General features: G+C 46.7%; 1 protein-coding gene across 6 annotated transcripts; it reads right to left on the reverse strand.

Annotated features, from left to right (window-relative positions):
• Positions 1-63,274: 63,274 nt before the first annotated feature.
• Positions 63,275-387,394, reverse strand: ror2 (receptor tyrosine kinase-like orphan receptor 2). 6 transcript variants are annotated; one of them, XM_072516836.1, is made up of 10 exons: positions 386,934-387,394; positions 367,549-367,705; positions 155,141-155,218; positions 131,202-131,489; positions 115,938-115,974; positions 92,799-92,926; positions 87,890-88,204; positions 84,553-84,807; positions 67,774-67,976; positions 63,275-66,135 (listed from the first exon to the last, which is right to left on the reverse strand). In XM_072516836.1, exons 2-10 carry the CDS (start codon positions 367,565-367,567, stop codon positions 64,687-64,689), a joined length of 2,772 nt encoding a protein of 923 aa, XP_072372937.1. In that variant the 5' UTR covers positions 367,568-367,705; positions 386,934-387,394; the 3' UTR covers positions 63,275-64,686. The 6 variants fall into 6 exon arrangements, with proteins under 6 accessions (XP_072372937.1, XP_072372934.1, XP_072372936.1 ...); XM_072516833.1 differs by lacking the exon at positions 367,549-367,705; XM_072516835.1 differs by lacking the exons at positions 367,549-367,705; positions 386,934-387,394 and adding an exon at positions 298,959-298,998.
• Positions 387,395-562,431: the final 175,037 nt, after the last annotated feature.

Genomic DNA, 562,431 nt, shown 5'->3' on the forward strand with positions numbered 1-562,431 from the left:
AGATGGAGTTGACTGCGTTTCAAGTTTGAAAAAAATGTTAAATACCTTTTTGTGATGGCAGAACCCTTTAAATACTTTCATATTATAGCAATAAACAGATCACATGGGCAACCAACACCCTTGACTCTTTAACTGTGACCTACCCTTTACAGTTATCTGTAATTTGATGGCCAATAAACTGACTGAGAAGTGGAATGACACACAGATGACTTTATGTCCAAAGTGTTGCAGCTGGAGAGATATCTGTGTCCGTAATGGTAAATGTTTTCATTTAACTAACCCATGATATGCTTCTCATTTTGCATGTTGCATTTGAATAAATCCGTTCTACCTTCCTGCTGACATTTGTTCCCTTGCTTAGAACAAAACATGCTCTATAGGTGAAGGAAACATTCCAGTTACACAGTTTTAGTGACCTAATACTGCCATAATAACCCTCACCAATCTGAATCTCAAATCCAGTTCCTCCCCACCCCAATTTCAAACTACAATAAAGGAGTCTGTCCATAGATGGAAACAAATCAAATTAACCTATGAATATTATCCCTGACATTTGGTACGCAAATGTCCGATGAATGCATAGAACATTAACTATGTATCAAAGTGTTTGCAATGTATTAGTTGAAACACTATTTGTTATTTCAATGATTCAGTACCAATACCACATTGCATAGTATGTTACTATTTAATTATATTTAAGAACATGAATTTGATAATTTTACACAATGCCCAAACTTTCAGTCTTTCTGCAAGTTCACAAATGTGAAGCATGAGACTTCAAAAGGTCGCTCTAGCTCTTTGCTGCCAGATCCTCTGAGCATTTTAAAAGCAAAAGCCTTGTGCAAAACATGTGTGAATTAAATTTTGTATCTTTAATTTCACATTATTTATGAACTAAAGGAAATGAAATTAACAAAGGCCAGAATTGAAATAATTTAAAATCTTTACTCTTCCAATCTAGGCTGAATAATCTGTTCTTTTCTAACAAAAAATAACTACAATCGAGTTTGATTGACTGATGCAATCACTTAAATAGCAAGATTCTTTACTTGGCAGAAGGCCTCATCGGGTGCCACAGTGCCACCTAGCCACCATGTGTTTTAATTACACCTTTCTTCTGTTGGATTCTCAAAAATGGATCACATCTATACCTGATGTAGCCAGTGAACATTTTGAATGTGTGTACTTGTAGAAAAAAATGCATTGATATATCCACTTTGCTTGACATCACTGTGCTTCTTGCGGATAGAGATGTTATTCGCTGCAATTCTCTCAAATGGGCATTTTTGTTTAAATGGGGTAATTGAAATAAATGAACCAGAAGATCAGCTGGTTTCTTAGAAAGGGCTTTGAAAACACTTGCATGTATATCATTGGGCCCCTTAGCCTTTGAAAATAAAGCTTCTGAATGAAAAAAAGCAACCGTTTCAGTTAGGGGAAAACTTTACAAAATTAGCCAACATGTACACTTTATTCCCATGGTGCAATCCTAATAATTCCATTTCATTTGTTGATAAATCCCTCTCGTTCCAATTTGAAACGGATTAAATTTTATTTTTCTATTGTGATAACCATTATAAAAATTCTGAGGAATCACTCATTGATCTCCCCGTGGGACGAGCTGAGTATGGGTTCCCATGGTAATGGCTGAGGCCCATTAAGTTGGGGCTTGTTATCGAGCTGTTTAAATACTGTCCCAGACCCGGCCTGGGTGTTCCTGTTAGTCCCAGGCTGGGACACTATTGTTGTATGCCATAGGTGAGACTTTACTTTTGGGTTTAAAACATTTGGTTGAACCTTTTGTCATGATATACAGATTACACACATAATGATATACAGACAAACAGCTAATGGACACAGAGAACAGGACATGACCAATAAGCAGGCAGGACACTCAAGGGTGGGATCTGACTATAAAAGACATGAGGCACTCACAATCCACCTCTTTCCACTGATGAACATCTAGAGAGTCAGTCAAAGGTGTTGTTACAATCTCACACCTCCACCACGTGGCTAAGAGCTAGTCTGGTTCAGTCAGACAGAGTAACCACACTTAAGTTAGCAGAGAGTCAAACTAACAGAGAACTGTGCTAACTGTGCATTAGTTCAATAAACCTGATTGAACTAACTTCAATGTCTGGAGTATCTTTTTGATCTATGCTGCATCCAGTTGCAGCCAGTGTTATACCAGTGTACCTAACACGGCACCTTTAACTTCCTGTCTCCTGGATTACTACACTGATGTTGAGGATCAAGAACTTGATTTTGGACAACGCTGCTTAAAAGAAAATCGGCTCCAGTATGAAGTGTATGAAGCAAAGCAAGAAAATGCCGTTATTTGGGTGAGGCCATTCTCTGCTCTTTCTAGATGGAAAGGAAGTAGCATAATCAGTCTGTCGTCTCCAGAAATTCTGGGTAAACTGTCAAGTATTCTCTGTGACCTCTGCAATATCTGAATATCTCTATTGAATCAGGGAGAACAATCTACATGAAATACTCCAGATGTGGTGGTAAAATTCAACGTTGTTGGGAGTGCAGAGCAGGTGGCACCATGGCAGTGGATCATTTACCTTTATACACCCACCAGGTTTTCCTTTCCATTAAAGTGTGACCTCACCATCATTGGATTTTACTTCCTGGTGTTCCCAGGATTAAAAACTGTCTTAAATCATAGAATCACAGAATCCCTACAGTGCTAAAGGAGGCCATTCGGCCCATTGAATATGAACTGACCCTCCAAAACAGCACCCTACCTAAGACCGCTCACTCGTCCTATCCCCATAACTCCACCTAAGCTGTTGACATTCATGGGTAATTTAACATGGCCAATCCACCTAACCTGCACATTTTTGGACTGTGGGAGGAAACTGGAGCACTCGGAGAAAACCCACGTAGGCATGGGGAGGAAGTGAAAACTCCACACAGACAGTCACCCAAGGCCAATTGAACCCAGGTCCCTGGCGCTGTGAGGCAACAGTGCTAACCCTGTGCCACCATGCTGCCCATGACCTCTCTGGATTTATATGTAATACTCCTTGCAATCCATTCAAACACTTTGTTCTTTTAACTGTAGTATTGTGCTAATTGTTTTCGTGACTCCTAAATCTCTCCCCTCCTCTGACTTGTCAAGTTCATTCTCATTTAATACATGATCCATATCAAAGTTTTAAAGAGGTATGTCAACTAATATGTCAACTGTTTGGATGATATGGAATATGATCTACTTGATCCAAGGCAATAAATATGAAGTACATTATATTAAAATCCTATTTGCATATCAATATTGCATTAAACATCTTAAAACGCTTCAAGCAAAGAATTACTTTTAAAGGGTCAACAAATTTGAAAACATCCCATGAACATAAGTGAAAGAAAGTTCCACATTTATACCATACATCCCGTCTCACAGAAGCCTATATAGGGTCTCATATGCAATGAATTATTTTGAATTGCAGTGACTGTTATGTGGGTAAATATGTCAAGCATTTTGGAGGCCACCAACAACAATAGGCAGTTATATGCAGTTTGATAGCATTGGTTGAGGGAGAAATGTTGTGACATCTTTCGAACTTCTTCAGATAGTGTCTGAGAATTTTTAATTATCTTGTGAAGTTTTAGGTATGGCAGCAGTTTTACGCCTGAAACAAAAGAGGCCCCTCTGATAATGCAATACCCACAATACTGCACTCAGAGCATTCATTTATTTGTTTATTTTAAATATGCTGGGACCAGTCATGGTGATCAGAGGAGTGAACTTTATTGCAGCGGGATTCATTGCCACTGGGGTCCCCTCCATGGGCCATTGTGTACTGTTAAATGAAGGCATTAAATTGACCGGCTATACACCTCCAGTCAGCCAGGTAACTTCCCTTACTGCCTTTCACAATATGATGTGATGGCAGGAAGATGTCTTGCTGGCCAGTTAACAAATGAGCAACGGGCAGCATGGTGGCGCATTGGTTAGCACTGCTACCTACGGCGCTGAGGACCCGGATTTGGTCCGGGCCCCCCACTGTCTGTGTGGAGTTTGCACATTCTCCCCGTGATGTGTGGGTCTCATCCCCACAACCCAAAGATGTGCAGAGTAGGTGGATTGGCCATGCTAAAATGCTCCTTAATTGGGTACTCTAAATTTAAAAAAAACTAAAATGAGTAATACCACAGATAATGGTGGTATTCTCAGCTGGAGTAATTTTACTCTGACTTCAGTAAAGTACAGTAAGAAGTCTTACAACACCAGGTTAAAGTCCAACAGGTTTGTTTCAAATCACTAGCTTTCGGAGCACTGCTCCTTCCTCAGGTTTTCATCTGAGGAAGGAGCAGTGCTCCGAAAGTTAGTGATTTGAAACAAACCTGTTGGACTTTAACCTGGTGTTGTAAAACTTCTTACTGTGCTCACTCCAGTCCAACGCCGGCATCTCCACATCTTCAGTAAAGTAGGTGAAGCATATGTATTCGTGCTTCTCCATTCCATCTTCCACCTGGGACCTCGGCGCCGTGAGGCCACAGTGCTAACCCACTGCGCCACCATGCTGCCCTCCCAGATAGATAAAACTTAACACCGTGAAGCTTATCTTGTGCTTTTTAGCTTTGATGCCATACTCTTGAAAGGTGTGCTTGAACTTTGTTCAGCCTTACATCTTTCTCTGTTTTACTGTTAATTTAAATATCATCAAGCAGCACACTCTCTTCATCCCACTTAGTACTGGATCCATGATGTGCTGAAGCAAATGCAGGAGCTCCCCAAATGGTGACCTTTCACACCAGCTTGTGTATGAATAGTAAGCAATCCTTACTCTTGTCAGCTAGTTTTAGCTACCTCGGCCACTGAAGGTGGGCAAGAAGTAATGTTGTTGCGCCATTTAGTGGCCACAGAGGAGTCCAAAACAAGAGGCGTAAAGAAATTTATGTTAGTATAAAGTTCTGGGCCAGATTTTATGCTAGAGTCCATTTACATAGAACAGTACAGCACAGTACAGGCCCTTCAGCCCACGATGTTGTGCCGACCATTTATCCTAATCTAAGATCAACGTAACCTACACCCCTTCAATTTACTGCTATCCATGTGCCTGTCCAAGAGTCACTTAAATGTCCCTAATGACTCTGACTCCACCACCTCTGCTGGCAGTGCATTCCACGCATCCACCACTCTCTGTGTAAAGAACCTGCCTCTGACATCTCCCCTATACCTTCCTCCAATCACCTTAAAATTATGTCCCCTCGTGACAGCCATTTCCACCCTGGGGAAAAGTCTCTGGCTATACCCTCTATCTATGCCTCTCATCACCTTGTACACCTCTATCAAGTCACCTCTCTGCCTTCTCCAGTGAGAAAAGCCCTAGCTCCCTCAACCTTTCTTCATAAGCCATGCCCTCCAGTCCAGGCAGCATCCTGGTAAATCTCCTCTGTACCCTCTCCAAAGCATCCACATCCTTCCTATAATGAGGCGACCAGAGCTGGACGCAATATTCCAAGTGTGGTCTAACCAGGGTTTTATAAAGCTGCAGCAAAATCTCGCTGCTCTTAAACTCAATCCCCCGTTAATGAAAGCCAACACACCATACGCCTTCTTAACAACCCTATCAACCTGGGTGGCAACGTTGAAGGATCTATGCACATGGACCCCAAGACCCTCTGTTCCTCCACACTTCCAAGAATCCTGCCTTTAACCCTGTATTCAGCATGCAAATTCGGGGCGGGATTCTCCGGGAATTGGCGGGGCAGGCAGAAACGGCGCAGTGAAGTGGCGGGAACCACTCTGGTGTTGGGCCGCCCCAAAACTGCGGAATCCTCCACACCTTCAGGGGCTAGGACGGCGGCGGAGTGGTTTGCGCCCCGCCGGCCGGCGTGGAAGGCCTTTGGCGCCGTGCCAGCCGGGGCCGAAGGGACTCCGCCGGCCGGCGAGGAAGCGTCAGCGTCTGCTGATGTCATCCCCGCGCCTGCGCACGGGGGTTCACCTTCGCGCCGGCCATTGCGGAGGCCTACACGGCCAGCGCGTAGGAATAGAGTGCCCCCACGTCATGGGCCCCGAACGCGGGCCAGGCCACCATGGGGTCACCCCCCAGGGCCAGATCGCCCCATGCCCCCAACAGGACCCCGGAGGCCGCCCACGGAGCTGGGTCCCGCTGATAGGGACCTACCTTGATTTACGCTGGCGGGACCCGGCAAAAACAGGCGGGAACTCGGCCCATCGCAGGCCGGAGAATTTGGGCGGCCCCGGGACCTATTGAGTCACGCCGGCCCCCGCCATTCTCCGAGGCGGGCGGCGTGATTCATGCCGCAGTGACTTTTGGGGGGTGGGTGTATTCGGAGGCTGGCGGGAGCAGGATTCACGCCGACCCCCGGCGATTCTCCGGCCCGGCGGGGGGGGTCGGAGAATCCCGCCCTCGACCTTCCAAAATGAATCACTTCACATTTATCAAGGTTGAACTCCATCTGCCACTTCTCAGCCCAGCTCTGCATCCTGTCAATGTCCTGTTGTAACCTGCAACAACCCTCAACACTATCTACAACTCCCCCAAACTTTGTGTCATCGGCAAACCTACTATCCCACCCTTCCACTTCCTCATCCAAGTCATTTATAAACCCCAGAACAGGGGCGAGATTCTCCGACCCCCCGCCGGGTCGGAGAATCGCTGGGGTGAAACCTGCCCCCGCCGGTTGCCGAATTCTCTGCCACCGGATATTCGGCGGGGGCGGGAATCGCGCCGCGCCGGTTGGCGGGCCCCCCCCCCCGGCGATTCTCCGGTCCGGATGGGCCAAAGTCCCGCTGCTAGAATGCCTGGCGTGGATTAAACCACTTCTCTTACCGGCGGGACAAGGCGGCGCGGGCGGGCTCCGGGGTCCTGGTGGGAGCGCGGGGCGATCTGGCCCCGGGGGGGCCCCCACGATGGCCTGGCCCGCGATCGGGGCCCACCGATCCACGGGCGGGTCTGTGCCGTGAGGGCACTCTTTTCCTTTCGCCTTCGCCACGGTCTCCACCGTGGCGGAGGCGGAAGAGACCCCCTCCACTGCGCATGCGCGGGGATGCCGTGAACGGCCGCTGACGCTCCTGCGCATGCGCCGCCCGGCAATGTCATTTCCGCGCCAGCTGGCGGGGCACCAAAGGCATTTCCCACCAGCTGGCGGGGCGGAAATCAGTCCGGCGCGGGCCTAGCCCCTCAAGGTTAGGATTCAGCCCCTCAAGGTGAGGAAGATTCCGCACCTTTGGGGCGGCGCGATGTCGGACTGATTTGCGTCGTTTCTGGCGAAGGTCGGCGGACATCGCGCCGATTGTGGAGAATTTCGCCCCAGAGACTTGCGGGACACCACTGGTCACCGACCTCCAGGCGGAATACTTTCCATCCACTACCACTCGCTATCTTCATTCGGCAAGCAAATTCTGTATCCAGACAGCCACATTTCCCTGTATCCCATGCCCCCTAACTTTCTGAATGAGCCTACCATGGGGAACCTTATAAAATGCCTTACTGAAATCCATATACACCACATCCACTGCCCAACCTTCATCAATGTGTCTTGTCACATCCTCAAAGAATTCAATGAGGCTTGTGAGGCATGACCTGCCCCTCACAAAGCCATGCTGACTATCTTTAAACAAACTATGTTTTTCTAAATAATCATAAATCCTATCTCTCAGAATCCTTTCCAATATTTTGCTCACCACAGACGTAAGACTGATGGGTCTGTAGTTCCCAAGGATTTCCCTATTCCATTTCTTGAACAGGGGAACAACATTCGCCTCCCTCCAATCATCCGGTACTACTCCACTGGAGAGTGAGAACGCAAAGGTCATCGCCAACGGCGCAGCAATCTCCTCCCTCGCTTCCTGTAGTAACCTGGGGTATATCCCGTCAGGCCCAGGGGACTTATCTATTCTGGTGCTTTTCAAAATTTCCAGCACATCCTTAATATCAACCTATTCGAGTCTATTAACCTGGTTCACACTGGTTCTCATGAACAACAAGATCCCTCTCTCGAGTGAATACTCAAGCAAAATATTCATTTAGGGCCTCTCCCATCTCCTCAGACTCTAGGCACAAGTTCCCTCCACTATCCCTGATCGGCCCTACTCTCACTCTGATCATCCTCTTATTTCTCATACAAGTGTAGAACGCCTTGGGGTTTTCCGTAATCCTTCCCACCAGGGCTTTTCCATGCCCCCTTCTAGCTCGCCTCAGTCCATTTTTGAGTTCCTTCCTGGCTACCTTGTAACCCTCTAGAGCCGAGTCAGATCCTTGCTTACTCAACCTTACGCAAGCTTCCTTCTTCCTCTTGACTAGAAGCTCCACTTCTCTTGTCAACCAAGGCTCCTTCACCTTACCATTCCTTCCTCGTCTCAGTGGGACAAAACTATCCAGCACTCGCAGCAAGTGTTCCTTAAACAACCTCCACATGACTGTTGTGCATTTCCCCAAGAACAATTGTTCCCATTTTATGCTCCTCAGCGCCTATCTAATGGCAGTATAATTTCCCTTCCCCCAATTAAATACCTTCCCATACTGTCTGTTCCTATCCCTCTCCATGACTATGGTAAAGGTCAAGGAGTTGTGGAAACTGTCACTGAAATGCACTTCCACCGAGACATCTGATACCTGGCCTTGCCGAGCACCAAGTCCAATATGGCCTCGCCGAGCACCAAGTCCAATATGTCCTCCCCACTAGTCCGCCTATCTACATATTGAGTCAGGAATCCTTCCTGTACACAACTGACAAAATCTGCTCCATCCAAACCATTTGCACTAAGGAGGTTCCAGTTAATATTCGGAAAGTTGAAGTCACTCATGACACAGCTCTGTTACTTCTGCACTTTTCAAAGACCTGCCACCCAATCTGTTCCTCTATCTCTCTGCTGCTATTGGGGGGTCTATAGAAAACTCCAAATAAAGTGACTGCTCCTTTCTTGTTTCTGACTTCCACCCATACTGACTCAGTGGACAAATCCTCCTCAACTACCTCCTTTTCTGCAGCTGTGGTGCACTCCCTAATTAACAGTGCCACTCGCCCTCCTCTTTTACCTCCCTCCCTATTCTTCTGAAAACATCTAAACCCCGGAACATCTAACAACCATTCCTGCCCCTGTGAAATCCATGCCTCCATAATGGCCACAACATCGTAGTTCCAAGTACTGATCCATGCTCTAAGTTCATCTCCCTTATTCCTGACACTCCTTGCATTGAAACAGACACACTTTAACCCAACCCATTCCACTGAGAGCAACTTTGCCCTTTCAACTGTAAATCCTTCCTCACAGACTTGCTGCATACTATTTCTGCCTGTTCAACAGCTACCCTATCCTCTGATCCATAGCTCCGCGGATGAGCCCCCGCCCTCAGTGGGGAAGCTCGTATTCTACGAAGCTCACGGGGAGGCTAATTGATCCAACCCATATGTCTCATGCGGGTTATAACACACCGTTAGTATATGACAATACATCTTAGATAATGTAGGAATTTCAATAAAACTTGATACATATGGCCCAAAGAGGAATTGATTAGTTTTTGGTGAAGATTAGGACCCTGAAATTGTTTTTAAAAGGATCGGTTAACACTGGGCGATAGAGCTATTGGACTTTTTTTTAAGAATGGTGTGGTTCTTCTATTCTTTTTCCGATTGGCAGACAGTGACTAGTGGGATACCAGAGGGATCTGTGCTAGGACCCCAACTGTCCACATTATATATTAATAATTTGGACCAGGGAACTAAATATATTATCTGCAAATTTGCATATGATACAAAGTTGGGTGGAAGGGTGAGCTGTGAGGAGGATGCAGAGATGCTTCAGCAGGATTTGGACAGGCTGAGTGAATCGCTATTTGCATGGCAGATGCAGTAAAATGTGGATAAATGTGAGGTTATTTGCTTTGGTAGTAAAAATAGGAAGGCAGATTATTATTTGAATGGGTGCAAATTGAGAGAGGTGGATATTCAGCGAGACCTTGGTGTCCTCATGCATCAGTCACTGAAAGTAAGCGTGCAGGTACAGCAGGCAGTAAAGAAGGCAAATGGTATGTTGGCCTTCATAGCGAGAGGATTTGAGTATAGGAATAGGGATGTTTTACTGCAATTGTATTGGGCATTGGTGAGGCTACATCTGAAGTATTGTGTGCAGTTTTGGTGTCTGAGAAAGATTGTTCTTGCTATGGAGGAAGTGCAGCGAAGGTGCACTAGGCTGATTACTGGGATGGCAGGACTGTCATATGAGGAGAGATTAAATCGATTAGGATTATATTGATTGGAATTCAGAAGAATGAGAAGGGGTCTCATAGAAACTTATGAAACTCTAGCAGGATTAGGCAGGGTAGATTCAGAAGGAATGTTCCCGATAGTGGGGGAGTTCAGAACTAGGAATCATAGCTTGAGGATAATGGGTAAACTTTTTAACACTGAGTTGAGGATAAATTTCTTCACCTAGAGAGTGGTGAATCTGGGAATTCACTACCACAAAAAGTAGTTGAGGCTAAAATATTGTGTAATTTCAAGAAGAAATTAAATATAGCCCTTGGGGTTAAGGGGAATAAGGGAGATGGGGGCAGGCGAGATCAGGGTATTGAACTTGATGATCAGCCATGATCATAATTAATGGCGGAGCAGGCTCAAAGGGCCGAATGGCCTCCTCCTGCTTCTATTTTCTATGTATGTTTCTATTCGAAATGTTGTTGATTATTTTAGAGTATTATGGATTGCCTGAGCTGTAGTGGAGTTTGCAGAACAGGTTTTTGGATGTGGATTTGCCAGAAGTTTCCTCAGCGAGATGGAAGAACTCTCAGTTTTGTAGTTACAGAGCATCTACCCACACAGGAAAAAGCCACAGGAAAAAGCTACATAATTGGAATAATGTTAAGTTAACACACTGGGGCGGCGGTATGCTCTCCACTGTCACAAGTATGCATTTGAAATCTGACTGGATATTTTTTCATTTGATAAGGAAAAGAAGTCTTCACTCATAGGCTGTGGGCAAGTATCAGTCTCAATCATCTTATTTACCATTCCGCAAAGCCAAATGGACCATCCTTCATTTACTGCTTCCAATTGCAAATAGTCTGGCCTTGCAAAATGTTGGCTGTAAATGCACCCTGTAGAAACTTCCTTAAAATTAACTTCAGGTGTTCCAAAATTGTGTCACAATATCCTTTTGGTTCTTAATTTCTCAAAGGAATTAGAAAAATAATTCCATCTTCACCTCATCACCATCTTTCCTTTGTGTACTGCACTGAGAAAAGACTCTCACATGCTCAACTGTAAACAGTGTGCTGAAGGCTTTACTTACACCTCCCTCACAAAGACAGCATCAAGGATGCAGCTCTTACAATGTGCTACATCCCAAAACTGGAGGCAATATTCCAACTGGTCTAACCAAAAATATTCATAAGTCGAGCATTATTTCTTTGGATCATCAGCATCGGGGTCTTGGTTTTTCACCCAATTTGATTTTTTAAAAATAGGAAACCTAAAGTTGCAAATTTACACCACTTTCACATTACAAAATGATTTTGAGTGTATTTGATTGAAAAGGTAGCAATATAATTCCAGTGGCAGGCCCCAATCTGCAACCCAAATGTATAAAATTAAACAATACTAGATCTCTTCCAAAAGAAAGTTGCAGATGAATATTGTAAGAAATAGTAACAAAACTCCGATGTCAGCATAAACATGCAAATTGATGGGCTAATAGCTAGATGCTTTTATTTCCAGATCCTCCTAAAATATTCCAAGGAGAGACAAAAACAATACAGCAATCCATTCAAAACTAAAGCTACTCCAAATGGACTGCCTTAACGACTACATGTCTCCCAGGGTTTCTGTCTCATCACATGAGACTCCATTCCCCTGTCTACACTTCAGTCTCTACTTACTGGCACAATGTCAGCACTTTAGTAGCTGACTAGCTTCACTGGGCTAACGCTGTCTCTAGATTTCACCAAGGTCCAATTCTCCTAACTACACAAATTAAAAATTGCTCCCAGGGCTTCCTCTGAGCCCTATTCCGTCCCTGTGCAGAGCCCATGACCTTCTGGCAACTTCTCAGCTCACCAGAACTTCCTCTGATCCCTAACTGCACAGAGCTATCAAACAGTTCCTGGAATTTCTCCCAAACCCCAACTATACAAAGCCAGCTAACAGGAACATGTTTTCTGACTGGAGTCCTCTTAACAGTACCATCTTTTCGGTATGGTCTTTCCCCTGCTGCCAAACATGCACTCCCCAGCAAACACATGGATAAATTGAATCCTCAGAACTTTCTTAAGCTCTACCCATTGTTGCTCTCTTACGTTGGCTCTGAATATGACTGTCAATATGGTCACCTACCTTAATCCTAATTATGTTTTCTCCCGAATCTCCAGGTATCTTTCGATACCGCCACAAATTCAAACCCGAATATTGATCAAAAGAGCCAATACACCAGTTAGTTAGTTCAAAGTCAATACTATTTATTTACACACAGTAATATCCACTCATGCACGAAATGCTACAGACTAAACTATCAATACTGCTAAAGCCAATACTTAGCTTCGGGCGCCCACTCAGTCAGAGGAACAATGGCCGTTGTTCGGTTCTGAGGCTGCTGGGGTCGAACTGGTAGAGTGGAAACAGCTAAGGTCGGCCGTCTGGTAGTGAGCGTTGACCTTGGACTTACTTACTTCTGGTGCAGTTGGTGGACGGGTCTCTCCGCTGTGAGAGCCATGTCCAAGAGAGCGATTCTCTCTTGGGGCCTTCTTCTTATACATGAAGGGGGCTTTGCGCGCTTTTGGGCGGGCCTTGAACTTGTCCCCAATTAATTGGACCGCTTCTTGATCATCCTCATTGATCCTGACCAATAAAGGGGTGGGTGCCCTGATGGCTGGGCGTGTCCTAGGTGGCCGTTGGCCTGCTTTGTTTTCTGCTTTTGGTTTGGGGAACTGGCGCTGCGAGGTCTGGAGCCAGATCGGTTACTTTAGTAACTCCCTTTGTTCCCAGAGATGGGCCATCCATATGCTAATGGGCCTACAGTTTCAGTCTTGTCTGGGACCTGCGGCTCCAATATGCAGACAGGCTCTGTGCCTGCTTGCGTTCTTAACATTGTCCATTTTTCCCTACAATCTTTGCAAATGTCCATTTTGTATCCTGGAAGTGGCCATCCCAGATGGCTACACTCTCTCCTTGTGATCCTCAACGTGAAGCGTGAAGGATCAAATAACCGCGTTGTCTTCGTTCTTCTCCCAAGTTGGGCAGCCATAAGCACTTCATAGGCTCTACACTGCTCTGTCCTATGAATTGCAACTTTTACCTAAATTATTATTTACATACATCATTATAAAATTCTACGGGGCATGATGACATTCAGGTATGCATTACAAAATTTTTAAAAACTGGAACATCTAACTATCCTTAACTAAACTATCCTTACTCAAACAATCAAAAGAATTTACAACATTTTAAACTGTACCAATAGCAGCAACACAGGTCTCTCTGGCTTGGCAGTCAAGCACAGAGTTTTACAATTTCTTTTTATTGGAATGAACAAAACACACACAAAACCGGATGCACTTTAATTCACCGAAAGGGGTTGGGGGGTTTGTTGAAGTCCGAAAATAGGGCATCTGAGGGTGTATATCGGAGTGCGAGTGCGGGCGGTCTTCCTCTGCCATTTCCTCAGTCTTAGAGTCTGAACGACACTGCAGAGTATCGCAAGTACTAATAGCGATTCCAGAACATAGGATAGGGAAAACCAGGTGATGAACCGGTCACACCAGGTCGGTGTACTGGTCACTGTCTCGGGGTTTAGTGTATGGCAGGGGCGGGAAACATTCATGGCCTACATGGTAGGGATCAGGGGGGGTAGCGTCCGCACGCAACTGGAGGGATCCCGCTAAGATCCAACTGTAGAGCACGATGGTTGTCTTCATCTTTCCTTCTTTCTGACTTCTTCTTTTCTTCTTCCGAGGTCCCTGAGGTTCCGAAGTTCTACGGACACAAGCTTAATATCTGTTATTATCTCGCTTAAGATCTCGTATGTCTGTCTGTCTGTACTCTTATTGCCAATTACCCATTATAATTGGTCACCATCTGTGACTCCCACATTTTTTTTTAAACCAAATATTTTGGACAAGACATCAAAGAAAAACTGACACAGTGCGAGCCGTCTCACAGCCTGTTCGATCTGCCATCCTAGAGTTTGAGGCTGTAAATAGCATCTGGAAGCAACCTAAGGGTTGCCATAAAGAAACAAATAGTTTTGAACTTAAAGAGCCAAAATGGGGTGCGCATGGGCCGCAGCGGGTGAGAATTGGTGGAATCCCTGGGTAGGACGGTGACCAGTGCCATGTGTGCTCTACCCGAGCTGACCAGAGGGGGGTCCTCAGGCAGGGCGGGGACCAGTGCCGTTTCTCCACTGCCTGAGCGACCGGCAAGAATTTGTGGTCGTCGTGGTGGCTGCCTCTTCTGATTACCTTTGAATCAGAAGAGTAGCTATGATTGGTTGTCTGCCGACAAACTAGTTCCTCTGAATGGTTGTCTGTCGACAAACTTGTTCCATTAACTGCCAGTGGGCGTTAACAGAGTGTGGCACGGTGCCATGAAAAACTTTAGATGAACAAACAGCATTTAACATTCACAATAACAAACAAACATACATTACAAACATGGTGCAGGTTCCATCAGAAATGACACCGTAACTCTCCATCGGTTCCTTTTTACCATCATCTGGACACCTCATTGCTCAGTAGCGAACAAGAGTCGCAAAGGGATTAATTTGGTGGGAGTCAGACTATGCCATCCTCTTATCCCGGCTGCCATACTCTTGACTGGAGTAGGTTTGGCTAAAGCTGCTTGGGGCGAATTGGGGTCCATCTCATCATTCCGGATGAGCCTGAATGAATTGTCTCGGTGCCAGAGTCTTGTGTCGAGGTTGGAGCTGCTAGGTTTTAATCCATAATTGTTGCGCGGTGGGTCTGGGTCAGGGGCTTTAATGTATGTTATCTCGAAGGGGTCACTGGAATCATGTTCAGAATTGCTGGGAGTGGGGCCTAGTGCAGGGGTGTAATCGTAGCGTGGTGTGCTGGGGTTGTCGCTATCGCTATCGCTGCTGGTTGAAGGAAGGGAGAGGTGCAGACGTGCCTCTGGGGGTGGAGTCAAAGTTGATTCTGAGGACGGGCTGGACTGATTGAGGGAGGGTAGGAATACGTCATTCGTGGGCGGGGCATGCTCATCTGCTGCTGCGAGCAAGATGTGGTGTGCATGGTTGGTCTGCGAGCCATAAGCCTTAAGCTTGTTTATGTGAAACCACGCAGACTTGCCATTGGGATATGTGATTTTATACACAGAGGGGCTGACTTTATCAGAGATGGAGTACGGTCCGAAAATTTGGGGGAAAGGAATGAACTGGGGTTATATAGGGATAGCATCACTTGCTGCCCTACTGCAAACTCAGTGGCGTGTATCGTTTTATCAAGGCAAGCCTTGCTTTGTTTCGTCCGTGTGCCAAGCCTAACAGCTGCTGCGAGCTGGGCTGCCTTTACATTATCAATAATCTGCTGTACTGCTTTTTCATGCGTGAGGGCGGTGACTGCGGGGCCGGCCCAATCCAGTCCTAATAAATACTCTGTCCCTTTCATGGGGCGTCCGGTCATGAGGGTGTGTGGGGGGCGGGGGGTGGTATCCTGTGGATGTGGATACTGTGTTTCGAATGAACATTAATGCAAATGGGAGAACGGTCCCAGGTGCTGTTGTGGTGTTGTACCATTTTTCTGAGGGTGGCTTTTAGAGTTCTGTTCATCCTTTCTACAATGCCGCTTGATTGGGGGTGGTATGCAATATGGAACTTTTGCTTTATGCCAAAAATTGTGAGGACGTTTTTCATCACTCGTCCTGTAAAATGGGAGCCTTGATTGGACTCTATACTGCATGGGAGGCCCCATCTTGTAAAGATGTGCTGGGTCAGGATTTTAGCTGTCGTTTTGGCAGTGTTTGTTCTGGATGGAAAAGCTTCCATCCATTTTGTGAAGGTGTCGATGACCACCAACACATACTTAAAACCATTTCTGCAGAGGGGGTAGGGGTCCTATATAATCTATTTGCAAATTCGTCCAGGGGCCATTAACGGGGCGGGTGTGCCATCCTTAATCCTAATTATGTTTGCTCTCGAGTCGCCAGGTACCTTTCGATACCGCCACAAGGTTCAAACCCAAATATTGATCAAAAGAGCCAATACACCAGTTAGTTAGTTCAAAGTCAATACTATTTATTTACACACACAGTAATATCTACTCATGCACAAAATGCTACAGACTAAACTATCACTACTGCTAAAGCCTATACTTAGCTTTGTGCGCCCACTCAGTCAGAGGAACAATGGCCATTGTTCGGTTCTGAGGCTGCTGGGGTCGAACTGGTAGAGGGGAAACAGCTAAGGTCGGCCATCTGGTAGGGAGCGTTGACCTTGGACTTACTTACTTCTGGTGCAGCTGGTGGACGGGTCTCTCCGCTGTGAGAGCCATGTCCAAGAGAGCGATTCTCTCTTGGGGCCTTCTTATACCTGAAGGGGGCTTTGCACGCTTTTGGGTGGGCCTTGAACTTGTCCCCAATTAATTGGACCGCATCTTGATCATCCGCATTGATCCTGACCAATAAAGGGGTGGGTGCCCTGATGGCTGGGCGTGTCCTAGGTGGCCGTTGGTCTGCTTTGTTTTCTCCTTTCGGTTTGGGGAACTGGCGCCGCGAGGTCTGGAGCCAGATCGGTTACTTAAGTATCTCCCTTTATTCCCGGAGATGGGCCACCCATATGCTAATGTGCCTACAGTTTCAGTCTTGTCAGGGACCTGCGGCTCCAATATGCAGACAGGCTCTGTGCCTGCTTGCTTTCTTAACATTGTCCATTTTTCCCTGCAATCTTTGCAAATGTCCATTTTGTATCCTGGAAGTGGCCATCCCAGATAGCAACACCATTTCCATGATGACGTAGCCATGGCTCACGAAATGCTGTTAAATTAATTGCAGCTTTAATTCCCAAAACAAAATAATTCTCTGGGGTGCATTTCTGTGCAAGCAGTGTACACACTTCATCTCCAATTCTACAGCGAAATAAGCCCACCAGCTGTTTTATGATTGTATCTTTCTAAATGTTAACCCCTTAATTCAACATGGCCCCAAGCTTTTAAGTATAATAGTTTTCAAGCTGCATTTATTGCATTTAACCCATATTCTGCAGTTAATTATATCTTACCAGAACTTGACATATGGAATAAAACTCTACAACTGAGAAGATGGTCTATTGTCAGAGATCAACACCACAACAAGTCCACATCAGGCAAATAAATAAGATAAAACATCAATTAGTGTTCTTACATCTGTTGACAACATCATTTGAAACACTTGGAAAGATAATCCAAAGTGAGTAAAAAATAATTTGACATCTTCACCTTGGCCAAACCCAGATCACACCATCATGTTCTTTTGGCTATTGACAAGTACTTATTTCTACATCATTGGTAGGTAACTTGATTGGACAGGCTTGGCACTTAAATAACAACTGCTATGTTGATATCTTAGGAAGACCGGTGTATCCTCGATAATCCTTTCATTCTTACACGCAGTTACATTGGTAAAGTAATTGTTGGAACATAGCAGAACACCACAGAAGTCCGTGAAACCAGTGCCCATATTTGATCGACCATATTATCATAGTTTTGATGGAACTCCCATCAGGCCGTTTATTTACCATGTAGTATGCAAAGCAGGATAGCTCAGGGTTGCATGTAATAAAATTATATGTGTCATTGACCATAATGGGAAATTAGTTTGATTGCGCAATAAACAATTCTGTGATAAACAATCTTCAGCTGTATGTGAAATTGATATTGTGATGAATGTAGATATTGTTATGTATTATGTTTCATATTTGTGGCAGTAATGTTATTTTAAAAAGAACCTTGGTTTAAAATACATACAGGCAGTGTGTCCACAAAAGCTGTAAATAGAGTTGTAGAAGGTGACGTAATAATTTATTCCAACCACTTACATTGTTACAGATAAAGGGCTAAGGGAATAGTGCTGTGATTGCTGGAGAATCCCTGGTGTATAGATAGTTTATGGGGAATTGTATTTAGATCATGAAATTTAGTGGGATGCAGATGATGTAATTAATGGGGGAGCCGGGTCTGTCTGTAGTTTTGCAATCATTTGGATTTTAAATGGGCAGCACGGTGGTGCAGTGGTTAGCACTGGTGCCTCACGACGCCAAAGTTCCAGGATTGATCCTGGCCCTGGGTCCTTGTCCATGTGGAGTTTGCACATTCCCTCCATGTTTGCATGGGTTTCTCCCCCACAACCCAAAGATGTGCAGGGTAGGTGGATTGGCCACGCTAAATTGCCCCTTGATTGGAAAAAATGAATTGGGTACTTTAAATTTATTTTTTAATGTTTTGGATTTTAGGTTGAACAGCAGTTTTGTCAAACACTGTTGGGTTCAGAAATTATGGTTTAATTTTAGGTTGTACTGGATCAGCTCTTGAAAAGAACTCACACCAAAGGTCTACACAGATAAGCAAGTAACCTGTTTTGTTAACTTTATTTATAAGTGACATTTGAACCGTATTGGGTTGCTTAATGGAATTAGTGACAGGTGTGCATAGTTAGTTCAAGTTTTTCCTTTTATTTATTTAAATTGTTTAACTGATAATTCACTGTTTAACTGATAATTTATAGTGGCATAGTGCTCAGAACTGCTGCCTCACAAGGACCCAGGTTCAATCCTAGTCTTGGGTGGAGTTTGTGTGGAGTTTGCACTTTCTCCCTGTTTCTGCATGGGTTTCCTTCCACAGTACAAAGAAGTGAAAGTTAGGGGGATTGGCCATGCTGAATTGCCCCTTAGTGTCCAAAGATGTGCAGGTTAGGTGGGATTATGGGGTTACGGGAATAGTGTGGGGGAATGGGCTTAGGTAGGATGCTCTTTCAGAAGGTCATGCAGACTCGATGGACTGAATGGCCTCCTTCTGCACTGTAGGAGTTCTATGGTTTTATGACAATGGTAATGAACTGTATTTGATGTTCATGTGGTTAATTCTGTGTTTAAATTAAATTGTTTGGGGTTCTCATCCAGTATCCTAACAAAAGTTAGGGTCTGACCTGGTATCCGAACAAAATAGGTAGGGCAAAACATCTTCATTACTTTCAAATTTGATGGTTTAAGTTTGATGCCTTACTGAAGTAAACAACAGAAAGCGTGAGGGTGGGATTCTCTGTCGGCCGACACCAGAATCGGGAAACGCTATTGGGCAGAGGATCGGTTTTGACGCCAAAATTGTGGCAGGCTTAACAAATCCTCCTCTAGTGGACTACTCAGGAGCGGTTTGCTGGTAATCTTTGTGCTAGATATCATAATGCAGATAATTCAGGTAACACTGTAAGCAAATGTGTGCACAATATCCCTGAGGCAAATTGTGAGTTAACATAAACATAACAAAGCTGTGGAAAACCACTGAACATACATTACATGTATTACGGTACACTGCCTGTGTGCTCCAGTCATTACAGTAAATCCCGGCCTGCTGGCTCCACCCAGCAGGCTCTGTATCAAAGTGTACGCTCGCCTACACTGCCCCCATTCTTGGGTCCAGCTGCCGGAGGCTTTACATCTAACACAATAAAGCCACAATAGTTCACCATTCGTCTCGTGGTCATTGATGGTACATCAATTAATTGTGCTAGAATTTTGAAGATGAACGTCTTACTCAAGCCGGATCGCCTGGAGCTGAACCCACACGCAGCCGACCTGCCTCTTCGATTCCGGGAGCACGGAGAGTTTCATACACCCAGCTACGTTAAGGTGCTGCTCCCTCCCGGTTCGCCCCGTGACCCAGAAAATCTCTCTGGACTCCGGATCCCATTCCGTACAGATCCGGGGGTACTGCACCGCGACCCTCTCAGTACAGGGCGTAGAGTACAGTAACTTCAGACTTTACATCCTCTCCCATCTCTGCGCTGCCTTGATACTGGGTCTCAATTTCCAGTGCCACCTCCAGAGCTGTACTTTAAAGTTTGGTGGACCCCTGCCCCCCCTCACCATCTGGGCCTCACGACCCTTAAGATCGATCCACCCTCGCTCTTCGCGAATCTCACCCCGGACTGTAAGCCCGTCGCGACGAGAAGCAGACGGTACAGTGCCCAGGACAGGACCTTTATCAGGTCGGAGGTCCTACGACTTCTGCGGGAGGGGGTCATTGAGGCCAGTAACAGCCCCTGGAGAGCTCAAATGGTGGTCGTGAAAACTAGGGAGAAGCACCGGATGGTCATTGACTACAGTCAGACACTCAACCGGTACACGCAGCTTGATGCGTACCCCCTTCCCCTCATATCTGACATGGTAAATCAGATAGCGCAGTATCGAGTCTTCTCCACCATTGACTTGAAATCCGCGTACCACCAGCTCCCCATACACTGCATTCGAAGCAGATGGCCGCCTCTACCATTTCCTTAGGGTTCCCTTCGGCGTCACCAATGGGGTCGCGTCTTCCAGCGAGAGATGGACCGAATGGTTGACCAGTACGGGCTGCGGGCCACATTCCCGTATCTGGATAAGATCACCATCTGCGGCCATGACCAGCAGGATCACGACGCGAATCTCCAGAAATTCCTCCACACCGCTAAACTTCTTAGCCTTACTTATAATAAGGATGTGGAGATGCCGGCGTTGGACTGGGGTGAGCACAGTACGAAGTCTTACAACACCAGGTTAAAGTCCAACAGGTTTGTTTCGATGTCACTAGCTTTCGGAGCGCTGCTCCTTCCTCAGGTGATTCACCTGAGGAAGGAGCAGCGCTCCGAAAGCTAGTGACATCGAAACAAACCTGTTGGACTTTAACCTGGTGTTGTAAGACTTCGTACTATAATAAGGAGAAATGCGTTTTCCGCACAACCCGCCTAGCCATTCTTGGCTACGTTGTGGAAAATAGAGTCCTAGGGCCCGACTCCGACCGCATACGCCCCCTCCTGAAACTCCCTCTCCCTCACTGTCCCAAGGCTCTGAAGCGATGCCTGGGATTCTTCTCATATTACGCAGTGGGTCCCTAATTATGCGGCCAAGGCTGCCCATTCATCAAGTCCACCACCTTCTCCCTGACGGCTGAGGCCCACCGTGCCTTCAACCACCTCAAGGCGGACATTGCCAAAGCCACGATGCACGCAGTCGACGAGTCCCTCCCATTCCAGGAGAGCGATGCATCGGATGTGGCTCTGGCCGCCACCCTCAACTTGGTGGCAGACCCGTGGCTTTCTTCTCCCTTACCCTCCACACTTCTGAAATTCGGCACTCCTGTCGAAAAGGAAGCCCAAGCCATTGTGGAAGCTGTGCGACACTGGAGGCATTACCTGGCCGGCATTCACTCTCCTCACTGACCAACGGTCAGTAGCCTTCATGTTTAGTAAAACACAGCGGGGCAAGATTAAGAACGACAAGAACTTTAGGTGCAGGATCGAACTCTCCACCTATAACTACGAGATCTTGTACCGACCGGGGAAGCTCAATGAGCCCCCAGATGCCCTATCCCGCGGTACATGTGCCAGCGCACAAGTAGACCGACTTCGGGCTCTCCACAACGACCTCTGTCACCCGGGGGTCACCCGGTTCTTCCACTTTATCAAGGCCCGCAACCTGCCCTACTCCATCGAGGAGGTCAGGACCGTGACCAGGGACTGCCAGGTCTGCGTGGAGTGCAAACCGCACTTCTACCGGCCGGACAGAGCACACCTGGTGAAGGCCTCCCACCCCTTTGAGCGCCTCAGCATCGATTTCAAAGGGCCCATCCCCTGACCGCAACGTGTACGTCAACATCATTGATGAGTACTCCAGTTTTCCCTTTGCCATCCCATGCCCTGACATGACCTCTGCCACTGTCATCAAGGCCCTACAGAGTATCTTCACCTTGTTCAGTTTCCCCACCTACATCCACAGTGATCGGGACTCCTCGTTCATGAATGATGAGCTGCGTCAGTTCCTGCTCAGCAAAGGCATCGCCTTGAGCAGGACGACCAGCTACAAACCCCAGGAGAACGGACAGGTGGAGAGGGAGAATGCGACGGTCTGGAAGGCCGTCCTGCTGGCCCTTCGGTCTCGGAGTCTCCCAGTATCTCACTGGCATGAGGTCCTCCCCAATGTGCTCCACTCCATCCGGTCGCTCATGTGCACTGCTACTAATGAGACCCCTCACAAATGTGTGTTTGCCTTCCCCAGGAAGTCCACCTCCGGGGTCTCGCTCCTGACCTGGCTGACAGTTCCTAGACCCATCTTCCTCCGGAAGCATGCAAGGAGCCATAAATTAGACCCCCTCGTCAAAAAAGTAGTCCTCCTCCATACAAACCCCCAGTACGCCTATGTGGCACACCATGACGGGCGGCAGGACACCGTCTCCCTCCGGGACCTAGCACTCGCTGGTGCCCCACCACCCCCGATCTGGTACCGCCTCCACCCCCCCCCCCCGCCCTCCCCCTCCCTCTGGTGGAGTCTGCATGACTCTTTGTCAAACTAAGGGAATGTAAATGGCGGTGATAATAACTAAGGAGGGTGCTGATAGTGGCACATTAAGGGATCAGAATGCGTTAAGGGCAGAACAAAGTGTGTCAAAGGACAATCTGGAACAGAACAGATGACCCAAGTGGGGTGGGGTGGGGAGACAGTGGTAAGGGAAGAAATGAAAATAAATGAAATAAAAAATGGGGTGAAGGTGGAGGAGAGTTCACACTCTGAAGTGTGAGCATGAGAGCAGGATGATGTGCTAAAAGTCAAGCGACAAGAAGGTCTGGATCCTGGTCATGGACGGACTGAAGGTGTTCTGCAAAGCGGTCACCCAGACTGCATTTACTCTCTTCAATGTAGAGTAGACCGCATTGGGAGCAGCAAAATGCAATCGACCAGATTGTAGGAGGTGCACGTGAACCGCTGCCCCTTCTGAAACTAGTCTTTAGGCCCTAGAATGGTGAGCTGGGGGGAGGGCGGGGGGTAATGGGGCAGGTGTGGCACATTCTGCGATTGCATGGGAAGGGGGCAAGGTGTTGAGGGTGATGGAGAAGTGGATTTGATAGATTTGATTAACTCCCCCGCCACGCCAAGGTTTATTGCATTAGAAACTAGCTATTGACCAATGTAATTTCTGGTGTGATTCCAAACTTGCCTAATTTCTTTAACATGAAGTAAAATATTCAGTTAAACCCTTGGCTTCAGTTATGTTAAGTTTTATTCAAACTGCAATCGTCCAAATATAATGCGACTTTTAAACTGCTTTTTGGGGTCAGTCTTTTTACTGGTGTACAGCTGATGTGGTATTACTCACTCGTTTTCTGTGTTTCTGTCAATTTATACAAGCCAAAATACCAAGAGTTTAAAACATTGAATAATAAGAGCCAAACTTTAGAGATTCTTAAATTTAGCCTTGGGATACAGCTAGACTTTAACCATCAAAGACTGCACACCATATCAACACAGTAAGTACACACACACCATCCCACCAGAAAAAACCTCTCAGGGTTACCGAAAATTAAAGAAGAAAATCCCGGCTCCCGGGGACTTCAGTTCCACGAATGGGCTATTCTGTTTGGTCATTCATCAAGTGTCCTGGATTCGGGAAATAACAATTATGACATAATGAAACACCTTAAGACGCTTCACAGGTTCAAATATAGCAATAATTAAAAATTAGATACGGTTTTTTAAAATCACCAGAATTAAAACTGGTGTGTAAATTTGAATGGATTTTTTAAAACGGTGAGTTCATTGTGATTATCATCGACTGATCGAATGCCAAACAACTGCTAACTGATGGAAAACTGCAGTTTGTGGGCGGTCGGCCTAGCCTTGTTTACAATGCTGCCCCGATTACACGGGAATGGAGAAATCGCGACAACCATTTGTTTTATTGAATACTCAAACGTCCCTATCATAATTACAGCAATGTTTCCAACAAAGTTATAATTGAATTGAAGAATCCGTCCATTCTCTGCAAAGAAATACTAAAGTAACGGGAGAATGGAATACAGAAACATCCACAAAATAAGTTTTTTTTTAAATGCAGTGCCCCCCCCCCCCCCATTACATCTTCAGTACAACTGTGCACATTTACTGTGGCAGCACATGGGCATTGCGCCACACAAAATATTAAAGTAACGCCACTTTCCTTATCGCGGTGATAAACAATTCCACATCAACTGTGTTCAGTTTAATTCCAATAATTCTTCAAGATGACAACAATAAAGCAACGGAGACATGGAGAGGTGATGCTACCTGTGTTGCTGGAGAGATGGTTCACCCTCAGCAAAGATTTTCCTCCACAACGAATCGTATAAAACTGACAGGAAAGCAGGTTCATTCAATAAACCTTCGAGTTTCGATCACTTAGGTTCCAGGCTATCAAACACACATTCTTAAGAAACTTCAAGAGCAATTTAGAAAACCACAGCACTGAACTTTAATGAATAAAGTGTCGGCTTTATTTACCACTGGTCATTTCCTATCATATTTGTTAAAAAATCACACCAGGTTTTCCTCTCGTTCAAATGATTTATTTTCCATTTTAGAAGTAAGGACATCACGATTCTCCACCAATTCCCCAGCTCTGGTTGGTCTTTCCTTATTCGAATACATGGGGGGGGGGGGGGGTAGGTTGTGCGCTCAGGCGCACCTCGCTCAGTGGTGGGTAGAACAGGACGTTTCCAAAACCGCAGAGTTTCCGAATTTAATTGCTGCTTTGCAGAGTTCGATCGATCAAACGGGACAAGATTGCAATTGTCCTTACAGTGCTTGGGCAAGGAGGGAAAGGGTAGCTGGTTAGGTATACTCAAAATAGTCCCCAGTAAGCCTGGTTAACTGGACTGAAGCTGTAAAAAAAGGATGCCCCAGATTTCACCATTCTCCAAAAATCCACTCCTGGGGTTTTTTAATAAACGTTTTGTGGCTGCAAATTGTCGAGTTCCCTAATGTGCGAGGATTTACCACACAGCTGTTTTGTTCAGTGGTTAAAATATATCCGCAAGAACTTACAGAGATGAAAGCTGCACAGGTACAGATCGCTTTATGCAAAATTCGTTGCACATTTGCCCGAGAAGGTGGCACAGCCTCCTGTATTTGGAAACACCGTTAACTAAAACACATTTGTTCACCTCTATGCTGGTCGCAACATAGAGCGCTCTGCCCTGCACAACCTACATGTCAATCTTTTCCCAACACTTTAATGGAACAATAGTCAAAATCAATTTCTACACCAAACAATCCTTGGCTAAAATTTGTGCAAACATTAATTTTAAAAGAGAAAAAAAATCAACCATTAACAGATTGTCAAGCTGCTGAACGGAAATGCCAACTTGATCAGTAGGACACAAGGGAATAAAAACAAATTCAGCAAAAATCAAAATACACATTTTATTTTATTTAAAAAAAGCAAGTCAGGGATGTCACATTGAGGTGTGAAGGCCGGTGGGTTGCAGTCTCCGGGCGGCAGAGTCTGAAGCAGCTTAGTTTCGGTGGAGGGCAGCTTCCTGCGGGCGTAACTGGAGATTGGCCCCGGGCAGCAGCTTCTTGCCTGCCCCGGGGCTCCGGTCCAGCTGGCCCCTCGGCTCAGGGCGGAACCGGGCTGGGCTCCGAGCCCCGCGGGCTGGCGGAGGAGATTTTCAGGCGCAGTTTGTGGGGTAAGCTCCTGATCCAGGCCGGCTCCGCGGGGCCGCTGGGTACAGGGGCCGGGGCGGGCAGCCTGCCTGTCCGGCTGTGGAGAGCGCTCCCCCAGGCGGCTGGAGGAGGCGGCGGCGGCGGCGGGCTGTCCGGTCGGCGCAGCGCCAGCAGGTGGGCCCGGAGCCGGCAGTTCTCCTCCAGCAGCTCCAGCAGCCGCCGCTCCAGCACCAACTCCCTGAAGCGCCGCTTCTGGCGCGACCTCCGCGCCGCCTCGTTGTTGCGGCGCCGCCGCTCCCAGTAAACCGAGTCCTTCAGCTCCTCCGGGGTGAACTCGCGGCTCCGCCGGGGAGCGGGAGGAACCTCCGGCACCGACAGGCACGCAGAGCCGCTCATGGCCATGGCCAGCGGCCCCGAGCCCCGGCCGCACTTGTACTGGCCGCGGGCGCTCGGAGCTCCGCCTCTGCTCCGGATCCAGCCGCCACCGGAGACATCTCATTGGCTTCAGGAGCGAACCCAGCCCCCGTCCCCCTTTGGTGGTTAGACCGCCGCTCTTCACCGTTCAAATACCGAGAGCTCTTCTCACCAGCGCCGGATGCGAGCAGCGGCTTGGAAAAAGCGCGCTGACACCTGCTGCTGCGGTGAAGGCAGCGGGCACTGAGCAAGCAGCCAGGACTGGGCAGTGGCACCAAGCAGCCAGGACTGGGCAGGTAGCACCTGGTAGCGGGCACTTCAACCAGCACCATGCAGCCAGCACCTGGTAACCAGCACCAGGCAGCCAGCACCGGCCAGGTGACACCATGCGGCCAGCATCGGGTAGCCAGCAACAGGCAGCCGACACTGAGCAGGCAGCACCATGTAGCCAACACCGGGCAGGTGGCACCAGGCACCCGGCACCGGGCAGGTGACACCGGACACTGAACACCGGGCGGGCTTCTCCCACAGCTCACTGTGACAAACTCTAGGACTGTGAGAGATAAAGGGGCTCCAGCTCTTGGTGAAACCACCTTTCAATGATTAATGAAGCTTGAAATTGGGGGGCACTATCGGAACTTGCTGCACTTTTTGTAATTGTACCGATGTTACAAATATCACACATTTTATTAAGTTGCCTGCCACTGGAGTGCCTCCCCAGAAGTTATATGTTCTCCTCTGGCAGGAGAGGAACAGTTTATTAGTGTTAGAAACAGGTGCCAAAACTCAGCAGTAGACAAGGTTGTACAGAAAGCATATGGAATGCTCTCCTTCATAGAATATAAAAGTAAGGATATAATGTTGGAATTGTATAAAACACTGGTGAGGCAACAACTGGAATATTGTGTGCAGTTCTGGTCACCACATTACAGGAAGGATGTATTTGCTATGGAGAGTGCAGAGGAGGTTTACAAGAATGTTATCAGGGCTAGAAAAGTGTCGCAATGAGGAGAGATTGGATAGGTTGGAGTTATTTTCCTTGGAACAAAGAAGGCTGAGGGGTGACTTAATTGAGGGGTACAAAATTATGAGGGGAAGAGATAGAGTGGACAGAATAACATTCTTTCCCTTTGTGGAGAATTCAAGAACCAAGGGACATAAATTCAACATAAGTGGCAGAAGCTGTAGAGGGGATATGAGGAAGAACCTTTTTACGCGGAGGGTAGTCGGAGTCTGGAATTTGCTGCCTGAGTTGGTGGTGGAGGCAGAGACCCTAAACTCTTTAAAAAGTTACCTGGATCTGCACCTTAATTGCTCTAAGATATAGGGCTATGGACCAGGTGCAGGAAGTTCTGATTAGAAAGGGCACCTGGGTGTCCTTGGGCTGGCATGGACAAGATGGGCCAAATGGCCTTCTGTGCTGAGCATTTCTATGATTTTAAATAGTTTGTCTGGATAGGAGGGAAGCACAAGATTTGTGGAGAGTGACTGAGCTTTAGGTATGAGAGGGCAGTCAGAGTGAGGTTGAATGTTGACTGTTCAGATGGGAGAGGCAAGAACGGGTGTAGCTGCACGGTGTGTTGGTTTGAGGAGAATGCTTTGGGTGAGTAGGGGTTTGGCAACTGAAAGTGTATTCCCGTTCAATAATCCTTGTCCAGTTGAGCCCCAGGATATAATTGGTAAAATTCTACCGGGCAACATAGGGAAAACCATCTTCAGCTTTGGGTGGCACGGTAGCACAGTGGTTAGCACTGTTGTATCACAGCGCCAGGGATCCAGGTTCGATTCCTGGCCCCGGGTCACTGTCTGTACGGAGCCTGCACATTCTCCCCGTCTCTGCGTGGGTTTCCTCCGGGTGCTCCGGTTTCCTCCCATACGTCCCGAAAAACGTGTTTGTTAGGTGAATTGGACATTCAGAATTCTTCCACTGTGTATTCAAACAGGCGGCGGAGTGTGGCAACTGGGGGATTTTCACAGTAACTTCATTGCAGTGTTAATGTAAGCCTACTTGTGACACTAATAAAGATTATTATTATTACTGTTTAATCAATGCCTTCCCCTGTGACAGAAGGTGTTTGCAGTGCCCAGTTCAATTCGCAATTCCTCAGATAACAAAGCAGACCATTCCTGCAAGCAGTAAGACCTGGACAACATTCATATTTGGCTGATTATTGGCAAGTACCATCTGCGCCATAGAAGTGCCAGACAATGACCATCTCCAACAAAATCACTTCCCTTGACAATAAATGGCTTTGCCAACTTCACCATCAACATCTTAGGGGTCATCATTTATCAGAAACTTAACTGGAACAGCCACATAAATGCTGTGGCTACAGGAGCAGGTGAGAGGCTGGAAATTCTCTGGCCATTGACTCACCATGTATGAGACAAAGCAAGAGTGTGATGGAGTACTCCACTTCCCTGGATGAGTGCCTGTTTTATATCACTCAAGAAGTTTGACACCATTCAGGATAAATCAGCCTGCTCAGTTGGCATCCCATCCACCACCTTAAAAATTAACACCCTCCACCAATGGCACAATGTGTACCATTGGCAAGATTACACTAGCAATTTGCCAAGGCTTCTTTGACAAAGTTTCCAAACACTTGACCTCTACCTGGCAGCAGGTTCGTTGGAGAGTTACCACCTTCAAGATGCACACCACCCTGACTTGGAAATTTAGCAATAGCCAGTCCTTCATTGCAGAGTCAAAATCCTCAAACTCCCTATCTTACAGCACATGGGGCTTCAAGAATGCAGCTCAGCACCATCTTCTCAAGGGCAATTATGAATAAAAAATAAATGCTGGAGTTGCTAACGACATCCACATCTTATGAATCAATTAAAAATCCGCCTCTAAAAGTTCCCCCAATGCAAGGTCAAATGGCCTGTAGTTGCCAAAATGATCCCTCTCAGCTTTTTAATAGCGTTACAGCATTTGCTATTTTCCGGATCTCTTGCACCACTTCGATATCTATGGAGTGTTGGAATATTTTGGCCAGATCCCATCTTACACTTTCTGCATTTGCTTCCCTCAGCAACCTAGGATGCATCCAGACCAGGTGATTTTCTACTTTGAGTACTACCATAGTTTTAAGTATTTCATATTTTTCTATTTCATCTTGCCCAATTTCTGCACCACCCCTTCCTTTATTGGTATGACAACTGCCCGGCCCAAGAAACTGCTGAGTGTGGTGAACTCAGCCCAGCCCATCACACAAGCTTGCCACCCCCACATTGATTCTGCATACACCTCCCGCTGCCTCAGGAAGGCAGACAGCATTATGAGAGATCCCTCCCACCCAGGCATTGCCTTCTTCCAGACCCTTCCATCAGTCAGAAGGTACAGAAGTCTGAACTCCCGCACATCCAAACATAAAAACAGCTTCTTCCACACAGCTACAAGACTCCTCAACGACTCCCCCCTCGGACTGATCTGTTCCCTGTAAGAACACTATTCATGACACCCCATGCTGTTCTTGCTCATGTATTTGCTTTGTTTGGCCCCTTGTTCCGCACTGTAACCAATCACTGTTTGTTGATGTACCATTTGTCAATGTTCTCTGTTAATTATTCTCTTTGTCTACTATGTGTGTACTGTGTATGTCCCCTCGGCCGCAGAAAAATACTTTTCACTGTACTTCAGTACATGGGACAATAAATCAAGTCAATCAATCAATCAAATGTGACATTGGGAGCATCCTCTTAAGACAGATGAAAAGTAGTCATTTAGAACCTCAGCAATGCCCTCTACCTCCATTAGAACCTTTGGTCCCAAATTGGTGCCACATTTCCATTCACTATACTTTTACTATTTTTAAGTTTATAAAATATTTTGAATTCCATTTTTTGTTACCCAGTAATAATCTATTTGAATACACTCTCTTGCTCCTCATTTCTTCTTTCAGTTCTCCTGTCCACATTTTATATTCAGCTTGGATTCTCTACTGAATTATAAACTTACCATTTATCATAAACCATCTTTCACTGTTCCATTTTAATCTCTGTATGTTTAGCTTTGGATGCTCTTCCTTTCCTGCTTGTGTGAATGTGTCAAGTCTCTACTCACACTATCGCCTCTTTGTAGGCCTTCCATTGCTCATTTATTGTTTCACATTCCAATCCACTTGGGGCAGATTCTTTCACAATTCACTGAAATTAGCCCTCCTGCAGCTGAATATTTTCACATTCATAGAATCATAGAATTTGCAGTGCAGAAGAGTCTGCACTGGCCCTTGGAAAGAGCACCCTACCCTAGCCCATGCCTCCACCCCATCTCCGTAAACCTGTAAACCCACTTAACCTTTTTTGGACATTAAGGGCAATTTATCATGGCCAATCCACCTAATCTGCACATCTTTGGACTCTGGGAGGAAACCGGAGCAGACATGGGGAGAATATGCAGACTCCGCACAGACAGTGACCCAAGCTGTGAATCGAACCTGGGACCCTGGAGCTGTGAAGGAACTGTGCTAACCACTGTGCTACCGTGCTGCCCTTTGTTGCTTGTTCTTTTCCATTACTACTCTGAACCTAATGATATTGTGAACACTGTTTCGCAATGCTCTCCCACAGAAACATACTCCACTTTTCCCATTTCCTTCTCAGAACTAAATGTTTCCTTCCTTATTGGCTTGGGAAGATTTTGATCAAGGAAATTCTCTGGTGCATTTTTAAAGGAATTATTCCGCCCTTTGCTCTTTAGTTTGTTACTATTCCAGTTTATATTAGAGAATTTAAGTCCTCCATTATCACTGAAGTTCTTACATCATTCAGCAATTTCCCTAAAATGTTGTCTCTCTATCTTCTTCCCACTTTTCATAGGCTTTTGGTATAGATATAGTGGTGTAATAACTTTTCTATTATCCTTAATTCTAAATAAATAGATTTTAGCTTTGAACTCACAAGTATATTTTTCCTTTTTTTTAAGTATTGTAATTCAAATTTTTTTTACATTTTAACATTAGAAAAACATTACAACATAAAAATAAACCCAACACAGAACCTCCCTGCGACTCCACCACCCTCCCCCCCCCCCCCCCCCCCCCCCCCAATAGTTGATGGTAACTAGCTCGCCAAAATGCAGAATAACCAAACCCCATCTCTTGAGGAACTCCCCCATTTGCCCCTCTTTGGGCAAATTTCACCTTCTCTAAATGCAGGAACTCCATTAGATCCCCCAGTCGCACCGAGGCAATGAAGCTAACCTCCACCCGAACAAAACCCGCCTGTGAGCGATTCATAGAATCATAGTTTCATAGAATTTACAGTGCAGAAGGAGGCCATTCGACCCATCGAGTCTGCACCAGCTCTTGGAAAGAGCACCCTACTTATCCCTGTAACCCAGTAACCCCACCTAACCATTTTGGGCACCATGGGCAATTTATCATGGCCAATCCACCTAATCTGTACATTTTTGAACTGTGGGAGGAAACCAGAGCACCCGGAGGAAACCCACGCAGACACGGGGAGAACGTGCAGACTCCACATAGACAGTGACCCAAGACGGGATCGAACCTTGGACACGAGCTGTGAAGCAACTGCTAACCACTGTGCTACTGTGCCAGAAAGTGAATGCTAAAACATCTGCCCCCGCTCCCACCTGCAACTCTGGCAGGTCTGACACCCCGAATATGGCCCCCAGGAGACTAGGCTCCAAGTGCACATGCAAAATCACCAACATGGTGCTGAAAAACAACCTGCTAAATTTCTCCAACTTCAGGCAGGACCAGAACATATGTACATGATTAGCTGGGCCCTTCCCACGCCGTTCACAAATATCCTCTACCTCCTCAAACAGCCGGCTCCTCCTCGACTTTGTCAGTTGCGCCCTGTGAACCACCTTGAGTTGTATCGACTCCAGCCTCGCACACGAGATAGAGGCTTTCACCCTCTGCAGCATCTCGCAACACAATCCCTCCTCTAGCGCCATCCCCACACCTTATCCACGTCCAAAATCCTCCAACAAATTGCCGAGATTACCCCCCCCCATTACCGACAACACTTCCTCCAGCAATGAGGAGGAAAGTGCTACCAGAAGGGTCAGAAAGATTTTTCTTGCAATGTCCCACACCTGCATGTACCTAAAAACTTCCACACACGGAAACCCAAACTTCACCCCCAACTCCCAAACATGCGAACCGACCTTCCAAGACCAAGTCCTTCATCTCCATCACCCCTCTTTCCCCCCATTACCAAAACCTCGCATCCATCCTCCCAGGCTCCAACCCATGGTTTCCTCGTATCGGCATTAACCACCACTCCACCCCTAACCTAAAGTGCTGCCAAAATTGACTCCATATTTTCAGCATGGTCACCACCACAGAACTCCCTGAAAACATACTGGGGATAAACAAGAGCGGCACCATTGCCAGCGCCTTCAAACCCTGACCCCCTACAAGAACCTGCCTTCATCTCATCCACAAAGCTTCCGTCTCCCTACTCCAACCCCCCACCTTCTCTGCATTTGCCAACCAGTATGAGTATAAGTTCGGAGGGCCCAACCCGCGCCCCCCCCACCCCCCCCCCCCCCTCCCCGCCGACTGCACCTTTTCTGGATACCGTCTTCCTAATCCAAACCACTTTACCTGCCCAGACTAACAACAAAACCAACCTGTCCACCCTCTTAAAGAACAAATTCAGCAAAAAGGCCAGCAGGCACAGGAATAAAAATTAAAAATACAGCTAAATATTCATCTTCACCGCCTGCCCCCGACCGGCCAATGACAGGGGAAGACTATCCCACCTCAGTAGACCTGCTTTAACCTTACCTACCAGACTTGTAAAGTTCAAGTTACGAAGCCGGGCCATATCGCGGGCCACCTGCACTCTCAAATACCTGAAGTGGGTCGTTGCCACCCAAAATGGCAAACCCCCCCACTCTGACTCCCACCCTGGAGAGGACACCACAAAACACTCACTTTTACCCAAGTTCAGCTTGTAGCCTGAAAAAGCCCCAACTCTCCAAAACAGTCCCATTATATCCCCCACAGAAGACCTCGGATCCAAAATATATAACAAGGGCTGGTTTAGCACAGGGCTAAATTGCTGGCTTTGAAAGCAGGCCAGCAGCACGGTTCATTCCCATACCAGCCTCCCCGAACATGCGCCGGAATGTGGCGACTAGGGGCTTTTCACAGTAACTTCATTTGAAGCCTACTTGTGACAATAAGCAATTTTCATTTCATTTCATAATTAGCATTCAGGCACACCCTATGCTCCCCCCCACCCCTCCCCACCGACTGTCCCCCTCCATTTTTCAGAGCACCTCAATGCTAGGGCCAAGGATTCTATTGCCAGTGCAAACGTAAGATAGGGGGGACATGGGGAATCCCTGCCTCGTTCCTCTGTGCAACTAAAATGTCCTGAATTCATTTTATTTGTGCGTACCACGCCATTGGATCTTCATACAACCATTTCACCCATGCCACAAACTTCGGTCCAATCCCAAACCTCTCCAACACCGCAAACGGATAGATCCACTCCACCCGATTAAATGCCTTCTCCGCATCCAGCGCCACCACCACCAAGTCCCTCCCTTCTGCCGGAGAAAGCACCACATTCAACAGCGGCCACACATATGATGACAACTGCCTGCCCTTACAAACCTGATCCTCTGATCCTCTCCAATCACTCTCGGCAGGTACTCCTCCAACCTGAGGCTAGCACATTCGCCAATATCTTGGCATCCACATTCAAAAGAGATATGGGCCTGTACGACCCTCACTCCGGCTAAGAGGGAGTATGTCACGCATTTGGTGGCTCTCGCTCCGGTCAGACTTTTAGACCTTTTCCCCTGACTTTTTCAAACTTTTGAGCGCTGGAGGGGAAAACAACAGCATTGTAGATCTGGATCCATACAGAGTTGTATGAACTTAAGGAGTAGAAGGGAGCGTAAACAGGCGAAGAAGGGGCTGAACAAAGGTGGTGTGGAAGTTCAAGTGGGAGGAAAGATGGCCGACGGATGGTCCAAACAGCACTGGATAGCATGCTGAAGGCCATGAAGGAGAGCTTTGCAGCACTGAAGCGGGATAATTTGGAACCGCTTCAGAAAGCGGTGGAGCGACCGGACCAAAGGCTGGACGCCCAGGATAAGAAGATCCAGGCATTGGAGAAGACAGCGGAGGAGCAGGCGGATTTCCAAACGGTAGCGGATGTGGAAATTAGAAAGTTGAAGGATCAACAATCAAAGCTGATGAACAGGCTGGTGGACCTGGGAAATAGGTCTCGCCAGCAGAATCTGAGAATCATTGGGCTCCCGGAGGGGGTCGAGGGAGTGGATGCCATGGCATATGTGGCAGATATGCCCCCCCCCTCCCCCGGGCGATAGTGGTCAGGTTCCATAGGTTCGTGGACAAGGAGCGGGTCCTACAGTGGGCCAAGAACACAAAGAGCTGCTTATGGAACAACTGTGTCCTGCGCATCTATCAGGATCTGAGCCAGGAGGTGGCCAGAAGAAGGGCAGCCTACAGACAAATTAAAGAGATCCTGTTTAAAAAGAAGGTCAAGTGCGGGCTACTTTTTCCGGCGTGGCTTTGGGTCACATACCAGGAACAGCAACATTATTTTGACGACCCGGAGGAAGCGATGGACTTCGCTAAGGGGCATGGACTGGTGCCGAACTGAGGACCCATGGGCTCAAGTTAGAGTGTTTCAAGGCGTGATTGCATTTTTTTGTGGATTGCCCTACGTGTTAGCGATGTCGTTCGGCATGTTCTTTTACTTAAAATTTGGGGTGTTCTTGTGTTTGTTTTTGCCTGTTTGAAAGCTTTAAAGTTAAAGCCAAAGTCATAGTTAAAGGTTAAGTTATTGGGTGCTGGGGGGGGGGGCGGTACGTGTTCTTTTTGCAATTTTTCTGGTAATGTTGGGAGGGGGGAGGGGGTGGTAGCGCCCACCTCAATGCACAGTTTGAATTGCACTATTGTGGGGATGAGCTTTGTTCTTTGTTTGTTTTCTCTCTGTTTCGGTCCCAGAGCGATTGCTCGAACAGGGCTGTTCTGGGGAAGTGATGTTGATGGGCAAGGGGGAGGGGAGCGGAGGGACAATAGGTGGGAGACATGGTGGCGCCAGAGTTGAGAGTCACCAGGCTAGCTGCTTTGAGCTAGTCAACGGGAGCGAGGTGGGGGTGTGTGTATACAGTCAGTATATGGCAGGGGTTAGGTTACAGGGGGTTATAGCCAGGGGGGGGGGGGGGAGATGATCTGCTGACAAGGGAGGGAACTGAACCAGGTAACAGGGAAGAGGTCGGGGGTGGGAGCTGCCAAGAGGCGCACCGGGGGGGGGGGGGGGCACGGTACATGGGCAGGGGGTGGATCCAAGAAGGGGAATGGCTGATCGGCGCGGGGGGGGGGGGGGGCAGGATGCCCTCCAACCAGGCTGATCACCTGGAATGTTTGAGGGTTAAACGGGCCAGTCAAGAGGGCACGTGTGTTCGTGCACTTACGGGCTCTGAAGGCAGATGTAATGTTGCTGCAGGAGACACATTTGAGAGTGGCGGACCAGATTAGATTACGGAAGGGCTGGGTTAGCCAGGTCTTCCATTCGGGGCTTGACGCTAAGACCAGAGGGGTCGCGATCATGATTAACAAACGGGTTCAATTTGAGGCGGACAGCACAGTTGCGGATGAGGGTGGTAGATTTCTCCTGGTCCGGGGGAAGTTTGAGGGGGTGAGGGTGGTCCTAGTGAATGTTTACGCTCCAAACTGGGTTTATGTAGATTTCATCAAAAGGCTGCTGGGGAAAATCCCAACTTGGATTCGCACAAGATGATTATGGGTAGGGACTTTAATACAGTCCTTGATCCCGACCTGGATCGGTTGAGCTCCAGAACGGGCAGGGGTCCGGCAATGGCAAGGGAACTGAAGGGGTTCATGGAACAAATGGGGGGGGTAGGCCCCTGGAGAATCAGTCGGCCGACGGGGAAGGAGTTCTCGTTCTATTCACATGTTCACAAGGTTTATTCTCGTATTGACTTCTTTATCATGAGGAGGGACGTTTTGGAGGGGGTGAGGGATACAGAATACTCGGCGATCACTATTTCGGACCATGCTCCACATTGGGTCGACCTGCAGGTCTGCAAAGAAAGTTACTAGCGCCCACAATGGAGGTTAGAGGTGGGACTGTTGGTAGATGAGGGTGTGTGTGAGAGAGTGGGGAAATGCATGCAGAACTACCTGCAGGCCAACGATACGGGGGAAGTCTCAGCAGCGGTGCTCTGGGAGGTGCTGAAGGCGGTGGTGAGATGGGAACTGATCTCAATCCGAGCCCATAGGGACAGAACGGACAGGGCGGAGATGGATAGACTGGTTCAGGAGATGATACGGATGGACAGGGAATATGCGGAGTCCCCGAGGGCAGAGCTACTTAGGGAACGACGGAGACTGCAGGCGGAGCTGGGGGCGCTATCCACTGGGAAGGCCGTAGAGCAGCTCAGAAAGGCAAGGGGCGCGGTGTATGAGTATGGGGAGAAAGCCAGCAGAATGCTTGCACAGCAACTTAGGAAGAGGGAGGCGGCCAGGGAAATAGGGACGGTAGTGGACGGGGCAGGGAACCGGGTTGGAGACTCGGCAGGATTGAGGGTATTCTGGGACTTTTACAGCAAGCTGTATACCTCGGAACCCCCCACGGGGCCGGAGGGGATGAGGCGCTTCTTAGATGGGCTGACGTTCCCAAAGGTGGGCAGGGGGATGGTAGAGGGGCTGGGGGCCCCGATTAGGGCTGAAGAAGTAATGGGGGGCCTGAAGGCCATGCAGTCGGGTAAAGCCCCGGGGCCGGATGGGTATCCAGTGGAGTTCTACAAAAAGTTCTCGGGGATAGTGGGGCCGGTGCTGGTTATGGTGTTTAACGAGGCGAGGGACAATGGGGCGTTATCCCCGACGATGTCGCAAGCTACCATCTCGCTGATATTAAAACGGGATAAAGATCCGGGATGCCTGTGGGTCCTATAGGCCAATCTCCTTGATTAATTTTGACGCTAAACAGACAAATGTGATATAAAATAGTTACTTTAAAGATATTAGTTACTGTAATATAGATTATAGGCCGGTCTAATTCATGTTAGTTCACAGACAAAGGATTTCAGAGAGCATGGCAAAGGAGGAGGATGGGGTGTTTAGAGTATGAGGAGAAAAGGATGCTGGGTAATAATAGGCCAGGGGAAGGGATGAAAAGTGAGTCAATTAGGATGTATGGCCAGGTCAGGAGGGGTATAGGATGACCTATGGGAATCGTGTATGTGAAACCTGATGCCATTTGAATGTATTGGTAGAGATTTCTTTGTTCTACAGAATCACTCGATAAAATAACTGATGTTATGCCTACAAATCCTTCTCGAGTTTTATTGAGGCCAGACTGACGGGTAAAGAAAGTTATGTTTTCTCATTTGGTGCCGGAAACCCGGGATTTCTCAAGACAGTTCTGACCAACCGCGAAATCAGAATTAGACTGATTTTGGACAAGGAGAGTGGAAAAGGGCCCACAATGTATAGCTGGAAAATGACCGCGCATTGATTTTTCCCCTCTTCTTATGGTCTGATTAGTATGGTCACTCGCGGTTGGTACGGAAAGAACGTCTGGACAAAATCAAAGGTCAGTCTGGGGATTAGAAATTTAACTGATGGGATTTCATAATTGATGATTCGGTTTTGTGTTAGGTTTTGGGATTAATGGGACATCTAAAAAAGATGGTTTAATTCCATGTGTGAGTTATGATTCGGTTTTGGGTTAGGTTTTGGGATTAATAGGACATCTAAAAAAGATGGTTTAATTCCATGTGTGAGTGTTTTTAAGAATTAATGGGACCTCAGGGAGAGGGTTTAGTTCAGTGAATGTTTTTAAATCTATAGTTGATTAAGCTAAAATTGTATCCTTGGACTGTAGTGGCGAGAAACGATACATTTTAAAACAAACTGGATGCTGCATGTTAGTTAAAGCAAAAGTCTCTCAAAGGGTTAACAGCAGCTTGAGATAACAGGCAGCTTGTGGTGTAATTGGATACCTTTCTTTCAAGTCCGTGAAACTCCAGCAAAGTTACGTTTTGAATTAATTAAAGGAAAGCAGTGGGTTTCTCCACCTCTTTGATAAAAGTTTATTATTTTCGCAAGCAATTGATTGAAATTGCCAGAATCTTAAGTTTTAATTACTTGAAATAATGTTTATCTCATTTTATTTGTGAATTAATAGAAACTTAAAGAAACACACGGACACCATTTTAAAAAGTGTAAATCTGGAGATGACAGTTGACTTTGCTCCGGTATAAATCAACGCAGCTAACTGCTCCCTCATTGATAGCAGCCAACATTTTTGTGAATGTAAGAAAAACTTGTTAAAAGAAAAATTGTTATGATAAAGAATTAATTAAGTTGTAAAAGTTATACAAGTTTGTGTTAAGCAAATCGTAAATTTAGTTCTGAGTTGAGATCAGAGCTAAGCTTGCAGGTTGCAGTAATTCAATTTGCATTTTCAAACATTTTAAGTTTTAAAAGAACACTGTTAAAACCTTTTCAATCGTTTTGCCAAGCAGCAAAAAAGTTGCCATTGGTTATAAATAGGCAAATAAAAAACATTAAAAAAATAATAATTTAAAAAAAGAGAGCCAAAGTATGAAAGCTAAAGAGTTAATTAGATTATGGAGACAATACTGTCAACATGAGAGGGATAAGATCATGTTATTAAGTTGGCAAGAAAATACCCTTAAAATGGGGATTCCAATTCGTGAAGAGGGTAAAAAAGAAAACGCTAGACATCTTGAGAAAGGAGTGTGCATTCAAAAAAACGCACAAGTAAAGAGAGGGTGGGGGGAAAAAAACAATGGGCTACGTAGTTCAATGGCTGGCCTTGCATTGACCGAGGCAGAGGATGAAGATTTTGAAAATTTGACACGGTCGGCTAGGGTTCCGACTGCACCAGTAGCATTGTCTGCACTAATTCTGGAACCACCAGAGTATCATAATTTATATCCAGTCACTGCTCCCCAGATTCAAATCATGCCAGCCTCTCCAGCCCCTTCGGTTGGAGAGTCCTATTTTACCATCTTCTGCGAGAGAAGGGGAGCTCTGTTCCACAAGCCCAGTTAGCTCTAGGACCCGATCTCGGACAGCGAGAGAAGGGCCTGATCCTATCCAGAAACAATCATGCATACCACCTAAATCCCTTCAGACCGATATGATAGGACAGAAAAGTACGAGAACAAAGGAAGAGGATAGGGATGGTTCTGAGGAGCTGGAGCTCCCTCTAGTGACAGGGAAGGAAGTTGAAGTCTTGGAAGAGCCAGAGGAATCAGCTAGAGCGCCCCCTAGTGAGACTCTGAGACAGTTGCCGATTAGGAAAATACCATACCAAACCCTGACGCTGTGACGGCGGCAGCCCAGCCCACGATAGATGTTTATTTCCCATGGAGACCCAGTGAGATGATGGCTAGTATGGCTGCAATCCCAGACAGGAAGAAATCTCCTGTTGCTTTCGTGGATCATCTGAGAACTACCATCTCAGTTTATCAAGCTGATTATAGGGACCTCTGGGCCCTAGTCCAGCAGGTTTTAACCCCAGCAGAGCACCGCAGTTACCTCAACCACTTGAATTATGCTAGCCACGCCGCAATTCAGCAAGCCCATGCGTTGGACGATGATAGACGGACACAAATCCTGAATGCATTGAATGCCACATTTTAAAAGCTTATAAACATCTCTGCTATCTTAGACCTCAAACCTAAAAAGGCTGAAGAACCAGAGGAATTTCTGGAACGTTTTAATGGAATCTACCGTGGGCAGTCAGGCGACTTGCCATATCAAAATGGTCAGAATTCCCCTCAATATTGTGCTATGTTAATGCATTGCCTACCACCTTCCGTGGCTACTGCCGTGAAATGTAATAACATGAATTGGACAGAGAACGACCCTTCTCAAATGGCCAGGGCAGTCAGATTTTATTGGAATGAGGGTGTAGGCCAGGAAGGAGGCTCAGTTACAAAGGTTAAGACTGAGTATGTAATGAAAAAGGATGATCTGAGACCCCAACCAGCGGCAGAAACGGTGGCTTACCAACTGGAACCCCAATATTGTGACTTTGGGTGGGTGGATCAACATGGGGGAGGATATCAAACCCACCCAAATGGACCCTCAGCCCCTCTTTATTGCACACCGTAAGCCCTCATATTACACGTCAGGTCCATGACCAGTACCATGTCAAGGATCTGGGGCCTATGGTAAGGAGGGCAGTGGATCATTCGGATCCAACAGAGTACGCACTTCAAGTCATGCCGGACGGCACTGCCATAAAATATTTTGAGGTCCCTGAAACGATTAACACTCGACTTCAGCATCACCGGGGACATGATGTTTTGGAATATGTCAATCCACAGGTCTGGGCTGAATACCCATCACAAGTGGGAAAGACAAATGTTACACCTATTAAGGTAACGATTAAGGATCATGTAAAGCTGCCTTCCATTCTGCAATACCCCCTGAAACCCCAAGCTGCCCCGTCTATAGACAAATTAATCTGAGAGCTGTTGCAACAGGGTATTTTGGTCCCTTGCCATTTAGAATGTAACACCCCCATACTTGCTGTGCCTAAACCAGCCAAGCCAGACCAGTACCGATTAGTACAGGATTTACGTTCAATCAATGCCATCGCACAGCCGTTACATGCTCTCACCCTCCAACAGGATATTCCGGTGTATAGCTCCCACTAGGTCATCGCACTACTGAGGCAACTGCAGACTCAGCATCTTACCGCAGCTCGTCAGAATAGGTATGAGATATACCTTTTGAACAATCCACGTCTGACATTTAAACACTGTACCACTATCAATCCAGCCTGTTTTCTTAGTGGTCCCCCTGTCCATGAAGACACACCTGGCCACGACTGTTTAGCCTTGATTCAGGAAACTACCACAATAAGGGACGATTTGAGTGATATTCCGTTAGAACAACCTGACATGATTATGTGTTGTCAAATTTCCCACCGGGGTTTAGTTAATGACCTACTACAGGCCCTCCTTATGCCCGCCCAGATTTCCGTCATTAAATGCGCTGCCCATACAAACGGTAAGACCCCAGTTGACATTGGTAATGAACAAGCAGATTGTGCAGCGCGGACAGCCGCGCAAATTCAGCAAGTGATGGTGCCTAAAATGTTAGGTCAGACTAAACGTTCTGCAATAAATAGGTCTGCCTCTGACAAGCCAATGCCAACCATCCAAGACGTCACAAGGTTACAGGAGGACGCTCCTGAGAGTGATAAACAAATGTGGAAACGATTAGGTTGTACATATGATTCTGTTTCTTCTTTATGGACCATGCCAGCACATCAGACTTGTATGTCTGATGTACTGGCTTTATGGGTCGTTGAATGTGTATACTTTGCAACTCATTGTGGGGCTCGGGGGACTAGTGATTTGTTGCTGGACACTTGGTGGCACCCTAAAATGCAGGGGTTGGCCCAGAGTATCAGTAATCAGTGTTTAATCTGTCAGCAATATAACACTGGCAAAGGTATCCCTTGTGGTATGGGGCAAACCCCGTTGCCCAGTGGTCCTTTTGAGACGCTCCAAATGGATTACATTGAGTTAGAAAGGTGTCAATGTTATACATATGTTTTGGTCATTGTGGATGTGTTCAGCAGATGGGTTGAGTCGTATCCGACTATCGATAATAAAGCTGCTACTGTGGTTAAAGTTCTGATGCGGGAAATCATTCCCCGGTACGGTATACCAGCTCAGTTGAGTTCTGATAACGGGCCTCATTTTCTTGGACAGATTAACCTGCCTCCCTTCCCCAGTGCTATTTTACAGGTGTGGAGCATGATGGGGTGGCTACGCACCGCCTGTGTGGTCTTCGGCCTCACCTCGCTTGGAGTGACATCGGCGACGGACATGGAAAAGGGAAATATTATCTACATTTGTAATCCCAACCAAACTACAAGGACATTTTGTTTATGCAGAGATGATGTTCTTCAATGCCCCCATATACGAGGGCATGTTATCGATTCATGGAAGGTCATCAAATTAACGGACAATGCAGGACTCATGAAGCAATTGCACCAGTCCCGGCGATGGGAAGGGAACATTACATGGACATTGCCTTGTTTTTGGAGTACATGTAAATTTGATTTTGGATGTGTTAAGATTGGTGCCACAAAGGTAAAGTCAGACCATGCGGAGAGGGTAGGAACCCCGCAGCGGTGTCTAGGTTATTTTCTGTTTCACCGCTTTGGGGCACTCCCCAAACGGTGGTTCATTGTCAGTGTCCCGAGCCACCGCCCGAGCAAGTCACTCTTCCTTACGATCCGGGTTCAGCACCACCGGCTATTTGCCTTCCCCTGCCTCGGGATAATTCCCACTCACAGTATGATAGGCTGCAACGGTGGAGGGCGTATATACCTAGCCATTTCACTCCCAATAGGGACACCCGGTCGTACGAGAATTGTTTCAGCAGTGATGGGTACGGCTGTTTGCTGGTAGAGGTGGAAACGAATATAACATGTCTGTTCTCCACCTGTACAGACAGGAGGTGTCATATCACCCAGGCGTCTGGCAAATGCGTTTGTTACAACACCACCTGCGTTCCATTGAATGCCGGCCTCCAGTTCCTTTGTGGCTGGGTGAATGTCTCTCATATCACTGTTGGGACTAGGGCTTTCCGCATTGCTAGGAGGCCCGAATGGGCGTTCCAAAGCTGGATAAACTGGGCTACTGGGGGATCCCTACGCAACTGATACACTGATTGTGATGCAAGCCTGTACACGGAGCAAGGATACTATTCTTTTATGGCACAGCGACCAATGTTTTGTTACCCCATTTCCCCGCCAAATTGCTATTGGGACTCTAGTCCCTACCACAGTCTCCTGCCCCTCTGCGTGGATACTACATAATCAGTTAGCACGCCGGGCAGTTTCAGCTGAATTCTGCGAGAACTGGAAAAAACCTCAGGTTCTCGCACCCAACCGGGGCCACTCAGCCGGATGGGGAATTCTGAGCGTCTTGACACTGGGAGGTGTGGGGGGTTCCTTGGCAGTCAGCGATAGGAATTATTTTATTTGTGGCCTTACCATCCTGGGAAACAAAACCTTGGGAGCCCTCGGGGCAATAACCAAGGAATTGTCTCAGCTGCGGTTGTTTGCAATGCAGAACCGGTATGCTCTTGACTATCTTCTGGCCCGTGAGGGTGGGGTATGCGTCATAGTGCAGGGCAAGTGTATTATGGGAGTTCAAGACTTAACCGCTAACATCACTAAGTTTATGGATCGCATACGGGATCACCTGGACAGAATGCAGGACCCTGGCTCTTGGGGTAACTGGGGATTTGGCAGTTGGAAGGACTGGTTGATAAATATGGCCATGTATTTAGCAGTGGCACTCGGCTGCATCTTTGTGGGCCTGGCCATCCTTAAATGCATGATGGGTAGAATGCGGGGTGCACTGGAACAGATGGACGCCCCTAGAATCTTGGCTGTTAGGATCCACGAGGGTGCAGCAGATGAGGGGGAGCTACAACAGGAATTGGAAATGCAGCGACAAATCTTTTTAGGTGAGGGGCCGTAGCTACGGATTGAATAGATACGTTATCATGAAATGATAAAAGGAGGGAATGACAAATGTGATATAAAATAGTTACTTTAAATATATTAGTTACTGTAATGTAGATGTAGGCCGGTCTAATTCATGTTAGTTCACAGACAAAGGATTTCAGAGAGCATGGCAAAGGAGGGGGGATGGGGTGTTTAGAGTATGAGGAGAAAAGGATGCTGGGTAATAAGAGGCCAGGGGAAGGGATGAAAAGTGAGCCAATTAGGATGTATGGCCAGGTCAGGAGGGGTATAGGATGACCTATGGGAATCGTGTATGTGAAACTTGATGCCATTTGAATGTGTTGGTATTTCTTTGATTTCTTTGTTCTACAGAATCTAGGAGACTGCTTGTGTTCTCAGTGTACGTGAAACGAGTCAGACTTGCAAGTCGAATAAAAATAACTAATGCTATGCCTACAAATCCATCTTGAGTTTTATTGAGGCCAGACTGACGGGTAAAGAAAGTTATGTTTTCTCAAAACTACTGGCCAAGAATGGCATCCAGAATCGAAGGCTGTGTACCGGACGTGATTGTGGAGGACAAAACGGGGTTTGTAAAGGGCAGGCAGCTGGTAGCCAACCTAAGAAGGCTACTCAATGTGATTATGATGCCCCCGGAGGGCAGAGAGGTGGAGGTAGTGCTGGCAATGGATGCCGAAAAGGCTTTTGACCGGGTGGAGTGGGACTATTTATGGGAGGTGCTGGGACGGTTTGGGTTTGGGGAAGGCTTTGTGGACTGGGTTAGACTGCTATATCAGGCCCTGGAGGCTAGTGTAAGGATGAACAGGACGATATCTGAGTATTTTCGACTATACCATGGGACAAGACAGGGATGCCCCCTCTCTCCATTGCTGTTTGCATTGGCCATAGAACCGCTGGCAATTGCTCTGAGAGCGGCAAGGGGATGGAAGGGAATGGTCGGGAGGTGGGGGGGGGGGGGGTAGAACACAAGGTCTCTCCCTACATGGATGACCTGCTTTTGTACGTATTGGATCCAGTGGCAAGGATGGACGTGATTATGGAAATCCTATGGGAATTTGGCCGGTTTTCGGGGTACAAGTTGAACATGGCAAAGAGCGAGATGTTTGTGGTGCAGGCGAGGGGTCAGGAGAATAGGCTGAGGGAGCTACCGTTTAGGCTGGTTGGGGAAAGCTTTAGGTATTTAGGGATACAAGAGGTGCAGGACTGGGGCAGGATGCATAAGTTGAACTTGTCTAGGCTGGTGGAGCAAATGAGGAGCGAGTTTCGGAGATGGGATGTGCTCCTGCTGTCACTAGCGGGGAGAGTACAGACGGTGAAGATGACGATCCTCCCGAGATTCCTGTTTATTTTTCAGAGTCTCCCTATTTTCATTCTGCGGTCCTTCTTTAAAAGGATTAATAAAATCATCCTGGGATTTATTTGGGCTGGGAAGTCCCCGCGGGTAAAGAGGGGGATGCTGGAGCGGAACCGTAGCGAGGGGGAACTGGTGTTGCCGAACCTCAGCAACTACTACTGGGCGGCTAACATAGCCATGATAAGGAAATGGATGGTGGGTACGGGGTCGGTTTGGGAGTGGGTGGAGGCTGCTTCGTGCAGGGGCAACCAGCTTGGCAGCCCTGGTCATGGCTCCTCTGCCGCTCCCGCCGGACAGGTACTCCACCAGCCCTATTGTGGTGGCAGCTCTGTGGATTTGGGGCCAATGGAGGAAGGGCAAGTGGGAGCGTCGGTCTGGTCCCCAATATGCGACAACCACCGATTTGTCCCGGGGGGATGGACGGCGGGTTTCGAGCGTGGCGGAGGGTGGGAAGAGTGGGTGACTTGTTCCTGGAAGGGAGCTTCGCGAGCATGAGGGCGCTGGAGGAGAAGTTAGGGCTGGAAAGGGGAAATGACTTTCAGTACTTGCAGGTGCGGGATTTCGTATGTAGACAGGTCCCGTCTTTTCCACGCCTTCCACTAAGGGGGATCCAGGACAGGTGTTGCTCTCTTTGGTTGGCTCTTAATTTGGCTCTGTTTAATCACGTTTGCTCAAGAGTCGGCAGGTATCTTTCGACACCGCCACAAGGTTCAGAACCGAATACTGATCAATGACTCGATACACCAGTTAGTAAGTTCAAAAGCAATGCTCATTTATTTACACACAGTCAAATCTACTCATGCATAACTCTACAAACAAAACTACCACTATTACTAAAGCCTATACTTAGCTTCGGGTGCCCACTCAGTCAGAGGAACAATGGCCGTTGCTCGGTTCTGAGGCTGCTGGGTTGAGCTGTTTACAGGGTAACAACTAGGAGTGTCCATCTCGTAGCGTGCGTTGACTTGGGACTTACTTGGTCTGGTGCAGCTGCTAGGCAGGTCTCTCTCTTTGGTGAGAGCCAAAGCCAAAGGAGGGCGTTCTCCCTTGGGGGATACTTTTTATACTGAAAAGGGCTTTGCGCGCTTTTGGGCGGGCCTTGAACTTGGCCTCAACTAATTAGGTCTTTCCCAATCATCTGTATTGATTTTCCTCCAATAGAGGGGTGGTTCCCTGATCGCTGGGCGTGTTCTGGTGACTGTTAGTCTGCTTTGTCTTAGCCTCTTCTGGCGCCGGGGAGTCTGCCTTAACATTGTGTATCTAAATGTTTCCCTTTTGTCCCCGGAGATGACTCATTAGTATGTAGATTGTTTGGTAGTTTCTGTCCTGTCTGAGAGTTTAAGGTTCTAATCAACAGACAGAGCTTGCACCTGCTTGTTTCTTAGCATTGTCCAATTTTTCCTGCATTCTTTGCATGTGTCCATTTTGTAACCGGGACGTGGCCATCCCAGATGGCTACACACCCTACTTGTGATCCTCAAAGCGAAGCTTGAAGGATTACATTACTATGTCGTCATCATCTTCTGACCACCGGGGCACCCATACTTAGGCTCTACACTGTCCTATCCTATGCAACACAATTTTACCTAAACCATTTTAAATACATTCATTATCATAAAACACTACGGGATTAATGACATTAATACATGCATTACAGAAAAATAAAAAAACTGGAACTTCAAACTATTCTCAATAAGCTATCCTCATTCAAACAATCCAAAAATACAAGCAATCCAAAACAATCTATGCATCTTAAACTGTACAAAATAGCAGCACTCAAATTTCTCTGGCCTGGCAGTCAGACACAGAGATTTACATCTCTTTATTCCACAGAATGCATTAAACAAAATGGATGCTCTTTAATCCGTCCCAATGGGTTCGGGGGTCTGGTGAAATCCGAAATTGGGGGACCAAAAACTGTATACCGGGGTGCGAGAGCGATATGCTCTCTTTCGCCATTTCCTGACTCTAAACGTTTGCACGACACTGCAAAGTATCGCCAGCACTAAGAGTGCTTCGACTACATATGAGAGTGAGTACCCGGTGATAAACTTATCACACCAGGTCGGGGTATTGCTAGCTATCGCTGGGCTAGTTATCTCAGGGCTCCATGTATTACAGGGGTGAGAATCGTTTTGGTTTGTGTGGTAGGGGTCAGGGGGGTAGTGTCCGCGTGCAACTGAAGGGATCCCGCTAAGATCCATGTGAACACAAAGGCTGTCTTCACCTTTGTCGGACTTCTTTGTCTTCCTCTGGGGTTCCTGGGTTTCCAGAGTTCTGTGAACACAAGCATAATTTCTGTTATTATCTTGCTTAAGATCTCGTATGTCTGTCTGTCTGTCCTTTATTGTCAATTTCCCTTTATAATTGGTCACCATCTGTGACTCCCTCATTTTTTTTTTAACCGAATATATGGACAAGACAGCTAAGAAAAATAATGCCATACTGCGAGCCGTCTCGCAGCCTGTGTGATTTACCATCCCAGTGTTTGAGGATGCATAGGGAAGCAACCTAAGGGGTGCCAAACCAAAGAAAAGAATTTCGAATGTAATGAGCCAAAAATGGGGTGCGTATGGGCCGTGGCGGGTAAGAAATGGGTGGAATCCCCGGGTAGGACGGTGATCAATGCCGTTTGTGCACTACCCGAGCGTAGCTGACCAGAGGGGGGGTCCTCAGGCAGGGTGGGGACCAATGCCGTTTCTCCACTGCCTGAGCAACCGGCAAGAACGGGTAAGAATGTGGTCGTCGTGGGGGGCTGCCTCTCGAATTAGGAGAGCAACTATGAGTCGTGTTCTGTCGACAAAGTAGTTCCTCTGAACCATTGTCTGGGGACAAACTTGTACCTTTAACAAGTTTCTGGTGACAAACCAATTCCTCTGAACTATTGTCTGGGACAAACGTGTTCCATTAACAGCTGGGGGCGTGAAAGGAGTGGTGACGTGGGGCCGTGAAAAACTTTCCGAGTTTATACACAGCACTTAACGATAAAACTAACGAACAAGCATTCAACAAGCATGGTGCAGGTTCCATCAAAAAGGACACCGTATCTCTCCATCGGTTCCTTTTTTCCCCATCATCTGGACACCTCACTGCTCAATCGTGAACAGGGTCGCAAAGGGATTTGTTTGGTGGGAGTCAGACTCCAAGTCATTGTGGTTGCAGGTGGTTCAGGACTGGCATTTAAACATCCAGGGATTCACAACCTATCGAAAAGACAGAGAGGTGGGCAGAGGGGGCGGGGTTGCCTTGTTAATTAGGAATGAAATTAAATCAATAGCACTAAATGATATAGGGTCAGATGATGTGGAGTCTGTGTGGGTAGAGTTGAGGAACCACATAGGCAAAAAAAACATAATGGGAGTTATGTACAGGCCTCCTAACAGTGGTCAGGACCAGGGGCACAAAATGCACCACAAAATAGAAAGTGCATGTCAGAAAGGCAAGGTCACAGTGATCATGGGGGACTTCAATATGCAGGTGGACTGGGTAAATAATGCTGCCAGTGGACCCAAGGAAAGGGAATTAATTGAATGTTTACAGGAGGGCTTTTTGGAACAGCTTGTGATGGAGCCCACGAGGGAACGGGTCATTCTGGACTTAGTGTTATGTAATGAGCCAGACTTGATTAAAGATCTTAAAGCAAGGAAACACTTAGGAGGCAGTGATCATAATATGGTAGAATTCAATCTCCAATTAGAAAGAAAGAAGGTAGAATCAGATGTATAGGTGTTACAGTTAAATAAAGGTAACTACAGGGGCATGAGGGAGGAACTGACGAAAATCGACTGGGAGCAGAGCCTAGTGGGAAAGACAGTAGAACAGCAATGGCAGGAGTTTCTGGGAGTAATTGAGGACACAGTACAGAGGTTCATCCCAAAGAAAAGAAAGGTTATCAGAGGGGGGATTAGGCAGCCATGGCTGACAAAGGAAGTTAGGGAATGCATCAAAGCAAAAGAGAAAGCCTATAATATGGCAAAGTGTAGTGGGAAGTCAGAAGATTGGGAAGGCTACAAAAACAAACAGAGGATAACAAAGAGAGAAATAAGGAAAGAGAGGATCCAATATGAAGGTAGGCTAGCCAGTAACATTAGGAATGATAGTAAAAGTTTCTTTAAATACATTAAAAACATACGGGAGGCAAAAGTAGACATTGGGCCGCTCCAAAATGACACTGGTAATCTAGTGATGGGAGACAAGGAAATAGCTGAGGAACTAAATAAGTACTTTGCGTCAGTCTTCACAGTAGAAGACATGAGTAATATCCCAACAATTCAGGAGAGTCAGGGGGCAGAGTTGAATATGGTAGCCATCACAAAGGAGAAAGTGCTAGAGAAACTAAGAGGTCTAAAAATTGATAAATCTCCGGGCCCAGATGGGCTACATCCTAGAGTTCTAAAGGAGATAGCTTATGATCTTTCAAAAGTCACTGGAGTCAGGGAAAGTGCATGAGGATTGGAAAATCGCTGTTGTAACCCCCCTGTTCAAGAAGGGAACAAGGAAAAAGATGGAAAATTATAGGCCAATTAGCCTAACCTCGGTTGTTGGCAAGATTCTAGAAACCATTGTTAAGGATGAGATTTCTAAATTCTTGGAAGTGCAGGGTCGGATTAGGACACGTCAGCATGGATTTAGTAAGGGGAGGTCATGCCTGACCAACCTGTTAGAGTTCTTTGAAGAGATAACAAATAGGTTAGACCAAGGAAAGCCAATGGATGTTATCTATCTTGACTTCCAAAAGGCCTTTGATAAGGTGCCTCACGGGAGACTGCTGAGTAAAATAAGGGCCCATGGTATTTGAGGCAAGGTACTAACATGGATTGACGATTGGCTGTCAGGCAGAAGGCAGAGAGTTGGGATAAAAGGTTCTTTTTCGGAATGGCAACCAGTGATGAGTGGTGTCCCTCAGGGTTCAGTGTTGGGGCCACAGCTGTTCTCTTTATATATTAACGATCTAGATGACGGGACTGGGGCATTCTGGCTAAGTTTGCCGATGATACAAAGTTAGGTGGAGGGGCAGGTAGTACGGAGGAGGTGGGGAGGCTGCAGAAAGATTTAGACAGTTTAGGAGAGTGGTCCAAGAAATGACTGATGAAATTCAACGTGGGCAAGTGCTAGGTCTTGTACTTTGGAAAAAAGAATAGAGGCATGGACTATTTTCTAAACGGTGACAAAATTCATAATGCTGAAGTGCAAAGGGACTTGGGAGTCCGAGTCCAGGATTCTCTAAAGGTAAACTTGCAGGTTGAGTCCGTAATTAAGAAAGCAAATGCAATGTTGTCATTTATCTCAAGAGGCTTGGAATATAAAAGCAGGGATGTACTTCTGAAGCTCTATAAAGCATTAGTTAGGCCCCATTTAGAATACTGTGAGCAAATTTGGGCCCCACACCTCAGGAAGGACATACTGGCACTGGAGCGGGTCCAGCGGAGATTCACACGGGTGATCCCAGGAGGGTAGACCTAACATACGATGAACCTCTGAGGATCCTGGGATTATGTTCATTGGAGTTTAGGAGGTTGAGGAGAGATCTAATAGAAACTTACAAGATAATGAATGGCTGAGATAGGATGGACGTAGGGAAGTTGTTTACATTAATAGAGGAGACTAGGACCCGGGGGCACAGCCTTAGAATAAAAGGGAGTCACTTTAGAACAGAGATGAGGAGAAATTTCTTCAGCCAGAGAGTGGTGGGTCTGTGGAATTCATTGCCACAGAGGGCGGTGGAGACCTGGACGTTGAGTGTCTTTAAGACAGAAGTTGATAAATTCTTGATTACCGAGGAATTAAGGGCTATGGAGAGAGAGCGGGTAAATGGAGTTGAAATCAGCCATGATTGAATGGTGGAGTGGACTTGATGGGCCGAATGGCCTTACTTCCGCTCCTAAATCTTATGGTCTTATGGTCTTATGGTCTTATCATCTTCTCCCGGCTGCCAAACTCTTGTCTGCAGTAACCGTGCTAAAGCTGCTTGGGGCGAATTGGGGCCATCTCAGCATTCCTGATGAGCCTGAACGAACTGTCTAGGTGCCAGAATCGTGTGTCGAGGGTGGAGCTACTATGCTTCAATCCGTAATTGTCGGGCGGTGGGTCTGGGTCAGGGGCTTTGATATAGGTGATCTCGAATGGGTCAGTAGAATCATGCTCGGATTCGCTGGGAGTGGGGCCTGGTGCAGGGGTATAGTCGTACCGTGGTGTGCTGTGGCTATCGTCATTGTGATCGCTATCACTGTCGCTGTCGCTTGAGGGAAGGGAGAGGCGGAGTCGTGCCTCTGGGGGCGGAGTTGAAGTCCTGTCGGAGGACGGGCTGGAGTGGTTGGGGGAGGGTAGGAATACGTCATCTGTGGGCGGGGCGTGCTTGTCTGCTGCTGCGAGCAGGATGTGGTGTGTGTGGTTATTCTGTGAGCCGTAAGCCTTGAGCTGGTTTATATGAAACCACGCAGTCTTACCATTGGGATAGGTTATTTTGTATACTGAGGCGCTGACTTTGTCCGAAATGGAGTACGGTCCGGAAAACCTGGGGGAAAGGAATGAACTGGGGTTGTAAAGGGAAAGCATAACTTGTTGCCCTACTGTAAACTCAGAGACATGTACTGTCTTGTCGAAACAAACCTTGCTCTGTTTCTTCCTGGTCCCAAGTCTCACTGCTGCTGCGAGTTGGGCTGCCTTTATGTTCTGCATCAGTTGTTTAACCGCGTTTTCATGTGTGAGAGCTGTGACTGCGGGGCTGGCCAAATCCAGTCCTAATAAATACTCAGTGCCTTTCATGGGGCGTCCGGTCATGAGGGTGTGGGAGGTGTATCCTGTGGATGTGGATACCGTGTTTCTTAAAAACATTGAAGCAAATGGGAGTACTGAATCCCAGGTGCTGTTATTTTGCTGTACCATTTTCCTGAGGGTAGCTTTCAATGTCCTATTCATCCGTTCTACAATACCACTTGACTGGGGGTGGTATGCGATATGGAACTTTTGTCTCATGCCGAAAATCGTGAGGACGTTTTTCATTACGCTTCCGGTGAAATGGGAGACTTGATCGGACTCTATAATGCGTGGGAGGCCCCATCTTGTAAAGATGTGGTGTGTTAATATTTTAGCCGTCGTCTTGGCCGTATTAGTTTGTGATGGAAATGCTTCCACCGATTTTGTGAAGGTGTCTAGACCACCAACACATACTTGTAACCACTTCTGCATGGGGGTAGGGGTCCTATATAATCCATCTGGAGATTTGTCCAGGGTCCATTAACAGGACGGGTATGACTAAGTTGAGCCTTTTTAGCATATCTGTCCGGATTGTTCTGGGCACAGATTAAGCAATTCTCTACGTAGTATGTGACATTGATTTTTAAATCAGGCCACCAACAAAGCGGTCTGAGGTGGGCTCGGGTATGTTCAATTCCTTGGTGTCCATGATTGTCATGGAACTAACAAATGATCTGGTTCCTGTCCTGGCTGGGAACTATATAAATGCCATCCTTTAAAATCACACCGTCATGTGTGGTTATTGAGTTTTTAAGCTTGTCGTAGGGGTCTGGGAAGGTTCCCTTTAAAACTTCCCTGAGTTTCTCGTCCTCTCTCTGGGCCTTCGCTAAATCCTGAATGTTGGTCTGTGAGACCTGAACTGCGTGCACTGGGGTGCTTTCAGGGGGGGTTCCAAAAATAACCATGCCTGGAGCCTACCTTCACGAGGGCGTCTGCTTTAACGTTTCCAGAGGGGGAAGAACGGTGATGACTGCGAACCTTAATTATTCCGTATTTACTATCCTTCGCTGTCTCTAAGATATGGCGGAGTAATGGGGCTGAGGGTAGGGGTTTACCGTCGGCGGAAACAAATCCTCTTGTTTCCCAGAGTAGTAGGAACTCTGTCAAACTATTACAGACATACAAGCTGTCCGAATAAATGTCTGCTGGGGTCGGGAACAAGTCTGGGTGGTCTACAATATATGCAATTGCTGCCAGCTCTGCTGCCTGCGAGCCTCAGTGTCCTGGCAACTTTAAGGAAATTTCATCTAGGGCGCGTCCCTGCGCGTCCTCTACATATATACCGCAACCGGTAATTCTCTCTCCATTTAACACTGTGGAGGAGCCATCCAAATATATCTTCAGGGGTTCGCACCTTTCTGTGGGCTGGGGTCTCTGGGGTGTACTACCTGTTTTCCTGGGGAGTGTTTTGGGAATAAATGGGCCTGTGTTCTGTTTTGTGGTGATGATCTCACATTCATGAGGGTTGCCTGCATACTGCAAATTATCGGCAAGGAAGGTGTTGGTTTTTGTTCTCTTTACCGTGATGTCCCGTCCCTGTAAAAGAAGGATCCAATGGGCTGCGCAGATTTGGCTGACTGTGCCATCTTTAAGTCGGCCGTCTAACAATAGCTGTGTCGGGGTGTGTTCTGTGAGGATGGTGATGGGGTTGAGCCCTGTAATGTAGGCGAAGTATTGCACTGCCCAAAAAACTGTGAGCAGGTGCCTTTCACAGGCAGAAAATCCTTGCTCTACGGGGTCTAACATGCATGAGGCGTATGCTACGGGGTGTAACTGGTCATGTCGTTCCTGGAGGAGCACGGCCGAAAGGGTTCGGTCGGTGCTTGCAACCTCAATTCCGTATGGGGATAGTGGATCTGGGACCTGTAGTGCGGGGGCTGTGCTGAGTGCTCTTTTAAAAAAAAAATATTTTAGTGAAGATTTTTGGTCAACCATCACAGTACATTGTGTATCCTTTACACAATAATATAACAGTATAAATAACAATGACCTGTTTTATAAACAAAGAATAAATAATATATAACAAAAACGAAAACTAAAACTAAATGGCAACTGCCTTGTCTCAGATAAACACTCTCCAAAAATATGATTTAACAGTCCAATATACAATTATTTATAGCAACGACCTATACATATTATACAGATATATTAACAACCCTGAGAGTCCTTCTGGTTCCTCCCCTCCCCCCCCCCCCCCCCCCCCCCCCCGGGCTGCTGCTGCTGCCTTCTTCTTTTCCATTCCCTCTATCTTTCTGTGAGGTATTCGACGAACGGTTGCCACCGCCTGGTGAACCCTTGAGCCGATCCCCTTAGGACAAACTTAATCCGTTCCAGCTTTATAAACCCTGCCATGTCATTTATCCAGGTCTCCACCCCCGGGGGCTTGGCTTCCTTCCACATCAACAGTATCCTGCGCCGGGCTACTAAGGACGCAAAGGCCAAAACATCGGCCTCTCTTGCCTCCTGCACTCCCGGCTCTTGTGCAACCCCAAATATAGCCAACCCCCAGCTTGGTTCGACCTGGACCCCCACTACTTTCGAAAGCACCTTTGTCACCCCCACCCAGAACCTCTGTAGTGCCAGAAATGACCAAAACATGTGGGTGTGATTCGCTGGGCTTCTCGAGCATCTCGCACACCTATCCTCTACCCCAAAAAGTTTACTGAGCCGTGCTCCAGTCATATGCGTCCTGTGTAACACCTTAAATTGAATCAGGCTTAGCCTGGCACACGAGGACGATGAGTTTACCCTACTTAGGGCATCCGCCCACAGCCCCTCCTCAATCTCCTCCCCCAGCTCTTCTTCCCATTTCCCTTTCAGCTCATCTACCATAATCTCCCCCTCGTCCCTCATTTCCCTATATATATCTGACACCTTACCGTCCCCCACCCATGTCTTTGAGATCACTCTGTCCTGCACCTCATGCGTCGGGAGCTGCGGGAATTCCCTCACCTGTTGCCTCGCAAAAGCCCTCAGTTGCAAATACCGGAATGCATTCCCTTGGGGCAACCCATATTTCTCGGTCAGCGCTCCCAGACTTGCGAACTTCCCATCCACAAACAGATCTTTCAGTTGCGTTACTCCTGCTCTTTGCCATATTCCAAATCCCCCATCCATTCTCCCCGGGGCAAACCTATGGTTATTTCTTATCGGGGACCCCACCAAAGCTCCCATCTTTCCCCTATGCCGTCTCCACTGTCCCCAAATTTTCAAAGTCGCCACCACCACCGGGCTTGTGGTGTATTTCTTCGGTGAGAACGGCAATGGGGCCGTCACCATAGCTTGTAGGCTAGTCCCCCTACAGGACGCCCTCTCCAATCTCTTCCACGCCGCTCCCTCCTCTTCTCCCATCCACTTACTCACCATTGAGATATTGGCGGCCCAGTAGTACTCACTTAGGCTCGGTAGTGCCAGCCCCCCCCCCCCCCCTATCCCTGCTACGCTGTAAGAATCCCTTCCTCACTCTCGGGGTCTTCCCGGCCCACACAAAACTCATGATACTCTTTTCGATCCTTTTGAAAAAAGCCTTCGTGATCACCACCGGGAGGCACTGAAACACAAAGAGGAATCTCGGGAGGACTACCATTTTAACCGCCTGCACTGAGTGCTCTTTTTAAAGCGTCTACAGCATCTGTATGCTGTGGAAGCCATTCCCAAGGTGCCTGCTTCTTGAGAAGTTCGGAAAGGGGCACTGCTTTCGTGGCGAAACCGTCAATATGGTTTCAGCAGTAGCCAACCAGTCCTAAAAATGACCGGAGGGCTGAGACATTGTGGGGAAGGGGCAATTTGACGATCGAGTCAATTCTCTTGTGCTCGATCTCGCGTTTACCATGAGTGATCACTGTTCCTAAGTAAATCACTTTTTCTTTCAAAATCTGGGCCTTCTTGGGGTTGACTTTACAACCAATTTCTTTTAGGGGTGCTAGGAGCTCGGCGAGAAGCGAAATGTGCTCTCCCTTTGTGTCTGTCTGTAGTAACAAGTCGTCTACATACTGGACCAGACAATCGGGGCGGGAAAGTTTTGCTAAACCATTTGCCAGCTGTCGGTGGAAAATGGAGGGGGAGTTGTGGAAGCCTTGTGGAAGGCACGTCTACGTGTATTGTTGCCCTTGGAATGTAAAGGCGAATTTGTACTGGCACGTTTTAACCAATGGAATGGACCAAAAGCCATTACTAATGTCCAAAACCGAATTTGTTCTTGACTGGAGTCCCTGTTTGAGCATGGTCTCGGGACTCGTGGCTATGGTGGGGGCTGCTGCTGGGGTTACTTTGTTCAGTTCCCGGTAATCAATGATCAGTCGCCATTATCCATCCGGTTTCCTGACGGGACAAATTGGTGCGTTGTTTATGGAGGCTACTGATCTGAGTACGCCTTGATCCAACAAACTCTCTTTTACTTTGGAGTTTTGTCCCTCTGCTTCCTGGGGAAATACGTACTGCTTCTGGGGTTTAGGGTCGGGACCTGTAATGTTCACAAAGCCAGCCAAACTGCCACAGTCGTGCTTGTGCTGTGCAAATGCTGCTTTATGTTCCTGCAGGACTGCCCTAACCTGTTTGTCTGCACTAATGACTCGAGGGTCGAACCAGAAGTCTCCTACTGAGTTAATCCTATTTACGTATTCTCCTACTGTGAGCGTGGCCGGGGCTCGTGCTGCCTTTGCCATTTTCCAAACACACTTGTTAACTGGGTCGAAAGAAAGGTTATGGGAGCTCATGAAATCGATCCCAAGGATATATTCTGCTGTCTGGGGCAGATCAACTAAAACTACGGAGTGCTTGGTCGTGATGTTCCCTATTTGTATTGCTGTAGGGGCTGTGATGTATCCCTGTTGTAAATGGCCTGTAAAACCGTTGAGTGTGATGGTGAATGTTGTGGGCCACGTGTCTCACTGACGCATCGTGGAGGAATTGAGTGTGGTGCGGGACCCTCCTGTGTCCCAAAGAAATTCTATGGGTTGTCCCCGGACTTTGCCTGCTACTACCAGTCTACCGGACTTGTCCCAAAGGGTGTCGCAGACCCAAGTTGGGGAGCCCGAACACCGTCAGTCGGTGCCGTTCATGTCTGTACTCTCTGAACAGGCGCTAATGCTATGGATCGACTTTGCCCTATTCTTGTTTAGGGTGCCTGTCTGTTGGTTTCTCTGCTGCTTCTGGGGCACGTTGCATTCTCGTGCAAAGTGTACTAGCTGTCCACAATTATAACATTCTTGAGATTTTGGCTGGAGTTGGCTGTTCCTCCCTCATTTACCCATGCGGGGTTCTGGTGTGCTTTAACTGGGTTCATTTCTGCCTGCTCTTCATCGGGTGTTATAAATGCGGTTTTGCCTGCAATTGATTGCTCCCAAGCGCGGGACAATCTCTTCAAAACCCATTTTTCATTGTGGGCCTCATCTGAGGGGTCATAATTTGCGCAAGCTTTTCGTCCTGCTTCTGTGGCGTGGGAAACTAGAATTTGGGTCCATTTGGCCACATTGTCTGGGGACAAATGAGCACGGGCTAACTCTCCAAAAATTGCAGTGAAGTGAATCCACAAGCATCCAGCAAACACTGTGGGGTGCTCGGTCTTCTTTTGCCTACACTTATAGATCATAGAATTTACAGTGCAGAAGGAGGCCATTTGGCCCATCGAGTCTGCACCGGCTCTTGGAAAGAGCACCCTCCCCAAGGTCAACACCTCCACCCTATCCCCATAACCCAGTAACCCCACCCAACACTAGGGGCAATTTTGGACACTAAGGGCAATTTATCATGGCCAATCCACCTAACATGCACATCTTTGGACTGTGGGAGGAAACCGGAGCACCCGGAGGAAACCCACGCACACACGGGGAGGATGTGCAGACTCCGCACAGACAGTGACCCAAGCCGGAATCGAACCTGGGACCCTGGAGCTGTGAAGCAATTGTGCTATCCACAATGCTACCGTGCTGCCTTTATTTCTGCCTTCTACGGGGTCTCCTCTGTTAAAGCCGATCGCATCAAGGATCGCTGTGTACATCTCTTGGAGTGTGCCTCCTCCTTCATTCTGTGGGTCGGGAAGGGCTGCTACGACTGAAGGGTCGAGGCTTAAAACTGTGAGCTTCACTTGCTCCTTTTCGTCCAGGCCGTACATGGTTGCCTGTTGTTTGACTTTCGCGAAATATTGGTGGGGGTCTGAAGTGGGAAGGAATTGTGTAATTTTTCCACACGCGACCCGTAATTGGGTCACGGTTAACGGGGTTGTGTACAGGAAATCTGCTTCTCCTTCTCCTGCGGCCCTGCGGTGTGTGGTTACAGGATTCATTGGGGGGGGGGGGGTGTTCTGCCTGTCCGGTTGGGGGTTGGGGCGCTTTCCTTTTCTGGGGTTTTTCCTGCGTACATGTCCCATGTACGTATCTATGGGCAGTCTCGTTCAATTCCTGCCAATCGGGGCCGTTTTCTTGATCTAATTGGGGTCCGAATGTACTTTGAAATCCATTTTGCACGGACAGCAGAGATTGCAATTTGCTTCCGGCATTTTGCGTGGTCTACGGAGCTCTGCCTTTGTTCCGTCATGGAAGTATGGAGTGCTCGTAGGGCTGCTTTTAAATCATTGCACTGTATCTGCAATTTCTCAACTTGCTGTTCTGTTTCTTGTCTTACCAGGACCGCACGTTGAGTGTCCTGGTAGGCCTTATCATATTGCGTCTGAAAACTGTTCAAATGCGCGAGACAAGACTGATGTGCCCTCTTGGCATGATCCACCTCTCTGTCCCTTGCTGCTAACTGCTCTTTCAGATCTCGATTCTCTTTCGCTGCCTCACTCACGTCTACCTCACTGGTTCTGTCTCTCTCCTCTATCTCTCTACGGAGCATCCTAACGACATCCTCGGTGCCTCGCAATTGTGCCAAACAGGACACGATTGCCATCGGCTTGCGAGCTTTTCCCAAGCTCTTCTTGTGTATCTCTGACAGGTTCTTCCACCAAGTATGTCCTATACCCCCGGGTCTTGTTTCCTCATTATTGCAGAATTCACTCCAAAGGGGCCATCCTTTCCCTTTGAGATATTTTCTGATCTCATCTTTCCAAACGGGACACTGTCCTACTCTATTGGTCGCTGCGACCTCGAATTCCTGGGGGTTCATAAGGCATTCCATTGCCTTCATTGCCATTTTCTCTATCTAGGATCTCTACTGAACTTGGAACAGTGGGTGATAAAGTGGTGATGTAAACACGGGTACGGCTTGCACTAATTTCCGGCCTACAAAACTCCCGACAGTTTTACGCAACAAAATCTCTCAAGTTTACCTTATATCCCTGTTAGTACTCATGCATTGACACACTTCCGAATCTCAGAGGCTTGATCAGTACTGTTTTGATCAGTTCCCCATTGGATTCTCAATTCAAATCTTGGGTTCTCTCTGAGTGGTTAGGCCACTTCTAAGTCGAGTCCCGTCAATGTCGCCAGTAAATGTTGCTCTCTTTGGTTGGCTCTGTTTAATCACGTTTGCTCAAGAGTCGGCAGGTATCTTTCGACACCGCCACAAGGTTCAGAACCGAATACTGATCAATGACTCGATACACCAGTTAATAAGTTCAAAAGCAATGCTCATTTATTTACACACAGTCAAATCTACTCATGCATAAACTCTACAAACTAAACTACCACTATTACTAAAGCCTATACTTAGTTTCGGGTGCCCACTCAGTCAGAAGAACAATGGCCGTTGCTCGGTTCTGAGGCTGCTGGGTTGAGCTGTTTACAGGGTAGCAACTAGGAGCGTCTATCTCGTAGCAACCGCAACATGTGCCAGGCTCGGCCTGATTCAGTTCAAGGTAGTTCACCGGGCCCACATGACAGTGGCCCGGATGAGTAAATTCTTTGGGCTGGAGGACAAGTGTGCCAGATGTGCAGGAGGACCAGCGAACCATGTCCACATGTTCTGGGTGTGCCCAAAACCCAGGGGGTACTGGCAGGGATTTGCGGACGTCATGTCCCAGGTACTGAAAACAAGGGTGGTGATGAGTCCAGAGGTGGCGATTTTTGGGGTGTCGGAGGACCCAGGAGTCCAGGAGGGGATTGAGGCCGACGTTGTGGCCTTTGCTTCCCTGGTAGCCCGGTTACGAATACTGTTGGCCTGGAGGGACTCAAAGCCCCCAAAGACCGAAGTATGGCTGTCCGACATGGCAAGTTTTCTCGGCTTGGAAAAAAACAAATTCGCCTTACGAGGATCACTATCGGGGTTCGCCCGGATGTGGCAACCATTCATCGACTTCTTTGCGGGGAACTAATAGTCAGCGGGAGAGGTGGGGGGGGGGGGGGGGGGGGGGGCAGGGGTAGAATAGTGTGTAGGGGGGAAGAATAGGTGGGTCTATTTGCGAGAGAGGAACTGTTATTTGTACTATGTTTTTGTAATTGATATTTGCACACTAATGTATATTGTTACTGTTTACAATGCCAAAAATACCTCAATAAAATTGTTTGTTTAAAAAAAAAAATACCCCAGCAAGCATCACGCAGATCAACTAACACAGGATAAACAGATAGGGGGCTGGATTTTACGCTGGCAGCCCGGGGTTTTCCCGATGCCGTGGGGCTGCCCCACAATGGGAAACCCCATTGACCAGCCGGCGTAACGGAGCATCTCGCTGGCGTGCTGGAACAGAAATGTGGTACGGCGGGTCGGAGAATCCAGCCCCAGTTTTCTGCAGATGATAGACATTGCAAAATAAAGGATAAAGAACACGTGGCCTGTTGATCTACAGCTCCCTCGTTTGAGTTCCCAGTACATGTCTGGAGATTCTTATCAACAGAGCTTCGGCATGGAGGAAAATCTAGAGCTGGATCAATTGTTCTGGTTTCAGCTTTGCAGACAAGTTATACTCAGATGAGGATTCTCTAGCTGCAGGTCCAATCTGGAGGTTTTAAGAAGATGAATTGGTTTTTCATCGCTTGTGGTAGCAAATTTCTCTTGTTCTACTCCAGCCATGGTGCATTATTAAGGCCTGTCGCAAAACAGTTCCTCAGGTGGGAGAGCTCAAGGCCAACCTGAATCTCTGCTGTACCTACTGGTGTGTCATAGGCGGGATTTTGTTCCTTCACTGTTCTAGATGTTTCTCTCCCCCCCAACCCCCCTCTCATCAGAAACCTAGGTTTTGTCATGTGACCAGAATATCTCTTTCCATTGTCCTCACATATAGTTTCTGATGATGAGGCCATTGTCAGACAGAAATCTGATTGTCACATTCACATATCATTGTGATAAATTTTTTGGGATTTCAACTTTGGAGTTGAAGAGTCTGCAAATAGTATTGTGAACCCAGTTATTTTTAAATGTGTTGGAGAAGTACAGCCGTTAACCACAGGAATGGTAATTTGCATTTGAATAACTTTTCAGAGTTATGTCCAGAAACGTCACTTGCATTTTATTGACTTTGTCAAGACTTGTCCAGACATGAATATTGGATCATGGGCGCTGCAGTTCCATGTGTATTGGCAGGAGTGAAAAGGTCACCTGACTTCTCAACTCCATGTTGTTTTAAAGGAGAGTCCATTTCAGATTTATACTTCAAAAGTTCATGTTGTTAAACGTGACAAATGCTTCATCCTTTTGCTTCTCTCCCTGTTTGAAATCTCCCCCACACAACTGGTTAACCACGTCAAAGGAACATTGGCTCCAGCCCTGTTGAGGTGTAATTTATCCATCTTGTATGACTTCCTGTTGCCTGTGGGAAATTATATAACATGGCTATGAAGTGGCAATATTTGAACACATTTTTGGGCCACTATTCCCAGCCACAATATGACCATATTTTTGTTCATTTGTATTCAGCAAATATACTGCAAAGCCCAAGAGGGTGGTGGCATAGCACATTCTCATTGGATGAGTGCCAGGATCCGAGAGAATAAGAGGAAACAATGTATACCCATGCTTATGCTTTCAGCACAAGTCAGCCTATGCTTTGCCGAGTGCTGGATCTGTTCAACCCACGGTCAGTGGTGATATGCTGTACTTTATTATAGTACGAAGTCTTACAACACCAGGTTAAAGTCCAACAGGTTTGTTTCGATGTCACTAGCTTTCGGAGCGCTGCTCCTTCCTCAGGTGAATACTTTATTATGGTTAGGCAAGCTTGGTAGCAGAGAAAGAGCTCATTTATGCCTATATCAGAATGTTGATATCCCTATTATAACACTGAGCTCTAAGATGGCATCAGCCTCAATACTGCTACCATCCTGTTGTGTTGTAATCCAGTTGCAGCAGATTGCTGGGGTTTATAATGTTTTGTTTCTGATCTTTCATGGTTCATGCTACTTTAAAAAAAAAAAACTTAGAATACCCAATTATTTTTTCCAAATAAGGGGCAATTTAGCATGGCCAATCCACCTAACCTGCACATCTTTGGGTTGTGGGGGTGAAACCCACACAGACAGTGACCCAGGGCTGGGATTGATTCAGAGTATTCAGTGCTCTGAAGTTTGCCTGACAGTAGCCAACGTGATTTGATTGTTAGTTAGAGATCAAAAAAAGGATTAGAGTATTTTATTGGTGCAAGGTTGTTCCACTTGGAGACAATGACAGGAGTCTCGGGGTTTGCAATGAGCAGAGTCTCCCAAAATCCAAAAAGGTGCTAAGTTATCAGCTTGTAAACAGTTTTTCTGTAAATGAACCATTTACTTCTAGTCATGTTTTAAAATGATATAAAGGCACACTCATTAACATGTTGTGGGTTCATTTATTTAGACTAGGCACATAAGAATATTGGAATACATCAGCAGCAGAGCTGTATATGCTGTGGTTTGTTCACAGGCCAAAGTGAAACTGAGACTGGATCACATGACACTTCCCATCTAGTGACGGCATCATGCTGCTATTTCTTAAAGGCATACTACAGCACTTCCAATATGAAAGTTGGATATTGGGGGGGGTGGTGCAAGAATAACTCATTAACATTTCTACCTGAATGTAAGGCTCATGAGTTGTACGTTGCCATGGGCAAGTGAGCAGAGGACATAATTTTTGCCATCAGGTTATAGGGTTTTCTACAAATCAATGAATATCACAGACAGTTCTGCCATCCAAACTGTGCTAGGAGTGTCCATTGTTTTCAATAACTGTGCCATTCGATGTAAAAGGTTGAGTTATAATATCAGTAGCAGTGTTTTATGTGTACCTTTTGTTTTAAACACTAAACATGTTACTGTTTTTTGTGAGTCCTGCAGTTCAGTAACTACAAAACGAGGAAAACCTGTAGTTTAAAATCACTGGGGCAATTGGTGATGATGTTCACATAGTAAAGGTGGAATGAGCTCTCCCAGTTTAGTTACTGTAGTCTGGGATGTTTGTTGAACTTTGCTATCGGTTCTTAAGACTAGCACACAGCAGACTAGAACGTAAAAGAATAAAGTTGAATTTTAGACTGTTCTAAAATGAGAAAAAAAACTGTCAAATTGGATTATTTAAGGATGACAGAATTGCATGAAAATAAATCACTGAAACCAATTACTTAAATGTATGTCATAAGCTGTTCATCTGAAGGTATAGATGTCAGTACCCTGCACCTTATCTAATTGTAGCTTATTACCAAAAACACAATCTTTAACAAGAAACTGCATATGTCTGGTTTTTAATCACTTTATTTGAAATGCTACGTGGTTTGGTTTACAAAATATATAAACAGTGCGCTCATTACAGTAATGCAAATCTTCTGGTGTGTTTAGCAATTACCTCCATATAAACTAAACAGGAAATGTAAAGGTCATTCAATAAAGGGGAAATTAAACTAAGTGGAATAAGTATTTACTTAGTAAGTTTACAATTAAATTATAAAATCAAACTTTTGTTTCATTGCAGGTATATGTCCAAAACATCATGAAACATAAATTACAATTAAAGCCTGGAGGTTTTTAAAAATGCAAAATTCATTTTCTGTACAGCATATTTCTTTTTAAAAAGGTAACAAATAAAAATAATGGACCCAATATGCAATATAGTTTGCAAAGATAGAATGACAGTTTAAGATATAGCAGGGTTTCTGTTAAAAAGTGAACGTTCATGTGTTAGGTATTTACAAAGGATATTTCACTTAATGTTAAGAGTGGACACTTCTAATCGATTAATTGACATTTTACATGTAAAATATAGAACAAGGCAGTTAAACAGTCATTTGCTGGTTAATATGAAACATTAATAGTGTAGTTTGGTTTATAATATCTGCTCCTTCTCAGTGTTGCTATTGGATGCCACACAGTAGCTACCTGCACACCAGTTCTCTTTCATAAAATAGGAGGATATTTTGGAATCCTCATTCATTCTCCTTTTATTCCCCGATGTACATTTCTTCAGGTTATTTACAGCCCAGACTGTGCCACTTCAGTCATGAGTTGATCGACTGCTGGAAGCCAGACGACCGGTGGTCAGGGTTGACAATACTGTTGGAGTCATCAGAATGTCCTTTCCTTGAATGCTTCTAAAATGTTTATAAAACTATGGAGTAACATCATTCAAGTGTACAAATATGTACAATGAAAGTACCTCCATTGAAAATTGGAGGATATTTGTTGCTAGTTTTCCCCATGCATCAGCTTTTACTTGAGAAAGTTTATTTAATACAGTTCAACGTGTCAGCATATAGGTTATTGCGTTATATAAATATGAGGTATTGCTCGACAATGTAACGTTGCACAGCAACAGTAGAAAATCGAAACTGCTTATTCCGTCGAGTCACGAACCTCCAGAACACTTTTCAGTTCAAATCTGCCTTTGCGGCCTGCATGCATTGCACTGAACAGTGAGTATAAATTGCAAGAATCTTGGCTTTCTTACTGTGCCAGCTGCGAATGACAAAGTTGAGGGCAGTCTAATATAAAAAGACAGGGTACAGTTAGATTGAACCTGTGTAATTAATGGACCGAGGTGTTCTTTTTAAAGAAAAATAATAGGTTTAATACTTTGCTGTTTCACATTCTTTTTTGTTATTACTAATGTGTTAGTAATGATTGTGGCCTCATCTTTTTCTGGAAGAAATAGTTCATGCTTCTGTATCCACTTCCACATCAGCTGTTTGCACTAAGTCAGCATCACCGAGTAATTCAGTTTCTGGTACCAACATTTTGTCATCTTGGACATTCTCAGATGCAGGTGCTTCATCTACAACAGTAGGTTCATTAGGGTCATCTTCTGTGCCATTTGACTGGTCTGGGATCAAAGCAATGCGATCGGTACCGGACGCATTTGAAGGCGCTGTTGTTACATAGCCTGTGCTTGTGGAGCCACTTCCACTGTTGTGGGAACCCGTCTTTGGAACCATCTGTGGAGGTAACTGCGGAGGCATCTGCATCTGGATTTGCATTGGGTAATAATTTGGCAAATAGGCACCATAAGCTGGCATTGGTTGGTAGCCATTTACTGGAATATACAATTGGGGTGGTGGAACCATTGGCCGTATCTGTCCTTTAACAGGTATGAATTGAGGGGGTGGAAAGTGTGTTTTTTGCTTTGGTCCAACATATCTCGCATTACTCACATTACTGACTGGACTGGTGCTGAGGGAGCTAGTCTGTGTGGCATTGCTGCCCCCAGAAGGAGGAGCTGAGCTGTTATAGTTGGACATATTTTCCCACGTTCGGAGTCTTGTGTGGATATCTTTAAACCGTGGTCTTCTTGAAGGAAATTCATTCCAACACTCCAACATCAGACTGTATACCCAGGCTGGGCAGTCATCTGGACAGGGCAATACATGACGGTTTCTTATCATTTCTATGACGTCTTGATTGGAATACCCACAATATGGTTGCAGGCCATAGCCAAATATTTCCCATGCCACTACCCCAAAAGACCATATATCGGAATCAACAGAAAATTTGCCATAGATGATAGCTTCAGGTGGCATCCAGCGGATTGGTAGAAGTGAATTTCCCATCAACTTGTAGTAATCTGCAGAGTAAACCTCTCTGAAAATTCCCAAATCTGATATTTTTACATGGAGTTTATCACAGACCAAGACATTCCTAGTAGCCAGATCCTTGTGTACGACATGGTGGCCTGATAGATATTCCATACCTGCTGCTATCTGAGTTACAATGTGCAGGAAGTCAGCTGGCTCCAGTGCAGACTTCACTGTCCTGTCATCATCGCTACTTCCAACATCTGAATGTGGTGATCGCATCACGAGGAATTCGTGGAGGTCGCTCTGGGAAGGGTAACTAAAGATCATGCTCATGGGCTGTTCTTTGGTCACTATGCCAAGCAGGCAAACAATATTTGGATGCTGAAGCCGGGATCGCATTAAAGCTTCATGTTTGAATTCTTCTCTGAGTGACACTTCAGTTTTATCCTTCATAGTTTTAATAGCTATAACTTGTGCCTGTTCGCCAGGGCCTGTGCTGTACAGATGTCCCTTGTATACTTTCCCAAATCGATCCTCTCCAAGTTCCTCCATAAATCGCACCGCAGATAGACAGATATCTTTCAATTTCCCCTAGAAGGATAATCCAAAAGAAATCAGTTATCAAAAATATCAAGGAGGTAGAATTTCCCCATTGCACAATGTGCTTGAAAATTGGGCTGGTTAGATTACAATTAAAGTCTCCCATTAAATTAATTTACATAATCACAAATTGAAGTCTTCAATAAGCCAGTGGAATTGGGCAGTGCAATAAAACAATCTTTTATTTTTGTTCTTTCGATTTTGGGTTACTCCTTGCTGTATTTATGAGTGCTAACCTGGACAGTTTTGTTAATGCAGCTAAAATAGATTTATCAGCAAAAAATAAGCATTTTTAACAAGCGTGTAGTCCACCATATATAATTGGAATTTCTGCAGTGTAGAAGGAGGCCATTCGGCCCATCAAGTCTGCACCAACCCTCTGAATCCAGCACAAGATGACAAGGAAAAGAAAAGATTGCTCTGGAGGAAACAGCATTTGGACTTTAACTGCTGTATAAAATTGAAACTTTTAATATTTCATTGTTCATTCATGGAATGCGGGCATCATTGCAAGGACAGCATAAATAATTACCCTCAAGAAGGTGGTGGTGAATCACCTTCTTGAACTGCTGCAGTTTGTGTGGTGCACATATATCCACAGTGCTGTTACAGAGAGGCTTACAGCTCCTGCTTCAATAACAGAGGAGTGTGAATGATACTGAACAATATAATATTCAGCAAACATTCCCACTTTTGATTTTATGATGGAAAGTCAATAATGAAGCAGCTGGAGATGGCTGTGCTAAGGATACTGCCCTGAGGGACAACCACAGCAATTTTCTGAGGCTGAGATGAATGGTCCCCCAACACTCACAACCATCTTCCTTTGTGCTAGGTATGTCTCCAACCAGTGGAGATGTCCCCCGATTCCCATTCGCTTTACAAGAGATATACAACTTTTACTAAGCTAACGATACAAGTCGACTATTTTCTGCCACAAGTCTCTGTGAGGACCACTGTGAATTTCTTCCTCTAGTTTCAAACCAAGCAAATATTCCAGCTACTTTGTCAAATTCAAACTGAGATTGAGCCCTCACTAGTTTTCCATCTGGTAAACGATAAAGTTTTTTTTTTCCCTGTTAAAGGGTAAGCCTGATTAACAGCCTTTGGCTCCTCCAGGAATTTATTTTTTAAATTTAGAATTATTTTTTTCCAAGGGGCAATTTACTGTGGCCAATCCACCTTACCTGCACATCTTTGGGTTGTGGGGGTGAAACCCACACAGACATGGGGAGAATGTGCAAACTCCACATGAACAGTGACCCAGGGCCAGGATGCAAACCCGGGTCCTCAGCGCCGCAGTCCCAGTGCTAACCACTGCGCCGCATGCCACCCTAGCTCTCCCAGGAATGACCAGTTACTGTTAGCCTGGCAAATCTGAAACTGTGTTTTATATCGTGCAATGGAATCTTGAATGTTCATTAGTGGCAGTACCTCAGTTTAACAGCCCTCCACAAAGACAGCATCTCCAATATTGGAGGACCCTTTCATCACTGCACTGGAGTGTTGGTCTATAGTATGCTCTGAAACACATAGCTGTGAGTTTACAGATGACAATGTTGTCACATTGTGTTGACATGTCAAGTTGACATGTGAACTGAAAACCATGTAGCAATAGCATAAAATTACCTGTTTGTGAGGGCTGATGAGTGGCATCTCCATGTCCTGACTGGGAGATGCCATCAGCTGGCGCCGCTGTGGAGAAGGTGTAGATGCTTTGTGTTTGTTTCGACACATACAGATTAGGAAAAATAGCAAAGCAATGACCAGTGGAATGGCAATGCTGGGGACAAGTATGTAGAGGATCTCCATTTTGCTATTTTCACGTGGATCTGTAGAAATACATAGGTAAATATACTGTTGATATTGCTCAAATTTGCTGAGTGTCTTAGTAAAGAACCCCTTTTATATAGAGAATGGAAGAACCATAAACATCATTTCGATTCTTTAGAAGCTATTGTTCTTTTAATAATGTATTGAAAGGAAGTTGGGGAAGTGACTTGTAACTTTAAGAACTCTTGAGAGAGCCAGGATATCACACAGTGAAACTGTAGAGAAACAATTACTGTGATGTTTACTCAACTTTATGATATCTACCTCAGTGTTTGCTTTCACCCAATTCTTCCATTCAGATTATCAGAATTTACTAAAACATTTTTTTCTTGCAAAAAGATGGAAACAAATAAAAGGAAGTTAACTTCATAACTTTAATTTTCAGGAAATGTCACTGATGGTAGTGTAACAGTGGGCAAGTCACATGCTACAGTAGCTGTCAGCGGCAATTTAGTGGATATGTGAAGTCAGAAAACAAAATAGTTTTTTGACAAAAAGGCAAGTTGATGAGTACGAGAAGAGAAAGAAATTATATTCCTAAAATCATTGAATGGTTACAGCACCAAAGGAGGCCATTTAGCTCATCTGGTCTGCGTTGGGTCTCTGAAGGAACAATTCACCTAGTTGCTCACTATCCTCACTGAACTCCATCTTCCTCCAATAGCCCTTAAATTCTACCTCTTCAGATAATAATCACATTCCCTCAAGTGGCTCAATTGAAGCTACCTCCCCCACAGCCTAGAGCAATGTTTTCCATATTCTAACCACTTGCTGCATAAAAATGCTTTTGCAATTGTTTGTTTTCCAAATTACCTTAAAGCTGTTCCCTCAGGTTCTTGATCCTTCCACCAATGGGGACAGATTCCCTCCATCTACTCTGTCGAGACCCCATGAATTTGAATACCTCTATCAACTCTCCTCTCAATCTTCTCTTCTCTAAAAAGAAAAAGCCCAACTTCTCCAATCTATGCAATGAAGTTCCTTCTCCCCGAAACCATTCTCATGGATCTTTTCTGCACTTCCCCTAATGTCTTCACATCCTAAAGTGTGGTGCCCAGAACTAGATGCAATGCTCCAGTTGAGGCTGAACCATTGTTTTATTCAAGTTTCACATAACTCCTTGCTTTTGTACTGAATACCCCTATGAGTAAATCATACCGCATACCAGACTTTAAACAAAAATTAATCTAGAGTACCTAATTATTTTTTTCCAATTAAGGGGGCAATTTAGCCTATCCTACACATCTTTGGGTTGTGGGGGTGAGACCCACGCAGACACGGAGAGAATGTGCAAACTCCACGTGGACCCGGGGCCAGGATCGAACCCGGGTCCTCGGCACCATGAGGCACAGACTTTTTTAACTGCTCTCACAACCCCTGTCCTGCCACCTTCAATGATTTATGCACATATATATCTCCTCTCATTTAGAATTTGTTAAATTTGAAAGTATTATTATTCAGCAAAATTTCAACAATTTTCCAATACGTAAACTACCCCAACAAAACCCCCCCAGGCCCCCCTCCCCCACAACAGTCAACGGTAACCAACTCCCGAAAGTGCATGATGAACAAACCCCACCAATTGTAGAACCCCACTCGTTCCTCTCAGTGTGAACTTCACCTTCTGCAGAGTTAAGAACTCCAGCGGGTTCCCCCCACCATGCCGAGGGACCGGGTGGAGAAGCTGACCTTCACCCCAACAACACCCGCCTACGAGCAATCAGCGAGGCGAAGGCTGAAACATCTGCTCCGCTCCTGCCTGCAGCTCTGGCCAGTTTGTAACCCCAAAAATGGCTTCTGGGGGACTGGGCGCCACATCCACTTGTAACACCCCCGAAATGGTGCTGAACACCGTCCTCCAAAACCTTTCCAACTTCGGGCAGAATAAAAACATATGAACATGGTATGCGAGCCCCACCCACATACTCCACCCCCTTGAACAGCCAGCTCATCCTTGATTTTGTAGGGTGCGCTCTGTATGCCACCTTCAGCTGTATCAGCCCCAACCTCGCAAACAATGTCGAGGCATTCACCTTCCACAGCATCTCACACCACAATCCCTCCTCCAACGCCACCTCCAGCTCTTCCTCCAACTTTGCCGTAACCCCTTCCATGGACACCCCATCCTCCTCCAAAACCCTCCTGTAAATCGCTGAGACAACCCCCCTCTCCACCCTCCCACTGACAGCACCACCTCCAACAATGAAATGGTAGGCGCAATCGGGAAGGTCGGAACGACATTCCTCGCAAAGTCCCATCCCTGCATATACCTAAAACTTTCAACCTGCACAAACCCAAACCTCTCACCCAACTCCTCCAGACTCGCAAATCACCGTCCCAGGAACAGATCCTTTATTTTCTTAACCCCCTCTCTTCCCATTCCCGAAACTTCGCATCCATCCTCCCCGGCTAGAACCCATGATTCCCCTAACCATTACTCCCAGGTTCGATTCCCAACTTGGGTCACTGTCTGTGCGGAGTCTGCACATCCTCCCCGTGTGTGCGTGGGTTTCCTCCGGGTGCTCCGGTTTCCTCCCACAGTCCAAAGATGTGCAGGTTAGGTGGATTGGCCATGATAAATTGCCCTTAGTGTCCAGAATTGCCCTTAGTGTTGGGTGGGGTTACTGGGTTATGGGGATAGGGTGGGGGGGGGGTGAGCCTGGGCAGGGTGCTCTTTCCAATCGAGCCGGTGCAGACTCGATGGGCTGAATGGCCTCCTTCTGCACTGTAAATTCTATGATTCTATTAATCCCCTGACCCAACCCCCAGCCTAACGTGCTGCCTAAACTGACTCCAAATCTTCAATGTGTCCACCATCACCAGACTCAACGTATACTTCCCTGGGGCCATTGGGAGCGGTGTTGTTGTCAATGCCTGCAATCCTGACCCACTGCAAGAGCCAGATTCCATCTTCACCCACAGAGCCCCCCCCCCTCCCTGCTCCAGCCCTGCACCTTCTCTGCATTTGCCGCCCAATAACAGACAGAAAATTTGGCAGGCCTAACCCCTACGCCTGCTGTCCCCTCTGCAGTATCACCTTCCTAATCCTGGCCACTATCCCTCCTTCCCCCAAAACAAACAAGGAGGTCAAGCTGTCCACCCCCCCTTGAAAATGCCAAAGGCAAAAAGACTGGCAGACATTGAAACAAAAATAGGAATCGTGGTAAAACATTCAGCTTTGCTGCCTATACCGGACCCGCCAACAACAGAGGGAGATTGTCCCACCTCAGCAAATCCACCTTCACCCTCCCCACCAAGCTAGTGAAATTAAACTTCCGAAGCCCTGCCCAATCCCGGGCCACCTGCACCCCAAAATACCTAAAATGAAATGCTGCCAGGCGGAATGGCAGTTCCCCCCCACCCCCACTTCTGGAGGGGAGACCACAAAGTACTAACTATTCCCTAAATTCAGTGTGTACCCTGAAAACGTCCCAAATCTCTGAAGCAACCACATTATAATCCCCACCGACGTGCGCAGCTCCGAAATATACAGCACCAAATCATCTGCATATCGGGACACCCTAATTTCCACCCCCCCATTATCCCCTTCCACAACCACCAGATCCTCACTGCAATGGCCAAGGACTCTGTAGCCAATGCACACAGAGGGAGGACAAGGGGCATCTCTACCTTGTACCCCGATGTAATGCAAAATACTCTTGAGTTCATACTGTTTTGGGCGCACGCTCGCCATTGGATCCTTATATAGCAGCTGCACACACGCCACAAACTTCGGCCCAATCCTGAATTTCTCCTGTACTGCCATCAAATAACTCCACTCTTAACTGATCATACGCCTTCTCCACATCCAATGCCACCACCACCTCCACCCCCTCCCCCCTGCCGGAGAGCACCACATTCAGCAAGCTCCCCACATTTGAGAATGTCTTCCCTTCACGAACCTCTTCTTGTCCTCCACGATCACCTTTGGGAGGCACCCATCCAACCTTAATGCCAACAGCGTTACCAGTATCTTGGCATCAGCATTCGGCAGAGATATGGGGCCTATATGACCCACACACCACCGGATTCTTGTCCTTCTTTAACAACAGCGAGATGAAGCCTGCCACATTGTTTGCGACAAGACACCCCTAACCATCGTGCCCTCAAACATTCCCACCATCAACGGTGCCAGCCTGCCCTTAAATATTTTATAAAATTCGACCGGGAACCCATCTTGCCCCGCCGTCTTCCCTGCCTGCATCCTCCTAATGCCACCTTCATCTCCTGCTCCCCCACCGGCTCCTCCAGTCCTGCCCTCTCCGCCTCTCCCAACCTCGGACACTCCATGCCACCTAGAAACTCCCTCACCGCCCGCTCCTCCTCCAGTGGCTCTGACTTACACAGGTCCCTATAAAATTCCTTGAATACTTTATTAATGTGATCTGGAGCCACCACCAACTTCCCCGCCTTATCCCATACCCAAATTATCTTCCTCGGAGCTGACTGGTCAACATACGCCCTGCCTTTTCCCTATACCTCATAGACAGCGACCCTCGTCCTTCTCAGCTGACGCATTGCTTTCCCCGTGGACAATAGGTTGAACCTCGCCTCCAACTCTTTCCTCTTTGCCAGGAGACTGGGATCCGGGTCCCCGGGTACCTCCCACCTACCGTTAAAATCTCTTCTATCAGTCTTGGCGTTCCTCCCTCTCCTCCTTAGCCCTCCTTATCCACCTTAGCCTTAAACAAGATCACTTCCCCCTCACCACAGCCCTTCAGAGCCTCCCAGACTACTGAACCCCAGGCCTCTCCCATGCAATTAAACCGCACAAACTCCTCAATCACCTTCCCAATCTTATCACAGAAGCTCCAGTCCGCGAATAACCCTGGCCTCTGGGCTGCCCCCTTCTCCAAAACCACATCCATCCAATGCAGAGCATGATCTGAAATCACAATTGCGGAGTACGCTGACCTCTTAACCCCAGGCAGCAGCGCCTTTCCCACCACAAAAAAGTCAATCCTCGAGTAAATCTTGTGCACCGTGGAGAAAAATGAATACTCCCGATCCCTCGAGTGTAAGAACCTCCACGGGTCTGCTCATCCCATCTCCCCCATGAGCCCAGTCAACGCCTTCGCCCCCCTCCCTGACTGGATCAGCGAGTTCGGCTGGGACCTGTTCACCTTCGGTTCCAACACTATGTTCCAATCCCCCCCTACTATCAGCTCATGAGTATCCAAATCCGGGATGGCACCCAGCGCCCTCTTCACAAACCTTGCATTGTCCCAGTTGGGGCCATATAAACTTGCCAGCGCCACTACCTTTCCCTCTAATGCACCCATCACTACCATGTACCTGCCCCCCTGGTTGGCCATCTTCTCCATCTGAAACCTCACCTTCTTGCTCACCAATATCGCTACCCCCGAGCCATACTAATGATCCCTAAACGAAACACCTGGCTCACCCAAACCTTCCTAAGCCTCACCTGCCTTCACCCTCAAATGGGTCTCCTGCAGCATCACCGCATCAGCCTTTAATCTCTTCAAGTGCGCAAAAAATCGCGATCTCTTCACCAGTCCCCCTAACCCCCTCACGTTCCACGTCACAATTCTGACCGGGGGTCGCTGACCCACCCCCTCGCCGCATCTCCTATCCGCCATCATCATAACCCCGGGTCAAGCCCTTTGTTACCGTCGACTCCTCCCTTCCCACCCATCCACATCCTCTTGCAAACACCTCTCCCAGTATTGATCCCCTCCCCTAACTTTCACACTTCCCAAGCCCATTGAAACCTGGCTCCAATAACTGCAGCCCCCCCACCACCACACTCCATCCATTGCCGACCTTCGCTTGCTCGTGCGGTGATCCCTGCCAGCAGCTCCCTCCCGTTCCCCTCCTCAGTAACCCGCCCCCACATAGCCCAACAATCCCCCCACCTCCCTCATATTGACAGAAAATACAAAACCACGTCCGCAGAAAAGACATAAACCCAAAAGACCCCAAAACCTACGTGAACAAATGTAAACAAAGGTAAACACCTCCCCATTCAAAGGGCAGAAAAAACAAGACCCTCACCAAATACAAAAACCCTCCATAAGAAAAAACACAATCTCTATTCCCACAAACCAAGTCCAAGTCTCAACTCTCATCTCAGCCCGAGTCCTTCAGCTTTCCCGAACGCCTTTGTCACCTCCACTGTCACAAAATTAAAATCCCTCGAGTTGTGCGTCACTCTCAACTTTGCAGGGTCGATCACTCCGAACCTCATTCCATTGCTGTGTAATGCCGCCTTCTTGCCAGCTCTGCCATCAGGTATCTGTATAATCATATACCAACGCCTTCCCACTTTACCTCTTGTCTCTGCTTCGCCCAGCTCAAGACCTTCTACTTCATGTGGAATTTAAGAAAGCAGATTATAACCGCCCCAGGCGGCTCATTTGATTTAGGCTTCAGCCTGAGGGACTGATGTGCCCTGTCCAACTCATAGCGGGAGGATTCTTCCCCCTCCCCCATCAACTCCGCCAGCATCTTAATGAAGTACTCGGTCGGCCTCGGGCCCTTCACTCCCTCTGGCAGGCCACGATTCACAGATTTTGCCTCCTTGACCTGTTCTCCATCTTATCTCTGAGCCAGTTGTTGGCATCTGCCACCCTCCGCAGCTGCTCATCCATAGAGCTGAACTGGTCGCGATGTTGCGACAATGCCTCCTCCACCCCATTCAATTTCTCTCCTTGCTCCCGTACCTTGACCGACATCTTCATCACTGCTGCCCTCACCGGGGCAGTTGCCTCCTCCACTCACTCTTTCATCGCAGCCATCACCTCCCTCCGCAGCACCTCCCATGTTCTTGGCGAACAGCCTCTCAAATTCCCCTTACATCACCTCGGTCAGAGTTCCCACTGTGAGGGGAGCGGCCGCACCCAGCGACCCCCAGCCCTCGCCATCTTTCTTTCTGCAAGACTCACCACTCACTCGATGGCGGACTTTCGCTCGCCCCCTTCTTTCCAGTGACCTTCTTCTGGGCCTTCGACATCTCCCACCTTCCTTATCCCTTCCTGCACCAGCTCATTTAATGCCCTGAAACCGAGCATTAAAGTACAAAAACCAGAGAGTCTAGCAGGAGCCACCTAATGTGCGACCTCCACCTATATGCTGCCACCGTAAGTGCTCCTCTCCTTTACTTTATATTGTCTGTGTTCTTTCTCCCAAAATTAATTACTTCATACCTCTTTGCATTGAATTTCATATGCCACTTCTCTGTTTATTCCAACAACCTGTCTATGTCAATTCTCCTCACAATACTTCCAAGTTTTATATTGTCCACACATTGTCAAACTGTGCCCTGCACACCAATATCTAGGTCATTAATATATATCAAGAGGAGAAAGAATCATAACTCTGACCTCCGGGGACCACTATTCTGAACCTTCCTCCTGTCCGGAAACTAACCATTACTCGCCGTTTCCTGTCACGCAAACAATTTTGTATCCACTGCTTGTTCCCCCCCCCCCCCCCCCCCCGCCAGGTGCTGTCCCCCCCACTGGGAGGCCGCCGCAGCCTCCATCTGCTGCATTCTCCCGGTGCTAGCTCTCACGCTAGTGTGGTGACCCTCCTCCCGGGAGTTACTGTCCCGCTGTCCTCCCACCCAATCTCTGTGGTTTCTGTCTGTTCTTTCCCCATCTTGCCCGACACTTGTTCCTCCGCCTTCTTTCTGCACTGTAAATTCTATGATTCCCTCTGCTGTTGCCCTCGTTTGCATGTATAGGGCCACCCTCTTCCACCTGCAGCAGTCACTCGGGTGGTGGCTCATAGTTCGTCAGTCATGTTGTGTTGGGGGGGGGGGGGGGGGTGGAGGAGGGGAGAGGTTCTTCCTCCCCCCCCCCACTCTTGTTGGTTTTCTACCACGCTGCCGTTCGTTGCTTGGGCATTTCCCCGCCTCTCCGGTTGTCGCTGCCCCAGACCGCAGTCTGCGACAAACCTATCTGCTTCAGCCGGGGCCGTACAAAAATGTTCTTTGCCCTGGTATGTGACCCAGGGCTTGGCTGGGGGCAACATTCCGAAGCGTATGCCGCTCGGGTCCTTCCGAAATGCAGTTCCTGGACTGCCTGTCCCAGTGCAGGATGGTTTCCCGGTCCTGGTATTGATGTACTTTGGCTATGATCGTCCTTGGTTGTTCCCCAGCCTTGGGTTTCGGTCGCAGCGACTGGTGAGCCCTGTCGATTTCTGGTGGTTTAGGGAAGGTCACCCTTCCCATCAGGTTGCCCAGCATTTGGGCCACGTGGTTCGTGGGGTCTTTGCCTTAGCTAAACAGTTGGCTTCGAAAGCAGGCCAAGGCAGGCCAGCAGCACGGTTCAATTCCCGTACCAACCTCCCCGAACAGGCGCCGGAATGTGGCGACTAGGGGCTTTTCACAGTAACTTTATTTGAAGCCTACTTGTGACAATAAGCGATTTTCATTTCATTTTTCATTTCATTTCATTGCCATTTCATTTCATTTTCTGGTAGGCCCACGATCCGCAGGTTCTGCCTCCTTGACTGATTTTTGTGGTCCTCGACCTTCCCACTCAGGTTACACTGCGTCGCAACCAGTCTCTCCACCTCATTTTCCAGTGCCACGATCTGGTCACTTGGGTCGGTTGCGGCTCTTTCAAGGTTTTTGATGGTGGCTTCCTGGGCTTCCAGTTTCTTTTCGGTCCTGCTGAGAGCAATCTGTATCTGCATCAGAGTTTCAGCAAACGCATCTTTCATCGCAGCCTGCATGTCCGTTTTGATTTCTTGACGGTGCTCTTTCATTGCCTCCGAGAAGGATGCCGCCGTCCAGCTCCCTCCCGGTTGAGGGAGGGTTTTGTACTGTGTCTTGTCTTCCAATTCTTTAGTCTCTCACCCAAATAGTCCTTTTTTTTTCTTCCCCAGTACTCTGGTAAGTGTCTTCTTATGCGAAGTTCTGAACTTTTCAAAATATTTCAATTGTTGCACTTAATTATTTTTGATTGTAGTGGTGAGCCTCCACGTGCATGCTACCCCCCCTGAGCTCAGGCCCCACCCCCATTTGGTGACATACATGTAACATACCATTACAACGGTCTTCTTCAACTTCTGTATCATGCTCCAATCTTTAAAGAGCTTTCTGACCTGGTGTTATGGTTAGTTCTTCAAAATATCCTGCTCAGCCTGTTCTCTCATTCTCAAAGCACTTTGGCTTGTTTTATCAAAATGGAAGGCACTATACAAATGAATGAAGTCCTTGCTTTAAGGTCATCCCGCACAACATCATTTCATGCTAACATTACTCTCTAATTAGAACCCAGCATTCGCATTGCATTGCTCCCATTTTACATTAACATCGCTGTACACCTGGTCATTCCCACGCAAGGCCCATGTTGAGCCTGCGAGAGCTAGGTCCTGGGCAAGGTTTGGGACAGGCAACCTTGGGAAGGGATTATGAGCCTCAGACAGACTTTTTTGCACCATGGTGTGTTTTCCAGGAACCAATTAACAATGTGAAGGGATGACTTTCTTTGCAAGTTGTTGGAATGCCTTACTTCCTTTCTTTAACTCTGTTGTGGTGCCCTCCAGTGGTGAACTCAATATTGCAGCAGGCTGTGTTTGCTGCCAACATGGTCCATATGCAGTTGTACTATTCACTCCGTGACATCATTGGGAGAGACTGAGTAGAAGATAGTCTCGGAGACCTGTTTATATTCAGATTTCTTATCTGTTTGATTGCAATTCTCTGCTCATTTAATTAATCATGCCACATCAATTTATAATGGTCTTTACAATTTAAAATAGCCACTGACATAACCCAAATTTGGAAAGATAAAATCCATCAATGGTTTTCTACGCATGTAAGGACTAGTGCGTATGCACAGATAGAATTCCAAAATGCAGAAGGAGCAATTCGTGCCATCAAATCTGCACCGACCCTCTGAAAGAGCACTCTCCCCTGCCCTATCGCCGTAGCCCCATAACCCCACTTAACCTGCACATCTGTCGACACCAAGGGCAACTTAGCATGGCCAATCCATCTAACCTGCACATCTTTGGACTGTGGGAGGAAACTGCAGTACCTGGAGAAAGTGCAAACTCCACACAGTTGCCCAAGGCCAGAATTGAACCCGGGCCGGGTCCCTGGCACTCGGAGGCAGCAGTGCTAACCACTGTGCCACTGACCAGCCCCTATCGGCTGCTACGTTTGCAGCTATCTTGCATTGGCAGGAGACACAGTGATTGTAGCACTAATTAGGATTATATAAGCCACTCTCTTTTTCAATGATCCAATTTCAGTCTTTTTTTCTCACATTAATATCATGGAATGATACAGAAAGGGGCCATTTGGTCCACTGTGCATGCTTTTTGGTAGGGGCATTCAATTAGTCTTATTTTCCTGCAGTGCAGCATGGTGGCGCAGTGGTTAGCCCTGTTGTCTCACAGCACCGAGGTCCCAGGTTCGATCCCGGCTCTGGGTCACTGGCCGTGTGGAGTTTGCACATTCTCCGTGTTTGTGTGGGTTTCGCCCTCACAACCCAAAAATGTGCAGGCTAGGTGGATTGGCCGCGCTAAATTGCCCCTTAATTGGAAAAAATGAATTGGGAACTTTAGTTTTATTTTTTTTAAAGTCTTATTTTCCTGCTCTTTCCCAATAACCCTGTAATGTTCTTCCTTTCTCAAGTATTTGTCCAATTCCTGAATGAAAGTCAATGCTGAATCTACTTTCACCACCCTTTCAGGCAATGTATTCTATAACAATCAATAGTGTTCAAATTATTTTTTCCTTTGTGGTCTCTGGTTCTTTTGACTTAAATCCTTAAATCTGTGTCATCTGATATCCACCCTTTACCACCAGAAAGTGTTTCCCTTTATTTATTCCCGATTTGGAACACTTATCAAATCTCCCCTTAACACTCTCTGCTCTAAGGGGAACAAAGCTAGTTTCTCAGGGCTCTTCATGTGACTAGAGTCTCTCATCCTTGCCACCATTCCAATAAATCTCCTCTGCGCCTTCCAAGTTCTGGATATCCTTCCCAAAGTCTGTAGCCCAGAACTCAACATAATGGGAAGCCTATGGGTGGGGTTGCGCAGCCGGCGGGAACAGTGAATCCCAATGGCCAGAGAATTTTATTTATTTATTTTTAGAATTTATTTACAAAATGTGGACGTTGTTGGTTGGGCCAGCATTTATTGCCCACCTCTAGTTGCCCTTAAGGTGGTAGTGAGTTGCCTTCTTGAACCGCTGCAGTCCTTGAGATGTAGGTACACCAAGTCTTCTGTTGGGGGGGGGGGGGGTAGTTCCAGGATGTTGCCCCAGTGACAGTGAAGGAGCGCGATATATTTCCAAGTCAGGGTGGTGAGCGACTTGGAGGGGAACCTCCTGGTGGCAGAGTTCCCAGGTACCTGCTGCTCTTGTCCTTCTTAATGGTAGCGGTGGTGGGTTTGGAAGGTGTCGTCGAAGGACCTTGGTGAGTTACGGCAGTGCATCTTGTAGATGCAAGTATTCTTTGCACTATTGCTTCATTCCTCCGTGAACCTTGCTTTTCTTTAATGTTTCACCTTTATGCTCATCCCTTTGCCAAATGTGTTTATGTCCTATCCAAAACACTAGTTATCCTCCCTGTGAGGGTACTGATCCTAACTTTGTTGATAACAAATCCATCCATCTTGAACAGCTCCTTTCTGCCCAGAATTGGTTCCAATGTTTCAGGAATCTGTAACCCTCCTTCTTGCATAATTTCTCCAGCCATGTGTGAGTCGTATTCCACTAATCCTATACTCACTAGCTCATGACATTGGAGTAATCTAAATATTAGTACCTTTAAGGTTCCACTTCAACTTCATCCTGAGCTCCTTAAACTCTGCTTGCAGAACCTCAACCTTTTTCCTGGTTCCCACGTGGAACAAGACTTTGGTGCTCTATTTAAACTCTTTGAGTTTTTTGCGATGCTCTCAAGATTTTCAAAATAATCTGATTTGGTTTCAAACTCACATGTGAAGTTGGGATGTTTATACTGTGAGCATCAACAGACTGGTTGTGTGCAAGCAAAACTCTTGATTTATTTTACAGGCCACTTCTTTTTGCCTTACTAAATTCTGCGAGCATGTTGGTTTTGAAGTGGGCTGTTCCCAGCACAATCTTCTCATTGGTGACTAATTCCTGGGTCCATCACTGAGGGACCAAAGTTGCTCACCAAAGCTTTCTAAATTTACTGGTCTATCAAATTCAAAATGGAATACAAAACATCGAGTGGATGAGTATTTTAGTTGAAGCAAATCTGGGAGAGTTAAGGCAGCGCACATTGGAGATACCAATAGCTACTCTTGCTCTTGGAGAGACAAGGTGCATAATTTAATGCCCTCCCCAAGGTAAGTTTGGAGCTTGGTGGAAGAGGGGTGAGGGAGCGTAATTTAATCAGATTAGAGGGTGTGGGTGGGATGTCACTGCCTTCCTGCCTTTGATACCAATTGAGACTCTTATGTGGGCAATTAGTTAGCAATTTTGGAAATCTAAGTGTACAACATCTTCTGATGCCCTTTTAGCCACCCTACTAGTAAGATCCTCATGAAACGCGAATAAATTTGTCAAATACATTGATTTCCCTTTCAAAAACCATGCTAACTTTAATCACACTATGACTCTCTAAGTGCATTGTCAAGAATTCTTTAACACTAGATTCCACACTTTCCCAATGATTGGTGTCAGGCTAACTGGCCTATAGTTCCGAGTTTCCCCCCTCCTTTCTTTCTTGAATAGTGGTGTCACATTTGCTTACTTCTAATTATCTGGGACCATTCCAGAATCTAAGGAATTTTGGAAAATCATAGCCAGAGCATCCACCATCTCTGTAGGCCATCAGGTCCTGGGGTAATTGTCAAATCAGAGTTGCTATTTTTGTCTAGTACTTTTTCTCTGCTGATATCAAGTTCCTTAATTTTCTCACTTTTTAGCACCTAAGTTACCCTCTATTTCTGGTGTGCAACATTTGTATTCTACTGTAAAGCCAGACAAAATATATTTGTTCAATGTCTCTGCTATTTCCTCACTCCCCATAATAGTTCCTCCTGTCTCTGCTTCTAAGAGACCATAATTTACTTTAGCTACTCTCTTCCTCTTTTACATTCTTAGAGGATGACTACAGCATATCTTCTGTTCATGATTTACTATGATTGGTGCATAATTAGATACTGTGGTAACATAATCAGGGTCTAGTTTTAAGGCCGATTAGAACATAGAACATACAGTGCAGAAGGAGGCCATTCAGTCCATCGAGTCCGCACCGACCACTTAAGCCCTCACTTCCACTTTATCCCTGTAACCCAATAACCCCTCCTAACCTTTTTGGTCACTGAGGGCAATTTATCATGGTCAATCCACCTAACCTGCACGTCTTTGGACTCTGGGAGGAAACCGGAGCATCCGCAGACACGGGGAGAACGTGCAGATTCCGCACAGACAGTGACCCAGCGGGGAATCGAACCTGGGACCCTGGTGCTGTGACGCCACAGCGCTATCCACTTGTGCTACCGTGCTGCCCCTATAAATTAAATTGGATTAAATTAGATATCCTAAATTAAAGAATTGGGCACTTTAAATTAAAATCAGTCCGCCCCAGCGAGAAGCCTGCAGAGTATCCAACTTGAAATCAAATATACAGAACTCAGACAGGCTCCTGGGGCATGTCTGGAGCAGCCCCTGATAACCATCAAGTAATTATCACTCCTACTTAAGATGCATTGCCCTATTGTCCACAGTTCCTAAATAACCCATCAAGCGATCATTGCTCCTCCTAGGGCGGGCTCAGTTGCCCTGTCAACGGGTCATCAATTAGACCATTGGGTGCTGAGACCCTGCCTCCCGAGACTCCATTGGCAGAAGGCCAAGGGAGTGGGAAAAGGAGGGGGGTGGCGACAGAGGGATAAAAATAGGCATTCCAGACATCTAGGAAGCGAAAACTCGAAGTGAAGACTCGAGACGGGAGGCACCGAGAGCAGACTGGACCAGGAAGGAAGCAAGCAAGGAAAAACAGCCAGCGATAATCACCTTCGCAATGAGGAACCAGAGGGACTCAGGGATCAGATCTACAGCACACCAAACCACCTTTGCGGGTAGTATAGTCGAATCCTGGGTGTTTCTTGTATATAGTGGGTAATTTATGGTTTAACTATATTTAATAAAATGTGTTGCATTATATCTGTGTCCGTACTGTGTTCTCCTCATAAATAAAGACACCCGGGGAAACTTTGATTAAGATGCTGGTTGAAGTATCTGAATTGGACAGATACAACAGGACAGATTCAATACTAAAGAAACTGTTAGATGTAGGTTTCAATTTATTAAATCAAAATTCTCACTCTTCTAGTCTTTGTCCCTCACTTCTTGCCAACCTTCAATCAAAATGGTGAGCAAGCAACCTGCTAGCGCTGCTCTCAGCTCATTGTCAGGATATGGATACAAAACAGCTCAGGGTGATTTCCTCTTACATTTCATTACCTCGGAGAGGGTAAAAACAAGAAAACTCCACTTCACCAAGTACAGTGCTGAACCCCGCAGAGCGATATAAGCACTGAGAAATGGAAAGTATTTCCAATTTCAAGGACCCAGATTTTGCATTAAGCAATCCTAGGTCAAGAATATCAAGAAGATATAGATGCAAAATAAGACTCCCTCCACTCAGCCCAGGCCTCAGATTAGCATTGCATCAGCTTCTTCCATTCCCCTTCACTAATCTTTCTTGTGACATCCCTGAATGAGATTATCAATGATATCCAAATTAGGAGTAGTTCTGCAATGTGTCCTACGTTTACTTTAATCTCATCATCCAGGTTGGCGGTCAAACCAAATATTATTATTGAGAAGGGTAGTCCGCTAAACCAGTCCGACACGATGGGCGCGATTCTCCGACCCCCCACCAGGTTGGAGAATCGCCAGGGGCAGGCGTGAATCCCGCTCCCGCCGTGTCCCGAATTCTCCGCCACCGGAGATTCGGCGGGGGCGGGAATCGCGCCCCGCCGGAAATCCCCCGGCTATTCTCCGGTCCGCGATGGGCCAAAGTCCCGCCGCTGTCAACCCACGCCTCCGGCGTGGATTGAACCACCTTTTGAACGGCGGAACAAGGCGGCGCGGGCCGGCTCCGGGGTCCTGGGGGGGGTGGGGCACGGGGCGATCTGGCCCCGGGGGGGAGCCCCCACGGTGGCCTGGCCCGTGATCGGGACCCACCGATCCGCGGGCGGGCCTGTGCCGTGTGGGCACTCTTATCCTTCCGCCTTCGCCATGGTCTCCACTATGGCGGAGGCGGAAGAGACCCCCTCCACTGCGCATGCGCGGGGATGCCGTGAGCGGCCGCTGACTCTCCCGCGCATGCGCCACACGGCAAATCATTTCCGCGCCAGCTGGCGGGGCACCAAAGGCCTTTCCCGCCAGCTGGCGGGGCGGAAATCAGTCCGGCGCGGGCCTAGCCCCTCAAGGTGAGGGCTCGGCCCCTCAAGAGGTGGAGAATTTCGCACCTTTGGGGCGGCGCAATGCCGGACTGATTCGTGCCGTTTTTGGCGCCGGTCGGCGGACATCGCGCCGATTGCGGAGAATCCCGCCCCTTGTCCCTGATGAATGGATAATTTGTCTTTCATTTATATTGGACGGGATTCTCCGTTTCTGAGACTAAGTGTTGGTGCCAACGGAGAATCCGTGGACTTTTACGACAGAACAACTGGTACTGCACCTGGACCAATTCCGTTACCGTTGAGAGGTTAGCACCAGTGCCGCGTGGAACGCACTCGATTCCACTGAAAAATGGTGCAGGATTCGCTGGGTCCGTGATCGGCACTCGGGAGGCTGACAAGTTGTAGCCGCACATACACATTACACTCCCTACACACATTTATCCCAGCCAAAAACATGACACTGTATGAGCACACCCATACAACTGATGCGTCATCTCGTGGGACACTTATAGGACCCGTGGAACCAGGTTCAAAGCGGGCAATTAGCTGTATGTTCAGCTGCATGGCTGCTTTGCCAGATGCGGCAATGGTGTTCCATGTCGGTCCACCCTGACCCCACAGTCCACCTCTTGGCCATCCTCCACTACTCCCCTCAGCCCTTGCAGAAGCTCCCCACCGGCCAGCTGCACAATGTCAGCAACCTATGGCGATGTTGGGCACTTTCCGTACTTCCGTACCCCCCCCACCCCCGCCACCCACCTCTCTCTCTCAGCAACCGCCACACCGGCTTCACAAATTTTAAAAGCACAAGCGAACCACGCCATCGGGAACTCGGCCCATCTGAGGCGGAGAATCACGAGCCCTGGAGAGTACCGGGTTGGTCCCGCTAATGAGATGCAAACGGTGTCTACTGTACGTGCCGAGTGAAATGTATTGACGCCATTTTCGAGGTGGCGTCAAATCGTCGCCTGCCACGATTTTGGCGTTGGAAGTTATTCTCTGCCAAATTGCATTTCCTGATTTTGCCACTGGCTAACGGAGAATCCCGCCCCCTGTTTATGTTCAAAATACATGCAATTAATTGCAGGTGAGTTCACTATTACAATGCAAAATGTTTAATATACAGTATCACAGCATCAAAACACCAACATATAGATGTATGGCACAGGTAATGTTATCATGAAACAAGCTACTAAAGCTTACGGCAGGCAGGAATATCACAGAGTTCAAGACGAGCTTCGCTGTGTGTGTAGCACCAAGGTCCTTCCATTTGTCCACCTGGATTGCGACAATAAGCGTGACCACCTCCAAGTTCTGGATACTCCAAACTGCTGAACTGATGAGCGTGGGGATATTGAGAATTCCACAGCTGACACTTATATCCTGATTTTGTCATACTAACAGTTCCTCTGTAATCTGCTCCACTGCCATTGTAGCATTTATGATCTGTATAGCCAACTTAAACAAAGATACACTTAGCATATAGGGCACACTATACCGAATAAAGTACATTTCATTCAAAACTCAGATACTCAATCCTGTTTATTCCTGCAATTAATGTTGTTTCTTCTGTTATACATTCTTCAATCACACCTAACCTTTACTCTTACTTTGCTTCAGTACCAATTTAATTCTCTCTCATGGTTAATCCAGAAATAAACCCTACACGATTGTTGTGGCTAAAAAGTCTGAATGTTAAGTTTGAAATATTTCTGGTTTCATAGAGTGTTTTATTGTAACAAGATATCCAATAATGTATTTTAAACTATAATTAACCCAAATATGGATATTTGACTGATGAGTTTTGCTACATATGCAAAATATGTAGATGAAAGTTTGCCTCAGCTCTTATTGCTCTGGCTTAAATCTATTTGTCCATTTCCTGCTATTTATCAAAATCAGATAATCACGATTTAATAGAAAAGTTAAGTTTCAAAAGCAATTTATCTTTAAAAACATGAATGTCACAAGAACATTGCAATTTATAAATACATTGGCAAATTAGCCTTAGATGTGTCCTTTTTAATCTGATGGCAAGTTATAAAATCAAAAATATGGAACCAGAAGGATTCTCCCTATAATATAAAATGAAACAAGTGTAAAATGCCACATATATGCAGTCTAATTTGGGTGGTGCTGGTTTCACCCACAGGGCATTGGCAGTGCTGTGTAATGATTTTTTTTAAACCGCTTGCCAGCAGTCTGGTTGCTGTTCAATGATTTGGTTTTGAAGAGTGTACTAATGAATATTTTCACTGATCAGTTAAATGAAACCATACTGCGCAGCCAACCAGGAGATGGATGGGGAGCTTGTCAATTATAACAGACTTCTGTAAGGAGATGCACCTCCCCACAGTTGAGATGTGATGCTCAAAAATACTTTAAATTATTGTAGCCACACCATCATCTATAATGTTATCCTGCTCCATGTAACATTTACTAGAAAGTCTAATTTCCAAGTCCCACTCTCACCCGGCTATGAATTGGGTCAGGAGAGGCTGACTTCTGCAAGGACATTTAGCACTCATCATCATCAAATATATATATTTTTTTCATATTGAAAAGTGGAACCAATGAAAAAATTCATATTAGAGAGGAATATTTGGATCACATTTCAAATATATTCCTGAAATGATGTTCATGACAGTAAAATTAAACCAAGATAGTCATTGATTTTTTTCAAATATTATTTCAGTTCTCATTATTTTATCTCTTTTTTTATTTATAAATTGCAGCTCCCCAAACCTTTTGAGTGCATTAATCTTTGCCTTGTGTTCTTAATTTTCAATAACACACCCAGGTAAATGAACAGCAAACTGCGAATTCCTGTTAAACATTGCACCATCTTATGCCAGTTAATTAACCAATATTATTACAAAATTCCGTATAAATATAAATTCCCCAAACTGAGTGCTTTTATTATATTTTGAATTGAGAATAAAACATATATTCTTCAGTCTTTCAGGCTACTGAGTTTAATTTAAAACATAAAACCCATTTTTAAAATGCCTCCAATAGCATGTAAAAATAATTATATTTCATGATCATTTATAAATCACTTAGATGAAGGAACAGAGATTCATATATCCAAGTATGCTGGCAACACCAAGTTAGATGGCAGAGTAAATACTTTAAATGGGAGCAGAAAGTTGCCTGGCAATTTTGATAGACAAGACGAGAAGGCAAAACTGTGGCATGTAGAAATGTGAGATCATCCATTTTGAACCCAAGAATGTTAGATCAAAATATTTTTAATATGGCGAGAAGCTGTGGAGAGAGATAGAGATTTAGGATTCCAAGTACAGAAAGCAGCAATTGCTAGTGGCCAGATTCAAATAATAATTTCAAAGGCCAACAGGAGGTTGACAATTAAAGGGGTGCAAGTTATGTTACAGTCACTTAAAGCTCTGGTTCTATGGTATTTAGAGTACTTAGTTTTCAATTCAGGGTGCCACACCTTGAGGACAGGTTGTAGACAATACTGTTTTAACTTCAGTATAGAAAATTTAGGGGTGATATGATTGAGGTGTTTAAGATGATGGAGAGAAAGAATTTCTTCTGGTGTGGAGGTTCAGAACATGGGCACATCATTTAGCATGGTCGTTCATGGGTGATGCCAGGGAACATTTCTTCACATAATGGTGATGGAAATCTGGAACATTCGCACAAAAAGCTGTTGAGGCTGGACGAACTGAAAACTTATAAAAAGAAATCGATAGATTTTTGTCAGGCAAGTGTGTTAAAGGTTATGGTACAAAGCCTGTTAGATGCCATTAAAATAAAGATCAGCCAGTATCTAATTGAATGGAGGAACAGATTCGGGACTGAATGGTCTGTAGCTGTTGTGTTCCTCTCTCCAGCAGCTTGCAGTCAAATTCATGTATCATATTTCCAAAAATATATAACCATAGTTGTTTCACAAAGAACCCGAATGTTCAAAAACTGAATGACCTTAACAACCACATTCATTAAAAAAAAAAATCAATCTTTCAGACCTTGTGTGTGAATCACAATTGTCCTCTGAACTATCAAATCCAGTTAATTCTATGGATTGTTTAATACCAATTAAAAATTGTGCCCTTAAAGGACAGAGAAAGAAGTGCTTTCTTGCTTCTTGGGTCAATGCACTGTTATTAAAGGGTACAATGTTTTCCTACTCGGAATGTTGATATGGTCTACATATAGTCAACCTTAAAGTAATTGACCAGCTTTGCGCTTCAGCAGAAAACAAAAAGCATTAGTGGAAGTGGGTGGGGGAACGGAGATGGAGGTTGATGGTAGAGCTGTCAGGGAATTTTGTTCCCCTGGATGGCCACAAAGTTTTGTTTACTGACATTTGGAAGCTCTGCTTATTATATCCCACAGTCTGTGGGTGGCCTAAACCTGTGATTTTCACTTCAGGTCCATCAGTGCGAGTGTTTAAATGGGTCTAAACACTTTAATTACCTGAAGGGCAATATTTCCATCAGAGAACAACAGGAGAATGGGATCAATGATTGATGGGATTAGTTAAGACAAACTAAATCTTTTTCATACTTACATCTGTTAATCCTATCCACAGGAATTCCAATTCTCATGCAGCTTGCTGCCTCTGGGCTTTCCGGCAGTGGCAGATCCTCACAGTTTGGCAACTGAAGCTGCATAAGAATGAGCGGGTTCGACCTTGCAATGATGTATTCTGTTCTACACAGATCATTTTCCAAAACTTCACACTCATCCCGGCATAATTCCCGTGGTTTGGGATTACGGGAATTATCATCGCAAAGAGGGAACACGAAGTGACAGAAAGATGGAATGGCAAACTGCGAACACTGATCCGAGAGATGGGTGGAAGTACCAATCATAGTAAACGCAGCTGAAATGAGAAACACAATATTTGATTTATAAACTGGTGCTATATGAAACCTATAATTATCAAACACATTATTACAATAAGCCACTTGTCCCAGTTTTGTATGATACATGTTTCATTTGATTAAAAATCAACTTAAATTTAGCTAGAACAAATAATTCATGTACAGCGTGTTAATCTTCAGGTTGGAGATAACAATTTTAATGAAACATTGAAGCATTATTGAAGAAAATGTGTGGAATTTGTTTCTTTAAATGTGGAGTATTTCAAGTAAAGTATAATGCACACATTTATACAGGATTTTATTTTTAGACGATTCAACAAAATTACTGTTTAGCAATGGGCTCCACCCAATGGCATCCACAGTTCAAACAAAAATAATTGCTTTCAAATCAAACACAAACTGGTTGAATATCACCATTTATTCACTAAATTGTGCTATTTTGTAAATGTTAGAACATTTGATAACTTTAACACTGGTGATCTGAAATTGTAATGAGTCAGCTTTATATAAACCAAATTTGGTTTCGATCCTGGTATATAGTATAAAAATATCTGGTTACACATATAATTCTTATGCTTTTATGTTTTAAAACGTAGAGCAGCAGTTCCTTGTGAAAGTTGAATACTCTTTCATTTAAGTACCAGGAGTACTGCAGTGCCAGCCAGAATGTCCATTTTGGTTCCCATCTTCAAATCAAGATGAAACTTCCAAGGGAACTTTATTTTAACTAATTGCCTATCAAGCCACACGTACAGATAGTGTCAGCAGAGGCACCTTCATTTGTCAAACTGCAAAGGTGCACTGAAGTTTCATTTATCCTTGTTGGAGAATGAGGCAATGCATGGTGGGTGCATACTATGTCCCATACCAATTCTAAGGAAAGGTATTGTAGAAAAATACAACACCGATGCCCAAGAAAGTCACGCTCAACAACTTCTTTTTTCTCTGAAATGGTGCAAATAATATTAGGCGAACTGGATATTCTGAATTCTCCCTCTGTGTACCCGAACAGGCGCCGGAATGTGGCAACTAGGGGCTTTTCACAGTAACTTTATTGCAGTGTTAATGTAAGCCTACTTGTGACAATAAAGATGATTAAATTCCATACATTTTGCTGTAATTCTAGGGTTATTATTTGATTGCCACAAGCAACTCAAATATATGCAGGGCAGGAATTGTTTCACTCTACCACATGGTGTCTCTATAATACAGGAAGTAAAAGTGCAATTCTGTAGTCAGATTTGGCACAGTGACCATTTGTGCTTGGTTGCAAGCTTGAAAATCCTACATTTTTGTATGTTTCAAATACAGGAAATTGCATGGTTCAAGTAAACAACACCTTTGCAAATTTACTTAAGCAAAATTAATCTGAAAATTCTGGAAATACTCAGCAGGTCAGGAAGCATCTGGAGAGTGAAACAAGAGTGATAAGGCAAAACTCGCCATTTAGGAAACCAGGTGAATTTTGTATTCCCATTGTGAGTGCTATTCGTGGAGCAATTCAGGACATGCTAATAAGCCAGTACTCTGCTGGCGTGAATTCCAAGCAATCCCCGGCCTATCAGGTGTTCTAATCGATGGGGTCGGAGTTACCGCCAAAAAGCCTGGCAGCTGGGGTTGTTTTTACTCCACTTACACCACACTCACTGCAGCCACCAAGATGGTTCAGAGAAGATTGGAGATCTGGAGGTGTGGCTGTCACTAGTGAGTCCTCTGCCCTGAGAGCCCAGGAGGGTTCCAAAGGCTGCAGGTTTGGGTGGGGTGAACTCTGCTGATCCCTGCGTCCTCTGCAATGGGGCAGCGCCTCCGAGGACGCCAACACCTGGTGGGCTCCTGATTGAGCTTGCCCCATTATGATACAGCTGGGGTATGAAATTGTCTAGAGGGGTGGCCTGGGTGGGCTCCCAGATGACCAGAGGCCTTCTGAGCATTTAACGGGCACAGGCAGCACTCAGCAGTGTGAGCAGCCAGGAGCCTGTAAGTAGCACCAAAGGGATGCATTTAAAAAACAGACTGCAGCAATGGCGGTCTGAGCCAGACCACCCTGATCCGGAGGGGACACCCCAAGTCCACGGATGTGGCACCAGGTCACTACCCGCTATCAACCCTGGCCTCGGCAGCCATCCCCCAGTAAGCCCAACAGTTTTCAACCGTGTTTCTTTTTAAAACAATTTAGAGTACCCAATTAGTTTTTTTCCAATTAAGGGGCAATTTAGCATGGCCAATCCACCTAACCTGCACATCTTTGGGTTGTGGGAGTGAAACTCACGCAGATACGGCGAGAATGTGCAAACTCCACACAGACAGTGACCCAGGGCCGGGATTCGAACCCGGATCCTCAGCGTTGTAGGCAGCAGTGCTAACCACTGTACCACTTGCTGCCCCTTTCAGTGTTTCTTTAACCTCCCACTCACCCTCAGCAGCCATGGCACCCAGTCCACATTTGTCAATACTGTTAGTAATTCACGCTGATGAGACCTCTGCCTGAGAGGAGACGAGCAGAGCATCGTGGAAGGGCAGAGAATCCGGTGTCCAATCCATTAATCACATTTAAATACATGCAAATGCTGGTTTTGCATGCCACAGTGCGGGACGCAAATCTCGTCATCGGCACCAGTGAGGGGGAGCATGGTGCCCGAATCGCCGCCAGATGCAGGCCTCAATTTTGACTGGCCGCCTGATCACGGTTCGTGTTTGTGGCGTTGTAAGGCAGAGAATTTCGCCCAATGTTTCAGATTGATTGATGGCCAGATTTCCAGCATCTACAGTAATTCATTTTTGAAAAGTTGATCTGATTTGTAGAAGGAAGCTGCTCGAAGAGCCAAATGATTCTGTAAAGAATTGGCTTGAAATGCTACCTTGCTGCACATAATAATAATAATAATCACTTATTGTCACAAGTAGGCTTCAATTAAGTTATTGTGAAAAGCCCCTAGTCGCTACATTCCGGCGCCTGTTCAGGGAGGCCGGTACGGGAATTGAACCCGCGCTGCTGGCCTTGTTCTGCATTACAAGCCAGCTGTTTAGCCCACTGTGCTAAACCAGCCCAGTATGTAAAAAATATATTAATTTTGCATTAATTTAACGGTTGTCAATCACCTCAAAATGTGACAAATAAAGTTCTGAATCTTTGTAAGTACTGCATTAGCAATGAGAGCAGTGTCAGCTGTAGTAATCATAGAATCCCTACAGTGCAGGAGGAGGCCATTCGGCCCATCGAGTCTGCACCAACCCTCTGAAAAGGTACCTCACCTAAGCCCACTTCCCCACCCTATTCCTATAACCCTTTAACCTAACCTATGTATCTCTGGACACTAAGGGTCAATTTAGCCTGGCCAGTCCACCTAACCTGCACATCTTTGGATTGTGGGAGGAAACCGGAGGACCCGGAGGAAACCCAGTGTTATTAATAACATGCTCAAGCAAGATCTATAGACTGGTGAGAAGGGAACAAGGTGCTGGCAGGGAAGGGTAACATAGAAATAGAGAATGATAGAATGAAACAAAGAAGGAAACTAAAGCAAACAATTACATATTATTTATTAATTTTACAAAACGAGTTGAATATCAGAGACAAATGAAAAGCTGTACTTCTGCAAACACTGTGCACCTTTGCAGGGGTCACAATATCTGGCTCGGATAGGAACCCTCTAATGTCATTAACTTTAAAGCTAAAATTGGAACTTTTAGGACGACTCCATTTCCAGCTATTTATTGTCCACAAATACCCATCACAGGTTTCTGAATTTTAATACTTAAAAGTGAAGCAACAGCCATACACAAAATGGCATTTCTTTGTCATTATGCTGCAACAATCATTTCATTTGCAATAAAAAAACAAGGTGGAATTTGACTTTGGCGGCAGGGCAAAACACACAGATTGGAGCCTGTTTACCACCGACTTCAATGGAAAAGAAAAACAAGCTGCCAATTTGTTTACGTCCAATTTACACCTTCCTCATAATTTCCTCATGCAGCCTACCAAAAACCAATCTATTACATCTAAAAGGCATCGATAGTTTGGTCACTGAAAACGGAGGCTATGCACAGTCATTGCTGAGGAATAAAAAGATAGAGCTCTTGATCAAAATCCTGGCAGTCAGAAAGTCAAATCCAGACAGAGATAATATCACAAGGAGATAACATGTATGACAAGAGATATACAAACAGGTAAGGACAAAACTTGGACAATTCTGCTTGCGGTTTGGTATGAGCTTTTAAAATGTGCAGACAAAGGATCAAAATTTAAAATAAATTTTAATTTGCAAATTGGCACTAATGAAGTTCAACTTTGTTTAAACTAGATAATTCAAGACAACCCCATTAAGCAGAACTTTAAAAATTACAGCATTTACCCAAAGTATCAACTGCTCAGTACTTGGATCACAGAAATGTTGACCCTTTGTTGGAACATGTAGAAAATCAGTTTGTATCGCACATATAATGGCATAAATATACTTCTAAAATTTAAAAACAAACAATATGTCTAGACATATTTAAATGAGACTTGATGAAGAGGTTGAGGTAACCTCATAAAACAAAAGATCCTCTTCAGTGGGCAGAAGTACAAATAACAATTGCTCTGCTGCCTACCCGTAATTCGATTTTCAATTTCTCCCTGCATCTGCAGGGAATCCACATAAATGCTCTGGTTTCCAATGAATCGAGCGCATGCAATCCCTCTGTATGGCTGGCAGAATCCATCTTCATTGTCTTCATCACTGCAGAAGCATAAATACATTTTGTTACAGTTCATATCTACCTTTCTAGGAATAAGAAGATGATAAAGTATTTTCTTTCTTTTGCTAATCCTTTTAGTTCTGTTGTGTGTTGCATAGCCTGAGCTTTTACGGTTGCAATGGACTTTCCACTTGAATTACAGCAAGTTGATAACAGTAAAAGTATTGCTCTGACTACAGTAATTATTTAATTTGTAGTTTCCTCCAAGGTGATGGTACTGGGCACTCGCAGTTTCAAAAAAGGATTGTTGGGAATTATTTGTTCACACAGATTGCATAGCACTGTTGCCCTCAGGAAAATACAGGAATGGTAGCCTGGTGATAATGTTACTGAACTAGTAATCCAGAAGCCTGGGCTAATGCTCTAGAGAAAAGAGTGCAAATCGCATCCCAACAGCTAGGGAATGTATGGCAGCAACTCACGAAGGCTTCTTTGATAGCACCTTATAAACCCATGACCTCCGCCGATCGGAAGTGCAACTGCAGCAAGCACCTGGGGACACTACCATCTGTAAGCTCCCCTCAAAGTCTCACTCCATTCTGAGTTGGAATATATATAATTGTTCCTTCCTGTTGCTGGACCAAAATCCTGGAACTCCCAGCTTAACAGCACTGTGGGTGAACGTAGGAGTTAGGAGCAAGAGTAAGCAATTCAGTCCCTCAACACTCCTCCGCCATTCCATAAGATCATGGCCGATCTGATATTGGCCTCATCTCCACATTATGTCTACCCCCAATAACTTTCGATTCCCTTATCAGTCAAGAATCTATCTACTTGTGCCTTAGAAATATTTAATGGTCCTGTCTCTACCGCTCTCCGGGAAGAGAGTTCCAAAGATTCCACGCTCTGATAGAAAACATTTTTTATCATCTTCAACTTAAATGGGTGACCCCTTATTTTAAACTGTGTCTTCTGGTTCTAGTCGCTCACACAACCGGAAAAATCCTTTCAACATCCACCCGGTCAGGTCCCCTCAGGATCTTGTATGTTTCAATAAGATCATCTCTCATTCTTCCAAATGCCAATGGATACAGGCCCAACCATTTCTCATACGATAACACCCTCCCATCGGTCAAGCAAACCTTGTCTCAAGGTCCGAACACACTTACATCCTTTCTTAAATACAGAGACCAAGACTGTACTCGGTACTCCAGATGTGGTCTCACCAACACCCTGTACAACTGTAGCAAAACTTTCCTGCTTGTATATTCCATTCCCTTGCAATAAGTTACATCATTACATTGCCTTCCTAATCCCTTACTGTACCGGCATATTAGTGCTTTGTGATTCACCTACCAGGACACCCAGATCCCTCAAGACTTCAGGGGAGGCTAGTACGGGAATTGAACCCGCGCTGCTGGCATTGTTCTGCATTACAAGCCAGCTGTTTAGCCTATTGTGCTAAACCAGCCCCTAATCGTGCTCTTCTATTCTTCCTGCAATAGTGGATAAGATTTTCTTTCCAATTGAGGGGCAATTTAGTGTTGCCAATCCACCTACCATACACATTTTTGGGTTGTGGGGATGAGGCCCACGCAGACAGGGGAAGAATGTGCAAACTACACACGGACATTGACCTGGAACCGAGATCAAATCCGGGTCCTTGGCGCCGTGAAGGATCAGTGCTAACCATTGCACCACCCCATAGTTGACAAATTAACATTTTTCCACAATATAATGCATCTGCCAAGTTTTGCCCAGTCATAACACCTCTCTCATTGCAGACTTCCTATATCCTCTTCACAACTTACTTTCCTATCTATTGTAATGTCATCAGAAAATCTAGCAACTAGACATTCAGTCCCTTCGTCTAAGTCATTGATATAAATTGCAAATATTTGAGGCCCCAGTATTGAACCCTGTGGCACTTTGCTCATCACATCTTGCAAACCTGAAAGTGACCCATTAATACCTACTCTAGCTAACCAATTGTGTACCCATACTAATGTGTTACCCCCTATACCATGAGCTCTTATTTTGCATAGCAACCTTTGATGTGGAACCTTGTCAAATGCCTTTTGGAAATCTAAGTACAGCACATTCACAGGTTCCCCTTTATCCATGTTGCTTGTTACTTTGGCAAAAAATTACAATATATTAATCAAACAAGATTTCTCTTTCACAAAATCATGTTGACTCTGCCTCATTGCACTGATATTTTTCAAGTGCCCCATCATAACCTCCGTAATAATATATTCCGACAATTTCACCATGAAAGGGAGGTTAAACAAATTGGCTTGTAACTTCCTGTTTTCTGTCTCTCTCTTTTCTTGAATAGAAGAGTCACATTTACTATTTTCCAATCTGAGACCTTTTCCAGAATTGAGGCAACTTTGGAAAATTATCACCAATACATCTATTATCTCAGCAGCCACATCTTTTAAGATTCTAGGATAAAGTCCATCAGGACTTGGGGACTTGCCAGCTCTTAGTTCTAATGTTTTTCTTTTCCTGGTGAATGCAGTTGTTCTAAGCTCCTCCCTCCCTTTTACCTCCTGATTCACAATTATTTCTGGGATGTTATTTGTATCCTCTACACTGATGACAGGTGCAAAATAGGAAAATTGTTAATTTTGTCCCTGATTGTTGTTTCCAAAAGTGTGCGCACCACCAAAGTTCAACTGACTGGCCTGCATTTGCTGGGCTTATTCTTGCTCCCTTTTTTGCACAAGGGTTCAATTCTTCAGTCCTCCGGCACCATCCCCGCATCCAAGGAGGATTGGTCTATGGCTAGTGCCTTTATAGTTGTCATCTTTACTTACCTCAGATGCAACTCATCCAGTCATGTTGACTGATCAGTTTTAAGTACAGCAGGCATTCTGATATCTCCTCTTTACCATTTGTTTTAGCCCATTCAGTGTCTCAACTGCCTCCTCTTTCACTATGACTTGAGCAGCATTTTCTTTTTTGGTAAAGACAGATGCAAACTATGCATTTAATACCTCAGCTATGCCCTCTGCCCCCATGGATAAATTACATTTTGGTCCTGACTAGGCCTTACCTCTTCTTTCACTGCCTTTTTCAATTTTATGCCTCCAGAAAACGATTTTTAATGTTAGCTGCCAGTCTCTTTACATACTTTCTCTTTGCTCCTCTCGTTACTTTTTGCACTCCCGTCTTCTCATTAAGTTTTTCACTCACTCCCCCAATGAACTTAATGAACTATATGAATCACCCAATTAACTGGCTGAACATACACATTCAAGAGACAGAGACAAATGGTATTGGCATCTTATCATATGCTTTCTGAATATCTACAATTTTTTTTTAAGAAAACATTTTATTGAAGCATTAATAATTTTAACATTTAAACATTCTAAACAGCAGAGCGGACCGACACACGCCACAACAGCATACCCAACTTTCCCCCCACCCTACCTCCTGACTGCGCGCACTTTAGATTCCCGATCCTTATTCTACAATGCCATGCCTCCTGTTTTTGCCCCCCCCTTCTGCTGACTGTCAGTTTTCCTTAAAGAAATCGATGAACGGCTGCCACCTCCGAGTGAACCCCTGAATTGAACCCCTTAAAACAAACTTAATTTTTTCCAGCCTGAGAAACCCTGCCATATCACTGACCCACACCCCTGACTTTGGAGGCTACAAGTCCCTCCATTCCAGCAAAATCTGTCTCCGGGCCACTAGGGAGGCAAAGGCCAAAACGTCGGCCTCTCTCCCCGGATCCTCCGACACCTCAAATATTGCCATCTGTGGACTCGGAGTAACCCTCCCTTCCAGGACCTCTGACATGACGTCCGCAAATCCCTGGCAGAATGCCCTCAGTTTCGGACACGCCCAAAACATATGTACGTGATTTGCCGGGTTTCCCCCACACCTCCCACACCTGTCCTCCACCTCCTCAAAAAACCTACTCATCCGGGCCATAGTCATATGAGCCCTATGGATCACCTTGAACTGGGTCAGGCTAAACCTGGCACACGATGAGGATGAATTGACTCTCCCCAAGGCCTTTTCCTATAGTCCGACTTCCAACTCCCCTCCCAACTCTTTCTCCCACTTCCTCTTCACCACCCTTTCCCACTCCATCAATTCTTTATATATTTCCGAGACCCTCCCCAACCCGTTTTTGACATCACCTTATCCTGGAGTCCCCTTAGAGGGAGGCGACGGATGCTTGGAACCTGCCTCCGGACTAAGTCCCGTACCTGCAGGTACCGAAATCCATTCCCACCCGGTAACTCAAACTCCTCCTCTAATCGCTCCAGGCTCGGAAAACCCTCTTCAATGAAGAGATCACCAAATTTCTCAATCCCTGCCAGCTGCCATCTCCTTAAGCCCCCATCCAGCCCTCCTGGAACAAAACAGTGGTTGTCACAGATCGGTGACCACACCGGCGCCCCCTCCAGTCTCATGTGCTGCCTCCATTGCCCCCACACCCTCAGGGCTGCCACTACCATTGGGCTTGTGGAGTACCGAGCCGGCAAGAATGTCAGAAGTGCCGTTAACAAAGCCTCCAAGCTCATACCCTTACAGGATACCGCCGCCACTCGCTCCCACACCGACTCCTCCCCCACTACCCACTTCCTAACCATCGATATATTCGCTGCTCAGTAATAATTAATAAAATTTGGAAGGGCCAAAGCCCCCATCCCGCGCCCCCGTTCCAAAAGGACCTTCCTCACCTTTGGGGCCTTACCAGCCCATACAAAACCCGAGAGCACCGCGTTCATCTTCCTAAAAAATGCCTTAGGGATAAAAATTGGAAGACATCGAAACACAAAGAGCAATCTCGGAAGGATTGTCACCTTCACAGTCTGTACCCACCCCGTCAATGAAGGTGGGAGCATGTCCCACCCGCGGAAATCCCCTTTCATTTGCTCAACCGCCCTGTACAGATTTAACTTATGGAGCTGACCCCAATCCCTTGCCCCCTGAATCCCCAGGTACTTAAAACCATTTCCCACTACTTTAAACGGTAACTCCCTCAGTCTCCACTCCTGCCCCGTGTCTGAATCACGAACACCTCACTCTTACCCATGTTGAATTTGTAGCCCAAGAACTGACCAAATTCCTCCAATATCTCCATGATCCCAGCCATCCCCCCAACAGGTTTATTATGTAAAGGAGCAAGTCGTCCGCGTTGAGTGAAACCCTGTGCTCCACCCCCCCCCCTCTCACTATCCGCCGCCAGATGTTCGATGACCTAAGCGCCATTGTCAAGGGCTCTATGGCCAGGGCAAACAGTAGTGGGGAGAGTGAACACCCCTGTCTTGTCCCCCAACACAAACTAAAATATTCTAATCAGACCTGGTTGGTCCTTACATTCACCACCCGTGCCTGATATAACAGCCAGACCCAGTCAACGAATCCCTGCCCGAACCCAAACCTTCCCAGGATATCCCACAGGTACTTCCACTCTACCCGATCAAAGGCCTTTTCTGCATCCATGGCTACCACCACCTCGACCTCGCGCCCCTCCGCTGGCATCATTATCACATTTAAGAGCCACCTAATGTTGGACGGCAGGTGAAAAGCTACAACTTCAACAGCCTTCCTTATATTTTCTTCAGTGATATTCTGCTATTTCTTAAATAATTCAAATAATTAGTCAAGCATAAGGTGTCCTTCAGAAATCCTCATCAACTACTCCTGATAGCTTATGCATTTAGAAGAGTATGCTAATTTAATTTTAAATCATGGACGATAGAAATATATCCACAATTAAGGCAACATTAATTAACAGATAAATTCCTGCCTCCTTCGCTAAATATTTACCACTCCAGACCTTTTGCATAATTCCAGCTCCCAAAGAGTTTTGCAAACTGATGTACCTGCCAAGTCTTCATTAACCTCCTTAAACACAGATTTATAAGGGTATTTTGAGGGATTCGACATTTCAAGAAATTAAATGACCATAAGCTTTTTGTTAGCACAGCTATTCCGCATCCCATTCTGTGCTTGACCACAGAACTATTGTGCTAATGATTGGAGGAATTTTTCCACAGTTCCAGTTTGAGGTATAACCTGGAACGTTTGGGTCATTCTCAGTGTAGAAGAGCCAGGAAGGATACCAAACAGAATATGTGAATAGAAGGAACAGTGAATGGGCCATTCCTTCTACCCAAAGGACAATAATGGATAATATAGTTCTGAACTGTTCTTTGTGAACTGCTGCTTGAACATTATAATATGACACAAAAATATCATAACTGTTACCAATATGGAGTCTTCAAACTACTTCAACTCTATTACAATATGCAATATTTAGCTTTTGGAAATTTGGATAACCTTGCAGTTCGAAATAATAAAAGAGTCATAATCCCAAGATACTCATTGGTATTGCAGCAAACAGCAAGATTACCAGAAATATTCTCCTGTTCAGAGGCTTTCTGGCATTACCCGTTTGCTTGTGATTTTCAGTTTATATAGTTCAACCACATCTTTTCAAGTTCTGAAAGGGTAAAGTTGATGTAACAGCTTTCTTTTTTCAACTGGAACTCCTAACTTGTTCACACTCAATTGTGAAAACACAACACATAAAAAGGTGCAACAATTTAGGAAAGGAAGAATTATCTTGGGGATGGACACAGCATCCCAGCAAGATAAACATGGGGTATGGGAGACAGAGATACATGAATGCTTCAGTGCAAGGTTAAATTGATTAATTATGGTGCTATCATCAGGGTGTGCTTAATTTTCTAACTGTTCACTAAAACGCGTTTCGACAGCCCAATCATAAATCAATAATTTCAAAAAGTCAAATGTAAAATTTAAATTTTTGATATCTTTGTACTGTAGATGAGTGAGGTGTTTAATGTTTTAAAGTCAGGGGCGGCACGGTAGTGCACTGGTTAGCATTGCTGCCTCACGGTGCCGAGGATCCAGGTTTGATCCCGGCCCCCTGCCCTTGTGGAGTTTGCATATTCTCCCCGTGTCTGCGCAGGTCTCACCCCACAACCCAAAAGATGTGGCGTATTGGCCACGCTAAATTGCCCCTTAATTGGAAAAAAACAATGGGTAATCCAAGTTTATAAAAACAAAACAAAAGAAAAAAAAATAAAGTTTTGACAATGAAAAGAATTAAATTTTTCCCAGTTTTGTAGTGTGGTGGCAATAAGAACTGGAAAATTTATTAAAGTTAATTACAAGCTATGCATCCACTGCAACTCGAAAGTAACACATTTTTGGTTGAAGTTATATTACTAATGCCACGTGCTATTTATATTAGCTGTAAACACAAGCCAACATATGGTTATTCATTAGAAGGTTCTTTAGATAAGTTTAAGAATTGGGAATGATTAATACAAAACCATCCATGAGAGATTTGCACTATTAGTTGTACAAGCATACATTGGGTTATTGAAATTACTCCAAATCAATTGATCAATAATAACTGTAATATAACCAAAGCTACCACTAGATCAACATTTACAAGAACCAATACTTTCTCAATTGTATTAAAAACTTGTAATGTTAAAATGCAACACATAAGCCAGAGTTCTCTTTTAGGAATTTACATGACTTTTTAAAATGTCACATTATTTAAATGACAGAATATGCTGGCTTTGATATATGTGGCTGGAATCTTGTGCACAAGATTGCCATCTCCCAGATGTACATCTGAGCCAGCAATTCATAATTATCCCTCACTGGGAAATGAGAAAAAGCAAAAGATTATTATTATGGAGGCAAACGTTATCCCCCTTAATGTCATAATCCCTGCTTTTCCTCAAAAAGATTTTCACTGCCTTGTAAGTGCTCAAATAGTCCTGCCTTGACAGCGGTTTTCCACAATTAGACTGACAAAAGGGAAAAAAGAATGATATGAGGAAGAGGAAAAATTAAAAGTTAGGAAAATGGAAAAGATACATTAAGCCTCTTGGCGACCCGTTGTGACCCATGTGACAGATAGAGTTTCCTCTGGTAACACTGGGCAGAATGTTATGGCTTTACCTGTCGGTGGGATTTTACGGTCCTGTCAACATCAATGGAGTTTTGAACAGCTAGTTGCATCTTCCAGGCACAATGGAGTCACAAAACGCTGTTCATTGTTTATGTATTTTTGACACAAAATATCTTCAACGTTTAATGACAGATCAAGGCTGGCATTTTGCGATCCCATGGGAAACTCCTGCCTAGTCAATAGACATTTGGCTGATTGGTCAAATTTTCCAACCCGCCAATGGAAAGACCGGAAAATCTCAACCTAAATATCTCCAGGAATATAAATGATATTATAGTGAATTAAACTAAAACAATCAAATCTAAAATTCCAATTCATGCACCATCACCCCTCAATCCCAACCTATGTTCCTTCATCCACCCCATAACCCATCATTCTATCATTGCAATGTGTGACACTCTGCCCACCTCTCTTGGTCCCTTATACCCTCCATGCTAACTAATGACCCTTTACCACCCTTCCCCGTCTGTTTATTTTAAAAAAAAATTAGAGTACCCAATTATAATTTTTTTCTAATTAAGGGGCAATTTATCATGTCATAGAATTTATCATAGAATTATCATTCGGCCCATCGAGTCTGCACCGGCTCTTGGAAAGAGCACCCTACCCAAGGTCAACACCTCCACCCAATCCCCATAACCCAGTAACCCCACCCAACACTAAGGGTGTTTAGCATGGCCAATCCACCTAACCTGCACATCTTTGGGTTGCAGGCATGGGGAGAATATGCAAACTCCACAGAAACAGTGACCCATGGCCGGGATTCGAACCCGGGTCCTCAGCGCCGTAGTCCCAGTGCTAACCACTGCACCATGTATCGCCCTCCCCCGGCCGCTGATAACCCTTATATCAACTTAGTGCCAACATTTGGCCCCTACTTACCACCATTTACACGAACACCTACCATGCCAATTCATCTAGTACCCACTATGGATAGGCCCCAGGAGCCTTGTTGAGAACAAACAAAATAAAGTTTCTCAGTATCAATTGCAAACATTATTTGAAAAAAACTCAAGTCATAAAATCCCATTCACAATATTTACATTTCTTCAAATTCATAATTCTTTCCAAGAACAAACATTTAATTCAAATGCTTAAACCCTTGTAAAAACAAGCTGTGGAATTCATAGTTCCATTTCAGAGTCCACAACCACTTGGAGCATCAATCAAACTTGTGAAATGGAAGGCACTCAACAGTGATAATGGAAGGCTGTGAAATCGGTTATGCAGCACAAATCCAGTAATGATAACTGACAAGTGAAATAGTAAGCAATACCTTTTTTGAAAGATTTAAAAGGGAAGGAGTTCTAATACCTCGGCAACTTGACAGTGGCGTTTGGTACTTGACAGCTTTGATAATTCCTCTTGACAGTTGCTTTTTACAGTTCCAATGCTTCAAGTACTTATTAAGCACATTCATGTCCACTTTTACCAATTCTTAGGGTACCTTACCTATCCCAAGGCACTCCCAAATATGTCCCAGGCCATATCCAAAAGGCAACCCCACATTTCCGAAAGACTCCACAAAGTTTAGATCTCCCCCTACCAGGTCTAATCTGCATGTTATATTTCCCACCTCCTGCTAAAGATTTTCAGACATGATTAGAGACAGATGCTGTTTTATTTGGCCAAAGGCTTCCACGAAACACATATGACAAATCCTCGCCTGGGCCAATTGCTTTTAAAACATTTATTCAGGGGATGTGGGCTTGTCTGGCTAGGCCAACGTTCATTGCCTATCCTAGTTGCCTTTGAGAAGCTAGCATCATTCTGGGACTGCTGCAGTTCATTTGGATAGATACAGCCTCAGAGCTGATAGGATGGGAGCTCCAGGATTTTGACTCAGCGATAATGAAGGAATGCCAAAGTCAGAATGGTTGCAGACACATGGGAACACCACCACCTGGTAGAAAGGAACTTCCAGGTGCTGGTGTTCCCATGTGTCTGCTGCCCTTGTCCTTCTAGATGGCTGTGCTGAGGGGGGTTTGGAATGCGCTGCCTAAGGAACCTTGGTGAGTTCCTGCAGTGTATTCTGTAGATGGCTGCCAATGTTTGTCAGTGGTGGAGGAAGTGAATGTTTGTGGAAGAGACGTCAACCAAGTATGCTGCTGTGTCCTGGATGGTATCGAACTCCTCGAGTGTTGTTGGCGCTGCACTCATCTCGGCAAGTGAAACGTATATCATCACATCCTGGCTTGTGTCTTGTAGATTGTGGACATGCTTTGGGGAGTCAGGAGGAGAGTTACTCACCGCAAGATTCATAAGAACATAAGAACTAGGAACAGAAGGAGGCATCTTGCCCCTCGAGCCTGCTCTGCCATTTAATAAGATCACGGCTGAACTTGTGGTGGACTCAGCTCCACTTACCCACCTGCTCGCCACAGCCTTTAATTCCTTCACTGTTCAAAAATCTATCTCTCTTGCCGTAAAAACATCCAATGAGGTAGCCTCAACTGCTTCACAGGGCAGGGAATTCCACATATTCACAACCCTTTGGGTGAAGAAGTTCCTCCTCAACTCAGTCCTAAATCTGCTCCCCCATATTTTGAGGCTATGCCCCCGGGTTCTAGTGTCACCGCCTAAGGAAACAACCTCCCTGCTTTTATCTTATCTATTCCCTTCATAATTTTATATGTTTCTATCAGATTGCCCCTCATTCTTCTAAATTCCAATGGGTACAGTCCCAGTCTACTTAGTCTCTCCTCATAAGCTAACCCTCTCAATTCCAGAATCAACCTAGTGAATCTCCTCTGCACACTCTCCAGTACCAGTCCATCCTTTCTCAAGTAAAGAAACCAAAACTGGACACAGTGGTCGAAGTGTGGCCTCATCAGCACCCTACACAGCTGCAATATAACCTCCCCATTTTAAAACTCCATCCCTCCAGCAATGAAGGACAAAATTCTGTTTGCCTTCTTAATTACCTGCTGCACCTGCAAACTAACTTTTTGCGATTATGCACAAGGACACCCAGGTCCCTCTGCACAGTGGCATGCTGCAATTGCTTACCATTTAAATAGTAATCCACAATAGTCAACAAACAGCCAGCACGGAGTTAAACTGGCACTGATAAGTTTGGGTCTCTCTCATTTATGAGTCACATCCGGCCTCGGATCACCTACGAGTGAAAATAGGATCTGTTAGAAATACGGGTGGGATTTCTGGGTTCACGTTCCCAGCACCATTTTGGATACGCCACAAGAGTGTCCAGAACTCTGCAAAAAATGTATGCTCCACTGTCAGAAATAAGTTCAAGATTTCCTTCTCATGTCTCATAATGTGTGAGACACATTACGTGTTTACGTAATTGTGATTACGTAATTGATAATTACGTAAAATGGTGTCCCCATTTGTGAAGGGGGAGCATACCAGTGCAACATCACTGAGTCCTCACACAGATTGGAAGCCACAGTCCCAGCACTATTACATCATTGAAGCCCATCCTCCATCAGCGCAGATGCATTCACATCAGTGTTCCTCATGCATAATTAAGGTTTGCACTGGGTGACTAACATGTCATGACTGAGCTGGAGAAGGTGAGAGATGCAGAGACAACTGTGTGCAGACCCTTCAGAGGATGGAGGACAAACACAGTCACGTTCAACTGTGCACAGATTCAGAGCTTTGGGAGTCACAGCAAGGCATCTCGGCTTTGACCAGCAATGCAAAATATGTCCCCACATGATAGGGGGAAGAACTGTGCAGTCATGGGCTGAGAAAACAGAAGTTCATTCAACTTTTAGACCATCACAGCTTGTGTCCACAAACTCCGCCATCGAGAGATTAGTCAACATCGATGCAGGAAAAGTGCACCAACAAACACAGAATGCATGCAACATTGCATAGCATTGACTGGTCAGTGGCACTGATGGTGCAAAGATGCATGCTGTCGATGCCAGTTGCCCCTAAGCTGATGGCCTACTTTAGCAATCCAAAGTGCATTTCAATGGCTGAGGCAGTTACTGATGATGAAGGTGTCTGTCCTCATGGCACCGTATTATCTTCATCATCGCCTTAGCCCTTCTAAGGGACCATCTCTGCAGCAAGGCTCTAAGATAGAAGCTGCCCCTCTAGTTATGCTGATGCAGCAGTCTCTGGAGGGGCTACTATGGATACTTCCATGTAAAAACCTCCACCAGGGGCATCTCAGCCAGGAGCAAATACACACAAGCACGCTGCCTCCATCCCATCTGAGGCTACAAGCTTAGCAACCCAATTCAAGAGCAAAAAAGCAGCTCTGCAGACTGACAGTCCAACAAAAAACCCAAGGCCTAAAGTACAGATGATGGGTGGAGAAAGCGCAAGAGATCCAGCAGTTAGCCGACAACCATGACGCATGAGGTTTCTTTAGGGCAGTCAAGACCAACCATGACCCAAGCAGCCAAGACCCCATCTCGCTGCTGGCCAAGACTGGAGAGGTGCTCATCAAGGACAGAGAGAGACAGCCAGCGCCTGCTGGAAGGAGCACTTAACAGGCTCGGTCTTCAATACGAGTGTCCTCGATTCTGTCCCACAGCATGCTACTCGCCACAATCTCGGCATAACCCCATCCGGGCAAGAGGCAGAAAAAGCCATCCGACAGTTAAAGATCAATAAGGCTTCTGGAGTAAATTGAATATCTGCCGAAGCACTAAAACATGCCAGAGAAGCACTATTGGCGCAAATACGTGACGTCAATTTCCCTTATCTGGAAGGAGAAGAAGAATGCCAGGAGATCTCAGTGATGCATAGTCATGGCCAACTTCAAGAAAGGTGACAAGTCCGACTGCAGTCACTACAGAGGAATTTCCCTGCAGTCGGTTATTGGGATAATCATCAGAAGAGTCCCCCAAATCGCCTTCTCCCTGTGGCTGAAGAGTTTCCCACAAAGACCTAAGGGGCACAAAGGACACGATCTTCACCACGTGGCAACTACAAGAGAATGCAGGTTGCAGCACCAACCCTTGTACATGGCCTTCTTTGACCTCACAAAGGCCTTTCATACTGCCAACCATGAGGGATTATAGAGCGTCATCCTCCATTTTGGCTGTCCCAAAATGTTTGTCACCATCCTGTGCGTACTCCAGAATGACATGCAAGCCGTGATCCTGACCAACAGATCCTCAACAGATTCAATTCAAACTAGGCGGTGTCATTGTTCCAATGCTCTTCCATATTCTATTCTGCAATTCTCCATCTCACCATTGGCAAGCTCCCCTCTGGAGTGGAGCTAAACTACAGAACAAAGGGGAATCTGTTCAAGCTTCACCACCTGCAAACCAGATCCAAGGTTGTCCCATCAATTCAACTACAACGTGCTCACATCTGTGCACACTAGGAGGCTGAGCTCCAAGCCGTTGTCAATACCTTCACCAAGGTGTGCGAGAACATGGGCTTTATGAATATATCTGCGAGACAAAGGTCCTCTACAAACCTAACCCAGCCACACAGCACGCCCTGGCTTTCAAAATCCATGACGAGGCCTTGGACAACAAGGATGACTTTCCATACCTTGGGAACCTACTGTTAACAAGGGCAGACATCGACGACAAGATTCAACACTGCCTTCAGTGTGCCAGCGCAGCCTTCAGTAGCCTGAGGAAGAGAGTGTTTGATGACCAGGACCTCAGGCCCAGCACCAAGCTCATGGTCTACAGAGCAATGATGATACCCGTCCTCCTATATGGCTGAGAGATGGAAATTATGTACAGAAGGCAGCTCAAATCCCTGCCGACGGACCACAATGCTGCCTCTGCAATATCCTGCAACTTCATTAGCCGGATACGTGCACCGTCAGTGTTCTCACTCAAGTCAACATTCCCAGCATTTAAACATTGACCACACTCGAGCAGCTCTGCTGGGCAGGTCACATCATCTGCACACCTGACACAAGACTCCCAATTAATAAAGCGCTGCACCCGGAGCTTCTTTTTAAAAAAAATATATTTTATTGAAAATATTTTTCCCCAAACAACAATTTTTCCTCTTACAAAACAAACGCAACAGTAACAATACAGAAATTTTTAACAATACACAAGTAACAAAACCCCTTTATCTATTGACCTAAACTAAACTAACCCCCCCCCCCCTCCCCCCTCCCCCCTCCCCCCTCCCCCTGGGTTGCTGCTGCTGGTCATCTGTCTTCCCTCTAACGTTCCCCTAGGTGGTCGAGAAATGGCTGCCACTGCCTGGTGAACCATTGAGCCGATCCTCTCAGGGCAAACTTTATCTGCTCCAGTTTAATGAACCCCGCCATATCATTTACCCAGGCCTCCAGTCCGGGGGGTTTCGCCTCCTTCCACATGAGTAGGATCCTGCGCCGGGCTACTAGGGACGCAAAGGCCACAACGTCGGCCTCTTTCGCCTCCTGCACTCCTGGCTCTTCCGCAACTCCAAATAGAGCTAACCCCCAGCCTGGTTTGACCCGGGCCTTCACCACCTGCAAAATCACTCCCGTCACTCCCTTCCAATACCCTTCCAGTGCCGGGCATGCCCAAAACATATGTGCGTGGTTTGCCGGGCTCCCGCCACACCTCCCACATTTGTCCTCCACTCCAAAGAACCTGCTCAATCTTGCTCCCGTTATGTGTGCTCTATGTAGCACCTTAAATTGAATCAGGCTAAGCCTGGCGCATGAGGAAGAGGAATTTACCCTGCTTAGGGCATCAGCCCACATACCCTCCTCTATCTCCTCCCCTAATTCTTCTTCCCACTTTCCTTTTAGTTCGCCCACCGACTCCTCCCCCTCTTCCCTCATCTCTCGATAAATCTCTGACACCTTGCCCTCTCCGACCCACACCCCTGAAAGCATCCTGTCCTGTATCCCCTGTGTCGGGAGCAACGGAAATTCCCTCACCTGTTGTCTAGTAAACGCCCTCACCTGCATATATCTCAAGAAATTTCCCCGGGGCAACTTATACTTTTCCTCCAATGCTCCCAAGCTCGCAAAAGTCCCATCTATAAATAAATCTCCCACCCTCCTAATTCCCAACTGGTACCAGCTCTGAAATCCTCCATCCATTCTTCCTGGGGCGAACCTATGGTTGTTCCTGATAGGGGACCCCACCAGGGCTCCCCGCACCCCTCTCTGTCGCCTCCACTGTCCCCAGATATTCAGTGTTGGCGCCACCACCGGGTTCGTGGTAAACTTTTTAGGTGAGAACGGTAGCGGCGCCGTTACCAGCGCCTCTAAACTCGTCCCTTTACAGGACTTTCTCTCCAGTCTTTTCCACGCCGCTCCCTCACCCTCCATCATCCGTCTACGTATCATTGCCACATTGGCGGCCCAATAGTAATCGCCCAAGTTCGGTAGTGCCAATCCTCCTCTGTCCCTACTACGCTGAAGGAACCCCCTCCTTACTCTCGGGACTTTCACTGCCCACACGAAGCTCGTGATGCTCCTGTCTATTTTATTAAAAACGGTCTTGGTGATTAATATAGGGAGATATTGAAATACAAATAAGAACCTCGGGAGGACCATCATCTTAATTGCTTGCACCCTGCCCGCCAGCGATAGAGGCTGCATGTCCCACCTCTTGAAGTCCTCCTCCATTTGTTCTACCAGCCGTGTCAGATTAAATCTGTGCAAGGTTCCCCAGCTCCTAGTGATCTGAATCCCCAGGTATCGGATGTTTCTTTCCACTTTCCTTAGCGGCAAGCCTTCTATCTCTCTACCCTGGTCCCCTGGATGTATCACAAATAATTCACTCTTCCCCATGTTTAGCCTACACCCCGAGAATTCCCCGAACCCCCTCAAAATTCGCATAACCTCTATCATCCCCCCCGCTGGGTCCGACACGTATAACAATAGGTCATCCGCGTATAACGAGACTCAGTGTTTTTCTCCCCCTCTAATCACCCCTCTCCATTTCCTGGAGTCTCTCAACGCCATGGCCAGAGGTTCAATTGCCAACGCGAACAACAATGGAGACAGCGGGCATCCCTGTCTTGTTCCCCTATATAGTCGGAAATACTCCGATCTATGTCGACCTGTAACTACGCTTGCCGTTGGAGCCCCATAAAGAAGTCTAACCCAGCTAATAAACCCGTTCCCAAACCCAAACCTCCTTAACACTTCCCATAAATACTCCCACTCCACCCTATCAAATGCCTTCTCTGCGTCCATTGCCGCCACTATCTCTGCCGCCACTATCTCTGCCTCCCCCTCCACTGGGGGCATCATTATCACCCCTAATAGTTGTCGCACGTTAACATTCAGTTGTCTCCCTTTTACGAACCCTGTCTGGTCTTCGTGCACCACCCCCGGGACACAGTCCTCTATACCAGTACATTTGCCAGCAATTTGGCGTCCACGTTCAATAGTGAAATAGGTCTATAGGACCCGCACTGCAACGGATCTTTGTCCCTCTTCAAAATTAGCGATATCGTCGCCTCCGACATCGTCGGGGGTAGAGTCCCCCCTTCCCTGGCCTCATTGAACATCCTCGCCATCAACGGGGCCAACAAGTCCACATATTTTCTGTAATATTCCACCGGGAACCTGTCTGGCCCTGGGGCCTTCCCTGCTTGCATGCTTCCCAGTCCCTTAATGACCTCGTCCACCTCAATCGGTGCCCCCAGGCCTACCACCTCCTGCTCCTCCACTTTCGGGAACCTCAATTGGTCCAGGAACTGCCGCATCCCCTCCTCTCCCTCTGGGGGTTGAGACCTATACAGTTCCTCATAAAAGGTCTTGAACACCTCATTTATCTTTCCTGCCCTTCGCACCTTGTCTCCCCTTTGTCCCTAATTCCTCCTATCTCCCTCGCTGCTGCCCTCTTTCGCAACTGATGAGCCAACAGGCGACTAGCCTTTTCCCCATATTCATACCTCCTCCCCTGTGCCTTCCTCTACAGTACCTCCGCCTTTCTGGTGGTCAGAAGGTCAAACTCCGTCTGGAGTCGTCTCCTCTCCCTGTACAATTCCTCCTCCGGGGTCTCTGCAAATTCCCTGTCCACCCTTAAAATCTCCCCCAGTAATCTTTCCCTTTCCTTGGCCTCTGTTTTCCTATTGTGGGCCCCAATAGAGATCAGCTCTCCTCTGACCACCGCTTTTAGTGCTTCCCAAACCACTCCCACAGGGACCTCGCCGTCGTCATTGACCTCCAGGTATCTCCCAATACACCCCCGCACTCTTGCACACACTCCCTCATCCGCCATCAGTCCCACATCTAATCGCAAGAGTGTTCTCTGCTCCCTTTCCTCTCCTAATTCCAGGTCCACCCAATGTGGGGCATGATCCGAAACCGCTATGGCTGAGTACTCAGCTTCTTCCACCCTAGAGATCAACGACCTTCCCAAAACAAAAAAATCTATACGGAAGTACACTTTATGGACATGGGAGAAGAAGGAAAACTCCCTAGCCCTAGGTCTAAGAAATCACCATGGATCCACTCCCCCCATTTGGTCCATAAACCCCTTATGTACCTTGGCCGCTGCCGGCCTTCTTCCGGTCCTTGAGCTGGATCTATCTAGCCCCGGGTCCAGCACCGTATTAAAGTCCCCTCCTAAAATCAAGTTTCCTACCTCCAGGTCCGGTATACGCCCCAGCATCTGTCTCATAAATCCCGCATCGTCCCAGTTTGGGGCATACACATTAACCAACACGACCTCCATTCCCTCCAGCCTGCCACTCACCATTACATATCTACCTCCGCTATCTGCTACGATGTTCTTTGCTTCAAATGCTACCAGTTTCCCCACCAAAATGGCCACCCCTCTATTCTTTGCGTCCAGTCCTGAGTGGAACCACCTGTCCCACCCATCCTTTCCTTAACCTAACTTGGTCCGCCACCTTTAGGTGCGTCTCTTGGAGCATAACCACGTCCTTTCAAATGCGCGAGCACTCGGGCCCTTTTTATCGGTCCGTTCAGGCCTCTCACGTTCCACGTGATCAGCCTCACTAGGGGGTTACCTGCCCCCCTCCCGTGTCGACTAGCCATTACCTTCTCTAGGCCAGTCCCATATCCCGCCTCCGCGCTCCCGCTCGCTCCCCCAGCGTCGCACACCATCCCCGCCCACCCACTCTTTCGCCATTTCCTTTTGGATTTCCGCAGCAGCAACCCAGTTGTCCCCCCCCTCCCCCTCCCCCCCCCCGCTAGATCTCTTTCTAGCATGATTGCTCCCCCCATATTACTTCCGTAAGTCAGCTGACTTCAACTGACCCCGGCTACTCCTGCTCACTCCTCGACACCCCCCCCCCCCGTGTGGGGAACTCCCATCCGCCTTGCGCCTGTCTTCCCGCCTTATTCTTTCTGGCGCGGGAACATCCCTTTACCTGACCCGCCTCTTATGGCGCAGCTCCCTTTCCCCTCCCCCTCCCCTTCCCCATTCTCCAACTATGTCCCGTCTTTCCCCCCTCACCGGCGCCCACATTTCCCCAATGTCTCCCCCCTTCCCAATTTACTTCTCAATTAACTTCAACCATAACATTAACAATAACATTTCCTGCAGCATCAGTCCCTCAGTTCCGATCCAATTTCTCTTCTTTGATGAAGGTCCATGCTTCCTCCGCCGTCTCGATATAATGGTGTCTCTCCTGATACGTGACCCATAGTCTTGCCGGCTGCAGCATCCCGAACTTCACCTTCCTTTTATGCAACACCTCTTTGGCTCGGTTGAAGCTCGCCCTCCTTCTCGCCACCTCCGCACTCCAATCCTGGTATGCCCGTACCACTGCATTCTCCCATCTGCTACTCCGCACCTTTTTAGCCCATCTCAGGACCTCTTCTCTATCCTTAAGGCGGTAAAATTGCACGATTATCACCCTGGGTGGTTCTCCCGCTTTTGGTCTTCTCGCCGGAATCCAATTTGCCCACTCCACCTCCAAGGGGCCCGTAGGGGCCTCAGCACCCATCAGTGAGCTCAGCATCGTACTTGCGTAAGCTCCACAGTCCACTCCTTCCACACCCTCAGGGAGACCCAGTATCCGAAGGTTCTTCCTTCGCGCTCCGTTTTCTAGGGCCTCGATCCTTTCAGTACACTTTTTATGAAGTGCCTCGTGCGTCTGTGTCTTAACCGCCAGGCTCAGGATCTCGTCCTCAATATCTGTCATCTTCTGCTCCACCACGTGGAGCTCTGCCTCCTGGGTCTTTAGTGTCTCCTTGAGCCCCTCAATTGCCTGTAGCATCGGTGTCAGCACCTCCCTCTTCAGCAGCTCCACATCTCACAATTTCATCCTGCTCAGGCCCCCATGTCGCCTGCGCTTTCTCCGCCGCCATCTTGTACTTCTCTCTTTCTGACCCTTTGGTCGACGATTCCTCGCGCTGCAGCCGCCGCCGCCGCCGGTTTTTTCCTCCTTCGTTTGGGGGGGACTCCCTTCTCACACACCCCACACCGGGTTGCGTCGTCGAAAAATTCCCCGTTGGGGCTCTTAAAAGAGCCCGAAGGTCCGTCGGAGCTGGAGCCGCCGAAACGTGCGGCTAGCTAGGCATCACCGCAACCGGAAGTCCCTTCAGTGGCCTTGATGAGATCTTTTCACAGTTGTTCCCTCTGCTGCTAGAATTCACCTTTGATACAGGCCCTCAGGTCAGCTTGCAGCTTTAAGCTTGCCCTTCCCCCGCCTGCATGCTGGAAGAGGCCCTGTTTATCCTGCAGTTGCAGCCAAATCTTTTACTGTTTCTGCCGTGTCTGGCATCCAAGAGACATACCCTTCCTGGGGGACACTGTCGGGGGAATGTTGCAGCCTTCTTCCCACACCGGGAAATGGCAAACAAATGCCGTGGGGGCCCTGTAACGAGCCCAAAAGTCCGTTCCAAGCAGGAGCTACCGAATATGCGACCTAGCTCTGCATAGCCGCACCCGGAAGTCCTGCACCCGGAGCTTCAACACAAGAAGTGAGCTTCAGGGGAGCAGTGGAAATGCCTCAAGGATACCTTCAAAGCCTCTTTGAAAAAGGGCAACATATCCATTGGGAATCCCTGACCCAAGACCAAAGCATTCAGGAAGGAGCGATACACCTCACGTTTCATCAAAGAGAACAAGCTGAAGTCAAGCGTCAACAGCGAACACAGCAGGTGGCATGCTGGGCGCCCCACCCACCTGCTCCTCCAACCACCATCTGCCCCACCTGTGACTGTCGGTAATGCATTGGACCCCTCGGTCACCTGAGAACTCATTTTTAGTGTGGAAGCCAGAATCCTAGACTCCGAGGGACTGCCTAAGAAAAGGAGGAAACAACTGCGTAAGTGGCTTAGAGCAAAGGCCATCATGTTGTTCATGCACTGAGTGGTTCACTTAAGTGATTTTCATTTGCTGATTCTTTAAAGAATTATTTAACTATATTGGAGATGTTGAGCCAGGATCCCAGGTGTGAGAGATTCCATTTTTAAAATGGCAAAATTGAAAAGGAGGGAGGAAGCAAAGCTCTTTGAATGGGGGCACTGACACCACTGGAGAGATGAGTGCCATACACTGTCACTAAGAATGGAACTATTCAAGATTGAGTGCTTAATGGGTGTGTTCTCTGTCAGTGCAATGTTAGTGTCAAGAGTCCTCATTCTTGCTGGATAAGTAGTGCTCAGGTGAAACACCTGGATCAGATATGTCCTGGTGTTCACTCCATATTGGTGTAACCTTTTGACTCCCGAGACAGTCCATGCCACCTCTCTGCTCAGCATGGGCACAGTTTTGGTCTGCATCTTCCTCCTCCTCCGACGAATTATTTCACTTGAGCACTTCACCCTCTTCGAAGTCCAATCCTCTCTGGAGGACCAATTATGGTGAGAACCTTGCAGAAATGTACTGGTGCAGGCACCAGAAACCTAATGGCCTGCTCCATGGTGGTCCTTTCGAGCAGATACCTTTGATCATAGTACCTTTCTGTTTCATCACCGGGTCACATGAAGGGGTGAGTATCCGTCATTTCACAGGATATCCCTTGTCCTCTAGAAGCCATCCATTCAGGGTGACATGAAGAGCAGCACCATTCTGGACTGGAGTGACATCGAAACAAACCTGTTGGACTTTAACCTGGTGTTGTAAGACTTCGTACTGTGCTCACCCCAGTCCAACGCCGGCATCTCCACATTCTGGACTGTCACAGGATGAAAGTGTCATGGCAGCTACCAGAACAGCTATTAAACAAATGCATAAGCATTTGTTGTGGTTCCACAACAATTGAATTTTTGCAGAGTGGAAGCCTTTCAATGGCTGCATACGTGGCAAGTTCATAGCAACACAGGTGGGATTGACGATGCCCTGAATCTACTGGAATCTCATGATGGAGGTGAATCCCACTGCTCTCTGTGTCTGAGGCCCCCCGCTGAATGTAATACTCAACTTACACAAATAGGGCATCATGACAGGCAAGTGTGCTGCTGCTTGTGAAACACCACCAAAGTCAACTACTGATCCTTGGAATTTGCCAGAAGCAAAGAAGTTCTTGACCACAATGGCTACGGCAAGGAATGTGAGCATTTCCATGAGGTTTGAAATCTTTGTCAACAAGGGTACAAAACTCTGATACCAGCTACCAAGCCAGGAGCAGTCTTTTGCTGCACTGGATCTCTGGCATTTCCAGGTAGCTGCTTCTTCAGAGGTGCACTTGATGCTAAGGGTATGGCCTTTGTTGCCTGCCTGCTCCTCATTCCTCTTCTCTGTCCGCCCCCTGCCCAGGACTCTGCACTTGCCCCTGAGCAAGTTGATCCTCATCACTACTCACCCCATCTCAGAGTATCTTGGCCTCAAATCCAGCCTTGCTTAATCGCAGTTGCACTCACAATGTTTCTGTTCTGTCTTCTCATAACCCCACGATCTCTGGACAGTCACATCGTCCTCAACCTACTTTTGACGTACCTCCAGTTATGGCAGGCCCCACTTCATCCTGCCCTCACTTCCCCGGAATAAACACATGGTGAGGAAGGCCTCCTTAATGCGGATTCAGGAACATTTCCGACTCATGTTTGCTGTTTACTTCATGAAAATCCAGCCCACAGGCCCTAAATAGCATTTGTCTCTTATTTTTTGCCTTCCTATCCTTCCTGAAATTTTAGACCAGGAATTTCCAGTCCAGTTATTCCAATGTTGTTGAGCAAGGGTTCCAAAACCACTGCTACATTATAAACATGGAAAATTTAGGAAATGTATGCAGCCAAACTCAATGATTCCTCAAAGTTAATGGACAATGAATCATGTTCCAGGAGTCACAAGTCCACACCACAAAACTGGTATCATTCCACCTCTATCCAGTAAGTTTAAAGAGCTAAAAACTGAAAAAATGTATTAGTATAATAAAGTTAATTGTGGAAAGTACTATGAATACTTTTTATGTAATCCTTCCTTGGGAGCTGAATTACAAGTGAACAAAATGAAGCCTGTGTTACAGTGTCAGCCCACTGCTGTTGCCGTGCTCCTAGATCTGAAACCTGCCAAAACCAACAAATACCATTTGGCAGCTTGAGGGCACCAGGTGCACTGGACAACGCTTACTTCGACCAAGACTTTCAAAGTAAAGGAAACAAAATTCAAGGATTGAAGATTGGCTTCAGAACGGTTTTGTTAAGAAGCAGTGACTTCACTACCCATTTTCAAAGGTGTCAGCCCCAGTGGGATATTTTAAAACAAAATAAAACCAATGCAGCAATCTTATAATTGGATTGGATACAAATTAATGACAGCAAAATAAAAAACAGGCCCTATTGTTACTTCCTCAAAATCATTTGCAAGCTTTACCCTCAAATTACCCTTAAAGTTCCAGAATATTAAAGGCGAGTAATTTTGGTTATAAGACAAGATATGTGAACCTATATTATGCTGTTTTGTTGATTGGGGTGAACAGAAGACAAACAGCACATATAGGAACTCCAGCCTACTGACCCCGAAATTCCTTGCCATGATGAATTCACAAACTGAATTTTACCACCTTGGTAATGTGCCACTAGAGAGGAGAGGCGAAGTGACTCCCCACTTTAAAAATATCATTCCATGTGCACACATCCCCACTTTATACATCGCATAACATTTTGAAATATTCTAAATAGAAAAGCGAAGGTAAATATAAACTACGCCCTTTTATTCTGAAAATAATAAATTCTACAAAATATACTGACATGATCTGAAATATGCAAAGTTTGACTCATCAGCCTTACTTACTGTGAACTGTGATGTGGATTGAGAGTTGGAGACTGCCCTAGAAGAAGAAAAATAGGATGAAATAAATGCCGGAGTTACAATATTTGACAAATTGGACAAAAAAACATACATGCTACATTTAAAATTTTATATCAAGAGCATTTATCTTTCAGATAATTCCGTGAAGATACCTTCCCACCACAGCATGATGGCCTAGATTTTGCAGTCAGAAGCAAACATTGCACTTACCCACAGAATTTTTGTGCATTTTTGGACTGCGCCTCTCAGTAATTAGAGTAGTACTTGCATTCCTTGTGACCCGCTTGTTGCTTATTTCTTCCTTGCCATCAACCCTCCAGTTCACCGCTAACTTTCCCGTTCATCGGGAAGGAGCGTTGGTTAATTTTTAATAATAATAATCTTTATTGTCACAAGTAGGCTTACGTTAACATTACAATGAAGTTACTGTGGAAAGACCCTAGTCACCACATTCCGGCGCCTGTTCGGGTACACGGAGGGAGAATTCAGAATGTCCAAATTACCAAGCAGCACGTTTTTCGGGACTTGTGGGAGGAAACCGGAGCACCGGAGGAAACCCACGGCGACACGGGGAGACGTGCAGACTCTGCACAGACAGTGACCCAAGCCGAAAATCGAACCCGGGACCCTGCCGCTGTGAAGCAACAGTGCTAACCATCGTGCTGCCTTCAGCAGGATCGGGAAGAAGCGGCAAGCAGGTGGGAAAGGAAAGCGAGGGAAAGGCAATTATGAGAGGGGGAAGTGGGAGGGAAGCAGGAGAGACAGTTACTGGGAAGGTTGGGGAGCTCAGAGGTGGTGAGCAAAAGGGTGGTGAACAAGTGATAAATAGAAAGAGTTCATAAGTTATTAACACATTATTAACTGTACACTGGTGTACCGTGTGCAGTTACAAATGTGTTTTATCTTTTTTTCCAACAAGATGCATTTTTGAACAAATAAAATGCAGTAAGTATTTTCAAAATTCTACTTTCGGCCTGATTAAAATTTTCCAATATCCTAAATTGACCCCAATACCTCTGAATCAGAGAGCCAAAGTACAGTGGTTACCACTGCGGCAGGGTCTCAGGTTCGATTCCCGATTTGGGTCACTGTCTGTGCGGAGTCTGCACGTTCTCCCCGTGTCTGCATGGGTTTCCTCTGAGTGCTCCGGTATCCTCCCACAAGTCCTGAAAGACATGCTTGTTAGGTGAATTGGACATTCTGAATTCTCCCTCTGTGTACCCGAACAGGCACCGGAATGTGGCGACTAGGGGATTTTCACAGTAACTTCATTGCAGTGTTAAGGTAAGCCTACTTGCGACACTAATAAAGATTATTTTTTTAAAAACACAATGCTCTTCACAAGGGATTTGGAAACTGTGTGAACAGGGAAATCAATGGTATGTCTTCTCAACCAATAAAATTGAAAAATCCACACCAAGAGATGTAGTTTAAACCAGAACATATAAATTGTACTAATTAACTCGATGCTAATTGACCTACAGAGAGCACGAGAGGGAAAGAAAGATTGGATTGCGAAAAAAGGATGAGACAAAGTTAAAAAGAATTATTCTTTCTTTAAAATCTCCAACAATAAGTAAGAAAAACAATTAAGATCTGAAGGAATGAGACTTAACATTTTAAAAATTATTAGTGTCAGAGAGGTATGTAAGTGGCAATAATTAAGTCTCGCTGCTATTAAAAATTTATTGACACTTGCGCGGACAAGGCCCATCTATTACTAATGTGTTTAGTGGGTACTTAGTGATTGGGTTGGATTGGTTTATTGTCACATGTACCGAGGTACAGTGAAAAGTATTGGTCTGTGTACAGTCCAGACAGATCATTGCATACATGAAAAATCATAGGGCATAAATAAATATGCAATGTGAATACATAGATACTGGCATCGGGTGAAGTATAAAGGAGTGCAGTACTACTCATTAGAGAAGATGTGTGAAGAGATCAGATCAGTTCATAAGAGGGTCATTCAGGAGTCTCGTAACAGCGGGAAAAAGCTGTTTTTGAATCGGTTAGCGCGTGTTCTCAGACGTTTGTATCTCCATGCCATCGCTGATGATGTCCTGGCACAACAAGGTGTCCAGAAGACCTTGGTGTCCTATAATGAGGTTATGTGAGTTTGCGATAAGTATTTCAGCCCGGAAAAGAATCTGGGCTTTTAAAGAGCAAGATTCAACCACAGGAGCCAAAGGTTGGGTGAATTCATTGATTTCTTTATTAGCTGATTGACTTGAACTTGTGGTTATGGGCCCTTAAATGCGTGAATTAATTCACGACTGTGTCGTAGTTGGTGTACTCAATGATCACCATCAGATTTTTGGGAAACCAGAGAGGATTTGCTCAGAGAGAAGGCTGAATAGATTGCCAGGCTAGCAGAGCTGTAACAGTAGAATTGGGATTTACTTTAGGGAGGCGTTGGGGCTTGGGATGGGTTGATCCAGTATGTAGAGCTAAGGTTGGGAGCCTTGCTCCCTGAAAAGCAAGTGAAAAGCCCACCAAAAATGCCGACAAGACAGGGAGAACCCTGTTGCAAAACCCATTGCAAAATGTTCCAGATGTGGCGCCAGTGCCTCTGAAGTCTCTGTTGTCTCTTTTGAGGAGATTCAGCGCTTTGATGAAAAGATTAAGAAAGAATTGAATTTGTCTACTGAACTCAATTACATCATCAACAACTGCTGGCAGCTGGGGCGAGATGCCTCCCGGTCAGGCTGATCACGTGGAACGTTAGAGGGCTGAATGGGCCGGTTAAGAGGGCTCGCGTGTTCGCGCATTTGAGGGGATTGAAGGCGGGCGTGGCAATGCTGCAGGAGACACACCTGAGGGTAACAGATCAGACCAGATTGAGGAAGGGATGGGTCGGGCAGGTATTTCACACAGGGTTCGACTCTAAGACTAGGGGGGTCGCGATCCTGATTAATAAACGGGTGTCATTTGAGGCAGGGAAAGTAGTTGTGGATATGGGGGGCAGGCATATCACGATCAGCGGGAAGCTGGAGGGGACACCGGTGGTGCTCGTGAATGTCTACGCACCAAACTGGGATGACGTGGAGTTTATAAGACGGGAAGGAACTAAAGGGGTTCATGGAGCAAACGGGTGGGGTAGACACATGGAGGTTTGGTCGGCCAAGAGCAAAGGAGTTTTCTTTCTTTTCGCATGAGTATACTCCCGGATTGATTTCTTTATCCTGAACAGGGCTCTACTGGCGGGGTGGTTGATACCGAGTATTCGGCGATTGCTGAGTCTGACCATGCCCCACATTGGGTGGATTTACAGGTGTGCAAGGAAGGGGGCCAGCGACCGCAATGGAGATTGGACGTAGGACTGTTAGCGGACGAGGGGGGGTACGGGCGTGTGAGGGAGTCCATCCAGAACAATCTGGAAATAAACGATACGGGGGAAGGCTCGGCAGCAATGGTTTGGGAAGCGCTGAAGGCAGTGCTTAGAGGGGAGCTAATATCGATACAGGCCCACAGCAGGAAGGTGGAGAGAGCAGAGATAGATAGGTTGGTTGGGGAAATACTCCAGATAGACAGGAGATACGCGGAGGCCCCGGAGGCAGGGTTATTGAAGGAGCGGCGGAGGCTACAGATGGAGTTTGGTCTGTTGTCTACAGGGAATGTGGTGGAGCAGCTGAGGAAGATGAGGGGGGCGGTATATGAGTATGGAGAGAAGGCCAGCAGAATGCTTGCACACCAGCTAACGAAAAGGGAGGAGGCCAGAGATATAGGTAGAGTGAAGGACAGAGCTGGGAACACGGTCTTGGACCCAGCAGGGGTGAACGGGGTGTTTAAGGAGTTTTACAGCTGGCTATATGAGTCAGAAACCCCATCGGGGGTGGAAGGGATGAGGCAATTTCTGGGAGGGCTGGAGTTTCCGAGGGTGGAGGAAGGGTTGGTGGAGGGTTTTGGGAGCCCCGAATGGGATTGAAGAAATAGCAAAGGGGCTGGAGGCCATGCAGTCGGGTAAGGCCCCGGACCGGACGGCTACACAGTGGAATTTTACAAACAATTCTCTGAGATGCTGGGCCCACTGCTGGTGAGGACATGCAATGAGGCAAGGGAGCGGGGGGTTCTTCCCCCGACAATGTCACAGGCCTCAATCTCACTGATCCTGAAGCAGGAGAAGGACCCTGAGCTACGTGGGTCATGTAGGCCAACCTCCCTATTGAGCATTGATGCCAAACTGTTGGTTAAATCTTGGCCTCAAGGAGAAGATTGGGTCCGAGAGGTGATAGGGGAGGACCAGACGGGGTTTGTTAAGGGCAGACAGGTAACGGCAGTTAAAAGGCTCTTAAATGTGATTATGATGCCCCCAGAGGGGAGAGAGGTGGAAGTAGTAGTCGCAATGGATGCAGAAAAGGCCTTCGACTGGGTGGAATGGAACTATTTGTGGGAGGTGTTGGAGAGGTTCGGTTTTGGGCGGGGCTTTATTGATTGGTCCGGTTGTTGCACCAGGTACCGGTGGCGAGTGTCCGAACGAATCGGTTGACATCAGACTATTTTAAATTGCACCGGGGTACTAAGCAGGGATGCTCCCTCTCCCCACTGCAATTCGCTTTGGCCATAGAGCCACTGGCGATGGCGCTGAGAGCTTCAAGGGACTGGAACGGGGTGATCCGAGGGGGGTAGAACACAGGGTCTCGCTATACACTGACGACCTGCGCCTGTCTATCTCCGAGCCATTAGGGGGGATGGGAGAGATAATGAGAATTTTAGGGGAATTTGGCCGGTTTTCGGGGTACAAATTGAATATGGGGAAAAGCGCGATATTTGCGATCCAGGCAAAGAGCAGGAGAGAAGATTGGGAGAGCTGCCGTTCAGAGTGGTGGGAAGGAGCAAGTAGAGGCAGCATCATGCAAGGACACAAGTTTGGGGGCATTGGTTACGGCCCATCTGCTGTTCTCGCCGGCCCGGTACTCCACAAGCCCTGTGCTAGTGGCAGCCCTGAGAGTCTGGGGGCAATGGAGGAAGCTTATGAGAGTGGAGGGAGCATCAGTCTGGTCTCCAATCGGCAAAAACCATCGGTTTGTACCGGGAAGGCTGGATGAGGGTTTTGAAGATGGCAGAGAGCAGAGACTGAGAGGATGGGGGATCTATTTATATATAGGAGCTTCCCCTGTTTGAAGGATTTAGAGGAGAAATCTGAACTGGCAGCAATAAATGGATTCAGATATTTGCAGGTACGGGATTTTTTGCAAAGGCAGGTTTCGACCATCCTCTCCTACCACCACGGGCGATACAGAATAGGGTTGTTTCCAGAACGGGGTGGGAGAGGGGAAAGTTTCGGATATTTATAAAGAACTCATGGAGTCGGAGGAAACGCAGACAGAGGAGCTAAAGGGCAAAAGGGAAGATGAGCTGGGGGGATAGAGGCAGGTCTTGAATGGATGCGTTGAGCAGAGCCAACATGTCCTCATCATGCGCCAGGCTCAGCCTGATTCAGTTTAAGGTCGTTCACCGGGCACATAATGGTGGCCCGGACGAACAAGTTTTTTGGGATAAAGGACAGGTGTGTGAGATGTGCGGGAGGGCCAGCAAACCATGTCCATATGTTTTGGGCATGTCTGAAGCTTAGGGGATTTTGGCAGGGGTTTGCAGATGTCATGTCCACGGTGTTAAAAACAAGGGTGGTGCCGAGTCCAGAGATGGCGATTTTCGGAGTGTCGGAAGATCCGGGAGTCCAGGGGGTGAGAGAGTCTGACGTCTTGGCCTTTGCCTCCTTGGTAGCCCGGAGATGGATATTGTTAGCATGGAGGGACTCGAAGCCCACAAATTCAGAGATCTGGCTTAGTGACATGGCTTGCTTTCTCAGACTTGAGAAAATAAAGTTTGCCCTAAGAGGGTCAATGCTGGGGTTCGTCTGGAGGTGGCAGCCGTGTGTCGACTTCTTTGGAGAAAACTGTCAGTAGAGGTGGGGGGGGGGGGGGGGGGTTAGATTATTGCTTAGAAGGGGTGGAACTTGTGAGGGAGGGAGGTGGTCTTTGCACTATGTTTATATTTGTACTGTTATTATTATAAAATTATAAATGCCTTAATAAAATGTTTTTCAAAAAAAAAAACAATTGCTGGCAGCTATCAAGAAAGGGAGAATGAGATGCGCTACTCTGAATTGCATCAAGCCAACAGAGGAAGTCGAGAGTTTATTACTTTGTACAAATGTAAACTACAGCTCATTCTTGGATCTCAGCAGCAACTCATGGATACACTGGAATCTTTCCGTAAAGAAGCAAAGGCCCAGGCTAAAGAGCTTCTACAGCTGAAGAGCACCACACAAGAACTTGATATAGATCCAAGTCCAGATGTTGCATCATCATCATCAGTGCCTTTGCTGATGATGGTGCCATCCGACTTTCTCATGCAGGCACCACGATCCCACGGCCTTCCATGGTGCAGCCTCACACTGAAGCAAGCGTGAAAATGATTCCACTGTCTGCAAAAAGTGCAGTTCCTACCTTAGTAGGGAAATTGGCTTTTCTTTTTTTCCTGCAATGTCTTCAGGATGTTTTTAGACTTTCTTTTTATCCGTCAGATTCATCCTTGTCTCAGGTATTGGTTATATATTTCATTGTCAAGGCAGTAGTATATAGTACAGCTCATAGTTCTTCATAGGAGGTGAAAGCACCATCTTTCCTCAGTGGGCAATGCAGAAGATTACAGAGAATGTCAGTTAGTTCTCTTCCTTTTCAACGAGTTGTGATCATCCCAGTCCCGAAGGTTTCCTTGATTGATTTCCGGCTTTTACATTCAGGTCATCTTAAGAGTCACAACCAAAGAATCAGCTGTCTTGAAAAGCTGCTATCGCACTCTACAACAATGATTTTGCCCTCCAAGGATAACAGGACACATACATCCGACACTTCTTCCTGCCACTGTTGGGGATTGATGTCTTTGGTGACAGGTGACTTGGAGGTTGTGGGGGGGCAGGGCAGTGGGAAAGGAGTTGGATAGAAGTTGTAAACAGTACAAGAGATCTACAGATGGAATGGAATGTAAATAGTTTAAGAAAAGAATATAACAATTTTGAGATTATACTTGAGGGGGAAATGTAGAGCAAAGAGTTAATGTTTATCTTAATGAGATAATGATGGCAATGATGATGGACCAATTCAGAGAAAATAAGCTGCGAGGAATGATTAAAGAGGCTTATGCTTCACGGCTAGACAGAAAAGATTAAAGGGAGTGCTTCATTGAAGTACATAAAATATTAATTGTCGTTGATAATGTGTAGCAGCCTCCCCATTCTTATCCTGAAGGCCTTCTTTAGGCGGGTCAACATGAGCATAATGGGGTTTGTGTGGGCGTGAGGGACTCCGAGGGTGAGAAGGGCATTCCTGGAGCAGGGTAGGGATGGGGGGGGGGGGGGGGGGGGGGGGGGGGGGGAGAGAGGGCTGGTGCTGCCCAACCTCTGTGGGTACTACTGGGCCACCAATGCGGCGATGGTGTGCAAGTGGGTGATGGAGGGGGAGGGGGGTGGCATGGAAGAGGCTGGAGACGGCGTCTTGTGAGGGTATGAGTCTGGAGGCGCTGGCAACGGCGCCCTTGCCGCTCCCTCCAATGAGGTATACCACGAGCCCGGTGGTGGCGGCTACCCTCAAAATTTGGGGGCAATGGAAGCGGCACGGGGGGGGGGGGGGGGGGGGAGGGCTGGTGCTGCCCAACCTCTGTGGGTACTACTGGGCCACCAATGCGGCGATGGTGTGCAAGTGGGTGATGGAGGGGGAGGGGGTGGCATGGAAGAGGCTGGAGACGGCGTCTTGTGAGGGTATGAGTCTGGAGGCGCTGGCAACGGCGCCCTTGCCGCTCCCTCCAATGAGGTATACCACGAGCCCGGTGGTGGCGGCTACCTCAAAATTTGGGGGCAATGGAAGCGGCACGGGGGGGGGGGCCTCGGAGTGGACCCCGATATGGGGGAACCACCCGGTTTGTCCCAGGGAGAATAGATGGAGGGTTTTCGGGGTGGCACAGGGCAGGGATAAGAAGGTTGGGGGACCTGTTTGTGGATGGAAAGTTCGCGAGCCTGGGTGAGCTGGAGGAGAACTACGGGCCCCCCCCCCGGGAAACGCCTTTAGGTATCTACAGGTAAGGGCGTTTGCCAGGCAGCAAGTGGTGGAATTCCCGCTGCTGCCGCCACGCAAGGTACAGGACAGGGTGCTCTCGGGGGGGTGGTTTGGAGAGGGGAAGATCTCTACAACATACCAAGTGATGCAGGAGGAGGAGGAGGCCTCGGTGGAGGAGCTGAAAGGTAAGTGGGAGGAAGAGTTGGGGGAGGAGATCGAGGAGGGGACGTGGGCATATGCCCTAGGGAGGGTGAACTCTTCCTCTTCGTGCGCGAGGCTCAGACTTAGATCATAGATCATATAGATCATAGATCATAGATCATAGAATTTACAGTGCAGAAGGAGGCCATTCGGCCCATCGAGTCTGCACCGGCTCTTGGAAAGAGCACACTACCCAAGGTTAACACCTCCACCCTATCCCCATAACCCAGTAACCCCACCCAACACTAAGGGCAATTTTGGACACTAAGGGCAATTTATCATGGCCAATCCACCTAACCTGCACATCTTTGGACTGTGGGAGGAAACCGGAGCACCCGGAGGAAACCCACGCACACACGGGGAGGATGTGCAGACTCCGCACAGACAGTGACCCAAGCCGGAATCGAACCTGGGACCCTGGAGCTGTGAAGCAATTGTGCTATTCACAATGCTACGTTTAAGGTGCTGCACAGGGCACACATGACCGGGACAAGGATGAGGCGGTTTTTTGGGGGTGCGGACAGGTGTGTTAGGTACTCAGGGAGCCCAGCAAATCACACCCATATGTTCTGGGCATGCCCAGCGCTGGAGAAATTTTGGAAGGGCGTAGCGAGGACAGTGTCGAGGGTGGTAGGATCCAGGGTCAAACCGGGCTGGGGGCTCGCAATATTTGGGGTTGCAGAGGAGCCGGGAGTGCAGGAGGCGAAAGAGGCCGGTATTTTGGCCTTTGCGTCCCTGCTAGCCCGACGAAGGATTCTTCTTTAGTGGAAGGATGCGAGGCCCCCAAGCGTGGAATCCCGGATCAACGATATGGTGGGGTTTATTAAATTGGAGAGGATGAAATTTACCTTAAGGGGATCGGTGCAAGGGTTTTTCAGGTGGTGGCAACCGTTCTTAGACTTCCTGGCAGAACGGTAGACAACCCGGGAGAGAGGGGGGGGGGGGGGGTTCTATTTGATTTTTGTTTGTCTATACTGGGGGATCTGAGGGTCTGTATTTTGACGGGTGTTAATTTATTATTTATGCATAGGGGATGTTTTGTATTGTCATTAATTCTATTGGGTTCCTTTTACATATTGTTGTTGATATTTTGTGAAAACTTTAATCAAAATTATTTAAAAAAAAAAGATAATGTGTAGCAGGGCTGTGTGCGTCAGAAACATGTGCCTATTATGAGGTCTTTGTAAATAGTTCTGAATGAATACTATTTCAAATTACTCCACTGAATAAGCAAAACCTCACCAAGACATTGTAACACACCAAAACAACTATCAAAGTAAAACAAGACAAAGGGAGCGATTCTCCAGCCGCATTGCGCCCAACAAATCCCACTATGTTGGGAGAATAGTGGGAGAGCCCAGACACGGGATTGGAGCTGGGCACTGAACAGTGCGCAATGCTCCCGATCCGCTGCAGCTGCCATAATCTGGTTCACAGCCAAATAATAATTTAAATATGGCGGGCTTGCTGAAGCCGGATCCTCTCGGCTCCTTCTATTCTCACCTCCGCTGGCGCAGCATGAAACTGGCGGGAAGTCTCTAGCACCGGAGACCAGACGTGATGAACAAGCTAGGGGGGCCTCGAGAACATTGTAACCCTGAGGTGGTCAGGGACATGGCAACCTTAGCAATGGGGTGGTGGGGGATCTGAAGCAAGACCCATCGGGAGAGCCCCAGTGCCAGAGAGGATGGTGTTGGCGGGACAGGTGGGCACTGAAGCCCTGATGCCGTGCAATGTTGGGCCGTGGGGGGTTCCTTACTGCCACTTTGAGATCGGAATTTGCTGGCGTGGTTAGGCCTATCCCTCAGTGCCGGTGCCTAACTTGCAGAAGAATTCTAAGCGTGGATTGCAAACTGGATTGTGCTGTCCCACCTGGCGGGAATCTCACTGCATTTCCCGACGGAGGCCACATTTAGAAATTGTTTGGGAGAATTCCGCTGAAAATTAATTCCACCCCCTTAGTACATTAACTACATTCCCTACATTCTATAGTCCAAAGATGTGCAGGTTGGGTGGATTGGCCATGCTAAATTGCCCCTTAGTGTCCAGGGATGTGCAGGTTGCGTTATGGGGCTAGGGCAGGGTAGAGGACAGAGAACATGGGTACAGTGCTCTTTCGAAGGGTGGGTGCAGACTTGATGGGTCGAATGGCCTCCTGCTGCACTGTAGCAATTATATACATTGATATTTCACTGCCTGAATGGATTCTATTCTAACTCTCCCATCAGAACATTTAATTGTACTTTGAACAACCCTAATTCTTTAGCTTATACTAACCTTTTTGGTAGACTGTTCCATTCATCAGTCTTTAAGAAATGTGATCTCAACTCTTGTTTTCTTTAGATGTATTTTTAATTAATTTCTATTTTATATCCTATAATTCTTCTTTCTAGGCACGAATCACAGCAACAATTTGGCTACACATTATCAACGGCAATTAATATTTTATGTACTTCAATGAAGCACTCCCTTTAATCTTTTCTTTCTAGCCCGTGAAGCATAAGCCTCTTTAATCTTTCCTCGTAACTTATTTTCTCTGACTTGATCCATCAGTGGGTGAGGACAGCTTTCGTAAAGCAGTTGTGATGAGGAAGTGGATTGCTTAAGAATTCTCTCTCTTTTGTTAGCTTGACCCTTAACATCAATATGTTAAGAGTGAGAGTATGGTAGATACTGAAATATAAATATAATTTTAAAAATAAGCGACATGATGGAGAGTAGAGACTGGGAGGTTAGGTAGTAACAGGAAGCAGTGATGGCTGGGGGCAGGGGGTGGGGCACCCACAGGCGGCAACACCAATTCATCATTAATTAACTTTATGCTTGCCGATGGTCTGATCGTAAAACCTCCATCTCCCAGCTTCTGCGCCTGTGGAAGTTGGGGGCCGAGATGGGGTGCGGTGACGGATTCTGTCCCTGTACCATCCACTGCCACTAGTTAATGTGTCAGAAGCGTCTGAACAATTTCAGAGAGGCTTTCCCCTTTAAAAAGGAATGGAAAATGTATTAACATCTCTAAAAAACAAAACGAAAGGCAGCATTTAAGAGTGTCTGATTGTATTAAATGCCCGAGTGTTGGGGAGTTAAAGGCTTTTTTTGAGTATAACATTCAGAAGGGACTTGACAGGTTAGGCACAGACATGTTAACACTGGCTGGAGAATCTGGAACATCATGGGGCACAGCCTCAGGATAAGGATTTAGGATTGATTAGGATTGAGATGAGGATAATTTCTCAATTCAGTCGGTTGTAAATTGTTGGAATTCTCTACCCCCAAATGGTTATGCATGCTCCATAATGGAATATACTCAAGGTTGGGAAGGATAGATTTTCGATTTCTTAGGGAAACAAAAGATATGCAGAGCTGGCAGGAAAGCGGAGTTGAAGTAGATGATTAGCCATAATGGTACTGAATGACGAATCAGGATCGAGGGTCACATGATCTACTCCTGGTCCTATTTCTTATGCTTTAAGCAAAAAAAAAGCAATGGAATAATCAATTTGGGAAGTGGTTAGTACATTTATAAAGAAGCCAGCCTCAGGTGGGCTGTGGAATGATCTGTTCTAGTGGGCAATATTACAGAGGCTCAAATAGGTGGCCTTTGCAGTGAATGTGGTGTTGGAAACACAACTCAAAAGTGGCAAGCATGGTGGCAAGAATGCAAACCATCTAGTACAGCCCAAGATAGTGGTTAGGAAGAAGGTGGAATCAATGACAAGGAAGTTGAGACTTTGGCAAGATGACAGATGATGGTTAGATCTTAAAATATTGAACAAATATGGGACCTAGGAGTCAAGACGCATCCAAAGCTGAATGTCAAACAAGCAGTCTGATAGTACAGAGGCAATAGAGGAAGTCAAAGAGTGGAAAAGTAGAGGTTGGCAACATTGTTGTGCACATCTGCAGGCGATGTCACTGATAGTTAACAAGTAGATATGGATGAAAAGAGCATCAAAGTCAGATTTCTACAGGATTCCAAAGGTGCTCTGACAATTGAGGGGGAACCATGGGGGGAGACGATCTACTTCTGTCCATATAGCCAAGAGTGGATCCAAGTGGGGGAGTGACATAAAGCTGGACAATGGAGAAAGACAATAGTGGAGGATAGTGAGGGGATTTTTTTATTCGTTCATGGGACGTGGATATTGCAGCCAAGGTCAGCATTTAGTATCGATCCCCAACTGCCTATTGCAGTCTATATCATGCAAGTACATCCACAGCGCTGTTAGGGAGGAAGTTCCAAGATTTTGGCCCAATGACAGTGAAGAAATGGCAATATATTTCCAAGTCTGGATGGTGTGTGACGTGGAAGGGAATTTGCAGATGATGGTGTTTCCTTGTGCCTGCAGTCCTTGTTCTCCTGAGTAGTAAAGGTCAGGAGTTGAAAGATACTGTCGCAGGAGCTTGGGCGGTATGCAGTACTGCCATCATGTATAAGTGGTGGAGGGAGTGAATATTAGATGATAGAAAGGGTATCGACCAAAGTGCTTTGTCTTGGATGGTGTTGTGCTTCTTGGATTTAATTGGCGGTACCATCCAGACAAGTGGAGGGTATTCCATTACACACTTGACTTGTGCCCAGTAGATAGCGGACAGGCTTTGGGGAGTCAAGTGGTGGTTTACACATCACAGAATTCCCTGCATCTGACCTACTCTTGTAGCCACAGTATTTATATGGCTGGTCCAGTTCATATTTTGGTCAATGGCAAGCCACCCCAGGGTGTTGACGGTGGGGGATTCAGTGATGGCAATGTCGTTGATTGTCAAGTTCAGATCATTTTATTCTTTCTTGTTGGAGATGATCATTTTTTGGCACTTGTGTGGCATGAATATTGTTATGGATGTCTGGACAACTCTCAACAGTGGTGAAGATACTGGACCAGAGTTGCACCATTGTTAAGTTTTAATGCGATGCGGAAAGGTCAATTCGTTCTAGGTGTGGTAACATAAGAAATAGGGCTTGGTTATTTTATTTAAAAAACGTTATTAAAACAAAAGAAAAACAATATTTTTTAAAACCCTAACAATAACAGATTACATGTAGTTTCTTAACCGTAACACACAAGTTCCCATTAAACTGCACTTCAAAGGAACATGCAGCTCTCATTCCACTTACACAGACAGGCAAGGGTGATACTTGGATTTACAAAGCAATTTTTCCTTTGTTAGATAAGCTCCTTCAGAACCCTTTTTGAAAGCCTGAGTCCATCGCTTTCCATCGCCTCAACTGTGGCTTTTCATAATCCTTCTCCTCCACCTATTCAAACAGGATTCTCTCTCTCTCGGAGCTCTGCCCAGTTCCTCAAACAAACGTTCTTTCCTGGGGTTCCCAGACTTGAACCTATTATCGTTATCTTAGCTGTCTGATTTCCCACTCCCATTTGTACAAAAGCAGAGCCATATTTTGTGGGTGTGGGCGTATCCCTCTGACTCCATGCTAGCAGTTTTTCCCTCAGTCTGTCAACCCCTAAATTGCCTAAATCTTCAATCCCATTTTTGGACCCAATTTCCTAGTATTGGGACAATATTGCATGCCACTTATCATTCTAACCCTGAATGTTGTCCAGATCTTGCTGCATGTGGACATGGACTGCTTCATTATCTGCAACATCATCAACCTTCATTGAGGCGAGGAAAGGAAATTGGCTAATCCAAAGACAATTTAACCCAGTCCTTGGATTGTATTAAACACATTATGAAAATACCAAGAGCCAAGGAGAGACTAGGCCAGTACCATTTGCTTTTAGTTATGTCCCTCCTCACATCAGCTTTTGGGAAAACTGCTTTTGCAAATTAACTCGGGCCCCAATATTATTTGCAAATTCATTGAATAATTGACTCAGACCAAGAATCCCCAAAAGAAGAAACTGGGCCTGTTTGGGAATAGGTATTGATATTCTAAGGCCTGTATAATATAGTAAGAAGTCTTACAACACCAGGTTAAAGTCCAACAGGTTTGTTTCGAATCATTAGCTTTCGGAGCGCAGCTCCTTCCTCGGGTGAATGAAGAGGTGGATTCCAGAAACACATATATAGACAAAGTAAATGATGCAAGACGATCAATGTATAATATAATGTAATCTTGTAAATAGGTTCAAGACAGTATCCCGATTTGACAACAGCAGGTTTGGTTCGCAGAGCAGCAAAGGACTCAAAGATGACTACATTCAGCCCTTCCTAACTGCAACATATTAATAACATTTTTAGGTAGATGTATAACATTTAGCTTGCTCACAAGCAATTAAACTGGGCTTTACGGTGTGCAAGATGTTTGACAAAAAGGGATGTTGTATGTTCTCATTCCATCTAATAAAAGTGTATCCAAAGCTAATAATAATGCACAAAACCGCACAAAGCTTCTGACAGCAGAAGTTCCCGTTATTTTAATTATCTTAAGAGTCATAATGAAGGGCTAACAGCAGTTATTTTTCCACGGTTTTATTCTGTCGAGCATTAAACCATTACTTCACATTCTAGGCCAAGAGCTGTGGCCAAAATGTTCCTGTAACCTTGGCCATCCCAGCTAGAGAGCGAAGCACTAATGGGTAGCATTTGCTTATGTCCAGTGAATTTTTGCAAACTGAACTCAAAGTTGTAGAAACCGGTGAAGGATAGAGCTCAATTGGCATCAGGGAATCATTTTTAATTCTTGGTTTTGGGTAAGTGTCTAGTTCATTCATTAGTGTCATGAGTGGGAATATGGAAGAAATTTGAATCAGCGATGGACTGATAAATCAGCTGATCATGTTCGTAATAGTAGAGCAACAGAACTAAGTATTACTGTAGAGGACCAAGGTGCAAGGGAGGAATGTGAAGAAATGGTAGCCGCTATCAACACAGTGTAATCTGTGAAATTCCTATTCTTATATACATATAGAATTGTCAGGCAAGAGGAATGCATAACCATGTCAATTATTCAGGATTCTGTTTGTGTACGTATATTTTACATCCATAATTTTTTGTAGGTTTTAGTTTAAAAAGTACATACCAAGTTTCACATACAGCACTCCAGTAGCTGTGATGGTTTTATTGCCATTAGATGCGACACATTGGTAGTAGCCTGTGTCTGTTGTATCCAGGTCTTGAATTCGAAGTCGAGAACCGTATTCGGTTTTCCTTATTGTGATCCGTCTTGCTTCTTGAAAAACGGGTGCATCATTTTTTAGCCATCTTATATTTGGGAGTGGGTTGCCTGCAACTTTGCAGTACAGAGTGGCTGTCTGTCCTTGTACTATAGTGATATTGTTCACAGGTGCCAGAAAGGTCAGAAAATAACCTGAAGATGAAAGTTCAGAAATGGTCAGAAATTAACATGTAGGTGATGTTTCAAACTCTTAAATTCCTGCTGCACACATAGATTCAAAATGTCACTGTATCACAGAATCCTGACAGTGCAGAAGTAGGCCATTCGGCCCTTCGAGTATGCACCGACCCACTGAAAGAGCACTCTACTGAGGCCCAATACCCCATCCTATCCTCGTAACGCTGTGTATTGATCATGGCCAATCCACATAATTTGCACTCTTTGGAGGAAACCGGAGCACCCGGAGGAAACCCACGCAGAAATTGGGAGAACGTGCAAACTCCACATAGGCAGTCACCCAAGGCCGGAATCGAACCCGGGTCACTGGCACTATGAGGCAGCAGTGCTAACTACGGTGCCACTGTGCCGCCTGAGAACTGATCAAGATCCCAATCTAGTAATGATCAACAAGAACGATAGAGACATATGAAAATGACAACCCCTTCAAATAAACACAAAAAATGCTGAATAAACCGAACAGGATTGGCAGCATCTGGAGAGAGAGAAACAGAGTTAACGTTTCATGTCCGTTTGACTCTTCTTCAGAGCTGAGGAGAGCAATATGATTTTTGTTTTACTGTTGAAAAAGGCATCAAGTGAAACAAAAGGGCAGGTCAGAGGGCAGAAGGGATTAAGTACCAAAGATATATATTGCTGCAAAAAAAGACATGTTGAAGCTTTTCGTCTTGCACTCCTCAGGATACTTCACAGGGATATCAGTATAAGAGGAAAACAAAATATATATACTCGAGAAGGGAATGCTGATTGGTCAGCAAGCGAACTCTGATTAGTAGAGACGTTGCCAGAGAGAATGCACCAGTTAATGGTGGCTGATAACTGCCACGCATTGCTCGAAATTGAAAGCAATCAGCTTGACCCGAATTGGGTCTTGGCATTGGCCTGAATAACGAATCAGCGAAGAGCTATCACCTACTTTGTTTAGCTGGAACAGGCGCTTTGTGTGTACATGTTCTTTGTCTGCGAAGAACAGGGCCCTGTAAATTAATATATGTAGCTTCCAGTACATCTAAATGCGCCACACTGTGAGCCTGACTGACAATCTTAAATCGGTTGTCAGCATATTTCTTAGCACACTGAGGATTATTTAGCACACATTGTCCAATCATGGAATCACATCTCATATTGGACACTGTTTTCAGTAGTACAAGCTCAGCTGGTTGGGTATAGTCTGTACCTTGCCCATTGCGAACAGAGTAAGGGACACGCTGTTTGATATGCTCCATCAGTCTTTGGGGTGCATGGACAACCTACCTAGTATCACACAGGCACTGAACTTCATGCACCACATTATTCACCTATGCAAAAAGCAGAATGTATTTTTGGCTTGATCAGCATCCTAATAGTGAAAAATACCACTTCCGTTGCTACCTCATAGTAGCAGCGTGGAACAGCTAGCTTTACCTTAGATATCTTGCACTTTGCAGGTAATCTGAAGTAGACTAGGCACTTTTCAGGGCCAAATGTGTTCATTGGTTTGTGTAATGTACAGTGCAAAATGAGTATTGATTTAACTTACGTACTTGGCAACTTGAGCTTTGAGTTGCGTTTTAATGAAACCATATATGCCCAAATAGATGGTGATGTCATGAGATTCCCCTCTAGGCCAAGTTCTCGCAACTATCTTTGTTTTGTTCCATGAGAAATGTGTCTTCGATGGAAAGACACCTAACCTCCTACCCCTTACATATTTCTTATACATGGATGACACATTTGCTATATTTCAATCCACAGCTGCATGTAATAATTTCCCTCTTTTCGTGGGCTCCATCCTGCACTCAAATTCACATCTGAAATGGAGCAGTAAAATGACTTCCCATTCCTTGACGTATTAGTTGAGAAATCTAGGGGGTTCTCTACCACAGTTTACCACAAGCCTACCTTCATTGGTTAATGCACGTGTTGGGATTCTTATTGTTCCACACAGTATAGGATTGGTATCGGCAACCTTTTAATTTGTGCCCAATCCATTTGCTCACCATGCCAGTTTGATGCTGAGGCACGGTGCATTAAAGGCACCCTGTGAGATAATGGCTACTCTCATATAAAGATTATATTATATATATTATATATTGTATTATATTATATATATATATATATATATATATATATATACATATATATATATCATCAGATCATCAGCTGTATATTGTGCAAGCTCATAAACAGAACCAAGGACATCACTTTCGGCATTGAAAAGTGCCCAACCTACCTCAGATTACCCTGGAAGAGCAGGGTCTCTCAAAAGTACCTAGCAGATCAATCCATTCATAAAAATCAAGTCTTTTCTAAATTGTTTATTAATATCTTCTCACATTGTGACTAGCCTACTGTTTTCTCAGTATTCTATGCTTAGAATTTTCAACTTTTCAGGATGAGTCCTTTAAAAATGGTAGCCAGAATCTAGATGCGGCAGCCCCGCCCCATTTCCGACAGATCCTGGGTGCGATTCTCTGCCCCCGTGGTTGGGAGAACCGCCTGGCGGCCATTTTTCCCTGCGGCGCCGGTCCGACGCCCTCCCGCGATTCACCCAAGCGGCGACAACGGCACCATCGAGTTCTGTGCGGTGGAGAATCGCCATGGACACCCAAAATGCGATTCTCTGCTACACCCGCTATTCTCCGGCCCGGATGGACCGAGCTACCTGCCCAAAATGATGGCTTCCCGCCGGCGCCATCCACACCTGGTCGCTGCCGGCGGGTACAGCGCGGGAACGCTGGGGGGGGCGGCCTGTGGGGGGGGCAAGGAGGGTTCTTTCACCGGGTTAGGACTCAAAAGGGGTCTGGCCCGCGATCGATGCCCACCGATCGGCGGGCCGGCCTCTCTGAAGGAGGACCTCCTTTCCTCCGCGCCCCGCAAGATCCATCCGACATCTTCTTGCAGGGCGGCCTCGGGGAGGACGGCAACCACGCATGCGCGGGCGACGCCAGTTATGCGGCGGGTGATGCGGCACCACTTTTATGCGGCGCCAATGCCCGGCGCGCGCTGACGACGCTTTTGCGACACGCCCCCCCGAGTTTCCCGCGGCCCCGATCCTAGCCCATTTCGGGCCCTGAATCGGTCGAGATCGGGGCCGTTTCGCGCCGTCATGAACCTCGACGGCGTGGACACTTAGTCGCGGGAGTGGAGAATCGCGCTCCTTATTTTTGCCAGCAGAGGTGTGGTGCACAAGTCACATGGGGGGAACCCAAACTCAGCAGAGCCATTTGAAATTACTGATGAGTTCAAATGGACCTTATTTTCACTGTTCCAAGGTTTTTAAATCAAAGTGTGGGAGTCACAAATTTATAAAGTAGATGTAAACACTTGTGAAGGACAGAGAAGTTCTGTTTAAATGTCATGCTCTGAAGTTTAAAAAAATCCTCAGCCCTTTAAACATGCCAATTAAGAGTTTAAAAAATAAACGCTGTCTGCTGGGTTGCTTTGATTGACAGCCCATCTGGCGCAGGTTAATGAGTTATTTGTTGACGTTTGCCAAGGGCTTCTATTCCAGTTGTCATTATGAAAGTTTGGCTTAGTTTCAAAAGATCCAAAACCACTTATTTCATTAAAGAGGCTACGTTAACATTTAATTTGACTGTTTTTAAGAGGTTATTAAAGGATTAGCGGTGTTTGATGTGGCTACTGAATAGGACTGCTTTGATAATAGATTGGTCACTTGAGAGGTTTTAAAATCTTTGAATGGGTTTCATGAATGGGAATTTTCTCTGTAGTATCAAGATTAGTGGCCCCAAATCCATCCCACTACCAATACCACTTCCCCCCACCTCAGAATGAAAACCTGAATATATTGGGGCCCCTTAAACCAAGATGGGTCTGTCAGGTTGGGAAATTTGCCAACTTGAGCTACCTGCCTTGTTGAAAAAATGCAGTCCTTTTGGCGTTATTTTGTTTTGGTGTCCAAAGGAGACGAGAAAGAGGAAATATAGGAGACATTTTTAAGCAATTTGATGCAGGGGGATTGTCAAAAGAGTGAAATTATATGTGGTTATGGAGAATTGTTGGAAAAAGATGAGAATTCATATGTTAAAATGGAAGATAAAAAGCAAAACCCATATCATGATGTTGAAAAGCATGTGTGTTAATGCAAGGCATGTTACAAAGAAGATTGATGTGTTGTACATATAAGCTGCACTGTGGGGTTATGTTAGTGGATATAATCGACTTAGTTTAAAAATGGGCAGGAATGGGAACTGCAGATTCCTGAATACAATATATTCAAAAGGGACAGAAAAGAAAAAGATGAAACGGGGAGACCAGGGTTGGGGAGGGGGGCAATAATAGATTGTGGCTGGTAATACAGACTAAACACATTCCAATAAGGATAAAAGCTGAAGCATCAGAGTAAGAGCTCTCTAGGCTACAAATGAAAGTAGAGGTTAAAATAAAACAGAGGCTTATGACAAATGTCAGGAACAGAATTAAATTGAAAACCAGGCAGAATGGAGGAAACTTCAAAAAGGATACAAGGACAAAGAGAGGATATGAGAAAAGATTAATAGGTAACATAAAAGTAAACTCTCAAACTTTTATAAAGGCTAAATGGATAGCTAAAGAATGGTATAGTCAGTTAACGAGAAACAAGGGAGTCATTTTATTGAGGCAAAGAGCATGACAGTGGAACTGAATAAATACTTTGCATGTTTTTGCTCAAGAGGAGGATTACTGCCAATGCAGCAGTAAAGGGATATGTAGTAGGGATATTGGAAGGGATAAAAATAGACTAAGAAGGGTATACTTAAAAGATTGGCGTTCTCAAAAGTAGAGAAGTCACCCAGTCCTGATGGAATTCATTCTAAGTTAACTCAGGGAGGTAACTGTGGAAATTGCACAGCCCTGGCCACAATCTTCCAATCCTCAGTATATATGATAATGGCACCGGAGGGTTTCAAATACTGCACCCTGTTCAAAAATAGAGAGTGGGAATAAACCTGGTAAAAACAGGCCAGTCACCCAAATGTTAGTGGTGAGAAAGCTATTACAGACCATTATCAAAACCCAAATTAATTCTCACTTGGATAAGCTTGGGTTAAAAAAGGGATAGGCAGCATGGATTTGTTGCTTAATAGATCCAAATTACTGTTAAAAAGACTCGCTGGCACTGGAAATTTATGTTTATAAGTGTGGAATCTCATTCCATTAGATTTTAATTACTGGTGGGGATTAAAAATTGTATTTTCTTTATCTCATCTCTCCTTATCTCTTAATCCCATGTTCATTCCCCCTCTTTATATCACTTTCTGTACTTGCTTTAGCATTGAATCAACTATATTAATTGACACTTCCTGGTTCATATCTGCATTATTCATTTATGTTTTTTCAATCTTATTGATTAAGTGCATGTACAGTCTGCCCTGTTCACACAGGTCCCAAATTTTCCAAAACTCTTCAGCAGTGCTAAAATGGCTTTCTAACGAAAGCAAGTTCCAAAGATAAATCCCATAGAAAATCTGTGGGTACGTTTAAACATAATGAACAGTTAGTGTTGCTCATTCATCACTAATAGTAAAATCCAGCCAATTTTATCTATCATATTTTTGTTTCAACAATGTCGAGGGAATATTTGATCTACTAGGTAACTACTAAAGAAATAGGGGAGCAAGAGTTGAAATGGTTTTATATTTTAACTTGACAAAGGTAAATACTTTTGCTGCTACATGCATTATATTCCTGATGTTTCTTTTGTCTCACAAATTCAGATGCAGGTTTTGATTAGCTCTCTGAGCTTATCAGCCAAATCAGAATTTGATAAGTGCACATAGCAATACAGATTTAATCCCTCCCCACTGCAGATCCCAACTTCAACAAATTCCTAGATGATAAAGTCTCTATTTGGATAAGAAATCAAGCTCGTTGAGAGTTTAGGATGCATTCAAAAGCTTTATCAGAAAGCGAATATCATTTATGCATAAAAAAGTTAAGGATCTAGCAATACAATTCAGCAGCTGGAGTACAGATTTGTGATTCCAGGCTGTGAGGAAGAGCCAAAAAAAACTTTGCTTCGCTTAAACAGGCTCAGGTTCTCCAGGAGAAGGGATACATGAGGTAAAGTCCTAGCAAATTCTGTGATGAAGCAAAAATTCGAATCTTGAGCATGAAACTAGATTTAGCACATTTCTCCCTTCAATCTAGGCAGTTACAATTAGCAATTTGCTTTCAGGTTATCTACATAAGGATGTAACGTAAATAACTAATAGTTTTGAGATTTATCAAGGGCAGTATATTGGTATTACAGATTCAAATTCACAGCAGGATAAGAGAAGTGCGAGGAGCTGAAATTATTCTCCCTGTCTTTCAGAGAGCCACTAAAGGTGGGTGCTACTCCGTACAATGTATATGCACGCACCAATTCCTCAACCAGATTTGTTCGTGCCATCAGCCAATCTTCCTCATAAAAACAGATTGCAAGGTCCTAGCCAAAATACTGATAATATTGGACAGAACACATGGTAAGTTGGTAATGCAGATACGTTTTTAGTTCAAAGAGGAGCTTACAGCTGTAATGCCAGAAACTTTGGTGATGTAATTTGCAACCACTAAGCTTGCTAAATTGCAATATCGCCTCAAACAATTTGAACATGCAGGAGTGATTTGTTCCACACACTCCTGGTATAATGAATATTCACTGGTATTTGAGCTTGAATCAAAACTCCACTGCTCAGCTAATCAAGCTTACTTAATTACAATGCCCTTCGACCCGTTACTGGAATATTTTTTTCAGAGAGTTGGCACAGATGTGACTTGCCAAATTCATTTCTGTGCTGTAAAGTGTTATGATTTACCCTGGCATTTTAATTACAATCTGAAGTGGTTTAGAGAATCAAAAATCAGGAAATATCATGCATTTATGGTAATTTACCATCTGTAGAAAGCTAACTTTGGCTGTGCAGTGTTCATATTCATACAACTGATTGATTCCCTCTAGGTTTTATACAGAATCTGGACAGATGCCACTGAATCATCATTCCTCAGGGGTTATCTGCTCAATTACCCTTAGTCTGTAAAATAAGTAGATCCTTACCAGAAATTTATAATGAAACAAACTGACAGACGATCACAGTATGTTGACAGCGATGTTATGAATGTGATGCTTTGAAAGAGGATTATGTTTTGGACTGTCTCTTTAATTCAAGGTAAAATGACAGAATGAAAAGAACACATGTAACTTGCTGCTAGTTCTGCACAGCAATAGGCCAATGTACCCTGATGACCATGGGGGCAGGGGGTCCAGGTCAGATATTATTGAAGTTCACGTTCCAGGTATAAAACTTGAAGTCAAAGGGCACAGCATCTGGCTTTGCAATGGGTATACATAGATTCTGAGGAAGCTTGCTTTGCACAGACTTACCAGGCAGTTTGTTTTTAAATAAACCTGGACAGAGAGAGAGAAGCTGACAAAAAGTTGCCGCCATTGTGAGCAGCAGGCAAAGGCTGCTCTCTGCTAGCTACCAGGCAGAATGCTTGTGAAATATTTTTCCCTGGCTAAAGAAGAACTTGAAGATACATAAGGACCCTGAAAGATTTGTCAGAGAAGAATTATCAAAGTGAGCCATACAGCTGGTGATCGATTTGGGAATTCTCAGAAGACTTGAGGGAAGGGACCTTCAACAGTTGCTAGACGTTATAACTCAGTGAAACGGGTAGAGATGAACCATTGGATGATGGGAGTGACTTTGGACAGTTTACTGAAAAAACTGCAATTCTACAGTGCGTGTTTTGCACAGTATAAATGCAGTTTGGAGTTATCAGTCGTGTTAAGACATGAGTAAAGGCTATCTTTTCAGTTTAGAGTATTAGTTGCCTAATAAATAATGATTAGTCAATGCTGATGTCAATTTGTTTGTTACAGTAAAAGTAGTAAAATTTGAAATCTTGTTATGGGTTCCTTTATGTTGGTCACTGGGAATTTAAAAAGTTATTAATCTCTAAAGGGATTGTGACAGTGCTCTAGACCAAGTTTATGAATAGCCTTTTTTAGTCACTGCATAGTCAGCGATGTAGAAATCCCATTTCATCTATCATTTATACTTTCCCTTGGTCATTAGGTCCCAAGGAAATACAGCACAAATTTGTCACAGTTACTGGGGTAAAATGGCGCAAGAGGGGGAGTCGAGGTGTTCAGGAGGGAGAGTTCAGGGATGGGATTCTCCCATTTGGCGGCAGAGTGTCCACGTGACAGCGTAAACGGGCCGCTGGGAGTACAGATTCTGGCCCCTACAGAGGGCCAGCACGGTGCTGGAGCGGATCACGCCGCTCCAGCCTCCCATCCCGGCGCGAACTGTGCACCGCGGGATCCGTGCATGCGCAGTGGCGCCGGCACCAACCCGCGCATGCGCGGTGGCCTCCCTCAATGCACCGGCCCCGTTGCAACATGGCACAGGAGTTCAAGGGCCGGCGTGGAAGAAAATAGGCCCGGGGAGCGAGAGGCCGGCCCACCTATCAGTGGGCCCCGATCGCGGGTCAGGCCCCATCGGAGGACCCCCCCCTGGGGTTGGAGTCCCCCCCCAACCACTCACAGGCCGCCCCCCGACCCTGCGCGCAGAGTTCCCGCTGGCTGAGACCAGGTGTGGATGGCGCAGGTGGGACTCTGCCTTTTTAGAGCAGCCACTCGGCCCAGAGAATCAGCGGCCCGCGACTGGCGCTGCGCCAAATGCGCCAGCGCGGAGAATCGAGTGCCGGCGTCGGGGCAGTGTGGCCCGGTTGAGGGGATTCGCCGTCCCGGTCCCGGGCTGGAAGAATCCCGCCCCAGATGTATTTTGCTATGTTATGCCTGATAAGTAACTATTTGCAGTCTCAAAATAGAATAACGCTCCTTGTTCCTTTCTGTGGTAAAAAGGACACCGGCATGAATTCCAAACCCAATATATAATTAAACACTTTAAATTAAGAATTTGACATTTTAAATCGCAGCCACAGTCAGCCCAGATGGGAATTTGAACAACCAAGTTTGAATAAACTGAGCAGATACAGACAGTCGGGACAAGTCTGGGCCTGTCATGTAAACAGGACATCAGGAGATAATCCATTCTAATGGATTGACTATTGTGGATTGCTCAGATGAAACTGGACTTTCTGGCATGCAGATTGCCAGCAGTTACCAGATACGGAGTAAGGTTACGTGCAGACAATATACTTGTCGATGGACTCCTGGGGGTGGGTTCCTGGTGTCCTGCAGAGTTGCTGGTTGCTGACGGTCATAGAACTTTCTGGAAAGGCACGAAGAAGGGTATAAGAATTGACCACCAGGACTCTCCCCAGCAAAGACTCGGCGCAGAGGCAACAGAGAGGGTTTGATGGCGGACTAGGACGAAAGGAAGCAATGTGTGAGACCCACCTTTGCGGACAGAGGCCCTGAGACAGTGAAGACTCAGAGAATTGGATCCGTAGCTCGAATGAGTTAATCGGCACAGGTAGTATTAAGAATCTTGGGATTATTGTAGTTGGGGTAATTTATAATTTATACTGTTTTTACTGTGTTTGATAATAAATTTAGTTAAATCATAAACTTGTATTCGACCTTTGTTCATCTCGCAATTAAAGATACCTGGGTAAAACGATTGAATAATATAAGTGTGTTATATTATATGAATAAAGGCTATTCATAAACTTGATCTAGAGCACTGTCACAATATAAGTGAAACATTAGTTTCACCAATTTCTCCAAACAGCAAGACATCCCAAGATTCTCTCTTTAAAATGACCGAAGAGGCTAATGACAAAGAACACTGAATTTGTAAACAAGGCTCAGTTTGAATAATGGCAGAAGCTATTTATATAAATGCTGAACATTGAGCAGCTCATCCTGGCGCTACAAATGCACGTAGAAAAATGTATTGTTCATTTTGTGAGTCGCTTCCAGCAGCCCCTTTAATAACTACAGGTTATCTGCGTTCGGCCTACTGCCAATGGGTGGAATGAGCCCTGCCCATTATTGCCAAAGTTGCAAAAGGGGATTATAAAACTAAAATAAGATTGGACAGATGTGTAGGTTTTTTTGTATGTGCAAATGAAAATACAGCACAACAGCTAATAATGCAGATGATTGTTGTTCACTGCAAAATTAATATATTTCCACTGGATAAGCACATGCTTAATTGTGTGTCTAATTTTCTATTTCACATTTTTGACTCCTCCTAACTAATAACTCACCTTTCCCAAAACCTTTGTCACTAGCCTCCTGAGTTCCACACGACAATAGCTCCAACTCAATCAATCCTTTGCTGCCTACAAGTTATTGGGCATACAATACAACTCGCCCCTCAGCAGAATCTTTTTGATCTCTACTGGTTTCTCATCCCTGAGCGCATCAATTTCATAAACTCTTGTTCCAATTTTCACAGTTATTTAAACACTTCTCTCAAATTATTATTTTGGCGAACAGAGTTCAAATGACCAACACAAATAAGAACACAGCCAAAGCTGTGCTTACAAGAATAGTCCTGTCTGTCATCCAGTGATCATGATGACCTCCTCACTGGAAAATCAGTTCATAGTTGTGTCGCGGAATTGAAATGCCTGTCAGTTAATCAGTGAATGCTTGAATAAGAAGCTGAAAAGCCAGACAGCAAGCACTAGGTCACGGTTTTTAAATGGTAAAAGGTCAACAGGAGGAATTTTGTGGTGAGACAACTTTCTTTTGGAAATAAGGCTTTGATTCAGCAAAGATTTCGAAAATCAATTTGGATAACAGCCCAACAAAAATGTTGCAGTCTATTTGAGAGAAGCATTTCAGAAATGTATTAATTATGGGTGAAAAATTCAACTTGTTTCCAGAATATAAAACTGGCAGCATTGACTAGACAGTCCTCTAATTTTGCTCACTATCTTCAATCTAACTTGGACATACTGCAATAGTACAAAAAGGTATGGCTGCAGATACACTAATGACCTGCTTCAAAAGATTGCCTTCTTGCAGTGAGAGTAATCACATCAGAATCCGAACATACAGCACCTCTTATGATCAGCAACCAGAAAAACAGAACCATTATGATGACTATTGTACAGATTTTCACATCACTTCCCAGAAATTGCTCTGAATTTGATTGCTTCAAAAACTGACTCAATGTCGCATTGATTGATCTAAACGCCGGCATCTCCACATCATAAAAACATGCAGAGAGACAATGACCCTCTAAATCTATGACTATATTACATTACTACCGCATTTAGACTTATGGACCAGCAGGCATATGGTTCTCAAGGTCAACAGATAATGCACAGGCATTAGTTTTGTACGTTAGTGTTTCAGGTTCCTTTAAAACTTGAAGCATTGATAAACCACATTCAGATGCACACAGATGCATGACTTCTACCTCTGCATACATGATACTGCTGCAAAGTTTGGAGGAGTGCTAAAGGGTCGAGTGTACAATGTCGGTATAAACTGGGGCACGCTGATCGCCCACATAAATTGGAATCCGTGTAAATTACACTAGCATTAAAAAAATGTCATTGCATTTATTGGTCCCATTTGCACCAATCAATAAAAAACCTCTACAAGTAGTGGTAGTGAGACCTGCAAATATGGTGGAGAATTGTGACATATGGAACTAATTTCTCACACAGCAGGACTACTGTTCAGCAAAAATATTTTCAGCAATCAAACATTTCTTACCCTCAGTTCTATAAACCACGCAATGATTCATTATGTAATTCAAACTAATACTCCCCCACTGATTCAGCTGTCTGTTCCTCTAGCATTACTACATGAAGCATTTAATAACCTTTAATCAAAAGGCTAACACATTTATCTGTCTACTAAGTAAATTATCATAATTATGTAACAGAGTAGGAAAAATGGGTTATTTTAGAAGTAACAAAAGGTTTCGTGCAACCTCTTTGGTTTATTAATGAAGCTGAAACTGCGACACGCTGGTAAAACAATGAAAGGTTTGTGGTTATGCCTGCAGACAAAACTTTACTGCTTTACCAGTTAGTCAAAGGGGGCGTGGATCTAATTGTGAATGATTCCTGGAATACTTTTAACCAAAAAAGGACAAGAATTTTAGCATTCAACGATACATGTGTACCCAGAACACACAGCCATGCAGATGTAATGAGAAGTGGAGCTCCTGCATACTTCACAGCATTGGACATTCCCCAAGGTTACAATATCAACAATTCATGTAAATCAGGAGACACATTAAGGAGGAATGTTTTTGATTAAGGGAAGAAGGAAGGTGTCAAATATTCTATATAAAGTGAACATCTAATGCTTCCTCCCCATGACATTCAAGGGCAAATCCTACAGTGTCGCCATATATGCAGCCCACCACTATGAGCTCTCACAACCCGTTCCAAATCCTGAGTATGGTTATTTTAGTAGGAGTGGGTGCCCATCCGATACTAATGCAGCAGGGACATCCACCCAATAGAGACACTGTAATCTTGGAATGGCTGTGGGTTCTTCCAACAGGAGGAATCAGAGGTTTGTTTCAGGCCAAAGAAAAATGTTAGCCACAAATTTAACTTGCTCTCAGGAAGCAGAGAGACCAATCTATAAATTATCAATTGCGCTGGGATCCTTCAGTTTAATTCTTCTTTTAGGGGTTCCAAAACAGACAGGCCTCACTTGGTCTATTAAGAATTACTAGTGATATTCACGGGTAAGCCTAGGAAAAGCAGCCAGAGTACTTGCAAAATAGCTTTACACGTGTGAACCACAAGTGTAGCAGGCAGAAGAAGCTCCACATTCTGACCCTAACCCAGCCAGAGTCATCACAGAATTACGCAAAAATGTTTGTACAATTTCTGGACTGAAGGCTTCTTATTTATGACTTACATGTGAAAACCATTATGGAGCCTTGAATATGCAAAATGGCTTAATTTACAGGCTATATAGAACATAAAAGCTGGAAACAAATTTGATGACTCTGGGTAAACATTTTAAAGTACTAAGCAACGCCAACTCTGAACATTCCACACCAACTCAAAACATTCCATGGTCAGTCCCTGTTGAGAGTTCTGATTTAAAGTAGGGCAACAAATGCAGGTTCAGTTGTGACTGGAACTGCCATCTTTTTCCAACTAAATAATCACTTGGACTCAAAAACAAAGAGTTGCGGCTGGTTTGGTTTTTGAAGAAAGCTGGTGTATGAGGTGTTGTATGATCATAAAGCAGCACTTTCTATAAGATCAGCAAGGGAAAACAAAAATAAGATGAAAATAATTGAACACTTTGAATAATATGTGAACGGTTGACACCCCATGTATAAGAGCAAAGATCTTAGCTAACTAGGAGGTGATGAGGAACAGAATTGTTATACGGATTTCATCCAGGCAGTGCCGCTTACCATTTCAAATTCCTCCCAAGGCACAATTAATTAATTTTGCCTCGACCCCATAACATCCTGATCACCTCTGAAGTATTTCTCCAGTTATCCTGCATCCCCGCAGAGAAGATGTGCTATGCATAAGATGATTATGGCTGAATGTGATTTTAGTAACAATGCTGATTTCTAACTAAATATGTTACACAAACGCATACAGAAAGACAGTGCCTAGAGTCTTTACAATGGCAGATGGTAGATTGTAAAAGATGATTTTAAAATCCAAAGATCCAACTGAATAATAGCTTGTAAGACCCACCATCTCCCCCCCTGGTTAAACTTTATCTCACTCTGGACAATGTCTCCTTCAACTCCACTCACTTCCTGCAGATAAGAGATGTTGCTATGGGTACCCACTTGGTTCCAGTTATGCCTGCCTTTTTATGGAACAATCATTATTCCAGTCTTACCCAGTGCCCCTCCCACATCTCTTTTCCCAGTACATTATTAACTGCATTGCTGGCGCCTCCCGCTCTCGCCATGAACTGGAAAATTTCATGGACTTTCAATTTCCACCCTTCCTTTTTTAATGAGGACACGGGGAATCCACACCGAGCAAAATAAGAAACAAAGTTTAATTTACTCAAACAATATGTACACAATTCGACAGATCCCTACCTATCCCGGTCAGGGCCCTACTGGCTGGCCTTTTATACATTGGTTAATTGAGGCACTCCGCCCCTGGCCGGGGGGGGGGGGGGGGGGGGGGGGGGGGGGGAGGAGAAGAGGAGGAGCTCGTACTCCACAAAGAGGTTCCATGCGGGATGTTACACTCTCATCTTCATTTGGTCCATCTCAGAATCTTTCCTTCCCTAAGACATAGGAGCAGAATTAGGCCACTCAGCCCATCGAGTCTGCTCAGCCATTAAATCATGGCTGATATTTTTCTCATCCCCGTTCTCCTGCCTTCTCCCACAATCCCTAATCCCCTTATTAATCAAGAACCTATCTATCTCTGTCTTAAAGACACTCAGCGATTTGGCCTTCACAGCCTTCTGCGGCAAAGAGTTCCACAGATTCACCATCCTCTGGCTGAAGAAATTCCTCCTCACCTCTGTTTTAAAGGATCATCCCTTTAGTCTGAGATTGTGTCATCCGGTTCTAGTTTTTCCTACAAGTCCAAAACATCCTCTCCATGTCCACTCTATCCAGGCCTTGCAGTATACTGCACGTTTCAATAAGATTCCCCCCTCATCCTTCTTAACTCCAACAAGTACAGACCCAGAGTCCTCATACGGCAAGCTCTTTGTATCTACTAATGTTCAGCTGGACTCCATACAGTTATCTTGAATACACATCCTCACACCCTGCTTCCTGTAAGGACAGCATAAAATTCCTCAGTTTCTCTATCTCCATCACATCTGTTCTGATGGTGCAAACATGCACAACCACACTTCCATTGTGTCTTCCTTTTACCTCAACTGAGGATTCCTACCCAGCACAGTTAACAAGGCCTTCCAACATGTGCGATCCATTTCATGCACTTCTGCTCGCACCTCTCCGCTACCCTTCCAGAACCACGATCGGGTTTTTCTTGTTCTCACCTTCCACCCCATCAGCCGTTGTATTCTAATAGATCATCCTGCAAACATCAAACACACTTTCCACTGGCCTCCCCCTTTGCTGACAGCCTAGTCCACTCCTCAGTCACCCTGACATTGCCTCTGTTCTGTTCAGCACTTTTCCATGCAAACTTGGGAGGTGCAACACTTGTCCTTTCATCTCCTCCATTCTCACTGCCCATCGCTGCAATAATCTCCTTTCAAGTGAAACAGCTATTTACTGATACTTCTTTCAATTTAGTATACGGAATTTACTGCGCACGAGTGGTCTCCTCCAAATGCAGGCTGTTGACTGCTTTGTGGAACACCTTTTAAGCTGCAAGCACGGCTCAGACCTTCTGGTTGCTTGTCATTTTAATTCTGTACCTTGCTCCCACGCTGACCTGTCTGTCCATAGCCTGCCACAGTGTTCCAGTGAAGCTCAATACTATACAAGTTTGAGGAACAGTACCGTATCTTTCGACACGACAGCTTTCTGGACTGAACGTGGAGTTCAACAACTCCACCTTCATCTTTTTGTTTTTGTTTTGCTGGATTGGTCTTGTCTCTTTCTTTATCTCTTTATGCTACATTCGGATGTAGGCCTTAGTTATCATAGAATTTACAGTGCAGAAGGAGGCCATTCAGCCCATCGAGTCTGCACCGGCCTTTGGAAAGAGTACCCCACCTAAGCCACACCTCCACCCTATCCCCGTAACCCAGTAACCCCACCTAACCGTTTTAGCTTTGGACACCATGGGGCAATTTAGCCGGCCAATCCACCTAACCTGCAAATCTTTGGACTGCGAGAGAAAATTCACGCAGACACTAGGAGAACGTGCAGATTCCACATGGACAGTAACCCAAGCCAGGAATCAAACCTGGGACCCTGGAGCTGTGAAGCAACTGTGCTACTGTGCTACCCTGCTGCCCACGCAACCTTTGTTTCTTTATTGCATTTTCTACCACTCTCTGGCTGCTGTATCATGAAATATTTTATTGTTATTCTTCTCTGGCCTCCACCCGAATGCAGGCCTCCTCCTTTGTTCTTCTTACTCCCCTCCTTCCACTTCTACTGGCTTAAAAACACTTAGTTTCATATTTCTTCAATTTTGTTGAAAGGTCAATGACCTGAAACATTAACTCTGTTTTTCTCCACAGATGCTGCCTGACCTGCTCAGTTTTACCAGCATTTTTTGTTTTTTTTATTATATCGAGCAGTAGCCGGTGATCTTAGTCATTGCTATGCAATTACTGGAAATCCACCCTCCAGAAAAGTACATTGAAAAGGTCCAAAAGAAATCTGGGGCGAAATTCTCCGGAAATGGCGCGATGTCCGCCGACTGGTACCCAAAACGGCGCAAATCAGACGGGCATCGCGCCGCCCCAAAGGTGTGGAATGCTCCGCATCTTTGGGGGCCGAGCCCCAACATTGAGGGGCTAGGTCGGCGCCGGAGGAATTTCTGCCCCGCCAGCTGGCAGAAAAGGCCTTTGGTGCCCCGCCAGCTGGCGCGGAAATGACATATCCGGGCGGCCGCTGACAGTTTCCCACGCATGCGCAGTGGAGGGAGTCTCTTCCGCCTCCGCCATGGTGGAGACCGCGGCAGAGGCAGAAGGGAAAGAGTGCCCCCACGGCACAGGCCCGCCCGCGGATCGGTGGGCCCCGATCGCGGGCCAGGCCACCGCGGGGGCACCCCCCAGGGCCAGATCGCACCCCCCCCCACCCCCCCAAGGACCCCGGAGCCCGCCCACGCCGCTTTGTCCCGCCGGTAAGGTAGGTGGTTCAATTTACGCCGGCGGGACAGGCATTTTATCGGTGGGACTTCGGCCCATATCCGGGCCGGAGAATCGAGCGGGAGGGCCCGCCAACCGGCGCGATTCCCGCCCCCGCCGAATCTCAGGTGCCGGAGACTTCGGCAACCGGCAGGGGCGGGATTCACCGCCACTGGCTATTTTCCGACCCGACGGAGGGTCGAAGAATCTCGCCCCAGATTTGAAAAGCCGAGACCTATTTAACCAGATTTCTCACTGCAGGCAATTCAAGAGACCCAATGCAATGCTTGAGGGAGCAGACACAAAGAAAATAGAATGATACTGAAAAATGAGCAGCAGCAGAAAATAAGGTATTATACATATTGCCTGATGGTTTGCAACAATTCAGGATATAGAGGCTTGGAAACAAAGTAACCGTTGAAATTATGTAAAGACCAAATATTAATATATTTTTAATTTAATAGAGTTACCAAGTTTCAAACTTTAAAATTTTATTGTTCTATTGACCCACAGCTAAAACCTCATCTCAATTCAGTGGTTGTTTGGCATAACTCATTCTTGTTTGGGTGGACATGGTCTATCCTTAATAAATCCTTCATCCACATTAAATGGACTGGGCGGCACGGTAGCACAGTTGCCTCACATCACCAGGGACCCGGGTTCGATTCCCGGCTTGGGTAACTGTCTGTGCGGAGTCTGCACGTTCTCCCCCTGTCTGCGTGGGGTTCCTCCCACAAGTCCCGAAAGAAGTCTTTGTTAGGTGAATTGGACATTCTGAATTCTCCTTCAGTGTACCCGACAGGCACGAGTAGTGTGGCGACTAGGGGATTTTCGCAGTAACATCATTGCAGTGTTAATGTAAGCCTACTTGCAATACTAATAAAGATTATTAGAATACACCAACCATAATATTGCAAAATTAATCAATATGCTAGATGTACAAAAAGAAATTAAGATTTAAATTATGAATCTATGGTAAAATCTTGACACCAGACAACTCTATAAATACTTGGAGAAAAAGTACACGTTATGGAGAAAGAGCAAAGGAGGAGGATTAATTAAATAGTTTTACCAAAGAGCTGGCACAGGCAAGATGGGCCATGGAATCATAGCATATTATAGCATAAAAGCAGTCCATTTGACCAACCATGTCAGAGATTTCTTTTTCAAAAGAACAATCCAATCCACCCCACTCCACCGCTCTTTCCGTAATTATTTACCTCATACAAATGTTTATCAATTCCCTTTTGAAGGCTACAATTCAACCTATAGCCAAAAGTTTATAAGTGCATTACAACCACTTGTTGCACAAAAATGTTTCTTCTCATGTCACCTCTGATTTTTTTTGCCAATCATCTTAGAACAGGGCCCATTATGGTCAACCCATCAGTCATTAGAAGCTCTTTCTCTTTATTTATTCTCTTTAACCTTCGTGATCTTTACCATCTCAATCAAATCCCCTCTTAGTCTTCTCTGAACTGAAGAAGCTTGGGTTGGTTGTTTCCCTTATTCTATCCACATAACTGTAATTCCTCACCACTATTCGAGTAAATCTCTTATGTGTCCTCTTCAAATTCCTCATGCCCTTCCTAAACGATGGTGCCCAGAATTGGGCAGAATATTTTGTGATTATTCTATATCCAGACCCTCCGGTTTTGCTCTTCCCTACAAAGTGAATCACTATTCACTCTCTCAAAACTTTTCAGGCATTTAAAGTTATCTACAAGGTCAAAAGTATTCTAGTTGTGGCTTAATGAAGCATCAATAAGAGTTCAGCCTATTTGGGCAAATGCAATATAAATGTAGGTAAATGCGAGATTATCCCCTTTGGTGGCAAAACAGGAAGGCAGATCAGGAAAAGGGGAAGTGCAACGAGACCTCGGTGCCATGGTGGAACTGAAGGTTGGCATGCAGGTACAGCAGGCGGTGAGGAAAGCTAATGGCATGCTGGCCTTCATGGCAAGAGGATTGGAGTATAGGAGTAGGGATGTTTTGTTGCAGTTATACAGGGCCTTGGTGAGGCTACATCTCGAGTATCGTGTGCAGTTTTGGTCTCCTAGTTTGAGGAAGGACATTTTTGCTATTGAGGGTGTTCAGCGAAGGTTCACCAAACTAATTCATGGGATGGCAGGACTGACATATGAAGAAAGACTGGATGGACTGGGCTTATACTCACTGGAGTTTAGAAGAATGAGAGGGGATCTCATAGAAACATATGAAATCCTGATGGGACTGGACAGGCGAGATGCGGGAAGAATATTTCCGATGTTGGGGACGTCCAGAACCAGGGGTCACAGCCTAAGAATAAGGGGTAAGCCATTCATCACTGAGATGAGGAAGAATTTCTCTCAGAGTTGTGAACTTGTGGAATTCTCCACCACAGGAAATTGTTGGGTCAGTTTGTTAGATATTTTCAAGAGGGAGCTGGATGTGGCCCTTGCGGCTAAAGGGATCAAGGGGTAAGAAGAGAAAGCGGGAATGGGATACTGAATTTGCATGATCAGCCATGACCATATTGAATGGTGGTGCAGACTCAAAGGTCTGAATGGCCTACTCCTACACCTATTTTCTATACTTCTAACTACTCTACTTAGCAATTTTATACATTGGAAATCAATCCTTATGCTTGGATTTGCTTATTTGTACTCCCAGAATCATCTATCTAATTTGGAATCATATATTCTAAGTCATATATAAGAACATAAGAACGAGGAACAGGAGTAGGCCATCTGGCCGCTCGAGCCTGCTCCGCCATTCAATGAGATCATGATTGATCTTTTGTGGACTCAGCTCCATTTTCCCGCCCGAACACCATAACCCTTAATCCCTTTATTCTTCAAAAAACTATCTTTATCTTAAAAACGTTTAATGAAGGAGCCTCAACTGCTCCATTGGGCAAGGAATTCCATAGATTCACAACCCTTTGGGTGAAGAAGTTCCTCCTAAACTCAGTTCTAAATCTACTGCCCCTTATTTTGAGGCTATGCCCCCTAGTTCTGCTTTCACCCACCAGTGGAAACAACCTCCTGCATCTATTCTATCTATTCCCTTCATAATTTTATATGTTTCTATAAGATCCCCCTGCACCCTTCTAAATTCCAATGAGTACAGTCCCATTCTACTCAATCTGTCCTCGTAATCCAATCCCTTCAGCTTTGGGATTAACCTAGTGAATCTCCTTCGCCACCCACCAGCACCAGTACGTCTTTTCTCAGGTCAGGAGACCAAAACTGAACAATACTCCAGGTGTGGCCTCACTAACAGCTTAAACAATTGCAGCATAACCTCCCTAGTCTTAAACACCATCCCTCTAGCAATGAAGGACAAAACTCCATTTGCCTTCTTAATCACCTGTCGCACCTGTAAACCAACTTTTTGTGGCTCATGCACTAGCACACCCAGGTCTCTCTGCACAGCAGCATGTTTTAATATTTCATCATTTAAATAATAATCCCTTTTGCGGTTATTCCTACCAAAATGGATAACCTCACATTTGTCAACATTGTATTCCATCTGCCAGACCCTAGCCCATTCACCTAACCTATCCAAATCCCTCTGCAGGCTTCCGGTATCCTCTGCACTTTTTGCTTTGCCACGCATCTTAGTGTTGTCTGCAAACTTGGACACATTGCACTTGGTCCCCAACTCCAAATCATCTGTGTAAATTATGAACATTGTGGGCCCAACACTCATCCCTGAGGGACACCACTAGCTACTGATTGCCAACCAGAGAAACACCCATTAATCCCCATGCTTTGCTTTCTATTAATTAACCAATCCTCTATCCATGCTACTACTTTACCCTTAATACCATGCATCTTTATCTTATGCAGCAATCTTTTGTGTGGCACCTTGTCAAAGGCTTTCTGGAAATCCAGATATACGACATCCATTGGCTCCCCGTTATCTACCGCACTGGCAATGTCCTCAAAATATTTCACTAAATTAGTTAGGCCTTTTATGAACGCATGCTGCGTCTGCCCAATGGGACAATTTCCATCCAGATGCCTCGCTATTTATTCCTTGATGATAGATTCCAGCATCTTCCCTACTACCGAAGTTAAGCTAATTGGCCTATAATTACCCGCTTTCTGCTTACCTCCTTTTTTAAACAGTGGTGTCACGTTTGCTAATTTGCAATCCGCTGGGACCACCCCAGAATCTAGTGAATTTTGGTAAATTATCACTAGTGCATTTGCAATTTCCCTAGCCATCTCTTTTAGCACTCTGGGATGCATTCCATCAGGGCCAGGAGACTGGTCTACCTTTAGCCCCATTAGTTTGCCCATCACTACCTCCTTAGTGATAACAATCATCTCAAGGTCGTCACCTGTCATAGCCTCATTTCCATCAGTCACTGGCATGTTATTTGTGTCTTCCACTGTGAAGACTGACCCAAAAAACCTGTTCAGTTCCTCAGCCATTTCCTCATCTCCCATTATTAAATCTCCCTTCTCATCCTCTAAAGGACCAATATTTACCTTAGCCACTCTTTTTTCTTTATATATTTGTGGAAACTTTTACTATCGGTTTTTATATTCTGAGCAAGTTTACTCTCATAATCCATTTTACACTTCTATATAGCTTTTTTAGTAGCTTTCTGTTGCCCCCTAAAGATTTCCCACTAATCTTTGCCACTTTGTATGCTTTTTCCTTCAATTTGATACTCTCCCTTATTTCCTTAGATATGACCACCTTATTTCCCTTGCTAAAATGTTGAAATGTATTTGTCAATTATCTGCCCATTCTGCATGTTCATTAACATCTTTAATTTGATCCAGTTTTCGTCGGCATTGACTATCTCTTCCAGCTTGGTGTAATCTCCAAATTTTAAAATTATGTTTTCAATTCTCAAGTTGAAACCATAAATATAAATTGTGAATCAGTAGTATCAACTTTGATCCTTATGGGACCACAGCTCCCTGTTGCCATTCTGAATAGCTACCCTTGGCTACCCTCAGATTTCTGCCCTACAGCCAGCTACCTATCCATTCTGCTATTTTTCCACAAGTCCACTTGCTCTGGCCTTATTAACTAGATAATGTTTGGTACCCTATCGAAGGTTTTTTGGAAATCTAGAAAAATTACTTGAGATGGGGTAGAAAGGACGAAGGGGAGGTTAGAGTGGGCAGATGAGAAGGATGGGCGGGGGGAAAAGAAAGAAGGGATGAAAGGAGGAGGAGGAGGGGGTAGGGAGGAGGAGTTGAGGGGGAAGTCAGGAGAACGATAAAGTGGGGGAATAAGAGGAGTGGGAGGGAAGGTGGAAAGGAGGAAGAAGTGGGGGAAAGTAGGAGGAGAAGAACTGGGGATGAAAGAGAGGATATGAGGATAAGAAGAAGAGACTGGGAAGAAGAGAAAAGGAGATGATGATGGGGGAGAAAGATGAGGGATTGTCAACTCATATTGTTTATTCCAACATTTAGCAGTGTCAGCATGGTTCAGTTGGTAACACACTTGCGTCTGATCACAAGGTGTTTAAGTTTCACTCTGGAGCTTGAGCGCAAAATAAATCAAGACTGACACGGGATTGCTGCACTGTCAGGAGATGCTGTGTTTTAGATGAGACATTAAACCGAGGTCCCATATGCTTAATCAGGTGGATGTAAAATTCCCAAGGCACTTTGAAAAAGAACAGGAATTATTCTCACTGTCATGGCCAATATTTATCCCCCCATCAACATCACAAAATACAGATTGGTATTTTCTGGTTATCACATTGCTCCTTGTAGACATTTGCTGACTGTAAGTTAGCTGGCATGTTCCTTATATTAGAACAATGACTACATTTCAAAAAGTACTTCATTGGCTGCAAAGTGCTTTGAGTCATCTGGTAGCCATGAAAAGAGCTATATAAACGCAAGTTATTTTCTTTTCCATTATCAGTACATTTCAGAATGAAGAGCAGAAAATATCAGTTAACTGGGGGTAAAGGATGGGCAATAATTGGACTAGGGCAAACATATTTCAGTGTACATTTTAAAATCATACGTTATGTCCTTATTTTAACATTTCCAATGTAAATTGTTATGTCCTTAGTTATAATTGGGGTTTGGGATCAGAACCCTCAGCTCTATTGTAAATACCTGAACTTGTTTGTTGAACAAACCAGTCATTTGGAGGGCCAGAACAGTTAGTAGGACAGGAGAGAAAGGATAGGCGGAGCCGAACAGTGTGCTTCGCAGGTTGAAAGACGTGTGACAACCATCCAGCTAGGGGCTAATGGAAAGAGCAAATAGTTGACAGTTTGCCCAAAAGGCAGATTGGAAGAGCACTCAAGAACAGGGGGTCAATCGAGGAAAGAGGACAGCTTGTGGTGATCTAGGGGCTGACCGGCAGTGATTCACAGTATGAAGAACCAGGCTGAAGTGGCGGCCAGAGACAGAGTGCGGGGGTAACACAACTGTCCGGAATCGGAGCCTTGCCAAAACACTAAGACTTCAGGCGTTGCACAAAATCCGGCAGGAAATAAATAAGGTGCATACTTTTAAAGCTACAAAATGTTCAGTGACCAAATTGTGTAATTGCTTCGGACTGCATGGCAAGTTTGCAAATGAACTTTGCATATAAAATACAGTCATGTGAAATCATAAAAAGGTTGATACAAAAGATGTGACGAGAAGAAGTGAAATAAATGGTGCAACAGGACTGCATTTCAAAACCAAATTAACTACTGTAAAGGGACTTCAGGATGTCCTGAGGATATGAAACATGCTATCTAACTGTAAGTGATGTTTCTCTTTGACCTTTTGAACAAAAGACTATGTGGCTTATGCAATGTGAATTGCTTATATTTACATGAAATATTATTGTACAACCAGCCAGTAGTTTGTGCAAAAGCTACTGAATTTCAGTCTCCTCCTCTCAATTTGGGAATGCACTGCATGGAGATCCTGAACTTCTGTCACCCCACTGCAAAGGAAACAAGCCAAATTCTAATTTTGCAACGAGAAAAAACAGCACTAACCTTTAGCTGTGGGCAAAGGACTATGTTGGTCTCTTCCAGGTCCGATGGAGCCAGGTGGATCAGACCGATGAGCTTCATCTAGAAGTAAAATTATTGATCATAAAAATCTACCATAATTCTATCTAGAAAGATCATGTGTAATGGTTCCTCCGATGGTTCCGCACACGCAGTGATTATTTCCAACGGGGCATTACATTTAATTCTGATCACGACCTAGTCACCCGTGTGCAAAGAAATCATATATGGATGCTGGGTGGAAATATGATTAGGCTTGGATGTGATGCCAAACAGATCCTATCCCACCCCCAAACCTGTTGCTGATATTCATGGTCAAGGCTCATACATGAATAACAGCAATTTGGCTGAGGCATGGCAAAATCATATAATGCACCATGGGGGGAGGGAGGAGTGAATTAATATTTAAATATATTTAGAAATTGATATATTGATGCATTTCATTTTTGTGGACTCATCACAGGAGGAACGACTTCAATGCACAATCTCAAACTTAGAGACTAGTCATAATATATGCTTGTGAATTTGTGATCACACAATAATTTACCAGAATGCAAGTTTTACATTTAATTTCAAGTTTGGCAATAATTATGGCAGTCCACACATTGATATCTGCAGTGGAAAATATTCCAACAGCTCAACTTCTTCAAATTTAATTATAGCAAATATAAGTATGAATAATACTGTAACAGTATTTGTTTCCTTGTAAAAAATCCCTTCTCGCTAAATGTTTTACATCCCCTCTGCTTCTCAACCACAGCTGCAGTTTATCAGTAATACTGAAATGTTTATGAACATCACCACAAACGTCAGGATTTATACTGCATGAAATTTATTACGCAAGGCACATGATTAGCACCCATTCCTTACTTCAAATTACTGTGTATTTTGTACATATATTTGTAAATTTAAGAAAAGTTATAAATACATTTTAAACTCTTCACTTTCAGTCATATGCCTGTCCCTCTAGTCATGGAACGATCTGTGACTGAGGACATCAACCACTGTAATCATTCATTAAGTCTCCATTCCACTCAATTTTCCTTTATTACTGCAAAGACAATTGTCGGGCGACAAGTGGCAGACAACATTTGGCACCTTGCCAACATGGTCATTCTTCATACAATTTCGAGAGTGGGTGTTGATAGGTTATTTGGTGACAGACAATGAATGTTGCAGCACATCTGCAACTCTGTGTCTGTTGCCTTGCTTTGATTCCACCAGTATCATTGCGTTGTCCAACATTCAACTCCAGATGAGCAAAAACGCCCATCAATTCAACTTCAGCAAGATTTAATTCTATTCTTCTCTGACTAGAAATGTTCTTCCAAATCTACCTCTTCAGATGGATTAGAATTATTTTGTTCACAAATACTGGGCGCGATTCTCCCAGCCCTGCGCCAGGCCGTAGAATCGCCGCAACCGTGTCACGCCGCCCTGACACCGGCGCACGATTATCCGAGGTGCGGCGAATCGGCGCCATTTACGCCGGCGCGTTTGGTGCAGCGCCGGTCGCGGGCTGCTGTACTTGGCCGGGCTGTCAATTCTCCGGCCTGGGTGGGCCGAGCGGCCGTGCAGAAAAAGCAGAATTGCGCCGGCGCCGTCCACACCTGGTCGCTGCCGGTGGGAACTCTGCGCGAAGGGTCGGAGGGTGGCCTGTGGGGGGAGAAGGGGGGCTCTGCCCCTGGAGGGGGTGGGCCTCCGATGGGGTCTGGCCCGCGATTGGGGCCCACCGATCAGCAGGCCGGCCTCTCCCGCCCCCCCCCCCCCCCCCCCGGCCTACTTTGTTGCGCGTCCGGCTCCAGAACCTCCACGCCATGTTGCGTCGGAGCCGGCGCGTTCCGTAAAGCTACCGCGCATGCGCGGGTTGGCGCGTCGCCATTGCGCATGCGCGGTTTGGCGCCGCCCCCTGTGCGCGCCAGGAAGTGAGGCTGGAGTGGCGTGAACCGCTCCAGCGCTGTGCTGGCCCCCTGTGTGGGCCAGAATCGCTAGTGCCCCCGCTCATTTCGCGCCATCGTGAAACGCGATGGCATTCACAATGGCGCGGACACTGTCCCGCGATCAGAGAATAGCGCCCACTGTATTTTTCAATCCTGAGCTAAGCTTAATGAAACAAAATTCAATCCATGACGAGTCTGCCTTCTTGCACTTCTGGAACTTCACCCATGTATACCTTTCTTTATCTTACTCCAGATGCCCCTCTCAGCTCTATCCCACACAGAACACCAAATAAAATTGCTAAGTTTATGAACAAACAAATTACAGATTCTTAAATGGAGACGGAATTGGTAAATGTTTGCAATTTGCATATTATGTTCTGAAATTGAGACAAAATGTCTCTGTCCAATTGTGATGATTTTTATATAATGATCCTGGACAGTTACTAGGAAACTGGACAGAACCCCCAATATTTTGTTTAATTCGGAAAACTGTGAGGAAAGGATATCTCGCTCCAGGAGTGACTTCATGCACAAATAGGAATGTGGAATATTAGAACAAGCTTTATTACTAACACAGTATTACTAACTTTATCATAAAAGACAAATAGCTTTCAATTACCAGTTAAATAATGCTCAATAATACAAGGACACAATCCTAATTGCTATCTTTATCTTCTCTCATGTCACAATCCATTTTTAAATAGTTAGCAGACTCATGCACACTTGCTGTTAAGAGATGTCTTGGATAAACCACTTGGAGAATGAGAGATACCTCAGGAACCAGCTGCAGATTCTTGCCCGAGTCAAACTACTGGTTAATCTGCCAGCCTTTCCAGAAACCGTCTGCTCACAGAGAGATCTTTAACTGGACTGTATTTAGTGCATGCGGGGGCCAGTTTAGCTCAATTGGCTGGACAGCTGGTGTGTAATGCAGAGTGAGGCCAACAGTCTCAATTCCCGTGCCGGCTAAGGTTATTCATGAAGGTCAGTCTTCTCAAGCATGCCCCTCACCTGATACTCAGGTTAGATCACCACCAGTCAGCCCTGCCCCTCTCCTGATACTCAGGTTAGATCACCACCAGTCAGCTCTCCACTTCAAAGGGGAAAACAGCCTATGGTCACCTGGGATTATAATGACTTTACTTTTATTGAGAGCACAGCTTCTTGTGTCACTACATTTTTTTAAACTGCAACCTCAACACTTGGCTGCTTCATCAGTTGCCTCCTCCCATTAACAAAATCATCTAACTAAAACTAAACACAATGGGCCGGATTCTCCGTTTCTGTGTCAACGTGTTGACGCCAAGGGAGAATCCGTGGACTTCCACGTCAGAAAACTCGGCACCAAACCTTCTGTTACCAGTGAGGGGCTAGCACCGGCGCTGTGTGGAACACATCGAAACCCATGAAAAACGGTGCGGGAATTGGTGGGTGTGGTAGTATGTATTAGGGGTCATGTGGGACTGTGAAGCCGTGATGCTATTGGCTGACAGATCCCGGGTCCTGGTTGGCTGTTGACTCCTGGCTCCGCCCTGAAGGCGGAGTATAAGAACCCGAGCTTCTCCCCGCCGCTCCATTCTGTTGCTGAACTGCTGGGGCCAAGTCTCGCTTAATAAAGCCTCATCGACTTCATCTCTACTCGTCTCTCTCGTAAGTCATTGTGCGCTACAGTGGGTCCGTGATGGATACTCGCAGGGCTGACAAGCTGAAGCCACGCTTAAACAATACAACCCCCACACACTGATCGGTGCCAAAATGATGGGACAGGTCGGGCTGATGCATCGGCTGGGGCCAGAGGGGGGTCACCTATACGACCCAGGGCACCAGGTTTAAAGCGGACTGTCAGTGGCATGCGCAGCCGCTGGCCGCCTTGCCGGCTGCGGTAATGGTGTTGCGTACCTGTCCACCCCGACCCCACAGCTCAGCTCCTGGCCATCCCCACTACTCCCTGCAGCCCTGGCAGAAACCCCCCGGCCAGCGGCACGGCTGTCGATGAAGTATGGTGGTGCTGGACACGGTCCGTATGCCCTCTCTCTCTCTCTCGGCAGCCACCACACCAGGTGCACGATTTGTGAGAGCCCACGTGGACCTCAACATCGGGAATGCGGCCCATCGGAGGTGAAGAATCATGGCTGGGCCCACTAATAATGACAACAGTGTTGCAAATATGCACAGCGTGCGTCGCATTGATGCCGTTTTCGGGGAGGCGGAGCATCGCGATTCAGCTTCAAACCAGCACCTGCCGCAATTTCGCCGGTGGCAGCTATTCTCCGCCCGATCACATGCCCTGATTCCGCCATCGGCTAAGGGAGAATCCCACTCAATGTCGTTACTCCCCAAGGAATCCCCTTACTTTATATAAAACTCCATTAGCCCAACCTTTTATTACAATGCTTTAATTATCCCTTATAGCCACAAAGCCTGGCTTCCTTGCAGACCAGGATTTTTAAGAACAGTACTGCAGCGGTCATACACACACTGACCCAGGCTTTTAACACTTACTGCACCAAATACAGATTATACAATATATCGGAAATTCCTCCATTCATCACATTTATATTAAACATTTATTTTTTTAAATGAAAAATAAAAGCTCTTTATGTACCATTGTCAGCACCCTTCCTAGCCTTAATCACTTCATTTACATTCCTTTTGTCTTTCTGTCCTCGACATCTTTGTCAATCTCCGCCTATCACTGGTCCCCTATCCAACCCACCGCTCCACAAATGCTGTCAGTCCTGCTGAGATTGTTCAGTATTTTGTTTTTGTTTCAGATTCCAGCATCCACAGTAATTTGCTTTTATTAAAATAAAATTACACTTAAAACGCAAGAATGGTTTCATAGATTTAACAGTACACCCATCAAATCCCTACAGTACAGAAATAGACCATTTGGCACATCAAGTCTGCACTGACACTCTGAAAGAGCACCCTACCTAGGCCACTCCCCATCCTATCCCTGTAACCCCACCTAACCTACACGTCCTTGAACACTAAGGGGCAATTTAGCATGGCCAATCCACCTAACCCGCACATCTTTGGAGGGAGGAAACTGAAGCACCCAGACGCCCACGCAGACACTGGGAGAACGTGCAAACTCCACATAGAGTCACCCAAGGTCGAATTGAACCCAGGTCCATAGTGCTGCGAGGCAGCAGTGCTAACCACTGTCCCATCATGCCATACTTTTAAACAGTTCCAAAAGATCCCAACTTAAAACTCCACTCAGAGCTAACCTTCCCTTTTCTGTTTGGCAACAATCCTTATTGATTCTTAAATCTGTAGAATTCCAGTAATTTCATCATGCAGTGCTCCTTTGTTCTTTTGGTGTCCTCTGAGACAGACAGCAAATGGTTCTCCAGGTCCAGCCTTGTCCACAGTCTTCTGGGAGATCTAACCAGCTACCATGCTGTCTTTTGGAAGATCTAAGCAACTACCCCCCCTCACACAGGCTTCAATGTTTGCTTAAATGCACTCCTTCCCTTTGATCTTTCTCTATCCTCGAATGTTTCATCCAGTCTCTCAGAAGTACCCTTTTCCCAGAATTGATCAAGCTCCTTTCTTTACTTTAGCTCCTATATTTTAAAAAGTAAACTTAATCGATCTTTGCCTCACTTACTACATTTTTTTACAACTTGTATCTGTCCCCTTTGAACTAACACAAACCACTTCAAAACTACTTATTTTGTTGCCTTATGTAAATTCTTATTGAAGTTCTTTGTGGTTCATTAACATGTCAAAACCACTTCTTAATGCTGTTTTAGACCATGGCAGTCACTCTGTCTCTTAATCCAATTACAACAGTCACACCCCACCAGCTTGTTCTCCGGTCCCAGAGAAACAGGGCAATGATATTATCAAAAGAAAAATATTAAATTCCCTTGATTTCCTATCATGCTGTCCTCATTAACTTTCAAAATGCTGATTCTCACATCCAAATTACCTTCTGCAATCCTCTCTCGCACTGCATCCGAATGTGCACTTTCTGCTTTTCGATTCAATAGCATCAGTTTATATTTGTATCGCGTCTTTAACATAATGAAACGTCCGACAATGCGCTTCACAGGATTATTATGAAACAAAACATGTCACAGAAGGAGATATGAGGTCAGATGACTAAAAACTTGTTAAATAAGTAGTTTCTAAGGAATGTCATTAACAATGAAAGTGAGGTGGAAGGGGTGGGGTGAAGGAATATTTCAGAGCTTAAGGGCCGAGACAACTGAGGGCACGATCGCTAATGGTGGAGCAATTAAAAGCAGGAAATACTCAAGCGTCCAGAATTAGGCCAGGACAAATATCTCAAAAATGGTCAGGCTGGAGAAGAGGGGGAAAAGGGGCGGGGGAAAAAGGGCACGGAGGGATTTGAAAACAAGGATGAGAATTTAAATATCAAGTCTCCAGGCCTCTGTGCATACCTCTCCCTCAAATGTCCACTCAAGTCAGTCACAAGGTCACGAGGTTCCGACTGCTGCAGCAAATTCTCTTTCTAGGTCTGTTTGTCATTTACATTGCATGTTATAACACATAATTAGGCCATTTGGCTCACCAAATTTGAGCAATAACATGAGTGACTTAGGGGAGTATATTGGATCAGGCAGGGAAAGCTTTGTGAAACTCTTTGGATTCACAGGCGCCTTTTCTCACCTGATGTAACAGCACTCTGTGCAATTTCACAGTGCTGGTGAGGGATCACACAGGCAACACCGGGATTCCGACACCAGGCGCTTTCTGTGAAGGGCACCCCCCCCCCACCCCCACCCAAACAACGAACATCAGAGCCCCCACGGACATGGTTCCCCCCAAGGAAGTAGAGGCCTCCCTGGTGGACGTGAACATGGACCCTCCCCCTCCCCAAGCAGAGATGAGCACACACCCGTCCCTGCAGATAAGAGTACAGCACAGTAGCACAGTGGGTAGCACTGTTGCTTCACAGCTCCAGGGTCGATTCCCAACTTGGGTCACTGTCTGTGCAGCGTCTGCACGTTCTCCCTATGTCTGCGTGAGTTTCCTCCAGGTGCTCCGGTTTCCACCCACAAGTCCTGAAAGACGTGCTGTTAGGTAAGTTGGGCATTCTGAATTCTGCCTCTGTTCCCGAACAAGCGGCGGAGTGTGACGACTGGGGACTTTTCACAGTAACTGCATTGCAGTGTAAACTAAGCTTACTTGTGACAATAAAGATTATTTAAAAATTAAAGGTGGACAGCACCCCCCCAATAACATCAGGATTCTCCCCACCCCCACCCATCAGGAAATTCTGACGGATAAGGGGATCATCCTCCCCCCATGCAGAAGGGAAACCCCTCCTCAATGGAGGATGGTAACCCCCAGCATTGCTCCATGCCATTGCTCCCTGGGGTTGCTACCATGGTGTAATGCCCACGGGTGTCATAGACGTTTAGCACAGAATAGGGCCCTCGGCCCAACATGTCTGCGTTGGTAAAAAAAACGACTTAACTATTCTAATTCCATTTTCCAGAACTTGGCATAGCCTTGTATACCTTGGCATTGCAAGTGCACATCTAAATGCTTCCCAAATGTTATGAGGGTATCTGCCTCCACCACCCTTCAGGCAGTGAGTTCCCAAACTCCCACAACCCTCTGGGTGCAAAAGCTTGTCCTCATATCCCCTCTAAACCTCCTGCTGCTTACCATACATCTATGCCCCCTGGTCATTGATCACTCAACCAAGGGGAAACGTTTCTTCCAGCTTTCTCTATCCATGCCCCTCAATTTTAAACATCTCAATCCTTAAGGGGAAGGGTGAACAGCCAGAGGTTGCTTTTTATTCATATGTAAAAAGTAAGAGGGTAGCCAGGGAAAGGATTGGACCACTTGAGGACAGTGGGGGGAATCTATGTGTTGAGCCAGAGGAAATGGATGAGGTACTAAATGAGTACTTTGCATTCATGTTCACCAAAGAAAAGGACTTTGTGAAAGATGATTCTTGGGTAGGATGTGTGGACAGTCTGGGTCATGTTGACATTGAAAAGGAAGAGGTATTGGGTGTTTTAAAAGGCTTAAGGTAGATAAGTCTCCTGGGCCGGATGGGATTTACCCCAGAATACTGAGGGAAGCAAGGGAGGGAATTGTTGGGGTCTTAACTGACATCTTTTTATCCTCATTGGCTACAAGTGAGATCCCAGAGGACTGGAGAATAGCTAATGTGATACCGCTGTTTAAGAAAGGTAGTAGGGATAAATCCAGGAAACTATAGACCGGTGAGCCTCATGTCGGTAGTAGGTAAATTATTGGAGAGAATTTTCAGGAACAGGATTTCTACCCATTTGGAAACAAATGGACTCATAAGCGATGGACAGCATGATCTTGTGAAGGAGAGGTTGTGCCTCACTAACTTGATCGAGTTTTTTGAGGAGGTGGCAATGATTGATGAGGGGAGGGCGGTGGATGTTGTTTACATAGACTTCAGTAAAGTCGTTGACAGGGTGTCTCATGGCTGACAAAAGGTGAAGTCACACGGGATCAGAGGCGAGGTGGTAAGATTTTTTTAAATATATATTTATTAAAGTTTTTTACCAACACAATTTTTTCCCCTTACAAACAATAACCCCCCCCCCAAAGGTAACAAAATAACACGAAATCGCACTGAGCAAGATATATACATGGCAAAATGGTATATTTACATAGCTTTATACACTGGCTTTCTCCCGCACGTGCCAGTTTCCCCCACCCTTCATGTTATCTCCTGCTCATCCATCCCCCCAAGCAATCCCCCATCCCCCCCCCCTAGGTTGCTGCTGCTGCTGACCGATCTTCCTCTAACGCTCTGCGAGATAGTCTAGGAACAGTTGCCACCGCCTGTAGAACCCATGCGCAGACCCTCTCAAGGCAAACTTAATCCTCTCCAGCTTTATGAACCTAGCCATGTCGTTTATCCAGGCCTCCAGGCTAGGGGGCTTCACCTCCTTCCACATTAGCAAGATCCTTCGCCGGGCTACTAGGGACGCAAAGGCCAGAATGCCGGCCTCTTTCGCCTTCTGCACTCCTGGCTCGTCCACTACTCCAAATATTGCTAGCCCCCAGCTTGGCTTGACCCGGACTTTCACCACCTGAGATATTGCTCCCGCCACTCCTCTCCAGAACCCCTCCAATGCCGGGCATGACCAAAACATATGGACATGGTTCGCTGGACTCCCTGAACACCTTCCACCTCTGTCCTCTACCCCAAAGAACCTACTCAACCTCACCCCCGTCAAGTGCGCTCTGTGAACCACCTTAAATTGTATCAGGCTGAGCCTGGCACATGAGGAGGAGGAATTAACCCTACCTAGGGCATCAGCCCACAGACCTTCCTCGATCTCCTCCCCCAGCTCCTCCTCCCATTTACCCTTCAACTCTTCTGCTAGCGCTTCCCCCTCTTCTTTCATCTCTTGGTGTATTGCCGAAACCCTGCCCTCCCCGACCCATACACCCGAGATCACCCTGTCTTGATATTCTTGTGCCGGGAGCAACGGGAATTCCCTGACCTGTCGCCTCACAAAAGCCCTCACCTGCATATATCTAAATGCATTTCCCGGTGTTAATTCAAACTTCTCCTCCAGTGCCCTTAGGCTCGCAAATGTCCCGTCAATGAACAGGTCCCCCATTCTTCTAATCCCCGCCCGATGCCAGCCCTGGAACCCCCCGTCCATCTTCCCCGGGACAAACCGATGGTTACCCCTGATCGGGGTGCGAGGTGGTAAGATGGATACAGAACTAGCTCGGTCACAGAAGGCAGCAGCAGAAGGGTGTTTTACTAAATGGAAGGTTGCGACTAGTGGTGTTCCACAGGGATCTGTGCTGGGGCCTCTGTTGTTTAGAGTATACATAAACGATTTGGAGGAAAATGTAGCTGGTCTGATTAGTAAGTTCGCGGATGACACCAAGGTTGGTGGAGTGGCAGATAGTGTTGAGGATTGTCAGAGGATACAGCAGGACATAGATAGGTTGGAGACTTGGACAGAGAAATACCAAATGGTGTTTAATCCAGACAAATGTGAGGTAATACATTTTGGTAGGTCTAACATAGAGGGGAAATATGCCGTAAATGGCAAAACGCTTCGTAATATAGAAAGTTAGAAGGATCTGGGCGTGCAGGTCCTCAGATCTTTGAAAGTGGCAACACAAGTGAACAAGGTAGTCAAGAAAACATACGGAATGCTTGCCTTCATTGCACGGGGTATCGAGTAAGTCATGCTACAGCTGTATAGAACCTTGGTACGGACGCACTTGGAAATTGTGCACAAATCTGGTCACCACACTACCAGAAGGATGTGGGGCTTTGGAGAGGGTGCAGAGGAGGTTTGCCAGGATGTCGCCTGGTCTGGAGAGAGTGTTAACTATGCGGAGAGGCTGAATAAACTCGGATTGTTTTCATTAGAATGACAGAGGTTGAGGTATGACCTGATAGAGGTCTATAAGATTATGAGGGGCATGGATAGGGCGGATGGGCAGGCACTCTTTCCCAAGGTGAAGGGGTCAGTCACCAGGGGGCACAGATTTAAGGTCCGTGGGGCAAAGTTTTAGAGGAGACGTGTAAGGCAGGTTTTTTTACAAAGTGGGTGGGGAATACCTGGTACGCGTTGCCTGGGAGGTTGTGGAAGCAGATACATTAACGGCGTTCACAAGGCATCTCGACAAATACATGAGTAGGATGGGTATAGAGGGATACGGCACAAGGAAGTGCTGAGTGTTTTGGCCAAGGGTGGTATCCTGACCGGTACAAGGAAAACAACCCCAGACTATCCAATCTCTCTTTGTGACTAAAACTCTCCAGCCAAGTAACATCATAGTAAGTTTTCTTTGCACCCTTTCTAGTGCTATCACATCCCTCCTATAATATGGATTCCAGCACTGCACACAATACTCCAGCTGTGGCCTAACCAACTTTTTGTACAAAAACAGAAAATACTGGACAATCTCAGCAGGTCTGACAGCATCCGTGGATAGAAAAGGGAGCTGACGTTTCGAGTCTGGATGTCTCTTTGTCAAAGCTGACCAGTGTACATGCACATCAAGGTCCTTCTAACACTCGGTGCTTCCCAGGGTCCTGCGTTCATCATGAATTACCTTGCCTTATTTGCCGTGCTGAAGAGAGAAACTTTGTGGGCAGCCAGCACACATACTGGCATCAAGCCCAGTAACTAAAAGTTAATGTATTTAAATGTATGGAAATCAGGTTCAGACCCTGATCCCATCACATCACCGGTGGACCAATGGTTTTGGGGGGGGGGGGGATCTCAAACTGAGATCTTACCGGCACAAATCAGACCACGTGTGTGAGATTTAGCGGGAATTATGGGATTTGCACCTACTGCTAACGGGCCACTCGATTGTGCCCTTAGTCTCAGCCCATTATTCTTCTTGTTCCGCATACCTTTTAATATTTCTTCTTTCAAACAATTATTTCATTTCCTTCCAAAAGAATTTTACAACAATGATCAGTAACAATGATTTCCACACTCCTCAACCATCACGGTCTATAGATAGTCCCCACTTCTTTTTGCAACCATTTTAATTATGTGCCCCTTCATGCTATAATCATGTCAGACACAGGAACAGAAGTAGGCCATTAGACCACTGGAACCTGTTGGACATAACTAAAGCATGGCTAATCTACAACACAGTTGATCCATTTTCCATGATATCTTTACCTTGCAAAATTGATCTCAGTCATGAAAATGTCAAATGACTCTTTTATGGAGGTGAGTTCCAAATTCTCATTGGGAAACATCCATTCTGATTTCACTGCAGTGGAAGCAGTCGATTATAATCTAACCTTCCATAATCTTGAAGACTTATACCAGGTTTCAAAAAGAAAATTCCAATCGAGGGCAATTTAGCGTGGCCAATCCACCTATCCTGTGGGGGTGAGGCCCATGCAGACAAGGGTAGAATGTGCAAACTCCACATGGACAATGACCCGGACTCGGGATCGAAACCAAGTCTCGATGCCATGAGGCAACAGTGCTAACCATTGTGCTACCCTGCCGCCCCTTATACCAGGCTAACCCTTAACCTTTTTAGCCACTGCTTTAAAAACTTTTTTTTTTTTTTATAAACGCAATAGGCTGCTAGAACCGAACTAAGGTACAAATTCATTCTCACCTCTTTCCACCTTTAAAAGGCTCATCAAATAATTTTTTGGCTGCATCTTCAATCACCTGTCCCAATTACTCACCACCTGCTATTCCACCTGGAACATGTATTGGGATGTCTTAGGACATGAAAGGCACTCTAATAATAATAGGTAAGACGTAGCTGCTGTCTACACACACACACACTTCCAGCAGCCTTTGTTGGATAATGATCAGACAAGTGATTCTAGCCGATTTTCCTCACCCTATTTAAGCCTTTTGTAGGCAAATTGCAGCGCCTTAACCAACGTCTTTATTTGACAAGCTAATTTGCCACAAATTAGGGATAGAACATCAAACCGTACCACATGGTGCAAGTTACTCACCATCTTAGCCATTTTAATTCAGTCACTGGAGCATTTCTACAACTCTACCACTTATTTGGCACCATTTATACATAAAGGAAGTTCTTCGCAATTTCATTGGCAGACATATGGAAAATGGATAATGATCCAAGAAATAATAATAATATAAATAATAGCTTGTGAGTAAGCTTCAGTAGGAATGGAGATAATCACCCACCAACCAGTCAATATGAATACATGGTCATTATCTGGAACTCCTTAAACGTATTTTATTGCCTGCATAGTCCAACTGTGAATATAAGAAAATTGTCATATTTTATAGTTTATATTCTTGCGTAATGTTTTTAAAGTCTTACGTTATAATGCATGCAGAAGTATGTCTGCTAGAACTGTGATTAAAAGCGAGGTAAATCAGTGATGTTTGCAGGGAACGTACTTTGCTGAACGATACTAAAAGCCATTTTACCTGTTTGTAGATAGAGAGCTAATATAATGTTGTAACTGTTTCAGCCTGGCTAAACAAATCAAGGCACATCTTATAACAAGAGACAAAAGAATGCTGTGTGCTTTGAGCATAGCTGGGAGGGGATCATTTCTGCCTGGACAAAGGATTTTCTTCCAGGGTTCTAAGCTGAGCAGAAGATTTTCAGCTTGGTCCTAGAAAAAGTTTCTCTTTCCACGGACTCCACCAAGTTAAGCACGTAAAACCCAGGTGTTAACTTTATAAACAAGTGGTATTTGAAATAGGTGGATTACTTTTTAAAAAAAATTTAGAGTGCCCAATTCATTTTCCAATTAAGGGGCAATTTGGCGTGGTCAATCCACCTACCCTGCACATCTTTTGGGTTGTGGGGGCGAAACCCACGCAAACACGGGGAGAATGTGCAAACTCCACACAGACAGTGACTCAGAGCCAGGATCGAACCTGGGACCTCGGCGCCGTGAGGCAGCAGGGCTAACCCACTGCACCACCGTGCTGCCCTTAAAGAATGGATTGCTTAATTGGAATGTAGAGGCAGATTCCAGGAAGCAGGTTAAGGTGTTGTACCTGTCAAATGTAACGCTATTTCTTTTGTTGCTAATGTGCTTAGTTTTGTGTTCAAATTAAAGTTTGTTTTAATATATAAGCTGTCTACTGGTCAGTGTTATCACTTCTGTGGTGCAGTAACATGTCCTCACACTTTTGCCAAATATAAGTAGTTGGGTGCTGCTAGTCCGGAATCTTAAATACAAAACTGGGATCTGGTCTGGGCCCATAACACCAACCCAAGATCCTTCCCCAGCAAAAGACATAGCACATTCAAACTATACTGTCTATTGCTAAATTCTGGATCCCATGAAATTGACTGTATTTCAACAACACTGGTATTTTTCCAGGTTTGCATTTCATTTTTTCTCGTTGTTACCAATATTTTCAGCCTCTTCTGTTTTTCAACCCTGAGTGAAACAAAAATATTTTTGGCCTTCATAAAAAAAAAATCAGCTGAGTCTTACCTGAATGGCGAGCAGAAACAAATGCCAAACTGTTTTTGATTTAAGAATAAAATAATACTGACCACAAAATGAAACTGTATTTGCCAAAGTGACTGCAAAATTACTCCAGTAAAAATATACCGTTTAACAAAAATAAAGACATTTATATTCATGGGGAATGCATGATGGAGATCCTTGACTCCTCAGGAAATAACGTGATCCACAAATTCAGTCAAGCTGACTAGCCAGACATCAGTTTATAAACATACTGGTTTAAAAATACAAATCTAGCATATCGGATTATTTTTCATGATAACCCCTGCTTCAGATCTGTACATTTTCTATGAGAAATATTAACTCCAATATACCTTTGATGTTAAACAGGGCCACACCAACATAAATCCATGCTAGTGCTGCATTTATATGACCATTTTTATGTACAGATAGATTTTGATGATCACCAATAGTGGATGAATATCCCAAAAGACAATAAGCATGTAATACAACTTAGAGAGTCTGTGAAATCCCCTTTATGTGGCCTTCTCAAACCAGCTTGAGTTTCTAAAGAATGCAGTATAAAGGCAGCCCAGAAGGAAGTTTAAATTTGGGTGTATTAATACTGTTGTGCTTATTCTCGGTCTTGTATCAGACCATCCCAGGCTGTTATACATTTTCCCTCATGAACGTTTGTACCCAGGGACTTCTGGTGGTGACATACATGTGGAAGTTGCACCTTGGCAAGCTCCTGCTCGAGGCTCTGGTTTTTGGAGTTTAATGCCAAGATTCAGGGGCGGTTTTTGAACAAGATGGTGCAGGAAGGCATGAGGAAGGTGGGGAATGTCTAAGACCCAGAAAAAAGCCGCTGGGAAGGAGGCGGCAAGTGACAGTTCGCCGTCAAGTGAATGGGTCAGCCCAGCAGCAGTAAAGATGGCGTAGGCTGGATCACTGGGTGGGGCCGCGCCCCTCACAGTGAAAACTCTGACTGAGGTGACGTCCAAAGAATTCGAGAAGCAGTTCACTAAGCATATAGAGGTGCTGCGATAGGAGATTATGGCTGCGATGAAGGTGTGGGTGGAGGAAGCGATTGCCACGGTGAAGGCAGCGGTGTTGAAGACATCGGTCGAGGTATGGGAGCAAGGAAGAAGTTGAAGGGGGTCGAGCAAGCTCTGTCGCAGCACAGTGACCAGTTCACCTCCATGGGTGAGGAGCTGTGGAGGGTGGTGGAGGCTAACAAAGGACTCAAAGCCAAGGTGGAGGACCTGGAGAACAGGTCAAGGTGGCAGCATTTATAAATTGTGGGACTGCCTGAGGGGGGGAGGGCCCGAGGTTGACTGAGTACTGCACGAAGATGCTGGCAGAGTTGTTGGGGTAGGGGGAAGATCCCTTCCAATATGAGCTGGACAGGGCTCATTGGTCGCTCAGGCCTAAGCCGGAAGCAAAAGAGCCGCCAAGGGCAGTTCTAATTTGCTTTCAAAAGTTTCACGTCAAGGAGAAAGTCCCGAGTTGGACGAAGCAAAAGGCGTGAGGTGAAGTGGGAAGGAGTTGGTATTTGAATATACCAGGACTTGACAGTGGAGCAGGCAAGAAGGCGAGCGGAGCGGCCTTCGGATGGGTGAAGGCAGCACTCTACAGTAACAGCGTGAGGTTTGGCGTGGTCTACCCAGCGAAGTTGAGGGTGACCTACAACTCGAGAGATTTCTACTTCGAAATTGTGGAGGCAGTGGAGGTGTTCGTGAAGGCCGAGGACTGGGACTGAAATGAGGGATGGGATTTGAGGGGATGGGGCTGGGCTTAGTCTTAGTCTATATTTCTAATTTCAGGTTATTATTTGTTTTGTAACTGTGGGGGCAACAGCTGGGTTTTGGGTTGGCTGAATGGGAAAGGGTAGTTCAATCTTTGTTATAGCTTACAGTTGGTTACAATTATCTTGGGATTTGGGTTCATGGCAGTTTTCTGTGGTACGGTGTTTCCACTGGCTTTGTTTGTTTGTCTTTGTAGGGACCGGGTCAAGGGTGAGGGGATTGGGAGAAAGAGAGTCTGGGCAGCGGCCTCCACAGTAGTAAGCAAAAGTTGGCTAGTGAGCGGGAGTGTAGGGGGGGGGGGCGGGGAGCGGCTGCGGTCATTGGAACCTGGCCGAACAGGTTTCAATGGGCCTGGGTGGTGTGAATGATTTGGGGGGGGGGGGGGGGGGGGGGGGGGGTGGGGGGGGCTAGATACTTGAGGAGGTGTTTTCAAGAGGAGGTGGATGGGGGTATTCGACAGTAACAGGGGTCAGACCCAAAGGGCTGGGCCCGGGGCTACAATGATGGCAAATAGAAGGGGCAGAGAGTGGTGAGACCTCGGTCAGAGGGTGTTGAGAACCCCGGTCAGAATAGTGACGTGGAACGTGAGGGGGTAGGGGGTCCGGTGAAGTGGTTAAGGGTTTTTACACATTTAAAGAGTTTAAAGGCCAACGTGGCGATGTTGCAGTAGACGCATCTGAGGGTGAAGGATCAGATGAGGCAGGTTTTCCACTCGGGTTCGATAGCAGCGCTTGGGGGGTTGGCGGTATTGGTGGACAAGGGGGTGAAGTTTCAGATGAAGAAGGTGGTGGTGGGCTGGGGGGCAGGTATGTGATAGTGACGACGGCGTTAGAAGGGAGGTTGGCAGCACTGGCGAGTGTATATGGCCCCAACTGGGATGATGCAGGGTTTGTAAAGAGGATGCTGGGTGTCATTCTGGATTTGGATACACACAAATTAATTGTCAGGGGGGATTGGAATATGGTGCAGGAGCTGAAAGTGGACAGGTCTCAGCTGCGCTTGCTGGCCCAGTTTAAGGATAGGTTGGCGCCGCTGATGGTGGGAATGTTTGAGGATGCAATAGGCAGGGGTAAATTGCCAAAACGATGGGGCAAGCTTCTAGTTCGCTGCTGCTAAAGAAGGATAAGGATCCAAGGGCAACATGTGGTGCAGTGGTTAATAATAATAATAATAATAATAATAATAATAATAATAATAATAATCGCTTATTGTCACAAGTAGGCTTCAATGAAGTACTGTGAAAGCCCATAGTCGCCACATTTCGGTGCCTGTTCGGGGAGGCCAGTATGGGAAATGAATCCGTGCTGTTGGCATTGTTCTGTCTTACAAGCCAGCTGTTTATCCCACTGTGTTAGCACTGGGAATGTGGCGCTGAGGACCTGGGTTTGATCCCAGCCCTGGGTCACTGTCCGTGTGGAGTTTGCACATTCTCCCCATGTCTGCGTGGGTTTCACCCCCCACAACCCAAAGATGTGCATGTTAGGTGGATTGGCCACGCTAAATTGCCCCTTAATTGGAAAAAAAAATTTGGGTACTCTAAATTTATATTAATAAAAAAGGATAAGGGTCCAGTGGAGTAATGTTGCGGGGGGCCTCCCGCTAATCATGTTCATATGTTTTGGTCCTGTCCAAAACTAGAGGATTACTTGAAGGAGGGTTTTAGGGTAATTTCTAAAGTGGTGCACGTGAAACTGGACCCGGGCCCCCGGGAGGCCATATTCAGGGTGTCGGACCAGCCAGGGTTGGAAACGGGTGCGGAGGCAGATGTTGTAGGCTTCGCCTTGTTGATCGCCCGAAGGCGGATCCAGATGGGTTGGAGAGCAACCTCTCCACCCTGTGCCCTGGTGTGGCGGGGGGACCTAGTGGAATACTTGACTCTTGAGAAGGTTAAGTTTGAACTGAGGGGAAAGATGGAGGGGTTCTACAATTCATGGGCATTATTCATTATGCACTTTCAAGAACTGGATAACATCGAACATTAGTTGGGTGGGAGGGTTGGGGGAGGGGGGCTGTGTGTGTTAATGGCGACTATGGGTGATCCATAATTCCTTTTTGTCATTTGTTTGTGTGAACATGCAGGCTAATGTTTGGGGTTTGGTGGGAGGATGGGATCGGTGTTATTGATATGGGGATTGACATATTTGTTACTGATTATTGTTTATTGTTGGTGGGTGTAAATTTGGGAGAAAATGTGAAAAAGGAGAATAAAAAATATATATTTTTTAAATGATCCAGTGGGTCATACAGGCCCATATCCCTACTGAATGTAGATGCTAAGATATTGGCAACGGTTCTGGCGTAAAGGTTGGAGGGATGTCTTTTGAAGGTGATTGGGGAGGCCAGATGGGGTTTGTGAAGGGAAGGTAGCTGTTCTCGAACGCGAGGAGGCTGCCATTCCTTTTGGCAGCAACCCACTTTAGGCACATGGCGTTCAGTCGTACATAAAGCGCACCTTACAAAATCAAAGATGAGCCGGCTGTTCAAGGGGGTGGAGGATGTCTGTGAGTGATGTGGGAGGGGCCCTGCAAACCATGTTCATATGTTTTGGTCCTGTCCAAAGCTGGAAAGGTTTTGGTGGACGGTACTTCGCACAATCTCGAGGGTCTTACATGTGGATGCGGAGCCTGGTCCCCTAGAAGCCAGATTCGGGGGTGTCGGATCGGTCCAAGTTGCAGGCGGGAGCGAATGTTTTAGCCTTCGCCTCGTAGATGGGTCCTTTTGGGATGGTGGTCAGTCTCTCCACCCGTGCCTCGGTATGGCTGGAGTTTTTCACCCTGGAGAAGTTGAAGTTGAGCTGAGGGGGCGAAGAAGGGGTTCTTCAATTCTTGGGGTTTGTTTATTATGCACTTTTGAGAGTAGGTTACCGTTGACCATTGAAGGGTTGGGAAATCGGGGGGGTTGTTTCTTTTTTAAATATTGTTGGGGTTTTCGTTTCTCTTTTGTATGGTGAAAATTATGTAAATATGGCGAATAAAAATATATATTTAAGAATGGACGTTTATACCCCTCTTTCAGCTTTTTCCTCTCTTGACAATATATATTGGGCTACAACTCCAAATCTTTCTTCCAAGGTCTCTTGTCCATGTGAGCCTGGAACCGTGGCAAGGGCTGGATATTTTCATAAATAAGCTCCATGTGCATTTTCCAGCACAACATCAATGAATAGGAAAAAAAATGGGAATGCAGGCTGATTTCCATCCTATACACCACCCATCCCAATCCACTCAGTCTGGGCATCCAGATCAAAACATTTTCACTCCTCCAATCACCAACTGAAATCATATTAATCAATACAAAACAGAAATTAAACATGGCTAATGAGAGCCAAGGAATGGTAGGGAGCAGAAGGGGAAGCGGAAATTGTGCAAAGCATTTAAACTATAAAGGCTTCCCAATTTAATATATCAAAGTGAGTTGACGAATTAGACTTCGAAATAATAAAATGCTAGTCAGCTAACTTGAGATTCATTTTTAAGGCCGAATTTTCACTCTTGAGAAGAGTGTGCTGAGTAGGGAAAACTCCCTACTCCCCAAACCTGACTTGGAAGAAACCCCGCTGAAAGGTTGGATTTTTGCTCTGAGTGGGGAGGAAGCCAATAGCCACCTCCAAAAGCAGTACAGAGACAGCTGCAATGACTGCCAAGTGCCGAGGCTGGCTGTTTAAAAGGCCCACCTCAGTGACCTGGGACATGTCCCAGTTATAATAAAAACAATAAGGTTTTCTTGGGCTCCCCAACTACGTACTACCCATGCCCTATCCATTCCAGCTCATGCCACTGCATGTCCTCTACCCACCCCAGAGCTCCTCATACCTTCAATGCCAACTTAGTGCCAACCTATTTCCCCCACCCTTACACCCTTCATACCAACTCTTTCTCTACCTCTTAGGCAGACTCTGGTGCCATACGGCAAATAAATATACAAGTTTTAAGTATCTATTACAGACTTCCATGTTAAGAAACAACTCATCGATAATAGCCCAGTCATGGCATTTAAATTCCTTCAAGTACTTAATCATTTATAAAAGCATTTGTATTCATCGCCTCACATCAAAGACATCTAATTGCTTCATCTAATGTCTTTATAACCACTTGGATCATTCAATCAAATAGTAAATTTACGGGTCCCCGTGCCCCCACTGTGCTAATTTGGAAGCAGTGAAGCAGTACTCATCCAAAAATGGCAAACCTCAGGTTTATGTCAACAAACAGCTCTTGAAATTGAACTCACCTATTTCTTTCAACTGAGCCACAAACAGGATTTAAAAAAAAAAATTTTAATGGATTGACAGCTCCACAGAATTTACCTACTTTTTACACACATTCACGTCGACTGTGAATAATCCCAAAGGGGCATTTTAACTTCCCCAAAAAGGCTACCTAACCCCCACCAAAGGTAGATTTTGACCTTTTCCTCAAATTTATAACGCCCACAAGTCATATTTAAGAAACCTTGGATCGAAAAATTGTTTCTGATTTAAGACAGCTGCACTCTTAAATGAGACTCTGCCTCCATTAACAATAGATGTGTCCCATTCACCCCATTGCCCAGAGGAAATGGTGGGTGCTAGGTTTTGTGAGCAAAATGTCTGGAATCAGGGCTGTGGTATCATTTTTCCCATGCATCTGCTACCATTTTTTCTTGGAGGTCAGAGATTTTGGAAGGTGCTGCCAGGGAGGCTTGTAAAGTTGCTGCACTGATCTTGTACCTGGTGCACACTGCTGCCACTGTGCTTCAGTGGTGGAGGAAGTGATTGTTTTAAGGTGGTGGATGGGGAGCCCATCAAGCAGGTGGTTTTGTCCAGGATGTTTCGAGCTCCTCGAGTGCTGTTGGAGCTATACTCGTCCAGGCAAGTGGAGAATATTCCTTCACACTTCTGATGCATGCCTTGTAACTGGTGGACAAGTTTTGGGATCAGGAGATGAGTGACTCATCAGAGAATGATAATCTCTGACCTGCTCTTGTAGCCATTCTATTTACAAGGCTGTGCCGTTCAGTTTCTAGTCAATGGTGAATTCAATAATGATAATGTTGTTGAAAGTCAGGAGGTGGTTAGGTTCTGCCTTTTTGGAAATAGTCATTAAGTCACTCTCACCTCACTTCTGGAATATAGCGCTTTTTCCAAAGTTTGGATCAAGGCACTCTTAAGGTTTGGAGCCGAGGGAGACTGGCAAATCCCCAACGGAGCATTGGCGCGCAGTACTGGTAAGTGCCACTTGATAGCATTGCCAATTACATTTTTCATCACTTTTCTGATGATTAAGAGTATACTGATGGGGTGATAATTGGTCAGATGGTTTGTTCTGCTTTTGTGGACAAGCCATTCCTGGGCAATTTTCCAATTGATGGATAAATGCTAGTGTTATAGCTGTACCAGAACAGCATGGCTAGGGACGTGGAGCACATGTCTTCAGTGTGGTTGGCATGTCAGCAAAACTGTTCATGTTCACTGCCATTCACCTGTAAAACTGACAACGTCTGGCATCTGCACATGTGCAGTTAAATGTGAAATCCAGATGTTGTTGTCAGTGGTCCTATCTTGAATACACTGTTGAAGTGAATGCAGAAAGCTCTCCTTAAAAATCGCTGAATTGACAAGAAATGGTCCAGAATATACCTCCCTCTACCATCAAGCTGGGGATTAATCTTGGTTCAAAGAAGAGTGTCAGTCTGGGGGAGCCAAAACACTGGACTACTTACATACTAAACGGCAGATGCAGCATGGGATAAGACCTTCAGGGATTCCCCCCACAACTAATCGGATCAGATAAAAGCTGTGCAACTGTATAACATTCAGTCATGAATAATGGTGGGCAATTAAATAATGAAGAAAAATCTACAAATATTCCCATCCTCAATGATGGCGGCATCCAGTACATCAGTGCAAAAAGACAAGGCTAAAGCATTTATACCACCTTCAGCCAGAAATGCTGAGCGGATAATCCACCTAGGCCAATCTATCTAGACTTCCTTCTTGAGTCACCAGCATCACAGATACCAATCTTCAGCAAATTTGATTCATTCCACATAGTATGAAGAAAAGGCTGAAGGCATTGGTGGTGGGCCCTGACAACATTCCATCAGTCATACTGAAGACTTCAGTTGCTGCATCTCTAGATAATACATCTACCAACAATATGAAAAATTGCACAGGTATGTCATGTCTACAAAAGCAGGAAAAATCCAATCCAACCAATTGCCACCCTATCAATCTACTCTCGATCATCAGCAAAATGACAGAAGGTGTTGTCCAGAGTGCCTTCAAGCGACATTTACACAACAATAAACTGCTCACTGATGCCCATTTTGGGCTCCACCAGGACCACACAGCTCCTAACCTCATTAAAGCCTTAGTCCAACCATGGACACCTAAGATACTGAAGCAGTGTGCATCCATATGTAGCACGACCGTGACAACATTCAGGCTTGGGCTAAGTGGAAAGTAACATTTGGACCACACAAGTACCAGGCAATGACCATCTCCAACAAGAGAGGAACTAACCATCTCCCCATGACATTCAAAGGCATTACCATCGCTGAATTCCTGGAAGTTACCACTGACCAAAAGCTGAACTTGTCCAGCCACATGAATACTAAGACTACAAGAGCAGGTTAAAAGCTGGGAATTCAGCATCAAGTAACTCACCTCCTGACTCCCAAAGCCTGTCCACCATCTACAAGGCACAAATGTGGAATGTAATGGAATATTCTCCACTTGCCTGGAGCACATTTCCAACAGCACTCAAGGAACTCGAATTAGGACAAAGCAGCCGACTTGATTGGCAACCCATTCACCACCATAAAAATTCACTCCCTCCATCACCGATGCACAGTGGCAGCTGTGTGTACTATCCACAAGGTGCACTGCAGCAACTCACCAAGGCTCCTTCAACATTTTTCAAGTCGCAACTACCACATTGTAGGACAAGGGCAGCAGATGCATGGGAACACCGCCAACTGCAAGTTCCCCTCCATTTTGCACACCATCCTGACTTTGAACTATATCGCCGCTCCTTCATTGTCGCAGGGACAAAATCCTGAAATTTTCTTCCTAACAGCACCGTGGGTGTACCTAAACCACGTTGGTTGCAGCAGTTCAAAACGGCAGCTCATTCCCACCTTCTCAATGGAAATTAAGGATGGCCGGATTCTGATCTAGCCAGCAATACCCACATCCTGCGAAAGAATAAAAAAAATCCCCCTTTATGTTGCAATCCTACTGTTAAAAACCTGTGAAAAGATTACAACTCATTAATCAGTATGTTATTAAAATTCCATTAAGACCTATGTGATAACAGTTGTTGAATAACCTCTTTAGCCCTAGAAAACAGATTTTCGGATTGTGTAGTGTCAAATGTTTCCATTGTAATAAAAATGCATAGTTTAATATGATATAAATTAAAGTTTATGATATTTCGACTTCTAATGAGTATGTCCACATTTATTTGGCTTTCTTAAAATTTATCGAATACGAATCATAATCAGTACATTCTACTTCCTGGTTTGCGGTCTATAATGGGGTGCTCTTTCAGAGGGTCAGTGCAGGATCAATGGTCCGAATGGCCGCCTTTGGCACTGTAGGAATTCTATGGTTCTATTCTATTCTATCCTATTCTAGTCTAGGGGGCGCAATTCTCCGAAATGAAGACAAAGTCCCGACGCCGGAGTGAAAACCGGAGTGTTTCACTCCGGTGTCGGAGCCCGCTCCCGGCCCCCTATTCTCCCATCCCCGGGGGGCTAGGAGCGGCGGCGGGTATTTTACGCGCGCTGGGCCTTGGTGCCACGTAAAAAGCGGCGCCACGTCAATGACGTAAATGACGCCACTGACTACCGTAAATGACGTCACCCGCGCATGCGCGGTTGCCGTCCTCCCCGAGGTCGTCCCGCAAGAAGATGGCGGATGAATCTTGCGGGGCGGCGGAGGAAAGGAGGTCCTCCATTAGAGAGGCTAGCCCGCCGATGGGTGGGCACCGATCGCGGGCCAGACCCCATTGGAGGCCCCCCCCCCCGGTGCAGGAACCCCCTCCCCCCACAGCGTTCCCGCACAGTTCCTGCCGGCAGCGGCCAGGTGTGGACTGCGCCGGTGGGAACCTGTCGTGTTGGGGTGGCCGCTCGGCCCATCCGGGCCAGAGAATCGCCGCTCGTCTTTTGCAAACGGCAAGTGGCGATGCTCCAAGCGGCCAGGCGTGATTCTCGCGGCACTGGTTTGGGGGTGGTGGGAGAATAGTGTGAGGGTGTTGGGGCGGCGTGGCGAGACTCGTGCAGTGCCCCGGCATTTCTCCCACCCGGCGTGGGGGAGGAGAATTCCGCCCAGGGTCCTTGACACTTTCAGGGTGCGCAAGTTTCCACAAGATCTTTAAAATGCATCAATACTAGATATGGTCGGCAGCACGGTGGCGCAAGTGGTTAGCACAGTTGCCTCATGGCCGCGAGGTCCCAGGTTCGATCCCGGCTCTGTGTCACTGTCCGTGTGGAGTTTGCACATTCTCCCCGTGTTTGCGTGGGTTTCGCCCCCCACAACCTAAAAAGATGTGCAGGATAGCTGGATTGGCCACACTAAATTGCACCTTAATTGGAAAAAAATGAATTGGATACTCCAAATTTATTTAAAAAAAAGAAAAAAAATACTAGATGGGGTCTTCAAATCCAGGAAGCCTGGCAAGGCGCTTGAGTAACACAATCTGCATGATGTTTAGCACAAGACATGGATAGATTTGCTTTACACTGTGTTACAGAATAGAAACTTTAATATTAAAGAAAAAAATGATTTGATTCCCTGTGACATTACTCACATACAATTATTGTTATAGGAATTCAGAAAGCCAAGGCAGCATGGTGGAACAGTGGTTAGCTCTGCTGCCTCATGAAGTCGAGGACCCGGTTTCGATCCCAGGTCACTGTCCGTGTGGAGTTTGCACATTCTCCCAGTGTCTGTGTGGGTCTCACCCCCACAACCCAAAGATGTGCAGGGTAGGTGAATTGGCCACTCTAAATTGCCCCCTAATTGGAAAAAATAATTGGGTACTCTAAATTTATTTTTTAAAATTGAGAAAGCTTCTCAAGCCTCGAAACATTGACTTGATTTGGACATAATTGAGTTTGACATTTGTTCCTCAAAATTAATAAAACATCTCTTGATTTTTAAATATTTACACACTTACTTCACCTTGGTGATTTCATTATTCAGTTACAAACTTTGAATGATCAGGGTTATGTTCACAACTTAAATGTTTACTTTTGTTGTAGAGTTAGAATAGCTGCCAATATTTTTGGGAATATCATAGTTGGGTACAATTGTTTTTCTCAATAATGATGAGGTGAGGATAAATCAAAGTAAAGTGTGATGGCAATCTACATCCTAATCTAGTACTAATTAACCAAGGACCCTAACCTTTTAGCAAAAAAGGCTAATCTATACTTTTATAAATTCACCTTAATTGAATTTTACATGCTGATAGCAGATTGATACAGCAGTCACTTGCCAGACTATTTTAAGAGTCAATCACATTTGTTGTTTTTACCCAAGAAAAGACGTACTTTGTTGCAGGGAGTGTTACAAAGGTTCACCAGACTACTTGCTGGGAGAGCAGGATCGTTGTTTGAGGAGCGATTAGGTCAACTGGGCCTGCATTCACTGGAGTTTAGAAGGATAAGGGAGGATCTCATTGAAACATATAAAATTGAAATGGCTGGACATACTGGATGCAGCAATGATGAAATGAAAATCACTTGTCACAAGTAGGCTTCAAATGAAGTTACTGTGAAAAGCCCCTAGTCGCCACATTCCGGCGCCTGTTTGGAGAGGCTGGTACGGGAATTGAACCGTGCTGCTGGCCTGCCTTGGTCTGCTTTCAAAGCCAGCGATTTAGCCCTGTGCTAAACCAGCCCCTAGGCCACTGGCTAGGGTGGGTGGTCCAGAACATGAGGACACGGTCTCAGGGTATGGCGTAAATCAATTAGGACTGAGATGAGGAGAAATTTCTTCACTCGGATGGTAGTGAACCTTCGGAATTCTCCACCACAGAAGGCTGTGGAAGCTAAGTCACTATTAAGAAATAGATATACTTGGAGGCAATAAAGGCATCAAGGGCAAGGGAGAGAGTGGGAGTAAGGCATCAAGGGCATGGGAGAGAGTGGGAGTAAGGCACCAAGATAAAGGTTCAACAATGATCACACATTGAATGGCAGAGCAGGCTCGAAGGGCCAAATGGCCTACTCCTGCTCCTATTTTCTATGTGTACGACAGGAATCACGGGCGTCATTCTCCGACCCCCCCCGCCGGGTCGGAGAATGGCCGTTGGCCGCCGTGAATCCCGCCCCCGCCGAAGTCTCTGGTACCGGAGATTGGGCGGGGGCGGGAATCGGGCCGCGCCAGTTGGCGGGACCCCCCGCTCAATTCTCCGGCCCGGATGGGCCGAAGTCCCACCCAGAAATTGCCTGTCCCGCCGGCGTAAACTAAACCTGGTATTTACCGGCAGGACCAGGCGGCGTGGGCGGTCTCCGGGGTCCTGGGGGGGTGGGGGGGGGCGCGGGGCGATCTGACCCCAGGGGGTGCCCCCACGGTGGCTTGGCCCGCGATCGGGGCCCACCGATCCGCGGGCGGGCCTGTGCCGTGGGGGCACTCTTTCCCTTCCGCCTCCGCAACAGTCTCCACCATGGCGGAGGCGGAAGAGACTCTCCCCACTGCGCATGCGCGGGAAACTGTAGGCGGCCGCTGACGCTCCCGCGCATGCGCCACATTTCCGCGCCAACTGGCGGGGCACCAAACGCCATTTCCGCCAGCTGGCGGGGCAACAAACGCCATTTCCGCCAGCTGGCGGGGCGGAAATCCCTCCACCGCCGGCCTAGCCCCTCGATGTTGGGGCTCGGCCCCCAAAGTTGCGGAGCATTCCGTACCTTTGGGCCGGCGCGATGCCCGTCTGATTGCGCCGTTTTGGGTGCCAGTCGGCGGACATCGCGCCGTTGGGGGAGAATTTCGCCCCAGGTCTCAGTCAGACCAAATAAGGAGGCAGGTTTCCGTCTCCAAAAAGACATTAGTGAACCAATTGTATCATCACAACAGTTTAACAGTTTCATAGTCAGTTTTATGGACAACAGCTTTTTCCTTCCAGGTTTAGATTTTTAAATAACTCAAATTTTCAAACTGTCATGTGTGATTTCAAGGTCCACATTCTCATCTTCCAATGGAGGTGTGAATTGAGTCACGAGATGCTGAACTTTTCTTTTCCATTATAAAAAAAACTATATCCTTGGTCTTTCTGACCCCACAATAATACTTCTGTGTGGTCTATTCGTGTGTCGGGAAGGCCTTGGGTGCAAAATGCACACACGCCTCTTTCAAGGTCAGGGTCACCATTGTGAGCACCATAGGAAAATTGAATTCCTCCAACACAAAATTTTAATCTACCAGTGTGGGTTTTGGAATCTCTAAAAAAAACATACCACCTTGAAGAGCTTGCAATCATTGGGGAAGCCTGTTGAGGAGCTAGGTCAGTGTTAAATGCCGCTATTAGATATTGTAATGTGATGTAGATGTCTTTTCTTCCATTGGTGAAAGCTATAATGTATTGAAAAATGTAAAAAAAACATGCCACATCAGCCTTTACTGTCATGACTTGTGCTGTGATTTAAATCGACTGACAGCGGTGGCTGTTAAAAAAAAAGTCCTGCTTTTGAAAGTTGAAACGCTTTTGCATCTGCTCTGCTCCATTGATTGACCTGCACTCTGCTTTGAAATGGAAATGAGCCACTATTCTGTTCTTCCAATTTCAGGCAATGTAGCTGGAAGCTTTTGTTATGACACCTGCAGCCATTATGAATGTTTGGCTAGGTTTTAAAGGCTAATAATGGAACCAGCTCAGCAAGTGGTCTATTGATCCCAGAACTGCTGAAACCTTTAAGAGGCTGTAATAACAGAATGTGCCTTTGATGTGGTTTGTTTGTTTGCAAACCATTAGGCACTTAAGGATTAAAATTTTCTTGCCCTGGAGTAGTTCTTTACTTTACAGTATCAATGATGCATTTGAATTCAGTTTTATTAGATTGTTTGCAATTAAACTTTTTCCACCCCCGGGAAACGCTTTCAGGTACATGCAAGTGAGGGCGTTTGTGAGGCGGCAGGTGAGGGAATTTCCGCTACTCCCGGCACAGGGGATTCAAGATAGGGTGATTTCAGGCGTATGGGTCGGGGAGGGCAAGGTGTCAGCGATATACCAGGAAATGAAAGAAGAGGGGGAGGCTTTGGTAGAGGAGCTGAAGGGTAAATGGGAGGAGGAGTTGGGGGAGGAGATTGAGGAGAGGCTATGGGCTGATGCCCTAAGTAGGGTTAATTCCTCTTCCTCGTGTGCCAGCCTTAGCCTGATACAATTTAAGGTGGTTCATGGAGTGCATATAACGGGGGCGAGGCTGAGCAGGTTCTTTGGGGTGGAGGACAGATGTGGGAGGTGCTCAGGAAGTCCGGCGAACCATGTCCATATGTTTTGGCCATGTCCGGCACTGGAGGGGTTCTGGAGGGGAGTGGCGGGAACAGTATCTAAGGTGGTGAAAGTCCGGGTCAAGCCAAGCTGGGGGCTAGCACTATTTGGAGTAGTGGACGAGCCGGGAGTGCAGGAGGCGAAAGAGGCCGGCATTCTGGCCTTTGTGTCCCTAGTAGCCCGGCGAAGGATCTTGCTAATGTGGAAGGAGGCGAAGCCCCCCAGCGTGGAGGCCTGGATAAATGATATGGCAGGGTTTATCAAGTTGGAAAGGATAAAGTTTGCCTTGAGAGGGTCTGCGCAGGGGTTCTACAGGCGGTGGCAACCATTCCTAGACCATCTCGCGGAGCGTTAGATGAAGATCGGACAACAGCAGCAGCAACCCAGGGGGGGAGGGGGGGGAGGGGGGACATCATTCATGGGGGAGGGGAGGGAGGGAGGGGTTTCTCTGGGGGGCATTTGAGCAAGAAAACACATGAATGATACGGAAACTGACATGTACAGGAAGAATCCAATGTACAAAGTTTTGTATCTTATTGGCTTGCCATGTTCATGTCTTGCCACGCAAGTTCTTTTTCTTTTCTTTGTTACGGGGGGGGGGGGGGGGGGGGGGGGGGAGTTGTTTGTAAGGTGGAAAATATTGTTATTGAAAAATTCTTAATAAAAACATATTTTTTTAAAAAAACGTTTTCCAAATAAGTTTAAAATAATTGTTATTTTATGTCATTGAGGATGAGTGACTATATGGATACATGGGGGTATGCAAGTAACAAGAGAAGTCTGACAAGGGAAGTCTGAGAGGGCATGGGTGATCTGAGGGGGTATGGGGTGTGAGGTTAATTGGGCCTTTGAATGATGTTGGGAACTGGGCTGCTGTATTGCAGAACCAAAGTGCGCCTTCTAACCAGCCTGCCTCCATAACCATACTCCTCCTGCATCCATACTACCATTGCAGCTTGGAAAATGCACCACGAACCTGATCCATGTGAAAAGACAAGATCCTGGGCAAAATCCTACATGAGTTGGATCTGCATTTCAGAAGGTGACAAAGTGCACAGGTTAGTCTTTCCCAAACCTACAGGAAAGATCAGCCCCAACTCTCAATTTCTGGATCATTAGTCCTATAACAAGACTATGCTATTATGAACCTTCATGTGACTTGAGTGCAACTCTCACTCCAAATTTTCACCAAATCAATATCAATATGATAATTTAAAAATTGGTTCTATATTGGTTCTACATTTATATAGCCTCTTCACATTCTGACAACATCCTATATTATTTCACAGCCTATGTAGTACTTTTAAAGTACTAATGCAGAGAAACATGGCAACCCATTTGCACATAACAAAACTACACAAACAGCAATTAAAACCTACCAGAGAAGTGGTGCTAATAGTAGACTGATAAGTGTTTGCAAAGACATCAGGTCTCCCCTGTTCACCTTCAAATAATGACATGGGATCATTTATGACCACTTAAAGTGGCAGACAGTTGCCTCAGTTCAATGTCTGATCTGAAAAATGGCATCTGAATGTATTGCTCCCAAAGTATTATATTAGAATATGTGCTGGTGTCTCTGAAGTTGGACATAATCCAACAACCTTCTGAATCAGAGGCAAGAGTGTTATCTCTGAACCGAAACTGACACTTTATTTGATACTAATGTCACGTCCAGTGAAGACAAGAAGAAATAGGGGCCTCTCTGAAGGAAGACCTCCTTTCTTCCGCAGCCCCGCAAGATCTGTCTGACATCTTCTTGCGGGGCGGACTCGGAGAGGACGGCAACCCGCGCATGCGTGGGTGACGGCAGTTATGCGGCGCCGGCCGCGTCATGTACGCGGCGCCACCTTTACACGGCGCCAAGGCCTGGCGCGTGTAAATGACGCGGCGCCGCTCCTCGCCCATTATCGGGCCCTGAATCGGTCAGGATAGGGGCCGTATCGCGCCGTCGTGATCCTCGACAGCATTCACGATGGCGCGAACACTCTGCCTCCATTTTGGAGAATCTCGCCCTAGGTTTTAAAGCTATGTTTTAAAAAGTGAACACAACAGCTATTAAAATGGCTGCAGCATACCATGTGACTTGGCATTTGAACTGTCGACACTAGGGTCTGTGGCCAATACCCGATTAAATGTGAAGTTGAGTGCAGGAACATCACAGCCACTAGTGAAATTCACACATCACATTGTTTAAGGATGGACCAAAACCAAAAGGGCAGTCAATGAGGTTGCAGACCACTCGTCTCCATGTTTCCCCAGGGACAAAAGAGACATCAAAACTCAATGGGTGTTAGATGAACGCGAGATCAATCCCATCAACCTTCCATTGTATTTTGATGGCCTCTCATCCATCAACTCTCACGGTATGAAGAGCCATAAAACAGGGTCTTTAGCGATTTAACACACCACCTTATTTAGCGGACAGTTTGGACAGGTCACATGGGTAAGACAGCCATGCTTGTTCTCTGCTTTTTAAAATAATAACAGAAGCTATTCTGAGGGAGCGACACCATCTGAAAGCCTTTGAACTAACCTCAAGGCAACAATGCAGGCAAAGTAATAATAACTATATCTTGAATGTGGGAAAAGGACTCTCCAGTTTCCAGTTCACCTGAGAAAGAAACCTCCTAGAAATTTAACTATAAGAAGCCTCAGTTTACGGAGAAATCTCGGTTTTAAAAACCTCAACTCCTAGACAGTTGATGCTTAGGCTGGGGTGAAGCAGCCTGCCACGAAAGAGAGACTGGGAAAATTATAACTGGTAACTATATTGCTTTTTTCTTCGTCTGTATCTAATTTGTGTGTGTGATAGTGTGTGAGATTTGAGAGAGACATCATGGGCAGGACTCTCGAATCCCCCGCCGGGCTGGAGAATCGGCTGGGTGGCGGCATGAATCCCGCCTCTTCTCCGGCGCCGGTTTTTCGGTGGGGGCGGGAATCGCGTTGCGCCGGTCGAGGGCCGTTGACAGTGGTACCCCAGTGATTCTTTGCTCCGCGATGGGCCGAGTGGCCACCCGTTTTCGGCCAGTCCCACCGGGCGTAAATCAAACAAGGTCCTTACCGGCGGGATCTGGCTCTGCGGGCGGCCTGCGGAGTCCTCGGGGGGGTGGGGCAGGGGGATCTGGCTCCAGGGGGGTGGGGGGGTGGGGCCCCACGGTGTCCTGGCCCGTGATCAGGGCCCACTGATCTGCGGGCGGGCCTGTGCCGTGGGGCACTCTTTTCCTCCGCACTGGCCGCTGTAACGTACCGCCATGGCCGGCGTGCAGAAGAACCCCCCTGCACATGCGCTGGGATCACGCCAGAGCACGCTGGCGCTCCCGCGCATGCGCCAACTCGCGCCGGCTGTCAGAGGCCCTTCGGCGCCGGTTGTCACGGCACCAACCCCACCGGCCTAGCCCCTGAAGGTGCGGAGGATTCACGAGGGTTCACGCCATTCCTCGGCGCCGGTACTGCCCGCCCCGCCGGATAGCGGAGAATCCCGGCCCATATTTTTTAAACCTGCGGAGCGAGTGTGGGATGATAAGTGACTTTCCTTATTTTAAAACTCACAAAAAGGCTTGCTGCTAGAATTATTTAAATTGGGACAACCACTTAAGGGTAATAAAATGTGTGAACCTCACATACAAACCACTCATGGACAATTGTAAAACCCACAAATTCTGTCCATGACCCTAATTAAAACATACAGCTATATAAAACCTTTACAAAAAGCTGTTTCCAAGTAGCTCATTTTGTTCAAACTACATGCCCTGGTTTAACCTTAAAATTTATCATTGATTCTTGCACTGGAATTGGTAAATTTTATTGAATTGAGAAAATTATTCCTTGGACATGTATAAATAAAATTTATATTCACAGCATCTAATCTGAGGAGGGAGAGGAATGAATCTCTTTCACATAAATCAGCACCACACCGACTACATCAATTCTCTGAGGGCTGCTGTGGGATGATACCTATGCAGGTTTCCTCATGGGTATCAATTTGGAAAGCCACATGGGTCATCCAGATAGCGGCCGATGGTGCAGCTGTCCATGGGGAATCGATGCAGTTTAATGCATTTTAAATTGATGCAGGTTGCCCCCGGGGGAATCAGCGCAGCGAGCAGTGCCTCTGACATTAGACAGTAAAAGAATATCAGATTGAGGGGCCAGTTATCTCAGTTGGCTAAAGTGTGGTGCAGAATAACACTAACAGCATGGATTCAACCCCCATACTGAGGGAGGTAGTTCTTGGTGTCTATCTCCTTCCCGTAGACCGATATCATGGCATGAGCCATGATTAGTAACCCTCAGTGGAGACCAGCTAAGGGTGAAAGAGAGAAACACCCTGTATCAGTCATTCCCTGCAGCTGCCACGTTATACATACATCTTTGATCCGCCTTCCTCTGGGATCATGCAAAAGCAGCTCAGAGAGTGGAGGCAGTCGCATGCACCTCCCTCCACCATAATTAAATTTCTTAAGCAAGAAGTGTGACCTTTGAAATGACTTACAACTTGGACGTACTCAGTTTGTTGGTTCCAGCATCAGAAAAAATTGAACAAAGGATGATTTAAAACAAATTTAGAAGAGTGAAACAAATAGAGCGAGCAAATCAGAATCAGTGTTACCTGGCATTACCAACACACTTTGACATATAATCCTGTTAACTAGATTTATTACTTTATAAATAGTGAGTCTTTGCCGAGACCCTTGTAATTTATAAGCAATCTTAACAATTGTTATACAATTCCCATGATAGAATGCTTATCCATTCTAATTAAAGGAACTGTTGTGCAAAATTCCACGTGGAAATCGGGATAAATTGATGTTTGTATTTCAAGTAGAAGATCTCAAGTAGTGTGCATATAATATTTGAAAGATACAAGATAACATTTAAAGAACAAAAAGCTCAGAAACGAGAAAAAGCCATTCAGTCCATTACAACTAATTTCTCCATTATTTTACTTTTCCACCCTGGCATCCATCTCTATTTTGAATGACTCTAGCAACTTGCCTTATTATGTTCTTTTTCTAATATATGTTCAACATTTGCTTTCAATGATTTAAAAACATGTAATTTCATCATTCTAGCCTGACTTACCTTGAAATAATATTATGTTCATATCTGTCTATATCATTTCATATTTTATACTTAAATACTATATAAATAGTTGAAGCTGTTTGGTTGTGTCAAGAGCAACAAAAAGATAGTTCCTTTGATATTTCTCCACAATTAGTAGAGGATGCATGATTGGCAAACAGACTGTTACGGGTTTATCCAATTTACAGGCTTAACAAAATTACGAGAGCTAATAAATCGAACCTGCTTGCTGGACAATATATGGTGGATGCCGGCTACATTTTCCGTTTACACAATGAAGATAAACAAAGCATAGTTAAAAGGTCTTAAAACGTCAGGTCTTAATACTAAAGCATTGTATAAATAAAGCTGTGCCAGATTTACGAATGGATTAATACGATGCAAAGTACTATGAACTTATATGATTACTCACTGGTAGCTGTCATGTTATTTGTTCCAAAAGCACTCAATTCTCTCTGGCATGTGGTTGCTTTCAGGAGTTCTAAATCAGTAGTGCAATCTTGCAAGCCCATATATAGGAGAAAGAAATTGCCCTCTGAAAATATTTTCATGTCATCAATAATATCTGGAATCAGGCTTTTATAGTGATATGCCGTATTGTCAGTTCATATATTCACGTTGAAAATGATACATTATTCAAGATTTCTCACATATTGTATGCCCATTTTTAATATAAAACTCCCAAGATAAGTTTTTTTAAATAAATTTACAGTACCCAATTCATTTGTCCCAATTAAGTGGCAATTTAGCATGGCCAATCAATCCTCCTACCCTGCACATCTTTGGATTGTGGGGGGCGAAGCCCACGCAAACACGGGGAGAACATGCAAACTCCACACGGACAGTGACCCAGAGCCGGGATCGAACCTGGGACCTCGGCATTGTGAAGCTGTAGTGCTAACCACTGCACCACCTTGCTGCCCCCCAAGATAAGGTTAATAATGTAGCAATACCATTTAACTTTTTAAAATTTAGAGTACCCAATTATTTTTTCCAATTAAGGGGCAATTTAGCGTGGCCAATCCACCTACCCAGCACACAGACACGGGGAAAATGTCAAACTCCACACGGACAGTGACCCGGTGCTGGGATTCACGCCACACCGGCTGGCAATTCTCTGGGCCCCGATGGGCCGACCGTTTTTGGCCAGTCCCGCCGGCGTGAATCACTCAACTCGCGTACCGGCAGGTAAGTCGGCGGGGGTGGTCCTTGGGGGGGTGGGGGGGATCCGACCCCTTGGGGGGGGAGGGGGGCCCATGGTGGCCTGGCCTGGGATCTCCCTCATGCCGTGAGGGAGAGGTGCTAACCACTGCACCACCGCACAGCTCCAATACGATTTACTTATATACTGTACTGCACTTTGATTTGATCAAAATCAACACTATTCTCCATCTTTGAACATCCTGACTGGGATACTCCCTTCTGGGGACTAAGTCCCCATGCCGGCGGGAGAACCGGCGCCAACCACTACGGCGTCAGCAGCCCCCGAAAGTGCGGAATTCCCCGCACTTTCGGAGGCTAGGTGGACGCTGGCGCTGAAGGAAGGCGCGAGTTCACGCATGCGGCGAAGGGCCAGCGTGATCTCGCACATGCGCGGAACCGCCAGCGTGGTTCCGTGCATGCGCTGACTAGCCGGCGTATTTTGGCGCATGCGCGGGGGGGTTCTCTTCTCTGCGCCGGCTATGGCGGAGCCCAACAGGGGCTGGCGTGGAGGAATAAGTGCTCCCACAGAACCGGCCCGCCCGCAGGCCAGGCCACCATGGGCCCCACCCCGCCCCTCCCAAGGGGTCGGATCCTCCCCACCTCCCCCCCCCCCCCCCCCCCAAGGACCGCCCCCGCCGAGTTACCTGTCAGGTCCCGCCGGTACGCGAGTTGAGTGATTCACGCCGGCGGGACTGGCCAAAAACGGCCGGCCGCTCGGCCCATCGGGGCCCAGAGAATTGCCAGCCGGCGTGGCGTGAATCCCACCCCCGCCCGAAAAACGGCGCCGGAGAATACGGCAGCCGGCATCGGGGTGGGATTCGTGTCGCCCCCCCAGGGATTCTCCGACCCGATTGGGGGTCGGAGAATCCAGCCCCTTGTGTTTACATACCTGGGGTGAAATTCTCCGTTATCGGCACAAAATCCGCCGATCGGCGCAAAAAACGGCGCAAATCCGACTTGCGTCACTTCGGAAAAATGGGTCGAAAGTCTCCGGCCCGAAATGGGCTAGCAGCGACGTAACGGGATCCGCGCTTGCGCAGTGGTTCACGCCGTGCAGCGTCATACGCAGGGCACGGCGTGACGGCTCATAAGGCCGCGCTGCTCCCCCCCCACCCGACCGGAACACCCGACCGCCGCTCAGCCCCGAGGTTCGAGTCACGGGATGTGGAGGCGCTCCTGGACGCAGTGGAGCAGAGGAGGGACGCCCTGTATCCCGGGCACGGCCGCAGAGTTGCCCCACGCCGCAGCCGGCGTCTGTGGAGGGAAGTGGCAGAGGCCGTCACCGCTGTGGCCCTGACACCACGGACAGGCACCCAGTGCCACAAGAAGGTGAACGACCACGTCAGAGCAGGCAGGGTGAGCCTCCCCATATCCCCCCTCCCACATATCCCCCCCTCCCCCATATCCCCCCCTCCCCCATATCCCCCCCTCCCCCATATCCCCAAGTGAATCCAGCCCTAACCTTAACCTCTGCAATGCACGCGCAACCGATGGCGTGCATTCATATACCTGCCTAACAGTGTTGCCTTTTACCCCTGCCACCCCCCCCCCCCCCACAGGTGAAGCACGCTCACAACAATATGGAGCATGTGAGGACTGGAGGAGGCCCCGCTGATGAGAGGCCACTGACCGAACACGAGGAAAGGGCCCTGGAACTGGCTGGCGGACCTGACGACCGGGAGGTTGCTGATGCAGAGGTCGGGGGCGTACTAGCAAGTGAGCTACCGACAGCCCGTCCCCATATCCCCCCTCCCCCATATCACCTGATCACTGCCTGCGTGTCTAACCATGCTTCATTGTGTATCACAGGACCAAACGTCCAGGCACCCATCCCCGCAGATGCAGACCGCCCGCAGGATGCCCCTCGGAGGCCACGGGAGACAGAGAGACCCGGACCCTCTAGCATGCGACGCCCGCAGGATGCCCCTCGGAGGCCACGGGAGACAGAGAGACCCGGACCCTCTAGCATGCGACGCCCGCAGGATGCCCCTCGGAGGCCACGGGAGACAGAGAGACGCGGACCCTCTAGCATGCGACGCCCGCAGGATGCCCCTCGCACACCACGGGAGACGGAGAGACCTGGAGCAACAGGGAGACGACACCCCCGTCACGTGCGGGAGCGACCACCCAGCGACGAGGGGGGCAGCCACAGGCCCTCGTCACATCTGAGCCGGGACATCACTACCCGGGACACCACTACCCGGGACACCACTACCCGGGACACCACTACCCGGGACACCACTACCCGGGACAGCACTACCCGGGACAGCACTACCCGGGACAGCACTACCCGGGACAGCACTGTCCAGGACACCCCTACCCGGGACAGCACTACCCAGGAAGACGAAATACCGGACGGTGACTCAGAGTGGATGGGTGGAGACGAACCCCGACCCCAAAGTGCCATGGACTCAGAGTGGGACGAAGAGCACGACACAACGCCACTGCTGTCACCAACACCCTCCACCATCGCAGAAACACTCACCTCGGTTGGACACTTTAGTGATGAGGCGTCTGGTACACTCACTGGTGCGCACAACACAGCCGTCCCGGTACAGCAGGTGGAGGTAGGAGCAGCAGAGGGGCCGGGCGGTCAGAGGGCAGCCCAGCCCAAGCGAACATCTGCCGCCCAGATGGATCCCGGGTTCCTGGAGTTACCACATCCACACATAGATCCGATGCAACCACCAACCCGGAGACGAGCGAAGAGGGTGACGGCCGGCTTGCGGCGGCTGCAGTCGCAGGTGGAGGAGTCCACCCGCGTCCAGGAGCTGGAAGTGGTGCCGGTCATACGTGCCACCCAGGCCGACACCGCACGGGTGGCGTCCTCCGCGGTGGAGGCAATGGGTGCGACGGTGTCAGACATGGGGAACGGTTTGCGAGGCCTGGGGCTTTCCGTGCAGGCGGCGTCTGTGGCCCAGGACATGGCTGCCCTCTCACAGGAGGCCATGAGCCAGTGCCAGCGCCAGATGGCAGAGGCGCTCAACATCATAGCCCAGTCTCTGCAGGCCATGGCCCAGTCTCTGCAGGCCATCGCTGAGGGCATCGGCGCCAGTGGCCATGTGCGAGCCGGCGTCGCACAGTCACAGACAGGGTTTGCCAACCCCCTGGGCTCCATGGCTGCAAACCTGCAGACCCCTGTCGCTACCAGCACGGGCCTCCAGGACTGGCAGCGTCAGATGTCGGGGGGGCGTCGGATGGCCAGTCCATTCGCATCCCCCACCAATGTAGAGGCCTGGGCGCCATCGGGCACCCCGAGGGAGGAGGTGGTGGTGTGGTCCGTCCCGGCTCCCCCTGTAGGGGGATGTCCGGGAACACCGCGACACCTCGGACTCCCCCCCTTCCGTCCCAGGTGCATCGGGTGGGGCAACGGGCAGGACAGGCTGGCAGCTCGCCATCCCAGTCGCTCGGGCCGCAGCCTGGCCCATCGAGGCCAGGACGCCCCAGGAAACGGCCGCCAAAGTGATCCAGTGTCAGAGGGCAGGAATCACAGGAGTCCACCTCCAGTTCTGCTGTACCCTCTGGAGAACCACGTAGACGTAGTCAAAGGGCCTGTAAGGCCAAACAATTAGACACTGAGTAAGTTGGCACGGGTGCAGGGCACAGATGAGTTTTTAGGGGCTAGGGCACGTGCATGAACTCCTTTGGTTATTAAAGTCAATGTTACACCTACAGAAGCTGCCTTTGTGCTCTTTCCAAAGCGTGCGGGGGTGTCATGTACGTTGAGCGCAAGTGTATGTGTGAGGGGTGGTCTTACCTCAGCCCCAGGTGAGTCTGCCCCGTTCCCCCTGGGCCGCCATCAACATCCCACCGGGCAGAGGACGGGGACCGTGCGCTGCAGTGTCACAGCCGCATGCAGGGATGGTCCGGGTGGATGGTGGTACTGTGGCCATGGGTCAGACATAGTCCAACGATGTGGAGCCAGGAGCTCACCTCAGGGCGGGTTGTCAACATCCTCCATGGCCTGCAATAGACACGCATCCATCCGCAACTGTGTGAGCCCGACCGTTGTGCCGCAGGGTGGATCGGCAATGGGGGGGGGGGGTGCATGCGGGTGGGGTGGGTGGGGTTGGGGAGGGGGGGTGAGGGTGCTGGGTGGGTGGATGGATGGGGGTGTGGGGTGGTTGGCTGTTGCCATGGTGTGCGGTCTGTGGCCATACTACCCGATTCCCACGCCCATCTAGTCAGTGAAGCGGGCGGCTATCAGTCTGTCCCGTGCCCGTTGGGCCAGCCGGTAAGGGTGGATAGCCACCCGCCTGTGTCTACCCCATCTGCCCTGACCATTACCCCCATCTCCCTCATCTGGGGAGGACTGCGCCTCTTCCTGCTGCTCCTCCACTCCGCCCTCCTCTGCCTGCGGCACATCGCCCCTCTGCTGGGCTATGTTGTGCAGGACGCAGCACACCAAAATGATGCGGCCGAACCTATCTGACCGATACTGGAGGGCACCCCCAGAGAGGTCCAGGCACCTGAAACGCATCTTCAGCACGCCAAAGCACCTCTCTATCACTCCCCTTGTCGCTACATGGGCATCATTGTAGCGGTTCTCCGCCTCGTTGCGTGGCCTCCGTATAGGCGTCATCAGCCACGATCGCAATGGGTAGCCCCTGTCGCCCCAGCAACCAGCCCCCTCAGCCGGGGATGGCGTCCCTCGTACATGCTGGGGATGGATGACCGCGACAACACGTATGAGTCGTGTACACTGCATGGGTAACGGGCTCAGACTTGCAGGATCATCATGCGGTGGTCGCAGACCACCTGTATGTTCATCGAATAGGTCCCCTTCCTATTTGTGAACACGGCCCTGTTATCTGCAGGTGGCCGCACGGCGACGTGCATCCCATCAATCGTGCCCTGGACCATGGGGAACCCGGCCACAGCAGAGAAGCCCACGGCCCGGGCATCTTGGCTGGCCCGGTCCACAGGGAAGCGGATGTAGCGGTGCGCCATGGCATATAGGGCATCTGTCACTGCCCGGATGCACCGATGCACCGATGTCTGCGATATGCCGGACAGGTCCCCACTCGGTGCCTGGAATGACCCCGTTGCATAAAAGTTCAGGGCCACCGTAACCTTGACGGACACGGGGAGAGGGTGTCCCCCGCCAGTGCCACGCGGTGACAGGTGTGCCAGCAGGTGGCAGATGTGTGCCACGGTTTCCCGCCTCATCCGGAGTCTTCTCCTGCATTCCCGGTCCGTGAGGTCCTGGTATGACTGCCGGGGCCGGTACACACGGGGCGCCCTCGGGTGCCTCCGTTGCCGTGGGGCCGCGACGTCCACCTCCCCCTCCTCTTCCTGTCGGTCAGGTGTCCCTCCAGCCTGGGCGGCTGCCGCCTGCCCCTCTGCGGCAGCCTGCGCCGCCTCTCTGGCACGCTCCTCCTTCTCCTCCTCATCCAGGGCAACATGGACATTAGCGGCTGTCGCCACGGCGGCCAACATCGCTGGATGATCGGAAAACATGAAGGCCTGGTTTGGGTGGGGGGGGGGGGGGGGGGGAACGACATGTCATCATTGCCCACATCCCCTCCTTCCCCCCAGCCAGGTGGCATGGACCGCATGGGTCCAACTGTTGGAGGCTGGCACCTGGCCAGGTGGACCAACTCACTTGCCCTTGCACCCCCCCTCCCCGGCACGGACCCCCCCCCATCCCCCCTCCCCGGCACGGACCCCCCCATTCCCCTCCCCGGCACGGACCCCAACCTTCTCACCCGGCACGGACCCCCCCATTCCCCTCCCCGGCACGGACCCCCCCCCCCCCCCCCAATCCCCCTCCCCAGCACGGAACCCCCCCATTCCCCTCCCCGGCACGGACCCCAACCTCCTCCCCGGCACGGACCCCCCATTCCCCTCCCCGGCACGGACCCCCCCCCATCCCCCTCCCTGGCACGGACCCCCCCAACCTCCTCCCCAGCACGGATCCCCCCCAACCTCCTCCCCCGGCACGGACCCCCCCTCCGGCACTCCCCCCGGAGCCCAGCACACTCTAACCACCCCCCCCCCCCCCCCCCCTGCCGCACACACACAACCCGAGACACACCTCTCCTCACACATTCAGACTGCGGCCACGCCATCGCCTGCCCAGCGGCCAACCCCCCCAGGCCGTCACTCACCTCCACGCTGGTCGGCGTGAACCTGGAGCACAGGTTCACGCCGATGAAAAGGAGGTTTGATTTACGTCGACGTGAACGGTCCATCACGTCGACGGGACTTCGGCCCATCCGGAAGGGAGAATATCGGCAGGCCGAAAATCGGCTGCCTTGCGCAGATCCGTGCCATTCTCCGAAGTCAGCGGCGCCATTAACGGCCCGCCGACTTTTCTCCTCCTTCGGAGACTTCGGCAACCGGCGGGGGCGGGATTCATGGCGGCCAACGGCCATTCTCCGACCCGCTGGGGGGGTCGGAGAATGACGCCCCTGATCTGGTCACTTGCTAACTCACAACTTGCAGTTGAGTTTGTTTCACTGTCACAGCTGAACAGCTCCAATATTTTAGTTGGGCATGTACATCTGGTATTAGGGAGTTAGAAGGTACAACTGTGTTATCCAATACCCAGATTACATACATCATAATAGAAAGGCAACAATGGCAAATAGACTATAGCTTTACTAATGGGGATCTGATAAGACCAAAAGTAATTGCATCCAACATTTTTAATCTCTATAATTATATACTAGATAAATGCGCCTTTTCTCTTTTGCGGTATTTTCGAATCTCTGGAGAGTAAGGTTCACAAATAACAGACAGTGAGAGTCATAATAAAGCTATCTGGTATTTGAGGTCTCCCTCCCCTTCATTTATAGCCCGCAGCAGACAATGTTCCATAAGCCTCCGAGCTTCCAGTTACACCCTCACCAGCTGTTGATCAACAATTGCATCGGGGTGAAGGTGTTTCATTAGTCTCGGATAAAAGTAAAGTATGGGAATAGTGCGAGGACTAGAGGCTCGGGATTAGCTTACAAAGAGAAAATCAGAGGACATTTTAAAATAATCCAGATAATGAAACTTTTGTTCATCGTATCTTTTTCCAATTCCTATGTTTGGCTGTTGACAACAGCAGAACAGAGAAGCTGTCTCCACGTGGAATGATAAGTATAAACCTGTGTTGCACAAGTGTGATGCATAAGTGGAATTTCCTGTGTCATGCTTGCACAATTCACTATTTCAAAAACAGCGCTCAATAAAAGTGCAATATTGACAATTTAGCTGCAAAATATCATGACTGTACTGTAGGAATGTTTCTGTATGGTAACAAAATACAGGAAACCATAGGTAGAATTACATGTAGAATAGTAGACAATGATTTCCAGAATTCTGAATAAATAACGTGCATTTTCTTCTTTTTCCAGCAAACTTGTTACTTACATAAACCAAGAGTAAAATAAAAGTCCAGACCCAAAGAATCCAAGACAAATTAAAATTTTACAGAACATATTAATAATACTGCTCATAAAAGCAGGCAAAGAATATTGAAACATTTTCACTAAATATTAGGTGAACTATCTTTATAGCTCTTTCTCGCCCTCCTTATAAAAGAAGCCACTTAGTGTCATAAAATGCACACAAGTAAGTGGCTTTATCGAGACAAGGTTATTTTAACGATTTCTTCTGGCTCTATTGTATGACTCTCCAGGTGTGTCTAATCAATACACGCCTTGCATAGATTTTGTTAAGAGTTCTTCCTTTTGACCCAATTTCTTTTGTTTTTAAAAAAATATTTTTGCTCAGTGTACTCATAATTGAAATGTGCCTTTGAGTAGTGGACAAAAGCTGAGACAGCCTGCTAGTCAGGACAGTGTATTTCAGGATGTGTTTTTTCCAGAGGAGAAAACAGACTCGTCGACGTTGAGGGAATCTTCAGGACCAGCTTTGGAGGAGGTCGGTTCAATTGATTAGCTGGCAAACTATGGATTGGTCAGGGACAGTGTTCGGGCTGACAACAGTCAGTGATTGGTTCCTGGGGGATGCTTCTGAGAGAGTTGGTCAAAAGTGATTAGACCTTGAACGAAGAAGGAATTCTTTCTCTCTGCTTAAGTAAAGGACTGCTTTATTCTTCTAAAACCAATGAGCACCTGACATATATTTACTATATAGTTGAAATCTTGAATCTACAAAAAAAGTAGACAGCCTTGCCAGAGAAAACCCTCTCATGCGTCAAAGGAAGAAGTATCAAAGCAAAACCTTGAACTCTTGAAAGACTTTAATTGAAAATCATCATAGTGTATCGGAGATCTTTTATCCTTTTTACTTTACCGTCATTTTTCTTCCCTCTCCACCACCCTTTTCCTCCATGTTATCTGGGTGTATGAGATTGTATGTATTACTGGGGTGAGTTGGAAAAGGGGTGGGGGGGGGGGTAAGAGGCATTTAGGTAGTGTCAGTTTAATTATATTACTGCTAAATGATAAAAAGTTGTGTGTTAAATTTATAAACCTGGTGACTGCAGTTTATTGGCATCAGCTAAAGTCCTGTAGCCACCTAAAATGGCTGATTCCCGATTAATTTGGCCAAAACCCGATATAAAATGGCTAACCCAAATGGCTGATGGGAAAAGCAGCCAACAGGGCACAAACGGACAGCTGCAGACAGAATCGCGTATTCGGCTCTGGGGAAGTCGGCCCAGATCGATACCTGTGACCATTAGCAGCACATCAACCCAGACATCTGCAGTTTAATCGGCTATTCCCGGGAACAATTGCAACATATTAGCAATTGAATGCCGGGCCAGACCTCTCGGCGCCAGCAGTGGCCGAAACAAAGACAGGTGAACGACCATCCCCAGATCGAGGAATCGCCCCATTATTGGAGCATATCGAACCCAGTGATTGGGAACAAGTCCAATCACTTGGGACTCAGGGTCAAGGTCCGACCCGAGAGGCGGGAAGCCCTGGGCCCTATAAAAATAGGGGCCAAGTTCAGATCGACACTTCTCTCCCTTCTTCTCCTGCTCGCAACCTTCACAAGAACCATCGACCAGAAACTCCAGTTTGACTCCAGCGATCGCTACCTGATAGAGACTCCTAGCCATCGACCTGTATCAGCCTTTTGAATCCCGCAGGCCAGGTCCAATTCGATAAGCCATTCGTTTCCCTGACCTCGTGGGCCATCCCCAAAAGTTAAGTATTGGCCATTAGTGGTAGGTAGTGATATAGAAAGTAGGATTATTGTGTAAGTATTTATTGCTGTACATAATAAATGACCGTTGATTTCAATCTTACTAAGTGGTGTGCTGTCTTATTAATCATAACTCAAGCTTGAACCACGTGGCGGTATCAGAAAGATACCTGGCGACTCGTGAGCAAAGGTGACATAATCAGAGCTAATAAAACTAAGGCTAATAAGAGCAACAGTCCTCAGATATTTTAAAATAACATCTAATTTCACTTGTGTTGCGACTCCGGGTCAAGTACGGATGGAATTGACTGCGCACTAGCCCAGGGATTTGTGACAATTTGCAGAAAGAACTTTAGGAATTGGGATGGTACTTCCTGGTATTTTGGTTTCAGGTAATCTCCCTTGTAAGACTGTGGAGAGAGTGGAAGTATCCTGCATGCCATCATGGGAATATAATTCATGTTTCAGAAAGTATTCATGGAGGTTATAGGAGATGCTGGAGCAAAATGTGCATCATATGTGTTTTCCACTGATTGCTTACTCTTATTTTCCCCTGGCATTTACAGCGAGTCCTTTGGGCTCCAACATCCAACATCAACAAACCTGCAGAGGTGGTACTGCTTTTTTCAGGCAAACCAGCCTCTACCCAACAGAATCCAAATTCCTCTTCTACCTCTCCTGGGCCATGCTCCCACCACCAAACATCAAATCATTGTCTTCGACTGTAACTGATGTTATAGAACATAGAGAACAGTACAGGCCCTTCGGCCCACGAAGTGGTGCCGAACTAGTTTGAAACTAAGATCAAGTCAACCTAGTCCCAATCATTCTAGTGCACTCCATATGCCTATCCAATAACCGCTTGAAAGTTCCCAAAGTGACCGACTCCACTACCATTGCTTTCCTGTGAAAATCTAACCTCCATGGCCTGCAACCTGCTGTAATCCCCCAATGCTGAAGAACCCACTTTTACCTCTTTCCCAAAATATACAAAGAGGACTATTAGATCCAGAGTTTAAACCTGCGTCTGGCCCCACCAAACTGATTTATTCCAATCTTGACATTTTCCCCCTTGTCCAGCTTCTTCCCACTTGATTATTCCGATTCCAGCCATCACTTTTAACAGCTTCCTCCCCCTCACCGTCTCCTTTTCACATGGACACTTAATTTCTCTGCACCTCCATCCCGCACCAAGACAGTCTGAGAGTTCTCCATTTCTTATGAATGGAACCCTCTTTCAACTTCACCTTCGGCGCCAAGCTAAACTTCCCACATTGAACACCACCTCTTCCAAATCCATTCACTTCCTCAAATAAAAGGTTTTGTAATGGAAACTCGCACGGGTCCTCAATACGCCAGTGGTATGCTTGAAACATTTTTTAAATCCTACCCACGCACCCACCCTACTGATAAATCGATGGCTTTATCATTGCCGCTTTCTGCTTTTGCCCTAAACTGGAAAATTTCAACAACCTTGTTTGAAATTTCCACCCTTTTCTCACTTCAAGTGGTCCAACTCCGACTCTTCCTTTCCTGGACTTCTCTGTCACCATTTCTGGAGATAGTAATGAAGATTCCCACAGCTACCTCAACTGCACTTCCTCACACGCTGCTTTCTGTAATGGCTCCATTCCATTCTCTGTCTCTGTCTGCATTGTGCAGATTCTGATGATCCAGTTTTACCATACCAGCACTTTAGTCAGAGGTCTGTTTTAGGAAAGATCTTAAATGAGAGAGATGTGAAAAAAGGGGGAATTCAAGAGACAGCTGAAGTCACAGCCATCAACGGTAAGGTAAAGAAACAGAGGGGAGATCTGAATTATAAACCTCTGTTTTATTGAGTGTTCTGAAACCGCAGAATAAGTTATCAAAAGATTCTCGCGACAATAGCAGGTCTCAAGATGGCTGACTAATTGCATAACTACACCTGACAATTTACAAAGCTATCAGAATGGAGACAGGCTGTCTGGAGATAGCTCGATCAGGACAATAAGCTTGAATAAGTGTGAATTGCCATCTCTTCAACTACTCCAAAGACATTCAGATGGATGAGGGCCAAGCTGTTAAACTCAAATCATTCTGGGTAACTGACCCTGGCTGAAGAGGTTCATTTTAGAATTCAAATGTAACCATTTCCCATGGTGATTCGAACCTGAAATCCCAGAGTATTGCTCTAGGTTTGAGGTTTACCAGCTCAGTGAACACTCAGTATACCAACAGGCCACAGGACAAACTCCTCACTAACCACATTAATCTAATCACGTAAAAAAAATAGACCTAACTCCACCAGCCCCGTAGTGATGGCGGCCCTGAGAATCTGGAGTCAGTGGAGGAGGTACGCTGGAGCAATGGGGGCATCGGTCTGTGACAATCACCGGTTTGCCCCGGGGAGCTTGGATGGGGGGTTCCGAGTATGGCGAAGGGAGGGAATTGAGAAGATGGGGGACTTGTTTTTAGATGGAGGCTTCCCTTGCTTGAGGGTGCTGGAAGAGAGGTTTGGGTTGGCAAGGGGGAATGATTTTAGATATTTACAGGTGCAGGACTTTCTGTGTAGGCAGGTATCATCCTTCCCACTCCTGCCACTAAGGGGGATCCAGGATAGAATAGTGTCTAGGGGATGGGTGGGAGAGGGGAGCATCTCGGACATCTACAAAGACCTCATGGGGGCAGAGGAGACGCAGACAGAGGAGCTGAAGCGTAAGTGGGAGGAGACGCTTGTGGTGAGATGGAGGATGGCTTATGGGTGGACGCGTTGAGCAGAGTCAACGTGACCGCAACATGTGCCAGGCTCAGCTTGGTCCAATTCATGGTGGTCCACCGGGCCCACATGACAGCGGCCCGGATAAGTAGATTCTTTGGGGTGGAGGTCAGGCGTGTAAAATGTGTGGGAGGACCAGCGAACCATGTCCACATGTTCTGGGCGTGTCCAAAACCTAGGGAATATTGGCAGGGGTTTGCGGATGCCATGTCCAGAGTATTGAAAACAAGGGTGGCAATGAGTCCAGAGGTGGCGATTTTCAGGGTGTCGGAAGACCCGGGAATCCAGGAGGAGAAAGAGGCAGATGTTTTGACCTTTGCTTCCCTGGTAGCCCGGAGACGGATATTATTAGCTTGGAGGGACTCAAAGCCCCCAAAGTCGGAGACCTGGTTAACTGACATGGCTAGCTTTCTCGGCCTAGAGAAGATTAAGTTCGCCTTGGGAGGGTCACTGTTAGGGTTCACCCGGAGGTGGCAACCATTCATCGATTTCTTCGCGGAGAACTAATCGTCAGCAGGGGAGGGTGGGGGGGTTAGGGTAGCGTAGAATTGGGGGTCAATTAGGTGGGTCTTGGCGGGATGGGAGTCGGTGATTGCACTATGTCTACTGTTCTTTGTACATTGGTTTTTATACTGTTGCTGTTTGTAATGCTAAAAATATCTCATTAATATTGTTAATTTTAAAAAAAGACCTAAAATGAGCTTGTTATGGCCATGTTTGGTAACTGGCTATTTTGCAAAGCAAGGTCATGTGATAGCAAGCTAGCCCTTTGTATACAAAAGCACTGATTTCCAGAATCAGTGGGCAGAGAGACCATGTGTCGGTAACAGCACAAAGACAACTTGTGGTCCCCTTTCTCTCTCCTCACCCATTCCATAAGTGTACCCTGCCAGTATTCTGATCAGGCAAACACCACAGACAGGATCTTTAACAAAAACAAAGCTACTGGTTTCAGAAGAAGCAGGGATCGCCCATCAACATGTAAATTATCTCGATAAAGAATCCAAAAATATCACCAAATTTATCCTGAAACTATCCAAGTCATCAATCTACTGGAACTGTATATTATTTAGTCTCTTTTGGGACTTTTAAACCATTTACATACCCTCCCCTTTGCAACTTGCATATGTGATTGTGAACATCTTGAAAGCATGAGTGAGAGTGAGCTGGAGCACTTTTTTGTATTATCTTTACATATTGGCTGTTAAGTACAATAGATACCAATTCTTTTTTTTTAAAACTTAGAGGAGAACTGCATGTACCTTTTACAATCACAGAACCAAGAGGCTTAAAACACTCACTGAATTGGTTAAAAAATTCTCTTCTAAAACGCCTGTTGCAGTCATGAAGGAGGTGTTACAAATGAGACATTATAGAAGTCAGTTATGTTTAAAACTCTCCTTGAAGTTAAGGTAAAACAAAATGTCTATTCCAGGACATGTACTACTACTAATAATAATTATTATCCTTATTACTGTTACACGTAGGCTTACATTGGCAAGTCATGTTGCAGCTGTATAGAACCTTAGTTAGACCACACTTGAAGTGTTGTGTTCAATTCTGGTTGCCACATTACCAGAAGGATGTGGAGGCTTTGGAGAGGGTGCAGAAGAGATTTACCAGGATGTTGCCTGGTATGGAGGGCATAAGCTATGAGAAGAGATTGAATAAGCTCGGTTTGTTCTCACTGGAACGACGGAGGTCGAGGGGCGACCTGATAGAGGTCTACAAAATTATGAGGGGCATAGACAGAGTGGATGGTCAGAGACTTTTTCCCAAGGTGGAGGGGTCAATTACTAGGGGGCATAGGTTTAAGGTGCAAGGGGCAAGGTTTAGAAATGTACGATGCAAGTTTTCTTTTTACAGAGGGTAGTCGGTGCCTGGAACTCGCTACCGGAGGAGGTGGGGGAAGCAGGGACGATGGTGACGTTTAAGGGGCACCTTGACAAATACATGAATAGGATGGGAATAGAGGGATATGGACCCCGGAAGTGTAGAAGATTTTAGTTTAGACGGGCAGCATGCTCGGCGCAGGCTTGGAGGGCCGAAGAGCCTGTTCCTGTGCTGTACTTTTCTTTGTTCTTTGTATTAACACTGCAATGAAGTTACTGTGAAAATCCCCTAGCTGCCACATTCTGGCGCCTGTTCAGGAACACAAAGGGAGAATTCAGAATGTCCAATTCACCGAACAGCGCGTCTTTCGGGAGGAAACCGGATCACTCGGAGGAAACCCACGCATGCACAACTCCCATCTACACTCTTTGGCACCTCCTAGAAAAATTCAATCAAATTTGTAAGACATGATAAAGCCATGCTGACTATCCTTGATTAATCATTGCCTCCCCAAGTGGAGATTAATTCCATCCCTCAGAATATTTTCCAATAGTTTCCCTACCACTGATTTTAGACTCCCTGGCCTGTTTTCCTGATTTTTTTCCCTACCACCCTTCTTCAATAATGGTTCCACATTAGTTGTCCTCCGGCTCCTCTCTTGTGCCCAGAGAAGATCTGGGGCGAAATTCTCCGTTATCGGCGCGGTGTCCGCCGACCGGCGCCAAAAACGGCGCAAATCAGTCCGGAATCACGCCGCCCCAAAGGTGCAGAATCCTCCGCATCTTGGGGGGCTGAGCCCTAACCTTGAGGGGCTAGGCCCGCGCCGGACTGATTTCCACCCCGCCAGCTGGCGGGAAAGGCCTTTGGTGCCCCGCCAGCTGGTGCGGAAATGACATTGCTGGGCGGCACATGCGCGGGAGCGTTAGCGGCCGCTCACGGCATCCCCACCATGCGCAGTGGAGTGGGTCTATTCTGCCTCCGCCATAGTGGAGACCATGGCTAAGGCGGAAAGAAAAGAGTGCCCCCACGGCACAGGCCCGCCCGCGGATCGGTGGGCCCCGATCGCGGGCCAGGCCACCGTGGGGGCAGCCCCCGGGGCCAGATAGCTCCGCGCCCAGGACCCCGGAGCCCGCCCGCGCCGCCTTGTCCCGCCGGTAAGAGAGGTGGTTTAATCCACGCCGGCGGGACAGGCATTCCAGCAGTGGGACTTCGGCCCATCCGGGCCGGAGAATCGCTGGGGGTGGGCCCGCCAACCGGCGCGGCGCGATTCCCACCCCCGCCGAATCTCCGGTGCCAGAGAATTCGGCAACCGGTGGGGGCGGGATTCACACCAGCCCCCGGCGATTCTCTGACCCGGCGGGGGGGTCGGAGAATCTCGCCCCTGAAAACTGTCAGAGCCGAGCCTCCCTTGGTCCCCACAACAGCATGGGGTATATCCCGTTTGGCCTGGGTATTTATCCACTTATAAGCCTGCTAAAATTAATACCTCCTCTCTCTCTCAATATTAATTTGTTCAAGTACACCTTGATTTCTATACCAACATCGTCCTTCTCCATTATGAACACAGATGCGAAGTACCCAATTAAAACCTCCCCTCGACTTCCGGTAGCAGCCATGACCTGCTAGGTCACGCGAACGGCAGCTCCCGCTGAGATCGGTGTTTCAGGCCGCTAAAAGAAGCGGTGGCAGCAGTTAACAGGAGGGAACGGTGTGGGAACTGGCGTGGGAACAAACGTGGGAGAGCACCCTCCCCACGCTGGTGGATGGAGAGGATCAGGAGCGGAGCCGGCAGCCGCGCGACCCTGGGGAAGAAGGTCCGGGAGGACAAAATGGCGGCCGGAGAGGATCGGGAGGTGTGGGCCCAGTGGGCCAGAGAACAGCAGGAGCTCCTGAAAAACTGCTTCATGGAGCTGAAAACGGAGATGCTGGCCTCCATGGAGAGAATTGTGGTGACCTAGAAGGCGCAGGAGAAGGAGATCAAGGAGCTGAGGAGGAAGGTGGCGGAGAACGAGGGCGAGGTCCTGTGCCTGGCGGTGAAAGTGGAGGCGCATGAGGCGCTCCATAAGAGATGGCAGGAGAGTCTGGATGACCTTGAGTGCAGGTCTCGGAGCCACAATCTGCGGATCCTGGGCCTTCCTGAAGGAGCGGAGGGGGCGGACGCGAGTATGTACGTGGCCACAATGTTGGGGACGCTGATGGGCGCGGGGGCCTTCCCGCGGCCCTTGGAGCTGGATGGGGTTTCGCCAGAAAGCCGAGGGTACACAAGCCACCGAGGGCGATGGTAATACGGTTTCAGCGATTGGCAGACCGGGAGCGAGTCCTGCGGTGGGCGAAGAAAGGGCGGAGCAGTAAGTGGTAGAATGGCGAGATCCGAATTTACCAGGACCTGGGAGCTGAGCTGGCGAGGAGGCGTGCAGGTTTTAACCGGGCGAAGGCGGTCCTCCACGGTAAAGGGGTGACGTTTGGGCTCCTGCACCCAGCGAGACTGTGGGTAACTTAACCAGGACAGGCACCACTATTTTGATACCCCAGACGAGGCGTGGTCGTTCATCAGGCAGGAGGAGCTGGACCTGAACTAAGGGACTGCTGTATGGGGGTGAAATGTGCGGGTGGGGAGGGATCGAGGGGAGGACGGCAGGTAAAGCCTGTCTGCCCTAGTTTGGTTGGGGGTTTTGTTGTTTGTTTTGTTTGTTTTCCAGGTGTTTTATTTTCCAGGTGTGCAGTGCTAGGGGGTGGGAAATGCCCGGGACGGGCTGTCCGGTGCACAGGGAGGTCCCAGATGGTGCTTGCCCCTATACCCTGCGAGGGAGAGGGGTAGGGCAGCCCGAAGGAGGCAACAAGTTAAGGGTTGGTATATAGAGGCGGGAGCGGCCGGGGTCAGCATGGGTGAGCTGACTCACGGAAGCACAATGGGGGGGGGAACCAGAGCTAAGCGGATGCTTGGCGGAGGGGGGTGCTGCTTTGCTGACTGAAGGGGAGCCAAGTGAGGTGTATGGATGGAGAGTCGGGCGAGGGGGCCGCCGGGGGGGGGGGGGGGGGGGGGGGGGGGGAGAGCTGGAGGAGGGAGGCGGGGGCAGGCGGCGGGCCGAAAAAGGGAGATGGCTAGTCGGCGGGATGGGGGGGGTGGTTACCCCCCCCGACCAGGCTGATCACGTGGAACGTGAGTAGCCTGAATGGGCCGGTCAAGCAGTCCCGCGTGTTCTCACGTTTAAAGGCGTTGAAGGCGGACGTGGCCATGTTGCAAGAGACGCACTTAAAGCTCGTGGACCAGACGAGGCTAAGGAAAGGATGGGTGGGACAGGTGTTTCACACAGGGTTAGACTGAAAGACCAGAGGAGTGGCCATTTTGGTCAGTAAATGAGTGGCATTTGAGGTGGGGAGCATTGTGGCGGATAAGGGGGGCAGGTATATAATGGTGAGTGGCAAGCTGCAGGGGGCCCGGGTGGTGTTAGTGAATATATATGCCCCGAACTGGGACAATGCGGACTTCATGAGGCGCATGTTGGGTAGGATCCCGGACTTGGAGATAAGCCACCTGATTATGGGAGGGGACTTTAATACGGTCTTGGATCCGAGCTTGGATCGTTCCAAGTCCAGAACGTGAAAGAGGCCGGCAGTGGCCAAGGCCTTGTGGGAGTTCATGGGCCAGATGGGGGGAGTGGACCCCTGGAGGTTTACGTGGCCAAGGAAGAAGGAATTTTCCTTTTTCTCCCATGTCCATAGAGTCTATTCACGAATAGACTTCTTTGTGTTGAGTAGGGCGTTAATCCCGAGGGTGGAGGGGGTGGAATACTCGGCCGTTGCGGTCTCAGCCCATGCCCCGCACTGGGTGGACCTGCGACTGGGGGAGGAACGGGGTCAGCGCCCTCTCTGGCGACTGGTTGTGGAGCTGCTGGCGGACGAAGAGGCGTGCGGGCGGATAAGGAGGAGTATTGAGAATTATGTGGGAGCGAATTACACAGGAGAGGTGACGGTGGCAGTGGTTTGGGAGACTCTGAAGGCGGTCATTAGGGGAGAGTTAATCTCCATTAAGTCCCAAAGAGAGAAGGAGAGGGCGGAGAGGGAGAGACTGGTGGGAGAGATACACAGGTTAGATAGGAGGTACGCAGAGGCCCCAGAGGGGGGGCTGTTGAACGAGCGCCGGAAATTACAGGCGGAGTTTGACCTGCTGTCCACGGGGAAGGCTGAGGCGCAGCTGAGGAAAGCGAAGGGGGCAGTTTATGAGTATGGAGGGAAGGAGAGTAGGATGCTGGCGCACCAGCTGTGCAGGGGGGAGGCGGCCAGAGAGATTGGGGGAGTGCAGGATAGGGAAGGCAACATGGTGCTGAGCCCAGAGAGGGTCAATGAAGTCTTCAGGGAGTTCTACGGAAGGTTATACAAGTCGGAACCCCCCGGGGAGGGGGAAGGGGTGAGGCGGTTCATGGACCGGTTGAGGTTCCCAAGGGTGGAGGCAGAGCAGGTGGAGGGACTGGGGGCCCTGATTGGGTTGGAGGAGGTAGTCAGGGAGCTGGCAGGCATGCAGACGGACAAGGCACCGGGCCCGGACGGCTTCCCCGTAGAATTCTATAAGACGTTCTCGGAGCTGTTGAGCCCGCTCCTGATGAGAACCTTCAATGAGGCAAAGGAGAAAGAGATCCCCCCTCCGACAATGTCGCAGGCATTGATCTCGCTTATCCTGAAGAAGGAGAAGGATCCGCTTCAATGTGGGTCGTACAGGCCGATATCGCTCCTGAACGTGGATGCCAAGCTGTTGGCAAAAATGCTGGCCACCAGAATAGAGGACTGTGTCCTGGGAGTGATTGGAGAGGACCAGACGGGGTTTGTTAAGGGCAGGCAGCTGAACGCGAATGTGAGGAGGCTCCTGAATATTTTCATGATGCCCTCGGAGGGGGGTGGGGGGGGGGGTGGGTGGAGGTGGTGGCTGCGATGGACGCGGAGAAGGCCTTTGACAGGGTGGAATGGGAGTATCTGTGGGAGGCGCTAGGCAGGTTGGGATTTGGGGAGGGATTTATAGGGTGGGTCAAGCTGCTGTATCAGGCCCCTGTAGCGAGTGTGTCCACAAACCGGCTAAGGTCGGAATATTTCAGGCTGCATCGGGGGACGAGACAGGGGTGTCCCCTGTCCCCGTTGCTGTTTGCCCTGGCAATCGAGCCGTTGCCCATTGCGCTCAGGATTTTGGGGGATTGGAGGGGACTGGTGCGTGGAGGGGAGGAGCACCGGGTCTCCCTCTATGGATGACCTGCTGTTGTATATTTCGGACCCGTTAGAGGGGATGGGGGAGGTCATGTCGATCCTGGGGGACTTCGGGAGGTTCTCGGGGTAAGTTGAAAGTGGGGAAGAGTGAGCTGTTCGTGGTCCACGGTAGGGGCCAGGAGGAGAGACTGAGGGAGCTCCCACTGAGGATAGTGAAGAGGAGCTTTCGGTACTTGGGGATACAAGTGGCCAGGAACTGGGATGCCCTGCACAGGCTCAACTTAACCCGGCTAGTGGAGCAGATGGAGGGAGAGTTTAAAAGGTGGGATATGCTCCCGCTTTCCTTGGCAGGGTGGGTGCAGACTGTGAAGATGACAGTTCTCCCCAGGTTCCTCTTCGTGTTTCAGTGCCTCCCCATTTTCATCCCCAAGTCCTTTTTCAAGCGGGTGAATAGGATTGTTACGGGATTTGTGTGGGCGAATAACACCACTAGTCCAGTGGTGACAGCGGCACTGAGGATCTGGGGGCAGTGGAGGAGACACAGGAGAGAGGAGGGGGCCTCGGTGTGGACCACGATACGTAATAACCACAGATTTGCTTTGGGTAGGTTGGATGGGGGATACGAAGGCTGGTATTAGGAGGTATTAGGAGGATAGGGGACCTGTTTATAGACGGGACTTTCCCTAGCATGCAGGCGCTGGAGGAGAGGTTCGGCCTACCCCCGGGGAATGCGTTCAGGTACCTCCAGGTCCGGGACTTTCTTAGAAAACAGGTGGGGACATTTCCGCTGCTGCCCCCGCGTAGGATCCAGGACAGGGTGGTGTCTGGCATCTGGGTAGGGGAGGGGAAAGTGTTGGACATATATCAGGAGCTGCAGGAGGTGGAGGAAGCCTCAGTGGAGGAGTTGAAGGGCAAGTGGGAGGAGGAGCTGGGTGAGGAGCTGGATGAGGGCCTGTGGGCTGACGCCCTGGGCAGGGTGAACTCATGTGCCAGGCTCAGTTTAATTCAGTTTAAGGTGGTGCATCGGGCGCATATAACGGCGGCAAGAATGAGTACGTTTTTTGGGGTGGAGGACAGGTGCCGAGATGTGCAGGGAGTCCGGCGAACCATGCCCATATGTTTTTGCATGCCCGGCGCTTAAAGAATTCTGGCAGGGTTTTGCGAGGGTGATGTCTAGGATTTTGGACACTCGGGTGAAGGCGAGTCTAACAGTAGCGATATTTGGGGTGTCGGAGGATCCGGGAGTGCAGGAAGCGAAAGAGGCCGAGGTGCTGGCCTTTGCCTCCCTAGTAGCCCGGAGACAGATCTTGCTAATGTGGAGGGACTCAAACCCCCCGGGTGTGGAGACCTGGGTTAGCGATATGGCGGGGTTCCTCAGCCTGGAGCGAATAAAGTTCGCCTTGAGAGGGTCCTTGATGGGGTTCTCCCGGCAGTGGCAACCTTTCCTTGACTTTCTAGGGGAGCAGTAAGTGACAGCAGCAGCAGCATCCTGGGGTGGTTCAGGTGGGATATACTGTTGATATAATGTGAGTTGGGCATGGAGACAAAACCCACCTTGTTCTGTTTAAAAAAAAAAGGAAAAACTTTTCTGTTGTGTAAGTAGTTTCACTGTAAGCTTTGGGATATGTTGATTGTTACTTTTTATTATCTGTATTTCTATTTTTGTTATGTAAAAACGCTCTTTGGAAAACTTTAATAAAACATTTATTTTAAAAAAAACTCCCCTCCATCTTCCGGTTCCATACACAGATTGCTACATTGGTCCCTAATGGATCCTACTCTTTCCCTGGTCATTCGCTTGCCCTTAATATACTTATAAAAGGCCTTTGGATTTTTCTTTATTTTACCTGCCAGTGTTTTTTAATGCCCCCTTGTCACCCTCCTAATTTATTTTTTAAGTAACCCCCTCCAGAAGTTTATACCTGTTTAGTGTATCTGAACTGGCTTAAATGCAAATTGGCTTAAATTACGAATACATAAAACAACGGACACACACAATTTTTTCCAACTTAATTTCACACAAACAATATGCGCCCTAACACTATGAAAATGTCAATTTTATGTAAAATTCTTCATTGGTCGGTATTACTACAAGTAGTTAAAAGTATAGACAATTTTTGTTCCAAACAGCCAGGTGAATTAAAAGTAGGAATAGTGGACTTTGGATATAAAATGCTATTTTAAAGCAGAGGCATTTATACTTTGCTGGCAAAATACTTAAAAGCATAAAAACATCTGCTTTGGATTTTATTCTTCACATCCTTCTCTCAGTCTCAAATTACATCAGACAATTTATCTCCTGCCTCCTCTCCTAAAGGCAGTGACTCATGCAGAGTTATTATTCCACAGGCAATGGCAACCGTTATAATCCCAAACCCTAGTGATAATTCATAGAACAGAATCATAGAATGCTAATAGTGAGGGAGGCTGCCATTTGGCACCAACCCTCCAAAAGAGCACTCTACCTAGCTCTACTCCCCCAATCACTCCACCCTATCCCCATAACCTAACTCGTACATCCCTGGAGACTAAGGGGCAATTTATCATGGCCAATCCACCTAACCTGCACACTTAGGACTGTGGGAGGAAACCGGAGAGCTCTTGACGAAACCCACGCAGACACGGGGAGAACATGCAAACTCCAGTCAGACAAGGTCAGAATTGAACCCGGGTCCCTGCCGCTGTGGGGCAACAGTGCTAACCACTATGCCACCTGATATAATTCTTTATATAATAGCAAAAGTATGTACTTACATATTTTGTATACCATTAAAAGTTCCAAGACACTTTACAACTTGGTGCAAGGAAAACGTATGCCAGAAAACAAGAGAAATATTGTAGCAACTGGAAGCTTAATTGAAGATTAAATGACAGTTTTGACCACCGATAACACTAAGGTATTCCAATATTTCAGTGGGGTGAAGTGGGGGGAGGAAGCTGTGAGTCACAGCTGTCCCCAATCCTAATATTCATACACAACTTTGAATTACTATCAGATGCAGGATTCTGATCTGCTTTATTCCCCAACCCTGAGGCAAATTATAGTACGACCGCCACAGTCTTCACTGAATTTAGCACAAACCAGACATTCAATCTGGAATCATCTGCTTGGCTATGGCTCAGCGCATTAATAACTCATGGGACAAATTTGGCTGCACTGTCATTCACTGCCTCTGATTTGTGGGTATCTTAGCACAAACAAAGGACTGATGAGTGTTTTCCCCATATTGTACTTTTGCAAATGCTTCAATAAAATAAAAATCAACAGACATTTCATGCCTCAAAAAGATCAGAAGACTACCCCATAAGGGGAGGAGGGCATTGAGGGGGGTGGGGCGATATTTTAAACTCAGCCCTTCATCATGCCAATATACACAACAAGCAATAATTAATTAACAGCCGTAAAAGAAAAGCTGACAAAGCATCCAAAAGCTCGCAACTCAAGAACAGCCTTGAATGTGAAAATAAGTATTCAAGTCCAATTCAAGTAGTACATTTGTGCAACATTTCTTCACTTGTATGGACTGGAGAAAGAAGTACTTGCGTATCAGAAAATATTAAAAAATTACTAACATTTCTATTAAAAAGAGGCTAAACAAAGTAGCATTTAGATATCCAACAGGCCATCACTTACTTCAATAGTTACTGTCCAACATCCAATCCTTACCAGTCTCTCATGAACCTGTTGACAGAGACATTGTAACCCATTCAATTACTGACCTATCCCTTCTCAACAAAACTTAGTTACAATAGAATTCTTCTCCCTCATTCTTGTCAACTTACCAGGTGATTCTTCATTACTTCAAAAGTTATGCATTGGCTGGAAAACACTTTGGAAAACCATCAGTTTCAGACAGGTGCTATCATGCAGTATTTTTTTCATAAACTTTTCCATTACTACCCCAGCTCAAGCTGGTGCTTATTCCTTTAAATGTCCTCTGCAGTAATGCTGGAAATTTCTTTCCTCCTTGACCCCAAGATTCTGCTTCCAGCCTTCTCCCCGCTTCACCCATCAAGAATCTTCTCCAGCTAATTTCCTCTTCCCTTCAACTACATTCAATCCGTCCCACTCCCAATTAATTCACTGTTGCATCGACTAAACCGCCAAAATGTTGCCCTCCCCCTCCCAAAATCATTGACTTTCAGGAGGAAGCAAGAATATAGCCCTACTGCCGCTACCCAGATCTTAATAATACAGAAAACATACATTTAGAAATTTGAAAAATGAATTATCGTTTTTTTTTAATCCATTCAAAATGTATTTATATTTATGTGATTAAGTCCTGAAACAAAACAATTTGGTTTTACTGTTTCATATCTGTCTACAGGTTGCCATCAATAATATACTAGTTCACTTAAAATGCTTTCTACCATGATCGTTAAATGTTCACTTAAAACAAGTTATCTCTAGATTAATCAGAAATATATAAACCAATTCTCGTTAAAGTTTTAATTTTTAATCTTCAGAGTGTCAAATTTCAACCTAAAATTAACCACATACGGTAATTAGAAAGTTCCAAAAGTCCAAAACCTTATTCTGTGTTAACCCTTATAGCCTATGGATCAATCCTCGTTCAACAGTTCAAAGCTCTAAAATTAACACACTTGTCAAGACAACATCCGATTCACATTATATATTTTCCTCAAAATTAACTCATCCGAACAAATCTCAGAATTTCACACACAAAAGTTGTGCCACAAACTTGGGCCACAAACTTGGTTTATAAAACAACCAATCGGACCAGTTCACAGGCAATTACATTCACAATTAATACCTTTCCCTAGAACTTTTAATTTCAATATTGCAAGTCTGTGGCAATCAGTTTGAACTCAAATTCAGCAAAAAATTTTAATGAGTATAAATATACTCTTTCCAGTTTCTTCTGATACAAAATTGAAAGCAAAGCAAATAACTCAAGATTGCAACTCTGGTACAAATATTGTTCAAACATGACAACAAAACAAACAATTCTAACAATGGGTACAAAGTGATGGTGATTAATAAAAGATACAGGATCCTAGGCTTTACAAATAGGAGTACAAAAATAAGAAAATTATGATAAACCTGTACAAAACATTGGTTCAGCTTCAATTGGAGTGTTGCATCCAGTTCTGGGCACCATACTTTAGGAAAGACATGAAGGCATTCAAGAGAGTGTAAAACAGATTCACGAGAATGGTTCCAGGGATGAGAACCTTCAGTCATGTAGATAGGTTGGAGAGAAAGTGGGGCTGTTCTCATTGAGAGGTTTGAAAGGGGACTTTAATAATATACAGTCAAAATCATGAGGGGCATGGACAGAGTAGATAGGGCGAAACTACTGTTAGTGGAACAACCGAGAACTAGAGAACACTGATTTAAAGTGATTGCCGAAAGAAGTCATGGTGACATAAGAAAAAAAAAGTTTTCATGCAGTGGTTAGGATATGCCTGAGGCTGTGGTGGAGACAAATTCAATCAGGGCTTTCAAAGGATGACCAAGAAAAACTTGTAGGATTATGGAGAAAAGTCTGGGGAGTGGCACTAGGGTGAATTTCTTTTGTAGAAAGACAAAATAGACCCAAACAGCCCAATGGCCTCCTTCAATGCTGTAATAATGCAAAGATTCCAAAAGCAAAACAGTGTAATGCTGGAAATCCGAAAATGAAACAGGAAATGCTGAGCCATTTGACAGCATTTGTGAAAGAAAAGTTTCAGCTTGCTGCCTTTTTATTAGAACTGGAGAAAATTGGATTTAAGCGGGATGGGAAAAAGAACAAAAAGGGACACTTTGTGAAATGACAACAGGCAGATGGAATTAAATGGCAACGGGTTGATCGTGCAAGGCCAAAGGGAGCCATAATGGGGCAATAAGGGCAGCACGGTGGCGCAGTGGGTTAGCCCTGCTGCCTCACGGCGCCGAGGTCCCAGGTTCGATCCCAGCTCTGGGTCACTGTCCGTGCGGAGTTTGCACATTCTCCCTGTGTTTGCGTGGGTTTTGCCACCACAACCCAAAGATGTGCAGGCCAGGTGGATTGGCCACGCTAAATTGCCCCTTAATTGGAAAAATTGAATTGGGTACTCCAAATTTTTTCTTTAAATAATGGGGCAGTAAAAAACAAAAGATGTGTCTAGAGGAGGTGAGAATGGCAGAATCATGAACAGCTGTCATCAAAATACAGAAGAGAGAAAAACGAGAGAAAATCTAAAACTAGCAAAGGAAATGAAAACAAATGAGTGCAAAGGTTACAATCTGAAATTGTTGAACTCAACTTTGAGCCTGGACAGCTGGACAGCACCTAATCAAATGAGGAGGTGCTGTTCCTCAAGTTTATATTGAGCTTAATTGGACACTGCAAGAGGCAGATGACAGCGTGATCAGCAAGGGAGAAAGATGGAGAATTAAATGACAGGTGACTGGACGCTCCCTGTAGAAGGAATAGAAATGTAGATAATTATCAAATTTGCATTTGGTTTCTCCAGCTTAGAGTAGACTCCATCATAAGCAATAAATACAGTGTCCTAAATGGAAAGAAGTACACGGATATCGGTGATGCACCTGGAAGATTGTTTGGAGCCTTGGATGGTGAGAAGGGAGGAGGTAAAAGAGCAGGTGGTGCATCTCCTTCACATGCAGGAAAGGGAGGGCGTATTAAGAGTGATTGAGGATTGAACCAGGGTATCGGAGGGAGAGATCCCTTTCAGAATATTACAAGGGGAAGGGAAGTGCTGTCTGGTGATGGCATCATGTTGGAGGTGGTAGAAATGGCAGAGGATGATCCGTTATATACATCTAATGGATAGTACACCTTGCTGCCACTGTGTGTCAGTGATGGAGTGAGTGAATATTTAATGAGGTGGATAGGATGCCAATCAAGTGGACTAGTTTGTCCTGAATGGTATTGAGCTTAGTGAGTATTGTTGGAGCTGCACTCAAGTGGCGAGTGTTCCATCAGCCTCCTGACTTGTGGCTTGTTGGTTGTGGATAGGCATTGGGAGTCAGGAGATGCATTACTCATTGCAGAATTGCCAATCTCTGATCTGTTCTTGTAGCTACAGTATTTATATGACTGGTCCAGTTAAGTTTCTGGTCAATAGAACATTGATGGCGAGAAGTTCGGCAATTATGATCCAAGTGGAGAGGGTTAGATTCTCTCTTGTTGGAGATGGGCAATTTCTGCATTGTCGGGAAGTTGCCAATGTTATATATGTACTGGAACAGCTTGACTAAGGACGATGGCTAATTCTGGATCAAAGGTCTTCAGTAATAGTACTGGATGTTGTCAGGGCCTTTGCTTTTGTTGTATCCAGTGCATTCAGCCGTTTCTCAATATCACAGGGAGTGAATTGAATTGGCTGCAGATTGGCATCCATGATGCTGGGAATCTCGGCTGGAGATCAAGATGAATACTCCCCTCGGCACTTCACGCCGAAGATGGTTGCAAATGGTCAGCCTTGTCATTTGCCCTGATATCCTGGGCTCCTCTTCACTGAGGATGGAGATGTTTGTGGGATGTCCTCCTCTGGTTAGTTGGTCTGCCACCATTTATGATTGGATATGGTAGGATTGCAGACCTTTGATGTGATCTGTTGGCTCAGGGATCTCTTAGATTCATCTGTAACATGCTGCTTTTGCTGTTTGGCATGAACTTGGCCCTGTATTGTAACTTCAACAGGTTGGCATCTCAATTTTTAGCATGTCTGGTGTTGCTCTGGGCATGCACTCCTACGCTCTTCTTTGATTAATGGGCATCGCTCGCTGGGGCAGCATTTATCATCCTAATTGCCTTGAGTAGATGGTGAGCTGTCTTTTCGAACCACTGCAGTTTTTTTTTTTTTTGATGTAGGTACACCCACAGTGCTGTTAGAGAGTTTTTCCAGGATCTTGACCGAGTAACAGGGAAGGAATGGCGATATTTTTCACTAATAAATCCAATAGGGAATTCATGGAAAACTTCTTTACACACATGGGCAACGAAGAATAGGCAATAAATTCTGACCCAGCCAGTGACATCCACAGCCCGTGAAGGAATAAAAAGAAATATGCAATTCAGTACTGTAACGAGTAGTTCTGTGCTGTACACTCTATGCTTTAATGTACGCACATACATAGAAATCCTTGGAGTGGAGAGCAAGACAGCAATTGTTGTGTTATTGCTGGGTGGAATGTTTAAATTAGACCAAAATGGGGAGTATGTACAAACATGCTCCACCACTTACCACCTCTATTTTAGAGTTTCCATTGAATGAGGGAGACTATTCATCTTAAGTTGTCAATCGAGAACAATGTCAATACTCCTCCCATTGCAGCACCTCTTAAATAATTCTGTCTTCATCACTCTGCCCTTAAGTTCATTTCTCACTCTGCATGAAGCATTTAATTTTAATTTAAAAAGACTACTTGATCAGGTCAGGTCCCAGCACTCACTAATTGTTAAGCTTAAGTGGGCGAGCAGCACAGAGGGTGGAGCCTCACCCAAGGTCACAAGGTTCAGGATGAAATCCTGTATTATTATAGCTTTATTAATAGTGTACCCACAGATACACACACACATGTAGCATGGCCTCATTTCTTCAGCTCGCTTTGGATGCTTGAAAAAGCAGAGCTCAGGAATTCAGAGTTGTCAGGGCCTTGAAAAATTTACTATTTTTCAGAGAAGATTTTAAAGCCGCAACTGACCATTTCCTTCTACACCAGTTCTCTATTAAATAATTTAATTTAAGTAATTTAGTAAGTATTAACATTTCAGAGTTTCAACATTAAGGCAATAGATGCGTTCTTTGAAATTTTAATAACAAGGGTAGATTACAAACTCTTTAATCCTTTATTCTTCCCTGGGATGTGGGCAGGGCCAGCGTTTGTTTCCCATCCCCAACTGCACTTGGACTGGACTGCGGGTTGTTTTGCCCTCAAGGAGGTTGGTTACACACATGCATAGGTGAAGAAAATGTTCTCTCAGTGCATATCCCATCATTAGTCCAACAGTTGCTGATACATCAATCATTTGACTTCTGATAACATGGATCAAATGTGAGTTGTTGGTCTGTTACTCAGCAGCCATGTGACAGGTCTGTTACTCAGCAGCCATGTGACAGTTATCGACCCAAATTCCAGACAGTCTACTGGGAATAGGAATAGGAGAGGGGAATGTGGTGCTGGAGCGGGCTTGGATTCTTCAAAGAACACTATACACATCCATTTGCTGTTGTTGACACCATGCAAGGAATAGAATGCATCTAATGTTTTATTGTAAAGACATGGGGAAAATAGAATAGCATTCAACGTATCCACTACTCTTATAGGTAGATCAAAAAAACATGAGCTTTAATTTCCACTTTAATTTCTTACTTGAAGCTTTAAACCAGTGTTCCCTAGTTGTAAACTTAAAACAGTTGCATTCAAAGAGCTTGATTACATCAAACACAAATTGGGAATACCATGGCTGAGATGCAAGTAGAATATGAATAAGTTGTAGCACATATATATTTGCATTCTCATGCTTGCTAAAAATATAAGCTAAAGCATCAATAAAGGAATCAAATGAAATCTTGTTAGGAAAAAAAACTAGTGGCATAAAGGGACTAGCTCTTGAAGTGCACCTTAATCTTAATATATTCATTCAGTATGAGACAATGAGTCAGTCCACTTCCCACAGAGCTGTCACCACCTGGAAAATCTCTCCTTCATTAAATGTCAGCACCTGCAGCTCATAAGTGTGATATATGGTTAGCAGACACTAATTAAATCAATAACTCTCTTGATGCTTGAAATAAATCAGCTTCATGGCATGAAAGTACAAGGCTTTTCTACTTATTATGTGTTTTAAAGTAATAATCCATGTCAACTGTTTGAAGAATTTTGAGTTTTGCAAACATCTGTTGTTTTTTCCCCCCCAAAAGGTGGGAATATTATCCAGCACTCACATTACTTAATAACATGTAAAAGCACAAGTACAAGAATTAAACATCTACCCTTGCTATATGTTGCAAATAGCAAGGCAGTGTGAAATGAACAGAGCATTCTGAAAGAACTGTTCATATTCCCCCAATGAGTAGCATTTGTAAACTGGGGTACAAATCAATATGGGCGGGCTTCACTCTACAACAGCATTGGTAGGGGCTTGAGACATACCTACATTATTCTCAACAAAGGACTGAATATCAGTCAAATCGAGATACAAGAGGGTATAGTAAAACGTAACACATTACAATAAGAAAAAATAATTCATCAATTGACACTACTTCCTTTTTGCCGTGCCAATATTTTTAAAGTTGCGCAAAACAAAATTAAATCTAAATGGTTACATTCAAAAGGACAGCCTTGCTTGAATGTTAAATCGGACGATTCCCCACCGTTACGATCCCAGTTGATGTTGTAAATGGGCGGGAAGATTCCAGAATGGAACCCTGGGTCAAAAGACTAACTTTAACTTATTTATAAAACGTGGAGGAACAGAGTCACAGGACCGCCAATTAGTGTTAACAAGGTAAAAAAACATTTATTACATGAAAAAATTGGATGATACAATATTCCTTTACTCCCTCAAACTGTAACAATTATAGACAGGTTTTAAGATTAATACGGATTACAAAATATATCCTAATCTACAATGGTCTCATTAACACAAAGTCCCTTTTAAGCAAACGGCAGCACAGTGGTTAGCACGGTGGCTTCACAGCACCAGGGTCCCAGGTTCAATTCCCCGCTGGGTCACTGTCTGTGCGGAGTCTGCACGTTCTCCCAGTGTCTGCGTGGGTTTCCTCCGGGTGCTCCAGCTTCCTCCCACAGTCCAAAGATGTGCAGGTTAGGTGGATTATGCTAAAGGGCAATATGCTAAATTACCCTTCGTGTCCAAAAAAGGTTTGATGGGGTTACGGGGAAAGGTGAAGGCGTGGGGATAGGGCGGAGGTATGGGCACAGGTAGGGTGCTCTTTCCAAGGGCCAGTGCAGACTGAATAGGCCGAATGGACTCCTTCTGCACTGTAACTTCTATGATTCTAAGATGACTGTGGCCAAATACACTCTCCACTCTGAATCCCAAGTGAATGTTTGTGGAGTCTCCTCAGAATCCCCCCCAGATGATTGCCACGGAAGAGTTTCCAAACTTCACTTCCAAAAAAAGAGATACTTCGAAACCTTCTTTCATATTAATGCTTTTCCTTAGCGGTTTGCATTCTGGAATCCAGACCAGATTTTTCAAACAAAGCTCCTGTGCCACTTTTAACAGCGAATCCAATCCAGGAATTTGCACCAACCAATTTAGGTTTACTTTGGGCCTGATCAAACGGTCTCGTCATGCCTGGCTCGGGACACAGCGACGCCGTTAAATCTCGTGAGAGGGATTTGTGACAATCGGGACGCCTCATGAGATGTAACAGATTTGGTGACATCTGGATCTCGCCCTCATTAGAATCTCCCAAAACCCGGGATGGTACGCCTGCGCCTGGGATACCTCGCATGGTGCTGTTTGGCACTGGACTACACAAACGTGGACCATGCGTAATGGCACCTGGGTCCGTCTCCTAGGTCATCGGAGGCTCCTAGGTAGTTAGGCTCTGGGTAGACCCTGGCACTCCCACTGCCACTTGGGCACCTTGGCAGTGCCACCCTGGCATTGTTAGTGTGCCCAGATGATACTGCCAGGGATCGGGCCCAGGGATGCCCTGTCCTTATGGGATGGGGTGAGGAGGGCTCGAGGACCCCCTAACAAGTAAATCTTAGCGTTGTGGGTGTCTGGAGGTGACGGTGGTGGGTCTGGAGATCAAGGCGGCATTTAAAAACATTGCACCAATTTCTTCCTGCACCGACGAGCTGGTCAGTGCAGGAAATGAAGTGTGGCCTTGTCAGGCGTTCCTCGCTGAGGCCAACAAAAATCAGTTTGATAGCAGGATTGTTCTCGGCATTGCAGGCGCCGAAAAACACTCTGCCATTGCGCCCATAACAGGACTCTGTTTTCCCTGTTAAATCACTTTGTCTCAACTGCTGTGCAAACTGCTCACAGCTGCTTTAACTCAATTCCCAGACAGTATTAATATGGCATCAGATGTTTGATTTAACATCAACCTTTGACGGCTGTTGTCCCACTTTAAATTTGGTTACTGCAATTGTCTCTTTAAACTCAGAACACTTTGTTTACTCTTCCTTGAATTCTTTTCAACAATACCTTGGGCTCTGTTCACTTAACTCCAGTCAGATTCTGTCCCAATTCCCTGGTTAGCTGGACTATAACTTGAACTTTAGGAAAACTGCCTCTTTGCCGCTCCCGTCCTATCCAGTCTTTCTTCTGGCAAAGTTGAAAGATATTCACTTCCCGAGATCCTGTCTTCAACTGCTCTCAAATTAGCTAAACTAAAATTTGAACACTTACCAACCTTACAAGGCCTCCGTTGCTAAGCCTTTTACTTATTATTAGTGCCATAGCATGCTCCAAGCACAATAGAAACACCAATGAAACTTAATCAACCTCCACACATACAAACATCTTGGTCCAGGATAAATCTAACTATAGGTGTTACCCTTCCAGGCTCAGAAGCATTAAATTAAATACATTTAAAAACTATTCATTATTTTCAATGTTTACCAATACAAATATAAATCCTGTTTTCCTAATACCACCAATGTGTGGTACAAGACTACAAAGAGTCAGAGAAAAGCACATCAAGGCAATTATTGTAGTCGGTATTTAGAATTGGCTTGTCTTTCTGTTTTCCTGGGTTGCAAAAAGGGTTGCGCAGCCTGTGGTCCGAGGGGAACCTGGTGCCTTTCTGCCATAAGTCTCTCTTTTTCTTTCCTTATTCAATCCTGTATATCCCTTGACCAGCAGGGCTCCCTGGACTCTGATTTCACCCTTTACCATTATGGGAACATGCCGGCCCTGTACGCTCCTCCCTATTTCCATTTCAAATGACTCTCACTGCTCCGATGTGGATTTTCCTACAAGTAGCTGCTCCCAGTCACAGAGTTCATCTTGTCCAGAACCCAAGCACCTGGCCCAACTCCATCCTTCCACCAGTGATTTGGACCAATCTCTTAAACTCGAGACTGAATCCTCCACAATCTCTTACTGCCTCAAAACACCTGCCTGACATTATAGACTTCAGGGCTGTAAAGCAGGCTTCCCAAACAAAAGGCTTTGAGAACCTGTTAATCAGAATTATACGTGGGCAGCAGCCCTACTTAAAGGAACCCTGCATTTAAATGTCGCAGGATAGCTGGGAAACCTGTTCTGCTGGGTTTTTTGACCTCTCATCAGCCAACCACTGCCCCATTCACCCTGCACAGAACTTGCCTCCAGGTCAAAATACAGAGTCTGCTGAAAACAATTTAACCCTCCACCCATTTATCAATGAAATTAGTGTGACTGTGTTCAACTGTCACAAAAGAATTCACATGCCTACATACCTTTGACCACATGTTCATTAAGCAGTGGCCTGCACGTAACTTCCTTGAGGCCCTGAGGGAAAAGGAGATGGTAGATCCTGTCGGCTGGTTTACTGAGCAGACTGACAGAGTCATTTGGCAGAACGCCTCATCGTCAGAACTTTTAAATAAGCACCAAGATCTAGCTTGGCTAGTGGCGGGAAGGGAACACCCCCGTCAGATCCTTTATGCATACCCAAAGTCTCTGCGCCACCACACGCTGCTTGTGGAATGTGCCTTTGCAAAGATGGTCTGGAGTGAAACTAAAGAGAAAATGCTGGAAAATCTCAGCAGGTCTGGCAGCATCTGTAGGGAGAGAAAAGAGCTAACGTTTTGAGTCCAATGACTCTTTGTCAAAGCTAACAGACAGAGAAAGTGGGAAATATTATACTGTGGAGTGAGATTAAAGACGAGTCATAGCCCACAGAAACCCAGGGAAACTGGTGTCTGGAGAGAGATGCCGTGATATTTGTCAAGGTTCATCCCAAGCAGCTCTGTGACGCAGGACTCTGTGCTCCACAGACTGTTCTCAGGGACCCACTGCAGAACAAAGACGCTCTTTGGCCTACCCAGAATTTGCTGGTCTTCCAAGTAAAGAATTGTCCTCGACTGAGTGTTGCAGACTGGCCCATTCCAAGGTCCAGGACCACGTGCCGAGGGGCACACTCAAGCTTGGGGCAACCACCACCAAGGCACAATGGGGAATGGCCACTGTGTAAGGCCTTCCAGCCAGGCAGATCGAGGGACTGGTAACCATGTAAAACCCCTCGGACTGGGTGCTTAAACCTAACCGTATGTAACGGTTTTGAAGTACCTCAGAGCGCAACAAGACTGATGTATATAGTTTGAACAGAATTGTATGCTGTAAAGAAAATACTGAAATGTTGTGATATTCTCATTACCGAATTGAAGCACCTGAGAATGCATCTTGATTTCTGGAGAAAATGTGAATATCATTGCACTTTCCTGTGATGGCAATTTGAAATTTTGCAATATTTCTTTCAGATATTTTATGAATAAAGTCTATTTTTGCAAAAACATTTTCACATGCCTACATTAATGTAGGAGAAAAATATTCAAACATATTAATCTCCTAGACTTCACTACATTCTAGAATCTTTCACAGGGTTTACAAAAAACTTGATCATGGACAAGGTTTGCATTGAGAACTTTGTCGCTATTGCTGTTTCATTACAATGACATTAAGTTGCACATGATTTAATTAAATTATAAATTTGCATTCATTCAAGAATATAAAAGGATACCAGAAATATAAAGAAAAGTTAAAGTCAGGTAAGTGCAGTTTTGCCAGTAAAATGTTCACATACTTTTGGCTGCAGGGTGGGGTTATGGGGATAGGGGGGGGGGGGGGGGGGGGGGGGAATCTTGTGGAGGGTTGGTGCAGATTTGATGGGCTGAATGGCATCCTTTTGCATTGCAGAGATTCTATGGAACTCATTCAACATCATTTTTCTTTCAGTGAGCAACTTCATTTTCTTTTTGATTTCTCAATAACAGAAAGTCATGTTACTCGAAATCCATGCTGCATGTGACAAGCCAAATTGTAGCTTCCACGAAAACGGTGGCACAGACACTGCTGCCTCATGGCACCGAGGACCCGGGTTCGATCCCAGCTCTGGGTCACTGTCCGTGGAGAGTTTGCACATTCTGCGTGCATTTCATCCCCACAAACACAAAGATGTGAAGTGTAGATGGATTGGCCATGCTAAAATTGTCCCTTAATTGAAAAAAAGAAAATTGGGTACTCGGAGGCTGAATAGCATTTGAGATTCTTCCTGCAGGTAATCACTTTGCTCTGAAACCACATCAGATCCAGAACTCATATTTACAAGGTAGAACTTCAATTGTAGCATTGTTCCAAAACTAAAATCACGTGGCATCGGTATTACATTATATAAAAGCAGCTGTAAACTAACCTGCACTCCTCATTCAATTGTATGAGAAGCCTTCTCTTTAATTCAATATCTGGTATTGTGTAGATGAGAAGAAGGACTGAAAGATGGATTGACAAACTGACTGTAGGTGAGGCCATTCAAATGACATGAGGCGGGGGAGAGGAAAGCAGAGATAGGGGACAGCATAATCAGGGGAATTAATACTGTTCTCTGTAGCCACGGTCAGGTATTCAGAAGGTTGTGTTGTCAGCCTGGTGCCAGGATTAAATGTATCTCTTCACTGCTGGAGAGAAACTGAAGTGCGATGGGGAAGGATCGATTTGTTGTTGTCCACATAGAACGAGGATGTCCTTCTGAGAGAGTTTGAGACTTCCAAATTAAAATGCAGAACCTCAAAAGTAATGATCTCTGGTTTATTACCTGAACTATCTGCCAATTGGCAGAGGGATAAACAAATTTGAACATCAAATGCAAGGTTGAAGGAGTGGTGTGGGAATAGGAATTCTGCTTCATGAGTTCATTGGCAGCAATACAAGGAGGGCACTGTTCTGTTGAGATAGGCTTCACTTAAAATGGGCTGAGCCCTGGTGAATCAAATACCTACAGCAATGGACCAAATACCAAAAGCAATTGACAAGATTTTAAACTGATAAAACATGTGTGGGAGAATTCAATAGAGAGCAAATTCAAAAACAGCAAGGGAAATGTCAAGAGTACAGAGCAGAGCAGCATCTTAGTAATAAAATGCAGGGTAGTTCAGCAAGGGCAATATTTGTTAATTGCCATAGTGGATTCCAAGAGAGACAAATCTAAGATTTTTTGAGGAGGTACAGACATGTTTGTGTAGTTTATGCAGGGATTTGCAAGTATGCAATTTGGGGAAGGATAGCAAACTAGATTTTTGGGTTTCGGAATTGGATAGTGGGGTCCTACAGGATTCAGTCTAAGACTACTTCTGTTCACTGTGTTTATCAATGATTTGAATATAGACCTAGAGGCAATCGTGTCAAAATCTGTGGACTTTATGCCAAAATAGGAGCTAAATAACAAAAGTATGCTCACAGAATACTAAAGACATCACTGGAGGTTATTAAAAGAAATCAATTCAGTTCCACGAACAATGGGGCTGAAGATGCACTGCAAAGATATAAGACATTATTTTCATGGGATTTGAAGGTTCAAGTGTGATCTACTGCATTCCCCTCAAAATATTCAGGGTGACTGCCAGACCATGATCAGACAACTTCCCCACCCCCACTGCCATACTTAACTAGCTGGTGGCCCGATATTGCTTAGCCCAGGGTCAGCTGCTATTGCTGAACCTTAATCCAATGAACTGTGTAAAGATACCAATATCAGCACCCTGAAACTTGCTGGTGTGACGCAAACTGTGCCAGAGCCTTGTAAATGTGGCTGCCTTTAGCAGCTGTGATGGGTGGCTGACTGGCACACTTTTTCAATCGGCTGCCAAAATACAATATCGACTCTACTGAATGAGCAACCTCAATTGTCTGATAGCTAGAGTTGTGTCTGCAACAAATAGATGAAAACTCATTCGTCTTTTGAACGTATAATTAAAACCTAATGAAGCAAGGCAATGGTATTGGTATGACTTATTGACCAAATCAACATTTATTAGATTAAAACCCATATGCAAATAACTCTCAAGACGACAAACCCATATGATTTTTCAAAACATGAAACACTTATAAAAATAAATCGCTGTTGTGCAAACTTTATATGAAGCATTTGTTATCCCGACCACAAAAACATATCCTATCCTCTAAATATATTCATCTGATAGTGGAAATTCAGAAACTTTAGTCCATTTAATAATGTCCATTGCAAACACAGTTAGAATTCACCTAAAAGAAAAAGGCCCATTTAAAATTGATCTGATGAATGTACAATGTGCACGTACGATTTGTTACACAAACAGGAACATTTTGAGAATTTTAATTCTAACTTCTTCTAAAATAAATAAACCCATTTTTGATTTGTTATTTTGCATTCACTTTCTGTTGTTTCCAAATTTTTACGGGCAACATTTCAGATATATGGCTAAATTCTCAGAGGGCAGAGATTTATTTCAGCGCCAATTCTGGCAGCTCCTCAAACAGACCACTCTTATTTATAAATCATTACTTCCCTTTTCTTTCTGGCATGTTTTATGCTGGACTGAAACCTCATGCAATGGTTTCCAAATGTACTTGTAAAGAATTTAGAAGTTATCATTGATATTCATTTTATACAAACTTTAGTTACATTAGGGAGGGGAATGGAGGGGAACCCATGCTCATTACAGAATATAAAACTGCAGTATTTTCTATTTTTTTTTTAAAATCAGAAGCATCATCCGATGTTTGATTGACAAATATTAATTTCTACGGCAAGGCAACCAAAGCCAATTTATGTATATTTTTTAGCTTTAAAAATATAAAACACAAAGTCACAGACTTATTGTTTGTGTTATAAATATTTTACTTAAATTTCACAATTCTACTTCAGCATTGTGAATTTAAATAAGCGTGAAATAGATTTTAAATTGGCACATTGTAAGCATGGATTTTGCAACCCTTTGGAACCTGACTTCTTCTCAATGGACCCTATTATTAACAGTCAAGCAAAGTTGCCTGAATTGCGGTATTAGAATTTCATGTTTTGAAAATTATGAACCATAATCAACACCTCTGATGAGTGGTCAAAGATTTCATTCCCAGAATGAATAGAATAATTAAATGTTTAAAAAGCCATAACTTTCCTTTCCCCCACTGCCAATATATCCTGTACTGCAGAAGAGTCATGAGCCCATGCAAAGGTTCCATTAATCCCAGCTGAAACTATGTTGACAGGGAATTTTAGAACTGTTCAAATCAGTCCAGCTTCAGTTATGTTAACTTGGTCTTTGCGATACAAGCTTGGGAAGGTGAAATTTAACCAGATGGATGTCTCAATAACTTTAGATATGTACCGTAATCTGCCATTTGCACAATGCCTAAGGCTTTTTTGTCCAATTGAAAAGAACAGAAAAACCGTTCCAAGAAGGCTTCATGTCTGATTCACAACGACATCATTATAGAGTTTAATGTGTTCTCCCCTGATGTAGTAGGGTCCATCCTGCCAACAAAAACTTTTAAATAAAGTGGATGCTAGCAATCCTCATCATATATTTTTAGACTCCCAGAAAGCTTCTGGCAGAGTTCTACATGAAAGGTTGCAGAAGAACATAAATAGGCTAGCAGCATGAGCAGATATGTGCCAGATGTAATTCTGCACAGAGAAATGTAAAGCTAGATAATTTGGAAGATTAGGAGCAGAAGGTACGTCTGAAATGGTAATACTTTAAATAGACTGGAGGAGCAGAGGGAGATACACTAACCATCAAAAAGTTAATAGTGCAAGCAGATATCACAGCAAAAGCAAATGTAATTCTTGGTATGTAATAATAGATCTATCTGTCCTGCTCCCTTCAGGGATCTTTGGACCCGCACCCAAAAGGCCCCTTTTGTCCTCTATACTTTCTAGCATCCTACCGTTCATTGAATATTTCCTTGTCTTGTTAGTCCTCCCAAAATGCATCACCTCACACTTTTCAGAGTTGAATTCCATTTGCCACTATTCTACCCATCTGCCAAGCCCATCTATATTGTCCTGTAATGTAAGGCTTTCCTCCTCGCTATTTACCACATCAATAATTTTCACGTCATTTGCGAACTTACTGATTCACATCCAGGTCATTATGTACATTACAAACAGCAAGGGACCCAGCACCAATCCCTGCGGTACACCACTCGAAACAGGCTTCCAGTCACAAAAATAACCTTTGATCATCACCTCTGCCTCCTGCTATCAAGCCAATTTTGGATCCAATTTGCCAAATTGTCCTGGATCCCATGTCTCATATCTTCTTGAAATCTGTCCTGGTCCACCCACATCGACGCTAGCACGAAGAAAGCACAACAGCGCCTATACTTCCGCAGGAAACTAAGGAAATTCAGCATGTCCACATTAACTCTTACCAACTTTTACAGATGCACCATAGAAAGCATCCTATCTGGCTGCATTACAGCCTGGTATGGCAACTGCTTGGCCCAAGACCGCAAGAAACTTCAGAGCGCCATGAACACAGCCCAGACCATCACAAGAACCTGCTTCTTATCCATTGACACCATCTACACCTCCTGCTGCCTGGGGGAAGCGGGCAGCATAATCAATCAAAGACCCCTCCCACCCGGCTTACTCACCCTTCCAACTTCTTCCATCAGGCAAGAGATACAAAATTCTGAGATCGCGCATGAACAAAACAGCTTCTTTCCCACTGTTACCAGACTCCTAAACGACCCACTTATGGACTGACCTGATTAACACTGCACCACTGTTTGCTTCACCCAATGCCGGTGTTATGTAGTTACATTGTGTACCTTGTGTTGCCCCATTATGTATTTTCTTTTCTTTTCATGTACTTAATGGTCTGTTGAGCTGCTCGCAGAAACATAATTTTTACTGTACCTCGGTACACATGATGATAAACAAAATCCAATCCAATCAGTCTCCCATGTGGGTCTTCGTCAAAACTTGTCAATTTTAGGAACAAGTTTCACTTCTGTATTTAAGGTTTTACAAATGAGATTGTTCACAGAGCATTGATGATTTTAGGCAGATTAATGATAATGGAGGGAAGTCCTGTTGTCAGGACCATATGTGATTCCCAAACCTGCATGGGTAGGCAGTGGAAATGCAGCAGCAATCTTTTCAGAGACAGCTTTTTAATTGGCTGCTGCTGGGCCTGTCATAATATTAAGGATCGTGGTGTGCCTGCTGATGCTTCCGGACCAGGGAGCTGGTAATTCTGATGCCTCAGCACTGCCACTGGGAGAGATAGGTACTGATGAGGCAAGCCAGAGAACATGATAGCGTTTCAACGTAGAAGTGCCCTTGAGAAAGCAATTTTAACGAACAAAACATTAGGTGGCCAAGACCACGTCAATCGAAGGAGAAACCTTTCCTGGTGATACAGTGTTTGGCCTATCCTGGCCGCCAGCTCCTCTTTGGGGCATGGACCACTGGGTCAAATGTCACCCCTACCGCCACTACTGCTTCCAAACCCTGGGAAGACACTGGAATGTGGTGGCCTAGTGGTATTGTCACTGGGCTAGTAATCCAGAGACCCAAGTAATGCTTTAGGGACCCAGGTTCAAATCCCACCATGGTGGGATGATGAAATTTGAATTCAATAAAAATATGGAATTAAAAGTCGAATGGTGACCACGAAACCATTGTAGATTGTTGTAAAAATCCACCTGTCCTTCAGGGAAGGAAATTTGCTGTCCTATCCATGCGTCTCCAGACCCACAGGAATGTGGTTGACTCTTAAATGCCCTCTAAAAAGGCCAAGCACTCCATTCAGTTCAAGGGCATTTAGGAATAGGCAATGAATCCAGACCCCCCAAATGATTAAAAATGATTGTTCCCTTAAAGCTGGCAGCCTCCTCACATGACAGGGGCAGGTTATGGGCTGTTCCACTACAAACTGAATACCAGCAGCCCAGAAAAAAACCCGTAATTGTGCTTTTAATTATTCAGATTGGCTACCTGCCTCAGTGGTAGGACAGGCATTCCAGCTTTCAGCCACTGGGAAACTTCTTCAGCAGTTTGACTAGCATCCAAATATGGCTACACAGCATTTTACCACCCCTCCCAGTCCTTCACCCCAGGGCACATATAATCCTGGTCACACGTTTAGTTCCATTTATGTCCTAAATTGTTTGCTGAGGAATTTTAAGTTGCAGTAACAGTCACCAATGTGGCTAACCGTCTGCTCTCCCAACTTCTCGCTCACAACTTGATCAAGTGTTCAACACAGACATGAAATAACTCCTTGGGACTGCTTACGAAATGAAAGTTACGATTTTGCTACATGACAGCATAGGTGAGGGACTTCAGCCACAGAGCTGACAGGTTTTATCAGCAATACATCATATTTTGTCATTGTACAATAACTAATGAAACCAGTTGCTTTGGTAGTTATCAAAGTAATAATGTATATATATATATTGCTAATTGTTATGAGCCAGGGTTTAGAGAACCCCAAAGTGTATCATGGAGTTCACCTGACCCACAACTTTTACTAGATTGGGGTATGGGGAGCACACGGCCCACTCTATAGGTGTGGTACAGCAGAAATGGAAAAGTATTTTTTAAAGCAAAACAATGTTTATTCTATGAACTCAAGTTAACCTTTTAAAACATACAGTGAACATCTTAGCAACCATTAATTCAAATACAACCCCCAAAGAATACAACACTAAGTAATCCTTAATAACTTTCCAAATAACATCCAGAAGACAAAAGAAACACATTTTCACAGAAGCACATTAGGTTTACATTCACTACTGAGAAAATTTATAATTCTAAATTCACCAAATGATCAAGAGATAGTCTTTTATGGCAGAGAGATCAACAGTACACCTGCTCTGTCTGGCTTCAGCTCCAACACTGAAAACAAAACTAAAACACATACTGCAGCAAACAGCCTAAAACGAAAGTAAAAAGCTGACAGACAGCCCAGCTCCAACCACACTCTGACATCACTGATAAGCACCCATTTCTTAAAGGTTCTCTCACATGACATAATACATTTTTTTTTTTTAAATCACACTTCCAATCAAACTTTTTTTTCATGACTTTTAGTTATGCTACTGCATTGATAAGAGAGTACCAAGAACAATTAAATCAACTCAGCTGAAGGGCAAGTACAAATAAAAATAAGTCCAGGATGAAAATCTTGTTTTGCCTAAATAAATGAATTATAAAATTGTTACCAATGGTTTAAGCTTCAGTAGATCCTGTCTTGAAACCAGGAGAGAGGCATTAGATTTCTGAAACAGCCCAACAAGGCAATTTTTTATGAACAATTGTAGCAAGCACCTTTATTGTGTTTCAATTTTAAATGACATCTAAACAATGAGGAAAATCCTTTTGTCACAGATTTAGATCCTCTTCAGACCGAGAGCCTCATTTTCAAATAATTTCTGATTTATTTTCTGTTTAAGAGAGGACGGGCAAGAGAAGGGACAGCAGACATTTGAAAATACAATCCAAAAAAAGGAACCTTCAAACAAATCACAACCTACTGAAATCAATGTTTGCAGAGATCTTTTAAAAAACTTATAAATCAGTACTGCGGGATCCATAAAATACAACCCACGTGCCCTTGCCTCTTTTCCTCACTGCTGACCGACAGCAGGAATTAAACTGCCTGCATAGTGTCTTTAGCATAATAGATTGTCTCAAGGCACTGCACAGGTTCATTACAAAACAAAATATAACATTGAGATACAAAATGAGATATTAGATCAAATGACCAAAAGCTTAGTCAAACTAGTAGGTTTTAAGGAATGTCTTAAAGATGGAACAAGATCCAGAGAGGCAAAGAAGTATGGGAAGGGAATTCCAGAGCTTCAGTGCCATCATAGTTGAAGGCAGCACGGTAGCACACGTGCTAGCACTGTGGCATCACAGCACCAGGGTCCCAGGTTCGATTCCCCGCTGGGTCATTGTCTGTGCGGAGTCTGCACGTTCTCCCCGTGTCCGTGTGGGTTTCCTCCGGGTGCTTCGGTTTCCTCCCACAGTCCAAAGACGTGCAGGTTAGGTGGATTGGCCATGCTAAATTGCCCTTAGTGTCCAAAAAGGTTAGGAGGGGTTATTGGGTTCTGGGGGTAGGGTGGAAGTGTGAGCTTAAGTGGGTCGGTGCAGACTCGATGGACCGAATGGCCTCCCTCTGCACTGTATGTTCTATGATAATGGAGTGATTAAAATTGGGCATGCACAAATGTCAGGTTGAATGTTAATGTCTCAGTGGGTTGAGAAACTGGAGATCACAGAGATAGGGAGGGGCATGGATATGGATGGTTTGAGAACAAGGATGAGAATGTTATAATCCAGGAAGTTTGCAAGAGTGGGAAGAGAAGCCATTGCAAGCGACAGATAAAAATGGAATCTGGTGAGATGAGTACCACCGAGCTGGATGGCAGTAGAGGCGCAATGGAAGAAGACAATGCGATTGGCTATGTCAAAGGATGCAGACCAGTCGATAGGGTTAAGGAGGGATACTTTACCTTTACCAGAGTCACATAGGATATTGTCTGTCGACTTCCGGTTGCGGCTATGCGGAGCTAAGCCGCACGATTCGGCAGCTCCCGCTACCACGGACTTTCGGGCTCGCTAAAGGAGCCCTAACGGAACTTTTTCCGTGGGGAAGGGAAGAGAGAGGTCCCCCTCCTACTTCTATGAAACGGACCAGAAGTGCAACGGCCAAAGGAGCAGCACTGGAGCAATGGGAGAAGGGAAAGAAAACAAAATGGCGGCGGCCAGGGACAAAGGGGAGCTGCAGGAGTTCATCAAGCGCTGCTTCGAGGAGATGCGCAAGGAGATGTTGGCGCCTATGCTTTCGGCAATTGAAGGACTCGGGATCACCCAGAAGGCCCACGAAGTTAAGATCCAGGAGGTACAGAAAAGAGTCAGTCAGAACGAGGACGAGCTCGTGGGCCTGGCGGTGAGAGTGGAGCAGAACGAGGCGTTACACAAGAGGTGGGCGGGAAGACACGAAGACCTGGAGAACAGGTCGAGGAGAAAGAATCTGCGGATCCTGGGTCTCAAGTGGAGGGGGCCGATGCCGGGGCATACGCGAGCACGATGCTCGAGGCAATGATGGGCACGAAGGCCCCTTCGAGGCCGCTGGAGTTTGACGGGGCACATCGGGTGCTGGCGAGGAAGCCCCAGGCAAATGAGCCGCCAAGGGCGATGGTGGTGAGGTTTCACCGGGTCACGGTCAGAGACTGGGTCCTGAGATGGGCCAAGGAGGAGCGGAGCAGTAAGTGGGACAATGCAGAGATCCGAATATACCCGGACTGGAGCACGGAGGTTGCAAAGCGGAGAGCGGGTTTCAACCGGGCCAAAGCGGCTTTGTACCGGAAAGAAGTGAAATTCGGAATGCTGCAGCCAGCGCGACTGTGGGTCACATACAAGGGCCAACACTATTACTTCGAAACGCCTGAAGAGGCGTGGACCTTTGTACAAGCCGAAAAGTTGGACTCTAACTGAGGGTTTGTGAGGGATGTTTGAGGTTTGATGTGTGATGGTTGTTGTATATAGGTGGTCAATCACACGCAGGAAATGTTACATGGGCTGGGGGAGAGAGCCAAGGCCGCAACAGGAGCTGCGCCAGAGGGGGCGGAGCGGGCTTTGGAAAGCGCAGGTTTTTTTTCCCCGCGCGCGGGAAGAAAGGCGGGAAGGGGAACGAAGGAATGCATATTGATTGGGAGACTCCCACGCGGGGAGGTCAATGGGACGGCGGGGGAAGCCGGGGTCAGCAGGCGTCAGCTGACTTATGGGAGTGACATGGGGGGAGCAAAAACGCTAGACAGGGGTCTAGCGGGGGGGAGGGAGTGGGGGGCGGGGAAAGGGTTGCTGCTGCACTGGCCGAAAGGAAATGGGACACAGAAGAGGTGGTCGGGACGGGGGTCCCCCGTCTGGGGGACTGGAGGGTGAGGGAGGCGTGGACACGGGACTGGCCCAAAAAAGGAGATGGCTAGTCGGCGGGGGGGGGGGGGGGGGGGGGGGGGGGGAGCCCCTCCGATCCGGCTGATAACGTGGAATGTGAGGGGCCTGAATGGGCCGGTGAAGAGGGCTCGAGTGTTTGCGCACTTAAAGGGACTGAAGGCGGACGTGGTCATGCTCCAAGTGACACACCTGAAGGTGGCGGACCAGGTCAGGTTAAGAAAGGGATGGGTAGGACAGGTATTCCACTCGGGACTGGACGCGAAGAATGGAGGGGTGGCAATATTGGTGGGAAAGCAGCTGTCATTTGAGGCCAAGACTATTGTAGTGGACAATGGAGGGCGATATGTAATGGTGAGCAGTAGGCTGCAGTGGGTGGTGTTGGTAAACGTATACGCCCCGAACTGGGATGATGCAGGATTCATGAAGCGCATGTTGGGGCGCATTCCGGACCTGGAGATAGGAGGCCTGATAATGGGAGGGGACTTCAATACAGTGTTGGATCCAGCACTGGACCGCTCCAAATCAAGGACTGGAAAGAGGCCGGCGGCGGCCAAGGTACTTAGGGGGTTTATGGATCAGATGGGGGGAGTGGACCCATGGCGGTTTGCAAGGCCGCAGGCCAGGGAATTTTCTTTCTTCTCCCATGTACACAAAGCCTACTCCCGGATAGATTTCTTTGTTCTGGGTAGGGCGCTCATCCCGAGGGTGGAGGGGACGGAGTATTTCGGCCATAGCCATTTCGGACCATGCCCCGCACTGGGTGGAACTGGAGCTGGGAGAGGAGAGGGACCGTTTTGGCGGCTGGATGTGGCGACTGCTGGCGGACGAGGTGGTGTGTGGGAAGGTGAGGGGGTGTATCAAAAGGTACTTGGAGGCCAACGACAACGGGGAGGTGCGGGTGGGGTGGTATGGGAGGCGTTGAAGGCGGTGATCAGGGGAGAGCTAATCTCCATTAGGGCTCATAGGGAGATACAGAGGGTATGGAAAGGGAGAGGTTAGTGGGGGAGATTTTGAGAGTGGACAGGAGATACGCAGAGGCCCCGGAGGAAAGATTACTTGGGGAAAGACGACGGCTCCAGACGGAGTTTGACCTGTTGACCACGGGGAAGGCGGAGGCACAGAGGAGGAAAGCACAGGGGGCGACCTACGAGTATGGGGAAAAGGCTAGTCGGATGTTGGCACACCAGCTCCGTAAGAGGATGGCAGCGAGGGAAATAGGGGGAGTCAAAGATGGAAGGGGAGCCACGGTTTGGAGTGCGACGAAAATAAATGAGTTATTTAAGGCCTTTTATGAAGAGCTGTACAGATCCCAGCCCCCAGTGGAGGAAGAGGGGATGAGACGTTTCCTAGATCAGCTGATATTCCCGAGGGTGGAGGAGCAGGAGGTGGCTGGTTTGGGGGCACCAATTGGGTTGGAGGAGCTGAGCAAGGGTTTGGGGAGTACGCATGCGGGGAAGGCCCCGGGACCGGACGGATTCCCGGTGGCGTTCTACAGGAAGTACGTAGACCTGTTGGCCCCGCTACTGGTGAGGAGCAAGAGAGGAGGTGACCCTGCCCCCGACAATTTCTTTGATCCTAAAGCGGGACAAGGACCCACTGCAATGTGGATCGTACAGGCCGATCTCGCTCCTCAATGTGGATGCAAAGTTGCTGGCAAAAGTGCTGGCCACAAGGATCGAGGACTGTGTCCCGGGGGTGATCCATGAAGACCAGACGGGATTCGTAAAGGGCAGGCAATTAAACACTAACGTGCGGCGGCTCCTAAACGTGATGATGATGCCATCGGAGGAGGGAAAGGCGGAGATAGTGGCAGCTATGGACGCGGAGAAGGCCTTTGACCGAGTAGAGTGGGAGTACCTCTGGGAGGTGCTGCGTAGGTTTGGGTTCGGGGGAGGGTTTATCAGTTGGGTTAAGCTCCTTTACAGAGCCCCGATGGCGAGTGTAGTGACGAGCCGGCGGAGGTCGGAGTACTTTCGACTGTACCGAGGGACGAGGCAGGGGTGCCCCCTGTCCCCCCTGTTGTTCGCATTGGCGATCGAACCATTGGCCATGTCATTGAGGGAGTCTAATAAATGGAGGGGGGTGGTCCGAGGGGGAGACGAGCATCGGGTGTCGCTATATGCGGTTGACCTGTTGCTGTACGTGGCGGATCCAATGGAGGGGATGGTGGACGTCATGCAGACTCTAAGGGAGTTTGGGGTTTTTTCGGGCTATAAGCTCAATGTACGGAAGAGTGAACTCTTTGTATTACAGGCGGGGGACCCAGAAAGAGGGATAGGGGACCTACCACTGAGGAGGGCGGAGGGGAGCTTTCGGTATCTGGGGATCCAGATAGCCAGGAGTTGGGGGACCCTACATAAACTGAATCTGACGAGGTTGGTGGAGCAAATGGAGGAGGATTTCAAAAGATGGGACATGTTACCGCTCTCGCTGGCGGGTAGAGTGCAGTCGGTCAAAATGGTGGTCCTTCCGAGGTTTCTGTTTGTGTTTCAGTGCCTTCCCATCGTGATCACTAAGGCCTTTTTTAAGAGAGTAGGTAGGAGTATTATGGGGTTTGTGTGGGCGAATAAGACCCTGAGAGTAAGGAGAGGGCTCCTGGAATGCAGAAGGGACCGAGGAGGGTTGGCGCTGCCAAACCTGGGGAGCTACTACTGGGCAGCAAATGTGGCGATGATTCGCAAGTGGGTTATGGAGGGAGAGGGGGCGGCATGGAAGAGGGTGGAGATGGCGTCCTGTAAAGGAACGAGCCTGGGGGCATTGGTGACGGCACCGCTGCCGCTCTCGCCGACAAAGTATAACACGAGCCCGGTGGTGGCGGCAACGCTAAGGATCTGGGGCCAGTGGAGAAGGTACCGGGGTGCAATGGGAGCATCGGTGTGGTCCCCGATCAGGGGTAACCACAGGTTTGTCCAGGGGAAGATGGACGGGGGGGGGGGGGGGTTCCAGAGCTGGCATCGGGCGGGGATTGGAAGAATGGGGGACCTGTTCATCGACGGGACGTTTGCGAGCCTAGGGGCACTGGAGGAGAAGTTCGAGTTACCCCCGGGAAATGCCTTTAGATATATGCAGGTGAGGGCTTTTGTGAGGCGACAGGTGAGGGAATTCCCGTTGCTCCCGGCACAAGAAGTTCAAGATAGGGTGATCTCGGGGGTATGGGTCGGGGAGGGCAAGGTGTCGGAAATACACCAAGAGATGAAAGAAGAGGGGGAAGTGCTATTAGAAGAGTTGAAGGGTAAATTGGAGGAGGAGCTGGGGGAGGAGATCGAGGAAGGGCTGTGGGCTGATGCCCTGGGTAGGGTTAATTCCTCCTCCTCGTGTGCCAGGCTCAGCCTGATACAATTTAAGGTGGTTCACAGAGCGCACTTGACGGGGGCGAGGTTGAGTAGGTTCTTTGAGGTAGAGGACAGATGTGGAAGGTGCTCAGGGAGCCCGGCGAACCATATCCATATGTTTTGGTATTGCCCGGCATTGGAGGGGTTCTGGAGAGGAGTGGCGGGAGCAATATCTCAGGTGGTGAAAGTCCGGGTCAAGCCAATATTTGGAGTAGTGGACGAACCGGGAGTGCAGGAGGCGAAAGAGGCCGGCATTCTGGCCTTTGCGTCCCTAGTAGCCCGGCGAAGGATCTTGCTAATGTGGAAGGAGGCGAAGCCCCCCAGCCTGGAGGCCTGGATAAATGATATGGCTGGGTTCATAAAGTTGGAGAGGATTATGTTCGCCTTGAGAGGGTCTGCGCAGGGGTTCTACAGGCGGTGGCAACCGTTCCTAGACTATCTCGCGGAGCGTTAGAGGAAGGTCGGTCAGCAGCAGCAACCTTTTTTTGGGGGGGGGGGGGGGGGGGGGACTGCCTGGGAGGGTGGATGAGCAAGAGATAACATGAAGGGTTGGGGAAACTGGCACGTATGGGAGAGGGCCAGTGTACAAAGCTGTGTAATTATATCATTTTGCCATGTATGTATCTTGCTCTGCCCGATTTCTCGTTTTTTTGTTACGAGGGGGGACGCGGTTACTGTTTGTAAGGGAGAAAATTTGTGTTAAAAAACTTTAATAAATATCTTTTTTTTTTTAAAAAGGATATTGTCTGTGGCTTTGAGAACTGATTCTGCCAATTCCAAAGATCCACCACCCCAGTCTGTTGAAATACCAGAGATTCTACCTCCAAAACATTGGCCAAGTCAAAGAGCCTCTCTTGCATGTCATCAAACTGCAGCACTCTTGCTGCATTGTTGCAGAACTCCAGAGGTACCCTCCAATGCTGGCTTGTACCTCCATGAAGAGACACACACAATTAAGTTTTATTGATGCATCATTGTTACATGAGCAAATTCACAGAGCAGGATCTATGATTCAACGGAAAAAATAATGTGCGATTCTTTGACATGGAATTCTATAATTGGACTGTTCTACCTGATATGCATAATGAAGGATAATTTTGCTGAACAGTAAAAATATTAAACAGATGCGAAATTCGAGGGTAATTCCCTATCAAAAGGAATAGTTGATTAAAATTAAAGGTAAATGTTTTCCCTTATTATAGAATAGCAGTAATTTAACGGTTGTTCTGCATCTCGGTTCCAAACACATGTGATGAGGACAGAATTTAAAAAAGGGTGGAATCTCCATTCGCCCAGGCATATGTTCTCGGTGGCACACCGTTCGCTGGTGGGGTGATTCTCTACTCCTGCCTCTTCTGAATGGGATTTTCGATGGGGCAGCATGATGGTGCAGTGGTTAGCACTGCTGCCTCACAGCGCCATGGACCGGGGTTCGATCCCGGCCCGGGTCACTGTCCATGTGGAGTGGGCACATTCTCCCAGTGTCTGTGGGGGTTTCACGCCACAACATAAAGATGTGCAAGGTAGGTGGATTGGCCACACTAAACTGCCCTTTAAATGGAAAGAATTGCTTTTTAAAAACAGGATTTCCAATTGAAGTCACCCCATGTTGGCGGTGTGCGTTGCCGGCGGAAACAGAGAATCCCAATGGATGCAGTATTCCGGCCAAAATGGCAAGGTTCTGCACTGTATAATGTTGAAATGATAAGGTTATTTAAACTTACTTAACAGTTATAAAATGTGTCCCTAGGAGTAGATATACATATTTTTCACAGTAAACAATTAAGGTGACAAACACACAATAACTGACGACTGCTGAAGACCTGCCTTACATCTACGTTTCAAATTATTTGGTTATAAACTGATCTAAAATCATGTTTCTGCTTGGGTTACACAAGTTTCCAAGTCAGATTATCTAAATACTTTTGCTATGCATTTTGATACCGGACTACATGACATTAGATAGGTTCTTGATTAATAAGAGTATCAGGGGTTATGGGGAGAAGGTAGGAGAATGGGGGTGAGGAAATATCAGCCATGATTGAATGGCGGAGCAGACTCGATGGGCCAAGTGGCCTCATTCTGCTCCTATGTCTTATGGACTTATGACTGATAAAAACCTTTGATAATTCAAAGTTTTCGTTCAGAACGATCAATTCACTTTTACAAAAACATTTTAATTGTAAACCTTCATCTACAGAATTATCTATATCTACACAGAGGATAACAGCTTTCCAACAGGCTAATATTACATTTTCTCGATTTCCACATGCATCTCTCAAAATGTCACGTACAGCAACTCACTGAGTGTCATGGTACCTGAGTGCACATTTCTACAACACACTTGCTCTTCATAGTCTTTATTTGATATTTATAAAGCAGCTCCAAATCAGCACTAAAAATAAATACTAAATATACTGGTCAAACAAGAGCAAAGAGGGAAGAAAAGCTGCGAGTAAGGATCCACTCCAGGCATATGACAGGAATGAACAATGAGCAAAAGTTAGTTGCTGAACCAATCAAATTGCTCCACACGTTCCTCAAAGTTGGTTGAGGCACCATTTTGAAACTTCTATCAGCTCAATACTTCACATGTAAAGGAATATTTACAACAAAGGACACCCAAAAATATTTCAAATAAAATGTTCATTATTCATATTATTTTGTAAATTCCTGGAAAATGGCTTATTCTTGCCTGAAGCACAGTTCAGGGCTTAGATTAGACCATAAAATGTAGGAGCAGAAATAGGTCATTCGACCCATCAAGTCTGCTCCGCCATTCAATGAGATCATGGCTGATCTGATATAGTCTTCAACACAACTTTCTCGCCTTATCCCCATAACCCTCGATTCCCTTTACTGATTAAAATTTCACCTCTCTCAACCTTGAACAACTTAATGACTCAGCCTCTACAGCTCTCTCTGGTAAAGAATTCCACAGATTCACTACCCTCAGAGAAGACATTCCTCCTAATCTCTGTTTTAAATGGGTGACCCCTTACTTTGAGATTATGCCTGCTGGTCATAGACTCTCCCACAAGAGGAAACATCTTCTTAGCATCTACCCTGTCAAACCCCTTAGAATCTTTTAAGTCTCAATAAGGATGGCTCTCATTCTTCTTTTTTAAAATAAATTTAGAGTACCCAATTATTTTGTTTTTCCAATTAAGGGGCAATTTAGCGTGGCCAATCCACCTACCCTGCACATCTTTGGGTTGTGGGGGTGAAACCCACGCAGACACAGGGAGAATGTGCAAACTGCATACGGACAGTGACCCAGGGCCGGGTTTTGAACCCAAGTCCTCAGCACCGTAGTCCCAGTGCTAACCACTGCGCCACGTTTCCCCGGGCTCATTCTTCTAAACTCCAATGAGTACAGGTCCGATCTACTCAACCTCTCCTCATAAGAAATTCCCTCCATGCCCAGGATCAACCTCGTGAACGTTCTCTGGATTACCTCCAATGCCGGTGTCTTTTTCCTTAGATAAGGGGACCAAAACTAGTCACAGTATTCCAGCTGTGGTCTAACTAGTGCCTTGTATAGTTTTAACAAGATTTCCCTATTTTTAGACACCGTCCCCTTTGAAATAAAGGCCAACATTCCATTCGTCTTCCCAATTATTTGCTGAACCTGCATGCTAGCTTTTTTGTGATTTAAGCACGAGGACCTCAAATCCCTCTGTGCAGCTTTCTGCAGTCTTTCTCCATTTAAATAATATTCAGCTTCTTTATTCTTCCGACCAAAGTGCATAACTTCACATTTTATTCCATCTGCCAAGTTTTTGCCCACTCACCTAACCTATCTATGTCTCTCTGAAGACTGTGTGTGTCATCCTCACCACTTGCCTTCCCATCTATTTCTGTGTCATCTGCATACTTGGCAATAGTGCATTCACATCCCTCGTCCAAGTCATTAATATATATTGTAAATAATTGTGGCCCCAGCATATATCTCTATGACACTCCAACAGTTACAGGTTGCCATCCTGAAATTGCCTCTCTTATACCAACTCGGTCTACTATCAGTTAGCCAATCCACTGTCCAGACTAATATACCACCCCCAACACCATGGCCCTTCACCATGGCTCTTATCGTACCATTGATGTGGTATCTTATCGAACGTTTTTTGGAAATCAGAGTATATTACATCTACTGGTTCCTCTTCATCTATCCTGCTTGTTGCCACCTCAAAGAAATCTAGTAAATTTTTCAGGCATGATTTCCCTTTCATGAAGCCGTGCTGACTCTGCTTGAATATATTATGCATTTCCAAATGCTCTGCTATGACATCCATTATAATTGACTCCAACATTTTCCCCAATGACAGGAATTTTGCTAACTGGGCTATAATTATTTGCTTCTGGCTCCTCCTCTTTTTGAATGCGGATGCTACATTGGTAGTTTTCCAATCCTCTGGGACTTTCCCCAGAACTTAAGGATTCTTGGAAGATTACTACCAGTGCAGCCACTATCTCTGTAGCTACTTCCTTTAATATCCTGGGATGCAACCCACCAAGTCCAGGGGACGTATCGACCTTTAGCCGCATTATTTTACCTAGTGCTTTTTCCCTAATGATCGTTAGTGTATCTATTTCCCCTTCCCCCCCACTTCTCCCTCTTGATGATTTCGTATTTTTAGAACATTATTAGTGTTTTTCATTTATAAAACATTTTGTATTAAGGCATTTATATATACATTAAACACAAACCAACACAAGAGTAAGAACAAACAGAAACCTCATTACAAATAAATAACGACCCAAATGCCCCAACCCCCCTGCTGTTCCCCTCCACCCAACCTGCCTTCCCCATTCCAACCCCTTTATCCTCTAGCCTCCCCCTGCTGACACCTCAATTTTCCCTGAAGAAGCCGATGAACAACTGTCATGAACGACTATCATCTCCGGGCAAACCCATCAACCGACCCTCTGAAGGCAAACGTAAGGCAAACTTAATTTTCTCCAGAATCAGGAACTCCGCCAGGTCGCTCACCCACACCTCCGGTGAGCAGGATGTTGGCTCACCAATTTACTTTGGAAGCAGGAGGCGGCGAGAGAGATCGGGTGGGTGAAGGACCCAGTGGGGGTGAATGGGTTATTCGAGGAGTTTTATAAGAGGCTCTACGAGTCAGAGCCCCCAACCTGGGGGGGCGGACGGAGGGAATGCGGCGATTCCTGAGATGGGTTGGAGTTTTCCACGGTGGAGGGGGATCTGGTGGAGAGGCTGGTGGGCCCCCATTGGGCTGGTGGAGGGTCTGGGTGAGTCCCACCACTCCAGCAAAATCCATCTCCAGGCTACCATGGAGGCAAAGGCCAAAACGTCGGCTTCCCTCAACCCGTGAACTCCCGGGTCTTCCGAAACACCAAATATCGCCAATTCTGGACTCGGGGCCACCTTCACTTTCAGCACCTCGGACATTACGTCCGTGAACCACTGCCAGAACCCCTTTAGCGTCAGACATGCCCAAAACATGTGAACATTATTACATTCAGTAATCTGCTGGCATTCACAGATAGATGCCTCCCCTTTACAAACCCCCGGATCTCCGGGTCTTTATCCTTCTTTAATATTAAGGGTACGGAAGCCTGTGATAATGTAGGGGGGTGGGGGGGGGTTCCCCCTTATCCCTCGCCTCATTCTATGCCCTTACCAGCAGGGTCACCAGATCCCCAGAAAATCTCATAAAACTCTACAGGGAACCTGTCCGGGCCCGGGGCTTGCCCTGCCTGCATTGCCCCCAGACCCTCCACCAGTCCAATGGGCCACCCTTCCCGAATGCGGACTCAACCGGTCCAAACCTGGTTCAATGACAGTCTTAAAGTCTCCCTCCATAATCAACCGGTGAGAGTCCAGGTCTGGGATCTTCCCCAGCATCCGCCTCATGAAGTCCACATCATCCCAGTTTGGGGCATAGACATTCACCAAGACCACTGGCATCCACCCCAGCTTCCCACTCACCATCACAAACCTTCCTCCCGAATCTGCCACTATATTCACCACCTCAAATGCCACCCGCTTGTTTATCAGCACTGCCTTGCCCGTGACTTCATATTGAATCTTGAATGAAACACTTGCCCTACCCACCCTTTCCTTAGCCTAGTCTGGTCCCCAACTTCAAGTGCATTTCTTGCAAAAAAGCCATGCCCACCTTCAAGCTCCTCAGATGCATGAACACGCATGACCGTTTGACTGGCCCATTCAGCCCTCTCATGATCCATGTGACCAACCTGGTCGGGGGGCATTCTGCCCACCTGCCCTGCCAATCAACCATACCCCTTCTTGGGCAAGCCCCCGTCCCATGCCATGGGTCCTTCCCGGCCTGCTGTCTGATGTCCACCACTAACACCCTTATTGCCACTCCACAACAGCCACACCTTTGTCAGCAGCCCCACCCGTTCCCCTACACAAGACAACACACTCCCATCCCCCTCGGTTGTGCTCACCTCCCACTGCGCACCAGTTAACTAGCCCGCCCAACTAGCCTGACAGCCCCCGCCCATGGCACCAAACCTCCTACCCCTACTGATTTCCCCTTCCCCCACTCACACACCTCCATAGCACAAACCGCAATGAAATAAAAAAAGGTGCACTCACCCTCCACTTTCCCCAAACATCCCGCCACAGAACCAAACAAAACATCTAAAAGAGAGGTTCTCCCTAACCAACATACCAAAAGTAATAAAACAAAAAAGCAGAGAGAACCAACACCTTCACATTTCCTCTACAGTTCAATGTCTTCCCTCTCCTGCTAGTCCATTATCTTTTAGAGGCTCCATTGCCGACTCTGATGCCCCAAAATAATGTTCTTGACCGTTGTCACCCGAAGGCGGGGCTGGTACAGCATCCCAAATTTCACCCCCTTCTTAAAGAGGGCAGCTTTCACTCAATTGCTCCTCTTCGCCAGTTCCGCACCGAGGTCCTGGTGCACCTAGAGCTCATTACCTTCCTAGGTGCACCTCCTTGTCTGCCTGGCCCACTGCTCCTCCACAAGTCTCCTCCTTGTCGAGGAATCGGTGGGGTCAATCACCATTGTCCTCGGCGGCTCATTCGCCTGCGGCTTCCTCATCAGTGGCCTACGCGTCCGGTCGACCTCCAGGGGCTGGTCGAAGGCCCCCTCAACCATCAGCTTCTCCAGCATCTTGGCTACATATGAGCCTGCGTCCGCTCCCTCGATATCCTCAGGCATCCCTACAGTTCTTAAATTTTGTCTCAGGGAGCGGTTCTCCAGATCCTCCACTTTCTCCTTTAGCTGCTTCTGCGTCTCCAGCATTATCCCGATCTCTGCCGCCAACAAGGGAAGCTGCCCATCATGCTCCTCCACCACCTCCTTCACTATCCGGATCGCCTGGCCCTGGGTCCCCACCTCTGCTGCACCCTCCCGATTCCCACTTTCATCGGTTTTACCACCTTGGCCAGGTCCTCCTGGGCTTCCCTCCTCTGCTGGCTGACTTCTCATTTAAGAGGTCCACCAGCTGCTCCATCGACCATTGGGCTGGTAGGGCCGACCCTTTTCCTCTGCTATCTGCACCTGTGGTGCACAAAGAATTTCTTGCTCCAACAGCTCCTTCCTTTTCGACCCACTTCTGCTCCGTGGATCCATACACCAACACCACCAGTGGAGTTAACTTTCCTCCACCAACTCTACACCTTTTCCAACCAAAACATCCATCCAGCAAACGGAGAAAAGGACAAAAAAAAAAACGCCCCTAGTGGGAGCTGCCAAATGTGCGACCACTTATTCCATGGCCGTCACCAGAAGTCCCGTGTCTTTCATTTTAAAGACTGATGCAAAGTATTTGTTTAACTCCCCTGTTATTTCCTGGTTCTCTATTATTGTTTCGCTCGTCTCATTCTCTAAGGGGACTATGTTTCACTTTGGCCGCTCTTCCTGTTTATATATTTAAAGAAGCTCTTGCTGTCCATTTTTATATTACTTACTAGTTTACCCTCATAATTTATCTTCTCCCTCTTTATTACTTTTTGGTTATCTTTTGTTGGTTTTTAAAATTGACCCAAAACCTCTGGTTTACCATGAATCTTTGCCACATTATATGGTTTTTTTCTTTCAGTTTACTACTATCCTTCACTTCCTTGGTTAACCATGGTTGATTTGTAGTTGTTGGGTCAATACTTCAAAATCCTACGGCATGTGTACTACAACAACAAAGTTTGGGCAATAAATATTACTTGATGTGCACATTCCAAGGATTAAAAGATGAACATTTTGGTTTCCAAACATCAGTACTTCCAAAGTAATTAAACTTCAAAGTCACAACTATAATTTTGAATATTTAACACTCGAGGATTGTGGGAAGATTTGTTTTTACAGCATTCCAACAATGAAATAATTGGGAGAAAAATGAACAACCACTTGGACAAATATGGATTAATAATGGAGAGGCAGCACAGATTCCTTTGAGGGCAAATAGTGTTTGAGTAACTCGATTGAATCTTTTGATGTGGAAACAGACGGTGGGTGAGAGCATTGTAGTTAATATTTCTGTATAAGTTTCAAAAGAAATTTGATGAAGTACTACATAGTAGGCTTGGTTGATAAATTGAGGGCCATGGGATAAAAGGGCAGCAGGAGCATGTATGCAAAATTATAGGATAGAAAAGAGTGGTGTTGAATGGCAGTTTTTCCGACTCGCTGGAGGAATATTGTTGAGCTCCACAAGGTCCAGCACTGTTGTTTTTGATCTCTCAGTAACTTAATGCTTTGGACTTGGGTGTAGGAGGCATGAAATTTATAGAGAGGAAAAAACTTGGAAATATAATAAACAGCGAGAAAGATAGCAATAAACATCAAACATCAAGAGGATATAATCAAGCTGATGGAATAAGCAGATGAAATTAGATCCGAAAAAGTGTTAGATGGTATATTTTGGTAGAAATTATGAGAGACAGTACAAGCCAAATTTTAACGGATGTAAAAAAAGACACTTGGAAATGTTTGCTGCTGGCAGGAGCGATTAGCAAAGCAATTTGTAAAGCATATGGTATGCTTGGTCTTATAAACTGAGGCAAAACCAGGTAAAAGGAACATTATAAGGATACCCGTAAATGTTTTAATATTTTTTAATGTATTGCCAATTAGGCCAAAACCACATAGCTTAACCTATATAAAATGCTGGTTCAGCCCCAGCTGGAGTATTGCGTTCAATTCAAGGCATCACACTAGAAGGATTTGAAGGCTTTCGCGAGGGCACGGAAGACATTTACTAAAATGGTTCCAGGAATGAGGAATTACAGTTATGTGGATAGGCTGGAGAAGCTGAGCTTGTTCAGAACCGGCTAAGAGAAGATTTGATGTAAGTATTTAAAACCATGAAGGATTTGAGGCAAGAAAGAAAAACTGTTTCCAATGGCTGAAAGGTCATATAACCAAAAGACACAGATTTGAGTAATTGGGTTCGATCCCAGCCCCGGGTCACTGTCTGTGCGGAGTTTGCACTTTCTCCCCATGCCTGCGTGGGTCTCACCCCCACAAAACCAAAAGATGTGCAAGATAGGTGGATTGGCCATGCTAAATTGCCTCTTAATTGGCCACTCTAAATTTTAAAAAGATTTAAGTAATTGGCAAAAGAGCCAGATGGGATGTAGAATTTTCTTTACACAAGTGATGCTGATTTGAAATGTTCTGCCTGGTATGAAAACCAGTACAATAGGAGCTTTCAAAAAGGGAATCAAACAAGCATTTGAAGGAGAAAAGAAAAAGGTGAATTTATGTGGAAAGAGCAGGGAGTGGAATTTACTGGATGGTTCTTTGGAGTTAGCAGGAACGCGATGGGCCAAGTGTCCTTCATCTGTATTGTATTCTGCTCTGAACAGGAACATTAGATAGCTGGTAAACATTATTACAATGCATTAAAGATTTATGATAACTGCATTAAAATTCTTTGGATCATCAAAAATATTCAGATACAGTAGTCACAAACAATTACTTTATAAACCATCACAGCTAAAATACTCCCTTGGGGCAAAAACTATTAAAATCTCTTTTGGACTTTACAAGATCAATACTAGCGGCCATTAACATTTACCTCACGCCATTGTCTGAAGTGGCACAGTCGAGGTGCATTATGTTACTTCAGCAATGTATTTGCACATTATTAAAACAAAATATCAGATTGCTCTGAATAAAATACAAGGCTGTAATTTACTCCCAGGACTCATCTGATACTTGAAGTACTTAGACCCCTGTTTGCGTGATTTATGATGTCATCAAAAGTTTTATTACAACCCAGTAACACCGACCATAGCTCTGTCACTCTAGCAATCATCGAAATGATTGACTGCAAAGTTTAATGGCTGTCCTTCATATTGCATATGTGAATTTGATGCCGAATGATCAATTACAACCTTCCAGATTGACATGCCAATTTTGCTTTACCCATGGATATTACATACCACTAGCCCAATTAGTAAACTGACAAATAAAATCCATGCTTATATTTTTCTGCAATGTCAGGAATAGTCTGATGAAAAGTGTCTGAACCAGATATGTGCACAATAGCCGTAAATTACATGACACAAAACCAATTTTATCGAACTTCTACATTTTGTCAAAAATTAACAGCTGTACTCAAGCATTTTTACCACCTCTGGAAATAAGGTATATAAATTTAATAAGGTTAACCAAAAACATGAGAGGAAGGTGGGAGTGGTTGTTTGTTCAATAGCACTTGTTGAAGGGCATGTGGCACACCTTTGAAGACAGGATGCTAAGTATACAGGATAAATGACACATCAGCAGGCATAAATCAATGTGGTCTCAAAAGCACCAACTTGGAGATTAAACGAGGAGGAAAACACCTCTTCCCAGACCAAGAAAGTTAAAAGGGTTCAATGGGAGGAAAACGAGGACAAACAAAAAACATGGGAAAAGGATTCGCCAGAGTGAGATTCCACAGAAAAGCATGGATGCAGATTCAAAAATTAGCAATTATTTCAGTGCTTTGACTGGCAGCTGCTAGATTCAGGAAGTCCGAAAAGTGCAAAAGAGAGAATGAGCATAAAATAGATCAGATATTGAATAGTTCTTCCTTCGAATATTGCCTAAGCAACTTAGTAACTTAAGGATCAAGGGCAGGAGCGCACAGATTTAAACTGATTTGCAAAAGAAGCAAATGTGATGTATGCGCAAGTGATTCGGGTCTGGAATGCACTGCCTGGAAGTGTGGTAGAGGCAGGTTCAATTGAGACATGAAAGAGGGCATTAAATGTGAGGGGTACGGGGAAAAGGCAAGGGAATGGCACTAAGTAGTGATGCTCGTTTGGAGAGCAATGGTAGGCACGATGGGCCAAATGTCCTCTTCCATCGCAACAATTCTGGAATTCAGAGATTTTGTAAATAATCCAAATATTTGATGAACACACTCAAAGTGGAACAAATACTACAGATAGGCATCTAATCAGGGATCACCAAAAAAGCACGCATTCCAGGGAATGTGAGTATGTGGTTCTACATTCCAATTGGTATTAGCTATTCAATTCTCACCATCACAGATAAAAAATAATCACCATGACCATTTCCCCTCATCCCCAAAAAAGTACTTTGTTTTGTGAAATACATTGGGCGGAATTCTCCCCCCCCCCCCCCCCCCCCCCAACGCCGGGTGGGAGAATCTCCGGGGCACCGCGCGAGACCCACCATGCCGCCCCGGCACCCGCACACGATTCTCCCACCTCCCCCCCCAAACCGGTGCAGCGAGAATCACGGCTGGCCGCTGGGAGAATCGCCGCTCGCCGTTTGTAACGGGCGAGCGGCGATTCTCCAGCCCGGATGGGCCGAGCGGCCTGCCCAACCCGACAGGTTCCCACCGGCGCCAACCACACCTGGTCGCTGCCGGCGGTAACAGCGTGGTAATGCCGGGGGGGGGGGGGGGGAGAATCCTGCCACCGGAGGGAGCTTCAAAAGGGGTCTGGCCCGCAATCGGTGCCCACCGATCGGCGGGCCGGCATCTCTGAAGGAGGACCTCCTTTCTTCCGCCGCCCCGCAAGATCCATCAACATTTTCTTGCGGGGCGGCCGCGGGGAGGACGGCAACCGCGCATGCGCGGGTTGGCGCCGGTCAACGCGCGCATGCGCGGGTAATGTCTTTTATGCGGCGCCGGCCGCGTCATTTACGCGGCACAGCTGTTACATGGCATAAATGATGCGACGCCGCTCCTAGCCCCCCGGGGGCAGGAGAATAGGGGGCTGGTAGCGACCTCCGACGCCGGAGTGAAACACTCTGGTTTTCACTCTGGCGTCGGGACTTAGTCTCCCGATGGGAGAATTGCAGCTAGAATGTTCATATGCTGATTTATCTATTGGAGGTAGATATGAAACATGTAGGACCGCGTCACATTTCTGCCCCGACTGACCAGCGGGATTCTCTGTAACGCCAGCCGGTCAATGGGGTTTCCCATTGTGGGGTAGCCCCACGCTGTCGGGAAACCCCCGGGCGCCGGCATAACGGAGAATCACGCCGGCGGAGAATCCCGGCCATAGTTTCTATAGCAGGGGCAATATATAGGTTACTAGTGCCTTGTCATTTTAATAAATACACAACACTACAATCTGCTTAATCTCCAGCTATGTCAGTTCTAACAACCACATAATAAATCAGTAATGGAAAGCAAAATCTTTATATACAAATTATATCCAGGACTTTTTTCCCCCAAAATGGCTAACAGCTGGAGTACCTTTGGCTGATTTATTACATCAGATGTGTTTTATAAATGTAAGTTACTGTTGTTATTACTGAAATTGATGCTATGTTCTTCTGTGATCTATTTTGTGGTTGGTCCCAAACTTTCACATTAGAAGACTTTAGAATTAAAATGACTTTGAAACTTGTGCCATGGTCTGAAACGGATGGCAGTATTGTTCAGAGGGTATCTTATTGAATTCAAAATCTAATTCTCATTCATACTCTCCAGCAAAGATTGCAATACCCCCGCCTTCCCCAAAGCACTGTCACCAGCACATTGCTCTTTCACATGTGTTATCTCAGCTGTCAAGTACAACGATAGAACCTCGAGCTTTCAGTAATGGTATATTTCAAATTTAAGGCGTAGCCGCTCTTACTCGCCTCCCTTCCAGCTACAAAGCACAAACCTATCTTCAAAAAGGAACAGTTTTTTAAAAATTTCATGGGATGTGGGTATCGCTGGCAGGGTCAGGATTTGCTGCCAATCCTCAATTGCCCTTCAACTGAGTGGCTCCCTAGGACCTACCAGAGGGCAGTTAAGAGTCAATCACATTGTTGTGGGTCTGGAATCACATGTAGACCAGTCAACAGCAGATTTCCTTCCCTAAAGGGCACTTGTGAACCAGATGGGATTTTACAATCTATGACAGATTCATGGCACATTTTATCATCACATTTCTGTGCATCTCCGATTTCATTTTGTTGCCAAGTTGTTGCCGGTGCAAATGTTTCCACATCTTCAACAAGGGCTACATCACCTTTACTGAGTCTTGCCACTGGGGATACAGGGCAAAGCATCTGCTGCAGTCTTTGGTTTTCCAAGTACATACTTGATCTTTGCATCAGACAGTGGCCACAATTCTATAAGGCCGCTAGCCTCAGGCGGGATGGCCCATTGAGTGCCAAAATGGATTCTTGCCGAGTGTCAAATACTGGCCAGAACGGGCAAGAACCTGATTACAGCTGATCTACATGTATTTAAATATAATTACCAGGTTTGAGACCGAATGCTCTACCCTCCGTGTGCTCACCAGTTGGAGGTTCCACGGATGCCAATCTCTCTTGGTTCTTAAGTGGGAACTAGGCGCCATGGACTCAGAGTGGGAGCAAGGGGGTGAAGTACCCCTCCTACATTTACCTCCTGGGTTCCGAAGGTGGTCCTTCAAGAGAGGCGGGGCGCTGGTTGGGCTGGAGGGGCACAGGTCATGCGGCAGATCTTCCTCTGTGGCTTTGAAAATCATCAAATTGTTTCTCAACATGTCAACTGGTAAGTCTTCCCTCTGATGTGTTGAAATTCTTTAATGCCTCTCCCAGCATGTCAAATTAATGATCTGTCAGATGAAAGTGTATGTCTTCCAGGTGCAGAACTCAGACAGAGCACCTGGTCTTTCGAGAAAGCTTTTCAAAGCAAAGCGAAAGCTTCTTTAAAACTGTGGTTAGAAACAAAAGCCACTCAGAAGAGGAAGCACTGCAGAGTTAATGGAACATGAAGAGCGATATAAAACAAACAAAGCAAATCGCACCTTTTAAGGAGCTTGCACCTATAAATCAAGAGGCTTCTAAAAGTTAATAGACTGTGAAATTGAATGTAATCAATGCCGTTCAAAGCTTTTGGGCTTCTCAGCATGCCCAGAGGCTTGAAAAAGTTAAAGGGGAATGAAATTGATTTTAAAAGTTTCCAACGCGTCAAAGGGAAATATACCATCAACTGACAGATCATTGATATTGACATGCTGGGAGAGACAACATAAGAACATAAGAACTAGGAGCAGAGGTAGGCCATCTGGCCCCTCGAGCCTGCTCCACCATTCAATGAGATCATGGCTGATCTTTTGTGGACTCAGCTCCACTTTCCGGCCCGAACACCATAACCCTTAATCCCTTTATTCTTCAAAAAACTATCTATCTTTATCTTAAAAACATTTAATGAAGGAGCCTCTGCTGCTTCACTGGGCAAGGAATTCCATAGATTCACAACCCTTTGGGTGAAGAAGTTCCTCCTAAACTCAGTCCTGAATCTACTTCCCCTTATTTTGAGGCTATGCCCCCTAGTTCTGCTTTCACCCGCCAGTGGAAACAACCTGCCCGCATCTATCCTCTCTATTCCCTTCATAATCTTATATGTTTCTATAAGATCCCCCCTCATCCTTCTAAATTCCAACGAGTACAGTCCCAATCTACTCAACCTCTCCTCGTAATCCAACCCCTTCAGCTCTGGGATTAACCTAGTGAATCTCCTCTGCACACCCTCCAGTGCCAGTACGTCCTTTCTCAACTAAGGAGACCAAAACTGAACACAATACTCCAGGTGTGGCCTCACTAACACCTTATACAATTGCAGCACAACCTCCCTAGTCTTAACTCCATCCCTCTAGCAACGAAGGACAAAATTCCATTTGCCTTCTTAATCGCCTGTTGCACCTGTAAACCAACTTTTTGCGACTCATGCACTAGCACACCCAGGTCTCACTGCACAGCAGCATGTTTTAATATTTTATCATTTAAATAATAATCCCTTTTGCTGTTATTCCTACCAAAATGGATAACCTCACATTTGTCAACATTGTATTCCATCTGCCAGACCCTAGCCCATTCACTTAGCCTATCCAAATCTCTCTGCAGACTTCCAGTATCCTCTGCACTTTTTGCTTTACCACTAATCTTAGTGTCGTCTTCAAACTTGACACATTGCCCTTGGTCCCCAACTCCAAATCATCTATGTAAATTGTGAACAGTTGGGCCCAACACTGATCCGAGGGACACCACTAGCTACTGATTGCCAACCAGAGAAACACCCATTAATCCCCACTCTTTGCTTTCTATTAATTAACCAATCCTCTATCCATGCTACTACTTTCCCCTTAATGCCATGCATCTTTATCTTATGCAGCAACCTTTTGTGTGGCACCTTGTCAAAGGCTTTCTGGAAATCCAGATATACCACATCCATTGGCTCCCCGTTATCTACCACACTGGTAATGTCCTCAAAAAATTCCACTAAATTAGTTAGGCACGACCTGCCCTTTATGAACCCATGCTGTGTCTGCCCAATGGGACAATTTCCATCCAGATGCCTCGCTATTTCTTCCTTGATGATAGATTCCAGCATCTTCCCTACTACCGAAGTTAAGCTCACTGGCCTATAATTACCCGCTTTCTGCCTACCTCCTTTTTTAAACAGTGGTGTCACGTTTGCTAATTTCCAATCCGCCGGGACCACCCTAGAGTCTAATGAATTTTGGTAAATTATCACTAGTGCATTTGCAATTTCCCTAGCCAACTCTTTTAGCACTCTGGGATGCATTCCATCAGGTCCAGGAGACTTGTCTACCTTTAGCCCCATTAGCTTGCCCATCACTACCTCCTTGGTGATAACAATCCTCTCAAGGTCCTCACCTGTCATAGCCTCACTTCCATCAGTCACTGGCATGTTATTTGTGTCTTCCACTGTGAAGACCGACCCAACAAACCTGTTCAGTTCCTCAGCCATTTCCTCATCTCCCATTATTAAATCTCCCTTCTCATCCTCTAAAGGACCAATATTAACCTTAGCCACTCTTTTTTGTTTTATGTATTTGTAGAAACTTTTACTATCTGTTTTTATATTCTGAGCAAGTTTACTCTCATAATCTATCTTACTCTTCTTTATAGCTTTTTTAGTAGCTTTCTGTTGCCCCCTAAAGATTTCCCAGTCCTCTAGTCTCCCACGGATCTTTGCTACTTTGTATGTTTTTTCCTTCAATTTGATACTCTCCCTTATTTCCTTAGATATCCACGGTCGATTTTCCCTCTTTTTACCGTCCTTCCTTTTTGTTGGTATAAACCTTTGCTGAGCACTGTGAAAAATCACTTGGAAGGTTCTCCACTGTTTCTCAACTGCTTCACCATAAAGTTTTTGCTCCCAGTCTACCTTAGCTAGTTCTTCTCTCATCCCATTGTAATCTCCTTTGTTTAAGCACAAAACACTAGTGCTTGATTTTACCTTCGCACCCTCCATCTGTATTTTACAACAACAGATTCCAACACATCAGGAACACTTAACTACAACTTGACATTCTGAATGACAGTTTAATGATTTCCAAAGCTACAGAGGGGAGGTCTGCCACACGACCCTCTATCCTGAAAAGGACCCAACCTAAGCCCTTCCAGCCCAGCCCTCAGCAGCCACCCCCACTCCCCTGAAGGTCAGTATAGAGGATACTCACCCCCTGTGCCCCACTCCCCCAGAATCCACTTTGCAGATTGGCACTGCCGAAAGGCAGGGCCTGAAGGAGGACATTTGGCGAACCCATAACGCGATCTCACTCACTTGGGGAAGCAGGGGTTGCCAGCGTTTCGAGGGGGGGGGCTTGCCAGCGATTGGAGAGGAGCTACTGTGCTATTCTGAAATAGAGGCGCACTTTAAAAATGGCGCCTGATCCTAGAGTAGCGGGACCAGTCAGTGGGATTAGGCCCCGCCCCTCAAGGCCTGCACAAATCCCACCCCTCAGCAAAACAGTTTCAAAGTGCCATTGAATTTCACTTCGGCAGCACTGCCAGCACCAGCTGTAATTCGAACGGGCTGTTGAAGCAAAACCTCTCATACAATGTGATGAAAATTGTGGGCAACGTAGGCTCTTTATCGTGGGGTAGCTGCCTAAAACCATCATTTGCTTCTAGTTGCGAATATTGGACTCCTTTTTTGCTCAGCTCTCATCCACAGAAGACACAGGATAAACTTCAATTTCTTTGTACAACTATGCAAATTCTGATAAATCCATTGGTTTTTGGCACCGGGATCATGCCAGAGAACCAGCTTGTCATTTCTGTCACAGGAAGTAACCACTCGTTTTCGCATTGAGTCAATTTTTGCTTTGGCAAGAATGGGAGAATAACTTTTAGGGATGGCATACTGAGACTACATTTCAGGACGGAGTTAAATTTAGCTCAGTTAACAATGGTACTCTTGCACAGATTGAAGTAGGCAACAAGTGCTTTTATTATTTCATCGTACATAGTGATCCCTTGACAGACTAGGGTATCGATTGCACAGTCATCCATCATGTATAATAGCATTTTAAACTGCTCGGCTTTGCATCAAAACCGGATTTGGTGCGATGTCTGGAAAATATATGGCCCCAATGCCGCCACTCTTCTGCTTGTTGAGACCGGTGACCTGCTCAAAGCTTTCTGGAAATGGCAGATTGGCTGCCACCATATAATTACTCTTGGTCTCATTGTGCTAACACAGAATATTCATAAGTGTCAACTATATTAAAACTAATGACTGTGGTTTCATCTTGCCATGAGGCTCAACAAGGCCATTTTGTTTTAAAATTTAGAGCACCCAATTATCTTTTTCCAATTAAGGGGCAATGTGGCTTGGCCAATCCACCTACCATGCACATCTTTGGGTTGTGGGGGTGAAACCCACGCAGACACGGGGAGAATGTGCAAACTCCACATGGACAGTGACCCGGGGCCGGGATCGAACCGGGCCCTCAGTGCCTTGAGGCAGCAGTGCTAACGACTGCGCCACCATGCCACCCCGGCTGCATCGCTTCCTGTGTTGTGATATAGGGGGCGAGATTCTCCACTCCCGCGCCGGTTGGGAGAATCGCCTGGGCCGCCAAAATTTCCCGGGACGTCGGTCCGACGCCCTCCCGCGATTCTCCCAAGCAGCGGAACGGCCCGGTCGAGTTCCGCGGGTCGCAGGCCGGAGAATCGCCGGAGACACCCAAAATGGCGATTCTCCAGCACCCCCGCTATTCTCAGGCCCGGATGGGCCGAGCGGCCAGGCCAAAACGGCGGGTTCCCCCCGGCGCCATCCACACCTGGTCGCTGCCGTCGTGAACGGTGCGTGAACGCTGGGGGGGGGGGGGGGGGGGCCTGCGGGGGGGGGCGAGGGGGGATCCTGCAACGGGGGGGGGGTACCTCAAATGTGGGGTGACCCGCAATCGGTGCCCACCGATCATCGGGCCGTCCTCTCTGAAGGAGGACCTCCTTCCTTCCGCGGCCCCGCAAGATCCATCCCCCATCTTCTTGCGGGGCAGACTCAGAGAGGACGGCAACCACGCATGCGCGGCTTGGCGCCGACCAACCCGCGCATGCGTGGATGACGCCCGTTATGCGGCGCCGGCTGCGTCATCTATGCGTCGCCACCTTTACGCGGGCGATAAGTCTGGCGGGTGTGGATGACGTGGCCCCGATCCTGGCCCATTGTCAGAGCCTGAATCGGTCAGGATCGGGGCCGTTTCGCGCCGTCGTGAACCTCGACGGCGTTCACGACGGCGCGGCCACTTCAGCACGGGAGTGGAGAATCCCGCCCACTGTGTCTAATTAGCATACAACACAGTTCGAATTAACCACTTATAAAGTAAAAGTAAAGTTGCCATAGCCCCGAGCACCATAAGCTGCTTTCACCTTTGACGGGGAGAGGTGACTGGTGGTGATTTAACCAGAGTATCACCACACCTCAGGAGTGGGGCAAGAGAAGGTGGGTTTTCGTGAATAAGGTCAGCCGGTACAGGGATTGAACCCGCACCGATGGCCTCGCTCTGTATCACCAACCAGCTGTCCAGCCAAATGAGCTAAATTGGCCCCTTCTTACCCCTTTTATACGGTTCTTAGCAATGTTTACTCTGGGTTTGAGTCATTCACAATTTCCTACTTCAAATTAAGTTTCTTATCATCATAACCTGCATAGGAAAACAGCTGCACTTAAAGAGCCCATATCGAGTGCATTTTCACATCAGCAAGTTCATCAAAATACCATTTAAGATACATGAATAAAGTGAGGAATTTTTGAAAAAACATCCACTTAAAAGTACTTTATATTTTACTTTCCAAGGAGCAAGAATAACTTAATACAAATGTAAAATAAAACAGATATATTGGAAATGCACAAAAGACCTTTCATCAGAATTGACTACAGGGAGTCATTAATCTAGATTGTTCCTTCAGATGCTTATCAACATTGTGTTTTTTGCGAATATAGGGCAATCTGATTGGAGTATGAGCAGAGTTCAGGTTTTTAAGAATCACAATTTGGCTGACTGCGCATGCAGGCTTAGCATGTGTGTGAAGCAGTTTCAATTCACACTTTACCTCTCTTGAACCTTCTTTAAAACATTATGACCAGGAATAATTTTCCAGGCCTGCCCAAGCCTGAGTCACACATCCATTATAGCTATTATGCAATATCCCTCAATTATTTTTGAAGACTTTGTGCACTCATACTCAGGTGAAGTGCACACCGCTCAACCCCAACCTTTTCTTGGGAATGTTAGGAAAATAAAGGTAGCTGTAAGGGCCAGCTGTACATTACCACTTTCTCTCATTATAAATAAGGTATAGTTTTAAGTGGATTTAAGTTAATGTTTTGTGCCTGGAATGGCAAACTTGTAGTTAGGTTTATGCTGGTGGGGCTTGGTTAAGTTGGAACCATTCTGCTTAGAGGGGTATGTGGCATGAAGAATAAATAGTAGTAGCAGGGACGTTGCTTAGCAACAGGAGGCCACCTTCCCTTGTTCTTAGTTTTAATGGGAAGTCAGAGCAGTTGGAGATAGGTAGAGAGTAAGAAGTCAGTTCTCACATCTCTGCGAGAAGCAGTGGGCTTCGAAGGCGAGAGAGGGAACATCTCTGCTAGAAGAAAAAACATACAATGGAGTAATGAGCAACTAGTTACAGTAACTAGAGAAATTAAGAGAAGCTTCCAAGAAGACAGAGGTTAACGATACTAAACCAGAGACCTATTCAGCAAAGACAGACAGAGTTGAGAGGAAGATTGAAACATCAGAAAGACATCTGAAGTAATTTTCAGGTTTGTAAAATTTTACTACAGTCTATGGAACGTGAATTAAAATAACTATGGAAATCAGTGGCTGGATCTCAGAGTTTATGTAGAAGCCTGTAAGATAAAGAAATCCTAAAAGAAATGGTGTAAAATCCTGGACTAGATTCGCTGTTAAAAGTGGAGCAGCTGCTTTGTTATAAAGTGTCATCTGGATTTCAGAATGAAAACCACCAAGGGAAAGTCTTATTGAGAGAAAGTGTGTGTTTGTTAGTGGAGTTTCGAAACTCTCAATTATCTGGGGATATTCTGAGGAGAAAGCCACAGACACTTACTTGGAGCGGGGCGCTAACTTGACCACAGTCATCCTGTGTGCTTAAAAGGGAATTTTGGGTTAATGAGACCATTGTAGTTTAAAATTTAATTTGTAATCCCTGTTAATCTTTAAATCGGTGTGCATTTATGTTAAAGGGGAAGCAAAGGAGTATTGCATAATAATCCAACTATTCATGCTTAATAAATGTGTTGTTCCTGTGATTAAAATTACTTACCAGTCCTGTGACTCTGTTTCTCCTCTGCTTTATAAAAAAGTAGTAAAATTATAGTTTGAGACAGGAGAATCGCCGGTGGGCAGCGCAAATCGGGCCACGCTGCCGGCACGCGATTCTCCGTAGAGCGGAGAATCGGTGCCATTGGCGCCGGTGTGGTTGGCGCGACACCGGGCGTGGGCTGGTCTACGCAGCTGGCCCGCTGATTCTCCGGCCCGGATGGGCCGACCGGCCGTAAGGAAAGAGTCGAGTTCCACTGGCGGCGTTCTAACCTGCTCTGGGCCGGCGGGACTTCGGCGTGCAAGGGTCGGGTGGCGGCCTTGGGGGGAGGGGGTTCGACCCCGGGGGTCCCTCCAATGTGGCCTGGCCTCTGTGGCTGGGGTCCTCCTCCTTTCCTATGCGCCGGCCCCTGTAGTCCTGTGCCATGTTGCATCGGGGCCGGTGCGTTGAAGGAGGCCACTGCACATGCACGTGTTGGTGCCACTGCGCATGTCCTCATTGCGCAGGCGTAACTGCGCATGCGCGGATCCCGCGGCGCACAGTTCGCGCCAGGATCTGCAGCTGGAGCGGCGTGAACCGCTCCAGCGCCATGCTGGCCCCCTGTATGTGCCAGAATTAGTCGTGGGAGCGGCCCATTCACGCCGTCGTAAAACGCGATGCCGTTTACGACGGTGTGAACACTCTGCACCCGCTCAAGGTTGCATTCTGGGATCCTCCCATCCAGTTATAATATAAACTGGGATTGTAACAGAATGCTGACCATAACTCTTTCATTGGTTTCTCATTTTAATTTATGATATCCCAAGCTGCTTAGAGAACATTTTTACATCTCTTCACTTGATAGCCTTGTTCTTCCCTTTCTTCTCTGTGGTAATATATTCTCATTATTTCAAGTGAGCCTTCCATTTCTGTTGTAGCATCTTTATTACTCTTGCTCTCCCTCTGTTCTCAGTTTAGACTTTCCCTAACTATCTGCTATATCTGCTTAAATTGTTCCCCACTGGTCTATTTATCCTTCATGCAAAGAAACTGATACCATCTACACCCAGGCGAAGGTCAGAATTCATACCGATTAGGACTCCAAACTCTGGATGGTTTCCTTCTGTGCTTGTGCTGCTTCTTATTGATGTATGGGTCTCACACAGCCAGCAGCAGCACAAACTAATCCTGCTGGATTTGTTAAGGTCAAAATTGGGATGATGCCATTCCAAGCAGCGGTTCTTAGCAATGTTTACTCTGTGTTTGATAAAAGCCATGTGGTAGAAGCCAGCAGCATGGGCAGATCACAAAGCGAATATAAAAGCAGCTTCTGTGAGCACGACTAAAGCTACATCAACTCACTGAAGTTGCATCACATTGTATGCGATTTGTGTTAGTGCAGTGGTTGTTCCCAGCATGCAATGCTGAACATAATTTAAAAGCAGTCTAAAATGAATAATAGAATGCAAGGGTTCACTCTACAAGGGTTACAGAGACAAGCAATTTGAGAAATATAGCAAGGTAGCAAATGGGACTGATCAAAATGCGATGGATTATTTGGGATTAATCAGTTTTCTATTGGTCAAAGCTATATTCAAATCACTTCATTATTTCATCATGCTTGCAATGCTGTTTTTAAAAAAAGAATAATTGGTGAACTTTTATTGCTCCCACGTAAAAAGATTAAAGTATAACCTTATGATACTGGATGAACTCATCACATAGCTCTCAGCTCATCAAAAATGCTTTTGTCAATATTAGTCCATATATGGGGAGTATGGAGTGAGGCACTGCGAAGAGTAAACCGACCTCTTGTGCAAGGATGAGCCTGATACAGTTTAAGGTGGTGCACAGGGTGCATATGACTCAGGCGAGAGCGAGTGGGTTCTTTCAGGGGGTAGCAGATGAGTGTGAGAGGTGTGGGCGGGGCCAGCGAATCACATGCACATGTTTTGGAGTTGCGAAAAATTGGGAAGATTCTGGGTCGGAGTGTTCGTGGTCTTAGCCAGGATAGTGGAGGAGGGAGTGGACCCGGACCCTTTGGTGACGATATTTGGGTTTTCAGAGAAGCCGGAGGTCATGGAGAGGAGGAAGGTTGAAGTCGTGGCCTTCGCCTCTGATTGCACAGCAACGTATTTTGCTGGAGTGGCGGTCGGCATCGCCACCGGGTGACCTGTTCGACTTCCTGCGGTCGGAGAAGATAAAGTATGAGTTCAGGGGCTCAGCAGCGGGGTTTGAGAAAAACTGTGGGGGGAGGGGGGGGGGGGGTGTGACTGTGTTTGAGGAGCTGTTCGTCGCAGGGGGTGGGGGAGGGGAGGGAGCAGGGGGGAGGGTGAGAAAGGGGAAAATTCTGTACAGACTGTATAGTTGATTGTTGGGAAGTACGTTTCCCGGGGTGTTTATTTACTTTAACCTGCTTTGATACAGGTTTGTACTAAAATACATTTTTAAAATATATTAGCCCATATGCAGAATGTGGTTACATTCAGTTCTGAAACTAACCTGATTTTGTGTCTAATGCTTTGCTTCCTTGCCAACAGTGTGTGACTCTAAGCAGGGAGACAATTTACTTGTAATGACCAACTTCCACAAGTACTCATTTTAGTTTTGATACCGGAGCACAACACTCAACATGGTCCAATTCTAAAGGCAGTGCAGGAATAGAAAGACTGGAAGGTTCACATAAGCAAACCTTTCAGGGTGGCAGGACAAGTTGAAAAGGCTATTTTAAAAAAACACATGGAATTCTTGGCTTTAAAATTGAAGCTCAGAACATAAACCAAGGAAATGATGGTAAAGCTTCATAAATCATCAGTTAGATCCGAGCGAGAGTACGGTGTCTAACTCAGTGTACCACACTTGAGAAAGAATGTTAATGTTTTGATGAGAGTGCAGAGGTAATTTAAGAGAATGGTATCTGGAATGGGTGGATTTTGTTTTCTGTGGAGAGACAAGAAAAGCTGGGTCATTTCTCCTTGGAGAAAAAAACACTCACCAGAAAACTCGAGGCATGTTCAAAATTCTGAGAGGATTTGTTAAGAGTAGATAGGAAGAAAAGGTTTCCACTAGCTGGAGGGTTACTAACCAGTGAATTGAGGCATGTCATAATTAGCAAAAACTAGGGAAAGATGAAAGGTTTTTTTTCAACTCATCTGTAATGCTTGGCCTGAAAAGAAGTAGATTCAGTAACAACTTTCAAAAAGGAAAATTATAGCACATATGTCCATACATACTAACAAAAAGGAAAAGTTTGAAAGCCTACTGAGAAAGAGCATGAGGGGCAGCACGGTGCGCAGTGGTTAGCACTGCTGCCTGACGGCACTGAGGTCCCAGGTTCGGTCCCGGCTCTGGCTCACTGTCCATGTGGAGTTTGCACATTCTCCCCGTGTCTACCTGGGTCTCACCCCCACAACCCAAAGATGTGCAGGATAGGTGGATTGACCAAGCTACATTGCCCCTTAATTGGAAAAAATGAATTGGGTACTCTAAATTTTTTTTTAAAAGAGAAAGAGCATGGGAGAGGGGCTAATTGGGTTGCTCTCTCAGTGAGGTAACACAGACATAATAGGCAAAGTGGCTTATGTGCTGTCATGCCCAGAAAAGATACCATTTTCCTAACTTTCAAGATACAGACTCTGTTCAATATGGACTTTTTGAAATTGACTTTAACAAGTGGACAATGTGTTGCAAAGATGACCACTAAGGGTGAGGTAACCTTTTGTGATTTTGACTTAACTCCGGTCTCTGGAAAGTTCTTAAAATGTGCATGACTCCAGGTGAAATGCCCTTCCTTGAATAGACATGCTGGATATGAAACCACTTGTAAATTTAAAGCTCCTTTTGTCTGCGCTTTTACCAAAAGTCAAAATTAATAGAGCCCCCCAGACTCAGTGTTTGTGAGCTCAAAACCTAACAAGAGGTGTGAGAAACCAGTTTATCATAAGCAGGTGTGAACAGCTATGCTTCAACTCCTATTATGTAGCAATGACATCCAACTTTGAATCATTTGTGTGGACAATAGAAATATTGATCATGTGAGCACATGATCAAAATGGCTTCAGATCAATCTAATTTCTCCACGAACCTGCCAAAACTTGGTCTGCCTGGAAACCAGCAGCTAGGACAAGAAGAAGAGAACTCTGTCTTGAACAATCCGGTGAAAGAATAAATAATTAAAGAGGAATTTTGCAACAGGTATGATAACAAACAAATCCTTCACAATCAACAGCATTGGCCAAACTAGCAACAAAGTATTTTAGTTCTTCCAGCAGTTCTTGTAGTATTTCTACTTGTAGCCACCAATTACCACAATGGCTTAACATATATACAGCACCTTTCATATTATAAATGGGCTGCAGCACAGATCACAGGCACTGAAATTAGAATAATATCTGGCCAAGGTCTCACCTGACTCCAGGGGGCAGCAAAGTGGAAGTGCAGCCTTCCTAACGTCAGCATGAGATCCTGATTCTGGATTAACACGACAGTTTGAGCACTGACATACAGCAACCTTGCAGATCATAAAAACCTGCAGGAGGCAAGATCGCTGCACCACCTTTGAGCTCACGCTTTTGATCCTGAAACCTTTTCTTTCATAATTCAAGTGTAGAAGGAATAATACTGCCTCTGTTAATTATTTTTGGACAATATCAATAATTTAGAGTAAATTTAATGTATTGTTGAATAATTTGAAACAGAGTTAAATGCAATCTGCCTTGATCATGATCACCGAACCCTCTTGTGCAGCATCAAAACTAGTCAGATTTGATGCACAATTCAAAACCAACAGCAGTTAACATCTTTTTTGTTTTTAGTTAACTTCTTTGGGCCACACAAGCGCTTCAATGGAGGTGAACAAATTGGCTGCATCTATTTCCATCCTGCTGGAATCGGGAGGCTTCTGATTCTCACCTTCAGGATGTGTGAGGACAACACTCACCTGGCACACTGTCTGGAATGTGCAATTTGATCCAGTCCACTGTCGAATCATTTAAATTCTCTGCAATGCATAATTCAATCCATTCATTGCCAGGTAAACTGCAGGTTTCAGAGAAGGCACTATGCCAACACTGCCTCATTGAGAGAAGGCACAGTGCCAACATCATCCCATCCAAAAAAGGCACAGTTCCAACATTACAGAGTTCAGAGAACGCAGAGCAGCAACATTATCAAGTTCAGAGAACAGATAGAACAGAGGAGTTAATTCAGACCTTAAACAGTTCAAGATTGATGAAGAACAAGTATTGGATTGGCTGTCTGTACTCAAGGCATGCATCCGGAGTGAATTGAGAGTGTAAATTGTGGAGACACACACCATTATTTTCCAGTCATCCTTAGACTCTCGAGTGGGTGCCAGAGAACTGGAGAATTGCAAATATTCAAAAAAGGGTGTAAAGATATGCTCTGCATCTACAGGCCAGTCAGCTTAAACTTGATGTTGGCTAGGTTTCTAGAAACAATGATTCGGGACAAAATTAATAATCACTTGGTCAAATGTGGTTTATTTAAGGAAAGCTGTCTTGGATTTGTTAATGGCAAATTCTGTTTAACTAACCTCGGGTTTTTCTGATCAGGTAACAGGGAAGGTTGATGATGAAGGTTGGTGTTATACATTGGCTCTCAGATGGTTTTTGATAAAAGTGGCACATCGCAGACTTGTGAACAAACTTATAGCTCATGGAATAAATGGGATATGAAATTGGCTGAGTGTCGGGAAACAAAGAATTGCGATTAATGGGTGTTTTTCAGACTAGAGGAAGGCTTATAGTGAAGTTCTTCAGGGATCAGTGCTGGGACCCTTACTCTTCATCATATGCATGAATGACAGAGACCTTCATGTCCAAGGCACAATTTAAAAATGGGGACAATATAGAACTTAGAAGCATTTGTGAATGGTGTGGGGGATAGTATTGAACTTCAATAAGACATAGACAAGTTAATGGATTGGACAAGTGACAAATTAAATTTAATGTATAGAAATTTGAAGTGATTTGTCTTAGTGGGAAGAATGCAGAGCGACAATATAAATTAAGGGGTACGATTCTAAAGGGAGCATAGGGATCTGCGTGAATTTATATATTGAAAGTGGCAGGACAGATTGAGAGAGTGGTTAATCCTAGGTTTTACTAATAGGGGCATACAGAATAAAAGCAAACAAGTTAAACCTGCACCGAACACTGGCTCGGCATCAACTGGAGTGTTGTCTCCATTTCTGGTGTTAACAGTTCAGGAAAGATGTGAAGGCGTTACAGAATGCACATAAAACATTCACAAGAATGGTCCCAGGGATAACGTTATGTAGCTAGATTGGAGGAGTTGGGGCTGTCTTCCTTGGACACAAGAGGTTTGAGAGGAGATTTGATAGAGGCATTCAAAAATATTGAGGATCTTGGACAGAATAGACAGGGGAAACATTTTCCCAATAGTGGAACGATTGAGAACGAGAGAGCAAAATTTAAGTTCATTATCTAAAGAAGCAATAGAGTCAGGAGGAACAGCTTTTTCACACAGCAATTGGTTTGAATCAGGAATCCACAGCCTGAGCGTGTGGTGAGGGAGATTCAATTGAGGCATTCACGAGGGAAAAGGCTGGACCAGTGAGATGCATATTAATAAGAATAAATGGCACCCCAGTGCTCACCCCAGTCCAACGCCGGCATCTCCACAACAGGGGAAAGGGACTGCAGTGTGACATCGAAACAAACCTGTTGGACTTTAACCTGGTGTTGTAAGACTTCGTACTAAGAATAAATGAGAGTGACATTGCTGCAAGTGACATCACTAATAGGACTGTAGTAGTTTAGCATGCAGCGTGAGTGACTTCATCGGGTGGCACATGCACAACAAAATGCCACGCTTCATCTTAATTAATAATAAACCGATAGAGATATAGCATGCAACATTTTTTTTTTTTAAATGTGTTTTACTAATTTCCCACTGTTCAATGAGAAAACTACAAGTCCTTCTGTGGAGCATCAGAAAATCCTTGAAAGGTAAAATTGTATTTTCTAAATTGAAAACAAATCTGTTTTACAGAAGTGTAAAAGTATCTGTCCAAACTTCAGATAATGCCTGTAGTGTAAGGGAGACAAACTGTCCAGCAGTGTGTTTGCAGCTTTGAAAGTGAAACAGCTCATGATAAAATAATTGAGCTAAACAGCCAACAACGGAACAATGTCTTGTGTCAGAAGAAATGCATAATATATTTTGGAGCTTTTCGTTTTGGTTAAGTAGGAAATGCTTAAAGAATTTCAGAGTGATTCAAGGTTCATTCTTTGAACCTTAGCAGATTCTTATTATCAGGAGCAGCTGTATGGAATGGTAGTTGTCATTCCAGGTCACTAAAAGTTAAGACCCCCTCAGGCTTGTTTCTATACCGTCTGGTACACATTAGTGTTTTACTTCCTTGTTAGAACACCATGCCCTTATTAGGCCATTTAAACTTAAGATTTATGCTTCAAATAAAACTTGTTTAAAAAAGGAAAGTAGAAGCTGGAATTTTAGCAACACTGTTGAATTCGGTGATTCACGAGTTTTATGTTTTGAAATAAACTATAGAAATTGTCTTCATCGCTGGTTTCAATTAAAAACAAATCTTTGAGTTTTTCATTAAATTCAAATAAGCCTACATTTAATTTCTTTTTTTTTTTAAAAAAGACTCATAACAGGAAATACAAAATGTACCTGCTGAAACCACCAACCTAATGAAACTCGTTTTACAAGTTCATGAGGTTGATTCAAAATTAATAAAAAGGCTTGCATTTACATAATGCCTTTCACTACTACTGGATATCTCAAAGTGTTTTGCAGTCAATGAAGCACTTTTGAAGTTTAGTTACTGTTGTTATGTGTAGGAAACTCAGCAGCCAATTTGCGCACAAAAGCTTCCATAAACATCAATGTGATAATGATCAGATAATCTGTTTTTGTGTTGTTCGTTGCGGGATAACTATTGGTCAGGGCGCTGGGATAACACTCTCACTCTTATTAAAAATAGTGCTAAGCAATCACTAGCATGTGCCTGGGGGAGCAGCTGCGGCCTCAGTTGGACATTTCACTTGAAGACTACACGGCACTCCAGCAGAGTACGGGAATGTCTGCCTAGATTTTTGTGCTCAAGTTCTGGAGTGGATCTTGAACCCACAATCTTTTTTAAAAAAAATTTATTGTACCCAATTCTTTTTTTCCAATTAAGGGGCAATTTAGCGTGGCCAATCCACCTACCCTGCACATCTTTGGGTTGCGAGGGCGAAACCCACACAAACACGGGGAGAACATGCAAACTCCACACGGACAGTGACCCAGGGTCGGGATCGAACCTGGGACCTCAGCGCCGTGAGGCCGCAATGCTAACCCACTGCGCCACCGTGCTGCCAACCCATAATCTTCTTAATCAGAGGTGAGAGTGCTACCAAATAAACTACAGGTGGCACTACTGCAGAAAGAATTAATCAGGAGTAAACTTATTATCCTGACCATTAAAAATAACATTTGGAAAGTGCTGAATTTTTTCTGAACTTTTGTTATCAAGCAGATGGAAATAAATATCCATCAGTGCATGGAAGCAGCATGAAAGGGAAATATAAGTGACAAACAATCCCATTCTGATTCCCAAGGGTTCTGCATTAACATTGCTACATGACCAATGTGTTAGGAACCTACAGAATCTATAATGAGAATGCATAAATCTTGTTTGAATTTGGGGGAAAACATTTTATTTGAGTTATTTCTGTAATCAACAGGAGAGTCTTTTAGTTTTACAGTATACTGTTTATCTGACAAATTCCAGATTTTATGGGTTGGATTCCCTTAAAGAGAAATTAAGTGTTAAGATATTGATTTCTGATGAAAGGTTATCTACCCAAAATGTTAACTCTTTCTCCTTTCACAGATGTTGCCTGGCTTGCTGAGTATTTAAAGCATTTGGTTTTTCATAGATTCAGAACTTCCAATTCCCACGAAGTTGTACCCCGGCAGTGCCTCAGATGATGCAATGGTGGACTACCAGAAATCCTCAAGCAAGGACTGCATGGGAATTGCGCAGGAAGTTTAAACTTCTGATAGGCAAATATCCTACATCTGGAACCATCCGATACTCCAATTGCTTCAGATAGTTCTGATTCTCTTAACGGAATAGTTACTCAGGAAATGTTAAAAGGATTAAAACCACTTTGAATTCCTTGATGTTTACTAATGACTCCTCCCCATTCCTCCCGATCACCAAATCGCCCCCCCTCAACCAAATCCCCACCCGCGAACCCCAAATTGCCAACTGACTCACCCGGGTCCCCCCCCCCACCACACCAGCCACCCTCTCATGGCTATCCTCCCTGACCCCCGATCACCTTCTCAACCTGCCGATAATCCCCCAATAACCCCCTGACTAACTCCGACCCCTTCAATAAATCTCCCAAACAAACAAACCCCCCCCCCCCTCCAAAGCCGGCTACTCAACCCACCAATCTATCCACAACCCCTATACAACACTCTTGATACCCCAAATACAACCCCACTCCAGACTATAACCCAACACACAACCACCATCCAACTACCACCCCACCCCCGACTATCCACCCGAACACAACTCCACCCCGGCAATCCTCCTAACCGCCACCAGACTATCCCTCCAACCAACTAACTGTCCCCTCCCCGGGCTACCTTCATATTGCCCTCACCCGAACTACCCTCACAACTACATTTCCACCCCAGACTATCACCTCCCTCCATCCCCCAAACCACACTGACACGTCATCTAGCTACCTTCACCGTGGCTTCTCAAAATGGCTAGGATCAGTAAACGGGTTTACTGTAGATAATACTATAGCAAGGGGGTGTGGCTTCACTTCCCCTTTCCCGTCACGCTTGCTCTGTACGGAAAGGACTCCGGAAGCTGTTGCATTCCACATTTCATGCCAGGCCGGGTCCGCAGATCGGGAAAGAAATGTGCTGTTCCAGTCTTCAACAAGTAAAAAGGAGCAGAATAGCAATCAGGCGGTGATTGCAACTCCTCGCAGGTTTTGAGCTAGTCATCTATGTCGCAAGAAACATTACCTTTCTCTTTTAACTACCGCCACATCTCTAACTTCACTTTCCTTTGTTTTCTTTGGGTTGCTGCCTTCTACCTCTGTCCCCCACCTCTGCTGCAACACCATTCAGATCTCCAATCCATTTGCTCCCTCGCTGACAGCAGGCTTAATGGGCTTAAACACATTTAACCAAAAGACACTAATTATATCCTTAGTAATTGTACTACATTACTCTTTTTAGTACGTCTTGACCTCTCTATGGTATTCAGCAAGGTTGACCATGCCAAGCTCCTCCAAACTCTCCACTCCAGTGCTTACTTGGACATGGCAGCCCTTTTCCATTACTATCTATCCAAATGGATTTGGTGCATGTCCTGTCATGCCTACCTTTTGTGGCAATGCATTATAATTGTACTCATATTTCTACTGTGATGAATGTAGGAATTTCAGATACTGCCCCAAACACCTATAATATAATGTAAGGGTTAAAAAGCCTGCATTACTCGGCACTGAGGTCCTGGGTTCGATCCCGGCCCCGGGTCACTGCCTGTGGGGAGTTTGCACATTCTCCCAGTGTTTGCATGGGTCTCACTCCAACAACCCAAAGATGTGCAGAGTAGGTGGATTGGCCACTCTAAATTGCCCCCGAATTGGAAAAAGGAGAATTGGGTACTTACAATTTATTTTTTTAAAGCCTGTGTTAGTGTGTGTGTGTGACTGCTGCAGTAACGGTTTTAAAGAATCCTGGTTTGAAAGGTTTTGGGAGTAAGGGGTGCAATTACAGCATTGTTAAGAAAAAAAGTGTGCTAATGCAGTTTTATTTGGATTATGGGGGTTCCTTGTGGAGTTAATTAGATTGGCTTGGTAAGATTATGTAATTACTGGAGGAGCAGAAAAGAAGCTTAGCTGAGTTTTAGATAGAGCTGTGAGCAGAATTCAAGCATTTGCAGTTCAATTAAAGACATGTCTGTAGGCAGGTGAACCATTTCTTTCTAAGCAGTTCAGAATTGCCTGATTAGAAGGTGACCTGAAACAAGCTAAGAAGCAGTTTCTGAAGAGACACAACCAAAGTTTCTGCATGGTTCTGGCAAGATTCAGGTCTTCTCTTTAAAACAGTCTCAGAAAACATCGCTGTACAGCAGTATTCCTGAATGCTAACTGTATTGAACAGTGGATTGAGAGCCAAGATTACTTTTTTTTCTGAGTGAGAATAAGATAGCAGTTAAGGTTACTGTGCCACTGCATTGATTAGCATTGTTGAATGGGTTGTTGTAATTTATTTTCTTGAGATGTTAAAGATATTTTAATACCGTGCGAGTAATAATGTTAGTTTTAATCTACCATATCACTATTTTTTGTGAAATCACTCTTGGAGCAAGGTATCCTTTCCTCACGGTTTTGCTAAATTAAAATAAAACATTGGGGTTCTGTACAGTACCCGAGCCACTGTTGGGGTCTAGTCCAGCATCGTAATACTAGTCAAGGTAACAACCTTCACGTCACTCTCCCGCTTCTAGTCTCTGTGCAATTCTCTACATAATTCTGTTTGAATCCAGGCATCATAATTTAACTGTTGACCCTATACTCTGGAATTCTCTCCCTATACATGCTTCTCATTTTCTTTAAGACCCATTTGAAGAATAATTTCCGTGTCTGAAGCTTTAAGTGACTCTTCCTAATCTCTTCTATTTCCATGCATTCCTTATTTTTACACCTTTGAAGCATCATTTATTCTATGTTAAGAAAGCATGACTGACAGTGGCTGGATGGCGATTTCAATGGGGTTCCATATGGCTCAGCATTACGTCCCTTTCTTTTTCAGTATATATGATTTAGACTTTAAATATAGTCATTTGGTATATAGAACTTGAGTAATGCTGAAAAAAAGAGATACGCTGTTGAAGCATTTTAGCAAATCTCAAAGGTGAATAATTTATACTGCATGTGAAGCCAGTGCTGACAGGTTGGCAAGTGGACCCGATTGGTAGAGGTGTTGTCATGGAGAAAGCACCAGGGACCAGTTAACTGCTACGTTTTTGTTTAAATTCAAATCAGGTAAATCCACTGTTGGTCAAGGCATTGCCATGGGGGAATGAATGTGGGGTGCACCCATGCTTTTGTTTAGTTGTTCACGCATTGTGTCATTTTCAATTGCACAATAGCTCAGGGGATATCTATTCCCTGCTTCATTCCTCATGGCAATTCCATGATAAATCAGAATTCACTTGCCAACTAATCCTCACCCTCTTCTCATGCAGCATAAACTGTTGTTCCCCTTAGAGATTTGGTAATCTTGCAAATCTGTCCTAATGAGTGCAACACAGAGAGCTATGGCAGCATGACTTTTTTTTTCAGCAGTACATTTACACTGTTGCTGTTTGAATGCAGGGAAATGTTTAAGAAGTTTCAGATGATACAAAATTGACCACATGATTACTGTGGAGGAATAAAGCTGCAGACTGTATAAAGAGGTCAATGAACTGGCCAGATTGGCAGAGAAGTGGTAAATGGAACTCAATCTAGAGAGCTTTGCGGTAACATATTTGGAAAAAGAACAAGGCAAAGGAATATACAATAAATATTGATGCTGAGAAGTGCAGTTAATTAGTCACGGTATAAATTAATCGGTTTTCAGTCTTGTCCAATTTGTAGCCAGGTGTCTGTAACGGCTTCTAAATTATATCAGTTGAGGTTAAGTAGATACACAGGTGGAGGTTAATGATTGGATGGTTACTTGAGCACACATAAAAAGACACTCAATACACAGAAAGAGTGGAGCCAGGAGGTACATATCTGTAACGTTTCACAAAGTGAATAAATCTATTCCAAGTAAAGATTGGATATGTTTTTATTTTCAGCAACTCGCTATTGGGAGAACAACAAATTGTACCCCTTTAAATGAATTCATGCTTCTAACCCACCTGTTTTATTTCTTATGTGACATCTATTGTGTACGTAGGAAGCTTATTTGAGTAACTATCCTCATAGTATATCCCAGTGGCTTGTCCCCTTACATTTTTACACTCCAAATATAAGAATGCTGAGGAATAGTGCCTGGTTACAACTGGACTTGGAGCCAAATTACCCAAGAGTGAAGTAAACGAAAGGTGGAGTGAATAGGTGACAAGGACAGCGGAGAGAAGAACCCCCAAAAAAGAGAAACAATGGCATGAGTCTGGAGCAGCAGTCAAGATTCACATGCATAATGACAAGGAGAAATTTCAGGTTATGTAGGCTTGGCAGAGATTAGAGTAGACAAGTCCTGGTCATTAACAGAGAAGAGACAATATGACAGAGTCCAAAGGTTTTTAAAAAAAATTTAGAGTACCAAATAATTCTTTTCCAATTAAGAAGGAATTTAGCTTGGCCAATCCAAGTACCCTGCACATCTTTGGGTTGTGGGGGTGAGACCCACACAGACACAGGGAGAATGCGCAAACTCCATACAGACAGTGATCCAGGACCGGGATTGAACCCTTGTCCTCAGTGCCGTGAGCCAGCAATGCTAACCACTGTGCCACCGTGCCGCCCTGACGGAGTCCAAAGATAATGCAGTAGGATGCAGCTCTCTTGTATACAGGGTGTAGTCAGTTTGGAACCTTCACAAACTAACAAGACCCAGGTTCGATCCCAGCCCCAGGTCATTGTCCGCGTGGAGTTTGCACATTCTCCCAGTGTCTGTGTGGGTCTCACCCCCACAACCCAGAATTATGTGCAGGGTTGTGTGGGTGGATTAGCCATGCCAAATTGTCCCTTAATTGGAAAAAAAAGAACTGGGTACCGTAAATGTATTTAAAATAAAATCACAGCAACAAGATAAGGAAGGGGTGGGTGTTAATTGTTAAACTATGTAAACAAAAATGAAACTAGTTATAGTTATGATGCATTTGGCGCAAAGTGACAGACTTAGATAGCACACTACCTTCTCCACTACCTTACTCATACTTTAGAGGACTGAATACAAGTCAACTTCATTCCCAAATTATACTGCACAGCTCATCTTCGGCCAAAGCTAAAACTGTCTTTCCATCAACTCATTTGAAAACTATGCAGTATAACTATCCTGAATGTGAGTTATAGATAAATACGGGAAAAATGAACAATTAACAAACCCTTGCACTTATAACTAAGTTTTGCCAGTGTTGTTTACTTTTAACTAGATCATGCTTTGATTGATACAGTGGACCAAGTTTGAAAAGCATAATAAAAGAATGGCCAGAAATTTTAAATGGTAAGCTATTTCGAGCCAATGCTGCAACCAGGTCAGACAATAAAACTGATTTTGATATAAATAAACAGCCAATCAAATCTATGCTCTGAATGGCTTTATCACATACTTGAAACCTGCCACACAATGCAAGTTTACTAACATGTGGTCCCAGGGCTCCATTTATTATTATTTTTTTTACAAGGGGCTAATCCACCTAACCTGCACATCTTTGGGTTATGGGGGTGAAACCCACGCAGTCACGGGGTCAATGTGCAAACTCCTCACAGACAATGACCCGGGGCCAGGATTATACCCAGGTCTTCAGCGCCGCAGGCAGCAGTGCTAACCACTGTGCCATCATGCCGCCCCAAGAGCTCCATTTAATGCGAATAGAGAGGATTTTTTTTTTTTTAAAGTTCATGCACAACATCTTTAAAGATAAACATTTTGTTTTTAGCAGCAAATCTAATTAATCACTTTATTATAATACAGTTGCTGAGATGAAAATATCCCTTAAAAAAAAAATCAAGATTTGCAGATGAGCATTTCTGCCACTAATATGCTCTTAACTATAGATCAAAATCATTTTGGTTCTTTAAATTAATCCAGTATGTGTTCAGTCAACTCCCAAGGATAACACTGATGTGATACTTTAGCACTTTCATAAGCAACACTTTCCAGAGTTTCAGATCAAATACAATTCAAAAAGTTGGCTATTTCTTATGGTGGATCACCCTCAACCTCTGCACATGTGTTAGAAGTTCATGGGTTCCAGTGGGAAAGGCAGATTTAACAGAACATCATGCAGATCCAACTTTCTATTGCTGTTACAGAATCACATTTAACTTCCTTGGTCAACTGCAATAGACAGTAGTATTTAAAAAGAAAATCAAGAAAGCCATGATTTCACTAGAAATTCATCTACTGTCTGTTAGCCAAGGAGAAGTGATGTTAGCCACTTTTTATTTTAATTCACTTTTCATCCTGGGTATTTTCAACAGCAGCAGGAAAGGCAGTATTTTGCTCATGTTACTACCACGTGGCCCAGACTAACATTCTGGAGACAGGAGTTCAAATCCCACCACGGCAGCCTGAGGACTTGATTAATGAATCTGGGATTAAAAGTTAGTCTCCATGATTATAATCACAAAACAACCAGATTGTCGTAAAATCCATCTGGTTTACTCATTACCTTTACCCAGCCTGGTCTACAATATGGTTGACTCTAAACTGCCCTCTGAAATGGTCTGGCAAGTTAGATTAATGAAAATGCTGCTGAAAAGTCAAATAAGAATAAAACCAGCCAACCACCCGACATCAGCCTAAGCACCAGAAAATGAAAAAAGCACACCCATCCCAGCAAACTCCTCTGTACTACTGCTGGGAGGTGTGCCAAAATTTGGAAAGCTATCCCAGACTAGTCAAGTAACAGCCCAGATAATCATTGCTTACAGACAAAGTCCCAAACTCCTTCATGACCATTCTGGTGTGGTGGGGGGGTGGGGGGGGGGGGGGGGGGGGGGCAGGTGGGCAGGATATATCCAGCAGAGGTGGCAGCACTGTGTTATTCAGTTACGAGGAGGTGGCCCTTGGATTCCCCAACATTGACTCCAAAACCCAAAACGTAATGATGTTTGTAAAAGAACTGCAGTATTCAGTACCATCTGTAACTCCTCCGACACTGAAGCAGACAAGACCTGAACTAATAAATGGCACGTCACATTGTGCTCCAAGCCACACCTCACCCTGACATGAAACAATATAAATGTTTCTTTGCTGTTTCTGGGACAAAATCCTGGAACTTCCACCAAAACAACACTGTGGATATATGTACACCACATGGACTACAGCAGTGTTTTTCAAACTTTTTTTCTGGGGACCCATTTTTACCAACCGGCCAATCTTCGGGACCCAACCCGGCCGACCTTCGCGACCCACGCCGGCCGACCTTTGCGGCCCATGCTGGCCGATCTGCATGACCTACCATTTTCTCTTACCTTGTTGCTGACAAAAATGGAGGAAATGGTTTTGGGTCCCTTTGGCCCCAATGGTCCCTTTGGCCCCCCCGAACTTGGAAAAAAAAGAGGCTGCGACCATATTAAAAAAATTCGGCCACACTGCGCCTGTGTGCCCGATCATCGGTGCGCATGTGCATAGTTTGCGCATGCACACCAATGATCGGGCATGCATGCGCACTGCGGGCAAATGTTTAAAATCTGTTCCTGGCCAATTTGAAGGCCGCTCGCAGCCGGCATTATTAAAAGCCGGTTGCTGTGGCTGTTGTGTGCGGATTTGCGCGATCATGACCGCCATGATGGACGGCTCCACAACCCTCCCGACACCTGCCCGCGACCCACCCTGGACTACAGGGTTCAAGAAGGCATCTGAATACCACCACTTCAAGAGTAATTAGGGATGGCCAACAAATACTGAATGGCCTTACCAGCAACATTCACAACAACGGAACAATTTTTGAAAGCAGACTCAGACCCAGTCTTTGCAGGTCCACAGGTGTGCCACCATGATTTAGTCTTGTAAATGCTGGGAGCTCAATGGGCTCCATCCTTGAAATTGAAGAAACGTAAACATAAAAGCAACTTTATGTTGGTGTCAGAGTGATTCATAGAAGAACAGAAATGCACACGCACAGACACTGTAGTATTTTGATTTCAGGAACTTTAAATTAAGCACAGCAAATTGCATTTCTGTTATTTCATGGATGTCACGGTACAAGTAATGCAAGCTTAAAATAATTTTTTAAAATGCATGATGTCAATATCAGTCACATGATTTATCCTTAGCTATTTTACAATGATTGAAAGACCCAAACTATTTGCCTCAGGAGTTTAAACGGATATCTGTTGAGCAATTTCGCTTATAAAAGGCCGATTTATTTTCAAATTCAAATAAAATGTAAATATCCTGTGTATTTTCCACACTATCATCATATTCGATGGTAAACCAGAAAAACATCTATGTATGTAGAAGGAGTTCTGATCCAATTGAATCCTATTTCCAAAGCTTGGAAATTCACAACTGTCACATGCAGAAATGCCAATTTAGGTTCTGCTCCAGAACCCAGCATATGGGATCCTATTTCCAGTTCTCTTCAGCTTTGACAGTCATCCAGACTCGAAATGTCAGCTCTCCTCGCTCTCCACAGATGCTATCGGAGCTGCTGAGACTGTCCAGCATCTATTTATTCTGTTTATTGTACAGATTCCAGCATCTCCAGTAATTTACTTTTATCTGGTGATCCATGATGCTTATGAGAATGCCGGTTATGTTACTGGGCTAGTAATCAAGAGGCCTGGACTAATCATCCGACGACACAACTTCAAATCAAACACTGGCAGCTGGGGTGTTTCAATGGAATTAATGAAATAAATCTTGATTAATAGGCTAGTGTCAGTAATGATGACCGTGAAACTACTGGATTATCATAAAAGTTCATTTGGTTCACTACGTCCTCAAGGGAAGAAAATCCACTGCCCTTACCCGGTCTGGCGTGTATGTGACTCCCAATGTGGCCGACTCTTAACCACCCTCTGAAATGGTCCAGTGGGCCATTCAGTTTGATTCAGAAGGCAGTTCATTGCCACCTTCAGGGGCAATTAATGTTGACCTTACCAATTGTGGCCACATCCCATGAATAAGTAACAGAATAACATTTTAGTTTCATGGTTGGTCTGCAAGTAATTCCAGATTGTTTCCTCCATCAAGCCAACAGCCTCAGCCACACTGCTCGCAGAAATGCTTGCACATATTAAATTGCATGGGATTGAAACCCTACCTCCCAGAAAACAAAGGTGGTCAGGGGGACAGGAAGACTGGGCTCTGATAGCTATGATGTGATAATTCTGGAGGTGTTGAGCAGAACAGCAGTGCAGAGTTTGACGTTTACCAAATTGCAGGAGGATTTGATAAATTTTAATTGGTGATGTGTTATGTACTCTGGGATAGCACAGGCTGCAACTGGATGCAGCTTTAACTAAAAGATGCTCCAAGCCTTGCAGTTAGTTCAATTTAATTTATAGAACTAACCAGTAGCACAGTTAGCACAGTTCTCTATGAGTTCGACTCTCTGCTAACCTAAGTGTGGTTACTCTGTCTGACTTAACCAGACTAGCTCTTAGCCACGTGCTAGAGGTGTGATACTGTACATACACCCTGACTCATTCTGTAGATGTTCATCAGTGGAAAGAGGCGAAGTGTGTGCCTCGTGCCTTTTATAGTGACATACCACCCCGGAGTGTCCTGCCTGCTCATTGGTCATGTCCTGTTCTCTGTGTTCATTAGCTGCCTGTCTGTATATCATTATCTGCATGTCTGCATATCATGACATCTCCCCTCTTTTTTATGTTTTGTTGGCACATGGCAACATACTTGCATGTGGTGGCATATATTAACATATTTACAAGCGGTGGCATATGTGAACGTATTTACATGTGAAGACAGCGGTCTAATGTGAGAAAGCAGAACATAGCAAACAAAACAAATGTTCATAAGTCCAGTCTCTGGGGCTTGCGTCTGATCCTTGTCGACCGCCGGAGAGGTGGTGGTGAGGACGACGGCGTCTTGACAGGCGGGATGGAAGCCTGACTGGTGGCCTCGTAGTTCGAGGTATCAGGAGGTGGCAAAACAACGGATGGAAACGGAGAAGAAAGCGGTTGCGGGCAGGCAATTTTGCGCAGTGCCCGTCTGTTTTGTCGCACAACAGAACCATCAGCCATACGTACAACATACAAGCGGGGCGCAGTCTGTCGAACGACAGCTGGAGCAGACCAGCCATCATCCGGTATCTTGATCCTGACAGTGTCTGCTGGGGAAAACATGGGCAAATCGGTGGCATGAGCATCATAGCCCTGCTTTTGCGAGTTTTGGAGCTGCTGCACCTTCTGCAGCACCGGGAGGTGATCCAGGTTGGGCAAGTGAATGGCTGGAAGTGTCGTCCGCAGGTCCCTGTTCATCAGGAGTTGAGCCGGCGACATGCCAGTGGACAGTGGGGTCGCCCTGTACGCAAGCAGCGCGAGATAGATGTCAGAAGCAGAATCCGCGGCCTTGCAGATGAACTGCTGCACTATGTGCACCCCTTTTTCAACCTTCCCATTGGACCATGGATAGTGTGGGCTGGAAGTGACATGTTTGAAATGGTATGACTGGGCAAACAGAGACCACTCGTGGCTGTTGAAGCACAGGCCATTGTCACTCATGACAGTGAGTGGGATACCATGCCTGGAGAACGTCTCCTTACAGGCCTTGATAACGGTCCGAGATGTGAAGTCTGAGAGCTTCACGACTTCAGGGTAATTGGAGAAATAGTTAATAATCAACACGTAGTCACGACCATTCGCACGAAAGAGGTTGATGCCAACCTTGGACCACGGGGAGGTCTCGATTTCATGCTGCTGGAGCGTCTCCTTGCTCTGCGCTGGCTGGAAGCATTGACAAGTCGCACAGTTGAGGACCATGTTCGAGATGTCCTGGCTAATACCGGGCCAGTAGACAGCCTGCCTGGCTCTGCGTCTGTACTTCTCGGCGCCCAAGTGTGCCTCATGGATTTGCGGAGCACCAAGCTCTGGAGACTGAGTGGAATGACAATCCGGTCCAGCTTGAGGAGGACACCATCAATCACCGTCAGGTCGTCCTTTACATTGTAAAATTGAGGGCACTGCCCTTTCTGCCAGCCATTGGCGAGTTGGTGCATGGCACGCTGCAAGAGGGGGCCTTTGGCTGTCTGCTCGCGGATACAAACCACCTTCTCATCAGACGCCGGGAGGGTGCGAGCACACAGCTGCACCTGTGATTCAATCTGCCGGATGATTTCCAGCGGTTCACTGGGCAATGTGATGGAGCGGGACAATGCATCAGCGACAATGAGCTCCTTGCCAGACGTGTACACTAAGTCAAAGTCGTACCTTCTGAGTTTGAGGAGGATGCGCTACAACCGAGGCATCATGTCGTTCAGGTCCTTGTGGATAATGTGGACCAGAGGCCTATGATCCGTCTCAACAGTGAATGTCGGCAGGCCGTAGACATAGTCGTGAAACTTGAGAATGCCAGTGAGAAGACCCAGGTATTCCTTCTCTATTTCCGCATGCCTTGTTTCAGTGGGCGTCATGGCCCTCGATGCGTAGGCTATCGGTGCCCAGGATGAAGTGTCATCGCCTCTGAAATCTTTCTGGAGCAATCACATCCTTCATGTGTGCTCTACTATGTGATTGGACTAGTGTTTTATACAATTTTAGCATAACCTCTGTTCTCTTACATGCTACTCCATAGCTAATAGTGTGCCTGTCTGCATTCTTAGCCACCTTATCCTCAAAAGATATCTTCACATCCTCTCTGACCACAGGCAAGGCTCCAGGGAACTGGAGAATAGCCAATGTTGTTCCCTTGTTTAAAAAAGGAAGCAGTGATAATCCAGCAAATTACAGGCTGGTGAGCCTGACATCAGTGGTGGGGAAACTTTTGGAAAAGATACTGAGAGACAGGATGTATGCACATTTGGAGGAAAATGGACTAGTTAGTGACAGGCAGCATGGTTTTGTATGGGGAAGGTCATGCCTCACCAAAGTGATTGAGTTTTTTGAAGAGGTGACAAAGAAAATTGATGAGGGGAGGGCTGTGGATGTAGTTTATATGGGCTTTAGTGAAGTGTTTGATAAGGTCCCACATGACAGATTGGTACAAAAGCTAAAATCACATGGGATTCAGGGTGGGCTGGCTACATGGATACAGAATTGGCTTGGTTATAGAAGACAGAGGGTAGTGGTGGTAGGGTGTTTTTCAGAATGGAGATCTATAGCTAGTGGTGTTCCGCAGGGATCAGTGCTGGCACCTCTGTTGTTTGTAGTATATATGAATGATCTGGAGGAAAATGTGGGTGGTCTGATTAATAAGTTTGCAGATGACACGAAGATTGGCGGAGTTGCTGATAATGCAGAGGATTGTCAGAGGATAGATAGATTGAAGACTTGGGCACAGAAATGGCAGATGGAGTTTAATCCGGACAAATGAGATCAAATCTAGGTATGAATTATACAGTAAATGTCAGAACCCTTAGGAACATTAACATAGAGGATTCTGGTCTTGCAGGTCCACAATTCCCTAAAGGTGGCAACACAGGTGGCCAAGGTGATGAAGAAGGCAAATGGCATGTTTGCCTTCATCAGCCAGGGCATCGAGTACAGGAGATGGGAAATCATGTTGCAGCTATATAAAACCTTGGTTGGGCTGCATTTGGAGTATTGCGTACAGTTCTGGTCACCACATTATCAGAAAGCTGTGGAAGCTTTGGAAAGAGTGCAAAGAAGGTTCACCAGGATGTTGCCTGGACTTGCGGGTGTTGGCTAGAAGGAGAGGTTGAATGAACTAGGATTGTTTTCACTGGAAAGACAGATACTGAGGGGGAGACCTGATAGAGGTCTACAAAATTATGAAGGCATAGACAGGGTGGACAGTCAGAGGCATTTTCCAAGGGTGGAAGTGTCAATGACAAGGGGGCACAGGTTCAAGATGAGAGGGGGAAAGTTTAAGGGAGATGTGCGGGGTAAGGTTTTCACGCAGAGAGTGGTGGGTGCCTGGAACGTGCTGCCAGAGGATGTGGTGGAAGCAGGCACATTAGCAAAATTCAAGAGGCATCTGGATGGGTACATGAATAGGGAGGAAATAGAGGGATACGGACCGAATAAGGGCAGAAGGTTTCTTTTAAAGTTAGGCCATCATGATCGACACAGGCTTGGAGGGCCGAAGGGCCTGTTCCTGTGCTGTACTTTTCTTTGTTCTTTATCTACCTATACCCTACTATCTTCATGGATCTGTGGACATGCTCTCTAATATGTCTTTGTTTCTCCACACTTCTCAACATCCTACAATTTGTGTATTCCCTTCCTTGCTTTTCCTCCCCAAATGCATTTCCAATCACAACTCCCTGGATTTAATCCCATTCTTCACTTTTCTGTTCATCTGACCAATCCGTAGATTTCCTCCTGCAGTCTACAGCTTTCTTTCTCACTATCCACTTTTGCCTCATCTGCAAATGTTTAAGCATGTCCCCTACACTGAAGTCTGGGAGCAACATTCCCATCACAAAATACACCCGTTAGAAACATACATACAAATAAAATAGAAGCAGGATGTGGCCATTCGGCCCTTCTAACCTGCTCTACCATGCATTATGATTGTGGCTGACCATCAAAATTCAATATCCTGATCCTGCCTTCTCCCATTTCCCTTGATCCCTTTAACCCCAAGAGCTATATCTAATTCCTTCTTGAAATCACACAACATTTTGGCCTCAATTACTTTGTGCGAGAGAATGCCACTGATTCACCACTTTCTGGGTGAAGACATTTCTCGTCACCTTAGTCCCAAAAGGTTTACCCCTTATTCTTAAACTATTACGCCTAGTTTTGGACTCCCCCACCATCGGGAACATTCTTTCTCAACCTACCCTGTCTAATCCTGTTAGAATTTTAAAAGTTTCTATAAGATCCCTCTCAGTCTTCTAAACTCCAATGAATATTATCCTAACTGATTTAGCCTCTCCTCATATGACAGTCCTGCCATCCGAGGAATTCCTGCACACCTTCTATAGCAAGAATATCCTTACTCAGGGACTTCCGGTAGCGACTATGAGGGAGTACGTCGCACATTTGGTGGCTCCCGCTCTGGCTAGACATTCGGACCTTTCCCCCCGACTTTTTTTGCGTTTTTAAGTGCTGGACTTGAAGAAAGTGAACAAGTGTCTGGTGTGTATATATTGGTTTATGGAACAGAGAACCCGAAGGGTTCGAAAGGGAAGAAACAAAAAGACAGGCTCGAGCTGGGTGTTGGCTGCAGCAGCGGACAAGATGGCCGGTGTCCAGACCCCTGGGGCTTCTGCCCAACCATCAACGGAGGAGCTGATGCAGGTCATCCGGGAAGGCTTCGCCAGACAGAAACGGGAATGTCTGGACCCGATTAAGGAAAAGGTGGAGAGGATGGAGCTGAGGCTAGATGCCCAGGACTGGACGATCCAGAAACTGGAGACGGTGCTAACTGAACAGGAGGAACGCCAGACGGCGGTGGAGATGGAGGTGGGGATGCTGAGGGCCCGGCAAAAAAGGCTGCTGGAACAGGTGGAGGATTTGGAGAACAGGTCCCGTAGGCAGAACCTAAGGATTGTTGGCCTCCCGGAGGGGGCAGAGGGGGCTGATGCCGGGGAGTTTATGGCGAACATGTTCCAGAAGCTGCTGGGAGATGGGGCTTTCCCCCGACCTTTGGAGGTGGATCGGGCGTACAGAGCACTGGTGAGGAAGCCCCGACAGGGAGACCCCCCCCTCGAGCGATGGTGGTCAGGTTCCACAGGTACCTGGATAAGGAGCGTGTTCTCCAGTGGGCCAAGTGCACGCGGAGCTGTAAGTGGGACAACAGCATTTTGCGGGTGTACCAAGATTTAAGCGTGGAGGTGGCCAAGAGGAGGGCAGGCTTTAATCAAGTCAAGTCGATCCTGTTCAAGAAGCAGGTTAAGTTCGGACTGTTGTATCCGGCGCGACTTTGGGCTACGCATGAGGACCAACATCATTACTTTGAGTCGCCCGAGGATGCTAGGGAGTTCGCCAGGAGGAAAGGACTGGTGCCAACTTGAGAACATTCTGCTCTAAGTTTGAGAAACTGTTTTTCCTGTTCGTGTTAAATGCTGTTTGCACTGATTTATTCGTTCGTTCGTTTTCGTTCTTGGCTTTTTCTCTTCAATAACTTCAGGGCAGCACGGTAGCCTTGTGGATAGCACAATTGCTTCACAGCTCCAGGGTCCCAGGTTCGATTCCAGATTGGGTCACTGTCTGTGCGGAGTCTGCACGTCCTCCCAGTGTGTGCGTGGGTTTCCTCCGGGTTCTCCGGTTTCCTCCCACAGTCCAAAGATGTGCAGGTTAGGTGGATTGGCCATGCTAAATTGCCCTTAGTGTCCAAAATTGCCCTTAGTGTTGGGTGGGGTTACTGGGTTATGGGGATAGGGTGGAGGTGTTGACCTTGGGTGGGGTGCTCTTTCCAAGAGCCGGTGCAGACTCGATGGGCCGAATGGCCTCCTTCTGCACTGTAAATTCTATGATAATCTATGATGATGAAACTGTGTTTTGTTTAAGAAGGGGAAAGTAGGTTTTTTTTAATTATTCGATTTCGGTGGGTTTTCTGTGTTGTGAGGGGGATGGTGGTGGGGATTTTTGACTTTATTATTTTGAGTAGTACTACTTTGATCTGTATTATGGCGAGAGTTTGGCTTTGCTTTTCTTTACACTGACTTTGGTTGGCGTCTGTTTCTAAAAGTGGGCGGTTGTCAGGGCTGGGTTGATAAGGGCGATGGTTTTGGCAGGGAGAGGGCAGGTAGGCACAATAGGTGGGAGACATGCTGGCACCAGAGCCGTGGGCCACCAGGCTAGCTGGGTGAGCTAGTCTGCAGGAGCACAGTGCGGGGGGGGGGGGGGGGGGGGGGTGTATACAATCAGATTAGGGATAGGGTTAGATTACAGAGTGTTGTTGCTAGGAGGGGAGGGGGGGGTTGTTCGGCTGACGAGGGAGGGATTTGATTTTAGAAGCGGAGAAGAGGTCGGGGATGGGCCTGGCCAGGAAGTGGGGCCACAGGGGCGCGGAGCAGGGGCTGGGGGCAGGCCCAGGAAAGGGGATGGCTGACCGGGGGGGGGTGCCCCCCAACTAGGCTGGTCACATGGAACTTTAGAGGGCTAAATGGGCCGGTGAAGATGGCAAAGGTGTTCGCGCATCTGAGGGCTCCAAAGGCGGACATGATAATATTGCAGGAGACGCACCTGAAGGTAGCGGACTAGATTAGGTTGAGGAAGAGCTGGGTTAGTCAGGTATTCCACTCAGGGCTAGATACTAAGACCAGGGGGGTCGCGATTCCGATGAACAAGCGGGTGCAATTCGAGGTGGGGAGTATTGTTTCGGACGGGGGAGGTCGCTACATTATTGTTAGTGGTAAGCTGGAAGGGAGGAAGGTGGTCCTGGTCAACATATATGCGCCAAACTGGGATGATGCGGATTTCACAAAGAGGGTGCTGGGGAAGATACCCGACCTGGATACCCACAAGCTGGTTATGGGAGGGGACTTCAATACAGTTATTGATCCAGGCCTGGACCAGTCGTGCTCAAAAACAGGCAGAGTGTCAGCAATGGGAAAAGAGCTGAGGGAGTTCATGGAGCAGATGGGGGGGTGGGTCGACCCGTGGAGGTTTGGTAGGCCGATAGGGAACGAGTTCTCCTTTTTCTCGCATGTCCATAGGGTCGACACCCGGATCAATTTTTTTATACTGAGTAGGGATCAACTGACGGGTGGTGGATGCGCAGTATTTGGCAATCACCATTTCTGACCATGCCCCGCATTGGGCCGAGCTACAGGTGAGTGAAGAGAGCTTCTAGTGCCCGCAGTGGAGGCTGGATGTGGGACTGCTGGCGGACAAAGGGGTGTGCGAGAGGGTGAGGAAGAGTATACAAAATTACCTGCAGGTCAATGATACGAGGGAAGTCTCAGCAACGGTGGTGTGGGAGGCACTCAAGACAGTGGAGAGAGGTGAGATTTCAATCCAGACTCTCAGAGACAAGATGGACAGGGCAGAAACATACCGGCTGTTAGCGGAGATCCTGCAGATTGACAGGAGGTATGCGAGGGCCCCCCCGAGTGCGGAGCTCTTGAGGGAATGGAGGAGGCTGCAGGCAGAGTTTGGGGTGGTGTCCACGGGTAAGGCAGTGGAGCAGCTCAGAAAGGAGAGGAGTGCGGTATATGAACATGGGGAGAGAGCCAGCAGGATACTGGCTCAGCAGCTCAGAAAGAGGGAGGCGGCTAGGGCAATAGGTAAAGTGGTGGATGGAGGCGGTTACTTGGTAGGGGATGCGGCAGGTGTGAACAGGGCTTTCAAAGTCTTTTATAGCAGACTCTATAGCTCAGAGCCCCCACGAAGCCGGAGGGGATGAGACGCTTCTTAGCCGGTCTGATATTCCCAAAAGTGGGTAGGGAGCTAGTAGAAGGGGTGGGTGCCCCGATCAGAGCTGAGGAGATATTTGAGAGCTTAAAGGCCATGCAGTCAGGTAAAGCCCCGGGGCCGGATGGGTACCTGGTAGAATTTTATTAAAAGTTCTCCATGATATTGGGGCCGCTGCAGGTCAAGGTTTTTAATGAGGTAAGGGACAGAGGGGTGTTGCCCCAGACGATGTCGCAGGCTACCATCTCCTTGATTTTAAAACGGGACAAGAACCCGGAGCCGTGTGGGTCTAATAGGCCGATCTCCCTTCTTAACGTGGATGCTGAACTGCTGGCAAAACGTTTGGCCACTAGGATTGAGGATTGTGTGCCGAGCGTTATTAGGGAGGATCAAACAAGGTTCGTTAAAGGTAGGCAACTAGTGGCGAATACAAGAAGATTGCTCAATGTGATCATGATACCCCCAGAGGGAAAGAAGGTGGAGGTAGTGGTGGCAATGGATGCGGAGAAGGTGTTTGACTGGGTAGAGTGGGAGTACTTATGGGAGGTGCTGGGACGGTTTGGATTTGGGGTGGGTTTCATCGACTGAGTCAGGCTGCTATATCAGGCCCCGGAGGCGAGTGCGAGGACAAACAGGACGACTTCCGACTATTTTAGACTGCACCGCGGGACGAGACAGGGGTGCCCCCTCTCCCCACTGCTGTTTGCACTAGCTATAGAGCCGCTGGCAATTGCTCTGAGGGCTTCAGAGGGTTGGAAGGGGCTGGTTCTGGGGGGGAGGGGGTGGAGCATTGAGTTTCATTTTACGCAGATGACCTGCTCTTGTACGTTTTGGACCCGATGGGGTGGACGGAATCATGGCGACCCTGGGGGAATTCGGCCGGTTTTCGGGGTACAAATTGAATATGACAAAAAGTGAAATGTTTGTAGTTCAGGAGAGGAGCCAAGGGGACCGGCTGAGGGAGCTGCCATTCCGGTTAGTTGGGGACAGTTTCAGGTACCTGGGAATACAAGTGGCGCAGGATTGGGGTTGACTGCACAAGCTGAACCTGTCCTAGCTGGTAGATCAATTGCGAGGGGAGTTCCGGAGGTGGGATGCGCTCCCGCTGTCATTAGCTGGGAGAGTACAGACAGTTAAAATGACGGTCCTCCCGAGATTCTTATTAGTGTTCCAGTGTCTCCCCATTTTCATTCCACGTTCCTTTTTTAAGAGGGTAAGCAAGATCATTTTGGGCTTTGTACGGACAGGCAAGTCCCCGCGAGTGAAGAGGGTGATGCTTGAGTGGAACTGGGGGGGGAAGGGGGGCTTGCACTGCCGAATTTCAGCAACTATTATTGGGCGGCTGACATAGCCATGATAAGGAAGTGGGTGGTGTGTGTGTGTGTGGGGGGAGGGGGGGGGGCGCCTGGGAGCGGGTTGAGGGTACCAGTAGGTACCAGTCTGGGGGCGTTGGTGACGGCGCCTCTGCCGTTCCCGCCGGCGCGCTTCTCCACCAGTCCTGTAGTGGTGGCGGCCCTTCAGATCTGGGGACAGTGGAGGAGGCATGTGGGAGCAATGGGAGCATCAGTCTAGTCCTCGAAATGTGACAAACATCGGTTTGCCCCGGGGAGGTTGGACGGGGGGTTTGGGGTTTGGCGGAGGGTGGGGATTGACCGGATGGGAGATTTGTTTTTGGAAGGGAGCTTCCCTAGCTTGAGGGCGCTGGAGGCCAAGTTTGGGTTGACGAAGGGGAATGAATTCTGGTATATTCAGGTGCGGGACTTTTTGCGCAGGCAGGTGCCATCTTTTCCACTCTTGCCATTAAGGGGGATCCAAGATAGGGTAGTGTCTAGAGGATGGGTGGGGGAGGAAAGTGTCTCGGTTATTTACAAGGAGCTCATGGGGGCGGAGGAGACGCAGACCGAGTAGCTGAGGCATAAATGGGAGGAGGAGTTGCGAGGGGAGATTGAGGAAGGCCTGTAGGCGGATGTGCTGAGCAGGGTCAATGGGACTGCAACATGTGCCAGGCTTGGCCTGATTCAATTTAAGGTTGTCCACTGTGCCCACATGACAGTGTCCCAGGTGAGCTGATTCTTCGGCGAAGGGGACAGGTGTGTAAAGTGTCTGAGAGGACCGGCAGACCATGTCCATATGTTTTGGGCTTGTTCAAAACTTAGTTGATACTGGCAGGGGTTCGAGAACGTCATGTCTAGAGTACTGAACACGAGGGTGGCAATGAGTCCAGAGGTGGCGATTTTTGGGGTTTCAGAGGCCCCGGAAGTCCAGGGGGAGAAAGAGGCCGACGTCTTGGCCTTTGCTTCCCTGGTAGCCCGGAGACGGATACTTCTAGCTTGCATGGACTCAAAGCCCCCGAAGTCGGAAGCCTAGCAGTCAGACATGGCGAGTTTCCTGGGCTTAGAGAAAATCAAGTTTGCCTTGAGAGGGTCGTTGTTGGGGTTCGCCCGGAGGTGGCAACCATTCATTGACTTCTTTGCGGAGAGTTAATTGTCAGCAGGGGGGGGTTAGGGGAATGTAGTATAGGGGGTCAATTAGGCAGATCTGGGTGGGGCGGGCTACAGCAATTGCACTATGTTCTTTGTTTACTGTATAATCCTTTTGCTTTCTCGTTCTGTAATTCTACTGTTTACAATGCCAAAAAATACCTCATTAAAATTGTTTATTAAAAAAACAAAGTTTGGAAGGGTGTCTCCCGAAGGTGATTACCAGGCAGGCTCCGCGATGGAAAGACACTTGTTCTCGAATGGGAGGAGGTTATTGAATGTAGTCCCCAGTGGAGGGATGGGAGACAAGGTGGTGATGGCGCTGGAGGCGGAGAAGGCGTTTGATCAGGTAATGTGGAGTTACTTGATGCCGGTATTGGAGAAATTCAGGATTGGGCCCAAGTTTGTGGCATGGTTGCGTTGCTGTATAAGGAGCCAATGGCAAGTATGCACAAATTCCGGGTATTGCACACTACACCGGGGTATGAGACAAGGATGTCCAATGTTCCCCCCTTCTGTTTGCATTGGCTACAGAGCCCTTTGCCATTGCGCTGAGGAGCTTGGTGTTGTGGAACCCCACTAGTCACCGTCTACCATTCGGAAAAAGACCTTTTTACTCTAACTCTTTGCTTCCTCTCCATTTCAAGGCACTACCCGCAATTCCATGTGCTTTAACTTTACATAGTAATCGGCTATGTGAGACCCTGTCGAAGGCCTTCTGCAAGCCTAAATAAACCACATCCACTGGCTCTTTCTAGCTAACTCTACTAGTTACATCCTCAAAGAATCCAAGTAGATTTGTCAAGCATGAATTCTCTTTCGTAAATCCATGCTGACTTTGTCCTATTATTCCGTTGTTTTCCAATGCTCTTCTATAGAATCCTTGATAATCGACTCTAGCAACTTCCCCACTACTGACATTAGGCTGGTCACTGGTTTATCATTACCCTTTGCTTCATGCCACTGAGTCAATTCTGGTTTCAACATAAAACTTCCTTTGGATCCCATGAGGTTTTACTTTTCCAAACAATCTTCCATAGCATACCTTGTCAAGAATGTTGCTAAAATGAACTACATCAATGCTTCCCCTATTATGACTCCCGTGAAAATAAAATCCATTTAGTCAGACAGAACCTTCTTTTGTCAAACCCATGCGGACTATTATTGATTAATCAATGCCTTTTGAACCGATAATTAATACTATCCCTCAGATTTGATTTGCAATAATTTGTCCAACACGAAGGTTACGTTGACTGCTCTGTAATTAATGTCCCTTCTGCCATTTTTAAACAGTCCTCCAGAACCAGCAATGTAGCATGAAGTGATTGGAAAATGATGGTCTGTTATTTTCTCCTTTCCTCCTCTTAGCAGCCTGGAATACATTTCTGTCTGGAAATTTGTTGACTTTCAAAGTTGCTAAACTCCTTAATATTTCCTCTCTTAGTATGTTCATACTATCCAATATCCAACATAGCTCCTCAACAATCAGCAATCCCCTTCTCTTTTCTGAAGATAGAAACAAAGGCAAAGACTTTCTTCTTGTGTTCCAATAATCTGTTTGAGTTGTCATTCAAATGCACTGCATATTGAAAAAGACTTTCCATTCAAAAAAGAACAAAAAAAAATTATATTAATTCAAGTGACCAATCTTTTCTTTCATTCATTCATGGGATGTGGACCGTGCAGGCGAGCCCAGCAATAATTTTGCATGCCTAATTGCCCATGAGAGGGTGGTGAACGGCCTTCTTGAATAGCTGCAGTCCATGTGGTGTCGGCACATCCACAATGCTGTTAGGGAGAGAGCAGTAAAGGAACAGCAATATATTTCCAAGTCAAGTAGGTGAATGGCTGAGGGCGGCATGGCGGCGCAGTGGTTAGCACTGCTACCTCACAGCGCCAAGGACCCGGGTTCGATTCCAGCTCTGGGTCAATGTCCGTGTGGAGTTTGCACATTCTTCTAGTGTCTGCGTGGGTCTCATCCCCACAACCCAAAGATGTGCAGAGTAGGTGGATTGGCCACGCTAAACTGCCTCTTAATTGAAAAAAGATAATTGGGTACTCCAAATTTATTGGAAAAAAATAAAACAAATAAAAAAAGTAACCAGTATCTACTCTTGTCTGATCTGCGACCAAATTCTGTGCTCCAAAACTAAGATCACAACCTTAGTACACCCCTGAAGTACATCTCATGCTAAGATTCATTTGATGGTAGCATATCATATACATTAATTCTGAATCAGATCAATTTTGTTTCATTTGCTAGAAGGGAAACAAAAAAGTTACACATATCGTTCCACATTTTAGAAATGAAAAAGTAAACTTCAAAAGAATCCCATCTGGAACTGAACAGCTCATTAGGAGGCCGCTGCACAGTGAGTAAACACATTATAGTATATGGAGACTATTCACGGATCATCAAACCGGGAAAATGCAGTCAAGGACAATCGGAAATCATGCATTTAAGAGAACAGTAAAGCAAATTAAGGGTCAAAGAATAAAATTTTGTCACAGTAATTGCAAATGTCCAATGTCCTGTGACTTTTGTTGCTACGACAACCCACAATAAACAGAAGATGGCCTTGTGACCTCAAAGTTACTTGAAGGCATCAATGCTTAATCAAGCAGAATAGAAAGTTCACAAAACATCAAGGTGAAGTGCTTTTATTTTTAAATTTTAGAGTACCCAATTCATTTTTCCAATTAAGGGCCAATTTAGTGTGGCCAATTCACCGACCCTGCATATCTTTGGGTGTGGGGGCAAACCCCACGCAAACACGGGGAGAATGTGCAAACTCCACACGGACAGTGACCCAGAAAACCTGGGACCTCAGCGCCGTGAGGCTGCAGTGCTACCACTGCGCCACCGTGCTGCCCCAAGGTGAAGTGCTTGCATATAACAAACACCAGAGTTAAATTTGGATATAATTGTGGATACAAATTTGATTACTTAAATCAATTAACTCTATTGGACCAAATAAACATGTGTCATTAATATATTTAGATATATTTATTAATATATTTGGCTAGTTTGTAGCCATTCCAAAAGCAAAGTTTATAAATACAGAAAATTTCCTGAGAACATACCTAAAAATAACTACATTTCTAGAATTTGTAATATCAGAGATTACTAACTGTTTTGATAGCTACATAATACATATAAACCTGTGAATTCTTACACTGCATATTACAGGAAACCTTCCATGATTGTGTTAAATTTTTTGAGTACTGATATTTTACAGAAATCTGAATAATCATACAATTTATTACACAGATTATGCCACGTGTGGATTTTTAAGCCATGAAAGAGGGGTTGGGAGGGGTTAGGAGGGGGGAGGTTGTTAGGTAGGGGCATAGATGTGCGAATAAACAGTGTAATTTATCTTCCTCTAGATAGCATAACATTTCTTGGTGGGTAATGTTTTCACAGGTGCTTATTGTCCAAGTAGTCATTATTCATATAAGAGCATAAGAAAGTGCACAATACGGTTCCTTGTCTGCTCTGCTATTCAACATGATCTTCAGCCTCAATTCCTCTTTCCAACCTGCTCCCTCAAAAATCTCTCCATTTCAGCCTGAAATATATTTACCGATGTGGCATTGACTACCCTCTGGGATAGAGAATATGTAACATTCACAACCCTTGAGTGAAGAAAACTTTCTTCATTTCCATCCTATCCCCATTTCCTAGATTCCACAGCCAAGGAAAACAACCCTTCAGCATCTACCCTGTCAAGTCCCTCAAGATATTTCTCGTTTCCATTAGACCAATTGCTCTTCTAAAGTCCAGAGCATATCGTTCCAATTTCCTCAGCCTATCATTAGACAACACTCTCACCCCAGGAACAAATCTAATGAACCTTTACTGTACCACCTCAGAGGCAAATATATCCTTCCTTAAATATGGAGACCAAAACTGCACACAGAGTCAATGTTGGTTTGCGAAAGGGAAATTGTGTTTGACTAATTTAATCAAGTTCTTTGAATAGCAACATGAATGAAGAGGAACCTGTTGATGCGCTGTACTTAGATTTCCAGGAGGCATTTGCTGAGGTGTCACATGAAAGAAAAAGGAAATGGTGTAGGGAGTACCATACGAGTATGGACATAAAATTGGCTAACTAACAGGAAACAAAGTGTCAGTGTAAATGAGCCATATATGGTTTGGCAAGGTGTGATGAGTAGAGTGCCACAGAGATCATTGCTTTGGTCTCAATGGCACAGTGACAACGGCATGGGCCAACGGCACAGTGGCTAGGACTGCTGCCTCACAGCACCAGGGACCCGGGTTCAATGCTGGCCTTGGGTGACTGCCTGAGGGGAGTTTTTACACTTTCACCCCGTGTCTGCATGGGCTTCCTCTGGGTGGTCCGGTTTCCTTCCACAGTCCAAAGATGTGAAGATTTGGTGGTTATGGGCCAAGGTAGGGTGCACTTTCAGCGGGTCGGTGCAGACTCAATGGGCTGGATGGCTGCATTCAGCACTGTAGGAATTCTGAAAATACCTATTTAACAATCCATATCAATGACTTGGATGCAGGGACCAAATGATGGTTGGCAAATTTGCTGATGACACTAAAGAGAAGCGGGAAACTAAGTTAAACAATCGGGAGTCTGCAAAGGTACATAGATAGGACAGGTGAGTGGACAAAAAATGGGCAGATAGGCTATCATGAGACCTGCAAACAGTTTTGGTCCTCTTACTTAAAAGACATAAGGTCATAACACCCGAGCTTCCCAGCGTCGGATTTAGGGGGGACCGCAAAAATGCACTGGGGAATCCTTCTCAGAACTTTATAGACAAATGTTGCCCAGAATGTTAACCTCCTCTCAGCTACTCTGGGAACCATCCGTTAAATGAGATTTAAGTCAACTTCGAATGAGGTTCTGCAAGGGAAGAATTTGGATAACTATGCTAAACACCCAAACCGATCTCCCTACAGGACACCTCTGACCCGGCCCCACCCACCCAACCCCTGATCTCAGAGCCCCCAAATTAACCCCCCCCCCCCGCACCACTCCCCACCATGGTTTCTTACTTCTGACCAGACTACCCAGCATCCCCCACCCCGCTCTCCCATGTCCCCGCTCTCATGGCTCCACTGTAAATCTGCAACCAAAACTACAAATATTATTTTGTTGTTTGAAATCCCCAATAGAAAACAAAAGTATAACTCATCTCACTAAATCCAATGATTTCAAGGTGACCTTACTGTGATCTTGCTATAGATCAGTAATGCAGAACGTAATTTTCTGGTCAAGGTGCATGAGCTAGAACAGCTCAGGAGAAATGATGGATTAATGAATACATAAAACAATAAAATTTTTACAAAGTATTCCAAAAACACATCTTTATATGACATATTATGGGGTTGACGGTTGATCTGTATTATGCAAACTTTAATAATATGCTGAAACCATGTTTTTTTTTCTGTTGGAGTAGAGGCCCACGTTAATTTTCAAGTGTAAAAATTAGCTCACATTGGAAAATAGTTGGAGAAGCACAGATCTGGTGTTTCTTTTATTTAGGCTTCTGCATAGATGTTAAAAAGCAGTTGTGATCAGACACAGATTTGTCTCACCTTGTGCCCAATTACACCAGGTCCAGCTTCACCAAATATTGCCCTGATCGTAGCAGTCTGCTCCATGTACAGAGCTCCTATCATTCTCAATCTTTTCTTTCCAAGCACGTGGAGTGAAAGAAGCATAAAAAAACAGCAAGAACTGTATACCTGCTTTGTGGAGAAGCTGTCAGCCAGATGTACTGGTGATAGTTGTTGAATCTGCTTCTCACTATGCAATGGCATAGGGCTCAAGTAACAACCCAGAGATTATTACCTCAGAGTTTGTGTGTTTTAATTCAGAGTGAATTCCTGAAAGTCTCTCAGCAGAACATCATTCCTGGTTACACCCATGTTGTTGGTCTCTATCTGTACCATGACCACTGGAACCTCCTCCTCCAAGTCTGTCTCAAAGTGTTAGGATACCAGACCAGACCCCCAAACAATTTTCAATTTGTCAAATTGTGAGGAAAATATACTTCACCCCAGAGTGATGACTCAGACCAATAGATACCTTTTATGTTAAAACATACTTCTAAAAAATAAATTTTGAGTAAAATAAAACCCATGCAGACATGATGAGAAAGTGCAAATTCCACTCGGACAGTGATCCGGGACCAGGATTGAACCCGGGTCCTCAGTGCCGTAGGCAGCAGTGCTAACCACTGTGCTACTGTGCCGCCCTTGTTAAAACAAACCTAAACACAGAGTTAACCACATTAACATCAAGAACGGCTTTACAATTATCAGTTAAACAGTTCTTAAATAAAGGGAAAAACTTGGAACCTACCATCGACACCTGCCACTAATTCCAATTAAGTAATCCAACACAGTTCAAATGGCACTTATAAAGTTAACAAAACAGGTTACTTGCTCATCTGTGTAGACCTTTGGAGAGACGCTTTTGGGAGCAACCTGAAAATACTCCCGTCCTGTCAGACTCTTCTGCTCAACCTAATGGCATTTGGCAAAACTGCAAACTACGGGCAGATCTGGCTCCTCCCATTAATTACATCATCTGTATTCCACTGAGATGTCCCATCACCTGTTTAGCTAGTATTAAATACAATACCTCAAATTATCTATAACCTGCATTCAAAACAATGTCCCATTAGCTATCTCTCTGTAAACAAGGCTGGTTTTGCACAGTGGGCTAAACAGCTGGCATGTAATGCAGAATAAGGCCAGCAGAGCAGGTTCAATTCCCGTACCGGCCTCCCCGAACAGATGCCGGAATGTGGCGACTAGGGGCTTTTCACAGTAACTTCATTGAAGCCTTCTTGTGTCAATAAGTGATTATTATTATTAAATGGTTGGACTGAATGATTAACTCAACTTTTACGGCACCTTAATTACTGCTTTGGTAGACACATTGCTGGTATGCTTTTTAAACCAGGGTTTTAATAACATTAATGGTACAAATATGAAATGTAATGCATAACAATTTCTACATTCATCACACAAGTGGAGAGTAAATATCCTTAACTCTGGGACCAGCCAAGCAATATGAACGCAAGTACTCTCTGTCTGAGCCTTGGAGTATTGGTAGGCAATTGATGATCAAGTTATCCTTTACTCTCCACGGAGCTGGAACGTTGTGGCAATTGCAACATCCCTCTCAGCTGAAATTAGCAAATTCAACATGGAAGATAAAACTTTGGACCTTCAGCATCTGAATGGATTAGACGGTCAAAATGAAAATGCATTGAAGAATTGATCAAGGAGTGTCAACATTGATTTTGTCTATGTAAGTCGCAGGTGCCACCAATGCATTATTTTTCAAACTGTACAAATTGATTGTGTGTGGACCGGGCCAAGAAGAATCTCCATTTGAGAAGCAATTCTGAAATGATGCATGTTTCAGCAGTGCTATACTTACAAGATTATTTCTAAAAGGAAGAATTTTTCATCACATGATATTTCCCCTTTTAAAAGTTTAGGTATCTCTTAAACAGCAGAAAATATTGTTTGGATGTACTCACTTTCCTTTTCTATTGATTTTTTTATATCTGCCAGAGACACTCAAAAAGGCATCAGGGAGGATGTAAGAGAGTGACCTCAGATGATCCTCAGCAGCACAGCTGAGATTTTAAATTTCATAAGCAGAGAATCATGCACACAAATCAGTACTCCATTTTGATGCAGGCCCTCAAACACAACTCCCAAAACTTGGGTCTCAGTCATATTTTGGAGAAAGCATAGAAACATGATTTTACCTCAAAGCCATTAGAAACCAGTATAGTTGGTGTCAGTCACAGAATCTCTAGGGGACACGTTCACTAAATGAACAGCGATAGGCACCCAGAGTCCAGACATGTAATAAGGAAAGCAGAAAATGACTGATGATATTATCCTGGTTCTCCACAAGTTTCGCTCAATCAGCATTTCACCAAGACATTTAACACTGAGAGACATGCAATTGAAGTATTTGTGACTCATACCCATTAAATCTGGCAGAAATAAATTTAGGGATTGTCTATTCAAGTGCGAGTGCATTGTTAATTTTGTAATATGTGTTAATTATTGCCAAACTGGGAGGCATGGTGGCACAGTGGTTAGGACTGCTGCCTCGCGGCGCTGAGGACCCGGGTTTGATCCCAGCCCCAGGTCACTGTCCATGTGGAATTTGCACATTCTATCAGTGCCTGCGTGGGCCTCACCCCCACAACCCAAATATGTGCAGGGTAAGTGGATTGGCCACGCAAAATTGCCCCTTAATGAGAAATAAATAATTGGATACTCTATTTTCTTTTTAAATTTAAATTTTTTTAAATTATTGCCAAACCACCTCTCAAGAACGGAAAATTAGCTTTCACATAAGTGTAATCTAATTTCTTCAGATATTAAATTGTTGGCTTTTAAAAAGTTGAAACATTTAAATAAAACTTTGCTTTTACTCTTTCTCTCTTAATCTTATCTTTCTTGTTATCTCTTGATTTTGCTTTCTGTGCATGATTTGGCATTGAATTCTAACTTACTCAGAGTAAGAGCCAGGAAGCGTGTCCAGAAGGATTCTTAAATCTGACTGGTTAATGAGAGACACAATTGCTTGTCCTGTTCTCAAAGGTCCAAGATCGCTCTGGAGCACACTGCATTGCTTTGGATTTTTAATTTTCACAAATTTCAGTGAAAAGACCCATGGAAAGCCGATGGGAAAGTCAAAGTGTAATTAACAGCGAGGACTATTTATTTGCCTCAAAATCCAGGCCACTGTGAACACCGCCCATTAAATTGGCAACTAGGCCTCCAAACATTTTCATAGAGCACAAAATGGCCTCTTGAGCTAAAGAGAACTACTTTTTTCAGTTAAACTCAGAAGAGTAGCTCTGCTTTGTGTCAGATGATTAACTGTCTGTTCATGAGTGGCTGGTATCAGAGTATTTTGAAGGCTATGAAAAGGCCCAAGATAATGTCAACAGGTCTGTCACTCAGTGGGTTAATATTGTATCCGGAGAGTTACCACACTTCAGCAAACAGATGATGGATCGTGTGGGTGAATTAATTTCTTTGCCCCCAAACATTTATCCCATGTAACTGAACTGAAGTCTACTGTCCAAATATAATATGATTATGTGGAAAATCCTAGAAATGGATACAAAATTCCAAACTTCTTTATTCTTCAATGTTTGTTAACTCTACATGATATTAAAAAGAATAGTGTTCAAATGTGAACAAATGAGAGACAAATGTGAAGAAAGGATAAGAGAAAGAAAACAGATGAGGAACTTGTGCATTAGTCTGCTGTAACATGACGAGTCCTGTGCCAAAACACAGCCAGATATCAAACAGATGGAATAGCTGAAACACCAACAGAAACTTAACAACCAAATCAGTCACATTAATCACAATGGTCGTCAGCGAAGACCTAACAACCAAGTTGAAAATTAATTTAATGTAACTATTAGTTCGTCATGGAGACATATTTTTGGAAGGTACCAAGGTACCAAAATTTTCATTCCCATTTCCCAGTGAATACCACCAGTAAGATTGTGTGTCAAGTAGAACTCTGAAAATAGGTGCTGTCTGTATGCATGGCCTCGAAACCAGCTGCCCAAACATGCACAATAAAATCAAATGCTCTTGTTTTTTTTCTTAAGCAAAAACATTCTAAGCATTCATTTACTTCTGTTCACAATGAATTCAATGTACTCTCGCCATTTATTTTAATAGGTAACGCCTATCAAACAATGCCTATTAGTCATACTTTCTCCATTGGTGACCACGTAGTGCACAGAATGTGTTCACTGCAGACTCTCTCCTGATGCCACTTTCCACTTTTCTCCCAAAGTCCACAGTACCTGCTTTAATGGTAATTTAATACTTTCTGAGGTAAAAAATGTCACACTTCTGGGTTCTACTTGAAATTAATCTTTTCCAAACAGTTTGAATCACACATGTTCAGAGGAAAAATAAGTAAATAAATTCCATGGCATTCTCTTGGACTCTGTCTCAATAATTTGCAAAAATATCATTCTGAATGTGCTCTATGGCTCTTTAATTCTACTCCTGTTTGCCCTTCAGTTAATTCAGTGAAGGGCAGAGAAAATGAATGAAAGTTGGATTATCTCTGTTATGAAGGACACAGTGCTAGCAGCATCATCCTCACACCAACTGCACAGGAGTAAATGTGTGTTGTTAAACAAAACATGTTTTATTTCTAGATGGTAACTTACATTTCATTCCACAAACTTTTACTACATTGTAAAGTTGATTAATTACAGGAACCCTCCACAGAATTTAGGGCAAGCAGTATGGCACACTTGGCTTTGTAAATAAAGGAACTGAATTCAAAATTGAAGAATTTGTGTTGAACCTTTACAAGTCAGTGCACTACATTTAGGAAGAATTTCAATGTCTTGGACAGGATACAATGGAGGTTTAGTAGAAAGATACCAGGGATGAGGAATTTCAGGTATCCGGAGAGATTGTTGCCCATAGAACAGAATAGGTTAAGGGGAAACATAACTAAAGTATTCTAAATTCTGATGAGTTTTGATAAAATTAACAGGGAGCAACTGTTTTTTCTGGCAAGTCGGTCAGTAAGCAGAAGTGACAGATGTAAAATAATTTGCCATGGAACTAGAGGAGAATTGGGGAGACACTTTTTCCACATAAGGACTGTTAAGGTCTGGAATCAACACCACAGGAAACTTTCAAAAGGGACAGTATTTGGAGGACTAAGCTACAGGGCTATGAGGACAAAGTTGGGATGTGAACAACTCTTTCAAAGACAAAAGGGGCGAAAGGCACCCTTCTCCGCTGTAACATTTTATGGCCAGGATTTTACCATTTGTACAGCAGTCCCAATGCCAAGAGGAAATTTTTCTACACCTGAATTGTAGAGGTCTCCCTGCTCATAATTTTTAATTTTGAATGCATACAACTCGTGAATTGTAAAAATTCCATTTTCATGGTCAGGAAAATAAATAAACCAGTCAAGACTTCTCATCAGGGTTTGCCTCCAGGAAGGAGCTCATGCACTGTTAGCAATTAAATGCCACCCATTAGTGCAGGATCAAACCCTTTCCTTCTTGGCCTTCGTTAGAATTGGCGAAGAATGTAAAGGATTCCCCACACCCAGACTGCACGCAGAACAAACAAACAAACAAATGCAGCTGTGCTGCTCCCTGTGATCTGCAAAAAGTAGAAGTATATTAACAGACTTAAGCTTACTCCATGGCCTTCACAGTTTGAAATTGAGAATTTGGAAATATAAAAATAAAATATCTTCCCCCTATCTTGTTGCAGATATAGACTGGAGTAAGCAATGACATAAGTGATTGACTTACAAGTGATCGATTGTATCGCAAAACAAAATCAACCTAATTTCCTTTTTACTGGTTGTCTCAAGTTTGGGGTAGATACAGAAATTGGCGATGGGATGAAAAATCTACTCTTGCCAAAAGATCAGCATATGACATTATTTATAGGTGGATGTTTAATGAGAATCATGGATTGGTTGCTGCAAAGAATACAGCCTTTCAGTCCCTCATGTCCATGCCAGAACTCTGCAAAACCAACTCAGCTAGTCCCATTCCCCCATCTTTTCCCTGTTACCCTGCTATTTAAAAAAAAATCTTCAGGCAATTATTACATGGACTTATGTAAACAGCAATCGAGTCTGCCTCCATCACACACTCAGGTAGTGCATCCCAAATCCTAACGATTCACTGTACAATAAACCAGGATATACGGGGCACACTTTCATAATTTGTGGATGACACAAAACTTGGAAGTACTGTGAACTGTAAAGAGGACAGAGATGGAATTCAAGAGGAGATAGGCAGGTTGGTGGAATGGGCAGATGTGTGGCAGATTAAATTTAATGAAGAGCAGTGTGAAGTGATAATTTTGCGGAGGAAGAACATGGGAGAGATAAAACAAAGGATACAATTCTAAAGGGGGTGCTGGGAGAGGGAGGCCTGGGGGTGCATTTGACTATTGAAGGATACAGGTCAAGAAAAGCAGGAATGTTGATATCAATCCTTGGGGAACACCATTCTATATTTTCTTCCTGTCTGACAAGTAAATGTTCACCACTGCTCTCAGTTTCCTGTCATTCAGCTAACTTCATATCCATGCTGCTACTGTCCCTAATATTCCATGTGCTTTAACTTTGCCGACAAGGCTCTTATATGGAACGTCTTTTGGAAGTTCACGTACACTAGAACACAATCAAGATAATCAAGCACAAGTTGCCTTTAATAAATCTGGTTTCCTCAATTAATCCACATTTGTCCAAGTGTTAATGCTGTCCCAAATTAAGTGTTCCCACCACCAAGTTTAAACTGGCTGGCCTACAATTGTGTTTATCATTGCACCCTTTTTGAACAGGGTGTAACATTTGAAATTCATTAGTCTCCTGATACCACCCTTGTATTCAAGCTGGGACATAAGCTTTTGAATGCAGCAGCCTTAGTAATATTTCCTTCTAATCAATTTTTAGCCCAAACAGGGATTTGACTACCTCTTCTTTCACTGTGACTTTGACAGCACCTTCTTCCCCTTTAAAGACAGATGCAAAAAGTACTCAGACATACCTCTGCCTCCATGTAGGAATCTCATTATTGGTCCCTATTCAGCCCCACTCTCCCCCTACTGCAACATGTTGATCAGAACCGAATAGATAACCCCTGAAAAATTAAGCACGTTATGGTCAGAACGGTGAGACTTCAAAACAAATCTCGAAATTAAAATATTGTAATATATAGGCTATGCTTTCCAGTTAAGTAACATGGAAGATGTTTGCACTCAGCTCCATCTGGGCCAGCTAGGTATTTTGTCAGCATTTTTATTCCAACAAAATAAGGCAAATTTCAATGTTCAAGGGAAGACAAGTGCGCATTGTAAATTAACTTTAAATTGAACATCTAACTCAAAAGGTAGATATGCGAACATGACAAGTAAAGGGCAATGGCTCAATACTCCAGAGCATGACTTTGGAACGTACCTTGTACATACAGCTTTTAATTATGAATCATAACTATTCAGATCACATATTTCTGTTGTATAATTGCAGGGTCTTTTCTCAGCACTGCAAACAAATCAGTTTTTGATCCTTTTTGAATTTGCTGTTGAGGGCAGCACAGTGGCGCAGTGGTTAACACTGCTGCTTCACGGCACCAAGGACCCGGGTTCAATCCCGGCCCCAGGTCACAGTCATGGGGGTTTGCACGTTCCCGCCGTGTCTGCGTAGATCACAGCCCAAAAAGATGTACAGAGGATTGGGCACGCTAAATTACCCTTTAATTGGAAAAATAGAATTGGGTACTCTAAATTTATTTTTAAAAACAGAAATTGCTGTAAATCTGCCACATTAAAAAATGTCATTGATGAGCTCCTGTAGTTATTTACCAGTTGAGCCACACAGATTATGCAGAAATTCCCTGCAAAGGTCTTAACATAGTACAAGGAGGAAACACTCACCAAATCTCATTGAGATTGTGATCATAGTTTGGATCTGGGATGAATTGTTGCCCCCAAATTATGTCTATATTGTATGCTTTTTTGGTATTACTGACAATATACACACACTCAAATACTGAATTTTAATATTGGAATTCTCATAGAAAATGCTTACATTGCAGATTCCAATGCAGTGTGGGACTACATCATCTTTGATAGATCCAAACTCCTGCTGTAAAGAAGAAAGGCATCAGGAGCAATTGTGTGCACGCCACTGGTCACAATGTACACTGAGTGCACATGCGCAATTTGATGCCTTTCCAGATAGTTACAGCGAATATATAAAGTTCAGTGGGTAAGTGAAGAAAAAAGTAAAGAGAGAGCACGAGAAGAAACTAGTATTAATATTAAAGGCAATCCAAAAATTGGCATATAAAAGGTAAAAATTATGATAAAAGGAATGGAGCCAATTAGGAATCAAAAAGGGAATGTTATGCATTGAGACAGAGGGCATGACTCAAACTATATGCCTATTTTCTATCTTTCTTTACAGTAGAAAAGGATGCTGCCAAAGTCATAATGAAAGAGGAGGTAGTGGAGACATAAGTTTAAAAAAGGCTCTCTGTTCTTGAAGTTTATTAAGTCACCAGGACCCATTAGGTGCATTGGAGGATGCTGAAGGAAGTACGGGTGGAATCTGAAGAGGCACTGGCCATAACCTTCTGGTATTCCTTTGATACAGGGATGGTAGCAGAGAAATTGGAGATTTATAGATGTTACACCGTTGTTTCAAACAATCTGCAAGGATAGGCCCAGCAACTATGGGCAGTCAGCTTATTCTCAGAGGGAAAGGAGAGAGCTTTAGTGAGAGGTACATTGACGTTCAAAAGACATTTGATAAGTATCACATAACAGACTTGTCAGCAAAACTAAAACACATGGAATAGAAGGGATTGTGGCTAATAAGTATGTTTCTGTCACTTGATTAGAGTTAGCTTAATCAGGCACAGGCAGAAACAATTCAGAAGGCAAAAAGTAAAGCGGGACTTTGAGAAAAAAAATACACACAAATTCAAACTCTGAATACACTGGAACATTGAGATAGAAACAAAGGAGAATTTAGAACACAACAGCTAAATCAGGACTGCACAGATTAATTACATACATCAAGTGATGAACATAGTCTATCAGGCATTTCTTGACTGATGTGACTAATGTTCCCTAGCTTTCTGCTGCAAGATGAACGTGAATCAATACAAAGGAATTGATATTAACAACCTAAATATGCACCCCATCCAATCATTCCATCGTGTTACTGCTACATTTTCTGTTCCTACATTTATAGCAATGTCTCCTATTAATCTGTAAGAAATAATACGACTATGAGCTTCATTGCTTAAGCTGTCTAGCAAACGATAATGCAAAATGATCCATAGTTATCAGCCACAAGCTAAAAGGTCATGGATTAAACCGCCACTCTGGATATATGCACACAAAAGTTAGGCTGATGTTTCAGTACATCACTGAAGGAGAATTGCAGTCAGAAGTGCTGACTTTTGTTCATTAGTTCAGCTGGGTATTAAAGATGTTTGAAGAGAGGTTCTTTGGAGTGGAGGACAAGTGTGGGAGGTGCGACGGAAGCCCGGCAAACCACGCACATATGTTTTGGTCGTGCCCGGCACTGGAGGGTATTGGAAGGCAGTGACGGGAGTGATTTCCAAGGTGGTGAAGGCCCGGGTCAAACCAGGCTGGGGGCTAGCTCTATTTGGAGTTGCGGATGAGCCGGGAGTGCAGGAGGCGAAAGAGGCCGACGTTGTGGCCTTTGCATCCCTAGTAGCCCGGCGTAGGATTCTACTCATGTGGAAGGAGGCGAAACCCCCCGGACTGGAGGCCTGGGTAAACGATATGGCGGGGTTCATAAAACTGGAGCGGATAAAGTTTGCCCTGAGAGGATCGGCTCAAGGGTTCACCAGGCGGTGGCAGCCATTCCTCGACTACCTAGGGGAACGTTAGAGGGAAGACAGATGACCAGCAGCAGCAACCCAGGGGGAGGGGGGGTAGAAGTTTTAGTTTATGTTAAACGATTAGATTACCATGTTGATTAGCCATTTGTTTATTGTTAAACTTTCTTTACTGTTATGTTTGATCTGTAAAGGGAAAAAATTTTGATCGAAAAAATTTTCAATAAAACATATTTTTAAAAAAAGATGTTTGAAGAGCAGAGAATTCTCTTAAGTGTCCTGGTCAAAACCTCTCACTCACATTCAACAGCATTAAACCAATTATCTGGTCATTTTTCACATTGCTATTTGTAGGATCTAATGGTGTGTGAGTTGACCACCATTTTTGGCCTTGAAAGTATTTATTGGCTTTGGAACACTTTGGGACTACTAGACAACAAAAAAGGTTTTATATACAAGTGAAAGTATATACACCATATCTTAATCCAAACCCAATATTTAAATTGCCCTATAACTTGAAATTTTTCCAGTAGATTGCATCAAGCCTGTAACCATACTGACAGTCCTGCCCTTTTAATTGAACACCTGAGTATGTTTTGTATGAACTGGTATATACAGACTGTTTCTCTTTAATGCTGTTAATTAAATGTTCTTAAATACTGGATTCCACTTGTTATGTTACTGATATTCCTTAATATGTTAGAAAATGTAATTTTTGCAGTGCAATAGATGACTTGAATTCTGAGCTATTCAATATGGAACAGGGAAAAAGTAAATCACAATGACCTGCAAGTCTCAAAGTCAAATCCACAGAATCAGGTTTGCCTAGAAAGTAGTAATGATGATTAACTACCTCTTGCAAAATATGAGCTCCCCTGATAAAGCGGGCGGAGGACCCTTAACAGTAATTGGCTTTGTATAAATGGAGTCAGCCAGTAAGGCACTGACTAGAGAAGACCCAGTAGAGAACTACTGGGGCTGTAAATAAAAGTATGTTTTTACTTTGACCGATTTGGTGTGGACTCTTTGTTGCCCTGACAAAACTCTCCTTCCTTTCTTTTCCACCTCCTCTCCAAATTACAAAGTCTCCCAGGAGCACTGCAATACCATATTTGAGGACGCTCATGTACAAGGCTTCAAAGCAAATATCACTAGGGCACCACAACTGAATCTAAAGCTATCCATTTGACTATGTTTTGACCGACTGGGTGTCTACTCTTCGTGGCCCCATACAATCTGGCGAGGAGGAAAAGACTGGTTCACTATCGACGCTGCTGAGCCACCTCCCCATACCTCTTGGATACAGGTTGGAAATTTGCTTTATTCGGCCTCTTTTCCAGACGTTTTGATAGGTTTGACGCCGGGCTGGAATATTAGAATCCGTATACACAAAGAATGCATTACTTTTTCCAGGCCAACAATATCACAAGAGAACAACCGCCAGTTCGGAGTGATACGGAGCCTTATATACCCAGCGACCCCACACACAAACTTGCAATGAACTTGGCTTTAGTGGGGCAACATTTCAACCCAACCCCATTCGAGAAAGTACTGAATCCCCAGTTATTGCAGTCAAGCTTAATTTGTCCAACCATGGAGACTACCGTGCCAGTTCCAGTTTAATACAGCTGAACGGACCCCAGGTGAGTCTGTCAACGAGTTTTAGTCGAGTTTACGTAAAGACTCAGAAATCTGTAAATATGGTGCTGCCCGATCTGAAATGCTACGTGAACGTTTGCAGCATTAGCAATGTGGCCCCTCTGAAGAAACTACTAGCCGAACCTGCCTTGACCTTGCAAAAGGCCATCCAAATTATGCTGTCCCGTGAAAGTGCAGAGCGTGGGGTACACGAGATGGAAGTGAACACCCTAGGGCTTGAACCCTCTCGTCAAGGGTCCCCTCCTTGAACTGCCACCTTTCCCTCGACCAAATGCCGTAATATGCCCGATCCGGTGGCCGTAGATAGAACCTTCCTGTTGGGAGATTTCATCCCCGGAGTCCGCAGACGGGGAGAAGTTAATGTGGGGCTTTTGGTCACCGACCCCAGCGTAAATACAGGCCATGAGTGAACCAGTGGTCCAGGTGCCATGGTAGGCAAACGCAGCCCAGGGTCCGTACTTTCCATTTAGTTGAGCCAGACGAGGAACATGACCCAGGCGCCCCCATTAAAGCTGCAGTGCGGGTGAATGGACACCTGCTCGATATGGAATTGGACACTGGCACGGTGGTCTCCGTAGGTGGAGAAAAGACGTTTGATCGCATTAAACTGGGGATTCGGACTTTGGATTTGACGGACAACCAGGCCAGGAGATCGTTAGCAATCGCAGGAACTAACATCAGCCCGATGGTTTATGGGTACCAATTGGTGCACCTTCTGCTCGCTGTGGTAAAGGGCTATGGGCCCAGCCTGTTGGGCAGTGAGTGGTTGCGCCATCTACAACTGCACCGGCAGCACATCCTCCAGATGGGTCCTGATGGTTTGGGCGAGGTATTAGGGAAATACCCCTGAAGCGTTCCAACCTGGATTGGGGGTGATAAAAGGGGCCATAGCCCGCATACAGGTCGACCTAGAAGCCGTGCCATGGTACTTCCAGGCACGCCCATTTCCCTGTGCCTTTCTGGAAAAGGTGGAGACAGAGCTCAGTCAGTTGGAGTCCTTGGGTATCAGGCCCGTCCTATTCGCTGATTGGGCAGCACTGGTGGTACCAGTAATGAAGCCAGACAAAGCGGTTCATATGCGGGGACATGGGTAAAGATGGGTTCTCTGTTGGACCGCTACCCCATGCCCCACATTGAGGATCTCTACACTAAGCTTGCATGCGGGCATTTATTCACGAAGCTCAATATGTGCCACGCCTATTTGCAGCCCATGTTGGATCCTGCCTCCTGCAAAAATGTCACCATCAATACACACAGGGGCCTGTACAAGTATACGCCGTCGCCTTTTGGAGTATCCTCCACCTGTGCTATTTTCCAGCGTGTAATGGAGAACATCCTGCGAGGTTTGCCACGGGTGGCTGTTTATTCAGATAACGTGCTGGTCACGGGGTTCTCTAAGCAAAAATACTTGGACAACCTGGAGGCTGTGTGAAAGTGGTTCGAGATTGGTGCCCAGTTACAAGCAAAGTGAGTATTTTGTGCGAGGGAGGTGGTCTACCTCGGCTATCTGGTGGACCACGGAGCTTTGCGCCCCGTCGTGGAGAAGGTGCACATCATCCAGCAGGCCCCATCCCGAATGAAGTCTCAGAACTTTGATCTTTCCTTGGACTCATTAACTATTACGGAAAGTTCAGGGCGGTACATGGCACAGTGGTTAGCACTGGGACTGCAGCGCTGAGGACCCAGGTTTGAATCGCGGCCCTGGAACTCTGTCTGTGTGGAGTTTGCATATTCTCCCTGTATCTGCGTGGGTTTCACCCTCACAGCCCAAAGATGTGCTGGTTAGGTGAATTGGCCACGCTAAATTGTCCCTTAATTGGAAAAGAAATAATTGGGTACTCTAAAATTTATTTCAAAAACTATTGCGGCAAGTTTCTCTCAAAGGTTGTGACTACATTGGCTCCCTCACACCTTACGAGTTTTCTAGACATAGGTATGAAAGTATGCCGCCAGCAGGAGCAGCAAGGGCATTGCCCCACTCGGTGTCGACCTTCCAGACACTTTGTATCAGTTGACTCTGTGTTTGTTTGAAACTTCGCCGGCGGTGCCCAGTGGATCCCCGGCATTATCCTTTGCCAGACAGGACCGGTTTTTTTTCAGGTGCAAAAAGTGTCATACTATGTGAAAGCACCTTGACCATATTCAGTCAGGGAGACCACTTCTTCAGAAAATTTCTCATTCTCGGAAACCTCTTCTACAATCACATCTGCTGCCTGATCAGGCCACAGCGGAACGCCCAAGGTGGTCAAGACGCCAAGATGGCGGAGGTCATCGACTCAGAGATGGAGACGCAGGAGGTCTGCGATGGGAAACCCTCGGATCCAGAACCTCAGGAATTTCAGCTGCCACGGTGTTAGGGTCGGAAGTCGCATTCACTTTAGAGATACACTCCGCCTGATCCAGCACTTGGGTATGCGACGCCCAGCCAGACGGCAAAAGGGTCTGATGCCTGATTTGTTATGTTCTAGGTGTAACATAAGCGGCTTCGTTGTGGTGCACTTATCAAATGAAGGTTCAGATGTGGAGATAACTTCAACATGTTTATTAAACTATTCACACTTCTATTACTCGGGTTCGACACTACTGCTAATCCTACTTTAGCTGCCCAGACTGACTAACCAGTTGCTGCAATCCAGGTGGTGGGTGTAATATTGAATCAACCCTGTGTCTCCACTCACTGACTGTCTCCACTGGAAAGAGGCAGATCATGTGTGTGGTGTCCTTTATATATGGGTTGGTGTAATGCCCCCCTGTGGTCGTGTCACCTCTGTGTGTATCATGAATGTCCATTGGTCGTGTCCTATCTACCTGATCTATTGGTTGAGTGTGTGTGTGATGTCTTTGGTGCTCCCTCTAGTGTCTAGCTAGCCTCCATGTATTTACATTGATGCACATTACCACAACGCCGTCTTTTGCCACGGTCTTCGGAGGTTTCTTCGGACTTGGGTGTGGGTGTGCCAGGGTCAGGTATTATCCGCACTGGTCTTACGGGGTAGGGATGATTAACGACCACCCCCCTCTGCAAATTGCAAAGACTCAACAAGTCCAAGGAGCAACACGGTGGCACAATGGTTTGCACTGCTGCCTCTCAACTCCAGGGACCCAGGTTCAATTCCCGCCTCAGGTGACTTGTCTGTGTGGAGTTTGCACTTTCTGCCCATACTGCGTGGATTTCCTCCGGGTGCTCTGGTTTCTCCCACAGTCCAAAGAAGTGCAGGTTAGGTAGATTGCCATGCTAAATTGCCTCTTAAGTGTCCAAACGTTTAGGTGGGGTTACTGGGTTACGGAGATAGGGTGGAGGCATGGGCTTAAGTTGGTGTTCTTTCTAAGGGCTGGTGAAGACTCGATGGCACGAATGGCCTCCTTCAGCACTGCAGGGATTCTATGAGGAGCACTGATATCCCATATTTGAGGACCTTCATGTACAAGGCTTCACAGTGAATATCATTAGTGCACCACAACTGAATCTAAAGCTATCCTTACCTCACCAAAAGCATACTTTCTAATATGGGTCACTGGAAAGCAATTGGGTACAGGTACTTGGGCTGATTTCTTTCTCTCTAATCCAGTTGAATGCACTTTTAAAGAAAATTTTCAATAGTTACTGCTTGTTTAAATTGGCATCAATCAAATCACTAACATTGGACAATACTTTCCGAGCCCTGGCTTCTCGAACCATGTAGTGCTCAGCTGCGAATAACCCTTATATGATGCTAAAGTTTGGCATTTGGATTCAGAATTACACAGAAGCTGGATGAAACCAATCAACAAAGAACACCTGAACCACTTTGATATGGGCAAATTCAAGTATGCAGCATTTGTAATAAGAAAAAAGTTTTAGTTTATTATGAAGCTTACTAAATATTTTTACTACATACTGGTAAAACAAACATAAGGAAATGTATCTGGGACAACTCAGTGGCACAGTGGTTAGCACAGCAGCCTCACATCGCTGAGGACCCGGGTTCGATCTGGCCCTGGGTCACTGAGTGTAGAGTTTGCACATTCTCCCATATCTGTGTGGGTCTTACCTCCACAACACAAAAAGATGTGCAGGATAGGTGGATTGGCCACGCAAATTGCCCCTTAATTGGAAAAAATTAATTGGGCACTCGACTTTATTTATTTTTAATGTATCTGGAACACAAAGTCACTCTGGTATTTCTGGCTATTTCATTAGCTTACGTGGCTGACTGAACAAATGGGAAAATATAGCATGAAACGGATTGTTAGTATCACCACAATATGATAATAAGCTACTGCAGCTTCATACTCAAGTGAAAATGAGCCTTGTTGCCAAAATGTCAAATAAAAAACTGAAATTGGATATGAAAACAGTTTGCAATTTAACATAAGTGCAACCAAATTCAGTGCTCTGAATCCAGCAGTACCAGTAGCCCGTTCTTGAAAGTTTGTGATCTGGACTTCATCTTGATGATTGAGGAGTGCAACTTTCAAAACAACGCTATTTAAATGCTTGGATAGTGGTGGGTATGATATATGCACTCCCACAAATCTCATGTAACTGCATTCAGGTGTGAGATGCTGGTAGCAATAATATTCAAATCTGAAATTAGCACCAAGATTACCTTCAGGAATGAACGGGCCTTCTGGTATTGCCAAATCTGCAAACTCCCATTAATTTTCTGATCTTAGACATTTTTTTGTAAAAAGGTGACTGAAACTTCTACTTAGTCCTACGCTTATTAATAAAGCTCGATAGATGTTGAAGCATCAAAAAGCATTGATAAGGCCAACTCAACATAAATCTAGTATTCACATAAAGATCACATTCACAAATATCAAAGCAAAAGGATTTCAGACATAATAATTTGAGCGATACATCTATTCATCTATTCAAAAGGTGTATTTAAATAATAATCTTTATTGACACAAGTAGACTTACATTAACATTATAATGAAGTTACTGTGAAAAGCCCTTCGTCGCCACATTCCGGCACCTGTTTCGGGTACACACAGGGAGAATTCAGAATGTTCAAATTCCCTAATAGCATGTCTGTCGGGACTGATGGGAGGAAACCGGAGGAGAACGTGCAGACTCCGCACAGACAGTGACCCAAGCCAGGAATTGAACCTGGGACCTTGGCGCTGTGAAAGCCTTAGTGCTAACCACTTTAAAGCAATCAACTTGATTAACACGCTGGGTAGACATGAAAATGGCTGCTTAACTCTTCACTTATTTATGCACTTATCTCAGTGGAATTCAATGAAATAAAGCTTTCATTGACGGAAAGTTCCAAAACGTGTCAAAGCCAATAAACACATTTGTTGCCAAATATGGTGGTCAATTTGCATACAAGAAGTCCTGCAAATAGCAATGTAAAAACGCCCAGATAATCTCGTTAAGTAGAATGGATTTAGGGATGAATGTTGCCGGGGGAGATTTCTCTGCCTTGAAATAATGCAGCTCAATCTTATGCATCCACCTTAACTAGCAGACAAAAGACAACAACCTCTGATAGTGCAGCACTTCTTCAGTACTGCACGAAAATGTCTCGCAAGTATCAGAAAGTCAATGGGCAATATTTAATGGAGGGGGGCAGCAGTCTTGCCCACCGGCTGGTGAGTCAGCAAGAACAGAGTATTGCCTAGTTTTCGGGAAGACCTACCATATTAAGGGCAGCACAGCGGTTAGCACTGTTGCTTCACAGCTCCAGGGTCCCAGGTTCTATTCCCGGCTTGGGTCACTGTCTGTGTGGAGTCTGAACGTTCTCCCAGTGTCTGCGTGGGTATCCTCCGGGTACTCCGGTTTCCTCCCACAGTCCAAAGGTGTGCAGGTTAGGTGGATTGACCATGCTAAATTGCCCTTAGTATCCAAAAAGGTTAGAACATAGAACATAGAAAATACAGCACAGAACAGGCCCTTCAGCCCACGATGTTGTGCCGAACCTTTGTCCTAGATTAATCATAGATTATCATTGAATTTACAGTGCAGAAGGAGGCCATTCGGCCCTTTGAGTCTGCACCGGCTCTTGGAAAGAGCACCCTACCCAAGGTGGGGTTACTGGGTTAAGGGGATAGGGTGGAGGTGTGGGCTTAAGTAGGGTGTTCTTTCGAAGGGCCGGTGCAGACTCGATGGGCCGAATGGCCCCTTTCTGCACTGTAAATTCTATGATAACTCTATGAACTCAGGCACCCAACTGGACAGTCACAGGCCTTCCCTGGGACCCCAAGGACAGAGCTACCACATCTCTCTCCCCTCAACCCCCCCCCCCCCCCCCCCAACCCCCAACAAAGATCAGCCAGCCAAAGTCAGTCAGATCTATTGAGCAGCAGTGCCACCAAGGGGATGATGGGAATACAGGTCACAGGTGAATGATGGCAGGAGGGGGAGTCATGGGAGAAGAGGATTTGGTAGAAAGGGCACGCCCCCTCAATGAGGCAATCAGTGCCTTTGAACGATGGACACCAATCCCACAGCCCCCTCTACCCCCCACTTCAAGAGCCCACAAACAACCCCACATGGCATTACTTGTTGCACTCCCCACATGCCGATCCATTGGATTAATACCAGCGGTGGTGAGATAAAGCTCATAGGTGGGCACCCGATCACCTTCCGGCCAGGGACATAATTGGGGTGGAGACAGGAATGTGGCAGTGTATGACCTGCCACCTCCAGTCTAATTAAATATCCCCTGCCACCAAACTCATAGGAAGAGGGCATTAAATTCTGCCAACGTGTTCACACTTGCATTTCATAACATTGTTGTAATAAACCAGAGAAATGGGAGATAAATTTAAATCAGTAGAGAATTATAAATTCACACTTTAATGATAAATTGTTTTGTACACTTAGTAACAAAATACTTGGAACTTCAACATTGCTGCATCTTAATGCTTTCAGATGTTCCTTAATTAAAAGACAAAATATAGGTTGGAGGGAAAAAACTCTCAGTGAAACAGACTTATCCTTATAATTTGATCACCATCAGAAAATCTGCACAGTCTTGCTGAGAAGTAAACAGGATGTAAACCCGCTTTTCCCATCTTTAATTAGTTCATTTAGTCTAATCTTTTTATGTGAGAAAATTCAGGGAATTCAAAAGTGAACACAGATCTACAACAGTTTTAACATTTGTCTTCCTTTAGCAGATAGAGGCGCATGATCTCAAGTACTGAACTTCATTTTCTTAAATTAATTTATGGGACGTGGGCTTCACTGGCTACCAACATTGCTCAAGGTCTGGAGTCACATGTTGGTCAGACCAGGTATGGATTGCAGATTTCCTTCCCAAATGCATATTAGTGAACCAGATGGGTCTTTATGATAATCAACAATTGGTTTCATGAGACCTTTAATTCCAGGTTTCTGTTGAATTCAGATTTCACTATTTGCTATGGTGGGATTCAGATTCAGGTCCACAAAGCATTACCCTGGTTCTTTGGATTCCGAGTCCAGTGATAATGCCACTGTGCCATTGCCTGTTCTCAAGCATTTAAACCAGAACATTTGAATGCAGTCCTACATGGTGCACCAAAAGCCGTTATAAGGCTAGTATTAGAAGCAGTTTTAAGTACATGTCAGGGAACAGCGCCTCCGAAATATCAATTTCAGATAGCTGTATACTTATGTCAATAAACAGAAAATGTAAATTGGAATCAGATGTGAGCTAGTGAAGAATGCCTTTGTGAGATGAACGGAAACAGAACTCAGAAAGCATACAATACTAACTAATCAAAACCATACGAAAGCTGGATTAGAAAGTTTCATATTAGTTGAAATGCTTTTTCTCAAGTGTAATGTTAAACTTCAGATTATTAAGTATAAGCTATGCTCAAGTAATTCTAACACGCTCCTTTTCAAAACCTGTGCCTATTCATTATGCTTCAACTATAATTCTCTGCTTGTTTTTTTCAACACAAATTCTATGTCTTTCTGTCTCAAGAGTTCTTGCCAATTGTTTCATCTAATCTAGGCTGCTATTTTTTTCAACATTTAACCTTCAACATTTCACTTCTAAATTCTTAACTATATACCGCTACAAGCTTTTCAAGCTTGAAACCAACTTGGAAATTTGCACTTTTGTGCAGAGTCCACCAATGTTGCATGGTTTATTAGAATCCATAGAATCCCTACAGTGCAAGAGGAGGTAATTTGTCCCACTGAGTCTGCACTGACCGCCCGAAAGAGGACTCTACCTAGGCCCATTCTCCTGCCCTATCCCCGTAACCCTAAGCACTGATCACCTATCCTGCACATCTTTTTGGACTGTGAGAGGAAACAGGATCACGCGGAGGAAGCCCACGCAGACACGGGTACAGAGTGCAAACTCCACACAGACAAGTCACCAAAGACTGGAATCGAACCCGGGTCCCTGGTGCTGTGAGGCAGCAGGGATAACCACTGTGCCACCGTGCTGCCCACAATTGTTTTTAATGAATTTGCTGTCCTTGAGAACTATGTACTATAGTGTTGAGTTAATTCAAGACCAAAAGCAGCAGACAGCACTGCAACAGGGATGATCTACCAATTCACTTTAACTGGCAAATCCAGGATTATGTGGCGTGCAAACTTTTACTGGGATTGATTACAGCACACAACTTCTAAAAGTCAATTTTTGGGGGTTTGGAATGCCAAAATTCAAGTCGGAGTCCCAAAGAAAATCTAATTTGAAACAAAATTAGTCGCACGCGTGAAGAGTAGACAAGTTAATATTTCACGAGAACTTAAATAAGGACTACACTTGAAACATGAACTAATCTGTTCTCTTCATAGATGCTGACTGACCTGCTGAGTGTTTCTAGCACATTTTGCTTTTCTTTCAGATAGCCAGGATCTGCAGTTTTTTAAGTTCTATTTTAAACTCTGCGCAATAATGAAGATTTTTTAAAAAGGTTAGCAAAATGTTTAGCAAAAACAGAAGCATGTGAAATTGGAGACAACTTATTGATCTGTGGGGAATTAAACAGTGGTTCGGTGACAGAATGTATAATCTACATGCACTCTAATTGGTAGGATGTGACAAGTGATGCCCCACAGGATATACCAGACTCTCAGCCACGTATCGACCACAGGCAGAAAGAAAGGAGTAGGCTATTTTGTCCCTCAAGTCTGTTCCGCCATTCCAAGAGATCATGGCTGATTTGTGATCCAACTCCTTTGCCATATTTCCCTCAAGAACTATGGTGAACAAAAATCTATCTCAGACTTAAAACTAATAATTGGCCTAGCAGAAATCATAAGCCATTGAAAAGAGTTCCAAAGTTCTTCCACCTTTTCCAACCCAGAAGTGATTCCTAGCTTCACACCTGAAACACCTGGTTCTAATTCAAGAACAGAAGAATGTAAGAAATAGGAGCAGGTTATTTTGCCCATCGAGTCTTATCGCCATTCAATAAGAATATGGCTGATCTGTATAGAGATACAAGAATATACATTGGACCACTGGAAAGTGAGGCTGGAGAAGTTGTAATAGGAAACAAAGAAATGGCAGAGGAACTAAATAGTTACTTTGCATCAGTCTTTCTTGAAAGACACCAGTGGGATACCAGAACTTCAGGAGAATCAGGCAGCAAAGGCAAGTGTAGTGGCTTAGAAGGTTCTGGGGAAACTGAAAAGATCTAAATGCGGATAAATCACCTGGACCCGATGGACTACACCCTAGGGTTATAAAAGAGATAGCCAAGGAGATTGTGAAGGCATTGGTGGTGATCTTTCAAGAATCATTGGAGGCAAGGAGGGTCCCAGAGGACTGGAAAATGTCTACTGTAACACTTCTGTTTAAGAAGGGAGGGAGGCAGATGTTGGGAAGTTATAGGCCAGATAGCCTGACTTTGGTCATTAGTAAGATTTTACAGTCCATCATTAAAGATGAGATCGCGGAGTACTTGGAAGTGCATGATAAAATAGGACTGAGTCAACAAGACTTCATCAAAAGGAGATCATGTCTGACAAACCCATTAGAATTCTTTGAGGTGGTGGGGAGGTAACAAGGAAGTTAGATAAAGGAGAACCAGTGGATGTGATAGATTTAGATTTCCAAAAGCCTTTGACATGGTGCCGCAGAGGAGACTGTTAAATAAGTTAAGAGCCCATGGTGTTAGGGGTTGGATACTGGCATGGATAGCGGATTGGCTGACTGGCAGGAGGCAGTGAGTGGGGATAAAGGCATCTTTTTCAGGGTGGCAGCCAGTGACTAGTGGTGTGTCTCAGGGGTCAGTGTTGGGACCACAACTTTTCACAATATACATTAACGATCTGGAAGAAGGAACTGGAAGAAGGTACTGTTGTCAAGTTTGCAGATGATACAAAGATCTGTAGAGGGGCAGATATTATTGAGGAAGCAGGCGGGCTGCAGAAGGACTTGGACAGGTTAGGAGAGTGGGCAAAGAAGTGGCAGATGGAATACAATGTAGGAAAGGGGGTGTTAACACAAAATTTGGGGCAGGCATTGATTTCCCAGTTGCTTAAAAGAGATAAGGATCCGACGGAGTGTGGGTCGTATAGGCCCATTTCACTTGAATGTGGACGCAAAGATATTGGCTGAGGTACTGGCAGGTAGGCTGGAGGAAGGTGATAGGTGAAGATCAGACAAGGTTTTGTGACAGGCAGGCAGCTCTTTTTGAACATGAGGAGGGTAATGAACATGGTTATGGCACCAACTGAGGGGAAGAAAACAGAGGTGGGTGTGGCATTGGACTCCGAGAAAGCAGTTGACCGGGTAGAATGGGGGTACTGGTTGCCAGTTCTGGAGCGGTTTGGGATTGGACCAAGATTTGTGGACTGGGTAAAGCTACTATACAAGGAGCCGAGGGCGAGCGTCCACATAAATAACATCAGCTCAGAATACTTTCCTCTCCACCGTGACACTAGGCAGGGATGTCCTAGACCTCCCGCTGTTTGCACTCTCGTTTGAGCCATTGGGCATCGCGTTAAGAGGTTCGGGAGTATGGAAAGGGATAGTGCGGGGGGGGAAAGAGAGAGATAGTGTGTCCTTATATGCCGATGACTTGTTATATGTGTTGGAACCAAGTGTGTCAATAGGAGGAATACTGGAGCTGCTTCGGATGTTTGGGTCTTTCTCAGGGTACAAATTAAATCGAGACAAGAGTGAGTATTTTGTGCTGTCATTCCGTAGGGCAGGGACTCACTTTAGATACCTGGGGGTGCAGGTTGCTCGGGGGTGCAGGTTGCTCGGGATTGGAGAGGGCTCCGGAGATATAACATTTCTAGTTTGGTGGGGAGCGTGAAAGCTGATCTGGCAAGGTGTGATGGTCTCCCTCTGTCACTGGCCAGTCAGGTACAGGCGGTTAAAATGAACATGTTGCCACGATTTCTGTTTATTTTCCAATGCCTGCCAATTTTCCTGCCAAAGGCATTTTTCTTAGAGAGATTGAAGGATGATTACCTCATTCAAATGGGGAGGGAAGGTGGCCAGAATTCGAATGGTGCTACTACAGAGAGGAAGGCAGGCAGGGGGTTTGGGTCTTCTGAAACTGATTATTATTGCTGGGCGGCGAATGTGGAGAAGGTACAGAGCTAGGTCAGAGGGACTGACTCCCAGTGGGTCAGAATGGAGGAGAGTTTGTGTAGGGGGTCGGGATTGAAGGCGCTAGCAACAGCACCGCCCTGGTGAAATACCGATTAAGGGGAACCATAGATTTGAGCCAGGGAAGTGGGATGGAAATTTTCAGAAATGGAAGGAGAAAGGAATTAAGACTATAAGATTTGTTTCTTGGGGGTTGGTTTGCAGGATTGAAGGAGCTGGGAGTGAAGTATGGGCTGTAGCAGGGGGAAATATTTAGAAACATGCAGGTTTTAGACTTTGCCAGAAAGGAGATACAGAGCTTCCCGGTAGAGCTGGCTTTCACATTGCTGGAGGAGTTGCTGGCGACAGGGGGTCTGGTCTGGAGAAAGGGGTAGTGTCGGCGGTTTACGAGGCTATTTTGGAAGAGGAGAAGGCACCGCTGGATGGGATCAAGGCAAAGTGGGAGGAAGAGTTGGGAGAGGGTATGAAGGTGGGGTTCTGGTGTGAGGTGCGCCGGAGGGTGAATGCCTCCACCTCGTGCGCGAGGTTGGGGCTGATACGACTGAAGGTGGTATATAGAGCACACCTCACAAGGGCGAGGATGAGCCTGCTCTTTGAGGGGGTAGAAGATGTGTGAGAACGCTGTGGGGGGGGGGGGGGGGGGGGGGCGCAAACCACATTCATATGTTTTGGTCCTGTCCAAAGCTGGAGGATAACTGGAAGGCGGTGAAAGCAGACCACGGCAGGCCAGCAGCATGGTTCAATTCCCGTAACAGCCTCCCCGAACAGGCACCGGAATGTGGCAACTAGGGGCTTTTCACAGTAACTTCATTTGAAGCCTACTTGTGACAATAAGTGATTTTCATTTCAGTTTTCATTTCATTTTTAGGGTAATCTCTAAAGTGGTGCACATGAAACTGGACCCGGGCCCTCGGGAGACCATATTCGGGATGTCGGACCAGCAGGGGTTGGAAACGGGTGCGGAGGTGGATGTTGTAGCCTTCGCCTCGTTGATCGCCCGAAGGCGGATCCTGTTGGGATGGAGAGCAGTCTCTTCACCCTGTGCCCTGGCGTGGCGGGGGAACCTGCTGGAATTCTTGACTCTTGAGAAGGTCAAATTTGAACTAAGGGGAAGGATGGAGGGGTTCTACAATTCATGGGCATTATTCATTCTGCACTTTCGAGAATTGGATTACATCAAACATTAGGGTGGGGGCTGCTGGAAGGGTTGGGGGGAGGGGGAACTGTATGTGTTAATGGTGACTATGGGTGATTCTCGGTTCCATTTTGTTGTTTGTTTATGTTAATATGCGGGCTGCTGTTTGGGAGTTTGTTTGGAGGATGGGATTGTTGTTATCAATATGGAGATTGACATTGCATTCGTTGTTGATTATTGTTTATTGTTGGTGGGTGTAAATTTGGGAGAAAATGTGAAAAAGGAGAATTAAAATATTTGAAAAAAGAAAAAAACAGCCAGATAGGCCACTGCGACTCAAGCTAGCCTTTCCTATGTCACCACCCCTACATTATCACTGGGGGAAGACCAGTGGAACTGTTGATGGACCTGGTGTTCCCCAATTGAAAAGGGAGGGTGGAGGCGAGGCAAGGTATGCAAAAGAAATACCCATGACTCAAGCAAAGGTACCAGATTTTTGAAGCAGATGATCTAGTTTTTGTTCAAAACCTCAGGGTTGGACCAACATGTTTGCCTGTGAGAATCATAGCAAGATCTGGGCCTGTACGTTATTTGGTGGACCTACAGGGAGAGAGGTGCAAAAGCACATGGATGACATAAGAAAGAGAGAGGCTGTAGCCCTGACAGCAAGATAAGTGGGTCCAATAGTTACCATCAATGTTTCTTCATCAGAGCCTGAAATGAGGGAACCGGTTGTTTCAGAAAAGGTCCCCTCTTGATGCTTCAGAGAGAACTGGAGAGGGTGTCTGCATCAACACACCCGAGATTTTTAAAAAAACATCTATTGCTAATGACACCACTACCTCGTTGGTGAAGAACCGATCAGAGAACTGAGACATTCCACCAAACTTCGAAAGTCAGTTGACAGCCTGACCTTATGAAAGATTGTACCCTATCACCCCTTTCTGTGGTTTTGCCCTCATTGTAAATGTTTCCCTATTATTATCCTGTTATGTACATAATATTAAGGGACTTGAACGGGGGCGGGGGATGTGGTAGCGTGGCCACTTTTAGGGGGCAATCACCTGTGGGTCATGTTACCCACTCAGGACCTATTGCTTGGAAGCACACAAACATCAGCCAATGGCAAGAAAGCCTGCAGGTTCAGGGAGCAAGGTGACCCTCAGAGAGAGCCCAGGAGTATACAGTTTTACCTCGTTATTGTTTGAATAAACAACTGTGATTTAAGCAGCCTCCTCATTGATACGCACATTATCCCATCAGACCTGCTCAACCTTTCTTCATAAGACAAGCTCTTCATCCCAGGAATTAGCTAGCGAACCTTCTCTGAACTGCCTCCAATGCAATATCACTTTTTAAATAAGGAGACCAAAACTGTATACAGTGCTCTAGGTGCAGACTCACCAAGGCCTTGTACAGTTGTAGCAAAGCTTCCCTACTTTTATAATCCACCCACTTGCAATAAAAGCCAACATTTGCCTTCCAACACACTTGCTGCACCTTTATACGAACGTTTATGGTTCATGTGCAAGAACATCCAGGTCTCTCTCTCTGCAATGCAAATTCGGCAGCCTCTCTTCACTTAAATTATATTCTACTTTTAAATTCTTCTTGCCAAAGTGAACAGCTCACATTTTCCCACATTATACTCCATCTGCCAAATATTGGTCTTCTCACTTAATCTTTCTAAATCCCATCCAGACTTGTGCTCTCCTCACAACTTGCTTTCCTACCCACCTTTGCATAGTCAGCAAATTTGACAATACACTTGCTCCCTTCATCCAAGTCATTAATACAGATTGTGGCAGCCTTACCAGATCATGTGCCAACCTGGAAATGACCCAATTATCCTCTTCACTGTTTCTTGTTAGTTAGCGAATCCTCTATTACCCCAAAGACATGGGGAGGATTCTCCGTTTCTGAGAATAAGTGTTGACACTGACGCAGATTTTGTGGACTTTTACAACAGAAAAACTGGCGCCAAACCTGGGGCGAAATTCTCCCCCAACGGCGCGATGTCCACCGACTGGCGCCAAAAACGGCGCCAATCAGGCGGGCATCGCGCCAGCCCAAAGGTGCGGAATGCTCCGCATCTTTGGGGGCCGAGCCCCAACATTGAGGGGCTAGGCCGACGCCGGAGGGATTTCCGCCCCGCCAGCTGGCGGAAATGGCGTTTGTTGCCCCGCCAGCTGGCGCGGAAATGCGGCGCATGCGCGGGAGCGTCAGCGGCCGCCGACAGTTTCCCGCGCATGCGCAGTGGGGAGAGTCTCTTCCGCCTCCGCCATGGTGGAGGCCGTGGCGGAGGCGGAAGGGAAAGAGTGCCCCCACGGCACAGGCCCGTCCGCGGATCGGTGGGCCCCGATCGGGGGCCAGGCCACCGTGGGGGCACCCCCCGGGGTCAGATCGCCCCGCGCCCCCCCCCCCCCCCACGACCCCGGAGCCCGTCCACGCCGCCTGGTCCCGCCGGTAAATACCAGCTTTGATTTACGCCGCCGGGACAGGCAATTTCTGGGCGGGACTTCGGCCCATCCGGGCCGGAGAATTGAGCGGGGGGGGTCCCGCCAACCGGCACGGCCCAATTCCCGCCCCCGCCCAATCTCCGGTACCGGAGACTTCGGCGGGGGCGGGATTCACGGCGGCCAACGGCCATTCTCCGACCCGGCGGGGGGTCGGAGAATGACGCCCTTGGATTGATTCAGCAACTGTGGAGGGGCTAGCACAGGCGGCAGGCGGAACACAAATCAATTCCAATGGAAAATGGTGCGGGATTCGTCATGACTGTGATTGACACTCAGGAAACAAGCTGCAGGCGCACATACACATTACAATCACCACACACACTCATCCCAGCCAACAAGATGGCCCTGGTTGTGCTGGAGCACGCCCATACAGCTGATGGGTCGGCTGGGGCCAGAGCGCACCTAGGGGGGTGGCGTGAGGGGGGGGCACCTACACGATCAGTGACCCCAAGTTCACAGTGGGCTGTTAGCCGCGTGTGCAGCTGCATGGATGCCTTGCAGGCTGCGGCAATGGTGTTCCGTGGCCGTCCACCCCAACCCCACAGCCCACGTCCTGGCCAGCCCCCCGCTATTCACCCCGGCAGTAGCCCCTGGCCAGCGACGTAACTGTCAGCAAACTATGGTGATCTTGGACACTTTCCATACACTCACTCTCTCCCTCAGCAGCCACAACGGCAGTTTCCCGATTGTTAAAAGTACAAGTGAACTGCGTCGAGAACCCGGCCCATCCAACGCAAAGCATCGCGGAGGCCTCGGAGAATACCGGGTCAGGCCCGCTAATGACTTGCAAACGATGTTTACTGTACGTGCGTTCCTGACAGTATTGACGCTGCTGTCAAGGTAACCGAATTGCGATTTGGCGTCAAATCGGCGCCCGCTGCGATTTTAGCGTCGGAACCTATTCTCCGTCCAATCGCGTTTCCCGATTTTGGTGTCAGCCAGCAGAGTATCCCACCCATGAGCTCTTAACATGTATAGTAACCTTTATGTGGCACCTATTGAATGCCTTTTGGAAATCCAAATACATCTACTGGTTCCCCTTTATCCGCCCTGCTTGTTACATCTTAAAAGAACTCCACCAATTTGTCAAACAAGATTTTGCTTCCATAAAATCATGCTGATTTTGAGTGATTATATTATGATTTCTAAATGCCCTGCAACAACTTTCTTAATAATGGGTTCCTGCTGTTAGACTAGTTGGACTATAGTTTCCTCCTTTGTCTCCCTCCTTTCTTGAATAGGGGTGACAAATTTGCAGTTTTCCATTCCGCTGGGACATTTTCAGAACCTAAGGAGTTTTAGAAGTTTGCAACCAATGCCCCATTATCTCTGTAGCTACCTCTTTAAAGACCACAGGATGCAGGCCATCAGATTGCAGGCCATCGTGTTGCACGTTATCAGGTCCAAGGAACTTGCCAACCTTTAGCCCCATAGTTATCCTGGGATTCTTTCTCTCTCGCAATAAGTGATTTTTTTAAAACTTCTTCTTTCCCCCTTAATTTTCTTGCAAAGCGTCTTCGAACGTGAAGACAAACACAAAATACTTTTCAAAACCTCTACCATTTCCTAGTTTCTCCATTTTTAATTCCCCAGTCTCACTCCTAAGGGACTTTCAGCTCCTTGCCTTTTTATGTACTTGTAGAAGCTCTTACTGTCTGTTTTTATATTTCTTGCTGGTCTGTGCATAATTTGAATTTCTCTCCGATTGTATGATGGTTTCTAAACTTTTCCCAATCTTCTGGTTCACTGCGAATCCTTACAACACCGTATGCCTTTTATGCCAATCGGATACCATGAGTTAGCAACAGTTGGTGTATCCTTCGCAGAGGCTTTCTTCTTCGATGAAATATGTTGAAAGTTATGAAATATCTCCTTATTGCTTCTGTACTGTCTTACCTTTTGACACTTACCCCACAGTGGCCATACCTTAGAAATTGCCTTTATTTAAGTTTAAGACGTGAGTTTCAGACCCACCGTCTCACCATCTAACTGAATGCGAACTTCCATCATCCTATGATCTATCTTGCTTAGAGGTTATCCTTTACTTGGAGGTTATTAATTAATCCTGTCGTGTTCTACATTACCAACCAGGTCGAAAATAGCCTGTTCCCTGGTAGGAACCAAATTCCACACCGACAATCCCCCGAAGCAGGAATTGAACCCGGGTCCCTGGAGCTGTGAGGCAGCAGTGCTAACCACTGTGCCTCCATGCCGCCCGTAGACTCAGTTGATCCATGTTATGAATGCTGTATGCGTTCAGATAAAGAGCCATAGTTCTTTTTACCATTTTTCTGTACACTGATCCTGGTGCATTCCTATGTTCGTACGCACAGTCTCTTCCTGTCACAAACTGGTCATCATTCCCCGTATTGTTGACCTATCTTCTTGCCTTGTCCGTTCTCATGAGGAGAAGATTAGAAAGTGATTAAGAAATCCTATCCCACCCCCACCATCACCATTTCAATCTATTTGGTCATTCTATCTTCAGATCACAGACTTTAGAAATTTATTGACAACAAATGTGAAAGCCCTGTTGGAGGTACTGAGAGCCATATATCTAAGATTGCTGATGACACTAACTTAGGTGGCGTAGATGGGAGTAGAATGTAGCGTAGATGGGAGTAGAATGTAGCAAAGTGAAATTGATTAAGTGAGCAGGCAAAATTATGGATGTTGAAGCTCATCGTGGGGAAGTGTAAAGTCATCCACTTTGGAAAAAGATAGATCAGAATGTTTTTGAATAGCGAGAACCTGTGAATATAGGAGCCCATTTACACAATTCAGTCAAAACTATTGGACAGGCAAAAAAATAATGGGACATTAATCTTTTTCTCAAGGGGGCTGGAATTCAAATGGATCAAAGTTCCACTAAAGTTGTGTAAAGCTTCAATTAGAGCCCATCTAGAGTACTGCATTCAGTTCTGGATACCACAGTTCAGGAAAAATGCATTGGCCTTGGAGGCAGTCCAATACAGATTTATCAGGGCCAGAAGGGTTCAATTGAGAAAGATGTAAATGCTGCTACAGTCCCAGAGGACCAGAGGCTGTTCTACCCTTGAGAGCTGACTGGTGGCGATTTAACCTGAGCGCCACCACATCTTAGACGAGCGGCAAAGTTGAGACGGTAGAGCCTTCATGGATAAACCTCAGCTCATTCGGATACATTGAGTACAGGTTGCATGGATTAGACTTCTGTTCTCTTAGAATATTATGCGGTTATCCAAATGAGGTTCTCATGCTGATTAAATTATCTGATAGGGTACTGAAAAGATATACTACTTCCTCAGTTTTGTTTGTGCGCGTTCACGTGTGTGCATGCATGTTAGTGTCCAAAGCAAGGGGACATGACGTTAAAATTTGAGTTGGGGGATCACCGGATGTGAGCGCAGCAGCAGCTGCATTTTTGCAAGCTCTGGCTCTGCTCATATTTCAATCCTTTATTTGGTCTGATGCACATTCCATAACTATCTTTTATTGGGATGTGTGTCTTGTACTATGCCCTGGATGAGGTTATCAGTGGTGGCTGGAATGGGGTCCAACCTGCAGTGGTAATATTGCTGAGCGGGCCCACGCCTTGGCGGTGCTATTTGCATCGGGCTGATGGCTGCCATTATGAATTATGTTACAGATGGTGAACCCGGCTCCATGATGCAGATCTTTGGGTCTCACTTTGATGAACTGTGGAATATCCTTGGGAGAATGGTGAAAGAGCAATAGAGAATCCTCGTATTTGACAGCGCAACTTCCCTGGTGGGTCCGTGGAAATTCTGCTGCATGGTGTGTCGTCTATCCTCAATGATTCGGGAGCAGGGGCCAGCCATGGAATGTGTTGGTGAGCCGAGTCTCATGAGATGTGGGAGGCGAGTTCTCGATTGAGTTTGAAAATTGGCTGCCACCGCTTTAGCAATCTTGATTTGGAGGCTGGGCACACCAGGTTTGATGGAGCAGATCGTACCCGGTCTTAGAGGCCTGGAGTCAGTTACCCCCCCCCCATCCCCGTCCCAAACAACGGTTTGGCAGAAGTGATGGCACTTTGTTTGATGGAATTTGAGAGATCCTGTTGTTCAACGATCCTGTTATAGCTTCCGACTTTTCCGAGCGACACAACTGGTGTTATTATCCTGCAATCAATCAATAATCCTGGACTTTGCTCCCTTGTGATTATGCTGTTGACTTCCTGTTGTTGTCTTTTCTCCGAGCAAGGGTGGGCGAGGCATAAGCACGAGGGCAAGGGTCGTCTGGTATCTGTTTTAGCAAAAATCATATTGAGGCAGTCATGTGATATGTGGTTCGTGATTAGTCTTGCTCTTTTTATTTTAAACTGTGCTTTCCTTGCAGTTATGTGATGGGAGTGCATTGTGGACACCCCTTCTCGTTTATAATGAAGATGAATGGAGCCACAACGGATTAAGGGTGGATGGTTGGTGTGGGTGTGGGTGGTAGGGCTAGTTAAGTCCTCACTAGGACTGAGGATAGCACTCAGATAAACCCAATTGTTCTTTTTTTAAATTTAGAGTACACAATTAATTTTTTTCCAAGGGGCAATTTAGCGTGGCACAATCCACCTAACCTGCACATCTTTGCGTTGAGGGGGCAAAACCCGCGCAGACACGGGGAGAATGTGCAAACTCCACACAGGCAGTGACCCGGGGCCGGGATCGAACCCGGGTCCTCAGCGCTGTAGGCAACAGTGCTAACCACTTTGCCTCCGTGCCGCCGAGATAAACCCAATTGTATTGGGTTTTTATTTAGCTTTTTTTCTTACTTTGAATTTTGAGAATCCATGCTGATCTCCTTCGAAGGCCCACGCAGATCGTGTATCCTGGAGAGGACTGGGTTCCTTTTGATTCTTATTTTGGATCAGGTTGGCACATAGGAAGATGTGCAGCATTTTAACATGTTTTCAAGGCCTTATGTTTTTTCCCTTGTTCTCCGGTGGTGTGCTAGAGGCATCAAGTGGAGTCTAATGATTGCATTGAGCCAGTTGTATTGCCGATTTCCTGTTCCCCTCTGTATCCATGCATGCTGAGACTTTATTTTCTTGCTGAGCTGCACCATTCCTGCGTTTTTGTGGAGTTGTTTGTTAAAATGTAAAACTTCAATAAATATATTATTTATTTAAATTAGAGCTCGGCAAATTAGCACTTCACAGAAAAGGTAGTGGAAATGAGGAGCATATTGTTCAAAGGGCTTTCAAGACTAGGTCAATTAAAAAATTAAAAACAGAGATAATTTTTTGTTAGGCAATGGTGTTCAGGGATATGGAGCGAAGGCAGGTAAATGGAGCTGCCTGATCCAACCCAATGGCAGAACAGCTCGAGGGACTGATTGGTCTACTGTTGTCCCTTTGATTGGCCAAGTGCCCAAGGGTTCCCAGCACAAGGGGGATGTGGAGCAGGAAATTAATGCCCCGCCGACACCTATCCAAAATTCCATCCTTAAGTTTGCTGCAGCTACAAATGACTCGTAGCTGCTCATCAATACCTAGGCCAGGATCTACGGCCCCACCATGGCATAACTCCCCCCAGCGGATGCAGTGAGCCATTTATATCTCCATTAAATTTGACAGAACCATAATATACCACCGGGTTGAAATTGGAGGGTTCATAAAACCCCATCCCTGGTGTAATGGTGCCATTCCTCCAGCTTTCCCAACAACTCCCCAATTTTGCATCTCCCCCATTCTCTATTCACAGTCCTGCTTTCTCCGCAAGGCACAAATCCTGTTTCCATTTCCCAATCAGAGATTTCAGGAGCGCTGCACACCCGCACGCCCCAAAATTTCAAGGCTCCTGATTCCCACTATTTGTGGAATTGTGAGTTCCTTGCCCAGTATCTACCATCGCTGAGAGCAAAAGCATTTCATCATTGAGGTAGAATGGTTTATCTCCATTCCTCAAAGGTGTTATCTTCCCACCCAGGGCCACATCACACTAATTTGCATATTGTGTTATAATTGAATGCTATCTATATTTTGCAATGTGCAAGCATCCAATGTTTCAAGGTGCAGCTTCTATTTATTGCAGTGCAAGTTACTCAGGGCTGCCAATAAGTGTCAATTTTGTTTTTGAAGATGTCTATTTGCAGAATTTTCACTTCATTTCCCTTTTCTTTCTGAAATTACCAACTTTTCAATTCCTTGCAGACTGTTGTTCAGTTGCTTTCCTTACATTTTTATACTGCCCTTCTTAAGACATTTTCAAACTCCAGATTTCTTTATTCTGGAAAGGGGTTGCCAGAATTTCTTCGATTTTGAATGTATATGCAACCTTAAATTCAAAATGGAATCTTTCATCAAACAGAACAAATCTGTATACACAGGAAAATCAGTTGTTAAGATTTTTCTCAAGCCTGTTCGCAAGGAAACAAACGATAGCAATTTGTAATATTATATCAGGATAAGCCTGGTACAAAGCTCTAGCTTAGCTGATTGTGAAATTGCCAAAGTGTAATGATGGAGTTGAGAGAGATATTCACTGAATCAAAATTTACAAATGTCAGCCGTGGTTCAAGTGGCAAGATTCTCACAAGTTAGAAAGTTGCAGATTCAGTAACTAGAACACAAATCTAGGCTAGCACTCTTGTCCAGTACTGTGGAAGTGCTGTGCTCTCATGGGCATCTCAGATGAGGTGTTAGACAGAGTTCCTCTGCCCTCTTAAGTGGATGTAAATGATTCCATGGCACTATTTTGAAGAATAGCAGGGAAGTTTTCCCGAGTGTCCTGGGCAATATTTATCTTCAAAACAAATGGCTGATTATTGCATTGCTCTGAAGAGCCTTAGTACGTGCAATTTGACTGCCACATCTCCATTACAACAATGACTGCATGTCAAAAGTACTTCATTGACTGTGAAGCACATTGTGAAGCCCTGAGGTTATAAAAGGTTAGTTCTTTCTTTACTTATAGCATGGGCTTCCTACCTTCAAAAGGGACAATGGAATTTTCCTTCTTGCTCTTTTCTGAACAAAGTGCAAGACTCCAAGGGTACAAAGAAAGGCTCACAGAATGTAACTGATCTGGGCTGTAAAAAAAGCCTGAAAATTGATGTAAACCAGGTCTTTAAAAGTACTGACAAGAGACACACAACATCAGTTTACCAACTTAGACTGTCAACAAGTAGCAGCAAACTGGAAAGTAACAAAACTAGAGGATTAGAAATTCCATCCCTGGATTTAAGGGACACAGGAACAGAAACCATACATTCAGCCTGTCAATTACTTCAAAAGACAACTGGAAAGATATCTCATTAGCATAGTGGCTGAAGGTTATAGAGATATGACTAGCATTACGATCCCAGACCAGACCCCAACATTTTCAAGCATAACCATATGAAAGGATAATTTGCTCCAGGAGTGATTCCACGCACAAATAGCGAGATGGTATAGTAAAACAAACTTTATTATCAACGCAGTATTAAACTACCTTTAACAACACATAAATATAATAGCTTACAATTACCAATTAAATGATGCTCCACAATAAAATGAAACACTTTAATTCTACCTTCTTTATCTCTAATCAAGCAATAGCTCATCACAGATCGAAACCCACTTTTTAATAAAGTTAGCAAACTAAGGATTACTTGCCAGCCTCTGGGTAAAGAATTACTTTCAAAGACTGCTTGGAGTGAGAGCAAGATCCTTTCAGGAAATAGCCTGCAGATTCTTGTCTGTATCAGGCTACTGCTCAACCCAACAGCCTTTTTAAGAAGCTACTGTTAACTCTCAGCTAAAACTGACTAAATTCAGAACTCACCTGCAAGTATTTGGCCCCTCCCACCTAATTACTCAAGTTTAAAAACAATGGGGCAGCACGGTGGCGCAGTGGTTAGCATTGCTGCCTCATGGCACCGAGGTCCCAGGTTCGATCCTGGCCCCGGGTCACTGTCCATGTGGAGTTTGCAATTCTCCCCGTATCTGCGTGGGTCTCATCCCCACAACCTAAAGATGTGCAGAGTAGGTGGACTGGCCACACTAAATTGCCCCTTAATTGGAAAAAAAGAATTGGATACTCTAAATTTAGTTTTTTTTAAGTTTAAAACAATGTACCTAAAAACCCATTAGCCTCCCCTTGCATGGTTTGAAATAATGATCACACTTCTACAGCATCCTAATTGCACCTTCTGGAACTACAGTGTATGTCTTTCTTTTAAAACAGGATTGTAAATATATATATTATTGCAGCACATATACACACACCGTAACCCAGGCATTTAAAACCATTATGACACCAGATACATATAATATAATATAAAGATACCAATTTCTTACATTCATCACACCAGAGAAGATCAAAAACTCCATAGAACATAATGATTACCATATGATTGGTCTATAAAAGTATAATTTGGAGAAAACAAACAGACAATGAGGTGTTTTGTAGTTTTACTTGAGTACATTTCGGCAAAACTTTTGCGTAGGTGATTAAATACAGGAGATAAAATTCATAATGTAGTAAACATATACTTGTCCTACCACAGGATTAAATTTGATTGCCTTTGGTCATTTCATAATTCATATTCTTTTCAAAGCAATACTTGATTGATTGCATCACTGTTAACTAATGTTCTCCATTAACTGGTGAATCATTTTTACCTCTGTTGCATTACAGTATAGAAAGGTATTGCCCCATAGTAAAATAATTTAACTATGCACCCAATTACACCAGTTAAAATTTAATACAATTAATCTCTCGACATAGCTCTCATAGTACTTGCGACATGAACAGCCTATATTATCCAGTGCATTTGGCTCGCATTATCCAGAAATGCTTTCCAACAGTCTTGATTGAATGAGTGAGATTAAATTGTTGTTTTTATGAAGTCATTCCATGGACACAAACTGCTTCAGTTACTATTCCTCCCACCCAAAAAGGGACTTCATACAACTGGGCCAAAATAAAAGCTTGTGACTATATTATTCACTTTTTTCCCCCTCACTGATTAATCCCTTGAAAAAAAAATGGCAGCTCGGTCCATCCCTTTTTCTCATTTCACCATAATTTGAGATATCAATCTTTTCACTGGAGGATTGGTCACTTTCCCTGCCAAACTGTGCATTCAAATAAACAGCCCCCCCAAACCCCCATCCCCAATTATCATGAAAGTCAGTAATTCAATCAAACAAAAAACTGTCCACAAGTGGAAATAATAAATAATTTAAAAGCATTTTTCTTAGCATCAAAGTTTTACAGTTAAGTTAAGAATCATAGAATTTACAGTGCAGAAGGAGGCCATTTGGCCCATCTGCACCGGCCCTCAGAAAGAGCACCCCACTTAAGCCCACGCCTCCACCCTATCCCGTAACCCAGTAATCCCACCTAACCTTTTTGAATACTAAGGGCAATTTATCATGGCCAATCCACCTAACCTGCACATCTGGACTGTGGGAGGAAACCGGAGCACCCGGGGGAAACCCACGCAGACACGGGGAGAATGTGCAGACTCCGGCACAGACAGTGACCCAGCGGGGAATCGAACCTGGGACCCTGGTGCTGTGAAGCAACTGTGCTAACCATTGTGCTGCCGTACAATCACATCTGCAAACTTAAACTAGAAAAGGCACTGTCTGCACTAACAAAACAATTTGTTGAAAGAACTGTATTTATAATTGGCTATAACATTGCTTTTTGCTTAAATAGAACTGTGCATAAACAAAACCATATGGTTCTGTTCTGAGAGTTATGTACACCTCATTACATAACTGGTTATATGACAATAAATAATCTTTCTCAAATGAGAACATGGGACAAGGGTGCGGTGGGGCAGAGAAATATATTTAGATCATTTCACTCTTAATAGGGCATCTATTCTTGCTTCTTCTCCCCAGCTAGGAATATGCGATGGTTTGCACTATAGATTTTCTACCAGTCACCATTACATTTAAACAAGAGAACAAGAGGCATCTTGAGCATGAAAAAATGGAAGGAAAATATTGAGATTACGTTAACTTCCCCCACCCCATCTCAGTTGAAGATCTGCATAGCAACAATACAATAAGCTATTGAACACATAGGTTAGGTCTGGTTACATTTATAATAATCTTTATTGTCACAAGTAGGCTTACATTAACACTGCAACAAAGTTACTGTGAGTTATCAATTACATGTCTAATAAGGAAAATATACGCCACAAATGTGCTGAAATGAATTGCATTTCTGTTCATTTTTCCCGAACAGCGTAAATATCACAATTAATTTACCATTCGTTGATTCTTACCCATTTGTATAATCTGGCCCAGGTTTTCACCACAACGGAAAGCTCTCAAGCATGGCAAAAGTGGCGGCAGTGACTGAAAATCCTAAATCTTGCCCCGAACACAGCAATTTCATGAGAGCAAGGATTAGGCAGGGCATGTTTCAAGTATGTGTGCTTTAGAGGGGTCATTTAGATCATCAGTTGCCTCCACTCAATTGGGATATTGGCAGCCTTGCAGTGTGAAACCCAAAGTGTGCAGATTAGACATGGTAAGAGCAGATCTGAACTTTGTGGATTCATTTTGGATTGACAGGGTAACCCTTTGGAGTGGCAAGGTACCCCTTTGAATCTGGTCCCAGACAGTTTTGCAAGTCAGGTGCCCTTTGGGAGATGTACGGTGCCCTTTTGAATTGTTGAAAGTCGGCATAAATGTGCAAAGAATGTGCATAAACTCATTATTGCCAAACTCACTGAACAGTCAACATGCTTGTCAAAATCAACTGCCAAAAGCATCAAGAGAACCTGTCAAATGAAGCTGCCATTAGTGTCAAGAGGATCTATCAAAAAACCTGCCAAGAGGATCTGTCAAGCTGTCAAGGCATTTAAAAGTTCTGTCTTTTAAGTCTTTGCAAAAACGTCTGGAGTGTGAAACAAAAAAGATTGTTTGCTATTGACATAAGCAATTACTGGTTTCCATTTCTGGATTAGTGCTGCAGGACTGATTTCACAACTTCGGTTGCTCCCCTCCCATTTCACAATTTGATTGACAGCACTCTTTAAAGTGGGACTATGAATTCCAATGCCTGTCGCTGAGGGTTTGTACACTTGAATGAAACGGTCGTTTTTATAAGGCTTTATTTAGTTCAACAAATATGACTGTAGTAAATGGGTTTTTATGAATGGAGTGTATTTTGCCCCAATATAGTAAAGTCTGCAATCGATACTTACAACTTCATTTTATCTGAACTCTGCAAGGTCCAGGGGCCTGCACATGGTGGATATGGAGTGTGTTGGCATGGTAGGTGTAGGAGCAAAGGGTGGTTGGTGGGGGCATGAGTTGACACTAAATTGGCATGGGGCTACAAAGGGCCATGGGGTGTGTGATGGTGCAACGGTTGGCATGGAATGCCAGGATTATGGGGGGGTGGGGCATGAGCTGGCATGAACAGGGAACGGGAAGTGGGACAGGGAATGGGAAGTGTGTGGCGGGGTGAGGGCTGGAAGGATGTTTCATGTTTTATCCTTTATGGTTAAATTTTGGGCACAGTGCCAGATTGCCAACGCAGGCCTCAGACCGACTCTGCACCTGGCAGTCGCTTCAGTTTTCCCAGGCCATCCACCATAACCCCACCACCCCCTGCCACTCCCCACCCCACCCCTCAATATCCCAACTGAAAATCTGATGTCCGTATCGCCATTTATCCAGCTCCCCTTTGAAGGTGAATGCTGAAATTGTACTCACTTCCTTCCGAGATTGCGCAAGCCAAAATCCACACTGCAACCTCATGTCGCGTCTGGTTCTTTTGCCAATCAATCAAGTCTGGGCCTTTTTGTTATTGACACTTCAGACATCGGAAAGAGTTTCTCTTTATTTGCTCTATTTAAACCTTCATGATTTTTATCACCTCGATCAAATCTTCTTTCAGCCTTTTCTGCTCTAAGGAGAATAATGCCAGTTCTCTAATCTGCCCAAGTAACTATAATCCCTCATCCTTGGAATCATTCGAGTGAATCTCAGCTATGTCTTCAAACCAGCCCACCTCAGCACTCACAGCGCTGCCTAGGATCTGCTTCTGGAGTCAACAGGCCCAACTCAATCCTTTACCCATCTAATCCCACCTCCAGAGCACAAATTAATTGTATCAATGTGCTTTTCACTGAAGCGGATTGAGAGAGTCAGGAAATGTCCCAATTAATGCTACCCTCCTTGGTAGTCAAAAATCAACCCTATATATCCAAGTATTGGCAATAAAGGTATTGATGAACTGAGGATCATTCGGGAGGCAGGGTCGGTTATATGTAGAAGCTACAGGGATGTAGTTACTCCTAAGAATGAAGGTAGCTGGGTGACGTTTAAAGGGAGGGGGAAGAAGCAGTCAGTGCAGGGATCCCCTGCGGTTGTTCCCCTCAATAACAGGTATACCTTTTTGGATCCGGGGGGGGGGGGGGGGGGGGGGGGGGGGAGGGAGAGGGAGAAGAGACCTACCAGAGGTAAGCCATGGTGACCAGGTCTCTGGCACTGAGTCTGTCCCTGTGGCTCAGAAGGGAAGAGGGAGAGCAAGAGAGCATTAGTTATTGGAGATTCTATAGTTAGAGGTACAGATAGGCGGTTCAGTGGCAATGACAGAGGCTCACGGTTGGTGTATTGCCTCCCGGGTGCCAAGGTCCGTGACGTCTCTGATCGGGTTTTCAGGATCCTTAAGGGGGAGGGGGAGCAGCCACAAGTCATGGTACACATCGGTACCAACGACATAGGTAGGAAAAGGGACGGGGATGTAAAACAGGAATTCAGGGAGCTAGGGTGGAAGCTGAGAGCCAGGACAGACCGTGTTGTCATCTCTGGTTTGCTGCCAGTGCCACGTGCTAGTGAGGTGAGGATCAGAGAGAGAGTGCAGTTAAACACGTGGCTACAGGGATGGTGTAGGAGAGAGGGTTTCAGTTCCTTGGATAATTGGAGCACATTCTGGGGATGGTGGGACCTGTACAAACAGGACAGGTTACACCTGAACCAAAGGGGCACCAATATCCTGGGAGGGAAATTTGCTACAGCTCTTCTGGGGGGTTTAAATTAATTTGGCAGGGGGATGGGAAACTGATTTGTAGTCCAGGAGATAGCGTTGCTGGAGTTCAGGAAGTTGAGGGTAGTGCAGTACTGAGGAAGGTACCAAGGTCACAAGAGTGGACCTGCAGGCATAAAGGTGGTTTAAAATGTGTCTACTTCAATGCGAGGAGCATCAGGAATAAGGTTGGTGAGCTTGAAGTATGGATTGGTACCTGGGACTACGATGTTGTGGTCATTACGGAGACGTGGATAGAACAGGGGCAGGAATGGTTGTTGGAGGTTCCGGGGTTTAGATGTTTCAGTAAGATTAGGGAAGGTGGTAAAAGAGGTGGAAGAGTAGCACTGTTAATCAAGGATAGCATAAGGGCTGCAGAAAGGCAGTTTAAGGAGGATCTGTCTACTCAGGTAGTGTGGGCTGAAGTTAGAAATAGGAAAGGAGCAGTCACTTTATTAGGAGTTTTCTATATGCCCCCAAACAGTAACAGAGATGTGGAGGAAAAGATTGCAATGCAGATTTTGGATAGGTGCGGTAGTCACAGGATAGTTGTCATGGGTGACTTTAACATTCCAAATATTGATTGGAACCACGATAATTCGGATAGTTTGGATGGGGCTGTTTTTACCCAGTGTGCGCAGGAGGGTTTCCTCACACAATGTGGATAGACCAACAAGAGGCGGGGCCACATTAGATTTGATACTGGGTAATGAACCGGGCCAAGTGTTAGATTTGGTTGTGGGAGAGCACTTTGGAGATAGTGACCACAATTCGGTGATTTTCACTATAGCAATGGAGAGGGATAGGAACATACGGCAGGGCAAGGTTTATAACTGGGGGAAGGGTAATTATGATGCGATTAGGCAAGAATTAGGGAGCATAAGATGGAAACAGGAACTGTCTGGGATAGGCATAATTGAGATGTGGAGCTTGTTCAAGGAGCAAATACTGTGTGCCCTTGATATGTATGTCCCAGTCAGGCAGAGAGGAAATGGTCGACTGAGGGAACCATGGTTTACAAAAGAGGTTGAATGTCTTGTCAAGAGGAAGAAGGGGGCTTATGTAAGGATGAGAAAACAAGGTTCAGTTAGGGCACTTGATACAGATAGCTAGGAAGGAGCTCAAGAAAGGGCTTAGGAGAGCTAGGAGGGTGCATGGGAAGTCCTTGGCGGGTAGGATCAAGGAAAACCCCAAGGCTTTTTACACTTATGTGAGGAATAAAAGAATGACCAAGGTGAAGTTTTGGTCGGTCAAGGACAGTAGTGGGAACGTGTGCATGGAGTCTGAAAATATAGGAGAGGCCCTAAATGAATACTTTTCTTCAGTGTTCACAAAGGAGAGGGGCCATGTTGCTGAGGAGAATAGTGTGATACTGGCTGGTAGGCTGGAGGAGGTACATATTCGGAAGGAAGATGTGTTAGAAATTTTGAGAAGCCCGAGGATAGTTAAGTCCTCTGGGCCTGATGGGATATATCCTAGGATTCTTTGGGAGGTGAAGGATGAGATTGCAGAGCCTTTGGCTTTGACCTATTTGTCCTCACTGTCTACTGAAATAGTGCCAGAAGACTGGAGAGAGGCGAATGTTGTCCCGTTGTTCAAGAAAGGGAATAGGTATAACCCCGGGAATTATAGGCCGGTTAGTCTCACTTCGGTCACAGGTAAATTATTGGAAAGGGTCCTGAGGGATAGGATTCATGATCATTTGGAAAGATACAGCTTAATCCAGGATAGTCAGCCTGATTTGTGAGGGGTAAGTCTTGCCTCACAAGTTTGATTGTATTCATTGAGGAGGTAACTAAGTACACAGATGAAGGTAGAGCAGTTGATGTCGTATACATGGATTTTAGTAAGGCGTTTGATAAGGTGCCCCATGGTCGGCTCATGCAGAAAGTAAGGAGGCATGGCATAGAGGGAAATTTGGCTGATTGGATCACATAGAAGACAGAGGGTGGTGGTAGATGGTAAATATTCATCCTGGAGCCCAGTCACCAGCGGTGTACCACAGGGATCAGTGCTGGGTCCTCTGCTATTTGTGATTTTTATCAATGACTTGGATGATGGAGTTGAAGGTTGGGTTAGTAAATCCAAGATTGGTGATGTAGTGGATAATGTGGAGGGCTGTTGTAGGCTGCAAAGAGACATTGATAGGGTGCCGAGCTGGGCTGAAAAGTGGCAGATGGAGTTTAACCCTGATAAGTGTGAGGTGATTCATTTTGGTAGGACAAATTTGAATGCGGATTGCAGGGTTAACGGCAGGGTTCTAAAGAATGTGGAGGAGCAGAGAGATCTCAGAGTTCATGTCCATAGATCTCTGAAAGTTGCCACCCAAGTGGACAGAGCTGTGAAGAAAGCCTATTGTGTGTTGGCATTTATCAACAGGGGGATTGAGTTCAAGAGCCATGAGGTTATGCTGCAACTGTACAAGACCTTGGTTAGACCACATTTGGAGTATTGTGTGCAGTTCTGGTCACCTCATTCTAGGAAGAATGTGGAAGCATTGGAAAAGGTGCGAAGGAGATTTACCAGGATGCTGCCTAGATTGGAGGGTAGGTCTTATGCGGAAAGGTTGAGGGAGCTAGGGCTTTTCTCATTGGAGCGAAGGAGGATGAGAGGTGACTTAATTGAGGTGTATAAGATGATGAGAGGGATAGATAGAGTGGTTGTTCACGACATTTTCCCTCGGGTGGATGTAGCTGTTACAAGGGGTCATAACTATAAGATTCATGGTGGAAGATATAGGAGGGATGTCAGAGGTAGGTTCTTTACTCAGAGTGATTGGGGCGTGGAACGCACTCCCAGCTACGGTAGTGGAGTCGGACACTTTAGGAACTTTCAAGCGGTTATTGGATAGGCATATGGAGTGCACTAGAACGATTGGGAGTAGGTTGATTTGATCTTAGTTTCAGACTAGTTTGGCGCAACATCATGGGCCGAAGGGCCTGTACTGTGCTGTACAGGTCTATGTTCTATGTTCTAAAGAGGAACCCAAAGCACAGAAAATTACTTTTGTTTAATCAAAACTCAATTTAATTCTTGCTGAAGGACCACGGATTTTAAAACTATTCAAAATATTGATGTAAGAAAACAGCTTAAATTTATATTTGTTTTCACCCATGCTTGACTCTTGCTTTTGACTAATCTTACTTCTTGATAAATAAAGTTTTGTAGTTTTTGGCCTGAACTAGATCTACCACGCATGTTATTCTTCCTATGGTCATTCTCCATATTGCATAAGCTAGTGATAAAAGGGAATATTGTTTGATGTCCCAATGCTCCTGCTTAGCACACAAGAGGCTGGATTCTCCACAGCCCCACGCCAAAATCGCGGCCGGCGCAGGGGCAGAGAATCCAATTTTATGCCTTAATCGGGCCCGGCGATTTTCCGGGACCGAACATTGGTGTGACCGCGGAGTACGCCGCGCCGCCAGGGGGGGCGGAGTGGGGGGGGGGCATTGCAGAGGCCCGCCCAGTAATCCTCCCGACGGCGTGGAACTGACCACCTATTGCCAGTCGGGATGCTGACATGGCGGCTGCGGACTCAGTCCGCGGCCGCCCTGGTTTGGGGGGGGGGGATTGGAGACCGGGAGGGGGGGGGTGGCTTATAAACTGCTGAGGATTAAATCTGAGCAGTTTCAGGCTCGAGCGGGTGGCCAATCGAGGGTGGGGGGGGGGGGGGTTCTCTTTTTTCTGTTTGGTTCTACGGTCTGAGTCCGCCATGCAGCAAAGCACGGCCGCTGGAGGCCGCCGCCATGCGCATGCACGGCCTCTGACCCGGAAGTGCGGGGGCCCGTATCCGCAGCTATATATGTGATGATCACACCAGGTCCCTGCTAGTCACCTGCAGGGCATTGAATTAGTTCAACTTTTTAATAGGAATTTCGGGAGTAAAACTCCACCGTTTTTACACCGGTGAGGACATAGTCTCATTTTGGGAGAATCCAGCCCGTTTGTGGTATTCATATTTAACAAAGTGAGATATGAACAAAGCAAAACGAGTGCGACTCACACACATTTTTCTCCTTCGTGGATATGCTTGAAACTTCAAAACTTTTTGATGCAACAGGTTTTAGGATGACATTATTCGGCACGACTGAACAGACTAGTAGTTGCAGGGACAAATTTTCATCCAGGAAGTGTGGAGTTACATTGTGTCACATTTCTGGCTACAAACCACACTTGTACCATCATGAAGCATCTCTGGTCTCGGTTGTTAACGTAGGTAGAAGTGTGTATGTTCCCAAAAGGTTTAAATTTATAAATGAGCAACGAATCCCAAAAGCATTTTTTAAAGCTGACTCAACATTGAACACAAGTATTACTCTATGCTTTGCCAAGTTCAAACAATAACAGCCAGACACCATGAAGGGTTTGCTCCATGGATACAGAAGAATCAATTCAGAGTGTGCCACAGAAAGAAAAGGATTTGCATTTACATGATACTTTTCATGACCACGTCTCAAAGCACCTTACATTCAATCAAGACCGGTTAGCTTGACATCTGTGGTGGAGAGGTTGCCGGAATAAATCATTAAGCAGGAGATGACTGAACATTTGGAAAGTCAAAGCTCAATCCCCCATTGTCAGCATGGTTTTATGAAGGATAGGCCATGCTTGACAAACTTGCTGGAGTTCTTCGAGGACGAATCCAGCAAGTCGGATAATGGGGAACCTGTGGATGTGGTATATCTAGACTTCCAGAAGGCGTCTGACAAGCTGCTGCATAAAAGATTGATCCAGAAGGTGAGATTGCAGGGCGTTGGAGGTAGAATACTAGACTGAATTGGCTGACTGACAGAAAGCAGCAGGTTGGGTTAAATGGGTCCTTCTCTGGCTGGCAAACTATAACTAGTGGGGTGCCGCAGAGTTCAGTCTCAGACCTCGACTGTTTACAATCTATATAAATGATCTGCAAGCAGGGGCAGAGTAACATAACAAAATTTGCGGATGATACTAAAAGCAGGCAGTGTATAGGAGTTACATATTTTACAGACTGATATAGATAGGCTTGGAGATTGAGCCAAAATTTGGCAGATGGAGTTTAACGTGGATAAGTGAGAGGTTATCCATTTTGGCCGAAAAAATAGTCAGGCAAATTATCTAAATGGAAAGCAGATTCAAAATGCGTCTGGGTCAAAGGATCTGGGCATCTTCGTTCATGAATCACAGAAATTCTGTATGCAGGTACAAAATGTAACAAGAAAGGCAAAGGAATGTTAGTGTTTATTGCAAAAAGACTGAAGTATAAAAGTAAAGAATTATTGGGTGTTGATGAGACCACATCTGGAGTATTATGTCCAGATTTGGTCTCCTTATTTGAGGAAGGATGAGGTGGCATTGGAAGCAGTTCAGAGGAGGTTCACCAGATTAATTCCGGAGATGAAGAGGTTGGCTTATGAGGAGAGATTAAACAGTTGGGTTTATACTCGCTAGTATACTTAGAAGGATGAGGGGATCTGGTCGAGGTATATAAAATACTAAAAGGGATTGATAAAGTAAATGTTGACCAAGTGTTCGCCCTTGTGGCGAAATCTAAAATGATAGATCACAGTTGTAAGTTGAGAGGTGGTAGATTTAGAACGGAGATGAGGAGGAACTACTTCTCGCAGAGGGCGGTGAATTTGTGGAACTCGCTACCCTGTAGTGGAGGAGTCGGAGTCATTCAATGGTTTCAAGAGGGTGTTAGATATGTTCCTGATAAAAATAAAACAGGTTAAAAGAGATATGGGGAACAGGTATGGAGGTGGCTTTGAGACCAGGAAGAGATCAGCCATGATCTGGTTGAATGGCGGAGCAGGATCGAAGGGCTGAATTGCCTACTTCTGCTCCTAATTCCCATGTTCCTATGTAAGTATTTTTGAGATGTAGTTACTGTTGTAATATAGGAAATACGGCAGCCAATGTATACACAGAAACCCTCCCACAAACGGCAAGGTGGTAATAACCAGACAATCTATTTTTATGATATCAAGGGATGAATAAATATTGGCCAGGAGGCCAGCAATAACTCCCTTGCACTTCATTGCAGCATTTCCATAGGATCTTTTACATCCACCTGCAAGGGGAGACATGGCCTCAGTTTAGCAACTCGGTCTGAAAGATGGCACCTCCAACAGTACAGCACTCTCAGTATTGCATTGGAGTGTCAGCCTTGACTTTTGTGCTCAAATCCTGGAGCAAGACATGAACCCACAACTTTGAGACTCAGACGAAACCTTTGGGGTATTTTGGCTTAGAAAAAGATGACAAAATCCAGTCTAAGAAAGACAGATGTAAATCTTCTTTAACTATAGTTGAGGCAATGGCCCAAATCTTTTGATCAGGGTCAGAAACCTCTTTTCCAACCCTGATCAGGCAATAAGCTACCCACTTATTATGAACTGATTTTTCTGGCCAATCTTCTGATGGAGAATCCTGCAGAACTCACTAGCTGTTGTATTCTATGAGTTTAATTATGCCTACAGCGTTTTAGTGAATAGGGTAAATGTGCAAGTGGACCAGACAGGTGAGGCCAGGTGTAGGCTAGTCCGGTTAGGGCAGTGGTATTGGGAAGAGGCGGGTGGTGGCTGGGGGTGGTCAGTTGGGTCAAGTGGGAGAGGAGGGGTCATGGGAGTAGTCAAGGGGTGGGGGGAGGACAGTTGTATAGTTACCCAGGAGTTAGACCACGATTTTTCTCTCCAACAGTTCCTGGGTTATTATTCAGGAAAGTTGGAAACCGACTCTAACTCAGCGTCAAAGATATTTTCGCTGGGGCCAGGGAATTGTCCAGAAAAATTCAAACTTCCCAGATGTAGCAACTGTGATGGGAATTTCGAGGTCCCACAGCACATTTTGGGAGGTACGTCCAGTGTCTGAAGATCTGGAGACCAGAGGAACAGGCGGCACAGTAGCACAGTGGTTAGCACTGTGGCTTCACAGCGCCAGGGTCCCACGTTCGATTCCCGGCTTGGGTCACTGTGTGGAGTCTGCACGTTCGCCCCGTGTCTCCGTGGGTTTCCTCCGGGTGCTCCGGTTTCCTCCCACAAGTCCTGAAAGTCGTGCTGTTATGTAATTTGGACATTCTAAATTCCCTCTCTGTGTACCTGAACAGGCGCCGGAATATGACGGCCAGGGGCTTCTCACAGTAACTTCATTGCAGTGTTACTGTAAGCCTATTTGTGACAATAAAGATTATTAAATTAATTAAATTAAAATTAAATTAAAATCTGTGCTAATATCCAAGTTAAAAGTTAGAAAGGAACAATTAATCCTTAGAAGAGGAAGAATTAAAGATGTTTTTCTGACAAGCGGTTAACAATAACTGATAATGACACAATTACAGTGGCTGTGAAGCATATAGAAAACGGAGGAAGAAATCTGTTGTCCATGTTAATTAAAAGCATTTATGCTCACCTCACCCCACAAGCATTCCACATTTCACATACCTTCTATCAATTCCTATAGCTTGGAATTAACAGTTTAAAGCCCATTGCCATTTTGCAACAATGTACCTCAGCACCAATTCAGAAGAACTGTTATCAGTATAATATTTATTCCTTTTCCCACATCAACAATCCTGTGAATGCTCAGCAAGTGTATTAATTCTGTGTTCATTTGAGGGCACTTTGATATAGAACTGCAAATTTCATAAATCAGGCAGACTAAACTTCCTGCCCACAAGATACAACGTAATTGCACGGGATATCCCTTGACGGGTGCAGAGAGCATGCCAGGAGTAACACCAGGTGTACTGAAAATGAGGTGGCAACCTGGCGAAGCTACAATGCAGGAGTGCATACCAAACAGCAGGAGCGGCATGCGATAGATATAGCTAAGCGATCCCACAACCCATATCAAATCAAAGCTCTGTGGAGTGCCAAGCTCTGATATTTACTATATAATAAGAATTAGGAAGCGAAGCTTGACTTCTTCGACTCCAAACGTAGTGTTCAGTAATCACATCTCCAACACAAAACAGTGCCACTGTATTCCCTTTATATATTGGTACAATCTATTAAACAATCAGTGCAATCTATTAAATAATTAAAACCCCAGTTCTAACTGGCATACTAGGAAGCATCAACTCTTTCCTAATGTGGGGGACAATTAACCAACCAACTGGGGGACAACACTCCACAAATCTTCCCATCCTCAATGGTGGATATGACCTCCATCTGGCTTGCTTCCGAGGTCCCTACCAATACAGATGCAAGTCTTCAGCAATATGTTTCACTTCACGTGTTCGCAAGAAATAGCCGATGACCTGTGCTCCAGAACTTGCCACACCCTTGGACAAGCTATTTCAGTACAGCATGAAAGCAAATTACTGCAGATGCTGGAATCTGAAACGAAAGAGAAAATGCTGGAAAATCTCAGCAGGTCTGGCAGCATCTGTAGGGAGAGAAAAGAGCTAACGTTTCGAGTCCAATGACTCTTATTGGACTCGAAAAGTTAGCTCTTTTCTCTCCCTACAGCTGCTGCCAGACCTGCTGAGATTTTCCAGCATTTCCTCTGTTATTTCAGTACAGCCAAGGGGAAGGGTACAATTCTTAAACTGTCCGTCAATAAGAACATATGAAGGCTGCCTCTCAATTGTTTTCATAATACTTGGTTTCCAATATCACTTGGGACAGTTCTAGATTAATGCCCATCCAGTATAACAATTATAATACCTTCACTACTAACATGGTCAAGATTAATAACAGAACTATATTCATACCTGGGAGCTACCTGGTATGCATAGTAGTTTTATAAGGTATAAAATATTTATTAATGATGCCATCAGTGCAGTGCAGTAACATTTCAAATTTTATGGGAATCGTAGGTTACAGAAGTTAACATTGTAAAATTAATTACCGCAGCAGAAATAGATGTACTGTGCTACTTGAAGTAAATTTAGATTAATTTTAGAAAAATATCAACAAGACCACCATGCTTTAACTAAACTTTCTTAAATGATAGCTGTGCCAGTGGTATTCATTATCTTCAGATTTTATTGGCACACTTTACTGTAGTTAAACATCAGGGCTTGAGCAGTTTCATTAATTAAAACCTTTGTAAATATTTACTACTGCTCACTTGGACCATTTTAACTCATCCCATTCAATCATTTGTGCATCTTACTGTTATACAAAGTCTTGCATATTTGTCATTTTGTCAATGACAAAATTGAAAATGGTTACCAATTAACTCTTCAGGATTGAATTTCATGGGCAGATATAACAACACATTTCCTATTTGGCTATTTTTTACTACACTTCAAGATCATACGAACACCCCAAGTTCAATTTTCCTGGAGAGATTTTATTATGCCTGCTCAGTGAAAATTAGGCATTTTGTTGCAAAATCTGGAATTCATCTAAACATTTTCATATGCGACACAGACCATGTGTTCAGTGAATACACCCATGTGTAGAATTGAGAACTCACTCCTAAGCAACTTAAATAGCACCCAAAATAATACTAATTAGTGCACATTATTTACCAAATATTACAGCTACTGCAGATGTGCCCACTGAACCAAATACTAATTTTGGTGAAGTAACCATTTAAAAACAGGTGCAGCAGTTGTACAAGTGTGCTGATTAAAACAAATTTTACTGCAACTATTACCACACTTAGAAAGTGTAGGTTAGGCACCAACAAGTGGGATTTGGTAGCCATGAAGTAATCTGGTCCATAATTCAATTCCATTTTGCACATCTATTACATTTCTAAAGCTAATAATTAAAAGAAGATTGTTATGGTCTTCCTGCAGTCGGCAAGGGAAATCTTAGCTGTGCTGCAGGGGGACCATCACTCCAGCATCTAGAAGCAAGAGGCAAGATTTAAAAACAACTGAAGATTTGAATGAAGACCTCACCCAAGATCAAGGCCATCAAGCAGGTGACTGGACAGAAATAAAGGGAAAGGTAGCCTCGACGAGTCCTCCTTCAAATTACAATGCTCGAGGCCTTTAACACCACCAGCCCTGGCCTACCTCCACCTGACATCAGGTGGTCTCGTATAACTAGTCTGTGGTTCAATTATGAGTGGGCAGCATGGGAGCGGCAGCCAAGAAGAGTCCTGATAAGAAGGGGAGGAGGAGTTCAGGTCAGGGTAGTGGCACTACACCTAGTTATCCAATTCTGTCCCGTTTTCCATCATTATTCTCTCCAACTTTGGGAAGAATCGTTAAAGAAAATCTCTTCCCATAATGCAAGATAAATCAGCTTTCTAGTGGCTGCTGGTCGACTAGAATGCATTCACTACTTGATAATGACAATAATAATCCAAATGAAATAACTATTTCAATTAATAGTTGATACTTTTATAGTACTCAAGATCTCATCTACAGTAAAATTCACATTTTTCTGTCACAACATCCTTTAATTGCATACTGGTTTGTTGCACAAGAAAAAAATCTCAGCAACCTAATTTCTCAAGGAGCATGAAATTTAAAGTGCTAGCGAAAAAGGATGTTGATGGACCAAATGTAAAATCGGCCATTTCTTCCCCACACATTCACGGAAATAAGTTATATTAAATAACAGCAAGCCAACAAAACATTGATAGCCCCATTACAGTGTAGAACGGCAACAACTAATATTTGGGGCTCTTAGTTCTATTGCTTACATTGTGCGGTCAATTTCCTCTTGCCCCACAAGTCCCTGGATGACTGAGAAAGTTATATTTAAGCCAATAACAAAGAAAACTGCATTACCGGGCTGCAGTAGGCAGAATTCTCAGTTGGTTAGAAAACAACTTGAGATGATTGCTCATTCCTCTAACAGCTGTAACAACTGGTTCATTATTATATCAATGGGCTAAATTCAGGTGCATCTTAACCAACGTGCAACATTGCATGAAAATTCACTAAGTCCACGTTAGAGTAAAATGATAAACTGATCCGTGAGCAGAAATGAAAACATACAAACACTGCAGATTGATTCAACATATAAATGCACAATGTAAAAAAAAGTTCAACGGGGATATAGATCGGGATGGATCTTAGTAGGAAGAGGTACCTGGGTAGTACGTTCATTTTGCTCGACTGTACTCTCTCCGCCAGGGAGAGTGAGAGTGCGTTCCATCTCTGCAGGTCCTTTTTTTACTTCCTCTGTCAGACTGGTCAGGTTCTTTGGGGACCCCCATCCAGTCGTGAGCGAGTTGGATCCCCAGGTAGCGGAATTTATGTTGGGCTTGTTTAAACGGCAGTCCCACCACTGCTGCCCCTCCCCCTAGCGGGTTCACCATTCTCACGTTTGCTCATGTCGAGTTTGTAGCCCGAGAAGGCACCAAACTCGTTTCAGGAGCATGATGATTCCTTCCAGGCTGCTTTGTGGGTCCGAGATGTAGAGGAGCAGATCATCCGAGTAGAGTAAGACTCTATGCGCTCTTCGCCTCTTTGCACCCCCCTCCAGTTTTTTGCTGTTCTGAGTGCAATCACTAATGGTTCAATCACTAGGGCGAACAGCAGCGGCAAACATCCCTGCCTGGTGTCCCTGTGCAACTCGTGTTGTTTGTCCATACGCTCGCCATGGGAACGTTGTACAGGAGCTTGACCCATGAGGTGAATCCTGTTCTGTAACCGAGCCGCTCCAATATCTCTATGAGGTTCTTCCACTCGATTGTCGAAGGCTTTTTCTGCATCCAGGTAGACGATTACCTCTGGTGCTCTCTCCCCAGATGGGGTCATAGTCACGCTCAGCAGGCACCTGATGTTTGATGTTAGCTGTCTACCTTTGACAAAGCCTGTTTGATCCTCTGCAACCACCTCTGCTACGCAGTCTTCCAGCCTATTGGCTAGGACCTTGGCCAATATTTTGGCATCTGTGTTTAGTAGCGAGATGGGTCTGTATGAACGGCATTCAGTCTTGTCTTTGTCTTTCTTAGGTATTAGCGAGATTGAGGCTTGTGCTAGGGTAGGTGGCAATGTGCCCCTCGCCAGCGAGTCTGTGAACAGCACCCGCAGGTGCTGTCGCAAATGTTTCGTAGAAGTCCGCCAGGAACCCGTCTGGTCCCTGTGCCTTCATCGCCTGCATGGAGCTTATACGCTCTATGATCTCTCCCAGTTCTAGCGGAACTCCCAGGCCTCGTTTTCTGTCCTCCCCTCACGACTGGCATGTCTAGTCCATCGAGGAACTGTTTCATCCCCGAGTCCCCTGTGGGAGCTCTGAGGTGTACAGTCCCCGGTAAAAGTCCTTGAAGGTTTTGTTAACCTTGTCTGGGTCTGTTTCTAGCGTGCCTATTGTTGTCCCTAATTTGCGCAATCTCTCTGCTGGCTGCCTGCTTTCTCAGTTGGTGCGCCAACAGGCGGCTGGCTTTGTGAAATGAAATGAAAATCGGTTATTCTCACAAGTAGGCTTCAAATGAAGTTACTGTGAAAAGCCCCTAGTCGCCACATTCCAGCGCCTATTCGGGGAGGCTGGTACGGGAATTGAACCGTGCTGCTGGCCTGCCTTGGGCTGCTTTAAAAGCCAGCGTTTAAGCCCAGTGTGCTAAACCAGCCCCTATTGTCTCAGTGTTCGGATACAGTCCCCCGTGCCTGGTGGAGTTGGTGCACTGCTTTCCTCCTGAAAAGCAGGTCAAAGTCCATTTGTAACTTTTTCCTCTCCACCAGGAGCTTTACGGCCGGGTTCTGTGAGTATTTACGGTCTACCTCCAGTATGGAGTCGCCCAGCTGCTGTCTAGCTGCTCTCTTCTCTCTATCCCTTCGCGCTTTAAAGGTGATAATTTCCCCTCTAATCACAGCCTTTAGCGGCTCCTAGAACATGGAAGGTGAGACCTCCCAATTTTGCTTGTTTGTCGTACACTCAGCTAAGGCCTGTGATACCCTCTCGCTGAAGGCCTCTGCCCATTTCCAACCTCACATCCATATAATGTGGAGCGTGGTCGGAGATTGCGATTGCGGAGTACTCCGCCTTGATCAGCCCTGGGAGCACCGTTTTTCAGACCACAAAGAAGTCAATCTTCAAGTATACTGGGGAGAAGAAGATGAACTCCTTCGCCCCTGTGTGAGTGAACCTCTATGGGTCCACCGACACCATCTGCCCCATAAAGCGATCGAGTTCCTTCGCCATGTTCGAAGTCTTCCCCGTTTTGGGGTTCGACCTGCCTTAATTAATTCACTGGACAAATTAATCATGGCGTTTGTATGGGGGGGAAAGAATGCTAGGATCACAAAGAAGGTCCAACAGAAAACAAAATCCAGGGGAGGGCTTGCCCTCTCAAACCTACAACGCTACCACTGGGCAGCGACAGCGGAAAGTGTGATGGGATGGACAAAGGAGCCAGAATCCGATTGGGTGCGCGCGGAAGAGGCCTCCTGCAAGGAGACCTCTCTCTGGGCCCTCACCACGGCAGCACTCCCATCCCCACCCAAGAAATACTCCAGCAGCCCAGTGGTGGTAGCTACCCTCCAGACCTGGAAGCAACTACTGCAGGAATTCAGACTGACCAAAATGTCCGACAAAGCCCCCACGTGCAATACCACAGTTCGCACCAGCACCCACCGACTCCACCTTCAAAAGGTGGAGACAGGATGGGGGGACATTGACAGTCAGGGACCTATACTTTGATGGTAGGGTCACAACATTGGATGAACTGACAGAGATTCCAGCTTGCTAAAGGCAACAAACTCAGATACCTGCAGCTTAAAAACTTCCGACGGAAGGAGACAAGGACATACCCTCGACCACCACGGCAGGCATTATTAGAAGAGCTCCTGGACGCAGACATCCTAGGCAGAGGGAACTGTAGTGACGTGTACGAACGACTGCTGGAGAGGGCCGACACCGAACTGGAAGCAACAAGGAGGAAATGGGAGGAAGTTTTGGGGTTCGAAATAGGGTGGGGATTTTGGAGTGAAGCACTGCACAGGGTCAACTCCACCTCCACATGCACAAGGCTCAACCTAAAGCAGCTAAAAGTGGTACATAGAGCCCACTTGACCAGAACCCGAATGAGCAGGTTCTTTCCGGAGGTGGAGGACAGATGTGAATGGTGCCAAAGAGGCCCTGCCAAACTCGCCCACATGGTCAGGTCTTGCCCCAGACTTGCTTGGTACTGCACAGCCTTCTTCGAGGCAATGTTCAAAGTCGTGGTGATGAGGGTGGAGCCATGCCCTAAAGTGACGGTTTTTGGATATCAGAGCAGCCAGATCTCTTCATTGGGAGGAGGGTGGACGCCATTGCCTTCAGGATCGCCCGCCGTAGAATCCTGCTCGGCTGGTGGTCAGCAGCACCACCTGTGTAAATAAGGCAAGGTAGAATAACCCAGCAAGAAAGAATGGGGGGGATGGCAGTGAAGAAGGGGGGAGGGGGAAGGGGGGAGGGGAAAGGGGGGAAGGAGGGAGAACGAAAAAGGGGAGCTAGAAGGGTGAAGAGATAACAGAACAAAATGGGGGGGGGGGGGGGGGGGAGAGCACCGGGGAAGACAACAGTGGCGGCAACCACAGCACAGCGAAGAAAAACAAGAAGGAGAAACGAGCAATGGCCGATGTCGAGGCAACTGCACAAAAGAATGTAAAAAGCATTAGGGAGCATCACCCTAGTTAGATGATCTGTAAGATGGAGAGAATAGAAGAAAGGGGAGGAAAGACTCCTGCCCTGTTATATTTCCTGGTTCCTTTGTGATGTATATACTTGTATTTATAACTTGCACAAAACCTAATAAAAAACTTTTTTTTTTAATAAAGTTCAACAAACCAGTAACTTTGTGAACACTGAACAACCTAGCATGTTTAAGTCAATTGTAAAACAAAAGCAAAATACTGCAGATGCTGGAAATATGACATAAAATCTGAAAATGCTCAGCAGTCAGACAGAACCTGTGGAAAAACAGAGTAAATATTTCAGAATGATTAATACTTGCAATGGAAGAGTCATGAAGAGACAGCGAAATTAAAAATATTCTGTGTGTTAATCCTTCCAGAGAGCCTCAGTGTAGATGATTCCTAAACCCACACATGGGAAACACATAGTATTAATTTTCCACCTCTTCACAAGATAATAATGCCTGATGTTGGGACCAGTTGATGGATACCATGTGGCCATTTGGACATATGGAGTATCACATCAGAGCCTGACCTTGTCCTTATCCAGAATCCAAACATGCCTACTTTCTAGCTGGGTTACTTGTTCCAAGTTAAGTACATCAGCTAGAATGGTATTACTAGTGATCCAACCAATCTCGAGCTGGGAGGTGGGTGGTCGGAAACAGATTAAGGCAGAACATCTGATGTTCCTCACCTTCTAGAAAATTCCCCCTCTTACCTTTTCATAAGACTGCTGATCAAACATTTACAGGGAAATTCTCATTGAGCCCCTGTTAGGCATTCCACATGAGGATAGAGCAACTGAGTGGAATTTTTAGAGTTGGAGATAATGATCCCGCCAGCATGTTTAATAGTGGGCATGGTGGGAGAATATAGCAGGAGGGCCAGAAATTGGTTTCACACCAGCATGAATTTATAACAGAGCTTCTGCTGGTGGCCCCCATGGCAGATTGTAAAACCTACCAGAGAATGGCGTGAACGTCATTTGCATCCATTATGGGATGCAGATGAAGGCTCAACCACCCACATCAGATTCTCCATGATGCCAGCAGGAAACAGGCTTGCATCAAACACCTTCATACAACCTAGCATCCAGATTTTGGGACACATCTGAGCAATGCCTGGAGCAGCTGCCGGAGATCAGGATGGAGGCTGCCCGCAATCCTAGAACAACGCAGCAGAGGGTCGGGGGAGCATTTGATGGTAGACCTTCCAGATCAGGCATCCTGGAGGTGTCCATTTTGCTGCCTCAGAATGTTCCTGGAAATCTATCTTCATTTTCAGGATGTCCACCTCTTTCTTCAATAGTGGGTCAGTGATGTTGGACGCCTTTTCAACATAGTACCCAGACACAAAGGTGGATTACGCGCCATCCAGGACTGCGCTGCCACTGAATACGGCGTGAAACACCCCGGTGCATAATTAATGTGGTCAGGGCAAGAAGATTTGGAGCGTTTACCCACCAGCTGCCACTGCGATGAACACCCCACATTACCAACCCCGCCACAGCATTTAGTCTCAAATTGGGAGAGTTCTGCTCAAAGACCCATTCTGATAAAGGTTTAACAGCAGAAATATTAACATATTGCCTTGCACATTTCTAGCATTTTCTCTTCTTGAAAAAAGCTACAGCTCAGCCATCCTCTTTTGTATTCAAGGGCAAGTTAAACTAAATTAAACGTTCTATTTTGAAAAAAATAAATGACATACAATGTCAATTTCAGGGCAGCAGAGTGGCAGCGCCAGGAAGCCGGGTTCAATTCCAACTTTGGGTGACAGTCTGTATGGAGTTTGTACATTCGCCCCATGTCTGCATGTGTTTCCTCCAGGCGCTCTGGTTTCCACAGTCCAAAGATGTGCAGGTTTGATGGATTGGCCATGATAATTGCCCCTTAAGTGTCCAAGGATGTTCAGGTTAGGTTATGGGGTTACGGAGATAGGGCGGGGTGGACAGGGGTAGAGTGCTCAATCGAAGGGTCAGTGCAGACCCAATGGGCCAAATGGCCTCCTTTTGCAGTGTAGGGATTTTATAAATGCTATCCATACCTAGTACAAACAATAAATAGCAATGGTAATAGTATTAATGAAAAACAAAAGTAATTATACACAAGCAATTGGACAAAATAATGCAATAAATCTTTAAAGGTGGAACAGAAAATACAAAAATTCTGGGATCCAGACCCTAAACCTGTCTGTCTGTCTCCCTTCCTTTAAGACGCACCTTAAAACCCATTTCATTGACCAAGATTTTTAAACACTATTCCCAATATCTCCTCCTTTGGTTTGCCATTGTTTCTTGTCTGATTAAGCTTCTATTAAGTGCCTTGGGATGTTTTTCTACAATTATGTACGGTTACTGTTGCAAATCATTCATCGACAGTTAGGAGGTTTTAATAGAGCATGGTTCCAGGAATTGGTGAACTAGATTTGCCAGATGGATTCCTTATTCTACATATTTTGTTAAATAAAAATACAATCATAAGCTGGCCTATAATAGCATGAAAGGCATACAAAAATAAATCACATTTGGCAGGTAATTCAACTCAAAATTGCAGTAACTATTTTTAAAAACTGATCTAAAAGGTTAACATTTATTTTTGTTGAAGTCTTATTTCTAGTCCCACAAGCCCAACCTCTATTATTGCGTTGAAGCAATGAGTTAGACTAGATATATGTACAACCTTAGTATTTGGGCATTTAATGGTCTTCTACCCAGACCTGTTTAAGCAATCAACACATTGTTTCTGTTTCTGTCCAGTAAACAAGATAGACGGCAGAACTTTTAACATTAGTCATTTTAAAGCCATTTCTGATGTAGCGTTCTCAACGTCTAAAAGTCAGCCCATTCACATGGCATTTTGATCTCCCGAGTGTCAGATGCATGCTGAGGTTGAGGATACTGCCAGCCCAGGCAGGCCCAAGGGAGTAATGGAGGCATGCAGATGGCAATTCCGGCAAGTTAGAAGATCTGCTTCCATTTACCGCGATAAAGGCCCATTACAATTTATGGTTGTTAGAACCTCCAGTCCTCAACACCACCCACCTCCATATATTTTGTGTACCTTCAAATCGCCTATATGTACTCTATCCCCACTCACCCAGCATCCACTAGGTACAGAACCACAGAACCACATAATAACATGAGCATGTCTTTGAAATGACAATGAATTAAAAAAAAACAATCAGGCAATTGACATTCCCTTCGAAGAATATTTGCCCTTTTACCTTCTCACAAAACAGTAAATCAAACATAGCCAGTGTGGAGATGTGCATCATGTAAATGCATGTAGGCTAGCTAGACACTAGAGGGAGCACCAAAGACATCACACACACACACTCAACCAATAGATCAGGTAGATAGGACACGACCAATGGACATTCACGATACACACAGAGGTGACACGACCACAGGGGGGCATTACACCAACCCATATATAAAGGACACCACACACATGATCTGCCTCTTTCCAGTGGAGACAGTCAGTGAGTGGAGACACAGGGTTGATTCAATATTACACCCACCACCTGGATTGCAGCAACTGGTTAGTCAGTCTGGGCAGCTAAAGTAGGATTAGCAGTAGTGTCGAACCCGAGTAATGGAAGTGTGAATAGTTTAATAAACATGTTGAAGTTATCTCCACGTCTGAACCTTCCTTTGTCAAGTGCACCACAAGGAAGCCACTTATGTTACACCTACAACATAACAAATCAGCCAGTGAAATTCTCATTGAAGGAGCCTATCACCTTGTCTCAGTAAACATACAGGCACTTAAAAACCACTTCAAAAGATTAAGATATTACATGGTAATAGCACTATCAAACAAAAATTAGCCCTCACCTTTGCAACTGTGTGAAACAAAATCTGATCATGCGGAGCCTACTGGTCAGCCTTGGAGCTCAGTCAAGCATTCATAATGAAGCTATCTGGCAAAACAGACACCTGAACACCTGTTAAGCCTATTTCTGTTGATGCAATGGCAAAACTGCCTCAATATTGCTTAGCTCAGGTCCAAGAACGACCAATAGCCAAACCCGGCAGGGTTTGTTTACATGGTTGCAAAGGGGGCTGTTAGCATTGTTTGATGGACAGATTTATTGACAGTCTTAAGGGAAGGCAAGAGGGGGAATTTTCTATAAAGGGGATGCCGAATGCTTGATATATTTTCATTCATGGGCATTTCAAAGGTTTGCGGGACACTACCGACTAATTTGTTCTGTACCTGGTCTATACTTGGAAGAGCAATGTAGAAGGAGGTCATTCAACAACCCTCCGAAAGAGCACCCTTTCTAGCCCCACGCCCCCGTCCTATCCCCATGACCCCACCGAACCTTTGGACACTAAACAGTCATTTAGATCCACCTAGCGTGCACATTTTTGGATTTTGAAGCAGGTATTTAAATAGCGAATCCACCATCGCTTTAACTGAGCATCAGGTCGCAACTGCCACATTTCCCAACCTGATGAAAATGACAGCAGCAATTAGAGGGGAAATTTTAAAACACGGCCCTAAAAGCTCCCTATTGTGTCAACCTGTGTGAGTTTGTCAACCTGATGTGAGTTTGCCAGTCATCGGCTGACGGAAATTCAACCCAGAGTCTCAAAATAATTCAGATTTAGTCACATTCAGCAAGTCATTAAGAAAGATGTGCTTAATAGAGCTAGTTATTTCAGACATACACCCTACAAATTATATTTTGCATTCTGGTATAGTTTGTAATTTGTGTATTACCACACACACATACACACAAGAGACATAGGGCGGAATTCTCTAAAATGGGGCTATGTCCCCACTCCCGCGAGAAAACGGGCACGATTCATTCTGGACTTTCCTGGAGAAAGCCCAAAGTGATTCTCCATTTTGCAGGAGCTAGCAGGACCCCGGAGTGCACCTCGCAGCTTTGGCTGCCGATACGGGTCCCTGCACTTCCAGCTGCAGGTCCATGCATGTGCGCGGCGGCCCCGCGCAACATGGCGGACCCACACCGCCCCCCCCCCCCATGACGGATCCTCTCGCCCCCTCGGCCCCCCCACCCCCACCAGGGCGGCTGCGGACTGAATCTGCAGCCGCCACTCCGAGCTCCAGCCGGGTGGAACCACAAGTGAACCACGCCGGCGGGAACGCGGCTAGTCATCGGTGGAGAATCACTGCGAGGGCCTCTTTCAATGGTCCCCGACCTGCGCCACACCGACCGCGTGCGCGATTGCCAGCGATTCTCCGGAGAATTGTGGGAGCGCCGTCGGACCCGATCTCAAGCGATTGCGGCGCGGAGGGTCGGAGAATCCCGGCCACAGTTTTCCATTTAACGCATGTATTGGTCATATATTGTTTTATCTTCTCAGAGGGTTGCTGGCCCTGTGATGGCATGAACACAATTTGTTTTATATCTTCCCTGCTAAAACCAAGAATACAAAGTACTTCACAGAAGGCAGCCATTAATTCGTCAAGTCAGTGATAGTGTTATGGGTCAGGGTTTAGAGAATCCCAAAATGTATCATGGAGTTCACGTGACCCACAACTTTTAATAGATTGTGGTATGGGGAGCACACAGATCACTCTACAGGTGTGGTACAACAGAAATGGACGAGTATTTTTTAAAGCAAAACAATGTTTATTCTATGAACTCAAGTTAACCTTTCTAAAACAAACAGTGAACATCTTAGCAACCAGTAAATCAAATACACCCCCAAAGAATACAACACTAAGTAATCTGTATGCTGTTCTTTTAACATCCAAAAGACTGAACAAATTTCCAAACAAGAGCACATCGGGGTTTACATTCAAGACTGAAAACATTTATACTGCTTCTGAATTCACCAAATGATCCATAGATAGTTTTTGAATGGCAGATATCAACAGCAGTGCAGCTCACAGACACACCCAAGCTTTTCTCAAACTGAAACTAAAAAGTAGAAGTACCCACACTCTGACATCACTCCAGTAACATGAGCAGCTCCATTTCTTAAAGGTACATTTCTTAAACACTCATTTCTTAAAGGGTACTCTCACATGACGATAGACAGGACTCTGCAAGGGCAAATCCCTACAGCCCTGCATTTTCCCCTTTAAGAGCTTATCCAATTCTCTTCTCAAAGTCCCAATTTGATAGGTCTAAACCACACTCTCAGGCAGTGCATTCTAGGTTGTGACCACTTGCTGAGTAAAGTTGTTTGTCCTCATTTTGCCTTTCTGCCAATCCCCTCAAGTCTGTGTCCTCTCATGGGGGGATTCAATAGCTTTCTGTATTGCAACTGCTACCTATGAAAAACCAGATTAAACATCTGAATTAAGACACAAAGAATCTGGGGGAAAAATCATTTAAAAAATATTTTTGAAGTAATTTGCCCTCTATATCATGGATGATCTAATTTTAATTGTGCTGATGTAGGAGTTTAAGGCTGGGGTCCTCCTCACAGGTTTGGACAATAACATATATCACAGGATCACAGCATTGTACCATCTGATCCTTTGGCAAAATCAGCTTTGGAAGAGACCTGGGATCAAATTGCCCACTTAATCCCAGCTACAGTGAGACAGGCAAGACGTTTTACTGAGTCAGGTTCCAGGGAGATGAGAATTGAAACAAAGACTGCAATTTTTAACATTTTAGGTATTTTAGGTTCATTTTTCTTGTTGACCGCCTCCCAATCAATTGTCTCGGACAGTCTTCCACCATGCAGCCAGAATAATCTTGACAAGATCCTGTTTTTCCATCATTTCAAAGAAGAAATGAGCAACTACAGTCAAATGCAGCCATTCTTATGTAATTATAATTTCATGACTTTGCTATAAAAATAAACAGCAAATACCAAACACTCAAAACAAGTACCAGGGTTACTTTGGAAACACTCCACTTCCCATTAACTTTAGTAAGGAACACAGAGCTCTTGTTGGCAGCAGCTCAATGGTGCAATGGTGTCAGACACATTGGTGTTAGATTCCAGACAGCTACAAAATCCCTACCAGAATTTTTAGCCCACGGTTGATATTATAAAAATGCAGCATCAGGGGCTGCCGCTTTGCTGAAGCTGTGCACATTTGCTGCAGTTGATTTCAATGGATCATGGAAAGGGACAACACTCTATTTTTGTAAACGTGTGGGTGGTGTTATGGACGCCTGGTCAGCTCTCAACAGTGGCTAAGAGATTGGTCCAGGACCATAACATTTTTAAGTTTGCAAGATGGTGCAGAAAGATTGATTTGTTCCAGTAGTGATACTATAAGAAATAGGGCTTGGTTATTTTATAAACACACTTTATTGAAAGAAAAAAAAGAAAACAATATTTAAACTTTTAAACTTTAACCCTACCAATAGCAGATTACATGTAGTTTCTTAACCTTAACATATTAGTTTCCATTAAACAGACTTTACAGAACATGCAGCTCTCTGCCACTTACACCGACAAAGGCAATACTTGCATATGCAAAACAGTTTTTCTTCTGTAGGGACATTTGTTCAGATACAATCTCTCTCCCCCCCCCCCCACCCCCCCCCCCCCCCCCCCCCCCCCCCCCCCCCCCCCCCCCCCCCCCCCCTCAAACAAAAGGTTCCCTGCTACGGTTTCCAGGCTTTAACCCATCAATGTTATATTGGCTGTTTGATTGCCTACTCCCATTTATACAAAAGAACAGAGCCATGCTATTGATATCCAACTAACCACTGACAGGCAAAGAGGCTACCAGTCTCTGTAATGGGCTAATAGCTGGTCAGACTGGAGTGTCCCGAATAACAATGGATCTGGGGCGCCCTGTGTATTCCCACTAATGTGTTTAAAGCTGACTGGGACAATATAACTCGGCCATGTGTGGGTGTATCCCTCAGATTCAAGTTTTTTTCTCCCTCTGTCTGTTTAACCTGTAAATTGCCTGGTACACTGGGTCTCATGGATGCAATTTCCCAATATCTCCCTCGCATAACAGCGGGTTGAAATGAACAAAATAAATGTAAAACTTTTACAGGCTATCAAACTTATTGATGGTTTGAAGGTAGCAGGGCCAATTTCCTTGCCCACATAGCACAAGAACATGAAAGGATGGAATGAACAAAGTCTTGTACATAGGGACGGAGATGACCACCTCATTAAAGCATAGGAAAGCTCTTAAGGGGATGGTGTTAAAGGTTTTTTCTATCTGTTGGATGGTAACAATCTTTCAAATGAAGCATAACAAATCAGGAATGATATTTACTGGGTGAATGACACCAGAACAAGGCACCCCATCCTCACTGATCCATTGGTGAAGGATGTCCCCATAATTAAAAAACATTAATTAGTTAAGATATGCATAACTTTAGTATTGTGACTGTTAACTGCTGATAAATACAGTCCAGAATTCTGTGCACTTCAAAGCTAATTTCACCAGCAAAACAATGTAGATTTAGCTACATACCTATACAACCTCTGCAGTACATAATTTGTATTCCAAACACATTGACACATCAGTAATAAAAAACAAAAACCTGCTCACAATCAAAAAAGTTAAACAGGGAATATGAGAGGAGGGTTCACACTGAAGCATCAACTCATCTGTTTTCCACCCAAAAATGCAGGCTGAACTTATCCAGGATACCCCGATTTTATTTAATTTGTACATGTTACCTGGCCAACTTGGGAGTACATTTACACTGCTCCAACAGGTCTTGAACCACGAGCTGCTGTTCAAATTCCAGCCAAGTAGGTTTTGGTTTATAGATTTGGCTGCTACCTGGCTGGAACTGCCCAGCTTAAGTCAGGAGCTCTGTTAAGACCTCAACAAAGTCATGCAGTGTGGTTTCACAAAAGCCAGAACAAGTAAAAGCGAACCTAGGAAGAAAGAATCCCAGCTCTCAATGCTTATGTACAGACCTGATCGATAGGATCAGGAATACATCCACTAAACTATACCTCCACATGCGTGAAGCTCAACCTAACGCAGCTAAAAGTGGTACATAGAGCCCACTTGACCAGAACCTGAATGAGCAGGTTCTTTCCAGAGGTGAAGGATAGATGCAAACGGTGCCAAGGAGGCCTGGCCCACGTGTTCTGATCTTGTCCCAGACTTGCTGGGTACTGGGCAGGCTTCTCCGAACATAGAATATAGAACATTACAGTGCAGTACAGGCCCTTCGGCCCTCGATGTTGCGCCGACCTGTGAAACCACTCTAAAGCCCATCTACACTATTCCCTTATCGTCCATATGTCTATCCAATGACCATTTGAATGCCCTTAGTGTTGGCGAGTCCACTACTGTTGCAGGCAGGGCATTCCACACCCTTACTACTCTCTGAGTAAAGAACCTACCTCTGACATCTGTCCCATATCTATCTCCCCTCAATTTAAAGTTACGTCCCCTCGTGCGAGACATCACCATCCGAGGAAAAAGGCTCTCACTGTCCACCCGATCTAATCCTCTGATCATCTTGTATGCCTCAATTAAGTCACCTCTTAACCTTCTTCTCTCTAACGAAAAATGCCTCAAGTCCCTCAGCCTTCCCTCATAAGATCTTCCTTCCATACCAGGCAACATTCTGGTAAATCTCCTCTGAATCCTTTCCAATGCTTCCACATCCTTCCTATAATGCGGCGACCAGAATTGCACGCAATACTCCAAATGCGGCCGCACCAGAGCTGCAACATGACCGCATGGCTCCGAAACACGATCCCTCTACCAAGAAAAGCTAACACACTGTGCGCCTTCTTAACAACCCTCTCAACCTGCGTGGCAACTTTCAGGGATCTACGTACATGGACACCGAGATCTCTCTGCTCATCCACACTGCCAAGAATCTTACCATTAGCCCAGTACTCTGTCTTCCTGTTATTCCTTCCAAAATGAATCACCTCTCACTTTTCTGCATTAAACTCCATTTGCCACCTCTCAGCCCAGCGTTTGAAGCTTATCTATGTCCCTCTGTAACTTGTAACATCCTTCCGCACTGTCCACAACTCCACCGACTTTAGTGTCATCTGCAAATTTACTCACCCATCCTTCTACGTCCTCCTCCAGGTCATTTATAAAATGTGGCCCCAAAACAGATCCTTGTGGTACACCACTAGTAACTGGACTCCAGTCTGAACATTTCCCATCAACCACCACCCTTTGTCTTCTTCCAGCTAGCCAATTTCTGATCCAAACTGCTAAATCACCCTGAATCCCATGCCTCCGTATTTTCTGCAGTAGCCTACCGTGGGGAACCTGAGCAAACGCTTTACTGAAATCCATATACACCACATCAACTGCTTTACCCTCATCCACCTGTTTGGTCACCTTCTCAAAGAACTCAATAAGGTTTGTGAGGCACGACCAACCCTTCACAAAACCGTGTTGACTATCTCTAATCAAATTATTCCTTTCCAGATGATTATACATCCTATCTTTTATAAACCTTTCCAAGACTCTGCCCACAACAGAAGTAAGGCTCACTGGTCTATAGTTACCGGGGTTGTCTCTACTCTCCTTCTTGAACAAGGGGACAACATTTGCTATCCTCCAGTCTTCTGGCACTATTCCGGTTGACAAAGATGACTTAAAGATCAAAGCCAAAGGCTCAGCAATCTCCTCCCTAGCTTCCCAGAGAATCAGAGGATAAATTCCATCCGGCCCAGGGGACTTCTCTATCTACACACTTTTCAGAATTGCTAACACCTCCTCCTTATGAACCTCAAGCCCTTCTAGTCTAGTAGCCTGAATCTCAGTATTCTCCTCGACAACATTGTCTTTTTCCTGTGTGAATACTGACGAAAAATATTCATTTAGCACCTCTCCTATCTACTCGGACTCCACGCACAACTTCCCACTACTGTCCTTGACTGGCCCTACTCTTACCCGAGTCATTCTTTTATTCCTGACATATCTATCAAAAGCTTTCGGGTTATCCTTGATCCTACCTGCCAAAGACTTCTCATGTCCCCTCCTGGCTCTTCTTAGCTCTCTCTTTAGTTCCTTCTGAGCTAACTTGTAACTCTCGAGCGCCCTAACTGAACCTTCATGTCTCATCTTTACATAAGCCTCCTTCTTCCTCTTGACAAGTGTTTTGACTGCTTTAGTAAACCACGGTTCCCTCGCTCGACCACTTCCTCCCTGCCTGACAGGTACATACTTATCAAGGACACGCAGTAGCTGTTCCTTGAACAAGCTCCACATTTCCATTGTGCCCATCCCCTGCAGTTTTCCTCTCCATCCGATGCATCCTAAGTCTTGCCTCATCGCATCATAATTGCCTTTCCCCCAGATATAACTCTTGCCCTGCGGTATATACCTATCCCTTTCCATCACTAAAGTAAACGTAATCGAATTGTGGTCACTATCACTAAAGTGCTCACCTACCTCCAAATCTAACACCTGTCCTGGTTCATTACCCAGTACCAAATCCAATATGGCCTCGCCCCTCGTTGGCCTATCTACATACTGTGTCAGGAAACCCTCCTGCACACATTGGACAAAAATGGACCCATCTAAAGTACTCGAACTATAGCGTTTCCAGTCAATATTTGGAAAGTTAAAGTCCCCCATAACAACTGCCCTGTTGCTTTCGCTCCTACCCAGAATCATCTTTGCAATCCTTTCCTCTACATCTCTGGAACTTTTCGGAGGTCTATAGAAAACCCCTAACAGGGTGACCTCTCCTTTCCTGTTTCTCAGCCCATACTACCTCAGTAGACGAGTCCTCATCAAACATCCTTTCTGCCACCGTAATACTGTCCTTGACTAACAATGCCACCCCTCTCCTTATTTTACCACCTTCCCTGAGCTTACTGAAATATCTAAACCCCGGCACCTGCAACAACCATTCCTGTCCCTGCTCTATCCATGTCTCTGAAATGGGCACAACATCGAAGTCCCACGTAGCAACCCATGCCGCAAGTTCACCCACCTTATTCCGGATGCTCCTGGCATTGAAGAAGACACACTTTAAACCACCTTACTGCCTGCCGGTACACTCCTGCAAGTTTGAAACCTTACTCATGACCTCACTACTCTCAACCTCCTGTGTACTGGAGCTACAATTCAGGTTCCCAATCCCCTGCTGAACTAGTTTAAACCCTCCCGAAGAGCATTAGCAAATTTCCCCCCCAGGATATTGGTACCCCTCTTATCCAGGTGTAGATCATCCCGTTTGTAGAGGTCCCACCGACCCCAGAATGAGCCCCAATTATCCAGAAATCTGAAACCCACCCTCCTGCACCATCCCTGTAGCCACGTGTTCAACTCCTCTCTCTCCCTATTCCTCGTCTCGCTAGCACGTGGCATGGGTAACAACCCAGAGATAATAACCCTGTTTGTCCTAGATCTAAGTTTCCACCCTAGCACCCTGAATTCCTGCTTTATATCCCTATCCCTACCTATGTCCTTGGTACCTATGTGGACCACGTCTTGGGGCTGCTCCCCCTCCCCCTTAAGGAACCCAAAAACACGATCCGAGACATCACGGACCCTGGCACCTGGGAGGCAACACACCAACCGCGAGTCTCTCTCGTTCCCACAGAATCTCCTATCTATGCCCCTAACTATGGAGTCTCCGCTCTACTCCTCTCCTCCCTTCCCTTCTGAGCAACAGGGACAAACTCTGTGCCAGAGACCTGTACCCCATGGCTTACCCCTGGTAAGTCGTCGTCCCCAACAGTATCCAAAGCGGTATACTTGTTACTAAAGGGAACGACCATAGGGGATCCCTGTACTGACTGCTTCCTCCCAGCCCCTCTCACCGTCACCCATCTATCTTTATTCTTTGGGGTAACTAAATCCCCGAAGCTTCTATCTATAACCACCTCTGCCTCCCGCATGATCCGAAATTCATCCAGCTCCAGCTCCAGTTCCCTAACGCTGTTTCTGAGGAGCTGGAGATGGGTGCACTTGCCACAGATGAAATCAGCAGGGACACTGACGGCGTCCCTCACCTCAAACATTCTGCAGGAGGAACATTGCACTACCTTCCCTGCCATCCCCTCTAGATAATAAAAAAGAAAAAGAAAGAAAGAGCTTACCTGTTATTCACTCTACCCCTTAGGTTAAAGGAGGTGGAACGGTGGGGGACACTACAAGTGTAGTGTCTAGGGTATGAAAATGAAAATCGCTTGTCACAAGTAGACTTCAAATGAAGTTACTGTGAAAAGCCCCATTCGGGCACCTGTTCGGGGAGGCTGTTACGGGAATTGAGCAGTGCTGCTGGCCTGCCTTTGTCTGCTTTCAAAGCCAACGATTTAGCCCTGTGCTAAACAGCCCCATGGTTTAGAAACTGCCCAACTTAAATACAGGTAAAAATTAAACACATAACCAGCAACCACTGTGCCCCACACAAAAACAGCAATCAACTGTTATGGGCCTGCGCAAACAATTTAAATCTTTACTACTTACCCAGCAGTCACTCTGTCCTCACTCCGACTGGATTCAGTTGGAAACTCCATACAGTAAGATTTTTTTTTAAATTTACTCCCCTTCTCAGCAAGCACTCACTCAGCAACCACTGCGCCCCGCACGATAGGGAAAAGTAAAACTAATTACCAGTCATCAGTCAATCACTTACCTGCAGGCTGTGACGTCATGGTGCAACTTCTTTCTACTTCTCTCTGCCCTCGAGCCTGCCTCTCGGCTGGGATCCTTACAGCGGTTGTTTTCTTTTGGTTAGAGGAGGGGGTGGGGAGGTAAACACTGAAGAAGCGTTTTGGGTTTAAGTGTCACTTGACAACAGCTCCTCCACAAACCACCTTCAAGTTATGGTGACCACAATGCACGTATGCAAATTTCCCCCGCAACAGCCTATCAGCAACTCTGCTCTACTGCCCTCTGCTGGATGCTTGCCGTCACTTGAACAGCTAGGGTCTCTTGCACAGGTACACCTTCAAGTTACGGTGACCACAATGCATGAATGCAAATTTCCCCTGCAACAGCCAATCAGCAGCTCCGCTGCCCTGTGCCCCAGGCAATGTCCAAAGTGGTGGGGATGAGGGTGGAGCCATGCCCGAAAGAGGCGGTCTTTGGTGTTTCAGACCAGCCAGATCTCTTCATGGGGAGGAGGGCGGACGCCCTTGCTTTGCCTCCCTGATTGCCCGCCGTAGAATCCTGCTTGGTTGGCGATCAGCAGCACCACCTAAAGCTGCAGACTGGCTCTCCGACCTATCAAAATTTCTCGAAACGAGCGGGGGCAGCATGGAAGAGGGTGGAGATGGCGTCCTGTAAAGGAACGAGTCTGGAGGCGTTGGTGACAGCACCGCTGCCGCTCTCGCCGTCAAAGTATACCACGAGCCCGGTGGTGGCGGCAACACTACGGATCTGGGGCCAGTGGAGACGGCACAGGGGTGCAATGGGAGCCTCAGTGTGGTCCCCGATCAGGGGTAACCACCGGTTTGTCCCGGGGAGGATGGACGGGGGGTTTCAGAGCTGGCATCGGGCGTGGATTAGAAGAATGGGGGACCTGTTCATTGACGGGACGTTTGCGAGCCTAGGGGCACTGGAGAAGTTTGAGATACCTCATACATGCAGGTGAGGGCGTTTGTGAGGCGACAGGTGAGGGAATTCCCGTTGCTCCCGGCACAAGAAGTTCAAGATAGGGTGATCTCGGGTGTATGGGTCGGGGAGGGCAAGGTGTCGGCAATATACCAGGAGATGAAAGAAGAGGGGAAGCGCTGGTAGAGGAGCTGAAGGGTAAATGGGAGGAGGAGCTGGGGGGGGGGTTGAGGAGGGGTCATGGGCTGATGCCCTAGGTAGGGTAAATTCCTCTTCCTCGTGTGCCAGGCTTAGCCTGATACAATTTAAGGTGGTTCACAGAGCGCACTTCACGGGGGCGAGGTTGAGTAGGTTCTTTGGGGTAGAGGACAGATGTGGAAGGTGCTCAGGGAGTCCGGTGAACCATGTCCATATGTTTTGGTCATGCCCGGCACTGGAGGGGTTCTGAGAGGAGTGGCGGGAGCAATATCTCAGGTGGTGAAAGTCCGGGTCAAGCTAAGCTGGGGGCTAGCGAAAGAGGCCGGCATTCTGGCCTTTGCATCCCTAGTAGCCCGGCGAAGGATCTTGCTAATGTGGAAGGAGGCAAAGCCCCCCAGCATGGAAGCCTGGATAAACAACATGGCTGGGTTCATCAAGTTGGAGAGGATAAAGTTTGCCTTGAGAGGGTCTGCGCAGGGGTTCTACAGGCGGTGGCAACCGTTCCTAGACTATCTCGCGGAGCGTTAGAGGAAGGTCGGTCAGCAGCAGCAGCAACCCAGGGGGGTGGGGAGACTTACCTGGGAGGGTGGATGAGCAAGAGTAAACATGAAGGATTTGGGAAACTGGCACGTGCGGGAGAGAGCCAGTGTACAAAGCTATGTAACATATCGTTTTACCATGTATATATCTTGCTTTGTGCGCTTTCTTGCTTTTTTGTTACCGGGGGGGGGGTTATTGTTTGTAAGGGTGAAAAATTGTGTTAAAAAACTTTAATATATATATATATTTTTTTTTAATTTCTCCAAATGCAGAAAATCAAATTCGCCAAAATTGGGCCTGAAGAGGGCTCCCACAAAACATGGGAGCCATTCACCCGACTGTTCCGAGGCCTGTTTGTGGCCAATAAATAAATAAATAGCCAATAACCAGGGGGAAATAGCCAGGACAAGATATATGGAGGGGGGGGGGGGGGGGGGTGGCAGTAAGGCGAGGTAGCAAAACCCAGCAAGAAAAAATGGGGAACAGCACTGAAAAAGGGGGGAAGGGAAGGTAAGGGGGGGGGGGGGGGGGGAATCAAGGAGAGAGGGAGGAGCTGGAGGGAGGGGGGGTAGGGAGGATTGTAGGCCGAGCCAGCCAGACGGCAACAGATTGTAAATAGAGAAACCCAAGAAGGAACCTTTGTGACTGTACAATAAATGAAAATGACGAACGTCCAGGGACTGAATGGGCCGGTTAAAAGGTCGCGGGTGCTCGCGCACCTCAGGAGCTTGAAAGCGGGGGTGGTCTTTTTGCAGGAGACACACCTCCGTGTGAAGGACCAGGTTAGGTTAAGGAAGGGGTGGATCGGGCAGGTTTTACACTCGGGGTTTGGTTTGAAATCGAGGGGTGTGGCGATTTTAATGAGCAAAAAAATGGGATTCGTGAGTGCGAAGGGGATGAGGGATCCAGGTGGGAGATATGTGATTGTGAGTGGTGTATTGGAAGGGGCACCGGTAGTGTTGGTAAATGTGTATGCCCCAAATTGGGATGATGTGGGTTTTATGAGGGGGTTGCTGGCAGCGATCCCGGATTTGGCCACGTACCAGTTGATCATGGGAGGAGATTTTAACTGTCTCCTGGAGCCGAGGGTGGATAGATCAAGCCCCAGGTCGATGGGTAGGGTACGAATGGCAAAGGAGATGGGAGGGTTTATGGAGAGGATGGGTATGGTGGATCTATGGCGCTTTCAGAACCCAGGGGGGAGTATTCCTTCTTTTCACACGTCTATAAGGTGTATTCGAGGATTGATTACTTTGTAGTGAGTCGGGAGATTTTGGTTGGGGTGGAGGGGGCAGAGTATGCAGGGATAGTTATCTCAGACCATGCACCCCACTGGCTGGATATTCGGTTCAGTACGGGACGAGAGCAGAGGCCGGGGTGGAGGTTTGACTCGGGGTTGTTGGCAGATGGAGGTTTTTGTGATAAGGTGCGGTTGGCAATTAGGGATTATGTGGAGTTCAATCAGAATGATGAGGTGTCGGCGGGCATTTTTTGGGAAGCACTGAAGGCAGTGGTCTGGGGAGAAATTATCTAATTTACGGTTCGTGCGAAGGAAAGGAGGGCGGAACATGACCGTCCAGTGAGCGAGATAGGGGAGGTGGAGAGGGAATATTCGAGGGTGCCCACCGTGGAGGGATTGGCGAGGAGGAAAAGGTTGCAGGGACAATTTGACAGGCTGACAACGGGGAGGGCTGTAGGGCAACTGCGTGGGGCAAGAGGGGTGCAATACGAGTATGGGGAGAAGGTGAGCCGCAAGCTGGCGCACCAGTTGCAGAGGCAGGCAGGGTCCAGGGAAATATTGAAGATCCGGACTGGGGCTAGGGATGCGGTGTCAGAGCCAGGAAAGATAAAGGAGGCATTTAGAGAGTATTACAGGGACTTTATGAGGCAGACCCAGGAGGAGAGGAAGGGGACATGAGATGGTTTCTGGACGAGCTGGAATTTCCCCAGGTGGAGGAAGCAACGAGGCAGGCGTTGGAGGAGCCCCTGGGACTGAGGGAGGTGCTGGATAATATCAGGGGTATGAAGTCGGGGAAGGCCCCTGGGCCAGATGGGTACCCGGCAGAATTTTATAAGGAATTTGCGGCGGACCTAGCACCACATCTGTTGGGGGCGTTTAATGAAGTACTGGAGAAGGGGGAGTTGCCGGATACGATGAAGCAGGCAGTAAGCACACTAATCCCAAAAAAAGGGAAGGATCCGGTGGAATGTGGGCCGTATAGACCCATATCACTATTGAACACGGATGTGAAAGTATTGGCTAAGTTGTTGGTGGAGAGGATGGAGGATTGTGTCCCGGGGGGTGGTTGCAGAAGATCAACCAGGCTTTGTGAAGGGCAGGCAGCTCGCGCGTTAAATAAGACGGCTGTTGAATGTGGTGATGAATCCGTCGAGAGCTCTGGTACCGGAGGTGGTGGTGTCCATGGACGCAGAGAAAGCATTTGATTGGGTGGAGATGCGGTACTTGTTCGAAGGTTTGGGTTTGGGCCACGAAAGCCAAGAGCGAGGGTGAGGACAAATTATATGAGTTCACAAAGTTTTGACTTACACAGGGGTACGAGGCACGGGTGCCCGCTGTCGCCGCTGCTGTTTGCGCTGGCAGTAGAGCCATTGGTGATGACTCTCAGGGGGTCGGCAGAGTGGCAAGGGATAATGAGGGGACAGTGGGAGCATCGGGTGTCACTCTATGCCGATGACCTCTTGCTGTATGTCTCGGATCCGTTGGAGAGCATGGGAAGGATTATGGGCCTGTTGGGAGGTTTGGAGGGTTCTCGGGATACAAGCTGAATGTCGGGGAAAGCAAGATATTACCGGTGAATGAGCTGGCACAGCGGGCTAATTTAGGGGGGGGGGGGGGGATGACATTTACGGTAGCGAGGGATAGCTTTAGGTACTTGGGGATTCAGACAGCGAGGGAATGGACGGGGCTCCATAAGTGGAACTTAACGAAGCTGGTGGCGGAGGCCAGGGGAGATCTTAAGAGGTGGGATACACTGCACTTAACGTTGCCGGGGAGGGTCCAAGTGGTGAAAATGACTATTCTGCCGAGGTTCTTGTTTATCTTTCAGGCTCTCCCGATCTTTATACACAAGGCCTTTTTTCGGAAAGTGGACACAATAATCTCTGACTTTGTATGGGCGGGGAAGGTGCCAAGGGTGGGGAGGACCCTGCTACAGAGGCACAGGCAGCAGCAGGGGATGGCGTTGCCAAATTTGCTTCATTTTTATTGGGCGGCGAATGTGGACAAGGTGCGGCAGTGGTGGGAAGGAGAAGGGGTAGAGTGGGTTAGGATGGAGGAGGAATCTTGTAAGGGGTCTAGTTTGAGGGCTATGGTGACGGCAGCATTGCCAATGGCTCAGAGTAGGTATTCAGGGAGCCCAGTGGTGCAGTCCACGGTGAAGATATGGAATCAGCTGAGGAGGCATTTTAGGGTGGAAGGGATGTCGGTGCTAACGCCGCTGTGCGAGAATCATGGGTTTGAGCCGGATAGTGTATACAGGAGGTGGAGGTGGAGGGAAGTGGGGCTGGTCAAGGTGAGGGATTTGTATTTTGATGAAGGGCTCGCCAGTCTGGAGGAGCTAAGGGAGAGGGTAGAGCTGCCGACGGGTAGTGAGTTCAGGTATCTACAGGTTAGAGATTTTGCACAAAAGGTCTGGAAGGGGTTCCCTAGATTGCCGGGATACACCCTGCTGGAGCGACTGCTGCTTCCGGATGTGGAAGGGGAGGGAAGAATTGAGGATATATATAAGTGGCTGGGATAGCAGGGAGACGAGCGGGTGGTGAAGATCAAGAAGAAACGGGAAGCAGAGTTGGGAATGGAGATCAATTGGAGAGTATGGAGTGAGGCACTGCGAAGGGTAAACAGGATCTCCTCTTGTGCAAGGATGAGCCTGATACAGTTTAAGGTGGTGCACAGGGTGCGTATGACTCGGGCGAGAATGAGTGGGTTCTTTCAAGGGGTAGCAGATGAGTGTGAGAGGTGTGGGCGGGGGCCAGCGAATCATGCGCACATGTTTTGGGGTCCTGAAAAAATTGGATAGATTCTGGACAGGGGTGTTCGCGGTCTTAACCAGGATAGTGGAGGAGGGAGTGGACCCGGACCCATTGGTGGCGATATTTGGGGTTTTAGAGAAGCCGGAGCTCATGGAGAGGAGGAAGGCCGATGTCTTGGCCTTCGCCTCTCTGATTGCACGGCGACAAGTTTTGCTGGAGTGGCGGTCAGCATCGCCACTGGGGGTAGCAGCATGGTTGGGTGCCCTGTATGACTTCCTGTGGTTAGAGAAGATAAAGTATGAGTTAAGGGGCTCAGCAGGGGAGTTTGAGAAAAGGTGGGGAATGTTTGTGACCGTGTTTGAGGAGCTGTTCATCGCAGGGGGGTGGGTGATGGGGATTGAAAAAAGAGAAAAATCTGTACAAACTGTATCAGTGATTTTTGGGAAGAATGTTTCCCAGGGTGCTTATTTGCTGTAACCTTTGGTACAAGTTTGAATACAATGCGTGTAAAAATATATATTTTTTTAAATAAATGAAAACGAACAGCAATGTATATAATTTTGAAAATGCCAATAAAAAGGATTTTTTTAAATAAGGAATACATTCACAACCAGGTTCCCACACCATGGTATTTCTGCTTGAATGCAAACCAAGGCAGTTCAAAATTATCCCTCCAGGTACTCAAACTGCTGCCCTTAGTCAGGGCAGATGCTGACAAGGGAAATACATCAGTGTAGAGAAGAAAACATTTAATTTCAAAGTTATTTTGTGCAATAGGATTGCAGGAGCTGGTGTGCATCTGGGTGCAGTAATTATCATCTTAAGAGCATCATCATTGAAAAAGACCATTCACCCAATCATGCCTGTGCTGGCACTTGGAAGCTATCCAACAAGTCCCATGTCCCAACTCTTTCCTCATACCCTTGAGGATTTTCCCATTAAGTATTTATCCAATTTGCTTTGGAAAGTTACTGCACAAACTGTTTCGACCATGCTTTCTGGTGATCCATTCCAGATTATATAACTCAGGAATATTTTTTTCTCGTTTCACCTCTGGATTTTTGCCTGTTGCCTGAATTACAAAGAAAAGTAACCAAATGTTTATAATATTATTTGTGGTAATTTAGAACTGAGGATTTTGTTTTCGATATAATTGCAGTCATTGATAATACCATTACACAACTCAAAAGATTTCATCAATTAATTCACAGGGAATCTCATTTTAGGTTAGGTTTTCTCCAAATTATGCCCGATAATAATTGTAATTCTCCATATGTACTTCAGGTTAGGTGCTAGAAAGGGTGGTTGAACACTTTCATCGACCTAATGACTCTTGGGACTGAACAGCAACATAAAAATGAATTGTACAAATGTCATTATTTGCCGATGCAAATCACAACGCACCCACCGTATGCATCTTTTATTGCTGCAATCAGAAAACCCAACAGTCGGGGCAGCACGGTGGCGGAGTGGGTTAGCCCTGTTGCCTCACGACACCGAGGTCCCAGGTTCGATCCCGGCGCTGGGTCACTGTCTGTGTGGAACTTGCACATTCTTCCCATGTTTGCGTGGGTTTCGCCCCCACCACCCAAAGATGTGCAAGATAGGTGGATTGAACATGCTAAATTGCCCCCTAATTGGAAAAAAATGAATTGGGTACACTAAATTTATTTAAAAAAAGAAAACCCAACAGTCCACAAATACCTTCTTTGGCTAAGAGGTGTCTTCCCAGTTTTTCCATTTCTCTGTTGGAGTCAAAAGTCAACTTTTAAGACTCAGCATTTTCAAAAAAATGTTGATCCTGTAAAGCAAGCTTCTTTCATCCTCCACCACCCTTCCCCAAGTGGAAGGAAATTGTGATTTATTAAACAGGTCAAATTACAGTACACACCAGCAACAGCGCATGGTTCACTCAGTACACAGAGGTGTGGATTTAGCAATAGGTAACTAGCAATTATTAAGGAATAAATTAGACAGCAGGCTTTGTCATTCACATACATGCAGTTAAAACACAGTAATCAGGAAGGTGCCATCCAACCTTGCCAGCTTCAATCTTCAGTGTACTGGTAATGGACTGAGAGGCCTGGCATTCAAACAAACAAAGTGAAATTACAATACTTGTTCTTTGGATATGCATTAAGCATGCCAGAAAAGAAATGTTCGGGCTTGTTCAAGTTTAAAGTATATGCATTAATTACTTCCAAACCTCTCTGGCACTGAAGAAAATACTTCTGCAAGTTCGAAGTGTCATTCTTTCAGATTTAAATGATTCCAAATTTTTGAAGGTTTTTTTACATCTCTTACCCAACTCTCTTAATCCCATCTTTCGCTTCTTGTTAATTTTGCTTTCTGAATCGGATTGGACCCGATTAGATCGGGGTAAGCCCTGCTCCCTGAACAACAGCAGTGAAGAAAATTTGTGATGACCAAATAGTTCTTGGGAAGATGTTCACATGACAATCTGCAAATGAGAGATGAATGAATTCAGTTTCACAACTTACCATTGAGAGATTGGAATTCAAGGAATCTGGGTTGCTCGTCTATCATCATATCACTGGGCTTCCACTACGCTTAAATATCTAAATTACTTTCAAGTGAGCCTAAAGGATAATGACTGTCAAATGTTTATATATTTCATTGTCTCCAAGTCTCTCGTCACTGGTACCATTTTAGTAAATCTCCTCTATACTCAGTCCAAAGTCTTGACATCTTTCACAGAAGAGACAGACTAGTAGAAGTTGACATCTTTCACAGAAGAGACAAACTAGTAGAAGTTGACATCTTTCACAGAAGAGACAAACTAGTAGAAGTCAAGGGAGAGACTGATGGGAGATAAACTGCAGTATAACAAAGGGTTCAGCTGGTGAGAGAGGCAGCTGCATGAATGAGCTCCAACCTTCAGGCAAACGGTAGCGGCAAGAAACAATTGGTTTATAGAAATAGTGATATTCTTCCTTAACCTGCAACGATTTCCTAGAGGAAGGAAAAGTTTGGCAGAGAAGGGGAAGGAATAATTGTATTTGATCTGGTTAAATCAGATCTGAAAATAACGAGTAGGCCAGCCATATACCAGGTTCACTCCAGCAGATGTCCATCACATTTTAGGGAAAGAAATATGAAACTTACTGAGCAAGGGAAAACATACATAATTTAATAAGAACAGCAGCAAAGGCAAAGATCGAAAGGGCAAGACAGCAGTTGAGCAGGTCAGCAACAGAAGAAACGTTTAAGGAAATGAAATTTGAATTTGTGGAAGGGCAGGAAAGGGAGGGAGTGAAAGCATGTATGATTTCAGAACTCCTGTACACGATGTCACGCTAGTCGCTCACATGGAAACTCATCCACACATACTCAACGATTATTACTCTATGCCTTTAACTTCCTATAAGTGTACAGTAAACCATGATTATGGGACAGGGTGTCATATCTCCACCCTTAGTTACACTAAAATAAATCAGAAAAATACACATGATTTAGTCTATTTTGCTATTACTGAACCCATTCACTTTATCAAACTATCAGCAGCTAGTCAGCAAAGGTCATTGTATCAACATATCCCCAAAGATTATTCATGCAGCACACCAATATTGTGGGGGCATAGGCATGAGAGAAAAGGTCACTCCTTTAACAATCAGAGAATCACAGAATCCCTAGTTTAGGAGAAGGCCATTCAGCTCATCGAGTCTGCACCAACCCTCTGAAAGAGCACCCTCCCTAGGGTCAGACCCCCACCCTTCCCCCGTAACCCAGTAACTCCAACTAACCTTTTGGACATTAAGGGAGGATTTAGCATGGCCAATCCACCTAACCTGTACATCTTTGGACTGTGGGAGGAAACTTTTCTTTAGTTACTTGGCTCTTCTTTCACCAGTATTACTTTATGAAGAAAAGATGAACTGTGAAAGGTTAAAAACCTCTCTCACTTTTGACATTGTGTTTTTTGAAGAATGCAGTGTCCTACTACATTCCATTGAGAAACTATTTCCATATTCCTCATGGTAAGATGCATCACAAAAAAGGAATAGTTTACCTTGAGTAATAACGGAGTTTGAACCAAGGTTGAGTCAAACAGAAGGTTGCTTTCTTTGTGGCATTTGCTTACATAAATGCTTTCTGTCTGCACAATTAATCTATTAAATGTCTTTGCCAAACACTGCTACATCATACAAGTGGTAATTTAAATATTTTCAAATCATGCTTCATTAACAGAGCCAACATTCTTTTCATACAAAACGCGAATTCAGTGGAAAAATTTAACCAAATATCCTGCAGCGCTCTATTTTGTATCAAATATAAAATTGGAGCCCAGGACACGAGAACAATTTTCATTTGATACCTCTGCCAGGAATACAAAGATCTTTCAGTTCAGTCTGTGGCATGCCAAGATTCAATTGTGCACATAAGCTAATCACATTTCAGCCATTTGGTAAAATGTAATAAATACTCACCTATCCATATGATGCTAATGTAGAATAAATGTTTTATTCTAGTTATTTAACATATTAATGTATAGTCAATGGATAGCTTTTAGCCACATCGCTTAAAGAAAACTGTAATACTTCACATGTTCAGGATTAAATCTCTTTCCACTGAATTGAGTCAAACGCTGACAAAAGATAGTAGTAAGCATTTGGCCTTAATAGGAACTCAGTGCAAAGTCATGGTCAGTTACAGCTGAAAGACCAAGCAGGTAAGTGAAAATTAGTTGTAATCAAATTTTATTTGGATTCATTCACAGAATGGCAAAAACAGCATTTAATTCCTTTAAGCTCGTCCCTAATTGCCTTGGAAAAGGTGATAGGGAGTATCTTTCTGACTCTTTAGTGGCTTGGTTGGCCTTTTCAGAGGGCAGTTGAGTCAACTATATAATTGTGGGCCTGGAGTCACAGACAGATTGGATATGGATGGCAGATTTCCATTCCTAATGAACAGGATGAGTTTTTAATGACAATTCGGTAATTGCATCATCACCATTGTTGGCACTTAAATTCCAAATTCTCAACTTTCACAATGGAATCTGAACTCATATCTCTGGATCAGAAGATCCAGAAACATAATCCTGGTGTTATCTTCAGAAACATTAGCTCCGTTCTCTTTCTACAGATGCTGTCAGGCATGCTGAGATTTTCTAGCATTTTCTGTTTTTGTTTCAGATCCCAGCATCTGCAGGAATCTGTTTTTATCTTTTGTTTAATTTACTTCCAGGAATGCATACCCTGAAGAAGCATTGCTCCTCTCTCCAACAGGATTTGTGTTTGTCTGTTTCATCCTGTCTACCTTTATCGCTTTTCATTTCCCTCCTGGTGTTTGACAAGGTGGTTCCACAACTCGCTTTCAAAGCCATATTCCCTTCCTCAGCAACGGTTTCCGTCTCCAGTTTACCCCACGCAGATTCCAACTCGAGTTCCACCCCTCAAGTTTTGAATCCACCCAGGATTACATGCATCTCCAGGACATACAACCTTCCTTGGACGGCCGTCCTCACCCCACCTGAGATCCACTCTCAGTGCCATGTGTCGCCATATACATACCCTGGATATCTCTCTTCAGCAGCACCTATTCACCCTATCTCAAAGCTGTCCTTGTCCCCAGTTTCGTTTCATTCTTCGTCTCAGCTGATGCCTGAACGAGAAACTTTTTCTCTTCCTTTTAGGTGTTATGGTGCTCACTGATACAAATGCCTATCCAGGACTCCCTACCCCTTCCCTTCTCACCCAGCTCTTGCCAGGTATTCACCGAACCCTCTTAATTTCCCTTCTCAGGCCGAACATTCTGTACTCAGCAAAAGACTCAATTTAATGCTTTTACATTCCCACCTCACTGAATTTCAGGCTCAACGTGATGCTGAATTTTTCTTCTGCCGCCAACTTTGTCTCGGTGCTCACCACTTCGGGAAGCAGTCCTCCCCCTGTTCAACAGATCCTTTCACCCGCCTCCAGTATTCAACCTCCACTTGGACCTCTCCCTCCAGATGCTTACTTGCTCTTGAATTTTTTCATTGACTGTCGGCGTCAGATTGACTGACTCAATTTCTCTGCTCCTCTCACCCACTCTAACCGATCTCCTTCTCAACTTGCTGGACTCTGCTCTCAGTTCCAACCCTGACTTTGTCATCGAACCCACTGAAAGGGGTGGGGCTGTTGTTAGAGTACTGGCCATGATCAATGCACTGTGTTGCGGGGATAGGGCAGGGTAATGAGCCTGGGTAGAGTGCTCTTCTGCACTGTCGGGATTCTATGGACTGTTCCTGCCAGGCTACACTGGTTCATTCCTCCATCACCCCAACACCTCACCTTTCCTATGGCACTATCCTATGCAATCGCAGAGGTGCAACACCTGCCCCTTTACTTCTTCCCTGCTCACCATCCAGGGGTCAAAGCACGCTTTTCAAGTGAAGCAGTGCTTCGCGTGCACCTCCTTCAATCTGGTCTGTTGCATGTGCTGCTCAAATGCGATCTACTCTACATTGGGGAGACTAAATGCAGACTGGATGACCACTTTGCAGAACACCTTCAGTTTGTCCGCAAGAAGGACCCAGACCTCCTGTCGCTTGCATTTTAACTCACCATTCTGCTCTCGTATCCACATGTCCATCCTTGGCCTGCTGCAATGTTCCAGTTTAGACAACGCAAACTGGAGGAACAGCACGTCATCTTCCGATTATAATAATAATCTTTATTAGTGTCACAAGTAGGCTTACATTAACACTGCAATGAAGTTACTATGAAAATCCCCTCGCCCCAGTCCGGCGCTTGTTCGGGTACAGATGGAGAATAACAGCACGTCTTTTGGGACTTAGGCAGATTACAGCCTTCCGGACTTAACATCGTGCTCAACAACATCAGACTGTGAACTCCCTCCTCCGCCATATTTTCATTTCTATCAATTTATTTTATTCCTTCCATTGATTCATTTTTCCATCCCCCTTTTCACCCTGCCTGCCAACTTGTTTTTCCCTTACCGTTATCCCCCTCCCACCCCCACTATCTCCCCTCACCCACCCATTGGTGGTTCATTTGTTCAGGGCCATTTGTTCCGTGTTCCAGGTGGTCTTACTCCCACGCCCGTTATATGTAAAGTGAGAAAATGCAAATCAGAAATACACAATTCTTCTGCAAACATGTCTTTCATCCTAAACTTTAAAATGCAGACTGAATCACACTTGCCATCTTTTGAGCTTTACAGACATTTTAAATGTTATTAAAATCAGTGTAGTTTTATTCCATGACCCCACAATCAGTAAGATAGGAGTTCAAATTGTCCAAAGTCATTCACGTCAGGCTCTAGAAATTTCTCAGGAGCTCTAGAAATGTCTGCACAAGTTCTACAGATGCATTGCCATAGGCTTTGTGAAAGATTGGTGCAAACTCCAGAGACAGCCAAACAAAGTTTCCGCCTATCTTCCCTTGACGTTACAATAGCCAAATAGGAGAATTTGCGAGGAAATTCCCTGTGAATGTTGTTGCACTGAGTGGAAAGAGACTGTTATATTATGTGATTGTAATAGGACGTTACTCTTTTGCTTACTTCCAGAATGGTCTGATGGTTGTAGTTCAATGAAGCTATCAGTCTTCAAATTAAGCAAATAACATTTATTGAATAACAAATAGAAATATCTATGGGTTTGTTCACTCTTCTACAATTATAACTGATGATTAAGTAAATAAGAAGTATAAATAATGTTTAACTACACGTGCCAGCTAAGCTATATCTCTCTAACACTGTGCTATCTAGTCACTCCTGATACGAAGAGGCAGGAATATTCTGAGTACAGTTTATATACACATGGATCCAGTGCTGCCATCTAGTGGTTGTCTAGCACTATGATACAGTTGTTAACTCTTTACATACCAGCAGATATACAGATCACTACAGAGACTTTCATTCCAATAGCCTTGGGTAGTTCCAAAAAGTACAAGAACAAAATGCAAACCTTTCCCACAACTATCTTCACTGCAGGACTCCCTTGAGAATGTACATTTTGCCTTACTATGTCCTACCTTTGTCAGCAACCTAGCAGACGCCATCAAATAAAAGTATCATCTATTCAAAACTCATCTGCTGTACTACAGCAAGCAGCCAGTGATTATACAAATATATAATTTATCTTTAGCCCAGACAGGACCATAAAAGCTTTAGCATGATGTTGTCCATTGGACACTGCTTAACAATGGTACCAAGTTCTCTTCCATAGCATTTAATCATGCAAGTGGTGATTAAGGCAAATAAGTAATTAAAATGGATTAAATGCTGGAGGAAACCAAACTCAATTTGCCAGTCAGTAGTACTTTTGAAGGAAACTGTCAATAATGGGCTGTTAAAGCTCTTCTAATCAGGGTGCAGAACATCTCCTTCTTTCTCATTAATTCAGTTTTGATGAAGACAGCTCAACCTCTGGTAAAGTTCACTTTTAACAGCATATGGTCAGTCTTCCAGTCCTCAAAGATTAAAACTGGAATAGGTTCACAGACTGCTCCCAGTTCTTCAGCCAGGTCTTTATTTTCATGACAAACACAAGACCTATTGAACTTCAAAATCCTACAACAATTCAAAGCCAAAAGTGCCAAAACTTTGTGACCTTTTGCTTCAGCTTGTAGTGCCATCCTCTGAAACTTTGCAATGCATTAGTTTAAAACAGATTTAAATCACAGCATCAATTGGGCTCCAAAATATCAAAATCATAACTGCTCAGATATATGTCTCTTCTGGATATTCCTACTGCTTTCAAAGATCCTTGTTCCAACAACAATTTGCACTTTTAATGTAATACTTTGTCCCACGTCCCATAGAACATAATTTAGTAATGGATTTAGGAGAGATTTGCTGAGAAGATAGATTTTAACGGGAAACTTTCAATGATGGAAGTAAAGAGGGCAACATGGTGGCACAGTAGTTAGCCCTGCTGCCTTACGGTGCCGAGGTCCCAGGTTCGATCCTGGCTCTGGGTCACCATCCGCGTAGAGTTTGCACATTTACCCCGTGTTTGCATGGGTTTCGCCCCCACAACCAAAAGATGTGCAGAGTAGGTGGATTGGCCATGCTAAATTGCCCCTTAATTGGAAAAAATGAATTGGGCCTCTAAATTATTTTTTTTTTAATTGATGGTAGGATCCAAGCAGCTGAAGGTTCTGCCATCAGTTAAGAAATGCTCAAGTTATAGGCACAAGGAAGGATTTGTAAAGAAAGATAAAATGGTGCTGGAAAAACTCAGCAGGTCTGGCAAAATCTGTGGAGAGAAAGATGATTAACATGTAGTCCAATGTGACTCCTCTTCAGAAGGAGTTACATTGGACTTGAAACGTTAACTCTGTTTCTCACTACAGATGCTGCCAGAACTGCTGGGTTTGTCCAGCACTTTTGTTTTAATTTCAGATCTCCAGCATACGCAGTATTTTGCTTTTAATTTAGTGACAAAGCTGGTCCACTGGGAAACAGGAAGGCAGTGGACCGCTGCAAAGTGAAGCATCATGGAAACAGAACAAGGTTGACTTTGCGCTGGTGTGGGGAATAGCTCAGAAGATCAGAGATGAAGACTAATAACATAAAATCATTTCTCTCCCAAAAACAAGGGGAAATAAATTGAAATTGATTTTAAAATACATTTTTTTTCAACATTTTTAACAGAATGTCTAGGTCTTATTTTCCGGCAGGAGATTTTTGCAAAAGAAATTAATTTAATTGGGGAGCCCATAAAGGACAGTAGATCCAGATACCTATAACAAATATAAAAATACAATATAAATATACATGGTGCTAGAGTTGTAGAGATCACATAGATATCTACCCTCAAAACTTGCAACAGCAAAAGGAAAAAAGGCAAATTATGTTTACTTTTTGTTTTGTAGAAACATGCCAAATTTTAGAACAGAATCCTTCAACAGAGCAATACATTGCACATAGCTTACACATTTAAACTGAAAGCAAACTGCATAGATCTACAAGTAAAATACTTCAAGAACCATTAGACAGAGCTCACATCATATGGTCACGACTTATCAAACAAAGTGAGGCAAAATGTAGAAAACTGGTAGTGCTTTAACCATTTTGAAGAAAGATTCCTGGAACTAAGTCATGGAAAATGTTGCCTTTTATAGTTTATATACGGTACATCTTTCTGCGCTTTCAGCAACCAGGTATTAAATAGACATCTATTCTCACAACAGTTCTTCTGCCTCATTTTGCTATAAAGTTAACAAAAGATTCAAACTCTTTAGCTAGTCGGAGGGGTGATCCATGTAGGGCAAGCCAATAGGATATGCTTGTCCTCGAGATAGATGACTCTCCATCACAGGATGGTTTGTGACCTAGTTATCTCATTCAACTGGCATGAGTTCGAGTGAGAAGAAGCCAAGAATAGAACAAAAGAAAATTCTGGTTGAAAGCCATGTACTACCACACAAGCTATCTGAAAAGCTCAAAAGTCACACTGGAATATTCCCTTGTCAGTTTCCATTGCCAGTATTTTCATATTGAAAACTAAGTTATGGCAGTATCTTGTGGCATTTGGACAGTGGAATACCAGACAACACTGATCACAAGGTTACACATACTCAATTCCAAGAACTGCGTAAGTATCAGAGTCATACTGGTAGTCAGAGAACATTTACAACAATTCACATTGTATAGCTCCTTTAACATTAAAAAAAATTAAGCTTCATAACAGAAAAAGCTAGCGAGAGAAATAGAATCATGCAACTATGTTTAGGACAGGTGGCAAGAAAGGTCCATGAGATGAGTTTTGAGTAGACTACTCCTCCATCACTTTGCTGATGATCAGGCGTAGGATGCAGGACAATAACTGGCTGAGTTGGATGTGTAATTCTTGTTGACAGGGCATACCTGCGCAATGTTCATATTGTCGGTTAGATACTAGTGTTGTAGCGGCATTGGACCAGATTAGCTATGCTTCAGTTTGACATGCAGCACAGGTCTTCAACCCTAATGCAAGGTAGCTGTCAGACTCTGCAACTGTTATATTGTCCAGTGTACTCAGCTATTTCTTGAAGTCACATGGAGCAAGTTAAACTGGCAGAAAACTGGCATCTGGGATATGAGCACCTCAGGAGGAAGCCAAGAAAGATCATTCTCTTGTTACTACTGGCTGAAAGTGATGACTGCGAACATTTCTTTTTTATTTTGTACAGTCATGCTGGGCTCCACCACGGGGATATACACAAGAAACTTTTTTCTCCCATTAGTTGCTTAATTTCCCACCATCATTCGCAATGGAATATGGCAAGACTGTAGAGCGCTGACCTGATCCATTCGTTGTGGGATCTCTTACTTTATTTGTAGCATGCCAGTTCTGCTGGTTGACATGCAGTCAAATGTTATAGATTCATCAGATTGGCACCTCATTTTTAAATATACATGGTGCTACTCCTGACATGCCCATGAACAAATACATTTTTTAAAACCTATTGATTTTCATCATGTCCATCAAGCATTTAACATAGGACATGCTATCTGGGAAACAGGAGGAGTAGGCCATTCAGCCCATCTAGTCTGTTGCACAATTCAAACAGATCATGACTGACCATCTACCTCTACGCCATTTTTTCACACTATTAATCACTGTTGATCCCTTATATAATTACATTCTCAATGATTGCCTTAAGATGGGGCTAAATATATCAATGCCCATACAATACACATGTATACACACAAAATTATAATTTAGAAAAACACCAACTGATGAAAATACATCTTATTGGCTCACCAATAACCTCCTTCATTTGTTTCCAAGGAAGTCCTGTTGAGGGTTAACTTTTGAAATTTCATCACGCAATAAAGGTTTCAGTCTTCATGAAAGACTTAAAATAAAGTATAATGTTGTTTCCAAACAGATTTTTCAGATGCTTCACAAACGATTGTTATACACGCTTATGCATATAGTGTATAAACACACACTTTTCATCCTGAACCTTATCAAAGATCACATCTTCGATTGCATTTAACAAAGAATCAGGATTTAAATTAATTTGATTTTAATGATTGAACACCAAGTATTTATTAAGCTGTGGTAATATGAAAATTTTGCATGAATTTCCATTTCTTATGCAGATCTGTAATGATTTAAATAAAGCGCTGTTCCTCCAAAGCATAATATCCTGTTAACTATTGTAACCACATTTTATACTGCATGTCACTGAATAGAACTACCTATCTACATTCTATTTCTCACTTGATCAGAAGGTTGGAGGAGGCAAGTCAGCACAATAAACTGAATTTGTTTAGAATCTATATTCACAAGCTTTCAAGCTTTTCCCCCCTTATTTTATCAATAGTTAACAAAACCACAGAGAAGCAAAAGCATATTAAGAAGCCTAGAATGACTGGTCACAACTTGCAGATGTCAATTGTTTAATATTTTCTTCAAACAGTTAGTCTGGTTGTATACCTTAATAAAAACAACCCAAACCAGCTGTGCAGGAGTACTTAAAAGGAGAGTGAAGTTCATGAAATCAGTTAACAGTAAACATATACTCAGCCTTCAGAAATGTAAATCTTTCTACAGGTTTATTACAATTTTTCCTAAAAGTCAGAAATCATAACCACTAAAGCAAATCTAATGAATGACTTCTCTGGCATAAATCAAACCTTTTAACGGCCTCCTTCTTCCACAAACACACAAGACATTCTCAGTTCAACCTGATATCAGATTACAAACTGCAGAAATTACATTGCAAAAGGATAAAATTAGGTTAGAAATAAACCAGGTAACTGAGGATTTTATCCAATTTTTTTTTTACATAGTGTTCAGTTCTACTGCAATAGCATTCTACATTTGTAATCCAACATTTATATCCTCAATTTGTAACTAATGCTTTCAAACAGTCACATTGAATCTCGGCACAGACTTGAAATAAAAACCTTCCAAATTGCCTTCTATAAATGAGTATTTCTGCTTCACATTCATGTTCTCTCCCAGCCTCATCAATCTAATCTTATAAATGTGTAGATGGAAACGCCTGCCTTGAAATTGGCTCATGGGAAGTCCAAGTTTCAAGTAACAAAGTTTCACTGTAACATATGTATCACCAATACTCTCTGGCTGCTATCAATAGCACCTTTTGACAATCATTGGAAGCTGCACTTTTGACAAAATAAAAATGCTCCACCAGTTCATTTTATTAAAAGCCATTGGAATTCTTGCCTCCTTCATCATTACAGCTTTGCCAACTTACCCACATATGGATTGAGTAAGAACATTTGATATTAATTTTCTTTAATATTACTTTACTCTTGTTCTAAACTGCCAAATAATCTGTCCCAGTTCCATGCCACCTCAATGTATTGTGGAATAAAATAGGGAAGTTATTTAGAGTCCATCAACTGCTCCAAATGTTCAAAGAATAGAGGTTTGTTTGCTTTTTCAAACAAAAAAGCAAACATTTAACTCTTGACAATTAATGTTCTATTTTCAAACACTTTCTTGAAATAATAATTCAGATTAATTTAACACTTGTTACTTCAGATAATGCAGCACTTTAATTAAGGATTTTGCTTTTATAACCTATCCCTTCATCGCACAAGAGTTCTTTGATGTAGGAATGGCGGGGGGGGGGGGGGAAGCATGTCATATGCATGGGTTTTCAAAAGTCTTTGGCAAAGTAGCACATCATAAACTTGTTAGCAAAATTGAATCCATAGGATTAAAAGAAAAGTGGCAGTGTGAATATGAATTGTTAAGGCACAGAAAGTAGAGGGAGTATTCATGCACAATAGCTTTTCAGATTGGAAGAAAATGCACAGTGGTGCTCCCGAGGGGGTGGTATTAGGACTACTGTTCTTTTTGATATACTGCATATTAATGACCTGGACTTGGGTGTACAAGGCATACTTTAACTCCGTAGATGCCACAAAACGGAAAGAGATAGCAAATTGTGAGGAAGGTTGTTACAAACTTCAGAAGAGCATAGACTGGTGAAGTGGCAGATTAAATTTAAAGCAAAAGTGTAAAGTAGTACATTTTAATTGGATCAAAGAGACAGGCAATACAAACTAAATTATACAATTTGAAAGGGGTTGCAGGAAGAACAAGAACTGGGGGGTGTATATACACAAATCTTTGGAGGTAGCAGGACAAGTTGAAAATATGGGATCCTTGGTTTTATTACTAGCAGAATAGAGAACAATAGATTAGTGGTCTTGTGGCACAATGGGTAGGTGGCCTCGGAGTCAAAAGGTCAAAACAGTCCCACCCCAGAACTTGATGGTCAAGGAAGGTGCATTTGTAACACGGTCAAGCATGTTGAGTGTCAACCTCCAAATCTTGCTGCCAGTGGCAGGTGGCAAGAGTGGGAGAGATTCTTGATCATTCATTTGATGGAACATTGGCACTTCTACCATCACTATCCATAACTCCAGACTATAACATGCATGTAAAAGTGCATGTTGCCACAGCAACTCTGACTCCCTCGCATCACTGAAGCACATCAGCACCAGAATACAAAAGGCAGGAAATGCTAATCCTGTACAAAATACTAATTAGGTCTCAGCTGGAGTATTGGGTCCATTTCTGGGCACCAATTTTAAGATGTCAAAGCCTTAGAGGGGGTCTAAAAGAACCTTCAGTTATGTGGAAAGACTTTGACATTGTTCACCTTAGAAGGTATCTGATAAAGATGTTCCAAATATTGAAAAGTTTGGATATTATTTTCCCTATTTACTCTGTTTCTAATGGTGAAAGCATCAGTAACTTGAGGACACAGATTTAACATGATTGGCCAAAGAGACAGAGGCAGTATGAAGAACCTTAATGAAAAATTTGGTGTGAGCTGGACTACATTAACTGAAAAGGTGCTGGAAGCATATTCAATAGTAACTTTCGAAGAGAATTAGAAAAATAATTGAACAGGGAAAATTTGCAGAGCTATGGGGAAAGAGCAGTTAATCAGACTACAATAACAAAAACAGGAAATACTAGAAATAGTCAGCAAGTCACACAGCATCTGTGGAGAGAAAGAGTTGATGGCAGGCAATCCCAGATCTGGCGGTTCTGCTGCATTCCCATCACATTTTTCGCCAGCAGCAGAAAGTGAACAAGGTGTGACTCATACATGCGTGAAATTTCTAGACTTGCACTACCTGCCTTGGGAACAAAGATCTGGTCCAGTGTTTCAGGTCAATGATCCTTCATTAGAACCTTGACCACTACAGATGCTGCCATACCCGAGGAGTGCTTCCAGCATTTTTATTTCAGATTCCTAGCATCCGCAGCATTTTGTTTTTGGTGTTGCGGTCGTGGAACTATTTGGTGGGGGGAGGGGGGGTGCTTCACGAAGGAGGGGCACAACGGGCAGAATAGCCTCCTTCTTTGCGGTTTTGTTCTATTATTCTATAAAAACTAAATATACAAAAATGCATGCACAGCTAGTAAGGGAAAGCATTACAAAGTCACTTATTGAAGCCTCTACGATTTAAAAATTAGCACAGTAATCCCTTCTTTCCACAGACTAGTTTTTTTCATTCCATATGCTGTAATGCTACATACAGCTGAAAGACAACAGGCTATTCAATTCACTATGCTCAACTTTTGTCATTGACTTCTAATTGGTTCAGTTTTTTCATGTCTGAATGTATGGGTATGGACATAGCCATGCATGATATGATATGATGCATTACATGCAAACAGCCATCCTGTGACTACACAGTAGCATCTTTATGTCCATTTATGTATGTTTGGATTACAGTAATCACTTCTGCATAATGCAGCGGTCTGTTCAGTCTAGAATGTTTGATATAGTATAACTTTTTTACTTTGTGCTGTCTTTAATTTCTCATAAATTTAAATAAATCATGGTTATCAATATACCAACTACGCAGTGAAACACCATTACAAGAACATATAATGCTACATTCCTCAGTGTGATTTTATCAGCTCTCTCCCTCAAGTAAATACTGTTAAGTAATAAAGGAAGAGGGATTTAAAAAACTATTTGCAGAGGTTTTTGAGATGGGTGGTTACCACATTAAAGGATTTGAGCTTTTGAAAAGTCTCACGTGTCTATGCTACCTATCTTAATTTAATATTTAGCTTATTCACACAATAGGTCGCAACCATTTTTTAAAAACTGAACCCACTAAGTCATAAAGATTATCCTTTACAAATCAATGTTTGCTTATAGCTTACTTGCATTGTGGTTTATTGTTGAAATGACCAAAAATACTTCAGTACATCACATATTAAACTTGATTACTTATTGCTTTTATGTATTTCAGCCTAATCAAACAAAGAGGAAGGGCGGGATTTACCGACTAACCCGCCACATGTTTTTCAGTGACGGAGGCAGCCCGCCAGCAGGATTTACTGGTCCCGCCGTTATCAACGAGATTTCCTGTTGAATGCGCCCCTCGTCGCCGGGAAACCCGTGCGCCAGTATGGGACCGATTTATATAATGTAATTGGTGCCATGTAATTGTCTCACTGTTTCACATATCAGTCTTCAATGGAACTAACAGTTAAAAAGCATTTTGAAGTTTTAAAACTGATTATATTTCGTTTGGACATTCCTTCAGCACACCTAAGATACTTAAATATTGCCAGATGGGATCCATTAAATTAATAAAATCCTTTGTGGCTACGTAATTCTTCAAGCCCCTCAGAAAGAGGGCAGAGGAATCTATGCCAATACTGGAGTTTTAGCATGACATAAATAAAAGAGGATATAAAATCACATTAAATCTGATTCTGTGGAGCTCTGCACAACAACAGTACAATTTAAGTATTCATTTCTTCAAATCCAAAGAAATAGATTATCTCCAGAAAATTGTGATTTGTTGAGAAGCTTGCCATTCAATTGTCCATCCTTAAATGATAAAAAGCAAACTTAGCAGCTCGCTCTTTTAAAATTTAAATCCAAGTTTGCTAACATTATGCATCTTCAATATAAGTTGCTTACTTTTAAATCAAACTCCAATTTCAAAACCAATTTCAACCAGTCATGGTCTCCTTCTGTGAATAGCATGACTGGGGCGGCACGGTGGTTAGTACTGCTGCCTCACAGCACCAAGAACCCGGGTTCAATTCCAGCCTTGGGTGATTGTGTGTGTAGAGTTTGCACTTTCTCCCTGTGCCTGTGTGGGGTTCCCTCTGGGAGCTCTAGTTTCCTCCCACAGTCCAAAAATGTGCAGGTTAGGTGGACTGGCTGTGCTAAATTGCCCCTCAGTGTCCAGGGATGTCCGGGTTAAGTGAGGTTACTGGTTCGCAGGGGTAGGGTGGGAATCTGGCTAGGGTGCTCTTTCAGAGGTTCGGTGCCAACTCAATGGGCCGAATGGCCTTTTCCTGCACTGTAGGAATTTTATGAACCAAAAGCAGCCATCACCTCCTCCATTCCATCCTTTGCCTCCCAAAAGCTGCCATCACCTCCTCCATTCCATCCTTTGCCTCCCATTGCTGCCAAATCATCAGCCTCTCATTCCAAATACATGAAACATATAGTCAACAATAATAGATTAATAAGCACTGGCAACAATTGCAACCTCAGGAGCTTGTTAGCTTGGTGTGCTGAATTATAATAATTGCTTGTGTACCATAAAATCTTTAAAACAAAGGGAAAATATAAGAAATGCCACAGAAGGCAACCTTTGCACACCATCTCTGCTTATTTGGATTAAAGTTAACCTTGAAGTAGTCAACTAGGGCGACACGGTGGCACAGTGGTTAGCACTGCTGCCTCACAGCGCCAGGGACCCGGGTTCGATTCCGACCTTGGGTGACTTTTCCCCGTTTCCCCCTGATGGTCTGGTTTCCTCCCACAGTCCAAAGATGTGCAGGTTAGGTGGATTGGCCATGCTAAATTGCCCTTTGGGGTAAAGTTGCAGGAATAGGACGGGGATTGGGCTAGGTAGGGTGGTCTTTCAAAGGGTTGCTGCAGACTTGATGGGCCGAAAGGCCTCCTTCAGTACTGTAGGGATTTTATTCTATTGAGAACATGCAAATATCTGTTAACACTTTCAGAACTGTTAGTAATATGAAAAAAATGATTGCAATTGTTTCTTTCTATAAATACATCTCTTTTGTGTGTCCATACAATTCAGATAATCTGTTTTGGAAATTTAGATCTGTATTCTACTGTTATTTATAACATTGTTGGTATAGTATACAGTATAAGTAAGCATCCAGTATATGCAAGTTCCCCTAAAAGTCACACACCTTCCTGACTTGGAAATATATCACTGTTCCTTCATCATTGCTGGGTCAAAATCCAGGAATTCCTTCACAGCACTGAAGATGTACATACACCACAGGGACTGCAGTGATTCAAGCAGGCAGCATCTTCTCAAGGAAAATTAGGGTTGGACAATAAATAGTGACCTAGCCAACAACACCCACATCCCATAAAGGAATAAAAGAAGGCAATTCAATTAAACAGACACGTGAAAGTGCAGTTTATACTTGACTAACTTGGATAGCTGTGGAATTACCATTTATTGCATCATGTACATTGTGAAAATGTCCAAACACAATTGGATCATTTGGCCTGTATCATCATAGTTGAGAGTTTCTAAAGGCAGGTAGATTTGCGACCATCTCATTTGACAGTGCCTGCATTATACAGAGACTGCTGACTTACCAGCTGGTCAGCATTAGTAGACCAAAATAAAACAAGATTTGAAACACTTTCTCTGGTTTAGTCCCAGAAAATAGATTATGTTATTAGGGCAACCACATGCCATCATTTCAGTGGAATGCAACATCAAGCTATGGAAAGGAGGAAACCTAGGGTGTGCACATGTGTCTGCCCATTGTGACCATTACAGGAAGGCAGTGTTTTGGATTTGGTTCAATTATGTGCTTGGTGATCTTTTTATCACTAGGCTGGATCTCTTTGCAAATCCAGAAAATGTATCAGACCTTGCAAATGCTCTGCATTTTCTACAACAACCTGTTGAGCATTATGAACCTATTTATTCAGGTCAGAGGAAGTGTGATGTGTACAAAGGTTAATTTACTCTACTTTTCAATGCTACAGGTAGAAACAATCTCACAAATGGATTATTTTACATCGTAGGTTAGAGTCTGACTCAAATCTTTCTTCCCTACCATCAATGGAACAATGAGCTGCTTTACACTGGAACAACAATGGCCTAGAGTTTGTGGTCAGCAGTGAAGCAACAGTGTTCGCCACTGACTTCAAAGAAAGCTGATTTAATGATCTATGTGGCATGGGCTTGCCCTTTCTTGATGGCAGTTAAGATTTGATGCTGTAGAGGGGATTTCCACGCATACAGCAAGTGATGTCAGCAAGCAGGGTAAGCAATCAATCATATTAAAGTACTCTCAGACTCAAAAAGCATGAAGATAAAAGCACTGAATCCTTTACTTTCAATTTACTATTTCAAATAGCGAAATAAATCATTTATGACTGGATTAAAGTGAAAATAAACGTCAAAAATTGTAAAGATGTGGATTATATATTATTCTAGTATTATTCTATTCTGGAATATTTAATCTTCCACAAATACAAAATTAGCTTTTCAGTGCCAGTGAGGGGGTTTAGCAGTAATCATGAAGTTTGTATACTATTACAAACCAGGTTGCATATCATTCAACAAGATTAGCTTTTTCAAGGAGGGGCATATGGTGAGAATAAAAGCATAAGATTGGATGTTCTTAGATTTCCCACTGATTGCAGTCAGGAGAAAATCAAGTCAACAGCAGATCCTTTGAATCACTGACAGCTATTTCCGTTTCTTCACTATTATTCGGTGGATGTGCGGACCCTGAAGTTGCTGTCAGTTTCTGAGGAACACGAATTTGACAATTTTGCAAAATAAAAATGTTTGAAGCCATTATTACTTATCTTTAGGACCCACTGGAGAAGAGATAATGAAACAGAGCTGCAGATTAGATGTCTGATTTTCTATATAAATATTGAAATACACATTGTCAGTTTTAACCACTTGCTTAGAGGCACTGCCTGTCAAATAGTATATTAGTTAAGAGTGCAGGGGAGACTTGAGCAAAATAGTTAGCATGTTTTAAAAGGAAGACAACACAATTTTCATCATGGGAATTGGGACGGGCCATGTTTGCACCTTCATTCATATTCATAGCTGTAAATTAAAATTGATCTTGTGCACAGACATTGTTGCACCGCTGTTGTTCCAGGGTGCCACCAAGAAATAATTTAGCAAAATATCAAATGTGATTCAAAATATAACTGAAGATATTAATTTATCCCACAGGTGCGGTCTGGTCTGCTGAGTGCTTTCAGCATTTTTGTTCATTAAATAAATATATTTAAATGAAAGCTACACCAGAAGTGGTACAGTACAGGAGTGGGCCATTCGGCCCATCTTGTCCATGCCGACACATTTTGCACTATTTTTCGCCTTCTGTCTGTAGGTAGTTCAGAATTAACAATTGTGGCCACTTGAAATTCCAATATTTGATCTCTTCTCATGTGTCTCCCCCCCACCCCCAATAAATTTAAAGTTGGCCCTTATTACGCATTATCTTTGTGCATTCAAAAGGGGGTAATAAAAGCCAGTTGAAAATAAATTCCACCTAAATTGTTCTTAACTTCAGAGCTTTCGGTTCCCCAACCCCCATCAGTGGTACCAAATGGCAGAACCTAGCAAACTTGCCTTTTAACAACAGGAAACGTAAGCATCTGTCACCTCCCGTTGAGAAGAAAAATGGATTAGAGGGACCGACAAAGAATTCGCCAGGAAGAGATCCTCCTCAATATGCAGTTGATTAACACATGTAATTGAATCGGCAACAACGTGCCTCACCCGTCAGTTGCTGGGCAGAAGCAATGCGGCGCAATTAAATAGTATCCAAAGTGAATACACACAACCATCTAGTCAAATCAGTTCACTTTCATTCAGTTTTCCAATACATACAAAAACATTGGATCAAAAAAAATTCAAACTTGGAAATTTGTTGCTGGCCAAACATTTGTGTTTGATACCCAGAACTGAGATCCCCAAACATCAGGCACATGTAACGCCGTTCCCAAACATTAAGGAACTGTGCTCTCTCTCCCCCCACAAACCTCCGGTCGCAACGTCCCTAATTCAAATTCACCGTTTGCATAGCTGAACAAAATACAGGAAATCGCTCCACCAAAATTAGCCTCAAATGAATGCAATCACCTCATCCCTTGGGTACAAAAAAACTTTAGCAACCACATTGAAAAAGGAATACATCAGCAGCCTGTTCTCGCAGTACAAAGTGGGAATCTGGTGAAATTGTAACTCACAAACAGAGGTCAAATGTTAATCACCGAGTTTAGCAAACTCTTAAAAAAAAACACAATTGCATGGCTTGTTAACGTGAAGCATGATGCTTCCTGATTCCAAACATGCACTCGGCAAGGCAGACAGGAAATGAAAAGCGTTTATTCACGTTTATCTTTTTCCAGCACTGTTTGCCGTGTACACATAAAGGAACAAGAGAAACCCGCCGACAAAAATCTCGCATCTTTCTCTCTGCAAGCATTTTACAATTAAAATTGGCCTGACATTTGACGGGCGCACCAAAGAACAAAACACTCCGGAGCTGGGTTGCAAAATCATCGCAGCGAACTTATAAACGCTACCAGAGGCACGATGGGCCGAGGGGCTTCCAATGGTCCATTGTTCCGCTCGGTGAATGGGAAGATGCACCAAGTTAGACAATCTAAACTTTCCTCCGCGCGAGTTAAATAGCGTTTCCCTCTGTGGAAAGCCCTTACCTGTTGAAATCTCCCCGAAAAGCGGGCAACACATGAACAGAAGCAGCACGAAGTTGTCCCCAAAAAGTGTGGTTTTGTACATCACTCGTTAGTTAAACGCAGAGCACGCCAGGTATTTGAGAGGTGGCGGGGGGAAGGGGGGTAGCGACTTGGTCTTGTTCATCCAAAGAGACGGAACCGGTCCCCCTCTCCCCAAGAGAGGCAGCACGAACCACGAGAAAGCAACAAAAAGGAACCTCTGTACAAAGCCCTCTGTCTGTCTGCTCCTCAGGATTCTCTCACAACGCAAGCAGCTAATTCCACTCAATCAAAATCTGGCGGCGGCGTCTTCTTCCCGGCAAAGTTTTTGTTTTGCAACATCTCCTGCGGTAAATCAGAGCCGAAGGTTTTCTTCAAACTTTCGTCTGTGTAACGTGAGCGCGCGCCCTCCCCGTGCCCGCAGCGCGCGCCTCCCTCCCCGCTCGCTCGAGCCGGAGACAGCATCCCGGTCTGAAGGGAGGGGGGACTGAAAAAAATGTTAACAGCGCATCCTGGCGGCGGCGAGGGCCCGGGGAACGCTGTGAATCACTGAAGTAATTAATATGCAGCATCAAAAGAAAAACAGAAATGCAAAACCAGATCCTTCATCAGGGTATCGCATCTCATGGGAGATAACATCTAAAAAATTTGGGGGTGGGTGGGATAGAGTAAAGGATCTGTGAGGACAAACACAATTCACGAAAAGTACCCGAGCAGGTTAGTGTGCGGCCATGTATTGAAAAAAAACAGGCAAGTCAAGCACTCCGGGTTGTTTTTGGAAGGATAGAATTGAAAAGTAGAAAAGTCATGCTAAACTTAGATAGAACTTACACCATATAAGTCCAATACTGTGCACAGTTCTGGTCATCGTGATATACAAGGGATGTCGGGGCGCAGAGGGTGCAAACAAAATCACAAGGCTGACTCCAGACCTTTGAGGTTATACCTATTAGGAAAGAATAAAACAGGCCGTGCATCTTTTCTCTTGAAAAGTAGAGGGGTGAATTAAAGGTCTTTAGAATTCGGAAAAGTTCTGTTTGAGTAAATGCTGAGAAAGAGCATTGTGGGGAAAGAGGAAACCTAAAGGCAATCAATGCAAGATAATCACCAATAAATCAAAGAGGCCGTTCTAAAGAAACGTCTTTACCCAAAGAATGGGAAGGACGTGTAACGCCACAGCAGAGCATGGTTGAGGTGAATGTTGTGTGCATTTAGGAGGCACAAGATGTGCATATGAGGGGAATGGAATAGAGGGTTACACTGATGAGAAAGGATGGTCAGAGCATAGATATTTGGCATGCTTAATAACCTGTCTCTGCAAAGTATATTCTATGTGAGGTAAAGTCACCATAGTCCCAGATGACCATAGGCTGCTTTCCCCTTTGAGGGGAAGAGCTAACTGGTGGTGATTTAATCTGAGGGTCACCACACCTCAAGTGAGGGGCAAAGTTGAGAATGCAGGGCCTTCATGAATAACCTTTGCCAGTACAGGAATTGAAACCACGCTGTTGGTCGTGTTCTGCATCACAAACCAACTGTCCAGCCAACAGAGCTATATGCAATATATATGTAGATCTCTATCATTTCCTCATGCATTTACAAACCCACCGGGAAAATTAGCAAAAGCGGACCAACTGACAAATGAAAAGAACTCGGGAAAACAGAACTGAACCTGGGTCAATGATTAAATTCTAAAGACCTTTAATCCAAAAAGACGAGGTGTTGGGCGTCTTAAAAAATATTAAGGTAGATAAGTCCCCAGGGCCTGATGGGATCTACCCCAGAATACTGAAGGAGGCTGGAGAGGAAATTGCTGAGGCCTTGACAGAAATCTTTGGATCCTCGCTGTCTTCAGGGGATGTCCCGGAGGACTGGAGAATAGCCAATGTTGTTCCTTTGTTTAAGAAGGGTAGCAAGGATAATCCCGGGAACTACAGGCCGGTGAGCCTTACTTCGGTGGTAGGGAAATTACTGGAGAGAATTCTTCGAGACAGGATCTACTCCCATTTGGAAGCAAATGGACGTATTAATGAGAGGCAGCACGGTTTTGTGAAGGGAAGGTCGTGTCTCACTAACTTGATAGAGTTTTTCGAGGAGGTCACTAAGATGATTGATGCAGGTAGGGCAGTGGATGTTGTCTATATGGACTTCAGTAAGGCCTTTGACAAGGTCCCTCATGGTAGACTAGTACAAAAGGTGAAGTCACACGGGATCAGGGGTGAGCTGGCAAGGTGGATACAGAACTGGCTAGGCCATAGAAGGCAGAGAGTAGCAATGGAAGGATGCTTTTCTAATTGGAGGGCTGTGACCAGTGGTGTTCCACAGGGATCAGTGCTGGGACCTTTGCTCTTTGTAGTATATATAAATGATTTGGAGGAAAATGTAACTGGTCTGATTAGTAAGTTTGCAGACGACACAAAGGTTGGTGGAATTGCGGATAGCGATGAGGACTGTCGGAGGATACAGCAGGATTTAGATTGTTTGGAGACTTGGGCGGAGAGATGGCAGATGGAGTTTAATCCGGACAAATATGAGGTAATGCATTTTGGAAGGTCTAATGCAGGTAGGAAATATACAGTGAATGGTAGAACCCTCAAGAGTATTGAAAGTCAAAGAGATCTAGGAGTACAGGTCCACAGGTCATTGAAAGGGGCAACACAGGTGGAGAAGGTAGTCAAGAAGGCATACGGTAGGCTTGCCTTCATTGGCCGTGGCATTGAGTATAAGAATTGGCAAGTCATGTTGCAGCTGTATAGAACCTTAGTTAGGCCACACTTGGAGTATAGTGTTCAATTCTGGTCACCACACTACCAGAAGGATGTGGAGGCTTTAGAGAGGGTGCAGAAGAGATTTACCAGAATGTTGCCTGGTATGGAGGGCATTAGCTATGAGGAGCGGTTGAATAAACTCGGTTTGTTCTCACTGGAACGAAGGAGGTTGAGGGGAGACCTGATAGAGGTATACAAAATTATGAGGGGCATAGACAGAGTGGATAGTCAGAGGCTTTTCCCAAGGGTAGAGGGGTCAATTACTAGGGGGCATAGGTTTAAGGTGAGAGGGACAGGGTTTAGAGTAGATGTACGAGGCAAGTTTTTTACGCAGAGGGTAGTGGGTGCCTGGAACTCGCTACCGGAGGAGGTGGTGGAAGCAGGGACGATAGTGACATTTAAGGGGCATCTTGACAAATACATGAATAGGATGGGAATAGAGGGATACGGACCCAGGAAGTGTAGAAGATTGTAGTTTAGTCGGGCAGCATGGTCGGCACGGGCTTGGAGGGCCGAAGGGCCTGCGCCTGTGCTGTACATTTCTTTGTTCTTTGTTCTTTGTAAATTCAAAAAAGCAGTGGACTGCAGATGCCAGCTCACTGACAAATCAAATGTCAAAATCCACATAGGACAAAGATGAAAATATTTTTTTTTTACTCAAGAGGATTTGAATTCCCCCATTAACACTCCCGACCTGTTCCTTCATCTTTATAACCGTACTCATCACGCAAGTTATAGATCTACCTGCCTTATTCCAACAAAAACAGAAAATTGTGAAAACATTCAGCAATTCAAAACAGGACAATGGGGTTTCAATGCAATTACTCAGATTGATAAAAATTGTGCGCAACACGAATCACGGTTGGGGCCACTGTTTTTTACCATTTAAATAAACAACATGTATTGGGGAATCAAAAGTACAATTTCAAAATATGCTGGTGACAGCAAATTACGGGTTATAGTTAGAACTGAGGAAAAGAGCGAAAAATTCAAGATGTTTATAAATGCACATTGTGTGTGTAAATGACTAACAAATTTCAATATAGATAAGTGTGAGATGGTACATTTTGTTTGGAGAAATAAGCAGACCCCTTACTCTTTAGAAAATATAAGTATAATTGGAGTCCAGGAACAAAAGGATCTAGGAATTATTTTCACAAATCATTAGAACTAGTAACAAAAGTCAACAAAACTATAAACGTTTTAAACAAAGCAATGGATGCATTCTTAGACCTATAGAATTGAAAAGCAAAGAAGTTAATTAAATATTGTTGAAAAATGTGATGTGTTGCCAAAGCTTTTTATCTTGCCATCAAGCCGAATGACACCTTTTCTCCTGTAGTATAAACTGGTGTGATCATATGAAATTTGGCATTCTTGAAATAGTCCTCTTGAGTGAAAGATTAACATTTTTTGCAGTATTTCTTTCTTTACAGCATTATTCAAGTTCTGTTCTACCAAACGACTCTGAGTTAGTCAAACTTCTACAGAGCCTTGGTTAAACCATAGAGAGTATAATATACAGTTCTGGTCTCATTCTAAAAAGGGTGTTAAGACATTGAAGAAGGTCCAACAGAGATTTACAGAGACTGAGAACTAAAAGGTGAGAGCTAACAAGAAAGGTTGAACAATCTACTTTCTCAGGCACAAAAAGGTATGGAGGCACTGGTGACCTAATAGAGATCTTTAAAAGTGTGAAAGGGTTTGATAGGGTAGACTAGGATAAGATGGTTCTACCCATGAGCAAGTGCAAAACTGGGGGTCGTAAATGTAAGATGGTTATAATTCCAACAAATAATTCAGAAGAAATGTTTTTATCCAGAGAGTGTTTGGAATGTGGAATTTGCCAGCACAAGGAGTAGTTGAGACAAATAACACAAATGCCTTTAAGAATTCACAGATAAATATATCAAAAAGAAACAAATAGAAAGATATGCATACATGGTTAGATGAAATAAGTTTGGAGAAGATTTGTGTGGAGCGAATACACTAACAAATACTAAATAGGCTGAAATTCTCTGCTGTAAATTCAATGGCCCAAACCTACCAGTCCCCAAAGAGTTCAGACTCTCTTAGTAGAATAGTTGCCAGTTAAGTTTAAAATGATTAAGACCACTTACAACTCCTGGGTAACTACACTACTGCCCTCCCACTTCTCCCTCACTCCCTCCCCCCCCAACCCCCACCCCCACAGGACCATCCCTCGATTACCCTTCTCAACTAAACCCCCACTTGTGACTATGTCCCCTCCCCCCCAACAACATCCCCTAACACTTGATTACCTCCAGCTCTGAACCCCCATCTCCTCAACCTACCCAATTCTTCACACCCTGCGGACTCCACTACTCTGCCAACCCCCCTGACGACACATAACCCTCTATCCTCTCCACCTATCCAACAACTCTCGCCTCTCCTGCCACCACCCGACCATCCGCGTCCCCTCCCCGACTACCTGACCCCCCCCCTTACCTGCACACCTTAACCCCTCACCCACTTAGCTCATCTCATCACCCACTTACCTCACTCACTTACCTTCTCAATGTGGCTGGGTCCTTTAAGCTTACTGGCTTATGGCAGCTAATGCTATTAAAATGGTGGTGCGGATTCACTTACTCTGACACTGTTTCACTGCGCAGAAACCTGGAACCAGCTACGCCGCACATTTCATACCAGGTCACAGTTGGAAGATCAGGCGAGAAATATGTAGTTCCTGCCTAAGATAAATAAAAAGGGGCAGAGAGAAACTCGAACTGTGATTGGAACTCCTTGGAAGTTCTGCCCCAATTAATTCTGTGAGATATAATTAAAGCCTAGCTCCTTTTTTCTTTTCTGAGGAATAATGATGTATTTTAGGAGTGAGAAACCTGTCACTGTTTCTGGGTCATTACTACTTTCTCACAATGCCAGCAACTTCTGAAAACTGCAGTGGTGTTGGCTTTTCTTTCACAAATAATGCTGACGGGTTCATGTCTGGGCACCCCAGGGGAGAATCTTTGTTTGAGGGCTGGGCAGAGCTCAGAGAGAGAAAGAATCCTGTTTTGAACAGGGGGTAGAAGAATTTGAAAAGCCACCAAGACAGAGCATGAAAAAAAAACTGTCCCAGAGACAGGCTTTCGAAAAGGATTCTAAACGAATGTGACTAACTGCAGAAAATTGCTTCATACATGCAAGTGTCATCTGCCTGCCTATGTAAGTGGAATGAATGCTGTATATCCATTTGAAGTGATGTTTTATGGGAACTCATGTGTTAAGTAAGAAACTACCTGTAATCAGTTATTGTTAGGGTTAAAGTTTAAAAGTTTAATGTTGTTTTTCCTTGGTTTTCATAAAGTTTGTTTATAAAATAACCAATCCCTTTTTCTTATGATATCACTCCTGGAACGAATCAATCTTTCTGCACTGCCTTAAAAACTTTAAAAATGTTATGGTTCGGGTCCAGTCTCTTAGCCACTGTTGAGAGCTGACCAGGCATCTGTAATAAATTTGGGGCTTGTCCAGGATATTCTTACGTATAATTCCTTGAACCTAAAGACAGTGAATGTGGAGAGATGCATTCTTTCCGAGTTTGACATATTGAATGCGGAGTGATTCAAGATGACCCTCGTAGTTGCAAAAGACGTCCTGGAAGTGGAAGAAATTACTCCGGAGGAGTTACAAGGGGAATCTAAAGCAAAACTTTTGAGTTTGGCAGAGAAACTGCAGTTGGCCCTGCCAAAAGGGGCAAAAAAGGCAGAGATAATACAAACCATAGCTCAGTATTTAAACTTAACAGTGACACAGCCTAACCCATTAGAATTAGATCAAATCCAATGAAAAAAAGAAATGGAGATGGCAAAGGAAATAGAAGGGAAAAAATAGCAAAAGAGAGAGAGAGAGATTGGCACCGGCAGAGCTAAAGAAAAAGAGAGATCTTTTCAAGGGGAAATGAAAAGGGAAAAATTACCAAAAGAAAGAGAAGAGAGGAAATTTGAACTTCAGAAACTAGCACTGCAAGGAAAGCAACAACGTAAAGTGTTGGAGGCAAACGCAGGAGCTGAGGAAGTTTGTGGCGTGGAAGAAATATCCCTAGTCAAAGATTTAGTGGGAACATGTTTAATTACATGCAAGCCTTGCCAGGATTTGATGAGAAAGATGTTGAAGTGTATTTTATATCCTTTGAGAAAGAAGCTAAACAATTGAATTGGCTAAAGACCATGTGGTTGGTGTTAGTTCAAAGATTATAGGTAGAGCAGGTTATGCATTTGCCTCACTATCAGAGGAGGTATCGGGATTATAATTTGGCTAAAGACCATGTGGTTGGTGTTAGTTCAAAGATTATAGGTAGAGCAGGTTATGCATTTGCCTCACTATCAGATGAGGTATCAGGATTATAATTTGGTGAAGGAAGCCATGTTAAGTGCCTACAAATTAGGGCCAGAATCCTACAGTCAGAAGTTTAGAAATCTAAGAAAAGAACCAGGTCAGACCTCGATAGAATTCAAAAGAATTAAACAAGCTAGTTTTGATAGGTGGACCACAGCACTAAAAATAAACCAAACATATGAGGCATTTTGGGAGATAATTATTTTGGAGGAATTTAAAGATTCACTTCCCATGGTAGCGAGAACTCACGTGGAAGAGCAGAGGGTTAACATGGCTAGATGGACTGCAGAAATGGTTGACGATTTTGTATTGGTTCATAAAGCAAAGTTTTGTGTCTGACATCAATTTCAGTCTGCGAAGGAAAGAAACTGGGGACATGAGAAGTTCACAGGGGTTCATGCAGAGGAGGTGTAGTTGGTGATGTTAAAGAGAGTGGGCGGGATTCTCCACTCCCACGCCGAAGTGGCCGTGCCGTCGTGAACGCCGTCGAGGTTCACGACGGCGCGGAACGGCCCCGGTCCCGACTGATTCAGGCCCTGACAATGGGCCAGGATCGGGGTTGCGTCATCTACACGCGCCAGGCCTTGTCAACCGCGTAAAAGCGGCGCCGCATAGATGACGCGGCCGGCGCCGCATAACGGGCGTCATCCGCGCATGCGCGGGTTGGCCGGCGCCAACCCGCGCATGCGTGGTTGCCATCCTCTCTAAGTCCGCCCGCAAGAAGATGGAGGACGGATCTTGCGGGGCCGCGGAAGGAAGGAGGTCCTCCTTCAGAGAGGACGGCCCGACGATCAGTGGGCAATGATCGCGGGCCACCCCACATTCCAGGTAAAGCCCTGTGCAGGATCCCCCCTCGCCCCCCCCCACAGGCCGCCCCCCCAGCGTTCACGCACCGCCCACGACTGCAGCGACCAGGTGTGGACGGCGCCGGGGGGAACCCGCTGTTTTGGCCTGGCCGCTCGGCCCATCCAGGCCTCAGAATAGCGGGGGTGCCGGAGAATCACCATTTTCAGTGTCTCCGGCGATTCTCCGGCCTGCGGCCCACGAAACTCGACCGGGCCGTTCCCGCCGCTTGGGAGAATTGCGGGAGGGCGTCGGACCGGCGTCCCCAGAAATTTTGGCGGCCCAGGCGATTCTCCCAACCGGCGTGGGAGTGGAGAATCGTGCCCAGTGTGCCTCAAAGTAAAAAGGAAACCAATGATAGTGGTAGAGCGACAAGAAAACCCAAGTGTTTTTGTGGTAATAAAGCTGGACATGTAAAGTCGCAGTGTTGGGGGCTTACGAAAAGTGCGGGAAGACAGACCAGCAAAAACAGGATGAGCCAGTAATGTTTATTAAAGTAGGAAGAAAAACACTGCCCCAGTGGAAGAGATGCCACAAGAGTGTACAAACTGTTCAGAGGCTGGTGGATAAGCAGATATCAGAACTTTTTGAGGAATTTATTTGTGACGGTAAAATTTTCTCATGTGTACAAGGTGGAGCAGGGAAGGAGATTAAGATGTTACAGGATATAGGAGCAAGTCAATCTTTAATGCTGAGAGATAAGGAGATATGTGGTTTGGAAAGCACATTGTTGGAAAAGGTGGTAATATGTGGGATTGGTGGTGAGAGCAGTAGTGTGCCACTATGTAAGGTAAGGTTAGAGAGTCTGGTGAAAAGTAATGAAGTGGTTGTAGGAATAATAGAAGAAATACCATTGCCAGAGGTACAATTTATCCTAGGCAATGATATAGCTGGATCTCAGGTGGGGGTGCAGTCTATTGTGGTTGAAAAGCCAATCAAAAGTCAAACAATTGTGATGTTGCCAGATGTATGTCCGAGGGTGTTCCCTGATTGTGTGGTAATCCAATCACAAAGCTACAGGCTGAGACAGGAGGAAGAGAACTTGAGGAGTGCTGTTAAGGAGGCTGAGATTCAAATGTCAGGAATCATGTTTGATCAGATGGCTAGTCAAGAACCAGAGCAGATGGTGGATGAAGCAGATGTCTTTAGTTCAAACAAGTTGGTTGAATAACAAAGAACAAAGAAAAGTACAGCACAGGAACAGGCCCTTCGGCCCTCCAAGCCCGTGCCGACCATGCCGCCCGACTAAACTACAATCTTCTACACTTCCTGGGTCCGTATCCCTCTATTCCCATCCTATTCATGTATTTGTCAAAATGCCCCTTAAATGTCACTATCGTCCCTGCTTCCACCACCTCCTCCGGCAGTGAGTTCCAGGCACCCACTACCCTCTGTGTAAAAAAAGTTGCCTCGTACATCTCCTCTAAACTTTGCCCCTCGCACCTTAAACCTATGCCCTCTAGTAATTGACCTACGAAGGAGTAAGTCGCACATTTGGTGGCTCCCGTTCTGGTTGGACTTTTGGACCTTTTCCCCCGATTTTCAAAGACAAAGAACAAAGAAAATTACAGCACAGGAACAGGCCCTTCGGCCATCCCAGCCTGCGCTGATCCAGATCCTTTATCTAAACCTGTCTTCTATTTTCCAAGGATCTACTTCCCTCTGTTCCCTGCCTGTTCATATATCTGTCTAGATGCATCTTAAATTATGCTATCGTGCCCACCTCTACCACCTCCGCGGGCAAGGCTTTCCAGGCACCCACCACCCTCTGCGTAAAAAACTTTCCACGCACATCGCCCTTAAACTTTTCCTCTCTCGCCTTGAAATCGTGACCCATTGTAATTGACACCCCCACTCTTGGAAAAAGCTTGTTGCTATCCACCCTGTCCATACCTCTCATAATTTTGTAGATGTCAATTAGGTCCCCCCTCAACCTCCGTCTTTCCAATGAAAACAATCCTAATCTACTCAACCTTTCTTCATGGCTAGCACCCTCCATACCAGGCAACATCCTGGTGAACCTCCTCTGCACCCTCTCTAAAGCATCCACATCCTTCTGGTAATGTGGCGGCTAGAACTGCACGCAGTATTCCAAATGTGGCCTAACCAAAGTCCTATACAACTGTAACATGACCTGCCGACTCTTGTACTCAATACCCCGTCTGATGAAGGCAAGCATGCTGTATGCCTTCTTGACCACTCTATCGACCTGCGTTGCCACCTTCAGGGTACAATGGACCAGAACTCCCAAATCTCTCTGTACATCAATTTTCCCCAGGACTCTTCCATTGACCGTAGAGTCCGCTCTTGAATTAGATCTTCCAAAATGCATCACCTCGCATTTGCCTGGATTGAACTCCATCTGTCATTTCTCTGCCCAACTCTCCAATCTATCTATATTTTGCTGTATTCTCTGACAGTCCTCCTCGCTATCTGCAACTCCACCAATCTTAGTATCATCTGCAAACTTGCTAATCAGACCACCTATACCTTCGTCCAGATCATTTATGTATATCACAAACAACAGTGGTCCGAGCACGGATCCCTGTGGAACACCACTAGTCACCTTTCTCCATTTTGAGACACTCCCTTCCACCACTACTCTCTGTTTCCTGTTTCCCAGCCAGTTCTTTATCCATCTAGCTAGTACACCCTGAACCCCATACTACTTCACTTTTTCCATCAACCTGCCATGGGAAACTTTGTCAAACGCCTTACTGAAGTCCATGTATATAACATCTACAGCTCTTCCCTCATCAATTAACTTTGTCACTTCCTCAAAGAATTCTATTAGGTTTGTAAGACATGACCTTCCCTGCACAAAACCATGCTGCCTATCACTGATAAGTCTATTTTCTTCCAAATGTGAATAGATCCTATCCCTCAGTATCTTCTCCCAACGGTTTGCCTACCACTGACGTCAAGCTCACAGGTCTATAATTCCCTGGATTATCCCTGTTACCCTTCTTAAACAAAAGGACAACATTAGCAATTCTCCGGTCCTCCGGGACCTCACCCGTGCTCAGGGATGCTGCAAAGATATCTGTTAAGGCCCCAGCTATTTTGTCCCTCACTTCCCTCAGTAACCTGGGATAGATCCCACCTGGACCTGGGAACTTGTCCACCTTAATGCCTTTTAGAATACCCAAAACTTCCCCCTTCCTTATGCCGACTTGACCTAGAGTATTTAAACATCCATCCCTCGCCTCAACATCCGTCATGTCCCTCTCCTTGGTGAATACCGATGCAAAGTACTAATTAAGAATCTCACCCATTTCCTCTGACTCCACGTATAAATTCCCTCTTTTGTCTTTGAGTGGGCCAATCCTTTCTCTAGTTACCCTTTTGCTCCTTATATACGAATAAAAAGCTTTGGGATTTTCCTTAACCCTGTTAGCCAAAGCTATTTCATGAAACATGAAATTTCAACAAACAAATTCAGAGATAAAGAAGTTATATCAGAAAGCATATACGGAAGTGGACTCTGAGTGTATACCGGAATGTTATTACATTAGAAATAATGTATTAATGAGAAAATGGAGACTGTTACATATTTAAGCAGGTGGGAAATGGGCAGAAGTTCAAGTCATATTACCGGTGGGTTATAGAAAGGAGGTTTTGCGAGTAGCGCATGATGTTTCAGTGGGGGGTCATTTAGGGGCGAGGAAGACTCAGCCAAAAATATAAAGAAACTTTTATTGGCCTGGACTGCATAAGATGTAGATGAATTTTCCCATACATGTCGCACATGTCAAGTAGTAGGGAAACCTCAGGCAGTAATCAAACCAGCACCTTTAATACCCATTCCTGCATCCGAGGAATCATTAAAAGCAAAATTTAGTGGGCCTTATCAGACTGAAAGGAAACTGAGTGGAGTGAATTATTTTATAAGAAACACCAGACAGAAGGAAGAATCACTGAGTGTGTCATGGTGATATGCTCAAAGGGTATTTTGCTAGAGAAGGAACGAAGAAGGAAGTGTTAGTCGTTGTGACCAGGGAAAAGAGATAAATCCAGACAATTCTGAATTTGACGTTCCTCAAGTTAAATTGGACAATGAGGAAACATTCAAAAATTGGGATAAATTATTGAGTTACCTTCCCAAGGAATATCAAAAAGACCAGAAAGAGTCATTACAGTCACATAGAGCTGTATGGGGGGGATAACTTGGGACGTACAAAAGTAATTACACAGGATGTAGCTATCGAAAATGGTGTTCCCATTAAACAACACTCATGCAACCTCACTCCACTAACAACAGCACAGGTACCAACGGAGATGGCTGATTTACGTAAACAAAAAATCAAACTTCTTGACAGGGTGAATGGAGAACTGAAGGCTAAGAAGCAGCTGGCATGGGAATTTCATCCAGCAGGATGTATCAGTCATAGTTACATGGAAGAAAAAGCTAATCTGGAAGGGGAGATTCGGAAGAAAGTTAAGATCCAGCATCAGATTGCATAGGAACTCCAGCATATTAGCAATCATCTGCATGAGATCGAAGACGAGCGACAATAACTACAACAACGGAGCGAGCTACTCACAAGGCAGCAGGTTGTAATGAAAGGAACTACAGGAATTGTGGAGCTCCAAGAGCAATCAAATTCCTATCATAATGGTGACACAGGAAGTGATGACACTAGCGTTTGGTCAGGAGGAACAGATGAAGGATTAAAGCTGTCTCACTGTTTCACAAAGAGCATCCTCCATGGAAAGATACGGAATCCGGAGGCTGAAGAGCTGGTACAAATGTACACAGTGACGAAGCCCTGCTCTTTACTGTTTGATTGTTAGCAGCTGCCTCTATGGTGCTGATGCTTCTAGAGTTCAGGCACACTGATCAGGCATCAAAGGTCAACAGATCGCAAAGGAAGCTGAATATAAAACAGTTGATGTGATGAACTGATGATGAAAGCTGTAACATTGATCAACAATCTGTCTTAAGTGGAAACTCTGCTGATAAAGCCAGGCAACTGCATGTAACTGAATTATTGATGAAGTTTTGTTTTGTTAACGTATGGAGACCATCACCGAGACCACATGTATGTCTGATAATACCAGTACTACTTGGACAGAACTAGTGCAAAAGGTTCATCCGAAAGAAGATGTGATTGCTGATGCCCTATCATGACTGTGACATGGGAAAAGACTACAATAATAATAATCTTTCTTATTGCCACAAGTAAGCTCACATTAACACCGCAATAAAGTTACTGCGAAAATCCCCTAGTCGCCATACTCTGGCGCCTGTTTGGGTACACAGAGGGAGAATTCAGAATGTCCAATTCACCTAACAGCACGTCTTTCAGGATTTATAGGAGGAAACCGGAGCACCCGGAGGAAACCCATGCAGACCCAGGGAGAATGTGCAGACTCCGCACAGACGGTGACCCAGGCGAAAATCGAACCTGGGACCCTGGTGCTGTGAAGCAACATTGCTAACCACTGTGCTACCGTGCCACTTAATGGACTAAATTCATGCGATGTTTGCTTGTTTAAAAATGTAAAATGTTACATCTACTAAATAGAATCTAAACTGTATGTAGTCTTAAGAAATGTTGGGGGAAAAAAAGGTCTTTATTCGTTTATGGGACGTTGGCGTCGCTGGCCAGGACCAGCATTTATTGGCTATCATCTGAGGGCATTGCTGTGGGTCTGGAGTCACATGTAAGCCAGACCAGGTAAGGATGACAGATTTCCTTCCCTAAAGGGGAATGCTTAGCACAGGGGCTGGTTTAGCACAGTGGGCTGAACAGCTGGCTTGTAAAGCAGAACAATGTCAGCAGCGCAGCTTCAATTCCTGTACTGGCCTCCCCGAACAGGCGCCGGAATGTGGCGACTAGGGGCTTTTCACAGTAACTTCATTGAAACCTACTTGTGACAATAAGCGATTATTATTATATTAATATTAAAGGACATTAGCGAACCAGATAGGTTTTCATGCCAATCCACAATGGTTTTATGCTCATCAGTCGACTTTTTTTAAATTCCAGATTTTTTAATTGAATTCAAATTCCACCATCTACCCTGGCGGTATTCAAACCCAGATCCCCAGAGCATTATCCTTCAGGATATTCCTGTCTGACCAGCCATTAGCACATTATAGAATCTGATGGCCTCTTTGTCCAACAATGGGAGGTTCGTTGCATATCAATAGCATGGCTCTGTTCTTTTTATAAACGAGTCTGGAAAATCATATAGCCAAGATAATGCTGATGGGTTCAAATCTGGGCACCCCAGGGGAGAACCTTTGTTTGAGGGACTGGGCGGAGTTTAGAGAGAGCTGTTTTGAACAGGGGAGCAGAAGGATTTAAAAAGTCACCAACAGCGGTCATGGAAAAAAACTGGCCAGAGACAGACTTTTGCAAAGGATTCTAAAGGAACGTGTCTAACTACAGAAAATTGATTTGTACATACAAGTATTATCTTTGCCTGCTTATGTAAGTGGAATGAGGGCTGTATATTCATTTGAAGTGATGTTTAATGGGAGCTCATGATTTAAGGTAAGAAACTACCTGTAATCTGTTATTGTTAGGGTTGAAGTTTAAAAGTTTAAATATTGTTTTTCTGTTGTTTTAATAAAGTTTGTTTATAACCAAGCCCTATTTCTTATGATATCACTCCTGGAACGAATCGATCTTTCCGCACCATTATAAAAACTTTAAAAACGTTATAGTTTTGGTCCAGTCACTTAACCACTGTTGAGAGCTGACCAGGCATCCATATCAGAGGTACAACTGTCAACATCTGGGATCCTCCAGAAATCCTGGTAAATGTGTTGTGTTGTGACTGGGATAAGAGTGCCTGCTAGTAGCTAGTATACTTGCCTTAGTGGGCAGTATGTCAGTAGGTGATTCAAATAACAATTGATCCGAAGAGATCAGTTCCCATTTGAATTGGTAGCATCAGGAAAGCAGGCCTCCAAATCTTAAGTTTAAGTAGCCTGTTTGTTGCCCCTGTCCTAATGGACAGGTCTAGAGCTGCTGCAACATTCTGCAAGAGTTAAACAATGGTGCATTAGTAATACCATTACTGTCGCAGATGCCTGTTTCTAATATGTAGGGGCTTTGGGACATGGTCATGGCTATGACAGACAGCAGTCTTACCTTGCCACACACCAATGGCATTATCAGCATTTCTATATGGCATTTACATGGACTAATCGCTGACTGAGAGCCATTTTGGCATAAATGCTGGAAAGTTGGATAAAAGGCTAAGTTATGAAATTGGACTGTAATTATATTATTAGAAACTGCAAACTAACAGACACATGTGGCGCCAATACAAAATCTGACCACAAAATTGGAAGGGGTGCAAAACATATTGGATCTCCACCCTGAGAGTTGGTTACACCCATTATGCATCTGTTTCTTATGTATGGTAGATTGAAAAATCTACTTTAATATCTCTATTACAGTAAAATCTGCTGTAGTCAAGCAAGCTTTTGTGCCATTTAAATATAAGGATGCAGTTTGTATATTGATATTACTTGCAGGAATTTTAGCGAAATGGCAGTTGTAAAATAGAACGACAACTGAAACATTACAATTTACAACAGGAATTGAAAGTATTTTTGTTCTCAAGATTTGCTTGGTCCTAACAAGGCTGCATTTATTACCCATTTTTCATTGCCCCTGAAACAGTGATGGTAGATGACCTTTTTGAACAGCTGCAGTCCTTATGTTGAAGGCTTAAGGTAGGAAATTCCAGGATATTGACTCAGCAATGAAACAGAAATTGTGTTATGTTCAAGTGCTAGCATTTGACTGAGACATGATGATATTCCCATGACATTACTGCTTTTGCCCTGGTCAATTGTAGAAATCACAGGAAAGAGAGATAACAGTGCTGGACTCTTTCATGCTGATACTGTCTTCCCATGGGGATTGTGACGTGTTTACCCACGAAAATAGGCTTTTGTGACTTGCTTAATTCATCATCAGACTGAAGCTTAACTAATGTCACTAGTGATGGCTGTTGTGTTCGGTGTTCGATGTCTAGCAAGGAACCCACAGAACTGCTGGTGACTTCTCCAAACAAGGATATGTATCAGCACACACGTGGTGAGATAACGGTAGCATTGTGGATAGCACAATTGCTTCACAGCTCCAGGGTCCCAGGTTCGATTCCGGCTTGGGTCACTGTCTGTGCGGAGTCTGCACATCCTCCCCGTGTGTGCGTGGGTTTCCTCCGGGTGCTCCGGTTTCCTCCCACAGACCAAAGATGTGCAGGTTAGGTGGATTGGCCATGATAAATTGCCCTTAGTGTCCAAAATTGTCCTTAGTGTTGGGTGGGGTTACTGGGTTATGGGAATAGGGTGGGGGTGTTAACCTTGGGTAGGGTGCTCTTTCCAAGAGCCGGTGCAGACTCGATGGGCCGAATGGCCTCCTTCTGCACTGTAAATTCTATGATACAGAGCAAGTTATCATGGAGCCAAAAGGGAAAATGCTGGAAAATCTCAGCAGGTCTGGCAGCATCTGTAGGGAGAGAGAAGAACTCACGTTCCGAGTCCAGATGACCCTTTGTCAAAGCTAAAAGACATAGAAAGTGGGAGATATTTACACTGTGGGGTGAGGGAATGAAAGGTGAGTCATAGCCACAGAAAGCAAGGGAAAAGAGTGCTAATGGCAGTTATCATGGAGTTTCTTTATATTCCCCTGGAACTATCCCTATGCATGACTATCCACATGTACGTTTTATAACCTCCTCTCGACCACTGGATCTGCCCGCACTTACATCTGAGTGCCTTGTCACATGACCATTGTTTTGAGACCACATGGTGGATCTGCACCGCCACCTGCTGCTTGGAGGTCACACCATCATCTATCTACAATATTGTTTTATTTTCTAAATATAGAGTACCCAATTATTATTTTTCCAATTAAGGGGAAATTTAGCGTGGCCAATTCACCTAATCTGCACATCTTTGGGTTGTAGGGGTGAAACCCACGCAGACACAAGGAGAATGTGCAAACTCCACACGGACAGTGATCCAGGGCTGGGATTCGAGCCCGGGTCCTCAGCGTCGTAGGCAGTAATGCTAACTACTGTGCCACATGCCGCCCTCCATCTATAATATTGTTTACAGGCATATCACCACATCGTCCTTCTTCAGAAAACAATGTTTGTTTACAAACATGATTACTATTTTAACTTTATACATTTGGGATATGTTTAAATAATATGAACAGGTTTGACTAGGGAGTCCATTAACATGATATGCCTGGTCAGTGTCCTTCCCTTTCGCACAGATCATTGCGCCTTCCTCACGGGATCACCCCTGTGATTACTTGTGCTATTCCCACTCATCAATCAGTATCCAATGTCTTCCCACTCATCAATCAGTATCCTCGAGGATCAGGGAGTCGACTACCAGAATGATTTCAGAGGCCTGAAACAATTCACCAACTACCTCTAGAGCAGGTTTCTCTAAGATTGGCACAATGTCGTCAGTTTCTAGCTTGTTCTGTGGCTGGTCCTCCGAGGTATCAGCAACTGCGATCTCAGTATTTATTTTGGAGTGCGCCATCTCAGGGCTCCCACCCTCCTTAGTGTCTAGCGCGGTCTGGACATCTCCTGTGACCACCTCTTCATTCCCTCCAAACCACCGGAGTAGTGCTTCTTGGGCCTTTTCATTGAGCATGTCCTTACTCCTGTGAAAGAGATCTGCGAGCAGTTCATACTGGTCTTCATCTGTCTCACCTTCCATGCCATTACTTTCCGCATCATTTTCAAAGTCATCATAATATCTTTGTGGTACTCATTGTCGGATTCAGCATCATCTGCAATGATTTCTCCTGTGAATTGCAACATTGCACACGGAATTATATGTTCACACAGGAGACCGCCAAGTTCAAAGTCAGCATTGAGTTTGGCTGCCAAACGTTTGCTTAACATTCTACGCTGTGGAACTTCAGGAGGACTGAAGAAATTAAAAATCAATTCATTTGGTACAGTTTTTGTAACTGTTCTGTGAGTGCTTCGGCTTAGTTTTAATTGTTTTCAACATGACATTTTTGCCCTCCCTCCAGTCGATCTTACAGCCTGTGGATCCCATGATTTCTGGTTGATCAAAGAATGAAGATTCAAGCTTGTCAGGCCGCAAATCCATCCGGTATACTTTCGTGATCACCTCGTTTCTGAAATACTCATTGGACTCGAACTTAACTCCAGAGTGAAGCTCCGCAGCTTCCCATGCTCTGAACATTTAACATTCACATCTTATAAATGCTTTAATACGGGCTCGTCATGCTCCTGTATCATGCCACTGAGCACAGGCACGTTCTTGAAGATAGTTAATCAGAATTGCGGAATGCTCACTGGCTCTTCCGTCTCTTTGTCTGATTGTCTTCCGTCTGGATTTCTTCTGAATCTTCACCATATCTACACTATGATATCTTGTAGGGATCTGTAGTATTCAGCTGGCCACCCGTCTTCTGGGACACACAGTCGCTCAACTAAGTTCACGGATTCACATGCAACTACTCTATGCTGGACTCAACATCCATGACCACAATATAAAACAGTAACATGTACGTCATGTCGTCCACGGAGTGCTCAAGGTCACATTCACCAAAAGTCTCCATCTATTTTGTACCGTAATATACCGGCAGCCCCTGCCGGTCAGCAACTTTCAGCTGCTCATTCAGCTTGTGGAAAACAGAACAACTGAGAAGGTTGGCCCTCGTTTTAGTATCAAATTCACATTGTACTAATGAGTTATTTACGAACACTATCAATTTCCATCTGGTTTTAAGGGATTTCTGGCGAGTTCTTACTAGCTTCGTTCTTTTTTGAAATTTTGTCTTCATCTTTTTTGCTCGGACTCTTTTGGTCCTTGGTTACAATGAGATCGATGAAGAACTGTTTGTCTGGATGTATCTCATCAACCACATTTACTGATCTTATATGGTCTATAGTAGGACGCGCAAAACACTTTTTCACAAAATGCCCAATATGGCCACACCTGGAACAGACTTTTCCAAAGGCTGGACATTACCGTGGGCCATGTCGAGTGCCACACTTTTGCCACAAGATGGCGGCTCCTTTCGGCCGCACTAAGACCACATTTCTTCATGACGTGCGTCACAACACTAATGCTCTGGCAAAATATTTTGAGCAAAGCATGCTGATTTGCTGTGCAGCTACCTCGCTCGCCTGGCAAATCTTTATTGCTTGTTCGAATACCAAATCTTCTTCCCGCAGCAACCTCTCACGTAGCTCATCATTTGATACACCAAAGACAATGTGATCGCGGATCAGGGAAGATTTCAGGCTACTGAAGTTGTATGACTGGGCCTTCAGTCTCAAGTCAGTGACAAAACTGTTGAACAATTCGCCAGGTTTTTGTGCATGCATATGGAACATGTATCTTTCAAATGTCTCATTCTTTTTGGGGAGCAATGTCGATCAAAGTACCCCATGACTTCATTGTATCTCTTGCTATCCTTCTCATTGTCAAAAGCAGAAGTATTATAAGTTCAATTGCTTGTGAACCTGCCACAGTTAGCAGCAACGCTATTCGGTTTTCGTCAGGCCGTGCCTGCAGGCCTAGGGCTGGTACATAGTGTTGGACTGCTGCTTGAAAAGCCGCTAGTTTTTGTCTACATTACCGGACACTTGAAGCTGGTGGGGGGGCTTTCAGTCTGTCCATCTCGAGCTTCAGTGTCTTTTATTGCATTGAGTCACCATAGGCTGCAGTTCACCAGGTCGGTTCTTCCGCCGAATTTTAACTGTGTCACTGCCGTCATTATCTTCAAATCTCCAGCACTCTGGTATCATGTTGTGTTCGGTGTTTGATGTCTAGCAAGGAATCCACAGAACTGTTGGTGACTTGTCCAAACCAGGATATTTATGAATACACACGTGGTAAGATAACGATCTGATACAGAGCAAGGTATCATGGAATTTCTTAATACTCCTCTGGAACTACCCCTATGCACGACTATCCTCACGTACACCTTACAACCTTCTGAGGATCACCGATCTGCCCGCACTTACATCTGAGTGCCTTGTCACATGACCACTGTCTCAAGACCGCATGGTGGATCTATACGGCCACCTGCTGGTTGGAGGTCGCACCACCAACTATCTACAATATTGTTTACAGGCATATCACCACAATGGCTTGAAAGTTCAGTGCTGATGTTACTTTCACAGCAGGCATGGCTATCCCACTGTGAGATCTCGCCTGTACTTCAAGCTCCAGCAGATGGCACAGTTCTGTCATAGTCTTCTTCATGAAGCAGAAGCTTTTAAGAGCTTGTTTCAAATAAGTAGACAGCACCCAGAGTGGGCCAACAAGAAAAGATGGAAAACTTATTCGTTTTTGGTGCAGCTTCAAAGGAATTTACAAAATTTCTGTTGCCAAATCCAAAGTGCAACACTGCCAGTCTACCTACCTGCCTATAAGGGAATACTCCATGAGCCTTAGGATCTTCATAATTACCAACATATTCACCATGATTCTGCAGCATTCTTCTCAGATTTAATATCAGTAGATGTAGCATATTCTATGATCTATCAGTCAAATTACTGCAAATGTAGCCATAACCATAATGTAATCTCCACTCTGATCAGCAGTACAGCAGGTTTAATATGACCTACCTTTCTGCTGCTGGCTGTGTGCTATCAGTACACAGAACGTTTGACCACATAATAATTTACTCGAGTTTTATTTAAAACTTCTTGTTAAATATGTGTTTACTAATATTAGAAGCCTGATACCAAAGTGATTTACATGCCTGTAATATTTGTTGGGCATGTAAGACGTATTGGGTTTTGGAAGCAGCATCATAATTCATCCAGAAAATAGAATAGCAAACAGCAAACATCAGAATGTCCATTATCAGAGCTTGATTTGCGAACATTAACTGTTGTAACAGTTGTAGCTTTTGCCACTTCCATCTTCTTCCTTGATAAGTTGACTCCACTGTGACTGCTTTTTTAGACGTAAATACAGTGGCAATCCAAAGCCCGCATTGTGAGAAAAAACAGATCGTTCATGCTGTGACCCTCCTCGATAATAAACTCCAGCTGCATTATTATTAAAGAGACACTGTTCCTTTTGTCAGTGTGCTCATACATTTACAAACTGTCAAAATTAAACTTACAAAACTGAATATTTCACTCTGGGCCAACTGCCACTAGAGATTCCATTAAAGTCACAGTGCTTCGCATTAAAAAATTTCCATCGCACAGTTGAGATAAAGAGCTTATTCATTAAAGTAAGTGCTTCTTCCTGTCGCATTTTCTGATGTACATATAGGAGTAATGGTGAACTGTTTGTTAAGAATATTTTGCTGGTCCCAACCATTAAGAAGATTTTAGATTTATCATTGAATTTACAGTGCAGAAAGAGGCCATTCGGCCCATCGAGTCTGCACCGGCCCTTGGAAAGAGCACCCCTCCCAAGCCCACATCTCCACCCTATCCCCATAACCTAGTAACCCCACCCAACCTTTTTGGTCACTAAGGGGCAATTTAGCATGGTCAATCCACCTAACCTGCACATCTTTGGACTGTGGGAGGAAACCGGAGCACCCGGAGGAAACCCATGCAGGCACGGGGAAAGTCAAATTTCTGTACTCATACTTATGATTTCTGCTGAATTTAAATATAGACCCATGGGGCAAATTATGACATGAGCATGCGAACTGTAAGTTTCCAAAATAGCCTTGTCTAGATTTTCTCATAATAGATCATACGATGAAGAATATTTTTAAGAACTCCTATAATTAGTTACCCAAATCAAAGCCAGCTGCTAGGTTCTATAACTTTAATTCTTTCTTTTAACACCATCAGTTGAAAGGTTTGAAGCAGTTACAATAAACATATGTTCAGTCTGCAGACTTACAGTGCGGATAGAATTGGACTTGATTGTGATGCTTCCATAGACAAATAGCTTACAAATAGCCTGCAAGAGTCACGCATGAACAATGGACATTCAGACTCGTCAAATAATAAATTAGAACCTTACAACAGTGAGGACTCTGGACTCCTCTTTGTAACTAACCGTGTGGAGTGCTGGGAAGATTATGCTGTAAATGCCCCAAACTGAAGTTGTTTTGTGTGATTGATTTGGAAATTAATTGCCGCTTCCTTACTTTAAAACTGGATTTTCTGATTGGGTGTACCTAATAATTAGGTGAAAAAATGTGCCTCTCTAAAAAATTAGAGATCTGGGGCGTCATTCTCCGCCGGCGGGAGTCTCCGTTTTGCCGGCGCCCGGGGGTTTCCCGACGGCGTGGGGCTGCCCCACAATGGGAAACCCCATTGACCGGCCGGTGTTACGGAGACTCCCGCCGGCCGGTCGGGGCAGAAATGTGGCGGGGCGCGTAGGAGAATTTCGCCCCATATTTTTGAACATTGTAAGAAATTATGATTCGTTTTTTATTAGATTTATGGAGTAAGTTAACCCAAAATGTTATGATTTATGCCCACTTATTGTTGTGGCACTGCCTTTCATAGAATTTACAGTGCAGAAGGAGACCATTCAGCCCATCGAGTCTGCACCGGCCCTTGGAAAGAGCACCTTACTTAAGCCCACATCTCCCCCCTATCCCTGTAACCCAGTAACCCCACCTAACCTTTGTTTTTGGAAACTAAGGGCAATTTAGAATAGCCAATCCACCTAACTTGTACATCTTTGGACTGTGGGAGGAAACCGGAGCACCCGGAGGAAACCCAGGCAGACATGTGGAGAACGTGCAGACTCCGCACAGATAGCGACCCAAGCTTGGAATCGAACCTGGGACCCTGGAGCTGTGAAGCAACTGTGCTAACCACGGTGCTACTGTACCGCCCACAATGTTGTTGAGCATTTGTACATAGAGTTTCTTCATGGGTATGCCCCTTGTGCTCTATGCGGGGAACTGGAAGAGGATGAATCAGGGTATGTCAGACAGGTCAAGTTGCATTTTGTCCTCAGCTTTATGTACCCTCACATCTATATGCTTTGGATGAGATATATGACCACCACATCACCCGCATGCACATCACCCCTCATTACACATCCACCTGCGGCACAACGGGCTGGGCTCACACGGTTGCTAGTGACAGTGGGCCTGGTCCATGGCATGGAGGATGATGACAGCCCGCTCTGCAATGAGCTCTGAGCTCCACATCATTGAACAGTGTCTGACTCCTAGCCACGGTAACACCCTCCACCTGGGTGGTTCCAGTATGCGGGCTGGACACTCCATCACATAGCCCTGTCATTCCGCTGGGGGTGGGGTGGGTTGGACGTCCGGGGGGGCGGGGGGGGGGGGGCACGTCACACCCACCGGGGCTCAATGTTCCATCACTCCTCACCCACAGTGGCACTCAGTTGCCTCCCCGCACACATCGGACAGAGCACTGAGGCAGCTTTCATCAGTGTTCCAGTGTGTTTAATTACAAACTTGTGCCCTAGCCCCTATATCTAAGCTGTACCCTGCACCTGTGCCAACTTACTAGGTGTCTAGCTTTCTGGCCTTGCTATCACTGAGTCTTGGTGGTTCCCCAGACGGTACAGCAGGAGTGGAGGTGGACTGCTGAGACTCCTGCCCTGCGACTAGTGTCCCCTTCGGTACTCGTTTCCTGGGGTGGCACGGCCTGGATGGGCCAGGCTGCACCTCGGGCATCCCGGATGGGGTGCTACCACCCTATACTGCCCGCTGCCCACCAGATGCACCGGGGACAGTAGGGAGGGGTCCGAGGTGCTGCAGTGTTCCGGGACCTCCCCTGCAGGGGTCACCGGCACTGGCCCCAGCACCTCCTCCTCCCTCGGGGTGCCCATGGCGATGGCCTGCTGAGACTGGGCCATGGTGAGGGGCACCGCTGCAATCTGCAGCTGGCTCACGGCTCATGGCTGCCTGTCAGTGGGTGGCCCTGTCCTGGGCCAAGGAAGCCGCGTGCACAGAAAGCCCCAGGCCTTGCATAACAAGGCCCACGTCCGACACCGTTGCTCCCATTGCCTCCACCTCGGACGCCACCCGTGCGGTTTCGGCATGGGTGGCACGCATGACCAGCACCATTCGCTGTTCTTGCACGCGGATGCAGTCCTCCACCTGCGTCTGCAGATGCTGGAAATCGGCCGTCATCTGGGTCTGTGACTGCATCGGATCTATGGGTGGGTGTGGAAATTCCAGGAACCTGGGACCCATCTGGGCGGCAGCCGGTTGCTGGGGTCGGTCTGCCCTCTGACTGTCCGGCCCTTTGGCTGCTCCTACCTCCACCTGCTGTACCGGAACGGCTGAGTGGAGCTCACCAGAAGCCTCATCACTTACGAGACCAACCGAGGTGATAGTCTCTGCGATGCTATGGTAAGAGATGGCAGTGACGGAAAGTCTAAGGCCGCGATTCTCTGAGCCAGCGCAGGCTCGGAGATTCGGTGTCCACACCGAGATGGCCCGTGACGCCGGTCCGACGCCAAACTAGAACCTCCGGCGACCGGAGATTCGCCTCCAATCGCGCGCGGCCAACACGGCACTGGTCAGGGTCCGTTGAAAGAGGCCCCCGCGGCGATTGTGCGCCAGCACCTGGCCGAGCTCCTGCCGGCGTGTTTCTAACATGGTTCCACCCTGTGGGCACTCAGAGTCGCAGCTCCGGTGGCCACCCTGGCCGGGGGCGGGGAGATCCATCACCGGAGAGGGCCTCCAGGATGGCCAGGACCGCGATCGGGGGCCACCATTTGGCGGATTCGCGCAATCTGGGGAGTGGCCTATTTCTTTGGCGCTGGCCCGTTCTGTGGGTCTGCCATGTTATGCAGGGCCAGCGCCGCAGCCGGCTGCCGCGCACATGCACGGACTTGCAGCTGGCAGCGCAAGGCCACCTATCGGCAGCCGGAACTGCTTGGAGCACTCGCACGGTGCAAGCGCATGCTTCCCCCCTGTGGGCCACGGAATCGCTGGGCCAAGAGGCCCGTCGACACCAGTGTGAAACACTCCGGTGTTTACACCGGCGTCAACATTTAGCCGCCGTTTTGAAGAATCCCGGCCTAAGTCTGCGTCCTCATCAGAGCCAAAGTCTGGGGTCTCCTGTGTCGTGTCGTGTCGTGGGCAGGTTCCTGATCCCTGTGTCACTATCCCCCGTGTTCCTGTCCTCTGTGTGTCCGTCCTCTGTGTCCGTCCTCTGTGTGTCAGTCCTCTGTGTCCGTCCTCTGTGTGTCCGTCCTCTGTGTGTCCGTCCTCTGTGTGTCCGTCCTCTGTGTGTCAGTCCTCTGTGTCCGTCCTCTGTGCTTCCGTCCTCTGTGTGTCTGTCCCCTGTGTGTCCGCCCCTATGTTTCCATCCCCTATGTGTCCATCCTCTGTGTCCGTCCACTGTGTGTCCGTCCTCTGTGTGTCCGTCCTCTGTGTGTCTGTCCCCTGTGTGTCCGCCCCTATGTTTCCGTCCCCTATGTGTCCATCCTCTGTGTCCGTCCACTGTGTGTCCGTCCACTGTGTGTCCGTCCTCTGTGTGTTCCTCCTCTGTGTGTCCGTCCCCTGTGCATCCGTCCCCTGTGTGTCCGTCCTCTGTGTGTCCGTCCTCTGTGTCTCTGTCCTCTGTGTGTCCGTCCCCTGTGCGTCCGTCCTCTGTGTGTCCATCCTCTGTGTGTCCGTCCCCTGTGCATCCGTCCTCTGTGCATCCGTCCTCTGTGTCTCTGTCCCCTGTGTGTCCGTCCTCTGTGTGTCCGTCCCCTGTGCATCCGTCCTCTGTGCATCCGTCCTCTGTGTCTCTGTCCCCTGTGTGTCCGTCCTCTGTGTGTCCGTCCTCTGTGTGTCCGTCCCCTGTGTGTCCGTCCTGTGTGTCTCCGTCCCCTGTGTGTCCGTCCTCTGTGTGTCCGTCCCCTGGTGTGCGTCCTAAGTGTGTCCGTCCTCTGTGTGTCCGTCCTCTGTGTGTCCGTCCCCTGTGCGTCCGACCTCTGTGTGTCCGTCCTCTGTGTGTCCGTCCTCTGTGTGCCCGTCCCGTGTGTCCGTCCCCTGTGTGTCCATCCTCTGTGTGTCCGTCCTCTGTGTATCCATCCTGTGTGTGTCCGTCCTCCGTGTGTCCATCCTCTGTGTGTCCGTCCCATGTGTCCGTCCTCTGTGTGTCCGTCCTCTGTGTGTTCGTCCCGTGTGTCCGTCCTCTGTGTGTCCATCCCCTGTGTGTCTGTCCTCTGTGTGTCTGTCCCCTGTGTGTCCGTCCTCTGTGTGTCCGTCCCATGTGTCCGTCCTCTGTGTGTCCGTCCTCTGTGTGTCCATCCCCTGTGCGTCCATCCTCTGTGTGTCTGTCCCCTGTGTATCCGTCCCCTGTGCGTCCGTCCTCTGTGTCTCCGTCCCCTGTGTGTCCGTCCCCTGTGCATCCGTCCTCTGTGTGTCCGTCCTCTGTGTGTCCGTCCCCTGTGCATCCGTCCCCTGTGCATCCGTCCCCTGTGCATCCGTCCTCTGTGCGTCCGTCCTCTGTGTCTCTGTCCCCTGTGTGTCCGTCCTCTGTGTGTCCGTCCTCTGTGTGTCCGTCCCCTGTGTGTCCGTCCTGTGTGTCTCCGTCCCCTGTGTGTCCGTCCTCTGTGTGTCCGTCCCCTGGTGTGCGTCCTAAGTGTGTCCGTCCTCTGTGTGTCCGTCCTCTGTGTGTCCGTCCCCTGTGCGTCCGACCTCTGTGTGTCCGTCCTCTGTGTGTCCGTCCTCTGTGTGCCCGTCCCGTGTGTCCGTCCCCTGTGTGTCCATCCTCTGTGTGTCCGTCCTCTGTGTATCCATCCTGTGTGTGTCCGTCCTCCGTGTGTCCATCCTCTGTGTGTCCGTCCCATGTGTCCGTCCTCTGTGTGTCCGTCCTCTGTGTGTTCGTCCCGTGTGTCCGTCCTCTGTGTGTCCATCCCCTGTGTGTCTGTCCTCTGTGTGTCTGTCCCCTGTGTGTCCGTCCTCTGTGTGTCCGTCCCATGTGTCCGTCCTCTGTGTGTCCGTCCTCTGTGTGTCCATCCCCTGTGCGTCCATCCTCTGTGTGTCTGTCCCCTGTGTATCCGTCCCCTGTGCGTCCGTCCTCTGTGTCTCCGTCCCCTGTGTGTCCGTCCCCTGTGTGTCCGTCCTCTGTGTGTCCGTCCTCTGTGTGTCCGTCCCCTGTGCATCCGTCCCCTGTGCATCCATCCCCTGTGCATCCATCCTCTGTGTGTCCGTCCTCTGTGTGTCCGTCCCCTGTGTGTCCGTCCTCTGTGTGTCCGTCCTCTGTGTGTCCGTCCTCTGCGTTTCTGTGTCCTGGGTTCCTGATTCCTGGTTCTCCGTATCGGGTGCAGGGCTGCTGTGACGGCTGCCCACCCCGTTGGTGCTTGCGTCCCTGGGGTCCACCGGCCCTGGTACTGGCTGGGGGCGGGGGGCGCCGAATGGGCCGGGACCACTGCCGGCTGGTCCTGTAAGACACCAGACAACATGTATGGTTAGACAGGCAGACGGGGGTGAAAGGACGGTGTGAAGGGGTGGGGTGAGGGTGGGGGGTGGGGTGAGGGGGGGCGTGGGGCCAGACAGGGGGTCTCACTTGGTGGCGCGCCTCTGAACTCACAATCGGCAACCTCCCGGTCCTCTGGTCCATCAGCGAGGGCCAGTGCCCTCTGCTCGTGCACAGTGACGGGGTGCAATTCAGGTGCACCTCCTCCGGTTTTCCCACGCTCCATGCGGTTATGGGCATTCTTGTCCGGGGTGGGGGGGGGGGGGGGGGGGGGGGGGTGGAAGGGGGGGGGGGGGGGGAGACACACAAACATCAACAGTGTTAGGCGGTCCGACGCATGCAGCCCAGCGGTTGGGTCTATTATGGCATAGGTGCACAGGGCACCCGGCCAATGCGGCTGGCATGGGTGGGTACAGCCATGTGGGTCAGGACGGGGGTTGTACCGTCCCCCTGGGGGTGTAGGGGAGTGCGGGCAGTGTCATATCTGTGAGGGGTAGGGGGGGCTGGAGCCAGGGGCACAGTGCTGGGTACTCATCCTGGCTGCCCTGAGTAGGTCGTGCAGAGACATACTGCGCCACCATGCTGCCCCTCTGAAGATTTCAAAAAAGATTTAAAGTTAGTGAGGTCAGAGCTGTTGGACCAACTTTTTCTTCTCTGAGATACCATCGGCAGATAAATTGAAACACATCAGAACTGGCATGATCCGTATGCCATTCCTGTGCAAAATTGCTGGAACATTCACCTCCTAACCCATCCTTGCTTCCATGGAAATATCCCGTTCAAAGTATCAAAATACTACTCAATGGCAGGTGGGATCAGAGCCTTGTCGCATTTTGTCCTCAGCTGCATAAACATTGACCCAGAACAGATGGTCGTACCATGGAAGTACCACTCAAGAAGTACAGGGGGATCTCATGGGAGTCGCACGCACTGACTATGCAGGAATTGCCTAGGAAGGCCGGGGTCAGAAGATCAGGCAAGGGGCAGCAGGGTGGAGCAGGGGGTTAGCACTGCTGCCTCACGGCGTCGAGGCCCCAGGTTCGATCCCGGCTCTGGGTCACTGTCCGTGTGGAGTTTGCACAGTCTCCCCGTGTTTGCGTGGGTTTTGCCCCCACTACCCAAAAATGAGCAAGCTTGGTGGATTGAACACGATAAATTGCCCCTTAATTGGAAAAATGAATTGGGTACTCTAAATTTAAAAAAAAAAGATCGGGCAAGAAATGTGCAGCTCGTGACCTGGGTAAGCAAAAAGGAGCAGAGTGGCAATCTCCACAGGCCACATGACGGGCTCAGGGCCAATTGCATTGGAGCATGTGAGCCCCGGCCAATGGGGATTTTCTGCAGGGTCCTGGGAGCTGGACCGCAGGCAGTGTGGACTGGGGAGCTGAAGTGTGAAGACATGGGGTTGGATTCTCCCAAAATGATACTATGTCCCCATGCCGGCGTAAAAATGGTGGTGTTTTACTCCAGAAATTTCTTACAAAAAGTTGAACAAATTCAATGCTGTGCAGGGGGCTAGCAGGGACCCGGAGTGAATCTCGCAACTTTTGCTGCGGATACAGGCCCATGCACGTCCGGTTGGGAGTCCACGCATGTGCACGGCGGCAGCCTCCAGCGGCCGCGCCGAGCTCCATGGCGGACGTTGACTGCGGAGCCACACAGAGAAAAGGGACCCCCCTGACCAGTCGCGCGCCTGAACCTGAAAACATGCAGATTTAATCCCCGGCCGCCTAAAAGGCGCCCCCCCCCGGCCTCCGATCCCCCTGCCCCTGAACAGGGCGGCCGCGGACTGAGACCGCAGCCGCCATGCCAGCATCCCGACCGACAATACGTGGTTAGTCCCACGCCGTCGGGGACTCGGCCGGTCGGGAGCAAAGGATTGTTGGGCGGGCCTCTGGCAATGGTCCCCCGGCAGCGCGGCATACTCCGCGGTCACGCCGATTTTCGGGGCCCGGAGAATCGCCGGACCGGCGCCGGGCCCGATTACGGTGCGAAAGTGGATTCTCCGTCCTCGCACCGTCCGCGATTTTGGCGCAGGGCTGCGGAGAATCCAGCCCATGTTGTACGGTGCTCTGTGCTTGTTAGTTAATTGACGTTGCCTTTCGTCAATAAACCCCTTTGTTTACTATCGGAAGCATCCAATGTATGTCTTGCGCTACCACATAAGTTAATATGTGAAAATGTATATAATCAATTCTAAGCAATGTTTATTATTATTAAATCTCCCTATAGCTTTTGGTCCTTCTGATATTAAACTAACCACTAAATTGAGATTTAGAATGTTATTGCACATTCAGATGGGCATGCTGTCTTAAATACTTGCAAAGCACTGACCACTTAGGAGCTTTCCCAGCTCTTACAATTTTGCTATCTTTTTGCTATTACAATTACAGACTATTGAAATGTATGATTTTTCGTGGGTTTTTTCTGCTGGTTTTATGTTTAAAGTGTTGTTGAACACTGTATAACTAATATAATGTGCATGAAGCTTAGCTTTTGGGTTGTTCTTTTTTTCTTTGTGGTTAGGGTGTATTATTACTTTGAAAATTCTGTTCAGCATGTTCTAACCACATTTATAACACATCTAAGATAATCATTATTCTGGATGTTTTATAACATAAGTAACGATTTGTTTGTAATTCTATGGCTGTATACTTATATTCCTCAAACACAGAAATCTGTTTCTCATCGTTTTGAAGTTATATTCATGAAAAAGTGCAACAACTTCTAAGTTAGTGTTGTCCAATTTAAAAAAATCAGAGTAACCCATGTTGTGATGTTGTGCCTTCCATAACCCTGTTTTAGTCACATGACAACACCTTCTGCAAAATACATGTAAATATACTTCATCTGTATATTTACTTAGACAGTTAGCACAACTCAGTGCAAAGTGTGATGATAGGTAGACTATCATCTGTATATAATATGAATAGATCATCGTTTGTGTGTGTATTATAAGTTATATGTTTTAATGTTGTAGTTCCAGCATCTGACCAGTAGGTGGTGCGAGTATGCAGGCACGTGACCCAGACGTACCATGGGCGGGATTCTCCGACCCCCCACCGGGTCGGAGAATGGCCGGGGGGGGGAGGCGTGAATCCCGCCCCGCCGCCGGCTGCCAAATTCTCTGGCGCCGGTTTTTTGGTGGGGGCGGGGATCACGTGGTGTCGGTCGGGGGCAGTTAGCAGTGGCCCCCCCCCCTGCGATTCTCTGGGCCCCGATGGTCCGAGCGGCCGCCCGTTTTCGGCCGGTCCCGCCGGCGTGAAATACACAAGGTCCATACCATGGCCGGTGCGGAGATGAACCCTCCTGCGCATGCGCAGGGATCACGCCAGCGGTTCTGCGCATGCGGCAGAACATGCTGGCGCTCCCGCGCATGCGGCAACTCGCACCAGCCTAGCCACCGGAAGGGCGGAGGATTCCGCAAATTCCGGGCGGCCCAACGCCGGAGTGGTTCACGCCACTCTTTGGCGCCGGTACGGCTTGCCCGCTGGTTGGGGGTGAATCCAGGCCCATGTGTTCCAGGACAAGGTGTTAGTAGGGAGTTGATGGCAGTAGCATATTAGAATAGCTTTGTCGTATCTTAGTGCAAGTTAATGTTTGACCATTATTTCCAACTGTATTAATCTTAGACATTATGGTAATCCTTTATAGTGCTAGTAATAAATAGTTTTGTTGTAAAATAAAGTCTAATGTTCTTTGTTAACACTACCACGTCAAGATTCAACATTAGCATAATCAAAGAACATTACACAAAGCATTGCCGTCTTTTTCACCAAAGTTTGGAACGGTTTTATCAGACACCTTAGTGCAGATTTTAGGAGGGGTTGTCAATTAATCATTGTAAACCCAAAATTAACCCATCGATTTTTTTCCTCAATTAATGTTTATAATTTAATAATTACGGAAATTACACTGCGAGAAAGCGGTGCAGCAAGAATGGGAAATTGGATTGGATTGGTTTATTGTCATGTGTACCGAGGTACAGTGAAAAGTATTGTTCTGCATGCAGCTCAAACTGATTATTCCATACATGAAAAGAAAATACATAATAGGGCAAACATAAAATACACAATGTAAATGCAGAGACACAGGCCTCGGGTGAAGATGTGTGAAGAGATCAGGACTGGGATTCTCTAAAATCGCGGCTAAGTGTTGATGCCGGCGTAAACACTGGAGTGTTTCATGCCAGCGTCAATGAGCCTTCTGGCCCAGCGATTCCGTGGCCCACAGAGGGCCAGCATGGTGCCGGAGTGCTGCATGCAGTGCCGGCCCCGATAAGCAGCCCTGCACTGCCGGCGATCCGCACAAGCGCGTGTCGGTCGGCCGAGGGGCCACGCATGCGTGCGGTGGTCACTTCCGCGCCAGGCCCTCGCAACATGGCGGAGCCACACAGCGGGCAGGCCCGGAAGAAGGTAGGCCCCCCCTCCCCGGATCATGTGCGCCTGATGATCGGTAGCCCCTGATCGCGGGCCTGGCCGTCATGGAGGCCCCCCTTGGGTTCTGAGCCCCCCCCCCACGAGGACACTGCTACCGCGAGTCCGAGCTCCCGCCCGGTGGAACCATACGGGAACCACGCTGGTGGGAACTCGGCCGGTGAACCGCGGAGAATCGCCGCGGGGACCGGCACCACGCCGATTGCGCACGTGCAGCTGCTGCCGATTCTCCAGTCGCCGGAGAATCGCGTCCCACCGTCAGACCAGCGTCGCGGTCGTCTGGGTGTCAACTCCGATTCTCGGAGCTGGCACGGGTTGGAGAATCCTGCCCGAGATCAGTTCATAAGTCCATCAGTCCATAAGAGGGTCGTTTAGAAGTCTAGTGGCAGCGGGGAAGAAGCTGTTTTTGAATCTTGAAATGGAGTGAGAAAGCCTGAGAGAGAAGGCCGTAAGACAAGGGCAGAAACAGTAAAGCCTGAGCCATATAGAGCAGAGTTCAGGGTCAAACAGGAAGCCAGACTCACAGCACTAAACATTCTGCACAGGAACTCATTACTTTTACCAAAGACTGGAAATAATTTGAAACTGAACTTTCCTTGACTTTTTCTTTGGTTTTCAGATGAGGGAGTTTTAAATACTGATGAATATCTTTGTGTTATACCATTAATTCTAAACTGGGTGACCATCGATACTCCTTAGACTAATTTATTCAGCTTACACCATGCAAATATGCATATTGAGATCACATGCCTTATGATAATGCCAATTACTCATTTTGTTTTGCTAATGGAAGGTGCAATCTGTTGTTTCTAATCAGCCACATCTGGCCAGTGGGTAATGTTTTGGACAACATTGTTCCAAGTGGTAATTTTTTGAAGTAAAGCATTGCTTATGTTAAAATGTGTTTCCCTGCTATCAGTATATCTGCGTCCAATATCAGCTCTACATCAAAGGGCTACATATAATTAATGAACTATATGCTGAATGGCTTACAGAGTTCTTTAATTTTATTCATTGAATAACATTTAATTTGCTATTATTAAAATGTCTTTGATTTGACCTTTTATTTGTTTAGCTTTAAACCTTTGTAGCATGAGATTGTATGTAATGTTATATTACTAGACTAATCTTGTCTACAAATTGTGTTCACAACAAAAAATTAATCTTAGTCCATGCTACACCTCAACTCTGACCACATCTAGGTGACAAGTGATGGGTACTATTTCAGCCAGTGCCAAGTAATGGCTATTTTCAACAAAAAAAGCCCAATCGTGTCTTCCTGACATTCAATGACACCAACATTTCTTAGTCCCCACTATTCATATCATGAAAGTTAACACTGATTAGGAGTTTAACCCACTCAAGCCCTGGAATGATCCTGAGTCATAAAGGTTCAGAGCTGCAGTGACGTTGGTGGCCACCAGGAGCGGGTGTCAGCCTCCCCCATGTGGTGCCAAGTCCGCGAGGAATGACCAACGATATCTGTACACCCTGGGCCGTTGTAGGACTCCCCCTCTGGGTCCCTCTCTGGCCTGATGGGCGGCCGGGTCGTCAGGACGTGGAGAGGGTCCGGAACATGGGTCGCTGCCTCGAGCACCTGCAGACACTGTTGCTGCTGCCGCGTTCTCTGGCGTCTGGCCATACCGCATCGCACCAGCATCACCAGGGCAACTTCTGCGTCCAATATCCCTGCCATTGCGTTCAATATCTGTAAAGAATTGGGAGAGGGTGTTAGACTGACAAACAATGGTGGCTCCTACCCCGGGACTCTCCATTCTCCCATTGATCCCCCCTCTCCCCTTGCCCACCTGGAACGCTCGTCCCACCCACACCCGGCTGCAGCGGGTCCCCCTTAATGGATCCCAGACCCTTCACGCTGGACACCTGCTAGTAATGGCACCTGGACCGGGTGACGGACCCCATCCTTGACACTCAACCACTTTCCGGCTATGGTCATGTCCCTGGAGCCATGTCCCATCCCCTCAGTGTTCAGATGTTGGCTGCTGCGTGTGTGGTGTTGCCTCCCGCAGTGTTCAGGCACAGTGTCCAGGCATCAAGGTGTGATTGGGTTGCTAGGCAATGACTCCCACATGTTACATGGCCTCCCCACCCACAGGAATCCACTTGGGTTGTGTGAAGTGCTGACTTAACCATGATTGTCAATTACCTATTAGCTATAGTCTTCATCCGCATGGCCAAAGGCCTCGGAGTCGGCAGGGGTTTATGGGTAGTCATTGGGGCAGACGGGCAAGGGCAAGGGTTGCCCTCGGAATGGGTACACATGCTCCAGGAGTTGGCATGTGTGGTAGTCGGTATTAGGGGTATTACGGTACCCAGGTTGATGCTGTAAGACCATTGTTGTGGGAGGTATCTGAGACAGAAATATCATTGGTGAAGACTGCCTGCTGGTTCCGCCCAGTAAGGCGGAGTATAAGATCCTGTGTCTCCCTAGCAGCTGCATTCTGTACCTGCGCTGCTGGGGGAAACATGTAGTCCAATAAAGCCTTCAATTGTCATCCAATCTCGCTTCTGGAGTTATTGATCGAGCATCATCATGGTGGTGCCGTGAGTGATTGCCACCCGCCTGCTCTCACCAGCGCCTCACCCCCATCCTCTCATGGCGGCCCACCCCTACTGAGGGTCCCCCACCCCTGCCAAGCACAGCGGCAGCAAGCTCAGCGCCACTGGGATCTTTGCCTGTGAGCAAAGATGGCTTCTCACCTCCTCGGCTCCCCACAGAAGCCCTTCAGGCAGGTTTGCATTTTTAAAAAGGAGTACTAATCGGCGTCAACGTGACCACTTACTGGAGAGGCCGATGAATGACAGGATGCCGCTGGATATGGGGTCGCTCCCGTTAATTGTATGGAAATAAGGCTTAAGTGGCAATAATTGGTTTTTCACCACACTACGGTGAGATCCCGATTTCGCCTACAGGGAGCAGGCCGGTTGCATCGCAAACTGTTTGGCGCCTGGCACAGTTCTCGTTTTTGGCCTCTCCCGCTATTCTCCGGTCTAATTTCGCTTGAGCAAGAGCGTAACGAGGCTGGAGAATCGCACCCATAATCTCTTGGAAATCCAGCTTCTCCTTTCTCGCCCAACCTCCCAACTCAAGCCAGGCAAGAACCATGTAGTGCAGCATGGGTCCTTCAATCGAGGGCTAGGGTGGTAAAAAGCCATGCCACCTTTTTTACACCACTGGCTGCTATAAAACTTGAAGATCCAGCCACATTCAGAAATCGGGAGATGGTAGGTTCGTAAAGTAAGTGAGTTGGATAAGGTGGTGGTGGGGATGGTTTGATGGTCAGCGGGCAGGGTTGGCTGGTCAGGGGGGAGGCGGCTGTCATTGGTTAGTCAGTGGATCGGGTGGTTGGGCAGGGTGGTCAGTGGAGACCTGGTTTTTATCTGATGTGGAATCTTCTGCATACACGGTATATATCTGTCTAATGAGTCATATAATTAAAATCATATAATTTACAGTGCAGAAGGAGGCCATTCAGCCCATCGAGTCTGCACCAGCTCTTGGAAAGAGCACTCTACGCAGGCCCACATCTCCACCCTATCCCTGTAACCCAGTAACCCCACCTAACCTTTTTTGGACACTAAGGGCAATTTTAACATGGCCAATCCACCTAACCTGCACATCTTTGGACTGTGGGAGGAAACTGGAGCACTTGGAGGAAACCCACGCAGACACGGGGAGAACGTGCTGACTCTGCACAGACAGTGGCCCAAGTCGGGAATCGAATCTGGGACCCCGGAGCTGTGAAGCAACTGTGCTAACCACTGTGCTACCATGCTGCCCTGTGCAGTTGATTATCAGTCTGAAATATTGAGCAGTTAGAAACAATAGGCCCTCCTTGATCACACAACAGTGTGCTAATTAGCTATCCATTAGTCTGGCCATGTGTGCCATATTGTTGTAAATTCTTTTCAATCCAGACACTAAATCTGCAGATTCCCACTTCAGATAAACAGTTCCATTCCAACAGATACTCACTGGAGGCACCAATTTGAATGTTTTCAAAAGGAATCCAGGATAAGTGTTAACAGCAGGAAAATTATTATAATAGGTAAAGAATAAGATATATGATGTCATGCTAGCGTGTTTGAATCATACCTCTTTAATGTAATGTGCTCAGTTGCAGCAAAGCTCATAAAACAGGTTGTAAAAAGCAAAATAAAGTTCAGATGCTGGAATTTTGAAAGAAAAACAACAATTGAGGCAACATCTGTAGAGTGAACAGAAGAGTTGACTTTCTGATACGGATGGTTTTGGGCAAAGTAACATTCATGCCATGCAAGTGCCAGGCAATGCCATCTCTAACAAGGAAGAATCTAACCATCGCCCCTTGATATTCATTACATTACCATCACTGAATCTCCCACTTGCAACATCCTGGAGATTATCATTGAGAAGAAACCAAACTGGACTAACCATTTAATACTGTGGCTACAACAGCAGGTCAGAGGCTGGGAACTCTGCAGAGAGTAACTCACCTCCTGACTCCCCAAAGTCTGTCCACCATCAGCAAGACACGAGTCAGGATTGTGAAGGAATACTCTCTCCTTGCTTGGATGAGTGCAGCTCCAACAACACTCAAGCAGTTTGACTTCATGCAGGGCAAAGCAGCCCGCTTGACTGGCACCAGATCCACCACTTTAAATATTCACTACGACCACCACCTACCCCCTCCTCTCCTGACCAATGTGCAACACAACAGTGTGTACCACCTACAAGATGCACTGGTGCAGCTCACCAAGGTTCCTTCAACAGCACATTCCAAACTCATGGGGCGGGATTCTCCGACCCCCTGCCAGGTCGGCGAATCGCTGGGGGTCGGTGTGAATCCCGCCCCCCCGCCATCCTCCAAATTCTCTGGGCCCCCAAAAATCGACCCGGTGTGAGTCTCAACGCCCGCCTCGGAGAATGGCGGGGTCCGGCGCGACTCAATGGGCCCCGAAGCCACCCGAATTCTCCGACCCGCGATGGGCCGAAGTCCCGCCCGTTCTTTGCCAGTCCCGCCGGCGTAAATTGGAGTAGGTCCCTTACCGGCGGGACCTGGGCTCGGGGGCGTCCTCCGGGGTTCCTGGAGGGGCGGGGGGGATCTGGCCCTGGGAGGTGCCCCCACAGTGGCCAGGCCCATGATCGGGGCCCACCGATCCGTGGGCGGGCCTGTGCCATGGGGGCACTTTATCCTTCCGCACCGGAGGCTGTGGTCCTCCGCCATTCCCGGTGCGGAAGCGAAGCCCACTGCGCATACGCGGGGATGACGCCAGCACACGCTGGTGCTCCCGCGCATGCGCCGACTAACTCGGCGGACGCCCTTCGGCGCTGGTTGGCGTGGCGCCAAGCCCCTTTCCCGCCGGCCGGCGGGGCGCAAACCACTCTGGGCGCGCCTAGCTCCTGAAGGTGCGGAGGATTCCGCACCTTTGGGGCGGCCCAACGCCGGAGTGGTTCACGCCAGTCCGTCCCGCCGGGACCCCCGCCCCGCCGGGTAGGGGAAAATCCCGCCCATGGCCTCTATCATCTAGGACAAGGGCAACAGATACATGGGAACACCACAACCCTTAACTCTCCTCAAAAGTCACACACCGTCCTGACTTGAAACAACATAATTTCTTTAAAATAAATTTAGAGTACCCAATTATTTATTTTTTTCCAATTAAAGGGCAATTTAGCGTGGCCAATCCACCTAACCTGCACATCTTTTGGGTTGTGGGGGTGAAACCCACGCAGACATGGGGAGAATGTGCAAACTCCACATGGATAATGACCCAGGGCTGGGATTCGAACCCGGTGCTAACCACTATGCCACATGCCGCCCTCTTGAAACAACGTCATTGTTCCTTCATTGTCACTGAGTCAAAATCCTGGGACTCCCTCCCTAACAGCACTTGTGGGCGTACTTACAAAACATGGACTGTTGCCATGGCAGCTCACCACCACCTTTCCAAGGGCAATTAGGAATGGGCGATAAATGCTGGTCGAGCCAGCGATGCACACATCTTGTGAACAAATGCATTTTAGAAAGTTTCATAGGACACCATGAAGCTGAAAAATATTGCCCCATTGTCCAGAACTTCAACTGAATGGCAATCAAGAGTTAGAATGGCAATCAAGAGCTCCTAGTTTCCTACCAGGGTATCCAGCCAATCCTTTCTTCCCTGACCTTGCCATTCATACTGGGTGAGAACTGTGAAGCGCAACGAGCTCTTAAAGCCTTCAATCAAGAACTGCAGAGTCGGAGGTCAGGAAGCCCCCTTGTAACGGCACTAGCTGCAGTAAGACAGGTAAGTTTAAGATCCAGGCACTTTCAGAAGCCAAAGAGATGGTGAGTTTGTAAGGTAACTGGGCAGGATTGGGGTGGGGGAGTCTGGTGGTCGGTGAAAGGGAGTGCCACGTAGTCAGTGGGGTTCAGTCAGTTGGCGATCAGGTGGTCAGTGCGGATTGATGGTTAGGGGGGGTGTTAGTCGAGGGGTGGATTTGGGGGGAATTAGGTTGATGGGGATTGGTCGGAGGTGGTGTTTTTCGTGGAAGGCGAGGGTTGGGTGGTTGGGGGTGTCAGGTGGTTAGTGGGGGATCGGTGAGGTGGCCAGTGGGGGTAGACAAGTAGTCAGTGGAGGAATTGGCTGGTTAGTGGCAAATTAAGTGGTTGGTGGTGAAATTAGCTGTTTAGTGGGAAGTTGAGTGGTCGGTGGGGGAGCTGGCTGGTTAGTGGGATGTCGAGTAATAGGTGGGTCAGTTGGCTGGTTAGTGGGATGTCAAGTGGCTGGTGGGGCAGTTGGCTGGTTAGTAGGAAGTCGAGTGATAGGTGGGTCAGTTGGCTGGTTAGTGGGATGTCGAGTGGTTGGTGGGGCAGTTGGCTGGTTAGTGGGATGTCAGGTGGTCAATGGGGCAGTTGGCTGGTTAGTAGGATGTCGAGTGGTTGGTGGGGCAGTTAGCTGGTTATTGGGAAGTCGGGTGGTCAATGGGGCAGTTGGCTGGTTAATGGGAAGTCGAGTGGTTGGTGGGTCAGTTGGCTGGTTAGTGGGATGTTGAGTGGTTGGTGGGGCAGTTGGCTGGTTAGTGGGAAGTCGGGTGGTCAATGGGGCAGTTGGCTGGTTAATGGGAAGTCGGGTGTTCGGTGGGGCAGTTGGCTGGTTAATGGGAAGTCGGGTGGTCAATGGGGCAGTTGGCTGGTTAATGGGAAGTCGGGTGGTCGGTGGGGCAGTTGACTGGTTAGTGGGAAGTCGGGTGGTAGATGGGGCAGTTGGCTGGTTAGTGGGATGTCGAGTGCTAGGTGGGGCAGTTGGCTGGTTAGTGGGAAGTCGGGTGGTCAATGGGGCAGTTGGCTGGTTAGTGGGATGTCGAGTGCTAGGTGGGGCAGTTGGCTGGTTAGTGGGAAGTCGGGTGGTCAATGGGGCAGTTGGCTGGTTAGTGGGAAGTCGGGTGGTAGGTTGGATAGTTGGCTGGTTAGTGGGAAGTCGGGTGGTCAATGGGGCAGTTGGCTGGTTAATGGGAATTCCGGTGGTCGGTGGGGCAGTTGACTGGTTAGTGGGATGTGGATTGGTAGGTGGGGCAGTTGGCTGGTTAGTGGGATGTCGAGTAGACGGTGGGACAGTTGGCTGGTTAATGGGAAGCCGAGTGGTAGGTGGGGCAGTTGACTGGTTAGTGGGAAGTCGAGTGGTTTGTGGGACAGTTGGCTGGTTAGTGGGAAGTCGAGTGGTCAGTGGGGCAGTTGGCTGGTTAATGGGAAGTGGGTGGTCGGTGGGGCAGTTGACTGGTTAGTGGGAAGTCGAGTGGTTTGTGGGACAGTTGGCTGGTTAGTGGGAAGTCGAGTGGTTAGTGGGGCAGTTATCTGGTTAGTGGGGTGTGGATTGGTAGGTGGGGCAGTTGGCTGGTTAATGGGTGGTCGGTGGGGCAGTTGACTGGTTAGTGGGAAGTCGGGTGGTAGATGGGGCAGTTGGCTGGTTAGTAGGATGTCGAGTGCCTGGTGGGGCAGTTGGCTGGTTAGTGGGAAGTCGGGTGGTCAATGGGGCAGTTGGCTGGTTAGTGGGAAGTCAGGTGGTAGGTGGGACAGTTGGCTGGTTAGTGGGAAGTCGGGTGGTCCATGGGGCAGTTGGCTGGTTAGTGGGAAGTCGGGTGGTAGGTGGGACAGTTGGCTGGTTAGTGGGAGGTCGGGTGGTCAATGGGGCAGTTGGCTGGTTAATGGGAATTCCGGTGGTCGGTGGGGCAGTTGACTGGTTAGTGGGAAGTCGAGTGGTTTGTGGGACAGTTGGCTGGTTAGTGGGATGTCGTGTAGACGGTGGGACAGTTGGCTGGTTAATGGGAAGCCGAGTGGTAGGTGGGGCAGTTGGCTGGTTAGTGGGATGTCGAGTAGACGGTGGGCCAGTTGGCTGGTTAATGGGAAGCCGAGTGGTAGGTGGGGCAGTTGACTGGTTAGTGGGAAGTCGGGTGGTCAACGGGGCAGTTGGCTGGTTAATGGGAATTCCGGTGGTCGGTGGGACAGTTGGCTGGTTAGTGGGAAGTCGGGTGGTCCATGGGGCAGTTGGCTGGTTAGTGGGAAGTCGGGTGGTAGGTGGGACAGTTGGCTGGTTAGTGGGAAGTCGGGTGGTCAATGGGGCAGTTGGCTGGTTAATGGGAATTCCGGTGGTCGGTGGGGCAGTTGACTGGTTAGTGGGAAGTCGAGTGGTTTGTGGGACAGTTGGCTGGTTAGTGGGATGTCGTGTAGACGGTGGGACAGTTGGCTGGTTAATGGGAAGCCGAGTGGTAGGTGGGGCAGTTGGCTGGTTAGTGGGATGTCGAGTAGACGGTGGGCCAGTTGGCTGGTTAATGGGAAGCCGAGTGGTAGGTGGGGCAGTTGACTGGTTAGTGGGAAGTCGGGTGGTCAATGGGGCAGTTGGCTGGTTAATGGGAATTCCGGTGGTCGGTGGGGCAGTTGACTGGTTAGTGGGAAGTCGAGTGGTTTGTGGGACAGTTGGCTGGTTAGTGGGATGTCGAGTAGACGGTGGGACAGTTGGCTGGTTAATGGGAAGCCGAGTGGTAGGTGGGGCAGTTGACTGGTTAGTGGGAAGTCGAGTGGTCGGTGGGGCAGTTGACTGGTTAGTGGGAAGTCGGGTGGTCGGTGGGGCAGTTGACTGGTTAGTGGGAAGTCGAGTGGTTTGTGGGACAGTTGGCTGGTTAGTGGGAAGTCGAGTGGTCAGTGGGGCAGTTGGCTGGTTAATGGGCAGTCGGGTGGTCGGTGGGGCAGTTGGCTGGTTAGTGGGATGTGGATTGGTAGGTGGGGCAGTTGGCTGGTTAGTGGGATGTCGAGTAGACGGTGGGACAGTTGGCTGGTTAGTGGGAAGTCGAGTGGTCAGTGGGGCAGTTGGCTGGTTAATGGGAAGTCGGGTGGTCGGTGGGGCAGTTGGCTGGTTAGTGGGATGTGGATTGGTAGGTGGGGCAGTTGGCTGGTTAGTGGGATGTCGAGTAGACGGTGGGACAGTTGGCTGGTTAATGGGAAGCCGAGTGGTAGGTGGGGCAGTTGACTGGTTAGTGGGAAGTCGAGTGGTTTGTGGGACATTTGGCTGGTTAGTGGGAAGTCGAGTGGTCAGTGGGGCAGTTGGCTGGTTAATGGGCAGTCGGGTGGTCGGTGGGGCAGTTGACTGGTTAGTGGGAAGTCGAGTGGTTTGTGGGACAGTTGGCTGGTTAGTGGGAAGTCGAGTGGTCAGTGGGACAGTTGGCTGGTTAATGGGATGTTGAGTGGTTGGTGGGGCAGTTAGCTGGTTAGTGGGGTGTGGATTGGTAGGTGGGGCAGTGGCTGGTTAATGGGATGTTGAGTGGTTGGTGGGGCAGTTGGCTGGTTAATGGGAAGTCGGGTGGTCAGTGGGGCAGTTGACTGGTTAGTGGGAAGTCGAATGGTTTGTGGGACAGTTGGCTGGTTAGTGGGAAGTCGAGTGGTCAGTGGGGCAGTTGGCTGGTTAATGGGAAGTCGGGTGGTCGGTGGGGCAGTTGGCTGGTTAGTGGGATGTTGGATGGTTGGTGAGGGTATTGGTTGTCAGTCAATAGGTTAAGAAGTCAGTGGTGGGTCAGGTGGTCAGTAAGTGTCTCATGGAGTGTTGGGGACAAGAGAAGTCTCATGAGGTGTCAGGAGAGGATCATCACCTCCTATATACCCAGAAATTAGAAGTGGATTAAATTTTTCTAGCTTTTCCTGGATCGTTTTTACTGGAGGACAGTTGGAATAATAAGTTTGTGATTTAGGCCATGCTTTTGGATGGTTCTGATTACAGAATAATTGCCTCATGGAGTTTTAACGTCCCCGGAAATTGCTGTGCAATCCTTACCTGGAAACTTCGGGGGCGGGAGGTGGAGAGTGCATCTTTGGGGGAACCACCCCCATTAACGACACCTCAGTGGATGGAGGTTATGGCCAATATTTTAAAGGATCTAAATTATTGGTGCCAAAAATCAGGGAGCACTCGGCCAAAATCCTCTGGCTTCAGTTGCTGTGGTTGTTTGAAGATGGAACTGGGAGATCTACACGATCCAGGCCATTGTAAGCAGAATGCAGGAGGCTCTGCAGTCATGTCCCATCTTTTGTGAAGACTGTGCCCATGGAACTCCAGTTGATAGTGAGCTGCTGTCCATAGAATCCCTACTGTGCAGTAGGAGGCCAGTCAGGGCACCGAGTCTGCATCAACCCTCTGAAAGCGCACCCTACCTAGACCTACTCCCCACCCTATCCCTATCGGCTGGGATCAGACGAAATCAAAGAAGAGCTGGTATTCTTTGAGAGGAAATCAGGGTTTTGAAGGACTTTGCAACTGGGATTGATGACATAAATGCTTAGTGGAGTGCTGAACCAAGCCGTAAGATCTGTCTTATTTGTAACTGCCATTTAATGTGTAAAAGTTATAGTTTATAATTAACTGCAATTTGCCTGTTAATTGATATTGTTGTATTATTAACTTTTACAATATGAATTTTACTCAAGTGGACTATTTGAAATTGACTTTCCCTTTAAAAAGGGGGCAATTGCTGAAAAGGTGGTTACAAAAGGTCAGCTGACCTGTCTTGTGTATTCAAAAACTCTCTCACTGTCTAACAGAGACAAAAGGGCATATCCCAGATGAGAAAGTGTGAACTACAAACATCCAGAAACCATCAAATTATGTTCTCGAATTGAATGGGTTTTTCTTAACCTTAATTTCTTAATGGGTGTGTCTTCAAACAATAAGAAGTTTTACAACACCATTCACCAAATTCAGTCACCTGAGGAAGGAGCAGCGCTCCGAAAGCTAGTGACATCGAAACAAACCTGATGGACTTTAACCTGGTGTTGTAAGACTTCTTACTGTGTGTGGTAGTATGTATTAGGGGTCATGTGGGACTGTGAAGCCGTGATGCTATTGGCTGACAGATCCCAGGTCCTGGTTGGCTGTTGACTCCTGGCTCCGCCCTGAAGGCGGAGTATAAGAACCCGGGCTTCTCCCCGCCGCTCCATTCTGTTGCTGAACTGCTGGGGACACGTCTCGCTCAATAAAGCCTCATCGACTTCATCTCTACTCGTCTCTCTCGTAAGTCATTGTGCGCTACAATTTATTGAGCGAGCTTAAAGGACTATGGAGCTCCGGATCGCCCCGGAATGCCTGCGGATCAGCCCCCACGCAGCGAACTCGGCAGCAGTTTTTAAACACTGGCAAGCTTGTTTCGAAGGCTACCTCCGAACGGCCCCCGGCCAGATCACAGAAGACCAGTGTGGTAGTATGTATTAGGGGTCATGTGGGACTGGAAGCCCTAATGTCATTGGCTGACAGATCCCGGGTCCTGGTTGGCCATTGACCTATAGCTCCGCCCTGAAGGCGGAGTATAAGAAGCCGGAGTCCTCCCCCGCAGGCCATTCTACTATCGAGCTGCGGGGGAACAGACACGCTTAATAAAGCCTCATCGACTTCACGCTATTCGTCTCACGGTGTCTTTGTGCGCTACAATTTATTAAGACCAAAAACTACAGGTCCTGCACTCGAAGTTAAGCACGGAGATTTTCTCCCTCAACGAAGACGCGGAGGATTTCCAGACGGCGTTCGCAGCACTGAAAAGTCTCTATGTCCGCCCAGTTAACCGAATCTACGCTCGCTACCAGCTCGCGACGAGACGGCAAAGTCCCGGAGAGTTGATGGACGCATTCTACACCGCGCTGCTGATTTTGGGACGAGCCTGCAGCTGCCCTTCGGTGAACGCAAATGAACACACGGACATGTTAATGCGCGAGCGTTTGTGGCAGGTATGAACTCTCCTCAAATCCGCCAAAGTACCCGTCGCGACAAACCCACCCCCCCCCGGACACCCCACAGGCTTGCGCGGTCCAAACGCCAAGTCGCACCGGGGGCGCCCGCTGCTATTTCTGCGGCCAGCCGAAACACCCCCGGCAGCGCTGCCCGGCCCGCGCAGCAATCTGCAAGAGCTGCGGGAGAAAGGGCCATTTCGCGGTTGTGCGCCGGTCCCGCGAGGTCGCCGCTGTCCCGGGAGAACAGGGAGCCCTGCAAGCCGCTTACGCTCCCCAACCCCCCCAGCGCCCCATGTACGACCCGCAGGCGCAGCCGCTCTGGGTCCCGACCACCGCGGCCCCGGGAGAACAGGGAGCCCTGCACGCCGCTTAGGCTCCCCAACCCCCCTCCCCCCGTCCCCACGTATGACCCGCCGGCGCTACCAATTTGGGTCCCGACCACCGCTGTCCCCAGAGATGAGGGAGCCCCGCGCGGTCCTAACGCTCCCCAACCCCCCCAGCGCCCCATGTGCGACCCGCAGACGCCGCCATTTTGGGTCCCGGCCACCACGAGGGGAGGAAGGGCGCCGCCATCTTGGGCCACCCCAGACCTGTACGACGCGTGGGGGTGGCCATTTTGTCCACCCCCACCGACATCTTGTGACCCCCCAGCCATGTGCGATGTATGGGGGCAGCCATTTTGTTCATCCCCGACACCATCTTGGACGGCAACAACGGACCCCAGTGTCGACGGCTCCACGGGGTTCGAGGAAGACGCTCCACTACTACAACCACGTCTCGCTTCAATTACGCTCGATCAAGCTCGGCCCCGGACACTCCAGACGACGACGACAACGGTGCTAATAAACGGGCACGAGACACCATGCCTAGTCGACTCCGGGAGCACGGAGAGCTTTATCCACCCCGACACGGTAAGACGCTGTTCCTTGACCACCTATCCCAGTGCACAAAAGATTGCCCTAGCTGCAGGATCCCACTCCGTACAGATCCAAGGTTTCTGCATAGTTACCCTAACGGTGCAGGGGAGGGAGTTCAAAAACTACAAACTACACGTCCTTCCCCAACTCTGCGCCCCCACATTACTCGGATTAGATTTCCAGTGCAATCTACAGAGCCTTACGTTCAAATTCGGCGGCCCAATACCCCCACTCACTATCTGCGGCCTTGCAACCCTCAAGGTGCAACCCCCGTCCTTGTTTGCGAACCTCACCCCGGATTGCAAACCCGTCGCCACTAGGAGCAGACGGTACAGCGCCCAGGACCGGACCTTCATTCGGTCCGAAGTCCAGCGGCTACTAAAGGAAGGCATAATCCAGGCCAGCAATAGTCCCTGGAGAGCACAGGTGGTAGTAGTGAAGACAGGGGAGAAACAAAGGATGGTCATAGACTATAGCCAGACCATCAACAGGTACACACAACTAGACGCGTACCCTCTCCCCCGCATATCCGACATGGTCAATCGGATTGCCCAATATAAAGTCTTCTCCACCGTGGACCTCAAGTCCGCCTACCATCAGCTCCCCATCCGCCCAAGTGACCGCAAGTACACAGCATTCGAGGCAGACAGGCGATTATACCATTTCCTAAGGGTCCCATTTGGCGTCACAAACGGGGTCTCGGTCTTCCAACGGGAGATGGACCGAATGGTTGATCAACATGGGTTGCGGGCCACGTTCCCGTATCTCGACAATGTAACCATCTGCGGCCACGACCAGCAGGACCACGACGCCAACCTCCAAAAATTCCTCCAGACCGCCAAAGCCTTGAACCTCACGTACATCGAGGACAAGTGCGTTTTTCATAGAATCATAGAATTTACAGTGCAGAAGGAGGCCATTCGGCCCATCAAGTCTGCACCGGCTCTTGGAGAAGAGCACCCTACCCAAGCCCACACCTCCACCCTATCCCCATAACCCAGCAACCCCACCCAACACTAAGGGCAATTTTGGACGTTAAGGGCAATTTATCGTGGCCAATCCACCTAACCTGCACATCTTTGGACTGTGGGAGGAAACCGGAGCACCTGGAGGAAACCCACGCACACACGGGGAGGACGTGCAGACTCCGCACAGACAGTGACCCAAGCCGGAATCGAACCTGGGACCCTGGAGCTGTGAAGCAATTGTGCTATCCACTATGCTACCGTGCTGCCCATTTTTTAGCACCAACCGGCTAGCCATTCTGGGCTACGTAGTGCGCAATGGGATAATAGGCCCCGACCCCGAACGTATGCACGCCCTCATGGAATTTCCCCTCCCGCACTGCTCAAAAGCCCTGAAACGCTGCCTGGGTTTTTTTTTCATACTACGCCCAGTGGGTCCCCCAGTACGCAGACAAGGCCCGCCCCCTAATACAGACCACGACCTTCCCTCTGTCGACAGAGGCTTGCCAGGCCTTCAGCCGCATCAAAGCGGATATCGCAAAGGCCACGATGCGCGCCATCGACGAGTCCCTCCCCTTCCAGGTCGAGAGCGACGCCTCCGACGTAGCTCTAGCGGCCACCCTTAACCAATCGGGCAGACCCGTGGCCTTTTTCTCCCAAACCCTCCACGCTTCAGAAATCCGCCACTCCTCAGTGGAAAAGGAAGCCCAAGCCATAGTGGAAGCTGTGCGACATTGGAGGCATTACCTGGCCGGCAGGAGATTCACTATCCTCACCGACCAACGGTCGGTAGCCTTCATGTTCGATAATGCACTGCGGGGCAAAATCAAAAACGACAAGATCTTAAGGTGGAGGATCGAGCTCTCCACCTTCAACTACGAGATCTTGTATCGTCCCGGAAAGCTGAACAAGCCGTCCGATGCCCTATCCCGCGGCACATGTGCCAACGCACAAATTAACCGCCTCCAAACCCTCCACGAGGACCTCTGCCACCCGGGGGTCACTCGGTTTTTCCACTTTATCAAGTCGCGCAACCTCCCATACTCTTTAGAGGAGGTCCGTACAGTCACAAGGGACTGCCACATCTACGCGGAATGCAAACCGCATTTTTTCAGGCCGGATGGTGCGCACCTGATTAAGGCTTCCCGCCCCTTTGAACGCCTTAGTCTGGATTTCAAAGGGCCCCTCCCCTCCACCGACCGCAACACATACTTCCTTAATGTGGTGGACGAATACTCCCGCTTCCCATTCGCCATTCCCTGCTCTGAAATGACCGCGGCCACAGTCATTAAAGCCCTGAACACCATCTTCACACTGTTCGGTTGCCCCGCATACGTCCACAGCGACAGGGGGTCCTCTTTCATGAGTGACGAGCTGCGCCAGTTCCTGCTCAGCAAGGGCATAGCCTCAAGCAGGACGACCAGCTACAACCCCCGGGGGAACGGGCAAGTAGAGAGGGAGAACGGCACGGTCTGGAAGACCGTCCTACTGGCCCTACGGTCCAGGGACCTCCCAGTTTCACGGTGGCAGGAGGTCCTCCCGGACGCTCTCCACTCCATCCGGTCGCTATTATGTACGAGCACTAATCAAACGCCTCATGAGCGTCTCCTTGTCTTTCCTAGGAGGTCCTCCTCTGGAACGTCGCTGCCGACCTGGCTGGCGGCCCCAGGACCCATCTTGCTCCGAAAGCATGTGCGGGCACACAAGGCGGACCCGTTGGTCGAAAGGGTTCACCTCCTCCACGCGAACCCGCAGTACGCTTACGTGGAGTACCCCGACGGCCGACAGGACACGGTCTCCCTGCGGGATCTAGCGCCCGCCGGCAACACACACCCCCCCCCCCGACACCATTCACCCAACCCCCCCCCCCTTCCTGCCACCGCCGCACCCCGCGACCGCCCCCTTCCCAGGAGGATCGGTTCCCCTCACCTCAGGCCCGACCAAGAATAAAGCCCAAGCTGAAACCGTAAGGCTCCCGGAGACGACAACACCGGTACAAGCACCACCACCACCACCGGGGCCGAGGCGATCGACACGGACGACCAGACCGCCCGACCGACTCGTGGCATCGATCTAAATCAATATATGGACTTTTCACAAGAACATTTTGCTTTTCTCCCGATACCTTCTGTAAATAGTTGAAACAGGACAACATTGTACATACTGTATTGCCATATGAATGTTTTCCTCCCAGGACCAGCCCTGTAAACCCTTACCACCATGCGAAGCATCACCCCGCCGGGTTCATTTTTGACAAGGGGTGAATGTGGTAGTATGTATTAGGGGTCATGTGGGACTGGAAGCCCTAATGCCATTGGCTGACAGATCCCGGGTCCTGGTTGGCCGTTGACCTCTAGCTCCGCCCTGAAGGCGGAGTATAAGAAGCCGGAGTCCTCCCCGCAGGCCATTCTACTATCGAGCTGCGGGGGAACAGACACGCTTAATAAAGCCTCATCGACTTCACTCTATTCGTCTCACGGAGTCTTTGTGCGCTACAACCAGAAAATGCAGGTCCTGAATTCGAGGGTAAGCCTGGAAATTTACCCTCTCATAGAAGACGCAGAGGATTTCCCGACGGCGCTCGCAGCACTGAAGAGCATTTACGTTCCCCCCGTGAACCAGGTCTACGCACGCTACCAACTCGCAACGAGACGGCAAAGTTCCCGACAAATCGTTAGAGGAATTCTACGACGCGATGCTAATTTTGGGACGGGGCTGCAGCTGCCCGCCGGTGAACGTGATTAAACACACAGACATGCTAATTCGCGAGCGTTTGTGGCAGGTATGAACTCTCCTCAAATCCGCCAAAGACTTTTAGAAAAAGAGTCGCTAGGACTCTCAGAGGCACGGGCCATTGCAGCTTCCCTAGATGTGGCCTCGCAAAATGCCCGCGCCTACGGCCCTGACCGCGCGGCAGCCCCTTGGGCTCTGTGGACCCCCGTCGCGACAAACCCCCCCCCTCACAGGCTTGCGCGGTTAAAGTGCCAGATCATCCCGTGGGGGCCAGCTGCTATTTCTGCGGGCAAGCGAAGCACCCCCGGCAGCGCTGCCCAGCCCGCGCAGCTATTTGCAAAAGCTGCGGCAAGAAGGGCCATTACGCGGCTGTGTGCCGGTCCTGGGGGGTCGCCGCAATCCCCGGAGAAGAACGAGCCCAGCGCATCCCAAACGCTCCCCAACCCCCCCCCCCCCCAGCGCCCCATGTGCGACCCGCGGGCGCCGCCATTTTGGGTCCCGGCCACCACGATGGGGGGATGGGCGCCGCCATCTTGTGACTCCCCAGCCACGTGCGATCCATGGGGGTGGCCATTTTGTCCACCCCCGGCCGCGTGCGATTCATGGACGCCGCCATCTTGGATGACAACAAAGGATCCCAGCATCGACGGCGCCACAGGGTCCGAAGAAGACGCCGAGACACTACGACCACGACTGGCTTCGGTGACGCTGGATCAATCACGGCCCCGGACGCTCCAGACGACGACAACAACAGTGCTGATAAACGGACACGAGACATCATGCCTGATCGACTCCAGGAGCACCGAAAGTTTCATTCACCCCGACACGGTAAGACGCTGTTTTCTGACCATCCATCCAAGTACGCAAAAGATTTCCCTAGCTGCAGGATCCCACTCCGTAGAGATCAAAGGGTTCTGCATCGCGAACCTAACAGTGCAAGGAAGGGAGTTTAAAAACTACAGGCTCTACGTCCATCCCCAATTCTGCGTGCCCACATTACTGGGATTAGATTTCCAGTGTAACCTGCAGAGCCTAACATTTCAATTCGGCGGCCCAATACCCCCACTCACTATCTGCGGCCTCGCAACCTTCAAGGTTGAACCGCCGTCCTTGTTTGCAAACCTCACCCCGGATTGCAAACCCGTCGCCACTAGGAGCAGACGGTACAGCACCCAGGACCGGATATTTATTCGGGCTGAAGTCCAGCGGCTGCTGAAGGAAGGCATAATCCAGGCCAGCAATAGTCCCTGGAGAGCCCAGGTGGTAGTAGTAAAGACCGGGGAGAAGCAAATGATGGTCATAGACTATAGCCAGACCATCAACAGTTACACACAGCTAGATGCGTACCCTCTCCCCGCATATCCGACATGGTAAATCGGATTGCCCAGTATAAGGTTTTCTCCACCGTGGGCCTCATGTCCGCCTACCACCAGCTCCCCATCCGCCCAGGTGACCGCAAGTACACAGCCTTCGAGGCAGACGGGCGTCTATACCACTTCCTAAGGGTCCCATTTGGTGTCACGAACGGGGTCTCGGTCTTCCAACGGGAGATGGACCGAATGGTTGACCAGCACGGGTTGCAGGCCACGTTCCCGTATCTCGATAACGTAACCATCTGCGGCCACGATCAGCAGGACCACGACGCCAACCTCCAAAAATTCCTCCAGACCGCTAACGCCTTGAACCTCACATACAACGAGGAAAAGTGCATCTTTAGCACAAACCGGTTGGCCATCCTGGGATACGTAGTGCGCAATGGGATAATAGGCCCCGACCCCGAACGCATGCGCCCCCTCATGGAATCTCCCCTTCCCCACTGCTCCAAAGCCCTGAAACGTTGCCTGGGGTTCTTTTCATATTACGCCCAGTGGGTCCCCCAGTATGCAGACAAGGCCCGCCCGCTAATACAGACCACTACCTTCCCCCTGTCGACAGAGGCTCGCCAGGCCTTCAGCCGCATCAAAGCGGATATCGCAAAGGCCATGATGCGCACCATCGACGAGTCCCTCCCCTTCCAGGTCGAGAGCGACGCATCCGACGTAGCTCTGGCGGCCACCCTTAACCAAGCGGGCAGACCTGTGGCCTTTTTCTCCCGAACCCTCCACGCCTCAGAAATCCGCCACTCCTCAGTGGAAAAGGAAGCCCAAGCCATAGTGGAAGCTGTGCGACATTGGAGGCATTACCTGGCCGGCAGGAGATTCACTCTCCTCACCGACCAACGGTCGGTAGCCTTCATGTTCGATAATACACAGCGGGGCAAAATTAAAAATGACAAGATCTTAAGGTGGAGGATCGAGCTCTCCACCTTCAACTACGAGATCTTGTACCGTCCCGGAAAGCTGAGCCGTCCGATGCCCTATCCCGCAGCACATGTGCCAACGCACAAATAGACCGTCTCCAAACCCTCCACGAGGACCTCTGCCACCCGGGGGTCACTCGGTTCTACCATTTTATCAAGTCCCGCAACCTCCCCTACTCTGTGGAGGAGGTCCGTACAGTCACCAGGAACTGCCACATCTGCGCAGAGTGCAAACCGCACTTTTTCAGGCCGGATAGAGCGCACCTGATCAAGTCCTCCCGCCTCTTTGAACGCCTCAGTCTGGATTTCAAAGGGCCCCTCCCCTCCACCGCCCGCTAAACATACTTCCTGAACGTGGTGGACGAGTACTCCCGTTTCCCCTTCGCCATCCCCTGCCCCGACATGACAGCGGCCAAAGTCATTAAAGCCCTTGGCACCATATTCACACTGTTCGGTTGCCCCGCATATATCCATAGCGACAGGGGGTCCTCCTTCATGAGTGACGAGCTGCGCCAGTTCCTGCTTAGCAAGGGCATTGCCTCGGGCAGGACGACCAGCTACAACCCCCGGGGGAAAGGGTAAGTAGAGAGGGAGAACGGCACGGTCTGGAAGACCGTCCTACTGGCCCTACGGTCCAGGGATCTCCCAGTTTCCCGGTGGCAGGAGGTCCTCCCGGACGCTCTCCACTCCATCCGGTCGCAGCTGTGTACCACCACTAACCAAACGCCTCATGAGCGCCTCCTTGTCTTCCCCAGGAAGTCCTCCTCCGGAACGTCGCTGCTGACCTGGCTGGCGGCCCCAGGACCCATCTTGCTCTGGAAACATGTGCGGGTGCACAAGTCGGACCCGTTGGTCGAGAGGGTTCACCTCCTCCACGCGAACCCGCAGTACGCCTACGTGGCGTACCCCGACGGCCGACAGGACACGGTCCCCCTGCGAAACCTGGCGCCCGCCGGCAACACATGCACCCCCCCGACACCGATCATCCCCTCCCTGCCACCGGCGCACCCCGCGACCACCCCCTTCCCGGGAGGATCGGTCCTCCTACCGTGTCCGCCCAGGAGTGAAACAGGAACAAACACCGAAACTTTCCCGGAGACGACAACGCCGGAACAAGCACCTGCACCACCACCGGGGCTGAGGCGATCGATGAGGAAGACCAGACCACCCGCTCGACTCGTGGCATCGACGTGACACCAAGAATGTTGTTGGACTATAACAAAAAAAATTTTCTCTTACTAATATTGTAAATAGTTTCACAAACCTTGTACATAGCCCAGTGTAGGGCGAAAACTGTAATGACATACCCGAAATTTTCCTCCCAGGACCAGCCTTGTAAAGCTCTACCACCATGCGAACCACCACCCCGCCGGGTTCATTTTTAACAAGGGGTGAATGTGGTAGTATGTATTAGGGGTCATGTGGGACTGTGAAGCCGTGATGCTATTGGCTGACAGATCCCGGGTCCTGGTTGGCTGTTGACTCCTGGCTCCGCCCTGAAGGCGGAGTATAAGAACCCGGGCTTCTTCCCGCCGCTCCATTCTGTTGCTGAACTGCTGGGGACAAGTCTCGCTCAATAAAGCCTCATCGACTTCATCTCTACTCGTCTCTCTCGTAAGTCATTGTGCGCTACACTGTGCTCACCCCAGTCCAATGCCGGCATCTCCACATCATGGCTATCTTCAAACAATAACCAGGATGTGGTTAATCACCACCATATTTAGTAAAGGGACCACAGTGTGAGGAGTTTGCATGGTATGCCAGCCATGTTAGTCCCTTTTAAATCTTTTAAGTGCTGACTGCAGAAAGACACAGCAGCATCTGATAGGGCAATAACATCTGTGCCTTAAGAACCGGATGCAGTAACATTGCGAGGTCTCTAAACCTGTTTCTTTTCAGACCCACCAATACAGCAAACTGATCTCCTGGGAACAAGTCCACAGGCTATAAGAGAATCCTGAAACAACTTTGGCAGTTGAATTTACCGAAACTACTCTTCAGGAATGAATGTATCCCCTTCATCAAGCCTGCAACACATGTTTTCGGGAACAAGACAATCAAGTAAATTATGAACAATTCTTTTATTTATAACCTGTAAAGGTGCACTATTCTATCCAATTGTACTCTCCTTAAGTGCACGTGTGTGTGTGTAGTTGTGTGTGTGCTGTAGCATTAGATTCCGGGGTGAACGTGTAAATAAACAATCCACTTTATTTAAACCCATGAAATGCTTGCTGCTGATTATTTAAAATGTCCACACATTCAGGTGTTAAAAAACTATCACATCTTCCTCTCAAAAGCTTACTGATTGTGGGCAGTTGGGAAGGGATCAAGGATTTCATTAGATCTCTCTCACCTTCTCCGTAACAGTTGATTCTGGATTTTAGAGTATAGTTTATCACCCAAGATAATATTTAGCATTTGCTTTGGTGGACTCTTGTACAGTAAAAAATATTTTGTTTCAATTGCGAAATCTTGTGGCTTAATTCTTTCAGTAAATAACTGGAATTTTTATCAATATTAAATTAGTGATTTAGATTTGATCTGGTGTTGGCCCAGCTAATTAATCAACAACAACAATTTTCATTTGTATAGCACTTTTAACGGAGTAAAATATCTCAAGGCACTTCACAGGAGGCTTGTGGACAGAAATTGACATTGAACCATATAAAGGAGACATGGGGATGAGTGACTGAAGGATTGATTCAAGAGACAGGCTTGAAAGAAGAGGGCAAGAAAAGTGAAGAGACAGACAGGGCATGAATTCCAGAGCTTGGAACTTAGAAAGGTTGAAGGCAAAGCTGCTGGGGAAGGAAGTGGGAAATGCACAATACACCAAGATTGGAGAAACAATGAGTACATGGAAGGTCGTATAGCTGGAAAACGTTAAGAGGAATGGGAAGAGGTGAGCCCAAGGAGATATTTGAATATGTGGATGAAAATTGAGAAATTGGTGAAGTGGGAGTCAAACTAGGTCACCAAGCACAAGAGTGAAGGACAAATGGGATGGTGTAAATTAGGATATAGGCAGTCGAGTTTTGGAACAAGAGGCTGGAAGGTTGGAAGCTGGCCAGATGACCATCTGAATAGTTGAGTCTGGAGGTAATAAAAATAGAATTTCAACAGCAGATGGGCTGAGACTGTGGGAACAGGTGATATTAAGGAGATAGAGTATGCGGTCTTTTGGCAGGGAAATGCATGTGTCAGAATCTCACTCAGTGCCAACTGGAAACCTACACTGTGAACACACTAATTTAACCTGAGACAGTGAAAGGGAGAAAAATGGATTTGTGGGAGAGAAAATGGAATTGTGGCAAGGGCCCAAGATCTTGGTCCAGATTTTGCAGAAAAAATGTCTAAAAACGCATGCTGTTGTTAATGTGCAAAGCAGGCCACAACTTGCAGAAAGGAAGAGATAACATGAATTGTGAACTGCCACAGGTTGCTGGCCAATTTGCAGTGCCCTGCCTTTAGTTTCGTGTGAATGACCTCTTACACCTATTCTCCCCATGATTGTCATGAAGCTGCTGCATTTGCACATTAATTGTCCAGTAACCTTGCCACAGAATGCTAAATCTAATCACTTACAGCATAACGATGTGAGAGTTATGCATGACTACCAATGAGCCTCTTTTGCCCAGAAAGTGAACAACTGTAAGTGTGGGGTCTCATTCCTTCAAGTTGTGAATTGATTTTGTAGATTTTAAAAATGTCAAATTTAAAATTTTGCATTTTTTTTCTTACTTCTCCTATCTTGTCTTTTCTCTTTCCCTCGTAATCCAATCTTTCTTTCTCTCTCTATGAGCTGAATAATACCTTCCCAGATCAGCAGTGTTAGCCACTTTGTGGAGCGTTATATTGAGCGGGATGACATTGGGCATTGTTTCCACGTCATCATGCAGACATACGGCAAGCAGGCCAAAAAGTTGGCACCCCGCCCGTGTTATTCAAATTGCAATTGAGAAGGCAATTAAGGTTGTTAACAAGCTGAATCACAGCGATAATATGCTCTGAATAATACACCTTCAGGGTGAGAATCACGACAGGTGGGGAATCCGTTTTTTTAATGGAAAACTTGTTTGGCCGGGTTTTAAAACTATAACTGAGTCTCGGCTTAGCAGTTAACACTTAATTGACTACAGAGACTGTCGATGTGAATGAGGAGAGGAACATTTTGGTATTGTTTCATCAGGAATTCAGAGGGTCATTTTGATTGATTTTTCTCCTGCCCGTTATCCAGCAGAGTACAGTCTCTGAAACAGGTGGATATTGTATTCTCGATGTGGAGATGCCGGCGTTGGACTGGGGTGAGCACGATACGAAGTCTTACAACACCAGGTTAAAGTCCAACAGGTTTGTTTCGATGTCACTAGCTTTCGGAGCGCTGCTCCTTCCTCAGGTGAATGAAGAGGTATGTTCCAGAAACACATATACAGACAAATTCAAAGATGCCAAATAATGCTTGGAATGCGACCATTAGCAGGTGATTAAATCTTTACAGATCCAGAGATGGGGCAACCCCAGGTTAAAGAGGTGTGAATTACATCAAGCCAGGACAGTTGGTAGGATTTCGCAGGCCAGATGGTGGGGGATGAATGTAATGTGACATGAATCCCAGGTCCCGGTTGAGGCCGCACTCATGTGTGCGGAACTTGGCTATAAGTTTCTGCTCGGCGATTCTGCGTTGTTGCGCGTCCCCATCTCTGGATCTGTAAAGATTTAATCACCTGCTAATGGTCGCATTCCAAGCATTGTTTGGCATCTTTGAATTTGTCTATATATGTGTTTCTGGAACATACCTCTTCATTCACCTGAGGAAGGAGCAGCGCTCCGAAAGCTAGTGACATCGAAACAAACCTGTTGGACTTTAACCTGGTGTTGTAAGACTTCGTATTGTATTCTCAGTTGAAGACCCAAGCTCCAGTGAGGAGGAGTGAGTGTTAGGAGGAGGAGAAGAAAGGTGAGAGGAAGAAGGAAACACAGGGAGTCTCTGGACGCTGTGGTTTTTCAGAAAGGGGACGGAGCAGTGCCAGGCCCCAAGAGCTAGGGGGAATTCAGAAACCCTCAGCAGAGGTACAGATGATCTTTGCTGCCCTACAAGTTTACAGATAGAGATCCAGTCACCTGCAACTGAGCGAGACTCAGTGCAAGAGAAGAATCAGGCTTTCAAGAGCCACTGTGACATCATGTTGGGTGTTCAGGGGCCACCCAAAGCCTGTCACATTGAGGGTCACAGTGACGCTGAAATCCTTCACAATGGCTTATTGCAGGAATCTCATGCAGACCTCCATGGGATAACACAGCCTTCTGCACACTATTGCATCAAGGTGTTCACAGGTACAATGTTCCGAAAGCCTAGGACTTACATCTCCATCATGCAGGATGTCTAGAGTCAAATGGATAGAGCCTATGGATTGCATATGTTTGTGTGTCATAAGATGATTTTGCCAACCGTATAACTAGACCATTGTTTGAAATGCACAATGGCATGGTCTAGAACAGCTATGTCCTTGTGGAACTAAGCTATCTTTGATGAGCAGCTCATCTCAATTATCTCCTGCATTCGCTAGTGAGATGTGTAACACACTGGATCAAAGTTGCTCATACTGGTGCCTACCCACCCGCCTTCATGATGTTATCTTTGTGGCACTGGGACCAAGTCTTTCTCACCACACCCACACTGTAGATCACTTCAGCCACCTCCTCCAACCCAGGGCCTGATAATCTACATCCCAGGGTACTAAATGAGGTGATCATAGAAATAATGGATGTGTTGGTGCAGACATTTATTTGTAACAAATGGACGACTCCTCAATGCCAAAAATTTGGAGACTTCCTGATTTTTAAAATGTCTGCCACCTTTGAAGATTGACATAGATTTGCAGATATTAACTAAAGTGTAAATGGATTCACCTGGCCAGGCTGGAAATTACTCAAGATCTCTCTGTACAATATATCCACTATATAGCTCATCTGGTAGATCACTTGATACTGTCCCATGCCAAGGGGTGTTTTAAAATGGTGGCCGTGATCCTGTTCTTGGTCATGGCCTGCAGCCTCCAAATCAGACATCCCGCCTTTAATAAGGACACAGGGAGTCCACACCCAAGTAAAAATAAGAACACAATTTTATTTAGAAATGGTATATGCGCACTTCTCAGAAGACCCCTGCCAGGTTCCTGCTTGGCCGGTGTCTTACTGGCCTACCTTATAAACACTGAGTAATTGAAGTGTCCCGCCCCTAGCAGGGGAGCTCGTACTCTGCAAGGAGCACGGGGAAGACAAGCATTCCCACCCCATAGGCCCCGTGTGAGATATTACACTGTCTTCTAGAACTCATTGGACAGGATGAAGGTGTATTACTCACTCTTGCTGCTAATTGGTATTATCGGATGTGACCTGATGGCATGCCTGGATACCGGAATATCTTCGATTTGCAGGTGCAGAACCCGCCATCAGTGCATGACCGTATTATACAGCCCTAGATTTCTCTTTCTCTTCCTCTACCGAATTTGATATTGAATTTACCTACTTTAATTCATCCCCCTTCTCAGTCTTTCCCTTGTTTATTTCTAAATCCTTTAACCTAATTGGTTAAGGAGTAACACTGTTTATTCCCAGGGCCCTGGAGAATGGGATGCAGATGGTGTCAAACACTGGGGCCCAGGGGTTGAGGTGAGGGTTCCAATCCCTTTGCTCTAAACAGAGTTCCTTGTGGGCCACTAGCCTGAGCAGCCAGAGTCAGAACTGCAGACTGGAAAGATCGACTTTAAAAAAAAAATCAAAATCTTCATGCTGTGTTCTGATCTGTGGCAGCTACGAGGCTCCATTTCTTTATAAAGCCCGTCAGACAATCCAAATCTGGTTTGGAGGGGTATGGGGAGGTCGTGTATGTTGAGGTGTAGGCAGAGATTGGGTGATGTTGGAAGGGTGAGGTGTTGGCTGGGGCTCTTGGAGCAGTGGGGAAGGTTGGGGGCTGCTGTAGGGGGAGATTGGTGCGTGTTGGATGGGTAGGGTTATGTTGGCGGGCTGTTGGAGGGGTGGGGGGTGGCGTGCTGTGGGATGTTACTCTTTTTTGCTGTTGGAGTTTATTATTTATTAATTACATTATGCCATTAGAGGCTTTAAATTCACAGTGTACGGCACAATTTGTGTGACAGTTTCTGGGGGGGGAAGGGAAATTATCCAAATCTTGAGTGGAGGCTAAATGAATTCATGTACCATGCATCAGTCTTCTCTGAAAAATTCAAATCAGCAATTTAATCTACTGTGCATTTTTCCTAAACTGATAGTAGATGATTAATTGACAATTCATGGCGATAGTGCCATTAGTGTACGAGTGCACATGCCATTTGTGGTATATTGTGGTTTGGCGCCAGATAAGTCAGAATGGCAAGGTTCTATTAGCTACAGAGTTGAATTGTTTTGTCAATAGACTAATTTATTTGCAGCCACTTTCCTAACATCAGTCAATTGCGCTATGATTAATTATTCTTAGACAACTATGACTCTATAGGTAAAAGTGGAATCAAACAAGTGCAGTTCCACTCAGTTGGTTCACAAAGAGGAGAATGTACAAGGAGAAACAACCATGTTAAAGTCTATCAACAAAGCAAGATAGATAAGAAGGAAGAGTGTACAATCACATCGGATGTTACTTGTGACTTTGATTGGAACCGTTTCACTTTTGGAGCAGGGACGCAAACCTAATCTGAGAAGTTGAAACGTGGAGTTGCAGGAAATATTTTTTTGTAAACTATTTTTATTCTCAATTTTCACATTTTCTCCAGAATTTACACCCCACCCACAAGCAGTAAATGGTAACAAATATAAAGTCAATTTTCTTATCAACAACAACGATCCCATCCTCCCACCACCCCAAGCAACGACCCACCTGACAATATAAACATCAAATAATACAAACCCTCCCACGGTGGGACAAACAAAGGAGAACTAAAAGGGAAAGGAATTAGGAATCGCCGATGGTCACCATTAACCTATAGAGTCCCTCCCACCGCCCCCCGCCTCCCCCTAACATTCAATGCCATCCAATCCCCAAAAGAGTACCGTAGATGACACCCATGCATTGCAAGCCCCCCCCTCCCCGGCTCCTCCCCTGCACTTCCTCTTACAAAAATCCTCCCCTCAAACTCCGTTCCTTCTCCCCATCTTTCCACCCCAGCTAGACTCATCGGGACCTATTCTGCCAGGCTCCAATGGCCGCAGCCGCTCCCCCACCTCACTTCCATTCACTGGCCAGCTTAAACCGGCTAGTGTGGAGGCCCCCGCCCGGGCCGCTTTCCCCCTTGCCCGGCCCCAGGAAAACCAAGAAATCCCCTTTAGCACACAAACCCCGCAGACACACCCAAGCTCCAAAGAACCATCATTGCAAGTGAAAGTCCCCTCTCTTCCCTTGTTCAAGTATATACAACGTTGGCTCATTTAGCACATACACCCGCCGCAGTGAAAAAATACAGTTACATGAGGCTACATCAGTACATGACCACTTCTCAATTCAGCCACAGTCCTGCCTTCGCAAACTCCTCCGCTGCTTCCAGCATCTCGTATTAAAAGTCCTTGTATTTGTAGGTCACCCTCACCTTAGCTGGGTATACTATGCCGCACCGCACCTTACTGATGTACAGCGCCTTCTTCACCCGGCTGAAGGCAGCCCGCCTCCTCGCCAGCTCCACTGTAAAGTCCTGATATATGCGTATACCAGCTCCAGCCCACTGCACCACCCGCTTCTGCTTTGCCCAGCACAGGACCTTCTCCTTCACACTACCTACGAAAACACAGAGTCACTACTCTTGGCAGCTCACTCTCCTTTGGTACAAGCCTCCACGACCGATGAGCCCGATCCAGTTCATATCGGGAGGGATCATCACCCTCCCCCAATAGCTTTGCCAACATCGTGGCAAAATACTCAGTCGGCCTCGGGACTTGCACTCCTTCGGGGAGAGCCACAATCCTCAGATTCTGTCGCCTGGATCTGTTTTCCAAGTCGTCCATTTTGGCTCGCAGGCCCTCATTGATCTCTATCACCTTCCGCATCTCCTTCCCCATCGAGGTAAGTTGATCGCTGTGCTGTAACAATGTCTCTTCCACTTCATTCAGCGCCTCGCTTGCTCCCGTACCTCCGCCACTGCGTTCAATACCGCCGCCCTCACCGGGGCAATCGCCTCTTCCACCAGCACTTTCAATACCGCCCGCATTTCCTTCCTCATCGCCTCCATGTGTTTTGTGAACTGCCTTTCGAGTTCCGCTGTCATCACCTTCGTCATTTCTTCAGCCGTGGGCAATGCGGCCTCCCCGGTGCCCCAGCCTCCATTTTTCTTGCCGTCCCCACGGTGACCTTTCCATTCCCTGACAGACTTTCAGCTGTTTTTTTCACGGCCGTTTTTTTACTTGTTCTTGACATCTTCCTTCACTGTGCCTTCTCCCTGCTTTTGCCGCCTCTGTTACCCCTGGGACCGGGCGTTAGACCCCGAAAATGCCGTTCCCGAGCGGGAGCCTCATAGATTATCATAGAATTTACAGAGCAGAAGGAGGCCATTCAGCCCATCGAGTCTGCACCGGCTCTTGGAAAGAGCACCCTACCCAAGGTCAACACCGCCACCCTATCCCCATAACCCAGTAACCCCACCCAACACTAAGGGCAATTTTGGACACTAAGGGCAATTTATCATGGCCAATCCACCTAACCCGCACATCTTTGGACTGTGGGAGGAAACCGGAGCACCCGGAGGAAACCCACGCACACACGGGGAGGATGTGCAGACTCCGCACAGACAGTGACCCAAGCCAGAATCGAACCTGGGACCCTGGAGCTGTGAAGCAATTGTGCTAACCACAATGCTACCGTGCTGCCCTCTAATGTGCGGCTGCCTCCCGCCCGCCATCACCGGAAGTCCCCGAGTTGCAGGAAATATCGATGCTGATGTCAAGGGTGGTTCTTTTGAGGAAGTGTCAAATGAAGCCTATTGTGAGGGTGTCCTTTTGAACCTAAATAGGACAGAACAAGGTGGTAAAAACATAGAAACTTTGGCGGTGCCAAGAGATTTGGGATCCAGGTACAGAGATCAATAAAATGTACAAGAAACTGGTGCAGAAAATAATCAAAAAACTGATGGAATGTTTGCCTTTATATCTCAAGAACTAGAAAGATGGGGTTAAGAGTCATTCATTAGCTATATATATATATATATATAGCTGTGGTTAGACTACATCTGGTGTGCTGTGAACAATTCAGGGCATCTAAATTCCTATTCAGCTGAGTAAGCAAAAATATTGAAATGTGACACCCAACTATATTCAACTACTGCCACCACTTCCAATAGCACTTGGGAGGAAAATCTACACATTGGTTTCCTCTTTTTACCCATTACATGAGTACAGATCTGTAGTTCTCTTTGCATTAAGTCAACAAATTGGATTGGATTGGATTTGTTTATTGTCATGTAACAAAGGTACAGTGAAAAGTATTTTTCTGCGAGCAGCTCAACAGATCATTAAGTACATGGGAAGAAAAGAAAATACATAATAGGGCAACACAAGGTGCACAATGTAACTACATAAGCACCGGCATCAGATGAAGCATACAGGGTGTAGTGTTAATGAGGTCAGTCCATAAGAGGGTCATTTAGGAGTCTGGTAACAGCAGGGAAGAAGCTGTTTTTGAATCTGTTCGTGTGTGTTCTCAGACTTCTGTATCTCCTGCCCGATGGAAGAAGTTGGAAGAGTGAGTAAGCCGGGTGGGAGGGGTTTTGATTATGCTGTCCGCTTTCCCCAGGCAGCAGGAGGTGTAGATGGAGTCAATGGATGGGAGGCAGGTTCGTGTGATGGACTGGGCGGTGTTCACGACTCTGAAGTTTGAACTCTAAGTAACTTAAAGTAAATGAACTCTAAGTAACTTTATATGGAAGATATACATTGGAGACTTGTTTATAGAAAATATTTTCCATTGAATAGCAAGTACAAGAGTTGTGCTGCTCATGTTCCAGGTCTAATTTCAAGTCTTGTTTTTTGATATCATGTTTGCCAGTGTGGATGCATTGCTTTCTAAATTGATCACAATACAACTGTGATTGCTCAACAGAATTTGAAGATGGGATAGCGGGGCCAAGTGGGATAACAACAGTGAGTCTATTTTTTGATAATTCCCAGAGATATTCTTTTAGGATGCTGATTCCTGATGCAACTTTTTTCCACTCGCTTCCCCTCTCCCATTGTTACATTTTTCCTTTATCTTCTCTATTATCCCCTTCCCAATATAATCCCCTTCTTCCATCGGGCAGGAGATACAGAAGTATGAGAACACGCACAAACAGATTCAAAAACAGCTTCTTCCCCACTGTCACCAGACTCCTAAATGACCCTCTTATGGACTGACTTCATTAACACTACACCCTGTATGCTTCATCCGATGCCAGTGCTTATGTAGTTACATTGTATATGTTGTGTTGCCGTATTATGTATTTTCTTTTATTCCATTTTCTTCTCATGTACTTAATGATCTGTTGAGCTGCTCGTAGAAAAATACTTTTCACTGTACCTCAGCACACTTGACAATAAACAAATCCAATCCAATCCAATGTCATACATCTGCCAGCTCTGCTGTCAGTCCTCGTGACCTTAATAGGATTCATCTCTCTTGCCAACATTCTATCATGCAGTTGAATCTTTTCATTTCATTGATTGTGTTTCCTCAAGTGACTGATTTATTTGTCACATGATACCAGTGCTTCATGAAGAAATCCCAGCAGCCTTTAATGTAGGCATAAACCAGCAGCTGATCAGTATGGTGTAATCAACACAAATGTTGCATTACTTTGTAATAGTTGGGATGTAGTATTTCATTGAATTAGGTTTATTGGCTTTTTTCTACTGCAGTGGATAAAGATAACCTTTTTAGGAAAAATAGTTATAACTCATTTTTCAGTATGTTACGCTGTAAGCAATTATAGCTTGTTAAAGTTAAAACCTTTCAACACTTGATTGTTTGATAAACATGAAAACAAAACCCTTCCCGAGTTTAAACACAGAAAATGTTGGATACACTCAACAAGTCAGATAGCACCTGTAAAATAAGAAACAGAGTTCATTGGTTTCAGGTCATCATCAACCTTTGATCAGGATTGGAAGATGTTAGAGTTGACCTGATACAGCAGGTGGAGGTAGGAGCACCCGAGGGGGCGGACAGTCAGAGGGCAGGCCGACCCCAGGAACTAGTTGCTGTCCAGACGGGTCTTGAGCTTCTGGAACAGACAGTCCCATCCAAAGTGGAGATGCAATCGCAGAGCCAGGGACTACATGAAGAGTTGTCGGCGAGCATCCAGCACCAATAGGTGCAGTTGGAGGAGTCCTACCGCGTGCAGCAGCAGGAGCTGGTGGCAACAAGGCATGCCACCCAGGCCAACACCGGATGAGTAGCGTCCATGGTGGGTGCATTAGGGGTGATGGTTTCGGCTATGGATTGGCATGTCCAAGGCCTGGGGCAATCTGTGTAGGTGCTGGCCGAGGCCCAAGACAGGGTTGCTGCCTCACAGGCAACCCTGTCCCAAAGCCACCTGTAAATTGCAGCGGTGCTGCTGAGTGTGGCCCAGTCACTGGCTGGGAACGTCATTGGCATTGCCCACGTGCTAGCTGACATGGTGCAGACACAGAGGGAGGTGGCAGAGACCCAGAGGGAGATGGCGCAGTCACTGGCTGATATGACACAAACCGAGAAGGTGGTGGCACAGTCAATGAATGATGTGGTGCAATCCCAGACGGAGATGGTCCACTCCCTGTGTTCCATGGTCACGAGCGTGCAAACCCTGGATAGGCGTCATCAGCCACGACACAGTTGATAATCCCTGTCACCCAGGAGCCAACTTCCCAACCAGGGGGAGTGTCTCAAACCTGTTAGGAATCGTCGAGTGTGCCAGGATTAAGGTGTCGTGCACAATGCCCGAGTATCGGGCACTGACGTGTATGATGCGCAGCTGATGATCACATATCAGCTGCACGTTCATTGGGTGGAACCTCTTTCACGTTGTGTGGAGCAGCCTGTCATCTGCAGGTGCTCATAAGGGGACATGCATCCCGTCGTCCACCCCCTGGACCTGGTGCATCCCAATGATGGTGGCGAAACCCACTGCCCGGGCATCCTGGTGGACTCAGTCCACATCGAAGTGGATGTATTGAGCCGCCAGGGCATATAGGGCCCCCGTGACAGCATGGATGCACCTGTGCACCAAGCTCTGTGTGATCCCGGACAGGTCCCTACTCAGCACCTGGAAGGACCCCGTGTCGTAAAAATTCAGGGCGACCGTCACCTTGACGGCCACTGGGAGTGGCTGTCCTACCCCATACTCCCGCGGTGCCAGGTGTGCCATCAGTTGGCAGATATGTCGCACTGTCTCGCTGCTCAGCTGGAGTCTTCAACCGCATGTGAGGGTGAGGGTTACGGTTACGGGTTTGTAAAAAGGGTTAGGTATAGGGTTAGGGTCAGGGGTTTGTAAAAAGAGTTAGGTGTTTGTAAAAAGTGTCAATAGTTAGGGTTAGGGTTAGGGGTCTGTAAAAATTGTCAATAAATTCTTGCGGTGCTTGACAAAAAATGGAAGACTTGCTACTGTCAGGTCGCAAGCCCATAGGCTTGCAACAGCAGCACGCGGAGCGCCGCCAAAACAATTAGCAGCTTTTTGGAGCAAATAAGTGGCTTTAAATTGTACCATCTAATTTTTAGGGTTCAGGTGAGAGGTGTGTAAAAAGTGTCAATAGGTTACGGTCAGGATTAGGTTCAGGGTTCGGGTGAGGGTTAGGGTGAGGGTGAGGGTGAGGGGTTAGGGTTAGAGTTAGGGTTCCTCAAATGACATGCCTCATGCGACACATCCTTGGCACCACCTCCTCCTCCTCGGCTGTCTCTCTAACCTGGGTGGTATCCACCTGTCCCTCTGTGGCACGCTCCGGTACTGCAACTTCCTCCTCCCCGAGCAACTCCAGCTCGTACAGCCAGGGCCGCGGCAACCAGCAGGAAGTCCACCATTACTGGTTGTATTCCAAAGTCCATTGTCTGCAGGAGGTAAAAGACCGACATGTTAGCATGGTGCATACCCCCGTGCCCAACCAGGTCCACCGGGCTACACCGTAGCCCCGTTTGGCACTGTGGGCTCTGCACCTGCACGTCCTTCCCCTCCCATCCACGCATCCTGGTCCCATCGGTGGCCAGCACCGTGCAGACCTCTAGCCCTGGCACCCATCCATGATGCCAGGGATACCATCGACTGGAACTGCTTTTGCCAGGGGTATGCACTGCGGCCCCCGTAGAGGCTACTGTGGGTGTTCCCCGGGTTGGCCGCCCGTGGGTGATGGCCAGGTGACGGGGGGGTTGGCAGGAGTGTGGTGGCCAGGTGGGGAGGTGGGGGGGATGTTGGCAGGAGTGGGGGGGGGGGGGGGGTGGCAGGTGGGGTGCAGTGCTGGGTGTGGGGTGGGAGCAACCTTACGGCCGGTGTCACTCTGCAAAACCAGGTCAGTGGAGTGCGATGCAAATTGGCCGTGGTAAGAGCGGTCCATGTCTAGGCACTGTCCCAGTCCCGTGAGGGGTCACCCTGGCCACTCGGCCTGTGCCCCAGTCACCCTCCTCTTTCCTCTGGCCCTGGTAGGCCCCCCTGCCCCAGAAAGCCTGGCCAGTATCTGGCCTGGCTGCCCACAGTTGCTCCTCTCCTATCTTCTCTCCTTCATAAGCTGCCATGCCGGTTTCACGATTTATAAACGCACATGTGAACCCCGCCATTGGGAACTCGGCCCATCAGAGGAGGAGAATCACAGAGGCGCTGGAAAAACTAGGTCAGGCCCGCTAATGATGTGTAAACGGTTTTTACTGTACACGGGTTCCAGACCGCATTGACGCCGCTGTTGAGGTGATGGAGAATCGTGATTTGGCGTCAAATCGGCACCTGCTGCGATTTTGGCATCGGAACCTATTCTCTGCCTAATTTCATTTCGCGATTTCAGTGCTGGAAAACTGAGAATCCCGCCCTATGTTTCACAAATCTCACAAATTAATAAATGAGACACCACGCTTGATTTTAATTTTCAGTGTCAGGGTGATTGTTTGACAGGTTCAAAACCTCCTTACTGGAAGAGACAAATTGGAATATTTTCTGGTGAGTTTAGTGCATGCATTTTTCGAAAGTGCAGCAACATTAGGAGTTTCATTTGTTGCAATGCCAAGTCTCTTTTGCAAGATACTTGCACAGTGAAGTTTCTGTAAGAGCAGGAAAACGTGGCAGTAATTTCCTGAATTCGATCTGCACATGCAGACATCAGAAATCAGTTTTCACCATAATAATGTTAAGTGCTGATTGCCTCACCATTATTTCTACTTTAAAATCCAGCTAAGAGGTTTTAACTGCTTGGCATTAGTTTTTTGCCCAACGGGTGAACACACATGGTGGACCCGGAAGCAGGCACAGAATATGCATGATTGGCTTAGAGCGCAATTTAACGCCCAACCAGAATGAAGCGTACGCTCTGAATGGTTGAGTGTGCCGGAGAGTGCAAGAAGAGGGTGGGCACCAAGGGAAATGATGAGCTAGGTGGGCATTTCCAAGAGTTTGCAAAAGGCTGCCTCCTGCCTCAGGAAGCTGCAGTGTTGTTCCAATGATATTAGTACCAAAAAAATGCTGCAGTCTCTCTATCATGCAGAATCAAGCAACAACAGCGTAACATGTAACACCTCAACCCTCAAACACTTTTCTGGAAGTGAGAAAATTCCAGTATTCGTGTGCAATCCTTCCACTACAGGGAACTGTTTTTTGAGTGTTCTGGAAAACTAATTTCAAATGGGTTCTTTTTAATGGATTTTAAAATATAGAGAGCATTCGAAATAAAGTACTTTTGTTATTCTATTTGGTTCCAACAGGTGTGACATTATACAAATGTACAGCATGTGAAGGGTTAATGTTATGCTAAGCCTAGCCACTAGAGGGAGGTAAGGAACAGTACTATAAATTGCACTGGCTCTTAAAGCTTAGGGGAGGAAATTAGACTGGAGCTGACGAAGATAAGATTCATAGTGTTTTGCAGAGTTAGTTAAGATATAATAGTTGAAATTAGTAGATAGAGATAGTGAGTGTAGTTTAATTCTTACATGTATGTTTGCTATTCAGAATAAGTGTCAAACTCAAATTTAGTAGTGTTAATAAAATTAGTTTAGTTCTTCAAAAGAGCTTTGTGTACCTTTGTGATCACTACGCTTTCCATCGTGGAAACCCCTCACAAAGATCACCACAACAGGGTGAAATGTATCTCATTTTCTGGTCCTCAAGTCCCTGTTCTCTCAGTAGCCATTCCAGGATTTCCATTTCATTGGGCCGAATGTTTCCCTCCAGCCGGCAGCAGGTTACATGGCAGGTGGGGCTGGGTAATTTAGAGAGAGGCCAAAAAATCGGATACCTGCCAGCAGGAAAACATTTTGGAATTTTTCCCTCACCAGTTTCATGGCCTGCTGATGGCGGGTTGGCATTCCCACTGATCCATGGCGGGAACCCCATTTACAGGTATAACCATGTCATGAATGCTCATTTAAAAATGTTACTCGCTTGAATTACATTGCCCCACCCAGTGGGAAATTAGCCCAGTCAGAATCTCGTTTGGAAATAAGTGGCCTGCTATCCTCACTTCATTCCTGACTTTGAAGTGAGGGCAACACTCAAAGTCTACCTGCATCAATGCCACCCTGGGTTCTCATTAAAGCCAGTGAAACACTACATGGTGGGGGTGTAGGCCCCCTCATTGGCATCCTCTGTTGTGGGGGAGGGTGTATTCTGGGTGCTTAAACAGGGCAGAAAGTCAGACTTAGACCAACATTGCAACTGGGGGTGGGAAGTAGGAAAGAGACATGCAGGACAATCGGAGAAGGTGGGGGAGGAGAGAAATGATGGCAGACAGAGGGTGACAGTGGGGAAGCTGGAGCCAACATTAAAACTAGGACGCAGACACAATGGGTGGAATGGGAACAGAACTACACAAATTGCTGACTGTCATAATATACACCAGTATATTATGGTGCAGACACACACACACACTGATGGACATGCAGTGGGACCAATCAGCATACACAACACTGCAGCCAATCACCAGTGAGAGCACACGCTCTATAAAGACAGGGGACAGGAGAGTTCCCGCTCATTCTAGTAGCAGCCAGCTCGGAGCACAGAGCTCCCAGCCTGCAACACAGACATTCACCATGTGCTGAGTGCATCACCTGGTTAGTACTAGGCAAGGGTCAACAGTTAAAGCTCGTATTGCATTTACCCACAGTTCAAGTATGTTAATATAGTTAACCTTATAATAAAATAGAATTGCACCACTTCCAGTGTTGGTGACCTGTTTGTGATCCAGAACACCCAATACATCACAGACTACTTAATACAAGGAGGGTTGTGTCAGTGCGGCACATAAGGCTAAAGCTTTCACAGAAACTCTTGGAGTTGGTGGGAGGTTTAAGGTTGCACAGAGATCCTTGGAAGGTGGGAGGAGGGACACTGTGCTGTCAGCAGTCAAGAAGCAATGGGATAGTGAAGAGAGAGACAGTCATAGCCCCTGGCCTGGAACCAAGTAGTCAGGGTGGAGAGTGAAGAGAGTTGTGGTGCTTAGTGTGCCTGTTAGTCAGGGTGTGAGAGTGCAGTTAGTTCTGGGGCAATTCAGACCATGCTACTGGGCTATGCATGGCACACACATCATAATCCCACTCCAGGGAGGGACAAGGGCTGTGTGCTCAACTGGAATAAGGCACAGATTGGTGTGCAGCATTAGGTCAATGTCTTGTCTATCTTGGCACTGGGCTGAGGATATGATGGTCAGAGATAGGGGTGGCATCTGCAGCCTGTAAAGGGGGAATACGTAAGACAGAGGGGGGTTGGCAAAACTTTCCTGGGAGAGGGTCTCCTCTGTAAGTGACCATGCTCACAGCCTCAAGATAGGGTGGGGTGAGCTCCACATTTGACATGGGAACATCAACAGCTATGGGTTCAGGTGGGGGGGGGGGGGGGGGGGGAGTGTTGGAATATCGATCACTGTAACTATAGAATCCAGGATTACTGGGATTGGCTGGAGAATAACAGGATAGAGCTCAATCTGCACACTGTGAGATCCCAGGAAGAATGGAGTTAGGCACAGTAACACACATGTGGGGAGGGTCAAAACTGGTCTCATAGTAAAATTGGGGCACCACCATCTTGGCAAGATGAGGAGATGGAGCAGAAATGAACCGAAAGTGGAAAAGAATCAGGGCGGCGCAGGGGGGGGGGGGGGGGGGGGGGGTTCGAGTCAGTGTGGGAGGAGCCCAGGGATGCACTCAGGGGCCCATTTCAGGGGGCAGCCTCAACCTGATCGCGCTCAAAACACTGAAATGGAGTCAGAGAAAAGTTGACTATTTCCTTGACAAGATTCACCTGAGGCCATTGCCTTTTATTGCACTTTAAAGAGAGACAGCAGGAGTTATTGCTAGACAATGCAGTTGCTCCATTTGAGCTTCTGCAAAGAGGTATGTGAGAATGTAAATGAGGGCAAGCATTTAGGAAGCACAACCGCTGTATATGTGGCAGAACATCAATGCAAGCCTGTAATGTGCTTCATCCAATTTGTATGGATTCAGGGCCAAAGGGCATGCAGTCATTGCTGATGTGCAAGTTAAAGTTGATCAGCACGCAATAGATTGCAGGAGTTCCTTTGGTAAGATCACACAATTTATAATGTGTCCAAAGCTCAAGTTCTGTGGGATAGAGATGTCAAGAGTCAGGGTTGCAATCATGGACACTTAGGTACGTAAGTGTGCATCTCGGCTGCAAGGCTGTATCAGTGAAAAGCTAATGTTAGGAAAACAAAGGTAGTTTTAAGGCAATGAGATTTGAATTGGTAAACATTAGAAATAAGGCTTTAAGTGTATTTAATCTAATGTTTCTGTGCCTGGAAGGGTAAAACCTATATTTAGATTTATTCTGGATACAGATGTTTATATAGATGGGGGTTGATTAAGTTCCATCTGTGTTTCTATTGTGCTTAGAGACAGTGTGAAGAATAAATAGGCCAGCAGATGTATGTGGGTGTTGCTCAGCAACTGGGGACTTGTAAGGATAAAAAAAGCTTTTAAGCTTTAATTTTAGCTACATTTCTGGGCAGTTGCAAACAGGGCCGCGGGGAATGACCATCTCTCAATTCTGCCAAAATATAGATTGGACAGGACGGGAGCTGCAAAGAGGTAGACTTCCTAAAGTACAAGTTACAGATCAGATAACCGGAGAACTGGGACAGATAACCAGAAAATTGGGACAGAAAGAATGTTTAAGATGCCTAGAGCTAAATAAACAGAGACCAAGGTGTTGTTCAGAACAATTCAAGCAAGAGTAAACAAAGTGGACTGAGTTAAAGAGACAATTGCAGTAACAAGTTTAAAGTGGAACAGAAACCTTCAGAGGTAAATAAAATGTCTGATGCCTTTTTAATACAGTCTGGGAATTGAGAGTGAAAGCAATTGTGAGCAGTTTGCAAAGCAGTCAAGACAAATAAATCCTTAAAGGGTTGGTGTAAAGTCCTGGACTGGATTTACTGTTAAAAGTGGAGTGGAGGCTTTGTTTAAAAGTGTCATTTGGAAAATCTGGTCTGGTATTTGGAATGTAAGCCGTTAAGGGAAAGTATTATTATCAGAGAAGATTTTAAAGCATGCTTTTGAGAGTGGAGTTTGAAAATTCTCACGTGACAATCATCTAGGGGGATTCTGAGGATACATCCACAAGCATTCACTTGGGGTTCAGAGTGGAGAGTGTATTTTTCCACAGTCGTCTTTTGTGTTTAAAAGGGACTTTGTGTTAATGAGGCAATTGTAGGTGTACTTCGTGATCCATATTAATCCTAATACCTGTGCGTAGTTGTTGTATCATAATCCAATTTTTTCATGTTTAATAAATGTTTTTTTCTTGTTATTAAAACTAATTAGTGGCCCTGTGACTCTGTTCCTCTGCATTTTATTTAAAAAAGTAAAAGTTATGGGGCTGGATTCTCCGCACCTCAACACCGCAATCGCGGCCGGCGTGGGGTGGAGAAACCATTTCCCCGCATGGAATCGGGACTGGTGCTGGTTCCCTGATTGTCCGGGTCCCGAAAAGAAGCATACTCAGAGAGTACGCCGCACCGCATATCCCCTACCTGCGGCCATTGCTGGAGGCCCACCCTGCCAATCACCACCCCCGACCAGCCAAAGCCCCGACGGTGTGGATCTAACATGGTCCTGCCGGTCGGGATACTAGAATGGCGGCTGCAGATTCAGACCGTGGCCTGACCTGGTCCAGGGCGGGCCGATCAGAGGGCCTTATACATGACCAGGCAATTTTTGGGTGGGCGGTCGGGGTCGGGCATACTCCCGATCGGGGGCACTATGTTTAAGGTCCAGCTCCACGGTCTAAGACCGCCATGGAGTACGGCGCGGCCGCTGACCCGGAAGTGTGGGGGCCCGTATCTGCAGCAAAAGCTGCTAGTTTCACAATGGTTCACTGCTAGCTCCCTGCAGGGCTATGAATATGTGGCCCTTTTACGGCAGTTTTTCTGGCATGTAAGTCCACAGTTTTTATGACAGCGTGGGGACATAGTCCCAAAAACAGAGAATCCAGCCCATGGTCTTTTGAGCCAGGGTTCAAATTCTGGGATCTTACCGTCCAGTTATAACATCAACTGGAATCGTAACATTATGAGCACGATGCAGTTCTGGGGCATGACATTGTCTTTGTGTGCCAGTGGGAGGTCAATTATTTCTGAGCAGTATTCATTAATCTCTTGCATCTATCATTCCCCAGGGAGAAGGAGGATTGAGTAATGGAGCCTGTGGTCAATGCTGCCTTACTGCTGGCAGTGATCCAACTGATGAGGAGAAGTGCCTGGTGCCGCCTAGCCCAAAGTTGAGAGGAGGCCCTGCCTGAGATCCGTGGTGCGGGGCAGCCCCAGCAACAGGAGGATGAGGTGGTAACCTATCCCAAGGGGACAACTCGCATGACAAAGGGTCGACTGATGAAGATTCTCCTATTTGGAGATGAGCGTCAGACAATGCCACCACACCTGTACGTTCTTGTCAAGAGAGGTGGTGGATCACATCTGCCACATTGTGTGGGAGGATATGGTGCTCCTTAGGCTCGGTCATCCCCCACCAGTGCCTCTGAAGGTCACCACCACACTCAGTTTTGCTGCCTGCAGATCATTCCAGGGATCCAAAGGGAACCTATATGGCATCTCACAGTCCTCACTTATCAAGGAGTGACAGATGCCCTCTACATTTAAAAAAATTAGTTTATGGGATGTGGGCGTCACTGGCTAGTCCAGCATTTATTGCCCACACCTGAGGGCATTTAAGAGTCAACCATATTGCTGTGGGTCTGGAGTCACGTGTAGACTAGACCAGGTAAGGACGACAGATTTACTTCCCTCAAGGACATTAGTGAACCAGATGGGTTTTTATGATCATTGGCAATGGTTTCATGGCCATCATTAGACTTTTAATTATTTTAAATTTAATTCAAATTCCCTATCTGCCCTGGTGGGATTTGAACCCAGGTCCCCAGAACATTACCCAGGGTCTCTGGATTACTAGTCCAATGACAATACTTCTACGCCATTGCCTCCCCAGCTAAACAGGGGGTGGGGTGGGGGGTTCGGGGGTTCGTTGATGTCTCAGTAATGTGATCTTGAAACTTATATGTTTAAATACGAACCATTTATTGTTAATATTTAATTATGTATATGTCCCAGTAAATGTCATACATGGTGCTGCTTCTCCCATGAAGGCTTCTTCCAGAGTGTTCTGAGTCTATTATCATGTGACTATACATCATACTATGGGTGGTACTACTCTCGAGTCCCACATTGTCCCCCACTCTAAGCACTTTTACATTACAGTGGATTTCAGGCACACAACAGCCTTCTCGTTTGGAGAGACAATTACAGCTACCCCTCCAAGGCTAGTGAGGCCACCTAACTCCATGCTGTTTTGTAATGATTGTGGTTGCTAGCACATTTTGCAGATGCTTCAGGAAAGAGTTTCACACATCACCCTGACATAACACAAGTGCAATATCTCGCACGGGACTTATGGGGTGGGAACGATGATCTTCCCCGTGGTCCTCACAGAGTACGAGCTTTCCCACTGAGGGGCGGGGGGAACTCAATTGAGCATCGTATAAAAGGTTGGCCAGTAGGGCACTGACCAAGAAAGAAACCCGGGTAGAATCTACCGGGAAGTGTATATACCGGTATTGTAAATAAATCAAAATTCTTTATTTTACCCGGTGCGGACTCGCCGTGTCCTCGTTAAACTGGCGACAAGGAGTAACTGGTTTGCTGTCAATGCTGCAACCTACTTGGCTGAGCCACCTCCCCAACTTTCTGGACCCAGGTGGAACCAATTATTTTGCAATGCCTCTGTTTGGGTGATTAGATGCATTTGACGTCGGTATTGAAGACCAGAGCCAGTACACAGAAATGTGTTACTTATTTGGGACCAACGATATCACAGAGAATGAGTTCCAGATGGTCATACTGTTGATGGCCTGCACGACACACACATTTGGAGTGATCAGGAGTTTTACATATCCGCCAATGTCAGATACACACTCATTCAACCAACTCCACACTCATTCGGCTCAACACTCACTCGTTGCACTTGTGGCGCAACACTTTAAACCAACAATGGTCGTTCAAATAAATTGTTTTAATATAGTGAAGTGGTTCCCCTGTGAGTCTGTCACTGAGATAATACTGAAGATAGCCAAGTTTTGTGAGTATCGAAGTGCTTTATTGGATATGCTCCCCGATCGTTTTGTTTGTGGTATGAATAGTATGGAAACACAGAAAGACTTTTGGGCAAAACATCCATAACTTTTCAGCAGGCACACCAGATCTCATTGTCCTGAGAGAGTGGGGTACGCGTCCAAGAAATACAAGAGATGGAGGTGAACGTATTGGGACATTGCCCCTCATGTGGTATCCCCACGGTCTGAACCGGCCTCCGCAGGGACTCTGGCCTATGAGCGAAGGGTCGGCCGTTGAGACGCGGGTCTTCCCTGGACTCGGCTGAAGGATATTCTGGGTCGTGCATGATGTGTGAGTCACGGTCTAGGTGTAACCGCAGGCAGGAGGGCCAGCATTGTAGGAAACCCGGTTGAGTTAGGTGCCAGCACGGGACTGGGCCTTGTATCTGGATGACCTAGAAGAGGCAGCGGATGAGGCTGAGATGCAGTTACACTGTTTGGCAGTATCCTGTGTGGCCCCTATTCCTGTTCCGATACAGGTGAATGGCCATATGCTCCAGATGGAATTGGATACTGGAGCTGTCATTTCTGTGGTGGCCCAGAGCACCTTTGATCTTATTAATTGGGGTGTGCACATTGGCTAACACAACGGCTCATTTAATCTAGGACAAAGGTTCGGCACAACATCGTGGGCCGAAGGGCCTGTTCTGTGCTGTATTTTCTATGTTCTATGTTCGGCCACATAAGCTGGGAGATGGCTGAATATTGTGGGGAGGACACTTACTCCGGTAGTTTATGGCTGCCTGGTAGTTTGCCTGCCCTCATTATCGTGAGAGGAAGCGGCCCTAGCCTGTTGGGCCGTGATTGGCTACACCAGCTGCAGTTAGATTGGCAGCATATCCTCCAAGTGGAATCTGACGGTCTGTGTGCAGTACTGTGCAATTTCCCCGAGGTTTTCCAGCCTGGCTTGGGTACAATTAAAGAGGCCATGGCCAAAATCCAGGTGCCAAGCCCCAATATCTTTGTATCCGTTTGGTTCCCTATGCTTTAGTGGAGAACATAGAATATGCAGTGCAGAAGGAGGTCATTCGGCCCATCGAGTCTGCACCGACCCTCTTAAGCCCCCACTTCCACCCTATCCCCGTAACCCAATAACCCCTCCTAACCTTTTTGGTCACTAAGGGCAAATTATCATGGCCAATCCACCTAACCTGCACGTCTTTGGACTGTGGGAGGAAACCGGAGCACCGGGAGGAAACCCACGCAGACATGGGGAGAACGTGCAGACTCTGCACAGACAGTGACATAGCAGGGAATCGAACCTGGGACACTGGCACTGCGAAGCCACAGTGCTATCCACTTGTGCTACCGTGCTGCCCGATAAAGTCGAGAAAGTCGAGACAGAACTTTGTCACTGAAAGGGTTTGGGCATCATTAGACCTGTGTGCTTTGCCGATTGGACGGCGCTGTTGGTCCCCATATGAATCTGAATAAGGTAGTCCACCTCTGCGGGGACCATAAATTGACGGTGAACACGGCTATGAGGTTGGACCGTTATCCTTTACCCCTTATCGAGGATTTTTATGCTACATTGTCCAGTGGCTGCATTTTTACAAAATTGGACATAAGCTATGCTTATCTGCAGGTGGTGCTGGATAAATCCTTGCGGAGGTATGTCATGATCAATATACACAAAGGTCTCTACGAGTATACCCCACTACCATTTGGAGTATCCTCGGCGTGTGCAATTTTCCAGCGCGTCATGGAGAACATCCTGCGTGAATTGCCGCGTGTTGCAGTTTACTTAGATGGCCCCGGATCACTGTCCATGTGGAGTTTGCACATTTTCCCTGATTCTGCATGGGTCTCACCCCCACAACCCAAAGATGTGCAGAGTAGGTGGATTGGCCACACTAAATTGCCCCTTAATTGGAAAAATTAAACAAGAGAAAAAAAAGGACTTACACTCAGTGGGTACCTGTTCTCTCGAAGTCCTCGGAGTGCCCGAGACCTAGGATGTCACTGCCTCCACCTGCTGTGGAGACATGTCAGCGAGTTTAACATTTTTTATTGATTTATGGGATGTGGGCAACGGTGGTTAGGCCAACATTTATTGCCCATTCCTAGATGCCCTTCAGAAGGTGGTGGTGAGTTTCCTTCTTGAACCGCTGCAGCCTTGAGGTGTAGGTACACCCACTGTGCTGTTAGGGAGCGGGTTCCAGTATGTTGCCCCAGTGACAGTGAAGGAACAGCAATATATTTCCAAGTCAGGGTAGTGAGTGATTTGGAGGGGAACCGCCAGGTGGTGGGGTTCCCAGGTATCTGCTGCTCTTGTCCTTCTAGATGGCAGTGGTTGTGGGCTTGGAAGGTGCTGTCTAAGGAACCTTGGCGAGTTACTGTATTGCATCTTGTAGATGGCACACACGGCTGCCACTGTTTGTCAGTGGAGGGTTTATGGAAGGGAGAGCAATCAAGCGGGATGCTTTGTCCTGGATGGTGTCTAGTGTTTTGAGTGTTGTTGGAGCTGCACTCATCCAGGCAAGTGGAGAGGTGTTCTTCACAATGTTACCCTGAGTCTACTCTACAACTAGGATCCACTGAGGTGTGTGTCTCTCAGCTGGTGGAGGATGCAGGTTGTAGCCGGTTAAAATGGCTAACTCCCGATTAGAATGGCCGAACCCCGATTTTAAATGGCAAACGGAAGAGGCTGATGGGAAAATCAGCCAACAGGACTCAAACAGGCAGCTGCAGGCAAAACTGTGTATTCGCCTCTGGGGAAGCCAGACAGAATCGCTACCTGCAGCCATCAACACAACAACACACCAGCCATCTGAATACTAATTAGCAATCCCCGGGAACAATACGCTACAAATTAGACATACAAAGCCAACCCAGACTTTTCGGCGCCAGCAGGAACCTACACAAAAGAGAGGTGAACGACTGCCCCAAAACCGCCCATCGATCAAGGAATCGCTCCAGCATTGGAGAATATCGAACCAAGTGATTGGGACGAAGTCCAATCACTTGGAACCAGGTACAGGGTATGCCCCGAAAGGCGGGAATCCCCTGGGGGCTATAAGAAGAGGGGCCAAGTTCAAATCGCTCTCTTCTCCTCTCCGCATCCTTCGAGACCCTTCTGCTGACCTTCTACAACAGCCGCAAGAGCTGGAAGTCTTACTCCAACGCTCGCTACGAGATAGGCACTCCTGACTATCGACCTGTACCCGCTTTGAATCCCGCAGGTGCAGAACCCAATTGAAAGGCCATTCGTTTCCCTGACCTGGTGGGCCATTTCCAAAGTTAAGTATTGGCCTGTTAGTTGTAGGAAGTAGCTTAGAAGTAGAATTAATGTATGAGTATTGATTGCTGTATATAATAAATGTGCGTTGATTTAACTCTTACTAAGCGGTGTGTTGGATTATTGATCATTACTCGGACTTGAACCATGTGGCGGTATCAGAAAGATGCCTGGCGACTCAAGAGCAAAGGTGATAGAACAAGAGCAATTAAACTAAGGCTAAAACGAGCAACATTTTGGTGACATCCTGACGGGACCCGATCTGGAAGTGGAAAACCACTCAGGGAGAAACCAAGAAATTTGAATTAGAAGCCCTATTGGAAACAGAAAACCACAAGTGTTCAAGCGGTTCTGATCAATAGTCATAATTCGGAAGTGTGTGTATGCATGCGTAACTAACAGGGCTATAAGGTAAAACTGATAGATGTTTGTTGCGTCAAAACTGTCGGAAGTCTGTATTTTCGGAAAGTAGCGAAAGCCGTACCCGCATCTACAACACCGCCTTAGCCCCCTGTTCCAAATTTAGAAGAAGCAGTCGGATAGGAAAGATGGCCATGCAGGCAGTGCAGCGCCTCATGAACACTGAGGAATTTGCGGTCGCAGTGACCAGCAGCAGTAGAGTGGGATAGTGTCCCATTTGGGAGGAGGAAATCCGGAAATATCTCAAGGGCAAAGGATGGCCCCTGTGGAATGATTTCTGCGATAACGAGGAATCAGGTCCCGGGAGTATAGGACATACTTGGTGGGAGAACCTGAGCGAGATACACAAAAAGAGCTTGGGAAAAGCTTGCAAGCTGATGGCAATCGTGTCCTGTTTGGCACAACTGCGAGGCACAGAGGAGGTCGTCAAGGCACTCTGCAAAGAAGTTGAGGGCATACATTGGACGAGTAAAGTCGATGTAAGCGAAGTTGAAAAAGAGAATTTAGAATTAAGGAGGAAATTGGCAGCGAAAGATGGAGAGGTGGCTGACGCCAAACGGGCTCACCAGTCTTGTCTGGCGCATTTAAGCAGTTTCCAGTCGCAATATGAAAAGGCCTATCAGGACACGCAACGTGCAGTCCTGGTAAGAGAAGAGACAGAAAAACAGGTAGCGATATTACAAAAACAGTGTAGTGATCTCAAGGCAGCCTTAAGAGCACTCCATGCTGCCACCACAGAACAAAGACAAAGCACCTTAGATCACGCAAAGTGCCGGAAGCAGATTGCAGAGCTGCAATCACTGCTTTCTGTTCAGAAAGGTTTTCAGGAAACCTTTGGGGAAAAGTTAGACCAGGAAGACAGCCCTGATTGGGAAGCGTTACACGAAACAGCGCAGAGATATGTTCAGGGGACATGTGCGCAGGGAAAGCCCCAAAAGAGAAAAGCACCCCAACCCCCCACACAGCAGATAGTTCAGGCTCCAATGAACCCTGTAACCACCCACCGCACAGCCACATCAGACGATGCGGAATATCTATATTCCACCCCCTTAACAGTGACCCAATTACGGGACGCGTGCGATAAGATCACACCGTTCCTCCCCACCTCAGACCCCCACCATTTCTTTGCCACAGTTAAACATCAGGCGACCATGTACGGCCTAGATGAGAGAGAGCAGGTAAAGCTCACAGTTTTAAGTTTAGATCCGTCAGTAGCAGCAGCCCTTCCCGACCCACAGAATGTAGGAGGAGGCACCCTTGTAAAAATGCATACCGCGATTCTGGATGCGATCGGGTATAATCGGGGTGACCCCGTAGATGGCCTCAATAAGTGCAGGCAGGAAAAGACAGAACACCCCACAGCGTTTGCTGGACGCTTGTGGATTCATTTCACAGCAGTTTCCGGTAATTTAGAATGCGCCCAATGTATGGCCAAATGGACCCGCACCCTTATCTCCCATGCCACAGAGGCAGGACAAAAAGCCTGTACGAATTATGACCCCTCAGAGGAAGCCCATAATGAGAAATGGGTTTTAAAAAGATTGTCCCGCGCCTGGGAGCAGTCTGTACAAAGCAAACCCACAGTTAAAAATCCCGAAGAACAGCAGGCAGAAGCAGACAAACCCGCAGTTAGGGAACCCGAGGAAGAGCAGGCAGACATGCATCCAGTTAAAACACACCAGAACCCCGCATGGGTAAACGAAGGAAGCAACAGCACCCCCCAGAAACCACCAGAATGTTATAATTGCGGACAATTAGGACATTACGCACGAGAATTTCAAGCCCCCCTGAAACTGCAACGGGATCAGGCCACAAATGCCCCCCGAACCAGCGAAGACACCAACAGCCCCAACCCCCCACCCAGGGAACCATACCCAAGGGAACAATGCACCAGAGAGCCTGCTCCACCTTATGTGCCCCAGGGGTCATGTTACAACTGTGGGCAGCCAGGACACTTCGCCCAAGATAGCAGGAGACCCCCACCAGCTAGACTAGCCCCCAGATATGAAAGAGAACACCACCCACAGCAGCTACAAGGTCCCAGCTGCCCCATGCAAGCTGTGAGCGCTTATCCACCACTTCTCATGGCAACGTTACCTCAGCAAGGCCACTTCATTTTTGTTTCACCTCTCCTTCCTCTCTTCTTCGGTCACGCTGCACACCCTGGTTCATTATTGGGAAGTGTGCCGTGTCCTAAAATTTGTTTTTGAAAAAAAAAATGAGGGAGTCACATATAGTGACCAATTATAAAGGGAATAATTGGCACCAAAGGACAGACACACTAGCATACCAGATATTAAACAAAGATAGTTACAGACACTGTGCTTGTTTCTACAGAACTTCAGAAGCTCCAGGACCGGAGAAAATAAAGAAAGAAAAGGAAAGAGAAGAGCCATGAGGACTTCCGTCATATGGATCAACATACTTTGAACTTTTGGTTGCGCGTGACTGCGAACCCCATGACTTCAAACCCCCCAGCCGTTAATGTTTCACTGCCCCGCAGTACCCAGAGCCCAGTCGCCAGCGACACTACATCTTCTTGGTGTGCCAGGTTCATAACCTGGTACTCCCTGTCCTATGTAATCGAAACACTATTAGCATTGGCGATACTCTGTTGTGCAGTGCAGACAATGCATCTACGAAAATGGAGAAGGAGAGCCTACCGCACTCGAACCCCGGTATATAGGATCAGATCCCCTATGTTCGGTTACAACCAGACGCCAGCGATCTATAATAAAATAATAAAGTGTGTTCACTTGCGTTTATTGTTGTTGTAAATAAAGAGTTGTAAAAAACTTTTTCATGAACAAAAAAATTGTATGATCCTGAGCTTGACTGCCAAGCCAGGAAAGACTGTTTGAAATGCTATGATTTTGTTGTATGATTGAGGAAGGTAGGATAATGGAATGTTTAGCGAGTGTAGTATACTAAGGATAAGTTAGAGGTTCCAAGTTTGTTGTTTTGTAATGCATGTCCCTGTCTGACAGCGCCCTTAGAATTGTTAGTTAAATTTTTTGTGCCTAGCTATGGTCAGTGCAGATGTCATGTAGGAGGTGTCCCCCCGGGGTCAGGGAATGGAAAGTAACAATAATGATGTGATCCTTCACGCTTCGCGTTAGGATCACAAGGAGGGAATGTAGCCGGTTAAAATGGCTAACTCCCGATTAGAATGGCCAAACCCCGATTTTAAATGGCAAACGGAAGAGGCTGATGGGAAAATCAGCCAACAGGACTCAAACAGGCAGCTGCAGGCAAAACTGTGTATTCGCCTCTGGGGAGGCCAGACAGAATCGATACCTGCAGCCATCAACACAACAACACACCAGCCATTTGAATACTAATTAGCAATCCCCGGGAATAATACGCTACAAATTAGACACACAAAGCCAACCCAGACTTTTCGGCGCCAGCAGGAGCCTACACAAAAGAGAGGTGAACAACCACCCCAAAACCGCCCATCGATCGAAAAATCGCTCCAGCATTGGAGAATATCGAACCAATGATTGGGACGAAGTCCAATCACTTGGAACCAGGTACAGGGTCCGCCCTGAAAGGCGGGAAGCCCCTGGGGACTAACAGAATAGGGACCAAGTTCAAATCGCTCTCTTCTCCTCTCCGCACTCTTCGAGACCCTTCTGCTGACCTTCTACAACAGCCGCAAGAACTGTAAGTCTTACTCCAACGCTCGCTACGAGATAGGCACTCCTGACTATCGACCTGTACCCGCTTTGAATCCCGCAGGAGCAGAACCCATACGAAAGGCCGTTCGTTTCCCTGACATGGTGGGCCATTTCCAAAGTTAAGTCTTGGCCTGTTAGTTGTAGGAAATAGCTTAGAAGTAGAATTAATGTATAAGTATTGATTACTGTGTATAATAAATGTGCGTTGATTTAACTCTTACTAAGCGGTGTATTGGATTATTGATCATTACTCAGACTTGAACCACGTGGCGGCATCAGAAAGATACCTGGCGACTCAAGAGCAAAGGTGATAGAACAGAGCAATTAAACGAAGGCTAAAACGAGTAACAAGGTGAATGCAGTGATGGATCTTCTTCAAATTGACCCTCAGCTTCCTCATCTGAGATACCTGGGGGCTGGGGCTTATGTTGGGTTTTGACCTGCTGGTGCCTGGAAGAGTGAGCAGATGGATTTAGTTCAGGAGCAGACTGAATACAACATTGCAAGTCACTCACTATGAATGTCAGGATGTGATCCACTCATGGACGGCTCATCCGTACTAGCTTTCTGGGAGAAACCGGTCTCGCCTTCCCCACAGGATCATTCCGGTTTTCACCTGCCATACCAGTGGCACCCTCCTTGTATTTAGTGAGGTCAACAATATTGGCCCTCCCCCTTCCTCTGGTCTGGAATCTCATCCTCTTGTTATAAGTGAGCTTGGCCTGGCTGAACACAAATGGATGGAATTTGATGAGAAGGGATGGAGGTGAGGTTTGGAAGCTTGCAGCCTACCATGTGAGCTGAGCCCTGAGCTGAGGATGGAGTTTGTGCAGCATAATAGATGAGATGCTGGTGATGCTAAAATGCCCGTCAGACATTTAGCGCTGATGTGTGCCCTGCTAATATTGAGATTCCTGAACAGTGCTACTCTTTGTGTACATGATGCCATAATGAGAGTTGGAGATTGAAGTGAGTTGATTTACCCTTGCAAAGTAGATGAGATTGTTCATTCACTGGAATGCGTTTTGAGGGCGGTTGCCCGATTTGCTCACCACACTTGCAATGACCTCCCAGGTCGGCGAGGTGAGGCTAGTGGGATTCCTGGAGCCATACCTGAGGTAGAGGGTGACCCTATGTTGCCGCACACCATCTATGAGATCCTGCAGGGAGCGATTGCAAAACCTCAGAGCAGCTACGTGAAGCTTGCAAACATTTATTGAAAGCATGCAGCTTCATCTCTGTAAAATAATTTAAACCACCTAAACACCACGTGCGGGATTCTCCCGAATCCCCAGATGGCCCGACGCTGGCGTACAAAAATGGCGCGAACCACTCCGGCGTCGGGCCAACCGGAAGTTGCGGAATCCTCCGCACATCCGGGGGCTAGGCCAGCGCTGGAGGGGCTGGCGCCGCATCAACCAGCGGCGAAAGGCCGTTGTGGGTTAGAACCTCCGGTGTAGATCCGCGCATGTGCAGACCGGCCGGCGTGTTCTTGCGCATACGCAATGTGGTGTCTTCTCTGCGCCGGCCATGGCGGAGCTCCACAGCGGCTGACGCAGAAGGAAGGAGTGCCCCCATGGCATAGGCCCGCCCGCAGATCGGTGGGCCCCGAACGCGAGCTAGGCCACCTTGGGGGCCCCTCCAGGGCCGGATGCCCCCACGCCCCCCCCCCCCCCCCCCCCCCCGAGGACCGCACCAGCCAGCCTACCAGCCAGGTCCCGTCGTGTGGGACCATGTCCACTTCACGCCGGTGGGACTGGCCAGAAACCGACGGCTGCTCGGCCCATCGGGGCCCGCTTCGGCGTGGCGTGATCCCCGCCTGAAAACCGGCGGCGGAGAATATGGCAGCCGGCGTCGGAGTGGCGGGGAGGGATTCACGCCGCCCCCCCCCCCCCCCCCCCGGGATTCTCTGACCCGGTGGAGGGGGTATAAGTCCTCTTTTGGGGAAAATGATGCAGGATGTTTCACACTGTGGCTCAGTTGAAAGCACAATCCCTTCTAAGTTGTTCTGGGTTCAAGTCCATTCCAGGACTTGAACACAAAAAAAATCTAGGCTGACATTCCAGTGCAGTGCAATGGGTGTGCTGCATTATCAGAGGTAGGTTATCTTAAGGCCGTGTCTGCCCTCTCGGGTGACCATATACAATCACTCGGCACTATTTTGAGGAAGATCAGGGGAATTATCGCTCGCCAAAATTAATCCCTCAATCATCATCACAAAAACAGATCTTATAACATTGTTGTTGTGGGTGCCTATTATGTGCCCATTGGCTGTCACAGAGACACCTGTTTCATTGCCCGTTAAACCTGTTGACATGTCTGGTGGTCATGATAAGCGCCATGTAAATGCATGTTTTAAAAAATATATATTTCTTTCAAAATAACAAATTCTGTCGACTTTATTTATTTTCTACTAATTCTCTCCTAAAGACAAATTGTCCATGTGTGTGCTCAGACAACAAGCTATCACAGACCAGACGTCTCGGTCCTTTCCCTATGGACAATTTCTACTGAATCAAGGGTAGAAAGGCTCCTGCAGTTTCCCAACCACCACTGAGATCAGTTAACTCTGCACAATTCAAAAATTGAGCCGAATGTCTTCATTCTCTTTGTTGCTGAGTGATTCACTGCAACAACCATTTGAGTAATCACAGGAGTATTCTCTTTTGAACTTTAATGTTTGTTCAAACGGTATGAATGAGATCACAGAGACAGAGAGAGAGAGAGAGAGAGAGAGAATCCATTTGGAGAAATTATTGTCATGGAGTAAGGAGCAACATTAACAATACTCCTGAAGTATTCTGGATTAATGACTTGCTTCCTAATGTTGATTCATATATTTCATATTATTCAGGCTCAAAGTACAGACTACTCTCTCCCCAGGGTCTTATCAGACTGTTTAAACAAACATCTTTGCCCATCTCTTTTTTTAAAAAAGTATTCAACAGTGCGATTCACAGAATCACAGAATTTACAGTGCAGAAGGAGACCATTCGGCCCAACGAGTCCGCACCAGCCCTTACATAGAGCACGTATCTACTCTATCTAACCTGCACACCCCTGGACCGTGGGAGGAAACTGGAGCACCCGGAGGAAACCCACACACACAAGGGGAGAACACGCAGACTCCGCACAGATAGTGACCCAGCCGGGAAACAAACCTGGGTCCCGGAGCCGCGAAGCAACAGCGCCAACCACTATGCCACCGTGCAGACAGCTGTTGAATATGGTGATGAATCCGTTGTGGGCTCTGGTACCAGAGGTGGTGGTGTTCGTGGACACGGAGAAGGCATTTGATCGGGAGGAGTGGCAGTACTTGTTTGAGGGTTTGGGAAGGTTTGGGCCGAGATTTGTGGCATGGGTGTGGTTGCTGTATGTGGCACGAAGGGCGAGGGTGAGAACGACTGATATGAGCTCACAAAGCTTTGACTTACACAGGGGTACGAGGCAGGAATGCCCATTGTCGCCGTTGCTGTTTGCGCTGGCCATAGAGCCGTTGGCGACGGCTCTCAGGGGGTCGGCCGAGTGGCGGGGGATTATGAGGAGACAGAGAGAGCACCGGGTGTCACTCTATGCCGATGACCTCTTGCTGTATGTTTCGAATCTGTTGGAGAATATGGGAAGGATTGTGGGCCTGCTGGGGAGGTTCTTGGGTACAAACTGGATGCCAAGATGCGATCGGTCACTTGCCTCCAGAAGAGTTTCCATAATTAAAGAAAGTTATATATTCTATTACTTCCTTACAAATTACAGTATTACTACCTGTGCTGCATCTAATATTCATTTTGAAGTTAGGAAAATTAAGGAGCATACTTCTTTCCTTGTGCACTACCCTATTCATATAGAAATATTATTAGCAGGCTGTTATAGGAATGAACTAGTAATACACCATTAGAGTCTAGCTTTTCAATTGCCATGGACAATGGTATTTTACACTGTCGAGTAATGGAAACTATATGACTGCGGTGGATAATGCCACTTAACTCCCAAGCACACAGGCTTCAACATAAGCCTGCTATCCCCCCTAATCCACCACTTCCTGATATGCACAAGTACTATAATTTTATATGCACAAAACTTCAATGTAAACTATACTTCCCTCCTCCATCATTTTAACAAGACATACCTGCATAAATTTTATGATTTAAAAACACGCCCAAAACCAAAGAGAATGTTTGGACAAAACAAAAACAAATAAAAAGGACACAGCCCCAGCTAAGTTTCTTTGAAGTTAAAACTAATTTGCTCTGACAATCATTTCTCAAAAAGTTAATTCTGATGGGGGCTCAATGGAAAAAAAAGCAGTCTCGCTCAAACTAGTGTAGCTCATCCTCCTGTGGCACAAGGTAGTCCTTTCTCTATAGATCTACCTCAAAAAAATCTTGTGGGTTTGATAAGATACAGACAGGCCGTGTTATTTCCTCAGGGCCATTAAGAGAATGAAAGGAGCACTGAGGTTACTTGGATGTCATGTTGAAATTAACCACAGGATAAGCTGTCCACCTGTTGAGCAAAGGTGAAACCAAAGGAGCAAATGATAGATTACGAGGCAGGTGAGTGTGGTAGACCACTGTTACACCTGTATTAGGTGGTGTACGGTAGGACCTGTACTACAGGTTCGCCGGTAGTCCCTGCCTGCTGGCTCCGCCCAGGAAGCGGGGTATAAATATGTGTGTCCTCCAGCCAACAGCCATTTCGCCAGCTGTTGTGGGAGGCCACACATCTGATAGCAATAAAGCCTCAGTTGGATTCAACTATCGTCTTTGTCCAATTGATCGTGCCTCAATTTATTGCTATCAGTTTCTAAGGATGGACCTCCGTATCAAACCGGATCGCCTGCAGCTGGATCCGCACTCAAGCGACGCCAGAAAGGACTTCCAGCACTGGCTAGCTTGCTTCGAGGCGTACATCAATGCGGCACCAACCCCTGTTCCGGAGGCTCAGAAGATTCAGATTTTATATTCCAGGTTGAGCTCCAAAGTCTTTCCGCTAATCCAGGTCACGGCGAACTACGCCGAAGCCATGACTCTACTCAAGGACAACTACGCACAGAAGACGAACACGCTCTTCGCCAGGCACGCACTCGCCACTCGCTCTCAACTCCCTGGTGAATCCATAGAAGACTAGTCCGGGACTGGGACTGTCAGGCCGTTACGGCCACGGAACACTCTGACCTCCTTATGCGGGACGGTTTTGTGACTGGAATTGGGTCAGATCTCATACGCCAGCGGCTCCTAGAAGGGGCCACGCGCGACCTCGCTGAGACTAAAACGCTAGCCCTCTCCAAGACGGTCGCCCTGCGCAACGTCCAGTCCTACACCCCCAGCCGCTCGGCCCACCCCTCCTACACCTCGTGGACCCCACAGACAATCGCCCCAGCGGGGGCGCTGCCCACCCAATACGCCTGCGCTGCACGCCAGCCAGCGAACCCCGGGGGCCCCCAATGCTGTTTTTGCGGCCAACAGAAGCACCCCCGCCAACGCTGCCCGGCCCGCGCTGCCCTTTGTAAAACCTGCGGGGAGAAGGGCCACTTCACCGCGGTGTGCCAGGCCCGCTCAGTAGCCGCTATTGCCCCACCCCCCTCAGTCATGGACAACGGGCGCCGCCAACCCCCCCCTCAGACCACGTGCAGCCAGTGGGCGCCACCATCTTCCCCTCCACGCAACATGTGCGTTCCATGGGCACCGCCATCTTGTTCCACCCCTGCAACGTGCGTTCCATGGGTGCTGCCATTTTGTTCCACCCCTGCAACGTGCGTTCCATGGGTGCTGCCATTTTGTAATCCTCAAGATCTTCGGGAGCCGCCATCTTGTCTACCCCTCAGTACATGGGCACCACCAGCGTTCCAGGACCCGGGCTCACCAGCCGCCCCATTATCCGACACCAGCAACGACCAACCAAGACTCGCCTCCATGTCAATCGACCAGCGTCGTCCGCATAACCTGACCAACGAATCCACCAGCGTGAAAGTCGACGTAACCTCCTGCCTGCTGGACTCTGGGAGCACCGAAAGCTTCATACACACTGATACGGTAAGGCGCTGCTCCCTCACGATACACCCCGCCAACCAAAAAATCTCCCTGGCCTCCGGATCCCATTGCATAGGGATCCGGGGGTACTGTGCGGTCACGCACATGGTCCAGGGCGTAGAATTCAGCGGCTTCCGCCTCTACGTCCTCCCTAACCTCTGCGCTGCACTAATCCTCGGCCTGGACTTCCAGTGCAAACTCCAGAGCCTAACTCTGAAATTCGGCGGCCCTTACCAACCCTTACTGTGTGCGGCCTCGCGACCCTAAAGGTCGACCCACCTTCCCTCTTTACCAATCTAACTCCAGATTGCAAACCCGTTGCCACCAGGAGCAGACGGTACCGCACCCAGGACAAGACCTTCATCAGGTCCGAAGTCCAGCGGGTGCTTCGGGAAGGCATCATCAAGGCCAGCAACAGCCCCTGGAGAGCTCAAGTGGTAGTAGTTAAAACTGGGGAGAAACACCGAATGGTCGTGGACTACAGCCAGACCATCAACCGGTACACGCAGCTCAACGCGTACCCCCTCCCATGCATATCTGACAAGGTTAACCAGATTGCGCAGTACCGGGTCTTCTCAACGGTAGACCTGAAATCCGCCTACCACCAGCTCCCCATCCGTATATCGGACCGTCCATACACCGCTTTCGAGGCAGACGGCCACCTATACCATTTCCTTAGGGTTCTCTTAGGCGTCACAAACGGGATCTCGGTCTTCCAAAGGGAGATGGACCGAATGGTCGACTGGTACGGCTTGCGGGCCACCTTTCCGTACCTAGACAACATCACCACCTGCAGCCATGATCAGCAGGACCACGACGCCAACCTTGCTAAATGTCTCCACACCGCTACTCTCCTAAACCTCACTTACACCAAGGAGAAGTGTGTGTTCCGCACGAACCGCATAGCCATCCTCGGCTATGTGGGCCAGAACGGAGTTCTGGGGCCCGATCCCGACCGCATGTGCCCCCTCATGGAGCTCCCCCTCCCCTACTGCCCCAAGGCCCTCAAACGCTGCCTGGGGTTCTTTTCATATTATGCTCAGTGGGTCCCAAACTATGCGGACAAGGCCTGCCCACTCATACAGTCCACCCAGTTTCCCCTGACGGCCGAGGCCCAACAGGCCTTCGCCCGGATTAAAGCTGATATTGCCAAGGCCACAATGCACGCTGTAGATGAGACACTGCCCTTCCAAGTAGAAAGCGACGCATCAGGTGTCGCCCTTCCCCCCACCCTCAATCAGGCAGGCAGGCCCATAGCATTCTTTTCCCGCACCCTTCATGCCTCAGAAATTCGGCACTCATCTGTCGAAAAGGAGGTCCAAGCTATCGTTGAAGCTGTGCAGCATTGGAGGCATTAACTGGCCGGCAAGAGATTCACTCTCCTCACTGACCAATGGTCAGTAGCCTTCATGTTCAACAACACACGGCGGGGCAAGATCAAGAACGATAAAATCTTGAGGTGGAGGATCGAGCTCTCCGCCTACAATTACGAGATTATGTATAGCCCCATGTAGCCACCTGGGATGGCCAGGTCCCGATTACAAAATGGACACTTGCAAAGAATGCAGGGAAAATTGGACAATACTGAAAAGCAAGCAGGTGCAAGGTCTGTCTGTTGATTAGAGCAGTGGCTCTCAGACAGGACCGGTACTGCTAAGCCATCTACATACTAATGAGCCATCTCCGGGGACAAAAAGGAAACATTTAGATAAACAATGTTAAGGCAGACACCCTGGCGCCAGAGGAGACTCAAACAAAGCAAACCAACGGCCACCGAGGACATGCCCAGCAACCAGGGAACCCACCCCACTATTGGAGGAAGATTGATAAGAATGATTGGGAAAGGCCCAATTAATTGAGGCCAAGTTCAAGGCCTGCCCAAAAGCGCGTGAAGCCCTTTCGGGTATAAAAAGTATTCCCCAAGAGAGAATCTTTCTTCTTTGGCCTTGGCTCTCAGCGAAGAGAGACCAGCCTAGCAGCTACGCCAGACCAAGTAAGTTCCAAGTCAACGCACGCTATGAGATAGACGCTTCTAGTTGCTATCCTGTAAACAGCCCAACCCAGCAGCCTCAGAACCGAGCAACGGTCATTGTTCCTCTGACTGAGTGGGCACCCGAAGCTAAGTATAGGCTTTTAGTAATAGTGATAGTTTAGGTTATAGAGTTTTATGCATGTGTAGATTTGACTGTGTGTAAATAAATGAGCATTGCTTTTGAACTTACTAACTGGTGTATCGAGTCTTTGATCAGTATTCGGTTTTGAACCTTGTGGCAGTGTCGAAAGATATCTGGCGACTCTTGAGCAACCGTAATTGAACAGAGCCAAATTAAGAGACAACACCAAAGAGAACAACATTTACTGGCGGCATCTGACGGGACTCGACTTAGAAGTGGCCTAACCACTCCGAGGGAACCCAAAATTTGAATTGGAATCCAATTGGAAACAGATAAACGACAAGCGTAAGAACAGTACTGATCAAGCCTCTGAGATTCGGATGTGTGTTAATGCATGCGTACTAACAGAGATATAAGGTAAACCTGAGAGATTTTGTTGCGTAAAACTGGCGTAGGCCGGAAATTAGCGTAAGCCGTACCTGTGTTTACATCACCACTTTATCACCCCCTGTTCCAAATTCAGTAGAGAACCTAGATAGAGAAAGCGGCAATGAATGCAACGGAACGCCTTATGAACCCCCAGGAATTTGAGGTCGCAGTGACCAGTAGAGTAGGACAGTGTCCCGTTTGGGAAGGTGAGATCAGGAAATATCTCAAAGGGAAAGGATGGCCCCTTTGGAATGAATTCTACGCTAATGAGGAAACAGGTCCCGGGAATATAGGACATACTTGGTGGGAGAACCTGTCAAAGATCCACAAGAAGAGCTTAGGGAAAGCTCGCAAGCTGATGGCAATCGTGTCCTGTTTGGCACAATTCCGAGGCACTGAGGAGGTCGTTAGGACGCTCCGTAGAGAGAAAGAGGAGAGAGACAGAAGCAGTGAGGTAGACGTGAGCGAAGTAGAGAAGGAGAATAGAGATTTAAAAGAGCAGTTAACAGCAAGGGACAGAGAGGTGGATGATGCTAAGTGGGCACATCAGTCTTGTATCGCGCATTTGAACAGTTTTCAGACGCAATATGATAAGGCCCCAGGACACGCAACGTCTTGGTAAGACAAGAGACAGAACAGCAAGTGGAGAAATTGCAGAAACAGTGCAATGATCTGAAAGCAGCCCTACAAGCACTCCATACTTCCACGACGGAACAAAGGCAGAGCTCCGTAGACCACGCAAAGTGCCGGAAGCAAATTGCAGAATTGCAATCTCTGCTTTCCGTTCAAAATGGGTTTCAAAGCACATTTGGACCACAATTAGATCAGGAAAACGGCCCCGACTGGCAGGAATTGAGCGAGACTGCCCATAGATACGTACATGGGACATGTACACAGGAAAAACCCCAGAAAAGGAAAGCGCCCCAACCCCCAACCGAACAGGCAGAACACACACACCCATTATCCCTGTAACCACACACCACAGGGCCGCAGGAGAAGGAGAAGCAGATTTCCTTTATACAACCCCGTTAACCGTGACCCAATTACAGGATGCGTGTGGAAAAATTACACCGTTCCTTCCCACCACAGACCCCCCACCAATTTTTCGCGAAAGTCAAACAACAGGCTACCATGTACGGCCTGGACAAAAAGGAGCAAGTGAAGCTCACAGTTTTAAGCCTCGACCCTTCAGCCGTGGCAGCCCTTCCCGACCCACAGAATGTAGGAGGAGGCACACTCCAAGAGATGCACACAGCGATCCTTGATGCGATCGGCTTGAACAGAGGAGACCCCGAAGAAGGCCTAAATAATTGTAGGCAAAAGAAGACAGAGCACCCCACAGCGTTTGCTGGACGCTTGTGGATACACTTCACAGCAGTTTTTGGAGAGTTAGCCCGCGCCCATTTGTCCCCAGATAATATGGCCAAATGGACCCGAATTCTAGTCTCCCACGCCACAGACGCAGGACGAAAAACTTGCACAAATTATGACCCCTCAGATGAGGCCACAATGAAAAATGGGTTTTGAAGAGATTGTCCCGTGCCTGGGACCAATCAATTACAGGCAAAACTGCATTTATAACACCCGATGAAGAGCAGGCAGAAATGAACCCAGTTAAAGCACATTAGAACCCCGCATGGGTAAATGAGGGCAGGAACAGCCCACCCCAGCCCAAAGCTCAAGAATGTTACAACTGTGGACAGTTAGGACACTTTGCACGAGAGTGCAACGCGCCCCAGAAGCAGCAGAGAAGCCAACAGACAGGCACCCTAAACAGGAATAGGGCAAAGCCGATCCATAGCGTTAGTGCCCGTTCAGAGAATGCAGACATGAACAGCACTGACTGACGGTGTTCGGGCTCCCCAACTTGGGTCTGCGACACCCTTTGAGACAAGTCCGGTAGTGGCAGGCAAAGTTCGGGGACACCCCGTAGAATTTCTTTGGGACATAGGAGGGTCCCGCACCACACTTAATTCCTCCACGAATTTTCAGCGAGACACGTGGCCCACAACAGACACCATCACATTCAGCGGCTTTACAGGCCATTTACGACAGGGACACATCACGGCCCCTGTAGCGATACAGAACATCACAGCTAAGCACCCCGTAGTTTTGGTTGATCTGCCCCAGACAGCAGAACATATCCTTGGGATTGATTTCATGAGCTCCCATAACCTTTCTTTTGACCCAGTTAACAAGTGTGTTTGGAAAGTGGCCAAGGCAGCACGAGCCCCCACCACGCTCACAGCAGGAGAGTATGTAAACAGGATTAGCTCAGTAGGAGACTTCTGGTTCGACCCTCGAGCCATTAGTGCAGACAAACAGGTTTTCATAGAATTTACAGTGCAGAAGGAGGCCATTCGGCCCATCAAGTCTGCACCGGCTCTTGGAAAGAGCACCCCACCCAAGGTCGACACCTCCACCCTATCCCCATAACCCAGTAACCCCACCCAACACTAAGGGCAATTTTGGACACTAAGGGCAATTTATCATGCCCAATCCACCTAACCTGCACATCTTTGGACTGTGGGAGGAAACCGGAGCACCCGGAGGAAACCCACGCACACACGGGGAGGATGTGCAGACTCCGCACAGACAGTGGCCCAAGCTGGAATCGAACCTGGGACCCTGGAGCTGTGAAGCAATTGTGCTATCCACAATGCTACCGTGCTGCCCCATAAATATTGTCCAGGACACTGGGGACACTCCTCTACGCTTCTTTGAAATATTGTCATGGGATCTTTTACATCCACTCAGTTTAATATCTCATCTGAAAGACAGCACCTCCAACAATTCAACGTTTTATCAATATTGTTGTCATCCTTGATCTTTTGTGCTCAAGTCCTGGAGTGGGATTTGAACTTGGAACCTTTTGGTTGACTCAAAGGCAAGAGTGCTTTCAACTGAACCACAGCTGACACTGCCAGGTTAGGGCAGGTTATGTTCCTGCAAGAACATAAAGCTGCATTTGCACAGCACAAGCACGACTGTGGCAAATTGGCTGGCTTTGTGAACATTACAGGTCCCGACCCTAAACCCCAGAAGCAGTACGGATTTCCCCAGGAAACAGAGGGAGAAAACTCCAAAGTAATAGAGAGTTTATTGAATCAAGGTGTACTCAGATCAGTAGCGTCCACAAACAACGCACCAATTTGGCCCGTCAGGGAACCCAATGGATCATGGCAACTGACCATTGATTACCGGGAACTGAACAAAGTAACCCCAGCAGCAGCCCCCACCGTAGCCACGAGTTCCTAGACCATGCTCAAACAGGGACTGCAGTTAATAAAAAAATTGGTTTTGGACATTAGTAATGGCTTCTGGTCCATTCCATTGGCTAAAGCATGCCAGTACAAATTCGCCTTTACTTTCCAAGGGCAACAGTACACGTGGACGTGCCTTCCACAAGGGTTCCACAACTCCCACTCCATTTTCCACCGACAGCTGGCAAATGGATTAGCAAAGTTTTCATGTCCTGATTGTCTGGTCCAGTACGTTGACGACTTGTTACTTCAGACAGACACAAAGGGAGAGCACATTTCGCTTCTCGCCGAACTCCTAGCACTCCTAAAAGAAATTGGTTGTAAAGTCAACCCCAAGAAGCCCAGATTTTGAAAGAGAAAGTGATTTACTTGGGAACAGTGACCACTCATGGTAAAATCGAGATCGAGCAAAAGAGGATTGACTCGATCGTCAAATTGCCCTTCCCCACAATGTCTCAGCCCTCCGGTCATTTTTAGGACTGGTTGGCTACTGCCGAAACATTATTGACGGTTTCGCCACTAAAGCAGCGTCCCTTTCCGACCTTCTCAAGAAGCAGACACTTTGGGAATGGCTTCCACAGCATACAGATGCTGTGGATGCTTTAAAAAGAGCACTCAGCACAGCCCCCGCACTACAGGTCCCAGATCCACTTTCCCCATACGCAATCGAAGTAGCAAGCACCGACCGAACCCTTTCGGCCGTACTCCTCCAGGAACGCCATGACCAATTATGCGCCATAGCATACGCCTCACGCGTGTTAGACCCGGTGGAGCAAGGAATTTCTGCCTGTGAAAGGCACCTGCTCGCAGTTTTTTGGGCAGCACAATACTTCGCCTACATTACAGGACTCGACCCCATCACCATCCTCACAGAACACACCCCGACACAACCATTGTTAGACGGCCGACTTATTGATGGCACAATCAGCCAAATCCGCGCAGCCCGTTGGACCCTTCTTTTACAGGGACAGGACATCACGGTAAAGAGAACCAAAACCCATGCATTCCTTGCCGATAATTTGCAGTATGCAGGAACCCCTCATGAATGTGAGATCATCACCACAAAACACAACACCGGCCCATTTATTCCCAAAACACCTCCCAGGAAAACAGGTAGTACACCCCAGTGACCCCAGCCCACAGACACGTGCGCACCCCTGAAGATTTATGTGGATGGCTCCTCCACAGTGTTAAATGGAGAGAGAGTTACCGGTTGCGGTATTTACGTAGAGGACGTGCAGGGACACGCCCTAGATGGGATTGCATTAAAGTTGCCAGGACACTTAGGCTCACAGGCAGCAGAACTGGCAGCAATCGCTTACAATGTAGACCACCCCGACTCGTTCCCGACCCCAGCAGACATCTATTCGGACAGCTTATATAAATGTAATAGTTTGACAGAATTCCTACCCCTGTGGGAAACGAGAGGATTTGTTTCCACGGCTGGTAAACCCCTACCCTCAGCCCCATTACTCCGCCATATCTTAGAGACAGCGAAGGAGAGAAAATCCGGAATTATTAAGGTTCGCAGTCATCACCGTTCTTCTCCCCCTGGTAACGTTAAAGCAGACGCCCTAGCGATGGCAGGCTCCAGGCTTGGTTATTTTTGGAACCCCCCCCCCCCGAAAGCACCCCAGTACACGCAGTTCAGGTCTCACAGACAAATATTCAGGACCTAGAGAAAGCACAGAAAGAGGACGAGAAACTCAGGGAAGTTTTAAAGGGTACCTTCCCAGCCCCGTATGATAAATACAAGAATGCAATCACCACACACGACGGTGTGATTTTAAAGGATGGCATTTATATAGTTCCCAGCCAGGACAGGAACCAGATCATTTGTCAGTTCCATGACAATCATGGACACCAAGGAATTGAACCCACCCTAGCCCACCTCAGACCGTTCTGCTGGTGGCCTGATTTAAAAACTGATGTAACGCACTACATAGAGAATTGCTTAATCTGTGCCCAGAACAATCCAGACAGATAGGCGAAAAAGGCTCAACTTAGTCATACCGCCCCATTAATGGACCCTGGACAAATCTTCAGATAGATTATATAGGATCCCTACCCCCTTGCAGAAATGGTTATAAATATGTGTTGGTGGTCATAGACACCTTCACAAAATGGGTGGAAGCATTTCCATCGCGAACTAATACGGCCAAGACAACGGCTAAAATATTAACACATCACATCTTTACAAGATGGGGACTCCCCCGCAGTATAGAGTCCGATCAAGGCTCCAATTTCACAGGACGTGTAATGAAAAACGTCCTCACGATTTTCTGCATTCAACAAAAGTTTCATATCGCATACCACCCCCAGTCGAGTGGTATTGTAGAGAGGATGAATAGGACATTAAAAGCCACCCTCAGAAAAATGGTTCAGCAGAATAACAGCACCTGGGACACAGTTCTCCCATTTGCTTTAATGTTTATACGAAACACGGTATCCACGTCCACAGGATACACTCCCCACACCCTCATGACCGGACGCCCCATGAAAGGCACTGAGTATTTATTAGGACTGGATTTGGCCAGCCCCGCAGTCACAGCTCTCACGCATGAAAATGTGGTTCAACAATTGATACAGAATATAAAGACAGCCCAACTCGCAGCAGCTGTGAGACTTGGGACCAGGAAGAAACAGAGCAAGGCTTGTTTCGACAAGACAGTACATGCCACTGAGTTTACAGTAGGACAACAAGCCATGCTTTCCCTTTACAACCCCAGTTCATTCCTTTCCCCCAAATTTTCCGGACCGTACTCCATTTCGGACAAAGTCAACCCCTCGGTATACAAAATTACATATCCCAATGGTAAGTCTGCGTGGTTTCATATAAACCAGCTTAAGGCTTATGGCTCGCAGAATAACCACACACACCACATCCTGCTCGCAGATGAGCACGCCCACCCACAGATGACGTTTTCCTACCCTCCCCCAACCACTCCAGCCAGTCCTCAGACACAACTTCAACTCTGCCCCGAGAGGCACGACTCCGCCTCTCCCTTCCCTCAACCAGCAGCGACAGTGACAGTGATAGCGACGGCAATAACGATAGCCACAGCACACCACGTTATGGCTATACCCCCGTACCAGGCCCCACTCCCAGCGATTCCGAGCATGATTCCACTTCCCCTTCGAGATTACATATATCAAAGCCCCTGACCCAGACCCACTGCCCGACGATTACGGATTGAAACCTAGCAGCTCCAACCTCGACACATGATTCTGGCACTGAGACAATTCGTTCAGGCTCATCCGGAATGATGAGATGGACCCCAATTCGCCCCAAGCGGCTTTAGCACGGTTACTACAATCAAGAGTTTGGCAGCCGGGAGAAGATGATGACATAGAGTCTGACTCCCACCAAACGAATCCCTTTGCGACCCTGTTCGCTATTGAGCAGTGAAGTGTCCAGATGATGGAGAAAAAAGGAACCGATGGAGAGAAACGGTGTCCTTTCTGATGGAACCTGCACCATGTTTGTTATATGTTTGTTCGTTAGTGCTAATGTTAAGTGTTGTTCGTAAACTCGAAAATTTTCACGGCCCCACGTCACCACTCCCTTAATGCCCCCCAGCTGCTAATGGAACAAGTTTGTCCCCAGACAATATTTCAGAGGAACTAGTTTGTCAACAGAAACCAGTTTAGAGGTACAAGTTTGTCGCCAGACAACCGTTCAGAGGAACTAGTTTGTCTACAGAACACGACTCATAGTTGCTCTCCTAATTCGAGAGGCAGCCCCCCACAACGACCACATTCTTACCTGTTCCTGCCGGTTGCTCAGGCAGTGGAGAAACGGCATTGGCCCCCGCCCTGCCTGAGGATCCCCCTCTGGTCAGCTACGCTCGGGTAGTGCACAAACGGCATTGATCACCGTCCTGCCCGGGGATTCCACCATTTCTCACTCGCCGCTGCCCATATGCACCCCATTTTGGCTCGTTACGTTGAAAATTCTTTTGTTTGGTTTTGGCAACCCTTAGGTTGCTTCTGTATGCTATTTACATCCTAAAGAGCTAGGATGGTAGATCGCACAGGCTGTGAGACAGCTCGCACTATGTCAGTATTTTTCTCGGAGGTCTTGTCCAAATATTTGGCTTTTTAAAAAAAAAATGAGTGAGTCACAGATGGTGACCAATTATAAAGAGAAATTGGCAACAAAGGACAGACAGACAGGCATACGAGATCTTAAGCAAGATAAGAACAGCTATTATGCTTGTGTTCACAGAACTCCGGAACCTCAGAAACCCCAGAGGAAGACAAAGAAGGAGACCGACAAAGATGAAGACAGCCTTCGTGTTCACATGGATCTTAGCGGGATCCCTTCAGTTGCACGCGGACGCGACCCCCCTGACCCCTACCACACAAACCGTAAATGTTTCTCACCCCTGCAATACACGGAACCCCGAGATAACTAGCCCCGCGACAGCTAGCAATACTCCGACCTGGTGTGATAGGCTTATCACCAAGCCCTCTTAGTACTGGCGATACTTTGCAGTGCCGTGCAAACATTTAGAGTTAGGAAATGACAAAAGAGAGCATATCACTCTCGCACCCCGGTAGGTTTACGTCCCCCATTTTTGGATTTCACCAGACCCCCGAACCCCTTGGGACGGATTAAAGAGCATCCATTTTCTTTATGTATTCTGTGGGATAAAGAGATGTAAACCTCTGTGTCTGACTGCCAGGCCAGAGAAATCTGTGTGCTGCTGTTTTGTACAGTTTGAGATGTATAGATTATTTTTGGATTGTTTGTATTTTTGGGTTGTTTGAATGAGGATAGCTTATTGAGAATACAGTACGAAGTCTTACAACACCAGGTTAAAGTCCAACAGGTTTGTTTCGATGTCACTAGCTTTCGGAGCGCTGCTCCTTCCTCAGGTGAATGCCTGAGTTCCGCATTCACCTGAGGAAGGAGCAGCGCTCCGAAAGCTAGTGACATCGAAACAAACCTGTTGGACTTTAACCTGGTGTTGTAAGACTTCGTACTGTGCTCACCCCAGTCCAACGCCGGCATCTCCACATTATTGAGAATAGTTAGAGGTTCCAGTTTTTTTACTTTTCTGTAATGCATGTATTAATGTCATAGCGCCCCGTAGAGTTTTATGATAATGAATGTATTTATAATGGTTTAGGTAAAATTGTGTTGCATAGGATAGGACAGTGTAGAGCCTAAGTATGGGTGCCCCGTTTGGTCAGAGGATGAATACGACGTAGTAATGTGATCCTTCACGCTTCGCATTGAGGATCACAAGGAGGGTGTGTAGCCAGCTGGGATGGCCACGTCCCGATTACAAAATGGACATTTGCAAAGAATGCAGGGAAAATTGGACAATACTGAAAAGCAAGCAGGTGCAAGGTCTGTCTGTTGATTAGAGCAGTGGCTCTCAGACAGGACCGGTACTGCTAAGCCATCTACATACTAATGAGCCATCTCCGGGGACAAAAGTGAAACATTTAGATAAACAATATTAAGGCAGACACCCCGGCGCCGGAGAAGACTCAACAAAGCAAACCAACGGCCACCTAGGACACGCCCAGCAACCAGGGAACCCACCCCTCTATTGGAGGAAGATCTATAAGAATGATTGGAAAAGGCCCAATTAATTGAGGCCATGTTCAAGGCCCGCTCAAAAGCGCGTGAAGCCCTTTCGGGTATAAAAAGTATTCCCCAAGAGAGAATTTTTCTTCTTTGGCCTTGGCTCTCAGCGAAGAGAGACCAGCCTAGCAGCTACGCCAGACCAAGTAAGTTCCAAGTCAACGCACGCTACGAGGTAGATGTTTCTAGTTGCTATACTGTAAACAACCCAACCCAGCAGCCTCAGAACCGAGCAACGGTCATTGTTCCTCTGACTGAGTGGGCACTCGAAGCTAAGTATAGGCTTTTAGTAATAGAGATAGTTTAGGTTGTAGAGTTTTATGCATGAGTAGATTTGACTGTGTGTAAATAAATGAGCATTGCTTTTGAACTTACTAACTGGTGTATCGAGTCTTTGATCAGTATTCGGGTTTGAATCTTGTGGTGGTGTCGAAAGATACCTGGCGACTCTTGAGCAAACGTAATTAAACAGAGCCAAATTAAGAGACAACACCAAAGAGAGCAACACCCAGCAAACTCAACGAGCCCCCAGACGCCCTATCCCGAGGTACATGTGCCAGCGCACAGGTAGACCGACTCCGGGCCCTGCACAACAGCCTTTGTCACCCAGGAGTCACACAGTTGTACCACTGCATTAAGGCACAAAATCTGCCCTACTCCGTCGAGGAAGTAAGGACAATCACCACGGACTGCCAGGTCTGTGCGGAGTGCAAGCCGCTCTTCTACCGGCCGGACAGCGCGCGCCTGGTGAAGGCCACCCGCCCCTTTGAATGCCTCAGCGTGGACTTCAAAGGCCCCCTCCCCTCCAACGACCGTCACACAATTTTTCTCAGTGTGGTCGACGAATACTCCAGATTCCCCTTTGCCATCCCATGCCCCGACATGACGTGTGCCACCGTCATTTATAAAAAAATATATATATATTTATTAAAGTTTTTTAACACAAATTTTCTCCCTTACAAACAATAACCCCCCCCACCCCCTCGTAACAAAAAAAAACGAGAAATCGCGCAGAGCAAGATATATACATGGCAAAATGATATATTTACACAGCTTTGTACACTGGCCCTCACCCGTACGTGCCAGTTTCCCCAACCCTTCATGTTATCTCTTGCTCATTAACCCTCCCAGGCAGTCCCCCCTTCCCCCCCCCCCCCCACCTCTCAGGACATCCCCACCCCCCCCACCCCCGCCCCCCCCAAGGTTGCTGCTGCTGCTGACCGACCTTCCTCTAACGCTCCGCGAGATAGTCTAGGAACGGTTGCCACCGCCTGTAGAACCCCTGCGCAGACCCTCTCAAGGCGAACTTAATCCTTTCCAACTTTATGAACCCAGCCATATCATTTATCCAGGCCTCCAGGGGGCTTCGCCTCCTTCCACATTAGCAAGATCCTTCGTCGGGCTACGAGGGACGCAAAGGCCAGAATGCCGGCCTCTTTCGCTTCCTGCACTCCCGGTTCGTCCACTACTCCAAATATTGCTAGCCACCAGCTTGGTTTGACCCGGACTTTCACCACCTGAGATATTGCTCCCGCCACTCCTCTCCAGAACCCCTCCAGTGCCGGGCATGACCAAAACATATGGACATGGTTCGCCGGGCTCCCTGAGCACCTTCCACATCTGTCCTCCACCCCAAAGAACCTACTCAACGTCGCCCCCCGTCAAGTGCGCTCTGTGGACCACCTTAAATTGTATCAGGCTGAGCCTGGCACACGAGGAGGCGGAATTAACCCTACCTAGGGCATCAGCCCACAGACCTTCCTCGATCTCCTCCCCCAGCTCCTCCTCCCATTTACCCTTCAACTCTTCTACCAGCGCTTCCCCCTCTTCTTTCAACTCCTGGTGTATTTCCGACACCTTGCCCTCCCCGACCCATACACCCGAGATCACCCTATCTTGAACTTCTTGTGCCGGGAGCAACGGGAATTCCCTCACCTGTCGCCTCACAAAAGCCCTCACCTGCATATATCTAAAGGCATTTCCTGGATGTAACTCGAACTTCTCCTCCAGTGCCCCTAGGCTCGCAAACGTCCTGTCGATGAACAGGTTCCCATTCTTCCAATCCTCGCCCGATGCCAGCTCTGGAACCCCCCGTCCATCTTCCCCGGGACAAACCGGTGGTTACCCCTGATCGGGAACCACACCGATGCTCCCATTGCACGCCTGTGCCGTCTCCACTGGCCCCAGATCCTTAGCGTTGCCGCCACCACCGGGCTCGTGGTATACTTTGTCGGCGAGAGCAGCAGCGGTGCCGTCACCAACGCCCCCAGGTTCGTTCCTTTACAGGACGCCATCTACATCCTCTTCCATGCCACCCCCTCTCCCTCCATAACCCACTTGCGGATCATTGCCACATTTCCTGCCCAGTAGTAGCTCCCCAGGTTTGGCAGCGCCAACACTCCTCGGTCCCTACTGCGTTCCAGGAACCCTCTCCTTACTCTCGGGGTCTTATTTGCCCACACAAACCCCATAATACTCCTGCCTACTCTCTTAAAAAAGGCCTTAGTGATCACGATGGGAAGGCACTGAAACACAAACAGAAACCTCGGAAGGATCACCATTTTGACCGACTGCACTCTACCCGCCAGCGAGAGCGGTAACATGTCCCATCTTTTGAAATCCTCCTCCATTTGCTCCACCAACCTCGTCAGATTCAGTTTATGTAGGGTCCCCCAACTCCTGGCTATCTGGATCCCCAGATACCGAAAGCTCACCTCTGCCCTCCTCAGCGGTAGGTCCCCTATCCCTCTTTCTTGGTCCCCCGCCTGTAATACAAAGAGATCACTCTTCCCTACATTGAGCTTATAGCCCGAAAACTCCCCAAACTCCCTTAGAGTCTGCATGACCTCCACCATCCCCGCCATTGGATCCGCCACGTACAGCAACAGGTCATCCGCATATAGCGACACCCGCTGCTCTTCTCCCCCTCGGACCACCCCCCTCCATTTATTAGACTCCCTCAATGACATGGCCAATGGTTTGATCGCCAATGCGAACAACAGGGGGGACAGGGGGCACCCCTGCCTCGTCCCTTGGTACAGTCGAAAGTACTCCGACCTCCGCCGGTTCGTCACTACACTCGCCATCGGGGCTCTGTAAAGGAGCTTAACCCAATTGATAAACCCTACCCCAAACCCAAACCTACGTAGCACCTCCCAGAGGTACTCCCACTCTACTCGGTCAAAGGCCTTCTCCGAGTCCATAGCTGCCACTATCTCTGCCTCTCCCTCCTCCAATGGCATCATTATCACGTTTAAGAGCCGCCGCACATTGGTGTTTAGTTGCCTGCCCTTTAAAAATCCCGTCTGGTCCTAGTGGATTACCCCCGGGACATAGTCCTTGATCCTCGTGGTCAGCCCTTTTGCCAGCAACTTTGCATCCACATTGAGGAGCGAGGTCGGCCTGTACGATCCACATTGCAGTGGGTCCTTGTCCCGCTTTAGGATCAAAGAAATTGTCGCTTCCGACATTGTCGGGTGCAGGGTCCCCTCCTCTCTTGCCTCGTTAAAGGTCCTCACCAGTAGCGGGGCCAACAGGTCTGCGTACTTCCTGTAGAACTCCACTTGGAATCCGTCCGGTCCCGGGGCCTTCCCCGCCTGCATGCTCCCCAAACCCTTGCTCAGCTCCTCCAAACCAATTGGTGCCCCCAAACAAGCCACCTCTTGCTCCTCCACCCTCAGGAATCTCAGCTAATCTAGGAATCGTCTCATCCCCTCTTCCCCCGCTGGGGGCTGGGATCTGCACAGCTCTTCATAAAAGGCCTTAAATACCTCGTTTATTTTCGTCGCACTCCGAACCGTGGCTCCTCTTCCATCTTTGACTCCCCCTATTTCCCTCGCTGCCATCCTCTTACGGAGCTGGTGTGCCAGCATCCGACTAGCCTTTACCCCATACTCGTAGGTCGCCCCCTGCGCTTTCCTCCACTGTGCCTCCGCCTTCCCTGTGGTCAACAGGTCAAACTCCGTCTGGAGCCGTCGTCTTTCCCCAAGTAATCTTTCCTCCGGGGCCTCTGCGTATCTCCTGTCCACTCTCAAAATCTCCCCCACTAACCTCTCCCTTTCCATACCCTCTGTCTTCTCCCTGTGAGCCCTAATGGAAATGAGCTCTCCCCTGATCACCACCTTCAACGCCCCCCATACCACCTCCACCCGCACCTCCCCGTTTTCGTTGGCCTCCAAGTACCTTTCGATACACCCCCACACCTTCCCACACACCACCTCGTCTGCCAGCAGTCCCACATCCAGCCGCCACAGCGGGCGTTGGCCCCTCTCTCCCAGCTCCAGTTCCACCCAGTGCGGGGCATGGTCTGAAACGGCTATAGCCGAATACTCAATCCCCTCCACCCTCGGGATGAGCGCCCTACCCAGAACAAAGAAATCTATCCGGGAGTAGGCTTTGTGTACATGGGAGAAGAAAGAAAATTCCCTGGCCTGCGGCCTTGCAAACCGCCACGGGTCCACTCCCCCCATCTGATCCATAAGCCCCCTAAGTACCTTGGCCGCCACCGGCCTCTTTCCAGTCCTTGATTTGGAGCGGTCCAGTGCTGGATCCAACACTGTATTGAAGTCCCCTCCCATTATCAGGCCTCCTATCTCCAGGTCCGGAATGCGCCCCAACATGCGCTTCATGAATCCTGCATCATCCCAGTTCGGGGCGTATACGTTTACCAACATCACCCACGTCCCTTGCAGGCTCCCGCTCACCATTACATATCGCCCTCCATTGTCCGCTACAATAGTCTTGGCCTCAAATGACACCCGCTTTCCCACCAATATTGCCACCCCTCTATTCTTCGTGTCCAGTCCCGAGTGGAATACCTGTCCTACCCATCCCTTTCTTAGCCTGACCTGGTCCGCCACCTTCAGGTGTGTCTCTTGGAGCATGGCCACGTCTGCCTTCAGTCCCTTTAAGTGCGCGAACACTCGAGCCCTCTTCACCGGCCCATTCAGGCCTGTCACGTTCCACGTTGTCAGCCGGATCGGAGAGGCTCTCAACCCCCCCCCCCTGCTGACTAGCCATCTCCTTTTCTGGGCCAGTCCCGTGTCCACGCCTCCCTCACCCTCCAGTCCCCCAGAGGGGGGACCCCTGTCCCGACCACCTTTTCTGTGTCCCATTCCCTTTTGGCCAATGCAGCAGCAACCCCCCCCCCCCCCCCCCCCCCCGCTAGACCCCCGTCTAGCTTTTTTGCTCCCCCATGTCACTCCCGTAAGTCAGTTGACGCCTGCTGACCCCGGCTTCCCCCGCCGTCCCATTGACCTCCCCGCGTGGGAGTCTCCCAATCCATATGCATTCCTTTGTTCCCCTTCCCGCCTTTCTTCCCGCGAGCGGGAAAACACTCCGCGCTTTCCAAAGCCCGCTCCGCCCCCTCTGGCACAGCTCCTGTCGCGGCCTTGTCTCTCTCCCCCAGCCCATGTAACATTTCCTGCGCGTGATTGACCCCCTATATACAACAGCCATCACACATCAATCCCCAAAACATCCCCCCCACCCTCACAAACCCTCAGTTCGCATCCAACTTTTCGGCTTGTACAAAGGTCCACGCCTCTTCAGGTGTTTCAAAGTAATAGTGTTGGCCCTTGTATGTGACCCACAGTCACACTGGCTGCAGCATTCCGAATTTCACTTCTTTCCGGTACAACGCCGCTTTGGCCCGGTTGAAACCCGCTCTCCGCTTTGCAACCTCCGTGCTCCAGTCCGGGTATATTCGGATCTCTGCATTGTCCCACTTACTGCTCTGCTCCTTCTTGGCCTATCTCAGGACCCACTCTCTGTCCGTGAACAGGTGGAACCTCACCACCATCGCCCTCGGCGGCTCATTTGCCTGGGGCTTCTTCGCCAGCACCCGATGTGCCCCGTCCAACTCCAGCGGTTTCGAAGGGGCCTTCGTGCCCATCATTGCCTCAAGCATCGTGCTCGCGTATGCCCCGGCATCAGCCCCCTCCACTCCCTCAGGGAGACCCAGGATTCGCAGAATCTTTCTCCTCGACCTGTTCTCCAGATCTTCGAGTCTTCCCGCCCACCTCTTGTGTAGCGCCTCGTTCTGCTCCACTCTCACTGCCAGGCCCACGAGCTCATCCTCGTTCTAACTGACTCTTTTCTGTACCTCCTGGATCTTAGCTTCGTGGGCCTTCTGGGTGATCCTGAGTCCTTCAATTGCCGAAAGCATAGGCGCCAACATCTCCTTGCGCATCTCCTCGTGCTGCTCCTCGAAGCAGCGCTTGATGAACTCCTGCAGCTCCCCGTTGTCCCTGGCCGCCGCCATTTTGTTTTCTTCCCCTCGCTTCTCCCGTTGCTCCAGTGCCGCTCCTTTGGCCGTTACACTTCTGGTCCGTTTCATAGAAGTTGGAGGGGGACCTCTCTCTTCCCTTCCCCACGGGTTGCGTCCAAAAAAAAAAAGAAGGTTCCGTTGGGGCTCCTCTAACGAGCCCGAAAGTCCGTGGTAGCGGGAGCTGCCGAATCATGCGGCTTAGCTCCGCATAGCCGCAACCGGATGTCGAGAGGGAATCCTTTTGGCAGTGTTCGCTTCACCAGTCTGTCCCAAAAAGTCTATGGAAACTCCTGAAAAAGGTCTGAGAGTCGGTTCCAGACGGGAGCTGCCGAATGCGCAACCTACTCCTCCATGGCCGCCACCGGAAGCCTCGTCCCGGCTTCTTCAATGGCCTTGGTAGATCTTTTCACAGTTGTTCCCTCTGCTGCTAGAATTCACCTTTGATAGAGGCCCTCAAGTCAGATTGCAGCTTTAAGCTTGCCCTTCCCCCGCCTGCATGCTGGAAGAGGCTTTGGTCTATTCCTGCAGCTCAAGCCAAATCTTTTACTGTTTCTGCCGGGTCTGGTAGCCAAAAGACATAACATTCCTGGGGGACACTGTCAGGGGGATGCTGCAGTCTTCTTCCCACACCGGGAAATGTCAAACAAATGCCGTGGGGGCCATGTAAAAGAGCCCAAAAGTCCGTTCCAAGCGGGAGCTACCGAATATGCGACCTAGCTCTGCATAGCCGCACCCGGAAGTCCTGCCACTGTCATTAAAGCCCTTAACACAATCTTCGTTCTGTTCGGTTTCCCTGGTTACATCCACAGCGACAGGGGATCCGCATACATTTTTTAAAAAAAAATGTTTTTATTAAGAATTTTTCAATCACAATATTTTCTACCTTACAAACAACCCCCCCCCCCCCTCCCCGGTAACAAAACAAAGAAAAAAGAACTTGCGTGGCAAAACATGAACATGGCAAATCAATAAGATACAAAGCTTTATACAGTGGATTCTTCCCGTACATATCAGTTTCTGGATCCTACCATGTGTTTTCTTGTTCAAATGCCCCCCAGAAACCCCCGCCCCCCCTCAACCGCAGTCCCCCCCCTCCCCCCCCGGGTTGCTGTTGCTGCTGTCCGGCCTTCCTCTAACGCTCCGCGAGATGGTCTAGGAACGGTTGCCACCGCCTGTAGAACCCCTGCGCAGACCCTCTCAAGGCAAACTTTATCCTTTCCAACTTGATAAACCCAGCCATATAATTTATCCAGGCCTCTAGGCTGGGGGGCTTCGCCTCCTTCCACATTAGCAAGATCCTTCGCCGGGCTACGAGGGACGCAAAAGCCTCTTTCGCCTCCTGCACTCACGGCTCGTCCACTGCTCCAAATAGCGCTAGCCCCCAGCCTGGCTTGACCCGGGCTTTCACCACCTTATATACTGTTCCCGCCACTCCCCTCCAAAACCCCTCCAGTGCCGGGCATGACCAAAACATATGGACATGGTTCGCCGGACTTCCTGAGCACCTCCCACATCTGTCCTCCACCCCAAAGAACCTGCTCAGCCTCGCCCCGTCATATGCGCTCTGTGAACTACCTTAAACTGTATCAGGCTGAGCCTGGCACATGAGGAAGAGGAATTAACCCTACTTAGGGCATCAGCCCATAGCCCCTCCTCAATCTCCTCCCCCAACTCCTCCTCCCATTTACCCTTCAGCTCCTCTACCAAAGCCTCCCCCTCTTCTTTCATCTTCTGGTATATCGCCGACACCTTGCCCTCTCCGACCCATACGCCCAAAATCACCCGATCTTGAATCACCTGTGCCGGGAGTAGCGGAAATTCCCTCACCTGCCGCCTCACAGACGCCCTCACTTGCCTGTACCTGAAGGTGTTTCCCGGGGGTAGCCCAAACTGCTCCTCCAGCGCCCCTAGGCTCGCAAACGTCCCGTCAATGAACAGGTCCCCCATTCGTCTAACCCCTACCCGATGCCAGCTCTAAAATCCCCCGTCCATCCTTCCTGGGACAAACCGGTGGTTGTCTCTGATCGGGGACCACACCGAGGCTCCCATCGTACCCCTGTGCCGTCTCCACTGCCCCCAGATCCTTAGCGTTGCCGCCACCACCGGGTTCGTGGTATACCTTGTCGGCGAGAGCGGCAGCGGTGCCGTCACCAGCGCCCCCAGGCTTGTTCCTTTGCAGGACGCCATCTCCAACCTCTTCCACGCCGCCCCCTCTCCCTCCATCACCCACTTATGGAACATTGCCACGTTGGCTGCCCAATAGTAACCCTCCAAATTCGGCAACGCCAACCCTCCTCTGTCTCTGCTACGCTCCAAGAACCCCCTCCTTACCCTCGGGGTCTTGCTTGCCCACACAAATCCCGTAATGCTCCTGCTTACCCTCTTAAAAAAGGCCTTAGTGATCACGATTGGGAGGCATTGGAATAAAAAAAGAAATCTCGGGAGGACCACCATTTTAACCGACTGTACCCGACCCGCCAGCGAGAGTGGCAACATGTCCCACCTTTTAAAATCCTTCTCCATCTATTCCACCAACCGCGACAAATTAAATTTGTGCAGTGCCCCCCAGCTCCTCGCTACCTGAATCCCCAAGTATCGAAAGCTCCTTTCCGCCCCCCTCAACGGTAGGTCGTCTATCCCTCTTCCCTGGTCCCCCGGATGGATCACAAAGAGCTCACTCTTTCCCACATTGAGCTTATAGCCCGAAAAATCTCCAAACTCCCGAAAGATCTGCATAACCTCAACCATCCCCTGCACTGGATCCGTCACGTACAGCAACAGGTCGTCTGCGTACAGCGACACTCGATGTTCCTCTCCCCCTCGAACCACCCCCTTCCATTTCCCCGACTCCCTTAACGCCATGGCCAAAGGTTCAATTGCTAATGCGAACAGCAGAGGGGACAGGGGGCACCCCTGCCTCGTCCCTCGGTACAGCCGGAAATACTCCGCCGGTTCGTGACCACACTCGCCACTGGGGCTTTATACAGGAGCCTAACCCAACTGAAAAACCCTCCCCCGAACCCAAACCTCCTCAACACTTCCCAGAGATACTCCCACTCAACCCGGTCGAAGGCCTTCTCCGCGTCCATGGCTGTCACTATCTCCGCTTCGCCCTCCACCGATGGCATCATTATCACATTTAGGAGCCTTCGCACATTGGTGTTTAGCTGCCTACCCTTTACGAATCCCGTCTGGTCCTCATGAATCACCCCCGGGACACAGTCCTCAATCCACATGGCCAACATTTTTGCCAGCAACTTAGCGTCTACATTAAGGAGCGAGATCGGTCTATGCGACCCACATTGCAGTGGGTCCTTATCCCGCTTCAAGATCAAAGAGATCGTCGCCTCCGACATTGTCGGGGGCAGGGTCCCCCTCCCTTGATTCATTGAAGGTCCTTACCAGCAACAGGGCTAACAAGTCTACATATTTCCTGTAGAACTCCACCGGGAACCCATCCGGCCCCGGGGCCTTCCCTGCCTGCTTGCTCCCCAGTCCTTTAACCAGCTCCTCCACCCCAATTGGTGCCCCCAAACCAGCCACCTCCTGTACCTCCACCCTTGGGAACTTCAACTGATCCAAGAATCGGCGCATGCCCCCTTTTTCCCCTGGGGGCTGGGACCTATACAGTTCCTCATAAAAGGCCTTAAAAGCCTCATTCACCTTCCCTGCCCCCCGCACCGTAGTTCCCCTGCCGTCTTGGACTCCACCTATTTCCCTCGCTGCCATCCTCTTACGGAGCTGGTGTGCCAGCATCCAGCTTGCCTTCTCCCCAGATTTGTATTTCGCCCACTGTGCCTTCCTCCACTGTGCCTCTGCCTTCCCTGTAGTCAACAGGTCGAACTCCGTCTGGAGACATCGTCTCTCCCTGAGCAGTCCCTCATCCGGAGCCTCTGCATAACTCCTGTCCACCCTTAAAATCTCCCCCACTAACCTCTCCCTTTCCCTGCCATCTCTCTTCACCCTGTGAGCCCTGGAGATCAACTCTCCCTTGACCACCGCCTTCAGCGCCTCCCATACTACTCCCACCTGCACCTCGCCGTTGCCGTTAGTCTCCAGATACCTTTCGATGCACCCCCGCACCCTCCCGCACACTTCCTCGTCAGCCAGCAGTCCCACATCCAACCTCCACAACGGGCGTTGGTCCCTCTCCTCCCCCAACTCCAGCTCCACCCAGTGCGGGGCATGGTCTGAAATGGCTATGGCCGAATACTCCATTCCCTCCACCTTCGGGATCAATGCCCTGCCCAGAACAAAAAAATCTATCCGGGAGTAGGCCTTATGAACGTGGGAGAAAAAAGAAAATTCTCTGGCCAAAGGCCTGGCAAATCTCCACGGATCTACTCCCCCCATCTGATCCATAAACCCCCTAAGCACCTTGGCCGCAGCCGGCCTCTTCCCCGTCCTAGATATGGAACGATCTAATGCTGGGTCCTGCACCGTGTTAAAATCCCCACCCATTATCAAACTCCCTACCTCCAGGTCCGGAATACGTCCCAACATCCGTTTCATGAATCCAGCATCGTCCCAATTTGGGGCATATACATTCACCAGTACCACCTCCGTCCCCTGCAACCTACCACTCACCATCACGTATCGACCTCCCTTTTCCGCGACTATGTTCTTGGCCGCACACAACACCCCCTTTGCCACCAGTATTGCCACACCACTATTCTTTGCATCCAGCCCCGAATGGAACACCTGTCCCACCCATCCCTTCCTTAACCTGACCTGGTCTGCCACCTTCAGATGTGTCTCCTGAAGCATGGCCACGTCTGCCTTCAGTCCCTTTAGGTGCGCGAACACTCGGGCCCTCTTAACCGGCCTATTTAGGCCTCTCGCATTCCACGTGATCAGCCGGATTGGGGGGGTTACCTCCCCTCCCTCCCCCCCCCCCACCCCCCGGCCGACTAGCCATCTCCTATCTTAGGCCAGTCCTGTGCTCGCGCCTCCCGCACCCTCCAGTCCCCCAGGCGGGGGACCCCCGCCCCGACCACCTCTTCCATTTTCAGTTTCCCCTCGGACAGTGCAGCAGCAACCCTAAACTCCACCCCCCCCCCCCCACCCCCCCCCCCCCCCGATCCACATCTAGCTCTTTTGCTACCCCCATATTACTTCCATGAGTCAGCTGACTTCTGCTGACCCCGGCTTCCCCCGCCTTCCCGTTGATCTCCCCGTGTGGGAGTCTCTCCTCCTCCTTACCTTCCTCCATCCCCCCTCCCCTTTTGGCGCGGGAAAAAGCACGCGCGTTCCTGAACCAGCACCGCCCCCTATGGCGCAGCTCCTATTGTGGCATGTATTCCAGTTCCCTCTTCCCAGAGTCTCACCTCCCTCCAGCACCGACACCCACATTCCCCATCATCATCATCTTGTCTGCAGAAAAGAAAAAAGGAAATTTTTGGAATTTTAACCAGGACTCTACCCACACCCCCATCCATCATCCCACCCATGTAATATTCTTTACCCATATTTACAACCCCCTGTACAACCACATCTCCTCAGTTCGAGTCCAATTTTTCCATCTGAATAAAGGTCCAAGCCTCTTCTGGCATTTCAAAATAATCCTGATAAGTAACCCACAGTCGCGCAGGCTGCAGCATGCCGAACCGGACTCTTTTTCTATGCAGCACCGCCTTGGCCCGGTTGAAGCCAGCTCTCCTCTTTGCCACCTCCGCGCTCCAATCCTGGTATACTCGGATCACCGCGTTCTACCATCTACTGCTCCGCACCTTCTTGGCCCATCTCAGCACACTTTCTTTGTCCACAAAGCGGTGGAACCTTGCCACTATCACCCTTGGCGGCTCATCTGCCTTGGGTCTCCTCACCAGGACCCGATGAGCTCCTTCCAGCTCCAGGGGGGTCGGAGAGGCCTCCGCACCCATCAGCGAATGGAGCATCGTACTCACGTACACCCCGGCATCAGCTCCCTCCACTCCTTCGGGAAGACCCAGAATCCGGAGGTTGTTCCTTCTCGACCTGTTCTCCAGGACCTCAATTCTCTCGGCCCACCTCCTGTGCACCACCTCGTGCGCCTCCATTTTTACCGCCAGGCCCAGGATCTTGTCCTCGTTGGTATTCACTTTCTCATTCACCACACGAAGCTCCACCGCCTGGGTCTTCTGGGTCTCCTTCAGCCCCTCGATCGCCAACAGCATCGGCGCCTGCACCTCCTTTTTCAGCTCCTCCACACATCGCTTGAGGAACTCCTGCTGGTCTGGCCCCCACGCTGCTCGCTCTCCGCCCACTGCCGTCTTGTTTTTTTCCCCTCGTTTTGGTCTCTGGTCCAGGGCCTCTTTCCTCGCCGCTCCACCGCTGATCTCTGCCATATATTGTGAGGGGGGACCTCACTGCACCTTCCCACACGGGATTAGATCAAAACAGCTCCGTTGGGGCTCCTCTGGAGAGCCCGAAAGTTTGTAGTCGCGGGAGCTGCCGAAATGCGCGGCATAGCTCCGCATCGCCGCAACCGGAAGTCGGATCCTCATTCATGAGTGATGAGCTGCGTCAGTTCCTGCTCAGCAGGGGTACCGCCTCCAGCAGAACGACAAGCTATAACCCCCGGGGAAACGGACATGTAGAAAGGGAGAATGGGACGGTATGGAGGGCCGTCCAGCTGGCCCTACGGTCCAGAAACCTCCCGGCCTCCCGTTGGCAGGAGGTCCTCCCTGATGCACTACACTCCATTCGGTCACTACTGTGCACTGCCACAAACAATACACCCCATGAACGTTTTTTTGCCTTCCCCAGGAAGTCCACATCCGGGGTGTCGCTCCCGACTTGGCTCACAGCTCGGGGAACCGTGCTTCTCCATAAGCACGTCTGACTCCACAAGGCGGACCCGTTGGTGGAGAGGGTGCACTTGTTCCATGCAAACCCCCAGTACGCCTACGTGGCGTTCCCCGACGGCCGCCAGGATACTGTCTCCCTCAGGGGCCTGGCACCAGCAGGTTCCACCCCCACCCCCCCCCCCACCACCCTCCCCTCCCCCTTCGCTCCCAACGGCACCCCCCCAGGACCATCCGTCCTCCCCCTGCCCACGCCCGACGATGAAGAGGATCTTGGCACGCTCCCGGAGTAACCATCGACCAGATCAGCGGCAACATTGCCAACACCACTGCGTCTCTCCCAGAGGAACATAAAGGCCCCGGACCGGCTAAACCTCTGACCAGTCCACCGGATATCAAAGGACACTTGTTTGCTCAAATCTTGTAAATATTAACTCATTGTTGTATATGTGTATCCACCAACCCCGCCGGACTCAATTTTAACAGGGGGTGAATGTGGTAAACCACTGTTACACCTGTATTAGGTGATGTACGGTAGGACCTGTACTACAGGTTCGCCGGTAGTCCCTGCCTGCTGGCTCTGCCCAGGAGGCGGGGTATAAATATGCGTGTCCTCCAGCCAGCAGCCATTTCGCCAGCTTCTGTGGGAGGCCACACATCTGATAGCAAAAAAGCCTCAGCTGGATTCAACTATCGTCTTTGTCCAATTGATCGTGCCTCAGTGAGGATAGTCGGAAATTTCAGGGTGGGCTTTGGGAGATTGGACAACCATGTGGTGTGCAAAGAAATGAACTTATCGGGCCTGTAAGAAACAGTCTTTCTCCATTTGTGTTGTAAATATTCTGGCCTCATGGATCTGGTCCTGCACACCCTCGTTTACCTGCTAAGATTCTTTTTTTTTAAATTTAGAGTACCCAATTATTTTTTTCCAATTAAGGAACAATTTAGCGTGGCCAGTTCATCGACCCTGCACATCTTTTTGCGTTGTTCTTACTGAGGTTTACCAGACTGATTCTAGGAATGGCAGGACTGTCATGTGAGGAGAGATTGACTAGGTTAGGATTGTTCTCGCTGGAGTTCAGAAGAATGAGGGGGGGATCTCATAGAGACTTATAAAATTCTGACAGGACTAGACAGGGTAGATGCAGGAAAGATGTTACCAATGATGGGTGTGTCCAGAACCAGGGGTCACAGTCTGAGGATTCAGGGTAAACCATTTCAGACAGAGATAGAAGACATTTCTTCACACAAAGAGTGGTGAGCCTGTGGAATTCATTACCACAGGAAATAGTTGATGCTAAAACTTTGAATATATTCAAGAGGCGGCTGGATATAGCACTTGGGGAGAATGGGATCAAAGGCGATGGGGAGAAAGCAGGATTAAGCTATTGAGTTGGATGATCAGCCATGATCGTGATGAATGGCGGAGCAGGCTCGAAGGGCCAAAAGGCCTCCTCCTGCTCCTATCCTGTATGTATCTATGTATGTTGTGGGCAAGACCCACGTGAATGTGCAAACTCCACACGGACAGTGACCCAGGGCCGGGATAGAACCCGGATCCGCGGTGCCGTGAGGCAGCAGTGCTAACCACTGCACTATCGTGCCGCCATTCATGCCAAGATTCCTGAGCATCGGGAAATATGGCCTCTGTGGGTTAAAAATAAACACCCTGTTACAACGGAAGCACACAACCTACTTAAGGGTTCTTACTGAGCGATCTGCCTCTGGACATCCAAAACTGCTTCATAACCAGTACTTTGAAGTACAGTCACTGTTGTTTTATGGGTTCATTTGATGTCTAAGTGATGAGATCTTGAGACTTACATGTTTAAACATGATCCATTTATTATTAATCTTTAACCATGTACAGATCCCAATTTCCCAGTGAATGCCATGCATGGTGTTATCTCCATGCAGACTGTTTCTAGAGTGTTCTCGCCTCTGATTCTGTCCATCACACCATGGGTGGTGCTATTCTCCAGTCTCACATTAATCCTTGCTCTGCTGAGCACATTTACATTACAATGGTATGCAGGCATAAGCCACTCATACACTCACTGCTGTAATTCAGTAACCGCGGCAGGCAAGGTCCCACAAAGACTAATGAGAGAATGAACAGACAATTGAATGTTGGTTGATGGATTAATACATTTGAGAAGGCAGGCCTTTAATGTCTAATCTCAAAGACTGCACCTCTGACAGTTTAGTGCTCCCTTGCTGCTGCACTGGAGTGTTAGCCTGGGTTTTGTGCTGAAGTCTCTAGATTGCAACTTGATCCCATAACATTCTGACCTTGAGAAGAGAATGACCTGACTGACATGTGCGTGTTTCTTATCCTAACCCTGTCCTTCAGGGTTCAATTGTTAGGGGCATTTATTTTTTTTCATTAAGGGGCAATTAGCTTGGCCAATCCACCTACCCTGCACATCTTTGGGTTGTGGGGGTGAGACCCACGCAGACATGGGAAGAATGTGCAAACTCCACATGACAGTGACCCGGGGCCGGGTTCGAACCCGGGTCCTCGGCGCTGTGAGGCAGCAGTGCTAACCACTGAGCCACTATGCTGCCCCATGTTAGGATCAATTTAAATCATAGTTTATCCATTTTTAAATAACAGACATGAACTATTTCGGATTTCCCAATAAATGATCTTTTATAAGGCATTCATAATTATATATAAGTGTAGAAACTTAGCTCCATCAGGTACGAATGAACTACAAAAGTATTAACACAATAACTATTTACAGGGTGATGTGGATTCAATGCTTCTAGTCATGCCTCCAGGATATAACGGAGCAAAAGCCCGCTGTAGAGATCTACCATGTGGATCTAGTGAAGTCTGGCAACACTAAAACTCAGTAGAAATTTGAGTTCAACTTCTCGGATGCAAACAAGAATCTTTTGTTGCCTATACTTGATACAATTGAGAAACTTAAATCTATTCTCAATAAAGGACTTAAAGAGAAGTAACTTATAAACAATTTAAGTTTCAAAATAATTCAGAAATGGGTTCTTGCTTACGGCAAAACAGCTTGCATTTACCTCAAGAGTTAGAGTGGAAAAGTGAAAATATGAAAATAGAGATAGCGAATAGTTAGATCAAAGTATAGAATGATCCCAGAATAAAGATGGCCATGCGGACCATCATGTTTAAGGAGAATTTTATCAGTCTGAAGCCATCTGTCTACACCTCTATGTCGTCCTAATTGGTATGGGTGAGAATCAAATACATTTGATTCAATGGTTAACTGTCAATCCTTAATGTGCAACATTAGTTCTGAATGTTTCATATTTGAATCTTTGTGTATGCTGTGGAATGCGATTTTGTACTTTTATCAAAACTGGTTTTTACTGATTTTCTGCTGACTTTGCTTTATCCCCATTCTGGACATGTTGCCTTCATATTGCTATGGTGCTTACTTGACCTTGATCTCGATTACTGGTACAGCTTATTTCTCAATGTCAAACTGACATCCCGTCCTGGCCGCAACAATTCCTGGAACCCAGCTTGGGCCCCTCCTGAAATTTCTCAGATAAACCGAATCAAATATTTTGAATGATGTTACATTTTTAGTCAAAGCACGGTTCCTCTTTTAGTTGAACTATTTTGCCTCCACCCTCGCCACTAAATTTGAGAATGCCAGGCTTTGCCTGGTCCTGAAATGCTGATGCATCAATAGTTCTGCTGGAGACATAACTGTGGTTGCACGTGGGGTAGTCCTGTACGCTAAGAGGAACTGAGCTATTTTTGTTTCCAAGGATTCAGCTGAAAGTCTGGATTGCCCGCTCAGTCAGTCCATTGGATGAGGATGATATGGTGCAGTTCTGATGTGCTCTATCCCATTAGACGACATGAAACTTTGAAATTGGGCATTTGTAAAAGATGCTCCGTTTTCTGATACGAGTACTTCAGGTAATCCATGGAACTCAAAGCACTGGCAAAGCTTCAACTGTGGCATGTACGGTTGTGGATCTCATTTCAAATTCTGCCAGCCATGTGGAGTGGGAGTCTACCAATAGTAGAAAAATGGTGCCAAAAATGGTCCTACATAATCTATGAAGACTTGCACCCATGGCCGACCTGGCCGTTCCTAAGAAGGCAAAGGGTCCGGAGCAGGTAACCATTGCTGTAACTGGCATTTATTGCAGCGCTTCACTAATCTCTCAATATTGGTATCGCTGCCTGGCTATCAAACATAGCTTCTGGCAAGCACCTTCATTTCTGACATTCCCAGATGGGCACTATGCAACTCTGCAAGGAACAATTCCCTTCCTGACACAGGGACAAGACTCTCACACCCCATAAAATGATGTCGTCCTCAGTTTAGCCCTAATGTGGCATGGATTTATGTCTTTGCAAATCATCTCATTCTGCCAACGCACTAAAATTTTATAGAATCATAGAATTTACAGTGCAGAAGGAGGCCATTCGGCCCATTGAGTCTGCTCTGGCCCTTGGAAAGAGCACCCTACTTAAGCCCCCACCTCCACCCTATCCCCGTAACCCAGTAACCCCACCTCACCTTTTTGGACACGAAGGGCAATTTATCATGGCCAATCCACCTAACCTGCACATCTTTGGACTGTAGGAGGAAACCAGAGCACCCGGAGGAATCCGCGCACACACGGGGAGAACATACAGACTCCACACAGACGGTGACCCAAGCCGGGAATCGAACCTGGGACCCTGGAGCTGAGAAGCAACTGTGCTAACTACTGTGCTACCCGATATGTTGTGTATACGTTGTGTCTTTGATAACAGTGGGTCTCTGCTGGTCCGAAATGTTATTTGCATTGCTGACACTAGCAAAGTGTTTCGGAAATTCATTACCGTCACGGTTTCTTGGGATACTGGGGGAAGGGGGTGGCACGCTGTACACTTTGGCAGCAGAAGATGGTTAAGGGCATCTGGATTGGCTATTTGTGACTCTGGTCGGTGTTCAAATGTGTATTCATATGCTGATTGATGTCCAGTGCTGAATCCTGACCCAAAGCAATTGCCTCATCTTCCTTGAAAAGCCCCAGTGGCTTGTGATCTGTCACAACAGAAAAATAGACATACTGATGGAATTTTCTCACTCCGTACTCAGACAGTCCTTTTTCTAGCTGCGAATACCTTTCTCGGCTTCTGAAAGGGTTCTGAAACATATACAATCATCCATTCTGTGAGATAAACTGCCCAACGCCTGACAGGGAGGCACCACATGTTAGCACTAACTTCTTGGACTGGTCAAAATGTACCAGTAGGCAAGGTGAATGTAATCGTTGCTTGACCTTATTAAATGCTTGGTGGTGCTTTCCAGAACCATCTCTGGTGTTTCTTCAGTAAGGCATGTAAAAGAGCCAATAGTGTTGACAGATTTGGAAAGAAACACCCATAATAATTAACCATCCCCAGGACTGATTTCAGCTCCGAGGTGTGTCTAGAGTTTGGTGTCTCTTTATTGCCTTTACAGGGCAGCACGGTAGCACAAGTGGCTAGCACTGTGGCTTCACAGCACCAGGGTCCCAGGTTCGATTCCCCGCAGGGTCACTGTCTGTGTGGAGTCTGCACGTTCTCCCCGTGTCTGTGTGGGTTTCCTCCGGGTGCTCCGGTTTCCTCCCACAGTCCAAAGACGTGCAGGTTCGGTGAATTGGCCATGATAAATTGCCCTTAGTGTCCAATAAGGTTCGGCAGGGTTATTGGGTTACGGGGATAGGGTGGAAGTGAGGGCTTAAGCGGGTCGGTGCAGACTCGATGGGCCGAATGGCTTCCTTCTGCACTGTATGTTCAATGTTCTATGTACTTTATTGCCCTTACTTTGTGAAATAAGCTATTTCACCATACTGGAAATGGCAATTTGCCCTTCTTAGATGAACTCCTGTATCCTGGAATCTTTTCAGTACTTCTTGAAAATTAGCCAAGTATTCTTCTTCGGTTGCACCACTAATCAATACACCAAAGAAGTATACAACGACATGCAGCAAGCCTGTAATAAATGTTCCTTTGAAATATGGTGCAAGCTTATGAAAAGCCAAAAGGCAAGCATGTATACCGATAATCCTTTATGGGTACGATAGTCACGCAACCTCTGGAACTCGAACTCCAATTGTTGATCTGCATGGTTCACATCTAATTTCATATTTATAAATATCCTCCAGACAGTCTTGCATACAAACCCTCTATCTTTGGGTAGGGTATCTGTCCAGCTTTGCTGCCTGGTTTATTGTTAAGTCACAGTCTCTGCAGATGCGGACTGTTTTATCTGGTTTTACCACAGGCACTATGCGGGCTTCCCATTCTGAAAACTGGACTGGCCAGATGATACCCAGTTCTTCCAGCCTTTTTAACTCTGACTTAACTTTCTCCAACAAAGCAAGGGCACAGGTCTAGTCCTGAAAAGTTTAAGGCTGGCTTCTTGGTCGATGTGAACGTTTGCATTTAAGCCATTCATTTTCCCAAGTTCACCTTAAAACACATTCTGATACTTCAGGATTACTTCATGCAGGCCTCCTTCCTTCATTTCCAACCAGTTGAGTTTAATTTCTTGGGACCAATCATGGTCCATTGGTCCGTGTACAGATACCATAATTAATGGAAGTTGGACAAATTGCTGCCCATAGCTCACAGGTGTTCTGGCTGTCCTCGCTATCTTAATGGCTTCCCCCGTGTAGGTAGCCAATCTAGTTGATGATTTCTTCAAACTCAGAGGCTGTACCCTTTCTCAAAGATATCTGTCGGTCTCCTATTATGGTAGAGATGCTCCCGTGTCTACTTCCATTCTTAATGGTCTGCTATTGACCAGTAGCACCACTGTAATGGTGGCTACCTTGCCTGTTTTCACATTATTTATCTGAAAAACGTTCCAATCGCTCACAGAAAAATCTTTAATACTATATACTAATGTTGAACTGTTCACTCCATTGCTACTAGGCAGGTTTTGCTTGCTCTTGCATCTGTCTCTCAAATGCCCCATCTTAGTGGCACATGAAGCATTTTGCTTCCTTGAATCTGTAAATCTCTAGGGAGTGATTTCCCTCACATCTGTAACGCTCTGTACCGATCCTTGGCTGTGCATTTGTTCTCCTGATCCTTCTTACTCCACCAGCTTCTATATTTGTTTCCCGGTTTAGACTGATGCCTTTGCTTTTGGCACCACTGCTGCCTGCAGCTTCCCACACTAACTGGTAAACCGCGCATTCTGCGCTCTGACATTCCTGGGTGCTCTCTATCGCTAACACTATTTCCAACACCTTTTTGAAATTAATCTCAGTACCTTTCTCTGAATGGCTTCATCACTGACTCCACGAACCGAGCGATCCCTCAGCATTTCATTTAGTGTTGTCCCAAATCAAAGTGTTCCACAATTTTCCTAAGCCTTGCTATATGGGTTGCAATGGTCTCTCCTGGGGCTCCCCCCATGGAATTGAATTTGAATCATTGTAGAATCAGGGAGGGCTTTGGGTGGTCGTGTCCTTGCCAAATCCAGGATCTCTATAAATGAGCTTGCATTAAGCATGTTTGAGGACCTGAGGCTGTGGATTAAATTATAGGTTTGGGTCCGACACACACTTAATATGGTCTTCTTTCCCTCCTCCTCAACTCCATTTGCTTTGAAGAAATGTTCTGGTTGCCCAACATACTGTACCAAATTTTCAGCAGAGGCGCCAAAGGAATTCATCCTACCAAATGCAGGCATCTCTGTAGCTATCTTCTACTTCATAGGCTTGACTTTAACTGGACCAGATTATGTGATGATGATGATCTTGCAAGTGAGTTTGCTGCTATTTTACCTCATCGCTAAATGTAGTAATTTGGCTCCACCAGTTATGAACGAACTATAAATGTTCGTTAACACAACAACTATTTACAGGGTGATACAGATGCAACACTTCCAGCCATGGCTCTGGATCTAAGTGAGCAAAATTCCATTCTCTGCTCGGATGACTCTGTGCACTAGTTACTGATTGGACGAGCGGGTCACATGACCTTTCAGGCAATTGCCGTTAAAGGGGCTAGCTACTACACCAAAAGTAGTGAACATTAATTGTATTTAAAATTCATTCTAATTCTCTAGCTGCTGAATTTGGTTTTATATTGTGGCTGGATTCAGGAATAATGGATAATTGCACAAATTAATTTCATCCTTTAGTCAATATATCCAGGGAAAGGTCAGTACAGGCTAGCAAATTTTAAATTTCTGGTTCTACCAGGAGCACTTGGCTCTATATCTCATTCTAGCCTGGCCCCAGTTAAATTCCAGAGCTGAGCTGAGTGATTGCCCTTAACATCAAGGCAGCATTCGACTGAGTGTGCCATCAAGGAGCCCGAACAAATTGAAGTCAATGAGAATCATGGAAAATTCCCCATTGGCTTGAGTCATTATCAAGGTAGATCAAATATTAATTAACATGCAGCTAATACATTGAACTAATTAAAAGGTGCTTCCACATTAACTAACCAATGAAATCGAAATATACCTTATAAACCCTTCTACTGTGCACTGCACCTCTGGCAGATATGTAACATTACAGAAACAATTCTAATTTAATGCTCAGTGCTCCAGCAGACTCACTTACCTTTGCCATGATAGATTATCCTTCAAAAATCGTTCTACTCAACCCGAGTTTTCTGGATCCAATTCTTACAATCAAGGCCCATCTCAGCGGCGTCTCTCTGTTCCTTAAATCTCTAAGTGCCCACCTTGTTTTGTTCCATCCTTTCTGAAGAAAATCCAAATTCTCACCAGAATCCTGCTTGGTTGTTAACACAAAAACAGTCCTCTGCTTCTCCACAGCAGTATCATCTTTGTGTCTCTGCTTCTCCAAAAGGTGGATGTCATGTTCCTGTGTGACATTCTGTAAAGGTGTTAAGACTGTTACTTGGCATTTTAATATGTTTCTGTTTGAGTTTCTCCTCCCATGGCAAACAGATCACATGGTCATGTCTCTGAACAGGTGTTTATCATGAGTTCACCATCCTACTTTTCAGGAGGTACTGTTTCACCCTAGGTTAAAGGGGACATTTTAAAACATAGACATCTTGTAGATTTCAACGTTCATGACACGTTAGACCCTTGGTGGGCAACTTGCAGCCCACGAGTCACATGTAGCCCATCAGGTTCAGAGTGCGGCCCATGAGATATTTTGTTGACTGCTGCCCACTCATGCAGAGTTGCCACATTCCACTGGTTTGCATCTGTGTAACATTTTTTCCTCCCAGTATGACACAAGTGAAACGGACATAAAAACAAGGTACATAAAGTGAGGTGTGTGCTGATTTCACACAACATTGACAGCGAGAGCTGTGCGCTCCTTCTGCATCCAATCAAGCATAATTATTTGGCTTTTACCACTCCAAGTTGATGGCAGTTCTATCAATATATTAATGATTAAGCATTTCCTGTCATTTGTTTTGAAACATTCGGCATATATTAAATGTATTCAACCTTATTCAATGATCAGTTAGGAGTATGCCAGATCGCAATCTTGCAGTCCACTGAGGTGGAGGACCACTGATGCGGCCTACTCAGTGTGGTGATGTGCATCAATGTAAATACATGTAGGCTAGCTAGACACTAGAGGGAGCACCAAAGACATCTCACACACACACTCAACCAATAGATAAGGTAGATAGGACACGACCAATGGACATTCACGACACACACGGAGGTGACACGACCACAGGGGGGCATTACACCAACCCATATATAAAGGACACCTCACACATGATCTGCCTCTTTCCAGTGGAGACAGTCAGTGAGTACAGACACAGGGTTGATTCAATATTACACCCACCACGTGGATTGCAGCAGCTGGTTAGTCAGTCTGGGTAGCTATAGTAGGATTAGCTGCAGTGTCGAACCCGAGTAATAGAAGTGTAAATAGTTTAATAAACGTGTTGAAGTTATCTCCACGTCTGAACCTTCCTTTGTCAAGTGCACCACAAGGAAGCCGCTTATGTTACACCAAGAACATAACAAATCACTCAGTTCTCAGGGGAGGCAGTGGCGTAGTGGTATTGTCACTGGACTAGTAATCCATAGACCCAGAGTCATGCTCTGGGAACCCAGGTTTGAATCCCACCATGGCAGATGGTGACATTTGAATTCAATAACAATCTGGAATTAGAAGTCCAAATGTGACCATGAAACCATTGCTGCTTGTCGTAAAAACACATGGTTCACTGTCGTCCTTACCTGGTCTGGCCTTCATGTGACTCCAGACCCACAGCCATGTGTCTGACTCATAACTGACAAAACAGATCCAGTATTATATGAGATTCAAGTAAAAGTACAAGGGAGGAGATTTAAAAAAAACACTTGGATCATTTAAAAGAGAACTGCGCACTTAACTAGTGGGACAATCTGGCACTTGCATACTTGTCAACGAGATGGATGAAGGTGAAATGCTGCCGCAAGCTGCCCAGAGGACAAACTCTGCATTTTTTCATGGTTTGCATTGGCTACAACTGAGGAAACTACCTGTATGGATACACCTTCATCCATCGCGAGTCAGCCCATTAAGGGCAAAACATGAATCACCTCTACTCCTGACCTACCATTCAGTGAATTGCCTCGCTCTCAAAGAATTAAGAAATCCCCTGACTGACTGACCCTCGAAGAGACTGTTTTAACAGACACTTGTCGTACATCTTTGTAAATAGTTATTTTGTGAGAGAATGTTTGTCAGGGACTTAAGGGGGAGGGATGTGGTTGCATGCCCCTTTAAGGGGGTGTGTCCCCGGAGCGTCATGTGACCCAATAAGTCAATGGGGCCGGAGTGTACTAAACCTGGGGGGGCAGAGCGCAGGTTCCCGGTCAATTAGCAGTTTGGAGTCTTGGAGAATGGTAGCTTTTATCTCGCTCTCTGTATGTAGTTTCTTACTTTAATGAATTGTTAATTTTCTAATCCTTCTGGTGCCTGTCTGTCAGGATATTACAGTAAGGATAGTCTCAACTTAAAGTAAATTAAATTAAAATGCAAGCTCATTGATTCACTATATAAGATAGAAAAGGACAACCTCTATCATATTTCTGATGGCAATCAACCACCACAGCATCAACTTGTATTTACATTATACTGTATATTTGTTATATTTATATTATCTTATTTAACTACGAAAAGGTCAAAGAGGCCAAATAACATTTTTCTGACCTAGGCTGTCACTCCCAAAGTCTCAGTACCAGTTAGCCAAACATACCTTGTCTGATTGTAGGCTGAGAAATATGAATGAATATTTAAAATTAACATCTTAGGTCTATGCAAGAGGGTCCCATGGTAGCACAGTGGTTAGTGCTGCTGCTTCACAGAATCAGGACCCGGGTTCAATTCCTGCCTCAGGTGACTGTCTGTGTGGAGTTTGCACGTTCTCCCCGTGTCTGCGTGGGTTTCCTCTGGATGCTCTGGTTTCCTCCCTCAGTCCAAAGACAGTGTGCTGGTTAGGTGGATTGGTCATGCTAAATTAATAATAATCATAATCTTTATTAGTATCACAAGTAGGCTTACATTAACACTGCAATGAGGTTACTGTGAAAATCCCCTAGTCGCCACACTCCGAGTACACTGAGGGAGAATTCAGAACGTCCAATTGACCTAACAAGCACGTCTTTCTGGACTTGTGGGAGGAAACCAGAGCACCCGGAAAAAACCCACGCAGACACGGGAGAACATGCAGACTCCACACAGACAGTGACTCAAGCCGGGAATCGAACCCAGGTCCCTGGCGCTGCGAAGCAACAGTGCTAACTACTGACCTGCCGTGCTGCCCCTGCCGCTTAGTGTCCAAAGTTCAGATGGGATTACGGGGAAAGGGGGGGGGGGGGGGGAGTTGGGTTAGGGAGCTCTTTCATTCGGTCGGTGCAGACTCAATGGTGCAAGTGGCCTTTTCCTGCACTGTAGGGATTCTATACATTCTATGAACTTAGGACCATCAAATGCAAGATAAATAAATGCCAACAAATGGCAGCACTGTTTGGTAGATTAAGTGCTGAAGGCGCAAGAGTCAAGGCAAACATTTACATCAAAAGAATTAAAAGATATTAAGCCATAACAGCAGTAAAGATTAGGTCACATGTTAAAAGTTGCATTTCAGCAGCAGGTTCTGGAGCCTTTGTTCCATGCTGATGTTATCTACAAACCAACTAAAATCAGAGTCAGAAACTCTATGACAGAAAAAGGAAATCAGTCAGTAAGGCACTTTGTTGCAAGCGTTGAAAGCTGAAAGCTCGTGCCTAAACTCCAGTCTGTGCATCCCTTGTGACATGGGCTGTTCAAAGGGCAGAAGGTTCAGCCCAGTTGGGACCTTGCAGGCAACTTCATTGCTGTGAATTGGACAGACAGAAGAAAGGAAAACGTAATATGCCGTGGCATGCTTTGAAGCGGTTCTGCTGATTACAACATGACTGTAAGGCAATGAACTTTATACTTGGTGGTGAGAAATGAAAATGTGTTTGCAGCTCGAGGGACTTGTTTGACAATCATGAAGTTAACCCCATGACTTAAGAGAAACTGGCTGATGTTTGAAGAGAGTTGTGTGGAGGAGCTGAGCTGCCATACTGGCTCCTGGAATGTATCGAGTTGAGAGTGTGCTTTTTGTTGTATTTTCTTTTTAACTCAATCTAGTTTCTTTCTATTTCAAACAAGCTTGCAGAACAGAATAGCGCAGACATTTTTTACACTAGCACTGTAAGTTCAGTTTTATTTTGTTATTTGAGTACGTTAATATTGACTTTAGTGAATATGGAGGATTGAATGGATTCAAAACATTTCTGCCTCACCTCCACCATTGGTGTTCCATTCTCCCATTAAATCTTTTTCTTTGGGGCAGCACAGTGGCGCAGTGGTTAGCACTGCTGCCTCACGCCGCCGAGGACCCGAGTCCGATCCCAGCCCCGGGTCACTGTCCATGTGGAGTTTCCACACTACATACATAGATACATACATGGACACATTCTCCCTGTGTCTGCCTGGGTCTCACCCCCACAAGCCAAAGATGTGCAGGGTAGGTAGATTGGCCATGCTAAATTCCCCTTAATTGGAAAAGGATAATTGGGTACGCTTAAATTTATTAAAAACAAATCTTTTTCTCTCTCACATTGGCCATTCCCCTCATACGGCCCCCATCTTTGTTCCCTTAAGTCCAAGAGACCAAGGGTAGAATGAATATAGTAGAGAGATGGTGCACAAGGAAAGGCTTTTGACATCTGGAACATTGGGAACAGCGCTAGGGAAGGTGAGACCTGTACAAGCAAGATATGTTACACCTGAACACAACTGGGATCAATGTCCCCACAAGGCATTTGACTAGTTTGAGAGTTTAAACTCATGTGGCAGGGGAATGGGAGCCAGGATGTAGCAGTAGGAAGGAGGAGGAGATTTAAAAAACGGGTGGGAGGAGAGAGCCAGGACAGCGAAAACAGCGCGAGAGGAGAGAGAGCCGGGACAGCGAAAACAGCGCGGGAGGAGAGAGCCGGGAGATTTTAAAAGCGCGGGAGGAGAGAGCCGGGACAGTGCTGGGAGAGGTGAGTGCACAAAAGGTGTAGCAGGAGTGCCTTTAGACACGGAGTGCTGATTGGAACAGAGTGCATCTGAGTTTAGGTGAGTGACTGAGTTTGGGTGAGTGGCGAGAGAGGGCTGTGTTCGGGTTTATCCTTGAGGTTCTTATAAAAAATTTTTTAAAATTATTTAAATTAATTAACTAGTTGAATATGGCTGGACAGGTGATGTGTTGTTGCTGTATGATGATGGAACTGGTGGATCCCATTGAGACCGTCAGTGACCACATCTGCAGCAAGTGTTGGCTGCTCGAGGAACTTCGGCTCAGAATTGATGAGCTGGAGACCGAGCTGCACACACTGCGGCACATCAGGGAGGGGGAAAATTACCTGGACGCTTTGTTTCAGGAGGCAGTCACACCCGGTAGAATAAGTACTGTTAATTCGGACAGTGGTCAGGGACAGAGTGGTGTGACTGCAAGGGAGGCAGGTAGGGGGATCCTGAGTTTAGGAGTTGAGGAGCCTCAGCCCTTGACCTTGTCCAACAGGTATGAGGTACTTGCTCCCTGTGTGGATGAGGAAGAGGGCTGTAGGGAGGATGCGTTGACTGACCACTGCACCGTGGTACAGGAAGCCATTCAAGAGGGGGGAGCAAAAAGACAAGTGGTAGTTGTAGGGGATTCTATAATTAGGGGGATTGATGGCATCCTTTGTAAGCCAGATCGTGAGTCCCGCATGGTATGTTGCCTGCCCGGTGCCAGGGTGAGGGACATCTCTGATCGGCTTGAAAGGATTTTGGAGAGGGAGGGGGAGGATCCAGTTGTTGTGGTCCATGTTGGGACTAACAACGTAGGTAAGACTAGGAAAGAGGACCTGTTTGGGGATTATCAAACACTAGGGACTAAATTAAAGAACAGGTCCTCCAGGGTTATAATCTCTGGATTACTACCCGAACCACGTGCCAATTGGCATAGGGTTGAGAAAATTAGGGAAGTTAACACGTGGCTAAAGGAGTGGTGCGGGAAAGAGGGATTCCATTTCATGGGGCATTGGCATCAGTACTGGGGCAGGAGGGACCTGTACCGTTGGGACGGTCTTCACTTGAACCATTCTGGGACCAGTGTTCTAGCGAATAGGATAAATAGGTTGGTCACAAGGATTTTAAACTAGCAAGTTGGAGGGAAGGGAAGTGTAAAGCTATGGACAGTATAATGGTTAATGGAGATCAAGGCAGCAGGTTACGTGACAGGTTATTATGTAGAGATATGGGTTCAAAGACAAGGAAAATTAGGAGAACGGGGAAGAGGAAAAATAAATTGCGAAAAGTTACTGATCAAGGTGTTAGGATTCATAACAAAGACATAAAAAACAGCATACGTGTACTTTACCTGAATGCTCGTAGTATACGAAATAAGGTAAATGAGTTGATGGTGCAAATCATCGTGAATGACTATGATTTAGTGGCCATTACTGAAACATGGTTAAAAGATGGTCACGACTGGGAGTTAAATATCCAAGGGTATCAGACTATACAAAAGGATAGAATGGACGGTAAGGGCGGTGGTGTAGCTTTGTTGTTTGGGGATGGCATCCGGGCAATAGTAAGGGATGATATTGGTGCTATGGAGGACAAGGTTGAATCAATTTGGGTGGAAATCAGGAATAGTAAGGCGAAAAGGTCACTGATAGGAGTAGTCTATAGGCCACCAAATAGTAACAGGATGGTAGGGCAGGCAATAAGCAAAGAAATAACGGATGCATGTAGAAATGGTACAGCGGTTATCATGGGAGATTTTAATCTGCATATCGATTGGTTTAACCAGGTTGGTAAAGGCAGCCTTGAGGAGGAGTTTATAGAATGTGCCCGGGATAATTTCCTGGAACAGTATGTAATGGAACCTACAAGGGAACAAGCGGTCCTAGATCTGGTCCTGTGTAATGAGGCAGGATTGATTAAAGATCTCATAGTTTGGGATCCTCTTGGAAGGAGCGACCACAATATGGTGGAATTTAAAATACAGTTGGAGGATGACAAGGTAAAATCAAACACTAGTGTTTTGTGCTTAAACAAAGGCGACTACAATGGGATGAGAGAAGAACTAGCTGAGGTAGACTGGGAGCAAAGACCTCATGGTGTAGCAGTTGAGGAACAGTGGAGAACCTTCCGAGCGATCTTTGACAGTGTTCAGAAAAGGTTCATACCGACAAAAAAGAAAGACGGTAGAAAGGGGGAAAATCGACCGTGGATATCTAAGGAGGTGAGGGAGAGTATCAAATTGAAGGAAAAAACATACACAGTGGCAAAAATTAGTGGGAGACTAGAGGACTGGGAAGTCTTTAGGGGACAACAGAAAGCTACTAAAAAAGCCATAAAGAAGAGTAAGGTAGACTATGAAAGTAAACTGGCTCAGAACATAAAAGCAGATAGTAAAAGCTTCTACAAATATATAAGACAAAAAAGAGTGGCTAAGGTAAATATTGGTCCTTTGGAAGGTGAGAAGGGAGATTTAAAAAAATATATATATTTATTAAAGTTTTTTAACACAATTTTTCTCCCTTACAAACAATAACCCCCGCCCCCCCCCCCCCTCCCCGTAACATAAAAAACCGAGAAATCGCGCAGAGCAAGATATATACATGGCAAAATGATATATTTACACAGCTTTGTACACTGGCCCTCACCCGTACGTGCCAGTTTCCCCAACCCTTCATGTTATCTCTTGCTCATCCACCCTCCCAGGCAGTCCCCCCCCCCCCCTCTCCCCCCCCCCCCCCCTCCCCTCCCAGGACGTGTCCCCCCCCCCCCCCAAAGATTGCTGCTGCTGCTGACCGACCTTCCTCTAACGCTCCGCGAGATAGTCTAGGAACGGTTGCCACCACCTGTAAAACCCCTGCGCAGACCCTCTCAAGGCGAACTTAATCCTCTCCAACTTTATGAACCCAGCCATATCATTTATCCAGGCCTCCAGGCTGGGGGGCTTCGCCTCCTTCCACATTAGCAAGATCCTTCGCCGGGCTACTAGGGACGCAAAGGCCAGAATGCCGGCCTCTTTCGCCTCCTGCACTCCCGGTTCGTCCACTACTCCAAATATTGTTAGCCCCCAGCTTGGCTTGACCCGGACTTTCACCACCTGAGATATTGCTCCCGCCACTCCTCTCCAGAACCCCTCCAGTGCCGGGCATGACCAAAACATATGGACATGGTTCGCCGGGCTCCCTGAGCACCTTCCACATCTGTCCTCTACCCCAAAGAACCTACTCAACCTCGCCCCCATCAAGTGCGCTCTGTGGACCATCTTAAATTGTATCAGGCTGAGCCTGGCACACGAGGAGGAGGAATTAACCCTACCTAGGGCATCAGCCTACAGACCTTCCTAGATCTCCTCCCCCAGCTCCTCCTCCCATTTACCCTTCAACTCTTCTACCAGCGCTTCCCCCTCTTCTTTCAACTCCTGGTGTATTTCCGACACCTTGCCCTCCCCGACCCATACACCCGAGATCACCCTATCTTGAACTTCTTGTGCCGGGAGCAACGGGAATTCCCTCATCTGTCGCCTCACAAAAGCCCTCACCTGCATATATCTAAAGGCATTTCCCGGGGGTAACTCAAACTTCTCCTCCAGTGCCCCTAGGCTCGCAAACATCCCGTCGATGAACAGGTCCCCCATTCTTCCAAACCCCTCCCGATGCCAGCTCTGGAACCCCCCGTCCATCTTCCCCGGGACAAACCGGTGGTTACCCCTGATACCACACTGATGCTCCCATTGCACCCCGGTGCCATCTCCACTGGGCCCAGATCCTTAGCATTGCGGCCACCACTGGGCTCGTGGTATACTTTGTCGGCGAGAGCGGCAGCGTGCCGTCACAAACGCCCCCAGGCTCGTTCCTTTACAGGACGCCATCTCCATCCTCTTCCATGCCGTCCCCTCTCCCTCCATAACCCACTTGCGGATCATCGCCACATTTGCTGCCCAGTAGTAGCTCCCCAGGTTTGGCAGCGCCAACCCTCCTCGGTCCCTACTGCATTTCAGGAACCCTCTCCTTACTCTCAGGGTCTTATTCGCCCACACAAACCCCATAATACTCCTACCTACTCTCTTAAAAAAGGCCTTAGTGATCACGATGGGAAGGCACTGAAACACAAACAGAAACCTCGGAAGGACCACCATTTTGACCGACTGCACTCTACCCGCCAGCGAGAGCGGTAACATGTCCCATCTTTTGAAATCCTCCTCCATTTGCTCCACCAACCTCGTCAGATTCAGTTTATGTAGGGTCCCCCAACTCCTGGCTATCTGGATCCCGAAATACCGAAAGCTCCCCTCCGCCCTCCTCAGCGGTAGGTCTCCTACCCCTCTTTCTTGGTCCCCTGCCTGTAATACAAAGAGCTCACTCTTCCCTACATTGAGCTTAAAGCCCGAAAACTCCCTTACAGTCTGCATGACCTCCACCATCCCCTCCATTGGATCCGCCACGTACTGTCATCCTCATATAGTGACACCCGATGCTCTTCTCGCCCTCGGACCACCGCCTTCCATTTATTAGACTCCCTCAATGACATGGCCAATGGTTCAATCGCCAATGCGAACAACAGGGGGGACAGGGGGCACCCCTGCCTCGTCCCTCGGTACAGTCGAAAGTACTCCGACCTCCGCCGGTTCGTCACTACACTTGCCATCGGGGCTCTGTAAAGGAGCTTAACCCAATTGATAAACCCTACCCCGAACCCAAAACTGCGCAGCACCTCCCAGAGGTACTCCCACTCTACTCGGTCAAAGGCCTTTTCCGCGTCCATAGCTGCCACTATCTCCGCCTCTCCCTCCTCCGATTGCATCATTATCACATATAAGAGCCGCCGCACATTGGTGTTTAGTTGCCTGCCCTTTACAAATCCCGCCTGGTCCTCGTGGATTACCCCCGGGACACAATCCTCGATCCACGTGGCCAGCACTTTTGCCAGCAACTTTGCATCCACATTGAGGAGCGAGATCGGCCTGTACGATCCACATTGCAGTGGGTCCTTGTCCCGCTTTAGGATCAAAGAAATTGTCGCTTCCGACATTGTCAGGGGCAGGGTCTCCTCCTCTCTTGCCTCATTAAAGGTCCTCACCAGTAGCGGGGCCAACAGGTCTGCGTACTTCCTGTAGAACTCCACCGGGAATCCGTCCGGTCCCGGGGCCTTCCCCGCCTGCATGCTCCCCAAACCCTTGCTCAGCTCTTCCAACCCAATTGGTGCCCCCAAACAAGCCGCCTCTTGCTCCTCCACCCTCGGGAATCTCAGCTGATCTAGGAATCGTCTCATCCCCTCTTCCCCCGCTGGGGGCTGGGTGTGAAGGGAGATTTAATAATAGGAGACGGGGAAATGGGTCAGTCTTCACAGTGGAGGACACAAATAACATGCCAGTGACTGATGGATATAAAGATATGATAGGTGAGGACCTTGAGATGATTGTAATCACTAAGGAGGCAGTATTGACAGAAAGCTAATGGGGCTAAAGGTGGACAAGTCTCCTGGCCCTGATGGGATGCATCCCAGAGTGTTAAAAGAGATGGCTAGGGAAATTGTAAACGCACTAGTAATAATTTATCAAAATTCACTAGACTCTGGGGTGGTCCCAGAGAATTGGAAAGTAGCAAACGTGACACCACGGTTTAAAAAAGGAGGTCGGCAGAAAGCGGGTAATTATAGGCCGGTAAACTTAACTTCGGTTGTAGGGAAAATGCTGGAATCTATCATTTAGGAGGAAATAGCGGGGCACCTGGAGGGAAATTGTCCCATTGGGCAGACGCAGCATGGGCTCACAAAGGGTAGGGCGTGTCTGACTAATTTGGTAGAATTTGTTGAGGACGTTACCAGTGCAGTAGATAACGGGGAGCCAATGGATGTGGTATATCTGGATTTCCAGAAAGCTTTTGACAAGGTGCCACACAAAAGGTTGCTGCATAAACTAAAGATGCATGGCATTGAGGGTAAAGCATGGGTAGAGGATTGGTTAACTAACAGAAAGCAGAGAGTGGGGATAAATAGGTGTTTCTCTGGTTGGCAACCTGTAACTAGTGGGGGTCCCTCAAGGATCAGTGTTGGGCCCGCAGTTGTTCACAATTTACATAGACGATTTGGAGTTGGGGACCAAGTGCAATGTGTCAAAGTTTGCAGACGACACTAAGATGAGTGGTAAAGCAAAAAGTGCAGAGGATACCGGAAGTCTGCAGAAGGATTTGGATAGGTTAGGTGAATGGGCTAGGGTCTGGCAGATGGAATTCAATGTTGCCAAGTGTGAGGCTATCCATTTTGGGAGGAATAACAGCAGAATGGATTATTATTTAAACGGTAAGATGTTAAAACATGCTGCTGTGTAGAGGGACCTGGGTGTGCTGGTGCACGAGTCGCAAAAAGTTGGTGTGCAGGTGCAGCAGGTTATTAAGAAGGCTAATCAAGTTTTGTCTTTCGTTGCTAGAGGGATGGAGTTCAAGACTAGGGAGGTTATGCTGCAATTGTATAGGGTGTTGGTGAGGCCGCATCTGGAGTATTGTGTTCCGTTTTGGTCTCCTTACCTGAGAAAGGACATATTGGCGGAGGGAGTGCAGAGGAGATTCACTAGGTTGATCCCAGAGTTGAGGGGATTAGATTATGACGAGAGGTTGAGTAGACTGTGATTGTACTCATTGGAGTTTAGAAGGATGCGGAGGGATCTTATTGAAACATATAAAATTATGAAGGGAATAGATAGGATAGATGCGGGCAGGTTGTTTCCACTGGTCGGGGAAAGCAGAACAAGGGGGCATAGCCTCAAAATAAGGGGAAGTAGATTTAGGACGGAGTGTAGGAGTAACTTCTTCACCCAAAGGGTTGTGAATCTCTGGAATTCCTTGCCCAGTGAAGCAGTTGGGGCTCCTTCTTTAAACGTTTTTAAGAAAAAGATAGATACCTTTCTAAAGAATAAAGGGATTTGGGGATATGGTGTACGGGCCGGAGAGTGGAGCTGAGTCCACAAAGATCAGCCATGATCTCATTAAATGGCGGAGCAGGCTCGATGGGCCAGATGGCCTACTCCTGTTCCTAGTTCTTATGTTCTTATGTTCTTATGTAAGGTACCGTTTTGACTTTAAAGGGGCTAACTGAATGCCGTGAGTCTTTCGGGACTTGTTTTTTTTCTGTTGGGGTGTCTCCTCCTCTTCACTATCTCTCCACCAGAGTTTCTGTAGATTCCAAATCACTTACAAAACTGGGTTTTGAGACCACTTCTGGTAGTTTCTTTTCCAAATGCTCTCGTTTAATTACTTTTAATTTGGGATAAAATGAAACTGCCATGCAAGAGCTTGCGTTCGCGACCAGCTTCTTGTTAATTGGGACGGTATGTCTCAATTAAGGAAAGGCCTCTATAACCTCGCAGACTGGCGGAGGTGGAGGTGGGACCTCTGGAATTGGATCTACTGTTTCTAGGATGGGCCTCGGTTGTCTGGGTGCCGAGGGCCTATTGAAAAGACCCCCCCCCCCCCCAAGCTCAGGGAGTTATCCAGTAACTTCTCATTAAGTTCCCTATTCTGGGTCAGAAGATCTTGTACTCCCCAATTGAAGTCCTGGTGCTTCTGCTTTAAGCTTTTTATTTTCTGATGCTAACTCACTATTTACTAATTGGAGCTCGGCTTTTGCCGACTTCAGCTCAGGGACTTCACATCTGAGTCTCGCAACTTCATCTTCTAAACTTTCTAACTTTTCAATTTGGGGCTTTTCTCTCTTCAGCTCCTCGCAGAATGCCCATAATTGCTCCTTTTGGTTTTTTATTTTGCGATCATAGTTGGTACTTGCTGTAGTCTCGTTTCTCTTTCAGAGCTGGCTCATTACAACAGTTATGGGCCAGGGTTTAGAGAACCCCAAAGTGTATCATGGAGTTCACCTGACCCACAACTTTTAATAGATTGCGGTATGGGGAGCACACGGCCCACTCTACAGGTGTGGTACAGCAGACATTAAAAAGTATTTTTTAAAGCAAAACAATGTTTATTCTATGAACTCAAGTTAACCTTTTTAAAACAGAAAGTGAACATCTTAGCAACCACCAATTCAAATACAACCCCCAAAGAATACAACACTAAGTAATCCTTAATAACTTCCCAAACAACATCCAGAAGACAAAAGAAACACCTTTTAACAGAAGCACATTAGGTTTACATTCACTACGGAGAACATTTATAATTCGGAATTCACCAAATGATCAAGAGATAGTCTTTTCATGGTAGAGAGATCAACGGTGCACCAGCTTTGTCTGGCCTCAGCTCCAACACTGAAAACGAAACAAAAACACACCCTGCAGCAAACAGCCTAAAACGAAAATAAAAAGCTAACAGACAGCCCAGCTCCACCCACACTCTGACATCACTGATAAACACCCATTTCTTAAAAGTACTCTCACATGACACAACCAGGGACCATTTGGTCCGTGTTTTATCTCTCACATGGATAGTTGTTCCCCAAACTCTTCTTATACCATTGTCCTTTGGAAGTATTGTACTTTAGAAATTTCTGTTCAATCTCTACTGGTTTCAGTCAAATCAAATTGCTGTTCAATTTAACCCTTTGTTGGCTGGAACATTTCTTCTGCAAAATTATCTGGTGGGGCTAGGCCACCCCTAGAAGTTGTAGGCACATCTTCAGCCACCATTTCAACTCCAAAACAGTATTTTCTAGCCCCGGGTCTCAAGTCGTAGACTATTCTCTAGTCGGGGGGATTGCAATATATTGATATCTATAACACCGTATAATATACATATTCAATGTCAGACGTCTATCTGTTACTAGGACTTGGGCCAATTTCAACCCGGATGTTTACATAAGGGGTGCGCAGGAGGTCACCTGACTCTGAACAGCTGCAGGCGTGAGGGTCTCTTACTTCGGTTCTGCCGATCTGCTGCCCGATTCCTCGCCGTGGTGTTCAGTCTTTTCCTTCTAGCACTCGCCAAATTGTGGGACTCTTATTTTACCTTCTAATAAGAATCGGTAGTCCGGTTGGTGGGAGGTGTCAAAAATATGAAATATGACTTTATTATTATTAGTCACTTGAATACACTTGAATAAGAACTGAATAAAAATTTAGAAACAAAATATCAAACAATACATAAAAAGGCCAAGCACATGGAAAAAAGCATAAAGCATAAAAGGAAATCACTTTCACACAAACAAACAGATAGATGATTCAAGAATCAGAAACAAAGACCTCGACTATGAGGTCTTACTTTAAAAAAAAAAAATTTAGAGTACCCAATTCATTTTTTCCAATTAAGGGGCAATTTAGCGTGGCCAATCCACCTAATCTGCACATCTTTGGGTTGTGGGGGCAAAACCCACGCAAACATGGGGAGAATGTGCAGACTTCACACGGATAGTGACCAGAGCCGGGATTGAACCTGGGACCTCGGCGCCATGAAGCAGCAGTGCTAACCATTGCGCCGCTGTGCTGCCCTAGGTCTTACTTTTAAGGGAATTTTTATCTCTGGTTTAACTCCTCATTTACTTTCATTTGCTTCTAATTCTCAGCTGAGAGATCTCCTGGTTTGTTCAAATGAATGTCTGTTACTCAGAAAATGATTTTTTAATCAAACATTGGACATTACTTAAGATTGACTGGTGTCTATCAAAACTAGCTCAGCATATGCATGCACAGTCTTAGGAAAATTACTGGATATGTTTCTCACACTTTCCATGTTACACAGCTTGGCGAAGACCTTGCTAGAACTGATTAGTTTGTTCGACAGAGAACAATACATTATTAGTGCTGAATACACTGGAATACAATGGTTAATTCATTATATGAGACACTGACTGAGTTCCCACAGTCAAGACACTTAAAAAATATTTTTACCTCTTAGCTACATGCATTCAACTAGCACCTATATGAATAAAGCTATGAATAAAACAATACTCTATCAGGGTAAAGCTGAAATGGGAGGAGAGATGGGGAGGCAATGCTATTCGCATTTGTCAAGATGTGACAACGGAGCTGACGAAAAATTGTATGACATTCAACAAGGCGAAAGCAGCACTCTACAAGAGGGGTATACTACTTGGAATGGTCTACCCGGCAAGGGTACGAGTGACATACAACTTCAAGGACCTTTTTCTGATTCTGCAGAGATGGCAGATGCTTTCGTAAGGAGCTCTGATATTATGGTTAGATTGGTTTGGAAGTGATGGGATGTTATGTTATTGTTACCCCCATTATATATGGTTTTTATGTTTATTCTTAATATATTTGGTTGTTTGTATTATATTGGGATTATATAAAATGTTTAGGAAAGAACTGGGGGGAGGGAATTTGTGTGCTTAAGGGGGAAAAGACAAAAATAAACAAATAAAATGGTTTTAAAAAGTGGGAGAGAAGCCAACGTGATGTTTGAGACATTATTAAAGAGGATTTTCATGGGAGCCACCTCACTAGTAAGCTGGGGCTGGCTAATGAATGAAAGAGTGCCGAGGGAGTGGCTGCGTCGGGTTGAATCTGCTAAAATAGGATTTAACCGGCCTAGGAGATGTGAATGAATGGGGAATAGGGGAAAGGATGAGGAAAGCAGTTTCAAGAGTAAGTAACTGGGGGATTTATGGGATAGGATGGGGGTGGGGAAGCTTGTTGACGGAGGTAAGGGATAATGATCAGGCCCAACCGGTGGGTGAGACCAAAGGTTATAAAAATGAGGTGAGCAATTGGAAATATTAGCAGGGGAAGGGGTGGGGGGCATGCCTCTCAGAAGGGTGATGGTTGATGGGTAGCGGGAGGCAGGTTTCATAGATTTCATAGAACAGTACAGCACAGAACAAGCCCTTCGGCCCTCGATGTTGTGCCGGGCATTGTCTGAAACCAAGATCAAGCTATCCCACTCCCTGTCATTCTGGTGTGCTCCATGTGCCTATCCAATAACCGCTTGAAAGTTCCTAAAGTGTCCGACTCCACTATCACAGCAGGCAGTCCATTCCACACCCTAACCACTCTCTGAGTAAAGAACCTACCTCGGACATCCCTCCTATATCTCCCACCCTGAATCTTATAGTTATGCCCCCTTGTAACAGCTACATCCACACGAGTGGTGAGAAACTCTTGGTCCGGTTGGTGACATGGGAGGTAAGGGGACTGGGCGGTCCAGTGAAGAGGACACGCGTCTTCTCACATCTGAAGAGTTTGAAGCCAACGTGGTGCTCCTACAGGAGACTCATTTGAGGGTAAAGAATCAGCTGCGGCTCCAAAAGGGTTGGGTGAGTCAGGTGTTCCATGCCGGTTTTAATAGCAGGGCCCGAGGGGTGGCAATAAGATCAGCAAAACGGTTAGGTTCCAGATGGAGCACGCAATGGTTGATCAAGGGGTGGCACGGTGGCACAGCTGCCTCACGGCACAGAGGACCCGAGTTCAATACCGGCCCCAGGTCACTGTCCGTGTGGAGTTTGCACATTCTCCCCATGTCTGCGTGGGTCTCACCCCCACAACCCAAAGATATGCAGGCTAAATTGCCCATTAATTGGGGAAAAAATAATAATAGTAGGTCAAGGGAGCAGGTACGTCATAGTCAAAGGTACATTGGAAGGAAGATCGGTGGTACTGGTCAGTGTATATGCCCTGAACTGGGACAATGTAGAATTTATGAAAAGGCTGGTGGCAGCCATTCCAAGTTTAGATACACATCTGTTGGTTCTAAGTGGGGATTTAAACACTATACTGAACCCAAAGTTATATTGTTCAAAGCCACATACATTTATTTCAACAGGTGGGGCGAAAGTGTTGGCAGCATTTATGAAGGAGATGGGGGATGTATCCTGGCGATTTACACCTGGAAGGAAAGGAATCCTTCTCTCTGGTACACAATTATATTCAAGGATCGATTTTGTCATCATTGGGATGACGCTACTACTGGACGTAAGGAAAGCGGATTATTCTGCCATTGTTATTTCAGACCATGCCCACGCTTGGTGGAAGCAGTCTTGGAAGGGACCTATTCAAAGACTGGCATGGCAGATAGGTGTGGGATTGTTAGTGGGTTTGGGCTTTTGCGGAAGGATGAGTGAAGTTATTGATGAATATACTATGCATAATAATAATGGAGAGGTCTTGCTCTCAATGGTTTGGGAAGCTCTAAAGGCAGTAGTGCAGGGGGGAAATGATCTCATACAAGGCAGATGGATAGGGAGGTGAAGGAGGAACAACCACGGCTAGTGGACAAAATGTTGGAGGTGGATGGAAAGTGTGCGGAGAAACCCATACCGGAGTTATTGATCAGCAGGAAGGAGCTTCAAATGAAGTTTGATTTACTATCGACTAGGAAAGTGGTACGCCAGTTAAGACAGGGAGAAAAGCCAATCGGATGTTAGCAGGCCAACTTAGGCATCAGGCGGCCTTGAGGGAAATTATACATGTCCAGGATGAAACGGGGAGGTTGGTGTCAGCACCGGAACAGGTGAATAAGATACTCAAGGGGTTTTATAGGAATTTGTATAGATCAAAGACCCCGGGGGATGAGTGGGATCTGCAAAAGTTCTTCGAGGAATTGAAATTTCAAATGCTGGATGACAATGCCTAAGGCCAGACTGGAAGGGCCCATAGGGGTAGAGGAAATACAGACTGCAACAGGGAAGTACAGACTGGGAAGGTGGCCGGGCCGGATGAATTACCAGAGTTCTATAAGAAACCTATGGATTAGCTGGCTCCGCTGCTGGTAATGATGTTTGAAGATGCAGTGAAAAGCAGGGTGCTCCCAGAGGCAATGGGGCAAGCTTCAATTTCACTATTGTTGAAGAAAGATAAAGATGTGATGGAGTGGGTCATATCGACTGATATCATTATTGAACGTAGATGTTAAGATACTGGCTCTTAGATTAGAGAAGTGACTGCCGCGGATAGTGGCGGAAGGTTAGACAGGATTTGTAAAGCGGAGACGGTTAGCTTTGAATGTATCATGACTGTTAAATGTGGTTTTGACTCCAGCAGAGGGGAAGGAGCAGGAGATGATAGTGGTATTAGATGCAGAGAAGGCATTCAATACAGCCGAATGGTAGTATTTGTTTGCAGTGTTGGAACAGTTTGGAATTGGGTCTAAATTCGTAGCATGGGTCAAATTATTGTTTGAGATCCGAGGACAAGTGTAGGGACGAATGAAGTGAGCTCGGAGTATTTTCGGCTGCAGACGGGAACGAGATAGAACATAGAACATAACAGCGCAGTACAGGCCCTTGGGCCCTCGATGTTGCGCCGACCTGTGAAACCACTCTAAAGCCCATCTACACTATTCCCTTATCGTCCATATGTCTATCCAATGACCATTTGAATGCCCTTAGTGTTGGCGAGTCCACTACTGTTGCAGGCAGGGCATTCCACGCCCTTACTACTCTCTGAGTAAAGAACCTACCTCAGACATCTGTCCTATATCTATCTCCCCTCAATTTAAAGCTATGTCCCCTCGTGCTAGACATCCCATCCGAGGAAAAAGGCTCTCACTGTCCGCCCGATCCAATCCTCTGATCATCTTGTATGCCTCAATTAAGTCACCTCTTAACCTTCTTCTCTCTAACGAAAACAGCCTCAAGTCCCTCAGCCTTTCCTCATAAGATCTTCCCTCCACACCAGGCAACATTCTGGTAAATCTCCTCTGCACCTTTTCCAATGCTTCCATATCCTTCCTATAATGCGGCGACCAGAATTGCACGCAAAACTCCAAATGCGGCCGCACCAGAGTTTTGTACAGCTGCAACATGACCTCATGGCTCCGAAACTCAATCCCTCTACCAATAAAACCTAACACACCATACGCCTTCTTAAAAACCCTCTCAACCTGGGTGGCAACTTTCAGGGATCTATGTACATGGACACCGAGATCTCTCTGCTCATCCACACTGCCAAGAATCTTACCATTAGCCCAGTACTCTGTCTTCCTGTTATTCCTTCCAAAATCAATCACCTCACACCTTTCTGCATTAAACTCCATTTGCCACCTCTCAGCCCAGCGCTGCAGCTTATCTATGTCCCTCTGTAACTTGTAACATCCTTCCGCACTGTCCACAACTCCACTGACTTTAGTGTCATCTGCAAATTTATTCACCCATCCTTCTACGCCCACCTTCAGGTCATTTATAAAAATGACAAACACCAGTGGCCCTAAAACAGATCCTTGTGGTACACCACTAATAACTGGACTCCAGTCTGAACATTTCCCATCAACCACCACCCTTTGTCTTCTTCCAGCTAGCCACTTTCTGATCCAAACTGCTAAATCACCCTGAATCCCATGCCTCCGTATTTTCTGCAGTAGCCTACCGTGGGGAACTTTATCAAATGCTTTACTGAAATCCATATACACCACATCAACTGCTTTACCCTCATCCACCTGTTTGGTCACCTTCTCAAAGAACTCAATAAGGTTTGTGAGGCACAACTTACCGTTCACAAAACCATGTTGACTATCTCTAATCAAATTATTCCTTTCCAGGTGATTATACATCCTATCTCTTATAAACCTTTCCAAGATTTTGCCCTCAACAGAAGTGAGGCTCACTGGTCTATAGTTACCGAGGTTGTCTCTACTCGCCTTCTTGAACAAGGGGACAACATTTGCTATCCTCCCCCATGTCCCGTCAACTGTTTACTTTAGCGAGAGAACCCCTGGCCATTGCACCGAGGGACTGAAATAAATGGGGGGAGGGGGGGTGGGTGGAACACAGGGGGTGTTCTGCAATTGACCGGAGAATCCCCGTTTATGACCAAATCGGGGGTGGCGCCGCTTTCGCAATGCTCCACCTCCTCCAAAGCAGCGTATCGACGGCCTCAGGGCGTTGCCTGAGGCCCACCCCCTGATGCTCCGCCCCCGACCAGCCACGTTTCCGACAGCATTGCTCATGTGTGCTCTCTTCCCTCTGGAACCCGGCGTGGCGGCTGCGGACTCAGTCCAGCGTCGCCACAGTCGGGGAAGGGCCAATCCGTGGGAAAGGTGAACTTTACCATGGCTGGGGACACTGTGGGAGGATATTCCAGGATGCACGAGACAGCCAAAGGTGGGACATTATTTCGCAAGCCGAGTCCGTGTGCGCGGCTTGCCCACTGCATGCCACCGCCGTCTACATGCGCGGCCACGGACCCGGCAATTCTCCAGGCCATATCGGCAGCTTGAGCCGGGTGCTCTATGCTGCCTTGCTGCTGGCCCCCAGCCAAATGGAGGATCGGTGGCCTTTTTACGGCATTTTTCTTTTTTCTGTCATAAAACGGCACCGTTTCCACGTCAAAACCGGACAATCCAGTCCAGGACATCATTATACGGCAACAATTTACTTTTATATATATCTGACCCGATACCTACGATTGGAGATATTATGGGATTACTAAAAAGGCCTGGAGCATTCTCAAGCTGTCAGTTAAATTTTTGAAAAAGCAAGCCCTTTTCAATCTCGACACTGAGGGAAGGACAAAACACAGGGGAGATGGCATTTCGGGAAGCAACCAACTACTTTAGGTGCTTCTGGGTACAGGTGGCTCAAAACTGGGCTCAGATCATAAATTAAATTTTACAACCTGACAGCAAGGGTTAAGGAGAATTTTACAAATATGGGATAGTCTGCCCCTATCGCTTGCGGGCCGAGTGCAAGTGGTAACAATGAACGTTCTACCACGGTTTTTGTTTTATTTCAGTGTTTTGGGATTTTTTTTATCTAAACCGTTCTTTGTGGGGGTGGAACAATTGATCTCTTCATTTATATGGGCTGAGAATTCGTAAATTGTTGCTTCAGAAGGGGTGACAGTTGGGCCTAGCCCTGCCGAATCTTATGCATTATTACTGGGCGGTGAGCGAAGAGAATGTTCAGTGCTGGGGCAAGTGTGGGTGCAGATGGAGGAAGGGGTCGAGGATATGGGCGCTTGCTACAGCACCACTCCCGTTGGCACCGCGGAAATACACGAAGAGCCTGGTTGTGGTGGCAACACTAAAGATATGGAAGCAGTTTCGCAAACATTAAGTTAGGGGCAGGGTTGAAATGGATGTCAGTCCGAGAAAGCCATCTGTTTGAACATGCAAAAATAGAGGCTAGGTCCCAAGACTGGGCAGACAAAGGTGTTATCACGTTGAAAGATTTGTACCTGGAAGGACGTTTTGCAACATTGAAGAATTGAGGGAGAAATACGAGCTCCCGAGGAGGGAGGTTTTTAGATATATGCAGGTACGGGCTTTCGTAAAGAAGACCTTCCCTCTGTTCCCAGGGTTGCCCCCTTCTTCTTTGCTGGAAGAGATGTTGATGGTGTTAGAAATAGAGAGGGGAGTTACCTCAGCTATTTATGGGAAAAGTTTTGAAGCAGGATCAGAATCCCTGGATGGGGTGAAGGCAACAGGGAGGAGGTGGGGGGGGGGGGGGGATATTGGAGGAAGGACTGTGGTGCAAAATTTTATGGAGGGTAAATACATCGACCTCATGCGTGAGATTGGCACTAATACAATTGAAGACAGTTCACAGAACACATTTGATGAGGTTGAGAATGAGTCGCCTGTTCGAAGGGGTTGAAGACATTTGTGAAAAGTGCGGGAGGGGGCCGGCCAATCATGTGCACATGTTTGGGCTGTGCCTAAAACTGAGGAAGTTCAGGAGCACCTTCTTTAACACCATATTCAGGGTATCGGACTTGCCGGAGCTCCAGACAGGGGCGGAGGCAGATGTCTTTGCCTTTGCCTTGCTGGTGGCAAGGAGGAGGATCCTATTGGGGTGGAGGTTAGTTGCTCCACCCTGTGCCTCAGTATGGCTGGGAGATTTAATGGAGTTTCTGAGCCTAGAGAAGATTAAATTAAGCTTAAGAGGGAATGAGGAGGGGTTTCACAAGAGATAGCATCGTTCATATCTCACTTTAAGGAACTAACCTCAAACAGCAGCTAAATGGGGGAGGGGTAGTTATTTGATTAATTGTTTTTGGGCTGAGGGAGGGACTGTTAAATGTTAGTTAAATGTGTGTAATGAAAATGATGTTAAAAACATTAAGCTAAAATGTTTATTTTTAAAAATGTAAAACACAAAACATAATCCAACGAGGGATACTACACATCTAGGAAGAAAACCCAGCTGGATTCCCACTTTTCCATACGAAAGATCCCTGGAACCATATTTCACTAATCCTCCAACAAACCAAGAACTGATAATTCCAGTATCAGCAGAGACACCTTAATTTACCAAACTGCAAGTAGCACTGAAATAGACACTGAAGACTTCCATTGCTCGTTGAAGGATGAAGCATGGCTTGATGGGTTCAGTCTGGTAGTCTGCAGAAAGGTACAACCAAAAAATTCAGCAGCTTCATGATTAACAACTTATCATCATTCTATAAATAAATTTCATACATGTTGTAATTCCTGGGTCGAGCTTCAATCTATTAACACTACCATCTCAAAACCTATAGAAGAGAAATTAATTCACTTTACCACATGGTGTCTCTGTACAGCAGAAAGTGAGTATTCAACTCCACAGTCAACTATTTTTTTTCAAACGTATATAAAAGGGTACAAAACATAAACATTTCGGGGAACAAACTCCCCAACACACAACTATACAGTTTGTACGAATTTTCCCCCTTTTACACCCCCCTCGTCCCCCCTCCATCTCATCCTCCTGCGATAAACAGCTCCTCAAACACAGCCACGGACATCCCCCATCTTGCCTCGAAGCCCTCCGCTGAACCCCTTTATTCGTACTTAATCTTTTCCAACCGAAGAAAGTCATACAAGTCTCCCAGCCAGGCTGCCATCCCCGATGGCGTTGCTGACTGCCGCTCCAGCAGAATTCTTTGCCGTGCAATCAGATTCGCGAAGGCCACAACATCAGCTTTCCTCCCCTCCATCAGCTCCGGTTTCTCCGATATCCCAAATATCGGCACCAATGGGTCCGGCTGAACTTCCTCCCCAACCATCCTAGTTAGCGCCGCGAACACTCCCGGCCAAAATTTCAACTTTTCCAGAAGATATGAACATGATTCGCTGGTCCTCTTCCACACTTCTCACACTCGTCCGTCACTCCCTGGAAGAACCCACTCACTCTTGCCCGCGTCATGTGTACCCTATGTACCACCTTGAACTGTATCAGGTTTTTCTTTGCACACGAGGAGGTTGCATTTACCCTTCGTAGCGCCTCATTCCATGCTCCCCAGTTTATCACCCCTCCCACTGCTCCTTAATCTTCATCACCTGCTCACTTCCCTGCTCTCCCAGCTACCCGTATATGTCTCCGATCCTGCCCTCCCCACCACAGTCACATTATTGACAGTGGTCCCTTATTAAAGCTGCTAGAAAGCTTTGAAATTCTACGTGACTGTAACTTTCAAACACAGGACACTGCAATGTTTCAAGTAAAGACGTTTATGCACATTACACTGAAGTAAAGTTAATCTGATTCAGCAAAGGGACGGGCTTGATGTACCAGATGTTTCAGTGGAGAAATAGTTTGAAAACTTATCTCACACTCAAAAGGTGACTGAAATAAAGTTCTGAATCTTTGTAAATATTGCATCGGCAATGTAGTTGTAGTTGTGACTCAATATAAAATAATGGGTGCAATCTAACCATATTGGAACAAAGTTTAACCGGGTGTTCCCCAGCGCTCGCAGCACCGAGAAACATCACGCAACACGCAATCTGTCGGGACTCTGTTGCAATTCGGACCCTCAGTGGGGAAATCCCTGCCAAGGCTGCATTTGGTCCTGTCTCCTGCATTGAGGAGCTCTGCTTGCCGGAACGTCAGTGCAGGAAGAGATTTGGAAGCCATTTTTAAATTGCCCTTTAAGGCTCCCTGGCCCTTCCCCTGGAATGTGGACACCTTGGCACTGCCCAGCTGGCATCTTGGCACTGCCACCCTGTCCCTGCCAAGGTGCCCAGGTGGACTGCCAAGCAAGCAGGAGCACTGCCTGGGTGCCAGGGTGACAGTGCAAGGGTGCCCGAGTGCCAGGGTGGCACTGCCAAGGATCAGGGGGTGAGGGGGCCATGCACATGAAATGAGGGTGGAGGGGGGCTTTGAAGGTTGGGATAGTGAAGGGCAGGTAAGTAGGGGCCTCTGGGAGGTTGGGGGAGGGGTTGCTGTAAGGGGCCTTGTGGGGGGGGGGGGGCTGAAGAGGGGAGACCCCCAGGGACCCCATATCAGGGTGTCCTCACTTGGGGGGGGGAGGGGGGTTAGTGCCTATGTGTGTGGGGGATGACATTGCCCATGGGTTTGGGGGGGGGGGCGGCGGGGGCACAGGTTCACTTAGAGATTGGGAGATCCTTCCAAAATGACAGCCAGATCTCAGAGTTCAGCTCCCCAGTACGAAAATAAATTTGAAGTTAAACCAGTGGGAAACTGCCCTGGGCCCCAAAAAGTGACGAAAGGGATTCGGGGTGCAGAGATTTTGGCGGCAGGAGTGGTGGTGGTGGGGGGGGTAAATGGGGTCAGAAAGACTACACAGCCCAGTGCCAACGAAGGAAGGACATGGGAAGAAATGTGAACAAGTTTCGCCAAGCTTGCTCCAACCAAGGATGAAGAGCATCTTCTGGAGCAGAGGCAGACCCCTGGAAAATGGAGATGCAGCAGTGAGCAAAGAGGGTTAGGAAGGTTCCAGACTCTCCAATTTACACGATCTTTACCAGTGTACTCCATCACCCTGTCATCCTCACTTCCCATTCTCTGGAGTGTCATTTAAGAAATGGGTGTTTAAGAAATGTGCCTTTCAGAAATGGAACTGCTCATGTTACTGAAGTGATGTCAGAGTGTGGGGGGAGCTGAGCTATACTTCTGCTTTTTGAGTTTCAGTTTGAGAGAGCAGCTTGGGTGTGTCTGTGTGTTTCCAGTGAGCTGCATGAAGAAACCAAAGGGGCTGTAGCTGAAGTAACCAAAAGCAGCAGCACGGTTGAAACCTTTCTCACTATATATATTGAATGTAACCTAATGCGCTCCTGTTTGAAGGTTGGTTAAGTCTTTTGGATGTTAAAAGGACAGCTGAAACAATTACTTAGTCTTTGGGGGTTATCTTTGAATTAATGGGTGTTAAGATATTCAATGGTTGTTTTAAAAAGGTTAACTTGAGTTGATAGAATAAACATTGTTTTGTTTTAAAAAACATTGTTTTGTTTTAAAAAACACTTGTAAAGTGTTGAAACACTTTAAAAAACATGCTGTATCACACCTGTAGAGTGTGCCGTGTGCTCCCCACACCACAATTTATTAAAAGTTGTGGGTCAGTTGAACTCCATGCTACACTTTGGGGTTCTCTAAACCCTGACCCATAACAGGAGTTTCACCAAAGCCTTCGTAAAAGAACTTTGCAGATGCTTAAAGCTTAACAATTCACTTTCATTGATATCATAAACATAAAAGTAACCCACAAAGTGACATTACCATCGTGGTGGCCTCTGCTGATAGCCACTCCAAATAGTTCCTCCCCAATGGCTGAGGACATGGAAAAGGCAGGCTGACTTAATGCCTATCTGGGCTGAGAAGGCCATGGCAGTCGAGGTGCTGAACATCTTGAAAGGTTATTACATAGGTGTCGCTGTAGGGCATCCTGTCCCAGGACATGACTTCACTGATGTTTCATCTGTTGGAAGGACCATGGAATTGAATGATGACGACAGAGCCCTCTGAGGGGTGCCTCCATCATCACCACTGGTCACTTTTTCAACCTTTCTCAAGAGTGGCATTCTGGGCAAGTCAATGTGCTGTTCCTGCATCCACTCGGAGTGATACTGCATATGATTCTTTGCTCAAAACACTGTCATTGTGAAGTGTGAGATAAATGGACTTCACCATTCTCACCCCATGACTCCGCAGAGCCTCAGGTAACTTTGACATGTGTGCACACAGCTGTCATTTGTTCTCATGAAATCCCTACATTGCAGAAGGAGGCCATTCACACCTCGACTATACACTGGCCCTCCAGAAGAGCACCCTACCTAAGCCCAATTCCCCGCCCTATCCCCGTAACCCCACCAAACCATTGGACACTAAGGAGCAATTTAGCTTGGCCAATTCATCCAGCCTGCGTATGTTTGGACTATGGGAGGAAACCGGAGCACCCAGAGGAAACCCATGCAGGCACAGGGGGAACGTGCAAACTCCACACAGACAGTGACCCGAGGTCAGAGTTGAATTGGGGTCCCTGGTGCTATGAGGCAGCAATGCTAACCACTGTGCCATCGTGCTGCCTGTATCATCCTTCGAGGGAGACTAGCCACCTGTACCACTGTCTCTCATAACGTACAAGTACTCAATCTGGTCAATTTCAGAGAGCACCTAGCTACTCTTAGGATGAAAGAGAAAATGAGCCAATGGCATTTTTCATGTGTATAGCATGGTGTGTGTATGACAAATGTTACAATCAAGTCCCCTCTACCTACCAGTTAGTAAACTTTAAATGGATATGCTGGCCTAATTTGATTGGTTTCAACACCCATTTATGTTTGCAGTGATGAGTGTAATCAAACAAAGTTAATGAAAACATTTATCATTTAATTTAAAGCTGTATTTACGCAAGTGACCAGATATCCTTTGGGTACTTGCATCTATTTGATATAAGCCCTTTTTCATCTATTTATGGAGACGTTGTACTGGGATTATTAGTGATTTAGATTTAATGTATAACTGACATTGCTTTGCAGGAATGTAAAGAAATTGGAGTGTTAATCTCTGGTCAGGACCTCTAGTCAGGTGTAGATGAGTGAGACTGTCACCTTCTGCATTCTCTGCAGAATTAGGTGCTGACCCGGAATTAACACAATAGTTGAGCATCAACGTGCTTCACTTTTACAAATCATAAAACCCTGCAGGAAAGTATGATTGCTGCATCTCAACTTGTCATGTTTGAGCTTACATGTTTAATCCAGAAAGCTTTTTCATGATGCAAGTGTAATCGAAACAACGCGGCCTCTAAATTTTAAATTTGCACCAAATTAAAACTTTAGAATGAGTTTTACTTCTTCTTAAAATTAAAAGTGAATCCAACGTCATTTCCCTTAATCAATCATTCTTATAGCATCTAACTAAGCATTCTCCTTGCATGATACCACAGCCATAGCAATTAAATATTTTCTTGTTTGTAGTGGAATTTTATTAGGCCACACATGCTCTTCAAAGGAGGAGTGAACAAAATGTTTAACTCATTGTTATTGTCAACACACTGTTAGAGGATAGATGTCTCTTGTTAAAATAGCTTTTAAATGTGACGACGAAAATAATTTCTTCAATTTGCAACTTAAATAATTTTAATGTGCAGTCGTATTGTGGCTCTGTGTCAAATGCTGTCTGAGAAAACCCCTGTGAAGCACCTTGGAATGTTTATTATGTTAAGATGCTCTGTACACATACTTGTTGCTGTATATTAAAGAGAGTTTCAGTTTAGAGTGACCTATGATCCGGGGTTATTAGATTTAGGTGTTTTTTCCAGACTGGTGGAAAAATCAGTTCTGCAAAGGTAAACACAAATGAATAAGCTAATGGAGGTATAGCATGCAATATCATTTGTAGTGACTTTTTAAAATTTCACTTGATTCAGTGTGAAAATTATTGGAGCATGATCGTCTTTAAAAGGTAGGTAAACCTTTTCTTGTAAAACAGGTTTGTTGTGTGACAAACCGCCCAATGTCTGTTGCTCTAAAGGTTGTGCTTTACAAGTTTAATGTCTTTAAAAATACTTGTGTCAGAAGAAAGGTGCAATGTATTTTAGGGCTTTTCATTTTGGCTACGAGGAAATGCTTAATGAATTTCAGATTGATTTGATTATATCATTCTTTGACCCCTTTGCAGATTCGTATTATCTGAGAGTTGTCATTTCAGATCACTAAAAGTTAAGGCACCCTCAGACTTGCTTTTATTCCATCTGGTACAAATTAATGATTTACTTCTTTGACAGAACACCATGCCGCTATTAGCCTACTTAAGCTTAAGAGTTAAGTTTCAAAGGAAACTTTTTTTTTTAAAGTAGAAGCTAGAATGTTAGGAATGTTTTTGAATTCTATGTTGCCCAAAATTTATGTTTCAAAATGAAGCATAGAAATTATTTTCATTACTGGTTTTCATTAAAAACAAATTATTTGGCTCTTTGATTTCTGATTAAATTCAAATAAGCTTACATTTAATTGTGTTCAGAGAATCATAAAAGGAAATACAAAATGTACTTGCTATAACCGCCAAACTAATGAAAATTATTTGACAAGTTCATGAGAGGTTGTTGCAGAGGGAAAATCAAGAAAATCTGTTACCCCACCATTTATAGAGCAATGACGTTTAGAAGGAGGGAGGGAGAGAACAGGACATTACAGAAAGGTTAGCCTAACATCAGGAGTAGAGAAAATACTAGAGTCCATTATAACAGATGTGTTAACAGGACACTTAGAAAGTATCAATGGAACTCGACAAAGTCAAAATGGATTAAAAAAAATATATATATTTTATTACAAACATGTATCAAAACAGGTTACAGCAAATAAACACCTCGGGAAACATGTTTCCCAACAATCAACTATAGTTTATACAACTTTTTTCCCCTTTTCACCCTCCCCCCCGCTACGACGAACAGCTCTTCAATCACTGTCATGGACATCCCTCACCTTTTCACAAACCCCTCTGTTGAGCCCCTTAACTCATACTTTATCTTCTCCAACCACAGGAAGTCATACAGGTCACCCAGCTAAGCCACTACCTCAGTGGCGATGTCAACCGCCACTCCAGTAATATTCGCCGCCGGGCAATCAGAGAGGCGAAGGCCACGACATCGCTCTTCCTCTGCTCCATGAGCTTCAGCTTCTCCCCAAATATCAGCACCTAAAGGGCCCGGGTCCACCTCCTCCCCCTCCATCATGGTTAGGACCGCAAACTTTCCCGCCCAGAATCTCTCCAATTTTTCACAGCCCCAGAACATCTGCGCGTGATTCGCTGGCCCCCACCCACATCTCTCACACTCATCTTCCACCCCCTGGAAGAACCCACTCATTCTCGCCGGAGTCTTATGTACCCTGTCCACCACCTTAAACTGTATCAGGCTCATCCTTGCGCAAGAGGATGTCTTGTTTACCCTATACAGTGCCTCACTCCATAACGCACCAATTGATCTCCCCTCCCAACTCCGCTTCCCATTTCTCCTTGATCCTCACCATCCACTCGCCTCCCTACTCCCCCAGCCACTTGTATATATCCCTAATTCTTCCCTCTCCTTCCACATCCGGAAGCAGCAGTCACTCCAGCAGGGTGTATCTCGGCAACTTTGGGAACCCCTTCCAGACCTTTCGCGTGAAGTCCCTAATCTGCAGATACCGGAACTCACTCCCTCTCGGCAGCTTTACCCTCTCCCTTAGCTCCTCCAAACTAGCCAATCCTTCTTCCAAATACAAATCCCTCAGCGTGACCAGCCCCACTTCCCTCTACCTCCTGTATACATTATCCATTCCCCCCTGGCTCAAACCCATGATTCTCGCACAGCGGCATTAAGACCGACGTCCCTTCCACCCTAAAATGCCTCCTTAACTGATTCTGAATCTTCACCATGGATTGCACCACTGGGCTCCCTGAATACCTATTCTGCACCATTGGCAACACTGTCATCACCATGGCCCTTAAGCTGGACCCCCTAAAAGATTCCTCCTCCATCCTAACCCACTCTACCTCTTCTCCTTCCCACCATCGCTGCTCCTTCTCCATATTCGCTGCCCAATAATAATGAAGCAGGTTCGGAGCTGCCAACCCCCCCCCCCCCCCCCCCTTGCTGCCTCTGCCTCTGTAGCAGGGTCCTCCCCACCCTCGGAACCTACCCCACCCATACAAAGTCCGAAAGAATCGTGTCCAATTTCCGAAAAAAGACTTTTGGTATAAAGATCGGGAGAGCCTGAAAAATAAACAAGAACCTCGTCAGAATACCACTTGTACCCTCCCTGCCAAAGTCAACTGCAGTGTATCCCACCTCCTGAGATTCCCCCCCCGGCCTCCTCCATCAGCTTTGTTAAGTTTCACTTATGGAGCCCCGTCCATTCCCACGCTACCTGAATCCCCAAATACCTGAACCTATCCCTCACCACCTTAAATGACATTCCCCCTAAATTAGCCCACTGTCCCAGTTCATTCACCAGAAAAATCATGCTTTTCCCTACTTTCAGTTTATACCCCAAGAACCCTCCAAGCCTCCCCAGCAGGCTTATGATCCTTCTCATACTCTCCAGCGGGTCTAAAATATACAGCAAGAGGTCATCGGCATAGAGCAAACCGATGCCCCCTGTGTCCCCTCACAATCCCCCGCCATTCCGCCGACCCTTTAACAGCCATTGATGACAGCACTACGGCCAGCGCAAACAATGACGGTGACAGCGGGCACCCCTGTCTCGTACCCTTGTGTGAATCAAAGCTTCACGAGCTCATATTATTCATCCTCACACTCGCCCTTGGTGCCACATATAGCAACCGCACACATGCCACAAATCTCAGCCCAAACCCAAACCTTCCCAGAACCTCGACCAAGTACAGCCACTCCATCCGATCAAATGCCTTCCCCACGTCCATGGATACCATCAAATCCGGTACGAAAGCGCCCGACGGATTCATAACTACTTTCAACAACCTTCTTATATTACCCACGAGCTGCCTGCCCTTCACGAAGCCTGTTTGATCTTCTGCAATCACCCCCAGGAAACAATTCTCCATCCTCCCCGCCAACAACTTAGCCAATACTTCCACATCCGTGTTCAATAGTGATATGGGCCTATACGACCCACATTCCACCGGGTCCTTCCCCTTTTTCCTGATTAATGGAATTACTGCCTGTGTCCTCCTCTCCGACAGCTCCACCTTCTCCAGCGCTTCATTAAACACCCCCGATCTGATGTCAGGTCCGTCGCAAACTCCTGATAAAATTCCTCCAGGTACCCATCCGACCCGGGGGCCTTCCCCAGCTTCAGATACCATCCAGCACCTCCCTCAGCCCCAGGGGCTCCTCCAACGCCTGCCTCTTTGCTTCTTCCATCTGGGAAAACTCCAGCTTGTCCAGAAACCGCCCCATATCCCCTCGCTCCCCTCTGGTTCGCCTCATACAGTTCCTGGTAACACTCCCTAAATGCCTCATTTATCTTCCCTGGCTCCGAAGCCACGTCCCCAGCCCCTGTCCGTTTCTTCAGTATTTCCCTAGATGCAGCCTGCCTCCGCAGCTAGTCCTCCCAGCATGCGGCACGCCTTCTCCCCACACTCATATTGCATCCCTCTTGCCTTACCGCCCTCACCGTTGTCAGCCTGTCAAATTGCCCCTGCAACCTTTTCCTACTCGCCAATCCAACCGTGATGGGAATCCTTGAATATTCTCTGTCCACCTCCACTATTTCGCTCACTAGGCAGTCATGTTCCTCTCTCCTTTCCCTATCCGCACGAGCCTTAAGCAAAATAATTTGCCCCTGGATCACGGCCTCCAGCGCTTCCCAAAAAATGGCCACCGACAACTCCCCATTCTCATTCAATTCCACATACTCCTTAATCGCCACCCGCACCTTATCACAAAAACTTCCATCCGCCAACAACCCTGAATCAAACCTCCACCCCGGCCTCTGCTCTCGTCCCATTCTAAACCGAATCTCTAGCCAGTGGGGCGTGTGGTCCAAAATAACTATCCCCACTGTGGTGAATGTATTATGGCAGCCATTCACCACTGTATTGCATTGTACTATGTTGTTGCCCTTGTGGGCTCCACCTATGGACCATTGTATTGTATTACACTGCATTGTATCATGTTGGTGCCCTTGTGGGCTCTGCCCCTGGCTCCACCCCCTTGGGGGAGGTATATCGAGCTGCTGCCCTGCAGGCGGCTCTCAGTGCAGAGCAGTCGCAGGCAGGCACAGTTCTAGCTGATTAAAACCACTGTTCACTTCAACTCTCCATCTCGTGTGAATCGATGGTCGCATCAATTTAATCAGCTACAACATCGCGATGGAAGCAGCCCTCAAACCTGACTGACTGGAACTCAACCCACAGGCCGCTGAAGCCAAAGGGATTTTTTCACACTGGCTCTGCTGTTTTGAGGCCTACCTGGCCGCCCCCTCCTTGCCCTCCGTCACTGACGAACAGAAGCTGAGCCTCCTCCACACCCGGGTGAGCCATCGAATCTCCGTACAACTTGAGGAAGCGGCCACATACGCAGACGCCCTCGCGATGCTGAAGCGCCTATACGTGAGGCCGGTGAACGGAGTGTACGCGCGGCATCTCCTCATCACTCGCCACCAACGCCCCGGGGAATCGCTGGAGGAGTACCTACACGGCCTCAAGATCCTCGCGCGAAGCTGCAACTACAAGGCCGTCACGGCCTCCCAACACATGGAACTCGCCGTCCGGGACACCTATGTGGCTGGGGTCTGGTCCAACTACGTCCGACAGCGCCTGCTCGAGAAGGGCGCCCTCGACCTAGAAGAGACGGTAAAACTAGCCACCTCCCTAGAAGTAGCGTTTCAAAGCCTCAACGCTTTCCCTTCCGATCACGCGACCCCCTCGTGGACTCCCGACCAGAGAGTACCCCTGGCCTGTGCCGCCCGGCTGCCCGCCCAACCCGGGGGGGCTACCCTGCTATTTCTGGCAGCCCAGGCAGCGTTGCCCGGCTCGAAACGCGAACTGTAGCAACTGTGGCAAGAAAGGACACTTTGCCAAAGTTTGCCTGGCCAGGTTCAAGTCCTCCAAATGACAGGCCTGACTCTGAGACTCACAGGCCCGCAGACCCCACAGCGTGGCTGCGTGCCTGCTGGCTCCGCCCCCTTCGGGCGCGTCATCCGCCTCGTGTTGACCGCGGGGGAAGCCATCTTCGACTCTACACAACATGTGTGACTCACGGGGGCCGCCATCTTGGCCGCCGTACCACACGCGGCCCTCCATGTGCGACTCATGGGGGCTACCCGCAACTCGGCGCGGTCACCCTCGACCAGTCACGCCCAAAGCACCTCAGGAACTCCATGATGACCGTCCGGGTCAATGGGCACGAAACGCCCTGCCTGTTTGACTCTGGGAGCACGGAGAGCTTTGTACACCCAGACACGGTAAGGCACTGTTCTCTCCAAATCTCCCCCGCATCTCAAACAATCTCTCTTCCTTCTGGATCGCATTCAGTGCAGGTCCGGCGGTACTGTGTCGTGAACGTCGCGATACAGGGCACCGAGTGCGCAAGTTTTAGACTATATGTCCTCCCCGATCTCTGCGCTCCTCTCCTGTTGGGACTGGACTTCCAGTGCAACCTCAGGAGCCTGACCCTGAAGTTCGGCGGGCCCCTACCCTCCCTCACCGTATGTAGCCTTGCGACCCTGAAGGTCGACCCTCCCCCACTCATCACGAACCTCACCGCCGATTGTAAACCCGTTGCCACCAGGAGCAGGCGGTACAGTATCCAGGACAGGACTTTTATCAAGTCAGAGGTCCAGCGGCTCTTGAGGGAGGGGGATCATCGAGGCCAGTAATAGCCCCTGGAGAGCCCAGGTGGTGGTCGTCAGGACCTGGGAAAAGAACCGGATGGTTGTAGACTACAGCCAAACCATAAACCTGTACACGCACTTTGATGCGTACCACCTCCCCCGGATAGCGGACATGGCGAATCAGATTGCACACTACCGGGTGTTCTCCACGGTAGATCTGAAGTCCGCACACCACCAGCTCCCAATCCACCCGGAGGACCTCAACTACACGGCCTTTGAGGCAGACGGCCGCCTCTTCCACTTCCTCCGGGTCTCCTTCGGCGTCACCAACGGGGTCTCAGTCTTCCAAAGAACGATGTACCAAATGGTGGATCAGTACGGGCTACGGCCCACATTTCCGTACTTGGACAACGTCACCATCTGCGGCCATGACCAGCAGGACCACGACGCCAACCTTCAGAAGTTTCTCCAAACTGCCCAAGCCCTCAACCTCACTTATTACAAGGAGAAATGCGTTTTCCGCACAACCCGACTAGCTATCCCCGGCTTTGTCGTGGAAAACGGAGTCCTAGGGCCCGACCCCGACTGTATGCGCCCCCTCCTGCAACTCCCCCTCCCCCACTGCCGCAAAGCCCTGAAAAGATGCCTTGGGTTCTTTTCCTATTACGCCCAGTGGGTCCCCAACTATGCGGACAAAGCCCGCCCACTGATCAAAGGTACCATCTTCCCACTGGCGGCTGAGGCCCGCCAGGCCTTCCGCCGCATCAAGGCAGATATTGCCAAAGCCGCGATGCGCGCGGTGGACGAGTCCATCATCTTCCAGGTGGAGAGTGACGCTTCAGAGGACGCCCTCGCCGTTACCCTTAATCAGGCGGTCAGACCCATAGCCTTTTTCTCCCGTACCCTCAACGCCTCCGTGATTCGACACTCCTCAGTCGGAAAAGAAGCTCAAGCCATTGTGGAAGCGATACGGCATTGGAGGCACTACCTCGCTGGTAGGAGGTTCACCCTCATCACCGACCAATGGTCGGTAGCCTTCATGTTCGACAACACACAGCGGGGCGAGATCAAGAATGATAAAATCTTGAGGTGGAGGATCAAACTCTCCACCTATAATTACGATATTGTGTATCGTCCTGGGAAGCTCAGTGAGTCCCCAGATGCCCTGTCCCGCGGCACATGCGCCAGCGCGCAAGATGACCGACTCTGGGCCATCCACAATGACCTCTGCCACCCGGGGGTCACCCGGCTTCTCCACTTCATCAAGGCCCGCAACCTGCCCTACTCCACCGATGAGGTCAGGGCCATGACCAGGGACTGCCAATTCTGCGCGAGTGTAAGCCGCACTTCTATCGACCAGATAAGGCCAACCTGGTGAAAGCATCCTGGCCCTTCGAGCGCCTCAGTATCGACATCAAAGGGCCCCTCCCCTCCACCAACCGCAACGCGTATTTTCTCAATGTCGTTGACGAGTATTCCCGTTTCCCCTTTGCAATCCCTTGCCCCGACATGACCACGGCCACCGTCATTAAGGCCCTACATAGTATCTCCACCCTGTTCGGTTTCCCCACTTACATCCACAGTGACCGGTGCTCCTCGTTTATGAGTGACAAATTGTGTCAGTACCTGCTCGGTAAGGGCATCGCCTCGAGCAGGACTACCAGTTACAACCCCCAGGGGAACAAACAGCTGGAAAGGGAGAACACGACGGTATCGATGGCCGTCCTCCTGGTCCTACGGTCTAGGAGTCTCCCAGTTTCCCACTGGCAGGAGGTCCTCCCAGACACACTCCACTCCATTTGGTCACTTCTTTGCACAGCCATGAACTAAACCCCTCATGGCCTATTTGTTTTCCCTAGGAAATCCACCTCCGGGGTCTCGCTTCCAGCCTGGCTAACGACACCGGGGCCCTTACTCCTCCGAAAACACGTGAAGAGCCATAAGTCCGACCCCCTGGTCGAGAGGGTCCAGCTCCTTCATGCCAACCCCCAGTATGCCTACGTAGCGCACCATGACGGCCGACAAGATACAGTCTCCCTCCGGGATCTGGCACCCACAGGATCCCCCAAGACCATCACCTACTCCCCCAACCTACACCGAACAGCGCCCCCGCCCCTACATGGCCTCCACCCCCCCCCCCTCCTAGACCCCCTCCCCCCATCGTCGACCTACAGGGATGAAGCTCCAGAAGACACCCTCCCGGAGTCCACACCCGTGCCCGCACCGACGACTTCAACACCTGTGCCCGCACTGATGAGTTCAACACCCGTGCCCCCAGCGAAACCAGAACTCAGACGAACACAGCGCACGATCAGGGCGCTGGATAGACTCGACGTGTGAGCCACTTCACCCCCGCTGGACTTCAATTTTTTAACAGGGGGTGAATGTGGTGAATGTATTATGGCAGCCATTCACCACTGTATTGCATTATGCTATGTTGTTGCCCTTGTGGGCTCCACCTATGGACCATTGTATTGTATTACACTGCACTGTATCATGTTGGTGCCCTTGTGGGCTCCGCCTCTGGCTCCGCCCCCTTGGGGGAGGTATATAGAGCTGCTGCCCTGCAGGCGGCTCTCAGTGCAGAGCAGTCGCAGGCAGGCACTGTTCTCGCTGATTAAAGCCACTGTTCACTTCAACTCTCCGTCTCGTGTGAATTGATGGTCGCATCACCCATGTATTCTGCCCCCTCCACCTCAGCCCAAATCTCCTGGCTCACCACAAAATAATCAATCCTCAAATACACCTTATCGACTTGCGACAAAAAGGAATACTCCCTCCCCCCTGGGTTCTGAAAGCACCATTGATCCATCATACTCATCTTCTCCATAAACCCACCCAGCTCCTTTGCCATTTGTACCCTATCCATCGACTTAGGGCTCGACCGATCCACCCTCGCCTCTAGAACACAGTTAAAATCTCCTCCCAAGATCAACTGGTGCGTGGCCAAATCTGGGATCGCAGCCAGCAACCCCCTCATAAAACCACATCATCCCAATTTGGGGCATACACATTTACCGACATCACTGGCTCACCTTTCAATACCTCACTCACAATCACATATCTCCCACCTGGGTCCCTCACTTCCTTCACACTCACAAATCCCATTTTCTTGCTCATTAAAATTGCCACTCCCCTCGATTTTGAATCAAACCCCGAGTGGAAAACCTGCCCGACCCACCCCTTCCTTAACCTAACCTGATCCTTCACGCGGAGGTGCGTCTCCTCCCGAAAGACCACCCCTGCTTTAAAGCTCCCGAGGTGTGCGAACATCCGCGATCTTTTAACCAGTCCATTAATTCCCCGGACGTTCCACTTTACCAACTTTACCAGAGGCTTACGCCTCCAATCCCCTCTACCGTCCGTCATCTTTCCCACTTAACTCTCGCCCCCTTAATTCCACCCTGTACCTGGCCCATCCCAACTGGTCCCCTTCTCCACCCCTGACCATGTCATCTTTCGCCCCTGCCCTGTCGCGACAACCTTCCCCTTTCCAATGCCTTTGAGCAGGAGCTGCCCTTTGTGCGACCACGCACACTATGGCCGCCACTGGAAGTCTTCGGCAAAATGGATTTCTGAAAGAAAACTCATGAGCGAAATTCAGCGGACCAAGGTTAAAATCAGATTTTGCCACATTTGGCAGGGGGTTTTGTGACGGCCGGATTGGCGACATCGCGACCCGTATACAACAGCACTTAGTGGCAAAAATGAACCCCCACAAGATTCTCGACATTACTGGCTCCCTCGTCTGATTCGCCAGACTCACGTCACAGCTCCTCACCGCTAACAAGAGGGAGCTGCTTTCAAACCACTCATTCCCAGTCAACACACAAGTATGGCATGCGCAGACCTGTTCCTTACTTTGGGGATGAAGGCCTCACAAGGCTTCTCAAAGCAATGGATGAGAGGTGGGGCACTCTGTTACCCTGAGGGGATCGGAGGACCTGCGACAGGGTGAGCAAATCCCCCTGGGAGGCAGTGGCTGTACAACCAAGAAAACCTAACAGCGCTTATACTTCCTCAGGAAACTAAGGAAATTCAGCATGTCCACATTACCTCTTACCGACCTTTACAGATGCACCATAGAAAGCATCCGATCTGGCTGCATCACAGTCTGGTATGGCAATTGCTCGGCCCAAGACCGCAGGAAACTTCAGAGAGCCGTGAACACCGCCCAGTCCATCACACGAACCTGCCTCCCATCCATTGACTCCATCTACACCTTCCGCTACCTGGGGAAAGCAGGCAGCATAATCAAAGGCCCCTCCCGCCCGGCTTAGTCACTCTTCCAACTTCTTCCATCGGGCAGGAGATACAAAAGTCTGAGAACACGCACGAACAGACTAAAAAACAGTTTCTTCCCCACTGTTACCAGACTCCTAAATGACCCTCTTATGGACTGACCTCATTAACACTACTGTTATGGGTCAGGGTTTAGAGAACCCCAAAGTGTATCATGGAGTTCACCTGACCCACACTTTTAATAGATTGTGGTACGGGGAGCACACGGCCCACTCTACAGGTGTCGTACAGCAGAAATGGAAAAGTATTTTTTAAAACAAAACAATGTTTATTCTATGAACTCAAGTTAACCTTTCTAAAACAAACAGTGAACATCTTAGCAACCATTAATTCAAAGATAACCCCCAAAGAAGACAACACTAAATAACCTGTATGCTGTCCTTTTACCATCCAAAAGACTTAACAACCTTTAGACAGAAGCACATCAGGGTTTACATTCAATACTGAAAACAATTAAATTTCTGAATTCACCAAATGATCAAGAGATAGTCCTTCATGGCAGAGAGCTCAACAATACAGCTGCTTTGGCTGACTTCAGCTGCAACACACTGCAAAACGACACCAAAAAGACAGAGACACACCCAAGCTTTTCTCAAAGTGAAACTAAAAAGCAGAAACAGAGCTCAGCTCCACCCACACTCTGACATCACTGCAGTAACATGATCAGCCAAACATTTCTTAAAGGTACCTTTTTTAAACACCCATTTCTTAAAGGTACTCTCACATGACGCTATACCCCTGTATGCTTTACCCGATGCCGGTGTTATGTAGTTACATTGTGTACCTGGTGTTGCCCTATTACATATTTTCTTTTATTTCCTTTTCTTTTCATGTGCTTAATAATCTGTTGAGCTGTGTACAGAAAAATACTTTTCACTATACCTCGGTACAAGTGACAATAAACAAAATCCAAATTTAAATCAAATGTCGGAAGAAGGCCAACAACCTCCAAGAAGCTGGCATCAGTTCTGCCTGCCACCCATCAAATTCCGAAACCACGGTCCCCGCCCACCACCACTGCAATCCACTGGCTGACAAGTCACACCCTCCCCACATCCGATCTTCGTGCTTGTTTTTCAGAACCCCCTGGCACCCACAAACACAACAACTTCATGTCCAAGTGTTGTGTCCATACTTGCCACCTGCTATAAACCCCCTTGACTCATCAAGCATGAGAGTCACAATGCCCTCTCTTTGTCCCCGCAGGAGAAGATAGCCCACAATAAGCCAGAGAGGGCCAAGACAGGGGGGGTGGAATCCCAGAGATTCGAGTTCTCAACCCCCATGAGGCACGTGCTGTGTAAATCACAGGGTTGCCAAAAAGCGATCAGTCACTGACAGTGAGGTTGACCTGCGAGGTGAGGATCTACTGCCCCTTCACCCAGGTGGCATGTGTTGAGTGAGTTTTTCATGTCAGACAAAATGATCCTGCCCTCCCACTGACTACATGCCCATTGTCTTGCAGGATCTCCATCTGATAAGGTTGGGCCAACCGGAGTCGTACCCCCTCCACCACCCAACAGAACACCTTGGATGAGAACTCAGAGAAGATCATTGGTGAGGCATCACAGCTAATACCTTCCACCAGCGCAGAGACACACATCTCGGTGGGCGAAATTGTGGACAGGCTTCTGGGGTGCAATCTGGTGAGCACCACCCAGTTGCTGATGCACATCCTGTGGAAGCAGGCACATCCAAGGGAGACAGTAGTCGGAGGTCTGCTGGATCCCAGGACATAGTTGGGTCCCATCCAGATGCCGAGCTCCTGGACAAGGTTCTCACAGAGCTGATACAGATGACAGGCTACAGCCATGAGATTTAGAAGGGGATGTCAGCAACATTCCAGTGACTGCGAGGCTGATTGGAGAATTCCCAAAGGCTTCAGGCAGAGGAGATGGTGTTGGCATCAAGGCCAGCAGTGGAAAACCTGGAGCGCGACATCCATAACCTGAGTGGTGAAGTCCAAGCCAAGGCTCAGTCTATGATGACCATGGCTGAGGGACTCAACATCATATCCCAGTCGCTGAGGGATATCTCCCAGATGCAGGTGGACATTGCTGACACACTGGAGAGCATGGCCCAGTCACTGAGGACCATCGCTGAGGGCGTTGACAGCATAGAGCAGACAATGGGGAGCCTCCTGGACTGGCAGTGCCAGGTGACTCAGAAGTCTCTGGCGCTCATTCCAGCTGCCCCTCCATCCCATGGAGTCCCCCAGGAAACTACGGGCACCATCAGGGAGGAGGAAGCACTGGAGGCCATCCCCTGGCCTACCACCAAGGAGACTTTGGCTGTCTCTAGTTCTTCTGACATCCCCACTACAGACACCGGTGCATCTCAAGGGCAGTAGGCATGGCGATGCCCTTAACACCGGTAAGTCATCCAGGGCCCCTGGCTCCAGGCCCTCCAGAGGATATCCTCCAAGAGCATCAAAGGCCACCAGTCACAGAAAACAGATGGCTGCCTCCACATCTTATGTGCATCCTGGGGACACAGCTATATGTAGCACTAGACCAGTAAAGATCAAGAAGAGTGAGAAGCAATAAATGGGCACTGGTGGGGTCATTATCTGTAGCTCGGGGAGAATGGAATTCCTTCACATTAAAATGTTCACTATTAAAACATGTCACGCCTCATATATGTGAAACCTCTGTCACAGTAATCTTCACAGTGGGCCTGCCCTTACCTCCACCCACTGTTGCCCTCTGCTCTCCCCAACCCCCGGAAACAGTGGTCCAAGATCAAAGCCCCCGATACAAGCCCCATTCAGAGGATGAATGTCAGCCTGCTGTCAGCAGAAAGGCAGGAGGCAGATTTTATAAATTCTGAGGAGCACCATGCACAGCAAGTGATCATCACTCTCCCACCTTATATATTGACCGGCTGACAGTGCGAACACAGGCCCATCACCCTGGGGTGATGTTACACAGACCATTGGAGGGGGGAACAGTGTGGCCGGGGGGGGGGGGGGGGGGGCGGGGCGCAGTATTAAGGGAAAGGATGGGAGGGAAGGGAAATGGGGAGATGAAGGGGGGAGGAATTAAATGGGGGGTGGGGGTTGTTGAGCTGACGGATTCAGCCTCGTCCTAGGAGAATATGGAGATGGACCCTCGGCGCTCCCTATCCTCCATCGTCCGGCTCCTCGGGCTCGTCCTGATCCACCTTGTCCTCCTCAGAGGATGCCGTACGTCCCTTCTCCCACCCCAGCATGTTTCCCACTGCTGTGCCAGATTGTGGAAGGCACAGCAGACCGCCACAAAGTAAGAGATCCTCTGTGGGGGGAGGGGGGGTGGTGTACTGCAGGGCACCACCAGAGCAGTCCAGGCATCGGAACCGCATTTTCAGCAACCCGATGCACTCCTCAATGACAGTACAGGTGGTAATGTCGGCCTCATTGTATCGGGTCTCCACCTCGGTCTCAAGCTTCCATACTAGCGTCATCAGCCATATCCTCAGTGTCATGATATTCAAACACACACATCATGATAGACACACCAACAGACAAATCAGAACATACAACACCACAACCAATCACAGAAAGATATAAAAGCACAAACACGACACCTGGTGGTCAGTATTAGCTGGAGACGAGGACCAGGACAGACCTGCTACACGACACACTCAGGGAGACAGCACGTGCAGAGTATCCAGAACGAACTGTATATAAGAGTTAAAATAAAATAGAGTTGTACCACATACAACTGTGTTGGCTCATCTGTGCACCAGAGAACCCAACACCACATGGTACAGGAGTGGATCGATACCTGCCGGCATACCTCAGTGTACAGAGACAACCAGCAGTGCCCAGGCAAAATGATAGAGCTCCCGGTTCCGCAGCCGCTCCAGTGCCACGGCGATCTCCGCGAAAACTGGCGGCGATTCCGGCAAGTGTTCGAATTGTTCCTGGTGGCAGCTGAACTCCAAGACCTGGATGATAGCGAAAAAATTGAATTTCTCCTCACCATCGCCGGTGCAAGGGCAAGAGAAATATTCACAAGGTTCAGGTTCTTCAGGAGGCAGCAAAGGTACGATTACCAGGCAGTCCTGGACAAATTCTCCAAGTACTGTGAAGAAAACGCAATCCAATCGGCAAGTAAAGGTAAGAAAAGCGGCATCACTCACCTCGTGGCCGGGATCCCGGAGCCCAAATTCCCAGAGGCCGAAATCCCGGGCCTGAGAGAGGGCTGGGTCGAGGTCGGCGGCCATCTTGCTAAAGGTATCACGCTAGCACAGTTGCGCGAGCAGTGCGCAGAACCGGAAGTTTTGTTTGCGCATGCGCGAAATGCTGCGCATGCGCAGTCAAGAAAACGGCCATCGGTAAAGGAACAGCGATCTGAGCATGCGCAGTCGCTTCCTACGTGCTACATACCGAGCGTCAGGATGTCAGAGGCCCCAGACCGCACCAATTTAAAGGGGAAACGTACCAAATCCAATTTAAAAGGGAAACGTCCCAAATCAAAAAAACAAAAATCTGTTAAAGCTGTAAAACAACCTTCCCTCACCTGGAATGACAGCACATTGCCGCAAATTGACCCAGGAGATGAATTTGACATCCGAAGAACCCTCCGACAAGCAGTTACCTACGCACAAGCCGATGATTCCGACCTCGAATACGTCGATGACGATCTTTACAGTGTTTCCGGACCTCGCGAGCCCAATGATAGCTCCGTGGTCCTACACAACTATGACTCGGACGAACCTTTCGTGTTGCACATTGGCGGCCCCCACATTGAATCCGACGCAGATGCGGATTCATTTTTCGGATTTGAGGATCTTCAATCCAGCAGATATGACGTCCCAACTTATCAGTACCGGATGATGCTGCAGCCTGACATTAACAGACAGGGAGCGGTGCAAGCACACGGAGAGCGCCCTGCTGCCACACAGAGCGTGGTCCACGTCCCGCTCAACGATCCCGACTCTATGAAAGAAGACATGCAAGACTCCAGAGCGCAGTCCTCGCATGAACCAGAAGTGACTCCAGAGTCACAAGCCTCCACAGCAAGCTCGTGGACAGACTCCACAATTGCAGAAACGCAAGACTCCAGAGCGCAGTCCTTGCACGAACAAGAAGTGACTCCAGTGTCACAAGCCTCCACAGAGAGCTCGTGGACAGCCTCCACGATAGAAGCAACGCAAGACTCCAATGTGCGGTCCTTGCAGGAACAAGACCATGAGGGCCTAGCAACCTCTCCTGACCAACCAGCGGCAGACGATGCAAGTCTGCCATGCTCACGTGAACAGCAAGAAGGCTATAACAGCCTACCATGCTCCACTACACAGCAGCATGACCATGACGGTCTCTCATGCTACAATGAAGGGCACAGCGCTGAAGACTGTTCAAGCCCAACTGAAGACAAGCCAAAGGAATCGCCTCTTCCAAGCCCGAAGAAAAAAGGTTTATGCGCTGACCTTCAGGATCATTATAACCGAACAGAGATTAATAATGCTGCACGGTCACAGAAGGATGCTGAGGATTTGCTAAAGAAATTAATTGAATGTTTAACTTGCAAGGAGCAGACTGAGAATTGCCAGTGTTTTAGTACGGATCGAAAAAATGGACAAGACATTGATCCTCAGGTAATGGAAATAACACAACCTGAATCATATCTACAGCAGGGACAAATGTCTCCCTTCAACACAACGCCGCAAAGTCCCAACTTCGGAGACCAGCAGTTAGTCAGTAATGACTCTTCAAACCTTGAGGGGAACATTAACTGCATTGAACCTATACACACTCCACTGATAAATGAGCAGAACATTGGAGCAAGAATCCTGAGGACACCGACATCGAGTAGCCAGATAACAAATTTAAAACCCGCAGCAGTTTCAAGTGAACCAAGTGTGCTTTCCACTAATGGTGAAGATGCAGATAAGGTCGACCCGATTATCCATTGTACCACACTAACCCCAGTGATTAAGCAGTTATGTATGGGGAGTATAATGTGGGCAATTGAGAACAGTAAAAGAGAGACTGTGACCATGCCAGTCCCAGCAAAATCAGACCCAGAGACCATGAAGGCATGTACATTAGACAAGGATACATATGAGGTACCCGAGAAGAAAAGTGAAACGGAATGTTCTTTGGAAAATAGTACAATGTCGATAGAAACATTGGATCCTATATTCGAGACCATACATATGGGAGAATTTGGGGGTAATAAACAAGGTTCTGCAATGTCTGGGGGAAGATTTAAAATTCCAAAGAAGAAAAGCCCAAATGAAGGACAACGGCAAGACAATGACAGTCCACCGACATGTTGTGCACCACCAGATGAAAACTCTGACAATTTACCCAACCCTAGTGAACAGCAAGCTGCTAATGAGGATCTATCCACGGGATGTGAGACGAGTGACGACAGCATCCCACTTCCCATGCAAAAGGTGCAAGGTGACAGACCTCGCCTAGTGCGGACCGAGGCACTCGACGATCACGGTGGGACCACTGACGACTGCGGTGGCGGCGCACCGTTTCCACCCTCGATGGCTCGAGCCTCTCCACTGGTTGGTGCATTCCTGCATGTTCCGACTCCAGAAGTGCAGCTTCAGGGAATCTCGGCTGCCTCCAGTGAACCTGTTGGGACTCCGGACGGGGAGCATCGACGGAAGGCAGACCGGACTCCAGGTGGGGAACAGCCAAGCGCCGACTCTGATTCGCGCACGCCAGACCTTGCTCCGGACGGGCGGTGTCGCGGCCTCGGTGATGGCACGCTCAGGGTGACGGCGGATGCCACGGCGACAGGGAATGGATCGCGTGGCAGTCCCACTGGGTCGGCAGTGGCGACCAGCACCGGCGGTCCAAGACGGACACACCAATTCGCGCCATCGCCAGACGTTGATGCGAGCAACAATTCTCTCTCCAAGGCGACATGCTTCGACATTTCTCTGCGGAGTCGCCCTTCCGGCACAGCAGGTGGCCGGAACCAGCATGCACGGTCTCGGCCAACTTCCACATCTGGCACAGTCATCGCCTTGCATGATATTAGTGATGGTGCTACTTCGATGGCAACGACCCATCAGCTACAAGATGCCGTCCACCACAAACATAAAAAGAAAAAGACTCCACCTTGTTCCTGGCATGCAGGGCGGATGGATTGGTGCGTAGGCGCAATCAGCGAGCTTTGCGCCGCCTTCCACGCTCGCAACTGAACCGTACGCACACGCCGGATCCCCCACTGGTTCCCAAGGATGACTTCGTGGAGATGCCACGGATCATGCCCCTTCCATCGCCACCAGAACCAAACCACAGCCAAGGCAACACTAACAAAGATGTTGAATGTTATATTTGCACGAATGAAAAACCAAGCACTGCACGAAGTACAACAAATGGAAAAGTAGAGACTTCGGCAACAGCATCACCTCCAGCAGTCCAAGGTGAACCAGTGTGAATCCAAATCTCCACAACTGAACCGGCTTGAGGACCAGCCTATTCTTGAGGCGGTCACCCATTAGACTGGACTTATAACGCTGTTCATACGTTCAAAAAGTTAAACACTTCTGTAATATAACCTGTTGTTGTTTATCGTTCCAGATATCGTCTGACCGGACCACTGTTCAAGTTGTTTTTTTTTCTCGCATTCATGTTTTGTTATGGTACAACCTTGTTAGTGTGACGCACCCGACATCGCCCCATGTAAATAGTTACGTCATATACACACGCTGTACACAACACACGCACACATTCATAGATGCACTCATGACACGATTATATTTATAACCACGTACGCACATATCTTTGTAAAAAGGGGGGATGTCATGATATTCAAACACACACATCATGATAGACACACCAACAGACAAATCAGAACACACAACACCACAACCAATCACAGAAAGATATAAAAGCACAAACACGACACCTGGTGGTCAGTATTAGCTGGAGACGAGGACCAGGACAGACCTGCTACACGACACACTCAGGGAGACAGCACGTGCAGAGTATCCAGAACGAACTGTATATAAGAGTTAAAATAAAATAGAGTTGTACCACATACAACTGTGTTGGCTCATCTGTGCACCAGAGAACCCAACACCACACTCAGCGGGTAGCCCTTACCCCCATGAGCCAACCTGTCATCCTGGGGTGGTCCTTGAAGGCACTGGGGATCTGTGAGTGCCCCGGATGTAGCACGATCCCTGGGTAGCAGGCACATACGTGTATGATTTTGAGGTGGTGGTTGCAGACGATCAGAACATTGAGAGTGAAACCTTTCCTGTTAATATGCCCCATGCTCACAGGGCATCATGCGTGAGATCAATCACCCCATATGGACCTCCAGCAACCTTCAGCCTGGGCATCTTGATGGGCCTGGTCCAGGTCGGAGGTGATACAGTCTCATACCCGGGCATATAGAGCATCCCTCACCTCCCGAATGCTGTGTGGACAATGCCTGCGATATGCCACACAGGTCCCCGCTTGAGCCCTGGAATGACCTGATGGTATCAAGGTTTTTTTTTATAAATGTTTTTTATTGGGTTTTTGAACAAAGTATATTTGCCGTTATGTACACAAAATACGAGAAGGGAACACGCACAAAAAAACAAAACAAATAACAACAAAAAAGTTAGAATACAATAACTGGGAGGGTATTATGTGCTAGCTCAACAACAGCAGCTCTGTACAATTGGCAATACCACATAAGTAGGCACCTGTTTGTGTGTGTGTGTGTGTGTGTGTGTGTGTGTGTGGGGGGGGGCTTTCGCCAGAGCCAGATGGATTGTTTGTGTTTGTTTAAACAGATGATGATGGTTTCTAGATCCGAGTGAAGCCAGTGCTTTAAAAAAAATTTAGAATGCCCAATTAATCTTTTCCAATTAAGGGGCAATTTAGTGTGGCCAATCCACCAACCCTGCACATCTTTGGGTTGTGGGGGTGAAACCCACGCTAACACGGGGAGAATGTGCAAACTCCACACGGACAGTTACTCAGAGCCTGGATTGAACCTGGGACCTCGGCACCGTGAGACAGCAGTGCTACCCACTGCACCACCGTGCTGCCCTTAAGCCAGCGCCTTTGAGAGTTCAGGCACAGAATAAAACATTTTGGGATGGATTCTCAGCCTTGCGTTTCCCATAGCAGAGTTCCTGATGCGGTAGAGAATCCAGCATTGGGTGGAAAACAGGAGTGGTGCCAGGCGACGGGATCGAGGATCGCGCACCCCGCCAGGGGGAGGATGCAGTTGGGTCATTAAGACCCATTTGCATCCAATTATCGAGTCAGGCACCATAATCTCTGGGACCTCATGATTCTCCCGGTCCTCTCGGCTGGGAATCTGGTGGCCTAGAATTGGAACTGGTCCTGACAAGTGTATATTTGACACTGTGGCCCTCACGGTAGGCCAAGGGAGTAACTCTTTAAGGGAGTTACTCACAAAGTCCATCGGTGGTCCACCCTACCCCCCCAAAAAAAATGCAAGACCTGTTAAGTGCTATTAATTTCACAGCTGGCCAGTTCAAAGTAACTCAACCATGAAGGGAGATGATCAGAAAACACATAATTCAGTTTGAAGTGGTCCAGGAGCTGTCAATTAAAGTTTGGTGTTTATAAACATTGTGGTTTGTTCCACAGCTGACTACTTCAAAGTTAATGAACCATGAAAGCAGATGAATGGAACATTGCTGACAGCCTGGGGTCCCTGTAAAGGGGGGGCATCTCTTTATTTATGGGGACTCTCTGGTGTTCTCCGTATTTACGTAGTCTGTGAGGGTCTCTTTATTTAGGGGGTCTCTGGTGGGGGAGTCAGTGGGGGTGGTCAGGTCACCCCCATACTAGGGGGGGGGGGGTGGAGGGGGGGGGGGGACCTAGAAATTCCTGTCAGGGAGGGGACTGAATTGCATTGCACGGGGAGGGGGGCCCAGCCGCAGGACCTCTCTTTCAGGCCACCCACTCAAAATGGCGGCCCAATAGTGGGATTACACAGGGCATGGTCGAGGGGGAGTGCAAATTAGGTGCAATTCAGCTCCAGTGGGGGATCATAGGACTGGATTCTCCATTCCTGAGATAAGTGTTGATGCCGGCGCAGGATTCGTGGAGTTCCACGACAGCAAAACTGGCGCCGTACCTGGACCGATTCAGAGAGTGTTAAGGGGCTAGCACCACTGAGAAACGGTGCGGGATTCGTGATTGAAGCTCAGGAGTTGACAAGCTGCAGCCGCATATACACACTTCACTCCCCACACACACCATCCCAGCCAACAAGAAAGCAGCGAAGAGAGCAGTCCCAGGATTCACCGGTGCAAAGCCAGAGACGCTACTGAAGGCGGTGGAAGAGAAGTGGTTGATCGGGTACCTCATCCCGGGAAAGTGGGTGCCAGCCATCACTGTTCACAATGCCTGTGTGCGAAGGGCACCGAACTGGCCAGCAAAGCCGGAAAAAATTGCCCGACCTTCTCAGGGCGGCCAGGGTGAGTAGGCAAAACTGTGCCCCTGGTAAGCCCTGTCCCACACATCCGAGACCACTCCCCCCTCCCCCCCCTCACCAGCATCCACCCCCCCCCCTCCTTCACGGTCATGTGTCTTGTCTTATGTTTTGCAGGACCTGGTGTTGGGGAGGGTCCATCCACTGTCCGCCGCCCCCAGCCACAGTTGGAGCCCCTCTGTGACCCTAGCAGTGAGGAGGAGAGCAGTCCAGATGGGAGCCCGAGACCCGAGACCCAGGAAACCCTGTCGCTCAAGTCTGAGGGTGACACGGATTTCCCGTCACAGCTGTCTCGAACACCCTCCACAATTCCAGAGACACTCACCTTGGTTGGGCATTTTAGTGAAGAGGTTCCTGGGACACTATCTGGTGCGCACCACATAGCTGATCAGGTACATCAGGTGGAGGTAGGAACACCCAAGGGGGCGGACGGTCGGAGGGCGGCCAACCCCAGGGACTGGCTGCCATCCAGACGCGTTTCAGGCTTCTGAAACGGACAGTCCCATTGATTGTGGAGACGCAGTCGCAGAGCCAGGGTCTACATGAGGGGTTGTTAGTGAACATACAGCACCTGCAAGCGCAGTTGGAGGAGTCCAACCACATGCAGGAGCAGGAGGTGGCGCCGGCAATGCATGCCACCCAGGCCAACACTGCACAAGTGGCCTCCACGGTGGAGGCATTGAGAGGTAATAGTTGTGGATCAGCATGTCCAAGGCCTGGGGCATTATGCGCAGGCGCTGGCCGAGGCCAAGGACAGGGTAGCTGTTTTACACGTCCCAGAGCCATCTGGAAATTGCAGTGATCCTTCGGAGCTTGACCCAGTCACAGTGGGCCATGGCTGAGAGCATTGCCCAGGCGCTGGGCGACATTGCACCAACACAGAGTGAGGTGGTCCAGTCCCAGATGGAGATGGCGCAGTCACTGGCTGATGGGACCCAGACCCAGAAAGTGATGGCACAGTCAATGGGTGATGTGGCGCAGCCCCAGGTGGAGATGATCCACTCCCTGTGCTCCACGGCCGCAGGCCTCCAGGACTGGCAGTGCCAGGTGGCGGTGGAGCCTCAGGGGATAGCTCCACTCGAACTCACATCCCATGGAATAGCCCGGGGGCCATCAGGCACCCCGAGGAAGGAGGAGGTGATGGGGCCCGTGCCGGCGACTCCCACAGGGGAGGTCCTGGAACACCTCAGCACCTCGGTCTCCCCCCCTCACTGTCCCTAGCGCATCTGGTGGGAAGCAGGCAGAACAGGGCGGCATCACGCCATTTGGGACACCCGAGGAGCAGCCGGGCCCAGAAGATGCCCGCCAATGGGGACCCTGGTAACAGGGGAGGAATCACAGCAGACTGTCTCCACTCCTGATGTACCATCTGGGGAACCACCTAGACCAAGTGTTAGGGCCCATAAGGCCAGAAAGTTAGACACCAGTTAAGTTGGCATGGGTGCAGGGCACAGTTTAGTTATAGGGGCAAGAGCCTGACTGTATATATATGGTCACATTAAACCCGTTTACACTGTTGCAATCTGCCTCGGATCTCTGTCAGATGGGTGTGAGGGGTGGGTTGGCCAGAGAGGCGGTGTGGGCCTGGGCTCCCCCCTCCCCATGACCATCCCCACCACCGTTACCACAGAGATCTGACGGCATTGTGTGTTGGAATAGCCAGCTCGCATGACATGCAAGGATCCCCCAGGTGGGTAGTGCAAAGTGCTACCGTGGGCAGGAATCAGATGTAGTCGAACGATGCGGAGCACCAGAGCTCATTGCAGCGCAGGTTGTCATCATCCTTCATCCCATGGACCAGACCCACTGTTACTGCCAACCCAGGGCCCCCAAGCGAAGGGGGTGCGGAGGTGTGTGGTGGTGGGATTCGGTGTCCGTGCCCCTGGCCAGTTTCCCCCGCCCCAACCAGTGTCCGGCCCGGCAGCCCACAGTCACGCCTCTTCATATCCTACCTCTTCTCTCTCCTTCATCAGCCACTACGCTGGTTTCACGATTTTTGAAAGCACAAGTGAACCGCGCCATCAGGAACTCGGCCCATCGGAGGCGGAGAATCACAGCGGCCCCGGAGAATACCGGGCCAGGCCCGCTAATGGTATGCAAATGGTGTTTACTGTACGTGCGTTCCAGAACGCATTGGCAATCAAGGCAACGGAGAATTGTGATTTGGTGTCAAATCGGCACCCCCGCGATTTTGGCGTTGGACCATTCTCCACCTAGTCGCGTTTCCCGATTCCGCCGACGGCAAACAGAGAATCCCGCCGGTTGTCTCGCATACGGAGAATCCTGCACTTCAGCTTTCCAAAAACTACCAAGCCTGCTTTTGAAATTGGAATTGATAAGTATTTGGATATGAATTGCTTTTACAAGCATTTAAAATGGAATTCATATGATGTTTAAGGGAAAGAACAAACAAGCAAATGTTTAATGCCTGGAATCAAAGAGAAATTTTCTGTTATTATGAGAAATATTATTAAACTGCAAAGTTTCTCCAGAACATCTGAAATTGTAGTTTAAAAGAATGTATAAATTTAGGTATTGATAAACATTTTAGTGAAAGGAAAGTATAGATGAGATGAATGATGTGACAGCTTTCTCGGAGAGATAGTTGTGTCTATGCCTAGGAACTTAATAAGATAACTGCATTTGATAATCTGGCCACCGTCTAAGACATTGGAACTGTTCAGGAGGAAATAAGCAAAGATCTTGAGACGGAGATTCCCTTTGATCCTTGACTTTGGATTTCTTGGGAAGATTCTGGAAGAGTTATTTAATGGTGCACTCCTTTAAATACAGTGGAATCCAGGATGGCGAAATTGATTCGTAAAATACACAGCACAACCTCCATAGACCTGATAAACCTTCCGCAAATGCAAAACAATTTGTTGGAGTGGGTAGAGAGATGCGACCAAGCATGCCAAACGAACACTGTCTGGTTAATAAAAAGCATGAGAGACTACATCTAACAGATAAGGAAATGTGTGAAGGTGCCTTACAAATGTGAGATTCCAACAGAAGATCAAAGAAGGAATTGGAACACCGATGTGAGAATGCAGAGGTGGTTTGTAACTTGTGAATGAACTAACATAGGAGAGTACATGGTGCAGATGCACTGAAGAACAAGCCTTTCTCAGCTACTTGGCAAACAGCGTGACAAAAAATGGTTAATACGGCCTGAAATGTCAGAAACCATTTTTAAATGATCAAGGCACTGACGCATACTCCACAGAGAAACTGAGATTAGACCAAATTGAAGTTAAAGTTAAAGAAATGTTGGATTGGGACAAATGAAGGCGAGGAAGAAATAATACTTCATCAGAATTAACTACAAGATAGGAACAGTGAGGGGAGAACTTTAAAAAAATAAATTTAGAGTATCCAATTCTTTTTTACAATTAAGGGGCAATTTAGCGTGGCCAATCCACCTACCTGCACATCTTTTTGGGTTGTGAGGGTGAGATCCACGCAGATACGGGGAGAATGTGCAAACTCCACTCAGACAGTGACCCAGGGCCGGGATCGAACCCGGGTCCTCGGTGCCGTAAGGCAGCAGTGCTAACCACTGTGCCACCGTGCCGCTCTTGAAGGGAGGACTTTTAAGTCAATGAAATTGTGCTGCAATATGTTATTACTGCTTTTATATTCAACTATATCAAAAAATTAGTTGTGGGAGTGTAAAGGGAATGTTTGCTATCTTGGGTTAGGCTAAGGGTCATAAGGGGGGACCGTAAGTGAATTAATGGGTTCAGTAAAAAGGGGAATAGATTTAACACCACTGCATTGGAGTAAAAGTGTATGCTAGTCAAATGCTACACCTCAAGATCCTAATTCAGCAGAACTCGCCGGCTAGGTTGTTTACTTGTTTGAAGAACAGACAGTTTCCAGATTGCAAACAAGCCTTTGGGTGAAAGTTTAATTGAAACCTACGTAGGCAAGATCGGAATTTTAAACAATATTCTGTGTACTAAATGCATAGCAGTCTGTATCTGTGACTTGGGAGAGCGAGTGGTATGAGAATGCTCTCGCTGTTAAGAGTTGTGTTAAAATGATCTCCCTGTGATTGCTGTGTTAGAGAGCGGTGAGTGACGTGTTAAAGCTGTGAGGGTTATATCAGAGGAGGATGCTCCTCCAGAGGTTTCGCTGTGGCAGTTCCCTCCATGCTTGAATCATGAATAAACAATTGTAACCTGTTCTTGGGTCTCCTGTGTTTAGTTGGAAGAAGTCCACCACAACACTTTCACGGCTACTGGCATTGCAGTTCTTGCCCTCCAGACAGGCAGCTAATGAACACAGAGAACAGGACATGACCAATGAGCAGGCAGGACACTCAGTGGTGGTATCTCACTATAAAAGGCACAAGGCACTCACACTCCGCCTCTTTCCACTGATGAACATCTACAGAGTGAGTCAGGGTGTATGTACAGTATCACACCTCCAGCACGTGGCTAAGAGCTAGTCTGGTTCAGTCAGACAGAGTAACCACACTTAGGTTAGCAGAGAGTCAAACTCACAGAGGACTGTGCTAACTGTGCTACTGGTTCAATTAATCAGATTGAACTAACTTCAAGGTCTGGAGTGTCTTTTGGTTAAAGCTGCATCCAGTTGCAGCCTGTGTTATCCCAGAGTACATAACACAACAGAGCTCTCCATCTGTTCCTGCATCAGTAGTTTGGCTTGCAGATTGTGAGCACCTGCAGCACCCACAATGTTCCATTATCAGCAGCGTCATCAATCATTTTCCTTCTTGCCCTATTTTCAAGGCTTTGTGGATCTTTCAGGAGTTTTTCTTGGTCTGCCCGCTGCCACCATGCTTCGTCTTGATGGGGTTTCTTTAGGTTTGCCTGTTGCCCTAAGGATACTTCCATAGATGATTATTTAAGAAAACAATTTTAGATTCTGGCACACCTGTGCCAATGATCTCCCCAAAATAGCAGCAGACACAGCCTATGCCATAAGTCTGCATGTCATTTTGGTATCAAAATGACACCCACAGCATCAAAAATACAGGTACTATGTAATCAAATTTTGTGGCCACCATGTTTAATCAGATTGGATAAATTAATTTATCTGGCCTCAACATTCTCGACAACACCTCCTACATCAGACTCTTATTCATTGACCACAGCTCTGCCTTCAACACTATAATCCCAGCCAAGCTCATATCAAAGCTCCAAAACCTATGACTTGGCTCCTCCCTCTGCAACTGGATCCTAGACTTCCTGACCCACAGACCACAATCAATAAGGATAAAACAACAACACCTCCTCCACAATAGTCCTCAATACCAGAACCCCACACGGCTGCGTACTTAGCCCCTCTACTATATTCCTTGTACACACACAGCTGTGTGGCAAGATTTGGCTCCAACTCCATCTACATATTTGCTGATGACACAACCTTGATGACCACAAACCCGCCTCCCATCCATTGACTCGGTCTACACCCGTCACTGCCTTGGGAATCCCACTCGGGTTATTCTCGCTTCCAACTTCTTCCATCGGGCAGGATATACAAAAGTCTGAGAACACGCACTAACAGGTTGAAAAACAGCTTCTTCCCCGCTGTTACCAGACTCCTGAATGACCCTCTTATGGACTGACCTGATCTCTTCACACATCTTCTCTACTGAGCAGTACTACACTCCATATGCTCACCCGATTTATGTATATCCTATGTTTTTTTCATGTATTGAACGATTTGTTTGGACTGTACGCAGAACAATACTTTTCACTGTACCTCGGTACACGTGACAATAAATCAAATCCAATCCAATTATCCCATGTACCTGAACTGTCCAAAGCTAATATGATTATATGGCTCACTTATTCTAAAACAAAATTCTACGAGCAAAAACAAGTATTCCCAAACCACCTCATTTTTTAATGTCTGTTGATCCTACATTATTTTAAGAAGAATGTTAATGTCGACAAAAAAAGGGCTAAATTGAACAGACAACACCAGATGGGGTACTTATCCATTAGTATGTTGGAACGTGACCAGTGCTGTGCCAAAATACTTCCAGACATCCAACAGGAGAGAAAGCTGAAAAACTAATAGAGAGGCGAACTATCAGAATTAGTCATAATAATCACAATGATTGTCAGCAAACCCTAACAAAGTCAGGCTCACATGAAAATGTATTTAATATAACTATTAGCTTAACATGGCATCTTCCAAAATGTGTCTCCATGACCAAGGTTTAAGTACAAAGAAATTCATTCACTTACCAATAAGGTCACCTGTTAGGCGTTAACCAGAACTCCGAAAATGGATGCTGTAACTGTATTACTATTCTAGTCAATGTTCCCAAATCACAAATTGAACACAAGAGAAAAAGATCAGTTGAAGCAAGTTTTATTGGTCAGCATGCATGATCAATGCTTTCTACTTTGATTTGAACAAAATTTATTTGCAATTGTGTTTTTTCATATTCTACTTAAATGTTATCAAAACATAATTGCATGACACTTTGTTTCATAATAAAATAAATTAAGACGTTGCATTACCTCAAAACCCTTTGCTGCTTCTTGCTTTGCACTAATAAAAATCCTGCCGTGGGAGGCATGGGGATTGAGTGAGGTTAGGAAGACCAGTGGAAAGGGGGGCTGGGGAAGGAGGCCCTGTTTCTTAAAGCCATGTTGGCTGAGGTTCGTTATTGGATGGGGGTATTGTTTATCTTGTTTTGTTCCCTTTGATACCTGGTGGTTAAAATTATAAATGCCTTAATAAAATATTTTCTTCAAAAAACATCCTCATGAAGTAAAAAAAATCTTTCTTTCACTTTGTGACTTCAAACTCACTTTATACAGTAATATAATTTATACATACCTTTTAATAGCATTAACAGCCTCATGACAACCTAAAGTTTATAAATATATATATATGTTCCTTTCACTTCATTTGCATTTTAAACGTATTTATAAATGCTAAACACTCATAATATAAAACATTAACCTACAAAAAAAAAAAAATGCTTCCTGCCTCTGTTCAATTATCCTAGACAGAAAAATAAAGGTGAAAATAAAAAGGTGTAAAAACTCATCTAACATTGGGGCATGTGGTCCAGATTAGCACTGACCCTGCATCTTTCATTCAGCTACAGTGCAGTGTATGGTTTCAGCAGGGAAAAAAAGCCATCTAGGAGTTTTTACGGCACGAGCTCCCAGTGTGCATGCCCATATGCCTGCAATTCCGGGTTGTCATGCCAGCTTGTGTGGCAGACCAGTGACTTAAGTTGCTACCCAAGAGGAAGTTAAGGGCCATCATCTCTCTTTCTACTAAACACAGGCATATTAGTCCGGTG

This window comes from Scyliorhinus torazame, chromosome 9 (assembly GCF_047496885.1).
Source record: "Scyliorhinus torazame isolate Kashiwa2021f chromosome 9, sScyTor2.1, whole genome shotgun sequence".
NCBI lineage: Eukaryota > Metazoa > Chordata > Chondrichthyes > Carcharhiniformes > Scyliorhinidae > Scyliorhinus > Scyliorhinus torazame.

What these genes read in the sequence shown, in the direction of transcription:
- ror2 (XM_072516832.1), bottom strand. Translation starts at nt 161,132, where the DNA reads ATGTTAAAGACGCGATACAAATATAAACTGATGCTATTGAATCGAAAA. An exon ending in AGTGCTGTATGTGAAACTTG is followed by an intron (nt 115,975 to 131,201) that starts GTATGTACTTTT and finishes TTCTTCTTCTAG; the next exon opens with GGCAGTCTCCAACTCTCAAT. An exon ending in TCATCAGCCCTCACAAACAG is followed by an intron (nt 66,136 to 67,773) that starts GTAATTTTATGC and finishes TTATCCTTCTAG; the next exon opens with GGGAAATTGAAAGATATCTG.